This window comes from Schistocerca piceifrons, chromosome 2 (genome assembly GCF_021461385.2).
Source record: "Schistocerca piceifrons isolate TAMUIC-IGC-003096 chromosome 2, iqSchPice1.1, whole genome shotgun sequence".
Lineage (NCBI taxonomy): Eukaryota > Metazoa > Arthropoda > Insecta > Orthoptera > Acrididae > Schistocerca > Schistocerca piceifrons.
This window is the reverse complement of record NC_060139.1, coordinates 576,703,201-577,190,787: the sequence shown is the minus strand read 5'-3', so window position 1 is coordinate 577,190,787 and position 487,587 is coordinate 576,703,201. Positions and strand designations below refer to the sequence as shown.

General features: G+C 39.5%; 1 protein-coding gene and 1 non-coding gene across 2 annotated transcripts; both read right to left on the bottom strand.

Annotated features, from left to right (window-relative positions):
* Positions 1-2,043: 2,043 nt before the first annotated feature.
* On the bottom strand, positions 2,044-472,649 carry LOC124777774 (serine-protein kinase ATM-like). The gene is made up of 46 exons (XM_047253284.1): positions 472,519-472,649; positions 452,423-452,493; positions 452,226-452,354; positions 451,363-451,489; positions 412,168-412,332; positions 397,934-398,069; positions 373,656-373,758; positions 373,482-373,574; positions 369,849-370,082; positions 352,239-352,396; positions 333,819-333,953; positions 329,186-329,290; positions 314,233-314,928; positions 306,618-306,865; positions 302,410-302,466; positions 299,636-299,731; positions 295,723-295,823; positions 292,533-292,677; positions 290,369-290,520; positions 278,228-278,485; positions 261,702-261,858; positions 245,581-245,702; positions 238,268-238,423; positions 210,095-210,400; positions 208,643-209,302; positions 204,759-204,899; positions 198,718-198,964; positions 188,542-188,792; positions 176,135-176,309; positions 160,199-160,310; positions 159,967-160,077; positions 148,738-148,831; positions 126,201-126,366; positions 108,366-109,599; positions 99,971-100,194; positions 99,643-99,755; positions 93,763-93,907; positions 77,023-77,133; positions 73,798-73,904; positions 62,706-62,822; positions 58,499-58,654; positions 41,670-41,815; positions 41,145-41,251; positions 16,295-16,409; positions 16,031-16,200; positions 2,044-2,472 (listed from the first exon to the last, which is right to left on the bottom strand). Exons 2-46 carry the CDS (start codon positions 452,489-452,491, stop codon positions 2,291-2,293), a joined length of 8,832 nt encoding a protein of 2,943 aa, XP_047109240.1. The 5' UTR covers positions 452,492-452,493; positions 472,519-472,649; the 3' UTR covers positions 2,044-2,290.
* Positions 323,621-323,693, bottom strand: Trnae-cuc. Its single transcript has one exon. It is a non-coding gene; the product is annotated as a tRNA-Glu (tRNA).
* Positions 472,650-487,587: the final 14,938 nt, after the last annotated feature.

Below are 487,587 nucleotides of genomic sequence, written 5' to 3'. Positions count from 1 at the left end.
GCTTCTGTTGTGATCAGACGTGTTTCTAATTTTGGCAATAACACTGTAATTTTTGATTTTGAAGTGGAAATTGTAAAGACAATGTGATATTGAAAAATGTGATACAACAAAAAAATTACAGAAACAGAAATTATGGAGCAGGATTACTTCAGCATTATCATGTCATTTGGAACCTACAATATCAAAAATTTCAGAGTCAAGAATCAGCCCCTAGACATGAAGAACTGGAGCCAACTATGAGAAAAGACGATATTGTAAATCTTACTCCTCTCGAATCTTATCAAAAGACATTTAATATGAAGTCAGTGAAAATCAACAAATGATGTGAGGGAGGGTAAGATTACAGCCTTTGGTTTGTTTGTGCTATGCCCACAGGAGAAACTGCATTTGTGAGGACTGCATTTAAAACAGAAGGTTCATTGTTCACTTGCATAGGCTTGGCATGTTTACAGGAATGTGATACTCTGGTCACTGAAGATAGAAGGTCTCTTGCATAATACTTATTAGGAATTATTTATCTAAACAGAAGTATCAATATAGCTAATGATCTTCTGAAAAATATAAGGGGCAGTCAAATGAAAATGAGGCAGATGGAAAAAATGTAAACTGTTTAGTATTTCAAAAGTAACCACCATATCTGTTTACACATTTATCCCACTGTGAGACAAGTTGGTCAACGCCTTCATGGAAAAATGTCTGTAGTTGCCTACAGAACCATGATTGTACCCAGACGTGCATCTCTTAGTCCAAAGTAAATCAACAGCCACAAATGACTTTCCATGTGGAAATCACATGGGTAGAGATTAGCACTTAATGGAGGATATGTAAGGGCTTCCCAGTGGACCTTCTGCAGTGCACCCAAGATGAACTTGGCAACACATGGATGCTCCACGAGTTTCGCTAGGAAGTCCCTACACATATTCCATTAAGTTGCAATCTTTCCCACGTGATTTCCATATTTTTGGAGCACTGAGGAAAGACATGCTTCGGATGAAGAGGTGCACATATGGGCACAATCATGTTTCCGCAGGCAACTGCAAACATTTTTCCATGAAGGCATTCATCGGGTTTTCTCGCTGTGGCCTAAATTTATTAATAGTTATGGTGATTAATTTTGAAATAATAAACAGTTTACTTACTTGTGTCTCATCTGTCTTGTTTTCATCAGACTGCCCTTTATAAAACAATGAAAGTCCAGGATGGAATAACAGAAACATAGAAAGGCTATACTGCTCCTCATCACATAGAGTAGGCACTGAATGGCAACAGGCACAATGAAAAGCTACTAAACACTTAAGCTTTTAGGCAAATCCCTTCTTCTGAAGTATAAAAAACACACACATTCATAAAAACACAACCAACATACACTCGTTCACTGTTTGTGGGCTCTAAGGTTTTCCATTCCATTTTAGGAGGGGATCCTCTAGATGGTACATGAGTAGGTTGGCATAGGATGGTGTCATGTTGGTACCCTTTGCTGTACCACAGATTTATCTGTATATGATGCCTTCAAAGGAGAAATAATTGTGAGTGAGGGTGTAGTTGATCATGGTGGCAGGAAGGAGGTTGTAGATTTGGAATCAGTCATATGTTGGAAAAGATAGGGTTCAGTAGTAGCTAGGCTATGGATTGTGGGGATGTGAATGTAGAAGGAGATGGCATTGACAGCAATGAGCAGGGCACAGGATGGTAAAGGAACAGGAACTGTGGAGGGTCAGTGGAAAGAACTGCCGGCATCTTTCAAATAGCAGGGTAGATTACGGGTGTTACAGAAACACGAATGGCAGAGATTAATTGAAGAATATTAAGGAAATATAATTCATCCATGAAAGAAGAGGCTTAAAATATACTTTTAAAGACCAATTCTTGAGTGTTCATCAGTCTAGGATCCTTGGTAGTGTGGATAAATAGAAGAGATACACAAGCTTGCGGAGTACAGATGTAATGTAGACGTTCCTTCCATTAGAATGCAACTCAACGCTACACAACTTCATTCGATAGTTTTAAAATTGGTTTTCTACACATATATTAAATGATACACAGTTTTTATAAAAAAATAAGAATTTATTATCTTATGAGTATTTCACAGATGTAAAACTGCTCTTGTCTATTAACAGGCAAATTTTTGATATCACAGTTCTTATTTCTTCACAATAACATACATATTTAAACACTGCTTTCATGATGATTGGTTCATCTTTAGCAGTAATATATTATTGACAAAACAAAACACACTTGAAAAAAGTGTGTTCTCCAGTTATATTATGATACAATTATTTTAGGCAGAGTCTCACAGATAAGGTTGCCACCCATTATACAGGCGACTTAGGTTCACTGGATCTATAGCTTGCTGAATGAGATGGTTCACTTGACCAGCAATACTACTAGCACTCCCTTCTTCAGTACCATGCAGCTTTTGTCTCAGCCGAAGTAAAGCTCTCTCTGCCATTTTATTCACCTCATTTGAAGTTTCTGTAATGAATTTCAACATACATTAGTAGTAATGAACATCATATTACAAGTGTGCACACACACACACACACACACACACACACACACACACACACAAGAGAGAGAGAGAGAGAGAGAGAGAGAGAGAGAGAGAGAGAGAGAGAGAGAGAGAGAGAGATACAGTTTACTGGAGGAAAAACCAATGTTAAAAGGCAAACAGTGCACTGGCTGACAATCAGCTGAAAACACTAAGTTGAAGATTCAGTGAACACATGAGTTTGTGTGTGTGGAAAAATGTGCCACAATCTGTTTGCCACACATTTGAACTGCAATCATAATGCTCTAGATAAAACTATATTGGGTAGCAAGAACTCAAGGAAAGAAAGCTTTACAACTACATGTACATTTTTAATGATGTACAATTGACAAAACACGGTTCAGATGGAAAATGACTAAGTTCCACATCAAGTATTATTGACATGCACAGGTATGACACAAATTGTGGCAGCACTTTCGTCTCATTAATGCCTCAGCTGGGTTTGAGTGGAACATATTAACCATACCAGCGAGATGTACTAGGCACAACATTGGAAATTAATACCAATTAAACACTATACGTGAAAGTATGGGATGTGATCAGTGATTGTGAAATATTCAGTGATTTGATTGGCAGCTCTAGATGTGGTCTGGAAGAAGTGCTAGCATCAATGTGCAAGTAGATCATGGTTAAAGCACCTGGTCATCGCACACTAAATCAGAATTTGATTCCACCATCAGGCTAATATTTTTCTTTATCCCCCATTGTAGAAGATGCCAACACCCTTTCAGTGGTTTCTTCTTGTGTTTTAATGAGTACCGCACTCATGCTTATTACCTTTTCCTTTAGAAAACTGTGGTAGTAGGAGCAAACAAAAAGTGAATCGTATAACCCATAAAACCTTTCAATAGAATTCATCAAAGTCAGTGCAGAGAGAGAAAATTATTATTTTGAGGAGTAAGTTATTTTATATCAATCAGATTTCTATCAAAATTTTATTGTTTATGAGCACATATTTCAAATGTAGATGAGAGTAATCAAATAATTAATCAATTCTTTGACACAAATGAAACATAATGATATATTTCTTTAAACAATTACACACTCAAATGTAATCACCAAGCTCAACAGCAGTTGTTTTACCCTTTTATTCAGGAACACTAATATTCACTTTTACTCTCAATGTCAAAAACAATCAGGGCCAAATTACATTGCTGAAGAGAAAGCTTTGAGCATTCACAGAAGCAGCAGACAGAACAGAAAAGTAGATGCAACAGAAAAAAAACTATGATAAAATTGAGCAAGAGAGAATAATTGTTTAACAATAAACTCATTAATTTTGGTCTTTAAGTACAGTTACAAATGTGTTGGGACACACAAGTTCAACTATTCAATGTATGGGTTTAAATCCTTTCAGACAATATTTATTAAAATCTCATAGGATATGTATGATGACCCGAAATAGATAAGTAGGTATGAAACTGCACAAATATTCAATGACAGGACAAGTGTAAGAAATGTAGAATATGGGTTTCCAGCGGAAATTGTAGCTCATTTCTGTGTAATTTTCTGCAGTCTACAGGTATGAAACTACAGACACCAGGTGAAGGTAAGGCACTATGCTTTGCCTTAGAGCATAATAGAATTTAAGTTGAGAAAATGATTTTGATTTAACTTTTTTTTAAAATTTAACGTCAAGATACTATCATTACTGAAAACGACTTTAAATTTAGAGGTTATGTGCCTGCCATGGGAGAGTTCGTTAATGTGGGACAGCTGGATTCTGACTAAATCAAGTAAGTAGTCACCTTAGCAAGAAAGTATCAGAACTTAGTTCTCTCAATAACTACAGCATAAACCAGTGACGAAAGACTGTTACGCAGCTATAAATTGTTCAGAATCCTTAGTTTTAAAGGTGTCGAACTTAAAGTTTTTTGAGTACATGTGCTTTTAGAGCTTTAATATCTGAAACTGAGTAGTTGTTGCAACATTTTATCATTATATAATTCACAAAGTACTCTTTCATTTACTATAATGAGCTGTCCTTCAAACTGATAAGCACAACTGTGTGGTTAGGTTTCTAGTGCAAGATGGCTTATTCCTAATATGTAATACCACAGATGTACTTGTATGTGAAAGCACTGCATATTAGGACATGCTACATCATATTAATATAATTTCACCCTGGTAGCTGTGTTCAGATTTATATTTTTACTAACTGGTTTGACAGTTTTGTGAAATTTGTGAAGCTCTCACACCACACCGGTGTTACTTATGTTTTAATGTTTGACTTTTTGAAGAACATTATGTTTTATATTTGAATGTATGACTTGAGCAACTCAGCTCTTAAATCACTGTACATCTTTGACGATATGTTCTTCATGTAATTACCTTACCTTCTGATGAAGTCACCCTTAGAGGTGACAAAACCTGGTCAAAGTATATAGAAAACCTAAGCAACCGGTTGGCAGATTCAGGGTGTATACATGGACAAGGAAAAAAAAAATCCCTGATTTTTCCCGGATTTCCCGGTTGAAAATACACTTTCTCCCGGTTAAAAATACACTTTTTCCGTGTTAACTGACAATATACTTTTCTTCGGCACTGTAAAACTTATCAATCATTAGAATGTTTATTGTTTTCTACACAGATGTAGAATTTTCCGGGACTTTAGAAAACGAAACCCAGGGGGGAAAAAAACGCATTTTGGAAAGATCTTTGATGTGCAGCAACATGTACGCTGCATTTTTTCATATTACGGAGGTATAAATTCGAATTCCACCAAACACTGCATGTTACTTTCCGAAGCAATGAAATCGAGATTGCGACGCGCTTTTGTAAGCCAGTCATAGCTCATGTCACGTGATCTCGTCCGCTGATGACAGCATATGACAGGTGATGTAGTCAACGAATAGCAAGATCACTCATAAGTAGTGCGAACACACAAAAAAAGACAGTTAATGGTGGAAATTAATAGACATAGTGTTGCTACAAGAAAAACAAAGCTTTCACAAATAATACTCGCCTCGAAGATTAATAAGCTGCAAGAGAAGCTAAGCTTCCACATATAATGCTGATCTTTTTGCGCGTGTTACACTTTAATAACATCACACAAATGTGTCAGTAAAATTTTTAATAACGACGTAAATGTCTGATCTTCTGGGCTCGAAATTCTTCTAGATGGTCATCCTCTAAGAGTTGATTTTTGAATGAGAGTCAAACGCTCTGTGATCTAAGAAATTCATCGAACATTCTCGCACATAGTTCATCTTGCATAAAAGGAAATTTACTTTGAAAGTAACACTTTTCAAACCATCATTGGCAATATTTTCCCGTGACCTGCTAGAAATTGGTTCATTTCAGCAGTTGCCAGAGTGTGCCAGATAACAGGCGTCACTGTGCCTGCGCAGTTACGATGACGCAGGAAGCCTGCATGTTCGTACGTGTAAAATATTAAAAGATCTTGCATTATGTCATAAAAGAAACAAGCCATCAAAGGATACTTCAAGAGCATCGAAATTTCGTGAACCATACTAAAATGCGTAATTCGGCTTAAAATGCACAATCGTAGGCTATGTCCAGATTCGGATGTAAATTTTCTTGAGTACCAGTACTCTACTATCTCATGTTTGGTTCATTATTATGGCATAATGTCATACAAGCTAGAAGATGGAAAACGTGCACTTGAAATGCTGCGAGTATTTTAATTCATTTGGTAGCTCCTGGCCACAGAAATCCTTTTTGTTTTCACTTAATGTGAGAGCAATAACCGAAGAGGAAACAGCAAAATCACTAAATGTAAACACGGGTCACGTGGAGACTACCCACCTCCCAACTACAACTCAGACTGCTCTGTGCATCAGCCCCGGATCTACGATTTCCGAACCGGAGCAATTTAGATAGTGGCGCCAAGGCACACATCTGTCGCCAGCCGCGCAGGATTAGCCGAGCGGTTTAAGGGTATACGGAATGAGTTTTTCGATGAAAAAATCGATTTTTGGGTAAATGCATTTTCGAAAAATTTAGGCACTCCTGTTTAATACCATGTATAAAATATTTGGATGACGTGAATAGAACTATTTTAAATCATTTTTTAAAATAATTTCGACACACGATGTTCCGCACCTTGTATATGAGACGCGAAATATACCTGATATAGACAGCCTTGCCAGAGATATAATTGAGCACAAGAGAGTTAGCTTTTCTGTTGGCTGCACTGCTAGACAGTTGACAATAGATTCTGCACCATTTGTATTGTTTCCTTTGTGAGTACATCCATGTCATTGTTGTGAATGTCGTATGTGGAAAAGTCATTGAGTTTTCTTTCCTTCAACATGCCAAGACCTAGTCTGAAGGTATTTAGAAAGCGTGTACATTGGCGCAAGAGCGTAAAGTGTACTAAAAATTCATCTGATTCATCTTCATCAGTATCTGATGTCCCAGTAGCGACTAACCTCAACACTGGTAGTGATACATTGAGTGATGCTGCTGCTACTACACCGTAAAGTGCTTCAAGAAGAAAACTAGCTGGAATTGAAGAAGAATACAAGAAACTAAATGCTGGGACTACAAAATATGAGGTAATTAACGTCTCTTTATTATCAGACGTTTTGGAGAACAATATGTGCTGCAAACAACGTGGAAAATGTGGTGTTTCATTGAAAACAAACTTACAAGTAGGACTTGCTTGTGAATTAGAGTTGATGTGCAGTTATTGCAAACACAGTGTTACTTTCTTCAATTCCTCACATGTTACTGCAGATACAGGTAAACTATACGATATAAACATTAGACTGGTTTATGGATTACGGTGTATAGGAAAGGGCAGGGCTGCAGGTGCCATGTTGTGTGATGTGATGAACCTCCCTCCTCCACCTTCAAAATTTAACAAACACATAATTGCAATAGGCTCTGCTGTGGAACATGTGGCACAGGAAAACATGAAAGATGCTGTTGAGGAAGCAGTTGTTGAAAATAATAATAGCAGAGACTTGTCCATAGCTTTTGATGGAAGCTGGCAGAAGAGAGGCCACACATCTCTGAATGGTGCAGTAACAGCTACAAGTGTGGACACTGGTAAGGTAGTTTATGTGGCAATACTTTCCAAGCATTGCAGATGCAAGGAGAAAATGAAAAATAAACATGAAGAGGAGTGCATGGCAAATTACTATGGGTCAAGTGGTGGTATGGAAGTTGCTGGTGTAAGAAGTATTTATCAACGCTCAGTAAAATGGTACAACGTTAGATACATAAATTATCTTGAAGATAGTGACTCAAAGGCTTTCAAAGAAATTGGGGAACTGAGACCCTATGGTAACGATGTGAAAATTTCCAAACTGGAGTGTGTTGGCCATGTTCAGAAAAGGATGGGATCAAGACTTCGACGGCTCAAGGCTAGCACGAAAGGCAAGAAATTGAGCGATGGAAAAACTTTAGATGGGAAAAATAGACTGACTGATGCTGCAATAGATCATATTCAGAAGTGCTATGTTCTAGCAATAAGACAGAATACAGCAGATGCAGAATTAATGAGAAGAGCAGTCTGCGCTCTGTTTTTTCATACAGCTTCAAACAACGAGAAAACATGGGCTATGTCCAAAAGGAGACGATAGTTGGTGCAAGTACAACAGAGGCAAGGTAACTAAGAAACAATACAATCACCCTCATCACCTGCCATCTGCCATAATGGATGAAATAAAACCAATATTCCGAGACCTCGCAGATATTAGTCTACTAAAGAAATGTCTTCATGGTCGGACTCAAAATCCAAATGAGTGTGTGAACCATGTGATATGGAATAAACTACCTAAAACTGTGTTTGTGGGTATAAACACACTTCACTTTGGCGTTTATGATGCTTTTTCATCATTCAATCAGGGCAATACAACAAAGTGCAAAGTTCTGCAGAAGTTGGGGCTCTGTGTAGGACTACGAACGGCCGCAGCTATGCTTTGTTTGGACAAGGAATGGCTCAGGTCTTCAGATAATGCCATAAAAGTATATTCAAAGATGGCTAGACAGCATAGCAGAGCCATCAAGAGGAAGCTGTTGGATGATTCTGATGATACAAGCTATGGAGCAGGCTTGTACTGAAGTAAAAACTTTGAAGCTAATTTCCCGTAACTTTAGTTTTTTTGTGTATAAGGTACATTTTCTCAGGGCCTATTTATAGTAGAAAGATGAAATTTTCTGTAGTTGTTCCTTAAGACCTTCTAATATATCTGAATTAAAAGATATGTGGAATTATTTTGTATTAATGGATGTAAATTTTAAAATACTTGTTAAAATGTATAACTTTTTTAACATTTACAAAAAATAAAATATCTGAAAAACTATACATTATTTTTTCAAAATTAATAATTCAGCATAAAAGCAGAACATATCTCTGCGTTCTGTGAAAAAATCAAGCGTATCGTCCAAATAACAAATGAGAAAATGTTCCTAACTTTTAGCTCAATTTAACATTGTATGCATAGGGCGTTCCATATACCCTTAAGGGGCTCCAGTCATGGACTGCGCAGCTGGTCCCGGCGGAGGTTTGAGTCCTCCCTCGGGCATGGGTGTGTGTGTGTTTGTTCTTAGGATAATTTAGGTTAAGTAATGTGTAAGCTTAGGGACTGATGACCTTAGCAGGTAAGTCCCATAAAATTCCACACACATTTGAACATTTTCTGTAGCCAGAAGCGGGAGAAGGTAAGGTACTAATCGCATGCAACTCAACTGCGCGCACGCGCAAGAGCCCGCCTGCAACTGCTCAAATGAATCTAATGTAAACAACTGTCACGTCACGCTCATCGGAGGCAATTTGTTGTTAGGAAGCACTGCATATTCTTCCTAAAGCCTTTGACACAATTTGGTTGCCAGATGCTTGTATGAGCACAGTGTTTTGTTGTTGTAATGGCGCATTTCCTTTTCGACTTAAGTGTTATTTTCGTTTTTTTTTTTTCTTTTTTTTTCTAGTTCATGTTTTGTTGCTTCAGTACTATTCTGCAAAAGCAGGATACATTAATACCCTTCATTAGAGTATTGGCTCTTACCAGTCAAAATCACAAAAATTCAACTGGTAACTAAAACAATGAAAACTTCCTGGAATTCTAAAAAATTCCCGGGTTTTTCCCGGATTTCCTGGATGTACTGGGTCGAATACACCCTGCAGATTTTTACATGTTTTCCAAATTTGTGTATATGGTTGCTGCAAACATCAGCCATGTTCAAAGTTGTATAAAATTTGTTGTTGTCTGTTGCATTTCTGCATTTCAAACAGATCCAGATCTCAGTCATCTGCTTGATCAGATTATTATTAAATTTCCTCAAACCTTTTCTCATTTCTTTCTGAGTGGTCGTAATTAAAAGTTGTGTATTCTGCTGTATCTATGTCACTTATCCTCAATGAGCTGAATGATAGTAACTTAAAGTTGGCTGTTTTTGTTAGATTTACGGATTGGGAACTTGCTTGCTGCAAATTGAATGCCTGCTCTAATTTTTCAGAGCATTTGTTTAATTCCAAGGACTTCAGATCATCTGCTAGATCAAGTTTCAGAGATAACATCTACTGAAATCTATTGAATACAGGCACATCTGTGCAGTACTGTTTCTTGTTAGTGTGGATTAAGTCTATTTCATCTTCAAGGGGCACAATGTGTAGTATATTGGGTGTTCTGTGGATTGTCAAGTGTACTTTCCCTGCTGTGTCAGTAGATGTAACAATTTCGCTTTTGCAATGTGTAGCTGGAATCATCCCAAAAAAATCCTGCTCATACATTCCACATACGATGCCCAGTGTCGATAGCAAGTATCAGTTTGTTTCCCATTACAAGTAAACTGATATTTAAATCATAATTTTATGTTTCCATTTGACAGAACTGTCCCAAATTAGACTAGTGCATTATTTGTTTTATCGATATGTATTAACCCTTGAGTGTGAAAAACACAATTACAATTGTTTTGGAACATTCCAGTCTTGTTTTGCAATGGCAAAACCGTATCTATTTCTTCATTATTGCTTCAGCTAACAAGGTGATAAATTGGGTTGTCATACATTCAGATGACCAACAGTAATATAAAATAAACATTGAGCTAGGTCAGAAACAAATTATGATGTGTGCAAGAAAATGACTCACACTACAAGCTAGCGGCACAAACCCACAATGATGCAGTTGTTTGCAAGATAATGAGCAACTGAATATTTGGCTGGTCGGGCTCTGATGAAATTGCACTGTTTAATGCTTCAAGTGGGTAATTACTGTGGGATAACATCTGTCCGTGGCAAAAGTGTGTTATAATGGAACTTTATTTCATTATTTTTAAATTAAACAGTGCTGTAGTGCACATTATTTAAGTTTATTTTATGGTTGTTTAGTTAAACTAAGATTCAACTATGATTTTGCTCTTACATGTTTACCTGTTTTAACATTAACACAGCTATTCAGTGCGCAGCATGCTCGCTCGTGTTATGAAAATCTGTGCACCCTGTCACGTGTTACCAGAACGTCAGCAGCGACAGATGATTGGTTTCGCATGGCAGTAGCAGTAACAGCTGTCACTGCTGGAGTGCCCCCCCCCCCCCCCCCCCCTTCCCGTCCCATTAATACACATTGAAAAAAAGCAAGTAACGCACTAGACTAATTTAGGACCAATCTACTGAGTACGGAAGTAAAATTCCACTTTAAAAATCATTAACTGACACTTCCCATTGACAACGGGCATCATATGTGAGACATGACGAGCAAGATTTCTGTGATCTGACACTAGCTACAAGCTGCAAAAACCAGATTGCAAACATCTGCCAAAACACCAGTGCTCTGTCAAACTCTTCCCGCAGTATCATATCTCCCATTTCATCTTCACCTACATCCTCTTCATTTCCATAATATTGTCCTCAAGTACATTGCCCTTGTATAGGCACTCTATATACTCCCTCCACCTTTCTGCTTTCCCTTCTTTGCTTAGAACTGGGTTTCCATCTGAGTTCTTGATATTCATACAAGTGGTTCTCTTTTCTCCAAAGGTCTCTTTAATTTTCCTGTAGGCAGTATCTATCTTACCTCTAGTGAGATAACCCTCTACATCCTTACATTTGTCCTCCAGCCATCCCTGCTTAGCCATTTTGCACTTCCTGTCGATCTCGTTTTTGAGACGTTTGTATTCCTTTTTGCCTGCCTCATTTACTGCATTTTTATATTTTCTCCTTTCATCAATTAATTCAATATTTCTTCTGTTATCCAAGGATTTCTACTAGCCCTCATCTTTTTACCTACTAGGTCCTCTGCTGCCTTCACTACTTCATCTCTCAAAGCTACCCATTCTTCTTCTACAGTATTTCTTTCCCCCATTCTTGTCAATTGTTCCCATATGCTCTCCCTGAAACTCTGTACAACCTCTGGTTTAGTCAGTTTATCCAGATCCCATCTCCTTAAATTCCCACCTTTTTGCAGTTTCTTCAGTTTTAATCTACAATTCATAACCAATAGATTGTGATCAGAGTCCACATCTGCCCCTGGAAATGTCTTACAATTTAAAACCTGGTTCCTAAATCTCTGTCTTACCATTATGAAATCTATCTGAAACCTGTCAGTATCTCCAGGCTTCTTCCATGTATACAACCTTCTTTTATGATTCTTGAGCCAAGTGTTAGCTATGATTAAGTTGTGCTCTGTGCAAAATTCTATCAGGCGGCTTCCTCTTTCATTTCTTAGCCCCAATCCATATTCATCTTCTATGTTTCCTTCTCTCCCTTTTCCTACTACCGAATTCCAGTCACCCATGACTATTAAATTTTCGTCTCCCTTCACTATCTGAATAATTTCTTTTATTTCATCATACATTTCTTCAATTTCTTCATCATCTGCAGAGCTAGTTGGCATATAAACTTGTACTACTGTAATAGGCGTGGGCTTCGTGTCTATCTTGGCCACAATAATGCGTTCACTATGCTGTTTGTAGTAGCTTACCCGCACTCCTATTTTTTTTATTCATTATTAAACCTACTCCTGCATTACCCCTATTTGATTTTGTATTTATAACCCTGTAATCACCTGACCAAAAGTCTTGTTCCTCCTGCCACCGAACTTCACTAATTCCTACTATATCCAACTTTAACCTATCCATTTCCCTTTTTAAATTTTCTAACCTACCTGCCCGATTAAGGGATCTGACATTCCACGCTCCGATCCGTAGAACGCCAGTTTTCTTTCTCCTGATAACGACGTCCTCTTGAGTAGTCCCCGCCCGGAGATCCGAATGAGGGACTATTTTACCTTTGCAATATTTTACCCAAGAGGACGCCATCATCATTTAATCATACAGTAAAGCTGCATGCCCTCAGGAAAAATTACGGCCGTAGCTTCCCCTTGCTTTCAGCCGTTCGCAGTACCGGCACAGCAAGGCTGTTTTGGTGAGTGTTACAAGGCCAGATCAGTCAATCATCCAGACTGTTGCCCCTGCAACTACTGGAAAGGCTGCTGCCCCTCTTCAGGAACCACACGTTTGTCTGGCCTCTCAACAGATACCCCTCCGTTGTGGTTGCACCTACGGTACGGCTATCTGTATCGCTGAGGCACGCAAGCCTCCCCACCAACGGCAAGGTCCATGGTTCTTGGGGGGAGTTGGTTGGTTGGTTGTTTGGGGAAGGAGACCAGACAGCGTGGTCATCAGTCTCATCGGATTAGGGATGGAAGTCGGCCGTGCCCTTTCAGAGGAACCATCCCGGCATTTGCCTGGAGTGATTTAGGGAAATCACGGAAAACCTAAATCAGGATGGCCGGACGCGGGATTGAACCGTCGTCCTCCCGAATGCGAGTCCAGTGTCTAACCACTGCGCAACCTCGCTCGGTCTTGGGGGGAGTATAAGCATGGCTGCACCTGTCCATACATTTGCTGAGCAAAGAGCTCAAGCTCCTATCAGTTAATCAGATATGCATGAGTTATTGTTCAGTTAGAAAGGGGAGACTTCATAGAGAAACAAAGGAGAATGGCGGGTAACTATGTGGCATAACTGCAGCATGAATGGTGAAAGTGTCTGAAACTACACTCCTGGAAATGGAAAAAAGAACACATTGACACCGGTGTGTCAGACCCACCATACTTGCTCCGGACACTGCGAGAGGGCTGTACAAGCAATGATCACACGCACGGCACAGCGGACACACCAGGAACCGCGGTGTTGGCCGTCGAATGGCGCTAGCTGCGCAGCATTTGTGCACCGCCGCCGTCAGTATCAGCCAGTTTGCCATGGCATACGGAGCTCCATCGCAGTCTTTAACACTGGTAGTATGCCGCGACAGCGTGGACGTGAACCGTATGTGCAGTTGACGGACTTTGAGCGAGGGCGTATAGTGGGCATGCGGGAGGCCGGGTGGACGTACCGCCGAATTGCTCAACACGTGGGGCGTGAGGTCTCCACAGTACATCGATGTTGTCGCCAGTGGACGGCGGAAGGTGCACGTGCCCGTCGACCTGGGACCGGACCGCAGCGACGCACGGATGCACGCCAAGACCGTAGGATCCTACGCAGTGCCGTAGGGGACCGCACCCCCACTTCCCAGCAAATTAGGGACACTGTTGCTCCTGGGGTATCGGCGAGGACCATTCGCAACCGTCTCCATGAAGCTGGGCTACGGTCCCGCACACCGTTAGGCCGTCTTCCGCTCACGCCCCAACATCGTGCAGCCCGCCTCCAGTGGTGTCGCGACAGGCGTGAATGGAGGGACGAATGGAGACGTGTCGTCTTCAGCGATGAGAGTCGCTTCTGCCTTGGTGCCAATGATGGTCGTATGCGTGTTTGGCGCCGTGCAGGTGAGCGCCACAATCAGGACTGCATACGACCAAGGCACACAGGGCCAACACCCGGCATCATGGTGTGGGGAGCGATCTCCTACACTGGCCGTACACCACTGGTGATCGTCGAGGGGACACTGAATAGTGCACGGTACATCCAAACCGTCATCGAACCCATCGTTCTACCATTCCTAGACCGGCAAGGGAACTTGCTGTTCCAACAGGACAATGCACGTCCGCATGTATCCCGTGCCACCCAACGTGCTCTAGAAGGTGTAAGTCAACTACCCTGGCCAGCAAGATCTCCGGATCTGTCCCCCATTGAGCATGTTTGGGACTGGATGAAGCGTCGTCTCACGCGGTCTGCACGTCCAGCACGAACGCTGGTCCAACTGAGGCGCCAGGTGGAAATGGCATGGCAAGCCGTTCCACAGGACTACATCCAGCATCTCTACGATCGTCTCCATGGGAGAATAGCAGCCTGCATTGCTGCGAAAGGTGGATATACACTGTACTAGTGCCGACATTGTGCATGCTCTGTTGCCTGTGTCTATGTGCCTGTGGTTCTGTCAGTGTGATCATGTGATGTATCTGACCCCAGGAATGTGTCAATAAAGTTTCCCCTTCCTGGGACAATGAATTCACGGTGTTCTTATTTCAATTTCCAGGAGTGTAGTTGCTTGTAAAATCCTGTGAGATAGACTGATTAAAAAAATGATTGTTTGATTCACCTGTACTGGTGTCTCAAAAAATAGTGTGTTACAAAATTATGTCCTGAGGGCAGATATTGACTCACCTCTCACCTTAATGGTTGTACAGTTTCTAGACAGAATATCTCAAGACGAATCAATCCTACTGTATTTAGTTAAACACAATAATGATGATAATTTTCTTCATTTTATGTAAGAGCTCCTTCAAACTCCTGCCATAAGTACTTTGTAGTTTACAGAGAAGAGTAATGTGGACATACTGAGAAACAAAACTGGAACAAGGACACACTGAGGAAGACATCACGTAATGCAATATATGAAGTGGTTTATGGCATAATAGTGTAAGTCAGATTTTGATGAAAATGAGTTACGTTCTATGTTATATAACGGAAACCGCACTCTTTTGGATGCCACAATGATGTATGTCATCGTATGCACAATATCATCACAGATGGCACCACAAGTTTTACTACAAAATGGTTTGTATGATACATGTTATGGCAAAGTGAGGTATGTCTGAATGCTCTGCGATACCATGAAACAAAATCAGATTTTCTGTTTACATGTTGTGGCAAAGTAAAGCAAGGCTGACTTGCACCACATTGCCATGAAACATAATTATATTTTCTGTTCCACCATCAGGTGGTTTTCATTTCTGTATTATTATTAGTATTATTTTGGAGGAAATTTTGTTTGATGTATTTTTGTGTTAATTCGAACTGAAATTCGTGCAATTTATACACAATTATGATGATAATACTAATATAACTTAATTATGCTCAAGAATTATTAATACAAAGTGAAATACATGGGATTTACCATAATTATAGTGATAACATAAAAATTACTGCACTTAATTTATGCTTCAGTATTAACACTATCTCTTACTAGACTCAGTATCCATATACATACATAGGCTTCTCTGTACAATGTTTCATAAATATTCAGTTTCTCAAAATGAGCAAACATGGCTTTGATCATTATGCCACAAACCCCTTCACATATGTGATTGTACTGGGAGAAATACTGTGTGTGAAAAATTATGTCAGATTCTTACCTTCCCCAGCATCAGTTTCATCTCCCAGTGATCCTGAATTGGACTGTAGATTGTAGGCTTTCTTCGGTGTAACTGACCATGAGTACAATGGGTCATACAGTAAAACCTCCAGTATTGTTAATATAGTTTCTTGATTTTGACGCAGCACAGACATTGTTTTTTCACAACATCTGCAATAGATAAGATGAAAAAATAGATTAGATAGTTGTAAGCAGCAAAAACAGAGGATTAACCAAGGGTTACACTTTTTCTACTAAATGTCACCTCCTGAAAACGCCTTCAACTCCAGATGCCCCCATTCCATCAACAATATCTCTAGTAAGTCGAAAAGGTACAGTTTCTGGTGTTGGCAGTATGCGTCCCATTTCAAAAGCAATACCTGAAGAGTATAAAAGACACATGAGTATTAAGTAACACAACATCCAAAGCTAAAGTTACACACACATACACAAGAGGAAGGATAAACTTCCAAGGAAATAAGTGTAAAACAGCAATAATAATCAACTTTTGTATGTCAGACTGTTCAAGAATGGCTTTGAAAGTACAATACAAATTGAAATGAGTAAATACAATCACTCACTAATTAAAAAACAAACTGAACGAAAATATACACAAACAAACAAACAAACAAACACACACACACACACACACACACACACACACACACACACACACACACACACACACACGCACACGAAAGTTCCAACACTGAGCTACAATATTGAAGTTCTTGCATATAGTCCTGTTCATTTTATTATTTATCTTTAAACAGACAATAAGTAATTGTAGTGCATTACTTCATACTGTTTGTGACACAGAAGTGAAAAAAGAAATCAGATTAAATTATGCATATAGCTCTTTTAGCACATTGCGACTGGTGGTGGATGAGGGGATCTTTCACTTGATTGACATGGAAATCACTAATCCATTCAAGGTTCATCAGGAGATGAGGAATATAGACAAAATAAAGTGCACTCTTGCCAGTTTCTCATAAAGTTAGGCGATTCTCTTGTGATACACAGCAATGCACGTTAAAAAACTGATGTTTCTTCTCATCTTGCATTGGAGCAGACACAGATTCCACCTGAAAAAAATCAGCCAATAAGTGTCAGCAATTCTTGCTGATATCAGTTATAGCCAGATGGGAAAAAAAAAAGAGTGCAAAACATGAGCTATTTTGGTGTTGTTGTTACTGTAATATTGCTCTTCATACATCTGAGTGTTAGGTGTGTGTAAGAATGGTACAATCCCCCCCCCCCCCCCCCCCCCAAGAATAAAAACAGAGCTAAGCAACAGTATTCTGTATATCTGATTTTTATAATATATTCTAAAATATTCTTATGAATAGTCATACCAGGTTTTATTGTTTTATATAAGAATTTGTTCAAATTTATTTAATTAATAAAAGCTATTACTTTTTAAATATGTGATAAAATAGGTAGCACAACTGCCCAACCATCTGTTTGATGTCAGTTTTGAATGCATTAAAATGTACCTGCTTTTCCAACTAAGTTATTCAGCTGTTGTTTACATACCAATTTATATTCCACAGGGGAAATATTGGAGGGAAGAAATATTTGTCTTTGTGCATATGAAGACCTCTTGTACTACAGACATTGTAACACTAAGACGGATCTGCAAACCAAAATTGTGCACCATCTGCTAAACTACAGAAGCACTAACATATAAGGAAATTTTTTTAAACTTTCTCAATATTTGTGAACCAATATTCCCACATTTGTTGGCAGGTTCTTAAGGATTTCATACTAAACTTTGAAACACTTCTTGTGTTTTAGAAAGAAGTGCCATTTATATGAGAAATTTGGTATACATAACTGTTCATAATGTCCTTTTATTATTGGTGACAAATGTCACTAAACAGTGAGGGTACAGCAATGAGTGGATGAAAATATTCTGAGGTCTTTGAAAGAGGGCTTAGTATGATGATGGTACTTTTACTTACTGGTCACTTTTACAGAATTAATGCTTTATCAAGCTTCAGTAACATAAACAAAACAGTTTGCAGGTCAGCATAAAAGAGACTTCTGTGTAAGAAATATGCAACAAGTATATCAAAATTTCACTTCATTTGCACCTCAAAACTGAAAACCTGATTAAGGGAGTACCAGATAGAGAGGTGACTATTACTATCAACATCTTGGGTATGTATATAACTATTATTATTCTTCTGTGTATAACAGATTTTGCTAGATTTAGAAGTAAAATTTTCTTTCTGGTCCAGTATCACTATCTTGAGTTACCTGGTATGGTCAAACTTGAGATCTGGCATGAAATACTTGTCAGCAGAAAACTGTACAATTTGGCGGGCCTTTAATGTCTTTCAGCTATAATTTTTGTGGGTCATGAAAAAACCAAACACTGACACTATAACTTAACTTAGGAGACAGACTCAAGAAGATACAATCCATATTTATTACATCTGTGTTTTTAGAAAATGCTTTTGACAATGTTGACTGGAAAACTTTTTGAAATCATGAGTAAAATACAGGGAGCAAAATGTCATCTACAATTTGAAGAGAATGCAATTGGGCATCAACAGGAAGCAGTAGCAGAAGGTGAATAGCCTATCTGCCATGTTCTTCGATCTGCATAGAGAGCAAATGGTAGAGGTAACTACAATATTCCTCTGTTTAGACTCAGGCAAACAAGTAGTTGCAAATCCACACTGTCCCAGAAAATAATGTTCATTTTTGCTAAACAGGCAAGCATCAGTTCAGGCAAGAGAAAAAGAACAATTGAAAAACCATCTGCAAATAATGAACACTGAAATGGTGTCTACTCTATGAATATTATGCTCTTACGAACACAGTACACAAAGTGGCACTTATAATGCTGACCAGAGTCTCATCGATCTCTTCAGCAATTTGGCCTGACGAGCCAGACTTCAATTCTGTAGCCAAAATACCATTCCGCAAAGAAGGATTTTATAATAATAGGGAAAGGATCCTTGAAACACCATTCAAGTACCTGTTGCATGATGATGTACTACCAATTGGTACTCTAATATCTGGCCGTTCATTGGCTAGTCCTGTTTCTGGAACTATGTTCATGTCCTGCAAGCTGCCTGCCCTTGGCCCACAGCAGCTCCTCCCTTCAAAGATTGTTTACACACATTGCTAATACATCACATGTCTGGGTCCCGAACTGATTACAATAAATCTGTCTACATGCTAAATTCTAGCAAACACCACTAAGGACACCATCATCATTCACAGGCGATGCACGTAGTAGTAACAGTGATGCTGCTATTGAGGGAACAGGCCATGACAAGCCTGTGGATATTTCTACAACTGCTTTCTACTTAATTCGTGGCTCAGCCTGCAGCATGCAGTTGCAGGTGCATGTCAGCTCTTCGCTAAGATCCAGGCCACGTACGGCAGTCAGTCACTCATTTGTTGAAGCATTCCTGCCGAGTCTACTCCGTATCACTTAGCAGATACTAGCAATCTTCCTCGCACTCAGTGCTTCCACAAACAATGACTGTGTACTTGGCTAGTGTGACTATTGGACAGAAGTTTCTAATGACTTTGGTTGGTACTCACCTCCCATCAAGAATGATTGTTACAGTTGTTGTTGTCTTATGTGAAACTTAACTTTTCTGTGTAGTAATGCTCAATAAAAGTGTGTTGCCAGACTACCTGGGGAATTGTCAATCTTAAATCGTGCATGCAGTTAAAACAACAGATACAAATGATGGCAATGCGGATAGTTCAGCCCCAAAGTGATAGCATCTTGTCCACGACAAAAGATGGTGATGAGGATAAACATTCACTTGCTCCAGCACCAGCTTCAGGTTTGTGTCGTGTATTTCATCCTCCACCTTTCCCCAGCCTCGCCAGCTCCCTCTAGTACCACTGAAATCATTCCCTCATGTCTTAACAGATGTCCTCGCCTTCTGTCCTGTCAGTGTTTTCCACATATTCCTTTCCTCTCCAATTCTGCGCAGAACCTCCTCACTCATTACCTCATCAATCCACCTAATGTTCAAAATTCTTTTGTAGCACCACATCTCAGATTATTCAATTTTCTTCTGTTCCGGTTTTCCTACAGTCCACGTTTCACTACCACACAATGCTGTGCTCCTGGTGCACATTCTCACAAATTTCTTCCTCAGATTAAGGCGTATGTTTGACTATAGTAGACCTCTCTTGGCCAGGAATGCCCTTTTTTTCCATCGCTTGTTTGCTCTTCATGTCCTCCTCGCTCCGTCTGTCACTGGTTATTTTACTGCCTAGGTAGCAGAATTCCACTACTTTATATACTTCCTGACCATCATCCTGATGTTAAATTTCTCACTGTTCTCATTTCTGCTACTTCTCATTACGTTCGTCTTTCTTTGATTTACTCTAATCCATATTCCGTACTCATTAGATGGTTCATTCCATTTAGCAGATCATGTAATTCTTCTTCACTTTCACTCAGGATAGCAATGTCACCAGCGACTTGTATCACTGACATCCTTTCACCTTGAATTTTAATTCCATTCCTGAACATTTATTTTTATCATTGCTTCTTCCATGCACAGATTGAACAGTAGGGGAGAAAGACTACATCCCTGTCTTACATCCTTTTTAATCTGAGCACTTTATTCTTGGCCGTCCACTCTTATTATTTCCTCTTGGCTTTTATACATATTGTGTATTACCTGCCTCTCCCTATAGCTCACCCCTGTTTTTCTCAGAATTTCGAACATCTTGCACAATTTTACATTGTCGAACGCTTTTTCCAGGTTGACAGATCCTATGAACGAGTCTTGATTTTTCTTTACTCTTGCTTCCATTATCAACTGCAATGCCAGAAATGCCTCTCATGCCTTTACCTTTTCTAAAGCCAAACTGATCGTCATCTAGCATATCTTCAAATTTTCTTTTCAATTCTTCTGTATATTATTCTTGTCTGCAACTTGTATGCTTGAGCTGTTAAGCTGACTGTACGATAATTCTCACAGTTGTCAGCTCTTGCAGTTTTCGCAATTGTGTGGATGATATTTTTCCGAAAGTCGGATGGTGTCACCAGACACACACATTCTTCACACCAACATGAATAGCCGTTTTGTTGCCACTTCCCCCCAATGATTTTCGAAATTCTGATGGAATGTTATCAATCCTTTCTGCCTTATTTGATCTTAAGTCCTCCAAAGCTCTCTAAACTTCAGCCTACCCTTCATCACTACTATATTGTGATCTGAGTCTGTATCGGCTCCTGGGTATGCCTTATATGCCTTACAATCCAGTGTCTAATTTTGGAATCTCTGTCTTACCATGATGTAATCTAACTGAAATCTTCCCGTATACTCGGCCTTTTCCAAGTTTATCTGCTCCTCTTGTGATTTTTGAACAGAGTATTTGCTTTTAGTAGCTGAAATTTATTACAGAACTAAGCTAGTCTTCCTCCTCCCTCATTCCTTGTCCCAAGCCCATATTCTCCTGTAACCTTTTCTTCTGCTCCTTCCCCTACAACTGCATTCCAGTCTCCCATGACTATTAGATTTTCATATCCCTTTACATACTGTATTACCCTTTCAATATACCCATACACTTTCTCTATCTCTTCATCTTCAGCTTGCGAGGTTGGCATGTATACCTGAACTATCGATGTTGGTGTTGGTTTGCTGTTGATTCTGATAAGAACAACCCTATCACTATACAGTTCACAGTAACACCCTTACCCTACTTTCCTTTTCATAAATAATCCAACTCTGGTTATACCATTTTCTGCTGCTGTTGATATTACCCTATATTCATCTGACCAGAAATCCTTGTCTACTTTCCATTTCACTTCACTGACCCCTATTATCTCTAGATTGAGCCTTTGCATTTCCCTTTTCAGATTTTCTAGTTTCCCTACTACATTCTAGCTTCTGACAGTCCATGGCCCAACTTGTAGGATGTTACCCTTTTGCTGATTATTCAGTCTTTTTCTGAAGGTCACCTCCCGCTTGGCAGTTCCCTCCTGGAGATCCAAATGGAGGACTATTCCAGAATCTTTTGCCAATGGAGAGATCATCACGACACTTTTTCAATTACAGGCCACATGTCCTGGGGATAAACATTACTTGTCTTTAATGCAATGGTTTCCATTGTCTTCTGTAGCCTCATGCCGTTGATCATTGCTGATTCTTCTGCCTTTAGGGGCAGCTTCCCAAACCTAGGACAAGAGTGTGCCATGAACCTCTGTCCGCTCCTCCACCCTTTTTTACGAGGCCATCAGCAGAATGAGGGTGAATTCTTTATGCTGGAAGTCTTTGGCAGCCAATGCTGATTATTAGTCAAAATTTAAGCAGTGGTGGGTTTCAAACACGGGACCGAGGACTTTTGATTACTAATCAAAGACGCTGCCCCTAGACCATGGGTATTTACCAAGGTAGGGTACCAGCAGCATTTCCCAGTGTAGTCACCTGGCATAACAGCACTCAGACCTGGCTCCTGCCATGTCCCATCTGGCTGTTGCCATCTGGCTCAACCCAGTACTGCCTCACCCCCTTCAAGAAGATGCAGCCACGGTTGGGCGTCCTCAAAAGTGTGGCGCAACACCTCGTGCCTTCTTCTTCTTCTGGACTTGTTTTTGTTGACTCCCTAGGTGCTTTTTCATTTTTTTGATTATGTAGTGTATATATTGCCCATGCTCCTATGCACAATGTCTCTAATGTTTGTGTAGGGTACTGTTAATAGTTTTCTTCCTCTTCTCATGTCATTGATGGCAGTTTTTCTTTTACATCATTTTTCATGTTACCTCAGGAATCTTTTTTTGTTACTCATCTTTTTCATTAGATTGCTCTAAAGCATGCTGTATCATGCACCATCTGGGTGCCTCGCATGCTCAGTTGGATGCTTAAGTCTGGGTGGTTTTCACATTTCATGCATTTTCAGCTGTCTTTGTTCTCCGTGCGTATATGCTTCCACAACTCAGCCCTATCCCCACCCTCCAAGCATGTCCTTTCCTCTTATCTACTGTCTTCATGCATTTTATTTTCCAGTGACTACTGTCCCACATGCTTCATGGCTGTGGCATCGTTGTGTTTCTGGCAGCTGCATCAGCTGAGCCCTGTCTCCCTGTGCCACCTATGCCTGCTGATACCATGACATCCCATTGCATATTGCATCAGTGGTTGAACTAGTTGAGTCCTGTTTACCAGAGCTGCTGGTTTCGAACTTCCATTTCAGTGTGATGCAAGCAGCCGCATTGGCCGAGCTCTGTCTCCCAGTGCTACCAGCGCCCTGAAAACCACCATACTGCCACCATGGCAGCTGCACTGATTGAGCCCTGTCTCTAAGTGCCACCAGTGACTAGTGCGCCATTGCACTCGCAGCTGCATTGGTTGAACTCTTGTCTCTCAATGCTGTCTGCATCTTGTCTATGCCACATCTGTCAAGCAGTCTACAACGGTCTGTGCCTCCACTGCCAAAATTCTCCTACTCTTCTTTTCGTTTTATGCTTTCTTCACTGCCTGGACTGAGATGGTGATGGCACCTCTATAGATGTTGCTTCACAATCTCAGGTCCTGGGATCTAGGGAACGGGGTGGCAGCCCCCAAGCTCTGCCCTCTCACATAGATAATCTTTGCATTGACTTGACCCATGGGAGGTGCCCACTGGCACTAAAATCTCCTCCTCTGGTTGGCCTGGCTTCCCCGCCAAGGGACGCCTTGTACATCTTTTTCTTAAGGGGGAAGGAAGATCTAGTACCTGGCTGTCCAACAGCCACTCCTGTTTCTAGCACAGCTTCCGCACTTTGCAGGTTACTTGCCTTTGGCCCACAGTGGTTCCTCCCTTTGGGGACTGTTTACTTGCCACACCATAAATTTGGATCATGTACTGATTACAATCTGTTGACAGGCTAAACACCAGCAGGCATCAACAGGGACCACTATCATCATTCATAGGCAGCGTGTACAGCAGCACTGCTATTGAGGGAAGTAGCTTGCATCTGCAGCTCCTCTGCCTGCTGTGTACTTAAGCAGTGGCTCAACCTCCAGCAGGCAGTTAAAGTTGCACCTCAGCTCTTCACTCAGCTCCACGCCACGCATGCCAACAGCCTTTGGCTGCCCATCTGTTTGAAAGTTTCTGCTGAGTCTACACCACACCGTGATGCAGCCCAGCAGCTCCCAGCAATCTGCCCGGGACTCAGTGTTTGTGTGAACACTGACTCTGAACTTTGCTAGTGTAATTACCAGACTGTTGTATTCACCTCTGATCAAGGGCGATAATTTGAGTTGTTGCTACCTTATGTGGAATTTAACTTTTTTGTGTTGTGATGCTGAATAAAACTGTATGGTCAGACTACCTGGGGAATTGTCAATCTTAATTCATGTGTGTGCCATGAACCCTTTCCAGCCCAATGGGTCCATTTGGATCCATTACAGTTTTTGATGTTTCTGCAGTATCAATGAAAGCCCACTGTTTCCACATGGCACTAATACAGTCTAGTGCATTCACTAGATCACCAGATGGCAGCATCAAAAGGATAATGTGTATTGGGACCATATGGACCTGACAGGAAAAAAATAATCAGGGTGTATATGTGGACAAGGAAAAAAAATTTCCCAGATTTCTCCTGAATTTCCAGGTTAAAAATACACTTTCTCCCGGGTGAAAATACACTTTTTCCGTGTTAAGTGACAGTATCCTTTTCCTCGGAACTGTAAAACTTATCAGTTTATTGAGATTGCAACGCACTTTTTTAGGCCAGTCGTCACGTGATCTCAAAAGCCGATACAGCTGATATTCAAAGCATAGGACACGTCATGCAGTCAGCCAATAGCATTATCACTGTTAAGTAGCATGTACACACAAATAGGAAAAGTTAATGGTTTAAATTAATATACATAGTGTAGCTTTCACATGCAATATTGGTATCAACGATTAATAAGCTGCAAGAGAAGCTAAACTTTCACGTGCAACGTTGATCTTCTTTGCGCGTGTTACACTTCAAGATACATCACAGAAATGTGCCAGCGAAATTTTTAATAACGACATAAATGTCTGATCTTCTGGGCTCGAAATTTTTCTAAATGGTTATCCTCAAAGAGTTGATTTTTAAATGAGAGTCAAACTCTCTGTGATTAAAGAAATTCATCGCACATAGTTCATCTTGCGTAAAAGGAAATTTACTTTGAAAGTAACGCTTTTCAATCAATCATTCGCAATATTTTCCCGCGACCTGTTAGAAAGAGGTTCGTTTCGGCAGTTGCCAGAGAGCACCAAACAACAGGCGTCACAGCGCTTGCGCATCTACAATGACACAAGAAGTCCGTATGTTCGTACGTGTAAAACATTAAAAGATCTTACGTTATGTCATAAAAAAACAAGACATCAGAGGATATTCCAAGATCATCGGAACTTCATGAACTATAATAACATGCATTTTCGGTTCTTTATTATGGCACATGCCATACTTGGAAGAAGACGAATACATGCTCTTTTGAAATGCAGAGAACAGTTGAAACTAGCCAATAGTGTAGAATTAAACATTTCGTTAAAAATAAATTGACTGCATCAGCGGAAAAGATTAATAAAAACCACATTTCTTTAACAAACCGACAAAAATAACTTCACTGCTCTGCAAGGCGATTAATGCTTGACTGAAATTGCCACCCAGGGCAGATACCCCGGTTCGCTCCCAGTGAATATGGCAGCTTGCGCACGACAGTAAAATTTTTCCGAGTAGCATCTTGCTGCTACTGCTTATACAGCTAACAACCACACTTTTGTAGCCAGAAGCGCGAGAAGGTACTACATATGCGAAACTCAACCGCGCATGCGCATGGGCCCGCACGCAACTGCTCACATGAATCTGATGTAAACAGTTATGACGTCACCCTCATCGGAGGCAATTTGTTGTTATAAAGCATTGCATAGTCTTCCTAAAGACTGACACATTTTGCTGCTGGCAGATGCTTGTATGAGCACTGTGTTTTGTTGTTGTACATGGCGCATTTCCTTTGCAACTTAAGTTTTATTTTAGTTTTTTTCTCTCACTCATGTTTTATTGCTGCAGTGTTATTCTGCAATAGTGGGATACAGTAATATCCTTTGTTTGAATATTATTTCTTACCAGTCAAAATAACAAAAATTTAACTGAAAACTAAAAGAAAAAATCCCGGAATTCTAAAAAAATTCCCGGGTTTTTCCCGGTTTTCTCCCAGATGAAAAAATTCCTGGGTTTTTCCCGGATCTCCCGGGTTGTATACACCCTGATAATGTACTAATTAAAAAAACTGAAATCATGTTTAATGCAATGCTAGAAGAATTTACAGGTCAAAAATACTGTTTTCATTTTTTTCTAATTCAAAATAAAAATTGGGCCAGAGAGAGCTAAAATAATGGATACATGAGGTACATTCACCTTTTTTGGTCAACAAGTACTATGGTGAAGTTACGCTTGCACAGGAAACTATGTTAGACTTTTTGTCTCCAGCAGGGTGCTATCACAATACTTACTGCAATACCTCAAGAACCCACCTGGATAGAATTTTTGAGATTTTGAATTTCCATGACTCATATCAGAAGAGGACTGATTACCCACTCTAGTGTCTTCCCTACACCAACAACTTGTACTACATTGGCACACAGTTAGATTAGAAACTGCTTCTGAGGAATGGTATCAAAAGGCTTTTGGAAATCTAGAAATCCAGAATCATCTTGAGATCCCCAGGTGATAGCACTCATTACTTCGTGTAACTAAAATTGACAGTGAAGTTTCAAAAGAATGATATTTCTGAATGTGTGCTTGTTATGTGTCAACAGACCAATGGATTTTGACAGCATGTGTTTGTGGCAGTAAAAATATTCAGTCATTGTAAATCAACCTCACTAAACCACTACTGGATCTCTCATTTTTAGTACAGAAGTCACTATGTTAACTTCCCCTTTGAGTGAGATCCTGATTAACTCGATCTTCTTATGAATGGCATGGAACGATTAATACGCAAGTAATGATTTCTTCTTACTCTCCATAATAATATGGCAAGTTTTGCTATTGTAATGTGGAAGGCTGCAAGGTATCTGTTATACCATAGGACAAACAGCTTTCTGAGTTTAAAACAAATTCTGGGAAAGGCTGCACCAATAGCACAGTTAATCACCATAGTGATTGTGTGCTATGCTACACTTACAAGGAAGGCATACACAATAGCTGCTTCAATAGGATATACTGCATCAATATTCAACATTTATCTTTTATAAATGGAGTACAGGTCTTGACTGTTGTTAAGATGCAGTTTCTGTCAGTCACAAATATTAGACAAGGGCATTGCTGTATGTCTTACTCATCTTCTTCCTCTGTTTCTTTCTTTCTTTTTTAGTGTTCAAGTCACATTACGTGCAAAAAAGCTGGTACATTTGCCAATCCTCTCCTCCTTCCATGGCCATGGTCTTTTATTGATTGAATAACTACAGCATAAAACTTGTTCTTTTTAAGATGAAAGTCATTTAGGGTATAAAACGAATTTCATGAATGACTGAAGAGGATGTCTGCTAAGATAATGATTACAATTTGATGATTAGATCTGTAGTCGCCTCTCATATCCTACTGGAGTATCTGCATGACAGAAAACATTTTCAGTTCTGTCACCATTTTCTTGACTGATTTTAACAGGTGATAAATTATCCAGTATGTGGCAACGGCAGACCAGCGCATATGTCTGTGAGCCAATGTTTTGGTGTGGGAAACACACCAATGACCCTTATGTAACAGCTGTAAGACATCCCACTGCAAACTACCAGGAATAACCACCCTGGGAGCTGCACTATCTGTGGAGAGGATGACACCATTTAAGATCAACAGATGATGCCCCGCGACAAGACAAGACAAGTGGATCATTAGTGTGGCCTGGAGGACTAGGTGACCAATCCTGCTGGATGAGGCGGACAAGTTAGTTGGAAAAAGGGTCAGATGCTGTGGCCTTGGCAACCCAGGTATCAAGGTTTGGAAGCCCATTTACTGCTTGGCAGGAAATGATATCCAAATGAAAACACATGAGCTCCTCTCGATCAAACTCGGGTCAAGAGGCAGCTGGGATAAGCCGTCTGTGTTGGCTTTGCACCCACTGGTTTGAAAATGGATGTCGTAGTGGTATTTGGAGAGGACTAAAGCCCACTGCTCAACCTCCAGGCCACCTTATCAGGGACCTATGTGGAAAAACTAAATAACAAAACTAATGGCTTGTGGTCTGTAATGATTTTGAATTTGGCACCATAAAAGAAAATGTGAAATTTGGTGACTGCATACACAATGGCCAGAGCCTCTTTCTCGACCTGAGAGTAGTGGACCTGTGCTGGATTGAGAGTTTTGAATGCAGAAGCCAGTGGCTGTTCCAACCTGTCTGCATTTTGATAGGTGAGGTCTGCCTCCAGGATGTACTGGAATCCATCCATAGCCAAAACAAATGGTTTATCAGGGTCAAAAGTTGCTAGATACAGAGCTGACCTGAGGCAGACCTACAGCATGGTGAAGGACTGAACGCATGCCGGAGACCAGACAAAGAAACCTACCTTTTGAAGGAAGAGGTAGAAGAGGCGTGCAAAAGTGGACGTCGTAGGAATGAACCGAAGGCAATTTTACCCAGAAAAGCTTGAAGTTCTTGCAACAATGATCAATACGGCAGGTCCATAATGGCCCTGATCAAACTCGCCAGTGGTTGGATGACCTGCCGTGACATGGTGTGGCCCAGATATTCAACGAATGGTTGGAAAAACTTGGACTTCTGCAGATTGTTTCAAGAACCTGGTTGGCATAGGCCTGTGTTGCAGAGTGGAACAGTGGATGTGACCTTTTCCAGATAGTGTTGAAAAATTATTGGGACACTTGCCACTGCAAACATCAACAGCTGATACTGATACAGGCCAAAAGGCTTGTTAAGAACCATGATATGCTTGGACTCCTCGTCCAAGGGTAACTAGTGACAAGCTTTGGAAGGCAATGGGAATGTGTCAATCACGGATTATGAAGTCATGGCGACCTTAAAATTGTCACAAAGTCGTAATTTACCAGAGGGTTTCCTCATGGAGACAAGGGGTGTGGCCCATTCACAACAGGAAGTGGGAACCTCGACCGTGAGAGATGAGAGCCAGTCCAGCTCCATCTTAACTTGGACGTATAAGGTTATAGGAATCCACCTAGCATGAAAGAATCTAGGACAAGCTGACTGCTTCAAGATAATGCGTGATTCAGTGTCTGTGGTGCACCCTAGGCCTTGCACAAAGACACCTGAAATTCTGAGCACAGAAATTCCAAGGATTGATAGGGGGCTTCAGCAGATAACAACTGGTTGATGTCCGTGACTGAAAAGCCAAACACCTGAAATGCATTGAACCCGAAAAATTTTTCTGAACTAGCACTGTGGATGACAATAAAGGTAATAGGTTGAGTCACTGATCTACAGGTCAGTCAGTTGTGAATTGGTCAAGAAAGGGGATTTGCTGTTTACCATATCCCTATAGGCACCTGTTTACCAGCAACAGTGGTAGAGCGCTGAGGTCTGAATATGTTTGGGAATTAAGCAAGGAAACTGCTGTGCTGGTGTCTACCTGCAGGTGCAGCTGTTGGAAGAGAACAAAAATCATGATAAAAAGCTTGTTGGGATCCTGATTGAGAACTGGCCCTGACGATGACACTTCCTTGATATCCATATCCATGTTCTCGGATGCTGTGTTCTGTGCAGCTGAATGGCAGACTATCGCAATGTGGACTTTTTTATGACACTTGTGACAGATGGCGCAGAGCTGGGGATACATTGATCTATCTTGCCGCGAGCAAGAAGATACAAGTGATGGTAACAGGGAGCGGCAGCTGGGAAACTGTTTATGAGCTGTGTGGAAGCCGTCAGATCATGTGGTTTGCACCACCAAGTCACCCTCCCTCGAAGCAGTGGGTGTAGCTGGGCCACCCTTTACCGCCAGGACTTTGCAGTATGCTTCCGGCTGCTGACCAGCAGTGTGTGACACTTCATACGATTGGGCAATGGGCAAAACCACTTTGAGGGAGTGATTTTGTAACTGGAAGCTCCGCTACCAGACCACCATATCTGGGGTGGAGCAGATGATGACATTGCGAACCCTGATGCCTGTATATGATCCTTTTGAGTTGGCTGTGTGGCACTTGTGGCTAAGGCTGTGGAGGGTTGTGGCCCAGTCACAATGAAACTGATGGGGCTGCTTATTGTAAAGGTAGAATTCAATCCTAATGGTCATTTCGTGCATGTGGCAGTGACAATAGGAAGACAACAATGAGTATAAATTGTCAAATGATAACAAGGAAGATTTCTGCAACATGGCCAGCTGCAGCAACACCTGATATAAGGTGGGAGAAATACATGACAAAAACTGTGCATGACATACCTCCGCATCCATAATGTGGAAGGCAAGGAAATGTTGCTGCAGGTGGCATTCATGAGCTTCCTAATCTTCCAATACCTTGTCAAATGGTGGGAAGAGAGGAGGAAAGATAGCTGGAGACAAAGGGTGAGAAAGCAATACTAGCACAGCCATTGGCATGACTGTAAGAAGTTCCATCTGTTATAGCACCAACATTAGAAACAGAATTCCATGTCACAACAAGATGTGCAAAGCAACTGTACAACAAAACAGTTGAAAAATGACCCATTCATCGTCATTATGTTCTGGCTACAAGAATACAAAAACAGACAAAACACTTTATTACTTCTAGAATACTGGTACAAAAAGACATTTGCCACGGAGTGCTGCACTACCAGTCCAATAAACATTGCCTGAATGTCAGTATATGACTGCACTGTGGAGAGGCTATGCTAGCACCTGGGAGAGGTATCTTATGCCAGAGCTAGCATTTTCCAACTTCTGTGGTGTGCCATACAACTGCACGCCCGGATTGCGGATGTGAAACCTAAGTGGGTCAATACAGATAAAGTTTGGACAAGTGCATTTTGAGAGAGTTGTGTATAAAATACGATAATTTCATATGTGACTTACCACACGAAAGCGCTGGCAGATTGATAGACACACAAACAAACACAAACATACACACAAAATTCAAGCTTTCGCCACCAACGGTTGCTTCATCAGGAAAGAGGGAAGGAGAGGGAAAGATGAAAGGATGTGCTTAAAACCCACATCCTTTCGTCTTTCCCTCTCCTTCCCTCTTTCCTGATGAGGCAACAGTTTGTTGCGAAAGCTTCAATTTTGTGTGTATGTTTGTGTGTCTATCGACCTGCCAGCACTTTCGTTCCGTAAGTCACATCATCTGTGTTTTTATATATATATATGTATATTGTGTACAAAATACGATAATTTGATATGTGACTTACCATACGAAAGTGCTGGCAGGTCGATAGACACACAAACAAACAAACACAAACATACACACAAAATTCAAGCTTTCGCCACCAACGGTTGCTTCATCAGGAAAGAGGGAAGGAAAAAACAAAAACGCTGGCGGGTCGATAGACACACAAACAAACACACAAGATTCCAGCTTTCGCAACCAATGGTTGCTTCATCAGGAAAGAGGGAAGGAGAGGGAAAGACGAAAGGATGTGGGTTTTAAGGGAGAGGGTAAGGAGTCATTCCAATCCCGGGAGCGGAAATACTTACCTAGGGGGAAAAAAGGACAGGTATACACTCGCACATATCCATCCGCACATACACAGACACAAGCAGTCATTTGTAAAGGCCTTTACAAATGTCTGCTTGTGTCTGTGTATGTGCGGATGGATATGTGCGTGTGTGCGAGTGTATACCTGTCCTTTTTTCCCCCTAAGGTAAGTCTTTCCGCTCCTGGGATTGGAATGACTCCTTACCCTCTCCCTTAAAACCCACATCCTTTCGTCTTTCCCTCTCCTTCCCTCTTTCCTGATGAAGCAACCGTTGGTTGCGAAAGCTTGAATTTTGTGTGTGTGTTTGTGTGTCTATCGACCCGCCAGCATTTTTGTTTGGTAAATCTCATCATCTTTGTTTTTAGATATATTTTTCCCTGCGCCAAAGTTAAGTGCAACTTTCAACACAACACAATAATATAATATGAAGGAAGTTCTTCCCAATTTCTGTACGAAGTTTCTAAGATTTTCCTCCTTTCTTTTTCTGCAATTTGCAATGTTTAAATTTAACATACAATCTTCTCATAACAGGAAAAAGCTACCATATTACGTTATGTTGCTTAATGGAAAACAAAGAATGCACAAAGCAAATTACATCTGATGATGGATGCTTTGGGACTTAAATGACTAGCGTAACACAATAAAGCATGAATATTTGTGAGTGGTGGCAATGATTTTTGTACCTAGCTCCTTATTACAATCTCTTCAACAAACAAAAATTTGTGGAGGAGGAAAAATGAATATTTATCTGAGGTACATGCCATGGGGAACCTAATTTAGAAATAAGTAACTGATCAATAAACAGCTCTTCATTCCAAGTAAAAATTAATTTAAATTAATTTAATTCATCATAATCAATGTTTTGGAAAGCCTTCAACTGAGGAATTTATGTTTTAAAAAACGAAAAACTGCACGAGTTACATATATTTTCATGCTTAGCTCAATGTGTGTTTCGAGAATTTATTCTCATTTTCAAATGCCTTTGTTTACATTAATATTTTTTGTGTTGTTTTCCTGTGCAATTTTGTCTCTCTGGCACTGTAGTTGTAATTCTGAGATTGTACCGCAAACTGAAAATCAGACAACATAAATTTTGGGATGTCTTTTATATGCTACTGATAGAATCAAACTATATGGTTGCAGAGGCCTTTTCAAGTCCCAAACATCTATGATGTATATATGCAGACTGAAGCGATGAATGAAAATTTGTAACAAAGCTGGGATTCTAACGTAGGTCTTCTGCTCAAAAGGCTCATGCTCTAACAACTACATCACCCTGGCACAGTAGCTTTGCTCAACTGCACAGACTACCTCCCTCCTCAGTCCAAATTCCCATTCATATTTCAACCCACTTGGCATTCCCCCTAAACTCGAACTGCTTTGCACAGAGTCTCCAACTGTATTGGAATGGCATCTCAGCTTCAAACAAAATGGCGGATCCTGCCTGAAATCCAGGCATAGGTGCTATAGTTAATTGAGAATTTTTTCTCTCTTGCTTTTTGTGGTGTGCATAAAATTCCAGTTTCTCGGTTAAGTCCACTGTTTGTGATTTCTGGAAGTGGTAGATTATCTTAAGATTTTCTCCTATATTTTTGAATGGGTGTCTCTTATGTGTGTTGTTACTGCTGAGTTTATGAATTAGCTATGTGTGTAATAGTTGACATGTTTGGTGTACTTACTTTGAAATTTCCTGCGAATCTGTCCTATATGGAACCTCGAGCAAATTTTACATGTGATTTTGTATATTCCTGAGTCTGAGAATTTATCTTTTATATTGAATATGGTGTGTGTTAATTTCTGCTGTAATTTGTGCAGAAACAACTTTCAAAACTCATTTCTTATTGACAGAATATGAAAAGTAATACAGCACCTGTATGAACCGTGAAGCCCCCATATTAAGACCATGACTTAAAGAACACAAGCAAGGATGTCGACTGAGACCTATAGTTAACAGTACAAAGATCACTGCATACAGAGTATCTCACAAAGTCAATCAGTCCCTAAAAAAGTATTTCACATATGAAAAAACATATACTTTACAAAAGAGTATCACACTAGTCACTGAAATAAAAGAAATACACATTCTAGATGGTGCTCATTTTATATCACTAGGCATCAAAAACATGTACTCAAAGAAGCCGTTGCAGTAACAATGGCCAATTTACTAAAAGCACAAAAAGTATTCAAAAGCTGAAACTATCAAACTGAACTAATCCTAAAGGACAATTACTTTTTTGCATTCAATGGTAATGTTTATTAACAACCAGATGGGATAGCCATGTGCTCGTCTGTATAAGGTACACTAGCAGATATTTTCATAAACCACCCATAACAGAAAATATTCAGCAGCTAGGAACCCTGCTTAACAAACAGTGTGCTACAAAAGATATGTAGATGATACCTTCATTTTAGTCAAAGGTGGCACCAACGACAAAATTTGTTTACTAATTTACACAAGAAAATAAACTAAAAAAAAAAGAAACATTATTTTTTCTAGATTATGCACAGAAAATCACAAGTGGCATAATTTCAAGGTATACAGAAAAAAAGACAACTTCCAACAACACAATTTCTGCTACATCATGTCTCCCAGATGTACACAAGAAAGCTGCATACAAAACGATGGAACACCAAGCAAACAAAATTCCATAGACAACGAGGACATAGATAAATTCCATAGAATAGCGAGAATATAGAGAATGAATTAGACATCTTTAAGCAAATATCAGTGGCTAATGACATCCCGAGCTCAATGACAGAAAAAAACAGCAAAAAAGAAAGAAATTCCTGGCTCTTTAAATGGAACCAATAATACAATCAAATGTATGGTCAGCACAACTTATGTAGGTAAATTTTCTCAACAAATAGCAAACCTAAACAAGTCATATCAAATGAAAGTAACTTTCTACACAAATAACAGAAATTAATACACACCTTAAACAATGAAAAAGATAAATTCTCAGACTCAGGAATATACAAAATCACATGTAAAACTTGTCTGGCTACTACATAGGACAGACTGGCAGGAAATTTCCAAGTTAACACATAGAAGCCATCGACTGTTACACACACATGAAGAAAAGTTAATATACAATTGGTTTCTTAAATATATTACAGCAAATGATACATTGCCAAACTCACAGCTTGGATTTCAGAAGGGTTCTGACACTGAGAAGGCTCTACAGATAGAGAGAGAATGTCCTTAGGTCATCATTCAATAAATTACAGGTTACTGGTACATTTTGTGACCCGCACAGGCTATCAACGTGTTAATCACAATATCCTTTAATCACAAACTTTTTCTTGTGTCTTTGTCCTGCATTGGCGCAGGGTTGGCGTGATTATTAACAGATATGGCAGAGCTAGGTTTAAGGAAATGCTGGATGCCATTCCAGTCACCACACATATGCACCGTCCCCTCGCACAGGACAGAAAGTGTGTACCCCCAGCTGTCTTTGTGCAGTGTTGTTTACATAAAAGTGGACAAAAGTCTTCTAAATGTTTGTGAATCACATAACTAAGATTAAATTTGGTTATCAGCCCAGTATTCCACCTAGTGGGACGTGGAAAGTGTCTCAAAACCACATCCAGGCTGGTCCCCAGACTGACACTTATCGGCAGATTCAATCCGGGACTGGTGCACCTCCCTGTCCTGGGAGCAGTGCTTTGACATCCACGACTATCCAGGCAGGTTTTTAAATAAATTAGAATATCATGGTGCAACAGGAAATGTTTCAAAAATGGTTCAAATTGTATGCCACTGGCAGGAACCAAAGGGTGTCTACCACATGAAAGAGATGTGTATTAAACTATCAGGCATTATCGAACTGAGAACTAATTCTTACATATATCAATGACCTATCATCAGTAACATTACCAGGTGCCAAGTTTGTTTTATTAGAAGGTGATACAAACATTGCAATAATTTTTCTTCTTCAGGTTCAGCAGCATAATGGGTGTCAGATAATGACATGATTATTAGAAAGATGTACCAGAGTAACTGCTTATAATAATTATATTTATTAATATAGACTGTTTTGGCATTTATTACCATTGTCAGGTACATAAAGAGTTTCGCGACATCCGTATTAAGTCATTAGCGAACTGTCTTATAACTATTGGTGTTTTGATTAGATCGTAAATGGCGTAAATATATTGAAAATAATACGTTAATTATGATCTGACAGTAGTTTGACAGTTCTGTTCTTATGAAGTTATATGTTTACAAAGATATCTTTGTGAACATATAACATCGTAAGAGCAGAACTACCAAACAACTATTAAACCATAAATAAAGTGTTATTTTCACTATATTTATGCCACTTACCATCTAATACCTCCCCCCATGAACCATAGACCTTGCCGTTGGTGGGGAGGCATGCATGCCTTAGCGATACAGATAGCCGTACCGTAGGTGCAACCACTACGGAGGGGTATCTGTTGAGAGGCCAGACAAACGTATGGTTCCTGAAGAGGGGCAGCAGCCTTTTCAATAGTTGCTGGGGCAACAGTCTGGATGATTGACTGATCTGGCCTTGTAACACTAACCAAAACGGCCTTGCTGTGCTGGTACTGCGAACGGCTGAAAGCAAGGGGAAACTACAGCCGTAATTTTTTCCCTAGGGCATGCAGCTTTACTGTATGGATAAATGATGATGGCGTACTCTTGGGTAAAATATTCCAGAGGTAAAATAGTCCCCCATTAGGATCTCCGGGCGGGGACTACTCAGGACGACGTCGTTATCAGGAGAAAGAAAACTGGCGTTCTACGGATCGGAGCGTGGAATGTCAGATCCCTTAATTGGGCAGGTAGGTTAGAAAATTTAAAAAGGGAAATGGATAGGTTAAAGTTGGATATAGTAAGAATAGTCAGGTGAATACAGGGTTATAAATACAAAATCAAATAGGGGTAATGCAGGAGTAGGTTTAATAATGAATAAAACAATAGGAATGCGGGTAAGCTACTACAAACAGCACAGCGAAAGCATTGTTGTGGCCAAGATAGACACGAAGCCCACGCCTACGACAGTAGTACAAGTCTATATGCCAACTAGCTCTGCAGATGATGAAGAAATTGAAGAAATGTATGATGAAATAAAAGAAATTATTCAGATAGTGAAGGGAGACGAAAATTTAATACTCATCGGTGACTGGAATTCGGTAGTAGGAAAAGGGAGAGAAGGAAACGTAGTAGGTGAATATGGACTGGGGGTAAGAAGTGAAAGAGGAAGCTGTCTGGTGGAATTTTGCACAGAGCACAACTTAATCATAGCTAACACTTGGTTCAAGAATCATAAAAGAAAGTTGTATACATGGAAGAAGCCTGGAAATACTAAAAGGTATCAGATAGATTATATAATGGTAAGACAGAGATTTAGGAACCAGGTTTTAAATTGTAAGACATTTCCAGGGGCAGATGTGGACTCTGACCACAATCTATTGGTTATGAACTGTAGATTAAAACTGAAGAAAGTGCAAAAAGATGGGAATTTAAGGAGATGGGACCCGGATCAACTGACTAAAACAGAGGTTGTACAGAGTTTCAGGGAGAGCATACGGGATCAATTGACAAGAATGGGGGGAAGAAATACAGTAGAAGAAGACTGGGTAGCTTTGAGGGATGAAGTAGTAAAGGCAGCAGAGGATCAAGTAGGTAAAAAGACGAGGGCTAGTAGAAATCCTTGGGTGACAGAAGAAATATTGAATTTAATTGATCAAAGGAGAAAATATAAAAATGCAGTAAATGAGGCAGGCAAAAAGGAATACAAACGTCTCAAAAATGAGATCGACAGGAAGTGCAAAATGGCTAAGCAGGCATGGCTAGAGGACAAATGTAAGGATGTAGAGGCTTATCTCACTAGGGGTAAGATAGATAATGCCTACAGGAAAATTAAAGAGACCTTTGGAGAAAAGAGAACGACTTGTATGAATATCAAGAGCTGAGATGGAAACCCAGTTCTAAGCAAAGAAGGGAAAGCAGAAAGGTGGAAGGAGTATATAGAGGGTCTATGCAAGGGCGATGTACTTGAGGGCAATGTTATAGAAATGGAAGAGGATGTAGATGAAGATGAAATGGGAGATATGATACTGCGTGAAGAGTTTGATAGAGCACTGAAAGACCTAAGTCGAAACAAGGCCCCGGGAGTAGACAACATTCCATCAGAACTACTGACAGCCTCGGGAGAGCCAGTCCTGACAAAACTCATACCATCTGGTGAGCAAAATGTATGAGACAGGGGAAATACCTTCAGACTTCAAGAAGAATATAATAATTCCAGTCCCAAAGAAAGCAGGCATTGACAGATGTGAAAATTACCGAACTATCAGTTTAATAAGTCACGGCTGCAAAATACTAACGCGAATTCTTTACAGACGAATGGAAAAACTAGTAGAAGCTGACCTCGGGGGAGATCAGTGAGGCAATACTGACCCTACGACTTATTATAGAAGCTAGATTAAGAAAAGGCAAACCTACGTTTCTAGCATTTGTAGACTTAGATAAAGCTTTTGACAATGTTGACTGGAATACTCTCTTTCAAATTCTGAAGGTGGCAGGGGTAAAATACAGGGAGCAAAGGGCTATTTACAGTTTGTACAGAAACCAGATGGCAGTTATAGGAGTCGAGGGACATGAAAGGGAAGCAGTGGTTGGGAAGGGAGTGAGACAGGGTTGTAGCCTCCCCCTGATGTTGTTCAAACTGTATATTGAGCAAGCAGTAAAGGAAACAAAAGAAAAATTTGGAGTAGGTATTAAAATCCATGGAGAAGAAATAAAAACTTTGAGGTTCGTCAATGACATTGTAATTCTGTCAGAGACAGCAAAGGACTTGGAAGAGCAGTTGAACGGAATGGACAGTGTCTTGAAAGGAGGATATAAGATGAACATCAACAAAAGCAAAACGAGGATAATGGAATGTAGTCGAATTAAGTCGGGTGATGCTGAAGGAATTAGATTAGAAAATGAGACACTTAAAGTAGTAAAGGAGTTTTGCCACTTGGGGAGCAAAATAACTGATGATGGTCGAAGTAGAGAGGATATAAAATGTAGACTGGCTATGGCAAGGAAAGTGTTTCTGAAGAAGAGAAATTTGTTAACATCGAGTATAGATTTAAGTGTCAGGAAGTCATTTCTGAAAGTATTTGTATGGAGTGTAGCCATGTATGGAAGTGAAACATGGACGATAACTAGTTTGGACAAGAAGAGAATAGAAGCTTTCGGAATGTGGTGCTACAGAAGAATGCTGAAGATTAGATGGGTAGATCACATAACTAATGAGGAGGTACTGAATAGGATTGGGGAGAAGATGAGTTTGTGGCACAACTTGACTAGAAGAAAGGATCGGTTGCTAGGACATGTTCCAAGGCATCAAGGGATCACTAATTTAGTATTGGAGGGCAGCGTGGAGGGTAAAAATCGTAGAGGGAGACCAAGAGATGAATACACTAAGCAGATTCAGAAGGATGTAGGCTGCAGTAGGTACTGGGAGATGAAGAAGCTTGCACAGGATAGAGTAGCGTGGAGAGCTGCATCAAACCAGTCTCAGGACTGAAGACCACCATCTAATCGAAATATTGACAGTTACAAGACAGTTCACTAATGACTTAATATGGATATCACAAAACTCTGACATACCTGACAATGGAAATAAATGCCAAAACAGTCTCTTGTTAACAAAAATTAATTATTATAAGCAGCTATTCTGGTGCATCTTTCTAATAATTCTAATATTGCAATAAATAGCAAATGAAGTAGAGACTCAGAGAGATCGGTTAATGAAATTTTCATGGATATTAATATACAGTTCCTGGCCAATTCGTTGTCACTAAACTTTGAAAATTTTGAACTTGTAAGAGCCCCCAATCATATGCCTCAAACATTAAGGCTATATATACTTTCATTACATAAAGTTACATGGGATAAATTTTTGGGGTAACTCATCAGTCCAAGCTAATGCTTCCCACATCCAAAAATGTGTAATATGAACTATTTGTGGTGTGAGCTCAAAAACATCAGGCGGAGGAACTGGCAACACTAACTCCTGCTACACAATATACTGGTTGTTCAAAAATATGTTGGCCATACTCAAAATATGGACTAACACAAGAAAAAATGTGCAGTAAACATGGCTGCTAAAATGGATATCATAAGAGTTATAAGCAGCTATCCTGTAGAAGATATAGTTTTTACACTACCGGAAGATGAAGAAGCACTCATCTCTCTTAATGTGTGCACTTTATAGCCGATGTTTACTGGACATACTACCACCTCTCAAAATATGAAGTACTTTTTTAAACACCCTGTATTTATTCCTTAATGAAAGTTGTCATTAGTAATATATCTGTTTTTCAAACCAACAACTCAGTTTCTGGAATGAATACTAGAAACAAGAATAATCATCACAAAGATTTAATACCACTTACTTTGGTCCAGAAAAGTGTCAATTACTCGAGAACATACATTTTCAATACCTTGCAGCAGCCATAAAAAGTTTAACTACTAAAGAAGCATAGTTTATTATACTGTGAGTATTGTGTACAATTTGGCTTCTGTACAAATTCAGTGCATTCATGTGATCACTGTAAACAAGTGTTGTAAAATGATTTTTCTATTTGATGGTGCAGCCTAATAATTACCACATGCACCTCAGTATATTGAACATTTACATGTTTTGTGACAAGTTAGTTATCACCTTTCAAACGAAAATATGTTTAAGTTTTCTAATTTACTTATTTATTCCACAAGGGCATTGGCATATCTTTTTTTCCTTGTAAATATCTATTGTGTATTTTTGTTCTCTGACATGTGTTACTTCTTAGAGGATTCTCTGTGACAAAAATACGTCCAGTCTAATCTACAGTCCAACAGAAAAGATAAAGAAATTAAAATTTCTATGGGAGAAAATTCAAGAAAATGTTACAAAAAGCTACTATAAATGGAAAGATATACTAAATGGAAAGAGGGCATATGAAGTAACAAAAAATATTTATAATAATAATCACTTATGAAGAAATGAAAAATAATGCATTACGACATGGAAGTGAAAACAAAATGCCTCTACACAAGTGAATGCCTAGTATTCAATTATAAATTACATGAACTAGAAATATCAGAACAAAGAACCATGAGGAAAATTTTAGGTCCAATAAGAGGCAAAGAAACATGGAAATTAAGAAGCAATGGTGAAATACATTAAAATACAGAAACAATATCAAACAATACAGAAAAGCAGCCTGATATTTTCAGAGAAACTGGTGAACAGATGAAACATTACTGGTGGAAATGAAAAGAGCAAATGAGAAGGAATTGAAACAATCATCATGTGAGCCTTAGTTAGAAGAAAAAATAAATACAGAACGTATAACACTGCAAGAATGGGTAGCACCACCATCTGTACTGTGGAGACTGAACACACAGTTACATTTAACACTTATACCATTTCAGGATTGCCTGTGACGTTTACATTCTCATTCAATATTCTTACACTATAATGTAATGTACGTTAATGATTATACTGTTATACATACCAAAATCAATATGTATCACCTCTGCTGTCTGCTTGTCAATCAGTATGTTGTTTACATGTCTGTCTCCTAAACCCAAAATATAACCTATCATGGATGATGTGGCAACACTGAAAAGGAAGCAGTATTTATTATGGTACATTTTTATTAGAACAGTTAATAGACATGTTATTCCCTTCTGCTCAATAAATTATCAAAGAGGAATAATAAGAAATGAAAAAAAGGGGGAGATAACTTATGATTAGGATCATCAAAGAATAATATCACTATGGTTTCAAAGTTAATAATATATTTGCAATTTATTTGCAGTATAATGTGAAGGACACTGCCACAGGTAACCTCAGTCACAGTAAAAATCCCACATCCCAGCATAGTGTGTATTACAAATCATTTAATGAAGTGATATTGAATGGTAGATGGGGGCAGAGTGGCAGGGGAAGTCGGGGTGGTCTAGAGGAGGGGAACAGTAGAAGGAGGGGGGAAGAGATGAGAACAGCAAGTAATTGCCTGTAAATCAACTTCACAAACCTGTGGATATATGCAAGTCTTCGTTCAAACCATATGCTTGGTGCTGGAAAATATTCCAGAAAAAATTTATGTAGCACTGGGCGAAATGACTTACAAATTTCCTTATATACCTCCAGCTTTTTCTCATTGGATTCTGAGGCCACATCCTGAAAAGATAAACAAATATTGTTGATTCTGATGATATTGCAGCAAGTTATGTTGCAAGCCTTATGGAATAGCGGCTAGTGTCAATGGCTGGTGTGCTGTGGGTCAGCTGTTCAAACCCACCACCAGCAAATATTTGTTATTTAGTACTTATTATTTATGGAAGTTCTTGAAATTTGGATTTGATTGTGGGTACGATGTGACTATATCATTGAAGTGTCTTGTAGAGTAGGCAGATTGTGAAGGTAATTTTTAGCGGCTTTTGAGAATTCTGACAAATATTTCCTTGTATATAGCTGCTGCTACGTTACAGAGCTTCCCAAAGAATTCCTGCCCTTGGTTCTTGATAAGCAGCACTTGAGAGGTGTAGTAGTATTTATAGATTACAGAGAAGTCAAATAATGGGTTGTGGAGAGTATGGAGCTTTGGCAATGCTGACAAAAACTGAATTATTTCTTTCAGATGTGATTTCAGTTACACAAAACTAGTTTTTCATGGTGTGAGGTTTTATTTATATATCGAGTTTGGCTCACTGAAATGCTGCATGTATGGATCACACGTGTAAAACTTTCTCGGTGTTTTCTCATGGGTTGGCTGTTTGACTGCTGGCAGCCTGAAAGTACAATTAACATAAATGAAGACTAATGACACTAAAGTATTCAACTGGAACTGCTTGACTAAAAACAAAAACTATGCTGTTAATATGCAAAATTAAAAAAGAGAAAGTTTATATACTAGCTGCCGATGCAAAAGCAATTATAGAATGTTTAATGGCTACACGTGCAGAGAAAATGAAAACTTAGGACAGGCACACAAAAGAAAGGAAAAATTGAATCTGGAAATATAGCTATGAGACTGAAGAAACAACACTACAAACAAATCACATATCCTAAAAATAAAAGCAGCTTGCAAGAAGATAAAGGCTATGCATAAAACTATCCTTGTTTCTGTTATTTTTGTCTCAGTAAAGGTAAGGTAGTGCAACTCTGCTGCCCATACCCTGCATTGTCATACTGCATATCTGACTGCCACATTCTCAACTGAATAACTGTTAGCTACACAGTAGACCAACCTATGTTTCATAATGTCAGCCATTAATTTGGAAATGACAATCTACATGTAAATTTGCAGTCCACATCAAACAAAATGTACAAAACAAGTGACAGATTGCTCAGAAACATACTGAAGTCTGTGACAGTTTCTTCTCAAAGGCACAGCTGCAGTTGCTGAATATAACAGAAGATTTTCAGGTGTGCTGGCAGTAGATATCAGCCATTGTGCGAACTTATGAAGAGTAGTGGCACATTTATTGTGGGAGCTACCATTTTTTATTCAACAACAAAATCAATACAGCTAAACTTTACAAAGGGCCATCCACACCTGCTGTGTTTGCTTACAGTAGAGCAGATGTTGGCACTATGTCTCAACGTCAAGTTGGGCCAGCCAATAAGATGATAACATGCTATAGCCAATGAACAGCTGTTAACTAAATACATGTTTATGCTGCTGATGTATGAACTGCTCAAATTTTGTATATGATCTTTCCTTCATCTTCTCCTTTTGCACATACAGGCATGTCTGTCACTTGGTATCAACATGTATGCCACATTTTTCACTGAAATGTTATTAATGACTCCATTTCAAATACATCTTGGTTACGGTGAGAAGATGATATGAATTACTTGTGTTGTGTGGGTGGCCTTTTCATTTTTTTGCTTTTGCAACTTACAAGTGTTTCATTTACTGATTTATACAGCACTTTTAAATTATCTATGTTGAAATACTGTTAATGATTTCATCTCAAAAGTGGACTTTATGTTGTTCAAGCTAATCTGTGTCATAGCTCTACTGTGTATGTTAGGTTGGGAGGTGCCAATTTGGTTGTACGTTGGCGAAGCCAAAGATCATTCTTGACTGTGGTGACAAGAGTAATATGTAGTTATCGGGAGCTCTACATCAACTTGGAAGCTAATAGTTTCATTGCCATTTTTTTCTGTTTTCTTGGATCCAGGGCAGTACACTTATTAATAGCAGAAATGCTAAGATGCGACGAAAGCACAAAATGAAAATGGAGTGTTTTATTATTTATTATGTATTTGTATGTATTTTCCCATGCAACCTAAATGCTTTTCTCTGAAAATACTGTTTGGCTGCACTCTAGCACCTATTATGTTAAGGTGGCTGTTGTGGTAAACATTTAATATTTTTCTCAATATCAGAACACAAACACTGGTATATAATTAGCTATACAAATCAGCTATTCTGATATCATAATTTCCAATGACTGCTTCTGACATACACTTCAAGGCTACACCACAGACGACCCATCATAAACTTCTACCCATCTATAAATATAAGCCAACTATCTCAAAAATTTTCCATCTATGATTACAATATATTATCAATATTTATACCTTTAGTTCATAAAAAATTCAAGAAGCTGTAACTTACCAAACGAAAGCGTTGGTATGTTGATAGGAGACAATAAAAAACACACACACAAATTTCAAGCTTTCGCAACCCACGGTTGCTTCATCAGGAGAGAGGGAAGGAGAGGGAAGGACGAAAGGATGTGGGTTTTAAGGGAGAGGATAACGAGTCATTCCAATCCCGGGAGCGGAAAGACTTACCTTAGGGGGAAAAGGGACAGGTATACACTCGCACACACACACATATCCATCCGCACATACACAGACACAAGCAGAGATATGTAAAGGCAAAGAGTTTGGGCAGAGATGTTAGTCGAGGTGGAAGTACAGAGGCAAAGATGTTGAGTGACAAGTGATGTACGAGGGGCGGCAACTTGAAATTAGCGGAGGTTGAGGCCTGGTGGGCAGCGGGAAGACAGGATATATTGAAAGGCAAGTTCCCATCTCCGGAGTTCTGATAGGTTGGTGTCAGTGGTAAGTATCCAGATAACCCGGACGGTGTAACATTGTGCCAAGATGTGCTGGCCGTGCACCAAGGCATATTTAGCCACAGGGTGATCCTCATTACCAACAAACACTGTCCTAATCCTACTCCTAATGATCCAACTCCCCAATACACTATCCAAACTGAACCCTGCCTGGAACAGTTCCGTCCTCCGTCACAGCGGGACCCACCTCCTCTTCCTCAAAATCACCCTCTCCAAACCTTCCAGGAATTTCTCACTTCCAGCCTTGCTTCTCAATCCTTCTTGAAAACCTTAATCCTACTCCCAACATCACCACAGCTGAAGCCCAGGCTACCCATACCTAAAGGCTGACCGATCCATCGTCATTCTTCCGGCTGACAAGGGTTCCACGACCGTGGTGCTTGATCGTCGGGAATATGTAGCTGAGGGACTTCGTCAGTTTTCAGACAACGCTACATACAAAGTTTGCCAAGGTAATCCCATTCCTGATGTCCAGGCGGAGCTTCAAGGTATCCTCAGAACCTTAGGCCCCCTACAAAACCTTTCACCTGACTCCATCAACCTCCTGACCCCACCGACACCCCGCCCCCCTACCTTCTACCTACTTCCTAAAATTCACAAACCCAATCATCCCGGCCGCCCCATTGTAGCTGGTTACCAAGCCCCCACAGAACGTATCTCTGCCTACATAGATCAACACCTTCAACCCATTACATGCAGTCTCCCAACTTCATCAAAGACACCAACCCCTTTTTCGAACGCCTGGAATCCTTACCCAATCTGTTACCCCCAGAAACCATCCTTGTAACCATTGATGCCACTTCCTTATACACAAATATCCCGCATGCCCAGGGTCTCGGTATGATGGAGCACTTCATTTCATGCCAATCACCTGCTACCCTACCTAAAACCTCTTTCCTCATTACCTTAGCCAGCTTCATTTTAACCCACAACTTCTTCACTTTTGAAGGCCAGACATACCAACAATTGAAGGGAACAGCCATGGGCACCAGGATGGCCCCCTCGTACACCAACCTATTTATGGGTCGCTTAGAGGAAGCCTTCTTGGTTACCCAAGCCTGCCAACCCAAAGTTTGGTCAGATTTATTGATGACATCCTCATGATCTGGACTCACGCTGAAGAACAACTCCAGAATTTCCTTTGGTTCCATCAGATTCACCTGGTCCTACTCCAAATCCGCCACTCTCCTTGACGTTGACCTCCATCTGTCCAATGGCCAGCTTCACACATCCGTCCACATCAAACCGACTAACAAGCAACAGTACCTCCATTTTGACAGCTGCCACACATTACATATCAAACGGTCGCTTCCCTACAGCTTAGATCTTCGTGGCAAACGAATCTGCTCAAGTCCTGAATCCCTGAACCATTACACCAATAACCTGAAAACAGCTTTCGCATCCCGCAACTACCCTCCTGACCTGGTACAGAAGCAAATAGTTAGAGCCACTTCCTCATCCCCTCAAACCCAGAACCTCCCACAGAACAACCCCAAAAGTGCCCCACTTGTGACAGGATACTTTCCGGGACTCGATCAGACTCTGAATGTGGCTCTCCAGCAGGGATACGACTTCCTCAAATCCTGCCCTGAAATGAGATCCATCCTTCATGAAATCCTCCCCACTCCACCAAGAGTGTCTTTCTGCCATCCACCTAACCTTCGTAACCTCTTGGTTCATCCCTATGAAATCCCCAAACCACCCTCCCTACCCTCTGGCTCCTACCCTTGAAACCACCCCCGGTGCAAGACCTGTCCCATGCACCCTCCCACCACCACCACCTACTCCAGTCCTGTAACCCGGAAGGTGTACATGATCAAAGGCAGAGCCACGTGTGAAAGCATCCATGTGATTTACCAACTGACATGTCTACACTGTGAAGCGTTCTATGTGGGAATGACCAACAACAAACTGTCCATTCGCATGAACGGACACAGGCAGACAGTGTTTGTTGGTAATGGGGATCACCCTGTGGCTAAACATGCCTCGGTGCAGGGCCAGCACATCTTGGCATAGTGTTACACTGTCCGGGTTATCTGGCTACTTCCCACTGACACCAACCTATCAGAACTCCAGAGATGGGAACTTGCCCTTCAATATATCCACTCTTCCCACTACCCTCAACCTCTGCTAATTTCAAGTTGCCGCACCTCGTACATCACTTGTCACTCAACAACATCTCTGCCTCTGTACTGCCGCCTCGAGTGACACCTCTGCCCAAACTCTTTGCCTTTACATATGTCTGCTTGTGTCTGTATATGTGCCGACGGATATGTATGTGTGTGTGTGTGTGTGTGTGTGTGTGTGTGTGTGTGTGTGTAACTGCGCCCAGCTGCCTCGACATTTAACTAGAAATATTGTTTACAATCAAGTTCTGAGTAAAATAAACGTTACAGAGAATCGTATTTTGAACACTGTGTTTCTTAATTTGGATACTGTTCTTATACATTTGTAAATTAATTTCTTTCTACCGCTGTTTCATAATTTCAAAGGTGTTTTTGTGAATACATAGACATAAATTTTTTTTATATTAAACTACAAACTGTTTTTGTTCTCGTTTCTAATAGAAAACTGGCACAATGAATACCCACGCAATGGCGGGTTTGTAAGCTAATAAACAATAAAGACAGTGCCTATTTGATTTTGGGTAAAAACTACAACAGAGTGGCATAAGAAGGGGAGATCAAATTCATAATACTGGTCCAAAAATCAAATTTAGTGAGAAACTTGATAACATAGTTTATCATCTGCAGGTTTATAAAACTAATGGTCAAAGAAGTAGTCATAATCCTACAGAATTCATGTATTTGTTTAGCTGATTACGGTTGTTACTTCTGACTGCTAATCCAAAAAGTGTATGGTACTTTTGAACCCACACACCTATGCTGCTTTAACCATTTTCCCTTATAGATCAGTAAGTAGATTGTATCTGTACATGGTTTACAGTCCGATGTGTAACAACAATGTACCACAACATTACTGAAGGTTTCTTTTTTTACATGTGATTGCATTAAATTTTTGATTTACCAAGGTGTCCATTTCCCTTAGTTTTCCAGGCCAATTTTTGATATTTCCAGGGTCACACTGTGCTTAGACCTGATTTATGACAAAATCTACATATGTGGGGCCTATACTCTGAACTAATAGAAAAAAAATGCACCAGGATCTGACGAATCAACTGTAAAATGTAATCGGAGGGTGGGGGGTAGAAAGACACACAAGTCACATTAATGTGATCACCGTCTTCAATGTCAAAATGTGTAACAATCACTCACAGACAGCAGGTGGCAGCACTAATAGTGGAGGGTGTATAAAGTGCGTTGGGGGATGCAGGAAACAATGCATTCATTGTTGTGATGCAGAAATGCAGCAATTTATCTGCCACCTGATAGGATACGATCATTGGCTTTTGGGACAAGGGTGGAAGCATTTCTGATGGAGTTAAGTCCGTGAACTGTCCACATGCCACCATGGTTAAAGTATAATGTGCATGGCAAAATAGTGCTATCCAAAACCGGCACCAAGGCAGGTGTGGTGCACCATAGGCTAAAAATGACAGCGGTGAACGATGGTTGTGGAAAAATGGATAGGTGAAAAGACATGCAACTGTTAACACTTACAGCACGGTGCCCGTACGCCATACGGGCGCGGCTGCCCTGACGTTGGCGACGGTGCCCGTGTACCGTACGGGCGAGCCTTTATTTGGCTCCGTAAGCACGTTTAGCGCCTCTCCGAAGCAGTTTCTTCAACTAATGTGGAGGTATTTCATTCTTCTTCTGCAATAAGCAAGCACTTATTGGTTATCTCATCCTGGGAGCGGCTGTGAGCACTGCAAAGATGAAGTTACCTGCAGTTCATTCACAGGTGTTTACGATCGTGAAAATATCGCGCAGCGAGTTGACGGAGACAGAGATCTTAGATATTCTTTATGGAGATGCAGGATCTGAAACTGATGATTCTGACAAAGAGGATTCGTACTCTCCAGACGAAAGTACAAGTGATGATTCAGGTATGTATATGTCTCAATTGTTCATAAAGTGAAGAGTTCATTACCGCATTTTGTATTGTGACTAATGTTCATTACTTCACTTGCATTTAGTGTCTTTTAGTGCCACTCTTAGCATTACTTTTTTTCTATGCAGACAATTTTTCAGATGCCACTGAGGAGCTTCGATATTTTAGTCATTTCTTTGATAACGACCATAGTCGTCTCATCAAAAGTGAAATGAATCTGTACGATGCTAACGTTATTAGGACAATGAAATGGAAAGGTAGCCTGAAAATAATCTCTGTTTGGCATACGTGGTCTGCAGTAAAATTGCAAGAGATTTACTGGTCTCTCAGTATTATTTTGCATATGTGCGTCGTCAAATTGCTGAAAATCAGTGATTATAGGTCAACAGACCCGTTTCCGCAGACAGGATTTGCGAGTAAATTGTTGAGTAGCTATCGATTTCGCGCCACATTGTCAATGTTACACTTGAATGACAATGCTACGTTCATTAGCAGAGGCGAAGAAAACCACGACCCACTTCACAAAGTGAGGCCTTTGTTTGATTTCTTTGTGAATAAAAGCAAAATTAGTTTTCATCCAGGCATGATTCTGACAACAGATGAGGCAATTTGTCCCTTTTGTGGTAGAACAAGCTTCAGAGTATACATGAAAAACAAATCCAATAAATATGGAATAAAATTGTATGCTCTCTGCGATTCATGAACTGGTTACATGCTAAACTGTGATGTATATACAGGTTCTGCAGGCAGTGTTGTCAATAGTATCCAGGGCCTTGTAAAAAGGTTGTGTTCACAGTACTTTGGCAAAGGACATTGCATTTATATGGATATGTACTACACCAGTCCATCTCTTTTGGACATGTTGTGGGAAAATAAAGCCTTTGGAGTGGGAACTGTAATAAAAAACAGGAAAGGTTTCCGACGAATATTCAGAAATAACTAAAAAAAGATAGTTTTTCAAAGGAAACACCATCTCTTGGCAGTGAAGTGGAAGTCAAAACGAGATGTTTTTTGTCTTCCACAAAGCATAAGTCTACCAGCACTAGTATTGAAGTGAGGACCAAAGGTGGAATAGCAAAAATTGTAAAACTAGACGTTATTATTGATTACAATAAGAATAAAGCTGGGGTTGACAGAGCAGATCAGTTTACCAGCTATTATCCGTTTTCCCGAAAAACTTTGAAGTGGTGGTAAAAGCTATTTTTCCACTTGTTTATCATGTCAACTGTCAACAGTTTTATTTTATATAAAGAGAACACTAGGAAGAATGTATCCCTAGTAGACTTTATTCACATAGTGTTAAGGAATTGGCTGAGAAGGGCAGAAATATTTTTCAGCGACAAGCCGCTTCATCCTCACAAATTGAGAGGACATTTGCAAGGCACTTTCCAGAGAAGGTCCCACCCACTGCAAACAAGGTGAATACTACTAGGTATTGCAAAATATGTTCACACAGGTGGAAGAAAGAGACGGGTAAGCACATCAGGAAGAAAAGTAGATGGTGGTGCAAAGACTGAGGTGTTGGCCTTTGCGTCCCACAGTGTTTACAGGATTTTCACACGAAGGCTAACTACATCTGAACTATTAAAATACTCTAGTTTACAGGTACCTGCAGTTAGACAGAGCAGTGATATTTTGTTTTAAATTTAGATACAGTAATAATGGCACTACTCAAGAGAGAGATCATGTAAAACTTTTTTATCCACGATATTTTTGTGTCTTCTTTTTTTTTTTTAATTATAACACCCATTTGTATTTTATATTGTAAAATGAACTCACGTTCATGTAAAGCTCTTACTTTTTGCTTTTAAATGATGCAAGAACCATATTCCTATCATTTTTCTGTTCTTTGCAATTTAATTTCAAACATCCATTAAATATGCCAGTTCACAGCCAAGTGCCGGGTGAAAACAGGGCAGTGTTGAAAGTGTTAAGCAACAGCTGCCCAAATGAACTAAGGGGCTACTAACATTGTCTCCTCAATGACCATCAAGTATGACTTTACTGGGTGTTGGCCTCAGCAGCAGGTGCATGGTTCATGCACGCATGCTGACTGCTGTTCACTGGCAATGAAGGCTGGAATTTGCATATTAATATGGGAACTGGATGTCCACTGAGTGGCAACAGGTGGCCTATTCAGATGAATCTGGTTATATGTTGCATCAGATAGATGGCTGTTGGTGTGTACGGCATGAAACATCTGAAAGCAAGGGTCCAGGGCAAAGGAGCAAGTGTTATTGTCTGGGGGAATGTTTTAGTGGCATTCCCGGTTGTATCTTGTCATTCTGGAATGCTCAATGGCTCAACACATGTATGCATCTATTCTTGAGGACCATATTCAGGCTTCGACATGTGGCCCATTGTGACTGGACCGTGCAGAATGAGGCTAGGTCACAAAGGATGTAACACATTATTAATAATCATTTAAATTATGAACAACGAGCTGTTGGGAGGGGGAAAAAACAACAACAACAACAACAACCAAGAGTATTACCTCTTTCAGCAGAAAATTAAGACTTTTTACTTAGAGATTTAAGAATAAAATCCAAATACTGTTTGAACAAACTGATTATGGAAGAAACTGTAATAGACTAGTCCAATGAGGACACACATATGGGCATTACGTGAAGTCATAAGCAGGTAGGTTTTAGTGACTGAACTGCTACTTCAATCCAAGAAACCTCTTTTGTTTTTATAGTTTTTAGTGATTTTAGCTTTTATCTACTCACTTTCTTCTTTCTCTCATTTCCTTTTGAGAATTTTCAGCTGTCCTTTTTTCTGCTTCTATTTCACTATACCTACCACATGCATTTCGGAAACTGTGCATAAACTGCTTTGTGATAGTTATAGATCAACATCCCCAATGATCATGGACTTCGTTGTCAGCACCACAAATGGCTATGAGAAAGGCTTTAGTCAAATTTTTGACTAGAATGGAGTTGTCAGAGAACCTCATTCAAGGCTGGCAGTGCTACGGAACAGACTGCATGCAACTTCGATAAATCTCTTCACACTTTCAATTCCACTACTGACCTCAATGACTATCATTCAGAACTGATTGATGTGACCTTGGTCTCCATCAAATTCTTTGAGGTTTTTCTTTACTGATATGTTCTCCACTAAACTTTGAAACTCTGGACTATGGCGCCAGCCTCATGACCACCTAAGCAATTTAAGGTAGTGACACATGTCCATGCTATATCTAATGTCTTTTCTCATGGTTGGTGTTACAGCCACATCTTGGACTCATCATGGAACGCGCTGCATAAAGAAACAAGTCAGGCACGATTTATCCAGAATTTTGGGTACAACAGGGTGAAGAAAAATTTGTGCACTCGGACTTCGCAGTGCGTTTCCTCACATATAAGCAATACAAAAATGTCTCTCACAAAATTTTGTTCTGCATATTTTGGGCAGTTAATGGATGTTAAATATTGGCAATCTGGCAACACTGTAATCATGTGTAAGTTAACTACCTTTGTCAGGATATAGCAGTAGTGCTGTGTAGTTGGTGCAGTGGATGGTATTTTGCACCATGATATAAGAGGTAAAGGATTTGATTCCGGTAAGAGGCTTATTTGTTTTTGTTTGCTAAAAGTAGTCTGAGTGGTACGATATCTGGCGTGTTAATTGTTATGTAGAAATTACAGTGGGGTCTTCTACAAAAGTATGCAGTTATGTCCTATGAACACAGAAATACAAATAAACCTTTTGCACATTCTACACACAAATTATTTTGCACCACTGCATCTGTTAGATTCCAAATTTGTTTTGTGTATATCCTCCCCCACTGGTCTCATCAATTAATACAAACTATTATTCTTGCCACATTCAGGTCCATTACTTTTCATTAGGGCCTTACATCACCAATAGGGCTAACAATGTGCTTTGTAAATAATTTCAATGGGCCCATTCGAGAAGGGTAGACAGAAAACAGATTTGGAATCTAGTAGATGCAGTGGTGCAAAACAGTTTGTCTACATGACATGCGAAAAGCTTATCTAAAAGCTGACCAATGAAAACAATTGTACTTCCATTTCTGTGTTTGTAGTAAGTAATTGCAAAGATTTTGTAGAAGACCCACTGTAATTGCTGTACGACAATTAAGATGCCAAATATCGTACCACGGTGACTACTATTGGCAAATAAGAACAAATAAGCCTCGATCCAGAATCAAACCCTACGCCTCTTGCATGCTGACCCAAAACGCTATCCACTGCAAGTACTGCACAGCACTATGCTATTTGCTGACACAGGTACTTACTGTAGATGTGATTACTGTGTTGGCAGATTTCCAATCTTCCCTAAATATGCACAGGACGAAATTTGGAGGCATTTTTCTACTGCCAGTATGTGAGTGCAGAAACTTTTCTTCACCTGTATAGTTTTCATAGATGTAAGGCACTTATTCTGGAATGCCAAGATATCTTTCTCTGGTACGTAACACTGACCCAGAGCTCTTTTAGCTATTATCTGTTGTGCAGTTCCTGAGATTGCAATCGATTTTGTCACTCGGATCTGTTTTGAAGCTAGTCCGTTTTTACAAACTTCTGGTTGGACAAATTTTCTCATTAATTCTGTGACTATAGACAGGAGGTCCGCCCGATAGCTGAGTGTTCAGTGCAGCAGTCTGTCACGCCAAGGGGCCCGGGTTCGATTCCCGGCTGGGTTGGAGATTTTCTCTGCTCAGGGACTGGGTGTTGTGTTGTCCTCATTATCATTTCATCATCACCAGTGGAAGGCAACGGGAAACCACCACTGGAATCACTGCCCTAGACGCTCATGCGGTGGACCTCTCTGACGAGGCTTCCCCCATGACAAGACCTACCGTAAGGCAGAACACAAAGTTTACAGACAGGAGGAAATTGTAGAGGAAAGGAGCTAAGGTAGCATCTGACTAAAATTTAGTCACAAATGACTCCACCTGAGCAGTCATGTTCGCAAAAAGGCGAGATGAGCTATCAGCATCTTGTTCCTCAAAGACTTAGACATGCCTGGTAACTATGACTCTTAGGGATTACAATAGTGACCTAAGGTTTTGGTTATATGTACTTCTGTTCATTCTTTACTCTTTCTACTTCCTTTAGACATTTCTAAACAGCTGTTAATATTTTCTGAGCCCAGAATGACACCATTTTATTTTCCACACATCAAACAGTGCAAAACTCCTGTGGGAAAAGAAATGCTTGCAATATTGTTCAAATCAACTTGGCGGGAAGAAAGTTTTTAAATAGATTACAAAAAGCTCTCAGAAACTGAACAAGATTCGAACTGACACTAGTACAACCTGTCTTAAAGTCATCCTGCACTGTATGTAAGCCTCATGTCATAAAGTCCAAAGGTATAGGACCCCTTGGATTACCCTCAGCTTGGAGCTGGATTTTCAGCTCTTTTAGGAATGTCTTATTAACATTAGAGTCATCCATGAACACATGAACAACTTGACCTTTCAAATTTACCTTATTTTCCAGTGCACTTGCTGAATCAAGGGCACCATCAGGATTGTCCTTTCTAATGTTGCAGTTGGCAATCAGCTGAGTGCACCCAGAAATGCCAGGCAGCACCCCAGGAATTACGTCTGATGCAGTAGCATTGGAGCCATGGCTGCAATCAGCATGGATATAGACACTGTAACCTTCCTAGTAGCCTCGAGCCCAGTAAGCTACTTTCCCTTGCACAACTGGACAAGTCCTACTTGTCTTTATTGCTGAGCAAGAAGTTGGTTTTGGAGAGCATGTACCAAACAATGAATTTTTCAGGTGTGCGCTCTGCAATCCCCCAAAATTCTGGATCCACAGCCCAGTAATGGTAGAACAGAATTTCCAGTTCATCGAATAAGCCCTCAGGTAACATGTGCATTAGACAGGATCACAGCTAAACTACATAATGAGGTGGAGCCAAGAGTTCACATAGGCAGGAAGCCACTAGAAAATTTCACAACCTACCATTTTTTCTTTGTTGTGAGCAACTTCCACATCACCCCCTCGCCTATATCTCTCTCTGAGTGGGTCCAAAGTAAGGCAATAAAATCATTCCTGCAGTAGTTTATGTTGACTAACATCCACTGCAGCACGGGAAATGTTCGCCACTGAGGACAGAAATGACACAAAGTGTCGCCTTGCCCTCCATGATCCAGGACTGACTCGCACAGTCCACACTCACCATCCAGCCACCTGCATTGAACTGCAGGCTTTAGTTTAATGTTAACTAAACCAACAACTGCATGCCGAAGCACAATGACTGCTTGCTAGTGTTCTCTTTCACTATTTTAGGCCTACCACTAAAGGTCTATAATCAATATTATTCGTACACAATGCAATGAGATCGATAGCTGTTGGCATGTACAAGAGTATTTTTTCAGTATATACCCAAAAAATGTACTGCATGCCAACCTATCACATCCTAGTATCCATGGTTCAAAATAAATGAATTCAAACAGGTCATGAACTCCCCTAAACGCACACATCTTTGTGGTAACATTGTGTTAGCAAACAAAATAGTACGTCTGAACAGATGTAAATGTGAACAACACCATGATCCTTGCTGGTTACATTGTCACAAACACACAAAATTACAACACAACAACAAACCAGCACAGCACGATCAGGCTGCAGTAACAGGTGTGCAAGAAATTCAATGTCAGCGCCAACAAACCTCTGTACAGCTTATCTGGACTTGGTCAGTCCACGCTAGCCAGCCCAGGCCCAGCCAGGCCGGCTGGTCGCTGCATTACACTAAGTGAGGGGATGGATTAGGGAATGCCTAATCCCTGATGGAGGGTTTTTGTATGTCCATCCTTGTGATTGGAGGTTTGAGGCACTTCAGCTGTTCACTTATGTAATAAAATGGAACACCTACAGCCATCCTTACTATGTTATTTATTATATGGATACAAGTTTCAGTGCTTCAGTACATCTTCTTCACACCTTAACTTCAGTTAGGGCCTGAAGATGGTGCACTGAAGCACTGAAACTGGTAGCCATATAATAAATAACACCCAAAGGATGGCAGAAGGTGTTCCATTTTGTTACACTGGTGGAGGTTGGTCTCTCAGTATTGGGCTGATGGTGAACACAGTACTGCATCAAGCCAAGCAGAAGGCACACAAATGTCTCTGTCCAAAATCAAATGACACCCTGCCTTCTTCAGGGCTTTTAGGCAAAATTTAAAAATTCCCTGAGTTTCATCAGTTTTCCAGAATGAAATAATTTCCTGTGTTTTCTCCGTTTTCCAGTTGGTTGGACACTCTGCTCATATTTATGAAAGACAGAAACAAATGAAATGAAACATTTAAGTAACATTTTATCTGTTGTCTTTGTGTATCAATCGCTCCCTAAATAATCGTTTTTAAATGATCTGGGACACAAGCCACAAAGTTTCCAAATTTTAAAAGTGAATCGAGGTTTTATTTAGAGAATTGTAAATCTGAGAGAAAATGGTGAGTAACATTAGAGAAACTGTTTTTGTTCTCAGTGGCTCAGCATATACAGGGTGATGTATGTAACTTTTTCACTTTAAATTATTTTAGACCCATTAAAGGCATTTGTAAACTGTTTTCACCTTGACGAACACTGACCACAGGTTCAGGAAACAAATAGCTTTGCATTCTTGCAATATTATTAATGACCTACATATAGGCATCAGCTTTTCTGTTAAGTAATCCGAACATCAGAAGAAACATCAAAATGATTTAAACAAGGTATGTGTTTGGTGAAAAATTACACAACTGATTCTGAATAATGAAAAGTGTGAGTGCACCTACGTGAGTACTAAAAGGAATCCATTAAATACTGGTCACATGATAATTCACACAAATCAAAAGCTATCAGTTCAACAAAATACCTTGGGATTACAATTATGAATGACAAACTGGAACTATCACATAGAAAAGTTGTGGGGAAGGTGAACCAAAGACTGTGTTCTATTGGTTAAACACTTAGAAGCTGCAACAAGTCTACCAAAGAGCCTGCCACCACTACATGTGTCCAGCCTCTGCTGGAGTATTGCTGTGCGGTATGAAATCTTCATGAGTTAGGATTGACAGAGGACACTGAAAAAGTTCAAAGAAGGACAGCTCATTTTTATTATCACGAAATAGGGGAGAGTGTGTCACAGATATGATACGCAAGCTGGAGGTGGCAATCACTAAAACAAAGGCATTTTTCATAAATGTTTGTTTATCCTGTGTGCTATTCAGGAATGGAATGGTAGAGAAATAGCCTGAAGATGGTTCGATGAACCCTCTGTCAGGCACTGAAGTGTGAATTGTAGAGTAGTTGTGCAGATGTAGATGGAACTCTTCTGTAAACGTAACAAGAAATCATGGAGAAAAAATACACCGAATATTGTTTTTGCTGCCACTCAATAGCCTGCCACCTGGAAGTTTACGCCACTCTCGAAGGAAACTTGCACTGACGAGGTAATAGGTACGTGATCTTTGTGACTCTAAAAGGAAACCTGTGTTATCCAGATAAGAGAAACAGTGTCAGCCGTGTGGAGGAGTTAACTGAAATGTGGTGGTACATGTGCCTGAGCACCGACAGGCAGAGGCCTACAAGCACTTGCACTTGTGCATGCCCACATGTGCACATGTTCATTCATAAAGGCACAACTCATACACACATGGCCAGTGTCTCCACGTGCTGAAGACAGTGGCCATGTTCGTATGAGTCATGCTTGTATGAATGTGTGCGTGTTTTATAGTTCAGCAGAAGCCCCTCTATATGGTGAGTACCTACCCTTTCTATGTTGCAACTACCCCAGAAACGTAGATGGCAGAAAGTCATCAGTGATGCAGCCCGTGTGAATGTGTCATGAGGCAAATGGATTCACCTTGAACACACTTTAAATAATTCACCAATAGAAGTGTGACAGCACATAATAATGTCTTCCTTGTTTCTTTTGTTTGCAATCTTTGGTGTCATGTATTTCATGTATTATTTTAAAGAGCAAGTTTTTACGAGTGTGCAAATAAAACAGCATATGTAAAATAAATGGAAGTAATGATTTTATTTTCATTTTAAAATAGACATTTTATTCCACAAATTCTAGTAAATTTGTTGCTATCATAACTTTGCAAGCATCAAATGTTCTCATGGAAACCGTGGGAGGCAGAAAATGTGAATTATTTAACTTAATGCTTTTCCAGTGATATTACATTTTCTTTGACACAAAAGATGTTTCAACCTTCCCAGAGTTTAATGCACAAGGATGACTTTATATCTTAACCCAGTGGTGAAAGTTTCCTTGGAGAGTGGCATAAAATTCCAGATTGCAGGCCATTCTGCAGCCGGAACAAAAATCTCTACTATGTACTTTTACTCTGCAATTTATTTTTAGACATACAAGAATTATTTCACTGACTATGATGCATCAATATCTGTTACTCTGGATGCAAAAATTACAAAATATGTTGCCTGCGTCACACTTATTTATGAAGGTGAAAACAGATCACAAATGTCATAAAGTAAGAGTAAATTGAGATGAAAAAGATGGGCCACTAACAATGCATATAAACATTAATTTGAGGCATTATGAATAAACAAAAGTGAATAAAAGCAAATACTCACCTCTGGCTGATTGACATGTGGCGTACATACACAAAAATGTACATAACTTTCTAGATACCACTCTTTTTCTAGTATAAGTACATACAACCACACAGATACCAAAATATACCACATGCACGGTGATAGTTACAGAAATCTTGTATTTTATGATTATGGCAAAGACAATGTATTACAAAATGCATTACCTTCATTTTTTTCCTGCATGCAAGGCCTGAGAAATCAGATGGATAATATCGCCTGTGGGCGCCTGTTTTTAGATCTGAACCAATTAAATATATAGCTAAAACTTCTGTATTATCACACCATTCAATTATACCACTTCTTTGTGATAGAGGGACGACCTGGAGTGGAAAAACACAGAAATGTCACTGTAATATGAACTTGAGTCTGTTGTTCTTAATTATCATACCTGTTATTTAAGCAAAGAGATAACACACACGGAAGAATTTGATTGTCAAGAATCAGTTTCATGTTGTTCTACAGCTATACTATATGAGAAAAAGGAAACTCAGAAATAGAAACACTTAAAACAAGTAATGGAGACTCTCCCGGCACAGATGCCACGTGGAAAAAACTCGGTTTCCTAGTTTATGTACTTCACACTGTATTTCAGAAATACATTCATTCAACACTAAGTAAACAGTATTTGTTACATCATGCATGTAGTGGGAAATGATATCCTTATTCTTCAACACTGGCCTTTGCCATATTTAGGCTACATATTTTTGTTGTTCTTATTCTTGTGCATTGTTCAGATACAGGAACTGTCAAATGCTCCTTTTCAAGTTTCAATTATATAAAAACTAACAATCCATTTTTTGACAGAATAACAAAAGAAGCTATCCTAAAGTGGAATTTTCAAAATTACTGTATGTCCTCATTTCACAGCAGTTACAAAGTTAATGGAAGGATGTATTCTTCTGGAGTATTTTATAGCTGTACTGGAATGAAAATTATAAAATGACAGATTATTTGTAACAGTATTATGAAAAGGGTAGTTACTACTCACCATTATATTGTGAGTAGCAACCATCCTTTTCGTAATATTGTTACATTCCATTCTTGGTTTTCCATTGTTAGATTATTTGTAATGTGTTTCATCTGGGAAGAATCCACAGCCTTCACATATAATAACTAAACATGCTCATTTCTACTTACAACCGTCAAAAATTATTTTAGTTTTTATTTAACTACACTACTTCAGTCAATTTTGGACTACTTTCTAAAATTTTGTTTTAGAAATACTGGACACAAAATAAATTACACACTGCAACTGAAACTTTAACATTTAACATTTGTAGTTACTGAGTGCTTGGGAAAGTGAAAATCTACACTAACTATGCACTATTAGAATAAAACTTTCAGTTTTAATGCTTGTACAAAGTTACACTATCTTTCACAATAACTTTAGACCAGTCTTTTTTTTTTTTTAAAAAAAAAAAAAGAAAGAAGAAGAAGAAGAAGAGAGAAAATTTTTCCTATGTCTAATGCTCTGGGTAAATTTAGGTTGTGCCATAAGGAAAGCAAATGTTAATAAAAAGTAAATGTAAACGGTGTTAATTCAGTACTGTAGGCTTACTTCAATATATCAAGATATTTGTATAACCTGGCATTGTTCAACTTAAATCACTGTCACCAAAAGTTCTCTTCACAGCCAATGCATTTAAAGAGTAATCATCAGTTACCATTTGCTGATACCATTCGCAAAATTGCATTCAGTGATCAGGATCATCATCATTAATTGCGTGCAGAAATCGTGGAATGTAAACTTTCTACTTTGCAGCTTTCAGAATTCTTCATACATTTGTAGTGCTAACCCCCACTTCACATGCACATTGGGTAGCAGACTTCTGTGGAAAACTGACAAACATTTCCAACACAAGAGCTGATGAAGCATGACTTGTAGCTGTACGCTGTCTTGATCTTCCTTTGTGAATATCACAAATTGTTCCATGCAATTCAAACTTGTCAGTCATTCGTTCAATTCTTAGGCGGGTTGGCGGCTCTGTTTCAAACTCTCACCTCCACTGACGTTGCACTTCAACAGCATTATCAAACTTAAAAAACCACTTCACAATACATTTTCGTTGCTCGAATGTCAAGCGTGTTCCAGCCGTCTTGTTTTCTCAATACCGAAATGAAAGTACTACCATCTGTTGAGCCATACTACAACACATATCATACACAGACCATACAACAACACATTTGTAGCTCAAATCGAATGACAATATTGATATCTTGATAAAGCCTGACAAAGAGAGTATACATTTTTCTGGTGGACTCTGTATATTTTTGAACAAAAATTGTATACACAACAATATGGTGTTTTGTTTTCTTCCTCACAGTTGGTTTTTACAGAAAACAGGAAGGTTTTATTTATGAAATGATAATTAAATCAAGATCCTAAGCTGTCGACAGGCGTTGATATATATCAATGGGGACAGTGGAAAATGTGTGCCCCGACCGGGACTTGAACCAGGGATCTCCTGCTTGCATAGCAGACGCTCTATCCATCTGAGGCATAGAGGGCACAGACGATAGTGCAACTGCAGGAATTTATCCCTTGCACACTCCCCGTGAGACCCACATTCCCACCTTAATGTCCACACACTACATTAGTAGTGCCCCTGTCCATTACACTCATTACTCGCGGCAGATAATCTTACCGAGTCCCGTAAGAGTTCAGGCAATGCATGTGCATCCAGCACAGAAGAAAAGAGGTCAATGGCTTGTCAACCTTAACTATATGAAGATAGTATCTGTTCTTTCGGATTTTGTTTGAATTGCATGGAACAGCCAAGGTTTGCTGGGAAGCCTTTACGCATCCTCCTTGTAGCCACAATCTCTTTCCATTTTGTCTCACAGTGGGATAAATACACTGTGGTAACAAAAGTAATGGGATACCTCCTAATATTGCACTGGACCTCCTTTTGCATGGTGCAGTGCAGCAGCTTGATGTGTCATGGACTCAACAAGTTGCTGAAGGTCCCTGGCAGAAATATTGAGCCATGCTACCTTTATTGTCAACCATAACTGTGAAACTATTGCCAGTTCAGGATGTCATGCACGAACTGACCTTTTGGTTATGTCCCATAAATGTTCAATGGGATTCAAGTCGGGTGAACTGGTCAGTCAAATCATTCGCTCGAATTGCCCAGAATGTTCTCCGAACCAATCGGGAACAACTATTGCCCGGTGACATGACATCATTGTTTGTGAACATGAAGTCCATGAATGGCTGCAAATAGTCACCAAGTAGCCAAACGTAACTACTTCCAATTAAGTATTGCTTCAGTTGGAACAGAGGACCCAATGTAATCCATGTAAACACACCCCACGCTGTCATGGAGCCACCACCAGCTTGCACAGTGCCTTGTTGACAACTAGGGTCCACGGCTTTCTAGGATCTGCACCACACTCAAACCTTATAATGAGCTCTCCTCAACTGAAATCATAATTCATCTGACCAGGTCACCGATTTCCAGTCATGTAGGATCCAAACAATATGATGAGAAGCCCAGGAAAGATGTTGCAAGCGATGTTGTGCCGTAAAAAAAGGCAGTCCTGTCAGTTGTCTGCAGTCACAGTCCATTAACACCAAATTTTGCTGCACTATCCTAATGGGTATCTTCACTGAATATCCCACATAGACTTCTGCAGTTATTTCATGCAGTGTGGCTTATCTGCCGGCACTAACAACTCTGCGCAAACGCTGCTGCAAGAGTAGGCCGTTGCCACTGTGTTGTCCGTGGTGCTTGAAAGCTGGTATTCTCAGCACACTCTCGACACTCTGATCTTAGAATTCCGAATTCCCTAATGATTTCAAAAATGGAAAGTCCCATGGATCTAGCTCACACCACTAGTCTATGTTCACAGTCTAATAATTCCCGTTGTGTGATCATAATTACATCAGAAACTTTTTAAATGAATCACCTGAGCAGAAATGACAGCTCCACCAATGCACTGCCCTTTCATACCTTGTGTATGCAATACTACTGCCTTCTGTCTATGTGAATATTGCTATCCCATGAATTTTATCACCTCAGTGTATATTAACAATAATCACAATTACTTTTGAAATAATAATCAGTTACTTACTTTTTTCCCACTTGTCTTATTTTCATTTCACTGCCCCTCATAAATGAGCAGAATGAATGTAACATTTTGATTAATCGTACAAGTGATCCACACAGTGTGAATTAACTAGCAAGAGGCCTGTGGTGCCTTTTCACAGTCCTCTCTTTTTCATCCTTTGCACTGAGTTGGTAAAGGCATAATTAGTAATTAACTGATCAAATATTACTTTTTATTTCTGTGCTTTTTATGGCAGCTCACCTCTATTCCGCACTGATGCAGTTTGTAGATGTTCTTTATTTCAGCACTTGCACTTACCTTGTATGTTCTCATTAGTAGTTTTCTCTTTGAAGTTTCTTTATTTCTTCTGAGAAATGTGTTCATCATTGTAAACACCTGTTGCATTACAGCATCCTGTCGGAGATCATCTCTACCCTTCAAGCAGAATACACCACGTTTAGTCAGATAATCAATGAAGCAGTGAGAAACAAAAGTAACACAAAGTGCTTGCAGGAAAAAGAACATTTAAAGAACAAGCATCAACATCAAATATAACATAGTTACAACACCATCTCTGTAGTTGAACAGTGCTGTAGCTTACTTCAGTGCAGAAGTAGCCGGGTTCGATTTCTTTCCTCAGGCACAGAGGTCTGGAACTGTATCCAAAAAGCCTCGTGAGGTGAAACGAGAAACACCTCGAATAGAGAAGCAGCAGCATGATAAGGATTTATCTACTGGCAATAACAGCTGGAAGGATTGATGACATGCCAATCACACATCCCAGACCATAGATTGCTCCTTGTACTATCTTGTAGGGAGCAGTTGGCCAGTCAGAACAGGTCTACGACCTAACTGAGAGTGAATGTTTATGTTACATTTTTTCAAATACTAGCTTGCTATGGAATATTTGTGAACGACATATATTGCAGTATCAAATTTGATCCCTGAACCAATTCACCTTGCAGCAATTGTCTCTTTCTTCCAATCGTATAAAAACAAGTTAAAACAGTTAAAATCACACAAGACAGACACACTGATAGGTGCTGTACAGGAAACGAACACATTCCTGTTTTAGGTGTAGCACTGGAGGTTGCACCTCCTGATGGTAAGCTCTGGCCATGCTCTATGTCTCTTTGTCATCTCTTTTTTCGTTTAGAAACAAAGAGTAAAAAAGCTTATTGCATTGTTATTCTGTAAAGTGTACTGCATGTAAAAGCAAAGTAACTTGGAAAATGCATAAAATACTGCAATTTCTTTTTTTAAGTATAATAATAGTAATAATAACAACAACAAATAAATATGCATGTCAACAAAAGCTACATCTCTATGTCTAATATTACAACTGAAATGACTTGTATCTTTAATTTGTCCTCCTGCATCCAGTAAAGTGCTTCACCCTTTTTAAATTGTATTTTCCACAAGTGCTTATCATGCAACAATGATCGTAAGACATTTGTAAGTGGATCTATTGAAATAAATAGTGTCACTGTGCAGTCTGCAAATTATATTTTATAAGACCGCTAATGCTATTAACAGTAATCCACCCTTTTAGTGGTGTTAACAGTTCCCCCCTGACATTAAATTGTCTGGTATCACAATAATCATACCCATCTTCAATCGTTACTACAAGTAGAGAAGCATTTCTGAAATTGTAAATCTACCTTTCACAGATATTCTTCTAAGTGCTGTGTTGTACTTGGTACTCTGCAGTATGCTAATTAATGACAGCAATAATATGTTTCAAACCAAGATAGTGTGGGATCTGTCTTTATGGCCAAGGTCACTAAATTATGGAAACAAGATTATAACCAACCATGCACGATATCAGGGCATCAGATGTTCACTGTGATCCATTCATTAGACAGGGAAAGCTTACCAATTCCTTTCATGTTTTCTGACAAGAGAAGAGTATCTGTCAGCAGTAGGTTTCACTCCCCCCTGCCAATCACACTTCACTCCACATTAATTCCCAACATAAGCGCACTACAATTTATCACAGTCGTCTATTCAATGTAGTTATATATCTACAACTTATAGGAGCTTCCTCTGGTAAAATATATTAACAGAAAAACGTAATAGCTGAGAATACTGATGGAAAAACATACACACAACATGCCCCCCCCCCCCCCCCCCCCCGCCCTCCCTAACCCAATTTAAGCCTTTGGTACCCATATACCCGAGGAGGAACAAAACTTCAGAAGTAGTGTTCACTATACTTGTACTACTGTTAGAATTCCACAAAGAATTATCTGAGTGCATATTCATTTTCACATATCTAAGTCATTGCATGAGAATGCAGCATCTAGTCCCCCCCCCCCCCCCCCCCTCCCTCCCCTTGGTGGGGAGGCTTGCGTGCCGCAGCGATACAGATAGCCATACTGCCGTACTGTAGGTGCAACCACAATGGAGGGGTATCTGTTGAGAGGCCAGACAAACATGTGGTTCCTGAAGAGGGGCAGCAGTCTTTCCAGTAGTTGCAGGGGCAACAGTATGGAAGATACACTGATCTGGCCTTGTAACACTAACCAAAACGACCTTGCTGTGCTGGTACTGCAAATGGCTGAAAGCAAGGGGCAGCTTTACTGTATGGTTAAATGATGATGGCATCCTCTTGGGTAAAATATTCTGGAGGTAAAATAGTCTCCCATTCGGATCTCCAGGCAGGGACCACTCAGGAGGACGTTGTTATCAAGAGAAAGACAACTGGCATTCGGATCGTGGAATGTCAGATGCCTTAATCAGGCAGGTAGGTTACAAAATTTAAAAAGGGAAATGGATAGGTTAAAGTTAGATATAGTGGGAATTAGTGAAGTTCAGTGGCAGAAGGAACAAGACTTCTGATCAGGTGAATATAGGTTATAAATACAAAATCAAATAGGAATAATGCAGGAATAGGTTTAATAATGAATAGGAAAATAGAAATACAGGTAAGCTACTACAAACAGCATAGTGGACGCAGTATTGTGGCCAAGATAGGTACGAAGCCCACACCTACCACAGTAGTACAAGTTTATATGCCAACTAGCTTCGCAGATGATGAAGAGATTGATGAAACGTATGACGACATAAAATAAATTATTCAGATAGTGAATGGAGACGAAAACTTAATAGTCATGGGTGACTGGAATTCGGTAGTAGGAAAAGGAAGAAAAGGAAATGTAATAGGTGAATATGGAATGGGGGTAAGAAATGAAAGAAGAAGCCATCTGGTAGAATTTTGCACAGAGTATAACTTAATCGTAGCTAACACTTGGTTCAAGAATCATGAAAGAAGGTTGTATACATGGAAGAAGCCTGGAGATACTAGAAGGTTTCAGATAGATTATATAATGGTAAGAGAAAGATTCAAGAATCAGGTTTTAAATTGTAAGACATTTCCAGGGGCAGATGTGGACTTTGACCACAATCTATTGGTTATGAACTGTAGATAAAACTGTAAACTGCAAAAAGTTGGGAATTTAAAGAGATGGGACCTGGATAAACTGAAAGAACTAGAGGTTTTCGAGCGTCTCAGGAAGAGCATTAGGGAACGATTCACAAAAATGGGGGAAAGAAATACAGTAGAAGATGAATGGGTAGCATTGAGGGATGAAGTAGTGAAGGCAGCAGAGGATCACATAGATAGAAAGATGAGGGCTAATAGAAATCCTTGGGTAACAAAAGAGATATTGAATTTAATTGATGAAAGGAGAAAATCCAAAAATGCAGTAAATGAAGCAGGCAAAAAGGAATACAAACATCTAAAAAATGAGATCGACAGGATGTGCAAAATGGCTAAGCAGGGATGGCAAGAGGACAAATGTAAGGATGTAGAGGAGCATATCACTAGGGGTAAGATAGATATTGCCAATAGGAAAAGTAAAGACACATTTGAAAAAAAAAGAACCACTTGCATGAATATCAAGAGCTCAGATGGAAACTCAGTTCTAAGCAAAGAAGGGAAAGCAGAAAGATGGAAGGAATATATAGAGGGTCTGTACAAGGGCGATGTTCTTGAGGAAAATATTATAGAAATGGAAGAGAATCTAGTGAAAATGAAATAGGAGATATGATACTGCATGAAAAGTTTGACAGATCACTGAAATACCTAAGTCGAAACAAGGCCCCTGGAGTAGACAACATTCCATTAGAACTACTGACAGCCTTGGGAGAGCCAGGCCTAACAAAACTCTACCATCTAGTGGGCAAGATGCGTGAGACAGGCGAAATACCTTCAGACTTCAAGAAGAATATAATAATTCCAATCCCAAAGAAAACAGGTGTTGACAGTGGTGAAAATCACCGAACTATCAGTTTAATAAGCCACAGCTGCAAAATACTACCACGAATTATTTACAGACGAATGGAAAAACTGGTAGAACCCAACATCGGGGAAGATCATTTTGGATTCCCTAAAATGTTGGAACACTTCGTGGCAATACTAACCCTACGACTTATCTTGGAAAATGGATTAAGGAAAGGCAAACCTATGTTCCTAGCATTTGTAGACTTAGAGAAAGCTTTTGACAATGTTGACTGGAATACTCTCTTTCAAATTCTGAAGGTGGCAGGGGTAAAATACAGGGAGCAAAGGGCTATTTACAATTTGTACAGAAACCAGATGGCAATTATAAGAGTCGAGGAGCACGAAAGGGAAGCAGTGGTTGGAAAGGGAGTGAGACAGGGTTGTAGCCTATCCCCGATGTTATTCAATCTGTATATTGAGCAAGCAGTAAAGGAAACGAAAGCAAAACTCGGAGTAGGTATTAAAATCCATGGAGAAGAAATAAAAACTTTGAGGTTCGCCAATGACATTGTAGTTCTGTCAGAGGCAGCAAAGGACTTGGAAGAGCAGTTGAATGGAATGGATAGTGTCTTGAAAGGAGGATATAAGATGAACATCAACAAAAGCAAAGCAAGGATAATTGCATGTAGTCAAATTAAATCAGATGATGCTGAGGGAATTAGATTAGGAAATGAGACACTTAAAGTAGTAAAGGAGTTTTGCTATTTGGGGAGCAAAATAACTCATGATGGTCAAAGTAGAGAGGATATAAAATGTAGCCTGGCAATGGCAAGGAAAGTGTTTCTGAAGAAGAGAAATTTGTTAACATCGAGTATAGATTTAAGTGTCAGGAAGTCGTTTCTGAAAGTATTTGTATGGAGTGTGGCCATGTATGGAAGTGAAACGTGGACGATACATAGCTTAGACAAGAAGAGAATAGAAGCTTTCGAAATGTGGTGCTACAGAAGAATGCCGAAGATTAGATGGGTAGATCACATAACCAATGAGAAGGTATTGAATAGAATTGGAGAGAAGAGAAATTTGTGGCACAACTTGACTAGAAAAAGGGATTGGTTGGTAGGGCATATTCTGAGGCATCACGGGATCCCTAATTTAGTATTGGAGGGCAGCGTGGAGGGTAAAAATCATAGAGGGAGACCAAGAGATGAATACACTAAGCAGATTCGGAAGGATGTAGGTTGCAGTAGGTACTGGGAGATGAAGAAGATTGCACAGGATAGAGTAGCATGGAGAGCTGCATCAAACCAGTCTATGGACTGAAGACCACAACAAAAACAACAACAACAACAACAACAACAGTTGTGATGAAATTCACATTTTTCTTTCTTTCTAAATTTTTAGACGTACTATTTTAAAAGGCCAACACACAGCGTACCTGAGGATAAAGCCTTACTGCTTTGAAACTGACTGTCAAAAAAACAGAATTGCTGAATGTGGAGCTTTTTTTGGCTGGAATGTTGGCCTTTGCAAAAATTTCAAGAGTTTTTTTTCGAAATGGTCTCTTCTCACTTTCTTCTTTTGGGGACTATTTAAGCTTTCAACAAATGGCTGTTTCTGTTGAGCAGCAGCATTTTCCTGCCCATGAACAGAGTGCTGCTCTGATTTAAGGTGTTTTTCAACATTATTTTTCTTTGGCTATCCAACGCAATTATTACAAAATCTCCAGAATACTGATTTCAAATTTTCGTGGCCATTTATAGCCATGTGACCTATACCTGACAGTGCTAAAGATAGAACCAACAAGGTACTTAGAGCAGAAGTACAACTGAAAATAATTCTATCTGCACGTTAGGGAAAGGCTTTCGGCGTGATGATCGCTACGGTGCAAAGTGCGGACACTATAAACTGGGAGTCGACCATGAGCATGAACTAGAATTATGACCACCATATGGGAAGGGAGCAGTGCAAGGAAACAAGCCCTGTACCCCCTCTTAGGGTAGCAGCCTACACCCACATTCGGTCTGTTTGTGAAACTGGAACTGATACACTGTTGGACATTGTTGCTCCCTTATGGTGCCATGAGAGTCATATTCAAACCTCATGATGGATGTTGAAATATGGAAAGGAAACAATGAGCAACATACAACACAAAGGGTTCGGTAATGACTAGCATGCAATTTCTTGCTGAGATTAATCAACAGTGTTGTAAATGACATTGTTCAGGCCCATCCTTTACCAGTATTTGATGCAATCACCCACCATCTAAACCTACCATATTACACCAGGTTTTCACCTTAAGCTAGGTGACAAACATAAATGTTTCTTGATGCTAGGGTCCATGGTTGAGTCCTACAATGCCTTATGTGGCACGTATCGTATACATCACTCATACCACCCACTACTGGTATGGCACCAGAGCATGGAGTGCACTGCTGCATCACTACATTCATGCACTTCTTATTTTGCAAATACATTCTTACACTCAATATCTTTCCACATTGGGCTTTGCCAGATAATGTGCAGTAAAGGTAATAAAAAAACTGGTTACTTTTTAGATACATGTGCACAAAAAAAGCCATTTCAAACTATCTCTGACAAAAATAATTTGTCTCAATACAATTCACTATGAAATACCATTTATTAGGTTATTTTGCATTTTGAGACAGAATTCACATCTACAATGGTTGACTGAAATGTAATGCCTCTACCTTCGTAACTCTTCAACAGTTGGCAGCATTGGTATGCAGCAGGTACTGGCTTGTTCCGTAGCCTCTTCTCTACAGCTCCAGTTGGTGGGAAGCCTTAGCATTGAACGGTTGTGTTGTTACAGTGTAAAGTATGGAACCCTGTGCAGGCTGTTGGTCAATACAATTTAAGCAATGTGCCGTCATTGAATTCTTGACAGCAGACGGTGTCACCCCAAAGGAGATTCATCAGAGAATGAAAGCAGTTTATGGTGATTGTGTTGATGTGAGTCCTGTACGTCCTTGGGGCGGGAACATCTGACCTGCGTGACGAAGCGTTGGACAGCCTGTGACAGCAACCACTAAGTTTCACAAGCAAAGTGTTGACAGATTGCTTCAGGATGATCGTCGTATCACTCAGAGAGAAATTGCAAGCATAATTGGCATTTCACAAGAAAGTGTAGGTCACATTATTGCTTTGCTTGGCTATCGGAAGACCTGAGACTTGAAATTTGCCAGGAACTTCACTCGCGTCACGAGAATGAAGGTGACACATGTCACCATTCAATTGAGTCAGGAGACAAAACGTGGGCACACCATTACAATATGGAGACGAAACATCAGTCTATGGATTATCGACACAAAGTCTCGTCCCAGGAAAAGGAATTAGACGCAGCCCTCAGCTGGATAAATCATGGCCACTGTGTTCTGTGATGCAGATGGTGTTATCTATGTTGATTTCCTCAACAATAAATTCAGAGCGTTACATTGCAATACTGCAAACTCTGAAACAATGGCTAACAAGGGTCCGGAAGGAAAAGGAAAATGTTTTCCTGCAGCATGACAATGCCAAACTGCAGATTTCACGTGTCACCACCACAGCAGAACTTCAGAGACTGAATCGCACCACCGTACGGCATCCTCTATACAGTCCAGATTTAGCACCATCTGACTTCCATCTGTTACCGATGCTGAAGGACGATCTGCGGGGACATCATTATGCTTCTGATGAAGACACTGAGAGAACTGAGTGACTGTGGTTGTGGAATGAGAGTGTCAACTTCTTCTGTGATGGCTTCAGAAAACTTGTTCCTCATTGGCAGAAATGTATCCAATTGGCTAGTGATTATGTGGAAAAATGAATATTTGTAATTAAAGATCACATTCTAAGGATCATTTCTGCATTTGATTTGTTAAAATATTCCCATTCAAAACCAGTTAATGAAGGTGGAGGCATTACTTTTCATTCAACCCTTTTATATTGCCATTTATTGCATATGTGAGTTTTTCAGGTCCCTTGATCTTCATTACTTTTGCATAGTACTGTTTGATACTGTAGGGATTATCAGGGAGGAACAGTTTTAACTGCTTTTACAATTCAATCTCCTCTCTACCAGAGAATTTACTTTTCTGCACCTAACTGCGAAGACTCTTTGAGTTGCGTACTCTGTTTATCTCTGAACGATACTTAGTGCCAATTACTTTCACAAGCAGCACAGGATGCACACACAAATTATTTGTAAACTAGTACAAATTATAATATTTGAGCCAAACAAATAATAATAAGCCCACATTTTTTTTATTGTTTTGGACTTCGGTTTTCTCATGTGATTAACTGTTTCTAAAAATACTTTGTTATATTATGTTTTATACTATCAGGTGCATTTTCTCTGATATTTAGACAAGTATTTGCAATTTCTTTTTTGCAATGTGTAGCTGGAGTCAGCCAAAATACTGTTCATGTGACACCTAGTGTCAGTGGAAAGATTTTTAAAAAGAGATTATAAGCAGAATTTTAAGTGCCCATTCGATACAGCAGTCCAAAATTGTCTAGTGCAATACATTTTAACAGGGTCAATAAAACACAAAGAACAACGAGTACTCGAGGAGCGGCAGAGAAGAACAGCTGTGTGGCGGTAGCAGTTAGTGTGGGCCAGGTTGCTGCTAGAGTACTAGTTATTCTTTATGTTTTACTGTCTCTGTTAATACATATAAACAAAACTAATATTGTACTACACTAATTTTAGACTTTACATTACAAAATGCACCTGATTACTCTTAGAAGTGACATTCTGTACATAGGCATGTATTACAAATGACTAATAAGATTATGTGAAACATATGCTATACTTCATTAACATGTGCCCAAGAACCAAACAAAACTTTCCTATTAAGATCACACAGGACAAACACATAAAGCACAGTTAAGACAACAAACTTCTGAAAAGTGATTTAATAAAAACAAGACACAAATAAGAGTGCAGAATGCAACAAAAGAATGACAAAAAAGGAAAAAGATAATAATTCTGGCATACGTGAAAACTCTGAATAAACTAGACAAACACAAACAACAGGTATGAGCAAGAAACAAAAACATATGGAATTTGAAACAAGAAAACTAATTGAGTTCATATGTAACCTTAATATGGTTTATGATATCATACTAAAACTAACTTGTGACTTTGTGATTAATGAGTACATTACAACATAAAATGCACATTTCACTACAGAAGTCTTCCAACTTAGTTCACAGTACAATGTTCCCTCGCGTCTGGATCCAGATACCTTCAACAGCCAATAATGTCCAATACATTTCTACGAGGCAGATTGTACTTTGATTTTGCTCTTTTATACCTACATCTAAATTTTGCATATCCCTAATAGCTGAGCTTACTTTTTACTGTGTTATGCATTTAGCTTTCCTCCTACGTCTTTTATGGAAGCAGAGCGAAGAAAAATAATTGCTTACATATTTCATTCAATATAATGTTATAATCATTTAGGAGTTTTATGTACAGAATAGTAATGTATTGTGATATTTCTTCTTCAAAATAGATCTTGAAATTTAGAAATAGACTTTTACAAGGTAGCTGGTATTCTTTGATGATCTACTAGATCCAATTTTTCAGTATCTCTGTGAAGTTCTCCTGTGAGTGAAACAAAACTATTATCATTCACATGGCTATTTTTCACGTACACTTCATGCACCCCGTTAACCCAACATGAACTTCAAGCTCCTGCAGAATTCCATTATAAAACATAAAACCATTTTTGTTACCTCTGTTGCAGACAAAATGTAGCTTGAATCAAAGTCTGTCACTTCTTTTACACATAACGGAACCCAAGTGATTGTTTCACTATTATCCTCACTTAATTGTTACTCTTTCAGTTTGTATTAGGCTATTAAGGATGTATTATGTCTGTAGTTAATGGCTACTACAGATGCCTCACCAGGCAAAACTGCTTGTGGACACTGTATATTCTGCTCCTTTCGTTCAGGAGTGTTTGCAAGTTAAAAATATATTTTGAAGGATTACATGCAGGTTATTTAGTGACTGTTTGGGTCCCAATGTTATCATCATCATCATCACCACCACCACCACCACCACCACCACCACCACCACCACCACCACCATCTGTGAGTAATCTACGGTTGCAATCAATGTTACCTGTTAAGTTGTTAACATACAATATGAACGTTAATGCTGATACAGTATTTTACTTTGGCAAATGTGAAATAATTTTAGTTTTGCGAGATAAATGTCCATTGATAATGTGCTGTTTGTAAATGGACATCTGTTGAGGGACCACATAATACTATCTCGGCATAAGTAAGTGTATTTATTTCACAGTGGACATTGTTTTTAAGGTGTAAAATAGAATATTCCTGCAAAGTACAAAGTATGAATACTGATTCTGCAGTATTTTTTATTCTGCAAACACATTAACTGTACAAAGTATAATTTTATGTCATAAATGTGAGAGTAGAAGACTGAAAATAATGAGACTATTGACAGTTGTGATATCAACAAAGGCAGACAGCACTGCCACCTTATGACAGTTATAGTCTGAAGTGTTAGAACACTGATGGAAGTATGGGACTGAATAATTTAATAATTTACATTTTTTGTGGGCTGTGAGAAAACAGTTCTTTAGGAGGTTCTCTCAACAATTTCTCATTTTAGTACTTGAATGGCCTGTAAAGGTACCAGCCATTACTTCCACACAAAGTTGGACACTTAACCAGGATGGTTACTCAAATTTGGAAAAAAATTTAGCTCAGAATTCCAGGAGTGAGAAGGAAGATGGTGTCCAGAAGCTCCTTATAAATTAATGGTGAATTATATACCAGCCCTAAGCAGTAGTTTAATTTCCATACAAGGTTACAAATGCAGAATTCCCTGAGATTTTATGAAATTCCATGAGATTTCCCTGATTCTTCCAGGTAAAATGCAGCTCCCAGAGAATTCCATATTTTCTAAAAGAATCGCCACCCTGCTAAAACGTGTGTAGCTGGATATTGTAAATGTCAGAAACATATAGTTTTGATCATTTTTGAATGATAGAAACATTATAAGGGTGGTTTTTTTCTATTCATAAAGCACATGAAAAAGCACATATGATGTTACAAATACAGGAAAGCTTATGACAAAACCACTAAAGTCTACACATTTTAATCTTGGAGATTATATACTAATCAACTAATCAAGAATCTGCTAACCTTCACTAGCTGAGGTCGTTTAATGCCATCTGTTCCAATGCATACAATTTTTTTTGGTGCATTCACTCCACCCACCATCTGATAAGTTTTTTCAAATCCTGCAATACCTGTACGTGAAAAATTTGTCTGAATTACATCATTTCAAGTTATGTTTCTCCCAAGTTTCTAAGCATTTCACTTATATACAGTATGAAAACATCGTAAGATTCTTCTTGCCAATTTGAATAAGCAACAAATAACAAACATTAAATAACAGAAAATATCTATACAAGAAAAGTAGCCTTATTTGCTTACAATGTGATAGATGTTTTTCCTAACAGGGAGACCACATGGCAATTGGATTTTTGTATTTTCTTAATTCATGGTATGTGAAGTTCATAACTGAAATTTCAACCAACCAAAGCAATTTGAGGCATCTTTCAGAACTTTTGAAGAAAATTGACTTTCAAGTATTGAGTGTCTTTAATACCCTAATTTTAGGTTGATTTTTCAACAGTCATTGTGGCTATGTGGTAGAATGTAGTGAACCTTTCTTTGATTCCTGCTTGATGCAAAATTTTTTAATAAAGGAGCATGTTTTACAAGCATTTCCATGAAGATACATAAATATGAAAAATTTTAATTTGTAATGTTCTTTTTCGTTACTTAACCTTTTTCATTGACAGTTTTCAAATAAAAGATTGGTTATTAAGAACTTATATTTGCAGCAAAAACTGGATTTTTGTGTGTGATATGTAATTAGAAATGAAAAGATGTGCATTTTTCATAAAAATGACAGTTTGACATGCGTTAATTCGCATATATTCTATGAAGTTTCTATTTAAATGACACAGATATATGCACTGAATGGGAAAACAAGAATCAAACCAGTGATTGAGTGATTACCAGTCTTGAGCTCTACTGATTTTTTCCATCTTTATGTATTTTATGCTTTACGGAAATGCTTGTAGAACATGATAGTTTGTTAAAAAATTTGGCATCAATAAGGAACTGAAACCAGGCTCACCACATGGCAAGTAAGCGTTCTGCCACAGAGCGATGCTGGCCATTTAAAAATCAGCTGTATTACAAACACTTACAAAGACTTGCAAAGATTATTTTCTTGAGAACTTTCAAGTATTGAGTCTCCATGCTTTGGTAGCTGATATTTGAATTCTGAACTTTATAAACATGATCTCCTTGTAAGACAGGTGTAGCCCCGTTCAAGACTCAAACTATGGTGATATTGTGAATGCTTATCAACTCATAATAATGAATGAAAGCTTTATTGCTAATACAAGATCGGAGAATGAGATGAAGTAAGGAAATAGGAGTAATATGGAACACATAGTGAAGGTAGGGAAAAAGCTTACTGAGGTGTGGTTAGTCTTTGTATTCCACCTATTCCAAACCTACACTAAAATATTTCAGTGTCTTTATCGATTTCTTTTTGTATTTTATAACATTTTTATGGTTCACAACTTAGAATGGACCCTCTTTTCTTCATATATGTGCACAATGTCTTTTTGCTGGATGATTAATAATGGCTGTTTATTTTTGCCACAAAACTTTTACTATTTTGTAAAAAAAGAAACTTGTTATATACGTCAGATTTTCTGGTTTGGATTACTCAAGTTTTAATTTTCAGGAGTCCTTTTCCTCGCCTGAAACACAATGCATGAAAATGTTGAGTTACAAGTTTGTCTTGTACACATATTATGTTTGTGAGTATGGCTTTCTTTATGCATGACAGAAAACACCCATGAAATGTAGTTTAGTGGAATTGCCAGTGTCTTGAGAGGGGGCTATAAGATGAACATTAATGAAAGCAAAACAACGGTACCATAACGTAATGCACTTCAATTAAAACGGGCAATGTTGAGGGAATTAGGTTAGTAAATGAGACACTAAAAATAGATGAGTTTTGCTATTTATGATGATGGCAGGATTAGAGTGTATAAAATGTAGAGTGGAAATGACAAAAGAAGAAGACAAATTTGTGAATGCCGAATATGAAATTAATTTTTAAGAAGTTTTTTCCGAAGGCATTTGTCTGGAATGTAGCCTTGTACAGGAGGGAAACGTGGGCGATCCGCAGTTTAGACAAGGAGATAACAGGAGCTTTTGAAATATGGTGCTACAGAAGAAAGCCGAAGATCAGAAGGGTGGATCACGTAAGTAGTAATGACGAGGTACTGAACAGAATTGGAAAGAAAAGAAACTTGTGATATAACTTGAGTCAAAGAAGGGATCAGCTGACAGGACATGTACAGCCACCAGTTGGTATAAAGACTTCAGGAGCAAGAGTAATAGCAAAAAAGAAGTTATAATACACTGTAAACATAGGCATCCGAATTAACAGCTACAAACAGGCTACAATTAGAGATTGTTAACATAAACCATATTACCACACGTATATTTCCTATGATCACCAACAGATGACTGAAAGCCCATACAAGCACATTACAGGAAGACAGAACACTTAAGACCAATAAAGTATTTCTCCACAATTACTGTAATTAACTGACAACACATAATTCACACTTATATTAAGTAATTACTCCTTGTGATAACCAGCCCCAAACAGTATATGTTCTTGTTCACTGTATAGAAGATGAGAGATCAGATCTGGTAATGCTGAAACGTTGACAGAGATCTTGTGATATGATCAACAATGCAGCATGAAGGGCAATCTTAAAACATGCATCTGTGGATTTTAAGGGAGAGGGTAAGGAGTCATTCCAATCCCAGGAGCGGAAAGACTTACCTTGGGGGGAAAAAGGGACAGGTATACACGCGCGCGCGCCCACACACACACACACACACACACACACACACACACACACACACACACACAGAGAGAGAGAGAGAGAGAGAGAGAGAGAGAGAGAGAGAGAAAACAATGTGAATAAATAAAGGAAGTCGGCCATAGAGGTTTTTTTGTGAATACATAACGATTGTGGCATCTTTGAGTGTTGTGAGCAATTGTAATGATAGCACATCCAGATGTCTCTCTCTGTCAATGCATCAGTTTAAGATCAGTATTAACTGAACAAGAGTGATAGTTATTAATATAAACATAGCCTAATTATGTACATTCCTTGAAATGTCTACAAACCAAAAGTAACACATTCTCGTGCAGTGTCAAATGAGCAGTATTGTACAATCTATTCATTAGGAAATTTATTTGGTGAAGGACAGAAAGTGTGGAGAGAGAGAGAGAGAGAGAGAGATAGTTTCGCTTACCAATAATGTTGCTGTATTGACAATTAGGCTTTACTGGAATTGTCAGTGTTGGTACTAGTACAGTATCACAGTTCTTTAACTTAGTTAGAAGCTCCCCTCTTGGAATTTGACCTGCAATTGAAATTTTTATGTATAACCCAAATCATGCTGCACTAGCAACTATATTAAAAAAAAGATCAGCTGGTATATATAGATGTGCATCGACAGAGACTGGACAATCATTTACAGCAAGAAGATGAAATGGAGAGCAGGAATGGTTCTTCATAAACAGAGGAAGTAACACGCCCATCAGGTTTAATTTTGCACCACAATGAAATTTTTTGCTACTATACTAACAAGTTCAACATCTACATCTACATCTACATCCATACTCCGCAAGCCACCTGACGGTGTGTGGCGGAGGGTACCCTGAGTACCTCTATTGGTTCTCCCTTCTATCCAGTCTCGTATTGTTTGTGGAAAGAAGGATTGTCGGTATGCTTCTGTGTGGGCTCTAATCTCTCTGATTTTATCCTCATGGTCTCTTCGCGAGGGAGCAATATACTGCTTGACTCTTCGGTGAAGGTATGTTCTCGAAACTTTAACAAAAGCCCGTATCGAGCTACTGAGCGTCTCTTCTGCAGAGTCTTCCACTGGAGTTTATCTATCATCTCCGTAACGCTTTCGCGATTACTAAATGATCCTGTAATGAAGCGCGCTGCTCTCCGTTGGATCTTCTCTATCTCTTCTATCAACCCTATCTGGTACGGATCCCACACTGCTGAGCAGTATTCAAGCAGTGGGCGAACAAGCGTACTGTAACCTACTTCCTTTGTTTTCGGATTGCATTTCCTTAGTTAATGGAAGTGTGTCAATTTTTTAATTTAACTAATTCTTTACAAGTATTTGTATACAGCGTGTTATCATTCTAATTGTTTTTTCACTGCAGACAAAGACAGATATTACTAATACTATTTTCTTCTCGCAATGTGATGCCTACAATACAGACATTCAGCATTTACTTAATCTACGATTGTACTGTCTTGTGAAGTATGATTTAATGGACAGGCACACAAAAGATGTTGGTCACTGAAGTTTCACAAGACTATCATTTGTTAAAGAGCCAGATAAAAAGCAGTCAACATGAGTGCAAATACGAGCTTCTTATATTGAGGACACTTTCTTTCAGACTTAAAAAATTGTGCAAAAATGCGGATGAAATAAATAATGTGAAGAACAAATGCTACAGATTTCCTGTAGAACATAAACGGAGTGGAGAAATACGGTAACTCTATTTCACTCCCACGTTATTTCCTATCTTACACTTGCCTATGTATAAATATTCATTTCCTTCTAGTTTCAAACCATGGGCCATGCACACTATTCACCTTGTTCTTTCACAGGTATGTTGTATCTTTAGTTTTATTCCTTATGCTCAAAAAATGATTATTACTTGTAGTTTTTACAATCAGGTCTTCATCACTTCAGCATTGGAATCAACAATATCCTCAATTCATATATATCTAAACCACCTGTTCTGAAAGTACAAACAGATATTAAGTAAAATCATCATACTTGCATATGACTTTTTAGGTTCTGTGCTTGAATCTGTAAAAATGGAATCCTTACAGGATCACTTTGTGTCTGTCTGTCCAACGGTTAAGGACCCTTTCTTGCAGGAATGGGTAGATGTAACATGTTCAAATTTATGTCACGTATGTCTGTGGTCCCTTGACAGTATGAAATACAGCTTAAAATAGCTTTTAAGTCAATTAAATCAAAAGATATGGCCATTTTTGTCTCATATTTTGATACTAAAAAACTTGCTCATCGAAAACTATAGGGCACTTCTTGTTGACTTAGAATCACAAAATTTGGCAAGAAGGAGGGTTTTGCAGTAAAGTACAGGAAAAAAACCAAAACTAAAAAAACTGTAATAATATAACACAAAAAATATTTTTAACAATGGAAATAATCAATTTTTGACAATATAATGTAATTGGATAGACAAAGAAATATACTCAACAAGCAGCAGCTGGAGAATATACATACATACAAAAAATGTTTTACTTACGCAAGCTAACAGAGCCAGTGCCTCCTCCTTCCAGCAGAATGGTTGCAGGGGAAAGAATAGGGGTGAAGGAAAAGGAGGTTTACTGGAGAGGATGAGAAGGAAACACTGATTGTTGGGGACTGCACCAGATGAGGTTTGAAAACCTGAGAGCTTAAAGGTGGAAGACAGAAATTACTGCTAAAACATGAATGAGTTAATAAGAGTGAAAAGCTAAGTACATTGCATGTGCTAGATGTGGGAAGGAGATGGCAAAAAATAGACAGTTCAGAAAATGAAAGATGTAAAAAGCTAAAATGGAGTGAAGAAAGGAGTAGTTACTCTGAAGAAAGTTGAGATGGAAGGAATTAATTTAAATTGAAGGCAGGTGGGTGGGTGAAGAGAATCAAGGACATGTTGCAGTGCTAGTTCCAGTCACCGAGTTCTGAGAAACTGGTGTCTGGGGGAAGAATCCAGATGGTATGTGTGGTGAAACAGGCATCAATGTTATGACTCATGTTGTATAGCATGCTCTGCAACAGGATATTGCATGTTGTTGGTATACACTCTGACTGTGCCCATACATCCTAACTGATAACTTGGTGGTAGTCCTGCTGATGTAAAAAGCCGAACAGGGTTTACATAACAGCTGATATATGACATGTCTCATTTTACAGGTGGCTCTCCATTTGATAGTATATGTTTTGTCAGTTACAGGGCTGGTATAGGTGATGGCAGGAGGGTGCATAGGTTAAGTCTTGCAATGGGGATGGCCGCAAGAGCCATAAGGGTAGGGAGATGGGTGCAGAAGGAGCATAGAGTCTGACAAGGATATTGTGGAGATTGGGAGGGCGATGAAAAGCTGTTCTAGGTGTGGTGGGCAAAATGTCAGACATAATGGATCTAATTCCAGAACATGATATTAAGAAGTCATTGTGTTGTTGAAGTAGCTGATTAACACCTTCAAGGTCAGGATAATACTGAGTGGCAAGTGATGTGCTCTGAAGCTGTTTTTTGGAGGGATCAGCGGTAACAGGATTGGATGTGATAGGCTGGAAAATCTGCTTTTAAACTAGGTTGGTAGGGTAGTTACATCCAGTGAAGGCTGAGGTCGGACAACTTGTTAAACTTCCTGAGCTCTCTGAATACCTTCTCCAAATTAAAGTTCACATGATCCTATTCCAGATCCCATGCCACCTTCCACGATGTTGATCTCACCCTCACTGTATACCAGCTACACTTTTCCATCCACATTAAATCTACTAACAGCCAACAGTACTTGCATTTTGACTGTTGCCATCCTTTCCATGTCAAACGTTCCCTCTCATACAGCCTTGGCATTCAAGGGAAACGTATTTCTTCAGATGCAGGCTCTTTACAGCAGCACACTACCATCCTCTCCTCAGCCTTCAATGGACACAATTAGCTCACCAGATGTATTGAACCATATTATTTTTTCATTCTTTTCTTTTCTTATACATACAAGCTATATGTAAACTGAATGAGTTATAGACACCGCCAAAGGTAAATTAATGAGTTGTTTTATGGCAAGGATAATGTTTTGATACATCGTTAAATATCTGTATGAAACCATGTAAGAAATACTCTCTTCAATTTATTGATTCCTATATCTACACCCTTTTTTTTCGAGAAGTGGTAGCATACGGATGTATGCTTGGATCCGTCATACCACCACTGTTAAATATGGGTTTTTTAACTGTTCATTAAAAATATTATATAAAGTTATTAGAAAAGGAATATTTATTTGCACCATTATATGGTCAACACCTATCTGTTCATCATTTCACTCGCCACTGAAATCCTGCATCAAGAGGTTCAGTGCAGACAATAATAATTTAAGCAGTATCTTTAGGAGCGTTCCTGCACTGACATTGTCATAATCAAGACTAAACACAATGGAATTAATGTGAAGATCGACAATTTCAATGGTTGTTCAAAAGCTGATTTCCTGCACCATCATATCCAATCCTGGTACTGCTGATCCCTCCAAAAAACAATTTCAGAGCACACCGCACCACTTGTCACTCAGTATCATCACGACCTTGAATGTGTGAATCAGCCACTTCGACAAGGCCGTGGCTTCCTAACATTACACCCTGAAATGAGATACATTCTGTCTGAGAGATTTTGCCCACCACACCTAGAACAGCTTTTCGTCACCCTCCCAATCTCCACAATATTGTTGTCAGACTCTGTGCTCCTTCTGCACCCATCTCCCTACCCTAGTGACCATTCCTGATGGCTCCTACCCTAGTGACCATTCCTGCTGCAAGACTTGTCCTATGTACCCTCCTACCACCGCCTACACCAGCCTTGTAACTGGCAAAACATATACTATCAAATGGAAATCCACCTGTGAAACCACACATGCCGTACAACAGCTGTTATGTAAACACCATTCAGTCTTTTAAATCAGCATGACTACCACCAAGTTATCAGTTATGATGAATGGGCAGAGGAAGACGGTGCATACTGGCAACACACAATATCCTGTTGCAGAGCAGGCTATACAACATGACAGTCGGGACTTGGTCTTGTTTGACCACATGCGTCATCTGGATTCTTTCCCCAGATAGCAGTTTCTCAGAACTCCACACGTGGGAACTAGTGCTAACAGGTTGGCGTATCAGGTTCAAATCTATAATCCCTTGGTGGTATAAGACATTTAAGCTTATAAGTCAATTCAATCAAAAGATTCAAACATTTATGTCACATACTTTGAACTTGCAAATCCACTCATAAACACGTATAGGGTACTTCCCATTGACCTGGAATCATGAAACTCAGCAAGATGCAAGGTTTCATGGTACAGGTAAAGGGAAAAATCTAACATGAACAAATACTTTTTGTTATTTTTTCCCATCTGTCTGTCTGTCTGTCTGTCAAGACCCCTTTTCAACATGAACAGATTGTTGTATCAAATTCAAATTTATGTTGCTTACTAGGGTCTATGATCCCATGGCAGAGTAAAAAATTTAAGCTTCTACGTTGTTGTAACCAACAGATTTGGCCATTTATGTCACATATTGTGATACTCACAAGCTTACTAATCAAAACCTATAGGGTACTTCCTGTTGACGTAGAATTATGAAATTTGGCAAGAGGCAATGTTTCACAGCTCAATTAAAATAAAAAAATCTGACAATTGTTGAACTGTAAACAGAAATATCTTTTTGCTATTAGAACACACATTGCCTTCATCATCCGTCAAAAGCACAATAGATAAACATTACTGCATGCAAACATTCAAAATAAGGTAGGCCTAAATAAAAAATACTTTATTAAATGCTCTATAGTGAAAGGCAATCAATTCTGGGGCCTATGTAATGCCCAAAATTGTTGCAGTCAGTTTTACAAATAGAAAGAAATTGGTATGGGCTGTGCAGTAGATGTGGGAGTGTGTAGATTTGGACTCCCTCAGCAAATGGTTGTTGTTTTGGCAACAGTAACAGCATATGCATTAGCATGGTGGAACAATTTTCAATGCTTGCACATCTTTGGCTGTTTAGCTAGAATTCTTTTGAAAATATTAAGGGAACAGTCTTCTTCTATGATAGTTTGTGCTTATTATTGTGCTAATTGCAACAAAAACACGAACACCAACCTCTTGTTCACATTGTTTCACCTCTTCACTGCTGTTGCACAGGTATTACTGAGGAGTATGTAGACCCATGACTTGTATACTGTCTTTGGATCATACCTGAACAGACGGATATTTTTTACGAGCTAAGGAGTAGAATACTTGCACACTGAAACGTATCAAGTATCCAGTGATGGACAAACTATCAAAGATCCTACTCCTATCGGGAAACATGTTGTGGTGTCCACTGATTGGATAATTTTCGGCCGCAGAAAAGATTCTTTAACAAAACTGTAGAGATTTCCACTGATCTAATGCCAAGAACTACACTGAATGTGTAGAAATGGACAAAGTAAATCCTCTTCAACCATTCTTTGAACGCTAACTGTGTTTCACATGATGCTGGAAGTTGCTGAAACTTCCATAAATATTCATCTTTAAGACAATTTGTTTTATGTCGGAATTCATGCAGTTGGTGAAAGATAAAGACCATGCAAAGAAAATATTATTCAAATTTTAAATGCAATCTTGAAGGCATACTTAAATGTTGAAAACTATTACATGGATATACTCTCATTTCAGTTACCTGGCTGACAAAGCAGGACGTGAAAATTTAAACAATAGATTGTAATAGATGGTGAAACTAAATATGTGTCTGGAACACATGCAATGAACAAATTCCAGTCATTCTGAGAACTTTCCAGCTAGTCCTGATAAGTAGATTTAATTTATTTTGAAAGGAAAGGGCTACTAAATACTGACTCTTCAACTTCAGGTACATTACTCAGCTGAGTTCCGGTAAGATGAGTGTAGACAGTACGTATAAACCTGTTAAATACATACAATATTTGAAGTGGCTGTTTTAATTTGCAAAAACACTGAACAACTTATGGATAATCCTACTTTCACATGCTTGTTGACTTACCGTGTTCTGGGAAGAGATCAAGTCATTGTTGTGTAGACCATTAAAATGTGCGTGGTAAGTAATAAGATTACTATGACAAGCTCTGGTCTAATTAAAAACCATCAAAATACACTGAGACCAACAATAGTGAAATAGTGTAAAGATGACACGCTGAGTTGCAGGCAGGCACAACAAAAAGACTGTTGCATACTACACTTCTGACCAAAGTCTTCTTCAGAAAAGAAAGAAAAACAACACACATATTCACACAAGCATGCACACATGATCACTATCTTCAGCTGCTCTAGCCAGACGGCAACTGTTGCATTGATAACATCAATCAGGGGTGGGGCAGGAAAGTGGGAGGGATAGCAGTGTGTGTGTGTGTGTGTGTGTGTGTGTGTGTGTGTGTGTGTGTGTGTGAGAGAGAGAGAGAGGGAGAGGGAGAGGGAGAGGGAGAGGGAGAGGGAGAGGGAGAGGGAGAGGGAGAGGGAGAGGGAGAGGGAGAGAGAGAGAGAGGGAGGGGGGGGGGAAGAAGAACCCTGTCTGTTTGTGTAGGGACAGTGGTAAAAGACAATAGGACAAGGCTGCCCGCGGGCAGTGTTGTGAGGCTGGTAGGGAGGAGGGAGGGGGGGGGGGGGGAGAGATAGGAAAGGAGAGGCGCAGAGGGGGGAAAATACTGGTGGAAGTGTTAGCAGAGAATGAGCACAATGAGGGTGGGGCATGTGATGTGAATTAGGAGGAGGTTATGCGACAGGGGGCAGATACTGTTGTGTGGAAATTGTGGGGCCAGTACATTTTGTAGGTTAAGGCCAAGATCATTTTTGGAGTGGAGAATATGTTGTAAGGATAATTCCCACCTGCGGAGTTCAGAAAAGTTGGTGGTGGAGGGGAGACTCCAGATGGCCATTGTTGTGAAGCAGCCACTGAAACTGAGCATGTTGTGTTCAACTGCATTTTGTGCCACAGGGTGATCAACTTTGTTACGAAACTGGAAACCAGCAGCAAAGGGAACGAAACTCAAAAAATTGGAGAAACTAAAAGCAGAAGGAAAGCTTAAAAAACCACTACCGAAAGGGGTTGACTGTCACCAAAAAGAGCTTCAAATGACTGACTTCATCTCACTGGCACTAATAAATTCGAGAACGCAATAGGCTGAGCACGTGTCATCTGCTAAAATGGACGATATATCAGGAGACAGCTGTAGACGGGCGCGTAACGGAGTAAAATAGGAGCACTCAAGTAAAAGGTGTCTTACCGTCCACAGCTGAGAGCAGTGGGGACAGAGTGGGGGAGGATCTCGCTTAAAAGATGTCGATGGCTAAAAAGACAGTGCCCTATCCGGAGTCTAGTTAAAATTACCTCCTCCTGGCGCCGCGTTCGGGAGGAAGAGGTCCAAGCACAGGGAAGAGCTTTCACGTCCCGCAATTTATTATGGGGAAGTGTCGACCAATGTGCGTGCCATAAAAGAACAACACGACGACATAAAACACTCTGTACATCGGCAAAGGGAATCGTGCGAATAGCTGGCCGAAGAAGAGAGACTAAAGCCCTGGCCGCTATATCGGCCGCCTCATTTCCACAGATACCAACATGTCCTGAGATCCAGAGGAACGCCACTGAGACGCCCCCCAAGTGGAGCAAGTGTAGGCAGTCCTGAATCCGGTGGACCAGAGGGTGGACAAGGTAGAGAGCCTGGAGACTGAGGAGAGAGCTGAGAGAATCTGAACAGATAACATACTGTATCCGCTGATGACGACGGATGTATTGGACAACCTGGAGAACAGCGTAAAGCTCCGCAGTATAAACCGAACACTGGTCGGGAAGCCGAAATCGATTTGGGGTGTCGCCAACAATATAGGCACTCCCTACACCTAACGATGTTTTTGAACCATCAGTGTAAATAAATGTGGCTTCCTTCATTTGTGCACATAGAGCAGAAAATGCCCGATGATAAACAAGTGAAGGGGTACCATCCTTGGGAAACTGACAAAGGTCACGGAGCAGGCAGGTCCGGGGACGGAGCCAAGGCGGTGCTGTACCGCAAGTTGTCAAGAAAGTTTTAGGAAAGCGGAAGGAAAAAGAATGGAGCAGTTGACGGAAGTGGACTCCCGGTGGTAGTAGGGAGGAAGGGCGGCCTGCATACCCTAAATCCAAGGAGGTGTCGAAAAAAATGTCATGGGCCGGATTAGCAGGCATGGAAGACAAATGGCTAGCATAACGACTCAGAAGGGCAGCTCGCCGATTGGACAGCGGAGGTTCAGCAGTCTCAGCATAAAGGTTTTCCACAGGGCTGGTGTAAAAAGCTCCGGACACTAAACGTAATCCACGTTGGTGGATAGAGTCGAGACACCGAAGAATAGACGACCGAGCAGAGGAGTAAACCATGCTTCCATAGTCCAATTTTGAGCGCACTAAGACGCGATAGAGGCGGAGAAGGACCACTCGGTCCGCTCCCCAGGAGGTACCATTCAGGATACGGAGGGTGTTGAGGGATCGCAGACAGCGAGCCGAAAGATAGGAAACGTGGGAGGACCAGCACAGTTTTCTGTCAAACATAAGACCCAAGAATTTAGTGACGTCCGAAAACGGAAGGTTGACAGGTCCTAGATGTAAGGAGGGTGGAAGAAACTCCGTACGACGCCAAAAATTAACACAAACGGTCTTTCTGGGAGAAAAGCGGAAGCCTGTTTCGATGCTCCAAGAGTGGAGGGGATCGAGACAGCCTTGAAGACGTCGTTGAAGAAGGCTGGTCTGTTGAGAGCTGTAGTAGATCGCAAAAGCATCCACAAAGAGGGAGCCCGAGACATCAGGAAGGAGACAATCCATAATCGGATTTATGGCAATGGCAAACAGTACAACACTTAGCACAGAGCCCTGGGGTACCCCGTTTTCTTGGGAGAAAGTACGGGAGAGAGTAGTGTTCACCCGCATTTTAAATGTGCGCTCTGCCATAAATTCGCGAAGAAAAAGGGGCAACCGACCGCGAAAGCCCCAAGAGAACAGTGTGCGGAGGATACCTGTCCTCCAACAGGTATCGTATGCTCTCTCCAGATCAAAAAATATTGCTACTGTTTGGCGTTTCCGGAAAAAATTGTTCATGATATAAGTGGAGAGAGCAACAAGATGGTCAACTGCAGAACGATGCTTTCGGAAACCGCATTGAGCAGGTGTTAAAAGACTGCGGGACTCCAGCCACCAAGCTAAACGGCAATTCACCATACGCTCCAAAACCTTACATACACTACTTGTGAGAGAAATGGGGCGATAGCTAGAGGGGAGATGTTTGTCCTTTCCAGGTTTCGGAACAGGAATGACGATAGCTTCCCGCCATCGTCTGGGAAAAGTACTGTCGGTCCAAATTCGATTATAAAGGCGAAGGAGGTAACACAGACTATGGTATGATAAATGCAGCAACATTTGGATGTGGATACCATCCGGTCCTGGGGCTGAGGAGCGAGAAGAAGAGAGTGCATGTTGGAGTTCCCGCATGGAGAAAACAGTATTGTAGCTTTCGCGATTTTGAGAGGAGAAAGCAAGAGGTCGCAATTCCGCTGCACGTTTCTTCGGGAGAAACGCTGGCGGGTAATTTGAAGAGCTCGAAATCTCAGCAAAGTGTTGACCCAATGAGTTAGAAATTGCGACGGGGTCCACTAATGTATCATGCGCAACAGTGAGCCCAGAGACCGAGGAGAAACTAGGCGTGCCTGATAACCGTCGAATCCAACTCCAAACTTCCGAGGAGGGAGTGAAGGTGTTAAATGAGCTAGTAAAGAAGTCCCAGCTTGCCTTCTTGCTATCGTGGATGACGCGACGGCACCGCGAACGGAACTGCTTATAGCGGATACAGTTGGCCAAAGTAGGATGGTGTCTGAAAACGCGAAGAGCACGTCGCCGCTCACGTATTGCGTCACGGCATGCCTCGTTCCACCAAGGAACTGGGGGGCGCCGGGGCAGTTCGGAGTTGCGAGGTATTGAACGTTCCGCAGCTGTAAGAATAACGTCTGTAATATGAGTGACCTCATCGTCGACGCTAGGAAAGTGACGGTCATCGAATGTCGCTAGAGACGAAAAAAGTGTCCAATTGGCTTGGGCAAACTTCCAGCATCTCGGGCGCATATATGGCAGTTGTGGCTGCAATCGAAGCACACATGGAAACTGGTCACTCGAGTGTGTATCAGCAAGGGCGAACCATTCGAAGCGCCAAGCTAGCGGAACAGTACCGACCGAAAGGTCCAAATGAGAGAAATTTGTCGTGGAGGCAGACAAAAATGTAGGGTTCCCAGTGTTGAGGCAAACAAGATCCGCTTGGTGGAAGACGTCTAGCAATAGTGAGCCACATGGACAAGGATGTGGAGATCCCCAAAGCGGGTGTTGGGCATCGAAGTCCCCAACCAGCAAATAGGGGGAAGGAAGCTGACCAAGAAGATGAAGGAGATCAGGTCGTGCCATTGGTGTGGACGATGGAATGCGTACAGTACAAAGAGAGAAGGTGTATCCAGAAAGGGAAAGGCGGACAGCGACAGCTTGGAAGGAAGTGTTTAAGGGGATTGGGTGATAATGGAGAGTATCATGGAGAAGAATCATGAGTCCTCCATGTGCTGGAGTGCCTTCAACAGAGGGAAGATCAAATCGGACTGACTGAAAATGGGGGAAAACAAAGCAGTCGTGGGGTGCAGCTTTGTTTCCTGAAGACAGAAGATGACCGGCGAGTAGGATCGTAAGGTGATCGTCAATTCATCCCGATTGGCTCGAATGCTGCGGATATTCCAATGGTTGATGGACATAGGGTGGACAGAATATGGAAGAATGTGACCAAAGTTGCCGTCAACTCAACGACTGGTGACCGACAGCATGGAACCGCACTCAGCCGAAGGCAGAAGATCCTGATCCATAGGTTGTTCAGGAGCAGCTCCTGCCACCAGCGATCGGCCGGTTGATCGGCCGCCAGCAGTGCACCTCGGCGACACAGAAGACGGCCGAGGGCAGTTACCGCCAGGTTGTGCTGTAGATGAGACATGCTGTGGCGGAGAAGGAGAAGAACTGGGTTTCTTATTAGCCTTCTTGGAAACATGATGTTTAGATGAAGGAAGAACCAATGGTTGTGAAGTTGGGGCACGTAAAAAATCTTCACGAGTATGATCTTTTTTGGAAGTCCGGGTGTCTGACTTTCGGGATCGAGGTTTAGCAGAACCCGATGAAGGATGAGCCATAGAGTGAGCAGGCGAAAGTGGGGAGGTTGAACGGGCGATCTTTGCGCTGGCCGATCTGACGACCGTGTCACTAAAGGTGAGATCACAAGTCTGCGTGGCCGCCTCCTTTGTTGGCCGAGGAGAGGCAAGGACAGTGCTGTATTTTCCTGTCTGAGGCACAGTGGGCTTTCGACTGGCGAATAATTTTCGAGCAACAAAGGTCGACACCTTTTCCTTCACTCTGATTTCCTGAATGAGCTTTTCGTCTTTAAAAATGGGGCAATCTCGAGAGGAAGCAGCGTGGTCACCCATAAAGTTGATGCAACGAGGGGATGGAGGTGGACAAGCACCCTCATGGGCATCCTTGCCACACGCAACACATTTGGCCGGGTTGGAACAGGACTGGCTGGTATGATTGAACCGCTGACACCAATAGCAACGCATAGGGTTTGGGACGTAGGGACGAACGGAAATTATCTCATAGCCCACTTTTATGTTCGATGGGAGTTGAACTCTGTCAAATGTCAAGAAGACAGTACAGGTTGGAACGATGTTCGTGTCAACACTTTTCATGACTCTATGAACAGCCGTTATGCCCTGGTCAGACAGGTAGTGTTGAATTTCCTCGTTGGACAATCCGTCGAGGGAGCGTGTATAAACGACTCCACGTGAGGGATTTAAAGTGTTGTGCGCTTCCACCTGGACAGGGAAGGTGTGGAGCAGTGAAGTACGCAGCAATTTTTGTGCCTGGAGGGCACTGACTGTTTCTAACAACAAGGTGCCGTTCCGTAATCTGGAACAAGACTTTACAGGAGCTGCAATTGTGTCGACACCTCTCTGAATAATGAAAGGGTTGACCGTGGAGAAGTCGTGACCTTCGTCAGACCGAGAAACAACAAAGAACTGTGGCAACGATGGAAGAACTGTCTGTGGCTGAGACTCAGTGAACTTACGCTTGTGAGCAGACATAGTGGAAGATGAGGAAACAATTGCGGAAGAATCCCCCATGATTACCGGCGTCTCCGATGGCGCACTCCTCCCTTGTGGGGGGCCTCTCTGAGGGCACTCCCGCCTTAGGTGATTGTTCACACCTCAGGTCACACCTCCCGACAAATGGACGGAGGGACCAATCGGCACTTTCGGAAGGTATCAGCTCGGGTAATCACCCCTCCCTGGGCCTGGCCGTTACCAGGGGGTACGTACGTGTCCTACCTGTCTACCCGGGGCAAAGAATTACGCGTTACCCCGTCACTGGCTACGCATGAAAATGCGTGGGTCAGCCTTCAGACACGCACAGGGAGGAAAAAAGAGAAAGGGAAAAACAAAGAAAGGGAAAGGAAAGAATAGAGGTCTCAAATGCCGCAGTGGAGAAAAGGATAAAGAGAAGAGGTAAGGAAAAGAGAAGGACAAAGGAAGGATGAAGACTTGCAAGCAGAGAAAGCAAAGAATGTGTTACATTTTCGAGTGACCGTCTCCGGACGCAGGCACAAAACATACTCCCAGAGAGGAAGAAAGGGAAGGAAAGAGCCGGTGGTGAGGGGAGGGGGGGGGGTGGGCGAAGACGGGGGATAGGGAGGGATGCGGAAAAGGAAGGTATGCAGCCCGGAAAGGAAGGAGGGCCACATTAGCCCGCTATGCACGTATCTACAAAAGAGTTGTGGACCCCCTGGGGGGTGCCAGGGCTCTGAGAGGGTAGGATAAGCCTGCAGCAGGACTGGAATAGGAAGTGCTGGGTGGGTGGATTGGGTAAATCTTGCACCCAGATGTACCACAGAGGTAGGATCCCTGCTGCAAGGTGGTGGGATGGGAGTGGCATAGGGATGGACTAAGATGTTGTGAAGGTTGGGTGGGAGATGGAACAGCAGTTTAGGAAGGGAGGAAAGGATCTTGGGTACAATGTCCTTCATTTCAGGGCATGATAATAGATAATCAAAGCCCTGATGAAAGATGTGGTTCAGTTGTTCCAGTCTGTGGTGGTACTGGATAACGAAGGGGGTGCACCTTTATAGCTGGTTCTTGGGGGTGGTTGGAGGACTGGGTGTGTGGCAATATCTGTTTCAGGCTATGTCTGGGGGCTGTGCCTGTCTGTGAAAGCATTTGAGAGATCTTCAACATACAGGACAAGGGCATTATAGTGACTGCAGATATACTGTCCCTGGGTGGTGAGGCTGTATGGGATGGATTTTCTGGTGTGGAAGGAATGGCAGCTGTTAAAATGCGGGTACTGTTGGTGAGTGTAATGTGGATGGAGCGATTGGAGAGGTGGTGGTCAGCATCAAGGAAGGTAGCACGCTGGGTTGAGAAGGACAAGGTGTAGCAGATGGGAGTGAAGGGGTTGAAGTTGTGAAGGAATAAGGATAGGGAGTCTTGGCTCTGAGTCCAGATCTTTAAGATATCATCAACAAACCTGAACCAGTGCTGGGGTTTGGGAGGCTAGGAATGTTTCCTCTGCATAGCCCATAAACCGCTTGGCTTAGGAGAGTGCCATGCATGTGCCCATGGCTGTGCAGGGACTTGTTTGAATACCTTCCCTTCAAAGGGAACCAAACAGTTTCTGCACCCTCTGTGCTGTAGCCTTCTCCCAATTCACATCACATGCCCCACAATCATTGTGCTCACTCTCTGCCAATGCATCCACCAGTTATACCCCTCTCTGCCCCTCTCCTTGTCCGCTCACCTCCCCCTCCCCCTTCCCCAAAAGCACTCGACAGCCTTGTCCTGCCACATTCTCCAGTAGTCCCTACAGCCTGCAGCATGCTCCACCAGGCAGCGCCCCCCCCTCCCCTCCCCCCCCCCCCCCCCCACCTCCCGATCCCACTCCCAACGCAACAGTTAAAATCTGGCTGGGGCAGCTGGAGATAGCAGTCATGTGTGCGTGAGGTGTAAGTGTGTGTTTTTCCTTCTTTTCTGAGGAAGGCTTTGGCAGGAGGTTAGTGTGCAACAGTCTTTTCACTGTGTTGGTGTGCAACTCTATGTGTCATCTTTATGGTAAGTAGCAACCTATCCTTTTCATAATTGTTGATGTTACAACCTGGACTTTCCTTTGTTTGAGACCAGGTGTGATCTCAGTCACGACATTTTACACTCTGTTTTTGCCATCTTATGTTTTACTGATAATCAGAGGTACCAATGACATTAATGACATTAGATGCTAGCATACTAACCAACAACTCAAAGCCATCCATTACTTCTAAATCTACATATATACCCTACAAACCACTGCGAAGTGCATGGCAAAGGGTAATTAGCGTTCTAGCACACACTAGGCTTTTCCCCCATTCCTATTGCATATAAGCTGTCAGAAACAGCAAAGGACCTGGAAGAGCAGTTGAAAGGAATGGACGGTGTCTTGAAAGGAGGATATAAGATGAACATCAACAAAAGCGAAATGAAGATAATGGAATGTAGCCAAATTAAATCAGGTGATGCTGAGGGAATTAGATCAGGAAATGAGACATTTAAGTAGTAGATGAGTTTCGCTATTTGGGGAGCAAAGTAACTGATGATGGTTGTAGTAGACTGGCTATGGCAAGGGAAGCAATTCTGAAGAATAGAAATTTATTAACATCAAGTGTAGATTTAAGTGTCAGGAAGTTCTTCATGAAAGTACTTGTCTGGAGTGTAGACATGTATGGCAGTGAAACATGGATGATAAATAGTTTAGAAAGGAAGAGAATAGAAGCTTTTGAAATGTGGTGCTACAGAAGAATGCTAAAGGTATGATGGGTAGATCACGTACCTAACAAGTAAGTAGTGAATAGAATTGGGGAGAAGAGAAATTTGTGGCACAATTTGACTAGAAGAAGGGATCGGTTCGTAAGACATGTTCTGAGGCATCAAGGGATCACCAATTTAGTATTGGAGGGCAACATGGAGGCTTAAAATTGCAGAGGGAGACCAAGAGATGAATACACTAAGCAGATTCAGAAGGATGTAGGTTGCAGTAGGTATTGGGAGATGAAGAAGCTTGCATAGGATGGAGTAGCATCAAACCAGTCTCCGGACTGAAGACGACAACAACAACAACAACAACAACAACAACAACATAAGCATAAGAAATATGACTGTTTAAAAGCCACTGTGTGTGCTGTAATTAGCTTAATCTTATGATCACAATCGCTACAGGAGGTGCAAGTACATTTCTAGATTCTGCATTTAACATTGGTCCTTGAAACTGTGTAACTAGACTTTTGTAGGGTAACTGTCACGTATCTCCAAGCTTCTGGCAGTTCAGCTTTATTAGTGCTTTCATCTCACTCTCCAGCAGTCTAATTAAGATGAGACTATTTGTGCTGACCCTGTTTGTATACGTTCTATATCCCCTGCTAGTCCCATTTTGTGTGGTTCACACACACTTAATTAACATTTGATGAGGTGTAACGCAAGTGTTTTCTAAGCAGTCTTATTTTTAGGGTGCCTGCAATTTCCAGCATCCTGTCAATGAACTGACAAGCGTCCACTGAAGAAGATGCAACAAATTGATTAAAGAAACTGAATACACTATGCTTGTTCATCCTTCGCTGGTGCATTACTGTGCTGTATGGGATCCTTATAAGACAGGACTGACAGAGGACACAGAAGATGTCCAAAAAAGGACAAATCATTTGTACTACCATGAGACAGTGCAGAGAGTGCTATTGATATGATATGTGAGTTGTGGCAGCAATCATTTTAAAATATCATTTTTCATTAAGGCAAGATCTTTTCATTAAATTTCAGTCATCAACTTTCTTCTCCGAATGTGAAACCTTAGTTAAATGTGAATTTGAAAGTAGTCATGTAAATGTAAATGTACAGACAATAAGTCTATTGCATCCAGATTTTTACTCATCTGTCTTGAATTTTTGTGTTGTTTTTTGAAAATGTCCTGAATCTGATTAAAATTAATATGGGAACCTATGCTACAAATCAACTAAGAGAACTGTGTGAAAAAAGAGGTGAAGATAATTTTCCCAGTTTTATACAGAAATTATTACAAATAATTAGAAACAATGAAGAAATAATTGTTTCTTACCAGTTTTACTGTTGTCTTTTGGGCTGTAATATGCAAGGCTAATCAGTGCTGCTGCTACTTTTTCCATTTGTTGAAGTAGAGGTGCAATATTATCAGAACTTTTTTTCAGCCTCTCCACCAACTGTTGTGCACCAATAACACGGGGCTGAAAGAGAAAACAGAAACTGAAACAAATAACTTGGTTGAATGACTTGAAGACGTTATTACAGTCCAACAACTGGCACCAAAATTTTGATGATTCAGTCCAAACAAAATTTTTCAAGAACACAAAAATATGTTGGACTACAAAGTCAAAAAATTGTGAGGATGCTATTACTGTTTATTGCAGCTGAGCACTGTACTGATTAAGTTGTTTTACTTTCTGGTATTATATGCCATTGTACATTTTCCTTCTGATATCTAATAAGTGAAAGTGGTGTAGTGAAATTTCTAAACTGTGAGATACATATAGGTGTTTATATACTGATGGAGACACTTTTTAGATAGGGGCAACTGTGAGCTTTATTCTTAAAAAGACTACATGCTAAGGAGGCAACTGTGTGGTACGTAATTAAGCGATATGCAGCAGTGACATAACATGAACCAATTCACATGCTATGGCATCATTATCCATGAAAGCATAATAAGCCTTATGTTGAAAGGAGATGATGGGAGACTGGATTCATTGCCCAATAAAATATTAATTATTTGGGGTTCTCCCTTATTTTATCAACTATTACAGACAGTCAAAAGGAACAAAAATCATGTACTTAGTAGCATCACTGAACCTTTGAAACTAAATAACATAGTTATCCCTCGTGATGACATCCAATTTGTGTGAAATTGGTGGACCTTAGGAGAACTTTAAATGCTCTTTGTGTTTCTGTATTCAGAATTTTAGCTACAAACATTGGCACTGTTGCAAGGCTGGTCACAAACTATGCAACTCAGCAACAACGAATGATCAAAGAAAGCCATGTTGAGGAACAGAGACTACTCAAAAATGCCACAAAAGGCTAAATTACAACTGGAATTGGGTAAAAATTGGTTTCTCCTGAATGCGATCTGAGAGAAGGCGAAAGTGAACTGAGCTGAGCATGTGGAAGTGCAGTATTTCTACTTGTATTTTCTTTTATTTTTCTGAAGGTTTTGTATTATCACGAAATAGGGGATAGAGTGTCACTGAAATGATGGAGGAATTGCGGTGGACACCATTAAACCAAACGTGTTTTTCGCAGTGGCAAAATCTTCTCACAAAATTTCAATCACCAATTCTCTCCTCCAAATGCAAAAATATTTTGTTGTCGCCAACCTACATAGGGAGAAACAATAGTGGTCACTGTGAGGCACAATTAGCAACCAAAAATATCGCATTCATCCAAGCAAAATGTGCTCACTCCTTGCACCTCACTTTGCTTCATACTGATCATATTTCAGAGATGTACTACACAGATACAAACCCAAATTGTAAAAAAATGAAATGCCTACAGCCATTCTTATGATTTTATTTACTGTGAAACTACCAGTTTCGGCACTTCAATGCATCATCTTTAGGCCTTAGTAGATGCTAAAGGTGTTATCACGATCCATATATATGCTGCATCAGTGGCCAACGTAACTGGTTTATGCTATCATAACTGTGATGTCAGCACTCCAACTGAGCTGTTGGCCGCTGATGGTTGGTGAGTTCTCACCATCAGCAAAACAAACCACAACAGAAATACTACAAACAGGCAAGTTCGATGACCATCCAGCAGCAAAGACTTTGGCGACAGAGCTCATGGGGGCTGTGTATCAGCTCAGACAGCATCCATGGGCAGCCACTGGCCCTACTTCTTGGAGTCCGAGATTCAACACTGCCAGCATGCGCAAAAACTGCAGTTACTTTGGCCTGCAAGAATAATACATTGGCATTAGCTGGCTGGCACCTTGCACACCATCAACACTTCTCCTCAGCAATGTATAAGGCTTCCCGGTACAATCATCACTGCTACATCGGGTACGAAGATTTTGTGGTTCAATGCCAGGTCACATCTACTTGATGGAGGCACAAAGTTGTGTCTGCTCCAGCTCAATATATCAATAAACAGTTTTACTGAAATCCATCTAAACAAACATACAATGTCTGGGTGGGAGAGAAGATGCACCATCCTGTAGCAACGTTTGCCCACCTCTCATTAATAGACAGCAAAACTGGCACATTACACTAACATGCAACTGACTGTTCTGGAGTAACATAATTCCTTTCTTTCAAAATTAAATTCTTACTGTGAGGATCACTGATGCTGAATATAATTTGTCTTTTTTTAATTTTATTTTAGTGCCTTTCACAACCTCCATATGATTTTACTGCAGCTGAATGGAAATCATTTGATGCCTAATACCCAGCTGATGCATTCACACTGGCCTAAAAGACAGTGTGTGTGTGTGTGTGTGTGTGTGTGTGTGTGTGTGTGTGTGTGTGTGAGAGAGAGAGAGAGAGAGAGAGAGAGAGAGAGAGTACGATATAGCAAATCTCAACACAATAAGCCAATCATTTTTGGTAGACCATTTTCTTTCTTCAAAGAGACAGTTTCATACTGTTTCTTCTCCCTCATCCACGGTGGATCTTGCCATTGGTGAGAAGGCTTGTGTGCCTCAGCGATACGGATAGCTATATCATAGGTGCAACCACAATGGAGGGGTATCTGTTGAGAGGCCAAACATGTGGAAGAGAGGCAGTAACCTTCTCGGTAGTTGCAGGCGCAAGTCTGGATGATTGACTGATCTGGCCTTGTAACATCATCTAAAACGGCCTTGCTGTGCTGGTACTGCAAATGGCTGATAGCAAGGGGAAACTACAGCCGTAATTTTTCCCCGATGGCATGCAGCTCTACTGTATGGTTAATGATGATGGTGTCCTTTTGGGTAAAATATTCTGGAGGAAAAATAGTCCCCCATTTGGATCTCCAGGAGGGGACTACTCAGGAGGATGTCGTAATCAGGGGAAACAAAGCTGGCATTCTGTGGATTGGAGCGTGGAACGTCAGATCCCTTAATTGGCAGATAGGTTAGAAAATTTAAATAGGGAAATGGAAGGGTCAAAGTTAGATATATTGGGAATTAGTGAAGTTTGATGACAGGAGGAACAAGACTTCTGACCAAGTGAATACAGGGTTATAAATGCAAAATCAAATAGGGGAAAGTAGAGGTTGGTTTAATAAAGAATAAAAAAGTAGGAATGCAGATACTATGAACAGCATAGTGAACACATTATTGTAGACAAGATAGACATGAAGCCCACGCCTACCACAGTAGTACAAGTTTATAAACCAACTAACTCCATAGATGATGAAGAACTGAAAAACTGTATAATGTGATAAAATAAATTAGTTAAGGGAGCCGAAAACTTAACAGTTATGGAGGACTGGAATTCGATAATAGGAAAAGGAAGACAAGGGAAAGTAGTAGGTGAATAAGGACTGAGGGTAAGGAATACAAGAGGAAGCCGCCTGGTAGAATTTTGCACAGAGCATAACTTAATCATGGCTAACTCTTGGGTTAAGAGTCACGAAAAAAGGATGTACACGTGGATGAGGTCTAGAGACAATGGAAAGTTTCAGATAGATTATATAACGGTAAGACAGAGATTTAGGAACCCGGTTTTAGATTGTAACATATTTCCATTGGAAGATGGGGATAATGACCACAATTGGTTATGAACTGTAGATTAAAACTGAACAAAATTGCAAAAATGTAGTAATTTAAGGAGATGGGACCGGGATAAACTGAAAGAACCAGAGGTTGCAGAGAGTTTCAGATGGAAAGATTGACAAGAACAGGGGAAAGAAATACTGTAGAAGAAGAGTGGTAGCTTTGTGAGATGAAATAGTGAAGGCAACAGAGGCTTAAGTAGGTAAAAAGACGAGTATTAGAAGAAATCTTTGATAACAGAAGAGAGATTGAATTTAATTGATGAAAGGAGAAAATATAAAAATGCAGTAAATGAAGCAGGCAAAAAGGAAAACAAACGTCTCAAAAATGAGATCGACAGGAAGTTCAAAATGGCTAGAGGACAAATGCAAGGGTGAAGAGGCATATATAACTAGGGGTAAGATAGATACTGCCTACAGGAAAATTAAAGAGATTCCTGGAGAAAAGAGAATCACCTGTATGAATATCAAAAGCTGAGATGGAAAACCAGTCTTAAGCAAAGAAGGGAATGCAGGAAGGTAGAAAGAGATATGATACTGCGTGAAGAATTTGACAGAGGACTGAAAGAATTAAGACAAAACAAGACCCCAGGGGTAGACAAAATTCCATTAGAAGTACTGATAGCCTTGGGGGAGTCAGCCACAACAAAACTCTACCATCTGGTGAGTAAGATGTTTGAGACAGGTGAAATACCCTCAGACTTCAAGAAGAATATAATAATTCCAATCTCAAAGAAAATAGGTGTTGACAGGTGTGAACATTACCGAACTATCAGTTTAATATGTCACGGTTGCAAAATACTAACATGAATTCTTTATAGACAAATGGAAAAACTGGTAGAAGCCAACCTCGGGGAAGATCATTTTGGATTTCCTAAAATGTTGGAACACTTCGAGACAATACTAACCCTATGACTTACCTTAGAAAATAGATTAAGGAAAGGCAAACCTACATTTCTAGCATTTGTAGACTTAGAGAAAGCTTTTGACAATGTTGACCGGAATACTCTCTTTCAAATTCTAAAGGTGGCAGGAGTAAAATACAGGGAGTGAAAGGCGATTTACAACTTGTACAAAAACCAGATGGCAGTTATAAGAGTCGAGGGGCATGAAAGGGAAGCAGCGGTTGGGAAGGGAGTGAGACAGTATTGTAGCCTGTTCCTGATATTATTGAACCTGTATATTGAGCAAGCAGTAAAGGAAACAAAAGAAACAATTTTGAGTAGGAATTAAAATCCATGAAGAAGAAATAAAAACTTTGAGGTTTCCCGATGACATTGTAATTCTGTCAGAGACAGCAAACGATGTACAAGAGCAGCTGAATGGAATGGACAGTGTCTTGAAAGGAGGATATAAGATGAACATCAACAAAAGCAAAACGAGGATAACGGAATGTAGCCAAATTAAATCAGGTGATGCTGAGAGAATTAGATTAGGAAATGAGACACTTAAAGTAGTTAATGAGTTTTGCTATCTGGGGAGCAAATTAACTGATGATGGTCGAAGTACAGAGGATATAAAATGTAGACTGGCTATGGCAAGGAAAGCGTCTCTGAAGAAGAGAAATTTGTTAATATCAAGTATAGATTTAAGTGTCAGGAAGTCATTTCTGAAAGTATTTGTATGGAGTATAGCTTTGCATGGAAGTGAAACATGGATGGTAAATAGTTTAGATGAGAAGAGAATACAAGCTTTTGAAATGAGGTGCTACAGAAGAATTATGAAAATCAGATGGGTAGATCACTAAACTAATGAGGTGGTACTGAATAGAATTTGGAGGATCAGGAATTTGTTGCACAACTTAACTAGAAGAATCGATTGGTTGGTAGGACATGTTCTGAGGCATCAAGGGATCACCAATTTAGTACTGGAGGGAAGCATGGAGAGTAAAAATCATAGAGGGAGACCAAGAGATGAATACACTAACCAGATTCAGAAGAAAGTAGATTGCAGTAGTTACTCGGAGATGATGAAGCTTGCACATGATAGGGTAGAATCAAACCAGTCTCCGGACTGAAGACCACAACAAAAACTGTTCCTTACAACTTAAAAGGAAAAGCTCATTGTTTTTGGCAATCAAATAGGAAAGTCATTCATTTTTCAAGAACTGTTTGTAGTGTTGATTACTGCAAAATTTACCAAAAACACATTAATAGAAGCAATTGAATAGAGCCACTTTTTATGGAATATCATTTGTCTGGAAACTTACCTCATATATTACTGACTGCATGTCAACTCCACAGATTTCTTTATCTTTGTGTGAGTTTGACAAAGCCAATATCTGCTGCAATGAATGATGAGGATGGTCAACTGCACATTGCTCTGTAACGGGTGAATGACACACCGCAAAATTATTTTCAATTTTGATGAAGTTAAAAGATGTAAAATGATTATTTGTAGTCAAATAAAATCATACATTAATACTAATTCAGATGTTCTTTAGAAGATATTATGTTCAGTTTTCAGTTACCAGTATGACTAGTTTCTTATTCTATATTGAGTGAGGTAAGTTTTATCAATGATACATTCATAATTACCTATTAACATATTAATTTTTCTGGAGAAAGTATCTTCCATGTGACTCATATGTGGTATTAATTGTGGAAGGAGTGGCAAGAACTTATAACTTGGCACTCTAAATAGACTTTCATTCAGGACTGCATTTAGGTCATTGTGTAATGTGTTTTCTAACCACAGATGTGCCACTCGAAATACTCGTAAATCATGTGTATCATCACATTCCAGTCCCAGAATATAGTATCTGCAACACACATAGTTACTTTAATGTAACAATACACTCTTGAGGTTACCTTAATTATACATGAAACAGTGAAATAACATCTTCAGAAACAATACCAAATTAATTTGCAAGGTAGCACAGGAGTCCCTGCTTTCACATTTTCGCAAGCGTATATAGCCCAGATACTTTATTACGAACAGTTAAAATGTACGTCATATGGAGTCTTTGTTGGCTTATAACTTGTTACTGAAATGGAACAAAAAGTAGTTAATACTTCTTAAATAATAGACAAGAAGAAGTGAAAAAGATACATAAGGGGGGGAAGGTGGGAGTAGAGGTTTAACAAATGCATTGTGTAAGTGCACTAGAAAATAATCAGATGAAATAAATTATTTTTGCTACAAGTTCTTCAAGAAGACGTCTTCTCAATGTGTTGCTTCCATTCTGGTGTCAGGGTGGTATTACTACATAGTTTCCATAGCTGCTTTGAACCCACAAAACTTGAAATGCTTGAAGAACTGCTTTTGTTGTTTTGCAACTTAGTTTTTCACAAAATTTTTGGTTCATTACAGCTTATTCCTTCACCATTATTATCTACTACTTACCTGAATTTTGGGCAGGAATGACAAATAATTTTTTTTCTCTTTAAATTGTTTATCAGTGTTTGCTGATTTTGTCTAATCTCGTAGAACGTATTACTTCCGATGAAAATATTCATTCAGATTCTCATTGAGTCTCTTCTTCCAGTGAAGCTGGCTTATAAGGATTTGTAAAACATTTCTATTTAAGAACAGTAGATACTAGCAAATATTATTTATCATATGTTTTCTTTTATTGAAGAAGAGGAAGAAGGAGGAAAGTGGTGGGATGGGGGAAAGTTTTGGCTTTATTTGAGTTTTATTCGAAGCAATCATGATAAGAAATAGCTTTTTATACAACACAAATGTATCAGACCAATTACGACACCACAAATATTTTATTGAAAACATTTTAATGTAAATTTCTCAGAAATGCTTAAAACATTTTAAAAAGAATCAACTGACCTTATGTGCTAATCTGACTGGAATAAGATTTTCACGTTGATACCAGGGACATCGCAGACTATCACAGATTGAAACAGTGGGTAGAAGGGCTACAGTACAGCAAACTTTTTCACCAATTCACTGCTATACGACGACAACAACAACAACAACAACAACAACAACAACAACAACCGGTGAGAAGCCATAGCATACAAGACGAATAGTTCGCTAGTAACAAAAGAAGCCACAGCTCTTGACTATTAGTATGCTGTTCCACTCTTTGAGTGCAATAAAGCAACGATTCTGCATGGTATGGATTTCACTAGTCTCTGATAGTTTTCTGGAGGCATGTGGCATCAGACGCCTATGCAGAGGTCATGCAATTCCTGTAAATTTTGTCTTGCTGGTTTGTGGGCCGAGAACTGGTGCCCTAAAGTGTCCCATTGACTTCACTTCAAGTATGGTGAATTTGGCAAGCAAGACATCAATGTGAGTTTACTGGTTTGATCCTCCAACCACTGAAGAACAATGCTGATCTTATGATATGGCAGTTATCCTGCTAGAACATGGCACTGCTATCAGGGAAGACATCGAGCATGAAGAAACACAGATAATCTGCAACTGTATTACTATAGTCCACAGCTGTCATGGTGCCTTCGATTACTACCACAGGTTCCATGGAAGCCTGGCATAGTACTATCCCCACTGGCCTGCTCTGTGACATAGTGTATGCTTTGCACAGCCATGCAACTGGATGACTGCTTTTCCAAACATGATCATAGACCTGCTGTAATAAAGTGACCAGCCGACAAATTTCCACTGATCCATGGTCCAGTCTTGATGATCCCATATTCAATGCAATCATAACTAACAATGTCAAGTCAATATGGGAATACTTATGGATTGTCTGCTGCAGGGCTCTATGTTCAACAATGCATCATCTTGAACGGTTTGCTCCACAACACTTGTGCTTGTGCAGCATTGCACTCTATTGTCAGATCTGCCCCACAGCAGGTAAGCCTCCAACTTTCATATTCCATGAAGAGGTATGGGAATCAAACATCTTGTCATATATACTCATGTTTTAACAAACTTTGAAACACTTTTCATAGATGATCATGACAGGTAGCATGCGAACAGCTTCACCATTTCACAGTTCCTCATTTGCAGGTGCTGGACCTTAACAATCTGTCCACTGTCAAAACCATTTACATTGACAGATTCCCACATTTGTAACCTGTATTGTTGCTGGAATGATTCCCTGATTCATCTCTGCTCTGCTTATATCCTTTCCTTGGTGTGCCACATGACCATAACACCACAAAGTGGCATTCAATCTCATGATGGGCAGTTCTCACAATGTTTTTGTTCATTAGTGCATGCAGCACTGCTCACAGTACATAATAGGGAACAATAATTGGCATGGGTAGCATAGGCATAAAACACTGCAATTGGATGCTAAATACATGTAATAAGAATAATTTTGATAGGCTCTATGAACTTAAAGCTCTAACTTCACATTTTAATATGACTGTTGGGTGTTTACATGAGCCATCGAGCAACCACAGGGAGCTGACCCAACAGAGAAGCTTTAAATGTATGTAATTAATTTACCAAAGTAGCCAATGTACTTGAAAAGAACATGCAAAATTGTTATGAATAGTGTTCAATGTCTTTCAGAATGTAGGGTAAACACAAACATTAAAAAATCAAGCAATGGGAAAAACAGTTGCAGGTTTGAGACACCAGTTAAAGACCACTGCCACGAAGAGCTTTTCATAACCTCAAACTAAGCATCCATTACCTTACAGTACCATGTACATTCTAATGTCACTTTGTAAATGGTCAAGCATTTATCAGTGAGTTGGTGTGAAAGCCGTTATGTGAAAATGCATCATGGACATGAATAAAGGAATGTGGGAAAGAGTTTATAAGCTTTAAAGCGGAGCTTGCTGCAGCCAGAGGCCTCATACTAATCTGAAAGATGATTCCTGTTTAGCTACGAATGTTTCCATACTTGGTTTGGAAGCTTAAGACTGTTTCAAAGTTAAGCCACGAACAGCTGTAGAAATGACAGTAACCACGATGCATACGTCAATATAGTAACTATATGGTTAATTCCTTAACTGTTTTTGTCTTAGTATTGTGATGATCTGGCTGTTACCCACCTCGACTTCAATAAAATATTACATTCTGGAACACAACCTAGTATTTTGTTTGTTTTCATGTCATAATTCATCAGATGACCCGTTTACAATATATGCTACCCTCTGCTAGTATCACTGGAATTATTTCAGTGTTCTCTCTGCCTTCTTCAGTAGATTTGTTTGTTAAATGAATATTTAGAAAGCATAAGTTTGATGATGATTGGGTCCACAATCTTCATGAAATTTTTAAATGAAATCTTTCCACTTTAGGCTGTTAAAACATGATTTATTGCAATTGCAATTTCAACACTGTCATTTTCAAGCATATGGGATCAATGATATAAAGGTGTGACATGCTGTGTAAGAGCAGTTGCATGTGGTGGTATGAATTTATTTGATCTTCCATATACAGATTTCTAAAGTGTATGGTGTATGGAACAGCAGATAAATTCACACCACCACATGCAACTGATCTTGAACAACATGTCACAGCTTTACTTTATTGAGTGGATTACAACATCTCATAATGCTTGAGAATGAACATATGTCGAAATTGCAATCACAATAGCCATTGTTTTAACAGCCTAAGGTGGAATGATTTCATTTAAAAATATTTAGACTGCAGTGGTTTGGCAGCTTCTAAAATTGTGCACGTGTGTAAACATGGTTAGATGATTGAAATGCTGTGCTTAGGGTGATTCTGAATGTATTCTTTTGTGGCCAGATGTATGAGGTGATAAGGAATACATTGAAACATCCTGCAAAAATAGTGAAGCAAGCAGTAGAAGTGTGATAAGTGACTGACAGAACAGTGAATTTGATGATGAAGTTCAACTGTCTAAATTTGTTTCATCAGAAGGATATACAGAATTTCAAATGGATGTGTTTTGATAAAATCTGCACAGCACCAACAAACTGTTCATTTACTGGAAGTTCAGATGTGAATCACTATAAAAAACTGAGAGACTGACTGAAAAACTGTTTTTGAAGTATTATCCTTAGCTGGAAGCGAGCTCTGGAAAGCAAAGCTGCTAGTCAGATAATGATCTTCTCAGTCTCACTGAAAAAGATTTTTCCAAAATATGTGCCAGCTACAACAAGTGCACTGTCTGAATATCAAAAAATATCCAGAACTGAATTACATTACCAACCAAAGGAGTGTGATGGACTGTGTGCAGCTCACTGTTTGGAAATTATCCATAAAATGAAATTTTTAGCTTTTCGTAATTATGGTGTTTTGAACCATTTTTTGAATTAAATGCAATGTTTCGTAACCTGCAATTAAATATAAATACAACTATTTTACATTCATCTCCACAATCCCATACATGTACTGAGAACAGAACACTGCAGAAAACAAATGTGTCACAAACTGAAACTCTCAAGGATTACCACCTGATGACTGTCCTTTCAGCATGACGTGTGTTCAGTTACAAACAGCAAATGTTGTGAAACATCAGACTAACTCTTATATTAACATGTGAAAATTTTTATTAGATGTGACATCTGTTATACCACTACAGACACACAATACTTAGATCAGACTGTCAGTATGTTGCTGCATTATTAACAATAACAACTACTTGATGCCATTTGATGAACAAAACCAAAAACATCTTTTGAGGCATCCAAAACAACACACCAGCTTTTCAGGTCTACATCTATATCTACATCTACACCTAATGATCTGCAAACCACCATGACGTGCATGGCAGAAGGTACGCCCCATTGTACCAGTTATTAGAGTTTCTGAAGTGCGGGAAGAATGATTGTTGGAATGTCTCTGGGCATGAAGTAATTATTCTAATCTTATCCTAACAATGCCTGTGTGAGAGATACTTAGGGGGTTGTAATACAGCAATAGAGTAATCATTTATTGCTGGTTTTGGAACTTCCTTAATAGACTTTCTCAGGATAGTTTACGTCTGTGTTCAAGGGTCTGCCATTTCAGTTCCTTCAGTATTTCTGTGACACTCTGCAATGGATTAAACAAACCTGTGACCCTGCCCTTCTCTGTATACATTCAATATTCCCTGTTACGACTATCTGGAACAGGTCCCACACAGTTGAGCAATATTCTAGAACTGGTCACACGAGTCATTTGTAAGCAATCTCCTTTGTAGATTGATTGCATTTCCCCAGTATTCTGCCTATAAACTGAAGTCTGCCACCTGACTTATCCACGACTGAATCTATGTAATCATTCCATTTCATAAACCTACAGTGTGTTACACCATTGTATTTGTATGAGTTGATCAATTTCAACAGTGACTCACTGATATTATAACCAAGGAAACTACGTTTCTTCGTTCTGTGAAGTGCAAAATTTTACATTTCTGAGCATTAGAGCAAGTTGCCAATATCTGCACCATGATGAAATCTTTTCAAGATCTGAGTGAATATATATGCAGATTCTTTCAGATTGTACTTCATTATAGATAACTGTGTCATCTGCAAAAAGCCTGATTTCAATATTAATATTGTCTGCAAGGTCATTAATATACAACATGAACAGCAAGGGACCCAACACACTTCCCTGGGGCACACCCGAAGTTACTTCAACATCTGACAATGACTCTACATCCCAGACTACATGATGTGTCCTCCCTACCAAAAAGTTCTCAATCCAGTCACAAACTGGTTGCACCCTGTTCCCTAAATGCCAAAGGAATAGTCTCTTCAACATGTTGAATGAAGCCATCTGGCATACACAATGAATGCACCTGGTGCCCTTTCCTGTCCTTTGATGTCATTTCCTCTAAGGGCTACAATCATTTGCCATACGTTTGAACAGCCGATGGTTAACAGACTCCAGCCCTTTTGCATTTGCCTCCTCATGGCACTGGACAAAACAGGTTTCCGCACAGCAGGTGAAGTGACCCACTGGGTCAATTTCAGTGAAAGACATCACCTCGAACTTGTTGGTTAGAGAGATCAATACAAAATCCTATGTAAATGATTACTCTGCAACTCAAATTTAAATTTTTTGCAGAGGGTTCAGCCAATTTCTTGGGCATTTAACTCTCGAGTAGAACATGGGAGGAATTGACACCTAAATCTTTCCATAAAAACTCTGATTTCTCTTATGACATTGGCAATTTTTCCCTATGTAGGTGGGAGTCAACAATTTTTTTTTTCTTCATCTGAAGGAGAAAGTCAGTGCCTGAAATTTTGTGCAAAGGTCTTGTTGCAACTTAAAACGTCATTGTTTTGATTATTACCATCCCTATTTGTTTATCATATCCATGACACACTCCTATTTTGTGGTAATACAAAGTGACTTGCTCTTCTCTGAACTTTTTTGATGTCCTCCATCAATCCTATCTGGTAAGGATCCTACACTGTGCACTAAAACTCCAGAAGAGGACAGACAATTATAGTGCAGGCAGCCTCTTTAGTAGGTTTGTCATGCCTTCTAAGTATTCCGTCAATAGAAAGCAGACTTTAGTTTGCCTTCCTCACAGTATTTTCTATGAGATGCTTTGATTTTAAGTGGTTTACAATTGTAATCCCCTGCTACTTAGTTGAACTGACAACCTTAAAATTCTTGTTATTTACTGTGTAACGAAAATTCAACAGAATTTTTTTGGTACTCATGTGGAGGACCTCTCAATTTTTTCTTGTTTATGCACCAAGCATATGTCTTGTGTAAATTATTTAGCAATTTGTCTTGATTTTTTGATGACTTTAACATATGGTATACAACAGCATCACCTATAAAAAAACTAAGAGGGTTGTTCAGACTGACTCCTAACTTGTTTCTATAGACTAACAACACCCAATAGTCCATAAAACTTTCTTGGGGAACCCCAGAAGTCACTCCAGTTTCACTCAATGATTTCCCATCAATTACTAAAAACTGTGCAGTTTCAGGCAGGAAATTATGAACACAACTGAGACTATGCTCCATAGACACACAATTTGATTAGAACCCAATGCGAAAAATAATGCCAAAAGCCTTCTAGAAAACTAGAAATATGAAATCAATCTGAGATTCCCTGTTGATAACACTCATTAGTTCATGTGAATCCAAAGCAAATTGGGTTCACAAGAATAACATTTTTCTGAATCCATGCTGGTTATGTGTCAACAGACTGTTTTCTTCAAAGTATTTCAAAACAATGAAGCACAGTATTTACAAAATCATGCTACTAATCGAAGTCACAATGACAGTCTATAATTCAGCAGATTACTTTTATTTGCTTTCTTGTATATTGGTGTAATCTGTGCCACTTTCCAGTCTTTAGGAGCGGATCTTTTGTCATGCAAGTGGTTGTATATGACTGCTGAAAATGGAGTTATGTGATCAGCATACTCCAAAAGGAATCAAACTAGTATAAAATTTGGACCAGAAGACTTATCTTTATTAAGTGACTTCAACTGCTTTGCTACACTGAGGGTGTCTTCCCAAATAGTCATGTTACATGTGAATCATTAAGTTTACAAGAAAATTCTCAAAATCACAGCAATATTCAACATAAATATATTACCAAGGGTGCCTATACAATAGTTTGTAGTGAGGGGGAATGGAGGGGTGGGGCGGGGCGGGGGGTGGGGGAAGGAGTAGATCTGGGGTATGCTGTATTTTTAATACTTTGGAAGATGAATGGTGGCGTGTAAGTAGCCATGAAAAATTTCAGATCTGCCCAGGCTGAAAACCTGTGTAATACTGCCTTTTAAATCTTTTCTTGAAAGGAAAACACCTGAATACACTATTTTTTTTCTTTCCATGAGAGCTTGGTGTGTGTGTGTGTGTGTGTGTGTGTGTGTGTGTGTGTGTGTGTGTGTGTGTGTGTGTGTAAGTAGCCATGAAAAATTTCAGATTTGCCCAGGCTGAAAACCTGTGTAATACTGCCTTTTAAATCTTTTCTTGAAAGGAAAACACCTGAATACACTATTTTTTTTCTTTCCATGAGAGCTTGGTGTGTGTGTGTGTGTGTGTGTGTGTGTGTGTGTGTGTACCCATCGGTATGGGTGCTCCTGATTATTATAAACTTAGATAATCCCTTAAGTCAATAATTACCTTATGGCTGTTGTAAGATACATGTCCATTTCCTTTCTTCTGTTTGCAATTTCTGCACGATCAATTTGAGTCTGGCGCTCGTGCATTCTGTATGCTCTCTTCTCATCTTCATTCAAAGTACCACCCTCTCTTGCTTGTTGTTTTAAACGTTCAACATCATTTAATGCTTTCTCCAAGTACTTTTGTTTCACTTCATATTCAGCTGATTTGAAATAACAGCTAAGCTGTTGATACTGAGTGTCAGCAAAACTAGCAATTGACCAGTATGTTTCTATCTTAGCTTCAGTAATTCCATTCTCATTACTGTCTAGTGTTTCTAGAGCCTTGAAAAAATAATCACTCATAATTACTTGTGCATTTTCAGACTTTGTTTCTACCATCCAGTCACCATATAACTTAAGTGACAATGCATGCCACTTTCCCTTGCTATTTCCTGGTTTACTGAGCAATCCTTTCAGAATGCATAGAGCCAGTTCTTTATCATCTCTGTCCCATAATAATCTTGCTTCTTCAATTTTCAGATTAACAGCTGTTTCAGGTGGCAGGGAGGACATAGCTGACAAAGACTGAACATAATGAGCTGCTACTTGAAAATGTTTTTCAGTTCTTGCAAGTGCTGCTATGTCTAGACTTAAATTCACAATCACTTTCTGAAAGTACGGATTGACCAATCCTTTTCTTGCACTGGTCTTCAACATTACAATTCTCTGTGTCAGTATTGGCTCTACATTATCAAAGTCATTGTACTGAATGAGGTTTTGCTGATTCCACTTTTTAAGAAGATGATCAACATTTTTAGAATCATTTTCACTTATAACTTCAAAGAAATCTTCCATTTCTTGTAGTGCTCTTAACTGTGAAAGTACTGTATAGAGGAATTTGCTAGTTTCAAGACTAGCATGAGCTAACGACTCTACTACACAACTACGTGCATGTCGCAAATTCTTCTTAAAGGCATCTTCATCCAAGTTTTGGATAGCATTCATAGCCAAATAATGATATTTCTCATAGCTTCCAGGATGTAACTCTTTTTGAATATCACTCTCTACTTGAAAACATTCTGTAGATGCGTCAGAAAAATATATATCAGTATTCCAGTTTGCTAAACGCCAGGCACAGTCATAGTAATAGTTTTGTACTTTTTGGACTGGAAGGTGCTCACGAACAAATGATGAACAAATATAGCCATCCATTACATGATGAAGCCCAAATTTCTGTAATGCATTCAGCAGACCTGTGGAAGGGAACAAAAAGTTATTTTAAAATTTTGTACACAGCTGGAGAAGCAACTGCAGAATGAAATATTCTTGCAGAAACAGTAAACAGCTAATTATCTGCAAATTGAACGTTTATTAAAACCCCTTTAACATGGTTTCAACATTTATATGAACATCTTCAGAAGAAAATATAGGCAATTAGTTTACATGCTGTGCAGAGGTACATTAAAATATAGCTGAAAGGCATCAGCCAAATATCAAATTTCATCTCTACAATAAATTAAAACATGCACAACATTGTTGTTGTCATATAGTAATTTCTCACCAATGTACATTGTTGAGGAAATACTATATGACAACAACCTATGGTATTTCCTCATCAATGTACATTGGTGGTGAAATACTTTATATCATCAACCATGTTGGGCACATTTTAATTTATTATGAGGTGAAATTTTGTATTATTACTCACATGTAATCCAGTTGCCTATATTTCTTTCTGAAGAAGACACTTTCATAAATGTTGAAACTATGGTAAAACAGTTTTAACAGAACTTACAATTTGCAACTGATTGGCTGTTTACTATTTCTACAAAAAGAACAAAAGAGAGCCATCATTAGTTATTTATTATTTGCTATAAGAAAAAATAATAATTAATTTCTCTGGAGACTACAGTTGTTTCCATTTTCCTTCATAAAATATACCAATAACAGTGTCATTCATATCGGATAGATAGAATATGATATTCTAATAACAGCATAAGGAGATTGGTTATTAAATAATTTGGATATAAAGTTGATATGGCAATAAATGTGGAAATTAGCACATTGTCTAAAAAATAATGCTATTATGACCCATTCCTACTCCTGTGGCACCAGATGATTGCTAGGTGAGGATGTTTGCTTGTGGAATGTTGCTGCACATTGTGATACTCATTGATGGAAAATGTCTTCGGTCATTACAGAGGAATTCATGAAAGTAAAGCTGTCATCAATCCAAAGATTGTTTTGAACACACAGTGCTTTACTATGAATGGTCCTTTTGCTGGGTAGTATGCCCTTACCTTCCTTCAATCTTTTCACTGATTGATCCAGCCAGTTACGGGGTACTACAGTTTAAAATGTATTCCAAACCATGGTGTAAGTCAGCATTTTTCACATTTACAAATGCTGCCAAAGGTGAAAGAAGTGATAAGTAATAGATAAAAGTCCTATGATTGGTCAGGGATTGAACCCAAGACCTCTGGATTTGTGGTCTGGCACTTTATCACTGAGGCACTAAATTGATACTGGAATTAAAATCTAACATAGATAGGTGAGACACTGACAGCAAAGAGAGTCTAAAACTATTGATCATTTTGACTACACACAATACTTGTGCAAGGAAGTTGCAAACGTGGACAATGCAATTAATTTCATGATCATTTTAATTATGACAGGGGATAACCTGTGACAGGTATACTCCTTTTCTTCATGGGAGGTACCTAAAATCTTGCCAATTGGGTCTGCATCTCATGGTTTCGTGTTGCTGCCTCTGGATCCCAGCTTCGATTTCTGGCTGGCTTGGGGATTTTCTCAGCCTGAGGACTGGGTGCTAATGTTGACCTCATCATCATTTCATCAGCATTTGGGGAAGTTGAGAGACTCGACAATGAAAAGATTAGGAATTTTTATGGATGCTGATAAGATGGACGCTGACAAGATATTATCATCATACTGTATTTGGTCAGGATAAAAGTTCAGCAAATTCCTGCACAAATGCAAATGTTGCTCAATGAGTTTGATGTGCCAAAAATATCAACAGGTGCTATTGAGGCATGGAGAAAAAACTGAATCACTGTAACTTACTTTTGCTAAGGATTTGACCTTTGATCCCCAAATGCATATACATGTCAGTGAGTGATTAGATAAATGTAAGCTTCAAATTAAAAAACTGTATTAATGAGCTCAAATTAGTACAAAAAATAATTAACATACGAGTTACAAATGAGACTATAACAGAAACATGCAAGTTATATAAATATTCAGTTAAAAGCCTACCCAGAGGAATCACTGAAACTAACAGAAGATGTTTTGCATGTGAACAGCCATATTAACTTAAGTGCAATAGTATCTTAATTTATTTTGAGAAAGCAATGACATTTAATAATTTAATAACTGCCAGAATCACGAGATGCTTCTGGGAAACCAATGAGAGAAATTAATTACTGCATTAATCTACGTTACTTTGCAAAAACTTTGCATATGCCGTAGTGGTGCCGGTTTCATGTACTCCTAAGTATGATACAGTATGTTAGATCAAACATGGTAACACATTATTTGGTCCAAGAAAAATTTTAAATGCTACCAGAGATCCAAAAAATAAAAAATACTAAGTAGTGTGTGGTAACATGAGATACACCAAGAACAACAGTGAATACACCAGGCAGTCAAGAACTTGGTACAAAGTGAAGCCAGAGTAGCATATTTTCATACTGTAAATCTTAATGCCGGTGTTCCTGTAACAACATTATATATCATTAACAAAAGTTTAAATCAATTTAAATCAGTTTCAGCAACAGAAATTAAAGAGCCTAGATACCTGTTAGAATTAATGCTGAAACATAATAATTTTCAGTTTAAAAACAAATTTTATGAGCAGGCAGGTGTTTAACCCAGATTCAGGTGTGTGTGGCTTGTCGGCTGACACTTACACTGATCACTTAGAAAACCAGTTTCTTTTTCCAAATCATGCATTACTTATTATACACGCGCACACACACACACACACACACATACACACACACACACACAACTGTTATCAGTTACACACTCACATACAACTACTTCACTTCTGAATGAAATGTATATGAATAAGTCTGCAGCACAGTCATGGGCACCCTTGTATGCCAATTTTTTTATGGCTCACCTAGAGGAAACCTTCCTGGCCACCCATAACACCAAAATCCTTGTCTGGTTCAGGTTCATTGACAATAACTCCATTATCTGGACTGAGGGCAAAGACACACAAGTAACACACATGATATAGGATTTGGGGTAGACATCGTTAAAACAAAGGTGTTTCTCATTGCGGCAGGATCTTCTCATGAAATTGCAATCATCAACTTTTTCCTCAGAATGCGAAAATATTTTGTTGCTGCCGATCTATATAGGGATAAATGTTCATCATAATAAAATAAGGTAAATCAGAGTTGGCATAGAATGGTATAGGTGTTTGTTTTTTCCTGCATGCTGTCTGAGAGTGGAATAACAGAGAATGATTGTGAAGGTGGTTCAAAGAACCCTCTGATAGTCACTTGTGATTTGCAGAGTATCCATGTTGACGTAGATGTTACGAGCATTGTGCCTGCTATGCAAGGTATTCTAAGGTGATGGGTTTGACTGAGCATCATGTCGCTGGCAACTCGCCATGAACTGGCTAGGCCAAGTAGATAAGTAGGTGCAGAGCAGCATTTTGAATCACAGAGCCAAGAAAGGAGGAGGGGTACATGTCCAGCAGGCTGGTGTGTGCTGTCTTTGTGAAAATCATGTGGTTGTGTAAAGTGTGCCACTGAATGCTTATGGATACCAAGCCATGTGGCCTGTTTCTAAGTGTGCTAAACTTATAGCTTCAAATATTCACTGAACACACAAACAGCAATTTTGAGATATGCTAAAAAAATCTAATGACAGTGTTGAAAACACAATAAACAGACAAACACACTATAATTATTGCCATACTTCTAAAGGTAGTACAAACAAAGTTACTCACAGTTACATGCAAAAAATTTTATAACAATGATAACAGTTGTTAAAGAGACAATACATATATGCATATGACACATAGTTGGGTAGATACTGAAGGCAGTTATCACAGGACCATGTTTATAATATCGTTTAACAGAAACACAAATTGTTATACATAAATTATTATCTCAAAGAAAAGAGAGAGAATGAAAGTTCTCTCCACACATGCACTGCGGATTAGCAGCAACATTAATTATTTTTCCTATTACCTCAATTCATTTTTTTATTTAATGAGAATTTAGTAAGTTAATGTTGTCAGATGACAATTTGAACAGCATAGTACTGCAGCAGCAACAGGAAAAAGAAAGAGATGAACTTCACACAAATTTTTTACCTGTTCCATTTATGTGTGCAGAGTCTACACAAAAGCTGGTCATTCTACAATGCTTAGGATGTAATAATGTAATATCAAACTGCAAATTATCTAAAAGTATATGTAATCTATGCCTGAAATATGTAAAGGTTGTAAAACACACAATTGTAAGAATGGTGATTTATTTGTAAGTTAGTTACTTGATTGCAGTGATTGGTCACATGACCAAGGTTTTAAATAGGTGGGCAGAGCACGTTTTGTGGTCATTTGATTTTCGCGTCTTGATGGATAAGGTCTGCATGGCCAGTGAGCTGCACGAGTTTAAGTGTTGGGCCACAGAATTATTTCCATGTGCACCAACTGAGGAGTTAGAAATACTGCAGTGTAACAGTTTTAACAGTTAGTGTGCTAGTGGTGTGACAGAACTTTTGAAAGGTAAATTTATTATTGTATGTAGTCTTGAATGAACTTATTGAACTTTAGGAAGTTAATTCAGTTTTTATGATTTGGTATACTAATAATGCCTTTGGCTTACATTCATTATGGCCTGCAAATGTGCTACTTACTCTGTGAATTCAGTCAGTTGAGTTCTTATTTCTTTACTGTGTTTAAATATCAGCTTGTCTAAGGCCACCATTCAAAGCAACTTTGTGAGTGATCTGAATAAAGTGATAGTGAATTTTAAACCTCTGGTTAGGGTACATCATTATCCGGAGGGATCACCCCTTTAATATATCCTTTATTTTATTAAACATATAAATTATAAAATTTTTGCTGATTGTCTCTGCTATATTAATGTGCCTCATGAAAGACTGATGCTTTGATAGTGGCTTAAAACAACAGTGCGTAACAATACCTGTAAAGTACATAAGAGCCAAATACAAATTTAAGCTCATGTACTCACCTCTGTTGGTGGGGTAGCAACACATCAATCCAATTGGCAATCAATTTCAGATTATTTTATTAATTACAAGCCTGATCTTTTTCACCCGGTTCTCCTCAGCCCAATGTGTCGCCTTCTTGGACACAATAGATCTTCACCTTTCTGATGACCACTTCCATACCTCTGTCCATATTAAGCCCACACAGTCCCTGAATTTTTGACACTTGTCACCCCTTCCATACCAATGAAGTGCTCCCATTTAGTCTGGTCACATATTGCTGACATATCTGCAGTAATGAGAATTCTCTTGGCCAGTAAGCTGAAGGTCTCTCAAAGGCCTGCACCAGCAGGGTCTAACCCCCCCCCCCCCCTCTCCCCCAAACCTATTCCACAAACAGATTTCCCATGTCATATTCTCACACACCTACTATAGCCACCCATTCAGAGGTGGAAGGTCAAGAAAAATGCATGTCAATCTCAATGGCTGCATCACAAGCTGTGCCATTTGCATCCTTCTGTATATCACAAGTTTTTCTGAACTATGCAGATGGAAGTTATAAACCACCTGGCATCAGTCTCCATTAACCCTCTGTTTTTGCACAATCTCCCCAACAGTTTCCGATTCCTCTGTCTTCCCCCATGAACCATGGACCTTGCCATTGGTGGGGAGGCTTGCATGCCTCAGCGATACAGATGGCCGTACCGTAGGTGCAACCACAACGGAGGGGTATCTGTTGAGAGGCCAGACACACATGTGGTTCCTGAAGAGGGGCAGCAGCCTTTTCAGTAGTTGCAAGGGCAACAGTCTGGATGTATGACTGATCTGGCCTTGTAACATTAACCAAAACGGCCTTGCTGTGCTGGTACTGCGAACGGCTGAAAGCAAGGGGAAACTACAGCCATAATTTTTCCCGAGGACATGCAGCTTTACTGTATGATTTAATGATGATGGCGTCCTCTTGGGTAAAATATTCCGGAGGTAAAATAGTCCCCCATTCGGATCTCCGGGCGGGGACTACTCAGGACGACGTCGTTATCAGGAGAAAGAAAACTGGCATTCTACGGATCGGAGCGTGGAATGTCAGATCCCTTAATCGGGCAGGTCGGTTAGAAAATTTAAAAAGGGAAATGGATAGGTTAAAGTTAGATATAGTGGGAATTAGTGAAGTTCGGTGGCAGGAGGAACAAGACTTTTGGTCAGGTGATTACAGCGTTATCAAATAGGGGTAATGCAGGAGTAGGTTTAATAATGAATAAAAAAAAAAGGAGTGCGGGTTAGCTACTACAAACAGCATAGTGAACGCATTATTGTGGCCAAGATAGACACAAAGCCCATGCCTACTACAGTAGTACAAGTTTATATGCCAACTAGCTCTGCAGATGATGAAGAAATTGATGAAATATATGACGAGATAAAAGAAATTATTCAGGTAGTGAAGGGAGACGAAAATTTAATAGTCATGGGTGACTGGAATTCGTCAGTAGGAGAAGGGAGAGAAGGAAACATAGTAGGTGAATATGGATTGGGGGGAAGAAATGAAAGAGGAAGCCGCCTTGTAGAATTTTGCACAGAGCATAACTTAATCATAGCTAACACTTGGTTCAAGAATCATAAAAGAAGGTTGTATACCTGGAAGAATCCTGGAGATACTAATAGGTATCAGATAGATTATATAATGGTAAGACAGACATTTAGGAACCAGGTTTTAAATTGTAAGACATTTCCAGGGGCAGATGTGGATTCTGACCACTATCTATTGGTTATGAACTGCAGATTGAAACTGAAGAAACTGCAAAAAGGTGGGAATTTAAGGAGATGGGACGTGGATAAACTGAAAGAACCAGAGGTTGTAGAGAGTTTCAGGGAGAGCATAAGGGAACAATTGACAGGAATGGGGGAAAGAAATACAGTAGAAGAAGAATGGGTAGCTCTGAGGGATGTAGTAGTGAAGGCAGCAGAGGATCAAGTAGGTAAAAAGACGAGGGCTAATAGAAATCCTTGGGTAACAGAAGAAATATTGAATTTAATTGATGAAAGGAGAAAATATAAAAATGCAGTAAATGAAGCAGGCAAAAGGGAATACAAACATCTCAAAAATGAGATCGACAGAAAGTGCAAAATGGCTAAGCAGGGATGGCTAGAGGACAAATGTAAGGATGTAGAGGCTTGTCTCACTAGGGGTAAGATAGATACTGCCTACAGGAAAATTAAAGAGACCTTTAGAGAGAAGAGAACCACTTGTATGAATATCAAGAGCTCAGATGGCAACCCAGTTCTAAGCAAAGAAGGGAAGGCAGAAAGGCGGAAGGAGTGTATAGAGGGTTTATACAAGAGCGATGTACTTGAGGACAATATTATGGAAATGGAAGAGGATGTAGATGAAGATGAAATGGGAGATAACATACTGCGTGAAGAGTTTGACAGAGCACTGAAAGACCTGAGTCGAAACAAGGCCCCGGGAGTAGACAACATTCCATTAGAACTACTAATGGCCTTGGGAGAGCCAGTCATGACAAAACTCTACCATCTGGTGAGCAAGATGTATGAGACAGGCGAAATACCCTCAGACTTCAAGAAGAATATAATAATTCCAATACCAAAGAAAGCAGGTGTTGACAGATGTGAAAATTACCGAACTATCAGTTTAATAAGTCACAGCTGCAAAATACTAACGCGAATTCTTTATAGACGAATGGAAAAACTGGTAGAAGCGGACCTCGGGGAAGATCAGTTTGGATTCCATAGAAATGTTGGAACACGTGAGGCAATACTAACCTTAAGACTTATCTTAGAAGAAAGATTAAGAAAAGGCAAACCTACGTTTCTAGCATTTGTAGACTTAGAGAAAGCTTTTGACAACGTTAACTGGAATACTCTCTTTCAAATTCTGAAGGTGGCAGGGGTAAAATACAGGGAGCGAAAGGCTATTTACAATTTGTACAGAAACCAGATGGCAGTTATAAGAGTCGAGGGGCATGAAAGGGAAGCAGTGGTTGGGAAAGGAGTGAGACAGGGTTGTAGCCTCTCCCCGATGTTATTCAATCTGTATATTGAGCAAGCAGTAAAGGAAACAAAAGAAAAATTCGGAGTAGGTATTAAAATTCATGGAGAAGAAGTAAAAACTTTGAGGTTCACCGATGACATTGTAATTCTGTCTGAGACAGCAAAGGACTTGGAAGAGCAGTTGAACGGAATGGACAGTGTCCTGAAAGGAGGATATAAGATGAACATCAACAAAAGCAAAACGAGGATAATGGAATGTAGTCAAATTAAATCGGGTGATGCTGAGGGGATTAGATTAGGAAATGAGACACTTAAAGTAGTAAAGGAGTTTTGCTATTTGGGGAGTAAAATAACTGAAGATGGTCGAAGTAGAGAGGATATAAAATGTAGACTGGCAATGGCAAGGAAATCGTTTCTGAAGAAGAGAAATTTGTTAACATCGAATATAGATTTAAGTGTCAGGAAGTCGTTTCTGAAAGTATTTGTTTGGAGTGTAGCCATGTATGGAAGTGAAACATGGACGATAACTAGTTTGGACAAGAAGAGAATAGAAGCTTTCGAAATGTGGTGCTACAGAAGAATGCTGAAGATAAGGTGGGTAGATCACGTAACTAATGAGGAGGTATTGAATAGGATTGGAGAGAAGAGAAGTTTGTGGCACAGTTTGACTAGAAGAAGGGATCGGTTGGTAGGACATGTTTTGAGGCATCAAGGGCTCACAAATTTAGCATTGGAGGGCAGCATGGAGGGTAAAAATCGTAGAGGGAGACCAAGAGATGAATACACTAAGCAGATTCAGAAGGATGTAGGTTGCAGTAGGTACTGGGAGATGAAGAAGCTTGCACAGGATAGAGTAGCATGGAGAGCTGCATCAAACCAGTCTCAGGACTGAAGACCACAACAACAACAACAACAACAACAACAACAACAACAACTGTCATATTATTTCCCCCCCCCCCCCCCCCACCATTCACCTCTCCACACCATCTTCATTGTGCGCCCCTGCACACCAGCTCCGTCACCTGTTCACCACAAGCCTTGACTGTGCACCTGTCACTGCTCCCTCCCACATTCTTAGCCAGCAAACCAGCTGCCTCCCACGGAGCTGCTAGATATTCATCCCCCCCCCCCCCCCCAATGTGCCTACCACCTGGCTTCCTCTTCTTCTAACACCCCCCCCCCCCCTTCCTCACCAACATAGCTGCCACCAAAGTAGTCCACCACAGCTGAACTGTAATCCGTGCACTGTATGTTCAGCTGGCACCATGTCGGGGCAAGGGGAAAAGGTGTGTGTGTGTGTGTGTGTGTGTGTGTGTGTGTGTGTGTGTGTGTGTGCGCGCTCAAGCTCAAGCAGGGCTTCATTCTGAATGAATGGCGTGTTTCTTTGTATATTTCTCTCATGTACGGGCTGGCTTTAATTAAAGTGTAGGTCCTCATTGAGGTCAATTGTGGACGATGATTATAGTATGGCAACATAACGTGGTAGATTTACACTGGAAAACAATTGGTTCCAATCTGGCCACCAAGTGCAAACACGGCACCGCAGCACCTTGTCAATGGCCCCACTGCTCATATTGAGCAAATTGTGCCAGCTGCAGTTAATAATAAAATCAACTGTGTCTTTCTCACTTATGTGACCTTTTCCGCCCACACCCTATTCCTATTTCATTACACATGGAAACATTTCTTTATGCCTGTCTTGCATTCACAGTGCCAGACTTGCACCTGGTGGCCAAAATTAGAACTAATTTTTTTTCCAGCGTAAATTGGTTTTGCATAATATCAACCAACTTTTGCTGCAAATGACAATTACAGCCCAGAGTGGACCTCTGTGAGCAGCTGCACTTTACAACCATATTGTATTAACACATCTCATTTCATTTTAATTTCATTTTAATAATGCTGTCAGTTATTCACTTTCTTTGATTTTGAATGCTTAGAATTGTAGCTCACTGGTATAGCCAATATTTTATTGCAGAATGCACGGTGATGTGCACACATCATGTCCTAGCCTTATTTCACCAGCTGTAACTATGCTTGCTTTATAATAGGTACATCAGTGATTTATTTAGATGATTCTATACAGAATATTTTCCTGCTATCTTCTCAGTAATTGTTACCATTAAGTAATTTTCTGCTATGCTCATTATTCCACATATGAAGATGGTTGTATGAACAGCCAAAACTAGTCATTATTTCGTGTGTTATATTTTGCGAAATTATAAAAAAATAAATAACTACTTTTTGACAATATTTGGACCGTTGGTTGCAATCTCCTGATTTCATCAGGAATTCATACCAACATTAATGAGGTTATTAAAATATATACAAATCAGTTGGTTCCACTAAGAAATTTGTCAATGAAGTAGAAAGGAGTTGGATATCCAAGAAATCCTTTAGCATCCCCTATTAATGTCAAGGTCATTAAAGACTACTGTATTAAGAGTCCCAAATACGTAGGGATTAAAAATACTCAAGATAGGTATAGTGCTCCACGAAGTATGATCGAATACTGCAATAACTTGATGTAATTATGCTGCAATGTCAATTATGCAACTGAGTTATGTATCTAGTGTTTGTGCACACTTTCCACAATTGTGTATATACTGTGTCACTCACTCAATGCTACGATACACCACTAATGAGGAATCCAATGGAATGTGTTAATGTTGAACTCAGAATCACTGACGAGTGACGGCAAACATGCATGTGAGCAACTGACACACAGCCCTTAGACACTTTCATCATATACTTTTGAACACAGCCATAGTTGTGGAAGTTGTGGGAGTCGCCAGCAGAACATCCGTAGACGCACAGTGAAGGATAGCATTATTCTGTGGCGGCGCGCACAAAGGACAGATTGTTTATTCTTTGATTATATATAGTAGTTCTGTTGTTATTGATTCAATGTTAATATGAGCTTTTCATTGCAATAAAAAAATAAAATATTATAGCCTAACTACTTCGTGAGTCTCTCTGAAGATTGTAATAAGTAGTAGGTGGCTAAAGTGGTGACCCTGTATAAAGAATTTTGTTGTAGACGAACAAATGCAGCCCAGTTCAATTTCGTTTACCAGGAGATCGGCGAGTCCGCTTGGCACACCGAGTGTTACGGATTGGCATGACGTTTTACTAGAGAACATTGAGGAATTACAACGCGACATTGAAGAACAAGAAAACGCTGTGTTGAATTTTTCTGCACCATCAAGTAACGGTCTTTCGACAGAGAACAGTAGCAAGATGAAATTACGCCCACCGCAGTTCATACCTGATAAACCTGAACTGTGGCTTGGAATGCTTGATCTCACCTTCCAGCATCATGGCATTGCAAACGAAGAGACGAAATTTATGATCGCCGTTAGCGCGCTTGACAATAAAACAGCAACAATCAACGCAGATATAATACTTCAGCCGCCCACCACGCAAAAGTATACGCGTTTTAAGCAGTTACTCATTGAGCGACTACGTCGGCCGGTGGAACAACATATCCAGCAAGTATTGCACAGTGAAAAGAGAGGAGATAAGTCACCTTCGGAATTTTGGCGGCACCTGAGAAGTTTAGTCAACGACACCGAGTTGCTAGATACGACACAGCAACATGTATGGCGTGTGCAGTTGCCAGAGGCAGTTAGAACGACTGTGGCACACTCAGACGCACAAGATATCTCGTCGTTGATCTCATTAGCCGACAAGGTCTACACCTCGTTAGACGCAGCGCATACGTCGACGGTGATGTTTATACAGAACAGTACAGTCTCACAGGAAACGGCGGCAATACGACGACCCCAACAGCCGGATGTTTCTCAACAACTGGATGACCTACGAAAACAAGTTGACAGATTGAAGCAGCAGATATCGACATTGCTCGGAGGCAAGACAGAAGAGCAAGGAAGATGACATAGTGTCTAAGGAGCGTATCTGCTGGTACCATCAACGATTTGGAAGGGAGGCGACGCGCTGCACATCACTCTGCAATCACCCAAATAGCAGCAGTAGCTGACGTTAGGCGCTGCCGGTCGCGAGTTCGAGCAGCAGCGTCTACTGTTGTGAGGTGAGATCGACGAGGGGCAGCTATGGGTGTGTAACCTTTCTTCTTCTTTACCTTCACTGTCCCATCGGCTGTTTGTTACAGAAGTTAATTCCTGCTGTGCTTATCTAGTCGACTCAGGTTCGGACGTTAGTGCATTGCCTGTTAGAAACTGTGATGTGAAGCTCCCTCTATCTCAGTCAAAACTCACAGCAGCAAACCAGACGTCGATAGCGACTTATGGAAAACGTCTGATAGAGGTAGACCTCGGGGTCCATGAAAGTTTTCCATGGACTTTTGTAATTGCCGATGTGTCAGACACAATATTGGGTGCAGATTTCTTGTTTCATTATGCACTTGAGGTATCTATTAGCTCAGTGAGCATTCGATGGAGGACACAGTGCATTAGAGGCACCCTAGGACGAAGCCCTATGTCCACGTCTGATTGCAGACAAGTAGCAAACTGCGAATCCATGTCTGGTGGGCAGACAATAAAGCACAATACAGTACATCACATCAGGACTACACCTGGTCAACCAGTGGTTCAATGCCCACGCCAGTTAGCTCCGGATCGTTTTGCTGCAGCGAAGGCAGAGTTTGAAGAATTATTACGCTCGGGAATCGTCCGTAGATCCGAAAGTCCGTGGTCATCACCACTTCTCCCCATAAAGAAGAAAGATGGGACTTGGAGACCATGCGGAGATGACAGGGCATTAAATACTCGTACCATCCCCGATCGTTATCTGACACCACATATCAGAAATTTTACACACGCACTTGCAGGCGCGACCATTTTTAGTGCCATTGATTGCAAAAAAGCTTATCACCAGATACCGGTCGCACCTGCTGATATACCGAAGACGGCTGTCACGACACCATTCGGTTTATTCGAATACCTCCGTATGCCGTTCGGGTTAAAAAATGCGGCACAAACTTGGCAGCATTTCATTGACGAAGTCCTCAAAGGTTTACCACATTGCTTCGCGTACCTCGACATCATCTTGGTTTTTTCGTTGTCTGACGAACTGCACCAACTACATGTAAGGACTGTTTACCAACATATTGAGGAACATGGCATTTCGGTCAATGATGTCAGGTTCCATTCTTAGGCTACTCAGTGACAGCAGCCGGTATCAGCCCACTGCAAGACAAACTCGACCTTATCGAAGCGATGACTCGCCCCATCGACTATCGCCAACTACACCGGTTTCTTGGAGCAGTTAACTTCTACAGATAACATCTGCCTAATGCGGCGGCCATTCAAGCACCTTTGACGTCAGCATTAATCGGCAAGGATGCAGTAGGCAAACGACCTTTACAGTGGACATCAGCGATGCAGATGGCATTCGACAAGATCAAAACCTATCTTCACCAGATGGGCAGAGGCGATTCCATTATCGAATATTTCAGCAGAAACAGTGGCATGCGTATTTCTTTCATCTTGGATCGCACGTTTCGGCTGCCCTTTACATGTCACCACAAACAAGGGGCGGCAGTTTGAATCGACGTTGTTCTCAGAATTGGCCAACCTCTGCAGGTTGCAACATCATCGCACCACAGTGTACCACCCAGCAAGCAATGGGATGGTGGAATGCTGGCATAGAACATTAAAAGCTGCATTAATGTGCCATGCACAATCTTGGTCGTCAGTGTTACCACTAGTTTTGTTGGGCCTACGCACAGCATTGAAAACGGATTTAGGGGCATCCACCGCAGAATTGGTTTATGGTAAAACCTTACGACTGCCTGCAGAATTCTTCACCGATAAAGAAGGGGCATGACAGATTGAATTGCCATTTAAATTACAAATGGTACACAAGCATATGGCCAGCCTTCGCCCATCTGCTGTCTCCAAACATGGAGCTGTAAATACATTCGTGCACAAAGATCTATGCTCATGTACACATGTGATGCTGCGGACGGACACTGTCAAGTCACCGCTGCAGCCTCCATATCCTGGACCTTATAGAGTGCTCTCACAGGATGAACATACGATACAGATAGATCTAAATGGAAAGAGTCAAGTGGTATCATTGGAATGGCTCAAACCTGCTCATATGTTACCAACTGAAGAGGACACAGAGGTCAGGCACCAAGCGCCACCTTCCACACCAGTGGACCAGGATGACACCACTTCACCACCACAAGAGGAACCAGTATCGTCACTACCAGCAACAGAAGCTGAAGAAGTTCAACCAATGCGTTCAGTACACACAAGAGCTGGGCTCTATCAGATGGGGGCTGTGTGGGAGTCGCCAGCGGAACATCCATAGATGCACAGTGAAGGATAGCATTATTCTGTGGCAGCGCGCACAAGGGACAGATTGTTTATTCTTTGATTATATATAGTAGTTCTGTTGTTATTGATTCAATGTTAATATGAGCTTTTCATTCCAATAAAAAAATAAAATATTATAGCCTAACTACTTCGTGAGTCTCTCTGAAGATTGTAATAAGTAGTACGTAGCTAAAAAGTAAATCATTTAGTGTATTCCACTGGCACCCAAGAGGCCTTTTCAAGAATACCAATAAAATTATAATATTGATAAATGAGAATGAATGGATAAATTGGATGTCAGCTGGTGTTTATCAGAATATTATTAGCATATCATAAAATTTGATATACGTGTGTCCAGATGGATACATCATATTATTGTAGAATTAATAAAGTGAAAGGATGAGTGGCACTAAACTGAAAAATCAGATATAAGAAACCAAACACTAGAGGTCAGTGACTGTTTAGCTAAATAGTTGTTTAAATGTTTCTATGAAGCTGCACGTATTGATAATAGGTCTCCAAGGAACCTACAGATTACAGTTGACACACAGATCCACAACCCCCCTCCCCCCCCCCTCCCACACACACACACACACACACACACACACACACACACACACACACACACAAAAATAGTTTCTCCAGTTCCAGCATTTCATAATTTGCAGCTAGTTCCTTTACAGAGAGAAACAGAAGGTAATGTATAGAGGTAACAAAACTGAGAAGATATTCTAAACGATGCTGTATGTTACAGATATTTCGAATGCTTTCACACAGTGCTATTATTGTGTCATCATATCTTTAATACTTCTTCCGTCTGTGAGGTATGAATGTTTACAATGCATATGTTTACACTGTGAAAAAGATCTAGCAATGTAGTGAGTACATGATGATGCACAAGTTGCATAAACATTAACCAAAAATTGGTACATAACAATCATATCTCTGATTTGTGACTGCTAAAGAGAAGCTATGTGCTCTGTGGCATGCAGTGTTTCTCTCTGGCTTGGCAAATAAGCAGTTAATGAACTGACTCTCTCTGATGTTAATTCTATGACGAGGTACATGTTTACTGAAATTTGTATGAAGCTAAGTAAATGTATTGCTGAAAGTCAGCTATCTTGTGAATTTTTGAATTGAAAAAGTTGATGAATTGATAAAGTTGAAATGACTTACACACAAAATTACATCAATGTTTAAAGTGAAAAGGTGACCACGGTTTTTTTAAAGTAAAGCAGTCGATATGAATCCTGACACGCTGCACAAGAGAATATATGTTCAGCATGTTGGTAGCAAATCCATGAGCCTGCACCCAATCAGAACTTTTCACGGAGAAAGTTTACTTACAAAATTTCTACACATAAGTGTTTCCACTCCTTTTAAAGTTTTCCTAGGATGGATAGTACTACCAGATTCCAATCTAGAGTGGTGTCAGTGCATAGACAACTTCCAAGCCTTCTATTACGAGAAGTCTAATTTCTTTTGTAGTTATAGCCAATGACAAACTTAGCAGCAGGACATCGGACAGAGGAAGACTAATTTCTCTGAGCTCCAGAAAGCAAATGCCAGAAGGAAGTGCCACTTAATAAGCACACATATAATTACAAAAACATTACATACATATTTAGTATGTTATCTTTGATACTACAATAAAATTCCAGATAACTGATGACAAGCAACAGATTAAAATAATTTTCTTGTGATCTATTTAACTATGGAAATAATGAGAAATCAAATCAGGACTGTTTATGTTATTGTTCTAGAAATTATTTTATGTTAATTCAGATGGGAGGAGAAAGGTTCAGAAATTAATATGTCAAGTGGAGATTTTTGTTAATATTCTGGCAAAAGATAACATTGACTCATCTTTGGGAATCTACAAATAAGTATTTATATACCATATACAGTTCAGAGTATCCTAGAAGAAAGATTCACAGCAAAATTGTGACTCTGTCTTCTAGGATACTCTCTTGTTGCTGGCGTTTCCAGTTCTGCATAGCTTCAGGTCAGTAGGTCAGGGATGTTGAAAGAGGGCTACTGAAGACTTTCACTGGAATTAATAGTTGGAGAAAAGGAAGGGTTGCTGGAAGAACTGAATGAGGAATTGGAGGAAGAAGGTGAAAGAAATACCACCATTGTATAGGTAAGGTTAAATAACTTGTTAAAGGTTATGCTAAGTCCATTGTTGTGAACTTCAGTACACAAAATGAGGAGCCATTTTTACCTTTTTATTATGATAATGTGATTAAAATAAGTTGTGATTTTTGAGTCTTTGCTATGGAACCCATATGCTGTGTAATGAGTTAATGACTATTTAATGTACATACCGGGCACTGTCTCACTATTTCCAGAGCACAATTCCAGGTCATGTGCTTGAAGGACACGATCCCATTTTGCTTTAAGCTTTAAATGTTGAATACAGCTCTGATAGTCTAGTGTGTTGGACGGCCAGCATCCATACACTGCATCAGAATCCCCTATCTTTGTATAAGCCTAAGAGTAAGAATAAAAGGAAAGACATATAATTACAATGTCACTAACATTTCACAACTTTAAATTGAAATGCTTAGCAGAAAGTCATATGAACAGCAATAAATAAGTAAAAATTAATACTCCATATTGGGTACAACTTGCAACACTCTGGAGAAACTACATTAGTGTGTTTCAATACAAAAATTGATTTTAACCCTCTACAGTCGAAATTATTATTTACTGTAGAAAAAAAAATTTATATGCACAGAATGTTAAAGAATAATGTATTTAACCCATACAAGGTGAATGTTTATTTTTAAAATTATTTATGTTTTCAAAATAGGTCTGTGACTTTGAGATCACAGCGGGCAGTTGAACTTTTTGTTCAATCTTGTACGAGTATTGTAGTATTTATATTACAAGACAAGAATGCAGCTGCATGTTACAATAAAATTGGAAGTAATGAAAGAATAATGGGATAACAATTAATTACAGGCAAAAATACAAACAATACAATAATTTTAAAAAATACAAAGTTAAAAATTAATTTTAGTGTCTTCATTTTTCAGGCTTTTTTAGCTTCTGATATGAACTATGTAGTATGAAAATTAAAAAAAGAATTAGAATTTGGTGTATTGCAAAGATGCGCTTTACATTTTGTACAAAACACTTCTGGTGCACCATTACATCCTGACTTTTTCAACGTCCTCTTTTTTTCTGAAAATTGAGGCCAGTGGCCCATTCCATCTTTCCTCATTTCTTTTTCAGGCACTGGTACTGCTGACCCTATTTTCTTCTTCAACTGAGCTGCAGTTTCAATTGACGAACTACTAAATCTTCCCCCTTTTCTCTGTCGATCCTTATTCTGCTTGCAAAGACAAGCAGCAACAGTAGCTTTGAAGTCCAATAGCCTGAGCTGGTCATGCTTCACCTTACACTTTGTACAATCTCTTCTGTATAGTAGCCATGCATAGACTACAGTCAGATCAAGCAAGTGAAATGCAAGTCTCAAATACCACTTCCATGATTGGATCTTGTTGTGATACAATGCTATCAGCGAATCCAACAGATCGAAACCACCCAAGCACTGATCGTAATAGTGAGCAATACTGGGGCATTCAACATTTATTTTTTCTTTCTTTGTATGGTCCCATCTCTCCACTTTTGATGTTGGATGAGCACCAGCAAAAGTATTAAGCAAATGAACAGGCTTGTTGTCGTACCATTTTACTGCACATAATGTACACCATCAATTCTAAATAAATGCTCCTCATAACTCCCTCGATTGCTCCTTTTCATCTCTTGGCAGATGAAACACAACTACAAACCGAACTCCTGTGAACCAATTATCAAAATACAGTTTATGAAACATTTATCTAGGTATCACATAAGCCAAGTGAAGAACAAAATTTCCACTCACACCGACATCAGGCAAGGAAGGATCATGCTTCACATTCTCTGTATATATCTCTAAATTATGTTAAATTCCATTTGAATCACACAAGACAAATGATTTATAACCCCATTTTTAGGTTCACTTTTCACATAAATCTTCAAGCTATGTTTTTCCTTGAAAGGAATCATCTGTTTGTCTACTGACAACTTTTCACTCATGGGGATACTTTGAAAATTTCCAACCAATGATTCCAGAAAGGACCCAATCTTATACAATTTGTCAGCTGGATCTACAGTTTTGTTATTGTTGAAATGAAGTCCTAATTTTAGCTGCTCCCACCTACTGCAGCTCATTATACCAGCAGCAGCTGGAATCTGAGTAGCAGTTTTCCAATACATACGAGATGATGGAAGTCCATAAATGGATATGTACATATAACAACCAAAAAATTGTTGTTATTGGTTTAGAAATGTCTTTCCGTAGTGCATACAAGTTGGTTTGAGAAGCAACATTTTCCACAATTTTTTCATCTAACAACTGCCTGAAATAGGTCACAGGTTGACGATGCTCCTCTGGTGCACAAGGGAGAGAACTCTTCCAAGGCTGAACAGGACAAATAATACAATGGGTAAATCGTCTCCAGTCATTACTGACATGAACTTCATCACTAATGTTCTCATTATCACTTTCACTATGCACAAGTACACCATTATCACTGTCCTCTGCACCATCATTATCACTCTCGGCTATTTTCTACAATCTCAATATCATCCTCACTATCTGAAGCTAAGACAAAATTTTCTGATTCATACCCAGGAATAGGCCTAACTTCATATTCTTCACATTTTTCCTATTTTTCATAAAAATTTCTGGGATCCATGACTGCAGCAAAGTGGGGTTAGATTCCATTATTGTCCGATGTTACTTCAGAGAAATGGACCTAAATTCCATCATAAACAGGGAACATTTTTACTTACATGAATTGCAATGTTTTAATAATGAAGAATGATACTTACATTTATTAATAAGTATTTTTCTTTCTTGAAAAACGAAAACAGAATCACTGTAAATAATAACTACGCCGACAAATGAGTGCAGCCCAACATTCAATGCTACCTACCAAAGATAATATTATATTGGTGTCTGTGCAAAGAACCTAAATATAAAGCAGCCATATTGTAGCACTCAAGTCACACTGGTCGAGAAAGGAATAACATTTCTAATGGGAAATATAGTGATGAAATTTGACATGACTTCAGAGTCACAGTGGGCAGTAGAGGGTTAAATGCACTTCTCTTGTCTAACAAACAGAACGTCTGGAATACAGTACGGATACACACCACAAAAATCATATATGACCAAAATTTTAAGTTGGTTAGAGCATTTAAATTTTACAGACATACAGTATGAACTCTGCACTTAGACACGGTATGCTTGAAAAGTTACAGTAGTTGTAGTAGACCTGCGAACTACTGAGCAGTGATGGTGTGATGTTACCATTACCCACTTGATAAAACAAAAGTGATGTGATTCATTTCCTAGGGGAAAAACATAAATCCCTAATCACAAGCAAAGTTTAGGCTTATGTGCTGAGGACAGATTGGGTAGAACAGCTTCTCCAGGTTGTGAATATTCGGTAAAGCATTTATGTATGTCACTGATTTCTCTGTTTTGGTCAACCAGTGATAACTGCAACATCATAGAAGGGATCAACATTGCAGCAGGTAATTCAGAAGAATGGATCCATCTACGAATATCAGCAGAGCAGTAAAAATTAAAAAAATAAAAAATAAAAAATAGTTTTGGCAAAGTGTATGCTCCCTGATTAATTGAAATTCTGTTAATTTAGTGCCCACTATCCACAACAGTATCACTTTTCAGAAAGGTCAATAATTGATGATAAATTCTGGGTATACTACTGAATTGTTAAATATTGAATATGATGATGATGTAGGACTTTCAATGTTGTTCTCCTTGAAAAATCCAAGTGCAAGCAGTTGTTTTAAGAGTTTTAAAATGCTCCTTTTCCACTTTAAATTCTCATCAATATAGACATCTAAACATTTTGTAGTTTCCACCCTATTTATTACTTCTTCATCATGTGTTACACTATCACTGGTGTAGTACCCCTGGATGTGCAGAACTGAGTATGTTGCATCTTTTTAAAATTGAGGCAGAGACTACCTGAAGAAAACAATCAACGATACTTTTGAGAACATTGTTCACTACTTCTTGCTTCTTTGTATATGCTTGGAATAGTTGCAATCTGCAAAAAGAACTAATTCTGCCTGTTGTGTGTTAGACGGAATATCCTTTACGTATATGAGGAACAATAATGGACCTAAGATTGAGCCTTGAGGGACCACATGCATGATTACTCCCAAGTCAGAATAATGCCCCGTGGACTACATTATTTGAATCATTAATTGCAACTTTCTGTGTTTTTTTGGTTACATATGACATTATGCAGTGGTTGGCTTTACCATCAGTCCCACATAAACTCTAATTTATGTAGGAGAATAGTCATTCATGTAGCAAAGTGCCTCAGATAGGTCACAGAAAAAACCAAATGGCGCTATTTTATTATTTAATGCTTGTAAAATTTGTTGAGTGAGCATGTCACGGCATTCTCAGTAGAGTAACTCTTCTGAAATCCAAACTGTGGTTTGCTGAGGACATTATTGTCACTAATATGAGATACTGTTCTAGACTGCATCACTTTCTCAAAAATTTTGGAAAATTATGTCATGATGCCTGCAGCTCGTGGTCTCACAGTAGCGTTCTCGCTTCCCGAGCATGGAGTACCGGGTTCAATTCCCAGTGGGGTCAGGGATTTTCACCTGCGTCAAGATGACTGGGTGTTGTTGTGTCGTCTTCATCATCATCATCATCATTCATCATGATCATCATTCATCCCCATTACGGATGGAGGAAGGCAAAGGCAAACTTCTTCCACTAGGACCTTGCCTAGTACGCCAGTGCAGATCTCTCGCGTCATTCCCCTTACGCTCTGTCAAGAAGCATGGGACTTGGCATTTCCATTTCCATGTCAGCAATGAAACAAGTCTGAAGATACTGACATCTATCATAGTACCTTTCTTAAAGAGGAGACTGGCAAGGGCATATTTCAGTCTCTCTCAAAAAATGCTTTAAGTTAATGATGCATTACATATTTCAAGTAAGACACAGCTTATTGTTTGGAAGAAAATGTTTACTATTCTATTGGAAACATCATTAAAACCATATGAGTTTTTATTTTTGAGAGAATATATAATTTTCTTCATTTCAGAAGGAGAAGTGATATATTCATGTGATTGAATCTTATGAAAACTGATTTTTCAACATATTACTACGATTCTTCTCTTGTAGTTTTTGTCTCTATATTTTCTACTAACATAACTATTATTAAACATATTTGCTACTTGTGTCTCAGAATTTATAGCCATTCCATTCAGCTGGATAGTGATGTTATCCTGTCCAGTGGCTAGTTGTCCTCCTCTAGTTTTGCAAAAAATTAAATATAGCCTTAATTCTGTTCTCAGAATTACAGGTTTCTAACAAAATGAGCATGGTCCTTGATATTTTAAGTAACTTTTCTTAGTAATTTTCAGTAGTTTTTGTAATCTCTACTTGTTCTTGCCAACAAATACATTTCTCTTTTTCGTTCACATGATATTTTCATCCCTTTTGGTTATCCATGCGTTTTTACATGGCTGTTTAATGTCCTTTTTGATTAGCTTATCCAGAAAACTATTTAAAAATAGCGATAGAACTCATCATGGAATACATTGAGTTTTATATGAATACTGAGTTCATTATAAATTGCATCCCAGGACATTTCATGCAAACTATTCTAAACCCACAAGAGGGCGTGCTGATTTTCATAATACCGTCGGGCAAGGAGCCTGCTTTGTACACATGGGAAGAATAGCTGTTTCTATGTTACCAAGCTAAACATGCAAGAGCAGAATCATAGTTTAATCCAAGAAAGATAAAATAAACTTACAGAATATGTAGCAGAAATGAGAACAGTGAGAAACTGAACATCAGGATCGATGGTCATGAAGTAGATGAAGTAAGGGATTCTACTACCTAGGCAGCAAAATAACCAATGACGGACAGACCAAGGAGGACATCAAAAGCAGACTATCACTGGCAAAAATGGTATTCCAGGCCAACACAAGTCTACTACTATCAAACATGTGCCTTAATTTGAGGCAGACATTTCTGAGAATGTACGTTTGGAGCACAGCAATGGATGGCAGTGAAACATGGACTGTGGGAAAACTGAAAACATCACAGAATGACTTCTACGGTACTATAGGAAGACGTAGAGGGGGGAAAAAGTGTAGACGTAGGCAGAGATTGGAATATACCCAGCAAATAATTGATGACATAGGTTGTAAGCGCTACTCTGAGATGTAGAGGTTGGCCAAGAGAGATGCATCAAACCAGCCTCAAAACTTACTCTTTTTTTTTCTTTTTTTTTTGGTGGGGGTGGAGGGGTGGGGGTGGGGAGGTGCTAAACAACTGTTTAATTAAACAATAATGAAATAAACTTTCACTACACAACTACACACACTGTTACCATGGACAGGTGTCACCCCACAGTAATGGCCCACTCAAAGCATTAGACAGCACAGCTGCCTCAAACCCCGCCAACGCTTATTTTATAACTCATTAGCTTGTAGACAACTGCCTTATTGTGGGATTGTGCTGGTAGCTCATGATGTGGGTCATTTTCATACATGATCATAAAATTTTTCTGGCACAGAGTTTTTCTGAGATAGCTCACTGTTTATTTTATATTGCTGCTGCTCCCATGGATGCATAACAACACAATTTATCACTGTATTAGCTGCAGCAATCACAAAGGAACAGGTATGGGCTCACCATTGCGAAACAACACTAGAATGATGCAAACAATTTTATTTGTGTTTGGAATGCTTTATACATATGCGAACCAGCTCAAGAGTTAAAAACATATGTCCTGGAGTCATTAATTATTCTAACTGATTTCAACTGAGGAGTATCAGTTCTGTAAGGCACTATCTTATTTATCCTAACTAACTGTGCGTAATCATCAGACAGATCATTTGTTACTAGGTAAACAGTTGTTTTCTTGCTTTGAGCTTCACCCAAGAAAACATTATTAAGTGTGGGCTTACCATTTTTATCCATCCATCTTGGAAAGTTAATTACTGAGATTAAATTATAGGATCAAAATACAGTTTCCAGAGAATGTTTCCTATCAGAATCCTTCAATAAACCTACACTGAAGTCACCACAAACTATTAACTGCTTGCTGCTGTCCTACAGATAGCACAGTCAGGAATCCAGATTCCGTATGAACAGTTGTTTTCCCTATGGGGATCTATACACAGTTACAAATAAACATGTAATGTTTTTCTGTAGTAATTCACAAGCACAATCTTGTGTGTGCTGATCACTACAAAATACACTTGTCTCAATGTTTTTGAACTTGTGTTCTGCCTTAATATATGTAAGAACTACTTTTTCCATATTAGTTCTGCACGAATAAGCTGCTAGAGCATAATCATTTATATATAACTTGTCTAACCCTGTTGTTACATGGTGTTCCAATGGACACAGAATGTCTATTGTTTCATGTTGTTGCTGTTATTGTCTTTGTCTTTGTTGTTGTTGTTGTTGTTGTTATCATTTTTGCTGGTGTGGTCTTCAGTCCGAAGACTAGATTGATGCAACTCTTCATACTACACTATCTTGTGCAAGCCTCTTCATCTCTGAATAACTACTGCAACCTACATCTTTCTGAACCTGCTTACTGTATTCACCTTTGCTCTCCCTTTACAATTTTAACCACCCACACTTCCCTCCAATCCTAAATTGGTGATAATTTGATGTCTCGGAATGTGTCCTATCTACCAGTCTCTTCATTTTCCCAAGTTTTGCCACAAATTCCTTGTGTCGTCCCCCCCCCCCCCCCCCCCCCCACCGCCATTCTATTCAGCACCTGCTCATTAGTTACGTGATCAACACATCTAATCTCTAGCATTCTCCTGTAACACCATATTTCAGAAACTTCAATTCTCTTCTTATCTAAACTGTTTATCGTTAAAGATTGACTTCCATACACTGCTACACACCAGACGAATACTTTCAGGAAGGACTTCTAAACTTAAATCTATATTCAATGTTAACAAGCTTCTCTTTATCAGAAATGCTTTTCCTGCCATTGCAAGTCTACCTCTTATATCCTCTCAACTTTGGCTATCATCAGTTATTTTCAGCCCAAATAACACAACTCATCTACTACCGTAAGTGTCTTGTTTCCTAATCTAATTCCCTCAGCATCATCTGATTTAATTTGACTACATGCAATTATCCTTGCTTTGCTTTTGTTGACAATCATTTTATATCCTCCTTTCAAGACAATGCCTATTCCATTCAACTGCTCTTACAAATCCTTTGCTGTCGTTTATTAGATGACCGGTTTCAGCACTCTGAAGGTGCCATCATCAGATCTGAAATGTGGATTTTATAAACGAGTGCCGAAACTGGTCATCTAATAAATGATTGAAGCGATTGTGGCTTTCAAATTATTTTAAATGCTATAAATGTAGGTTTGCCTTTCCTTAACCTAACTTCTAACGTAAGTCATAGAATCAGTACTGGATCGCACAATTCCACATTTCTCTGGAATCCAAATTGAGGTCTGCTTCTACCAATTTTTCCATTCTTCTGTAAGCAATCCGTGTTAATATTTTGCAAACATGACTTATTATAAACTGATTGTTCTGTAATTTTCACACCTGGCAGCACTTGCTTTCTTTGGAATTGGAATTACTACATTATTCTTGAAGTCTGAGGGTATCTCATCTGTCTCGTATACCTTGCACACCAGATAGAAGAGTTTTATCATGGCTGGCTCTCCAAAAGCTATCATTAGTTCTGATGGAATATCGTCTACTCCCAGGGCCTTGTTTTGACTTAGATCTTTCAGAGCTTTGTCACATTTGTCTTGCAGTATCATATCTCCCATCTCATCTTCATCTATGTCCACCTCCCTTTCTATAATACTGTTTTCAAATTCCTCTCCCTTACTCAATATAATCCTTCCGTCTTTCAGCTTTCCCTTATTTGCTTAGGACTGGTTTACCATCTGAGCTCTTGATATTCATACAGCTGCTTCTCTTTTCCCCAAAGGGTTCTTTAGTGTTTCTGTAGGAGGTATCTATTTCTCCCTAGTGAAATATGCTTCTAAACCCTTGCATTTGTCCTCTAGCCATTCCTGCTTAGCAATTTTGCACTTTCTGTCAGTCTCACTTTTTAGATGTTTGCATTCCCTTTCGCCTGCTTCATTTGCTGCATTTTTAAATTTTCTCCTTTCATCAATTAAATTCAATATCTCTAGTATTATCCAAGGATTTCTACTACGTCTTGTCTTCGTACCTATTTGATCCTCTGCTCCCTTTACTATTACATCTCTACTGTCTACTGTCCCCCTTCCCCTATTCTAGTCAACCATTGTACAATGCTCCCTCTGAAGCTCCCAACAACCTCTGGTTCTTTCATCTTATCCAAGTCCCATTTCCCTAATTTCCTACTTTTTTCCAATTTCTTCAATTTTAAGCTACAGTTCATAACTAACAAATTGCGATCAGAGTCCACATCTGGCCCTGGAAATGTCTTTCCATTTAAAATCTGGTTCCTAAATTTCTGCCTAACCATTATATATTCAATCTGAAACCTTTCTCCAGGTCTCTTCCATGTATATAACCTTTTTTATGATTATTAAACCAAGTGTAAATGGTGATTAAATTACGTTCTGCGTAAAATTCTACCAGGTGGCTTCCTCTTTCATTCCTTTCCTCCAGTCCATATTTACCTTCTGTTTTTCTCTCTCTTCTTTTTCCTGCTATCGAATTCATTCTCATATCTCTTTACATTTTCCAAACAGACAAGAAGCTCTTCTACCCTATTAGTCAATCCTCTAATATTTTGATGAAATATTTTTCTGTGCATTATTAAGCATTTTGTGGGGCTCCTCTGCTATTTTGACCCCTTTCAGAAAAATGTGCCTAAATCTTCATTCTGACCTAAAAAGGTATCTCTCTGACACCAGAAACTACAGGGATCTTGCCTGGTGTGAGTATGGTGGCTGTACACTTCCTGCAAGAAGCTCAGCCAAAGTAGAAGTAGTAGTAGTAGTAGTAGTAGTAGTAGTAGCAACAGCAGCAGCAGCAGCTGTTTTATTCATCTGTGGAACACTTAATGTAATTCATTTATACAGGTATCAGGATACTTACAGATGTAGGTTGACAAGAATGGGATAGGCAGTTGGCCATGTTCTTATAGCATTTGTCCGAAGGAGGCATGGCTCGTAGTTAAAGGCTCTGCCCCAAGATATACATATATTGCAATAAGGGATGACAGTACTTAAACAACCAGGACACATTTTGAATATTTCCCCACACGGATTTAAATAATGGGCATTTCAAAGACTGTTCATTCAGCCTAAGGTTGTTCTACTAACATCCACATGATTTTCATGCAGCATAGCTTACAATGAAAGAGAATCAGAATGGCCGAACCTTCACTATTTAATCCCTGTCTCTGTATATCTCTATTCTGCTTTCATGTGTCATTAATCAACATACAGTATTAATATTTTGATAGTGCTGATGATGGTTTTTTGTTTCTGTTTGTTTGACGATGCCCGCATTATAACTGCTATGTGTGACCATGACACGGCTGTGGAAGCAACGATTACCAGGTACAAAGGACAACTAAAAGAAGCAGAAAGATATATATTTTCAATAAACTAGGCAAAAAATCTGAAGTGCCATATCTCAATAAAAAACTTGAAACTTTCAGCACAGGGCAGAAGCATGTAGAGCAACTATGGCTCAAGTTTGGAAGAATAGTTGACCATGCACTGGACAGATATGTACCCTGTAGAACAGTTCATAATGGGAGGGACCTACCATGGTATACCGTCACCTTAAAGAAACTTCTAACAAAACAGAGAACCTTAGAACATATTCTGAATCGAACATAATGAGGTGTCTTGAAATGAATGACCTCCTCCATGGATTCCGAAAACATCAATCATTTGAAACTCGATTTGTACTTTTCTTACATGGCATACTGAAAACTTTGGATCAAGACAGTTATGTAGATGCAGTAGTATTTCCTGACTTCCAGAATGCATTTAACTCAAGTATCATACCTACACTTATTGTCATAAGTTTCCTCATATGGGGTGGTTGTTGTTGTTGTTATTGTTGTGGTCTTCAGTCCTGAGACTGGTTTGATGCAGCTCTCCATGCTACTCTATCCTGTGCAAGCCTCTTCATCTCCCAGTACGTACTGCAGCCTACATCCTTCTGAATCTGCTTAGTGTATTCATCTCTTGGTCTCCCTCTACGATTTTTACCCTCCACGCTGCCCTCCAGTACTAAATTGGTGATCCCTTGATGCCTCCTACGAACCGATCCCTTCTTCTAGTCAAGTTGTGCCACAAACTCCTCTTCTCTCCAATTCTATTCAATACCTCCTCATTAGTTATGTGATCTACCCATCGAATCTTCAACATTCTTCTGTAGCACCACATTTCGAAAGCTTCTATTCTCTTCTTGTCTAAACTATTTATCGTCCATGTTTCACTTCCATTGGCTACACTCCATACAAACACTTTCAGAAACAACTTCCTGATACCCAAATCTATACTCGATGTTAACAAATTTCTCTTCTTCAGAAACGTTTTCCTTCCCATTGCCAGTCTACATTTTATATCCTCTCTACTTCGACCATCATGTTATTTTGCTCCCCAAATAGCAAAATTTCTTTACTACTTTAAGTGTGTCATTTCCTAATCTAATTTCCTCAGCATCACCCGACTTAATTCGACTACATTCCATGGGGTATCAAATGAAATTTGTGACTGGCTCAAGGACTTTACGATAGGTTGGACACAGCACGTTATCTAGATGGAGAGTCATCATCAGATGTAGAAGGAACTTCGGATGTGCCCCAGGGAAGTGTACTGGCACCCTTGCTGTTCAAGTTGTATATTAATGATTTTGCAGACTATATAAATAGTACCCTCATACTGTTTGCAGATGATGCAATTATTTACAATGAAGTGCTGTCTGATAGAGGCTGCATAAATCATGTCAGATCCTTGTAAGGTTTAAAAGAGGTGCATCAACCGGCAACTTCCTTTAAACATTCAGAAATGTAAAATTGTGTACTTCAAAAAAAGTAGTATCACATGACTATAATTGGCCAACTCATACAAATACCTGATTGCAACACTTTGTAGGGATATGAATTGAACGATCACATGGGCTCAGTTGTGGGTAAAGCAGGTGGTACACTTTGGTTTATTGGTAAAATACAGTCTACCAATGAGATTACTTACAAATCACTTCTGCAACACATTCTAGAATACTGCTCATGTGTGTGGGACCAGGACTAACAGGGGGCACTGAACATATACAGAGAATGGCAGCAAGAATGGTAAAGGGTTTGTTTGATCCACGTCAGATGTGTTACAGAGATGCTGAAGCAACTGAACTGGCAGCATCTTGAAGACAGACCTAAACCATCTCGAGAAAGTCTGTCCAAGTTTCAAGAATAGGCTTTAAATGATAACTCTACGAATATGCTACAACCATCCATGTATCTCACACATTGGGATCATGAGGACAAGATCATAATAACAGAGGCATTAAAACACCCATTCTTCCCACATCCCATAAATGAATGGAATGGGAAGAAATCGTAATAACTAGTCTAATGGGCCATACAAGATCAGGATAATTACAGCACACACAGAGGTGTAAAAACAATCATTCTTCCCCCACTCCATACATGAATGGAATGGGAAGAAATCTTAGTATAACGGGCCAATCTTCTACCACTCACTTCAAGGTGGTATGCAGAGTATGGATGTAAATGTAGTAGGCAATCAACACATTCAAGTGGTGTATTTTGAACAGGTAGTAGTTACTCCCACTGCTGCATCTTGAAATGTCAGTTAGTTCAGTATAGCAGATGTTTGGGGCATGGTTTCTATACAGTACAGCTATTATGGGCATTCCAAAGCCTCTATTTATTCGGCCTAAGGCTGTTATAACAACGCCCACATAATTTTCACATAGCACTGTTCACAGTGAAGGGGAATCAGAGTGGCTGAACCTTCATTAATGAATTCCTGTCTCTATATATCTCTATTCTGCTTTCATGCGCCATTCATCAACATTTAGTACTAATGTTCTGATAGTGAAGAAGATGGTTTTGCATTTCTGGCACTGGCAATTCTAGCCGCTGTAGGAAAAGCAAGTCTGTAAATATTTTGCTAGAGTGCACAAGAATATGGTAACGTAAGCAGCAACCATTAGGGAAGGTTTCACAAATGATTAGACGAAATAAGCACGTGGTACACTTCATTACCTCTCTTGCTTCTTGTCTGTGTTTGCAGGATAAAATGTGTAATAAGCAAGTTTATTTTTGTGAGTGTATTGTGTCTGTGTTTTATTTTCTTGCAGCATACCACAGATATGGAAAGAGCTTGGACCTGAAGTGAAAGAACTTGGTGTGCCCATACCAATCTAGACATCAATCAAGAACAAAAACAGTGGAAATGCAAGTGAGGGTGTATACATAATTTCAAAGGAGCAATGTATGTTTGTACGTCTAGCTACCAACATCACAATAAATCGCTCTAAAAAGAGATTTAATGCAGTGTAGCACTTAAACTACATAGTTTTGTAATAAGTTAAGTATAAATATGAAAACCAAACAATGCAGAATGTAGGCTTAGCAAATTCTTCTAACAACATTGGAACTGCTCAGTTTGCTTCTATCAACCAATCACAGCACAGTACCTCTGACCTCATAGAACATCAAAGTTACATCGCGAAAACTCATAAATGCCAAGCATTGAATGCTACAAAAAATTAAACATCTCAAGTACAGAATCAAACACAAGAAATACATTAAGCATCCATCCCAAAGGTATCAGACACCACATTGATGAACTCTCGAAAACACATAACTTTTCATATGTTTGTTACAATAAAATGTCGAGAAATGTGACGTTAGTGGCTAAACACGCTTCCTATACACCTTACCTTGAGGAGTTACCTTTTGGTTTATTTTAGTAGTTGACTATGGAAAGGATGGGAGATACAATGCATAAATTTTTTTGAGATACCTGACACCATGGTTACAATCAGTAAATGTCACGAACTTCCCAAATACAGAAACCACGAGCTGCACATGGCCTAAAATAATTAATGTAAACTAGAGAAAACAGAAATTAGGATGGCTGAATGAAGACTGAAGCCTTCATATGCATGTGTTACTGATACTACAAACACCTTATTTCACAATGTAACATTACACACCCTATCAGCTGCCACCACAACCATAGGGCGGGTGTTTGGTTTCCATTTTGTGTGCCACAAATAACCATTTGATTACCTGAAGGCTGAGTCAGCAGCCACAGTACTATGTGAAATGACAGAGGGGTATTGTTATTATTTACTTGAGGTACATTTTTTATCAAATCCCTACTCTTTGTTGCTGGAATAATCTGTCACTGATCGAACATACTGAAATAAAGTATCTCTTAGCTAGTATTTTAAATATACTGAGGTGACAAAAGTCATGGGCTACCTCCTAATATCATGTCGGACCTCCTCCAGCACTGATATGCACCCATGGTCTAGTGGTACAGTCTTTTATTAGTAATCAAAAGTTCTTGGTCCTGGGTTCGAACCACACAGCTGCTTTAAGCCTAGTCTGATGATGTGTAGAAGTAGAAACAGAGAAACAGGAGTCGATACAAGAGAGATGAGGGATCCAGCATTAAAATCAGAAAAATGACTATTCACATTGGTGTGTAGAATGTATGAGGCTGGCGATACATCATCTGGCTTTCAGAAAACATCATCTACAAAAATTCTGAAAACTGCAAGAGCCAACAAGTGCAAAAATTATTGCATGATCATCTTAACAGTTCATGCATCCAACAAGAAAGGTAATTCTGACATTGTGGTTAATAATGGAAACAAGACTAAAGAAAAATCAAGACATAGCCACAGAATTTGTTGACCCACAGAAGTGTTCAACAATGTCAAGTGGTGCAAAATTCTGAGAAAAATAGGGGTAAGCTATAGGGAGAGACTGGTAATATAAAAAATGTACAGCAGTCAAGATGGAATAATAAGAGTGGAAGACCAAGAACGAAGTGCTCAGACTAAAAGGGTGTAAGGCAAGGATGTGGTCTTTCGCTGCTACTGCTCAATCTATACATTAAAGAAGCAATTACGAAAATAAAAGAAAGTTTCAAAAGTGAAGTTAAAATTCAAGGTGAAAAGATATCGATGATAAGATAAGCTGATGACACTGCTATCCTCAGTGAAAGTGAAGAAGAATTACAGAATCCGCTGAATGGGATGAACAGTCTAACGAATACAGAATATGGACTGAGAATAAATTGAAGAAAGATGAAAGCAATGAGAAGCAGCAGAAGTGAGAACAGTGAGAAACTTAACATAAGGATTGGTGATCACAAAGTAGGTGAAGTTAAGGAATTCTGCTACCTAGGGAGCAGAAAACCCACAATGGATGGAGTGAGGACAACATAAAAAGCAGCCTAGCACTGGCAAAAAAGAGCATTCCTGGCAAAGAGAAGTCTACTAGTATTAACAATAGGCCTTAATTTGAGAAAGAAATTTCTGAGGAGGTATGTCTGGAGTATAGCATTATGTGGTAGTGAAACATGGACTGTTGGTAAACTGAAAAAGAAGAGAAAAATGGCTCTGAGCACTATGGGACTCAACATCTTAGGTCATAAGTCCCCTAGAACTTAGAACTACTTAAACCTAACTAACCTAAGGACATCAACACACACCCATGCCCGAGGCAGGATTCGAACCTGCGACCGTAGCAGTCCCGCGGTTCCGGACTGCAGCGCCAGAACCGCACGGCCACCGCGGCCGGCAAAAAGAAGAGAATTGGAGAATCTGAGATGATGGGCTACAAAAGAATGTTGAAAATTAGATGGACTGATAGGGTAAGAAATGAGGTTATTCTCCAGAGACATGGCAATGAAGAGAATATAAGGAAAACATTAATAAAAAGAAGAGACAGAAAGGTAGGATACCTGTTAAGACATCATGGAATACCTTCCATGGAAGCAGGGGAGATGTAGAGGGTAAAAACTGTACGGGAAAACAGAGATTGGAATATGTCAAGTAAACAAACAAAGGGGTAGGCTGCAGGTGCTACTCTGAAGAGAGAGGAATATGTGGGGTATGCATCAAACCAGCCAGAAGGCTGATGGAGGGTGGAAAAAAAAAAAGTGGAGGGGTGCGCAGCAACTCGGTGTTGCACGGACTCAACAAGTCGCGGGAAGTTTCCTGCAGAAATAGTCAGCTATCCTTAGCTGCGAAACGTTTGCGGGTGCAGGGTTTGTGCATGAACTGACCTCTCTTACATCCTGTAAATGTTCAATGGGATTGTTGTCGTGCAATCTGGGTGGCCAAAAGCAATCACTTGAATTTTCCAGAATGTTCTTCATACAAACGGCAAACAATTGTGGCCCAGTGACGTGGCGCATTGTCATCCATAAAAATTCCACCCTTGTTTGGGAACAGGATATCCACGAATGCCTGCAAATGGTCTCCCAGTGGCCAAACATAACCATTTCCACTCAATGATTGGTTCAGTTGGACCATAAGACCCAATCCATTTCCTGTAAATGAAGCCCACACCATTATGGAACTACCACCAGCTTGCACAGTGCCTTTATGAAAGCCTGGGTCCGTGGCTTTGTTGAGCCAGCACCACACTCAGACACAAATAAATTGGCACTTATTTGACCACATCATGGATTTTCAATCGGCTAGGGTGCAACCTAGACTTAGAGAAAGCTTTTGACAATGTTGACTGGAATACTCTCTTTCAAATTCTAAAGGTGGCAGGGGTAAAATACAGGGAGCGAAAGGCTATTTACAATTTGTACAGAAACCAGATGGCAGTTATAGGAGTCGAGGGACATGAAAGGGAAGCAGTGGTTGGGAAGGGAGTAAGACAGGGTTGTAGCCTCTCCCCGATGTTGTTCAATCTGTATATTGAGCAAGCAACAAAGGAAACAAAAGAAAAATTCGGAGTAGGTATTAAAATTCATGGAGAAGAAATAAAAACTTTGAGGTTCACCGATGACATTGTAATTCTGTCAGAGACAGCAAAGGACTTGGAAGAGCAGTTGAATGGAATGGACAATGTCTTTGAAAGGAGGATATAAGATGAACATCAACAAAAGCAAAACAAGGATAATGGAATGTAGTCTAATTAAGTCGGGTGATGCTGAGGGAATTAGATTAGGAAATGAGACACTTAAAGTAGTAAAGGAGTTTTGCTATTTGGGGAGCAAAATAACTGATGATGGTCGAAGTAGAGAGGATATAAAATGTAGGCTGGCAATGGCAAGGAAAGCGTTTCTGAAGAAGAGAAATTTGTTAACATCCAGTATTGATTTAAGTGTCAGGAGGTCGTTTCTGAAAGTATTTGTGTGGAGTGTAGCCATGTATGGAAGTGAAGCGTGGACGATAAATAGTTTGGACAAGAAGAGAATAGAAGCTTTCGAAATGTGGTGCTGCAGAAGAATGCTGAAGATTAGATGGGTAGATCACATAACTAATGAGGAAGTATTGAATAGGATTGGGGAGAAGAGAAGTTTGTGGCACAACTAGTCCAGAAGAAGGGATCGGTTGGTAGGACATGTTCTGAGGCATCAAGGGATCACCAATTTAGTATTGGAGGGCAGCGTGGAGGGTAAAAATCGTAGAGGGAGACCAAGAGATGAATACACTAAGCAGATTCAGAAGGATGTAGGTTGCAGTAGGTACTGGGAGATGAAAAAGCTTGCACAGGATAGAGTAGCATGGAGAGCATCAAACCAGTCTCAGGACTGAAGACAACAACAACAGGGTGCAACCGATATGGTCACGAGCTCAGGAGAGGCCCTGAAAGTGATTTCATACCGTTAGCAAAGGCACTTGCATTGGTCATCTGCTGCCATAGCCCATTAACATCAAATTTTGTCACACTGTCCTAATATATACGTTGGTTGTATGCCCCCATTGAATTCTGTGATCATTTCACGCATTCTTGACACACTCTTGACACTGTGGATCTTGGAATATTAATTCCTAGCGATTTCCAAAATGCATGTTCCTTGCATGTGGCTCCAACTACCATTCCATGTTCAAAGTATTTTAATTCCTGTCATGTGGGCTTATTCACATCGGAAACCTTTTCACACAAATCAACTGAGTACAAATGAAAGCTCCGCAAAGCACTGTCCATTTATAACCTGTGTACATGATACTATTGCCATCTGTATATGTGCATATTGCTATCCCATTAGATTAGGCACCTCAGTGTAAGTTAATTTTTGTAATCTCTTCAATCCTGTCGCAGTCTGTTGCTAAACTTATGAACTTAATATGCATCCTGAGTTCAAATACAGTGAAAACAAATATGGAATGTAATGCAGTATCTCAAGACAGCATTTTATTCACATCAATCATGCATGTAGAGCAATTAGATCAATTCACAGAAAAGCTGTTGTGTAACTAGTTAACATAAAGCAATTATTGTCAAGTTTATTCAGTGAAAGTGAGAAATAAGAAACACAAATTAACAGTCACAGAACTTCGGACTGTGGCAAGGAGAAATGATCACAGTGCTCCTGGAGGCCAATGCATGAACAATGTTGACAGCTCATCAAGTGAATCAGCTGTCCACCTGATGTAGCTACAGTCTGCTACTCTTCACTACAACCAACCTTAGGCAGTTATTTGTAAAATTTTATTCTTCCATAGAAAATGCTGTTTCGTGTTTTATGTTTATTCTTTCTTCGTAAATATGAGTTTGATCTAGATCTAGAGGACATGGTCATGGAAAAAGGTGTTTATGCAATAATTATCTTTTTCTATGTCCATTACTGGCTGATAGATGTACTCACACAGTGTAGTTAAAATTCACAATATTTTTAACAGATCTTTGTAATGAGTTTGATTACTATTGTTGCTTATTATTCTTATGGCCTTTTTCTGTTATATGGAAAATGTGTTTATACTTTGCGCATTTGTTCCATTCTGATGAACACCATACCATTAACAACATTTTCAAATGTCAGTGTGCATAATGCTATTGCTTGTACCCTTCACTGGAATTTCTAGTCTTGAAAAATCACAAAATTTGGTTGAGAGAAGTTGCATCATCAACCATACAGTCAAGTCTTACATATCCGCACTTTTACATACTTACTGTAATGAAGCTATTTTGGTTTCTCAGTTCTTTCTAAGTTCCATAGCTTATAATCACAACATTTTTACTACAGTGCAGGATGTTCACACATTTACAAAATTAATACATTATACCAGTAAATATTTGATCATAGACCGATCATTTACATGTTACCTGTATTAATATTAGGAATATAGTTAACCCTTGTCTAAAATGATAAATTAAAACATTCATAAGCAATCCATTCCAAAATTAATTTATTGGGTGAAAATAAATAACACCTACAAAAAATGCAGGAAACAAACTGTTACTTACCATAAAGAAGACACGTTACGTTGAAGACAGGCTCCATTAAAAGACACGAAGCTTTTGGCCACAGTCTTCATCAGCAAAAGAGAAAGAGAGAAATGTACACCATTCATATACACAACCAAGCACACCTCATGCAAACATGACCACCAGCTCCGGCAGCTCAAGCCAGGATGGATCTATCACATGGGATGACAGCAGATTATGACGACAAAGTATGTTCCTTCAGACTTAAATGTTGGAATGCTTCACAAAATTTAAAGGGTGTCAGCGACAGACATATAAAACATTATATTAACACTGAAAAACAAAAATTCTTCAGGTTGGGATGGGATACACACAAAAGTTCTCAAATTTGTGCATAAAATAACAAGACACGACTATCTTTAATAAAAAGTCAGTCTTTTGAACATGGATGTTTCCCAGAGGTGCTAAACTATGCGGAAGTAAAACTGCTGTTCAAAAAAGGGTCAAGAGAGGATATGGGAAATTATTGTCCCATCTCTCTTCTCCCAGTCCTGTCAAAAGCATCTGAAACAGCTGCTACCATCCAGATTCAAAATTTTATTAAAAAATATGAGATTATTTTGAAAATTCAATTTAGCTTCCAATGCGGAAAAAGCACTACAGATGCAGTAAACAAATTTGTTGATAAGATTAGTTCATCATTAGACAATAAGAATAAAGTCACAGGGATCTTTCGTGATCTCACAAAAGCTTTTGACTCAGTAAATCATACACTTCGTATCCTCAAACTTGACAAATATGGAATTAGGGGGTAGTACTTTACAATGACTTACTTCATACCAGTGCAACAGGGAAGCAAAGAGTGGTTGTCTCTACAAATGCAGCAAATTACTTTTCCAAATGGAAGACAGTAACACAAGGTCTCCATCAAGGTTATATCCTAGGAACTATTTTGTTTCTATTCTACATTAATGACTTATCAATCAATAAAATGCCCCATTAGTCTTATTTGCAGATGACACTACTGTATTAATTGAAGAACAGGAGCCAGAAACTATTCCTATCAGCATCATCAATACAGCAGATCATTTAGAAACTTGGTTTCATCTCAACACATTAACCCTAAACATCCCAAAAACCCATGTGGCCCAGTTCAGAAAAAAACAGTCAACATCCCAGGATATTAAAATCAATCACAAAAATCAAAATCTAGAAGTCGATTCTGTGAAATTTTTAGGATTGAACCTAGACAAGAATTCAAATTTGAATACACATGTTAGCTATTAAACAAACTATGTAACTTTGCATTTTCAATGCACATATTAGCTAATGCCACTGACATGGACACAAGGAAAAATGCATACCATAGCTATTTCCAGTCATTTATAAGGTATGGTATTGTTTTTTGGGGAAATTTGAGAAACTTAATGTGCATAGTGAAATTACAGAAATAATTGTTAGAAACGTGTGCTGCACATCCAAGAAAATAATGTTGCCCACTACTTAAAAATCTGAAATTATTAAAAGTGTCCTCCCTTTATATCTATGATATTATAACTTTTTTACGCAACAGTTTAGAATTATGTCAAGAGAACTGCTTTGATCACACTTACAATACAACAAATAAAGAAAATTTTATGCTGCCTGCTCATTGTTTAAAATTATATTCTCAAACTCCCCAGTATAAGGGAATGAAAATTTACAACAAACTACAAGCCAAAAACATTCTGAGTATGAACCTAGATTCACTGAAAAGAAAGCTGCATGATACTCTACTTCAGTGATGCTACTACTCAGTTGAAGAATTTGTGAACGATGAACTGAATATTTGAGCAGGATGTAGTTGTATCAATTGTCTTATTATGTAAATATGACATAAGTTACATTAATGTTTAAATCATCTTATTAACCTTAGTGTTATACCAATGAAATTGTATAAACCATATTTTTATGTGTCTCCTGTACTCTAATCAAATCATTAGCTTATCTATGTTATGAGACAAATAAACAACTATTCCTAATTCACAGCAATCTGGAGGGGGTGGAGAAAGGAAAGCAGTATGCAGATTACAGGGCAGAGGAATGCTGTTTGATGGAGTGTGCAGGTCTAGGATGTCCATAGGTGCAGTGTTAGGAGGTAGTGGGGCAGGGAGATGGGGAAAAAAAGAGTGAAGAGGAGAGGAGCAGGGAAAGATGGGCAGTTGTGTTGGCAGAAGGCAGCAAACAAAGAGGACAGATAGGAGTTATGCTTACAACATGTTCTTCGCTCCCATAACTATCCCAGCCTCAATGTACAGTAACATACCTTCCACACTTCCACTGTTGAACAGTTTCCATCCCCTCTGTCTTATCATCTAATTGTCATTCTCATCTCTCAGCCTCTTTGTTTGCCAACCTCTGCTGCCTTCGATCCTTTTTTCCCCGAGTCCCTGCACCAAAACCTCTTTACGCTGCACCTGTTGGCATTCTAGTCCCTACACACACTGCCAGACAGAGTTCCTCTGTCCCCTGACCTATACATTGCTATCCATTCCTCTTCCCTGCCCCCTCCAGATTGCTGCTGCCATCACAAGTGAGAGTTACATTCTGGCGTGAGCTGCTGGAGTTGGCAGTCATGTGTGCATGAGATGTGCTTTCTTGTGTGTGTATATGGGGTGTGTGTTGCTCTGTTACTCTTTTGCTGATGAAGGCTGTGGCTGAAAGCTTAGTTTAAATGTCTTTTAATTGAGCCTATCTGCAACTTAATGTGTCTTTTTTATGGTTGATATCCTTACATGGAGTTTCCATTGCTTGATTTAACACACACAATTTTAGACTGTTTTTAATTTTTGATATTGTCTTATAATCTTTGAAGGAAAACAAAATATTTTACATCAGTGTAATTGTAGTGTTTCTGAATGATCCGTAGGTTCTTCAAGTACAGAAAAAGATGCTAGTAAATGCAGAATTTTGTTTTTATTACACACAATTAAATATTTTTGTAATTTAGCAATGTTAAGGTAATATTTCAGTTATACCAGTCTTTAAACACTAATGTCTGAAAAAGAATTCCATGAAATGTTTTTGTGGTGCTTTATGAGTTACAGTAATACACACAAAATTAAAGAGTACAGCTGAAAAGAACGCCGTACAAAAGGAGTCACTGCAAGTGTTGGGAAACACAAAGAAATCGAAAGCAGCACAGAAATGTACACAATATCACCATTAGCATCCTGAGCGACAGTTACTACAACCACTCAAGCGGATACAGTAATTGTTTGCACTATTATGTTAATTATAGATGTATTTGGAAGTAAACTTTCCACAGTAAACAACAATTCACATCTACTTTTATCTCATACAGAACAGTACATTTAGAAAAAAATAGCAAAATATTAATGTTATTCAGCTGTAAAGTGTATATTTACCTCCCACAGAATATGCTGCAGAATTTGTCCATTTTCCTTATCATTCCGACATATACTTTCAAGCAGAGACATCTTGTCTGTGTCCATGGGAGATCTGCAAGATTATTAAGACTTCAGCTTGAGTTTGAGGTTCATTTTATCATTTGTTAGACTCTTCACATCATTAAGAGAGTGGTCAAAGTTTTTTAAAGCTGAACTTTCTGTGACACGCTAATTCTAAGTGATGACTAAAGTAATTAATTTCTTCTTCTAATATTATGTTTCTGAATGTTAGCTGTTGTTTTTGAACTGTGACTGACTGTTGACAATAAACTTAATTTCAGAGTAGATGTATTGCAAGGTTGTGGTCAGTATGTCCAACTGTTTAAAGAGTCAAACAATGGAAAATTCAGGATGGAGCAATGAAAATATTATGAAAAGGTAGACTGCTACTCACTTTACAGAGAACAAGTGGAGCCGAAAACAGACAACAACAAAAAGACTGCTATACATTTAAGCTTTCAGCCGAAAGGCATTTTTCTAAAGTAGAAAAAAAACACACACACTCTGTATAACAGTTTTTTTGCTGTGCCTGTTTGTGATTCAACGTCTCTTCTCTATGGTAAGTAGCAATCTACTCTTTTCATAATATTGTTTAAAGAGGTACCTAAAGAAGTTCTCAAATGGCCATCATATGTTTACCTTATTATACATTTCTGAGCCCTTCTTTTTAGATCAATAAAAAGTTCCCCAGAATATTATGCCATTAAAAATTAGTGAGAGAAAGGGGAGAAGTAAGTTGAACTTCTGAAATTTTTAACTCCGAAGTTTGTAATCACTCATAATGCAAAAGTTAGGAGCTAAAATGTTTAAGATGATTTATAACATGTAACTTCCAGTTCAGGTTATTATCAATACAAACACTCAAGAATTTGGAATATTCTGTGCATTCTATCGATTTTCCTTCATGCATTATTTCAAGTGGTATGGTAAAGTCAGTACATAACTGACAGCATATTTGCAAAAAAACAGTTAGTAAAAAGAAAATTTTCCTTATGTTTTTGTGTATCGGTTACTTGTATCATCACAAGAACAACTATTTTAACTTCTTGATATATGGGTGATTATAATTAAGCTTTCCCTATTTAACACTTTATAACAGAGAAATGAATTACCAGACAAGTGACAAACTTGGTAGCATTAACGTACAGAGTATGGGGTACATGATTTCTATGTGTCACAGCACCACCGTCCAGTTCCAATTATGGCCACCAGGTGCTGTGAGCAGTCATTGAGATTCCTAGTCTCACACACCTGACCGGTCACAGCGCACTTGTTGACGTGTCAACATGAGTTTGGACAAAAGGAGCAGGGCATTATTGGTGAAGCTCTATTATCAAAACAACAATAATGCTGCAGCTGCACTTCGTGAATATTACCAGCTGAACTGATTACAGAAGGGTCCGCTTTCTCCAGCTGCTGTGTGGAGCATGATGACGAAGTTCGAATCAAATGGAGAACTGAACTTCGCTCCAGAATTAGGCGGACGACCAGTTGTACCACAGATGGTTGACGAAATTGCTGTTGCTATGGCTGACAATGCTGCACGCAATTCCTGATGATCAGGCAATGTGCAAGCTGTTTCACAACAGTTGAACATCCTGTGGTCCACTGTACAGAAGGTACTTCGAACCATTCTCAAATGGTATCCGTACAAGATCCATATCGTATAGCAGATTGCACCACAGGACGCACAATGCCATATTGATTTGGCTCTCCACTTTATCGCAAGGATTGGAGTTGACGAGGGCTGGCCCTGGACCATACTATTGACAGATGAAGCTCATTTTTCTCTGGCAGGTGAGGTGAACACACAAAATTGTTAAGTGTGGGGATCTTCACCTCCACGGCTACGTTCGTCATTGGCCCATTCTTTATTGAATAGTTGGGCACTCAAGGACCAAACACGTGCAGTGTGACTGGAACCTGTTACTGCGATATGCTTCGCCAGCATAGGACCCACCCATACATCACTCGTGAAGTTCATCTGCTCCTCTTAAACACATTTGGAAATGATTGAATTATCAGGCAATCATTTTCAATTGCTTGGCTGGCACAATCACCTGATCTCACTCCCTGTGATTTCTGATAATGGGGCTACCTGAAGGACAGAGTTTACCAAGGGAACAGTCATATGTGCTGATCTGAAGTGCAGCATATCAAGAGAGGTAGTCAGGATACTTACGGACATGCTTCGTTCTGCTGTGCAGAATGCAGTCGTGGGCTTTCAGACTATTCTGGACAGTGATGGGCTCCATACTGAGCCACTTTTGTAGCAGTAATGGTACTGGAATGTAATGGTGTGATATACTGGAGCAGCACATTACAAGTGTTTCAACTGAACTGATTCTCCATTATTTCTCTTCCCCATGCCCTTGACATTAATACTACCAAGTTTGGTTCTCGTACAGTAATTAGTTTCCATGTTATAATGTCTTAAATAGTGAAAGTTTAATTATAACTACCCAGTACAATGGCAGGTTATTTACACACAACAAAGAGCACACCCAACATTGATCCCTGAGGAATACGTTCTGAGTTTCTTAATATTTTTCAAAAGGGGGACTGAATCTCACAAATTTTGCCATACTGTGAAGTAGTGAAAGTGGCAGCCAAGAGACAAATGTCAATTCTTCCACAATCCTCCTTTTATAATTACCAGTGAGGAGCATTTGCTACGGCAATGTTGCTATATTGACATTTTTACTCTTGCTGCCATCACCATACTATCGTAATGAAACAGTCACAGATGCATATCACTGACATGGTTTATTTGGCACCACATTTCTTGGTTCACAAACCTGCTATCAACGTGGGTCACTGATGTTTAACAATGGAGGTGTGGCTGCTACGTTGACAGAGTCTCGGCAATTAGCAAAAGAGGATATATGCCTAACAAAGCAATATGGAAATTGCCGGAAGGCTTCTAATTTCTGCTGATTGAGGGTACAGCAAGAATGACATGGAGAAGTATGCAGAAAAGTGAAGTGGGCACCTTATGCACTTATTCCTCTGGCTACCATTTGCATTGGTACCAAGTACAGCAATACTCCAACAGAATGTGTGTGAGTACAGCTGAGTGGTTAACTACTACTGATAACACACTGATTTTAAAAGCAAATTTATGTGTGTTGAAACTGTAATTGGTAAGATACACACAAAATTTCAAGGTCGGTTGAAGGTACGAAATATTGAGATAAAACTGCAAATGTTTGCCATTTCAAAACTGATATGCGAGACCTCTAATAAGAAAGACTCAGAGAAACAAGGTAATAATTTAAAAGAACACATTAAAGGCACATTTTACAAAGCCAGTTTTTTTTTAAGCCATAAGTCTTTTAATTAGTTTAAAGGTGTCCTCCATTTTATCCTCTCTTATGTTAGGTAACTACTAAACCCAACATCATCTGTAATCTTTGTTGCATTTTATAATCCTGGTCTGTCTGTATTAGTTCCCCACCCCCCCTCTCCCCCACTAATGCTTCTTTAGGTGCCACAGAACTATTTCCAAATACCTCAGCAGATGTCCCATTAATCTGTTCCTTTTTCCGGTTAACATGTACTGTTCAAATGTTTTTATTGCCTATTCATATTAGTACTTTATCTCCTCCTTCCACTCTTAACACTCCTAAACAGCAACACATTTCAAATGCACCCAGTGTCATCATCTCTGAACTTCTCATGATCCCTGTTTTACTTCCATGGAATGCTGTGTTCCAGGTGTACACTTCCAGGAACTTCCTCCTCAGTTCTGCATCGACGGAGCTCTTTTATCTAAGAATAGATTCTTCACTTGTGCCCGTACTTCTGGTACCTTTGTTCCTTTGGCTATCCTGTACAATCCTACTTCCTCTGGAGAGTATTTTCATTTCTGCCACCATTGTGTTGTTCCCATTTTTTGTTGTTAAGCTAGTCACTTTTCTCTTTTCTAGTACTCTTTACTACCTTCATTTTTCTCTGGTTCATCCTTACACTATATTCTGCACTAATACATTCATTTCTTCCAACAAGTCAAATGAAAGAAAACGTGTGTGTGTGTGTGGTGTGTGTGTGTGTGTGTGTGTGTGTGTGTGTGTGTGCGCGCGCACGCATGTAGAAATTGCGTCCCACAAAGACATTTTTTATCTGAAGACAAATCCTCCTATTTCTGTGTTTCCGAATTTGGCTATTAGGGGTTGACTTTCCAAAGACAATGAAAAACACTTTTTTGTTTTGGATATCTAACCCAGAAGTCAAATACCAGTTCTAACAGATGTAGCATTAAAAACGATTTATTAGTAATTTAATAATGATTTATTTTTAAAAATAACTTTCAGCCACTATTTCACCCCTTAGTAGTTGAATTTCCAAAAATGCTCAATCAAATAGTTTTTTTTTTTATTTCTGACTGAGAAACCAAATACCAGTTTTTGTACTTTTAGCTTCAGAACTGCCTGAACAATGACATATTTTAAAAAATCCTCTCATCCATTGCTTCACCCCATTAGGTGTGGAATTTTGAACGATCCCTTATTATTTGATGCCTAAAGTATAAGATGAAACATCCTCTCATCCAGTGCTTCACCCCATTAGGGGTGGAATTTTGAACAAACCACTACTAAACAATGCCTACAGTATAAGATGATCACCCTCCCCAAATTTCAAGTTTTTGTCCTTAGTGTGTGATAACGAGTCAATGAATCAGTCAGGCCCTATTTTGCCCCCTTAGTAGCTGAATTTCCAGAAACACAAATACATAAAAAAAAAAAAATCCTAACAGAGAAGCCACCCACGAATTTGCATAGATATAGCTTTAAAATGCCTTAGTGATTATTTAATAATGATTAATTTTCAAAGCAATTTTGACCAATTATTTCACCTCATAGGAATTAAATTTGCAGAATTGCTGAAAAACATATTTCTTTACTTCTGACCAAGACAGCAAATATCAACTTTCGTAGTTATAGCTTCAGAACTGCATTAGTAGTGACATATTTTCAAAAACCCTTTCATCCTCTATTTCACACCCACACAGGCGGAATTTTGAAAAAATTCCTTCTTAAGTAATATATACCTTCATAACATGTACATTTCCTAATGAGATTCATCATAAACAATCCATCACAATTTGAGATGAATAGTGATGTTCATCTACAAAACTACTTGCATCAGTACAAGTGGATGCCAGACACAGAATGCCAAAAGAGATGGGTTGCTGGCCACTGCCACATGGCAAACTGACAGGGGAAAAGCTATTTAACTGGCTGAATACAGGACAAAACTGATTTCCTTGGCTCTCAATGGTGAGTATTTGATAGCCTGTAACGTTGTGTATTTCTACTACTCAGAGAACAAATGCCTACATTGCCTTGTGACTAGTATGTGTTGTCCTCAGCTGAGTATATCCCATTCTAAAGAGTTAATCAAGAAGTTAAAATTAGTAGATGGAAACAAGTAATTAAAAGCACAAAACATAGATTTCAAGCTATGTGAAATTTTATTTTGTTATTCTGGTGGACTTCGTGTTGATTCGGTAGGGAGCTCCATAGCAGGTGGGTTACAGTTGTGATATGCACAGGTGAATGGTTCTCAGTATTGTTAAGACAGTGTACAGTACGAGCTAACCGTCTATATTTTTCTGACTAGTTGGTACAAGCTTTCCACTGTTGTAAAAGCATTGTGAATGATTCCTACTGGCAATGTGATGTGGTTTTAACAAGTAGTTGGACTGGAACTCAAAGGGCTCTGTGTGGAAGGAAGAAGAAGAAGAAGAAGAAGAAGAAGAAGAAAAAGAAAAAGAAAATAGGATTAGGGAAGAATACTTGATATTTGGAAAAAAGTCAAATATGGTTAACTTGAAAATGACTGAAGATAAAAATCTCCTAACTTCCAATTGCTACAGACTGATCTGCCTTCCTGATGATGTTAGAAAGCATGTGAAAAAATGTCCCACATAAATATGTTTTACCCATAATCAGAGGGGGTCATATGCCAAAATGAACTAACAACGAATTGTCTGTTTGAAGATATTTAGCTCTAAAGCCTTTTTTAATAATTAGTTGTGAATTGAGAATAGTAAATCGCGTGCAACAGACTTCTGTTATATATTCAATACTACTTATTTTATTTACAAACTAATAACACACATTATCAAGTTGACAAAATTATGGTCATTACAAATAAGTGTAATGAAAACCGATCTACAACACTGTTTCATCACAGTTGTCACCCATTGAACAACCGTGTTTCATTCAATTTTGATTGTGCTGCATACTAGTAAGTGACAGTATCTTGTACATTTTAAATACAGTTTTGAGGGGTCATGCTGATCTAATGACATTGTTTCATCAATACGATCTCCAGCACTCCAAGATGCATTTTGCAAATTTTTGTAAAAATAGTGGGGAATAACAGAAATGAAGCACAGCATTGGTTGTAGCACTTTCTTCTTAACACTTGTAAGTGGTTTTTCTCTGGGACGCTAGGCGTTCAAGGTAATATAGTGAAGTTCAGTTAGCAGACCACCTAATCATTTAGTGAAATTCACTTCACAGTATTTCAGATGGGGGAAAGAAAATACCCTGCTGTTAAAATGACAGATATAAAGGAATCGTACCTCTTCCTTTCCATCACATCAAATTTTTAACTTTGCACATTTTTATTACTTGTCAGAATTGCATGTGCATGGGTAATGTATTGGTTGCATTTCAGCTTACTCTCAGTGGGATTGAAAATGGTAGAATTGAGCAGATAACAGTAGCCTGGGGCTAAAAATCTTTGAATGAGCTCTTTGATGAGCTGGACACAATCTTGAACTATTCTGGTTATAATGGTTACAAGTTTGTATTTCTATTTTGGACACCACATGACACTGACCAAAGCACTATAGTTTCTTTCAGAGAAGTAAACAAAAAAGTATTCTGATGAACTACAGAAAGCACTAAAAGAAACTAAAATCTTTTTGGAAGGAATAAGAAAGAAACAGTTTCTCATTATGAATCCAAAAGCACCTGAAGTTCAAGCCACGATCAAGTTCTCTAAGCCTGATCACTTAGCAAGACTGACTATTAATGCACAAGGTGGTGTAGGTTATAAACTTGAAAATTTATTGTAGGTTTCTTAAATTGTATTACTAGTTTAAGGAGACCAGAGTGCTAAAAATGGGGAAGCATTAATCACATACTATAAGAACATTAAAATCCCAGTAGGTACTGAAATGACAACATTTGATGTTTGTAATATGTACACTAATGTCGCTGAAGATAAGGTTTGTGACATTGTTTTTGAAAATCTTAGTAGGTTCATTGGCAGACAACTTGATGAATTTGAGGTTATTAGTATTTTGGCACTGGTTTTGAGTTTTAATTATTTCAAACGTGGTGATCAAGTGTACTGGCAGCAACAAGAATTGGCTATGGGCTCTCAGTTAGGATGCATACTGGGGAACATTTTTATTCACATTTTGAGGAAAAGTTTTTAAGACACATATGGGTGATGTTAGTATGAGTATATGTCGAAAACATTGTTTAGATGATGTTTTTGAACTCTATGAGGTTGCTGAATAAGAATGCAACAATTGCACAAAAAACTAAATGCATCCTTGGGAAGACTAGTTTTACAGTTCAACATCAGATTAATAGGATTTGACTGTACTTAGATTTGAAGATCATATTAAATGGTAATAGAACAGAAAATGACATACACAGAAAGGAGTCCATTACTAACTCAGTCCTGCACACAGGTTCTAACCAGCCACATAAGTACAAAATTACTGCCTTTGGTCCCTCCTTGGCATATTAAATTGTCTTCTGCTTTAGTCCGAGGGACTGATAGGAAATTGGGTATTATTAGATATACTGCTGGACAGAATAATTACTCTGCAACTATGGTTGATAAGCAGAATAAGAGGATATGAATGAAAGTGGCCGAAACATGCAACATCACTCCACTCCCAGCGAACAAAAGGGTAATATTAGGTTCTTTAGGATCCCATATCATGGATGTGCATCTGAGGAGATTGGAAGACAAATTCTGATAGCTAATATTGTCTCAGCATATTTTGTTTAGTCACTAGGCTAATAAATTATAAAGCATATAAGAAGTACTTATTTTCTAATCCTGGTGTATATTATATTTTTTTTAATGCACGACAGATGCGTAATAGCAGATATATTGGTTGAATGGGAAGGAACTTTCATACTAGATTTAAAGAACATACAGGTGTTGCTAATTCCATGCTCTGACCTTGCATCTGATTGATAATCAGCTTGAATTACAACACATTAATGATAATTTGGTAGTCTTGCACACTGCAGGTAATGGTCACACACTTAATATCCTTGAAGAGATAGAAATTGTAAGCAGTCTCCACTCTCACCCTTCTGGAACTATTAATGAATGTACAGATTTGTACACAGAAATATTTTAGCTAATGACGACATACTTCAGCCTACAGCTTAAGTTAGGTTTTTTTCAATTTTTGTCTATGCTGGTGTGTGGAGCATTTCCTCTTTTAATTGTAATTTTGATAACTGGCCTGATGTTCTTCTATAAAACTGTTTAAAGTGGTGGTCACACACCTTTGAATTGTATATCTAGATGTACATGACCCCCCCCCCCCCCCCCCCACACACACTGTGGTTAGAGTATCCATATTCTTTTTTTTTTCCAGCTCAGAATTTTAAATTTTCCACCTACCATGACTGCAAGCAACAACTGCCTTTGCATCATGCCTGGCATGTGACCTCACTCGTCTCTCCCCTCAGCTGTTCACAGTTTTCCTATTAGTACAGGCAGACAAGCAAGACTGTGTTTGCTGCAGGAATCATATATCAGTGTCCTTCACCTATTGTGAGGCCAAGTACATCTTTTTAATATTTTTTAGATGGTACATGATTCTACAGATGGTGATTTTTCTGACAGATTTTTGTGTTTTGGTAACTTCTTAGGTTCTCTATTTCATAAAGTGTGACACGGAACCTTTTCCTCCATAGATAACGTAGAGTGGAAGACAACATCAGTTCTTATATTCTTTATGCGAGGAATGCCCAGTTATCAGTTTGCTGTTACATTTTTCATATTTGAATGCCTGCTTATCTATAACTGTAACAGATTGTTTCCATTGTTACAGTATGTGCCGGAAGGTGAAATTATATTATACCGAAACCATTTGTAAGTAATAAAACATTATTGGCTCAGAAATTCTTGCGACTTTCTTTATTTTGTGAAAATGGACACTTACAGTTGTAGTCACACTATGAAAAGAACTCTTTTCAAAATATTACAGCCATGTTGTTTTAATACTGCTACAGCACTCGGCCATAATGTGTAACACATGACATTAACAGGGTAAGGAGACGTAAGTATGTCATTGTTACACACTTCTTTAAGAAGGGCAGTAAGAGAAATACTAATAACTATCAAACTTTTCCACAATTAACTTTGTTGTTGTAAGTTTTGGGGGAATATAACACATTGGAATGGCGCATAAGTTCATAGTGTTTTTCCATACATTTAGTAAACACAGCAGATACATATCACAGAGACTTTAGTCATACTAAAATATTCTCTTTCACTATTTACAAGTGTCTGACAATGCTGGGGTAACTTTTGTTTTTTGTCAGTCTAGCAGAAAGCAGGTGTATGTTATTATGAAGTAGCATCACTTCATGCAGTCTTCCTCGTCATTGTTCTTGGATTGCCTGTGTATGGCATCTCAGTTGTTGACAACAAATGTCAGCAGATGCAAAATGTTATCTTTTGTGGATACACACGGGTCTTCAAATGAGGAGTTGCTGCTTTGTTTAGGCTCAACCATTTCTTTCTTTTTCCTTTCTCAACCTTTCCTTTCTTTTCCTTATGTTAGCATAAAGACACCATTTCTCGTCGACAGTAACAATACAGGAGAGTAATGGTCGGTGTTGTTCACAAGGCAATTGATAATGAGTACTCAAGGATGCAAATAAGGCCACTCACAGATTGTTTTGATTTTGGCTTGGAGCTTGTGGTATACAGGCACCCAATTTTTGAACCTTCCCAATAGCATGCAAACACCATACAGTAGTGGAATGATCGCAGTTCATCATATTTGCCAGTTCTCGAGTACACTGACTTGGATCATTGTTGATTAATGCATTTAAATGAGCTTCATCAAACCCCAAAGGTCTTCCTGAATGTGGAGAGTCACTAATGTCAAAACGATCCTCCTGTAAATCAGAAAATAATTTTCTTGACATGCTCTGTCTAGTGGCATTATCCCCACATTATCCCCACATGTGGTACAAATGTTTCTGGCTGCCTGCATTGCTGTCACTCCTCTACTGAACTCAAACAGAAGAATATGTTGGAAATTTCCTGATTTCCCCACTTGGCACTCCATTTTCTGGTGTCCACAGCTCCACTCACTATGGCAAAATGACAATATGTAAACTCAAACAGCAACAGTGTACTACAAATAAAAATGACAATCAATAAATAAATCCATAGCAACTGGAATATCAACATACAAAACAGAAATCACGTATTACACATCTCAAATGCTTAATTTCAACATCAATTGCTCTACATGTAATTGGTGATTTTGGTAATGAAGGTATCAAAAACTTTGCTTACTTTGTTAACTTCATTCATTGATGGTGTATGGAATATTTTTCTGGGGCAATTCACATACAGACATTAAGTAGTCATTGGCCAGAAACATTCTAAAAGGATAGTATCCTTGAAATTTATGCAGGCAGCTGTTTGTAAAATTAGGCATAACGTCAGCCTCAGGCACAATTTTTAAAATAACAGTAGCACTTATATGTATAACACTTCTACACAGGAGGGAGAAAAGTATGCAGCCATAAAAATATTTGACTACCTCCCTTGGGAATAGTGAATAGATAGTATGTAATATGTGGCTTGATTATATTTAACAAATTTTGCTGTAGATTAAGATTCAAAAAATCCAGTTACATAAGTGACCAGAATATAGTCATATTTTCAGAGAGAAATTCTATCTTATTTGCAACACTATTGACACATTTCATATCATTGATAGTAGTTGTGAATAAGATCCACGTAAGAGGAAAAACAGTAACCTAAACCATCTGGTATATGATTTACGACTGTCAGCTTGTTTTTTCCATTTACTACACCATGATTAAATTTTATATTTTGCTGTAATATGAAACAACATAAAGAATTACTATAAACAAGTGCATAACTTACCCCAGCTTTTCGTGACACCATAATTCGGCATATAAGATTGAAGTAAAATATGCAGAACAAAACTGAGCTGCTAACGAAATATGGAGAAAGTCCAGCTCAATTACCACACCACTGAAAATGTTAATAATAATAATAATAATAATAATAATAATAACATCAGCTGCATCAAAATACATCTAATATATTGCATATGAATATAAAACAATACATGGGATAAATTACTCTCTCTTACCTTATCCTTTGTTGAGCATGCCTTCTCATTCTTAAAAAGTGCACTACATCAAGCATACATTGCACTGATGCCCTATTCATAATCACTTGTAATTTAAACTCTGGTCCTGAAACTAAAAAATATGAACTGAGACACTGAAATCTGTGCTGGCTGTACTAATTATGATATGACTATGAGCAATATAATGCATCTCAAAATTGTAAGGATTTTAAGTGAGGATGTAATATATGTTTAAAAAATCTTACATTAACATATAATTATGAACTATATAGTGTAACAATGTTCAAAGTTATTTCTCTGCCGCTAGGCAAAATTCTTTTGCCAAAGGTATCATAACTCAGAGTGAAATATGACTGAAGAAATAAATGAAGAAACTGAATAAGTAACAACATTTAGCACTAATTATTCTTTATTTACATCAGTTACATGTGCCAATGGGCATGACCTAACACAGCTCATTGTACAGTGCACTAGATTATGAGTCAGGGAGGGGAGCCAGGCCCAGACTGAATCCACAAAGCAGATTAACAACTGTTTGTTACAGCGGCAAAACTGAGTACTGTTTTTTGGGTGGCTTCCCATGTTTGTCTGGGCTGGTCTCTCATCACCGCCTCAGAAAATATAATTATCAAGTAATTAAAATGCAGTAACACAGAGGACAATGTTTACACATTTCACAGACCAATGGTGTACACTACTTCCCTCCATTAGGTTAACTGATGATGGTGGTAGCAAACAGAATATCCAGCAGCAGTGTTAAATAAAGAATAATCTTGCCAAAACACAAAAGCGCCAGACAGGGTAAATACTAGGAAAGCGGGAAACACAATGATGGTCATGGGATCTTTATGAGTTGGATTTGGTATTGTGCGATATCTCAAATTCGTTTTGTGGCATTCACATAAAAAAATTAAACACTGAAAAGCGACAACATATTCCTCATAGTTTTTTAATTTATGGCAAATAAAGGAAAGGCAACCACTCACCTATAGTGGACTGATGTGCAGAGCATAGAAATCCATAATAGAAAACAGTGCTGACAGTAACTTACTCGAAAGAGTGTGTGTGTGTGTGTGTGTGTGTGTGTGTGTGTGTGAGAGAGAGAGAGAGAGAGAGAGAGAGAGAGAGAGAGAGAGAATGTTTATATTTTTACTAGAGAAAGAGCATGAGCTCATTAGATTGTTCTATCTACGTTCTGCACATCAGTTCACTATAGATGTGCGGTTGCCTTTCCTTTTTGTGTGCTATTCCAACCAGTAATTTCTGTTATAATTTTCAATTTATTTGTTCTAGTGTATCTTCCATCATGGAGGATTTGAAAATCAAACTTTTTTGTCACTGAGTGTATTTCTGTACCAATGTTAGAAAATTCTGTAACACGAAACTTGCTCAGAAATGCTGACAACTACTGCATAAACAGAATTTCCTTATTATTGACAATAACATTATTTAAGCCTATCTGTCCACAAAGAGATTCGAAACATAAGTACCTAAAATATTATGAAGCTCATGTTAATGGTGTCTGATAATTAAGCTCTCGTCAGATTTTTGGGATCTTGTTCGATTTCATCTCACTTCCTTTGGAACACTCAATTAGGCAATACTTTAACAAATTGATCAATACTAAATTATCAGACATGCGCTTGACTTGGGCCTATTTGTTATCAATTACTACATACATTAAAAAAAGGTTCTCATTTCACAGATCAACTGGAGCAGTGCAGTAGAAAGTAGCCGACCACCTCTTTGGACACGAACAAATATTTCAACTTCTGAAATTGATAAACAGCTACAACAATGGACAGTTTTATGCAATAATCAATTGTTAGCATTCTTCTGTCAGCATTTCAGTTCACTTCATCAGCGATGTTACACATTTCTCTTTGTGGCTTGCAAAATAACTTTTATGATAGAAGAAAGAATTTAAATTGGGGAAGCATATGTGAAAATATATTTGATTCAGGAAACTTGCAAAATTTTCGGGGTCAAGTATCCAGACAGAAGAGTACCACCACAGAGAACAATACATAGTCTGTATAAAAACTGGTGCATCTACAGATCTGTGCAAAATTTAAAATGACAAGGAATTCCTTCAGTTCACACACTGTAACTTATTGCAGACATGTGCTGAAGAATTATTCAGGGTCCAAACAAATCTACACATAAATTGGCCCAACAGGTGCATATAAGTAGGAGGAGTTGCCAGCGGATTAATTTGAAGCCATACCGTGTGATGGTTGTGCAGCAGTTATGTGTAGATTAGTGCATGTGGCTTTTGAATAACATCAACAATGGTCTGTTAGATCCTTTCCATTACATCACGAGTGATGAAGCATGGTTTCATCTTTCCAGTCATGTGAATTCACAGAATGTGAGATACTGGGCAACGGGCACCGGAACACTGTGTGTCAGCACTCCACGATGAAAAAAAATCAGTGTTTGGTGTGGTGTAGCAGATCACTGGACTGATATTTTTTGACTCTACCTTCAACATGGGTGCATATATGGAAATTTTTGATACATTTTGTGTTCAACTCGCTGAATAGGAAATACAATACTACTTCTTCCAACAAGATAAGGGATCCCTGGAACAAGTCCATGTTGAATGAGGAAGGAACTCTCAGCAACCACTTACAACTACCATGTTTGCCGGATGTAACAATATGTGATTCTTTTCCTATGAGGCCACTTGAAGAGCAAGGTCCATGTAACAAATCCACACACTGAAAGACAACATTAGTTGTGATGTTGCTGCCATCGATATCCGAACTTCGCACCAGGTTTACCTGAATAGGCACAATTGTGACAGATGTTGCAGGGGTCACTTTCAACATCTTCCATAAATTTATTTTCCACTGTAGTTTTTCTGGTCTTCATTTCCGTAATTTCACTGCATTTCCTTTATACTAACATGGGCTACTTTTATATTACTGTTTACTATGTTTTGCAAAGTTCTTATCTCATTTTGTTCTTTGAGGAACATATAGTTCAATGCTATGATGACCTCGCCTAAGATTTTACAATAATTTTTTTGTGCAGTTTAATCTTGTAATCATTTAGGACATGTTATGAGGCATCAAGGGATTGCCAATTTAGTATTAGAGGGCAGCGTGGAGGGTAAAAATCATAGAGGGAGACCAAGACATGAATACACTAAGCAGATTTCGAAGGATGTAGGTTGAAGTAGGTACTTGGAGATGATGAAGCTTGCACAGGATAGAGTAACATGGAGAGCTGCATCAAAACAGTCTCTGGACTAAAGACCACAACAACAATGATTTAATGTCAAGTGAGTCGTCTCTTAGTTTTAGATGGCATTCTGATGTCATTTGCACTAAGTGCTTCGATAGATTTAATCTATTACAACAGGCTAATTTTTTATGTTAATAGTTTTTAAAATAGATTTTGACTAAATTGAAGGATATACTACTAGGGTCATTTTTAAAGTAAGAACCGATAGCGTACTGCGTCCAGGCATCCTGCCACGCGACATCCATTCACAGTCTGCCACGCTCGGCTAGTTTCTCACTATGTCACCATTACATTTCACGTCTCTGCTGGTGTTGGTTGTATAGTTATACTGCTTCGTTTATTGCCATGTCAATCAGTTTTTAAATCCAAAACAAGTTTGTCCTGCTGAAATTCACTGGCAGCTTGCTGAAGTTTATGATGCAGGTGTAATGAATGATGAAAACGTGTGTAAATGGTGTAGGCTGTTTAATGAAGGAAGGACAACTGTTCATGATGGAGAACAATCTGGACGGCCTACTGTCATGAATGAAGCCGTGACACAAAAAGTTGATGAGGCAATTCGTCAAAACAGGCATTTTACTACTGACACGCTGCCTCAGAAATTCCGCAAGTTTCAAGATGAGTAGTTTATCCTACTGTTACTGACAAACTTCGCAACAAAAAATGTGTGCGAGATTGGTGCCAAAAATGTTGGCAGAACAACATAAAACAAAGTGAATGGCATATTTTTTGTCCGGTTTGGGGCGCCATCATAAAAATAGTGATGAGCTCGTGGGTCACACAGTGACCAGTGATGAAACGTGGATTTCGCACTACACTTCAGAGAATAAATGTCAATGCAGTGAATGGCATCATTCAAACATTCCGTGAGTGGCATCATTTAAACTCTCTGAAAAAAAAAAAAAAAAAAAAAAAAAAAACATGAAATACAAGAGACAACATTATACACGGACTGGAAAGGCATTCCTCTGACACGCTTTTTGCCAAGTGAAACATTAAAAAAGCTTAGGTGCACTATTCAAAATTGCTGGCAGGGACTGTTCTCTTGCAGCATCATCCTGCTTAACAAAAATATTTGGCCTCACACTGCAGCAAGAACGAAGACACAACTGGACAAGTTTCATTGGGAATTACTGAATGATACCCCACACAGCCCTGACTTAGCATCATCAGACTATCATCTGTTTCCAAAACTGAAGCGATTTCTTGATGGAAAGCACTTGGAAAATGATGACATGTTGAAAGGAACAGTTACTAACTGGTTTAACAGTCAGGAGGTAAGTTCTTTGATGCAGTCCAAAAGCTGGTGTCATGACTTGACAAATGTTTAAATGTTCATGTAACTATGCCGAAAAGTGAAAAAAATTGGATATTGTCATTTGTGATTTAAGTTACATTCATAAATAAAATTTCTCTTACTCCATTACCAATTGGTTCTTACTTTAAAAATGACAATCATTTTTTTGGTATATGTCATATGTTATGTGCAGTCTTTTTGGATTTGTGTCTATATATAAGTTCCAAAATTCCTGAACTGCTATGCCTCTCATTGTCATGTTGATTTTCCCAGCTTTGTTGTTTTAAGAACCACGATGAATGTAACTCGGAAGCTGTGGCTCAAGACTGTACCCTATGACAGGGAGGGAGCACTTAAACATATATTCTCAAATATAGATAGAGTAGGGGAGTTATAATACATGAAATGACAACTGTTTTAATGTGGTTCTACATCTGTATTGTCTACACCATTTAAATTGTAATCACTTCTAGTTATTGTTTCAATCAATTCAGAGTTCATGAGACTTAATAATGCATCTAGTTACTCAAAATTAGCAGCATTAGGCCTCTATATTAATGACATTTACTGTCAGTTTTCCACAAATTTACATCAGTTTAGCTTCAAAATGCCTATCACAGTAAATCTTTAGAATATTAATTTTTTAAATGTATGTATCCCTTCCGAATGAGGCTGACAATACCTCTTTGTTCGTATCTTCTTAATAATGACTGAGTGCAAAGCTACGTTCACCTGAATTCAGCATTCTTATTTCTTGATCTTACTCTTGGTGGTGGAAGGATCTGCTGCTAGGGTTCCTCCTAACATTGTCCAGGGTACACCTGATTGTTTCATATTCCATATCTCAAGCATGAAATCTTTCAGCAGTACATGACACTGTCAACCACAAGAAATTGATTATAAAGTTATATTCATTTACAAAAGACTACCACCTAACATAAGTCATTCAGTGTTTGCTGCAAAACTGGAGGTTTTTTGTCAGTCTAAGTAACAGGAAGACCCGATGCGGGACCTTGAAGAATGGTCTCCCTCCAGGCTGTGTACTGGCACCAATGCTGTGCATCATCTACATTAATGACCAACCAATCAACCCTCAAACAAGGATAGTTACCTATGCAGATGACACAGCAACTGCAGTTCAAGGCAAAATCTTTGGAGGAGTGGAGACGAAACTGACAGCAGCCCTCGAGGGTATCGGCACGTATTACGATGATAACCACCTGAAGCCAAATGCCAAAAAGAAGCAGGTCTGTGCCTTTCATCTGAGAAACCAGGAAGCCAGGAGGAAGTTAAGTATTACGTGGAGAGAGTAACAAGTATGTCACTATGATACTCCAAAATAACTGACAGTTAAGTTGGACAGTAACCTCATGTTCAAAGATCGTTGCCAACAACCCAGGCTGAAAATATCTGCTCAGAGCAACATCACACACAAACTTCCTTCCACCACCTGGGGATCACAGCCTAATGTACTCCATAAATCTGCCCTGGCACTATGCTTCTCTGCAGCAGAATATGCAGCACAGTCTGGCGCAAATCCACACAAGCTAAACAGGTGGATAAGGCACTGAATGAGATTGGACACATTGTGACTGGTCACTTAGGATCAACTCCTGTCACCAAAATCTATCAAATTATGGGTATAGCGCCACCTGACATCTTCAGAAGAACAGCTGCAGGTATTGAGAAAAAACAAGAAGGAAATCGACCCCAGGCACCACCTGTTCAGACATGAAGCAGAAAGGTCAAGGTCGAGGTCAAGAAGGAGCTTCACGCACACATCACCAATTCCCTCAGTACCCGGAACGTGTCAAACAGAGCTATGGCGAGATTCATTAACTGTAAGGCACAGGAAGAACATCAAAGACGAACCTGCCATAGGCTTTCATCTGCCATATGTGACATGGAAAGCTCTAGACCGATGAGGACAGGAGTATCAAGGCGCAAGGTGAGCCTCAGGAATTGAGGCTACACCAATGAGGGCAATGAGGAGGAATTATGTGAGTGTGGCAACCTTCATGACACACATCTCCTGGTCTACCTGCCTGATCCTTGCACTACGGAAGATCTTTATGCAGCAAGTGGCAAGGCCATCAAAACCGCAGGATTCTGGAACTGAGGTCAATTTAATAGAAAACCATAAATGTCTTGCAGTATTTTGTTATTACTGTCAGTATCTTGTATTACTGTACAGTACTTTTATTTATCATGTTGCATTTTAATTATTTTGTATATCAAAGTCCTGGACAAGTAAAATAAAATAAATAAAGAAATTCTTATTTCAGTGGATACCCTGAGTTCTGAAAGGCTTATCCATATGATTTGTAGACCAGAGACAGGTAGTGCTATTTTCATTGTTTTCTACAAGAAATGGCTAGCAACCACAGTTTAGTCAATAAACAGCCACCTTTAGTGAATTAGCAGTCTAGTTAAAAGTTGATTAACTCTCTTCAGTAAATTGATTCCTTAGGATGGATAGGATGTGTGACTGCTGTGTACGGACGCAGGAGGAGCTGGCCACTGTTCGCGAACAGCTGAGCATGTTGATGGCCACGGTCAGCCGTCTTCAGGCTGCTGCCTCGGACTGTAGTGGCAGTGGGGCGTCTGGTGCATCGCAAGGTACACCCCAGGTGTTACATGCTTCACCCACTGTCCCTGCTGTTGAGACATCTTCGCGGGTACCGGGCGCGGTTGGGCCACCCTCTCCCCAAGTGGAGTGGCGGGTTCAGCGGCATTCGCGGCGCACGAGGCAGAGGGTCAATGTGGAGGCTGGCTGTGTGGCATCGCCCGCTCTGCCTGTGAGTGGACATGTGGCTGCTCCTTCAGCAAGGTCCGAGCAGGCACACGGGGGGAGGGGTTTACTAGTTATTGGGAGCTCCAACGTTAGGCGGGTGATGGAGCCCCTTAGGGAAATAGCGGAAAGGTCGGGGAAGAAGGCCCGTGTTCACTCTGTCTGCTTGCCGGGGGGTCTCATCCGAGATGTGGAGGAGGTCCTACCGGCGGCAATAGAGAGCACTGGGTGCACCCGACTGCAAATTGTTGCTCATGTCAGCACCAATGACTCCTGCCGTCTGGGTTCAGAGGTCATCCTCAGTTCGTACAGGCGGTTGGCGGAATTGGTGAAGGCAGAAAGCCTCGCTCGCAGGGTGGAATCAGAGCTAACTATTTGTAGCATCGTTCCCAGAACCGATCGCGGTCCTCTGGCTTGGAGCCAAGTGGAAGGCTTAAACCAGAAGCTCAGACGATTCTGCGGAGGTCTGGGGTGCAAATTTCTCGACCTCCGCTATCGGGTGGAGAAATGTAGGGTCCCCCTGAATAGGTCAGGCGTGCACTACACACCGGAAGTGGCTACAAGGGTAGCAGAGTACGTGTGGAGTGCACATGGGGTTTTTTTAGGTTAGAGAATTCCCTCCCTAGGCCTGACAAGATGCCTCCTGAGACGCGGCAAGGTAGGAGTAGGCAAAATGCAACAGGGAATAACAATATTAATGTGCTAATAGTAAACTGCAGGAGCGTCTATAGAAAGGTCCCAGAACTGCTCTCATTAATAAACGGTCACAACGCCCATATAGTACTAGGGACAGAAAGTTGGCTGAAACCAGACGTAAACAGTAATGAAATCCTAAACTCAGGTTGGAATGTATACCGCAGAGACAGGCTGGACAGTGAAGTGGGAGGCGTGTTTATAGCGATAAGAAGTGCAATAGTATCGAAGGAAATTGACGGAGATCCAAAATGTGAAATGATTTGGGTGAAGGTCACGGTTAAAGCAGGCTCAGACATGGTAATTGGATGTCTCTATAGGTCCCCTGGTTCAGCAGCTGTTGTGGCTGAGCACCTGAAGGATAATTTGGAAAATATTTCGAGTAGATTTCCCCACCATGTTATAGTTCTGGGTGGAGATTTTAATTTGCCGGATATAGACTGGGAGACTCAAATGTTCAAACGGGTGGCAGGGACAAAGAATCGAGTGAAATTTTATTAAGTGCTTTATCTGAAAACTACCTTGAGCAGTTAAACAGAGAACCGACTCGTGGCAATAACATATTAGACCTTCTGGTGACAAACAGACCCGAACTATTTGAAACAGTTAACGCAGAACAGGGAATCAGCGATCATAAAGCGGTTACGGCACCGATGATTTCAGCCATAAATAGAAATATTAAAAAGGGTAGGAAGATTTTTCTGTTTAGCAATTTCAGGGTACCTGATGGCTCAACACAAAAGTTTTGTCTGAAGTACAGATAGTGTTGAGGATCAATGGACAAAGTTCAAAACCATCGTACATTATGCGTTAGATGAGTATGTGCCAAGCAAGATCATAAGAGATGGAAAAGAGCCACCGTGGTACAACAACCGAGTTAGAAAACTGCTGCGGAAGCAAAGGGAACTTCACAGCAAACATAAACATAGCCAAAGCCTTGCAGGCAAACAAAAATTACGCGAAGCAAAATGTAGCGTGAGGAGGGCTATGCGAGAGGTGTTCAATGAATTCGAAAGTAAAGTTCTATGTACTGACTTGGCAGAAAATCCTAAGAAATTTTGGTCTTATGTCAAAGCGGTAGGTGGATCAAAACAAAATGTCCAGACACTCTGTGACCAAAATGGTACTGAAACAGAGGATGACAGACTAAAGGCCGAAATACTAAATGTCTTTTTCCAAAGTTGTTTCACAGAGGAAGACTGCACTGTAGTTCCGTCTCTAGATTGTAGCACACATAACAAAATGGTAGATATCGAAATAGACGACAGAGGGATAGAGAAACAATTAAAATCGCTCAAAAGAGGAAAGGCCTCTGGACCTGATGGGATACCAGTTCGATTTTACACATAGTACGCGAAGGAACTTGCCCCCCCCCCCCCCCCCCCTTCTTGCAGCGGTGTACCGTAGGTCTCTAGAAGAGCGTAGCGTTCCAAAGGATTGAAAAAGGGCACAGGTCATCCCCGTTTTCAAGAAGGGACATCGAACAGATGTGCAGAACTATACACCTATATCTCTAACGTTGACCAGTTGTAGAATTTTGGAACACGTATTATGTTCAAGTATAATGACTTTTCTGGAGACTAGAAATCTACTCTGTAGGAATCAGCATGGGTTTCGAAAAAGACGATTGTGTGAAACCCAGCTTGCGCTATTTGTCCACAAGACTCAGAGGGCCATAGACACGGGTTCACAGGTAGATGCCGTGTTTCTTGACTTCCGCAAGGCGTTCGATACAGTTCTCCACAGTCGTTTAATGAACAAAGTAAGAGCATATGGACTATCAGACCAATTGTGTGATTGGATTGAGGAATTCCTAGATAACAGAATGCAGCATGTCATTCTCAATGGAGAGAAGTCTTCTGAAGTAAGAGTGATTTCAGGTGTGCCACAGGGGAGTGTCATAGGACCGTTGCTATTCACAATATACATAAATGACCTGGTGGATGACATCGGAAGTTCACTGAGGCTTTTTGCAGATGATGCTGTGGTGTATCGAGAGGTTGTAACAACGGAAAATTGTACTGAAATGCAGGAGGATCTGCAGCGAATTGACGCATGGTGCAGGGAATGGCAATTGAATCTCAATGTAGACAAGTGTAATGTGCTGTGAATACTTAGAAAGATAGATCCCTTATCATTTAGCTACAAAATAGCAGATCAGCAACTGGAAGCAGTTAATTCCATAAATTATCTGGGAGTACGCATTAGGAGTGATTTAAAATGGAATGATCATATAAAGTTGATCGTCGGTAAAGCAGATGCCAGACTGAGATTCATTGGAAGAATCCTAAGGAAATGCAATCCGAAAACAAAGGAAGTAGGTTACAGTACGCTTGTTCACCCACTGCTTGACTACTGCTCAGCAGTGTGGGATCCGTACCAGATAGGGTTGATAGAAGAGATAGAGAAGATCCAACGAAGAGCAGCGTGCTTCGTTACAGGATCATTTAGTAATCGCGAAAGCGTTACGGAGATGATAGATAAACTCCAGTGGAAGACTCTGCAGGAGAGACGCTCAGTAGCTCAATACGGGCTTTTGTTAAAGTTTCAAGAACATACCTTCACCGAAGAGTCAAGCAGTATATTGCTCCCTCCTACGTATACCTCGCGAAGAGACCATGAGGATAAAATCAGAGAGATCAGAGCCCACACAGAGGCATACCGACAATCCTTCTTTCCACGAACAATACGAGACTGGAATAGAAGGGAGAAACGATAGAGGTACTCAAGGTACCCTCCGCCACACACCGTCAGGTGGCTTGCGGAGTATGGATGTAGATGTAGGCCACAGTTCATTTAAACAAAAACAAAATTCATAAATTTTACTTTTAGCACTATAATAATTTCATGTAAGAAACTAACTCATTTTATACTAGCAAGTATCAAACTTTAAATTTTCAGTTATATTAACCTCCTTTAATATCAACAATTTGAACTATTATTTTAGCAAAGAAAGGAGCTGCATTCACACCAGAGACTACAGAGGTACTATCTTGATCAGCAGACTCCTCCATCAAGTATTCTGCTATCACCCTAGTAAACGTCCCACCCTCTTCCTTTTAATGATTTATGCCATAGCTAGCAACATTCCACCTGACAGTAATGTCAACAGCAACTAATGTTACGTCATTCCCAGTAAATGACAATCTCAGTCACTCCATACTGATCCAACTCCTATAATGTCCAATAGGGTCAAACATAATTCCTCAAAACAGAAACAAAATCAACATTTGTATGATTCACTGTTGTAACAATTGTTACCAGTCTATTCTCAGCACTGTAGCACTCTCCCACCAACTAGCACAATAAGATCCTCATCTGAAAAATTCTTACACTGAGTTTTGAAGTCCTCTTCCACCGGGCTGATTTGTGCTTTTCACCTGAAATGTCTGTGACCTGGCATCTGAAACTTACAGTCAAACCCCTATTTTACATTCTTATGTGGTCCAGACTTAAAAAACCACAAAACTGAGAAAAATGCACAATTGAGGAAAATGTTAAAACCCCCAAAATACAAGCAAAAACACATGTCATTGGCATATATGATTAAAAATTGCAATCCTCTGCACTCTGTGTAAGTGAAGGAAATTAAATGTACAATACAATGTTTATACAATAATTTGTGGTAATGAATTCCATCAGTTCTTAAAAAATCACAAATGTGTAACACAAAGTGAAAACTCATCAAAAAATTGAAATTGGTATCTGGGACAAGGTAATCAGTCTATTTTCCAGCATGTTACAACCACAAATTATACTTCAAAACACACATTTTTGAGAGATCATCCTTTGTGCTCACCCAGAAAAAAGCAAAAATTGATGAACATGTTGAATTAAAGGAAAAACATCACAGCAGCTAGGTGGTTAAACCATGAGCATAAATGCAGACATCTGCTTAATGACAAACTTCGTCACTATTGCTGTTATTTTTTAATACTTTTCTTAAAAGCCACACTTCATATGCTAAATATGTTAAAGTGTTATTTTAGGCTTGATGAGAGAAACACAGACATGAAATAATGAGTTTACTTCCCTAGTTGACGTTACAACCTTATTAGAAGTCTGCTCAGTGAATTTCTGTACACTGTGTAAAATGTAAATCTGAAAGAAATCTCTGGTGCTACAGTTTTACTTCATGCCCTCTACCACTGTTGCCAATCTTTACAATCTACTGTGTGTGGTGAAAGTATATACATGAGGAGTGTATGTATTTGTTGCAGTTTTATTGTGTCAGATTTGAACATGAAAGCTATCACAAAACCCTTGTTCTATTTCCATGTGACATCTCTCTCATAGCACATCATCTGCACGAAAAATATATTATCAGAACTTCACAAAATGCTTTCACCCCTATCTGCACTCCCTCTCCTCACATCCAGTATATGACCTCATTTTATGTGTGTTAGTGCGGTGTGGTGGCTGCACTGACTGTTGGGTGACTTGAGTCACCAGCCAAAGAGTTCACTAGCCGGAAATAGGCGGCGTTTCCTCGGTTATGACCAAGAATACTCTTCAAGACTCAGTTTGAATTTGAAATGTTTACAATTGATACTGATGCTGTATGCAGAACATCGGAAATTCATGAAAAAAGGTAAGATTGAGTTATAAGTGGCACAAGAAAAGGTGGTGATTGAGCCGCTTCGTCATGTACTGGCTCGGTCTGGAACACTTTGCATCGACTGTCTTATTCTTCCATTGTGTTGGCAACACCGATTGTGCTTTATTCACCATTTACTCTCTCGTCTCCCCTCTCCACAACAGCCTAAAATATTCCCTTAACTTCACCACCACCAATTTTGAAAACGATCAGTCTTGTGTGTCACTTACAACTCGTTTAGTCACATTAAAAGTCAATAGGAAGAAAACAGGATGAAGTCAAGTGAGACGCTGAGTAAGAACTTCGAATCGAGGTAACACTTACTAGGAAGAAATGTAAAATCTGGGAATTTTCAGCATTGACCTTATGAGTTTTTCACAGAGACTATGAATTTACGGCGTAGAATTATGAAAAACATAAAATCGGAGAACACAAAATCAAAGATCCACTGTAATACTTCCTGCAACAGCTAACTGACATGTTTTCCACAGCTTGAATCTATCAGTGGGAATTTTCTACTTTCTGTGAAATGAAAGCAGCTTGACTGATATCCTAATGAAAGCACCCAGATCACATGAATGTCCCTCTCCCCTCCTCCCCAAATCAGTGACAAAACTGTCAAGATACTGTTTTTTTTCTGCTCTGACTGATGTCCCACTTTTCTTTGCCTTTCTTGTAAGTAGGTACCATAGGCGTGCTAGTGCTACAAACAGCGTGCAGAATGGCCTGTAGGTGGCAGCATAGTGCAGATGCACACATACTGTCACAGTATCAGTATAAAGATGGCCACCCCACTTGCGACTTGCACCAGGGAAGAACAGCGTTCTGTTATTCAGTTTTTGCATAGTGAAGTTGTGAAACCTATTGAAATTCATCGATGAATGAAGGTTCAGTACGGTGATGCATGTCTGTCACAGCAGCAAGTCTATGAATGGAGTAGGAAGTTCGCAAATGGTGTGACTTCAGTGGAAGATGCTCCTCGTCCAGGTCAGGCACAACGAGTTGTGACTCAACAGAACATTGCAGCAGTCGAAGCCACAGTGAAGGATAACCGCCAGGTGACACTGAATGACACTGCAGCATGTTATCAGATTAGTCAGGGGTAAGCACACCACATTATGCATGATGTGCTCCAGTTTCACAAAGTGTCTGCAAGATGGGTACCACGGCAGCTGACTCCTGAAATGAGAGAACAACATGTTGACGCTTGCGAAGAACTTCTTCCATGATTTTAACGAGAAGGTGATGGCTTCCTTGCAAGAATTGTTACTGGGGACGAAACCTGGTTTCACTTCCACCAACCGGAAACAGAGCGAGCGAGCAAGGAATGGCGCCATTCCTCATCACCAAACCCAAAGAAGTTTGAACAGAACCATCAGCAGGGAAGGTTAAGCTGACTCTCTTTTGGGACGAAAAATGTATCATTTCAGAGCATTTCATGCATAGAGGGACCACTGTCACCAGTGCATCATACACAGATCTTCTAAAAAATCATCTGCGGCCTGCAATCAAATCAAAGCGACGCGGACTGCTGTCAGCAGGTGTCCTTTTGCAACATTACAATGCAAGGCCCCACAATGCCCGTATGGCATTGAAACAATCACCGACCTGCATTTTGAGTGTCTTCCTCAACCACCATACTCAACAGACATTGCCCCAAGTGATTTCCATATGTTTGGACCACTCAAAGATGCAATGTGAGAAGAGAAGTTCCGTTCTGATGAAGAGATATGCCATGCGGTGCACGAGTGGTTGCGCGGACTACCAAAAGAATTTTTTTCTAAAGGAATTTATGCACTTTGTAAGTGCTGGAGGACTTGCATTGAGCGTGGGGGAGGTTATGTTGAAAAGTGATACAGCTTTGTACCACTTCTGCACAATAAACAATATTTTTTAAAAATATTTAAGGTTTTCATTTGACTCACCCTCGTAAAAATATTTATATATTACGCATTGCAAAGGAATGTAGTTTTATCTTATTGTACTTGTATTTATGATTTTCTCCTCCTGCAATGAAATGAGGGATATCCTACCTGAGGTCCTCCCCACCTCCTAAAGTGGTGTTCCACTGCTCACCAACCTACACAAAATTCTAGTCCATTCCAATGCCACTCCCACTCCTAATTCCTTGCAACAGGGATCATATCCCTGTGGCGGGCCAGGGTGCAAGACCTGCCAAATCTGCCTGCCCAGCACCTCCTACTCCAGTCCTGTGCAGGCCTATCCTACCCCGTCAGAGGCCAAGCCACTTGTGAAAGCGGCCATGTCATATACGAACTCTGCCGCAAACACTTCACAGCCTTGTACGTTGGTACGACTATCAACCAGCTGTCCACCAGGATGAATGGCCGTTGCCAAACTATTGTCCAGAACGAAGTTGGCCACCCTGTGGCACAACATACAGCTGACCACAACATGCTCTGTTTCAGTGGCTGCTTTACTACTTGAGCCATATGGATCCTTCACTCCACCAACAGATTCTTTGAACTACGCAGATGGGAGTTATCCTTACAACGCATATTCCGCTCCCATAATCATCTGGCCTCAATCTCAGATAACCCACTGTCCCCGCACCCTCCATACCCACCAGTTTCCCCTTCCTCCATTCTGTCAACAGCCCCCCTTCTCCTCTCCCCCGTGCCACCATTCATGTCCTCATGTAGCCTTCAGGATGTCCCTTCATTCTGTCACACACTCCCCACTCCCACTACTCTCCTCCCCCCTCTCCGATTTCATGTCCTCACATAGCCTTCAGCGTGTGCTACTTAACACCAGCCACAAGTATAACTGCCACCCCTCCCTCTTACACTTCTAGCCAGCAAACAGGCTGCACCCCTTCAAGCCACTAGCCACACACACCCAGCACTCTCCTTATTTCTGATCTCCCACTTCCCTCTACCCACCCTGCCCTACAATAACCCCATCACAGCCAGCCCACCTGCTGCAAAACAGCAGTGGCACTGTCTGTCTAGTCAGCACCAAATAGGGGTGTGTGCATTCTAGCTTATCTTTTGACAAGTTGAAAGCTAGCAAGTTTTCCTTCTTTTGTGTGTGCCTTTCAATGACTTGACACTTCTGCTTTTCAGTGAATGATGTCCTTTAATCCTAAAGCTTCTACATGCTACTTCACACCAATCATTTATATTTGAGTCATTAACTGCATGCACTGAACATATAAATTCTTTCCTTTGCACGCATGAGAGACGGGGAGGAGGGAGATCTGCAGTTATTTTAATTTTTTTATCCTAAAATATGTTGTTAGGAGTTCTTAAGCTTGTAAGATGAGACAATTAATAGTTGACTTACTATCTGTTCTCATTTCCGACAGTGTATTTAACTTCTTAACTAACTGCAAGTGCTTTTGGAAGTGCTCTTTGAAGAAATGCTGTAAGTGGTGTATGACAATAGAGCTGCATACTTTTTCCTTGCCTGCAAGTACCAAATCTAACAGGTACGGGAGCACCGCTTCACATAAGGACACCTGCAATAAACAGCAAATATATAATTAATGAACCACCAGGAAGTATCACTACCACATATTATAATCACAACTTAAGAAATTCTTCATAGCTAGAAACTGAGTGCCTGTGATTTCTCAAGATTTTCATTTGCGGGTACACTTTTATTCATTTACTTATTTATTGACCCCCTTACTGCCTTTCTTAAGTGTATCAAGCTGAATCTCTTCAGCTACATACATTATTACAGAGTTCTCATGTGCAACTGATTCTGGGTACTGTATTTATCAGTTTATATAGACCGTTGCCGATTGGAACACAATTACCAAAAGTCATTTACAGACATACACACAGGGGCCTTTTACTGTGCTTCCATCTGCAGAATGCCACAGCAGATGTCAGTCTGTATGGAAGTCGTCGTCTGATGAACAAAGGGGAAAAAAGAGATATGACTGGAAAGCATATACCTCATTTAAAATTCACCAGCTGACAAAAAAGGAAGCACCCAGAAAGAAGGAAGCAAACAAAATGAAACTTGAAGGGTTGAGAGGGTATGTGATGTCACTTCTGAGATTACAAAATAGAGTAAAATTTACAAATGGCAGTAAGGGCTCCCTTATCACTATGATGCTGCACTCCCTCTGGCCAGGATGCTTGCAATGATGTGGTTGGGAAGAATGTCATAAAGCCATTGTATCCTCTCCTGAGGTATGCCGGTTCACAGCTGTTGTAGTTGGTCCTCAATATCCTGCATACTGACACTGGGATGGAGCTGACATACAGGCAAGTCCCACACATTTTCTAATAGGAACAGATATGGGGAACTTTCCGGACACGAGAGTCATGCAGACAGTTCACACAGAAATATGTGGACACACACTGTTCTGTTGAAAATTGGCATCACAATATTGTCACATGAGAGGTAATACATGAGGATGCAGGATGTCCGTGATGTACAGCTGTGCCTGAGTTCCATCAATCACTACTAGCTGTGACCTGAACTCACACCCAATAGCTTCTCACAACATGAAATCAGCTGTGGCTCTCCAAACCATTAGAAGAATTGTACTTCTGGTGATGGGGCAACCAACTGGTTTCAGCAAGCAATTAGTCAGTTGATTGTTTTTTTGTTCAGTTGATTTTTTCAATAGAATGAAAAAACTGACTGAAACTAGTTTCTGCAGCCACATCAGCTATATAACTGCGTATGTTTTGCTCACTATCTGGATTTGAGTGTTTTCCACAATCTGAGAAACGACTGACAGAAGTCTTTGATGGTTGCATTTGTTTTATATGTTTTCACACAGTCCCTGAGTTTGAGTGATTTCACTGTATTTCGAATGTGTGGTGCCCACTGCCGGAAGCTCCTTCATGCTGCTGCCAGGAACACAGCCAGAATGAGGATGTGGCCTGGCCGCTGATGCCTTACAGACCCACAGTAGCCGGAGGATACCGGTGGCTGGGCCACCTCCTCACATCTGCTGTGCTCCTGGCAGCAGCAGGAGGCTCATGTGGAGTGCATGGGGCATACATGCAACCTGACAGGGTTAGATAGAGTTTTTAATTAATGGGCATCATCACACCTTCTAAGTAAAGTGGAATGCAAACAGTTGCCAAAACATTCCAGTGTTCTTTCTCTTCTTCTGTAGCCCTATGTGAACTTTTACACTGAACTTTGTACCACCAACAATACATAAATTTCAGTAGTTATGTGTTAATTGAAACTGGAACAACGTAATTCAAAGCAATACATTAAATTGATTTAAACAATGAAAAGAAAAATTAGTCTATTTAGTACATAATTAAATGATTATGTACAATGCTTATTTTAAACTTTGGTGTACCTCCTAAGACATCTTCATGTACCCCAACAGGTTCAGTCTTACTTCAGGAACACTGCTGCTAAAAGCTTCAGAGAAAAGGAAGCTTGGAATGTCAAAAAATGGTTCAAATGGCTCCAAGCACTATGGGACTTAACATCTGAGGTCATCAGTCCCCTAGATTTAGAACTACTTAAACCTACCTAACCTAAGGATATCATACACTCCATGCCCGAGGCAGGATTCGAACCTGCAACCGTAGCAGCAGTGCGGTTCAGGCCTGAAGCGCCTAGAACTGCTCGGCTATAGCGGCCAGCTTGGAATGTCACAAAGTAAAAATTTCTGCCAAGTGACGTGTTATCATTTTGGCAATATATATAGCAGAATAATGTAGGTTTACAACATACAGCAGAAAGAGGAAGCTGTGGTGGTTTACAACTGACAGCAGGGACGGGACAATGGAAGAGTTTGGTACCTTGTGAAGCTGTAGCTCGCAAGATGCAACGTGAGTTATGGTGTCATCATAGGAAGTAGACATGTGCTGGTTTTGTGTGATGGGGGAAGGAGCTGGCTCAGACATGCAGTAACCTGTTTCCACGGTACACGTCTTTCTCTGGTCTGAAAACATTAAATAAATTATGTATATGTTTTCATGAAGTACAAAGATAATGGAAACCATCCTATTATTCTGAAAAATGCTGAAAGATGTGTTTCTGATGCTATGTATATATATGAGCATACCTCGTTATACACAGTGAGGTGGTCCACTGAGTTGACAAAAAAGATGGGTCATTTATAAATACAAAATGTTCCAAGAAGAAACTGTTATGGAAACTTATGGTTCTGATATATGTATCATTCGTTGAACAATATGTTATTTCCACAATATGAAAAGCGATACCCAACACTGAGAACAGTGCTTCCTGACTGAAAAACAAATAGCTTTTTTAGAGGGCAGCTGTGTTTGGTGAAAGATTATCAGGGATTCAAGATATTGTTGAAGAAAATTGGAAAAAAACAAGAAACTGTTAACACATTCACCAAGACAGGCAATAATATTTTGGAGTTATTGAGAAGTACAGCAACACTGGGAGGTCTATTAAGTATGTTAATAACACTTTGCTTATTTATTTACACATCTAGTTCCATAGGACCAAATTGAGGAGCAAATCTCCCAGGTCACGGAACATGTCAGCACATGAAAGTACAACTTAAAAGTAATAACAGACAAAGTAAAATGTTTATGAACCCTAAAAAAAGTCAAGCCATAAGTTTCAGTAAACATGATCAACAATATAACAAAATAATCGGCTTAATTTTTCATGGAACTCCTCAACAGAATAGAAGGATTGACCCACGAGGAAACTCTTCAGTTTCGATTTGAAAGCACGTGGATTACTGCTAAGATATTTGTATTCTTGTGGTAACTTATTGGAAATGGATGCAGCAGTATGTATACTGCACACCTTTCCCCACAAGAGTTAATGAAATGCGATCCAAATGCAAATTGGATTTCTGCCGAGTATTAACTGAGTGAAAGCTGTTAATTCTTGGGAATAAGCTGATACTGTCAACAAGAAACAACAATAAAGAATATATATATTGAGAGGCCAACATCGAAATACCCAGACCAATGAAGAGGGGTCGACAAGAGGTTCGCGAACTTACACCACTTATTACCTGAACTGCTCATTTTTCTGAGCCAAAAATATCTTTTTAGAATGGGAAGAGTTACCCCAAAATATAATACCATATGACATAAATGAATGAAAATCACTTACTTCAGATGCCGTTTGAATAGTAAAAATGGCAGCATTAAGTCTTTGAACAATATCCTGAATGAGGGCTTTCCATGGCAGTTTACCATCTATCTGAACACCTAGAAATTTGAACTGTCCAGTTTCACTAGTCATATGTCCATTTTGTTAAATTAAAATGTCAGGTTTTGTTGAATTGTGTGTAAGAAACTACTGTGGTTTAGCATTAGTTTATTTTCTACACGCCAGGAACTTATATCATGAACTGCACTATTTGAAACAGAGCCAGTGTTGCATACAACATCCTTTGCTACCAAACTAGTGTCATCAGCAAACAGAAATATTTTAGAGTTACCTGTAATACTAGAGGGCATATCATTTATATAAATAAGGAACAGGAGTGGTCCCAACACAGATCCCTGGGGCACCCCCAATTGACTGTACCCCACTCAGATCCCACATCAGAGCAATTCTCAACACTATGAATAATGACCTTTTGCCGTTTGTCGTGGTGAACCAATTGTGAGCTACTCCCCAAATTCCATAATGGTCCAACTCCTGGAGCAATATTTTGTAATCAACACAAACAAATACCTTAGTTAAATCAAAAAAAATATGCCTAGCTTTCCAAATGTTTTGTTTAACCCACCCAGTACCTCACAGAGAACAGAGAATATAGCATTTTCAGTTGTTAAATGACTTCTAAAGCCAAACTGTCCATTTGATAGCAAATTATGTGATATAAAATGATCTATTATCCTTACACACACAGCCTTTTCAATAACTTTAGCAAACACTGATGACATAGATATAGGTCTAAAATTGTCTACATTATCTCCCTTTTTATAAAGCGGCTTTACTACTGAGTACTTTAATCGTTCATGAAACTGACAATTCTAAAAGGAAAAAATATGGCTAAGTACAGGGCACCACAGAACTTTAATATCTTGCTAGGCACTCCTTCATATCCATGAGAGTCCTTAGTCTTCAGTGATTAAATTATTGACTCGGTCTTCCCCTGATCAAAGAGGAGTATTTCAGACGTCAATCTCGAAAAGGCATTTTCCAGGGGAGTTATACGATTCCCTGTAGAAACTAAGTTTTTATTTAATTCACCAACAATGCTCAGAAAGTGACTGTTAAATACTGTTTCCTTCATAACTGACCATATGGTTTTAATTTTATCCTGTGAATTATCTATTCTATTTGCATACCACAAACTCTTTGCCATCCTAACAACATTTTTAAACACCTTGCAATACTGTTTGTAAAGGGCTACTATAGCTTGATTGCGACTACTTCAAGCATTTTGATATAATTCCCACTTTGTTCTACATGATATCCTTATCCCACTAGCCAGCCACCCAGGCTGCTTTTTACTGCTAGTACCCCGTTTAGAATGTTCTAATGGAAAGCAACTCTTAAAGAGTGTGCGAAAGATGTTAAAGAAAGCATTGTATTTGCTGTCTATGTTATCGGCACTATAAACATCCAGCCACTCTTGTTCCTTAACGATGTTTAAGAAACTCTCAACTGCCATTGCATTAGCTGTCCTACATAGTTTGTAATTATACAGGGTGGCGCATGAAATGTGTTACCATTTTGTTTTTGAATATAAACTTTACTGTCAATACAATCTGAAACGAACATATACTACAATGAAGAGCCGTCCAAGGAGATTTGTTCCAACTCAGCACATGCTCAATATGTCCACCATTTCATTTCTTAACTTCCTTCAAACGAACACTGAAGTTAGTGATTACCCTACGGCACACGTCTTCCGTAATTTCACTGCAAGCTTGAAGAATATGTCTTCTGAGCTCCATTAAATCACGTGGACGTTTCGAGAAAATTTTTTCCTTTAGGTACCCCCAAAGAAAAGAGTCCCATGGATTGAGGTCTGGACTATTGGGGGGCCAATTTTGTCCATCATTGAAGCGACCTGGAAACCTGAGTGAAATGATCCGCATGTTGAAATGCTCATGTAAAAACTCCAACACAGTGTTTGCAGTATGTGGCCTTGCTCCATCTTGCATGAGCCACTGCATATTGAATGGCAAGGCAGTAGCAAGAAGCTGTGGAATGAAGCTACTGCGAAGCATGCTCAAATAACACTCGCTGTTCACAGTTTCTTCAAAGAAAAAGGATCCAATAAGTCCGTGACTGGAAATTGCTGCCCACGCTGTAATCCTCGGAGCATAATGTTGTTGTTCATGAAGCACTTGTGGGTTTTCAGTCGCCCAAAAGTGTACATTTTGTTTGTTAAACACACCGTCTAAATGAAAGTCACCTCGCCTGAAAACCAAACGTTGTTAAGAGTTTCTTCCCTATCCTCCGCCCACTGAGCAAACAATAGTCTCTGCTGCTTGTGTTCTTCAGTGAGTTTCTGTGCACAGGTAATCTTGTATGGGTACATATGGAGGTCAGTTTTAAGAATGCATTGAATGGAGCATCTGGATATTCCCAGTTGCAATGCTGCCTTTCTACACGATTCCCCGGGACTTCTCTGTACAGCAACTCGTACCGCTTCAATATTCTCCAGCGAACAAACAGGCTTAGGCCGAGGTCGCTTCGCTTCCAATACTGTTCCTTCCTGTACAAATTTATCATACAACCTGTGGATGGTCTTCTTGCAAGGGACCCATCGTGTGTTAAACTGTTGTCAAAAACGCCTCTGAGTCACAACATGGCATTTTGTTTCATGAAAAAGTATCACAATTGCCAATCGTTGCTGTGTCGTCAAGTCTTCCATTGTCAGCCATTGCTGCTTACTAGTCTCCTAGTGGCAGTATTGTGAATTAGACGTCATTTTGTAACTCATTTGTTTTCCAAACTCGTCTGGTACTGCTGTAGAGATCCCAGCGGGATATCTAATGTGCGTCGTAAATTGTGAAATAAACAATTGGTAACACATTTCGTGCGCCACCCTGTATGTGACATTTCTTTGCGTACAAAAGCCTTTTCGTGCTAAAATTTGTGTATCATGGTCTGAAAGGCCATTCACCCTTTTACTAAGAGAATACCCATCCAGTAATGAAGAATGAATAAAAATATTGTCGTATGTGGGCTTGTTATTCAATGCCTATCGTTTCTAGAGAAGTGAAAAGAATGAATGCCTCTTGTACTGGTTTATAAGTAAAAGTGAGCTATTATTTTGAATGAAAATGGATTCATGCCAAATGCATTACAAATATTTAAGTCTCCTGAGCCAAGCGTGGCTCGTGTTCCCGCCATCATGTATTTTACACCCTGTTTTTAATGTACTTCCACCTCACTACATTAATTTAAATTACTACTGTCACTGAGTTGCTGCTCTGCCTGACGGTGACCGGCACTAGTAGTGCATATCGATATATTCCCTCTCTTAGTATCTTTGCTCGACTGCTATTACTTCCCGGTAGCTGTCAATCGGGAGTTCGGGTCGCGAGTTCAGGCTGCCAGTCAGTTGGAACACATCTGGAGCACAGTCCGGACCTGCCAGTCGGGGAGTTGCAATGCGGCACTAGTGCAGTCAGGTTGGAGCACTGAGGTCTGCGTCGACATGGCTTGTCTGACCATTGCCGCCACGCATCACTTGAGCTGGGCAATGGTCTTCGTGGATCGTCAGTTGGTCGTCCTACTGGACAACGCATTATGGGTCACCAATCGTTCATGAGTCGGCTGTGTGTGTGTGTGTGTGTGTGTGTGTGTGTGTGTGTGAGAGAGAGAGTGTGTGTGCGCGCACACATTGACTCCTGATTCGTCTTCGTGCGTGCTTCGTGACTGTTGGGTATCGTTCAGGCCTTCGTGGAAGTGTTTGTCAGGTTGTGTGTGTAGTTGGCGTTATTTCCAACTGACGACTATTTTAGATGTTGTCGGCATTCTGCGGCGAGTCGGTCAGTTGCTGCAGACCAGTGAAGGTATCTCCGCGCGGTGCAGTCTGCTGGATCCGCTGCTGGTCCTTGCGCAGTGTCGGAAGGGCGTGTGCATCTGTCCAATCGCTACGAGCTTTGTGGTTCACCGAAACAGGACGTCAAAGTTGAGTAGTGGTTTCAACTACCCAAGCCACATCTGTCCATGTTGTGTGGTTCGTTCCGGTGATTCGATGTTGGGGATGTTTTCTGTGAGTAACACAAAGTGCTGAAATTTAGCTGCCATGCAGTGCAATTAACTATAGGTTGACTACAATTTGAGTGCACCAGCGGAACTTTCTGCCTTGTGGCCGTTAGTGTTGTCGTTACCTGTCCTGGCCACTGACGTAAATTCAGGCAGTGTTCCTTTTGGGTGAAGTTAACTATATTACCGTATTTCAAATTCAAGTGCACCAGTGGAATTTTCTGCCTTGTGACCCTTAGTGTTCCAATTGCCTGCCCTGGCCACTAACTTAATTTCAGGCAGCGTCCTTTCCTCACCTGTTGTCGCTGTCCAACCTGGTGTGTAGTTTTGACAGCTAATATATATTTCATTGTGGATAATCACATTCGTAACCTTTTGTGTTTGAGTTCTCATGTACTGATTAGTGGCAAGTAAGTCAGTCGGTCCACGGCTGTCCCCTAGTTGGGTTCCGACGGATCAAGTGCAGTTGGGCCCACCACCAGTCTCAAGTAAGTGAACGAGAACAGACCGACCTCCCTGGAGGCTTCTGAGTGTCGTTTTCTTTATTGTCCTTCTCACCTGTGTTTAATTGTCTGTTTATAGTCTATCAAAGCCAATGATTTAAAGATTCTTGTTTTTACTGGACTTCATGTATTTTTGAATTTTGGAACATCAATTGTGGGCCTTAAGCTGCTTAAAACCTTATTCTTGAAATTATCCATTAAGCAAAAACATTGCGGCCTTCTGCCTTAAAAGATTATGGTAACATATTTTAAAACTTTAAAATTTAATTGTGGCCCTCGGCCGCTTGTAGTGCAATATATTTTAATTATTTTATTTGCAATTTTAACTGCATTTTTATTTGGTTTACTCGTAAGATGTCTTGTTTGGAGGCCCTCAGCTGTGAAATAGTAGTCTTTTTGAAACTCATAGTTCTAAAGGTTCGGCTATGTGCAGTTTTGGTTTAAAGGTATTATTAAATTACAATTTTGAATGAACCTGACCAACACCTTATTTGATCCTTTCCAGAATCCTAATCACCTGTTCTGCCCTGCGGGTTTAGCGGGCATCTGATCTCCAATTAAATATTGTGATCATACTTAGAACATTTAAGTTATATGTAAAATAAGGGGAAGAAAACCACTTGCCCATAGCAGACAGATGTGCAGTGTGTAGGAACTTGCTGCAGAACACAGTATTCACACTAACTTTCAAATTCTTGCTCTTTCAATAGCAAAAGGACACACACACACACACACACACACAAAAAACCACAAATTCCCTAATCTCACTGCAGCCGTCAGACTGTGTGAATGTGTGTATTTTTCACACAGAAAGAGCAAGAGATCGAAAGCTAGTGTGAATACTGTTGTCTCTAGAGTGCTTCTATGCACTACACATCAGTCATATAGGTGAATAGTTGCCTTTCCCTTATTTTACATATTATTGCATCCAGGAATTTCCATAGTTGTTGAACATTTCCATAGTTGTTGAACATTTCAATTAATTTGTCAACTGCCTTATATTTTCAACATGTTGAAATAATAAACTGGCTTTTGCAAAAAATATAATTTGTTTTATGAGGAGATAAGAAAATCAGAACTGTTCTCTCATATTAAAACCAATGAGGAAAAATTGAAACAGTCAAAACTGATGCTACCATTGCTGTCTATGAGCAATCACGTCTTGGATTACCTCTTTACTACAGTCCTATTTAAATGGAACAAAATTTGCAGTAAAATGAAACAATACTTGCTAAAGACAGTAGTTAAATTCATAATGGCTAGTGTAACTGAAATATAAAGTAAGTTGAGTACTTCTCTTGTTACATTCACGTTTGTAAATTCCACGAGAAGTAACTATTGACATGACAGAACAATTCATTGTTAATGTGCAGGCCAACAGCATTATTGTTAGAGGAGTAATGACATAAGTAGCAATGATATCCCATGTAACATTGACATTGACAATCAACAGCAATGTCACTTACATCAGTGCCTCACATTACTTGCATGTGTAATTTGAAGGCATTTTTAAGGTGGATAGTGGCAGGAGTGGACACGCCTGCCCCCACTTGTGGGTGCAAGTGTGGCTACCCCCCCCCCCCACTACCCCCCCCCCCACACACCCACACACACACACCTTGTATCTCATGCTACATCTCAACTAAGTAAGTATCTGGTAGATTTGATAAACCCAGATGAAAAAGAGCAGTGCTTCATCAGAGCATGAAAACAAGTCAGACCACCACAGCAGACACCGAACTAACAGGAAGCATTTACAAAGTGACATGTTCAATACAACATAGCACAGCTTGACTTGTCTGGAAAAGAAAACGTGTAAGAGTGTGTGTGTGTGTGTGTGTGTGTGTGTGTGTGTGTGTGTGTGTGTGGTCCGCCAATCCATACCGTTTCAGTTAATAAAGTAAGAGCATCAGCACAAGCTATTTCATAAACACTGATAGACAAGAGCTGCCTCTAGCCTTTTCCATTCATACCAAGCTTCGGGTATTGATTTTTCTGACATATCATCAGCAAAAGTAATTGTCATTGTCAAAGATTTACCCTCCATTGCTGGTGGTGCCACCAGCAATGGAGAGAGATCACTGGAAAGGACAGCAACTAATGCTGGAAGAAAAACAGAAAAATTGTTACACAAATGTTGTTTGAAGATACTGAGACAGAAGCCATTAGGCAGTATGTCACTTACAAAACTGTTCCAGTTTCGAGGCAGCATCCATTCCTACTTGCCAGATCCTTTAGCATTACTTTTGCTCCACATTTAACAATTCCCTATGAAACACAAGCATCTACAGTCATTACTGACTGAAGGAAACAATTTAACACTGGCATTGTTATATGATCCCCGACGCAGGCTTCCCTTGTCAAATGCTTTAAATATGACAAGATCTTTATTTCTTTAGCATTTCCCAGTTCCTCAGCAGTCAGCCAATGTGATATCACAATTACTTAATGAATCTTCATTTTGCTAAATTTATTTGATATGATATTTGGAAAACAACCAACACCTAGTAAAAGCAGTACTTAGAAAATCGAATTATGGAAGAATAAGGATCATGAAAATGTATAACTACTGTTGATATGTTGATAATGTATGAACATTGAAACATCTAAACAGAAGATACTTCGCTCTTCAGGGCAGTAAAATAAATAAATGAATAAACCCACCCCAACGTCTTCCTGTATAGATACCGCCACTCACTTTACTGACACGTAAAACATGAACAAATAGTTTATGATCAAATCTTACATGAAAATACTAACACAAATTACTGCTTTATTATATTAACACTACTCTGAAGTAACGTCCATGAATACAAAGATTGCAGCATTAGAAAAAGGAATTGCTTGAACTTCTCTTCAGTGTAATGCAAGCAATGACAGCTAATAAAAGCTACTGTTCACATGGACCTCTGCAACCACTAACTGCAGTGAGAAAGACACAACCTTTGTTCCATATTGGCTATGGATCATCAATTTATTATATTTACATGCACCGTATGCTACATGTATTACTTAAAAATGATAACATCCAAAACTAGTCATGAAGGACACACGAATATGAGGATGCGTTGTTGTGGTACTACAATGGTTATAACCTTCTCTCTAAGTAGATTTAATGAGGAGAATGAAAACTCTCAATATAGATAGTAATAAATTATATTCTATAATTTTGCTTTCTTGTTAGTTAAATTAAAGAAAATAATAATTTTCAGTTAGAAATGTTGTTGTACATGTTGTAGCACTAGACCCAATCCATCAACCAAAACTTAATCTTTTAAAGAACAATAACTCGTGTACAAATTATATTAGTTTCATATGAATGCATTGTCAAAAATGGAGATGACTTTTTCCAAGTTTTATCTGGAACAGATCTCAAAAGAAAATAACTAACAAAGAGGGGCAAGACACAGAAATCTATTGAGTTTTATGAGATTTGGTGTACTAGCTGCAGGGAAGTAACTACTGTGATGTGGTTTATGTCACTACACATTTGTTTATGAAAAAAAGGAAAAATTGAGATTTGAGATCTAACAATATTATAAAAAGCAAAGCTGCTACTCACCATATAACGGAGATGCGCTCTGTGTGTGTGTGTGTGTGTGTGTGTGTGTGTGTGTGTGTGTGTGTCGTCGTAGTCGTCTATTTTTGACGAAGGCTTCACTGGCTGAAAGCTTTTTTGTGGCAGTCTTTTTGTTGTGCCTGTCCGTGACTCAACACCTCCATTATATGGTGAGTAGCAACTTTCCTTTTCATAATATTGTTACAGTCCATCCTGGATTGTCCATTATTTGATTTGAGATCTAAGGTTATCATACAGGATTTCAGACACTAGGAATTGTTAGAATACTCAAAAATATCTGTTATTAATTCATATCTCACACACATATCCTAACAGCTTCAAGGGACATAGGAAGTGCTTACTAACTGAAGTAGTGACCAAATAGCATGTGGCTTGTGTTCAGAGTACAGCCAAATTCCATGTATGTAAGTTAGAACTGCACTTCTTACAATTATTTTTCACTCTTTGGTAACAGAGTGAAAACTGTTTCAAAATGTATGTATTGTTGGTGAGCTACTAACCTTTACTCTGCAGACAGGTATTAAATGCGGTAAAAAGTTTTTCTCAGCATCAAAAGTTTGTAAAATACTGCAAACAAGATTTGTAATCCATTTTTCATGTGTGGATCGTCCAGGTGTCCATGTATCACGGCAATCCACTAATTTCCTGAATAGCTCTGTATCTACATCCAAGCTGATATCATGGCGTGACTTTTTATGGTTAATGAATGGCATGATATAGTCTTGATTAAGAGACCTTGATGCTTCACTTTCTGAAATAATGCAACAATAAAAAATATTAGTTTCATAACAAGTGAACAAGGAATAGTGGTGAGAAACTTAGCAGTTATGTTGCACTTCTGGACATAGTTATGTTCCCATATTACAATGTTTTTAGAGGACCAGACTCATCCCCCAAAAAACCACCATGAATTCTGGAAACAGCAGTTAAGACTGTGTCCTGGAAGGAATTATACACAATTCTCACTCTTGTCAAGCAATCAAAATATGAGTTTACAGGTTACTGCACCAACTTTTTGACTGAATCAAAAGTTTCCCAGCAAACAAAACATGATACATCATTCTAAAAGAGGAGAAATAGTCAAATGAGAAAAATTTTGAGTGTACTCCAAAGAAGTGTTACAATCAATCAAGCTTAATAATACATAATGACCTGCTGAATTACATTAAAATCTCCAAGAGGCTATTTGCCATTGATAATTAATATATAGGGAATTTGTAAGTAAGAAAATGTTAGTGACGCATAATGGATTGCTATTTGCTGCAGCGAATGGCACCTCACCCTCAACAATAGTAAATGTAATGCATTGAACATAAACTGACCAAAAGATCATTTAGCATTAGAGTATGTTGTTGACCGATAGCTGTAAACGGTCACAATCCTAAAATATCCAGGAATATGAATCTGGAGGGAAAACAGTGGAAGGACCACAACATTTTTTTAAGAAATGCAGATGCAGGTAGATTCAATGGAATAATCTTTAGGAAAAGCAATTCATCCATGAAGGAGGTGGCTTGCAAACTTACTCAACGTGTCAGTGCGGCACCCATATCAGGTATGATTAACAGAGGAGATAAATAAGATTTAATCAAGATATGTTTCTACTATCACTGTTTCTGTTAATTATTGTGTGCCACAGAGATGCTCAATGAACACACAAAGAGGCTTACTGTTAAAATTAAGAGAGTCGATGTTCTAAGAACAGCCAAACAACAAGTAGTTTACTTCATCCCACATAAATCTCGCAAAACAAAAATGTCAGAAAATCGATCTTAAACTGAGGATTACAGACAGCAACTTTTCATTTTTGTATTTGTTTCAGTGTACACAGAACTCCCCTGTGAATTTCCCTCTGGCATGAGCCACATATCATAAACCAACTGATCATTTACCAATTTTATTTTACACGAGCACAAATATTCATAGAAATGAATATAAATTAATATCACTGAGCATAAAGTCAAAGGGTTGCACATAGCCTAAAACATAATAAGTTAGTAGGCTTAGAAAAAGTACAAACATTTGTGCTGAAACTATGCATAAAGAGTATACAAGTTCCCTTAACAACCATAATAAATGTGTTGTTCATTATGGGAAAATTTCCAAAGTGTTTAAAACAGGTAAGATGTGTGCCTCTGCTAAAGAAAGTTAACGCAGAAGACATAGAAAATTACCTGCCCATTTCCTGCTTTTGTCATTCTCAAAAATGACAATCAATTATGAAATACAAATTAACAAATTACTTGAATCAATACAACCTTCTGAGTGAACCACAGATTGGTTTCCAATGTGGTAAAAGTACAGAGTCAGCCACAGTAGAATTCACAAAAGCGGTATGTGCTGCTCTTGACAAAGAGGATTGTGTGTCAAGCATATTTTTAGAGTTTTCTATGGCTTCTGATACTATTGACCAGAAGATTCTAATAAATAAGTTATTACTATTAGGAATAAGAGGCTGGCTAATCTATGTCTACATCCATACTCTGCAAGACATCGTATGGTGTTTGGTAGAAGGTACTCCGTACTACTACTAGTAATTTCCTTTCCTATTCCTCTTGCAAATGGAGTGACGGAAAAATGACTGTGTGTCACCGTATCAGCCCCTCATTTATTCTAAGTTCACATTGGTAACAATAAAATCAATATGCAGTCACCTGCAAATGCCTATACTGGATTACACAAGTTTTGTATACACTGTAAACTTTGTAGACTAGCTTCACTCCCAATAAATCGAAGTCGACTATTTTCCTTCCTTACTACCGTCCTTACAGGCTTGTTCCATTCTACTTTCATCAGCACTTATAAAAATTTTCACAAAAATTTTGGTATGTGAACATATTTACACTTTTTTTATGCTGAGGGAGGAGTCAGTGACAGTGGCAAAGATATGCAAAAGTAATAAATACTGGAAGATGGTAAGACACTGGTTGTGGCACAGAAAGGGCAAAGGAGACAATGGAAGTGTGAGAGAAACAGGGGACACAATGGCACTGGAACATAGTTGGCAGTGACAGAAAAGTGTTATGTAAAGAGTGAAAGCGATAGTGCCAGTGGGAGAGGAAAAAAAGAGAAAGTAGAAGTGCATGAGAGTCAGCGATAATGAGATGCAGAGCCTATAAAATGATGACAAGGAAGAGAGAGATAGTGACCGTGAGAAAAGACTGTGGCAGTGGAAAGGAGTAAATGAGATATTAGCATGAGAGAGAGAGAGAGAGAGAGAGAGAGAGAGAGAGAAAAGAGACAGTAATAGGGGGACAGAATGAAGGAGACTGTTGCTGTGAAGCAGGCAGCAGTGACAGTAAGAGGGACACAAAGAGATAATGACAATGAGTTACGCTGAATAAGTGAGTGAGAATGGGCAAGTGGGAGTGGATGGAAATGAGCGACTTACAGCAATGGACTAGTGGTGTGAGAGAGTTACAGTTCGGGGAACTTGAGGGAGTGAGAGGTTAAAAAAAAAAGTCAAAATTTTTGAGAAAATTTTTGAGGGGGCTGAGGAAGGTAGAATGTGGTTGCTGGTAACCCACTTTTCAGCCAGAGTCCTCTGATAAACAGGAGCATACCCTACTTTTTTGTGTTCCAAAAGGAGCATTTTTCTGCTGGTACTGTTATTCATGCTGATGACAGCAATAAGCCTCTTTGTCTCCTAATAACTACCTACATACTTCTGAATCTGCTCCCTGCATTCATCTTTTCATTTTCCCCCTATGATTTTTACCTACACCTTTTCCTCCAATACTAAACTGGCGAGTCCTTGTTGTCTCAAAATGCGTACTACCAACTGATGCCGTCTTTTAGTCAACTTGTGCTACAAATTTATCGTCTTTCAAATTATATTACATCTCCTCATTAGTTGCATGATCTACCCATCTAATCTTCAGCATTCTTCTGTATCATCACATTTCAACAGCCTCTATTCTCCTCTTGTCTGAACTGTTTACTGCCCATGTTTCACTTCCATACTCTATTACACTCCATACATATACCTTCCCAAAGGACTTCCTAACAAACCTATATCCAGTGTTAACAAATCTCTCTTTTTCAGGAATGCTTTTCTTGCCATTGTCAGCCTGTATTTTATGTCCTGTCAATTAGATTACATCCCAATATTTTTGTTTTTCTTTTGTTGATGTTCATCTTAAAATAGTCCGCCCCCGTAGCTGAGTGATCAGCGTGACAGACTGTCAGTCCTAAGGGCCCGGGTTCGATTCCCGGCTGGGTCGGAGATTTTCTCCGCTCAGGGACTGGGTGTAGTGTTGTCCTAATCATCATCACTTCATCCCCATCGACGCGCAAGTCGCCGAAGTGGCATCAAATCGAAAGACTTGCACCAGGCGAGCGGTCTACCCGACAGGAGGCCCTCGTCACACGACATTATTATTATTATCTTAAAATATTCATTCAAGATGCTGTCCATGCTGCTCAACTGCTCTTCCAAGTCGTTTGCTGTCTGACAGAATTACAATATCATCAGCAAACCTCGAAGATTTTATTTCTTCTCTCTGAACTTATAGTAAATTTCTAGTCAAAATTTTCATTTGGTTTCCTTCCATGCTAGCTCAATGTACAAATTGAATAACATTGAGGTTAGGCTACAACCGCATTGGACTCTCTTCTAAATCACTGCTTCCATTTCGTGCCCCTTGACTCTTATAACTGCCATCTGGTTTCCATATAAAATGTAAATCGCCTTTCGCTCGCCTTTTATCCTTGCCACCTTTAGAATTTGAAATAGAGTATTCCAGTCAACACTGTCAAAAACTTCCTCTAAGGCTACAAACGCTATAAATGTAGGCTTGCCTTTCCGTAATGTACCTTCTAGATAAATAATATGGCGAGTATTGCTTGGGTGTTCTTACATCTCTCCAGAGTCCAAATTAGTCTCCCCGAGGTTGGCTTCTATCAGGTTTTTCATCCTTTTGTAAAAAATTCATGTTTAGTATTTTGCAACCATGACTTATTAAACTGATAGTTCAGGAATATTCACACCTGTCAGTTCCTGCTTTCTTCTGAACTGTAAGTATTACATTCTTCTGACAGTATTTCACCTTTCTCATACATCTTGCACACCAGGTGGAAAAGTTTTGTCATGCCTGGCTTTCGCAAGACTATAAACAGTTCTGACAGAACATCGTCTACTCCAGGAGCCTTGTTTCGACATAGGTCTTTCAGTGCCGTATCAAATTCTTATCACAGTATCGTCTCTGCTGTCTCAACCTCATCTACGCTCTATTCAAGATCACCTCCCTTGTATAGACCCTTTCTATATGCCTTACACCTTTCACTTTCCCTTCTTGTGTAAGTACTGGTTTTCCATATGAGCTCTTGATATTCATATGGTTCTCTTTTCAATAAAGGCCGCTTTAGACTACGCACGCACAGCCAATTTTCCATCACGCAATTTGTTTGTCGTAAGGATGAAACATGAAGATTGGACTACAAATGCACACATCTGTGGTCAAATAGTGATAGTGATTTAAAAGATGCAAATGGCTGTATTTCATGTATATGATAGTTGCACATCTTGAATGAATCACATGAATCACATAGGACCCTGCACACTAGTGATGCTGTTTCTCAATCACTCTCGCTAAGTGTTGGGCACACACATTCTGTGCACCAGCAGCATATCTGATGACGAGAGTTGGGCTACAGATGACACTGTAAGTTGTGTTGTCAATTCAGAAAGACTAATTGTAGAAGTAGAAAAGAGGCTAGCTCTCTACAATAGGAAATTAAAAGAATACAATGATCACAATCTAAATGAAAAAGAATGGGGAGAAGTGTGCCCAGCAATATTCAGAACTGGGCTGAATTGACTGTATCAGAAAATAACAACAAAGGTATTTCATAGTTCACTAATTTTATTCATTCATGTAGACACTGCCATTAACAAAACTGAACTTTTGTCATATTGCCAAGATACTGATCCCTGTGAAGTCACAAAGTAATCTGAAAAATAATCCCTTATCTGCATACCACAGATATCAGCTCTTATTTCTATAGGCTCACAACCTTCATACGTAAAGTACACGAAGTGTTAATTTCACTCATGACATGTACAGAAATTCAAAAGAAGTGGAAGAACCTGAAAGACTGTGTCATGGGAGAACTGACATCATACATCATAGAAAAGGTCTCAATCTGGCGAAGTTGGGAGGGGGGGGGGGGGGGGGGGGGGCGACCTGTATATTGATGCAATGTTATTCCTGCTCTGTCAAATGGAAGACAGACTAACTACCAGCAGCATCAAAATTCTGGCAAATAGCAGAGAAAACAAGGAAGGATGTTTGCCCCCCAAGTGGTGAGAGATCTGGGGACTTTGCAGGCCTGTGACAATTCCATTTCATCCAATCCAGTACCCCGGGTATTGTCTGTCCAAAAATAATCTCACTTTATATCTGTAATCGGGAGGTGTCCCATCATGGCAGAAGAACATTCGTCTTCTGGTTTGAAGCAGAACATCTTTGAGAAGACTGGGAAGTACATGTTCAAGAAACACACAGTAAAAACAACCAGTTAGACAGTGTGGAAGAATGTAAGGTCTCACTACCTAGTTGTGAATATTTCCAACCTAAACATTAATTGATAATCGTTCCTGAAAAGTGTGGACAGCCATACCCAGGATTTTCATGAAACCATACATAGAAGTTGCAACTGTTGAACATTTTTTTGTGGATGAAAGTCAATTCATCAGTCTACAGAACAAAGTCTGCGAAGTCGGGAGTTAGCTTTCTTTGCTGTAAAAACCATATGGCAAATTCGTTCTGAGTTGGAAAGTCAGCGGGTAGAGGTTCCTGTACCTTATACAACTTGTTTGGATGACAATGACCACCATGCAGATTTCTCCAAACACAGCTAGAACTAGCATTCGCATTCAGAGCATGGGCAACAGAGCATATACTACCTGAAAGACTGTTGTCAAACATCTGTAGTACTCGTTCCTCAAAACCAGGATTGCTTATATTCTGTAGTTGACCTCAAGCATGGAAATCTCCCTATAATATGCCCCTTTCATGGAGATGATGATCCACAGTGGCAAATGTTCTCCAAATTAGTATTTCCCTGTTTGGATAATATTCTGTGTACAAATGCCGTGCTCCTGCAGCATCAAAGGCCAAGTGCATGTCTGCAAGTTCATTACACACAAAATGTTCCATGTCCCATGCATGATAAAAGGAGTAAACAATCTATTACAAGTGCATACTACTGCACCATAACACATTGTCTTACCTTTGGTACAAAACTTGATTATGAACTACATTGAGGTGGAAACGAAGTACACAAATGACTGCTCACTTCAGGTACACAGCACTGAATGAAGATGAAAGGAATTAGTACAGAGTTTCCTCATTAGGGCGTGGGTATCAATGAAAACAATTGATAGTAGACATCAAAACTTATGGATACGTACCGCTGGTCATAGCACCACCAGGCAGACTGATCACTTCTTTGAGGTCACCTACCATTGTCAATATGTGACCCACCTTCATATACTTAAAATTTCTGTCTATATCCAAACTGTCATTCCACAAGAATTCAGTACCTATTTCCAAAACACCCAGTATTTTCTTCTTTTATCAGTCAAATTCAATATCTTCTGTGATATCTAAGGATATTTACTAGGCCTTGTCTTTTTACCTATTTGATCCTCTGCTGCCTTCACTATTTCATCTCTCAAAGTTACCATCCACCTCCGTAGCATAGCGGTAGCGTTACCGCCTACCACACATGGGGCCAGAGTTCGATTCCTGGCAGGGGACTGGGTGTTGTGTGTTCTTCATCATCATTGACTTGCAAATCGCCGATGTGGCGTCACTTAAAAAGGACTTGCAATACGGCAGCTGAACTCTCCCAAACGGGGCCTCCCGGCCAACAAGTCCATACGATCATTTCCATTACTCAAAGTTACCCATTCGTCATCTTCTGTATTCATTTCCCCTGTTCTTGCCGAGCATTGCTCTCCTGGAACTCAATCTCTCATTCTCTCAACTTATCCAGGTCCCATCTTCTTAATTTCCTACCTTTTTGCAATTTCTTCAGTTTTAATCTATAGTTTATAACCAATAAATTGCGGTCAGAAGCCACATATACCCATGAAAAGTCTTACAATTTAAAATCTGGTTCCAAAAATCTCTGTCTTGTCATTATATAATCAATCTAAAACCTTCCAGTGTCTCGAGGTCTCTCCCAGGCATACAACCTGCTTCCATGATTCTTAAACCAAGTGTCAGCGATGGACCAATTAGGCTCTGTGCAAAATTCTACCACGCAGTTTCCGCTTTTATTCTTTTCCCCCAGTTATTATTACCCTATTTTTTCCTTTATTTTCCTTTTCCTACATTGAATTTCATTACCCCATCACAATTAAATTTTTGTTTCCTTTAACCATCTAAATAAATTCTTTTACTTCATCATAGACGCCTTCAATCTCTTCATCACCTGTGGTGCTAATTGGTGTGTAAACTTGACCATTATGGTGGGTGTTGGCTGAGAGAGTGTCTTGGTCACAATAATGTGTTCACTATGCTGTCAAAGTAGCTTACCCATATTCATATTTCCTTATTCATTATTAAGTGTATTCCTGCATTACTCCGATTAGATTTTGGATTTATAAACCCTGTATTCACCTGACTAGAATCCCTGTTAGTCCTGCCACCAAACTTCACCAATGCCCACTATCTTTAACTCCAGCCCATCCATTTTCCTTTCTAAATTTGCTAACCTAGTTGCCCAATTAAGAAAGTTAACATTCCTTACTGCTATCCACATAGCACCAATTTTATTTCTCCTGATGATGACATCTTCCCAAGTAGTACGTGCCCAGAAATGTTAATGTGGGACTATTTTACCCCTGGAATATTTTACCCAAGGGAATGCCACCATCATTTAACCATACAGTAGAGCTGCATGCCCTCGGGGAAAAATTACGGTTGTAGTTTCCCCTTGCTTTCAGATGTTTGCAGTACCAGCACAGCAAGACCATTTTGGTTAATGTTACACCAAATCAGTTGCCCTCACAACTACTGAAAACGCTACTGCCCTTCAGAAACCACACATTTGTCTGATATCTTAACACAAACTTCTACTTTGTGGTTGCATTTACAGTAGGGCTATCTTTATCACAGAGGCACCAAGCCACCCCACCGATGGCAAGGTCCATGGTTCATGGGATAGTGACTGAGAAAACTAGAGAATTCCTTCCAGAGAACTCACATGAAATCCTCAGGGAGAGTTTACAACTGGTCAAATGCAATACAGTGACACTGAACATAGAGAAAACAAATCATGTTAATTTCAGTTTGATAAGGGGAAACAATATGTTAAATTAAATGTATATGTTGTCTCTGTAGACTGTAACAAACACAAAATTTATAGAAATGAATATTGATTCTCATATGAAGTGGTGTGAGCACACAAAGATACTTGCAAAATAGGATGTTATCAGCATGTGACGCCCTCAGAATCCTGCCAACAGTGTTTAACAGCCAATGCCTTTTTCCTTATGTACTATTCACATCTATATTCAATTCTCACCTATGGAATTCTACTCTGGGGAACAAATGCACAAAATATGAATACTGTTTTCAAACTACAGGAACAGGCCATAAGAAAAATAACCAAACACAGTAGTCATGCACATTGTCAAGATCTGATCAAAACAATGTGAGCTTTAACTGTGCCATATGAGTACATTTACCAGTCAGTTCTGCACATCAAAAATAAAATTGATAATTACTGTACAACACTGTAGAATCTGCTGTGTGGGTTGCTGTCCCACTCATAATTTGTGTTAACCAGTGATGTTATGTGAATCCAATGGTGTAGTGTCGCGTGTGCTGCGACAAGTGAAATGCAGCTGTAAAGCAGTTTCCACCCCAGCCGCCAGAGGCACCATGTTTTGCATATCTTCTTATGATTTCTATGTTTTGCTGTACTTTCTGTCACTCCTGTTTACAGTAGCAATGAGTAACCTACTTTTCACAAAATACTCATGCTCAGAAATGTTAATGCTAATGGTAAAGTGCTCCCGATCTACTCATCTCCTGTAACCATCTGTTTTACAAGCAAGTAAACAAACCTAGTTTTTCATAAACAAAGATTTTTAATCCAGATCAATTTCTAGTCTCAGATTTCATTTCAAAGGCCAGTGAGCCCTATTTACGCTAATCCCAACATCATCATGAAACAAGGGCTAGACAGAACCACAATCTAACATAACATTCACGACACTCCATCTTGTTTTCGTTACCCACCGTGATAGCAGTGTCCCAAGCGGCCAGCAAGCAACACTTCTGAATACGATATCAGGTGAGTGTGAATACTAATGTTTATATTGATTTATAACATGTTTTGGCAATAGGGTGTCTATGCACTACCATAAAAATTGACAAGAACTACAAAATGACACCACATTTGTCATTCTTCAGTTTCACAAGGACTGTGGACGGTATGTAATGGTACATTACAGAACAGTTTTTAGTGAGTCTCTTGTAATGTACAGATATTTACTGATTTGTCATTTTCCTTTAACAACAAAAAATTGCTAGTGAACGAAGGAAAAGACAACCTTTTAGGGAAAGCTGTTGTTTACCTACCCCAAAAAGTGGAGTTTTGTTCGCTACACTTTCAGCCAAGTCAGTGAATTTGGAACACAGGAATCCTACATCACTTACCCAAGAATATGCGAGCTTCCTTTGATGCTAACATTGTATACAAGGCTGAGCTGGTTTCCTTGACGACATTGATATTTTCATCTACCAAAGCAACAGAAAGTTTCTTTAATACACTGCCAATAAGCAACACAACGATGTCCTCAGTCAGTACAATATTTTCATCAGTTTCCTTTTCTGGTTGCAGAACAAGTGTTGCCAAATCTGAAGGGCCAATTTCACCAAGGCAGCGTGATGCCCCAAGCTGCACCTAGGGAAGCAAACATTTATCTTTCTTATTGAACAAATGTGATCATAGTGAGAAAGAAAATATCCAAAAAATTTATGAAGAATGAGAAATTAGTTAAAATGACAGTCAAATGCAGGTAATTCAAAATAATATTTCAGACCATGTAATAAAAGTAAGAAAGTGCTATACAGATCAAATGTGAATTTTAAAACCACTAATATTCACTACAACATTAACGATTTCACATTTTATTGTGGCATACGTGTGAAAATTAGAATGAAAGTATAGTTATTTCCAGACTATTAAGACCACATCTTTTCCAAGTTTTCTCCTTCAATTATGTAGGACTATTTTGCAGATCGACACAGCTGTAGCGATGGGACAATTGACTGTTTTTAAGAACTGACTGAAACTAGTCTCCTTCGGTTGTGAATGTGATTTAAATGTTTTCACTCAATCACCATGTCTGAGTGGTTTTATTCAGTGCGAGACAACTGACTGAAACCAGTCTCTGTTGGTTGCAGCCATTACCTGAATGTTTTCACTCTCTCAATGGGTTTGAGTGATTTTACTTACATACATTGTCAGCCTTTTTGGTTTTGACAATTTTTTTTAGGGACAAATAAAGTGTCTTATTTAAAGGAGATGCGAATAAAAAGTATACTTTTAAAAGCAAAACATTTTCAAAATATATTTACTTACTTAGTTAAATAAGAATTTTTGTACTTGTGGTACCTAATATCAATTTTTGGTTGGTTTTAAAAGTTTAATACCTAATGCTGCACTGTAAATTTATGAATGTATAAATGAACAATCACTTTTTAAAATGTTTTTATTTGGTCGGTTTCTTCTCTGTTTGTTCGATAAAAATTTTGCAATTGATTTTAAACTAATTTTGCAGTAAGCTGGAGACTTGCACTTTCAATTCAGCTCAGAACTGGATGACATGCAATATGAACTGGCTTTTGAGACTGGTGTGTGGGGGAGGACACTTCGTTTTCGATTGGTCGGTCGGTCTTTCTGTCCGTCTGTCTGGTACAAATTTTGCAGCTGATTTCAAACAAACTTCTTGATACGTTAAGACTTGAAACTTTCAACTTAGCTCGGAACTGGATGAAAATGCAATATTAACATGCTTTCTTTTCTGGTATAATACTGCTATTTCCCTGTTTTCCTGTTTCAGTTGCGAATGTTCTGCAGTTAAGAATGATTGCTGAAGTTTCCAAGTGAGCTCACATCTCTCATATTTTTACATTCATGGTCTTTTCACGAGATATACACAGGAGGGAACACTGTATTGGTTGACCCAGTTGAAGAGAAACCGAAATAAATCTGAAATTCACAACATGTCTCCACTGTAATCTCATCAAAATCTCTGAAATCAACTGAAAAATTTCACACAATTGAGACTAAAAATTAGAAAGTAATTATTCAAATAAAAGAAACTTTCTAATACAACATATTTTTCACTTAAAACGAAAGAACGAACAATTCATACAATATGCAAAGCTACAATGGTGTCTAATGTTTTCGTTTGATTACTCCCACAAACTAGTTTCACTCAAAAGAATGAATGAATAATTGAATCAATATGTAAAATTACAACTGAATGAGTCGCTGTTTTCCAACAACCGAATGAATGGACCATTTTCACTCAGTTGTTATCATCACTACACATCTGCTTACTGGTACTCATACTGATACTACATGAGAAGAAGAAGAAGAAGAAATCACATAAGACTCAGAGCTGGGCTTAACCCTCCATTGCTTGTGCAGATGACACTTATCATCCACATGATTTTCTCACTATTTTATTTGACTGGACTGGACTTCAGCACCTTATTGTTAACCTCCTCCACCCCCCCCCCCCCCCCACCACCACCACCATTAGCTTCAGCCAGTGTTAGCTTTCAGTTACATGAGTTGCACTGTTTATGAAGCACTGTTAAAGCATGGAGGAAACTGGTCAGCTGCACGAACTCCATTGCGACAATCTGACAAAGTAAATGCTTTCATAGATTGAATACAACGTTCACCTGCGTAATTTTAGGCATATTGAGTCTAATTACAATTAATCTGATTTTTACTTATAATATTTACCTATGGAAATTAAATATTCTTTTTACTGTGGAATGGTATTATGAGTTAAGTGATGAAGATGCTTACAGTGATACTGCTGACTAGGAGAACGAGGACTGTGTATATGAAAGTGGTCATTAATCAGGAACAGATCAAGAAGAGTCAGAAAATGATGAATTGGAATCACAGGAACGACAAATTCAAGAGGATGTATTTCTTCTAGAAAAAAATGGAATAACTAAATCACAGAAAAGTAAATATCCTACAAATGTTACAACAAGCTCTTGTAATATGCATTTATCAGGACCCAAAAATGAAACTCATATAACAAAGACAGAAACAGCTATCTGAAGTTATTCTTTGATGAAAACATAATATGCATTACTGCAATAGATACGACTATTTCTAAATCTACATCTACATCTACATAATTACTCTGCAATTCACTTTTAAGTGCTTGGCAGAGGGTTAATCGAACCAAAATCATACTATCTCTCTACCATTCCACTCCCGAACAGCACGCGGGAAAAACGAACACCTAAACCCTTCTGTTCGAGCTCTGATTTCTCTTATTTTATTTTGATGATCATTCCTACCTATTTAGGTTGGGCTCAACAAAATATTTTCGCATTCGGAAGAGAGAGTTGGTGACTGAAATTTCATAAATAGATCTCGCCGCGATGAAAAGCGTCTTTGCTTTAATGACTTCCATCCCAACTCGCGTATGATATCTGCCACTCTCTCTCCCCTATTACGTGATAATACAAAACGAGCTGCCCTTTTTTGCATCCTTTCGATGTCCTCCGTCAATCCCACCTGGTAAGGATCCCACACTGCGCAGCAATATTCTAACAGAGGACGAACGAGTGTAGTGTAAGCTGTCTCTTTAGTGGACTTGTTGCATCTTCTAAGTGTCCTGCCAATGAAACGCAACCTTTGGCTCGCCTTCCCCACAATATTATCTATGTGGTCTTTCCAACTCAAGTTGTTCGTAATTTTAACACCCAAGTACTTAGTTGAATTGACAGCCTTGAGAATTGTACCATTTATCGAGTAATCAAATTCCAATGGATTGCTCTTGGAAATCATGTGGATCACCTCACACTTTTCATTATTTAGCGTCAACTGCCACCTGCCACACCATACAGCAGTCTTTTCTAAATCGCTTTGCAACTGATACTGGTCTTCGGATGGCCTTACTAGACAGTAAATTACAGCATCATCTGCGAACAACCTATGAGAACTGCTCAGATTGTCACCCAGGTCATTTATATAGATCAGGAACAGCAGAGGTCCCAGGACGCTTCCCTGGGGAACACCTGATATCACTTCAAATTTACTCGATGAGTTGCCGTCTATTACTACGAACTGCGACCTTCCTGACAAGAAATCACAAATCCAGTCACACAACTGAGACGATACCCCATCAATGAAGCTCATGCAACTTTTCTAGGGAAAGGGATGCTAAAGAAACAGATGTTATAGATCAGAGTTTTCATTGGTTTACAATAAATGTGTGAATCTCTGAGACACTCTAGAATGAATGTATTGAAATTGTGGGATAATTCAAAGGGCAACAGATTTGAATCATGTTACTTATGCGTGTGTGAAAACTGATTCCGTTTGCTCTTGAGATGTCTGATGTCTGATAGTAGCCATGATAGGGATGTTTACACAGAGACTGACAAGTTGGCTGTTATCAGAGACGTACTGCAGGTATTTACGAGCTATTTCTAAAAACATGTTCACTTATTGTGTACCTTACCACATGTGTGTATTATACTTAGATTTAAACAAAATACTTCTAAAATCATTCTTCATGGAATAAAAATCACAGTTGCTAGTAATTTTCTTAATCTATCCCACGACTGATTGAGAAGCTTAATGCTTCATCTTCAGGTGCCACCATGTATTCATGAAAACATAAATGTGGTACATGAAGGAAAAGCTTTAAGCTTCAAAACCAGTCACTGATTAAATTAAGAAGACTGCTAGCAACTGAAGCAGACTTTTAGTCTATAAATATGTTTCTCAGATGTGGATGTTCAACTGAGCAAATATTTTGCAAAACCATCCATACACACAATTCAGTGTGTCCAAATACACCATTTATGTTGTGGATGATATCTGTCATCCACACAAGTGACTGTGTCAGGAACTATCACGTGAGTAGCAGAGGGTTAAGGTGGGTGTGAAAGTGTTCAAAGTGTTAGGGAATCTTTCAACCCACCCAAGTTTGGCCACCACTTAGGATGGCAAACAGTTGTGAGACAAACCAGATCCCACATATGTGGGTTTACTTTCAGATTACTCTTTAGTGTCTTTTGAAAAGCTTACAAGTCTTTACTTTGGGAAAAAAAACCTGCAGTTACTGACCTAACTACGTCAAAAGTGATTTTTCTCTCCACATTCTTGTTAGACAGCTACTACATAAGAAGATCCAGATTCTTGAACACCACATCCTACTTGGGCCAAATTGGCAATAGTGGTCTGTGTCAGTCAAAAGGCAGAATACTGATATGGTCTGTTCGAATAAACACTATCACCTATTGACAGAACACTAGCACAGTGCATTATTTTCTTCAGTTAAAAGATGTAACATCCCATAACCATAATCTAAGCATCACACATTTTCATGGTTCAGGCATAGTATGGTTTCAAGAATATTTCACCTGCCTTTTCATGGAGCATCACCATGGCAGGATGAAACAAGTCACACATATTCCAAGTACTGTGCAATGACCAATGTCAGTCATTTTGAGCTCTAAGTTCAAGAGCAAATCAGATACATACTCTTGCTACAAAAAAGTTGACATTAATTTTTGCATTATGCTTCCTGAACAACTGACTGGTATGTCTGGAAGACAATTAGCTTAGCTAAGATAGTTTCACACACATAAAATGATGAAAATATGATGTGTTTGTTCAAAGAGATGAATGCTATTTTGCGAGTCAGAACCCTAATTACATTCCATAATGCCCAAAGTCTTCACTGAAAGTTTATAGTTAGAGGATACAGAACTAGGCTGAATTAAATTTGGGAATTTTCTCTTGAACATTATAGTTGCAAAAATTTCCATGCCCTTGTCTTCTACAAATGAGAAGATGTGTGTACAACTCTTTATTACCACTTTAATAATAATTAAACATGACAAAAGGGGTCAGAAAGCTGTTATTATTCCTATATAACATATGAGCAAGTCTTTGTACTGTATTTTTGTTATCTGTTTGTGGCATTCCTTGGGCAGTGTGTGGTGGATGGATCTTGACAGCAGAAATTCCTACATCCCAGCAGGAGTGGCATAGGGCAAATGACACCATACGGAGCGCCAAGGAGGACCTCAAGAGTATTCTACTACCACGTAAACCCATGGCTGAGCAAGATGAAAATCTTAACAATTAAAAAAATCTTTTACTTAGCATGAGGTTAGCTACTACTAAAACCAGATGTTCATACTCACATGCATGTAATGAAAGTTAAATGACATTCGGGAACAGAAAACTTGTTTTATTTAGTAGAAGTCAGATAAGAAACAACTGTACTATTATCATTAAAGGGGAATATCAGTACTGAAAATGTTGAAAAGTGTTCTGACTTTGATGGATATTACATGGCTGTTTGTTTCAAAAATCTGGAGAGGAAGAGTAAGCACTGAAAAGCAAACGATCATCACTTTATTTCAACTCCAATGCTCAGATCTGCTTTCCAATAGACAAGATATGTTTCTCATATTACCTCTTTGTCTTCTGCAGATGTAAGTCCAACAAGCACACACAGCAACCGATGTAAAATGCTTTCCTCACAATCTTCTGAAAATCCTCTTAAATTTTTAAGTGACAAGTATAAATCCCTCAGTTCTGTCTTTCTTGTCGAAAGCTGCATAAAAAAAGAGAAAGGTAACATCAGTTATTTCAACAGAAGAATTAAATTTCACTGTAAATTTCTGCTTCATGTGATACCATTTTGAATGATTCTATTAGTGTATATGATATTCTAAAAATTGGAACTGCCGACAAGCAACATCTAATTTTGAATCCTATTAGTCCTAACTGTAAAGAATAAAGCTTATATATAATAATCAATCACATTAGATCTAGTGATATGAAATAAATTATGATATAACTGTATGTCTTTTCTGGTGTGATTGTGGAACGATCAATATCCAGCTCTCCGGGTGAGTCAGGCCACACAATCTTTTGACAACCATTCTAGTCATAATCTTAAGGTGCTGCAGTTCACAATCACTGCTCTGCTTTTGAAGAACAGAGAGGATGGGTAGGTCTATCACTGAAATATTATGCAGCGAGTGGGAAGGGTGTGGGTGGGGGGAATTGGGAGGGAAGAGGAGAAATAAAAAAAATTAAAATAAAAAAATGATATTGTTTCTTTTGGAAACAATTCTACAAGCATATAAGGTACTTTTGTAATTAATAACATTCAGAGATGAAATGATGTCTATCAATTACATTATATTTATTCCTGACATCACAGATTACATTTATTTACACTTTGAAAGGAAATGCTTTATATCAAACCCAATAAATGTAGCAAATTACAGAAAAAAACTCTGCAAGCATAAACTGTTAAAAGTCATTCAAAAGAAAGTACTGTCACATAATATCAAACTTCTCTTCTGAAACTTTATGCTACAGGTCCATCAATACTTCACTATAATATGAAAACAGCCACCCAGAGTCTAAATTTGAATGCACAAGACAAACTTCCTTCAGCACAACATGAGATGTCTCAAACACCTTGGTAGCATGGAAAGTTGCTTTTCCAGTAAATTTTGTGGAGAGATTTGTGTCCCTACAGAATATTTTACATAGCCCACTTGTCATTATAGGTACACACAACAGTCTCTTTGCCGTAACAGCATTAAAGGAATTCATTATCAACCCATGGTTGATTCAAGAACCTAGAGCTGTGAACACAGCCTTAATAGGCTGGTCTGTGACCATATGAGATGAGAGCATAATTTGAAGGTCAACTCAGTGCATTTCAGTGTTTCCTTTACCTTTGCCTAAAGTATTCATCCCTTCATGTTTCTCAAAAGTTTATTAGTCTAATCACTAAAAATTCATTCTCCTACAACAATGAAATAATTTCCATTTTTAACTCTGAATACAGGCTTAGTTTTATCTACAGACTAAGATTTCCCAACATTTTTGCGCAACAAATACACTGACAGGCAAAAAGAGTGAAGCACTTAGAAGCCATGTAAGATATCAATATAAAGTGGTGCACCTCTGGCAGGTGTGTAAGCGATTAGATTTTGAATACTCTGTGACATTTAGAATGACTATCAGAATGCCATATTGTTGCTCATGTTTACTTTTGCTGCCAGGCCAGGTAGGGTATATAAGGGACATGAACAGCGTCAGATGTTGAATGATCACTGTGTAGGATGTGGAGAAGCTGTAGGCTTGTATGAGACAGTGTTACCAGGACCTGAATTAGTTTGAAAGAGAATTTATTGTGGATCCCGATCGGGCCGGTTGGTCAAATCGTTCTTCATAATGACATGTGGGGCAATTGGATGTGGCAGTGACCCAAAGTTGGAATGTAGGGTTACATGAAGTCAAGCACACTTGTCACCAAGGTTCCAGTCAACCTCATCTGATCACAACAAGGGAGGATCGCCATATCATGCACCAAACACATTGTAACCCTTGATGTTGGTGCCTATCATATAAGAACAAGTAACAAGCTCCCTGCAACTGTCTGCGGCATCCTGCACCACTGTTTAGAGACTTAGAACAGCCATATTAGTGAATTACCATCCCGTATGTAGGTATCATAAACATCAAAATACAAACAGCTGCATATAGAGTGATGTTGCGACTGGAAGCATGATCTACATATGAATGATGTCACACTGTATTCAGGAATGATTCACGTCGCTGCACCCCCATGTGATTTATCATTGGTGACCTTGGGATAGGTACCATCTTCCAACATTTTCAAGTGACTTCACAGCTGGTAGTGACTGATGGAACTCTGATGGCCCAACAGAATGCCATGGACATCTTGCGTCCTCATGTGTTACTTCTCATGCAACAGTTTTGTGGCACCAATTTTCAACAAGACAATGCATTTGTGTCTTTGAACGATCTGCGTGATGACCAGCTAGATCCCCATATCTGTCCCTGATAGAACATGTGTGGAACTAGCTTGAATGACAACTCCTTCTTGTGCCAGTACTGAAGATATCAAGGATCAGTTACAACAGTTGTGGACCATTTGCCTCAGAAGAGCACACAATGGCTTTATGACACCCATCCAAACCAATGCATGCATTCTGACCACATGGATTTCAAAGTCATATTGATAAATGGACTCATACTGCCAAGTTCTTTCGAAATTTGACTTTTTTTTATAAACACTTAAATAACATAACAAACCATTACAACCAGTGAAGTTTAATTTCATTTCCTCCTCTCCTTCTATGTGCTTAATTTTTTTTTTTGGTCACGCTGTGTAGTATCTGAATGATGGGATTCAAAGAGGTCTTTAATGTTGTGGATCAGTTAAACTGCACTGCCTATTAGACAACAGGACACATGCTGAATCGAGGTGACTGAAATGCTAATCATTTCTGCAGAACGTACTAATGTATGTGTCCTGTCTCTAGTCGTTCAAGGTGTTCAGTTTTTTTTTTCTGAATATGTGGAGGGTGTTGTGTTGATAGCATTATCCATTGCAAAGGAATAGGTCTCGGTTAGGTTGAAAGGTACTAGATGTCATAATCTGCAAAACTAAAGTGCCCTATCTCATGTTTTTCACATTTATACTTGTGTATTATGAAGATATCTCGTTTAACTGATGCGCCATATGAAAGTTCTCTCAAAAACACACCATTTTTTGTACATCATGTTGGGCAAAAGTGAGGGAAAATATTTCAGCAACATCTAAAATTTTTACTAAAATGTGGTCGATTTTACATGCCATTTAGAGTCATAGTTTTTCGTGCAGATAATCAACTTTCGGCGTATTTAAAGATTATATGCAATTCTCAGAGTCCAATTTCTGCATTAATTAACTATCAGTTATTAATTTCAGGAATCTGCTGTCCTCAGCTTTACATTATTATATGGGAATGGCAAAAAATGCCAAATTTTGCACCATTTTGTACAAACTGCCAATTTTACATTATGTTGCTAAAAATCACAAGTTTTGCATTATTTTTTTGCTTTATTATTTACATGAAATTTTCCTGTCCCTAACATCATTGATGTTAGTGTTCATTTTTGTCAGCAAGACTTAAGGTTTCAAAGATTTGATAAAGGAGTTGAAAAGATGATTTCTGCTAAAGCTGTTATTGTTCTGCAATTGATTACCTACATCGCTACAGAAATTACACAAGCAGAACATATATAAACAAATGCTTCAGCTACAATAAAACTGACACACAACTATTCATATTCAGATTAATTATATTATTTGAGCTGGTTTTTGTATGATTGCTTTATATCTTAAAGATGAAATGATAAAAAACATTGACTGTATTTGAGGACTTAAGCTCTCATTATACTGAGTGCAAGGGACATAAAACAATACAGAATATCAATAATTATATAATTACACAAACACAATGTGTGAAAGGTCTACTTTATTACCTGCAAATAAAGATGTTTCAATCTCTCCACATGGCAGCTAGAGTACATTTCAGCTTCCAAGAAATATTTTATTTCTTCCTCCAATGTATATTGTTTTCCTCCATAGACTGTCCGCTGATATACTTTCTGAATCTCGTTAAATTTAGGTTGAGCTGGAAAGGGACCTAAAAGTCTGATTCCTGATGAGAGACACTCAGCATTTTTCACTATTATAAATTCAAGTAATCTGCAAGCTTCTGCAGCTACATAGCCATCAGATTTCACAACTGGTACCAGAACACTAGTGCACATTCCAAGAAACTTTTCTACAATCAGTGCTTTAACTGGAAGACATTTATCAAGAAAGTGCAAAAGACAATTACATGCCGCAATTGACAAAACTCCTTGGTTTTGTTTGTATCCTTGTCTCACGATGTTAATAAGTTGGTGGATAACTTCTCGTATAACAAAAGTTGACAAAGCATTCAGAGAACTTTCTGTTAGATTACATCCCAGCAAGTCAGCAAATGCAGCATATCGATGAAGTGATATTATCATCTCTTCACAAGTCAGCTGTTGATGAATATCGACTGCCAGCTGAAGTAATATCTTCTGTATTACTCTAGGTTTGTTTTTTGACAAGAACAGTATCAATTTCACTTCTGGTGCCTGTGAGTTCTTCTGTAAAATAACAGACAAGAGACATAGAACAAGAAAGTATAAATTCAAAATACAGTTTTACATAACACAATCATATAACAGGAACAAGGAGAAATGTACGACTTACAACATAACAATTACTCATCAGTCAAGACCAATGAAAAATAGACTAACTTCAATTACAAGAGACAATCACAAATATCCTTTCGTATGGAGCTGCACCAAAAAGAGGAACAATATAAAAGGTGTAACAGTCAGCAGACATCCTCCGCCAAAAGTATGCACCTATGGGCTTCTTTCTCTGTTCCCATGAAGGGCAGGTGTCCTGTTGTTCTTACCTACCCTTGCAAGTGTTTCATGGCATTTGTCAATAATCTTTGATGCTGCAGGATTTACTCCATTAATATTATGACGTCAATATGTATACAGACAAAACTGCAGTTCTTTTACTATTTTCATATTACAAGATATGCTACTAATTAGAAAGTATCAGAAAAATACTTGAATGGCCCAGAAGTAGAATGGAGTCACTTCTATCTTTCCACACACAATTTCTATACAACAGCAGTCCTTCCAAATTAACAGCAGTCCTTCCAAATTAACTGGCTCCACTCCACACAAGTTATATTCAAGCCACTCCATAAAGTTACAAACTAAAAATCTTTTGCAGTACAACAATCACTTAGTAAAAAAAAGTTCTAAGAGTACAAGGGTGGAGAGGGAGACAGAGCAAGAGAGAGAGAGAGAGAGAGAGAGAGAGAGAGAGAGAGAGAGAGAGCAGTATTGTCCATAAATATAAAATTAGCAACATACCTGAAGATATTCTAAGGTATCCAACATTTGCTGAGATTTAATGGTGGGAGGAGCTGGTTCTGGTAAGCTGGATGTGTATCCACACAAAGCAGTTACAGTGCCCACATCAAATAGTAAGCGAAATATTGTCACAATTACGATATCCATATTTTCTGAGAGAAGACATTTCACTTGGTCCTCTGAAAGTATTTTTTCTAGCTGCTTCAGAAGCTGTTCAGCATTAAATATATTGTAATTATACATCTCTTTGCTGTTTTTCATGGTGAAGATTGGTAGAAGATGTCCAATTATGTAAGGGCTGCATACCTGTGAAATTAAATTTCCATTTTACAACAAATTCATAACAGAAAAGTAGGTGTTGAGATTGGGGTATTTATATTTAACCACAAATGCATCAAATTTGGAAAACAGTCCCTTTCTTCAAACGCTGGGAGGCAGAGGATACAAGATGTAACAGTTCAGAAATTTATGGCTGTAGAAGTATGAGAGATCACTTTATATATCAGGCATCACTTACAAGGAAATGAACAGACCTATTCTGTCAAAACAGACCATGACTTTTAGGTCAGCCTCACTTAACAATATATTATTTCTTGGCCTGGAAAATAAAACAAAACTGATCATTGGCTAGCTGTTTTTTTTTAAGGATATCTGAAAAAAAAATTATTTTTTTGTGGCCCTTGCCTATCAATCACTGGTATGAATTTGAAACACACTCATCCCATCTTTGTTCACACTTCAAGAAATACTCTTATATCTTCAACACTGCAGTGCAGCAGATGGGGAGCCATGTAACTGTTTTACTTCATGCTATCAAGATCTACATGAGCAAAGAGCTGAAGCCACCAACAGAAAGAGCTGTGAAGATTATATGACATGCAAAAAGAACACGAAACTATAAGATCAGCATTTGAATATAATGTAGACATAGACCCTCTGCAAAGTAAGTGAAATGGTTACGATATTTAAAACGCTAGTATGAAATCTGATTACAAACTACTCACAAAAGTATAGTTACAAACCACAATTACCTTATCAGACAATAATAAGCAGTAACATATCAACTGTCAAAAGCATTTTAGGTGTGTGTGTGTGTGTGTGTGTGTGTGTGTGTGTGTTTCAATGTCACTGCACACAGTATAAAATTAGAATTCAGGATAAAATAGGAGGTGGTCAAAAATAAATGCAACGTTTAATTTATGACTCTGTGTGCTTCTCTTTCAAGTTGAACAAAACTCATTTAAAACACTGAGGAAAAATTTTATAAAATAAATGATTCTGTCTGGTGTAATCTAAACTTCTGTTACAAATGCAAAAGATAAGACGCCACGTTTTAGCAAATCTTGTGTATACAATGATGACAAGGAGACCACATGCAAATCGGATTTTTGTAATTTTTTTATATTTACGGTATATGAAGTTCAGAACTCAAATCGCAACATCCCACAGCAGCTCAACGCAAGTCTAAAAAATTCCTGAGAAACTCAACTTCAAAATTTTCTGAGCATCTTTAGTGGCCTAAAGTACGGTCAATCTTTTTCAGCACACAGTGTCATTCTCCAGGAGAATGCTTGCCTGTCACACAGGGGTCATGTGTTCAAATACAAAGCAACATAATTTTTTAAACAAAGGTGCATGTTCTGCGAGCATTGCAAAGAAGTATAAAATACATAAAGATAGAGAAAAGATGGTAGCACTCAAAATTGGTAATCGTTAGATCATTGGTTTGAATCTCGTTTCAGTAAGAGGTGCATGGTGTCAATGGGCCATAGGCAGTTCAGGCATTAGGTAATGAGGTAGCGCAATGAAGAATAGAAAATAGTATTTCCCGGTTTAGTACTTCGCACAATGTAAGGTATGTGCTTCGATGCAATCAAGCAGATGATGAAGTGTCTCTCTCTCTAATGTACTTGTACAATTCTTACAAAGTTGTTAATGTTTTGGTCTTCAGTCCTGAGACTGGTTTGATGCAGCTCTCCATGCCAATCTGTCCTGTGAAAGCTCCTTCATCTCCCAGTAACTACTGCAACCTACATCCTTCTGAATCTGCTTAGTGTATTCATCTCTTGGTCTCCCTCTACGATTTTTACCCCCCACGCTGCCCTCCAATGCTAAATTTGTGATCCCTTGATGCCTCAGGACATGTCCTACCAGCCGATCCCTTCTTCTAGTCAAATTGTGCCACAAACTTCTCTTCTCCCCAATCCTATTCAATACCTCCTCATTAGTTACGTGATCTACCCATCTAATCTTCAACATTCTTCTGTAGCACCACATTTCGAAAGCTTCTATTCTCTTCTTGTCCAAACTATTATTGTACATGTTTCACTTCCATACATGGCTACACTCCATACAAATACTTTCAGAAACGACTTCCTGACACTTAAATCTATACTCGATGTTAACAAATTTCTCTTCTTCAGAAATGCTTTCCTTGCCATTGCCAGTCTACATTTTATATCCTCTCTACTTCGACCATCATCAGTTATTTTGCTCCTCAAATAGCAAAACTCCTTTACTACTTTAAGTGTCTCACTTCGTAATATGATTCCCTCAGCATCACCCGACTTAATTAGACTACATTCCATTATCCTTGTTTTGCTTTTGTACAAAATAGTAGTAGAAATTTGATAGTTAATGAAATTGGATCCCTACTTTAGTCTGGTGACGTCATAAAAAAACTGTCATGGGACAAGAAATTGATGAATATGACAGATTATTAAATGAAGGCTTAACAGACTGAACGGATATAATCTTTAAAATCTATGCTAGGAGAATATAATGTTAAAGATACTAACACTGCTCTTGGATTTGATAGAACAGTTTATATTTTCAACAAAATATCCTTGTGGTCCCCAATTCTTTTCCACATATAGTGAAGTATTCTGATATTCATCTTATGTGGTGTAATTAATCTTTATCTTTTTAAACCCCTCACCTTTCCTCATAGGATGCTTTCATTCCGAACACTATATCGGTCACACAGGTTTAATGCGAAAAAGTTTCACAATGTATGAGAATCTTTAGCAAAACACTTAAAAAAACTTGGAACAACAATCTCAATACATTAGCCATTTCACAATCAATCAATTCTTTCTACAAAGACAAATGTTTTTCTCAGGACAGCTCTATCCTCCTCTGCTCATGTTTTTATTCACTCTTTCTGATTCTTACTTCTTATATTCACTTGAAAATCACATTCATCTCTATATTATTGTTTTTGTTCATTATGACTATTGGACTTACTGTGATTAGTGTCACGCAAGGTCTGGAAACTTCTTGATGTATAACAGTATCGACAAATTAAAATTCTGAGCAGCACGAATCTGTCCTCAAATTTTATGGCAACATTATCATGCTATTCACAGTACTAGCATTTCTGCTTACATTGCCAGGCACCAGAACAACAGTACCTCATGCATGTCTTGTTATGTCCTTGGGCAACAGAATTACATCATATCCCTCAAAGTGTGTAGCAACTTTTCACTCTGATGACTGGTGACAAAGTACCATGGCTTACATTTCAAGATACACTGAAAGCAATGAAAGAGAGTCATCCTGATTCACGACTGCTCAGCTGCCACACTCAGCTCACAGTCACTAGTTGGAGATGGTTCAAGGTGTTCCTCAGATACACTCAACAGGACTGATATCAACTGACCTGGGAAAGAAATAGGCCGAGCATGGAGAAGCATCTTGTATCTGCTGTGTATTGCTCAAACCATTCTGACACCATTTTTCTAAAGAGTGCTGTTAACAAACAAATGGATACACTTGATCTGACAGTGGGTTTCAGCATCATACGCTGGTCGTATCTTAGCATATGATACAGAGGTATATTACACTACAAGCACTATTTTACATTACGCTTTTGTGTAAGACACTTTGTGTGTTGACATTTTGTTTTCATTTTGTTACTTTTTTAACATGGAACAATATTTCAGACAGTATTTCGAAATGAAAATTAAAGCTGTACATTGCTTTGTTGTGATGCTACACATCCATAAACCATTCCTCTTATAATCCGACCTGTTTTGCATTCTGACCATCCTCCTTAGACCTTAGGGAATGGATTAGTGAGGTTCTACTGTATATTATATGCAACTGTTAGCAACAACATGAATCAAGGACCTTGCCGTTGGTGGGGGGCTTGCGTGCCTCAGTGATACAGATAGCTGTACCATAGGTGCGACCACAACGGGGGGGGGGGGGGGGGTATCTGTTGAAAGGCCAGACAAACGCGTGGTTCCTGAAGAGGCGCAGCAGCCTTTTCTGTAGTTGCAGGGTCAACAGTCTGGATGATTGACTGATATGGCCTTGCAACACTAACCAAAATGGCCTTGCTGTGCTGGTACTGCGAACGGCTGAAAGTAAGGGGACACAACAGCTGTAATTTTTCCCGAGGGCATGCAGCTTTTACTTTCTGGTTAAATGATGATGGCATCCTCTTGGGTAAAACATTCTGGAGGTACAGTAGCCCCTATTCGGATCTCTGGGTGGGGACTACTCAGGAGGACGTTGTTATCAGGAGAAAGAAAACGGAGTGTGGAACGTCAGATTCCTTAACCAGGCAGGTAGGTTAGAAAATTTAAAAAGGGAAATGGATAGGTTACAGTTAGATATAGTGGGAATTAGCGAAGTTCGGTGGCAGGAGGAACAAGACTTCTGGTCAGGTGAATATAGGTTTATAAATACAAAATCAAATAGGGGTAATGCAGGAGTAGGTTTAGTAATGAATAGGAAAATAGGAATGCGGATAAGCTGCTACAAACAGCATAGTGAATGCACTATTGTGGCCAAGATAGATACGAAGCCCACGCCTACCACAGTAGTACGAGTTTATATGCCATCTAGCTCCACAGATGATGAAGAAATTGATGAAATGTATGATGAGATAAAAGAAACTATTCAGATAGTGAAGGGAGACGAAAATTTAATACTCATCAGTGACCGGAACTCGATAGTAGGAAAAGGACGAGAAGGAAACGAAGTAGGTGAATGTGGAATGGGAGTAAGGAATGAAAGAGGCAGCCGCCTGGTAGAATTTTGAACAGAGCATAACTTAATCATAGCTAACACTTGGTTCAAGAATTATAAAAGAAGGTTGTATACATGGAAGAAGCCTGGAGATACTGGCAGGTTTCAGATAGATTATATAATGGTAAGATAGAGATTTAGGCACCAGGTTTTAAATTGTAAGACATTTCCAGGGGCAGTTGTGGACCCTGACCACAATCTATCGGTTATGAACTGTAGATTAAAACTGAAGAAACTGCAAAAAGGTGGCAATTTAAGGAGATGGGACCTGGATAAACTGAAAGAACCAGAGGTTGTACACAGTTTCAGGGAGAGCATAGGGGTACAATTGACAGGAATGGGGGAAAGAAATACAGTAGTAGAAGAATGGGTAGCTCTGAGGGATGAAGTAGTGAAGGCAGCAGAGGATCAAGTAGGTAAAAAGACGAGGGCTAGTAGAAATCCTTAGGTAACAGAAGAAATATTGAATTTAATTGATGAAAGGAGAAAATACAAAAATGCAGTAAACAATGCAGGCAAAAAGGAATACAAACATCTCAAAAATGATATCGACAGGATGTGCAAAATGGTTAAGCAGGGATGGCTAGAGGAAAAATGTAAGAATGTAGAGGCTTATCTCACTAAGGGTAAGACAGATACTGCCTATAGGAAAATTAAAGAGACCTTTGGAGAAAAGAGAACCACTTGCATGAATATCAAGAGCTCAGATGAACCCCAGTTCTAAGCAAAGAAGCGAAAGCAGAAAGGTGGATGGAGTATATAAAGGGTCTATACACGGGCGATGTACTTGGGGACAATATTATGGAAATGGAAGAGGATGTAGATGAAGATGAAATGGGAGATATGATACTGCGTGAAGAGTTTGACAGAGCACTGGAAGACCTGAGTCAAAACAAGGCCCCAGGAGTAGGCAACATTCCATTAGAACTACTGACAGCCTTGGGAGAGCCAGGCCTAACAAAACTCTACCATCTAGTGAGCAAGATGTATGAGACACGCGAAATACCCTCAGACTTCAAGAAGAATATAATAATTCCAATCCCAAAGAAAGCAGGTGTTGACAGATGTGAAAATTACCGAACTATCAGTGTAATAAGCCACGGATGCTAAATACTAACATGAATTCTTTACAGACAAATGAAAAAAATGGTAGAAGCTGACCTTGGGGAATATCAGTTTGGATTCTGTAGAAATGTTGGAACACGTGAGGCAATACTGACCCTACGACTTATCTTAGAAAATAGATTGAGGAAAGGCAAACGTATGTATCTAGCGTTTGTAGCCTTAGAGAAAGCTTTTGACAATGCTGAGTGGAATACTCTCAAATTCTGAAGGTGGCAGGGGTAAAATACAGAGAGCGAAAGGCTATTTACAATTTGTACAGCAAACAGAAGGCAGTTATAAGAGTTGAGGGGCATGAAAGGGAAGCAGTGGTTGGGAAGAGAGTGAGACAGGGTTGTAGCCTATCCCCGATGTTATTCAATCTGTACATTGAACAAGCAGTAAAGGAAACAAAAGAAAAATTCCGAGTAGGAATTAAAATCTACGGAGAAGATATAAAAACTCTGAGGTTCGCCAATGACATTGTAATTCTGTCAGAGACAGCAAAGGACTTGGAAGAGCAGCTGAACAGAATTGACAGTGTCTTGAAAGGAGGATATAAGATGAACATCAACAAAAGCAAAACGAGGACAATGGAATGTAGTCAAATTAAATCGTGCGATGCCGAGAGAATTAGATTAGGAAATGAGATGCTTAAAGTAGTAAAGAAGTTTTGCTATTTGGGGAGCAAAATGACTGATGATGGTCAAAGTAGAGAGGATATAAAATATAGACTGGCAATGGCAAGGAAAGTGTTTCTGAAGAAGAGAAATTTGTTAACATCGAGTATAGATTTAAGTGTCAGGAAGTCGTTTCTGAAAGTATTTGTATGGAGTGTAGCCATGTATGGAAGTGAAACATGGACGATAACCAGTTTGGACAAGAAGAGAATAGAAGCTTTCGAAATGTGATGCTACAGAAGAATGCTGAAGATTAGATGGGTAGATTACATAACTAATGAGCTATTGAATAGAATTGGAGAGAAGAGACATTTGTGGCACAACTTGACTAGAAGAAGGGATCGGTTGGTAAGGCCTATTCTGAGGCATCCAGGGATCATCAGTTTAGTATTGGAGGGCAGCGTGGAGGGTAAAAATCGTAGAGGGGGACCAAGAGATGAGTACACTAAACAGATTCAGAAAGATGTAGGTTGCAATAGGTACTGGGAGATGAAGAACTTTGCACAGGATAGAGTAGCATGGAGAGCTGCATCAAACCAGTGTCTGGACTGAAGACAACAACAACAACAACAACAACAGCAGCAGCAGCAGCAGCAGCAGCAGCAGCAGCAACACCTATCAACAACACGTTACTGTGCAGCGGAGATGTTTCCAGGAGTGGTAGTTCTCACTGAATTGAAGTGCTTGTGGTACACCTTTGACACAGTGGCAGGATAATAGTCAAGTACCTGTGGAACCTCAGGGATGGAGTGTCCTATGCATAAGGGCTATGCAAACTGACTGTGGCCAAATGTGCAGATACTGTTTTGGCAAGCCAAACCTGTGCTTGACTGTCATACTAGGGTATGTCATTTTAGAGAGCAAAAAATCAAATTTTGAGATATTTGTGAATGAGAGGGTCCAAAAATGAGCCTTTTGATGTGTAATATCCTGATTTAAAAGGTTTTTCTTTCTTGATACACATTTCGCTCAGTGAACTTGCACTTGATTATGATGTGCATGTAAAATTCCAACAAAAGGGGATAAATTAATATAAATTAAAGCAAAATTTGATCAAAAATTGGTTTAACGAACTCAAATAATTTTCTTCATATTCTGTCTCTATTATCAAACACTTAAAACACTTTGTAACAAATGTAAAAAGCTTCAGTTGTTAATATTCATCAAATGCTGCTTTGATTCATTCCTAGAAATCATTCTTCTGTGTGCTTCCTAACCTCCAATGTATCATCCTTGTATCTCAGGAGTACACACTTTGACAGATGCCGTTGTTCCTTGTTTCACACCCCTGCAAGGGCAGTTTCTGCACGAGCTATCGCCTGTATTTGACACACTTACATGACAGATGGTTTGAAAATGGACACATGCATCTGAAGCTACTCACCATCAAAAAATATAAAATAGGTACTTCTCAATGCAACTTATGACAAAGCTATAACCATTTATTTCAATTTCTCATTTCTGTTGTTTTGAGTTTACAAGTAAGTGAAAGTTCATATACTTTTTCTGACCAGCGCATCAATTCCAAAAGTGAAGTTGCATAGGGATTCAGTATAGGTGTCTTCCTAGAGTGAAAAGACAGGTCTGATATATCATTATCTTCATTCCTCATCTTCTGGTTCCCTGCTTTTCTTTCTTCTCAGGCTTCTCTGCATGAAAGTACCTGAAGCACCATTTCACTAAATGTGAACCACAATGAATGTTGTATTGCCGGCACAAAAATATCCATGACTGCCTTCTTTAGGGATTTTAGAAGCCTCAGTTGATGAATTTCGAGTTGACTGTAAACCACCAGGGATAGCAAATGGCAATAACAAGCACTTGTAATGCCATCAAATTGTTACCTTTCAGACCATGTTTCCAAAGCCATATCCGCCAAATTCTATTTGCTGTTGTTAACCACCAAGAATGACTTTCAGGACCAATTTCTAACACTGCCATATCAGTTGGAAGTGCACCTGTCCTTATAGCCTGGGTTACCTTGTAACCATAAGCCTGATCTTTGTCAACAGTGTCACTTGGTGGAACCAGAATCTCTGGTTGGTTGGTTGGTTGTTTTGGGGGAAGAGACCAAACTGCGAGGTCATCGGTCTCATCGGATTAGGGAAGGACGGGGAAGGAAGTCGGCCGTGCCCTTTCAATGGAACCATCCCGGCATTTGCCTGGAGCGATTTAGGGAAATCACGGAAAACCTAAATCAGGATGGCCGGACGCGGGATTGAACCGTCGTCCTCCCGAATGCGAGTCCAGTGTGCTAACCACTGCGCCACCTCGCTCGGTCAGAATCTCTGGAAAGGAAATTCTGAGAAATGATGGATTGATTTCAAGTTCTGTTGCACTATCAAGCAAATTGTCAAGCTTACCACTCCTCTTGCTGTTAGACAAAGTTTTCCCATTAAACTGTTTGATCAAGGGCTCAAAGATATCCATTAGTATGTAGAGCACAAACCAACCAGATGAGTTTATGGTTCAGCTCTGTCTCAACCCAACGCATTGACTACTCCTTCTCAACCAGTGTTAGAATTCATTAAGTCACCACCAATTGTCTGCTAACTTATATCCTTAAAAAATTCACAAGATGGTTTCCTTTTTGTTACATCAGTCTCTGGAGTAAAATAGCAAAGTTACCTTTCATCTGGCTGACTGCAAACAGTGTTTCGCAATAATTGGAAACAGATAACTTGGGTTAGCTGCTTGTAACAGAACTTCAGTGGAATCTTGGCACCCATCAAAGAAGAAACATTCCATCTCGCCTATTCTGCATTGATCATGAAATTCTTCATTAAGTGATTCATGACTTTCTGCTGCGTCCTTTTTATTTTATTGTGATCAACTGTGGGTCTCCTGTCTCCCTCCATGATTAATCCAGCATCCAATATACAGGATGGTCCATTGATAGTGACCGGGACAAATATCTCCCGAAATAAGCATCAAACGAAAAAACTACAAAGAACGAAACTCATCTGGCTTGAAGGGGGAAACCAGATGGCACTATGGTTCGCCCGCTAGATGGCGCTGCCATAGATCAAATAGATATCAACTGCATTTTTTTAAAATAGGAACCCCCATTTTTATTACATATTCGTGTAGTATGTAAATAAATATGAATGTTTTAGTTGGACCACATTTTTCGCTTTGTGATAGATGGCACCGTAATAATCACAAACGTGTAAGTACGTGGTATAATGTATCATTCCGCCAGTGCAGACGCTATTTGCTTCGTGATACATTACCCGTGTTAAAATGGACCGTTTACCAATTTCGGAAAAGGTCAATATCCTGTTGATTATGGCTATTGTGATCAAAATGCCCAACGGGCATTTGCTATGTATGCTGCTTGGTATCCTGGACAACATCATCCAAGTGTCTGGACAGTTCGCCGGATAGTTACGTTATTTAAGGAAACAGGAAGTGTTCAGCCACATGTGAAACATCAACCACGACCTGCAACAAATGATAATGCCCAAGTAGGTGTTTTAGCTTCTGTCGCAGCTAATCCGCACATCAGATGCAGACACATTGCGCGAGGATCAGGGATCTCAAAAATGCCGGTGTTGAGAATGCTACATCAACATCGATTGCACCTGTACTATATTTCTATGCACCAGGAATTGCATGGCGACGACTTTGAACGTTGTGTACAGTTCTGCCACTGGGCGCAAGAGAAATTACGGGACAATGAAAGTTTTTTTGCACGCATTCTATTTAGCGATGAAGTGTCATTCACCAACAGCGGTAACGTAAACCGGCATAATATGCACTATTGGGCAACGGAAAATCGACGATGGCTGTGACAAGTGGAACATCAGCGACCTTGGCGGGTTAATGTATGGTGCGGCATTATGAGAGGAAGGATAATTGGCCCCCATTTTCTCGATGGCAATCTAAATGGTGCAATGTATGTTGATTTCCTACGTAATGTTCTACCAATGTTACTAAAAGATGTTTCACTGTATGACAGAATGGCGATGTACTTCCAACATGATGGATGTCTAGCACATAGCTCGCGTGCGGTTGAAGCGGTATTGAATAGCATATTTCATGACAGGTGGATTGGTCGTCGAAGCACCATACCATGGCCCGCACTTCCACCGGATTTGACGTCCCCGGATTTCTTTCTGTGGGGAAAATTGAAGGATATTTGCTATCGTGATCCAACGACAACGCCTGACAACATGCGTCAGCGCATTGTAAATGCATGTGCGAACATTACGGAAGGCGAACTACTCGCTGTTGAGAGGAATGTCGTTACACATATTGCCAAATGCATTGAGGTCGATGGACATCATTTTGAGCATTTATTGCATTAATGTAGTATTTACAGGTAAGCATGCTGTAACAGCATGCTTTCTCAGAAATCTTAAGTTCACAAAGATACATCTATCACATTGGAACAACCAAAATAAAATGTTCAAACGTACCTATGTTCTGTATTTTAATTTAAAAAACCTACCTGTTACCAACTGTTTGTCTAAAATTGTGAGCCATATGTTTGTGACTATTACAGCGCCATCTATTACAAAACAAAAAAGTGGTCCAACTAAAACATTCATATTTCTTTATGTACTACATAAATGTGTAATAAAAACTGGGGGTTCCTATTTTTTAAAAAAAAAAAAAAAAAAAAACGCAGTTGATATCCGTTTGATCTATGGCAGCGCCATCTAGCGGGCCAACCATAGCGCCATCTGATTTCCCCCTTCAAGTTAGACAAGTTTCGTTCTTTGTAGTTTTTTTGTTTGACACTTACTTCGTGATATATTTGGCCTAGTCACAATCAATGTACCACCCTGTCTGTATAGTTGTTGTAATGGCAGCTGCAGCACATAGAGTGACATCATACCTATTACTTTGCATTGCAACATTGCACAATAGTAATGTATTATACTAACTTGTACTTCAAGTAGAAGGTACATCAGAATCTTCACATGATACTGGTACTTCAAGCAGAGGGTAAATCATAGTCATCCCGTAATATCTGCAAGGAGTCTTTCAGAGTCTTCATCCTTAACATCAGTAGCTTCTTCACATTTTTTTGGAGAAAAGAATTTCATTTTACACATTTTTTTGGAGAAAAGAATTTCATTTTACTGTAATGTTAACTCTTTCTTCATTTTCTGCCAATACTCGGAAATTCCACTTAATTCATTTTCTCGACTTTTGTGGTTTTTTTTAATTTGTCTTCTGTGCTCGAGTAGATCTGGTATTCCAATCTGAGGCCATCCAACAGAGCCAACTTTCTTTGAACTTGAATAAACACCAGTTCTCTGACATGGAGCAGGAGATGTGCACTCCATATTTACAGTTAGCATCACCTAGACGTGGATCCTCAAATTCTGAATATACCTTAACCTCACTCTCTCAATTGAGGATGTCAATGATGATGATGATGATGATGACAATGACGTTTGGATTGTGGGACTCTCAAATGCTCGGTTATCAGCACCCGTACAAATTCCCAATCTTTACACAGTCCAATCTTGCCACTTTCATGAATGATGATGAAATGACGAGGACAATACAAACACCCAGTCACCTGGCAGAGAAAGTCCTCAATCCATTTCTTGTAAATAGAATTGGGAATTGCTAATCAGTATTATGACCACAGCCCCCTCAGTTTTTGAAAAACAAAGTCAACATGTTTGACACGCCCTATTGTCACACTGGGATCAGTATACAATCTGCAAGCATTCGAGTCATTCGATTCACCAAATTATGCCATTCATCATAGCGACAGAAGAGCTCTCTCTCTCAAACACTCATTTGTAACTAATTAAAACTGTTCATGAACATCTAACATTAAACACTGACAAATAGGGAAACAAAATACAGTCTCTTTCAACAGCCAGTTTTCATTTTCATCCCTCTCATAGTAAGGTGATTTCCTTAGCGTGATTGACTAATGAAACTGCAAGTGTATCATCAAATGAAATTTGATGTTTTGTAAGACTTAGCCCATTATATTATTGTAATGCTTTTCTTCTTATATTTAAATTTTCATTAATTTAAAAGAAATCAATACTATTTAATGTCCTGTCACTGTAAATATAGCCTACTCAACCCTGTTATGCTCAGATGGCTCTTTGCAGTCCAGATGTTATTTATACACCTGCAACATATTACATTCACACTAGTATAAGATAAAGTTTTTCCAAGATTCATCAACTGAAAAACACAAGGTCATCTTCCATTCACAAATTAGACTATTGCTGCTGAGGTCAATTTTTATATTGTGTAATAGGTTAATACAAGGGTTCTGTCACATTTACATATAAAGCTTTGGCAAATTCAATTTAAAAAATTGAAGGAAGTTGACTATGCCCTTTCAAAGGAACCATCCCAACATTTGCCTGAAGTGATTTAGGGGAATCACGGAAAACCTAAATCAGGAAGGCCGGACACGGGCCTGAACTGTCGTCCTCCCGAATATGAGTCCAGTGCGCTAACCACTGTGCCACCTCACTCATTACGACTCCTGCCAGTTCAGCTGGAAAGAATGATTCTCTTTGTTTATATTGACAGTGTTGTACCAACTGTGAACTGTGGCAATCGAAAACAGGTGCAAAATACAGTCATAAGAAACAGTCTGTTAAGAAACATAAATCTATGAGTTTTCAGTGTACAACTGGTTCACTCAGGCAGTGTGACGCCTACTTTAGATTAATGGTGGACTCATGAAGAAGAGAACACAAACAAATACGCAGCAAGAAGAAAATTTGGTGTCACAGAAATGAATGTTCACAGGTGGCATCCACTGGAGAACAAATTAAAGAACCCGAGTGCCACACACAAAACTTCGAAAGGACCACAGCAGAGAAAGTTTCATTAATTGGAGCAACAGGATGTACAGTATGTACAAGAGAAATGCACTGAATGCTTCCCAATTAATTGAAAAATTACCCAAATGAAGGCACCAGAGATAAATAGGTATTTTCCAACAACATGGATAGCAGAATACTGGTTGGTGTGGAAGGATGATGAATATGGCTGTGCTATTATGATGCAGAATAACGCTAACTATGGAATTTCCAGCAGCACTTGACAAAAAACTATGTGTGTATTGGTGTTACATAATCAATCTACAGAAACAGCTAGGTCATATGGGCAAGGCCGATCAGACATCTATTTCATCTGGCGCCACATGTCACCGTTGATGTGAAAGGGATTAAAAATGCTACTACAAGTAGTTCTGGCAATGAAAAGGCCAGAATAAAACTAATGCTGGGTGCCCTAGATGATGGAAGGAAGCGTTATTCTTTGCAGGAAAATGATATCAAACAAAAATCTACCTGCACATCTCATCTTTTCATGCCAGGAAATGGAAAGAATAGAAGATCAGGGTTTAACATCCAAACGACATCGAGGTCATCAGAGATGGAGCACAAGCTTAGAATGTGCCACAGCTGGGGAAGGAAATCAGCTGTGCCTTTTTAAACGAACGATCCAGGCGTTTGCCTGGAGGGATTTAGGGAAATCACAGAAAATCTAAATCTGGATGCCCAGACTGTGACTTGTACCATCGTCCTCCCTAATGCAAGTCCAGTGTGCTAACCACGTAACCACCTCATTCGGTACCAAGAAGATAGATGGATGAAAAATGAACTGATACTACATTGGTTGAAGGTTGTTTGGAACAGAATATAAGGTTCTTTGCTTAGGAGAAGGAAAATGCTGATGCTAGATTCATTCAAAGGACACCTTACCCACCAAGTGAAAGGTCAGATAGAAAACAGCAACACAGACCTGGTAATAATTCCTAGCAGCATGATTTCACAAATTGAAGCAATGGATGTTGTGAATGTTTTAATTTTTACCTGTGACAGCTTTACAGTGAGTGCCTTCTGCACAGACACCATGCCCTTACTTCAGGCAACAAGTTAAAGGAAACCTCAATAGCCATGCTGTGTCATCAGATCCATGCTGTCTAGCACAGAATCTTATGTGAATCTATTGTGAAAGGAATCAGAAAGTGTTGCATAAACTATGTAAACTATGCCACGGAAGGCTGAGAAGATGACATACTATGGAAAGAGTGTCAGGAAGGCAGAAATGCCATTATGCTTACAAACCAATGTTGGGCAATGAAAACTTTGAACTCCTGTTTCTTAAAATTTCCAGGTGAAACAAAAATGTTTTATTAAAAAATAATATAAAATGATATATAAAGTTGCTACGTATGTAACAGTATAGTACAATCCTACTTATTTACAGATTACAGAAATCCATGCACTTTCAAAACATCTGTTTCATCACAGAGTTACGGGTTACCGAAATTACAAGTTTTCTCACAGACAGGCAAAGTTACGAGTTTTCATTGCCTATCATCGAACTAAAGATGTTGATTCCAGTGATTATGATTGATGTGTGTGTGTGGTGTACAATGGTAGTAGCAATGGGTGCCAGCTAACATGTAGACAGTGTGATCATTTGCTTTCTAGATTGCATTTATACCTGGCACTACTTTACACTCTACAATATACATTCAAACAAGTGATTCATCCACCAACAGTCATCCGCTGGAAGGCAGTAGGGGACGGAGTGCCAGTGAGGTCAGTCAGTTGGGGATGGAGTTCAGTCGGGGACAAGGCAGGAGTCAGGATGGAACTCCAGTGAGGTCTGCACAGCCAGTACTCACCTGACCGCTGGTGACACACATGCACTGTCCAACGGAAGGAGATTGGAGCAGGAACGACTCTTGGTTGGTCGTTCGGTCGGTCGTCTCATGAGGCGATGTGTATTTGGTCTTTTGAAAATACTTGGGCCTCATCAGTTGGTCATCTTGCCAGACATGGGTCGGTTCCTTCCTTGTGCAGAGATGTCGGGTAGCCAATGGGCTGGTGTTCCCTCTGCATGGTTGGGTCCGAGCCAGTGTGCCCAGGTCGCCGTGTCTCCAAGTTCCGAATGGAAATGGAGTTGAATCAGGTTGGAGCTGCAGTCAGCTTCGGATAGCCAAGAATCGCCCGACCGTTGCCCACACATGTAACTTGAGTGGGAACAACCTGGGTTGGTCGTCTCATCCGACGATGTCTATCTGGTCACCGGTGTGTGTCGAACTGATTCGTCCTTGTTCTTCCACAGTGATTGCTTTTATGATTGTTCGAGTTCTTGTGGAAGTGTGTTTACGTGGAACCGTGTGTAGCTTCAGTGATTTCCACTGAGCGAATAAATTCTGTCTGCATACTGGAGTAGGCAGTTGGTCGGTTGCGACAGGGGGAATTGATTACGTTGTTAGTTGGTTCTTCAGCCGTCCCTAGATCATGTTGCCACCCCATTATTTAGTGTTTTACTTGGCTGCCTGTCTCACCTGAACTGTTGTTAGAGTTTCCTCCCCAGACCAACCCTTGGAACACTTCTGAGCACCACCATTTGTTTGTGATTGTCATTTTATTTGGTCACAGGTACAGTGCCAAGCCTTCAGCTGTGTATTTAATATTGTCTGTTTTATGTTTAGTATATGGCCTTCCGACTTCATGACAACTATTTTAAGATTAGGCCTTCAGCCGTGTTTGTTTCAGAATCTGTGGCTTTAATATGTAAATCCTTTTCTGTAAGGTTTCACTATAATTATCTTGAATTCTTGAAACAGCCTTCAGCCATGATCCGTAAATGTTTATCTTAAGGTGGTCTTTAATTATTCTTGAGTAATTGTTTGGGCCTTCAGCCTACAAGATACTTCAAGTTTTCTTAAGATGTTTTTGTTGTACTGTGTAAAAGCTTATCTTTAAAGCCTCTCTTTTATTATTTTAACTTTTTAAACATAGCTGCACAACAGCAATGGATTCACGTAATAAAATTATAAACAGCCGACCAGTTGCAATGGATAAAGAAATTCTTTACCTAGGTTTCGACAAATATAAATTTGTCTTCTTCAGAAGGTAGCCTAAGGACAATGAACATCACAGCTTACATTAGAAAAGTATGGAACTTTTAAGCCAAGGATAAATTTTAACACAAATTAGAGAACTCTTGCATTACAGAAGTATGATAATGATGACTAGTACTTATAATTTTACATTAGTAAGGACTAGTGTACCATCGCCGTTTTTACTGTGTAAAAAAATTTTTATTGAGCTTTCAGCCGAAGGATTTATTTGAATTTTTCTTAATATGGCCTTTAGCCGAAAATTGTAAACACTTGGCTTCTAAAGAAATTCCTTAGCTGATCTGAAATATTATTTCGGCCTTTAGCCGAGAAGATATCGCAATTTTACTTAAGTAAGGCATTCAGCTGTTACTCTAAATACTGGTGTTTTAAAAGGAATCATTTAAACTTATTCTGGAGAAGTTACCTGGGCCCTCAGATGTGAATTGATCTTTGTTGTTTTAAAGAGAAACTGTACATTAGTTTGAGCAATAAAGTTGTGTGTTCCTGTATAACTAACGGTAATTGACCTTGGCCTCTTTCCACAACCTGATTCGCTCTGATCTGCGACAATCAGGTTTCAATGTCAGCCATCACACAGAGCACTGAAACCCAGAATTATTTTTCTGCATTTGCTACATATAAGGAGCAATCAAACGAAAACGAGACTGACGGGAAAAGCGAACTGATTATTACTTCAAAAGTAATCACCGTACTGTTAATACATTTATCCCACTGTGAGGCAAGATGGTCAGTGCTATCATGGAAAAATGATTGCTGTTGGCTACGGAACTATGATTGTACTCAGGTGTTCCATCTCCTAATCTGAAGCAAACTGATGGCCAAATATGCCTTTCTTATGGGCTCCAAAAATATGGAAATCAGCTGGGGAGAGATCAGGACTCTATGGAGGATGTGTAAGGTCTTCACAGAACAACTTCTGCAGCGTAATCGAAACAAGCTGCCAACGCCAACAGAATGCCCATCCACATGTTGCTGAAGTTGTTTTGAATATGTTACAGACACACCCGAGTACTGTCATAGCTCCGGTGGCAACTGCAAATATTTTTCCATGAAGACACTGACTATCTTCTCTCTCAGTGGGATAAACGAAATAAATTATAGCAGTTACTTTTGAAATAATAAACAACTTACTCACATCTTTTCCCATGCGTCTTGAATTCATTTGACTACCGCTTATAGTTTACAGGAGGAAATTCATTCACTGAGTGTAAGATTTATGTGACCAGGTGCCAACACATTGCCAGTTCCAGCACTTCAACGCCAGCTGTCACCCTGTTCCAGCAGTTCTGCAGTTGCCTACAGGTTATCTATAGTTGCTGAACAGTTACGGTCATCAGACATTTTACACTATACGTGGAACATTATTTAAAGTGATAATCAAAGAGTTAAACTGTTGAGAGACTGAACTTAAACTTGCTAAACTGCACTCCATTCTGAACTCCAATGAAGTTACTTAGCAATCATCTACTATAGTACATTAGATTAGGTTCATCAGTGCCATGACCTCCTCACAAAGCAAAAGCTGAGTCTATTTCCTGATGTACATTCTTTTAATAAATGATTGTTATTGTAGTTATGTGTTGTCAACAGTGAATTGTTTTAGAGTTATTGCCCTGTGAAGAGTTTGCAGCAAATGAGCAAGCAGAGAACTTCCGATTAGCTACAGATATATGTGGTGGGGGAGTCACTTCCTTTATATTGGGCAGCACCCTAATGTATACACAAGATAAATGGTAATGAGAAAAAAACAGAGGAATATTCTCATCAGTTTCACATAAGTGGCACTGAGGAAAACCACTGTCAGTACATAAACCGGCGATAGGAAAAAGTCCCGGCGATAGGAAAAAGTCCCGGCGATAGGAAAAAGTCCCGGCGATAGGAAAAAGTCCCGGCGATAGGAAAAAGTCCCGGCGATAGGAAAAAGTCCCGGCGATAGGAAAAAGTCCCGGCGATAGGAAAAAGTCCCGGCGATAGGAAAAAGTCCCGGCGATAGGAAAAAGTCCCGGCGATAGGAAAAAGTCCCGGCGATAGGAAAAAGTCCCGGCGATAGGAAAAAGTCCCGGCGATAGGAAAAAGTCCCGGCGATAGGAAAAAGTCCCGGCGATAGGAAAAAGTCCCGGCGATAGGAAAAAGTCCCGGCGATAGGAAAAAGTCCCGGCGATAGGAAAAAGTCCCGGCGATAAGAAAAGTCCCGGCGATAAGAAAAGTCCCGGCGATAAGAAAAGTCCCGGCGATAAGAAAAGTCCCGGCGATAAGAAAAAGTTCGGGCAATAACATAAATTGGCAACAAAGAAAACATGTCACAATGAGCGATGAAATTTCAAGAGGATTTAAGACAGGTTTGCCACTTTTGCATTATAACTGGCCACCAAATTTGGGGTGAATGCACTGACATTTTTGTGGCGACATTTACTTTAGAGCATAACAATTTCCTTGGACTGATAATATAATTTCTTTTCACAAAAAAAAATCAAACAATGGAAAATCCAGAATTGAAGATGACAACATGGTGAAAAGGATAGTTGTTACTCTCATACACAGGAGATGACAAATCACAGAAAGACACAACAAAAAGATTTTCAGAAAGTTTCAACCAACAAAGCCTTACACAAAAGTAGAAAACACACACACACACACACACACACACACACACACAGAGTCTCTTGCAGCTAGAGCCAGATTGTGAGCAGCAGGGCATTACGAGAGAGGCAACAGATTTTCAGAAAGTTTCAACCAACAAAGCCTTACACAAAAGTAGAAAACACACACACACACACACACACACACACACACACACACACACACACACACACACAGAGTCTCTTGCAGCTAGAGCCAGATTGTGAGCAGCAGGGCATTACGAGAGAGGCAACAGGGTGGGGGTAAGGAAGAGGCTGGGCAGGAAGGGGGAGGGATAGGAGGGTAGGAGTGGGGGACAGTTAAGTGCTGCTGGGAGGGTGCAGGGACGAGGTGGAGAGTGGGGGCAGGTAGGTGCAGTCGGGAGGTTAGACGGAGGGCGGGGAAGAGAACGGGGCATGTGCAGGGGTTAGTGGAAAAGGAGAGAAGTAAAAAACCTGGTTGCATTGATGGAATAGAGGTCTATGTAGTGCAGAAACAGGAATAGGGAAGGGGCTAGATGGGTAAGGACATGACTAACAAAAGCTGAGGATAGGAAGGTTACGGGAACGTAGGATATATAGGGAGTGTGTTCCCACATGCGAAATTCAGAAAAGCTGGTGTTGGTGGGAAGGATCCAGAGGATCCAAATGGCACAGGTTGTGAAGCAGTCATTTAAATGAAAAATGTTGAGTTGGGCAGCGTGCAGGGGAGGTTCAGTTGTTTCTTGGTCACAGTTTGTGAACAACTATTCATGCAGACAGACAGCTTGTTGGTTGCCATGCCTACATATGTGGCAGCACAGTGATTGGGGCTTAGCTTGTAGATCACATGATTTGTTTCACAGGTAGCCCTGCCTTTGATAGGATAGGTGATGTTTGTGACAGGACTGGAATAGGTGATGGTGGGAGGATGTATGGGACAGGTCGTGCCTCTAGGTTTATTACGGGGATATGAGCCATGAGGCAAGAAGCTGGGTGCAGGGGTTGAATAGGTTTGGTGGGTGGCGGAATACCACTATTGGAGGAGTGAGAAGGGTAGTGGGTACTACATTTCACATTTCAGGGCACGAGAGGAAGTCGAAACCCTGGCGGAGAATGTAGTGCAGTTGCTCCAGTCCTGGGTGGCTCTGAGTCATGAGGAGAACGCTCCTCTGGGGCCAGACGATGGGACTTTGGGAGGTGTTGGGTGACTGGGGGGATCTGTTTCTGTTCAAGGTGGAGAATGGCTAGGCTGTATGGAAGGGATTTCTTAGTATGGAATGGGTAACAGCTGGCAAAGTGGAGGTATTGCTAGTGGTTGGTACTGATACAGCCATCTTTGAGGTGGAGGTCAACATCATGGAAGCTGTTTGATGGGTTGAGTGGGAACTGGTGAAGGGAATGGGGGGAGAAGGTGTTGAGGTTCTGGAGGAATGTGAATAGCATTTACTCACCCTCAACCCAGATCACAAAGATGTTATCAATGAATCTGAGCCAGGTGAGGGGTTTGGGATTGTTGGTGTTTAGGAAGGCTTCTTCTGGATGGCCCATGACAGGTTGACATATGATGGTGCCATGTGGGTGCTCATAGCTGTGACCCGGATTTGTTTGTAGGTAATGCCTTCACAGAAGTAACTTTAGGTGAGGATATAGCTGGCCATGGTGACTAGGAAGGAGCTAGCGGGTTTGGAATCTGTTGAGCATTGGGAAAGGTAGCGTTCAACTGCGGTAAGGCCATGTTCATGACTTTATTTCAGGTGTACTTAAATCCTGGATTCTGTATGGTGGTGGGACAGAGTTTTGGAGGGTGTGGTAAGTGTAATGAATATGGGAAACAGGGTTTGTCAGCTATGAGGGGACTGGGGGGAGGCAGGTTTGGAGGTTGTTGTAGAGGTGGTGGACAGTGGTAGTCTAAGGCGCGAGTAGGAAGTGAGCAGGTTGGAGAGTATTTTGAGGTGGTGTTGTGCATGTTGCTCTAGTTGCTGTAGTACAAGAGTTTCAATGTGTGTTATGGGATCCAGGAATTTGGGACTGCGTAGCACCATCCTATGCCAACTTGTTCATCGGCCATCTAGAGCAATCCTTCCTAACCACACACAATCCCAAACCAATCACCTTGTTCAGATTCATTGACGACATCTTTGTGAACTTAGTTGAGCGTGAGGACACACTACCCACATTCCTCCAGAACATCAGCACCTTCTCCCCCATTTGCTTCACCTCTTCCTACCCAACCCATCAAGCCACCTTCCTCAATGTTGAACCACATCTCAAAAGATAGCTGTATCAGTAACCCTGTCCATATGAAACCTACCAACTACCTCCACTTTGACATCTGTCACCCATTCAATAGAGCCTAGCCACCCACGGCCGTCACATCTTTGATGATGAGCAGTCCCTCTCGAAATATACCAAGGGTTTCACTGAGGCCTTTATAGATTGTAATTACCCTCCTCACCTTGCACAAAAACAGATCTCCCATGCCTTATTTTTCCAGTCACCCAACACCTCCCAAAGCCCCAGCGTCTGGCCACAAAGCAGCATTGCCCTCATGACTGAGTATCACCCACGACTCAAGCAAATGAAGTATATTCAGCGTAAGGTTTTGACTACCTCTCATTGTGCCCTGAAATTAGAAATGTCATACCCACTAACCACCCCACTCCTCCCACAGTGATATTCCGCCGCCCACCGAACATACACAATTTCCTAGTCCACCCCTACACAACTCCTGCTCCCAGCCCCCTTGTCTCATGGCTCATATCCATGTAATAAACCTAGTTGCATGACATCCTCCCACCATCACCTACTTCTGCCCTGTCACAAACAGCACCTATCCCATCAAAGGCAGGGTTACCTGTGAAACCAGTCACTTGATCTACAAGCTAAGCTGCAACCGATGTGCTGCATTCTATGTTGGCATGACAACCAACAAGCTGTCTGTCTGCATGAATGGCCTCTGACAAACTGTGGCTAAGAAACAACTCGCCCACCCTGTTGCCGAGCATGCTAGTCCAACACGACATTCTTGATTTCAACGACTGCTTCACAGCCTATGCCATCTGGATCATTCCTTCCTACACCAGCTTTTCTGAATTGTGCTGTTGGGAATTTGCCCTGAAATCTATCCTACATTCCCATAACTCTCCTGGCCTCAACCTTCGTTAGCCCCTTCCCTGTTCCCATTTCCGCACTTCCCTGTTCCAATTCCTGCACTACACAGTCCTCAATTCCACCAATCCACCATCTTTTTACTTCTCTGCTTTTCTGCTAACCACCCCTCCCCTCCTCCTCTCCTCTGTGCCGTGTCTAACCTCCCGACTGCGCCTACCTGCTCCCCTCTCCACCTTGTCCCTACACTCTCCCAACAGCACTTTACCATCCCCACCCCTACCCTCCCGTCCGTCCCCCCTCCCTCTTCCCTACCACCCTCTGTTGCCTCTCCCATAATGCCCTGCTGCTTGCAGTGTATTTCTGTATGTATATTGTCTACTTTTGACAAAGGCCTTGTTGATCTAAAGCTAACTTTCCAACAGTCTTCTTCTTGTGCCTTTCTACAGCTCAACATCTCCACTATATGGTGAGTAGCAACTACCCCTTTCATCATATTGTTACATTCCCATCCTGGATTTTCCGTTGTTTGATTTTGTCTGACAGCTTTTCTTCCATCCTAATCCAGTGTCGTTTTCCTTTTGTTACTATTTTCTAATGCATTACTACACTCAGTGTCCGTCCTACTTTCTCTTCTTTCCTGTGTTTCTCCTATCGCCATACAAACTGTACGACATGCCCTTCTTATGAGCCACTGTATCAACTGTCCTGGCCATGCACAACAGGCATCTACAAGACCATACTGGTTGTCAGTGCAACATCTTATGTCCCACTTTACACCCGCCGACATAATTAATCCATGCTTTCCTATTGATCATTCTCCCTGTGTCACCTTTGCTTATTTTCACGTGTTATTTCCCGCAGCTTTCAGTGCCACATGAACTTGTATCTCATCCTACCAATCCTGCCCAACCTGCCATTCCATACCCTCTCTATACCAGTTCACACCTATTTATCTCTCCTAATCTAGTCCCTTCTGCCGTCCCCCTTCTGACACTTATCCAACCACAGATTGGTAACCCACTGTAAAGTTTTATTTTTATTTTCACTTGATCTCATTATGACTTCACACCAACTTCAGTTGGTTTTCACCCTTCATTATTGGTCTACTCCTTCATATTCATCTTGTTTCCCATTGTTTCATCTCATTCTTCCTTTTTGTAATTTTCCCCCACATGTTTATATTTTTGCAAATTTTTTTGAATGTAATTCTTTGTTATTTATTTATTATGACACGGTTTTCCCACCACCATGGATCCTTGCTCCTTCCATCTTCATCAATACAGAACCCAGTCCCACATACTGTTCCTGTGTTGTTGCTTGGCTCATCAAATCCCACCAAATGGTCTTACCAGCTAATTACCTCATGGAATCCCTGCAAATGGAATTATCACCAAATTACCCATCTCCGGCTGCCACCCTTCCTTCCACAATGACCTCCATCTGTTCAGATTCTGCCAATCCTTAGCCCTCACTAACAAAGTTCTGAAAAACCAGATAGATCAGGACCAAACCTAATTGCAATATCTTCTCTCCATACATAAAATTCTCCTGCTATGCAATCCCCAATTCCTGGATCCTCTAACACACATCGAAACTCTTGTCCTACAGGAACTAGAACAACATGCACAACGCCACCTCAAAATACTCTCCAACCACTCACTTTCTACTCCCTTCGACTACCACTGTCTATCACCTCCACAACGATCTGCAACCCCCCCCCCCCCCCCCCCCCCAAAAAGCAGACAAACTGTGTCTCGCAGACCTACTACATTTACCCCACAGAACTCAATACACAGTCATGAACCTTTCCTCCAAAAGCCTTAGCCCCGCAGAAGTATCAATTCTTTCCAAAAGTCTCACCTTTTGCCCCATCTGCAAATTCAGTCATGCAGGACTTATTAAAGACTTTCTCTCCTCCTGGTCCCTACAGTGGAAACACTTTTTCGCCACCAACCCAATCAGAGTCAACCAAAGACCAAAGTTGAACCCTGCATGACTAAACTCACTCCTCCATCCAACAGTGATCCACCACCACTGGCCCCAAATCACCCCCTGTTAACTTCTTAGAATTTCTTAACTTCGATCCTTGCCTTGTCATCAGTCCCAAAATCTTTCAAAACGCAAATCAACCTTACATCCACAGAAAGATTGGCAATCTGCCACCTAAAAACTGATCCCGACCTTATAATCCCACCTGCTGACAAAGGCTCCACCACTGTTGTTTTGAACCGCAAGGATCACCTGGCAGAAGGACTTTGCCAGCTGTCAGATTCATCCACCTACAAACCATGTCACAATGACTCCATTCCAGAAATTCAGCAGGATCCTCAAATCCTTAAGCCCATCCCAGAACCTCTCCTTGGAATCCATCTCTCTCCTGACACCTACTGTTCTCCACACTCCTATCTTCTAATTGTTTTCTAAAGTCCATAAACCCAATCACCCAGGGCACCCCATTGTGGCCGGTTACTGAGCCCCCACTGAGAGAATCTCTGTTCTCGAAGACAAACATCTTCAGCCCATTACCCGCAACCTACCGTCCTACATAAAAGATACCAATCATTTCCTCCATTGATTCTCCACAGTCCTGTCTCTTTACCACATGGTGCCCTGCTCATCATTATTGAACACTAATTTTCCCAATGCCCAACATATTTCAAACCTACAACCTCCATCTTAATCACCATGACAAACTATATCCTCGCCACAATGACATCTCTTTTGAAGGCATTACCCACAAACTAATCTGGAGCACAGCTATGGGCACTCGCATGTCACCATTCTATGCCAACCTATTCATGGCCCAAACCCCTCACGTGGTTCAGATTCACTGATGTCATCTTCATGATCTGGAACAAAAGTGAGGACACCCTATTCACATCCGTCCAGAATCTCAACACCTTCTCACCCATTCATTTCACCAGGTCCTAACAAACCAAGCAGCCACATTCCTTGATGTTGACCTCCACCTCAAAGACAGCTACATCAGCACCACTGTCTGTATCAAACCACAAGCAATACCTCCACTTCGACAGCTGTTACCCATTCCATAACAGGAAGTCCTTTCCATTCAGCCTAACCACTCATGGCTATCGCATCTGTAGTAATAAGTGGACCATCTTGAAATACGCCAAGGGTCTCACTGAGGCTATCGCAGTTCATTATTACCCTCCCAACCTTGTACAAGAACAGATCTCCGTGCCTTATCTCTCCGGTCACCCACTACCTACCAAACTACCACGTCCGGCCACATAGGGACACTCCCCTCAAGATTCAGTAGCCTCCCCCAGGACTGGAGCAACGGAATTACATCCTCCACCCGTGTTTCAACTAACTCTAGTTGTGCCCTACACTGAGAAATGCTCTACCACTATTGTTTCCGACCCTTCCATAGTGGTATTCTGCCACTCATCGATCCTAAACAATATATTCGTCCATCCCTACACATCTCCTGCTCCCAAACTCTCCCCTCACAGCTTATATCCCTGTAAGACACCTAGATGCAAGAACTGTCCCATACATCCTCCCACCATCCTGTCACTATCATAACCTACCCCATCAAAGGCAAGGCTACCTGTGAAACCAGTCGTGTTTCACAAGCTAACCTGCAACCACTGTGCTGCATTCTATGTGGGCACCACACCCAACAAGCTGTCTGTCTGCAAGAATGGCCACCGACAAACTGTGGCCAAGAAACAACTGGACCATTCTCTTGCTGAGCATGCCACCCGAAACGACACCCATGATTTCAATGACTGCTTCACAGTGTGTGCCATATGGACCCTTCCCACCAACACCAGCTTTTCTGGATTGTGCAGGTAGGAACTCTCCCTGCAGTATATCCTACATTCCCTTAAACCTCCTGGCCTTCCTTTGACAAATGCCTTGTTGGCTGAAAGCTAACTTTCCGACAGTCTTTTGTTGTGCCTTTCTGCGACTCAACATCTACCCTATAAGGTGAGTAGCAACTATCCTTTTCATTACGGTGGGACCTGAGGATACAGCTTTCGCAGCCCCCGAATGCATATCCAGTTTTGCTTCTATTCTGATGTGAGAATGTTACAAAGTCTCTTGCTTCCAAACATATTGTCCACCTGGCACTCTCTCATTGCCCGTGTAGAGCCAGCCGACACAACCCTCTTTCATTCCTGTCAGACGTCACAGCGAGTGTCAACAATATTGCAGCAAGAAACATGTAAGTACGCCACTGGCCCCCATTCAGACTTTTACTGTATCTTGCAGAAAAGAATACTACTGCTGAGTATTTGTCCAATATTTAAACTAGTTCAACTGAACTGGACTCACACAGACTGCAGTTTAAGTGTGTTATATGTTCAGAAAAAGCCAAAGTATGATCGCTCACTGCTCCCCTCTCAGCAATCATTTTCATAGCTCTCAGCCAAGCTGGTGTCTCTATTCCCCTTCCAACCCTTTCATAGTGCTAAACTAAAGCATCTGTGGGAAACAGATTGCAATATCTTCTTGTGTGCAGTTCATATGTAACAATACCAACTAATACATAAACAAAAGATCACAATTACGATTCAGTCCCATTCTTGAACTCTCACTCGTCCGGCAATCTATTGATACCTGTCAGAACTACCTCTGCAACGGGTCTTCCCGGTGTAATTTATTCTCACAACAATTACAGTCAGTTTAATATGATTTATTTCCTTTGCTAGATATTCCATTCTGGATTAATCTTCCTTCTTGTTTCAACAGAATGTCACTATCATGTTCCAAAGCTAACTAAAAGCTAGTAACATTCTTACCCAGTATTCTAATACATGAACAGTGACCAAATTTCTCATTTTCAATTCACTTAGTAAATTATTACAGTCTCTCATATATATTAAAAAAAAAAAAATAATAATAATAATAATACTGGTCTGGGCTCCGAATCAACCGTTTTCTGTAGGAGAACACAGCCATTTTGGAATGTTACATTTACTTAAAAGTGGCAGCTAATGAAGCCTCTTAAAGACATTGTAGGCCTCAGACCACCGGGAATGCACAAAATACCGTGTGTGTGTGTGTGTGTGTGTGTGCGCGCGTGGGGGGGGGGGGGGGGGGGGGGGGGGGGGGGTTGTGTTAGGCAACTTTATGTGGGTCAGACTGTCCGTACTATTGAACAGTGTCGCATAGAACATGAAAGGTGTTTCCGCCAACACTATCCCAACAAAATCAGCTGTAGCGGAGCACGCAGTGGAAAGTGGACACCAAATTGCATTCGACGTTACTTCTATTACTAAACAGACCAACAGCTTATGGGACAGCATAATACACGAAACAATAGAGATCAAAATATTGGCTCACTAAAGATGTTGGATTTCAGCTGAGTATGGACTGTGATCCTGTGATTGGGGAGTTGAAGTGGGCGCGACAGTCACACAACGAAAACATTGCCCTATATGGTTGGGGACTAGGCACCAGTGACGTCACTGATGGTGGTATGGCTATATAAGCATGGCACAGGCATTCTGATGACGGCCAACCACTTGACAATGGCAGAGGAGATTTCAGCCAAAAGCTCATGGCAGATAACCACTTAATGTGGCTCGAAACCAGAGAATATTTTATCATTAAAAGATACATACCATTATGATCATAAAGTCAAATACTAGCACATCTTTTTTATGAAAAATAAAGCAAAACTAAGATATAATGATCATCAATGTATGGATTCACAAATCATCCTATCATAACAGCTTGTCAGAGATTTTCTGTGTAACTCAATAATATGCATAAAATTACTAACCTCAGTAACCAATTTCAGATCTTTACCCACTTTTAAACAAAGTTCTTCAATGATATCTAGATCTCGATTGAAAAATAGTATAGGTACAATAGTTTTAAGATGTGTTGTATAAAAGTCAGCCTCTGAAGAACATTCCAGTAACAGCCACGGAAACTCCTGAGAGAAAAAAAAAAGAAAAAAATTACTTTTCACTAGATATTATCAACATTTAGACTCAAGTCACTTAAGAAATTATAGCAATGGCAAATATGAAATCAATAAAAAATTTTAAAGATACTGAGACTAAGATAAAAACACAACAGGAAAGAATGAGCACTATTCCTACAGCTGATGAAATTGGGCACATGAGCCAAATTTCCTTAGGGGTGTAAATTTATACAAACAGCTGATAGGATCAACAATCTGATTAATAATTTGATTCGTCATACGGGATTATGCTTATAATGTAGCAGAAGGTCCAGCTACTACAATTACACTACAACATAATTATTGGTGGCAGGCTACTAAATTGCATTATTGAAATTAACTAGATAATAAATTGTTCTGTCTGTAAGTTACACTGACTTGAGATTGAGTGCTATTTCAAAATTCATTAATTCCAAATAACTCATTATAATAGATCACCATAGGTCAGGGTAATCACTAAAGCAATGGATTTCTATTCACCACGTCCACAGATCCTTGGTAAAAAGTACTATATACACAACAGGGGAGAAATGCTTAACAGTGCTGGTGGGAAGATAGAACAGGGGGTTCGTGAAGAGAATGCAGTAGAGATAAATTAGAAAATTATATGATGGTCACGGACAGAAACAGAATAAGTGAAAAAGGGAGTTTGGGAAAGTGGGAGTAATACCATATTTACCCGATTATAAGATGACTCTGAATATAAGACAACCCCCAGTTTTTTACAGGGCTCCTTGAGAAAAATTTATTTTCTAACATATTCTGACTAATTAAAATCATAAACTTTCTCTGCCTAAAGAAATAACGTACACATCTCTTCTAAACTTATGCCATTTATTCATTGTCTATGTTTTTGTGAACCAAGGAGAAATAAAATAAACAAAAAAGAAATTGTTTACATCAATTTTTAACTTCACTGCCTTTTTTGTTTACTTTGACTGTTGTCTGTGGTATCACTATTTTTCATCACTGTCGTCATCGTCATCATCATCATCATCATCATCATCATCATCATCATCATCCTAACAGGATGTGAAACTTAGATCATCAGTGTGGAAAATATTTGGTAGTTGCTCCTGAATATGTTGCACTTTCTGAGGTGTGATTCCGGTGCGACCTGAGAACACAGCTGTTTTTTCCTGTAGACATACCAAATTTTCCTTCTATACTGACATGAGAATGTTATGATGCCTCTTGCTTCTGACCATATCACCTGCCTGCTCCTCCTCACTGGCTGTGTAGGACCAGCAGTTGACACACCCGAAGTTGTTCCCATCATATCTAACGGTGAGTGTTGACAATGTTGTTGCGTGAAACACATAAGTATGCCGCTGGCCCCAATCTTGACTTTTAGAATCTCCTGCAGAGACGTGTGCTGTTGTTGAGTATGTGTCCAATTTCGAAGTCAAGTCAAATCTGAGTGTAAATGGATTCAGTCAAACTGCAGTTTAAACATGGTAGATGTACATAAAAAGCCAAAGTACGCAGTATACATTCCATGGTTGGCAACACAACATAATTTGTGCGTGCCCACCACTCCCTCCTCACTCTCATCCTAGTTCACAGCCAAGTTGGTGTCACTGAGCCCCATTCAATGTTCTATAGTGCTGTTCTTGAGCAAAAGTGAAATGTGGATGGCAATATCTTCCAGGGTGCAGGTTATATGTAACAGTAGCAACTAATAAATAAATAAACGATAGCAATTATGATTCAGTCAAGTTTTCGAACTCGCTACGTAGTTATGTCTGTTGGTACTATCTCCACAACAGGTCTTTCCACTGTAATTTATTCTTACAATAATAATTTTAGCCAGTTTAATATGATTTATTTTGTTTTTCAGTCATTTCATTTCTGATTAATTTTCTTTCTTGTTTCTTCTAAATGTCATCAGCTTGTACCAAACTTGATTAAAAACTGGTAAAGTTTTTCCCCGGATATTCTAATAAGTGAGAGCAGCGACCAAATTTCTCATTTGCAACCCGCCTGACAAGTCATAACAGTCTCTCATAAACAAACAAAATATACACTTGGCTTCAGAGTCTAGTAATGGTTTATGAAGGAGAAGATTTTCGCCTCTGAACATTACCTTTACTTAAAAAGGAGTGTAAATGTATGTATACAGTCTCCACATGTGTGATAACTTTAATTACAAACCTCTTCAAATACAACAAAGTTTGTAAGCTGATAGAATTTAGAGCATTAGGTTGCTGCAGTTGCTAGTACATAGTTTCTAGCGCATCCCCTGTGCTACCACTGCAGATCATATGCCACGTGACTGGTCGAGCAAGGTCGATACCGTACTGGATCATGTAATTAAATCCTGACACAACATTATGGAATGCATCGTGTTGCCACCAACTTTGCCCAATGGCAATCTCGAGCCTATCTGAATGCAAGCATTGTTTGCTAAGCCCTACCCTTTGGGATTGCTCAAAATAAAATAAAGCTTCATCTGTAAATGTAAGACAACCCCTAAGATAATCTATTAAACAATGCAGAAACATTGACTGCAGCAGCAATTGCATAATCTGTGAATAAAATACAACGCCATATTTCCCGAATGACAAATCTGAGAAAGAACTTCGTCTTATAATCAGGTAATTATGGCACATACTAAATAATACATGAATGGTAACACAAATGATGGTACACAATGGGGAAGAAAGTGGGAGATTTTAAAGTGTCAGGAATTGATTCCTGCAATGTGATGAAGGTGGTTGAAACAAATGTCAACACACTCTGAGACACATACTTTTTCATCATTTTTCATGGTCGTCTCTGCAACATGGCTTACATTTTTCCCCAAGGTGTTTATCATCCAGCATAACCTGGACAGCCTGAATAGCTTATGAATGTTATACATGCAGCAAGCGGCAAATCTTGGTGAAGGGTAGAGAATTACAGGAGTGTCACTGATAGGCCAGTTGCGTGCAACACTTAACAAGAACATGATTAATAATGTTGAAGGAAGAAAGCCAAGTTAGGGTTTTAGGCTTATTGACATCACTCCTCATTATAGGTGGAGCAATTGAAGAAACACGGGGTGTGTATGTACCTACAAGGTTTATCTGCATGAACAAACGAGATGTATTTTCATACAGGCACCAGTCGAATGTGCCAAAGATATCTTAATTCAAATTACAATGCACTAATACAGTCTGAAGCGGTGGCAGAAAAATTAAAAATGATACCTTCAGATTTTTTTAAAAACACCTTTCTTGTTTTAATGCTTGTAACATAGCTCTTCTGTTCTCATCCACTGCGGTGTACGGATGTATTTTGTTCTAAATGCGCCAAACAAATAAAAAATGGATAGTTCGTGGAAGAAAAGTATTCTATTTCTATGAGCTTCAGGTACACCTATTCCCCTCTACGAGCATCATGAATCATTGCAGCAAATCATTGAGTGCATGGGAATAACCTCCAATAAGACAACTGCAGCATCGTCATCGGCATTGCCATAATACGAGAGGAGAAGTAATTATCATTAATAGCAAGAGATGTTTCAAAAGTAATTACTTCTAGTTCATCTTGCTGAAGACTAAAAGCAGTACCTATTGTCATGTGATGCATGGCATTTGTGTAAAAGAAAAAACTTTACCACTAGACAGGCACTGCTGATTATAACACTATCGTCATACCTTTCTCTCTCACCAAATTTATTGTATTCTTATAGAATACAACCCGTTTAAGCAAAAATGCCTGTGGTCACCTGAAATAATTTGGAGAAACTACAAAAAAACTAAATCGAGAAGAGCCAATAGGAATAAGTGGTCTGGTCAAAAAAATTCTGTAACTTTGTCCACAAAATTTTTCTACACTTGCCTTTTACTTGTTGTACATGGCCTCCTTCGAAATACTCTCCTCCACAATTGATAAACCGCTCCCAACAGCATCTCCAAGCATGGAAGCAGTCTTGGTATGCCTCCTGCTGGATAACGCGAAGTGTCATCTGCAAATTTTCTTTTGTCTCATCTACCACTGCACATCTTCGTCTTTTCAATGGGGTTTTCAACTTTGGAAATAAAACACTTCGCAGGGGGCAGTTCTGGAGAGTAATGAGCATGAGGCAGCACAGCGATTTCGTTTTTTGTGCAACAGCCACACACCAACAACGATGATCGTGAGGGTGCATTATAGTGGTGCAAGAGCCATATCTCGGCACATCTCAGGCTGTTTGCTTCTCACATTTTCTCGCAGGCATCGCAGCCCCTCCCGATAATACTACTGATTAACAGTTTGTACCTATGGCATGAATTCATGATGAAATTGTGTCAAAGGCAAAGAAAATTATCAGTATGGCTTTGACATTTGACCTGACCTGACGAGCTTTTTTTGGTCTTGGAGGACATTTCCTGACCCATTGAGAAGATAGAACCTTGGTCTCAACATAATAACCATAGAGCCACATCTCATCATCAGTTGATTCTCTTAAGCAACATCTCATGCTCATCTGCATGATCCAAAATCTCTTCACAGACTGCAATGCGAAGGTCTTACTTATTTTGACTCGTGAGCCATTGGGCAAAGTTGGTGGCAACACGATGCATTCCAAAATGTTGTGTCAGGATTTAATTACATGATCCAAGTGAAATATTACATTCTTCTGCAATCTATCGGACAGTCAGTCTTTAAATGGCATGCACAATTTTGTTGATGTTCCTGACTCAAGCATTATCAGTAGACGCTGAAGGAAGTACCGAACTATGGTCAGCTTTAACCTCCAGCCAGCCATTTTTGAACCATGTCAACTATTCGCAACACTGAGTATGGCTGAAGCCCTCATCACCATAGGCTCCTGCATCATTTGAGGTGTCTTTATCAAGGGTTTCTTGAGTTTCATGCAAAATTTAATGCAGATGTGTTGCTCCTCTAACTCCACCATCTTGAAATTCGCAAACTGTGTGACACAACATTCTAATCAATACAGCAGTGAACAATAACAGACATACAACAACGAAACTTGCAGCAGTTACACATTAAACACAGGAATACACAGAGATGCCAATTGCATTTTGGCCCAACAAACAATTGCCACAAAATTACGAATGTTCCGGAATTTTTTGAACAGACCTCGTGTGACTGCAGTTCCCGCTGAGTGCAATTTCTTTGCCTTAACCACCGTGCCACTTACCTCCATAAAGTGCTGTGAAGTATATATGCACTAATCTTGGAAGAGTCTTATGATAGGAAAAATATTCACCTCTCAAAAGAAACAACAACTTGTAACATCAGTTTCATGTTATCATGTGGAGGCATATATTCTGAACACACTGTAATCTTGTGACGTTCACAGTTTCTGAATGAGTATTACAGCATCTAGAGCAGAGATATACTGGGTGATTCAAAAAGAAAGAACAGATTTTAATTGTTCATTACAGACAAACTGTGAATGATAGAAATACACTGGGCATGTCGCTGGTGGAGGGAAGGAGGTTCAAAGTTTTATGTTCACATAGACACTATACCATACACTTAACATGAGAATCATGCATTGCTCAAGAAAGATCAAAATGGCAGTCCATCTAATTTCTCTTATGAATCACCAGGTCCCTGTTTACTGAAGCTATGCCCTCAACAATTCCATTTCTCAGATCTTGAAAAGTAGCCGCCATTCGTGGGATGAAGACCCCATCTTTTATGTACCCCAACAGAAAAAAAAATTGCAAGGTGTGAGGTCTGCTGACATGGGAGGCCAAAAATTATGGATGAGGTCTTGTTGTCCACCTCTTCCAATCCAACATTGGAGGATGCTGTTGTTAAGATAATGCTGCACCTCAAGGTGAAAGTGAGGCAGAGTGCTGTCAGGCAGGCGTTGTTTCAGAACTTGCCAAATCATTGTTTGAGGAAGCTGAAGTTCCTGGCATGCCCATCTTGTGGACTTCCGAGGGCTCCATGTGAATGCACCTGGGATACACTCGACATTTTCATCACATGTGCATGGCTGATTAGTGCTCTTCCCTTTGCACGTGCAACAAACTTCCAAGAATTTATGCTAGTCATAAATATTCTTGTACAGAGGTGGCTTCTTGCTAATTTGGCAACAAAATGCAAGTCACACATGAACAATGAAATGACTTAGCTTAAATTCCAACACACAAAATGATTTCTCTTGTGGTGTAGTCATCACGTTGCTACAAGCAGACAACAGCACAAATGTGTCAAAACTTTGAACCTTCATGCTCAATGTGTGTCTATCTTTCATGGTTTGTCCATAATAAGCAACTGAAATACATTCTTTCTTTCTGAATCGACCTGTACAGTTCATCAGCAAGTATAGCTCCTCCATCCTCATCTACATCATAAATTAGTCTATTCTACGGAGGTTGCAGCATTTCACTGCAGGCAACTAAGGATCCAAATATGTCTCTTGACAATACACAAAAGCAATTTCCCCTGTATTAGGAGACTCATTTCCTCCACATGACTCTACCAGCACCTTTATTATATGTAACTGCTTTTTGTTATTTCTGCTAAGGATTGGTAGGTTGTACTGTCTCTTAACACTGTTAATCACCATCCCACATAATTTTCAAATCAGCTGACCAGCCACAAGAAGAGGCACAATTGGAGCCTTTTTTTACACAAACATAGTTTACACTGTCATCAGCTCTCAATTTTTTCTGTGTTTAATACGTCAATGAGAGTGCAGGAAAAAGAAAGAGTGGGAGGATACAGTTTCCAGCCATAATGTTGTAATGTTTGTCTGCCATAAAAGCAAAAATGTAAATTATAGTATTTTTTTCAATTTTGATGCCAAATAGTTTATTTTACACTCTCTAAAATTATTGTAGGGCATATTTAAAACAAACAATAAAAACATAATTACATGAATGAATAAAAACACTATCTGCATATTACACTGGTTTAACCTCTGTCCACAAAAGAGACAAGAGGCAGCATTAAATACAGATTTCAACCAACATAAAGAGCCCAACAAATACATTCTAAAGAGATTTGATAATCAAATGCATGTTCTATAAAAATGATAGCACTGCTGACCCCAAAAATTCCTCATTATGAAACATATGTTTCTAAATTTAGATACTAATAACACTTCTGTATTAAAATGAGCCACTGAGGCAATCAATCAGAGTTACACAATGGCCAAAAAATGATTAGCTTACCTGTATTTGGTATTTACTAAGGCACCAGTGAGTGAAGAGATATTTTAGATTTGCAGCAATAAGCTTACTGCCTATTATGTTCATAGCATTTCCAGCAATAGCAAGCGACTTTTTCACAAGATCTATAACATGGAAGGAACAATATAAGTCATCAACCAAACTGAAAAGTTAAGGGCAGGAACTTAAGTACGAGTTTCTTCAGTGAAAGGAACTTATTAGAGATATGAATAAATCAACAAGTGTAATGTCATACTCATTCGAAACTCATCATCTTTGATATTTGATTCCATAACCGTTTACAAAATTACTGACATTACTCCTTTACTCCTTTGTTTTACACCACTGGGCAAAAACTTAGCAAGATTACTACTACATGCAGTTACCAATGTTCCTAGCATAATAAAAGACTCTGACAGGTCTATTTGGCATATAGATGCATGCTGATAGAACATTTCAATAAAATTATGTAAGATGCATGCCAACTGCAAAAGGAGGAGGGGCAGAAGTTACAGGGAATCCTCAGCAACATATATGCTGAGGTATACTTAGATTTGAAGATATAACATTACAATAAGATATGAGGTCTAGCTGATGTCATGTCAGATACTCTGAAGCCACTTCAGATATGTTAATTTTACACACATCCCAGTCATCTACACTGGAAGTTTTCCAGCCCTTAAATACTCATATATTGGGCTTGATTTGTACCCTTGTTATATATATTGTGAAGAATAGATTAGTAGTATCTAATTAAGAAAACTCTGTGTGTGTGTGTGTGTGTGTGTGTGTGTGTGTGTGTGTGTGTGTGTGTGCATGTGTGTGAGAGAGAGAGAGAGAGAGAGAGAGAGAGAGAGAGAGAGAGAGAGGGGGGGGGGGGGGGGAGTCTTGTAGATATATTGTATTTTGGAGGGGAATTACTTTGTGTGTTGATACTGCAGTGAAAGCTGTGCGAGTCATATGAGGGCCAATGCATATGTTCTGCATCTTTTCATTGAGAGCAGCCTTGGAGACCAGTCCCCATAATAACAATTAAGGGGACTAAGATTTAAAATGATTTTTATTTTTGTCTATCTAGCTGCTTAAACTATCAATACATTAATTAACTAAATAACTGGCATTGTCAAGTTGTAAAGTATTAAACTATTAAACTAGGAAACATGAAATTTAGTGTTGTGAAGAGAGACTTTTTTCTTTTTCAAGTGAATACTTCATAATCAGCAAGTGTCAGTTATTGTTACACAGAGAAGTTTGTTCTTGGCCAGAATATAAATTTACATAACATATATAAGGTTGACTTATATGGACTACAGGTAAACTATACAGTTTATGAGTACACTCATATATGATTAACAGTTACAATATTTCACCTACATTGAATACTTGTCTCCTTACCTTTAGAACAATGGAAGAAATCGAATTAACCACATTGACATTTTGCCCACCTGTCATGACAGTTTTGCCATAAACTTGAATACTGTGAGACTCTTACTGCTTTTCCACACAGTCTGCACTGCAACAATTACAGACCTGTAGCTATACCCACTGCTTTTATTTCTCATTGTATACCTATGACTGTGGCAGTAATCATTTTGACCACTTAACACTTCTCTATGCGCCTATGTCACCTGAGAGTGTCACAAATGCTTAGTTGCATTGCAGGAAGATTTTAATGTGCTACTACAATTATGCCAACACTTGTGAGTTGATTATTGTGTCATGCTTTGTCTAAAGTGCTTTGTTGTGTGTAAGTTGCATTACAGCTATTGAAAGTGGCTCATAACTTGTCAGACTAAGAGGTAATGAAAAATTTAGTAAATCTTCAAAGAATTTTGGAGAAAAAGTCAGGGAAGACAGTGCAACTGAAAAGCAAATAGAACCTGGTAGGGGATGGCATTCAAGTACAGCAGAGGACAAAATTGACGATAAGTGTCAGTATCTTTAACTATTTTTAAGGAGTCTTTGGAATTTGACAAAGACAGGATAGAATGAGACATTTGGGCCACACTTTGAATGCACCAGAAAGATAACAAACACAAAATATACTATATGACGGAGGAGGACCAAGGGCACTTGCGAAGAGAAATATCAAAATTCACACTCCTGTTAGTTCTCAATGACAGTTCCTAAAACTGTACAGACAGACAGAAGCCCATAAGGAACTCGATGTATTCAGTTTTGTAGGTCTGAGGCTTTTTTTGTTCTGGAGTGAATGAACAAATGAGTTTTTTCTGAATCATTTGATGATCACGTTGGCCCTGTAATTAGTGGGGAAGTTTCAGCTGTGTCGAAGAGAGCCTGCAATCACTGAGTCTGTGTTAAATCGTCCAAAAAGGCTTCGTACACATCTGGAATTCGCAATCTTTCGTAAAAGGAACAAATTGTCCACACGATTGATTCTCCCAACTGAATGCAGTGTTTAACAGTAATAATAGATGTAAAGATCTCTTACAGCAAGCCAGCCGCTGATTACCAAGACAAAGGACTGCACCAAAGATTCTATTTGGCTGATTTAACGTAATGAAATATTATATTAAAAACTGTACATAGATAAAGGAGAGAAAGAGAGAGAGAGAGAGAGAGCGAATGAAAATAGAGATAATACTAATAATCCTCCATTAGTCTAACTTTTCGCCTGTCTTATCACGGATCAACCAACAATTGGGAGGCCCTTACTTTACTGTATAGATTTGTGTGTGAAGGTGAAGGGATCTTAAAGGCAACAGATACACATCTATACAGACAAGACATTACACAAAGTTAGCAGTTAGCTGCATTCATCATCTGTTCTTAGACAAAGAGACGGCAACTTATTATCCTTAACATTTCAAAAATGTTAAACACTGAATGATCTAAATCAAAACAAGGAACCGGGAATAATCGACATTTGCTTAGAATTAAGATCCATTCACACTAGATGTCAACGGATCATCACATCATCATCATCATCACATCAATGTGTATTCAAAACAGGCATTACATCAATTCACTTTAGTCCAGTACCAAATTGTGAAAGTGAGGTTATGAGAGTTATGACATACCACCTATGATACAAAAAGTCAGAGTATAGTATTGGAATTGAGGAACTAACAACAATAAAGTTTATTAATGGCCAAAGCAAACTTCACAATGCTTGTTCTTGCTCAACTTTGCATGCTAAAGTAATGAGAAGTGACACAGCATTTCAAAACAATGACATTTATTTGCTAGCAAAAATATATGCATATAAGCACACCAGTAAATATTTATAAGGGCATAAATAGTGCACATGTTTACCTTATCGGCTATGCTCTTTGTTCTTACAAAACTAAAAAGTCATAAACTACTGTATTTTTCTCTTTAATTAAGAGTTGAATCTTTTGTGAAATCCAATGACTGAAAAGAAATGAATATACATCTCGTGGTCTACATTTAAAAAGACAAGGAAAGATTCACATTTGTAATAGGCTTGCCTCTTTCATACATATGGCAAAAATAGAAATACCAAGTACATAACTAAAGCATACACAGATATGCAAACAGGTAAAAAGTGATGTCATGAAGTGAAAGTATCAAACAATAACAGACAATTATGGACTAGTCTGTAATCATAAACAAGCAAAAAGAAAAAAACAGCAGCACACCTACCAAGCTGAATTTAAACCAACAAACATAGCAACAAGGTTGTCATTAGTGGTTAGATGGGTGAAAAAGAATTGTAATAAAGTGGAATTCAAAACATCTCAATGGAAGAATGGTAGAATCACTCATCCTATGAACCAATAAGTCAAAAGTCAACACCAAGACTCCCACACCAGGAAAATAATCAGGATTTTTTCCCCACTAGGGAAACTAGTGCAAAATGTGAGGTAAGTGACCACACAACAAAATGATGTATTCCCTGTAGCTAGTTTTAAATTGCTGCAGCAGAAATGTTAAATTCATTGTCCAATAAACTTAATGAAATAGAAATTTTGTTAAATGATCTGAATAACATTTCTGCCCTATGCTTCACTGAAAACTGGCTCCAACAAGATACATTAAACCTGATTTACTTTCCTCATTTTAAATTTTCAAATATATTTTGTAGAGAATACTGAGTCATGGGGGTATCTGCGCAGGTGTTCGACAATCTGGATTGAACATTATATCTAAATATCATATCCTGTCCACTGAAAAATACATGGAATTCTCTGTAATGGAAATAGCAAGACAAAATACAATTATCTTTCGCATACACAGGTCACCGGACAGAAACAGAAAAGTGTTTTTTAATCACATGGAGATATTTTTGGAAGAAATTCACTTGCCCAAGAAAAATATAATTATATGTGGTGACTTCAATACTGATTTCTCACAATCAAATAAATTCTAAGATGATATAAATTTATTACAGACATTCAACATAAGCTGAAATGTAATCTAACCATTTTGAAAAACAGCAACTTCCGCATCATGTCACAGGCTAAATTTTGGGAAATACATGCAAATATGACTATAACACACAATTGGTATACAAAGGTCTTAGTGAACACTATGCCCAAATGCTTACAATGAATGTTACAGGAAACTCAAAACTCTGCAGAATAAGATGCACTGTAAAGAATTTCAGTTCAAAAAAATGTGGAATATTTTCGTTTTCGCTTGAAGGGTCAATACTGGAATGATGTACACAGCATATTAAAAACTTAAGTTTATGGCCACATTTAAGCTTTACTATTTATTTAAGTTTTTCCCCAAGATAAAATTACATGTAACTCTGTTCAAAAAACAAACTAGTGGGTCACAAATGCGATGAAGATACTGTGTCAAAATGAGACCAAATGAGTTCTCCAAGCAAAATACTAGTTCTGATTTCATTACCAACTTCAACAGATACAAACAAATACTAACACATATACATGATACTCTAATGTGTATTTCTTAGAATGGGACTAAAGCAACCTGGCAAATTGTAAGTGGAGAAACAGGTGCAATGTCAGGTGAAGACTGTAATACAAAACTGATTATGAACAATAATAAATTGCCTGACACCAAAAAAGTGGCTTGCACTTTCAAACATTATTTCTCAAATATACCACAACAGTTGATAAATACACATAATGACAATAGCCAGACAGTAAGGAGATACAGTCAGTTCAACAAATTTATGCAAATATGTTATTATTATGTTATTATTAAAATTCATGGAGAAGAAATAAAAACTTTGAGGTTCGCCGATGACATTGTAATTCTGTCAGAGACAGCAAAGGACTTGGAAGAGCAGTTGAATGGAATGGACAGTGTCTTGAAAGGAGGATATAAGATGAACATCAACAAAAGCAAAACAAGGATAATGGAATGTAGTCGAATTAAGTCGGGTGATGCTGAGGGAATTAGATTAGGAAATGAGACACTTAAAGTAGTAAAGGAGTTTTGCTATTTGGGGAGCAAAATAACTGATGATGGTCGAAGTAGAGAGGATATAAAATGTAGACTGGCAATGGCAAGGAAAGCGTTTCTGAAGAAGAGAAATTTGTTAACATCCAGTATTGATTTAAGTGTCAGGAAGTCATTTCTGAAAGTATTTGTATGGAGTGTAGCCATGTATGGAAGTGAAACATGGACGATAAATAGTTTGGACAAGAAGAGAATAGAAGCTTTCGAAATGTGGTGCTACAGAAGAATGCTGAAGATTAGATGGGTAGATCACATAACTAATGAGGAAGTATTGAATAGGATTGGGGAGAAGAGAAGTTTGTGGCACAACTTGACCAGAAGAAGGGATCGGTTGGTAGGACATGTTCTGAGGCATCAAGGGATCACCAATTTAGTATTGGAGGGCAGCGTGGAGGGTAAAAATCGTAGAGGGAGACCAAGAGATGAATACACTAAGCAGATTCAGAAGGATGTAGGTTGCAGTAGGTACTGGGAGATGAAAAAGCTTGCACAGGATAGAGTAGCATGGAGAGCTGCATCAAACCAGTCTCAGGACTGAAGACCACAACAACAACAACATGTTATTCATGTACTAACAACACTTGAGGAACTGCCTAAAATTATAAAAGGATTACCTAATATACATTCAGTGGGTGCTGATGAGGTACTAGATGCTAATATCAAATCTAGTGTAACATTTATTGTAGAACTACTTGCAGACATAGTAAATTTATCATTTGAGACTGGGGTATTTTCAAATAGACTAAAAATTGCCTTCTTAAATAAAGGAAGGCTGATAAATGACTCTCAACATGGGTTCAGAACTAGGAAGTCCATTTACAGAACAATTTTTGCCTTTGTAAATGAAGTATTACCGGAAGTGGATGATAAGCATTATGTATCTGGAATATTTCTTGATTTCTGACGACATTCTCTTGCATAGGTTAAATACTTATGGAATTAGAGGCCAGTCTGAAAGGTGGATCCAATTATACCTCAAAAATCAACAACAGATTGAAGAAATAATACACAAAGACAGTGAAACACAAACATTTCTAGTTTTTGCAGCAATGAGCAAAAAATGAAGTATGGCGTCCCATGTGGGCCAGTCCTGGGACCTGTCCTATTTCTGACACATGTAAAGGACTTGGTTAATAAATACATGATGGAACCACAGTGCTCTTCACAGATGACACTAATATTTAAATTAAACCACAGTCATGAAAATCTGCAGGAAACGAAGGAAAAAATATCTCAAATGTGTCATACAAAATATTTAGGCATATATACTCAGGAGGATTTGAAGTGGGAGCTGCACCTTAACAATCTAAATAAAAAACTGAGTACACTTATGTAAGGTATTAAGATCTCACTCAAAATATACAAGTTGCTCATCACTGGTGACAATGTACCATGATAGTATATAGACACCACTGATGTACGAAATAATTTTATGGAGGAATTCCACAATAACATAAAGAAATAAAGAAATAAAACATTTAAAACACAGAAAAATTGAACAATGGAAACTTCAGGTAGGAATATCAACAACATAGGAAAAGGCAGATTGCTACTTATCATAAAGAAGACACATCAAGTTACAGGTAGGTACAATTAAAAAACACTTACATAGAGCTTTTCGCCAACGCCTTCAACAGTAAGAGACCCACAACATCAAACACACAAGCAAGTGCACCTCAGGTACACATGGCTAAGATGCTACAGTTGGCGATCGTGTGTGCGTGAGGTGTGTGTGCTTGTGTGTGTGAATGATGTGTGTCTCTCTTCTACTGATGAAGGCTGTGGCCGAAAGCTTTATGCTTTTAATTTTGCCTGTCTGCAACTTCACGTGTCTTCCTTACAGTAAGTAGCAACCTGTCCTTTCCTACATTGTTAAAATAGAGAAAAAGATTATCAAAGTTATAAGGAAACCTAAGTGCAGACATCTTTTTAACATGGTCGTCTGAATCACTCCCTTGTTTGTACAAGCAAGGTACGTCTTAAGTAAGTACTGTTTTGAAATAAAAATAAAACACGTACACTTTTCGTAGCAATTTTATTTTTACACGAAGGCTTGTACTTTAATCTACTTTTCTACATAATTCTCACTAATATTGAGACACTTATCATGTTGTACAACCAGCTATTGATAATTTAAATGTTCTCTAACAACTGCAATAAGCACACTTCTTGATACTTACGAGTGATGTGATGTTATAGAAAAGAGTGAGAGCTTTTAAGGACAGTTGTGCAAATGCGCATGATGATGAATGAAGTGGGCAACCTTCAGTCATTACAGACAATTAGGTGCAGAAAGTTAGTGAAAAAATGAGAGAGAACAGATGCTTTACGATTTGAACGTTATGTGATGAGTTGCCTCAACTGTCAAGAAGTGTGATTTATGCAACTGTTAAATAATGTTTCAATTATCGAAAGTTATGCTACGACATCAGATTTCTAAAAGGAAAGTATTTAAAGCCGGTTATACGACACAATGAGTGCCTTAATATCACTGGCAATTATGTAGGAAAGTAGAATGAAATATAGGAAAAGTAGACTGAAGTACAGATTTTCATATAAAACTAAAACAGCTGAGAAATGTCCGCTTGTGAGTAGATTGAAGTACAGGCTTACACATAAAAATAAAATACCTAAGAAATGTCCACTTGTTTTTATTTTCATTTCAAAATGGTCTTACTTAAAAAAACATGGTTTGTATAAGAGTTAAAAATTTTTACAAAAGGGAGTATCTTATGAAACAGAAAACATCTTCAAACAGAACTATGATTTACAAGAATATGAAACAAGGCAGAAGCTTAACCTACATGTAAACACAATAAGTACAAGAAAGTTGTATGTAAACTGAATGGGTTACAAACACTGACAAAGATATAAATTAACGAGTTGTTTTGTGGCAAGGATAATGTTTTGATACATTTGTATGAAACAAAATTAAAAAAAAAAAACCACTCTTCAATTTATTAATTCCTTTACCTTCACTCGTTTGTTTCTATAAGAGGTAGTGTATGGACATATGCTTAGATCTGTCGTACCAGCAGTGTTAAAAAATGTGTATCTCTCATCCGTACACTAAAAGTATTACAAAAAGTTATTAGGAAAGCAACATTTATTCTTACATTTAAGATGTTCACTCCCTGTCTGTTCATCATTTCGCCTATTGCCGAGATCTTGCATCAAGAGGTTCGGAGCAGACAAGAAGAATTTACACTATATTGGGAGGAGCAAACCTGCATTGACATTGTCACCATCACAACTAAACACAATGGAATTAATGTGAAGCATTATGTTACGTAAATTATGAATACTTACCTTGAATGTATTGATACTGAAGGTCTGTTGATATTAGTATCAGTTAAAGATCACCCAGGATTGTGTATAGACTCTTAAATTACCTTCAAATTTCTTTCAACTGTTCTTCCCAATCAATTTTTCTCAATTTTTCCAGTTATTCAAGCAATTATTAATCAGTTTCCATTACCTCCTCCCACGTATACATATTCAGTGATGGCCTTTTAAAGGACGGTGCCAAGCAAAATGCGAACAGACCTTTCAATTGTTGAGATAAAAATTTTTGAGGTAAGTGATTCATATTATTGCTACAAAAAACTAATGAAACTTTCATTGTATTTGTTACATGTCCACGAGATTGGGAATCATAAAAACATTGAAAGAGCAATTTAAGATTCAATTCTGCCTACAAATGAGCCGATCCCAGAATGCTGATTTCAGTGGTAAAGGTAGGAAGCTGCAAAGCTGTATGCTTATATGACCGCGCTTGGTGCCGTCTCTCTGGCAATAGATGATCTCTTTTCCTTCAAATTAATATCCTTTACAGAAAGTGCATTTCTACAGAAAAGACGAAAATTTGTACAAAGTCATCATTAAAGTGCAAGATATGTCATTCAAAATCTATAGGACTGTGTCAGATAATAATCAGGTTCAGTAGTGAAAATGCAGCTAAATTTAGTTTAACTGAAAAGTACTAATACAGACAAAATTTCATTTTTGAAGAAACTTTATTCCTAATTTTTGTTAAAAAATTTGTACAATGGAGTCAAAGGAATTGCTATTGTTGAAAATTCATTACAAAATTTGATACATCAAGATGTCGGGAATCCGAGCTTGGCAACAGTTGAAGATAATGTGGCAACTCGTGAACTGACCAAAGGCAACCAAATCAACGAGGTTGACAGGCCACTATCAAATGATGACACTGGTAATATAACTAATCATGATGTCACCTCTGTGACACTCGACTCGACATTTTCTCAGTTCCCAGCAGGAAAAATTTCTTGAAATATTGAAGCTGAAGGGGCTAAAAGCGAAAATTCCTCTGATTACTTACTCACGACATCGTGAACGCAAGAACAGAATGTTTCCTGTTCTTGTTCCTGTTCATAACAACAACGTAAATACTAGTGAGACACACAATTTGATACAACTCGTACAATAAATAACACAACAGTTCAAAAAACCAACAACAGAGATTTCAGGAAAGTGTAACACAAGTTATGGGTATAGGACAACAGTTTACAAAGTGCAATCAGATATTTAACGATTTCAAGAATAATATTAGTGAACAGTTCAGTGAGGTGAGCAAGACTATACGCACTGAATTATCTGACGAACTATATGGGAAGCTGACAGACTTAGGTAAACAACTAAAGCAACAAATAATTACTGACATACCCGCAATGTAAGAACGTTATCATCCATAGATGATAAGTGGGAACAACTAGCAGGTGAGTTGCAAATGTCAGTGAAGCATATTCCCAAATTCAAGAGATGCAATCCCAAGTGTATGTGTCGGTAAAAAATGTGACAAATTCAGTCAGTGAGCTGCAAGACATGTGCAAAAACTTACCAACAGGAGTACAAAGTTAAGTTTAGAGTCAAAATTTGCCAAAAAACAGAGCATTAAGATATGTGCAGATGTAAAGCAAATAACTGAAAAAGCTGAAGCCAGGGCACTGGATAAGAGCAGCACCCTTGCTGAAAAGGTAGTGTTACAGTACAAAATTTATGTAGATACAGTAGAACCAGCTCTAAAAGAGAAGGAAAGTCAGTTTCTAGGTAAAATACATTCAGGTTTTAAGGAAGCAGAGGAAAGGTTACAAGGCAGTATTGCTAAAAATACTGACATTCCAAAGCAACATTTGACAGAAAACAAACCCATGCTTCTAGAGGAGTTAGATACTTGCACTGGTTACCCACAATACGTGGCTAGCCAGTCGAAGTAAAATAGCGAAGAGTGTGGAATACAGCAACACTTGCCGGCAGCTGTAGCTGTCAAGCAAGCGCAGTTGCCATGCTCTACGCCACAAGTGAACATAAACAAGTCTGTCACTGACAGCGCAGCATGTTTGTCAACATTACTTGCAGATGAAGGGTTACTTGGGCATCGACAATTTCAAATATTTACTTCCAAAGGGAAAAGAACAAACCCCGTGGTCTTTACCAGGGCATTTCAAAATGTTTTACCTCGTACCTGGACTGAAGCCCAGAAAATTAGATTTGTTGCTGTATGCAGACAGGGTGATACTCTACTGTGGGCTACGGACATGGTGGAACACTGCCACTACTATGAATAGTATGGAAGAGCCTTTCTGGATAAATATTGGTCTGAGGCCAGACAAGAGAGGCTCAAACTGGAAGTGTTCAACCTAGCTCCATTCAATAGCAAACATGGAAACATAAGGGACTATTTTGAAAAATATTTGAATAAAACCATATACTGGATGAACCCAGTATTTCAAGTAGATGAGCTGTTAATTTTAAAGAGCCGTCTTCCTCCTCATATTTGGGAAAAACTCATTACCATTCCAGAACACGATGCCGAATATTTTCTATCCGTGCTGGACTCAGTACATTAGATATACAAAGGGAGACCAGCACAACCCAAGCCTGTTAGTACGCAGATAGTGCCACAGAGATTTATGGACCAACAAGTTAACAACGGATTCGTAGTACAACACGGATGGCAACCTTACCCCACACAGACCTATAGTAATGGTACCGGTAATCACAATGGCAATAATGAAAGCTGTAAATTCAAGGGTGGATATAAAAGAAATGTGCAAAAATGTAATAAAAACAACTACAATGAGCAGGTACCATATGACCAGCCTGTAAAATATGTACAGACACAAGCTGCCGTCAATAATCAGCCGATCGCTTGGTAAACACGAAACAGTACCATACAACTGAATAACCCACAGACAGCAGAATTCAGCCAGCAAAGTAATGCACATTTGCAGAATAACGCACAAAGGCAAAGAGAATTTCAGTCGAGAGCCTCACGGGATACTAACTGGGGTAATCAAACACAAACAGTCCATATAGTAGAAGTTACACCTAACAGAGAGACCAATGCCAGCGTGATGCCCGAAAACTTGAACCAGTCACAGTAGGCCACTGTTCTGTGACCTGGAGGAGAGTGGGGGCACAAGCTTGATTGACACTTACTTTATCAGATATGATCAAGGTACTGATGTAAAGATGATCTGTATCAAAGTAATGAGGATGCACAGGAAAACTTGACAGAGGACAAGGTACAAGCTACTGTTAAAGCCAAAATAATTAGTTTTTAAGGAAAATTTTTGCTTGTACTTTTTCTTGTATGTTAAACGTGGTTCCAATAAAGTAAGTTGTTGTAACAAGGAAGAATTTTACTTTTATGTGTCTAGAGATGATGATACTCTAAATACAATGCTTCGGCTTGCATGTAGCCCAGTTGTAAACAAATAAATTAACTTGTAAAACACACCATAGTGTACAATGCAAGTGGTATCACAGAAACGCAGTGCATACGGATTGGGGAGCAAAAAGATAGTTGACAAACTGCAAGCTCGTGCGTGCCAGACAGGCACAGCTGGAAGTGTGCGAGTGCCCAAAAGAAACAAACCTGATGAGCTACAGCCCAGACTAAGTTTACTGAATAAACAGACACATAGAAAATTAAGAGTGTATCTACTTAAGGTACGCTACTATATACATTACACCTATATATGTACAGTATTTACAAATTTAAGTATTGAAAGTGCACGCTCTAATCATACTTGATTGATGAAAAAAGTCTGACTGCACGTCAATAAGCAAGTACAATATAAGAGGAAAACTGAATACAAGGTCACACCACGCCTCTAATACACTTTATCTTTCAGATATATAAGGTAACTAAAGACGCACACATGACATGAAATAAGTTTTGCGATAGCACGACTGCACACTGAAGTTAATGAATACATAGTTGAATATATGAAGAAAGCATTAGTACCCATCAAGCCACTATACAATTATCTATGAAGATTTAGTTTTAAGTTAGTATTAAGTTTTTCCTTCCAGAGAACGAGGCATCAACACATCCTAAAGTGAAGAAAGATAAATATTTGTAGAGTGTTAGGTATCATACAAACATAAGATAGGACCACACCACCAGAGGTTGAAACCTAACTACTGTGAGTGTCGACTACCCATAAAAGTGTCAAACACCTGAAATACATTGAAATTTTTATGCACGTTTGTTACTTATGAAAAAATTGTTTTACACCCACTGTAGATTAACATATCGTATTGATGGTACAACACTGTAAACCTCAGCAAATGAAACAGCTACCCTTAATACAATGAACATAAAAAGTAAATACTGAGCTGCACTTTTAAACACTGAATAAGTACTTGATACGATTGGTACCGTCAGATTTGAGTTGTGTTTATAAACAACAAACGATTTTGTTCTTGAGATCACAGTTAAGTCTATGAACGAGAAGTACCTTAGCACATAAATGCCTCTCCATGGAATTTCCTCAACTCTGTAGTGTGTAGATCCTTCCTGGAGAATGCTAGAGAGGCGAGGTCATGCATAGTTATCTGAGCAGCACGTAGTATCTATTGTAGTGCCTATTGTTTACTCCTTTGATTCTTTTGAACAGACAAATGTGCTCCAACAACAAATCATTGCGCATAGAAATGAAATGCATGTCAATTTAAGCTATAAATGAAAACGGAATCTACTACTGTATGAATGTTGTATGAAGAATGTAGAACCAAACGGGTGAGAATGTGTACTCACATAATTGGAATCGAATAATTAAACAGAAATGAAAACAAAATGATAAGCAATGACACTATGTATAAAAAGGGGAGGGAGTACATTACAGATATATGCAGATGTATATGAGCGACAATAATGGCATGTCAGCAAATGACTAGGATAAGTATTTTGTAATTGTATTTGTATTTTATTATGTTATGTGTACAGTATGTGGAAAGGACACTACAGAAACTTTACATAATGAAACTGCATGAAAGACGCTCAAAAACGAAGTGCAAAAACATGAGAAACCTGGCTGCAAAGTGTTAAGTGCACATGTAATAAAACAATACATGGGTGTGCAAGAGGTAAACTAAAAATGGCAATACTTCCTGTAACACGAATTTTCTGTGCTTGACAACGCCATAAAAGCAGCAAGGAACTTACCTTGTTGATGGATGTCGGGTGTATGGCTGATCGTCCCACTGAACAAGTGAGAGCGACTAAATGAAATAAATTCCTCGGGCCACTGATATGTAAACCAGTTGTGACCAGATTTCACAAAGGATCACGTCGCTGAACATGAGCTTGATGAAACTGTGCAATGAAAGGTACTGTAAACCCACGACACTGTCACTCTGGCCTCGTATTGAACACATGAGCACTAACTGGGATGATAACAGATGTAGCATTGCGCACACATGCTTCACAAGCTAAACAATGCACAGATGCTGAATGACACCAATGGGACTACATGGTTACAGCAAGCACTTTATTAGGAGAGAAAACTTATATATGTATGTGTTAAAAGAAGCTGATATGCCCGTATAAGTTGATAACCATTCAGGATAAATCCCATGGCCGAAAAGAAAGGCTATACCCACACTGGCCCACGATTATCAACCCTCAAAAAGGGAAATAAGCTCAGACATTGTGCACCGCTGTATGATGTCATTGTACAGTGGGGGTGGGGGGTGGGGCAATAGTATTGAATCATATTATTTTTTTCATTTTTTTCTTTTCTTATACATAAGTTATATGTAATCTGAATGGGTTACAAACACTGCCAAATATAAATTAAGTTGTTTTGTGCCAAGGATAATGTTTTGATACATCTGTATGAAACAAAATAAGGAATACACTCTTCAATTCATTAATTCCTGTATCTTCACCCGTTTGTTTCTGTAAGTGGTAGTGTAGGTTACGTCAAGAGCTCAAGTTTTTTGTTTGCATAAAATGTTTAGTGAAGGCAGAATGAATGTTGAAGATGCAGGCCGCAGTGGACGACCATCAACCTCACGGACGGATGTCAACTTGGCCAGGGTGTGTAAAGTCGTATGATCTGATCGAAGATTATCGAACATCAATCGAGAAATGGTTCATCTAACAATAACTGAGGATCTTGGTATGAGAAAATTTGTGCAAAAATGGTCCTAAAAAATCTCACACCGCAACAGTGAGAAACATGCAAAAATGTGGCAGCCGATCTGTTAGAGCAAATGGAAATCAATCCAGAATTGTTGAGGCGTGTTATCACTGGTGATGAAAGTTGGTTTTTTCAGTACGATCCAGAGACAAAATGCCAAAGTTCGCAATCGTGCTCAAAGGGATCACCCAGACCAAAAAAATCTCACATGTCAAAGTCAAAAGTGAAATGCATACTTGTGTGCTTCTTTGATTCCAAGGGAATTGTTCATAAAGAGTGAGTGCCTCCTGGACAAACAGTTAACCAATATTACTACAAAGAAATTTTAGAAAGACTTTGTAAAAGAGTTCTTCGGGTCCATGCCAACATTGCAGTTAATTGGATTCTGCATCACGATAATGCGCCATCCCATTCTGCTCTTTCAGTACAGCAATTTTTAACCTCAAAACAAATTTCAGTACTACCACAGCCACCTTATTCACTAGATATCGCTCCGTGCGAGTTTTTTCTATTTCCAAGAGTCAAAACGGCGGTCAAGGAATACCATTTCAAACAACACAAGATGTCCAAAAAGCTGTGATGGCAGAAGCACTGGAAAAAGTGTGTGCAATCAGAAGGGAACTACTCTGAAGGAGACAACACTAAACTTTATTGTCGCACCTTGTAAGTGCAAGCTTGATTACTAGGCCAGGCTATACACCAGTTACTTGTGATGTTAGAAAAAAAGGGGCAGATCAAACAGAAGTTGGGAAGACATATCAAAAGCTTAGTTACTCCAGAAACAACAAAACAGAAAAGTGAAGAAGATAAAAATATTAGAATGCACTATGTAAATGGATTATGGACAGAATTTACATGGATAGAATGTTACATCTTAATACTTCAGCCTACATTTTTACTACAATTAAGGAAAGACAAAATGTATCTTTATTCATTTGTGGTGATAACTAAATTCTAAGTAACCTGCAGTAAGTAAGCAGTGTGGGTGTCACAAAAAGATATATGTTGCTGCACAATTTTGGTTCCACTAACTTGTTGGTTCTATATTGGAATAAGAGAATGAAGTATTATGTTTATATAAACTTTACAAAGCCAAGTCAAATTCAACAATATTAAACAGCCATAAATGAAGAATGGATGAAAAGGGTAGAGTGGCATATGAAATGCTACATTATCAACTGAATAATTTTCATTTCAATAGTGTCAACTTAACGGTAGATAACTTAGAAAAACTGGAAAGAGTCTTACCTAAGCTAATATTTTTCTCTCTTATTAACTGCAGTAAGAAAAATAGTGATTTCTTCCTTAGAATTGAGTTTGACATCAGTAATGCAGCCACAGAATGTAAAGCTGTAGATGTTCGATTGGCACTTTCATCTATACGTTCTTGCTCTGATAACTCTCCCTGCAGATAAAGATAGAAAAGGAATTACATAATAAAAGACCATACACCACATCTCCGAGCTAATTTTAGCCCTGACACTAATTAATGTCAAAGTTATGGTTTTGTACATTGTTACACGTTGCTTGATTTAAAAGTGAAATAACAATTACTGATATTAATACAGAGCTGAATGCAGTGCATCATGAGTGTTTCTATAGAACAGTACTGTTTTTGGCGAAACAAACACTTGTACATCTACTTCCATCTAAATTGTCTTCTTCAAAACCCTTCTTTCTCCATTCAGTGTCCTCAAATATCAACAGCAATAACTGATCCAGTAGGTAAATTCTTTACAATTATTTATATAAAATTTAATGCCAGATTACAATTTTACACATATATTATCTGGGAGACAACTGCATTCTGAAAATAATTTTATTTCATTTGTTATTTGTATTTTTTGTTGCAAGAATCCCATTCAAATTTATTCACAGAAGACAGGCACAACATTCTATTTCTTATTTATTGATAGTTCAGGGACTTCTAGTTCAAATGCACCTAGAGAATAGTACCTTAATTTCCATGTTGCTGAATTGGGCTCATGCCATTTTTTACTCAAAACTTCTGTAGTTCTGGTGGTGTGAATGGTCAAGAGATCCCTCACCCAACATCCTATCATTGATGCACAAAGTTGGGCTACAATTCTGCGTTCCTAGAAGTTAAACCGTAAGTTTCCACCACTTGTGTACCAGAGGCTTGCTTTTATCATCTCTCTCTTCGCACTGTAACAAGCGGTTTCGAAGTTTTGTCCCTATTGTCTACCACTTTCTCTTAAATATGATAGATTTTTTTTTTTTACTGACTTAAGTGGTGACGTCTCAATCAATGCTATATTCTGTCTGGGACAGTTCTGTTATTCTCCAATACCTTCCAACAACATATGTCAAATATATTGTAAAAAATACTGAAATTATTTGCTCACTTAGAAATTCATGGTCAAGGAACTGAGCCATGAATATACACAAACAAACAAGAAGCTGAATATTGTAGCTTAGTAGTCAAATAAAACTTACAATTTATGTGTTATAATGCTGAGCTGGGTCTGCACAAGTCCACATGTTCTGGAAAAGAATGTAAATTAGTATGCTGAGCTACAATCTTTAGCTTCTTATTGATCTGTCCACCCATTGCTCAAAGCTTCAATGCAGACAGATTACGAACTTTTAGTGAGGGTGAAACCGCAAGTTCTGGTGATGGGAATGTCAGAAAGTAGATTTGCTTTTTACCATAAATACTTTTAAAATGCTTGTATTAGTTGTAAATTGCAATCACAATGTTGGATGTGCTGCAACAGACAAACCGTTATCAATAATATTAATTGCTTTTGATATGGTTTGTTGACCTTCTACAGTCATGGTTACTGATTTTAGGTCCTATTTATTTGCATAACACACAGTATATCCACATAAATAACTGCATAATATACTAAAAAGCCTTGGAATACCACTTTTCACCATGACCACAACATATTCCATCAAATAAATATTATTAAAATTACATTGCCACTAGGGGCTTAAAACTGTAGCATCTATTTTTGGAAAGATTACCCTTTTTTTGCCAAAATTCATATCTATTTTTGGCAAAAATCACACCTATATTTTGGCAAAATTCACATCTAAATTCTTTTTGTTTGCACATGACTAGATGTAAAAATTTAAATGGTTATAATGATATATAATGATACATGTCTGAAGCTGAAGCTTTAGTGCTTTGAAATTTGCTGTGAAAAATAACATTCCATTAGTAAATGCCATGGTACACTCTTAGGCTCTTCTAGAAATGGAAGATATTCACATGAATGAAGAGAGAAAAACTATTATTTTAAGTTAATTGAACTAGAGTGGAGCAAAACACTGCCATTACACTTCTCACTTCTATACAAGCAGAGTCAAGAATGTACAAAGGAGCTGCACCTTCTGTGGGCATGAGTGGTGAATAGAAGGTGCCACTTGCTGTTGTAGACATATTACTCTGTGCAGCCACTGATGAAAGAGGTAACAGTGGCCCACCAAGGAATGACCGAAGAGCCTGAATTAGCAATGAATGTTAAATAAAATGTATGGTAACTGACTTACTCATAGTACATGGACAAGAAAGAAGCAATCTGTTGCTCACACTGTATTAATGGTTAATATGACAACATTGGTTGAAGTGATGGAAATCTGGTAATGAATGCTTCACTTTGTTTGTGGAGAGAAATGAGCTCTTTTTCCACCTAATTCATGAAATTAACAGGAAAGAGGACCTAAGCATGGTGAAAAAGATTATTAGCTGGGACAGAAAAGTAGTACCAGCTGCACAAGCTTAAGTTACAGGTGACTGTGGTACCCAGAAGATATTAGCAAACAAACTGAGTCTAAAAGAAACATTATGTGCTATTCCAGGGGAATGTATGTAACTGGTAGGTTTGACATCTCCCTGTGAGGGCTACGTACACATCGAATTGACTGTTTTAAAGAAAGTGATGATGGAGTAGTTTTTTGACTGGAACATTTGCTTTTGCAAAACAAACAGATTTTTTTTCCGAAATGCTCTTTGCTTGTTTTCTTCTTTTGGCTCTATTTAAGCTTTCAAAACATGAGTGTTTCCATTGAAAAGCAGGAGCATTTTACTGTTGGTGAAAACACTGCTTCTCTGATTTAAGGTGTTTGTCAAACATTACCTACCCCCCTCTCATAGGATGGCCAGCCAACACCCATTTTCTGTGTTTCTACAAAAGCAGAACAGCCACCAGTTCATACGGATCACTAATCCCTTCTGGTGTTGTGATGGTTGCAACCTTAACTCTGTGATGGATCAGGATTAGTCCCTTTACCCATTGCATATTAAGAACAGAAAATAATGTGAAACACACAACAAAAAGCATTCAGAAATGGCTACAACGTAATTTCTTGTTGAGGTTGGCAGTGGGATAAACGTGGTAGCTCAGACCTTACCTCTATCAGTACCTGACACAATCACAGTTCAGACACCTGCCACTTAAAACGGCCATGTTAAAGTGCAGAATAGAACCAACTTTTGAACTTTAGGCAGCAGCAGACAAACATACGCATTTCTTGATACTAGGTCCTACAGCTGAGTCCCAATATGCATTATACAGCATGTTTCTGATACCCCCACCCTCAACTGGCGTGACAACAGCAATTGGGTGCACTGATATATCATTGCGGTATTTTGTAAATACATTTTTACGCACATTATCTTTCCAAAGAGGGCTTTGCCAGATGATGTGCAATAGCATGAATTGAAAATCTGATGCATTTTTTTTTTTATTTTATGTCATGTCATTCAAAGAGTGAGGCATCAAGGCAAGGTTAGTACTTTGCAAGAAAACCATAAGGGAGCATTATCACAGCCAGATGCAACAACAAATGCGTGAAGTTGGGATGGACTAGCCCAGAAGAGATTTCATATGCCACCACATCAACATGCTTGCTTACATCCGAGTGCAGTGCCAAACCCAGTCAGCAATCATCGTCTAAGATGACACCTTCATGTCACTACTGAGCCAGCAGTGCAATAATTGTGTTAGACAGAACACTGCGTAAATGTTAATCATCAATTTTACTCTATGAGAAGAAACTATTACCTTGTTATGTATCAACTGATACATTCATGTGCACATGGATTGTTACAAAGTTAAGTATTTCATTTGGTTCAATTTGTAATAAAGTGATCTAATATTTTCCTCTTCTTCCAGGAGTAGAGCTACAGACTGACTGCTGTGCCAACAAGTGTTATATAATTCGGTATAATTTATATGCAGAAAATATAACTATTCCAAACTATCTCTGATAAAATAATTCACATTGACGCAATTCACTATGAAATAACACTTATCGGGTAATTTTGTGTTTTCGCACTTTAAGGCAGAATTTGCATCTATATTTGCCATTTATCACAAATGCCCTGTCTTGCTGTCCTGCAAGATAAGCCACATCCCTTAGGCTCTTCCACAACCAAACAGAATTGAGAATCAATACAGACTAGTAAGCCTCCAACCTGTCCTCAAAATAGCCTGCACTACAGAAATTTCAGTCAATTCCAAAGGCCTTACAGTTAGCTGCTCATTCAAGTTCAGTTATTAAGGGCTTTTGACATTTCTACTTTCCTTCACAAAGACACTACAATGGCAGCTCTTCTTTACAACTGCATAATCAACTCAACAATAAAATTGGTTAATATTTCGACTTTGTTTATTGTCCATTCAACTGTGATCTCCTACCAATTTCAGTGTTTATCATTTAACAATCTTGCGAGAGTTTGTAGCTTCCAATCTTGGCTCACCTTCTTTCAACAGATTCCGTCCAAATGAGAACCTCAAAATTACAGTTATGGTTGTAAGTTGATCAACTTTCCTGACAATACTATCGTTGTAAACAGCAATAATTACCTATAGTCGGGCCTCAGCGTGATGTCAAACATACCAACACACGAAACCTGCTGCAGTGAATTCACTACAGAAGTCCCATCTGACCTATCACCAATTCTCCAACCCCTGGGTAGTTCCCTTACTCTCTCCCCTAAACTTGACATCCTCCTCAATCCAACATTCGGTTGTTTCTCATTTTTTACATGCTTGCAAAATTCCATTAGCCCAACCACCCAAGACATGCCAGTGTACCTGGGTACTGCAAACACACTGAAAAAATCTCAACCACTATGGACCAAACAACATGAAGTACTGCCCAAAGGCCTCCTCCTACCTAACAAACAACCCAGTTGGTCCACTAACTTGGTCACTTTGCCACTGGGGGCTGATGCTACTACATTGTACACCAACATCCTCAATGTCAAGGTTTTGCTGCAGTTGAACATTGTGTGTCCCAATGCCCAAATGACTTCAAGTCCACTGCTTCGCCCAGTGATGAAAGTTATCTATAAATCAACAGCCCTGTCAAGATGAATGGAGAAATCCTTTGAAAACTTGTTCATGGGCAATCTAGAGGACTCCTTTCTTGCATCCAAAATCCAAAATCCCTCCACCTCGCATAGACTCATACAGCTGGACTCAACGAGTAACTTCTCCATTCATTTAATCAGGTTGTCTTTGACTGCCGCCCCCCCCCCCCCCACGCACACACGCACACACACACACACACACACACACACACACACACACACACAGAGACAGAGACAGAGAGAGAGAAGGCAACTATTTATTCATAACCGATACAAAAGAGTTAGATGTTTGCACCTGTTACTGTCCTTCAAAGTAGTCACCAGTGTTGTGTAGAACATGTTGCCAATGATGTGGAAGGTGTAGTACACCGTTAGCAGAGTCTGTTCTGTTGATGGTGCGAATAGGGCAGTTTACTGCCTGTCAAATCTTTGGAACAGTTTTGAAGCGAATGTAATGAAGAGGTTCCTTCATCTTCAGACTCAAATCGAAGTCACAAGGACTTAATCCAGGGAATATGGTGGATGGTACAGTAATTCCCAGTCCCATCGACCAAACAGACCAGCCACAGCTTGCGCTGTATGCGCCCGCGCATTGTCGTGCAAAATGATGGGTGGCTTGGGCAGAAAGTGTCGCTGCCTCTTTCGCAAAGCTGGTCGCTGGTGATGCTCCAAAAACGAACAGTAATACTGTGCATTCACGGTCTGCCATGGAGGAACGTAACGCATTAGGATAACACCATCACAATTGTACACGAAAGTCACCATAACTTTAGAACATTCCACTTGCACCATCAACAGAACAGGCTCTGCTAATGGTATACTACGCCTTCCACATCTCTGGCAACGGGTTCAACGCAACACTGGTGACTACTTGAAGGACAGTAACAGGTGCACACATGTAACCCTTTTGTACCGGTTCTGAATAAATAGTTGCCACTTTTCAAGTTCCAACCCTCGTGAAACACATAGATAAAGACAGTAGTATCCTAATTGATGTTTTTTTTGCTGAAGTTCAAAGCAAGAAAATAACTGTTCACCTAGTAACAAATGGTCTCTCCGATTACATGCACAGTTAGTTAGTATAAGTAATATAGTGTCTTACAACATGAATACTCCTCAGTGGAAATGAGTCAGAATAATTAATGACTCCAGGACAACTTTTTTAAGAACAGTTTACAAGAGATGACCTAAGATGAAATTTATTATGAACCAAATGTGTGTAGGTTCTTTAAATGGCCTACATATATAAATCAATACTCGCGCTATCTCCGTATTGCAAAGATATCGTACGGATGTATGATTATATATATGCTGACAGAAAATTGAAGAGCAAAAACAGCAATTATATTATGTACCTAATTTGTCTTTTTACTGATCTTGCCATCTGTCAGTCTTCTGAGTAGGTGTGAGAAAGAAGCATGTAACTGAGTCTCAATATTTTGTTAAGTAAAAGTTCTAGTATGCGGATGTCTTAAGTTTTCATTCTACTACCATGACCTCAGCAATTTGGTACCATAGGAACTTACCACCATTCTACTGCCAAGTGACATCCTAAATTCCTTCCCCCACTGCAAAGAGAACTTGCATAAATGGGCACATTTGGAGACAAAGTTACTTACAAAGAGAGAATAAGTGCTGCAGCCACATCAGCATTGTTGTACGTCATTAGAGAGAAAAGGTAAATTATCAAGCCACACATCAAAACTACAAGATTAACATTTATCGAAAGTTTTAGAACACATCTATGCCTGCGCGAATTTCCAGGCAGACAAGTTTTGGTGCGGCTTATGGATAATTACTGCATATATATATATATATATATATATATATATACATATATATATAAAAAAGCGCTGGCAGGTCGATAGACACACAAACAAACACATATATATATATATATATATATATATATATATATATATATATATATATATATATCCCAAACCAACATAAATGCTAACACAAAAATAATCTATTCCATGATCAATTAATATCATTATTTGCAAATAGCTTTCCACATAATCTAATCATTAAGGGCATTAAACAGCCAAGTAGGAAAAATGTGGATCATTACAGGGATTAAAGTATCTTGTGAAACGATAAGGGAAATGTATGCTGGCAAGAACATGAAGAGCTCGTGCAGTAGCTGCACACTACAAAAACCACTCAAAATTACTAAGGAAGGTTATTAAAAGCTCAAGGAACATGCATATAATGTCTGAAATCAGTAATTCCTACAACAGAATTAAGGCTTTATGGAATGTAGTGAAACGAGACAGGACAACCAGCCACAGAACAGGATGACATCACTATTCAACTGAGTGGAAAGGCTACAAATTATGAGTCACATGTAGCAAACATATATTATTCTTTTCTTAAATGCAGTAGAAAGTATAGGGACAAAAAAGTTCATGGGAAAAATCTTAGCAGTATGTTGAAAAAGCAACTCTTATAAAATTCAATCCTATGAATGTATCACCAACTTCTCCTTCTGAACTTCAGAAAATTATGCATTCTTTCCAAAATAAAAGCTCATCTGGTTTTCACGGTGTTTCCAATAGAGTACTAAAGATTTCTTCCCATATAATAAGCCTAATGTTATTTGAAACATTACTAACTCAGCGCACTTTTCAAGACAGACTGAAGTATGTCACTGTCTAACACCTACTTAAGAAAGTTAAACAATGGAAAATCACGGATGGAATGTAGGACAGTAACTAATGGGGGTTGGTCACTGTCCTCATCCATCCAGCCCCCTTGCTGTTCCCATTCCAGCACTACACAGCCATCATTCCACTATCACACCCAGTATTTTTACTTCTCTCCTTTTCCACTACTCCCCCCCCCCCCCCAAGTTTCCCTTGCCCTCCGTCTAACCTACAGCACCTCACCATCTGCCACCCCCACCATACTATCCCTCCCCCACCCCACCCCAGCATCCTCCTTACCCCACCCAGTTGCCACTTCTATCATGCACTGGTGCTGCTGCTCACAGTGGGGTTTCAGTTGCCTGAGACTACAGTCGTGTGTGAGAGTTGCGTTTGTGTGTGTGTGTGTGTGTGTGTGTGTGTGTGTGTGTGTGTGCGTGCGCGCACGCGTGCATGTCGTCTATTGCTGACGAAGGCCTTAATGACTGAAAGCTTCATTTGTGACAGTCTTTTTGTTGTGCCTATCTGCGACTCAGCACCTTCCCTTTTCATAAGATTGTTACTGAAGAAAGTTGATAAGAGAGGTCAACAAGTACAGAGGTCAACAAGTACAGAGGTCAACAGGTACAGAGGTCAACAGGTACAGAGGTCAACAGGTACAGAGGTCAACAGGTACAGAGGTCAACAGGTACAGAGGTCAACAGGTACAGAGGTCAACAGGTACAGAGGTCAACAGGTACAGAGGTCAACAGGTACAGAGGTCAACAGGTACAGAGGTCAACAGGTACAGAGGTCAACAGGTACAGAGGTCAACAGGTACAGAGGTCAACAGGTACAGAGGTCAACAGGTACAGAGGTCAACAGGTACAGAGGTCAACAGGTACAGAGGTCAACAGGTACAGAGGTCAACAGGTACAGAGGTCAACAGGTACAGAGGTCAACAGGTACAGAGGTCAACAGGTACAGAGGTCAACAGGTACAGAGGTCAACAGGTACAGAGGTCAACAGGTACAGAGGTCAACAGGTACAGAGGTCAACAGGTACAGAGGTCAACAGGTACAGAGGTCAACAGGTACAGAGGTCAACAGGTACAGAGGTCAACAGGTACAGAGGTCAACAGGTACAGAGGTCAACAGGTACAGAGGTCAATAGGTACAGAGGTCAATAGGTACAGAGGTCAATAAGTACAGAGGTCAATAAGTACAGAGGTCAATAAGTACAGAGGTCAATAAGTACAGAGGTCAATAAGTACAGAGGTCAATAAGTACAGAGGTCAATAAGTACAGAGGTCAATAAGTACAGAGGTCAATAAGTACAGAGGTCAATAAGTACAGAGGTTAATAAGTACAGAGGTCAATAAGTGCCTGACATTTTACATAAATTTTTAAGAAGGTGATGTATTCTTGAATAATATTTCATCTTAACAACAGTAATATCCTCGCAAAGTTACAGTTTGGATTGCAGAAGAGTGGCTATGCTGAGAATGCCATTTACACATTCACTCACCAAATTTTAGAAATGTTAGATAATAAAATAGCACCGATTAGTATTTTCTGTGCTCTATCTAAGGCATTTGACTATGTGAATCACAGTATTCTCCTTGATGAATTGAAGTTATATGGGATTGATTGTACATCCATAAAGTGCATACCGTCGTATCCAACCAAAAGAATGCAGAAAACCATATTTAGTAATTCAACCAATAGAATCCATGGATGTAATTCTGACTGGGAAGAAATCACACGTGATGGTTCCCTGAGGCTCAATTTTACACCCACTATTGTTCCTCATATATGTAAATCGTCTCCCGTCTGATACACAACAAGCAGAATTAGTACCTTTTGCAGATGACATTAGTGTTGCAATCATTCCAAGTATACATACAAAGACAGAAGAAATGGTAAACAATGCTCTTAAAAGTATCACTGACTGATTTTCTGCAAATGGTTTCCCCTTCAATTTTAAAAAGACCATACATATCCACTTCTGCATATCTAAGGCTGCTACACCAGTGATAAGTGTCACACATGGTGAGGAAATAGTAAATAGGGTAGAAACTTTAAAATTCTCAGGTTTCCATATTGGTGAGACTTTTAACTGTGAAAAGCACAATTTGGAACTCCTAAAACAACTTAGTTCAGCTACATTTGCACTTAGAATCATCCCATATCAGTAAGCTGATGTATTGTCATTCAGTAGTGTCATACAGAACAATGTTCTGGGGTACCTTGTCTTTAAGGACAGTCTTCATCGCTGAAAAACATGCTGTAAGAATAATATGTGGGCCTCACTTGCAATTAACCTTGTAGACATCTAATGAGGAGTTGGACATTCTGACTACTGCTTCACACTATATTTACTCTCTCATGAAGTTTGCTGTCAATAATCCACTACAGTTCAAAATGAACAATGATGAATGTAATTTGAGCACCACAAGGAAAAATGCCATTCACTACTCCACATTAAGGTTTTCTTTAGCAGAAAAAGTGGAGCACAATGCTATAACAAAACTTTTTGGTCACTTACCCACTGACAAAAAATCTCTGACAGACAGCGTAGTAAAATTTTAAAACTGCAAAAGTTTCTCCTTGACAACTCCTTCTAATCCACAGAATAATTTCTATTATTGTAATGTGTAAAAGGTAGTGGGTAGGAATTACTAACTCACATCTCAGTGTGTGCATAACACACCTTACAAATGTCAGCATGTAGCCATACTGATAAATTAATTTGCGATCTGAATCTAAAAGAACTTATTCCACATCAATATGATTTATTGTGCAAAATGATCCATGGAATATGTGTAATAACTTCAAGTTGAACAAATATATTTCAAGGAAGATGCAATACATGAAACTCACAGATCAAGTAAACAGAGTAAGATGTGTGTACAATTTAACAGTCAAATCATAACTGAGTCCAAGTCTAGCAGCCGCTGGCTGGCTGGCTGCTTAGGTGGCGCTGCTGCTGCATGGCTGGCAGACAGCGCCGCACGTAGAAGACGCGTGTAACTGCGCGGCGGCACTTTGAAAGATCGGCGAGTCACAACACATTTCCCCCCTTTGAAGTTTTTGCACAGGTCTTGATGGAAGTGGCCTGTAGATTGCTAACGTCCATAGGTGTTGGTTGACTGGCCGTAAAGTCTCGAGGAGGAGGCTTCCTGTACGGACGAAAGTGTCCTCGATGATAACGGGTCGAGATGACAGGAGATGTGGGGGTCGAATCTGCTGGGGGCCTGTGCACCAATCTGCCCATTGCGGCAAGTCCAGTTGTTATAACAGGAGACATGGGTGATGTGTCCGCGTCCGTAGGAGAAGGAGGCGAGTAGAGTTACTCCGAGAGATGATGGTCTTCTGGTTCCTGCATGGGCACATCTCCTGGTGGCGTCAGTTCTTGTGCTGGCACCAATATGATGGTAAGAGGACTGCGTTGTGAGTAATGAGAGATTCCAGTATCCCGAGCATCAGGTAGAGCCGAAGGTGGTGTAGCAGCATCCGGAACAGGCATTGCCAGCACATGAGGCTGAAGCTGGTCCGAATGACGGACTTCAACACCCGTGTCTGTCTGGATTTCATACAGGCATTGGCCACAGTGTCGTAAGATGCGGCCCGGACTCCATTTTGGCTGCCTGCCATTTCCCCGTACCCATACAAGGTCGTCGGCGGTGAACCGGCCAAGCGAAGGCACCCACAGCCGTCAGGTGGAAGGCCACAGAAGATGATGTAGCGTGCGGGGCTGTCAGCCATGTAAGAGCTCAGCCGGGCTGTGGTCGCCCATGGGGGTGAAACGGTAAGAAGCCAGAAACTGGAGAAGCGCAACAACAACAGCAGAAGAAGTCAGGAGTTTCCTCATCTGAGCCTTAAATGTGCAGACAAGTCGTTCAGCCTCACCGTTTGACTGTGGATGGAACAGAGGGGCCGTGACATGCATGACGCCGTGACGGGCACAAAAATCCGCAAAATCGGAAGAGGTAAATTGCGGACCATTATCAGTAACAAGAGTAGAGGGAAGACCTTCCAAAGAGAAAATGCGAGCTAGAGTATTGGTGGTTGCTGCGGTGGTAGGCGACATGCAACGGACAATGAAAGGAAAGTTAGAGTAGGCGCCAATAACGAGAAACCAATAAGTACCTAAAAAAGGTCCCACAAAGTCAGCATGAATATGCTCCCAGGGCTTCACAGGCAAAGGCCAAGGTGACAAAGATGACTTCAGGGCGGCAGCCTGTGACGCACAAGGGCCGCAGGCAGCGACCATGTGTGCGAGAGACACCCCAGTGCCCTTGGTGAAGGAGGCGCAAGACCAAAGCACACAAAGATGCAGGTACCACAACACATGGCGAAGTATTTTCGGTGGAAAGGAGGATAACACCATCCCTAGCCATGAGGCGGTAACGCAAAGCGTAGTAGTTCCACAACGGATCAGAAGTCTTAGCGGACGGACTATCTGGCCAAACCTTCTGAATACAGCATAAAACCCGGGAGAGGGTAGGGTCAGAACCCGTAGCAGCTGCCAGCCGGTCCCCGGTGATGGGGAGCCCATCCACAACCCGCTGCTCGGCAACATCCAGGTGGAAACACAAAAGTTCGTCCCTATCGAATCCCAGATCAGGACCCCTGGGAAGGTGAGACAGTGCATCAGCATTCGCATGTTGAGCCGTCGGCCGGAAATGAATCTCATAATTGAAATGACACAAGTAAAGAGCCCAACACTGGAGGCGGTGTGCAGCGTTGTCGGGAAGTGAAATTGATGGATGAAACAAGGAAACAAGTGGTTTGTGATTCGTTACAAAATGAAATTTGGATCCATAGAGAAAAACACCAAACTTATGAAGAGCATAAATAATGGCCAAAGCTTCTTTTTCAATTTGAGAATACTTTTGTTGGGCATCCACGAGCGTTTTGGAGGCATAAGCAATGGGTTGTTCAGAACCGTCAGAAAAACGGTGCGCAAGGACTACACCGACCCCGTATTGAGAGGCGTCTGTGGCAAGAACAAGATGTTGGCCAGGTCGATAAGTAGCCAGGCACGGGGCCTGTTTCAGCATAGTCTTCAATGTCTGGAAAGCTGCATTGCATGACGCGGACCAGTGAAAAGGCACGTTTTTATGCAACAGGCACAGCAACGGCTAAGCCACCGAAGTAGCAGACGGTAAAAACTTGTGATAGTATGCTCTTTTCCCCAAGAAGGCCTGCAGTTCCTTAACAGATGTAGTGCGAGGATGGGCGTCGATCGCAGCGACAGTTTGCTGAAGCCCGAGAGAGTTGAAACCACAAGTACGCGATAGATGTCTGAAAAAATTTTGATTTCTGAAGATTACACTTAAGACCGGCAGTCTGTAAGACATGAAAAAGTGTGCAGAGATTTTGAAGATGTTCGTCAGTGGTGGAGCCAGTGATAACAATGTTGTTTTGGTAATTTCTACACCCAGGGACAGTGAGCAATAATAGTTCCAAGAATCGCTAAAAGAGAGCGGGGCGCTGGCAACCCCAAATTGCAATCGTTGGTATTGATAGAGGCCGAAATGTGTGTTAAGGATCAGAAGCTGCTGGGAAGCAGTGTCGAGAGGAAGTTGATGATAAGCTTCTGACAGGTCAAGTATAGAAAAATACTGGCCTCCAGCAAGTTTAGTAAACAATTCTTCAGGTCGAGGCATAAGGTAAGCGTTGATAAGGAATTGAGGATTTACAGTGGCTTTGAAATCGCCACAGAGACGAATATCACCATTTGGCTTAGCAATGACAACGACAGGAGAGGACCACTCACTGGAAGTGACAGGAAGCAAGACCCCTGAAGCAGTGAGACGATCCAGCTCCTGTTTGACCTGATCACGAAGGGCCACAGGAATGGGCCAAGCCCAAAACAACTCAGGCCGAGCAGTGGGTTTGAGCGTGATATCAGCTTCAAAGTCGTTTGCATGGCCTAACCCAGGAGAAAAAAGGGATGAAAATGTCGTCGACAAGGAATCCAATTGAGCATAAGGAATAGCATCAGAGACGATATTGACAGAGTCATCTATGGAGAACCCAAAAATGAGAAAGGCATCGAAACCAAAAAGATTCTCCGCGTTACTATGGTCGACCACAAATATGGGAACAGTGCAAATGACAGATTTGTAAGATACCTCCGCATCAAATTGTCCCAAGAGAGAAATCTTCTGTTTATTGTAAGTCCGTAATTGCCTAGTGACAGGTGATATGATCGGAGAACCCAACTGAAGATACGTCTAAGAATTGATGATAGTGCCACCAGAACCAGTATCCACCTGCATGCGAACATCTCGACCAAGTATTTGGACAGTGAGGAATAACTTCCCTGAAAGGGAAGAAATACAATTGACAGACAACACAGAATCAGAATCAGCGTCATGTTCATGAACATCGTGTATGCGGTCTGATTTGCAAACGGATGACACATGACCCTTTTCTTTGCATTTGTGACACACGGTCCACCGTTGTGGACAATCTTCTCGTGAATGTTTCATAAAACACCGCGGACATGAAGGAAGTTGCTGTGGGTTTTGCTGTAATTTCTTAGAGGTTTGTTTACAGTTAGGCCGAGGCAGCGTTTGGGAGTGTAATGCGGCCACATCGGCCAACGGGGACATGCCACACGCTTCGTCAACATTGCACAGAGGTTGTATTCCCCCGACGTCGCCCCATGCCTCTATTTGTGCTCCAGCGGCGTGAGAAATTTCAAAAGACTGAGCGATCGATAGGACTTCATCTAGAGTCGGATTTGCCAACTGAAGGGCACGTTGCCTAACTTCTTTGTCGAGTGCTGATCGGATAATAGCATCCTGTACCATGGAATCGGCGTAGGATTCTTTGTGAACTTCAGTTACAAATTGACACTTCCTACTGAGGCCGTGAAGTTCAGCAGCCCAAGTGCGATAGGATTGATTCGGTTGTTTCTGACAACGATAAAAGGCAACACGAGACGCTATCACATGTGTTTGCGTTTCAAAATAAACGGACAGAAGTAAGCACATTTCAGCAAAGGACAAAGACGCAGGATCCTTCAAAGGAGCCAATTGCGACAACAACCAATACATTTTAGGTGAAATCCATGAAAGGAACAGAGACTTACATGTTTGTTTCCGCGACATGAAATGCCAAGAAGTGCTCTCGAAGACGTTTTTCGTAATTAGACCAGTCTTCCGCCGTCTCATCGTAAGGAGGAAAAAGGAGGTAGAGACAACAACGAGAGACGCCCCGCATTTGATGCCGCGACGAAATCACTACCTCGTCGCCAATTGTACTAACTTCAAGTTGAACAAATACATTTCAAGGAAGACGCAATACATGAAAGTCACAGATCAAGTAAACAGAGTAAGACGTGTGTACACTTTAACAGTCAAATCATAACTGAGTCCTAGTCTAGCGGCCGCTGGCTGGCTGGTCGCTTAGGTGGCACTGCTGCTGCATGGCTGGCAGACAGTGCCGCATGTAGAGGACGCGCGTAACTGCGCAGCGGCAGTTTGAAAGATCGGCGAGTCGCAACAACGTGAAACCACCAAATTAACTAAGAAACTTTCCAAAATGCAGAAGGCCATGCTGCCTTGTCCACAAAACAATCTTTTGTGACTTACCCATACACTCAACACTCCTTTAACTCTTAGTCACAGCTGTGATTACATCCCAACATGCCCTGAAGCAAGAAACCAAAGTGCTAATCTGCCAATAAGCAAATGAATTGTAGGATGTGAGGTCCGCCAGTTATGCAAAACACCCTTTTTAGTATCCACATAATTTTGTAATCATTCATTACAGATTAAATAAAATGGAAACCCACTAATGATGACACAGTGGTGCTGAAACATGTTTGGATACTTGGGAAAAAACAGTGTTTTGCATAACTGGCGGACCTCACATGCTACAATTTTAACTGTAAACACGGTAAACACAAGGAGCTGTAAATCCAAATGATGAGTAAGCAAATGAATATTGATATTCCTACCTGACAAATTATGTCACCCCTGCTCTTAAATCCCAATCTCTTGGGTCATGTCTATGTGGAAAACCTGCTCATCAGTTCCTAATTCAGCCCAGTCAGTGACATTTACTACCCAATCAGAGACAAATCCATCTGTGGAAACAGTCACCTATCATCAACATCACAACACTAGTACAGCATCCTGCACAGATATGATCATAAACAAACTTCCCAACCAGATGAAAGGCCACTGCAAAACTAAGGCTATGGGCCAGTTCGACAATTAACAACCAACTTTTGTTAAAAATTATTTTTATATGTAAAAATGTGTGCAATAAAATAACATCAACAGTGGATATTGTTCAAAGCCATGCTGCTGTACCAGTGTGTGTGTTTCCCAATGTATTATTCATCCATACTAAAATTTTAGACATTTCAACAGGAAAATTCTTTTTTAAGACAAGTTTATTTCTCAGTGTGGGATATGATAAGTAAGTGGAAGGAACTGCTTACACTGTAGCCTTATTTCATTATAAAGAACACTTCTTTATACAGTAAATATATTCTCATAATTGAGATTCAAACATGGAGAAAAATGTGTTAGATGTGCATGCATTCTATCTGTTTTATTTTTGCATTTGCAGAAAGAAGTAAGAACAAGTAGGAATACATTCCGCCTAAATAATGTGACTGCGAAGAACAGGAATAGCGAATTTCACTCTCTTCATGTAATGATGGAAATTCGAAAAGTGTCTGTTAACCTTCAAATATTAAAGTTGAAATAATTAACATGTTAAAAGTATGCTGTAATCTTCAAGAGAATAGGGCAATTGAATGAACAATCATACCTCAACAACAAAAGCTTCCATGATAATCTTGCACAAAGATTCAAACATGTTACTCTGCCACTGTAGTTTTTCAATTTTTTGTTCTTCAAAACACCCAAAAAGGGTTGGTATGAATGTTATTGCCATCATTCTGAGCTCATGGAAAGGATGCTGTACATAAAATAGAATTTCCTCAGCAATTGGTGTTTCATCCCTCACAATGCTTCCAGGCAGTTTTGTTCCAACCCTCCACAATGACCATGATGCATCGCTGTCAACCTAGGATCAAAATAATTGATTAAAAAGTATCATCATAAAACAAAGCCTAAAATGTTAACATTATGGGAAACTTCCAAACAGTGAAAACGCAAAATGTACTTCACATAGGACTTACTACATTTTATAAATTTATTATCGAAACATACCAACTTGAAAGCAATTAACTCAGTGCTGTAGTGAGAAATTTCTGATCACCTCAGTTACATTTATTTCATTCTTCAGATATGAACAGGTCCCCCACTGAATTTTAATATAAGAGCAACATAGATTTCACCAGGAATACCAACTATAGGTGCCATTTTTGCAGCCAGACAGTTTGTAGAAAATAAATGGAAATTTAGGAAAGATAGCATAGTTGCATTCATAGATATCAAAAAGGATAATGACACAGTCAGAAGTGTAGAGTTATGGCAAAGTCTGAATACTCTGGAACTGTCAAAATGATTGTAACTGAGAATCAGAAACATGTACAACAAATGCCTGAATTGTGTTATAATACAAAAAGATCAGAATGGTTTAGAACAGATGGAGGGCTTTGGCAAGGAAGTGTGCTCTCGCCTGTGTTAATTAATATAGTCATAGACAACATCATAAGGAAAGCTCACCAGGGGTCAAGAGTAGATTATTTGAAACTTGTAAATATGCAAACGAAGTGATGATTTGGGAAGAAAATGAACAGAAATTGGAAGAACTAAATACCTAGCAGAGCTTAACTAATTAACAAACAGTGAACTAATGAGAAACAGCAGGAATAATAAAAAACATTAAGGACAGGCATCTAAGGAATAAATTAACCAAGAAAAGAAACATCAAGGATGAAATTTTGGAGAAATGGTTCAAATGGCTCTGAGCACTATGGGACTTAACTTCTGAGGTCATAAGTCCCCTAGAACTTAGAACTACTTAAACCTAACTAACCTAAGGACATCACACACATCCATGCCCGAGGCAGGATTCGAACTTGCGACCGTAGCGGTCACGCGGTTCCAGACGGTAGCGCCTAGAACCGCTCGGCCACCCCGGCCGGAAAATTTTGGAGAACTGAAAACTGTTCAAAATTTTCTTATTGCATATGAGACAGAATTAGAAATAGGAAAATACCTACCAACCAAAAATCAACATATGAAAGTCACAAAAATGGCTGTGAGCACTATGCGACTTAACTTCTCAGTTCATCAGTCGCCTAGAACTTAGAACTAATTAAACCTAACTAACCTAAGGACATCACACACATCCATGCCCGAGGCAGGATTCGAACCTGCGACCGTAGCGGTCACGCGGTTCCAGACTGAAGCGCCTTTAACCGCACGGCCACACCGGCCGGCTATGAAAGTCACATTATCTCCCATTTTCACCTATGGATCAGAAAGTCACACCTAGACAAAGAAGATCTGAGCAGAATACAAGCATCACAGATGCATTTTCTTCAAGGCTTCCAGGGCAACATAAGAACGGACAGGATAAGGAATGAACACGAAATACCCTTCAGATTAATCCCCTACAAGAAACTATGAAGAGAAATGGTTTAAATGGTTTGGCCATACATGGGAGAAAAAAAGTCTTAAAAGAACAGCCCTGAAATGGACAAAATCTGTACGAAGACAAACTGGAAGACCATGAACAAGATGGAGAGACCAGGTGAAGGATGAAGTGAACTGAAGAGAACTGCAGTAAGAGGAGAGACTGAATGATAAGACTATGGGAGGAAAGAGAAGCTTGGAAGAGGTTCTGTGTGTGACCTGCATAAGAAGAAATGTTCCAGGAAGAAGAAGGAGGAGGAGGAGGAGGAGGAGGAGACAATGCGCATAAAGCTATAGTCTGTAACTACATAGTCAAAAGGCAGTTGGCCTGCTATTACAGTGCAGCCACATCATGACAGGAAGCACCTGGACACTATGTGAAAAAATAAAGAAATCCTGTCAGATAGAATGCAGATCTAAAAACATTTTCACTTCACACCCCTTTTTTTTATATTTGTGTGGATTTCTCTTTTAATTTGTATGACTGACGAAATTCCTAGTATATGTTACCTGAAAATTAAAGTCTCATGGCAAAGATTTATTCCGTATTTGTTAAACAACAAAATACCATTCAGTTACACAATAACAGGCAAAGTCAAACTTATAATGCTTACAATTCAACTAACGTAAGTACTGAAAAGTAGTTATTTCTCACCTATATAACCATAAAACTTTTGTGGCAAATCTGTTCTACTAAACCTTCTCACTGTAATTACCAAGTTAATTCTGTATCCAAACCGAGTTTTCACCAAAGAGTAGCCTTTGTCAGAAAACTAACCAACCATAAAAAAAGTAATGGAATCACACAGATGTGTATGGTGTAGTAGTGTCTACTGCAACTAGAGGTTACATTGGTGGAAATGATGGAAAACTGTGTACAGCACCTTTTTTTCAATTGTGACCTACAATATACGACATAGTTTTAGGCAGTCTCGCAGTATCAAGTGCCCACTTTCATGAAGCACTGTGTGTGCTTTATGAAAGTTGTTGACACATATTTTAATTTCCATAGCCTCTTTGGTGATTTGAGTCCCAGTAGTTTGAAGTGTAGAGTCTGTACAAGAATCTATGTCTGGTCAAACATCTTGTGCTTGATCACAAGGTCGCATTCAGCAAAAGTATATTTTTTTGTGCACTTGATGAGCTGCTATTCTGAAATGCAATCCTGTCTCTGAGTAGAAAGACAGGAATATTACTACAGGAATCAGGCATTTCTAAATGATGATGTAGAGAACTCGTGACAACAGGCCCTGTGGTCACCTTCCTACAATAGCAAAGAAGGTGCACCAATAAGACCCACTCTTTGCCTATGAACTCTCCAACAGACAGACATGCCAAATATTTAATGCAATTAATGGCACCTTTTGTTGGTTGCTGTGAACACAGTTTTATGAACTATATATGTTTGTTGACATTATCATCAAACAAATAAGGACAGAAGCAGACAGAGTTATGCTCATAGCACCAGCTGTGGCAAATTTTTCAGGGGGATCTTGAAGAATGTTTTACCTTTAAATTTGAGATAACATTTTGATTTTGCCTCACTGCAACAAAAAATTGCAGCAATCACTGATCAGATGGCCAACATATATCTCAATGCAAAGTTTACTGCAGAAATGGAAAATGATGGTAAAGCTACCCTTCTTAAGATATTTTAGTTGAATGTAATTTAGATGGTGGGCTTGGCCACTGGTGTATCCTAAACCAATCTACACAGAGTTACATCTAAATGGGTACAGTTTCCATCATCTGCTCACAGAGATGAGCTGAACTGTAACACACTAAGCCGAAACCATAATAAACTATCTAACCTCTGAGAAAATGGCTACCTGCCACATGAAATGAAGTCAGCTCTCTCTGGGAAACATAAGATCATAACCATTCAATCCACAAAATATCAGCATACGATGATTATTCCATTGTGTGGAGCAAAGAGCAACACAGAGTGCAGTTTAATGATCTTAAGTATACATTGGATTAAAACTTTCAGCCATCTAAGGAAATCAAAAAGAAATTGTGCTCTGTGAAGGGTAGTCAAAAATGTAGAGTATCAGACATTTGTATTGTTGCATATGACTTGGCAGTAGTGATTTGTGGTAGTTTAGTCAAACTGTTTTACAGCACTTTACTGTACACCAATGGCAAATAAAATACCGACATCTACAAAAATCAGTTGCCAAACATAGCCTTGTGAACAAACACAAGATGTCGTTTAAGCACCGACAGATTCTGGACCCCACTACACACTATCAGGACGACCCAAGTCGTTAAAAGAGGCTGTGGAAATTAGAATTAATGTGAATGACTCTCGTAGAGCTATAGGCTACACACTCAGTAATGCATCAAAGTGCGCACTTGATAGCAAGGGCTTGTATAGGAGCACTTTTCATATAACAAATCATGGCAGAAAGAGACAGCACTGGGAGGGTACAGAAGCTACATTAAGGAAAGGCAAACCTATGTCTATAGCATTTGTAGACTTACAGAAAGTTTTAGACAATGTTGACTGGAATACTCTCTTTCAAATTCTGAAGGTAGCAGGGGTAAAATACTGGGAGCAGTTACAAGAGTCAAGGAGCTCGAAAGGGAAGCAATGATTGAGAAGAGAGTGAGGCAGGGCTGTAGCCTATCCCCAGAGTTATCCAACCTGTACATTGAACAAGCAGTAAAGGAAACAAAAGAAAAATTTGGAGTAGGAATTAAAATCCACAGACAAGAAATAAAAACCTTGAGTTCTGCTGATGACACTGTAATTCTGTCAGAGACAACAACGGACTTGGAAGAACAGTTGAACGGAATGGACATGGAGTGCAAAGGAGAACCTCGGAATACTAGACTACAAGAGTCGTCAATGAATACTCAAGATTACAATGTCAATAATGTGTTATGTTTGTTTGGTTGTAGTACAGTACCCACTCAAGTTACTAGTATGAAATTGTTCATGTAAAAACAAATCATTGTTAACTGAAGCAAGTTAAAGTTACCTGAAAAAAAAAATGGTATTAAAAGAATACATATTATTCATGATTTTATGAAGCAAACAATATCAAGAACTTATGTGTTTACCACCCAAACCCGTTCAGCCCATGACAGTCAGATGCTTTCCTGCTAAAGACAACTGTAGATACTGCCAAAAGCTGTGATCCATAGAGAGAATTGATGTATGCACTGAGAATTTTTAACACGACTTTTCTGTTACCTACAACACAATGTTATTTCTTGTCAGTTAGATTTACTAAGTATAGTATAAGCTAAGTATAAATTTATCACCGTTTATTTTCATAAAGGATCTACCAGCACACAAATCTGTGGTATCCTGGACTTACATAAAATTGGTATACCAGTAACAGTTCTGTTTGCTAACTATAGCTGGATTTGAACAGAAACAAATCAATACCAACAAACTATTGAATTTTCCATTCTCAGTAACCCCTGCAAAAAGTGAGAAGTTATGTTGCAAACACCATACATGTTTCCAAAGTATTTTGTGTTTATGCATACGTTATATGTGCTACGCAGAAGATGGGACACCACATGTTCACAATGTTCAAAGACACAAGTTCAATTTTTTTTCCCAACTAAAACTTTGTGGCCTGGATACCAATGATTTGTAAATTTTGCCATTTTTTTGGCTTCAAGCACCTGATGGAGCTGTCATGAACTCATTTCTGATACACAACAAAAAAGTTGTGTAAATGAAATGTGAGTTTTCAGATAATGGTATAAATATGGAATAATGTTTCTTGGCGAGTATGCGTATTGCTGCCTTAATTAAATATTCGAGGATGCAAATGATGTTATAAGAAATGAGGAATTCGAACCGGGAACCAAAAACAAAAGTATACAGATTTAGTATCTGGCTTTGTCAATCAAGAGTTCCTACTAGAAAATTCATTATTATTACGTAACTGAAGGTGGGGCGGGGAGAAAGAAAAGAAAAATACTGATATCAGCTGCTTCAGAACTTTACGCAGAATCCGTTGATATTAAGTGAAAATGTGTACTGGACTGGGATTTGAACCCAGGATCTCCTGCTTACTAAGCAGTTGCATCAACCACTGTGCAATCCAGACACAGTGTTTATAGCAACTGCGTGGACTACCTCAGCAAGCCACCCAGCCGACCCCCACTGACACCGGTGTCACCTAATGGCAGTACCATCCATGCAGCTGACATCAGTAGTTCCTTCCCTTTGTCCTTCCTCCTCCTTTGATTACATAATATTTATAAAAGCTGTGGATTCCAGGTGCTGTCTGTTCTTTCAGACGTGTCCAAAATAACAGACACCACGTATTCATAAAATTCATTATTGCTCCATGTAATGCACTAAGTTACATTACTTTTGTAATGGACATTTAAGATGGGCATATTGTGGCATGTCACTGATCTGTACCTGCTGCCAGCCCTACGTGAGTGCCACTAAGCGTGCCAAACGGGGTTACATGTGCTCCTGTCTTACATGAACATTAATACCATGAGGTCACCAGTACTTTGTGATATCAGAATAAGTTCAGTTAACGAATAACATACACCCCATTCCACATCCCTGAAGGAACTATCTCGTGATGGGATTTAAGGAGCACAAAACATTTATGTATGGATGTATGAAAAAGCAACCATAAGAGATGCAGGGCAGCACAATATAACATTTTAAAGAGTATTAAGCACTGAACAGTTCAATATCCTATTTCTATCTCCAACACACAAATGAATGAAAATAATAAATTTTTGAAAATATAATGAAACTGGATAAATAATGGTGGCAGGAGGACACACAATATAAGGTATTTAAATCTGCTAGCTTTTGCAGCCAGTGGCTCCTTCTTCTGGCAGAAGGGTTGAATGAGAGGGGAGAGAGGTGAAGGTAATGGACTGGTGAGGTTTAGAAAATGGGGAGAGTTCGGAGAAGATGACAGAACCTCAGATCAGGGGAGACTTACCAGATGGGATGAGAAGACTGGCTCCGAAAGCTTGTAAATTTAAATACCTTTATATGTGCGTTCTCCTCCTGCCACTTGGTGAGCAGATTGTTTATCTACCCAACTTCAACAACCCAACTACAACACATGAATGAAGTAGCCACTTTGCTAAGTAATCTCATATTTCACTAGTGAAAGATAATTATAAGCAAAACCAAACAAGACTGATACACAAAATACAGCATGTGCTAGGAAATAGTCTTTCTTACCAGACACCAAGATTATAATACTTACTTTATAAGAGGTATTTGGCTATTTCACACTAATTAATACACTAATTAATATAATCCCCCCATGAACCATGGACCTTGCCGTTGATGGGGAGGCTTGCGTGCCTCAGCGATACAGATAGCCGTACCGTAGGTACAACCACAACGGAGGGGTATCTGTTGAGAGGCCAGACAAACATGTGGTTCCTGAAAAGGGGCAGCAGCCTTTTCAGTAGTTGCAAGGGCAACAGTCTGGAAGATTGACTGATCTGACCTTGTAACAATAACCAAAACGGCCTTGCTGTGCTGGTACTGCGAACGGCTGAAAGCAAAGGGAAACTACGGCCGTAATTTTTCCCGAGGGCATGCAACTGTACTGTATGATTAAATGATGATGGCGTCCTCTTGGGTAAAATATTCTGGAGGTAAAATAGTCCCCCATTCGGATCTCCGGGCGGGGACTACTCAAGAGGATGTTGTTATGAGGAGAAAGAAAACCGGCGTTCTACGGATCGGAGTGTGGAATGTCAGATCCCTTAATCGGGTAGGTAAGTTAGAAAATTTAAAAAGGGAAATGGATAGGTTAAAGTTAGATATAGTGGGAATTAGTGAAGTTCGGTGGCAGCAGGAACAAGACTTTTGGTCAGGTGACTACATGGTTATAAACACAAAATCAAAAAGGGGTAATGCAGGAGTAGGTTTAATAATGAATAGGAAAATAGGAATGTGTGTAAGCTACTACAAACAGCATAGTGAACGCATTATTGTGGCCAAGATTGATACGAAGCCCACACCTACTACAGTAGTACAAGTTTATATGCCAATTAGTTCTGTAGATGACGAAGAAATTGAAGAAATGTATGATGAAATAAAAGAAATTATACAGATAGTGAAGGGAGACGAAAATTTAATAGTCATGGGTGACTGGAATTCGGTAGTAGGAAGACGGAGAGAAGGAAACGTAGTAGGTGAATATGGATTGGGGCTAAGAAATGAAAGAGGAAGCCGCCTGGTAGAATTTTGCACAGAGCACAACTTAATCAAAGCTAACACTTGGTTTAAGAATCATTAAAGAAGGTTGTATACATGGAAGAACCCTGGAGATACTAAAAGGTATCAGATAGATTATATAATGGTAAGACAGAGATTTAGGAACCAGGTTTTAAATTGTAAGACATTTCCAGGGGCAGATGTGGACTCTGGCCACAGTCTATTGGTTATGACCTGTAGATTAAAACTGAAGAAACTGCAAAAAGGTGGGAATTTAAGGAGATGGGACCTGGATAAACTGAAAGAACCAGAGGTTGTACAGAGTTTCAGGGAGAGCATAAAGGAACAATTGACTGGAATGGGGGAAAGAAATACAGTAGAAGAAGAATGGGTAGCTTTGAGGGATGAAGTAGTGAAGGCAGCAGAGGATCAAGTAGGTAAAAAGACAAGGGCTAGTAGAAATCCTTGGGTAACAAAAGAAATATTGAATTTAATTGATGAAAGGAGAAAATATAAAAATGCAGTAAATGAAGCAGGCAAAAAGGAATACAAACGTCTCAAAAATGAGATCAACAGGAAGTGCAAAATGGCTAAGAAGGGATGGCTAGAGGACAAATGTTAGGATGTAGAGCAGGGCTTCACAACACACGTGCTCGCGGAGCAAGCTGTGAGCAGCAAGGCGCGAGCACGGAGCAGCGCGAGCACGCTACCCCCACTACCGGACCAGAGCGAAGAGTGGGGAAAGTCACGTGGGGCACACAACAACTGCCGCCAGTCAATGTAAATCCGCGGCCACCTGCAGGGATATCGCTCACGAATTATTACTGCGACAAATGAAACAAATAAAGGAGAATGTACACATGCCACATAATTTTATTAGCTTAGTGTATGCCTCTAAATTCGCATTAATTTGTTAACTGTTACACAATAAAAGGTGTCACTGAAGTGTGGGATTCTCGGTTATCTTGTACTTTTTGCCCTTACAATTGCGTCTATGTTCGGAGTAATTGTTCTTGTGCATTTTAGGCACACCGCGCAGTTTAAATTTGGATCAGACAATGCGTTTCTCAGGCACGTCTTGTTACATTTCATTGCAGAAAACAGTTGTTCACAAACATACGTGGAACCGAACATTGATATTATTGTAACCGCCAGTTTGTGCAAATGAGGAAATCTATCCTGAGGGAGGTGTCTGTAGAATTCCAAAATGTTTTTCTTGTTCTGAAATTTGTCTCTGTATTCTCTGTCACACTGCAGGTCAATAATTTCTTGCTGCAGCTCAGGACGAATCTCTTAAATATTCGCTGAATATGGAGAGAACAGATCAAAATCACTGTCTAGTGCTGTCAGATCTCGAAAGCACTGATCAACTAAACTATGTGAATAACGTTCACAGTCTTTGTGAACATCTTGCATGGATGATAATTTAGGAAAATGAACTAGGTTTCCTGTTTCCAGCTGACTCACCCAAAGGGTCAATTTCATTTTAAAAGCTTGTATTTGATCTATGAAATGAGTAATTAGCAGATCTTTACCTTGTAGTAAAATGTTCAAAGCATTCAGATGGCTAGTTAAATCTGCTAAGAACGCGAGATCACATTCATACGTGCGCGCGCATTTCCCCTCCCTCCCCACTCCGCGACCTTGCACCTGCTCGCGAGCACGTGCCTGAGCAGACGCGAGTGCTCGCGCTCAAAACCGGCCAGTTGTTAAGCCCTGATGTAGAGGATTATCTCACTAGGGGTAAGATAGATACTGCCTACAGGAAAATTAAAGAGACCTCTGGAGATAAGAGAACCACTTGTATGAATATCAAGAGCTCAGATGGAAACCCAGTTCTAAGCAAAGAAGGGAAAGCAGAAAGGTGGAAGGAGTATATAGAGGGTCTATACAAGGGCGATGTACTTGAGGACAATATTATGGAAATGGAAGAGGATGTAGATGAAGATGAAATGGGAGATACGATACTGCGTGAAGAGTTTGACAGAGCACTGAAAGACCTGAGTCGAAACAAGGCCCCTGGAGTAGACAACATTCCATTGGAACTCCTGACGGCCTTGGGAGAGCCAGTCCTGACAAAACTCTACCATCTGGTAAGCAAGATGTATGAAACAGGCGAAATACTCGCCGACTTCAAGAAGAATATAATAATTCCAATCCCAAAGAAACCAGGTGTTGACAGATGTGAAAATTACCGAAAAATCAGTTTAATAAGCCACAGCTGCAAAATACTAACACGAATTCATTACAGACAAATGGAAAAACTAGTAGAAGCCAACCTCGGGGAAGATCAGTTTGGATTCCGTAGAAATACTGGAACAGGTGAGGCAATACTGACCTTATGACTTATCTTAGAAGAAAGATTAAGAAAAGGCAAACCTACGTTTCTATCATTTGTAGACTTAGAGAAAGCTTTTGACAATGTTGACTGGAATACTCTCTTTCAAATTCTAAAGGTGGCAGGGGTAAAATAAAATTTGTACAGAAACCAGATGGCAGTTATAAGAGTCGAGGGGCATGAAAGGGAAGCAGTGGTTGGGAAGGGAGTAAGACAGGGTTGGAGCCTCCCCGATGTTATTCAATCTGTATATTGAGCAAGCAGTAAAGGAAACAAAAGAAAAATTCGGAGTAGGTATTAAAATCCATGGAGAAGAAATAAAAACTTTGAGGTTCGCCGACGACATTGTAATTCTGTCGGCGTCAGCAAAGGACTTGGAAGAGCAGCTAAACAGAATGGACAGTGTCTTGAAAGGAGGATATAAGATGAACATCAACAGAAGCAAAATGAGTATAATGGAATGTAGTCGAATTAAGTCACGTGATGCTGAGGGAATTAGATTAGGAAATGACACACTTAAAGTAGTAAAGGAGTTTTGCTATTTGGGGAGCAAAATAACTGATGATGGTAGAAGTAGAGAGGATATAAAATGTAGGCTGGCAATGGCAAGGAAAGCGTTTCTGAAGAAGAGAAATTTGTTAACATCCATAATTGATTTAAGTGCCAGGAAGTCATTTCTGAAAGTATTTGTATAGAGTGTAGCCATGTATGGAAGTGAAACATGGACGATAAATAGTTTGGACAAGAAGAGAATAGAAGCTTTTGAAATGTGGTGCTACAGAAGAATGCTGAAGATTAGATGGGTAGATCACATAACTAATGAGGAAGTATTGAATAGGATTGGGGAGAAGAGAAGTTTGTGGCACAACTTGACTAGAAGAAGGGATCGGTTGGTAGGACATGTTCTGAGGCATCAAGGGATCACCAATTTAGTATTGGAGGGCAGCGTGGAGGGTAAAAATCGTAGAGGGGGACCAAGAGATGAATACACTAAGCAGATTCAAAAGAATGTAGGTTGCAGTAGGTACTGGGAGATGATGCAGCTTGCACAGGATAGAGTAGCATGGAGAGCTGCATCAAACCAGTCTCAGGACTGAAGACCACAACAACAACAACAACAACAATATATTAATACTTAAAATTGGCCATAACTGAAATTTATGAGAATAAGGGAAGAAAGGGAGTTAATTTTCTGTAAGAATTCATCTGCCACTTCATGTGTGTGTAACAAATTTTAGGCACTATTAATTGTACAATCACGCTAACTGTGTTTGCATTAATTGCAAGTGAAATGCACAACTAACAACTGAGTGAAACATATCAAACTTCTCAGAACAAAAGCATAGACCTTCTGGTGTAATTAAATTTCAGATCTCATTAAAAATGTGGAAATTGTAGATTTTTAATTGTGCAATTCTAAACCTAAGACATTTAATTACAGAAAGGCCACCCTGAGGGTAAAAACGGACTAGCTACAGGCTGTAGTGAAGCATTCAATTTGGATTAGAGTTGATGCCCGACCTTTGATGCCCTAGTCAGCATAATAGCTGCACAGGTATCAACAGAATATGAGAGATATTAAGTGGCCTAACTCTTCTAGAGGTCTGACAAAGAGGACAGTGGAAAAATACTTTCTACGTGTTGATTTATGTAATGATGTTACAACTGTTCGAATGGCTTGACACCCAGAAGTTATGTCACTCTCCATGTAAACTAACCCTAATAATATCTAATGTTTACGTTTCTTATCATCATATTCAACAACCCACCTGCACCACTTTTTATCAATGACTACATATTTTCATGCTGAGCAATAGTCTTACAGTGTAAATGAGTGCCAACATTACCTTTGCTAGTTCTCCTAAGCAACGTATGTATTGAGCCACAACTTTTGCACCATACTGCTTCTTACACACTACAAGCTGTAGTCCTCTCAAAAGTGCCACAGTGTTTTCTTTGTCTCTTGATTCTCCAATGTCTTGTACAAATCTGAGCAATCCTGGAAAGTAAATAAGTTCACATTTTTCAATATCATATTGAAAACCTACTGCAAACTGAAAAATCCATACACCACTCACTCATACAGAAAACACTATTTTCTCCTGCTGCCTTCCACTCGAATGTAGTGTTTATCATTTCAAAGAATACAGAATGCAATTCAAACCGCTACTTCTCACAAAATTACAATAAAAAATATGACTGCTTACGTGAGGGTCTACTATTTAAATTTACATTACTTGTGCAGTAGCTGTCTCCATAAAAGCTAAGTCCTAATTTGGTCATCCAATTTTCTGTTTACAAGAAAACCACTATCTTTTGGTCCGGCTGTTGAACACGAAGAGTGAACATAAGCTTCAATAACATTTTACTTACCTTTTGAACTGTTGTTGTTATATGAATAAGTACTTGTGGCATACACAACTTTTTCATAATTTTCAGGTTCATCTTTATGCCAATAGGTTTTGGTTCTACACACATTATTTTTTTCAAGTTAATGCAAGTACAGCCATACTAATACACTAAAATTAATTAACAGAACTGCATAATTCTTTGAAGTGTCATGTACCCAACAAGTCATTGGAAGTCCCCTGCCAAAATAATGAGCCAAACTGCCTCTGTAGCTGTCCATAAGTGTGAAAGTGTTTCTGGTGCAGGATTTCGTACATGAACTGACCTTTAATTGTCCAGCATGTTCTTCAAACAATTTGTGAACAACTGCGGAACAGTGACATGACATTTGAGAACATGACATCCATGAATGGCTGCAAATGGTCTAGAATGTGTTCAGTTGCACCAGAGGACCCAGTCCATTCTGTGTAAACACAGTCCACACCATTATTGAGAAACAACCAGCTTGCACAGTGCCTTGTTGTCAATCTGGATCCATAGCTTTGTTGGGTCTGTGCCATGTTTGAACTCTACCATCAGCTCTGACCAACTGAAATTGGGACTCATGAACAGGCCACTGTTTCCTAATCGTCTAGGGTCCAACTGATATAATCATGAGCCCAGGAGAGGCACTGCACACAATGTTGTGCAGTTAACGAAGGCACTCATATTGGTTGTCAGCTGCCATAGCCCATTAACACCAAATTCAACCACACTGCCCTAATGGATAAATTTGTCATACATCCCACATTGACTTCTGGGGTTATTTCACACACTGGTGCTTGTCTGTTAGCACTGACAATTCTACACAAATGTTGCTCCTCTCAGTCCTTAACTGAAAGCCGTCAGCCATTGCGTAGTCTTTGGTGAGAGGTAATGGATGAAATTTGGTATTCTCAGCGTACTCTTGACACTGTGGATCTCAGAATTTTGAATTCCCCAATGATTTCCGAAATGGAATGACCCATCACCTCAGTACAAATGGCAGCTCCGCCAATGCACTGCCCTTTCTACCTTGTGTACCCCTTACTACTGCCATCTGTATACACGTAAAGCACTATCCCATCACTTTTGTCACCTCATTGTAGGTATGATGTGATGATTTTCGCGAAAGGATCATTTTAAGGATTGGGAATTCACATGGCTCCATGGCAGTAGACTAAGATTCTTGGAAAAACTAAAAAATGTTTGGTTCAGGTTTACTGCACTGGCACTTTGTTCCTTTACTTTTATGGTAGTTGTACAGAACTGGATGATGTTTTATCTAATAAAAACTATTTGGCCTATGGAATGCAAGTTACACTTAATACTGTTACTGGACAGTTTATAAAGACTTTGCTAATGTAAGAATACAATAATCTAAGAGTATTACTCTGTCGAGAAGAATAAATAAATTGAAAAAGTGCCTAACACATGAAAATTGCACATTTTATCATCAGCTTTTCATCCATCCCAACAATTTTGTAAGTGTATCTGTTTCCCTAACATGTCAGCTGCAAATATAATCTCAGGAAGCAAGAGGTAAAAAAAATGATTTTATCAAAATCCAACTCAAACAAAGTAAACTACAAAAAATATTTTCATTCATAATCATACAGTTTTAGTTAATTTTACATACCGTACCTTGTAATAGTTTCATTATGAAGGCTGCAGCTTCATAATCAAGGTGAAAGCTTCTGCACATGCCCTGCAAAACTTTAAGGCATTGATCAATGTGTTGTCGCCTCACTGAATCCATCTCCAGAACTTTCTGCATAATTACAACAGCCTGAAATCATTTGTACATACTGTAAACAATTCACTTTGGTGCTTAATAAGTATACATTATTATATACATGTATAAGTAAGTCAATAGACCAACTGAAAATCACAATCACATTTACTTAATACACAAACGATAGAACAGAGACGAATTACTCACTTTATACTATCATACCCATTTACTCAAATATTATACCACACTGAGCCTCCTTTATTCACTTTATGCTGCAATTATCTATACCACTATATAAAGAGAAACTGAAGGTTAACATTGTTACCAAAAATCATGAAAAGTTCTTGGCTAATTTAGTTCAAATTTTTACATAAACTGTGATAAACATTCAGACAGACATAGGCCTCACATTTTTAAAATAAATATGGTACATAAAAACCTGTTATGTCTTGAAATATTAAGAGGTAGGAAATTTGAAATGTTTATTAACACTCAGACTCAGGTTGCAAGGGGAAAGATGGCCATCTCTGGTGGCACCGGGGTGACCTGTCTAGGGACTTACGTTTCTTCTCCCCCTCTTTCAGATGGATTCACTGAAGCGACAACACATTGATCAATGCCTTAAAGTTTTGCAGGGCACAGAGGGAGTACAGGCATCTGTAAGATCTGGAACCAAAATAGTGTGGGAGACCTTGGGGCACACAGATGGTGAGTCTCGTGGCCAAGTGGTGGCAGGAGTCTTCCAGCCGAGGAGACACTAGGGAGAGGGCGCCCGGGAGGGAGCCCGATCACTGGCAGTTGGCAGGTGCTCAAGAAGGGGAGCACTTCTTCAGCCAGGGAGAGGGAGCGGCTCCCGGACGGGAGGTCATGGCAACTGCAGGAGAGGGGGAGGGAGAGGGGACAGGGCTGGAATTAGGAAGAGGTAGGAGGGGAAAACTATGTAACAGAGGTAAAAGTTAAAGACAGTGACACTGTATGAGTCTCTCATACTTTAGGTGAGTCTCAGCCTAAGATAGACAATACAAGCACTTGTAGTCTTGGATCTTCTTTTCTTTCTTGTAAGCCGGGCAGTCTGGCAAGTGAGGGGAGTGGCGGTCTTGACAATTGGCACACACAGGTGGCAGAACAAAAGGGCTTTCTTGGATAGGGGTGGGGGTGTCCGGTCACTACACACAGGGTCCGCCGCACAGCGGGAAGACATATGCTCTAAACACAAGCACTGAAAGTACCTAGTGGGTGGTGGGACGTACAGCTACACATCGCACATAATCTTGACCCTTACTGGGAGGAGTATATCCTCCTCGAAAGCCAGAATGAAGGTGCCAGTATTGGTGCAATTGTCTTTGCAACCCTTCTGTACACGTCAAACAAAATGAATCCCGGGTCACTCCAGATTAGCCCAGAGTTTATCATCAGTTTGCAGAATGAGGTCCCTCTGAAAAACCACTCCCTGGACCATATTCAGAGATTGATGAGGAGTAATAGACACAGGGACATTACCAAGACAATCACAGGGATGAAGAGCTATGCATTGGTTGGCAGAAGAATCTTTGATCAAGAGGGAGCCTGACCGCATCTCATTAAGTAAGGGACTCCACATCACCAAACTTGTCCTCAGTATTCTGCACAAAAAACAATGGCTTTGTGGTGGTGAATGTATCCCTGTCTGTTCTGAAGAGATGGCCATTTGAGAACGGCCAGATTTTTGCGGTTTGATATGCTTCATGCACCAAGCCAAGCATCTGCCCTGATACCACCCACTCCGACCAGGGGCTCTCCCCATGGGTGCTATGCAGCCCTCTGGCACGGTGGCCATTGCCGGGAGTTCCAATGCTCCAAGAAGGCAAGCACCCACTCCTTGGCATACATGGGGAGCGAACAGCTCAGGTGCCAGAAGTGTGATTCCTGTGTTGTCAAGAGATTCAGCCATATGGGTACGTAATAACCCCATCACACGAGCTGGCTACACGTGCTGGTGATCTAACAGGATGAAAGGGGGCTACAGCGGGGAAGGTAAAGGGGGAGGAAGGGGAGAGAGGAATCCACAGCCTAGATGCTACAGAGGGAGTTCTTCCCTAGATGGCTCACACTAAAAACAGAAAATATAGAAGTGGAGGTCAAACCTCAAGCGAGGACCTAAGCACCAAAAAGGATGAAAGAACAGGCAGAAGGAACAAAATAGCAAGCAGTACAGGGAACCAAATGGATAGCCAGGTCGATATAAATCAGAACACCGAGAGAGGGGAAGGAGGGGGATGCAATGGGGATTAAAACTTTTCAGTGCGCTTCTTCAACTTTCTATTCACAATTATGCATTTGCTTTTTTTTTCCAAGATAGATAGAATCTAGGTGTGATTTGTAACAAAATGATTCCGCACGTTTATTTCCACCAAGGAACATTTCAACTACCATCAGTGTCAGTTCATCGAATCTTTCAGAACTGACTGACTTTCCCAGTACATTAAATTTCACTGAGAATTCCCTGTTTTTCAGACAAGTCGCCGTACTGTGTACGCAACAATAAAATTAAGACAGCATTTAAATCTACACTGAAACTTACAAAAGCACATGGTAGAGGTTTAAGATATACACCAGATCATAATTCCAGCCACAAATGGAGTTTTAATATGGATTCCATGCTATTTTAATTTTTATTTTTTTATTTAGACATGAAGATGGAACGTAACACAAAATGCAACCAGTAATTACCAAAATCTGTACTAGTTATCTGACAGATGATAAATATATGCTACTGCTCTACATAATTTCCATTTATGGAAGTACACAATAATATAATTTTTTTTACAGCTTCAATAGAAAATAAAGTTCTCATCTCTTTCTAAACTTCAAGCTAATTTATACCAATGTGTTAAGAGTTCACAATCATAAGAATAATTCTGCCAGGTAACTGGCACAGACAGTGACGAATGTGCTAAAACTTGTTTTATGGGAAGACATACTTTCATTCCTTTGTTGCAGTTAGGTTTCAAGTAGATTCCCACTACACACTTTGTTTCAGTGGAAGACATAATGGTTGAGCTTTATTAATTGGTAGTGTACCTGTCATGATAAAATCAACTCTTAACTAATGAAACTCACCATGTAAAATGTGGCAGCAGTATTTACACCAATACCCGATATAAATAAACTGAGCAGTTTTGAAAGACAATTATCTTGACACACTGAGAGAATCGTTCCACCTGTAAAATGCAGTCACATAATTTCTCAGTAAAGTGGAAATAAAATTAGGAAGAAACACACATACACAGACAGAAAATATCAGACACAAATGACAAAATGTGGAAAAGAGAGAGAGCTTGTTAACAATAATCATCATACTACAACACAGAAAAAAGGTAACAGACAACCACCCAACATTGCATGAATGGTATGTGGCACATTAGCCCAATTCAAAAGTCGATCAAAATTACTCATTAATTGACATTTTATGTGGTTCCTCCAATCAGAGCTCATAACGTAATATGCAGATTCTCGATGTGTCACAAAAAACATTAATTCACTTTACAAAGAGTGTAAAAACTTGATTTCTTTCTTTTGTTTTTGGTGTCAAATTAAAACTCAGAATATGCTCTTTGATGTATCATTCATTAGCTTTGGTAAATCAGCAGTGTGTTACTTAATTTTTTTTATGAATATGCCGCAAAGGGTTCAGAATGAGATTTTCACTCTGCAGCGGACTGTGCGCTGATATGAAACTTCCTGGCAGATTAAAACCGTGTGCCAGACCGAGACTCAAACTCGGCACTTTTGCCTTTCGTGGGTGAGTGCTCTACCCACTGAGCTACCCAAGCATGACTCACGCCCGTTCCTCACAGCTTTACTTCTGCCAGTATCTCATTCTGGAAACATCCCCCAGGCTGTGGCTAAGCCATGTCTCTGCATTATCCTTTCTTTCAGGAGTGCTAGTTCTGCAAGGTTCGCAGGAGAGCTTCCGTAAAGTTTGAAGGGTAGGAGACAAGGTACTGGCAGAAGTAACGCTGTGAGGAACGGGCATGAGTCGTGCTTCAGTGGCTCAGATGGTAGACCACTTGCCCGCGAAAGGCAGGTCCCGAGTTCGAGTCTCGGTCGGGCACACAGTTTTAATCTGCCAGGAAGTTTCATATCAGCGCACACTCCGCTGCAGAGTGAAAATCTCATTCTGGAAACATCCCCCAGGCTGTGGCTAAGCCATGTCTCTGCAGTATCCATTCTTTCAGGAGTGCTAGTTCTGCAAGGTTCGCAGGAGAGCTTCTTTAAAGTTTGGAAGGTAGGAGAAAAGCTGTGAGGACTGGGCGTGGGTCGTGCTTCGGTAGCTCAGATGGCAGAGCACTTGCCCGCGAAAGGCAAAGGTCCCGAGTTCGAGTCTTGGTCGGGCACACAGTTTTAATCTGCCAGTAAGTTTCATGCCGCAAAGGGTTGTTTTGAAGTGGAAAGAGATATTTACTGGACCAAAGTTATTTATCTTAAGTACCACAAAATTTAGAAGGCTGTTGTTTAGCAGGGCTTTTCTTTTGAGGTTCATTTGGTGAGTTCTGAGTGAACAATTGTGATTTTCAATTTTCTGTCATTTCATAACAGCATTGTATCATGCACAATACTTACCTGAAAATGAAAACAGTCAATTATTGATAAAACTGAGTGTTTTAGTAATAATCTCTGTCTTTCATATTACCCTGTCTTCAACCTTTTAGCTCGCAGGTTTTCAAATCTCATCCGATGCAATCCCTAACAATCTTTCCTTCTCATCCCATACGGTAAATCTCCCCTGACCTGTGGTTCTGGGTGACTTCCCCAAAATCTGCCCCTTTTACTAGACCTCTCCAGTCCTTTTCCTTCACCCTTCTTCCTTCCTCTTCAACCCTTCTGCCTGTAAAAGGAGCCACTGGCTCCGAAAGCTTGCCAATCACAAGCATCTTTTATGTATGTGTTCTGCCGCCACTTGGTGAGTAGATTTTTTATCCATCAAATTTAATAATATGTACCTGTTTTTCCATAGTGGAAAAAAGTTCATTCTATCAGAACTATGACCAAGCTATATGAAACAACAAAAATAATCTGGAAACAATGAGAGGAGCTCTATGGGCAACACACTTACTCTCCAAAAAAACACTTCGTCTGATGTAGCTTTGGAGGTAATTTGGCAAATTCAGAGCTGTTGTAAAACATATAGTGAACATGTTATTTGGTCACAGCTTATGAAAACATATTTGTTTGATACAAAAGTCTCAGCTTTAGAGTAGCTGACGGTGGCATCACATTTAATGATGGAAATAAATGAAAGTCCTGCAAGAACTAGTAGTAAAAGTTGGTAAGAATACATTAACACTTCTTGAGGATCTGTAGAAAAGTGAATAGTAAATAACAGAGCTACAAAGTAATTAAATATAACCCCTGAGAAGAAGAAGATTGAATTTGAGCAGCACAAAAGATAATAGGACTACAATGTTTGGTCATTTCATTTGTATCGAGGAATTATAATTATATTTTTTATTATTTTTTTTTAACTGTTGCTTCCAGACCAAGTTTTTCTGGGTTGAATGACCCATTTTCTAGAAAACTGTTTGAGTGAAACATTTCCTCAATACATTATTGTGACACTATGGATCTAGAATAATAATTACATTTGATATATCACCCTTGTAAGAAACCAAAATTTACCAAAAAAGGGGAAAAATTAACATTACAGAGTTTACTGTCAAGGAGAGGTGACTTCACAGTGACATAAGGGATGGCTGAATGACCTCAGCAGGCCACTTTCAACAATAAATACATCATACCCATATGTGCACAGTTAGCAGTTTCTATGCACATAAAAGTACTTCACAGCCAATGGCTTTGTCTTGTTAATACACCAGTCCTCATCATCAGAGCACGGAAGTTTGTGTTTCAGGTGTGGCCAGTACTTGTATGGGTTAATGCACAGAAATGTCAAGTGCTGTTGACAGCTTTGCCTTTGTTATTACAGCAAAGGAGAGGATGGGAGGTGGCTTACAGTTTCTGATCAGTAGTTGCTGTAGTGATGTCCTGGATTAAATTCAAAATTTCTCTGCAATGGCTCAAGAAGTGAGTGCTTGCAACACTGTTGACGTGGATCCATCCGTCGGATGGGGTTGTTAAGCTCAGTGGCCCCCTTGGTGCTATTCGAGACGACTAGGCTATACACTAGCACCGGGTTTAACCCTCTTCCCACCAGGTACACTTAACAGACAACTCAGAAACTTTGTGAAGGAAAGCTGACTGTGGGCGTAATGTATAGGAAAAACCTTTCCAATCAGGCAGCTGAACATGCCCTTTGGGATCTCCCAGACAATCATGCCAGACAACTTGACTTGACTTTAATGTATTTCATTTTAATACCAAGCAACTTTATGAGGTATCCTGCTGTGCAGTGGTGACTGACAGACTGCGGAAATGGTCATTTCCTTCGTAGTATGCAACTCCTTGTGTGTGACTGCTTTAAAGATTGTAGGAAACCCACTGAAATATTGAAAGAATAATAGTATTTAAAAATGGAAAGAGTGACCACAGATGATGCGAGAGGAAGAAAAATGTGCCACCAGACAATGTTCAGGACTATTTCTATTTTGCAAATAAACTTAACAGTGACAAAAGTAGTCTTTGAAATCTAGGAAAAAGTTAAAAGAGTCTTTATTTTTGTTTCTTCCACAGTAGAATTTTATGCTTAAAAAAAAGGTCTAATTTAGCTTTCTTTATGATATAGTGATTCTGTTATTCCTTTGAATTGCGTGAATACTGAATTTTATATAGTTATAATTTACCACATTTTTATGCTTAATGAGTGGACATTATGATCATTTATTTTCATTTTTTCCCTCACTGAGGGTAGTTAATGTTTTCTTAGTACATAAATGTTAATATACATGCAACAAAAATATTACCAGGACGCTATCGTGGTCAGGATATGAAAGCAGAAAGATATGAAGAATCTACAAAATACAAAACAGAAGCACCATTTTCCTAATTCAGATTCTGTTGGTTTGCAACAACTTACCAGGGTAACAGCAATAAGATGACAACACTTTTACACAATGCAGCTGCACTTTCTGTGTCTCAGAGAATGTTTCTGTATCGAATAATGAAACAGAACCTGTGAAAAAGGTAATATTGCAATAAAAACAGGAAATGTCAAGGCAAAATGAACTACACAAAAGTTACAGCAAAACCACATTATAAACTCAAAAACATATTTCATTATCATCATCTTAACATTGAGGGATTTCAGGGCTTTTGCAAAATCTTCAAACTAGGGCATTTATACATCAACAACGTTATTACCTGTTATGACTTAATATTTTAAATAATAATGTTTATAAAAGTTTTTCATTAACCAGTTCTGTAAGTGAGGAACAGCAGGGTAGGGAGTTAGGAAATACTGTTGTGATATGGGGACACGGAGCAGTGAAGGAAACCATAAGAAGGAATACAGGGTGACTCAAAAAGAATACCACAACTTTAGGAATTTAAAACTCTGCAACGACAAAAGGCAGAGCTAAGCACTATCTGTCGGCGAATTAAGGGAGCTATAAAGTTTCATTTAGTTGTACATTTGTTCGCTTGAGGCGCTGTTGACTAGGCGTCAGCGTCAGTTGATGCTAAGATGGCGACCGCTCAACAGAAAGCTTTTTGTGTTATTGAGTATGGCAGAAGTGAATCGACGACAGTTGTTCAGCGTGCATTTCGAACGAAGTATTGTGTTAAACCTCCTGATAGGTGGTGTATTAAACGTTGGTATAAACAGTTTACAGAGAATGGGTGTTTATGCAAAGGGAAAAGTTGTGGACGGCCGAGAACGAGTGATGAAAATGTAGCACGCATCCAGCAAGCATTTGTTCGCAGCCCAGGAAAATCGACTCGCAGAGCTAGCAGAGAGCTGCAAATTCCACAATCAACTGCATGGAGAGTCCTACGAAAAAGGTTAGTTATGAAACCTGAACGTCAACTACCCGAGGCGATGGATCGGCCGCCAGGCAGCCCGTGACAGAGCACTTCATCACTGGCCTCCAAGAAGCCCTGATCTTACCCCCTGCGATTTTTTCTTATGGGGGTATGTTAAGGATATGGTGTTTCGGCCACCTCTCCCAGCCACCATTGATGATTTGAAACGAGAAATAACAGCAGCTATCCAAACTGTTATGCCTGATATGCTACAGAGAGTGTGGAACGAGTTGGAGTATCGGTTTGATATTGCTCGTGTGTCTGGAGGGGGCCATATTGAACATCTCTGAACTTGTTTTTGAGTGAAAAAAGACCTTTTTAAATACTCTTTGTAATGATGTATAACAGAAGGTTATATTATGTTTCTTTCATTAAATACACATTTTTAAAGTTGTGGTATTCTTTTTGAATCACCCTGTATTTTAGCTGCAAGGGGGTCAACAACCAAAATACATATCTGAATGACAACAATCTGCTGTACTGATTGTTATTACCAGGACTTAAGAAACCTTTTATTTTGTATTCTTATAACTGAGCTCTAATACTTGCAAGTTGTATGTTCACTACAATTGTTCTGGAAACAAAACATTTCAGAAAACATTTGGTGCCATGTTGTTAATCTTAAAGTCAGGCCCACCCAATGCACTGTAAGAGTGTATGATCAGCAGAAATTTTCACTCTGACCCAAATATGTATGTACAGGTATGGTGGGTTATACTATGCTACTGGGAGATGGGGCAGGGAGGAGAGGGGGAACCTTAGAAATATGAGAATGCAGGCTTTCTCGGCGAATTTTGATGATAAAATCTTATCAGGTTGACAGCCGAGTCACTGCTTCATTCTCCGGCCAACGTTTCAGCAAGTTTCTTAATGAATATGTCAAGCAACAAACTTGCTGAAACGTTGCTGGAGAATGACGCACTGACTCAGCTGTCTACCCGAGAAGACCTTATCAACCTTAGAAATGTTCAGAATGTAACCATACGTACAAAATAATTTGAGATGTGAATGTAAAATGACTCATTCCACATCATCATGATCTATAGTGCAAAACGATCCATGGAACATTAACTAACTAATATGACTACACTGAGGCTGCTTTACACAACCCATATCATTTGACTTCTCAAAAACAGGTTTGCTGAATTGCAGAAGTGGAAACTCTACACATTCCCAAAATTGTTGCAACTCAAACTCTGACAGTCTTTTTGTGTGTGTGTGTGTGTGTGTGTGTGTGTGTGTGTGTGTGTGTGTGTGTTTATTTTAGCTCTCTCAAAAGTAGGGCTACACTTCAATTTATGACCATTTATTACATGCCTGTTTGAAACCCAATCTAATCTCACGTACCCACAAAAAATATAATTACATTTTGCATATTACGTGATACAGGTGATCCAACACAGACACATTTTTTCTATAAAATACCTGGAACGCAAATGGGGAAAACATTATATACTATCTCAAGTCCCTTAAAGAAAATTACAAATATGTAAAACAGAAATGTGTTGCGAAAATTAAGAAATGTTGCTTCTTCAAAAAATAGTCAACATATGAGTTCTACTTATGAATTATTACTAACTGGAGTTCTCAATCTAAGGCCAACCTGCGAAATATAAAGAATAATGGGACGACATCACAATATCAGTAATGAATATCTAAGAATGATTCCTGTGAGTGTATATCAAATTTGACAACAGAATAGCATGTAACAATATAGATTACTTTGTACTTAATGAAAAACCAATGTTACAGAAATTTCGAGCAACCTAGCAGAATTCATGAATAGACAGTTATTAACTGAAAGAACACATAGAAGAAGTGTAAGCTTACCATATGTTTGTTCACCTCTTTTTGAAGTACGTTCAACAGCAAACTCATCTCTTTCATCTACAAGCAAAAACAAAAGTTTGTATCAATCATTAAAAAATGTGAAAATATAGACTCAAAGAGACAAGAAATTTGGGGAAGAGACCAAGGAGGGGGGGCGGGGGGGGGGGGGGGGGGGGTTATATCAGCAGTTCCATCCAAGATTGTACAAGAAAGTCTTCATGTGATGGAGGTTCGCAATCAGTGTATATCAAATTATCCAACTCTGGAACCGAAAAAGTCACTATTTGGAAATATATAAACAGGCAAGTGATTTAAAACTTTAATTCAAAGAGGCCAAAACTAATACTGAAGATTTTAACAGATGACAAAATATGGTTGCATCAATTAGACAGAGATGAAATTGCAATCATGCGTCAGAATTTTAGCTAATGCTCAGGAATAAGTGCAGACAATAGAATTGTGTGTACTTCTTTACTATTACTGCATGTGTGTGTGTATGTGTGTGTGTGTGTGTGTGTGTGTGTGTGTGTGTGTGTGTGTGCGCATATATGTGTGTGTGTGATGGGGAGGAGGAGAGGGGGGCTGGGGGGGTGGGGGAGCAAGCGAGGTAAGTATTAATGAAATGTGCAGGGGCTTGTATGGTATAAATGGATGAATCAGTGCATGTTTATTAATTCCAGTAACTTGTCCGTAACTGGATGCTGGAATTTGTCCAGCATTTATTGAGGTAATTATCTTCGAGGACATTCTATTTACTTAGTAGTAGTAAGATATATTAGAGTTTCAAAGAACCTACAGATACAGCCTAAAGCTGATGCCTGGACGGATGAGATATACAGATAATGCTCCAGCTCAATGAACACATTGTAAAATATTTCATTAAGAATTATAATTATGTCTGTCTGACAGGGAGTGATGAGATGTGAGAGAGGTGAAAAAGAGACTAGTGATATCTACATTTTGGAAGATCACCTACTGGGATTTTTTCTGATCTCTCAAAGACATTTCTTTCATAAAAGCTCGATGTGGTGCAAGAGGGACAGAGCACACATGGTTTAATTCATATTTAATTGGAAGAATGCAGAAGGTTGAAATTAACAGTACTGATAGTCTGCAAAAATCAGCAGAGTCCTCTAACTGGGGAGGTATCAAGAATGGTGTCCCACAGGGTTCACTCTTGGATCTATTATTGTCCTTAATACATATTAATGACTTGCCATTCTATATTCATGAAGATGCAAAGCTAGTTCTTTTTGATGATGATACAAGTATAGTAATCACACCCAACAAACAAGAATTACCTGAGAAAATTGTAAATAATGCCTTTCATAAAATTATTAAGTGGTTTTCTGCAAATGGACTCTCACTACATTTTGAGAAAACACAGTATATACATTTCTGTACAGCGTATACAAAATTTCTGGGTGTGTACGTTGATGAGAAATTGAATTAGAAGGAACACATTGATGATCTGCTGAAACATTTAGGTTAGGCTGCTTATGCTATTAGGGTTATTCCAAATTTTGGTGATATATGTATCAGTAGATTAGCCTACTATGCCTATTTTCATTCACTGCTTTCATATGGCAATATATTTTCATCATTAAGAAAAAAGTATTCATTGCACAAAAGCATATCATCAGACTAATAGTTCGAAGCCACCCAAGATCACCTTGCAGACATTTATTTGAAGAATTTTGGATATTCATAGTACCTTCACAATACATATATTGCATATATTCACTTACAAAATTTGTTATTAACAACCCATCACAATTCAGAAATAATAGCAAAGTGCATAATTATAACACTAGAAGAAAGGATTATTTTCAATGTTTTGGGTTAAATCTGACTTCGGCTCAGAAAAAGGTGAATTATGCTGCCACAGAAATCTTTGATCATTTACCAAATAGCATTAAAAGTCTGACAGATAGCTAAACAAATTAAGGGAATTTCTGAATGACAACTCCTTCTACTCAATAGACGAAGTTTTAGATACGAAGCAGTTATGAAAAAAGATTATTTCATGTAAAAGGAACTTACGTTAAACTGACAAGTTCCACATAATTGCGAAATGTCATATTCATGATCTATGGAACAAATATTAATGTAATGTAAAAACCTAAAATTCAATATATCATAAGCAGCGTCACTGCCAAAGATATGTTTACAAGTTTTGTCATAAATTCTATAATACATGTATACGATACACCAATTCTGAATAACTGATCAAAGATTACCACAAACTGTTTAACTAAACCTCGAATAAAATTATTAAATACAATAATAATAAAAGCTGGAATAATAATTTTGTTATAAACACACACTAACTGAACTAGTGTTAATCAATTTAAGGGTCACAGAATAGCAAACAATTTCAACTCAATTTCCATCTCAGGTTAAGGAATTCCATCAATACTACTAAGTGTTTGCATCAAATTCTTCAATTTTAATCTCAGGATCAAGTAATGTCATTAATATTGCTCAGGATATGCACAAAATTCTTGAAGTACATGACACTACTTGTGCTAGAGGTGCATACAACATTATAATTAGCTACCAAATGTGGTGGATTGATAGCTAACCATGAAAAGTGAAAATGAGTACAGAAGATTAGTGCACAACACACACAAACTTTGGCAGACATGTTGAAACTAGGTAACGAATATTCACTTTGTCACAGAGCTCTATGATGTTCTGAGAATGGGCATCCACTTACCAGATTACTTCTAGATGACCAACCCTTGGTAAAAAGTGAATATGTAAAGATGAACAAAATGTAAAGAAGAGTTGATTGCTTTAAACCCAATTCTAGTTTTGCCAACATTCACAATGCATGCTATACTGGTGGCATTTGATCTGTAGGTAGCTGATTTGATGTCTACAGAAGAAACAACTTTCATCTGCAGTATTTGGTCAGCAAAGAGGAGAGGCAGTTATATTCAGTTCCCCATCAACAGACTGTTCCCCCATATTTCGGTTAAATCTTAATTGTCTCCACTGAATGAAGGATTTTAACACTGTTGATGATGACCTATCTATCAGTTGGATAATGAATATATTATGTGCAGACATCAGGTGCAGTTACAAATCTAGCGCATCAACCAAAAGCTGGAGAAAGGTAACGCAAATCACTTCTGATAGGACTTTGCAAACAGAACAATCTGAGATATATCTCATTATCACCAGGCTCAGCAGGAGTACTAGTGTTCAATCAGAGTTGAGTAATATAAAATATTCAGAGGTACTATTCAAATCTTCACAGATGTACAATGTATACAATATAATAAACAATGTCACAAGAATAATATATAATGAAAGATACAAACATCAGTCTCTCAGCACGGGACTAACAGTATAATCACTGTAGATCACAGGCTGAATCCTGCGAGCGATGTTGGATGGCAGGTTTTGAATTTATTTCACAACATAAAATAACATAATATCAAGAATTATGAATGTAAGCATAATGAAAAAATGACAGAAAATGCATTATTAATTTGCTTTAATAGGTAGTTAGGTGTCTAAGAAGATGATCTTTTTAATAACAGAATCATTCACAGTGAATGGAATGGTAAATGTTCACCTTTTAACTAGATCCTAAAGCAATACATTCTGTAGATACACAAAAGATGTATAGGTTTTTTTTTTTTTTTTACACACACACATGGCAACCAAAAATATCAGTTCAACAGGAATCAGAGTAAATCTGAAACAAAGTGATATTTTATCTATGTATTACTGAAATATAACTATCATAATTCTGAGGGAAGAAGAGATTGACAGCAGTGGTAATAAAACTATTACTGAATGCAACCAGTATGTCAATATTTTCATTGCATGATAAGAAGAAAAATGCACCTACAGGGCAAGTTTTCTGAAGCAATCTCATAAAGCAGTAAAGTAGCTTCAAAAAATTAACATGTCATTCTGTAAGTGTGTTGCATTTCATTGTTTACTTCGAAAACACAGCTCTCATTTAGCCATTATAAATGATACATTTCTCTTGTGAACAGAAAAAGAAGCTTAAGGACAAGTGACTACACTACCGCCGCTGAACTAGAAATGCAAGTATATGCCTTAAACTGAGAAACTAGCCTAAAGATTATTTAAGAATTTTTCCTATTCTAAAAATTTGCAATTATTTCTGTTTTCAATTGATTTAAAAAGTACTGTTACTAACGGCATTAAAAAGAAATTGAAATTACCATTATCCTCACCACAAACAGCCATTCCCCATAAATTTTTAGTAGTTAGAATACCATGGATGACAGTAAGGAAATTATTAGGGATGATGCTCCTCATCTCTTTATGAACTGCTTGGTGATGTTGGAGTTCCATAATGTGACTTAAATTTTGCATAAATTTTGTTGCTACAGATGGTTCATGACAAAATATTTCTTTTGTGCAGTTGTCGTTCAGTTTTTCTATCAATATTTTAATTCTTCCAAAAAAGCTAAAAACACAGTAAAACAATATAAGTTCATAATTAGTTTCCTTTTGCAATAGTTTTAATATCAATATTTCAGGACAAATAATATTATAAATTTGCAGAATTTATTGTACAAAACCATTAACAAATTGGCTTGATGTTATCTCTGAACAAAGTTCTTAACTATACTGTACTCAACCAAAGAAATTATGGGAAAGAATTTCTGGCCAGTACTTTGTCCCAGAAGATGAAATGTGTGGCACTGCTGATAAGAAGATATTAAAGTAAATGTGATACACTCTGTAGCTTTTGGATGTAATAGTACCTGCCTCAGGATGGACAGGATACATTGGGGAAAGTAGAAAGGGAGGAAACGTCACTCAGACCCCACAACAAGAGGGACCCACTTATAGTGAGACAAGTGTACACGAAGATGAAGGGAGAGGCATCAGAAAGATTAGGTAAGAGATGGTACGCTGGCAAGCACTACACCAACTTCAGTCCAGAGGTAAGGACAGAGTGAAAAGTGAATAAAGATCTGGTGGAAGAGAAAAGACTGGTGCACTTAAGAGAAATATATTTACATTATTTTAATCAGGAACGATAAATAAATTAAAGGTGGCCGTACAGACTAATTAAAATGAAAACATTCCATGTAACACGTGCAGTTTTTATTGGTTACTGAGCTACAGCTGGTTACAGCCACGAGTTTTCATTTCATGTTTTGGTACTACAGTTGCTATTTATTTACCAATTGTCACTTCTGTTTGAAATTTTCAAGTAAGGAAATTAAGACTGACTTTATATAAATGAATTTTTCAACTGTGATTGCTATTTGCTGGCCAAGTCTGCTGTTTAAGTGTAACACACAATTCTGCTGTTAAAGCATGCCACACACATTTATAAATGCTGAGTATGCTAATATATTATTTGTGTATAGGTTTTGTAATCCAAACACTTCTGATGATTTTAGAGAATACAGCAGACAAATTCCTAACCACAGACTCTCACATTCAATACTATTTGCCCATGTTTTCATTAAAGTGTGCAATGCTGGTGCAGAGGCCAGCAATTTTATTTCATCTGAATGGGCAAATCAACAGCATGTGAAATACTATTTACTGATGAAACCACTTTCGCTTGTGACAGTATCAGTAATATCCGTAACTCACACTGATGGTCTGGCTAAAATTCACATGCTCTTGGGAGGACACATTTTCTAGAACACTTTTTTGTAAATACGTGATGTGGTATAAAAGACAATCAGTTGATTGAGCCTGTCATGTTACTGCATCGTTTTACAGGTCACATTTCTCTAGGCTTTCTTGAAAATGAGCTTCCATCATTATTGGAAGTGGTTCCTTTCACTACAAGGATGGGCGTATTCTCCCTTCACGAAGTGGTTCATGCACATTCTAGTTGTTTGGTGACCTATCATCTAATCCTTAGATTCTCCAAAAGATGAATAGGCAGTAATTGGTCACATTTCTTGGCCAACTAGGTTGCTATGTCTTACCCTTTTATATTTTTGCCTGGAGGATGGTTGAAAGATAAAGCTTCCACAGAAAAAGTAAACACAAGAGATGAACTGATCATTCAGCTTTGGAATAGTGCTGTCTTCATAAAGCAATATCAACATGACCTGATTCTCAGGGGAAGAGAGAGGGGTAGAGTGGGGAACTCTATAAAGGAAAAGCTGGTTACTCAGGCCCCAGGATGAGGGTGCTCCACCTGTAGAGGGGACGAGGGGAGGTGGTGGTGATGGGGGAGGGGGAGGGGGGGCTGCACATACATAAAATATGTAACGAATAGGGTGGATGTGTGTGTGCAACATGTTAACAGAGATTGTGTTCAGGATGGTCTCAGTATGCAAGGTGATGGAGAGAAAGTTCCCAACTCTGTAGTTGAGGAAAACTAGTAACAGGTGGAAGTATCCAAGTAGCCTGTGTGGTGTAGCACATTCTACTCTAGACCATCTTTGACAACTGGGTATTGGATCTATCTCTATTGATGGACAATTCTTCTATACCCATGCAGCCAGTCTAGTGGTGGTCTGAGTCTATATAAAGCACTATGCAGTGGGCAGAAGTTGATAAAAAAATATGTGTCATGTCACAAGTTGTTCTACCTTTGACATTTGCAGGGTTTACCAAATGGTGGAATTGCAGCAGGTGGTAATGTGTGGATGCACAGGACAGGTTTTACAGAGGGAATGACTGCACGTGCAGTAGCCTTAGGATAGGGATAATGGTTTGAGAATGTCACATGATTTGATTATAATATTCAGGTTAGGTTAGCAATGTGAGGTGACAGAGGATGGTGTTGGGAGGGTATCAGGGAAAGAGGATCTTGTTTCAGCAGTTTATTTGGGAAAATTAGGGCTTTGGCAGAGTAAAATATTGAGGCACTGAACACCACAGTGGTATTAGGTGACAAAAGAATGCTTCTGAATTGCTTCTAGAATACTAAAGTTACAGTAGAAGATGATATTCAGTAGACTACTTTGACCACTGAATGCTGATTCACAGCAGACATCAGTGGAATGGAACGGCAACATCACTGTCATATGGTGATGTGTCCACACTACATTCAACACCACATCACTTAGACCAGAACCAAATGGTGAAAATGAGGTGGTAAGATGCCATCTATGATACAAAATTTAGGATTATAGTATAAGTATTAAGGAACTAACAATCATAAGGCTTAGTAATGGCCAAAATTAAGTTCATAATGGAACTCCTTCACAAAAAGTTTTAAGTGCAACTGATGAGGTATGAACAGCAGGAAAAGTGTTGTCTACGTATTTCAAAACATCGATATTTATTTGCCAGTGAAAATTAACACATACAAACACATCAAACAATTTTTAAAAGAAAATACATAGATTACGTTAACCTTACTCATTGTGATTTTTTACTCCTATTCAAGAACAAAAGTATTGGGAAATTCAAGGTCTGTATGGTACTGAGTGACAAGAAGGTTCTTCAGTGTATTTTGGAAATGGGAACTGTATTACTTAGAAGGTGAGAGGCGGATAAAGTTCTGTAGATATGTTTTGTGAACAAAATCTGTGGAGTAATTGCAGAAGAGGAGAGCCTAGGACAGATGGTTGGTTTAGGGGTTTGGAGATTCAGTGATATGGCAGATACATCTGCTGTGGGTGACTAGTTTGTAGGAAAGGGACTGTTTGATGAGGAAAGGTATTGTTGTTGCCGAAGTGTAGGTATTGTTGTTTACTGGTTGATTTTATATAGGCTGAGGTTTAGATCGGAAATTCAGTGAAGTGGAAGTCAGTGTCAAGGAAGGTGGCTCTGGATTTGGAAAATGGCTCACATGAACCTGAGCTAGGAAAAGGAGTCAAGTTGTTACAGGAAACAGAGAAGTTCTTCAGCATCAAGTCCAGATGACAAAAATGTCATTGATAAATCTTTACCAAGCCTGGGGGATAAGCTTCTGGATCGTGAGAAGTGCCTCTTCCTTGAAGCCCAGTTTAAGGTTTGAATGAGATAGGGCCATCCTGGATCACACAGAAGTCTCCCTGTTTTGTTAGCAGATCTGGCTGTCAAAGGTGAAGCAGTTATGAGTAAGGACTAAGGTGGCTAGGGTGACAATAAACGAACTTTTAAGAGGACTTTTTAGATGGCCCTTTGTAGAACTTCATCCTTGGACTGAAAGGACTTGTGTATATGGGATACTTGTGTAAAGTGAGGTCGAATTGATGGTGACAAGGTTGGTTCAATGTGGGAGAGGTGTTGGAATGGATTTGAGATGTTCCAGGAAGTGATTGGTGGCATCTTTTATATAGGGTGGGAGGCTTTGTGTGATGGTTCGGAGGTGATGGTCAAAAAAGGTTAAGACGTGTTTAGTGGGAAGTTTAAAACTGCTAATACTTTGTGATCAGGATGCTTGTGTTTATGTATTTTGGGAAGAAGGTAAAAAGTAGTGGTGTGTGGATCAGGAGTAATATGAAGTTCTATGGGAGCAGCTGTGAGTTCCCATTGAGTGGGGAAGCAAGGATTTTCAGGATTGTCTCCAGCTCAGTAACGATGAAAGGAATGGAACCATCAGGAAAAATTTTGTATACTGAGGTGTCCAAGAACTTACAATGTCCCACTGCCACATATTCATCAGAGTCAAGTACTACAGCAACTGAGCCCTTATCTAAAGAGATGATGATGATGATGACAGCACAATTTGTCTTCACGTCACAGGTAACTTGGTACTCAGCTCAAGTAATATTTGGGGTTTTGTTGATATTTTTCGGGTGGGAGTGAGACATACTGGAAGCGAGTAATTGCTGAAATGCCTCGCGAGGATAGTTTCAAAGAAAAGGGTACCCCTTTGGAATTTGGGTTGGGTCTGTTCTAGGCACAATCCAGTCCTTGCTCTTGAGAGGCTGCTATTGTCTTGAACAACATTTTATTTAAATTAATTTTAGATTAAGGAAAGGCAAACATACTTTTCTAGCATTTGTAGACTTAGAGAAAGCTTTTGACAATGTTGACTGGAATACTCTCTTTCAAATTCTGAAGGTGGCAGGGGTAAAATACAGGGAGCGAAAGGCTACTTACAATTTGTACATAAACCAGATGGCAGTTATAAGAGTCGAGGGGCATGAAAGGGAAGCAGTGGTTGGGAATGGAGTGAGCAAGCAATGAAGGAAACAAAAGAAAAATTCGGAGTAGGTATTAAAATCCATGGAGAAGAAATAAAAACTTTGAGGTTCGCCGATGACATTGTAATTCTGTCAGAGACAGCAAAGGACTTAAAAGAGCAGTTGAACGGAATGGATAGTGTCTCGAAAGGAGTATATAAGATGAACATCAACGAAAGCAAAACGAGGCTAATGGAATGTAGTTGAATTAAGTCGGGTGATGCTGAAGGAATTCGGTTAAGAAATGAGACACTTAAAGTAGTAAAGGAGTTTTGCTATTTGGGGAGCAAAATAACTGATGGTGGTCAAAGTAAAGAGGATATAAAATGTAGAGTGGCAATGGCAAGGAAAGCATTTCTGAAGAAGAGAAATTTGTTAACATTGAGTATAGATTTAAGTGTCAGGAAGTCGTTTCTGAAAGTATTTGTATGGAGTGTAGCCATGTATGGGAGTGAAATATGGACGATAACTGGTGTGGACAAGAAGAGAATAGAAGCTTTCGAAACGTGGTGCTACAGAAGAAAGCTGAAGATTAGATGGGTAGATCATATGACTAATGAGGAGGTATTGAATAGGATTGAGGAAAAGAGAAGTTTGTGGCACAACTTGACTAGAAGAAGGGATCGGTTGGTACGACATGTTTTGAGGCATCAAGGGATCACCAATTTAGCATTGGAGGGCAGCGTGGAGGGTAAAAATCATAGAGGGAGACCAAGAGATGAATACACTAAACAGATACAGATGGATGTAGTTTACAGTAGGTACTGGGAGATGAAGAAGCTTGCACAGGATAGAGTAGCATGGAGAGCTGCATCAAACCAGTCTCAGGACTGAAGACCGCGACAACAACATGGGACTCGTGGTTAAACTGAGAAACTTTTATGGTGATTTGATACCACAAGGGGATCTTGTGCGCCACTGGTTATTATTTAGTATTGGGTGGTGTAGTGATATTTCCAGTTGAGGTTTTGGATGACTGTGAGGAGATTATTGCTAGGGCAGTGTAACTGAATTTGGGATAGGGTGTACTCATCTAATATTGTTAAGAGCTCACAATGAGAAAAACTGTTTATCTTCTGTACAAGTAGCACCCCCTTCCTATGCACTTAACTAAGTATCGCTCACTTAACTGAGCCGAAGTAGTGCTTGTCATTTATTCCTTGTAAGCCTTTAAAATTGGTGACAGCCTCTAAAAAAAGGAAAGGAAAGAAAATTACAGTTTAACTTTCCAAGATGATGAAATCAATATAGATGGAGCATAAATTTTCAGCGAATGAGAATGAGGAAAGAAATCTGTTATGTCCTTTTCGAGTGAACCATCCTAATCTTTGCCCGAAATGATTTAGGAGTACCATGGAATACTTGTACCAGCATGGACAAATGGGGGTGTGAACTCCAGTCCTCCAACATCCAAGTGCCTTAACCATAGTGCCACTTCACTCAGTTCATATTTTCACAGACCATACAATCAGTTAGGTGCTCTGATAAACTTAAGGACTAACATTAACAATGGGTTACTACAGTGGAATTGTCCAGGTGAAAGCAACAAGCTGGACACAAAGGCAGACTCATAAAATTTTGAAAATTGAATGCAATTGACAGCAACATAAGCAGGCCAGAATTTAATTTTCTACAAATGTCATTTCAGATTAAACACAAGCTCAGCTGGTCAAGGAAGGGGCAAGAATTTACCAGCATCCAGTCTGAAGGGATACCATCCTAGCTCTTCCTGCTTCCCCAAATGCAGGTTGAAAGTGGGAGAGTGTTAAGTATAGCATTATCTAATTCGTTTCACACACACACACACACACACACACACACACACACACACACACACACACACACATATACACAATTTTGATAATATACTTTTTACACTAACAGATTCACATGTAGAAACACGAGTATCAGAGTTACAATTTGTTGTAATGCTCAAAAGGAAGGTGCAGTCAGTCTTATTTGCTAGTGCAGGCACCAACAGTGTCCCAAACACCGACTATTAGAGTAGTTGGCACTTATCTCCAGTGCCTCTAAATCCTATCAAGTCATGCAGATCACAATGATTAACAAACCATTTATTTGTATGTCGCATATTGGAAGGAAGGAAAATAATTGTTTATCTGCCTTCTTAGGTGACTTATCAATGTAGATGGCTGCCATTTGGAGCGTTCAAGTTGGATTCCTGGTACTGTCAAGGATTTTTCCTTGGTAGGAGGGCTGCTACAGGGTACACTCAGCCTCATTATGTCAACTGAGGAGCTACTAGTAGCTCCATAGCATGGGAAGTTGGCAAAATGGCCAGGAGAGCAGTATGCTGACCCCTCCATAATGCGTCTATAGGACACAGCAAAGCAGAGGATGAGATGGCAGCCAGTTGACACACCTGAGGTCTACAAGACCTGAACAGGGAGCTCCTTTAAAATTGTTTGGCATCCAACTGATGCATCATAAGCACCAATTGTGGAAGGATGAGAAAATAAACCAATCACTTTTTTTACGGAGGAAACGTATCAGCATTTGCCTTAAGCAGTTTGCAGAAACGATACAAAACTATCTGACTGGCCAGAAGGGAACTGAACTGCCACCCTCTCAAATTTGTTCCAGTGTGCTGAACACTTCCTCATCTCACATGGTGTGTGTGCTGCATTACTGAGCCTCATTTATTTTTTAAGATTTGCAACATACACAATTAAAACTGAACAAATTAATATTTTTACAACCATTATAATCTTACCTTGGCACTTTATCAACTGGTATGGTATTGAATCTAATCATCCAGGACCAGAGTTCCAATAGAAGTTCACAATGAGAAAATATATTTGTTATTTGTTTCAATCTCTCTTCTTCAGAAACAGTTACCACATCTTCCAGCAATTGCTGGCAGTTCCTCTCAAGTGCTTCTTCCAATGTTCTTAATGCTTCTTCATCCACTGATGCTCGAAAAGAACTTGATGTAGCATAACTAAATCCATGTCCTGCTATTTTATGAACAGGTTTGCAAATACTGGATTCAAAGGATGTTATACAATAGTTCTCCTCTATCGGAAATAGCTCTTCCGCAAATGAAGTGATCTGTTCCCTACTGGGCTCACATTTAACACTTTCTGCACTGGGTTTGAAACAGATCAGAGCTAAAACATTGGCTAACAAAGACGGTGAAAAAACTTCAATTTCTTTATGTTCAGGAAGCAACCAGGTAATTAAAGAATTATGGACAGCATGTGGTCTTCGGCTGATGATTATTTTTTCAGGAAGCCTTATATGGTTGCAAATGACAATAAGTGTTTTAAGGGCTGTGTCTGACTGTCTCAGTGTTCCCTTAACATACAGTTCCAGTACATCTAGAAGACTACCTGAGACTTTATCATAAGATACCATCTCCTGCAGAAGATAATGGCTTTCTTGTTCATTCTGATTCAGTCCAACCATCCTGAAACACAGGTAAATCAATCATCTTGAATCACAGTCATGGGTAAATTTAATATTTGATTACTATATTCCGATATCTTCTTATAAATAAATCTTGAAATTTTCTGGTAATGTTTCAAACATCGAAACAATGACACTTGTCAACTATACACATCTTAAATATGCAGTGATTAATTGCATTAGTGACTAGTAATTTGCTATATATATATATATATATATATATATATATATAGAGAGAGAGAGAGAGAGAGAGAGAGAGTGTGTGTGTGTGTGTGTGTGTGTGTGTGTGTGTGTGTGTGTGAGAGAGAGAGAGAGAGAGAGAGAGAGAGAGAGAGAAAGAGAGAGAGAGAGAGAGAGAGCGCACTGTCTGGGTTTTAGCTTGTCACTAGACTACAAATGTAAGAATGCTGTGTTTAGCTAATGATGATATAATCAAAGGGGGTACAGCAATTTTATTCACAACAGACACAAATATATAGGTTAATTTAATTTTCTGCCTGTAAATGATCAGTGATAACTTACTACAGCCTGTATATTTATATTTTTTTTATATGTACATATAATCAGATCTAATAACTAACAAGAGCAAGAAATCTCTCTCTCTCTCTCTCTCTCTCTCTCTCTCTCACACACACACACACACACACACACACACACACGAGACAAATTCAGCTTTCAGTGCACCTTGCAGATCTAGCAACTGGCCATATACGAGGATCACTTGGGAAGTAAAAAAAATTTTTTTCTACAGAAATTTTTATTTGAAGTAATTAAATGAAACTATATTTTACATATAATTGATACCCAAGGTACTTTTCTGCACAGACACTATTCAAATTTAGGCACTTTGTCATACTATTTTATCAGTTTTTCTATGCCTTCTGCATACTCAGTTGCCACCCAGTAGTTGAACCACTGATTCATTAAATTCATAATCACTTCCATAGCTTTGTCCACTCAAAATATCTTTCAGTTTGGGGAATAAGTGTTAATTGCTTGGGGGTTAAGTTCAGACTGCATGTCAGACATTGAAACATTTCACACTGAAACAAGTCCTGTGTCACTTCTGCTGTATGCAGACGTCCATTATTAATAAGAAGAATGACATCACTAATTTGCATTCCACAACACTTATTTTTAATGATGTGGCAAAGTCGTTGAAGCAGCTGACAGTACACTGCTGCAGTCCACTAACTGTGAAACGCATATCTTCTTGGATTTTTGTTTCAATCCTCATTCTGAGCCCGTCAGTCACCACTGAGGTCTGGCCCAAGCTATCTTCATGATGAACATTTTTCCACCCACCATTAAACACAATATCACTTCTGAACTGAAGCTTAGTTCATCACATTACTGTAAGACTCAGTTATCTGCCTATAAATTTCAGTGGGTCAGACTCCTTGTGCATTTAAAAAGCAGGTAACACTGAGCATCTCACACTTGGTGGGATTGACAATTCCATCTCGCATGATAAAATCTTTCTTTCTTTCTTTGTCTGTAATCATTTCTCATACTGTTTCTTTCTTGATCTTGATTTGCAGTCCAGTTTGTTTTTCAGATACTTTACTTTGTTCATTATGTTCCTTAAACCTTCTGTTGTAAATTGTAGTTCCTTCATGTCTTCTTTTATTTCCGTAATCCATCTACTGTTGCTCTTTCTGTGCCATAATTTCTCCATTAGTCTTGTCTCCTGATTGACCTCATTGTGAGGCCTTCTATGTTTAAGTATTTTCTGTGATATATTGCGATTTTGACAATTTATTTATGCAACTGGATCAAGTAGATTTTTCTTTGAGGTTGTACATTATGGTTTCTCCAAAACATTTTAATTTCCCTACAATTTTGATTTCCTGGTCTTCTACTGCAATTTTGTTAACAAATTATGGATCAGCTAACATAATTTCTATTTCTTCAAAGTATATCTCAGACCAATTTTCTGTGCTATTTACTGTAGAGTTTAACTTGGTGTCAAGTTTTCTAATGGTTGCTGACAGGAGAGCAAGGTCATCAGCAAGTCCCATGTGGTTAAAATTTAACATGTTTGATTTAGATACGCTAACACAATACAAAAAACATGTACATACCACCAGTGTTCATTGTATTCAATGTACTTCAAACTTACATGTTTTACAGAATAACATAACTAGATAACTATTTCCATGGACTAATACAATATTGGCTTACTCTCTGGTCACAGTGATTGGTCAAAATTACTCATAAGCAATGGAATCTATGATGCAAAAGTAATATTTCCAACAACAGACTGTTAAGATTAACAGACAGAAACTGTGGTCTGTGAAACCTACAAGGAAATTTATTTTTAACTGAATTGCTGTAATCAAATTTTCCTTGCATATTTATTTCAACCTAAAAATAATCACACGGTCAATACTCATACAGCTGGGGTAAAAATTTTGTGATATTACTTCTGGATATGAAAAGGTTATGCTTTTAGAAATTGATTTATTATCTTGGCACATGCAAGGGGGTTTCAACAAAGTTTCTTGCAAAAGAATCTACTTAATGATTAGTATCTGAATTCACTACTCATTTTCTACACACTCAGTGAAAACTGAGTTGATCATAATTTACAGTGCAATACAAGGCAATCCCCCCCCCCCCAAATTTCAAAATTTTATCTTCATTTTCACAACTTTCTAGCATATATAAACTTCACCTGAAGTTAGTATGGAAAAAGAAATGTGTACACATGCCTAATTTTCTCATGTTAACTGTTTACACAATGTTAAAGGACAGCACCTAAGGCACACAAAGCTGTGTGAGAAATGAGAATCACCTAAGTCAATATAGTAAATATTGCAGGAAATAAGTGGAGGTAGCAAATTAAGTAAGCACAGCATAAGATCAACTCTCATTACAACTAAAGTTCTTCCTGGAACCTGAATTTCTAAGATTAAGTACACAATAAACTTGGCTAGACAGTGATTTGGACAGTGCAGTGGAAAGTATAGAAAACTGATCCCTCCCGCAAGGAACACCACAAATGTACCCACTGAATCACCAATGACATTCCTATGAAGACGAAACTTGATGCAAAGGGGCATCCAGATGAAGTACACCTAGTTAATAAAGAGCCTCATCTGCCTTTTCCCAGACTGAGATTATTTACCTAAACATTAAACTGAAAATCTTTGAAAGTTTAACAGTGGTACATTACGTGGACAACAAAGTGTAAAAACAGCTATTTCCTTGCAAATACATTAGTTTGCAATCCAGTCCCAAAGGGGCTCAATTGTAACTTGTCCCGCTTTCATCTCAGCACCATACCATTGGTCCTGCGTAACTAGTCCATCAACATGTCAAGGGCAAGTCTGAACTTGAGATGAGACACAATTAAGTCAACATGGTTATTACTTTCTTGTCACTGACAGAGTATCACGAAAAAATCATCTTCAGTGGAAGGAGTTTAATATTAGTATTTAGATTTGCCATTTAAGGCAAAATAATATCATTTGAGATGAAAGCCTATTCCAAGTGCTTGAAGACAACATTTACACCACTTCTTTCAAGTGGTGTAACAAAACATATTTTTTTCTTTAAGATATGACATATTAGCTCAGGGAGTAATAGAAACAGTTACACTCACTGCACACCCTACATTCGAGAATGTTATACATACACCAAATAACAAGTTTATTGTGTTGCAAGTTTTCGCAGCAGCTGTATAAAATTACAGTAGTTCAAAAGAAAAATGCCTTTCGCATATTGCAATTTAAGTTTTTTTATTTATATTGGGTGCACAAGATAAATAAAAAACTTAAATGTGCTGCATCAAAAAGGCCTAGTTTGTATCAACTTTACTTAGATTTTAAGTTCATTATCAAATGGAAATTCCCTCACCAATACTTAATCCTAATTATCACCCCATAAAATTACTAATGAAATTACACAGCAGTGACTATTTCTTCAAAATATATCTGTTCAATGCGTACTTGCAACTGCTCTTACAAAAGATCTCACAACACACCAATGTAAACAACTTCCTGCTGCTGCATCTACTATAATGTTGCCCCCTCATGCCAACACCCAACAGAGAAACACTGGTTTCCATTGGTACTGAATGTTCAGGAGAGTGTCCTGAATATCCTGAACCATTCTCCCTGCTAGGTGCAGCTTAAATACTGATTTATAACCTTAAAATCAGCCACTTCTAATGCAACAAGGCACTGACTGGATCCCAAACAGTTTTGTTATATGCTATTTCTGAACAGCCACTGAGAAAGTGGATCAGCAACTTTATGCTAACGTTCACTAATGACAGGACCTCCAGAACATACCTAACCATGAGGAATTGTAGACTTGCTGGGAGCGGTGGCTCGCCAGCCTCTTCATACAGACAGAGTATTGGACTGGTTCAGCAGGCACCATTAGTCAGCCTAATATCCTCATTGTAGGCCTCATCTGAAATCCTCGATAAGGGGGCACCTCATCAGGTGACTGAGTGGAAGGGTCTCATCTGAAATGACCAATTCCTAAGGCTGAACATGGTCCTTTAGGGCCAGAAGAGCTGCTAAGTGTGGCATAAGAGAGGCTAGGGCTGTGTGAGTGATTCCACACCATGGACTCCCATATCCTAGACCACTCATCTGTGTGCTTACGAGTGGGACAGTGGCAGTTCTGTGTTTTGGCTACTGGCTTGCTGGGTAGTTACATGGGTGCCAGGTCTTTCAATCTGAGGTGATGGTGGATTGGCCACTGTTTGTGAATGCATGTGCAGCAAGAGCTTATGACTTGCCATGACATCACCTATGGCCAGCAAAGGTACCTTTGGTACCCTAGTCTCTTTGGTGTCACGTGCATAGGCAGTTCTGTCCTTGGGCTGGGCAAACCGCTTCGGGCACGGAAAGTCTACACTGCAGTCGATGGAGTTGGACTGATACATGCCAAGGAAGCTTTGCTGTTCTTCCTTGGTCGACATTGTCAGTAGGGCATGGTGCATTTGACTTGAACTTCCTGAGCATCTGTTTGGCCTTCAATTGGAGGCTGGGTGAAATGGGACAGTGCTCAGGTGTTCAATACTGTTAGAGAGAGAGAGAGAGAGAGAGAGAGAGAGAGAGAGAGAGAGAGAGAGAGAGAAGGCCTTAAATTATAACAATGTAAACTGGGTATTACTGTCAGACATCAAAGTGAGAGGCACTCTGTCAATTGCAAATATTGTAGAAAGAATCACGGATGGTATCATGAGTAGTTGATGAAGGTGTCTATGCCACAAAAGGGAAGCTGAAGAGAGTGTCCGCCTCATGCAACCACATAGCTCCATAAAATGGTTAGGTAAATTTAATATGTACTTTCTCTCATTGTTGGTTGAGTTGTAGTCATGGAAAGTGAGTTGTAGTCATGGAAAGAAATGCTGTGCCAGAGCCATCTAATTCAGAGAGCTATTTCACGAACTGAGCTGTGTTGCATCATAAAATAGTTACGAAATTCTGGATCTGCTTGTTTTGATCAATACTCTGGCCACCCCCAATGCACTGCTGACAATACTTACCATCGAACTGGATTGCAAGCCAATGCTGTGACAACCTTATGCACTGTCAGTAGGAGTGCCCAAGGTTTGATGGAAGTACTGGTTGAGTGCAGAACAAACTGTTTCTTGGTGACTGAACTTGGCTTCAAGGGCAATGGCAAGAAGAGGCACCCTATGCATGCTCCCTCAAAGTGAGGCATGAAGTTGCTTCACTTTCACGTTGGGTGGTGGGACAGAAACGGAATTCATAGTTACAACCATTCACAAATGTCCACGCCTGCAGACAGTGCACTGTCTTTTTGTGAGCTTGGAACTTGTCCAAAAATTGATGGTAATGGTTTTTGTTGATTGACAGGTGGAATTTACTGCTATACAAATATACATGAAACTTCTTCACACTGTAAGTAATTGATAAACCTCACACCATAAGTAATTGGTAAACCTGCATCCTCAATTTGGGAACTGTTTCGTTGTGTTGCTGTCAATGCTGTTATAGTATAGGCAATCTGGTGTTTTTGGGTCTGTTGAACATTTTATGAGACCATCACCACAATCCAGTACTGTGATGCATCCATCATGAGCATCAACTGCAAGACCAACAACAACATCAAGCATTTTGCTATTTTTAGACACCCATTAAGGCATTAAAAAAACCTCCTGAGTTGCTGCTAATCACACAAATATGTACCTTTTTTGCAAAGGTGATTTAGTGGGTTAGCAGTTTTAGCTGTTTGATGTATAAACTCAGCATAGCAGTTGATCTTTCTAGTAAGTACCTGTAATTGTTTCTGATTAGTGGGTATTGACAAGTTTGTTACAATGTTGACATGGGCACGATACTTAAGCTGCTGAGAATGTGCCCCAGGTATTTAATGTCCGGGGTGACATTGTAAGCCATTTTTTGATAATCTTTTAAAAGGACTTTGAGGCTCCAAAGGTTATATTTCAGTATACTGAACGACTTATTCAATACCAGTGGCTATTTTGATTCATCATCTAATGGGAGTAGTAAACATACATCCTTTAAACCAAATTTTGAATAATATTGAGTTCTAGCTAGCCTTGTAACAACTCCTTCAGCCATGGTACAGGAAAGAGATTAACATTTGACTGAACATTGATAGTTGCTTTAAAATTACCACAAATGAGTACAGACTCATAAGGCTTTTTAATGACAACCATTGGCATTGCCCATTGCCTGTCTGATATCAGGGAAATAACACTCATTCCTGATGCTGTGTGAGCTCAACTTAAAGAACATCTCTAACAGCAAATGGTAAAGTGCAACAATTTCATTAAAACATAAGGAGCAAAATTTTTTGCACAACCCATGATGGTTCAAAAATTTCCTTGTACACAGCACATAAATAATCAAAATCAGCAAATGGCACTGCTTTGGACAGTAAGTTTATGTGCTCTACTAATCTGAAATCAAATGCTGTAAGGGCATCTAAGCTGAAAATATTAAAACCGAATCAGGTGAATCTATAACTAAGAATATTAATACACATTCAACGTGTACTGTAAGTGACAGTTTCCCGAAGGAGAGAAACTGACTTTTGGCAGAAACACATGTCTCACCATCAAGCCCTTCTTAACGGAAATGAGCTTAGCTGCTGATACTTATCTTCACTGATTACTGACAAGGCAGCTACAGTCCAGCTGGAACTACACGGACTGGGCATTAATAATGAGAGCCACTGTCAGATTCCGTACTGCTTGATGGGCTGTCCACACAGCTGACGTGACCATGTGGAGAAATATGGCTTCACCAGGTAGTGTTTTTATGTGACACAATGTACAACTCATTGACACACAGCTGCCAGGTGTCTGTACTTGCAAGCCCAACAGTGAGTGACACGATCCTGGTAGCAGTTTCTTTTATGATGTTAATTGCATCCTGGGTATGACTGCAGCTTTGTTGACACATGTGGCGCACAACATCAAGGGGGAAAGGGATTTTCGCTTCAGCCTTTCATTATTAAAAAAGGTTTTACTTGGTGCCACGAGGGAATCATCGAGAAGCTGGTGATCTGGACGACTGTAAACACTGTCGATATTTGAAGGCGTAAGTAAAAGTTGGCGAGTCAGAATCATTAGCTGCCTGCTGCTCACAATGGCGACTAACTATTTTTTACATTTGAATTCCATTAGTGAAGGTATAATGAGCTTCGGAACCAAAGACTTAGGCTAGGATTAGATATTGATGATGCTTTAACCATGACTTCTCTGTCGAGGGCTAAGTATACAACCACATCAAGAATCAATGATTCTGCATACGACATTTTATATTATTGTCATACAAACAACTGGTAGAGTACAGGAGTAAAGCACCTTGCTGTCTATCTGAACTGCTAAACGCAATATATTGCAATTCAAAACCTGGAGATGTATCCTCCCGATCTTTGAAACCTCACTGAAGCAGGCAAACAAAGGTGGGGTATAGACCCAACCAACGACTCCTGACATAAGATCTGCAGGATAGCAGCATGCTCTTGTTCCTGTTGCAGTTTCATTTGCCCCTAGTTTTGTTTCCGCAGTGAAAGCTATTGCTGGAAAGTTCAAGAAACTTCAGATCCATAGTATTGGCAGTGAGTGTGATTGTGTCAGTGAATGTGCAATACAATACGTCCTCATAGTCACTTTTCGACCACTCCAGATACGAGAGTGCACTCCTTAAACAGAGCAAGAATCATCATTAATTGCACATTAGACATGAACCAAAAGTGAAAACCAGACAGCCCAAAAACAAACCAACATCACTGTAGGCTAGTAATATGACAGAAGTCCAAACACTTCATAAAGCATGCAACGAATGCAGAAGCTGTCTGCAGACTGGCTTATATTCGCATTAACACCACTGCTCACATGAAATATGTGCCCTGCCTCTTAAGGCCAAGAATTAAACCTGTCACATCCATCCATTCTTCCAATCTCTTAATCATGTGATGAAGTCCACTGCTGCTGAGCTGAGATTGAGCACCGAGGAAATGCTCATGAAAACAGAATATTGGGCTCAAATTCTTACTGTGGTGGTGGTGGTGGTTAGTGTTTAACGTCCCGTCGACAACGAGGTCATTAGAGACGGAGCGCAAGCTCGGGTTAAGGAAGGATTGGGAAGGAAATCGGCCATGCCCTTTCAAAGGAACCATCCCAGCATTTGCCTGAAACGATTTAGGGAAATCACGGAAAACCTAAATCAGGATGGCCGGAGACGGGATTGAACCGTCGTCCTCCCGAATGAGAGTCCAGTGTGCTAACCACTGCACCACCTCGCTCGGTAAATTCTTACTGTGGGTGGAAAGATGTTGACAGCAATGGCAAATAGTTCGAAAGTGATTTGATGAACCCTTTGTGCCTAGCACTTATGTGTGTATTCAGAGCAGTCATGTACATGTAGATGAATGGAAGCAGGGGGAAAGTGGGAGAGTGATGGAATGGGGGTGGAGACAGAGGGAGGGAGAGGGGGGGGAAGAGAGGCGGAAAGAGAGGGAGAGAGAGGGAGAGGGGGAGAGAGAGAGGGAGAGAGAGGGAGAGGGGGGGGAGAGAGAGAGAGAGAGAGAGAGAGATATGTATGAGCATGTGTGATTTCATGTACAAATGTTTGTAACATTCTACATCTTTACTCTTAATGTCTACAAATTTATTTCTCAACATAGTCACCCTGGCAATGAACGCATTCCTCCCAGCAAGAGACCAGTTTGTCGATAACATCACTGTAGAATGTTATTGATGGACGCACAACTTCACCTCTGCTTGCACCACTTCAACACTATCAAAGTGAAGTCCTCAAAGATGTTCTTCAGGTTCTGGAAGCAGATGAAAAGTAGAGACTGTATGGAGGATGATCAATAACAGCGAACCCAAGTGTTGGATTGCTGCAGATGTCGCAGCTCGTGTGTGGTCCAGTATTGGCATGCTGAAGGACAGGGTGTTCCATGTGTGGATGAGCTCACTGAATCTGTGCTTCCAGTATTCTTAGGATTTCTCAGTACCTTACAAAGCTTATGGCGGTGCATTAGGCATTAATTCCACAAGCACAACACCTTGAACGTTCTAGAAGACCATGAGCAAGACTTTGCATGCTGATGTCATGGTCTTAAACTTTTTTAATGTCAGTGTTCCTTTGTGGTGGAACTCCAATGATGCTCTCTTGTTTACAGGGTCAAAATAATGACTCAGCTTCTATCAGCTGTCACTATTACAGCTTCAAAAACATTTTATCTTGTATAAAATGGGTAATTCCATGCAATACCCAACTATATTTTACTTTCATTCATGTCATTACAAAAATACCATCTCCAGACACTATGTTATAAACTGAACAACTGTTTGTAATACACTGAAGTGCCAAGGAAACTGGTACAGGCATGCATATTCAAATACAGAGGCAGAATACAGCGTTGCGGTTGGCAATGCCTATATCAGACAACAAGTGTCTGGTGCAGTTGATAGATTGGTTACTGCTGCTACAAAGGCACATTATCAAGATTTAAACGAGTCTGAACATCGTGCTATAGTTGGCGCACGGGCGATGGGACACAGCATCTTCGAGGGAGCGACGAAGTGGGGACTTCCCTGTACAATCATTTCAAGAGTGTACATCAAATCTCCGACATTGCTGGGGCCGGAAAAAGATCCTGCAAGAATAGGACAAATGATGACTGAAGAGAATCATTCAATGTGACAGAAGGGCAAACCTTATGCAAACTGCTGCAGATTTCAATGCTGGGCCATCAGGAAGTGCAAGCGTGCAAACAATTCAATGACACATCATCGATATGGGGTTTCGGACCTGTAGGACCACTCGTATACCCTTGACGGATGCACAACACAAAGCTTTACACCTTGCCTGGGCCTGTCAACACCAACATTGGACTGCTGATGACTGGAAACATGTTGCCTGGTCAGAAGAGTCTCGTTTCAAATTGTATCGACCAGATGGACATGTACGGGTATGGAGAGAACCTCATGAATCCATGGATCCTGCATGTCAACAGGGGACTGTTCAAGCTGGTGGAGGCTCTATAATTGTGTTGGGCGTGTGCCATTGAAGTGATATGGGACCCCTGATACGTCTAGATACGACTCTGACAGGTAACATGTATGTAAGCATCCTGTGATCACCTGCATCCATTCATGTCCATTGTGCATTCCGACAGACTTGGGAAATTCCAGATGGACAATGCAACACCTCACACATCCAGAATTGCTACAGAGTGGCTCCAGGAAAACTCTTCTGAGTTTAAACACTTCCACTGGCCACCAAACTCCCCAGACATGAACACTATTGAGCAAATCTGGTATGCCTTGCAACATGCTGTTCAAAAGAGATCTCCACTCCCTTGAACTCTTAGGGATTTATGGACAGGTTTGCAGGATTTATGGTGTCAATTCCATCCAGCACTACATCAGACATTAGTTGAGTCCATGCCATGTCATGTTGCACCACTTCTGCATGCTCACGGGGGCCCTTCACGATATTAGGCAGGTGTACCAGTTTCTTTGGCTCTTCAGTGTATTTCGTAACACATGAACTCCTATAATGAGTAAAGGACAAACTGCCATACTGGTATCCATTGCATTAGCATGACAGTGGGATGTCAAGTGAAACAAATAACTTTATGAAATGTAGAATCTACTCTTGGATTCAATTTCTTGATGTAGTTGAATGGAGTGTCAATTGAAATTAATGTCAATAGTGCGAAATTGTTTGGACACAAAACAAAATACAGAAAAAGAGAAAAACCATATGTCCTACATTCAGGAAATGTCATTCAAATGCTTGTGATGTGGAAATGAAGTAGGCTTAACATTCGGACTGACAGTCTTTATCACCATTAAAAGTATGTTAAATAAAACCGTGACTTCAGGGTAAGTAATTTTTCTACAGTATTTTAAAATACAAAACTCAAAACTACATGTCAGGTTTTCATAAATTATCCACATGATAGCCAATATGTCGAAAGCATTCACAAACACAGATCACGGCACTGCAGGTGCTGCTTCTTACCTCCTCCTTTTTTACGATGATGCACTTTTTCCTTCTTCGTATTAGGTTGTTGCATAAGTTCGTAGTGTTTTTGTTTTGCATTTTGGTGTTACAGTTGCTATGGGTCATTTATCGATTGTAATTTTTTATTCGCGGTTCAGTTTACATATTGTCATTTCGACATTTGGAGACAGTGATTGCAGCTATGGACACTAGAAAATGGAGTGCCAAGTAAAGAATTCTGAACATTCTAGACATATTCTTCTGTTTGAGTTCAACTGAGGGGTGACAGCAGTGCAGGCAGCAGGTCACATCTGTACCACTTATTGGGATAATGCCAATGGACACAGCAAGAAAATGGTTTTCTCATTTTTGAGGAGGATCATCTTAACTTTAGTGACTCTCCACATTCAGGAAGACTTCTGGGGTTTTATAAAGATCGTTTAAATGCATTAATCCACACTGATCCATATAAGTGTACTTGAGAACTGGCCAATGTGATGAACCATGATCATTCCTTTATTGTGTGGCATTTACATGCAATGAAGAAGGTTCCAAAATTGGGTGTGTGGGTACTGTATGCTCAAAGCCAAAATCACAAAAATCAGTGGATGTCCTTATTTGCATCCTTACTTGCACCCAACGTAGCACCGACTGAAATAAGACTTGCACTTGGCAGCTGAACCCAACTGGGACATCCTGGCCACCAATTCCATACGCTCATTCCATTTTTTCATCAATTGGCTCTTGAACAACAGCAACCATTCCTATCCTGTATTGTTAACTGTTGATGAGAAATGGTGTCTTTATGCTGATATAAGGAATAGAACAGATGGCTGAGCCAAAACAAAGCAGCAACTACCCATACAAACAGCTGCGCTTATCCAAAAAAGATAATGTTATGCACCTCGTAAAACAGCGATGGCGTGGTGTACTATGAATTGCTTCCCAGACGTGTAACCTTTGCTACTGACATTTATTGACAACTGAGACGTGTTGCAGATGCAGTCCAAGAACAATGACCTGGAACAGTGTGTGAAGTGATGCTACTCCATGATAACGCACTGTTCCAGTGCACTGTGAACATGGCTCAATGGGTTCTTCGTCTCAAAACCACATGATTTCTATAGTCACTGAATCAAAAAGGTACCCCAGCTTTTCCAGACTGTTGTAATAGTGAAGGAGAATACATTGTTGATGAATAAAGTCTCTGTTATGTGTATCTGTTGTGTTTATTAAACTTATGTAAGAATGTTACGAACTTATATACCAATCTAATATCATTATTGGAGATGAAGTGGGGCGCCTTTATACCATACAGACTCTAAAAAGAGTCCACACATTATGATGTATAGTAAACTGAAGTGAGAAAATTCGATCAAACGAAACCACATACGAAAATAATGGTGAATGTGTTTCAAGACTAAGCTGCTAAGCTTTTTGTAGATTTTATTGACCTAAACATCCATCAAGTTGTTTATTTACTGCAAAAAAACAACACACAATTTCAAATGAAATGGTTTCTGTTTACAGTAACAACACATTTACGAGACCTCCTGCACACTAAAGTCATCCCACTGACAATGTCATGTTTTCCAAAGGGACAATCTACATGTACATTCATACCCTGCAAATCACTGTGAAATGTATGGCAAATGGTATTTCCCATTGTACTGTTATTAAGGCTGCTTCTCATTCCAGTCAGGTATGGAATGTGGGAAGACACATTGCTTAAACACCTCTTTGCCTGCTGTTATTCATCTAATATTGTCCCCAATATCTCTATGACAGCAATACGTAGCGGATTGTAGTATACTTCTAGATTCAGAACTTAAAGTTGATTTCTGAAACTTTGTACATAGGCCTTCCAGATCACTGTTTTCAGCACCTCCGTGGCACGTTCAAGCAAACCTATGACCACTGCTGCTCTTTTTTCTGTAAGTTCGCTATCCCCTATTAGTTCTATTTGGTACAGCTCCCACACAACTGAGCAGTATTCTAGGAAGGATCGCATGAACGTTCTGTAAGCGATCTACATTCCAGACTGAGTGCCTTTCGCAAGTATTTTCCAGTGAAATGAAATCTGCCACCTGCTTTACTTGTGACTAAACCTATGTGCTGACTCCATTTCATATACCTACAAGCTGTTACACCCAGGTATTTGTATGGAACTTGGCAAATTCCATTTCAGCTCTTTGATACTGCAGTTATAGGATACCATATGTTTTCGTTTTCGCCTTGAGCAATTTTGGAAAACCACAGAAAGGAAACATCTCAATGGTCAGACAGAGAATTGACCTGCTGTCATTCTCAATGCCAGAGCACTGTGCTAACCATGGTGCTAGCTTGCTCGGAGAGAGAGAGAGAGAGAGAGAGAGAGAGAGAGAGAGAGAGAGAGAGAGAGAGAGAGAGAGGCAGACAGACAGAGAGAAGTGAGGAAGGGGGCAGGGGGGGAAGGAGGGGGGGGGGGTTATTATTGTTGCTGTTGTTGCAACGCTTTAACTATTACTTAGGTATTGTGGATCTATGTAATGTAACGTATTCCATGATCATCTATAAGTGATACAAGGGTCCTGAAGAACAAAAAATAGATTCATACAAATTTTCTTCCTGTTATATAGAAAATTCTCTCTACACATTAACGTCACAAACACTGTAAGTACATTTCTAGTGCGTGAAATACAGGAACTTGTTATATTCATACTGACAACTCTGTTGTTTTGCATTTCAATTTTAGTACATCATTTACATTTCACTCATGTATTACCAATTACATACCTCAGCACAACATCAAGGATGTTTTTCCACAGCTTAACAACAACCCCACTGTCCACAAAATCTTCTCTCAGGTTCTTGTCAACTTTAAGAAGTGAACTACAGCACCTGAAGACAAATCAAATTCTGTAGTACAACAGAGTTACAGTGAAATATCTTATGCATTCTGCTTTGTACAACTAAATATTCTAAGAATCTATTCAGGCTTGGTGTCAGTGAGATGGTTAGACAATACTTCAGTGTCCCTCGGTGGCCAGAGACAGTGGTGTGTGTGTGTGTGTGTGTGTGTGTGTGTGTGAGATGTATTTATGTGAATGTGTTGTGTGTTGTCTGCTTCAGAATGAGGCCTTTTGTTGCACCTGTCTGCGACTCAACATCCACTACATGATGAGTAGCAATCTATCCTTTTCAAAATACTGTCATTATTCTATCCCATATTTCCCACTGTTATAAGCTGAATAATTTATAGATAGGGAGAGGAAAATTTCATGAAAACAATAATGCAAAATTGGCAGCTTTTAATGAAATATCATGAAATTATCAGTTTTTATTAAATATCACAAAGTCAGCAATTTTTACAAAATATCGAGAAATTTGTCATTATTTCATATAAATCTGAGAACGGCAGTTTGTTGACTTTCATAACTGCTAGTTTCTGAATGCTCAAACTGCAATTTCTAATCTTGTTTCCTCGAGGCTATGGTCCACGTATAATCTTAAAAACAATGAGCACTTCTGTATAACTACAGTATTATGTGATGTCAAAACTGATGCTGAAATTTAAAAAATAACACTGAAAAAGGAGAAAAAACACTGAAAATAGCAAAAAACAACATATTTGTGGAAAAAACACTGAATTTGGCACACAAAACCACTGAATTTAGCAAACAAAACTAACAAATATGGTTAAAAAGGTACGACCGCATTTGGCAAAAAAAGGCAACACAGAATCTGGCCAAACATGACAATGAATCTAGTAAAAGGAGCAGTAAATTTGGCAAAAAAACAGCCAAAAATGGTAACAAATTTGCAAAAAATAACTGGCAAAAGTAACACAAATTTTGCAAAAATAACCACCAATTTGGCAAAAATAACCAGCAAAAAAACCTGATTTGTTGAAAAATAACTCTGGATTTGGCAAAACTCTCCAAATTTGGTAAAAAAAAAAGAACTCAGAGTTTGGCAAAACGCTAACTCCAGAGTTTGGCAAAACACTAACGCCAAATTTAGCAGAAAACTAACTCCAAACTTAATAGAAAACTAACTCTGAATCTAGCAAAAAATAAACCCAGAAAGAGAAAAGTGTGGAACCGAAAACAGTGAAATTGGAAAAAAAAAGCACAAAAACTGGAAATTGGCAAATATCAAATTGGAAAAAATGCCAAAACTGCCAAAAAAATTAATCTGATGAAAAAGTAGACCAAATTTGGCAAAAAAATTACACTGAATTTCAGAAAAACAGTAACACTACATTTGGAACAAAAAGGTACCACCGAATCTGGCTCAGGAAAACATCAGATCTGGCAAAAAATAGCCTAGAATTTGGCAAAACATAAAATCAAATTTGGCCAAAATAACACAAAAATTGACCATCAAATAAAACAATTTTTTCCTGTCCTTATTTACAACATCTCAATCACAATTCATCCAATGCACCAGTTAAACTGCAAGTGCAAAGTACACCAAGGTTAAGGAACCACATGCTGGTAACAATACAGTGCGAGATCAATTCATGGCTGAGGCACTGTCATTTTCAAATACAAAATATAGAAATAAATTATTGTTGTTGTTGTTGTTGTTGTTGTTATTGTTATTCCTAACAGAGACACTAGGCATATCCCATATATAAGCAAACAATAAGCTGCTGGGAATTGTAATGTTTAAAGTGAAATGGAACAGTCTTAGGAATAAGCGAGATCCAGAATATTGGAACTCGCTCACTTGCACCACTACCCATCAGACTTTTCGCTTCTATGATGTTATGTTGGAGGGAAGTAACTTTAAGTATCACTGAGTAAAGGTTTCTGAGGAGCGAGATAAAGCATGACACTCTCGATCAGAGTTACGTCACGCCTCACGTTCAGAAGGAGTTTCCAAGGAGAAAGTTAAAATTTGTAAAGATAGAACTGCTGCACTTAATTCTGTCATTGACATAAACTTCCAGAGATAGTCTGTCACTGACAGGCAGCCGTGCCTTTGATGGGATAGGTGATGTTTGTGACCTGACTGGAGTAGATGGTGGTGGGAGGATGTATAGGACAGGTCTTGCAGCTATGTCAATTACAGGGATATGAGCCATGAGGTAAGGGTTTGGGAGCAGGGGTTGTGTAGGGATCGACGAGTATATTGTGTAGGTTCGGTGGACGCCAGGATACCACTTTGGGAGGTGTGGGAATGATAGTGTGGAGGACCTGTGAAACCAGTCATGTGTTCTACAAGCTATGCGGCAAAAACTCTGTTGCATTCTATGTGGGCATGACAACCAACACTCCTCAGCAGCACTTCACTGTCCCCCACCCTAACCTCTCATCCCTCCCCCTCACCGCTCCAGCCTCCTCCTTACCCCCACCCACATCGCCACTCCCATCATACACTGGTGCTGTTGCTGACAATGTGGCTTCAGTTGCCAGAGACTGCAGTCATGCGTGTGAGTTGCGTTTACGAGAGAGAGAGAGAGAGAGAGAGAGAGAGAGAGAGAGAGAGATCTATTTTTGACAAAGGCTTTGCTGGTCAAAAGCTTATTTGTGACAGTCTTTTTGTTGTACCTATGTGCGACTCAGCATCTCTGCTATATGGTGAGTGGCAACTTTCCTTTTCATAATGTTCCATTCCACCCTGGATTTTCCATTGTTTGTTATTTTAACATCATGAATTGAGTGTAATTATTTTTACAAAAAAGGGAAACTTACTTTATAGGATACCCTTTGTAAATGCAGATACATAAACTTTTTGTCCCTGTTATTTGACCAATGTCTGTCTGTAAAAACTGTTATGGATTTTTTTATGTTGGGGATAAATCTGGCTATCTCTTAGAGATTCTTGGCTATTTGTTCAATGAGTGTGTATATAATCCGCTATCTTCCAGATATTAGAATAGAAAAGCAAAATCTCCTACAACTACCTGCCACTTTACTGTAACATGCTGCTCCTTTCTCCTCAGTTTTATTTGTGATACTTGATATTCTTTTAGTATTTCATTCTAAAGTCGTAATTCAATACACTAAGCAGACTCAGAAGGATCTAGGTTGCAATATTTACTTGGAGATGAAGCACCTAGTGCAGGATCGAGTAGCATGGAGGGCTGCATCAAACCAGTCTCTGCACTGAAGACCACAACAATAATTCAAATAACACAGATGTAGAGGACTGAAGGTTAAGTCATCACTTTTGTCTTCCATTTGTATTTGTTTTAAAGATCTTAGATATTTCACCATGAATTTTACTTTTAGAACTGTTTCTGCAAGCGTTTCATGGATTAGGTTCTCCATTTTATTCTAAAAGAAACTAGAGACTTGTAGAACAGATGCATATTGAATGTTGCACCGGTGTCCTTGAACAGAGAACAAGTAAAACCTAGTTTTTGTTAACCTGCCTTCTTCAGAAAGCAGATAATACCAACTGACAATGCCACCATGACACATATTTGCAATGATGCATATTTTGCGATGTGAACCGATGGAATAAAATTACAAATGAATATAGATAATACAGTTTATATGTTGCTTGCATCTTCCAATCTCAAGTCTAAGTTCAGTAACTGAAACACACTATCTGCATCATGCACAGCTTTCATCTACTTTTTGAGGCATTGAAAGAAGAACGTTATACAGTGTCAAGGTATTTTTATCTTAAATTTAGAGAATCTTGAAAAAAAAAGCTCCAGCCAGAACACCAGAATTACCAATAAATTGGGTACCACTTTCCCCATCATTACTAGACGGGGTACTTGGCTGGAATCTGCAGTGTTCATCTTTAATAATTTTAAGCCTTTACACAGACTATTAGATGCTTTGCCAGATGATTCTTCTGCTGTAAGAAATGCTTTACAGAACTATCAGGAAAACAGTAACAGCAAAATGAACTTTATGTCACACACAGCTGACAACGGCCATGAAAAACCGGATGAGGAATGTTTCAAGAAAGAAGAATAGTGAACCATTTTGACAGACATGAAAGATGTGCTTGAAGGTGTTGGAAAACAGAAGCTGAAGTAAAGCTTAGTCAATAACCCTGATGTACAGGAAGAATCCTGATTACCATTCAAAAACAAGATTAGTATCTGTTTGTTGTCTGTTGACGTGGAATGGTCCTCCTCTGTTTATAAGTATTGCTGAATGATTGCAAAAGTCTCCCTAAAACAAACAAAAAAATAAATATACAAAAACACTAAAATCTTAAATGCTATTTGTTTCACCAGGTTTCTGAATGAGTGACAGACATAGGTCAGTCTGTTCAGCAATGCGTTTCATTACATTTTCCAATGCCTGAGTGAATTCCTTCAGTAGGTTTACAATTTAATATACCGTTCATGACAAATATCATGTTTGGTATTGGCAACTCTTTTGACCAAAATTTTGCTCCTGTTTTGTCACACATTTGCACCTAAATATCCTAGGTCTAGTAATGAAACACTCACCTGCAAAGGTGTGCCATTAGTAGCGTGTCTCTGCAAGAATTTAACTGATCAGTCACAACAGTTAGCAGAGAAACATAATCTTCACTCATTACTGTTTCACAATAATGAGATATGTATTCACTCAAAAAGGTCAACCTGGAGGGGAGAAATTAAAACTTCATTAAAAATTTCATGTAAAATTTCCAAATAAAAAAAAATGATCAAATATGTAATGGTGAGCATAAAGAAACCATCCAAACAAATCAACATTAAAATGTGTGTCTATAATTCTCCTCTGATTATGAACTTCCAAGACACAAACAATTCTATCCACAACTAAACAAAAGAACAGCAATTTGCAATAATATGTAGATGACTTGAATCCATCAACAAAGCAGAAAACAGTGTGATTAAATACACTTATGCATTTACACTTCTCATGAATCAACCAGACCATTAGAAGATTTGTTTGAAAAATTATAAAACTGGAAACAACATAAAATACTGACAATAATGCAAAAACATTAATAATAAAAAATTAATGTGGCACCATTTATGTTAAATTAGAACATGTTAAGGGTTCCAGATGTATGGGCCCACGTGTAACTGACTGTACAATTTATAGAATATATGCACTGATGAACCAAAACATTATGACGACTGCCCACCGTGAGTTTGAATACCACTTGGTGACGTTGTGGCCACATGTTGAAGTAAGAAAAGTATATAGGAGCGAAGATTGATGGGGCCACAAATATGGAAAACCACTCACACAAGCAACTTTGACAAATTGTAGACTGTTATGGGCTGGTGCCCGAGAGTAAGCATCTCAGAAATGGTGAAACAGGTCAGTAGTTCATGTGCTATTGTTGTGAGCATATATACAATGGCTGAATGAGGTAAAACCCCAAGTAGGTGATGAGGTGTTGGACATCCACACATCATCACAGAATGAGGAGGTAGGAGGCTTGCCGCTCTGTAAAGCAGAACAGGCAATGATCTGTGGCAGATCTGACATGTGTCAATTCTAGTGCAGTGTTTCAGAGCACACCGTTTAGCACATGTTGTTGAACAAAGGGATCGGCAACAGGAAACTCCTATGTCTTCCCATGTTGACTCAACATCATCTATTACACTTGCAGTAGGCAAGGGTTCATCAAGATTAGATGCAGGATATATGGAAATGTTTCACTTGGTCAGATGAATAATGTTCCTTAACACACCAGGTTGACAGTCATGTCTGGATACTCATCAGCCACGAGAATCTCTGCTTGAGAAGTGCACCATGCCACATATGCAGACCAATGGGGACATTATTACGCAATGGGAGATATTCACCTCAGTTTCCTTGGCATCTGTGGCAGTAATTGAAGGCACCATGACAAATGTGGACTAGGTGAACATTACTGTTAATCACCTGTGTCTCTTCATGCTTGGTATCTTCCCTAATGGCAATGGGATCTTCTGTCAGGATACCTATCTCTGTCAAAAGGCCTGAATCGTGCTACAGTGGTTTGAGAAGCACTATAGTTGTAGTAACACTGTTCACGTTTACGTCGCACTGCACTTAGCATAGACCGGGACTGTGTCCTAGGCATACCCAATCTTGACTGACTGGGCACAGCCCGTGCTGCCGGAGTTGTTGTTGTTGTCATGCCGGCAGAGGTCGCGTCCGAATTCTCGCGTGCCCTCTGGTGGACGAGACTCTACTTGCAGCAACTACCGTCCGTGACGCGCCGTGCCAATGTGCGCCTCCCGCAATCTTTCTGGTGGCTACTACACTCCTCCTCCTTCGGGGGGTGATGCCACTGTGATCCACTGCATCGGAAGGTGGAGCGACGGGCAGGAGCGATGACCTCCACATCCATTGGATGGCCGGAGTCGAGGGGATCTGCCAACCCTCGAGCTGGAACCTTCGAATACGGCTGGAAGTGACCCACACGAAGAGGCCCCCGTTGTCCCACAACCGGAGCCCGGGACAGAACGGGCGACAAGCTGTTGAACTCCGGATCCTGTTCCACCCCGGGAGGGGCAAGACCCAGTGGCGGGGACGAAGGGGAAGGGACGACCACAGGTGAACCAACCTCCTGAGAAACCGGGCCCGCTAGGGGGGCCGGCTCTCGCTGGGGCATCTCGAACGATGGCGATGCCAGTGCCGGAGCTACTGGAGGCTGCCAAGGCTGAGAACCATCGCAGTGCGGCAGAGGCACAGCGGGGAGAGGAGGCAACGTCCCCTGCGAAACCAACACAGGTGCCAGCAATGGGGAAGCCGGTGTCCGAGAGGGCGGAGGGTGGGTGCCCGAACATGGACGTAGCTGATTTTGATGACGACGTACCACCCGGTCCCCCGCCTGCAAGGTATAGAGCTGGCGGCCATTTCGGCACAGGACCACCGCTGGTAGCCAACGTGGATTGCGACCAAACCCACGGGCCCAGACCGACATACCCAGTGGAAAACCAGGTACTCCGTTTTGTGAAGACTGGCGAGGACCAGGCCAGAGGAGGTGCAGCAGAGTCCTAGGTTGACGCCCATAGAGGAGCTCTGCGGGGCTGCGGTCTCCCACTGGTGTGGTCCGGTATGCCGTCAAGAAAAACGTCAATGCTTCCTCCGCAGGAAATTCGTGCATATACTTTTTCATCTGCGTCTTAAATGTGCGCACCATGCGCTCGGCTTCCCCATTCGATTGTGGATGGAAGGGGAGAGAGCAAACGTGCCGAATACCGAAGCGCCTACAAAAATCCTGGAAGGTCTGTGAAATAAACTGCGGTCCATTGTCCGAGACCAGGGTGATTGGCAGACCTTCCACAGAAAAGATTTTTGCTAGTGCCTGGATTGCAACTTCGGAAGTGGTTGAGGAGCAGCGGAACCACATATGGGAATCGAGAATAAGCATCAATGACAATGAGCCAAAAACCGTTGAGAAACGGGCCCGCAAAATCGATGTGAATACGTTCCCATGCTTGGGTTGCCGGTGGCCATGAAGAGAATGCCGCCCTGGGAGATGCTTGTTGGCTCGCACACTGGGAACAGGCAGCCACCAAGTGCTCAATTTCTCTGTCAATACCGGGCCAGTACACATGTCTGCGAGCCAAGGTTTTAGTACGGGAAACACCCCAGTGCCCCGCATGTAATAACGTGAGGACCTCCCGTTGTAAACTTGCAGGAACAACCACGCGAGGAGCTGTATCATCGGTAGCCAGAAGGAGAACGCCTTCCAAGACCGAGAGGCGGTCCCGTAGAAGAAAATAATTACGAAGAGGGTCCGAGGCCCGGCCCGGAGGGCGGGATGACCACCCCTGCTGAATGAGGCGAACTACTTGCCGGAGAACCGGGTCAGCTGCCGTTTCCCTGGCGACTCAAGAACTAGTGATCGGGAAGCCATCAACCGCTTGGCGGGACGCCACATCCAAATGAAAACACATAATCTCCTCTCGATCGAACGTAGGATCCGGGCCCACCGGAAGACGGGAAAGAGCGTCGGCGTTGGCATGCTGTCCTGTAGGGCGAAAATGAATGTCATAATGGTACTTAGAGAGGAACAAGGCCCAGCGCTGTAGTCTGTGGGCCGCCCTATCCGGAATCTGAGAGGCGGGGCCAAATAACGATATTAACGGCTTATGGTCAGTGATTAACTGAAACTTCGTGCCATACAAGAAAGGGTGAAACTTGGTAACAGCGTAGACAATAGCCAAAGCCTCTTTTTCCACCTGGGAGTAATGGGCCTGCGCGGGACTAAGCGTTTTAGACGCAAACGCCAGTGGTTGCTCGGAACCATCTGCGTTGCGATGGGCCAGGAGCGCCCCCACCCCATACTGCGAAGCGTCTGTAGCCAGGACCAATGGCTTACGGGGATCAAAAGTAGCCAAACAAGGGGCAGACGTGAGGAGGCCCTTCAACGAGGTGAACGCTCGCTCGCATGCAGGCGACCAATCAAAAGGAACACCCTTGCGCAGACGGCAGTACAGGGGGTGGGCTATAGCGGAAGCCCTGGGAATGAACCGGTGGTAATAGGCTATCTTGCCTAAAAAAGCTTGTAACTCTTTCAGCGAAGCGGGCCGAGGAAGGTTGACGATACCTTGGACCAAACTTCCTAGTGGCTGGATACTGTTCCGAGAGATGGTGTAGCCCACATACTCAATGGATGATTGAAAGAAGGTTGACTTATGCAGGTTGCAACGCAAGCCCACAGACCTGAATTTGAGAAAGAGGGTGTGATGGTTGTGCAAGTGTTCTTTCGTGCTGCAGCCTGTGACAATTATGTCATCCAGGTAATTAATACAATGAGGAATTGTCGACGTGACATGCTCGAGATAACGTTGGAATATCGCCAGGGCACTGGATATTCCAAAGGCCAACCGCTGGTATTGGTAAAGGCCAAACGGGGTGTTGAGGACCGCCAACCGTTTGGAGTCCTCATCAAGTGGTATCTGATGATAAGCCTCCGACAGATCGATTTTCGAAAAATATTGGCCTCCCGCCACGGAGGAGAACAATTCACCAGCACGAGGCAAAGGATAGGTGTCGACCACCAATTGGGAATTAATGGTGGCCTTGAAATCGCCACAAAGACGTAATTTTCCCGAGGGCTTCCTTACAATAACGAGGGGCGAAGCCTACTCACTGGAAGAAATGGGAAGAACGACCCCTAGGGCTGTCAGCCGGTCTAGCTCTTCCTTTACCTGAGGGCGGAGAGCCAAGGGGATCTGCCTCGCGCGTAGAAAACGCAGGCGAGGCGACGCCTTCAACGTTAAGTGAGCTTCAAAATCTGAAACACGCCCTAGGCCCTCCTCAAAAATATCTGGAAAGTCGGAGATCAAAGATTCCAATGATTGATAGGGAACGTCTTCGGAGACCAACTGTATGGTGTCAGCGATAGAAAAACCGAAAGCTTGAAAGGCATCCAGGCCAAAAAGGTTAGCTGAGCTCACATCACTGACAACAATAAAAGTAATAGGCCGAGTGACTGATTTGTAAGTCACGTCGGCAGTGAATTGACCCAGTAGGGGAATGAACTGTTCACCATAACCGCGTAGACGCTGGTAAACTGGTGCCAACGGGGGCGATCCAAGGTCGGAATACGTTTGTGCATTCAACAACGAAACTGCCGCACCCGTATCGACATGCAGTTGTAACCGGCGCGACCGAACCGACACCTCGATAAAGAGTTTGCGTGCCGATGCGTCGGGAGCCTGGCCCGATGAAACTTCCTGAATGTCAACGTCTATGTCCTCTGTACCTGCTTCCTTCGATTCTTTTGAGGCTGAGCGGCAAACTTTAGCAATGTGACCTTTTCTATTACATTTGCGACAAACGGCCCAACGCTGGGGGCACTCTGACCGATCATGATGTATATTGCACGACGCACAGGACGGCAACAGGGGCCGGCGGCCGGAATTCTGTTTACGCGCCGTGCGGGAGCGGCCGTAACAGCCGGATTGAACCGCTCGCACGTCGTCCACCCCCGACACAGTGGACGCGGCCGCGCCGCCCCGATCCTCCGCGACGTTGCACCACGCTTCCAGCTGTTGACCTGCTGCGTGAGAGACTTCATACGATTGAGCAATGGACAGGACTTCCTCGAGGGAAGGGTTTTCTAACTGCAGGGCCCATTGCCGGACCTCCCTATCAGGGGCCGAACAAACAATGACGTCGCGTACCATAACGTGGGCGTACGACTCTCGCGACTGCTCCGTGACAAAATGACACTTGCGACTAAGACTGTGCAGGGTAGCGGCCCACGCCCGGTAAGACTGATGGGGCTGTTTCTTGCATTGATAGAACTCGACCCCAGCCGCCACAACATGCGTGCGGCGGCGATAATATGAAGACAGCAATGAACACAATGCGTCAAAAGACAAGGACGAGGGTTCCTGCAACGGCGCTAGCTGCCGCAAAACTTGATACAGCGAGGGAGATATCCAAGACAAGAAGAGAGCAAGACATACCTCCGCATCGGAAACATGAAACGCCTGGAAATGCTGCCGAAGGCGATGTTCCTATGCGTCCCAATCCTCCGCCGTCTCGTCATACGGGGGAAAGGGAGGAGGGAAAGGCGCAGGAGCAGACGGTGTGGAGAGCAACGCCAGAAGCACTTGTTTCATGGTGGCCATGAGTTCCGTCTGCTGCGCAACCAAAACTCGCACCAAATCCTCCATGCCGTGGAGAAGCTGCGAAACCGGAACAACGACGCAACACGCGAAAGAATGACCCTACTCGTCGCCAATTGTGTAGTAACACTGTTCACGTTTACGTCGCACTGCACTTAGCGTAGACCAGGACTGTGTCCTAGGCATACCCGATCTTGACTGACTGGGCACAGCCCGTGCTGCCGGAGTTGTTGTTGTTGTTGTTGTTGTTGTCATGCCGGCAGAGGTTGCGTCCAAATTCTCGCGTGCCCTCTGGTGGACGGGACTCTACTTGCGGCAACTACCGTCCGTGACGCGCCGTGCCAATGTGCGCCTCCCGCGATCTTTCTGGTGGCTACATGATCTGCATGTAGACACCTCATGCCACATACCTCTGAAAACCTACCAAGAACTTGCCAAATCCATGCCTCACATAATCATTGCTATATTGTGTTCCAACTGTGGACCAACATGCTATTAAACAGTGAGTCCTGTTTTGATTCACCAGTGTATGTACATAAGAACAAAAACATCGAGTAATGAATATGTAATTAACTTGTCCCCCATTGAACCATGGACCTTGCCATCAGTGGGGTAGCTTGCACGCTTCAATGGTGCAGATAGCCATACTGTAGGTGCAACCAAAACGGAGGCGTATCTGCTGTGCGGCCAGACTAACATGTGGCTCCTGAAGTGGGGTAAGCAGCCTTTCCAGTAGTTGCAGGAGCAAAAGTCTGGATGACTGATCTGGCCTTATAAAATCAACCAAAATGGCCTTGCTGTGCTGGTGCTGCGAACAGCTGAAAGCAATGGGAAATTACAGCGGTAATTGTTTGCGACAGCATGCACCTCTACTGTACAATTAAATGATGGCACCCTCTCCCGTAAAACATTCCCAAGGTAAAAAGTCCCCCTTATGGCTCTCCGAGCAGGAACTCTTCAGGAGAAAGAAAACTGGAGTTCTACAGATTAGAGTGTTAAATGTAAGATCCCTTAATCAGCAGATAGGTTAAAAATTTTAAAAGGGAAATGTATAGGTTGAAGTTAGATATAGGGGGAATTAGTGAAGTTCAGTGACAGAAGGAACAGGATTTCCTGTCAGATGAATACAGGGTTATAAATACAAAGTAAAATAGGGGTAAAGCAGGGGTGGATTAAATAAAGAGTAGTGAATGCATGATCACAGCCAAGAGTGACACAAAACCCACACCTACCACAGTCATACAAGTTTATAAGCCAGCTAGCCCCACAGATGAAGAGGAGATCTATGATGAGATAACAGAAATTATTCAGATATTTAGGGGATATAAAAATTTAATTGTGGTGAAGGACTGGACTTCGACAGTAGGGAAAGGAAGAGAAGGAAACATTGTACATGAATATGGGAAGGGCAAAAGGAATGAAAGTTGTCTGGTAGAATTTTGCACAGAGCATAATTTAATCATCAGTGATACTTGATTTAAGAATCAAGAAAAACGACTGTATAACCGTGAAGATGCTGGAAGGTTTCAGATTGATTGCATAATGGCAAGACAGAGATTTCTGAACCAGATTTTAAATTGTAGAACATTTGAGGGGCCAGATGTGGAATCTGACCACAATTTATTGGTTAAGAACTGTAGATTAAAACTGAAGAAATTGCAAAAAGATAAGAAATTAAGAAGATAAGACCTGGATAAGCTGAAAGAATGAGAGTTTGTTGAGAGTTTCACAGGGTGCATTAAGCAATGGTTGACTAGAACAGGGGAAATAAATGCAGCAGACATTGGATGGGTAGCTTTGACAGATGAAATAGTGAAAGCAGCAGATGATCAAATAGACAAAAAGATAAGGCCTACTAGAAATCATCAGATAACACAGTAGATATTTAATTTCACTGGAGAAAGCACAATATATAAAAATACAGGAAAAGAAACACGGGACAGGGCACATAAACGTTTAAAAATGAGATTGACAGACAGCGGAAAGCAGGAACAGCTAGAGCACAAGTGCAAGGATTCAGAAGCATATTTCATAAGGGGATAGATAGATATTGCCCAGAGGAAAATTAAAAAGGCCTTTGGGGAAAAGAGCAACAGCTTTATGAATACTAAGAGCTTGTACAGAAAACCAATCCTAAGCAAAGAAAGGGAAGATGAAAGGGGGAAGGAGTATATAGAGGGTCTTTACATGGGAGATGTATTTGAGGGCAATATTACAGAAATCAAAGAGGATGTAGATGATGGGAGATGTGGTACTGCAAGAAGAATCTGACACAGCACTGAAAGACCTAAGTCAAAACAAGACTTCAAAAGTGGACAACATTCCGTTGAAACAACTGATGGCCTTGGGAGAGCCAGCCATGACAAAAAAATCTTCCATCTGATGAACAATATGTATGAGATGGGCAAAATACCCTCAGAGTTCAAGAAGAATATAATGATTCCAGTACAAACAAAGCAGGTGCTGGCAGGTGTGAAAATTATCAAACTACTGGTCCAATAAGTCATGACTGCAAAACACTAACACGAATTCTTTACAGAAGACTGTAAAAACTCGTATAAGCCAGTCTCGGGGAAAATCAATTTGGATTTCGGAGAAATCTAGAAACACATAAGGCCTACAACTTCTCTTAGTGGATGTGTTATGGAAAGATGAACCTACATTTATAGCATTTGTAAACTTAGAGAAAGCTTTTGACAGCGCTGACTGAAGTACTCTCTTCAAAATCCTGAAGGTAGCTGGGGTAAAATACATAGAGCAAAAGGCTATTTACAATTTGTACAGAAACCAAACGACAGTTATAAGAGTCGAGAGGCAAAAACGGAAGCACTGGTTAAGAATGGTGTGACACAGGGCTGTAACCTATCCCCAATGTTATTCAATCTGCACAATGAGCAAGCAGTAAAGGAAAGAAAAAAAATTGGAGTAGGCATTAAAGTTCTGGGAGAAGAACTTTCAAGGCTTGTCGAAAACATTGTAATTCTGTCAGAGACAGTAAAGGAGTTGGATGAGCAAATGAACAGAAAGGACAGTGTCTGGAAAGGAGCATCTAAGATGAACATCAACAAAAGCAAAACGAGGATAATGGAATGTAGTCAAATTAAATCAGATGGTGCTGAGGGAATTACATTAGAAACAAGACACTTAAAGTAGTAGATGAGTTTTGCTATTTGGGCAGCAAAATAAATGATGATAGCTGAAGTACAGAGGATATAAAATGTACGCTGGCAATTTGTTAACATTGAACCTGACTAGAGGAAGCAATCAGTCGATAGGAGACATTCTGAGACACCAACGGTTCACCAATTTAGTATTGGAGGCAAGCATGGTGGTTAAAAATTGTAGAGAGATACCAAGAGATGAATACAGTAATCAGATTCAGAAGGATGTAGGGTGCAGTAGTTATTCCAAGACAAAGATGATTGCACAGGATAGATTAGCATGGAAAGCTACATCAAACCAGTCTTTGGACTGAAGACCACAACAACAACAATTAATTTGTTTATAGAATGGGTATTCGGGGCCCACGTGATCCGTTTCAGTGGCTTCCAGGTGTCAGGGAGGTGACAGTGTATAACTTGTGTTTGTCATTAATCGAGTGCCATGCTCTGCTTTCAGGGCACTGAATCTCTGGATTCAACAGATGTTAACTATTATAAATGAAAAGACAAAGGTGATATATAACTGATGATTCTTGTAATAACATGTCACCAGTGGTATGTTATTAATGAGGATGTCAGCCCTCAAGTTTAAAATTACTGGTACATAACATATCTTCATACAAATAAATTGAAAGCTGTTGTCCAGATTGAAGTAGACATCACGTAAAGAATAATAATGTTATCAAACATAAGAAAAACCAAGTGTATGGAACGGAACATACATTGGAAAAACTGCAGTTTACGACTTTGGACAGAATCTGATGGCCTAAACTTATTATGGAAACTAAACTGCTTCACATAAAAGTGTAGTGAAACATTAAAGCCAATATAAAGGAAGGTGAGTTCTCATAAGCTAGTGCCTAGGAGCAATTCCAATCACCTCCAAATAAAGGAGGGAGATACTGGTGGAAGTAAAGTCGTGAGAGCGGGCTATGAGTTTTGCCAGGACAGCTCAGTCATTATTAACATTCAATTTTGCAATGTGTGTATTTTTACAGTATCTGTATAATACTATACAATGTGCTTCAGAAGCACACATGTATGTTTGAAGGAGCAGTCAAGGCTGATGATCTACAGGCATATGAAACAGAAGAGATATATTCGCAAATTGCGAATATGGTTAGGCATCAGCTGCAAAAATTTTCATGTGTCACTAATAAATTGTACTGCTGAGCCTATTAGCTTTCACAATATGCAAATACATCTCTTCTATTAAGAACGTAGCCCATGACGGTCCTGGTTCTAGGTTCAAGTCCAAATCTGAAATACAGTTTTAATTTGCCATGAAGTTTTTAACAAGAATGAAATTCTGTATACTGATTGTCTGGTTAAACTTTTTGACAAAATCGCAAGTAAATACACAAAGTGAAATATTCTAGTAATAAGTGACAAGGAATAGGAGAAGAAGGATCAGAAAAATATAAAAAATAATTGCTACTGATAAACCTATCAGGGTATAAGGTCATGGTCTACGAAACTCCTTTGTTCCTAATGTTTCATTCAGAACTGTGCTGGACATCTTCAGACCCAAGACATAATGGAGGAGCAAAGCCTCTGAAGATACCCAGTGCAGTTCTGCACAAAAAGTTATGATAAGAAGACTCATGGACCACGACCTTATACCCAAAAGGCTTATCAACAGCAGTGTCATCTGGTCATGAAAGCCTTGATTCGATCATAACAAAATAATGTTGGAGAGAAGGAAGTGCATCAGAGTATTTTTACACTGTATGCTACTTATTAAAGTTTATAAAGTGTTGCCTGCAAATTACATTAAAAGTGTCAGTGCATTATTAATGAAAAGGCAATGCCAGATTAAAAGCCGACATTGTAGTTATTGGTTTCAAATGTTTGGCTGGTCTTAAGATTGGGGTCCTTTTGAGAATTGAGTATAGCAGCAACATGCAGTTCACTGACTGCAGTGTACCAGAAGCAGATACAATGGCCTGGACGCATATGGAGGGTCACGTAAATCAACTACAAGGAAATCTGCATGGAAACAAAATTTGCATATGACTTACAGTTCTGGCTGACCATAGGTGGATTTTATAAGAAATTTAGGCAGTCACAAGGGGGTGATTCCATAAGTATGCAAAAAGATAAGCATAAAAGAGTAAGAAGTTCAGATACTAATGCTATGATGAACAAACGGACATTTCTCTTTCAACTAAATGTACGGAAATCTTAATAATGATAATATATGTTCGACACATTACAATCAGCTGATTTATTTTTTTCTGATTACATATAGGCTACAATATGATAGAAGTTTCTGAGTGTAGTAAACACATCTTCATGCAGTTTCGTCGATCAACTAAGAGATACACTGAGCAAATTAAATAGTGTATGTATAGAAGATATGTTGAGCAGCTCACTTTACAAGCAAGAACATAAAGAGGACACTCTCAACAGATACATCATTGTTGAGGTACAGGATTATGAAGCATGAAAGTCAAGAAGTCCCTGTGAGAAGCTATACTGATGATGTGATATCTGTGCCTGTGTTATATAAATCAGCCAACATGCTCATATAAGCAATAAGTCAGCCAACTGGAATATGTCAAAAATATGGTTTAATAAATACAGTTGAAAACTCTGGGGTAAAATGGCTAAAAAAAGAAACAGGAAGCACACAGTAGAAGGAACAACGATCACAACCAGTTAAATACTAAAATAGATGCGAAAGAGTTCCTTTCGCTAGGCAGTAATGCTGTACACAGGGTACATATGTTACAGGTTAAAACAGATGAAGTTTTTTTCCCTTTTACAAGAGAAAACTGATAGTGAAAAAAATTTGCCTCAAACATAGCTATAGTTCTTTTAAGTTCATGAAGACACACACCAAGCATGTCTATGAGAAATGACATTGAAAGCAGGATAATGTGTTACTGATCAGACTTCGTATGCATTTCGCATTAACAGGATCTGCAAAAATTGAAAAAGGAGGAGTAGGTCACTAGCTTTTGCACAGAAGCTAGAAATGGCAACCATCTAAATCTGTACATTATCTGATCAAAGTATCTGGACAACCCTAAGTAATGAAGAATTGAACCAAGACCAGGTAGACCTCAAGCGCTGATGGACATGGATCACTGAGCACTGCGAATAGTGGCTGTAAAAATGTGTGTGAAATCAGTGGCAGGAATCACTTGTGAGGTCCAAATTGTTACCATTAGTCCAATTAGCACAATGCCTGTGTGTAGAGCATCAAAAATAAGGGGTACAACAGTTGAAGAGCTCCAATACTAAGTAATGCTGGAAGTGGTGGTAAAAGTGACACAACTGGGCAGTGGATAACTGGAAACAAGTGATTTGATGTCATGAATCACACTACACCTAGTGCAATCCATTGCAATTGTTTGGGTTTGATGAAGTGGTGAATGTTACCTGCCATCACGAGTAGTTACAAAGTGAAGTATGGAGGAAGTGGTGTTATGGTATGGGGGCGTTTTTTGTGGTTAAGATGTGGTCTCCTTATTGTGCTTAAGAAAAGGTTAGATGCTGGCTCTTGAGGAAGAATGGACTACCATTCATCCACAGACATTCAGACACCCCATTGAAAGTGTCTCCAGAAGAGTTCAAACTGTCGAAGAAGAAGATGGGCACACTCTATATTAATGTCCACTAACAGGTGTCCGCACACGTTTGATCAGATAGTGTAGTTTGTGAATCATTAGGAAGTGTGTGGCAAGGGCATTTCTTATTGTACTAGATATTAACGTTTCTTCTTTTTCATTCATGGACGCCATGTTAGAAGAAAGACTGCTTTTACCTATTTTGCAAGCAATTATTAGCCCAATTTTACCTTCGAAACCTCTACATGAACAATTTGTACTGAGGTGACAAATATATATAATTTCTGACCTAGAAGATGGTTATGGATAATCTAAACAGGTTCTTGTGATCTATATGCCATATTTCCTCTATCACAGAATTTCAATGTTTCTCTTGCACTGCCTCGACATTCAAAGAAGACTGTAGTCATTCACACTATCTTCTTTGTATGTATTCAATGTCCTCTTAGTGCAAACTGTCATACATTTATGTAATTTTCAAGTATGGGCTACACTAGTATTTCACAGACGATCCAACTTCTATACAAACTGCAGTAATCTACAATGAACTGGAACCTGATTTACTTTACCTACAATTTGGATACATCATCATTCTTTTGTATCTCTAGATGCTGTTGCTTTGTTACTGTACAACATGACTGACTCTATTCGTAACTCATTAAATCTAGTGTCATATGATACCAAGCTTTTATGTTTCTTGAAATGTACAATCTTGTGCAGAGTTAATTGCCAATCTTTGCACCTGCCTGAATTTAGTCAAGACTTAGTTGGATATTGTTAAAATTTTTACCTATCATTTGAACTGTTCAACAGCTTGGTGTATACGTGGCTAAGAAAATTTAGTGCCTGCAGAAACTCCACAGTACTACACCAATACTTAAACAGTATGTTTATAATCTTCCTGGGTTTGAGAAAAACCACATACGAGGCTAAAATAATGTAATTTGGTATTTTATAAAAAAGTGCGACAAAGCATGTCTGGCAAAGAAAATGATTGGCACCATGCACGGGTATGCTGGTGAAAAACAGGAGTTAAGAGACATACAATCTTTTTTATGTGACCTTTTTTGTCAATCGGTGGTTACCCCGCATAGTGAGTGGCTGTCAGAAATAATATCATAATAGAATTTTAATTATTAAATAGCACAGTATTTCTTTCAATTATTATGGCTAGAGAGGGGAAAACTGCTTACTAAAGATGAAAACCATAGTGGTGAGATATGAAATGGATTAAATAAATGGAGACTACGTAGTAGGCTATGAGTAGCTCAACATCAAAAGGTTAAGAAATGTGGCATTAACTTAGGTTTTATTGTCTATTGGGGCACAATAAGCTCAAGAAATGAGTTTTTTAATCATTGAATTTTTTAATAAACACATATTTATGGAAGTTTATTATTTATTATTCAGCAAGCATGGTGAAGATTGTGGTGTGACTGACATCACCTATCAGCAGCTGTTATCTAATGAAGGGCAAGTAATATTTAAGTAAATAAATCCAACCAATTCCTGCCAATATCAAAATGCACCATCATGGATTTATTATTGCTGCCTGACAGATGAAAATGAACGGACATTGCATAGTCTCTGGCATCCGGAAAAAAAAAAAGCAGACTCCATCATCCAACTACAGCAGTGATAGTAAATTCACCTTCCTTTGCTGATGACCCTCCGAGTTAGTCCTAACAATGTAGTTATTTCTGTGAAACATTTAAATGAGTTTAGGAACTATTGAAATGAAACCCTCCATTGCATCTTGAAGGACTGCAGCATTCTCTCTACACGGGTGATGCTTGCTGCTAACAATTCTACTTACCCATTACTGTGTATCCACCCAGTCACACTACAAGCAGACATCCAGATAAGCTACAGACTTTTGAATTGGTATTTCCAGCAAACATCAGAGATGACATTCATTATGCTCTCCACCATACACTGTGCAGTGTAACTAGCTAAATGTACAACAGTACAGCAACCACTTTATTCTGGCATGTATTCATTTATCCAGGTTTTTTTTTTTTTTTTGGGCATACTCCGTGACACTGGTTTCAAGGGGAGAAAGGGATCAATGGAATATGGATCTTTATGGAATTCCACGGTCAACACTACCCGTAAAGGTAGGACAGCAAATGGAAAATCACTGATTCAACTGTTGGAATAAGTCACCTTGTCTTTGAATACTTGATTGGTGTTTGCAAAACATAATAATAAGTGCAAAATGGAAACATTTTATTGGAATTCTACAACAATTTTCATTTTCTTAACTGTTTTCAGCTTTTTAGGCCTACATCAGACGACAGCTGATGATGGACTATGACGATCAGCTAGTGGATGAATAAAAATTGTTGCACAACATAAAGGAAAAATATCTTTATTGATGAGGTAAGGTGCAAAATCTCCTGCAGTTGTCATCAATTTATATTTGTTTGCAGCTAGGGGCTAAAAAAAATGATGTTATTTTGGGACAGTTTCAGCAGGATGGATTTTGGGAATTATGGTAGCATGGAGGTTGTTTTGACAACCATAATGCTTTAGTAGGCATGCTCATACTGAAGATATTACACCCTTGCCTTCCTCCAATCTTTGAATTGACTAATCCGCGCAGTTATGCAGGGACCTACAGTGTAATGTAGAATATGAATCATAATGCAGCTTGGCATTTCTCATGCATACCAATAGTTATGACAAGTAAAATAAGCATTAAGCAACATGAACATTCCAATGACAGATTTAGGATTGGAAATTGGTCCTTTGGATTTGTAATCTGACACTTACCCACTATGAAACCACATCTCGTTCAAGTCAGACACAAGTTTGCCTATTCCTTATTTAATTCTGTCTTCCTGAAAAAGCAGGAACATTGTTTACAATAGAATTTGTTAATATTCCCCCAAGAGCCTCTAGGCAGAATGTGTACTGGCTACATTTGTTCAAAAACTAATAACCAGTAGCTAAAACTACACAACACATAATGAATGTGAAACAATATTATGGTTCTATTGCTAGATGGTGTCATTTGTCTTTGGCTATTCTCTTCACTATTCTTTTGTATGTCCAAATATAAACTCTTTTAATGTGCAATGACAATACACGGGTCTCTGTATTACAAGGATGAGGAAATTATGACAGTGTGCAGATGCAGTCACTAGTAAGACATAGTGGAATAATGCAAATCAAGCTGCACTTCTTTGAACTTTTTCAATATCCTCTGTCAGTAGCATCTGGTAAGGATCACATACTGTACAGCAATACTCCAGAAGAGAGCAAACAAATAATTTAAATATTTTTTAAATACTATTGAAGTGTGAATAACTACATGTACATAGTTAATTTGCAATTTATGCTTACGTGCTTGGCAGAGGGTTCATGAAATCACCTCAGACTCTCTCACATCGTTCCACTCTCAAATAGCATGAGACAAAAATAAATGCTTAAATCTTCCAGTGCAAGCTCTGATTTATTTTATTAAGGTAGATAGGAGTCAACAACATATTTTGGAAATTGGAGGGGAGAGTTTGTGATTTAAATTTCTGTAAAAAGATTTAATGGTTGTCATTCCAATTCATGTATCATATCTGTGCAACACTCATCCCTATTCCACAATAATGAAAAACTAGCTGTCTTTCTTTGTACTTTTCCAATGTCCGCCATCAATACCATCTGATATGGATCACACACTGTGAAGCAATACTACAGAAGAAGGTGAACAAATATAGCATAGGCAGTCTCTTTAGTAGACTTGTTGCATCTTGTGTGTGTTCTGCTCATAAAATGTAGTCTTTGGCTTGATTACATTGGCTGCAAAATGAACTACTTCAGTTCCAGAAAAATAACTTGTCTCTAGTTGCCCCTGTCCTGTCACAGTTTCACCAACTGTCATTTTTTCCTTCTTTTACAGTAACTTCAGAAAGTAAATTACAAGTGCCATCCCTCATTAAAACCATTGTGCAAAAACAGTGGCTCATTGTCAGAAGATAATGTGTGTTCCACCTTTTATACAGACACAATTCTACTGAAATGTGGATAACGGATGCACCAAAGTGCGCAATGAAAATTGCGTGGCAATTGTAAATGCACTCCAAACTTGAAGTACATGGGACAGTATGATTCTTGTTGGCAAAAGTCTAAATTTCACCATTAAATTCTTGCAGTATATGGGCAATGTCGCATCCAGTCATGTCAAAATGGTGCTACAATTTGACCAAAGCCGCACACATGGTAAGTCCAATTCTTCCAAAATGCAATTTCCAACTGAAAGAACATCTGGGGTAAAGAGATTTTCTAATGATGAGCATATTTATACAGTGGTTCATGATTGGCTGCAGGACTAAAGAGCGGATTTCTGTTGTTGAGGAAATAGTAGAACATTCTGAATGTTTCTTTCAAACATTGGAAAATCTAGGATGAAATAATCACATATTATGAAAAGGATAGATTACTCGACATATAGTGGAGATGCTGAGTTGCAGATAGGCACAATGAAGAGGCTGTCAAGCAAGTAAGTTTTCAGCCGCAAAGGCATTCATCAGAATTAGACTACACAAAACAAACACACACACACACACACACACACACACACACACACACACACACACACACATGCACGCAAACACAACTCACACACACACGATCACAGTCTCTGGCTGCTGAGGCTCCTTGTATCTGGTCATATTGACGTGTAGTGCAGCATTCAATAAATATTGGTTGGGCAGCCATAACAATACATAACCTACTTTTTGAAATTCCCTTGTAACTTCAAAGCTACAGTTTTAATTCTTGTGTTTAGATTTTGTCAATACTTGCACCAAACCTAGACTTAGGGATCAAAGTAAAACTGATCAATATACAAAGTCAAGATCACTACTATTAACTGGACAAAAAGGTATGTTAAATGCTGTAAGAGTAAGTACTGTGAAGATAATTTTGGGGGAAATCAGTTTTAATTTAAAGATAATGTTTTATGCTATCATTTCGAAAACCAATGTTTTTACAATATTATAGATGAAAGTAAAAAATTCTAAAAATAAATTACTGGTTTATGTTCATATCGTGAATTAAAATTTACACACAATAGTTTCCTGATACATAATCAGCTAGCAGTGACAAGATAACTGTGGTAAGTGAACTACTTCAGACTAGGTCAATTAAGTAATATCATCTTTCAGTAATTCAAAATACCAATCAGCATTAACATAGAAATAACTGATTAATTACTGAACAGTAACTGCCCATAAAATTGTTTTTCCTTTTTCAAGATTTTAAACATGGCTGCAGCAGCAACTGACGCCGCCTTTTGGCATAATTGTTTCATTATTCTCCAGTGCATGATGTAATTTTAGTAAGTACTAAAGATTGTGTGCCTGTATTACTTTAGCAATTTCACCGTTATTTAAGCTTCTGTTTCTCACTTTCGTTGATATGGCTTTTCTAATGAATGTGTCTTTCTATTCAGGAAATGTACTTCTGATGAAGGTATATTTATATGTACCGAAACCTTGGTCAAGAATTTTAATAAAAAAATTCTATCCTGCAACTGTTTTTGGCTGCCATCCTTCATTGTGAAGTTTTTCCTTTTATTCTCCTACATAAATGCTCACCATGGCCAGCATTCTTTTGGAGTATTCATTTTTGATATGTTGTTTACTATATCTCTTAACCCTCCCGCAATGCGCCGTTTCTTCAGAACTGGACTACAGGTAGGTTCATGTACATTTATACTTTGGTTTGAATTGGACCTGGAATGTTCATGAAATACCTGAAACAGACATCAAAAATTACTTACTAACAAAGAAACTGTGTTTGGGAGAACACGTTAATAATTCCCTGTTTCCTAAATATTTATAATCTTCCTGACTCACAAGTAGAGATTTTATTATGGTTACTGGATTTGGCACATTTAACAGACCATCTCAGATGTCCACAACAACAGCTTTAACAAAAAAGCATATTGTATAGAGTCCTGTGCTATGTCAAATTGTGGAAGACCTAAGGAAGATTTCTTTAAATGAATAGTAAAAAATCAACATCACAGCTCTCTATACTTCTGATGCTCGGGGGTAACAAATATGTTTTAGAAGAATACAGATATATAGTATAATCTGAGAATTTAAACTTGTTTTACTCTCATGTAATATCACATTATTTAGATGAATGAAACATGATGCTACCTACCACCAAGTTAATATGAAATTTAAGTGATACACATATTTCAGTCCACTGTCCTTACAGACTTACCTGCACATCTATTGTCACACTATGCTAATATAGACCCCCCCCCTTCCTGTCCCTCCCTACATGGGGGAGGGAAGGAGTAAGGCAGGCAGAGGGGATGTCTTCATCGTACAAATTTTATTTCATAATTCACCAAACTGTGCAGTACTAGCACTTTGTAGACCAGCCACTTAGAAGAATATCAGACCTACAGTCTGTCCAAAATTACTTTAGAATTGACAGTGAGGGCAGAAGCAGCACACGGGAAACCCATGGTGCAGGCCCAGGCCACTTTCCGCCAATACCATAACACCTACAGCTGCAGCAAATCCCCAAACTTGCCAAACCTTTACCCCAAACAACAATTCCTGCTTGCAGCGGGCTTCAGTTGCACCCAGCTTGCTGTCCTGTGTGATCGTTGCACCCTGTGACTTTCTGTGTGTTCATTATTACAGCTGCACAAGTTGTTACCATTATTCATTGTCACCACTATTCTTTGTTACCGATACTTGTTGTTATCATTATTTGTTGTTTCCATTATTCATTGTACGGTACTCAACGATGTTAGCGGGAAGTTCATTGAAAGTATTAAGTGGAAAAATTCATCGCTGTTCTCTTGAGCAGAGAACTGCCATATGAGGACAGTCAAGAGAAATGGTTTGCGCATTACGTGCCTACTTTGAAAATGAAAAACTTGATGAAGGCCTGGTGCTCTCTGCTAATGAAGCGATTGACAGAACTGCTGCACCTTTAAATACAAACAAAAATACTGTTGTGAAGATTGGGAAGGAAATGTTTGACAAAGAAAAGGAAGCTGAAGAATCATCGAAACTTAATGCCCTTGGAGAAAAACATTGTATGGATAAGCAGAATACAAATATCGATTTGTTTGCACAGGATGTGATTTGTCTTCATGTTTATGATTATTATCACAGGAAGGAACATATGATGATCAGGGCTTTGCTGGTCACACTTAAAGAATCAGGACTTTCTCAAGGCAGTCTCTCATCCTTGTCCACAGTTTTAAACAAGCTAGGCTTTCACTGTAAACATTTCAGTGGGCATAAGCTGATGATGGAGAGGGAGGATATAGGTGCATGGTGAAACTGCTTTTCACGGGACACCCATAGTACAAATATCGACGGTACGTGGGTCAGTTACTGGTCACGTCAAGCAAGGCTGGGTGGATGACACAGCTAACGAAACAATGGCAATGCCCAATGCCTTCTGGCAAGGGCGGCAGACTTATTTTCCTTCATGCAGACATCTCGCAAAGTTTTTTCCCAAACTGTCTCCTGCTTTTAAATCAAAGAAAACAGGAGATTATCACAAAGAAATGAAGCATCTTACATTTACAAAGTGGTTAGAATATTCACTAACATGAAATCTTCGAAAATAATAATTCAGATGTTGTTGGCAAGGTACCTACCATGACAAACTGAAAGGAGGAAATGATTGACTGGCTTCAGTATCATAATGTCGATGTAAGTGGTGACCTGAAAAAGGTGGAGCTTATGGAAAAAAATCTCCCTCTATAGACAACAGTTCCCCCAATAACAAATTGAAGAATTGGCAAGAAACATGAGCACACAGTCGTTACGCTACCACCTTACCACTGCCATTTCAACCCAGTAGAAATAATATTGACCCAAATTAAAGGTTACACTGCCAGGAATAATTTTTAATTTAGTCTCTCTACAGTTAACACACTCACAAGAGAAGCTGTCAGGAAAGTCACCAGTGAAGATTGGAAGAAAGCCATCAAACACACGCAGAGCACTGTGGAAAGGGCGTGGCAGAATGAAGCTCTGGAAAATTCAGTAGAGGATATAATTTCAATAAAAGATAAGTGGCAGTGACACTGACACTTCAAGAACATAGCAACATCAACACACTTTTTCCATTGTCGTTATAGAAATGGATCACAGGTGGATCCAGCTACACGCTGAGCATGCGCAATTCACATCTTTAAGTGCCTACATAACATAATTACATTGTCATAAGTTCTGAAATTTCAATAAGATCTTAATAGCAACTAATTTCAAAGAAAGTTTTTCTCAGAAATTCATCACACAAAATAAATATTACTGATAACAACATAACTGCTGTAATACAGAGGTCCTCTAATTTGTATTACTTTTATTCTTTCTAAACGATAGAGGTTGGCATATTTAAGATACATTTTCCGATCTGTCTCTCGTTCTGAAACTGTATGGGCGCCCAATTAGTAGTTGATGCACGAGCAGACCACTATGCTTCATGATTAACTCAAATTATCTTGCATTAGAGATCTCCAACAGAGTTCTGGTTTCGAAAATAATATGCATTCTTCAGATTTCATTCCCATAAGGTATTCACTTAACTTCAATAACAAAAACGTTTCCAATATGTCGAAAATTTGGTTATGTCATGTGAAAATGCACTTTCGTAAACTGCCCTAATATCGTCTTAATAATTTGTTGCCGCAGATAAAACTAAAATGATAAAGGAATGTAGCTCTTTAAGAACAATGCAATTTCCATATTTATTAAGTGAATAGTTTGCCTGTTTGAGCGAGCTGAATGAAATGTATGAATACGCCTGTGTTCTGTGTGGACATGGCAACTCTGTTCTGAGATTTGCTATGCTCCTGTCGAAGTGTCAATCCCTAAGTAATTTTGTATAGACTATAGGAAACTGACCATTTATGCCATTATTTAAAGCAGTATTGGAACATATGTAATTGACGTACTTTCTAGGGTAATACATATGAAAAAAAGGACCAAGCTCCAAGATTTATTTTAGTTCTTTAACAGATTACAAATTTTAGAATGATGATGACAGAAAGTACAACTAATGTCCAAAAAATGTGCAAGATGAGTAGCTGAGCAGTCTGTTCCTCTTGAGCTTCCAAAATTTCTTGCTCACTCAACAAATATGACTTATTTATAACAGAATTGCAGCACACTGTTAAACCTTATGCGTATACACCCAAAATTACATCAATATGATCATATTGGTTCAGCCATTCATGACAGCACAGCAGCTAATGTTTCTTTTGAAATAAACCTAGAAATTGAGAACAGAAGGCAGCACCAGTCAAGTGCTGCCTCACAAGACATTCATACATTATTCGCATATGTAATGAGTCCAGTTTTCAAGCAATAGGTGGCTTGGGCATTGAGAAAATCACAGCCGAGCCTATACTATAGCTTTGTCTTTTAAACTCAAAGTCTTGGCCTAAGCTATGTGTGGACTTGGTCTCTAACTGTTAAATGATGACGCCAAAAGTGATTACATTACTTTATAAAAGAATTTGAATTACATGTCTTCATCAATGTAATTTTTTCATGTATTTTACCCACAATAATACACACATATTAAAATGTTTTATAGCAACAATAATGGAACTTTCTGGTTGGAACAGCACAAAAAATAAGGGGAAGGCAACCATTCAAATATAGGGGCCTAATATGGGGACAGAACAGAAACATCTAACAGGCAATAGTACTCTCACTAGCTTTCAACCTCTTGTTCCTTTTCTAGTAAAAGCTACACACCCAAGTTCACATACACAACAACACAGACATTATTGAGCATCAATTATTGAAAGCAGTTGCCTGGGCTGATGTAGGAAAGGAGTGATATGGATGGAAGAGAGATGGGAAATGGTAAAGTGAGTCAGTGGGAAACTGGTTAGCAGAGGTTTAAGCTGGATGATGGCCAGAGTGAAAGATATGTTGGAGAGAGAATTCCGACCCATGAAGTTCAGAGAAAGTAGTGCTGGAAGGAAGTATCCAAATGGCCTACAAAGTGAGGCAACTGTTGAAGTTTTTCCTGTTGTGGTGTGCAGCATTTTTGGCAACTGGATGGTTATGTTTGCAGTTTGCCACAGTTTCGCAGAGGCCATTCTTGCGATTAAACATTTGGTTTCTTGTCAAGCCCACAAAGAATTTTGTTAAGTAATTACAGCTTAGCTGATATCTATGATGGCTGCTTTCACATGTGGCCCAACCTTTTACCGGGTAGGAAATGCCTATGGCTGGACTGTGGTAGGAGGTGGTGGGTGAATGTATGGGACAGGTCTTGCACCTGGGCTGCCCACGTGGCACAGTTGCAGGATTAGAATAGAGATGATCAAGGATATATATTTTTGCTCTATCCTTTGTACTCCAGTCATGTCATTGTGCAGCCACTGAGTCATCTGTCAAAAGACTTATCTCTTTATCATTACCCCCTCTTGCCCCCTACCCCAGGCTGTGCATGTGAAGGCATGTACTTTTACTCGAAAACTAGAGTGAATACTGTTTCCTGTTACATGCCTCTATGCTCCACAGATCAGTCCACTACAGGTGAGTCATTGCCGTTCCCTTATTTTCATATTGTTCCATCCAGAAGTTTCCATTATTGTTGTACACTGCTGATTCAGCTCTCCTCCTTCCCATATGTCTTTATCTCCATTACTGTCTGGCTTTATTTATCTACAACTCATTGCCCACTCCTTAAGACGTCTATACTTTCCTCTCCTCTGCAGTACCTGCCTTCAAAATACACACCAACCTGCCCCTGTTGCGCTATTCACAGGTCTGCTTTTGTAATAGCCCACAAGTAGCACAATACTATAACTGCCTGCTCTTGAACTTTTAATTTCAGTGCTGTTTCTAACATATTCTCCACTATCGTCCTGTGCCGCCCAAGTTGATTGTTAGCCGATAATGCATGTTTATTTACATCCTCAAGATATGATTGCATGTGTGTTCCTTCCTGTCACTGCAATGGAACACATCTATTTACAAGTGCAACTGCTGCTTCCTGTTTGTTTCAATCATTTTCCGTCCTTCCTTCTAATTTCCAACATAGCTCTTTCTCTAGTACCTACCATTTATTTCCATTATAACAGTCTAATCAACGTTTTCACCCTCCTATTTTTCAACCTTTTTTAACTATTTTTTCAATCACTCATTTTGTCTCCCAAGCATCACAAATCCTTGCTCAATCTATCTTTGACAGTTTCAGAAACTCTCCATTACCCTTGCAAAACTCCAACCACACATCCTTTTTCTGAAATCTTGTCTGAGCCATAGTATCTCAACTAACAGGCTTACTATTAAAATTAGCATCTCAGGCAGTCACCCAAGCTACTGCAAAACACTCATCTTTTCCAATTCCATCAGTCCTTCACCCTCACCAAACTGGTCTTTATAATCATACAATTCAAGCTCAGACCATACTTGACTGCCTCCACTCCTTTCATAAAAACCTTTTATTCTGTAACTGCAACCTCCTGAATACCATCATTGCAATAGAAACTTTTGCCCATCAATAGTTGGAACAGCACTCCCAGAGCCATCTGGGGAAGCTGTCCCAGCTATTATTGTCTTACAGGAACCATGGACCTTGCCGTTGGTGGGGAGGCTTGCGTGCCTCAGCGATACAGATAGCCGTACCGTAGGTGCAACCACAACGGAGGGGTATCTGTTGAGAGGCCAGACAAACGTGTGGTTCCTGAAGAGGGGCAGCAGCCTTTTCAGTAGTTGCAAGGGCAACAGTCTGGATGATTGACTGATCTGGTCTTGTAACAATAACCAAAACGGCCTTGCTGTGCTGGTACTGCGAACGGCTGAAAGCAAGGGGAAACTACAGCCGTAATTTTTCCCGAGGGCATGCAGCTTTACTGTATGATTACATGATGATGGCGTCCTCTTGGGTAAAATATTCCGGAGGTAAAATAGTCCCCCATTCGGATCTCTGGGCGGGGACTACTCAAGAGGATGTCGTTATCAGGAGAAAGAAAACTGGCGTTCTACGGATCGGAGCGTGGAATGTCAGATCCCTTAATCGGGCAGGTAGGTTAGAAAATTTAAAAAGGGAAATGGATAGGTTGAAGTTAGATATAGTGGGAATTAGTGAAGTTCGGTGGCAGGAGGAACAAGACTTCTGGTCAGGTGACTACAGGGTTATAAACACAAAATCAAATAGGGGTAATGCAGGAGTAGGTTTAATAATGAATAGGAAAATAGGAATGCGGGTAAGCTACTACAAACAGCATAGTGAACGCATTATTGTGGCCAAGATGGATACGAAGCCCACACCTACTACAGTAGTTCAAGTTTATATGCCAACTAGTTCTGCAGATGATGAAGAAATTGATGAAATATATGACGAGATAAAAGAAATTATTCAGGTAGTGAAGGGAGACGAAAATTTAATAGTCATGGGTGACTGGAATTCGTCAGTAGGAGAAGGGAGAGAAGGAAACATAGTAGGTGAATGTGGATTGGGGGGAAGAAATGAAAGAGGAAGCCGCCTTGTAGAATTTTGCACAGAGCATAACTTAATCATAGCTAACACTTGGTTCAAGAATCATAAAAGAAGGTTGTATACCTGGAAGAATCCTGGAGATACTAATAGGTATCAGATAGATTATATAATGGTAAGACAGAGATTTAGGAACCAGGTTTTAAATTGTAAGACATTTCCAGGGGCAGATGTGGACTCTGACCACAATCTATTGGTTATGACCTGTAGATTAAAACTGAAGAAACTGCAAAAAGGTGGAAATTTAAGGAGATGGGACCCGGATAAACTAAAAGAACCAGAGGTTGTACAGAGATTCAGGGAGAGCATAAGGGAGCAATTGACAGGAATGGGGGAAATAAATACAGTAGAAGAAGAATGGGTAGCTTTGAGGGATGAAGTAGTGAAGGCAGGAGAGGATCAAGTAGGTAAAAAGACGAGGGCTAGTAGAAATCCTTGGGTAACAGAATAAATATTGAATTTAATTGATGAAAGGAGAAAATATAAAAATGCAGTAAGTGAAACAGGCAAAAAGGAATACAAACGTCTCAAAAATGAGATCGACAGGAAGTGCAAAATGGCTAAGCAGGGATGGCTAGAGGACAAATGTAAGGATGTAGAGGCCTATCTCACTAGGGGTAAGATAGATACCGCCTACAGGAAAATTAAAGAGACTTTTGGAGATAAGAGAACGACTTGTATGAATATCAAGAGCTCAGATGGAAACCCAGTTCTAAGCAAAGAAGGGAAAGCAGAAAGGTGGAAGGAGTATATAGAGGGTCTATACAAGGGCAATGTACTTGAGGACAATATTATGGAAATGGAAGAGGATGTAGATGAAGATGAAATGGGAGATACGATACTGTGTGAAGAGTTTGACAGAGCACTGAAAGACCTGAGTCGAAACAAGGCCCCCGGAGTAGACAATATTCCATTGGAACTACTGACGGCCGTGGGAGAGCCAGTCCTGACAAAACTCTACCATCTGGTGAGCAAGATGTATGAAACAGGCGAAATACCCTCAGACTTCAAGAAGAATATAATAATTCCAGTCCCAAAGAAAGCAGGTGTTGACAGATGTGAAAATTACCGAACTATCAGCTTAATAAGTCACAGCTGCAAAATACTAACACGAATTCTTTACAGACGAATGGAAAAACTAGTAGAAGCCAACCTCGGGGAAGATCAGTTTGGATTCCGTAGAAACACTGGAACACGTGAGGCAATACTGACCTTACGACTTATCTTAGAAGAAAGATTAAGGAAAGGCAAACCTACGTTTCTAGCATTTGTAGACTTAGAGAAAGCTTTTGACAATGTTGACTGGAATACTCTCTCTCAAATTCTAAAGGTGGCAGGGGTAAAATACAGGGAGCGAAAGGCTATTTACAATTTGTACAGAAACCAGATGGCAGTTATAAGAGTCGAGGGGCATGAAAGGGAAGCAGTGGTTGGGAAGGGAGTAAGACAGGGTTGTAGCCTGTCCCCGATGTTGTTCAATCTGTATATTGAGCACGCAGTAAAGGAAACAAAAGAAAAATTCGGAGTAGGTATTAAAATTCATGGAGAAGAAGTAAAAACTTTGAGGTTCGCCGATGACATTGTGATTCTGTCAGAGACAGCAAAGGACTTGGAAGAGCAGTTGAATGGAATGGACAGTGTCTTGAAAGGAGGATATAAGATGAACATCAACAAAAGCAAAACAAGGATAATGGAATGTAGTCTAATTAAGTCGGGTGATGCTGAGGGAATTAGATTAGGAAATGAGGCACTTAAAGTAGTAAAGGAGTTTTGCTATTTGGGGAGCAAAATAACTGATGATGGTAGAAGTAGAGAGGATATAAAATGTAGGCTGGCAATGGCAAGGAAAGCGTTTCTGAAGAAGAGAAATTTGTTAACATCCAGAATTGATTTAAGTGTCAGGAAGTCATTTCTGAAAGTATTCGTATGGAGTGTAGCCATGTATGGAAGTGAAACATGGACGATAAATAGTTTGGACAAGAAGAGAATAGAAGCTTTCGAAATGTGGTGCTACAGAAGAATGCTGAAGATTAGATGGGTAGATCACATAACTAATGAGGAAGTATTGAATAGGATTGGGGAGAAGAGAAGTTTGTGGCACAACTTGACCAGAAGAAGGGATCGGTTGGTAGGACATGTTCTGAGGCATCAAGGGATCACCAATTTAGTATTGGAGGGCAGCGTGGAGGGTAAAAATCGTAGGGGGAGACCAAGAGATGAATACACTAAGCAGATTCAGAAGGATGTAGGTTGCAGTAGGTACTGGGAGATGAAAAAGCTTGCACAGGATAGAGTAGCATGGAGAGCTGCATCAAACCAGTCTCAGGACTGAAGACCACAACAACAACAACAGGATAACTTACAGCCAACAAAGAGCCTACTTCTCTGGCCTTGCTGACTTACTCTGACTGCCATATCCCCAAAGACTTCCTCCACCCTCCATGAAACATCCACCCCAAAACACTGTTGCCAACCTTTCTGCCCAACATTCTGACCCCTGCAGAAGTCTCATTACTTTCTAAATGCATCATCTTTACCCTAAAACCTAAGTTCAACCATGACGGACTTATAAAGGACGTTGTTTCCTTTACTTATTCTCTGCAGTGGAAATGTTTCATGACCACTTCCCCTACTGTTTACAGCCAATCAAAACCCCACACAGAACATTCTTTGGAACAGTTCTAACCTTTATCCAAGTGTGAATCTCCTTCCCTTACACCCACTCATCACCTGTTCCTTTCCTAAATCCCTCCCAAGTGAGTTCAGCATCACTCCTAAAAAACACACAATTGTCCCTAATCTGAAAACCAATCCAGATATTATCATACTTTCCACAGACAAAGGTTTCACCAAAGCAGTTATGAATCATAGTGACCGTTTGGCTGAGGGTCTCCATCTATATTTGCATACCACCTTACAACCATGATCCCATCCCAGAAGTACAACATGACCTCTGGCAGCTCCTCAAGGCCTTAGGTCAATCCTAAAACGTGACACCTGAATCCATCTCCCTCCTCACACCTGTAATCTCACACACTCCTACTCTTTACCTATGTCCCAAACCCCACAAACACTACCCCACAGGCCTCCATACAGGTCACCCCATTGTGGCTGGGTACAACACTCTCACAGAACAAACCTCTACCTTTGTTGACTAACACCTCCAAACTATGGTCCGTAACTTCCCATACTACATTCAAGACACTACTCACTTCCTCCACTGCCTTTCCATAGTTCCTATCCTATTACCACCACACTGCTTCGTGGTCATTGTAGACGCATAGAGCACTTGTACACCAGCACCCCCATGCCCATCGTGTTATTACTATAGAATACTACCTTTCCCAAAGTCATCCTAACACAAAACCTACTACCTCATTTCTAACCCTCCTAGCTATCCATATCCTGACCCACAATTATTTCACTTTAAAAGGCAAAAATCTACAAACAAATCTGTGGTACTGCTATGGGTACATGCAAGGCACCATCCTACGCCAGCTTTTTTATGGGCCATTTGGAGGAATCCTTCCTATCCAATCAACATTTAAAACCCCTTGTCTGGTTCAGATTCATTAATGACATTTTCAGGATCTGGAGTCACAGCAGTGACAATCTTTGCCTTTTCCTCCATAACCTCAGAATCTAATCCCAAATCCACTTCACCCAGTCCTTCTCAACTCAATGAGTGACCTTCCTGGATGATGATCTCTGCCTCTTAGATGGCTCCACAAATACATCTGTTCATATCAAGTGCACCAACAGTACCTCCACTTTGATAGCTGTCACTCATTCCACGTTAAAAGACCTCTTCCTTACAGCCTCACCACCCATGGGTATAAAATCTGCAGTGGATAGGCATTGTCTAAATATACAGATAACCTTTCCAGAGCCTTTACAGACAGACAATATCCAATCAAGTTCATCCATATCAGATCTGCCATGCTATCTTCTCCTCTACATCTACATCTACATCCATACTCCACCTGACAGTGTGTGGCGGAGGGTACCCTGAGTACCTCTATCGGTTCTCCCTTCTATTCCAGTCTCGTATTGTTCGTGGAAAGAAGGATTGTCAGTATGCCTCTGTGTGGGCTCTAATCTCTCTGATTTTATCCTCATGGTCTCTTCGTGAGATATACGTGGGAGGGAGCAATATACTGCTTGACTCTTCGGTGAAGGTATGTTCTCGAAACTTTAACAAAAGCCCGTACCGAGCTACTGAGCGTCTCTCCTGCAGAGTCTTCCACTGGAGTTTATCTATTATCTCCGTAATGCTTTCGCGATTACTAAATGATCCTGTAACGAAGTGCCCTGTCTCCGTTGGATCTTCTCTATCTCTTTTATCAACCCTATCTGGTACGGGTCCCACACTGCTGAGCGGTATTCAAGCAGTGGGCGAACAAGCGTACTGTAACCTACTTCCTTTGTTTTCGGACTGCATTTCCTTAGGATTCTTCCCATGAATCTCAGTCTGGCATCTGCTTTACCGGCGATCAACTCTATATGATCATTCCATTTTAAATCATCCCTAATGTGTATCACCACATAATTTATGGAATTAACTGCTTCCAGTTGCTGACCTGCTATACTGTAGCTAAATGATAAGGGATCTTTCGTTCTGTGTATTCGCAGCACATTACGCTTGTCTACATTGAGATTCAATTGCCATTCCCTGCACCATGCGTCAATTCGCTGCAGATCCTCCTGCATTTCAGTACAATTTTCCATTGTTACAACCTCTCGATATATTACAGCATCATCCGCAAAAAGCCTCAGTGAACTTCCGATGTCATCTACAAGGTCATTTATGTATAGTGTGAATCGCAATGGTCCTATGACACTCCCCTGCGGCACACCTGAAATCACTCTTACTTCGGAAGATTTCTCTCCACTGAGAATGACATGCTGCGTTCTGTTATCTAGGAACTCTTCAATCCAATCACACAATTGGTCTGATAGTCCATATGCTCTTACTTTGTTCATTAAACAACTGTGGGGAACTGTATCGAACGCCTTGCGGAAGTCAAGAAGCACGGCATCTACCTGGGAACTGGTGTCTATGGCCCTCTGAGTCTCGTGGACGAACAGCGCGAGCTGGGTTTCACACGATCGTCTTTTTCGAAACTCATGCTGATTCCTACAGAGTAGATTTCTGACACCAATAAATCTGTTAACCAACCTTCTTCTGATGCCCGAGTATTACCCTGGCCTCGAAAAGCTAAGCCATATTGTAAGATATCATGGAGGAGTCTTGCTATCCATTACATTTTTTCTATTCCCAAAGATAAGCAAAGTGCTTTTGCTAATTTTTACCTCGTTTTCAACACATGTATCATTTGGCATGTGACACATGGCCATATTACGAAAAGGAAGGATTGATACTCATCAAATAGCGTAGATGTTGAGCTGCAGATAGGCACAACAAAAGGAGTCAAACAAGTGTGCTTTCAGTCAAAAAGACCTTCATCAGAATTAGACAAAAAACACACACACACACACACATATACACACACAACCATAGTCTCTGTGGTTTGTGTGTGTGAGTTGTGTTTGTGGTCTAATTCTGGTGAAGGCATTTCTGGCCAAAAGCCCTCTTGTTTGACAGTCTTTTTGTTGTGCCTATCTGCAAATCAACACCTCTGCTATATGGTGAGTTGCAATCTATCATTTTCATAATATTACCACTATTCTATCCCAGATTTTTCACTGTTCGATTTTACACCTACATGACAGATTTAGATGGACTCATATGCACAGAATTGATTGATGTATGCTGTTGAAGATTCTGAAAGATACTGGTATAGACTGGAGGGACAGGAGGTTTATAAAGCAACTCTATATGAAACAGAAAGCGGTAGTTTGAATAGAGAAATATGAAACTGAAGTGGTGTCTGACTATGTTGCTGTATGTCACCAACACTTTCCAATAAATATACTGAAAAGATGACCAATAAGACACAGGAAAAACGAAAAGGACTTGTAGCGGGAGGAGAAAGAAATAAAAACCATCAAAGTACACTGATGATATGACTGTGCTAGCAGAAATGACAGAAGAGCTTCAGGTAATCATGAAAAATATTCTAAATATGTGTAATGTGCTTGAAATGAAAGTGAACATTCGCAAGACACAGTTATGAGAATCAGAAAAGAAGATGAATGATTAATATATCACTAGATGGAATGGTATTAGAACAAGTTCAGTCATTCCAGTATTTGACAAGCGTGAGAATGCCTACTGGGAGTTGTACAGAGGAAATGAGAAACACAACCTCCATAGGGAAGAGAACTTTCGGAAGACTGAAAGGTTTGCCGACAGCTAGAAGCATCCTCATCACACTCAGAAAGACATTCGTCAAATTCTTTGAGTGGAGTGTGATGTCTTATGGTTATCAAATTGTGAACACACAGACACAAACAATAAAGTTTTGAGTTATGGTCATGGAGAGGAATGGAGAAAGTGAATGAATCAACAGAATGAGAAATAAGGAGCTGCTGAGCAGGGTCTCCTATCATAGAATCATGGAGAGAAATGTACAAGGAAAAAAGGAGAGAGGAAGAAGGAAGTTTGGAATGCTAGTTGACGTGAAGAGAGGAAGAAGTTACAAATAAATGAAGGAGAATGCTTATGACAGAGAGATATGGAGGACATCCAGTTGATACCCATCCAAGGACTGATTTACTGAATGAAGAAGCCTTAAACAAAAATCTCAAGATCTTATTTAGACTTATCACTCAAGTTTTTATTTTGGTTGTTCTGTTTACAGTGATGTAATTAGTTTTCATTAGAGCATTAATAATTAGTAATTACAATTAATGTGTTGGTAATACAGTTCAGAAAATGCAAAACCCTACGAGTTCATCAATATATTTAGGAAAGCTAGCCTACAGATTCGAAGCTTAACATTCAGACTTTCCAGTACCACATTTTAAATTACCTAAAACTAATTATGTTCCAAAAGAATTAAACTTAAAAGTTCCAAGTCACTACCAATTGTAGATTTTGCCCTAGCTATTGTTAGATTCTGACTTTCCACTATCATCTTTTGGTAACTTAATTTTTCTGTACAATATGATGTACAGTACTAATTAATAACCTCAGGAATTAATAATTTCACATAATTTACTCCAGTATGTAATATGATGCTCAAACAGGTAAACAAGGGGATCCACATTGTGTAACAATAATAACGTCTATGTATATTTTCTGAATTTCTTACCAGCAACATAATCTATAATCCAAAATTCTACTGGTTCTTGTAGTACATTAGTACATCAAAAACAGTACATTCCAGCCTAGGCCATCTGTAAAGCATTATTTAGTATTCAATTTATTCTTACAGCTGACTATAAGTAGTCAGACATCACACAAACTGGGCATTTCAGTTAGACAGCCTATGAATAAAATCTTCAACAGGTGCAATCTTGGTGTTGGTTCAGGCTACAATCACTTGGTTTAATATGCAAAAAATACGCGTACTGACAACAGTGAGACTCACTAATATTAATGTTTAAAGATTTAGATTACCTCAAATTAAGAGACTTATTAACTAAACTGTATTGTGATTAGTAACCATGTGGAATGTTTTTGTCATTGGAACAAGTGATTGTTGGGACATGTTGATTCTCATTATGGACTGACGTAATTGACCTATCGTAGTGTAGCCTTATCAAGTCAATTATTACGGAACAGTGTCAATTGCAAAATGTGACTTTTTATGTAACTGTGAACTATGTTTTGTGTCACAATAAAATAATTAACTACAACTGTAAGTGCTGATCTCGTTCTGTGCACTAACAAGTTTTTATAATTAATAAACTGATCATCGTTCTGAAAAGCTAATGTGCGTGTGTGACTGTAGTGTAAATGGTACTGTTGTGTACATTTTTGAGCAAACACCATAACACACTCATCTAGACCTTCAGCTTAATGGTTAATGGTAATCAAGAGTGATGTTACAGAGGAAGAGACTATGAAAACCCAGTCAGAATCACTATAACATCCTTCGCCAATGCTTCAACTACCTCTTTTTATGCCCTGAAACGAGGGCTATCTTAACCACAATCCCATCCACATCACCCAAAATATTGTTCCGCCACCCACCCAACCTTCAAAATATACTTGTCCATCAATATTTAAATCCTCGCCCAATCTTGCAGCTCATGGGTTGTTTCCTTGTGTCAACCCACTGCAAGATCCCCCCCCCCCCCCCCCCCCCGCATTCAAATGACAGGCATTACCTACCTAACAAATGGTAGGACCTCTTGTGAATGCAGCACTGTTGTATATCAGATAAACAGCAATTACTGTAAAGCAGTCTATATGGGCATGACTAGTAACCAGCTGTCTACTGACATGAATGGCCATCACCCAACTGTGGCAAACTGCAAACTTGATCATCTGGTTGCTGAACAAGCTGCACACCACAACACAAATGACTTCCAACAGCAGCTTCATTATGTAGGCCATTTGAAAACTACCTTACAGCACAAGTTTCTCTGAAATATCCAGATAGGAACTGTGCTTCCAGCATGACATGCACTCTCGCAATTCCCTGGCCTAAACCTCCATTAAACAGTTTTTCACTGCCTCATCTTACCTTTTCCCTTCTCTATCCTGTCCGCACCTCTCCTTTCCCATCCATATTATGTACTGCCTTCTCTCATCACCCTTCTTCCCACCCATGCACATATTCTCTCTCTCTCTCTCTCTCTCTCTCTCTCTCTCTCTCTCTCTCTCTCCCCCCCCCCCCCTCTCCTTCCCCCCCCCCCCCACCTTAACATCCCCCTTCTCTCTACCTCTTTGTCTTTACTTTACTCTCCTCATCCCTGTCTCCCCCTCTACCTCTATATATCTCTTTTTTTATATCCTACCCCCTCTGTACTGCTTTCATATTGTTGTGCAGCCATTGAGTCATCTTTCTGAAGACCTGCCTCTTTCTTGCTATCCGCCTGTCCCCCTTACGCCCTTCTCTAACCCCTCCCCTTTTCCAGCAGCTCAGGCAATTGCTTTCAGTAATCGACAATCAGTCTCACTGTGGCTATGGGAGTGTGCATTTGGATATGAATGCGCACTTTTCTAGACAAAAAGTAGGCACTTGAAAGCTAGTGTGAATATCATTTCCTGTTATGCATTTCAATACTCGGCACATCAGTCTGTTATAGATGAATGGTTGCCATTCCCTTATTTTATGTAAGCTTTATGAAAATTTACCTGCAGCTGCTAATAACGAGTTAGTCCACAGGTGGTGTTCTTGTAAATGTGAATGTCGTGACTGAGGTAATGTTGAGTACAACTGACTCCATTAGTTTTTTTTACTTAAAAAACCACAGTTAGAGCAAAAGTTTCATCACGAAGTTCAGAAGTTTGCTAAGTAAACAACTGCTTGGTAGTTAAGCTCACACAAAATTCTGTCCAGCAAATACAACAGAGCTGAAAGTGGTCATGTCATATACTATCTCTGCTGTAATTTCTGGACAACATTTTGTGTGCGCATAATCACCTACCTGCTGGCCACTCAAAAGAATGACTACCACCATACTGTGGCCCCATAGCTAGAGTTGGTCATCTACAGGCTGAACACACTGCTGAGCACATGTTCAATTTCAGTGGCTGCTCCCCAACTCATGTCATCTGGATCCTTCTCTCCAACAACAGCTTGTCTGAATTACACATATGGTAATTTTATTTCAACATTTCCTTCAGTACCAGAATCTTCTTGGCATCAATCTCCAGTAGCCCCTGTTCCACACCTACCTCCACAACTGCCCAATGATCCTAATTACATTCATTCCACTATCACTGCCTGGTCTCCACATTCACCCTCTTTCTCTATTCTATCTCCCCCTCCTAATCCATTTATCATCATCATCATCATCATCGCTTCCTTTCACCCCTTGTCCACTCAACCCAACACAACTCCTCATCTCAGTTGAGCTACAGTGCTTGCACAATATGGTGAACATTTGGTCAGTTTTTACCTTTCTCCCTACATTATTATGGTTGCAAAAATATGGAAACACCAAAAACACAACACATTACCATATCTAACATAGTGTAGGAAAACCATTGGCATACACAACAGCTTCCAGTCATATCAGAATGGATAAGTACAGGTCCTGTATAGTCTTATACCATTCTGCCTGCAAAATAGTGGCAAGTTCAGTAACAATTACAGAGGTGAATAGTAATCACACACTCTTCTCTCCAAAGTAGACCACAAAGATTCAATACTATTGCGATCTGGTGACTGTAGTAGCAAAGAAAGATGTGAAAATTCATCCTCACAAAATCTGTCCTGGACGAAGCGAACTGTGGGAACAGGAGGTCCTGTCATCTTGGAACACTGTATCACCACTGAGGAATAAATAATGTACCATGGGATGGACCTGATCAGCCAACATGGTCACATAATCTTTGGCAATAATGCGACTCAAGAACTCGTGAACATGTAGCAAGTGTGCCTTTCCCTCTCTCCACCAACCCCATCTCCCACCTCTGCCTCCAAAATTGCCATCTGTAAATTACTAAGTTAGTTTAATATGCTATAAAACTATTTGTCTCTTTGTAAGAAAACAATGTTTTTCTTGTAGAAGTGCAACAACCATGGATACTCTTTGCCTCTAGATTTTCTGAAAATGTAGTGTCAGAATCGCTGGTATTAATATATGTATACCTGTGAGCATATATTAATTAAACAAACCTGTTTGCAAACTTCAACTGCAAGTTGTAAAAATGTATTGCTAATCACCGTCGCTTTCTGTTTTTTAGTGTGTGTGTATGATAACTCCGAATCAACAAGAGCAAACATAGATCTCAAATGTGAGTGCCACAGGTCCCAGTTCGCGGCATATGCAGCACCCAAAACATCACTTCTTGAGGCTCCAGCTGGGTGATGGAGACGAACTTGCAGCAAAAGAAATTCCACAACCAAATTCTGAAAATCAAACACATTAACGGACATATATATAAAAAAATATGAACTGATAACATGAAGGCTAGAGAAAGACATCCCATGGTCAAAATATACTACCTATATTTCCTTTCTTACTCCATAAATCAAGAAATGGGTACAAAATAAAATACACTAAGAGAAAAAAAATCATAATACATAAAATTAATTAATGTAGGGTAATAAAATTTCATGAATAAACTTTTCTAGGCAACATACTTAAGTGATTAACATTGCAAGATCAGAGGTTAATGTACAAGTGAGATACGCCATTGCAAATGTAGAATGCTGGTACATTAATATCCAGCGTAACAGCCAAAATGTTGAATACCAGCATGCAAACGTTCATGCACTGTGTCGAACAGGTGCTGGGTGTCAGTCTGTGGGATGGAGTTCCATGCCTGTTGCATATGGTGGGGTAATTTGGGGATGGTTAATGATGTTTATGGATGATGCTGGAGTTGTCGTCTGATGATGTCCCATATGTACTCAACTGGAGACAGATATGGTGATCAAGCAGACCAAGGCAACATGTTGATATGCTGTAGAGTAAGCTGGATTGTAACAGCTGTATGTGGGTGAGCATTATCCTGTTAGAAAACAACTCCATGATTATAGTTCATGAATGACAGCACAATATATCTAACCACCAGATAGATGTACAAATTTGCAGTCAGGGTGTATGAAATAACAATGAGAGTGCTCCTGCTTACATACGAAATTGCACCCCAGACCATAACTCCAGGAGTAGGTCCAATGTGTGTAGCATCCAAACAAGTTGGCAGAAAGCCCCCAACTGACCATCTCCTGACTAACACATGAGCATCACTGGTACTGAGGCAGAACCAGTGTTCATCAGAAAACACAACAAACCTCCACCCTGCCCTGCAATGAGCTCTCACATGACATCACTGAAGTCACAAATGGTGGTTTGGGTCAGTGGCATACACGCTACAGAGTGTCTAGCTTGGAGCTGTTCTTCAAGTAACTGATTTGTATGTGTTAGTTGTGTCAGTGTGTTGCCAACTTTTGCTCAAATTGCTGCTGCAAGTGCAGTACGAGGTACTAGAGCTATAACTGAAAACAATGGTCTTCAGTCTCAGACATGTCACATGGCCATCCAGAGCACAGTCTTCTTGTGACTGCACATTCTCGTAACCACTGCTGCCACCAATCACATATAGTCTACATTCCTGCCAAATCTTTCCGCAACTATTACACGACCTCGTTCAAAATCAGTGAAGAGTTGATAATGGTGTCTTTGTCACCATAAAGGCATTCTTGACTAACATCAGCTCATGACATCCAGTCTCAAAGGTAACTAATGTTCAAGACTGTTACAGCACTTATTTAAAGCATCACCACTAGTGCAACTCTTACATGACTGGTGTGAAACATGAATAGACACCATCTTTCAGATGTAGAAACGTGGCTACTGACTTGTTTACGTGGCACAATTCCTCTTTGGAGTTGCGATTTTTTTTCTGTCAGTATATATTGTGCAAAGTGTATAAGGTGTTACTTGTTTCATTTTTGTCGGTATACATGATGCCGGTAAATCCTTTTATCAAACTATTTATCTGCGATTGGAACGAAAAATCGATTTACCTATTTACACATATATGAAACAAATTAATTAGACCAGACACTAAGTTACTGATGATCAAGTTTAGCAACATTGTTCCACTATTAGAATTTTTTCATAAATTGTAATGTCAAAAAAATCTGATCATCACTTCTGAAGGAGGTCAACTGAAAGTCTTCAAAGTGACTGGCAGTAGATTTTCATCAACATTGCCCTTTCAAGTAACCTTCACAGACTACAACAGCTACTTTTACGGATTAATTAATTTTTTTATAAATAGTTTAAATAAGAGAAGGGGAGTCTTTATCTTAAGCCCAAAAAATAGCGCTATAAAACAACATTCTTTCTAGTCTACTAGCATTCAAAAGCTTATGCTCATAAAACCATAAAGTTATTCTTCTGAAACCAGAACAGAGATGAATAGGAAATGTTATTAAACCTATGAACCCAAAAAATTATGAAGGGTGCATACACAATTATTCAGAATGAACTTCTACTCTATTTATCTCTCTTTCATCCTTTTATCATTCCAATTATGCTTATTCTATACTTACTGTTGACTTCATTTTCAAGAGACTGACAATGATGGGTTCCTCTCTCAAATTCTTCACTTTTGTATGTCCTTTTCTTACCTACAAATGTCCTCCTTTTACCTACAAACATAGAGTTTTTCATAAGCTATCCATCAGTTTTTGGTCTCTGTGTTTGCTATCACAGAGGAAACCTCTATAGCATTCATTTCTCTTCTTTACTATATTTCACTTCTATTAAATTATCCTCATCACTTTTACACACCCCAATAGTTTTTGGTTACAAGTCATTCCATCACACGTGCTTTCCTTTTAACTTTACTACATGCCACTTCATCATATTCTTCATCATCATCTTTATTCTCTTGAATTTCAACATACCATTCATTACTGTTACACTAGGACGCAAATCCATATTTTCAGCTGGGTATGGTTTACATTCCTTTGTTTGATTTCTACATATTTGTTTGAACATGATTAAATCCAGTTGATAATTTTATATGCCTCGTGTTCTTTTACAAATGTACCTTACTTCACTTAAGTTTCATTTCTTCTTTCAGCCCAATGAAATTGTGCTTTCATTTTTCTTGTGGAATGGAGCATTAAGTGTCCCCCTATGAATTTTCCTACCTTGTTGCTATTTTATTAGTTTCACATCTCCTTTTATATTTCCTCTAATTGATCATAGTTACTTTCTGCCACTGGTTGATAAACTGGCGCAATGACTGATGGTATTTGTTTAATTTTGATCCCAAAAATAATAATTTCATCATTACATTTTCCAGATAACTCATTCTGTAGCCCACCTTTACGTTCATAATGATGCCAAAACTACCATTCACATAACAACACAGACCCAAGAACTGTTTTATTTGCTGTACTTATTAGCAAATTAGTGTTGTCACATGTAAAGGCAGATTTTGATTTTTCATGAAAACTTTTCAAAATTGTCCATTTTGAAACTACCCATAATTTTATGAGATGATAGAACACACACTTATTCCCATAGTTCTGCAGAAGAAACATGTCAATTTCAGTGTGATGACAACACAAATACACAGCTGAAAGCAGTACTTAGAAGAAAAAAAAGTATACTGAAAAATGAAGGTTAGATATATTTCTTGTGACATAAATAGCAATTTCAGAAACAAAATCTGTACTTTTGAATGAAAATCACTAACTGTAATTTTTTTTAGCTTGCGTAGATAATTGCAAAAGTTGTCCTAAGACAAGAAGAAAGTAGCATATATATAACACACATAATATTACCTTCTCTTTTGATAATTTGTCAAACAGATGTAAAACACGAGGAACTATCATTTCACCAAGGTGACAGACTGCCATACGGCACTCTTTTCCAATCTGCAGAAGGAAAACATTCATCAGGACTTTAAGACTGTACAAATAGAACAGCAAAAATACAAAAATTGCACTTTTAAATACCTCCAAACACATAGAAGTAGCTAGGCGAAGAAAGGCTTCTTGCGTTCCAACTGATGATTTCAAAAAATTATCATCCAAAAATGCTTCAGCAAGTACTGAAAACCTGTTTATGACAAAAGCAATGGTAGAGAGGATTACAAATCACAGAATACATGAAAACAATCAATTGTTAATATTATAATATAAACAGAAAGGTAGAAAAATCGACTCACCAAGTGGCAGCAGGGGAATACACACACACACACACACACACAAAAGGTTTTAACTATTGCAAGCCAGTGGCTCTTTCTTCTGGCAGAAGAGTTGAAGGGGAGGGGAGAGGGGTGAAGGAGAAGGACTGGAGAGGTTTAGGAAAAGCAGTACAGTTCAGAAAAGTCACCTAAAACCCCAGGTCGGGAGCACCCACCGAACGTATACCTGCCTTAGTTGATCAACACCTGCAACCCACAGTACAAAGACTTCCACCCCATATTAAGGACACCAACCATTTCCTATATCGTCTGAAATCCGTGCCCATCTCACTCTCACCACAAATCTTGCTTGTCACCACTGACGCCATTTCCCTCTATAAGAACATTCCCCATGTACATGGTCTGCCTGCTGCTGCTGAACATTTCCTCAGTCAATGCCCATCTGACTTGAAGCCTATGACATCCTTCTTCCTCACCTTAATTAAGTTATACAAACAATTACTTCAGCCATACAAACAGATCAGGGGAGTATTTCCTGGGACCCACAAAGCCTTCAGGCCCTAGTTTTGTTCAGGTACATTGATGACATCTTTGCCATATGGATTCATGGTGAGACTGACCTATTAAGATTCCTGGAATCTCTAAATACTATCTCCCAATTAAATATCACATGGTTCTATTCCGAATCCCAAGCCACTTTCCTAGATGTTGATCTTATCCTCACCAGAGGCCAGCTACACACTCCTGTCCACATCAAACCTACTAACAAACATTACTACACACATTTTGACAGTTCCCATCCTTTCCATGTCAAACATTCCCTCCCATTCAAAGCAAACATATTTGTTCATATGCAGGCTCTTTACAGAAATACATCACCGCTCTCACTTCAGCCTTCACTGGATGTAATTATCCCAGCAGCCTAGTAGAAAAGCATATTTCCCAGGTAATCACATCCGATCCTGGTACTGCTGATCCCTCCAAAAAATCAACTTCAGAGCACACCTCTTATCACCCAGTTTTACCCTGGTCTTAAATGTATCAATCAGCTACTTCGACAAGGCCATGACTTCCTAAAATCATGCCCTGAAATGCAATCCACTCTCTCTGAGAATTTGCCGACCACATCTAGAATAGCTTTTCCAATCTCCACAACACCCTTGTCAGACCCTATGCTCCTTCTGCACCTATCTCCCTACCCTATGGCTCCTACCCCTGTGAACGTCCCCACTGCAAGATTTGCCCTGTGCATCCTCCTATCACCATATACACCAATTCCAGCCCTGTAACTGGCAAAACATAAACTATCAAAGGGAGAGCGCCTGAGAAAGGACATGTCATATACCAGTTGTTATGTAAACACTGTTCGGCCTTTTACATCAGCATGTCTGTCAGGATGAATGGACATAGTCAGAGGGTGTATACAGGCAACACACAGTATTGTGTTGCAAAGCATGCTGTACAACATGACAGTCATGACCTCAGTGCCTGTTTCACCACATCCGCCATCTGGATTCTTCCCCAGACACCAGTTTCTCAGAACTCAACAGGCGGGAACTAGCACTATAAAATGTCCTTTGTTCTCGCCACCCACCTGGTCTTAACTTACGTTAATTCCCTCTGTCTCACCATTTTTTCACAGTAACTTGACTCGTCTATTTTTTGTCGTCCCCCCTACCGCCTCTGCTACATACAATGCACTTAGCTTTTCACTTTTATTAACTCATGCATGATGTTTTAGTAGTGATCTCTGTTTTGCATATTACCCTGTCTTCCACTTTTCAGCTCTCAGATTTTCAAATCTTGTTTGGTGCAGTCCCCAACAGTCAGTCTTCCCTTCTCATCCCATCCTGTAAGTCTCCCCTGACCCGGGGTTCTGGGTGGCTTTTCTGAGCTGTACCCCTTTCCTTAAACCTCTCCCGTCCTTCTCCTTCACCCCTCTACCTCCCCCTTCAACTCTTCTGCCAGAAGAAAGAGCCACTGACTCTGAAAGCTTGTAATAGTTATATCCTTTTGCGTGTGCGTGTGCATGTGCATTGTGTGTTGTGTGTGTGTTTTCCCCTGCTGCCGCTTGGTGAGTAGATTTATCTATCCATTTAAATCATAGAATATGTTGAACATAAGTTAATAATTAAAAGTATGCTTTAGGTTTGCAGCTGAGCTGACAATTACATTTTTCTTGTCCAGTTCCTCAGAGCACTGTATTGTATATGCTCTGTGCTCAAATTTCAGACAGATTATGAACCCAAAAACATACTATCACTCAAAGTATCCAGAAAACTCAGAAGTCTCAATTTTTATCTTTTGATTGATCCTTACAAGGACAAGATAAAAATTTCTCAGGCTGGTAAGCAAAGACTGTGATTTTCAGGTAGAAAAGAAGAAAGGAACTCGTTTTAAAATGATGGTTTTGCCAAAGTTTTCCCAGTAAGATGAGTTTATCTCAGAAGTGTGATTTTGGAATGTTTACTAGGTACCCATTTACGACTGTTGGAGGGGGGAGGGGGGGGGGGGAGCTCTCCAGGTGCTAATTACTTTAAATGTGGTAATAAAAAGGAAATCAGAGGCTGTCTTCTAACTATTTTACTTACAACCTCCCAGCATTTCCATTGCTAAAAACCCTTTGTGAGAGGACAGATTGTTCTATGAGGGTTGACTGAAAAGTAATGCCTCCACCTTCATAACTCTTCAACATTGGCAGCACTGGTGTGCAGCAGGTACTGGCTTGTTCCATAGTCTCTTCTCTACAGCTCCAGTTGGTGGGAAGCCTTAGCATTGAAAGGTTGTGTTGCTACAGGGTAAAGTATGGAACCCCGCACAGATGGTCGGTCAATGCTATTTAAGCAAAGTGCAGTCATTGAATTCTTGACAGCGGAAGGTGTCACACCACAGGAGATTAATCAGAGAATGAAAGCAGTTTGTGATGATTGTGTTGATGTGAGTAATGTGCGTTGTTGGATGAGAGAAGTTCCTGGCAAATTTCAACTCTGTGTGCTTTCAATTTAGGAGTCAGCATCTGGGGTACCCATTGTGCACAGATCTTCTGATAGCCAAGCAAAGCAATAATGTGACCCACACGTTCTTGTGAAATGCCGATTGTGCCTGCAATTTCTCTCCAAGTGATACGACAATTGCCCTGAATCAATCTGTCAACATTTTGCTTGTGAAACTCGGTGGTTGCTGTCACTGGATGTCCAACTCTTTGTTTGTCAAGCAGGTCAGATGTTCCCCCCCTCAACATTTTTAAGCTTACTCGTCCAATGACGCACGGTACTCACATCAACACAATCACCATAAACTGCTTTTATTCTCTGATGAATCTCCTTAGCGGTGACACCTACTGTCAAGAATTCAATGACAGCACATTGCTTAAATTGCTTTGACCAACCGTCTGAGCAGGGTTCCATACATTACACTGTAACAACACAACCATTCAATGCTAAGGTTTCCTACCACCTGGCACTCTAGAGAAAGGCTATGGAACAAGACAGTACCTACCAAATACCAATGCTGCCAACTGCTGAAGAGTTACGAAGGTGGAGGCATTACTTTTCACTCAGCCCTCTTAATATAAGAAAAATCCTTTTTTTCCCCTATCCAGGCTGTTTTCACATATTGTTTGAACTCGTTAGCCCAAAAGAGTTATACAGTATATATTTTGCCAGGTAATCAATACTCCTTGAATCCTAGAAAACACTGGTCTCAACCTTTCCCGCAGATGAAACAGACTTCAACACCTTTAGTGTGGTGCCACAGGCTCCCACACATTGCACTGATTTCTGTTTCATTTCTAGCATGAACTGATGGACATGTCAGTACTCTAAATCAATTACTTTTTTTTTTTTTTTTACGTTGATCTAAACAACGTGGGTAGATTTGTTTACACATTTGCTTTTGGTCAATATTCAACAAATGTGGTACACTTCTTGTACGAAGCATTCTAACTATTAATTCTCAAATAAAATTTACTCAATCCTGATATAGCTGTGACACGAGCTATTTCATACACATTTAATCATCAACGGTTCAATATCATATTGTGCACTCTTTTATATTTTCATCTGTAGTTTCAGTTTTGGGATGTCCTTCATGAGTGTCAGAATTTGATTGAAAGAATTTTAGGACATCATGATATTCCAGTTAATTCGAACACATACTTTCTTGGAAAAAATTCGGTCACGGTACGCTGACGTTTATGGGAACGATAATATTTTGTAATTTCACAACCAATTGTAATGATAGCGTCCGTAAACCCAGTAGTGACATCGGATGTTGAGGCGAACCGTTCTAAACAGTCCAAGGCTGTAAACATCTCCTGACGGGTAGGTGGAATGGTGTCTGTATTCTCTTCCTCTTCACTTTCTTCTGATGGCCCTTCTTGCACCTCGTTCACAGCCTTTGGCACATCTGATTCCACAGAAGCACATACGGCAACATCGTCGTCTACACTAATGAATTCTTCTAAACTAATCCCAGGGTTCACAACGTCCTGCAGAACTGTCCATTCATCAGGTGAAGTGGCATCTTCTAACTCGTGGATATCATCAGTGTTGCTATGTCTCCAAGCTCTGTTAAAACACTTCCCTATATGATGTGGCAATACTGAGTTCCAGGCTGCTGCGATGGCTTTTATTGTGTAATGCAGATTCCAATTTGGGGTTGCACTATTGTTTTCAGCAGCCGAATTGCAGCTCTTACAAGTCGCTTATGATAAGCTCTCTTTATGAGAGAGATTATGCCTTGGTCCAAAGGCTGAAGGCGGCTTGTGGCATTGGGTGGAAAAAACTGAACCTTTATGTTGGATAGGTTCAGATCACGAATGTTATGGGCAGTACATCTGTCCAATGTAAGAAGAACATGTCTATTTTGAGCAACCATTCGACTGTTGAAAAAAAAAGAAGCCACTTGTGAAATGATGTGCCATCGATCCAAGCTTTCTTGTGGTGAGAGTAGATGCAAGGTTCTTCTTCTTCTTCTTCTTCTTCTTCTTCTTTCGCTTACACCATAGCCCCACAGCGATCGCAGGGTCGGCGTGGTTAGAATGGATTTGGGAAGGTTAGTTTTAGGGGTGGCCGGACGCCCTTCCTGCCGCCACCCAGTACCCCCAGGGATTGAATCAGTGTATCCCAGCTGTCTGTATCTAGTGTAAATTGTGAAATAGTGCAAACGTGTTTCAAATGTCTGCGTAGCATGTAACTGAGGCGGGACGTGGGGACCAGCCCGGTATTCATCAAGCGGGACGTGAAAAACCGCCTAAAAACCACATCCAGGCTGGCCGGCACACCAGCTCTCATCGTTAATCTGCCAGGTGGATTCGATCCGGGGCCGGCGCGCCTACCCGAGTCCAGGTAGCAGTGCGTTAGTGCTCTCAGCTGCCATGGCAGGTTGAGAGTAGATGCAAGGTAAAGTGTCCATATTTATGTTTTTTAAAACAACGTGGTTTCTCGGATTCACCGATAACCCAAAGACGAAATTTCTCACTGCCATCAGCGTTACAGCACAGTACAATAGTCACACGTTGTTTGCTTCGTGCTCCACCATGACATTTATCACCTTTTATCCCCAGGGTGTGATTTGGAGAAAGATTGTAGAAAAAACCAGTTTCATCCATGTTAAACACATTACACAAGGCATACTTTTCCCTCACTCAGTTGAATTAATGCAACTAGCTGTTCGCACTTTCTTCATCAACCTTACTTGCTTCACCACAAATTTGTACAGATGAAATTGAATGCCTCTTTTGGAACTGATACAACCAACCAGCAGAACAACGAAAGTCTTCAATGCCCATATCTTTAGCAATATCATTTGCTTTTGACTGAACCACAGGGCTATTTAAAGGTATGTTAGATGCATGCATATGATTGAACCATTCTAACGTCTCGATGTCTTCATACTTGGCGGTATGAAGTTGTTTAGATTTGTTTCCAGAACCTGATGCCGCAGCATTAATAATTTTTTCTCGATTCTTAATAATCGTAGATAAAGTAGATTAAAGTATTCCAAACTGCTCTGCAATTGTTGTTTTCTTAGTACCACAGTCCACTTCATCTAGAATCTTAAGCTTTAACTGTACATTTAGAGCTGTCTGTTTCCTCTTTGCCATTTTCGTGTGCTACGGTACCGGTTGTAACTGTAGTTTTTATTCAGTATTCCAACTCGATACAGCTATGACTAACAGAACACCTGTCAAATCTGGCACTGAGTACATTCCTAAATGCTGCTGCACACATTATTGAATATCTTACAATGTACAGCATACACTGATTGTTGAGGTGATAATCATGGCTACCGACCTACAATATGTTAAAAACGAGTCAACAATAAGTATAATTAGCTTTGTAGCTCCATTTCCTACATTCATTTTGGAAAAAAAATTATGCTTTAGAATACTCTAAGGCTGGAAGTTCGTGTTACAGTGAAATTTAATTATGCTAGGAACTGAAACTGAGTTCGTAATTCGCCTTAACCGAAATTCGTGCTAACCGATAAAACATGCCATAAGAACTAATGTATTCCTGGCGGGACCAATATTTTTTTCGCATTAACTGCGAGTTCGTCTTATGCGAGTTCGCACTAACGAGGTTACACTGTATTAATACTGTCTGCAAAGTCTCTGATATACAACATGAACAGCAAGGGTCCCAACACACTTCTCTCAGGCACACCTGAAATTACTTTTACGTCTGATGATGACTCCATCCGAGATAACATGCTGCATCCTCCCTACCAAAAAGTCCTCAATCCAGTCACAAATTTCACTTGATATCCCATACAATCGCAATTTTGACAACAAGCATGGGTGTGGTAGTGAGCCATGCTTTTCAGAAATCAAGAAACACTACGTGTACCTTGTAGCCTTGTTCCAATGCTTTCTTTCAGTATGTCGCGTGAGAAGAGTGCGAGTTTGGTTTCACATGATTAATGTTTTCGGAATCCACGCTGGCTGGCATTGAGGAGGTCTTTCTGTTCAAAATACTTCATTATGTTTCAGCTCAGAATATGTTCTAAGATTCTACAACAAACCGTCAAGGATATTGGACAGTAGTTTTGTGGATTACTTCTACTGTCCTCCTTGTAGACAGGGGTGACCTGTGTTTGTTTTCCAAGAACTGGGTATGGTTTTATGTTCAAGGGATCTACAATAGATTACAGTTAGAAACGATAGGCTAACTCAGCTGCAAATTCAGTATAGAATCTGATTGGGATTACATCGGGCCCAGGAGCTTTGTTCAATTTTAACAATTTCAGCTGTTTCTCAACACCAACAACACTAATAAATATTTCATTTGTCTTTTCAGAGGTACGACGATTAAATTGGGGCAATTCTCTTGGTTATTCCTTTGTAAAGGAACAATTGAAAATGTAGTTAAGCATTCAGCTTTTGCTTTGCTACCCTCAATTTTAGTTCCTGTCTCATTCACTAGAGACTGGGCGCTAACTTTGGTGCCACTAACAACCAGAATTCCCATAGGTTTCGTGAATCATCATTTGACAGTTTTCTGCTACAGTAGCCACTGAAGGCATCAGGCATTGCTCTCTTGATAGCCAAACATGTTTCATTCACCATCTCTCTATCTATAGCCCCCTGCCCTGTTTTATACCTGTTACCTGCAGTAATCTCTGCATCTAAAGAAGTTTCTTTACAGTGACTGTATACCACACAGATTCTGTTTTACTGGGTACATATTATAACATTACAAGCTCGTGGGCGAGTTAGTCATCCAGCTATGCCTGGTATTGTGGAGAAATGAATTTGTTGCATGGTTGAATGATAGGGGACGCAGGGCGCACCATGACCAACCAGCCTGGCTAGTTGACTGTTTCCGCCCCAGGCGAGCTCAGGTGCAGAGACAATGAGCATGTAGCCGCATATGGGTAAATCCCAGAGCTGGGAATTTGGATGGCTGATGATCTCATTGCCTTTGTGCAGAATATGCTCCAAGAGACGGAGTGTCAGATACTCTTAAAGATGGCCAACACCACAGCTCTTTGAGATTCAACAATAACTCACACCAAATATTAATGAAAATCTGAATACATTTGAGATCTCAGAAGAACGAGGTGCATCCAATGGGCACAACACTATCACAATATCCTTAAAACTACAGAAATTAATATTTCACAGTTAATAAACATTTTCACAATGAACCTCTGACTTAACAACTTCAGATGATAGTATTGCACTATAGCTATCAACTCTCAAAGCTACATATCTGTATCTATTTTATTTATTGATTTATAATGTCTTTTATACTGCTTTCATCACACAAATGTTAGTCAGAATATCCTATTCTCCACATACACACAGCAAATTAATACAGCATCAGCATTTCATATTTTGGCATACTTGTGTATTTCTTTAAAGAACTGTTTATTATTTTGCCAGTAACTTTATTTAAATGGTGAAAGCAAGTGCTATTTAAAAACTGTGCAAATGTAAAATTGGTCAAATGCATGTGTTAGTGGACACAACAACTGGAAAGAGAATAAAAAGCCATCTCTGTCAAGAAGGCATAAATAATTGTTTAAATAGTATGCAACAAACTGTTATCATTTATCATGAGCAAACTTGTGCACGAATACTAGCTTAATATCTATGGGAAAACCTTTATTTATGATTACTGTAAATTATTTGAGTGTGACAGAATGTTTATAACATTTCTTTGTTTAAAAATTGGTGTAATACATTAGTTTGGTCCGGAAGTGGTCAAGATGAGTCAAATCTTGTATGTAGAACCTGAGACTGTGTATATTTGGTGTGAACGGCCTTCGGCCAATGAGAGTCGGACAGTGGTGCAACGCTGCTGTAATCAAGGGGAGACTGGGACTTCTCGAGTGAAGAGCTCCATGGGGCAATTCTGGACACTTTGCAGTGAGTTCTGGAAGAAGAAAGACCTGTACCATGTGTGATTCAGTCGTATATGTGATTGTTTCTGGGCGGTGAATGGCTGCTACCACATTTTAGCTTCTGAACGGGCTTTATATTTAAAGAGGTCTGTATGTGCTCCACAGTAGAACTTTAATTTTTGCCGCCTAAATTACAGAATTGGGACTAGACAGAGTATCGGTTACTGTTCTTCATATTGCTTGTTTAATTTGTGAATCAGCCTGTTGAACTCTGAACTGTTTAGAGCTGGCAAATCTTTCATGTATTGTGATCATGAAATGGACTTAAGTTTTCATGAGTCTTTGATTACTCATATCAATCTTTACATAACTTTACTGCATTTGATAAGGGTAATTTCTGTCTAAACTTTAACTGAATATTGCGGACCACTTCACATTTATTTGAGGTGTCTTTTCTTGAACAGACATTATTCAACATAATTCTCGGTTGTCTACATCAGTTACAGACATTAGAACAGAACCCGTTATTATTTAATTATTCATTTAACTGTGTTTCTGCGTACTTTATCAACTCACAATTCTAGCCAATGCATAGACAGACTGACTGCAGGATCAAGCTGTAGGTTATTATTTACAGTTATTTGCAGCAAATTAGCTTCAAGACATACAAGCAGATGGATCAGCCTTATAACTACATTGAGCTATTGTTCTTAAGCAGAGCCAAGCATAGCCCAAGTACCTAAATTACGAGTAAACACAGGTAAACAAGCAACTCATTTGCTTGTATGGGATGCTGTTTCGAAAGAGCAAATACTCAAGCAGTAACCGTTTGGTACTGTCACAATATCTACCCAGTGTAACGTCAACTACTTTTTAAACTTGAACCATAGTTCCTCGTCATGCTCCTGCACTTTGTTGGAAATTTTAAGTTCCTCATTGAAAAATGACACTACTGATTTTTTTATCTAGTTAAGTGAACACACAAATCTTTCTGTTTGTTTTAGTTGTCTATTCTACTTCAGTAACCACTGCTGCCACACATGGACATCCTCGAAGAAGTAGTCTATTTGTTGCCATTAGATACAATATATTTGCATCATGAGTGGGGTTCCTAACTATCTGTTCTAGGTGGTTTTGAGAGAAGGCATTTAGTAATGTTTCATAAGATGTCCTATCATGTCCACCACTAACAAAACAATAACTTTTCCAATTAACTGTTGGATGATTAAAGTCTCCAGCTATTATTACAGTAGGATTAGAGAAATTACGTACTAGTAAACTGAGGTTCTCTCTAAAGTTTTCGGTTACATCATGAGATGAGTGTGGCGGGCAATAGAAGGATGCAATTATCATTTTACACCCACTCCTGATACTGAGTCTTGCCTAAATAATCTCACATGCAGCTTCAATTTATATCTGGGTGGATTTGAATTTCTTGTCTACTGCGACCAAAACACAATGACCATTTCCCATTTGCCTGTCCTTTCGAGCCTTTTGAGATACACTTCAATCTTCCCCAAAAATCTCACTGCCTTCAATTTCTTGTTTCAACCAGCTTTTTGTATCTAGTATTATGCAAGATTCACTGGCACTCTGTTCCGAATGCTTTGTCAGTTAATCATTTAGTATTTTAGTATTCTCACCTGTCGAAGCAATTTGTTCCAGACTTACACTGATAGTTCTGGGTTTCCTACAGCTATCAGTATCTGGACTGGATGCAGAGTCACCTAATCTGAACAAAAAAAACCTTTTGTGCACCACACACAAGTAAGCTACCCGAGTATCAGCCTTTCATATGTAGTGCCACCTGACCCAATTAGGGGCAACCCTATGGCACACTTCCAGGAAGTCGCAGCCTAGCTTGTCACAGAACTTTGGAAGTATCTGGTTCCACCTTTCTATTTGGTTCCACATCCAAGGTAGTTCAACAAACACAAGAGTTCTCAAAGATTTGTGCAAAGAGGCTGCAAGCACATTCGATGTGCTCTCGTTCCACACAGAAGTACAAAGGCTATCATGTTGCAATGTGTCACAGAGTGCTGCAGCTTCAACAAGAAACTGCTTTGTTTCTGGAAAGGGCAAGGATTGAAAAGAGAAAGACATACATGTCAAAATAACAGATAATATAATTATTTATTTCCAAAGTGGTATATCCTGTGGATTTCTTTATGGAAATAAAGATGCTTAACCTCAGATAGTAAGGAAATATAGTAAATAGTTTTGACATCACAAAATAAAGTTGCCAGTTTTCTTTGCACATTGGAGTTTTACCATGTAGGGCTGAAGTTCAAGACATTTCCATATTCCCTGAACTGATAGTGATGCTCAGTGCCAACAGTGAAAATGATCACTTAAACACGAAATAAGTCGGCAATTGTCATCAGTAACTATTTTCCTGAACTGGAGAATCAACAAATCAATGCCTGGGTTTTAAGACCATTTTCTATGAATGAAGGAATATTTTTAGATAGTAAGTTCAAGCGAAATCAGATTTTCTTGAACTAGACACGAAAACAGATCTCTCTCAAACAGAACTAGCAACATTTTGGAGAAAGATTGGTGACAAGTATCCATTATTACCAGAAAATGCTTAAGAATACTTGTTTCATTCGCCACAACTTGAGAGGTGTGAACGTGGATTTGCCACTACAGTGACAATAAAAACAAACACAAGGAACTGATTGACCTTGAAACACAATCTACATTGTACACTGACAGAAAGCACAGTGAACATAATTTTTTTTTTTTTTTAAATAAGCTATACTAATCACCTCACTAACTTTATTTACTAGTTTAATGCAACCCTACATAAACATGTGAACTTTATTTGTTGAACGCTAATGAAATGTTCTGCAGTGTCCTGTAATTTTAAAAACAGGAATGTTCAAACCTCTTTACCAGTCTAAAATTTATCAGAAACTTAACTCTGGGACATTGTTTTCAGTGTGATCCCCTTCGGGGGTAATGGTTTCTGAAAGAACCACGTTTCAAGCTGTCTTCGGAACTTGCAACAGAAAAATCTGCTGGTACCTCCTGTTTACTTATCAGCCAAGCGTTTGTCAATGGAAGGGCCTGGGCCAGTGTTGATCTAAAATTTGTAAATTAAAACAATAGTCGAACTGCTTAATCAATGGCAGTCTTGTCCCATATGTTAACCGGACAAAATTGCTGGTATCAATTTTTGTGAAATTTGTTTTCATCCATACTGATAGAGAAAAAACCACAACACCAAAAAATAATGTATGGAGAGTAATGAAATTTTGGGACTATATGTGTCTAGGTAACATATTTAAGGGTTATGAATATAATAGAGGGAAACATTCCACGTGGGAAAAATATATCTAAAAACAAAGATGATGTAATTTACCAAACGAAAGCCTTGGCATGTTGATAGACACACAAACAAACACAAACACACACACAAAATTCAAGCTTTCGCAACCAACGGTTGCTTCGTCAGGAAAGAGGGAAGGAGAGGGAAAGACAAAAGGATGTGGGTTTTAAGGGAGAGGGTAAGGAGTCATTCCAATCCCAGGAGCGGAAAGACTTACCTTAGGGGGAAAAAAGGACAGGTATACGCACGCGCGCGCGCGCGCACGCACACACACACACACACACACACACACACACACACTTTCGTGTGTGTGTGTGTGTGTGTGTGTGTGTGTGTGTGTGTGTGTGTGCGTGTGTGTGTGCGAGTGTATACCTGTCCTTTTTTTCCCCCCCCTAAGGTAAGTCTTTCCGCTCCCGGGATTGGAATGACTCCTTACCCTCTCCCTTAAAACACACATCCTTTCGTCTTTCCCTCTCCTTCCCTCTTTCCTCACGAAGCAACCGTTGGTTGCGAAAGCTTGAATTTTGTGTGTGTGTTTGTGTTTGTTTGTGTGTCTATCGACCCGCCAGTGCTTTTGTTTGGTAAGTCTCATCAAATGGTTCAAATGGCTCTGAGCACTATGGGACTCAACTTCTGAGGTCATTAGTCCCCTAGAACTTAGAACTAGTTAAACCTAACTAACCTAAGGACATCACAAACATCCATGCCCGAGGCAGGATTCGAACCTGCGACCGTAGCGGTCTTGCGGTTCCAGACTGCAGCGTCTCATCATCTTTGTTTTTAGATATATAACATATTTATTTAAGTGATTAACATTGGAAGATCACAGGATAATGTATGCACGAGATAAGCCACTGAAAATGTGAAATGCTGCTACATTAATAACCAGTGTAACCACTAGAATGTTGAATGACAGCATGCAAAGGTGCATGCACTGTGTTGTACAGGTGCCAGGTGTAAGTTTGTGGGATGGAACTCCACGTCTGTTGCACTTAGTCAGACAATAAAGGGACAGTTAATGCTGTTTGTGAATGACACTGGAGTTGTTGTCTAATGATGTCCCATATGAGCTTGACTGATGACAGATCTGGTGATTGAGCAGGCCAAGGCAACATGCTGACATTCTGCAGAGCATGTTGCGTTACAACAGCAGTATGCTGGCGAGCATTATCCTGTCGGAAAACATCCCCTGGAATGCTGTTCGTGAATGGCAGCACAACAGGTCCAATCATGAGACTGACATACTAATCAGCAGTCAGGCTGCGTGGGATAACCACGAGTGTGCTCCTGCTGTCATACAAAATCTTACCCCGGACCATAACTCCAAGTGTAGGTCCTGTGAGTCTAGGAAGCAGACAGGTTAGTTGCAGGCCCTCAACTGGCCTCCTCCTAACCAACGCACGGCTATCACTAACACTGAGGCACACTACAGGGCATCTGCTTGGAGCTGTCCTTGAAGTAATTGATTTGTAACAGTTCATTGTGTCACAGTGGTGCCATCTGCTGCTCAAATTGCTCCTGCAGATGCATTACAATGCGCGACAGCTGGACGCTAAAGATAATGGTCTTCCCTCTTGGCATTGCCATTTGGTTGTCAGGAGCCCTGTCTTCTTGCGACTGTACACACCCATGACCAATGCTGCCATCTATCACGTAAAGTGACTACATTCCTGCCAAGTCTTTCTGCATTATCGCAGAAGGAATCTCCAGCTTCTCATAGCCCTATTACACATCCTTGTTGAAACTTAGTGAGGTTTTGATAACGTCTTCACCACTATAAAGGCATTTTTGGCTAAAATCAACTCACCAAGCCAATCTCAAAGGTGACTAATGCTCACAACCATTACAGTGCATACTTAAATCAAACCTGACTTGCATCCTCACAGTGGCACTACTAGTGGCACTATTATGTGACTGGCATGAAATTTTAATACACGTCATCTTTCAGATGTAGGAACATGCCTGTCAACTTTTGTTTATGTTGCATAACTTCTCTTTGGATTTGATATTTTTTCCCCCATCAGTTTATTTCCCACAGGATTCTAATGAATGCTTTTCACAGTGCTCTCCAAACTTTCCCTCAATTTGCAAAAACTACAGGACCAAAACCAATCACTATTTTCGAGAAGACCATGTTCACAGTTCCTCAAAATACACAAATAACTTCTGTTTTGTAGCAGCCTCCACTCCGTAATTCTCTATTACACAAAGATACTCAATGACAAATACAGTGACAGAGAAAACCCTAGCGTTCCTGCTAACTTCAGAGCCATTTCCAGTATATAGTAATGGTTACAGAATTTTTAGTTACAACTCCTTATCACCAAGAACTTCTGTTTGCTCGAGAATTAAGAATTCCAGCCTTCAGTGTTACAAGGATCTGGAATTCCTACGATCACAGCAGTGAGCATCTGTAACTGCAGCTCTAAAATGTGGTTCCTTTAAATTGGAACATCAATAACAACAACTTTCAGAGGCATTTAGTGAATGATCTTTTAAGATTTTATGCTATATCATGTGTTTTAGGGTGGTTATTGTAAATGCAAGGGCATGTTGTAAATACATTGTCATTTTAATTCTCCATTAGTTACATTTTTCCCCAGTTCTTAATATCTGTAAAACCCACATCTGAAATTGATGGCAAAAACTTTTGTAATGGCATTCAGATCAGAAACAATTAGTTCAGACTTCGTGCTAGCAGAAATTTTCGTAACGGTGTACTTCAACACTTGGAAGAAATGAAGTGTTGCACAGTTTCCGATCCCTACACTGTATCAATGTTCCAAATTTATTACAAATTTCTTTACAGTATGTCATAAGAGTGACAGAATGTGACATTATTAATTTTGACCTTATGCTTGGACTCTTTCTCACTACTATTTGAGAAGAGAGGATTATGTGCTAGCAGTAGGTTTCACCCAACTCCCCATCTCCAACTATCGCCAACAACGCAAATACAATACCAGACTCTACATGCATTCATAGCTGTCAGCATCAACGAAAATTCTGCATAGAAACACCCAACAAGGCAGTTGCTGAACTCACGCGAAGCAAAATGGCTTGCTTCAGATCATGAGCCACACAAAATAGTAACCCTGCAGCAGTTTCACAGTGTGTACTACACACAAGAGGTTGATAAGCACAAAAGAACTGAGATTTTGATTAAGCCTAAATTTATAGACTGTGAGGCGTTCATGGAAGGTTACTCTGGAATTATTTGTAAACTATAATTTATAACATATTACATAATGTGTCATGGCATACTTTACTAAGACCCTAGTATATGCATACTGTTTTATTTCCAGAAGTAAATCACCCACAATGTACTTCAGAATGGTATCCTCAGACAGGGCAAAGTTATAAGCTGAGTGCACATAGCTTTTGAAATTTGATACATGCATAGCAAGCGGCAATGAAACCTTTGGGAAAATGTTGAGCTGTTCTGTTTCAGTATATGGTTTCAACTCCTTTATACTTATGAGTGGAATATCTTGGTAACACCACTTATTGCATTTTCACTTCACTCGATGCTCATTATCTGTAGAAAGATATCCAAGCTGCATGGTGGTTGACATTCCACATCAAGCTGTAGACCTCCCACCCAGTAACTGAGCAAGTTAGTCAGTTAACATGTAAGAGCATCCTCACCTAGAATGGGACCTTGCTCAGTAAAGCACTGTGGTGTTCAAAACCACCTTCTGATTGTTGACTGCCTCAACATGCTTGTTTGGATTCATACTGTATGAATACAGCAGCCATGGTTTCACAGGTTACAGCATGTTGCCGCCCCTCAGCCCCCCCCCCCCCCCAATCCCTTCCCCCTCCCCCGATACCACCACCACTCCAAACAGTTTTTCTATCAAATAGCACTTGTTCCTTTTCCTCATGCACTCTAAATTTTACCCATTCCTGCACTTGCCACATATTAATTGTGAACATATAAATAATGGTATTATGACAGACAATAACTATGATTCAAGTAACGAATCAAACCTGCACCACTGCCTTGGGCAAGTGAACTGATTGACCTGTATAGGAATGAAACATGGCCTGTCTTCACAGCTTCAAACCTGTAAGTGCTCCATGCCTAGATAGCTCAGAAAGTAAAAACACTGCTCATGAAAGACCAGGGTCTGTGTAAAAGTCCTGGAATGGGATACAATTTTTATTTGTCATGAAATTAAATAAATGTAGGACATAGAAAGACGTCCAGCTGCACAATGGTTCACATTACATGTTAAGCTGTAGACTCCCCATCCAATAACTGAGTAGGTTAGTCAATGATCATTCCAGAGGATGGTATGAATACCACAGAGCTTTACTAGGTATAGTCCTATTCGAGATGGTAGGCAGTTGGCTTCCTCCGACCTTTTACTTAACTTACCCAGTAAGTTATAGGTGGACCTACATGTTAACATGGACTCCAATCAATGATGCAATTTACCATTTTTCACATTAACAAACACTTAAAGACACGACAAAGTGTCACATAACAATTTTAGGACAGACAAAGGACCGAATCCAAGACTTCTGGATCCAAGTCTGACACTTTCAGGGTGTATATGCAGACAAGGAAAAGAAATTCCCAGATTTTTCCCAGATTTCCCGGTTAAAAATACACTTTCTACCAGGTGAAAACACGTGTTTTCCGTGTTAAGTGACAGTATATTTTTCCCTTATCAATCCTCTGAATGGTTATGGTTTCACACACAGGCGTAGAATTTCCTGGCACTTTAGAAAGTCAAACTCAGGGAAAAAAAAAAAAGGACACGTTTTGGAAATATCTTTGATGTGCAGCAACATGTACGCTGCCTATTTTCGTATTACGAAAGTATACATTGGAATTTCACCAAACACCGCATGTTACTTTCAGAATAATTGAAATCAAGATAGTGATGTGCATTTGTAAGCCAGTCATAGCTCATGCTCTCGCCAGCAAATGGCAGCGGATATTCAGAGTATAGGACACGTGATGTATTCAGCCAACAGCAACATCACTGTAGCATGAACACACAAACAGGGAAAGTTAATAGTTTAAATGAATATACATAATGTTGGTACAATAAAAGCAAAGCTTTCACTTATAATATTGGTCTCTAACATTAATAAGCTGCAAGAGAAGCTAAGCGTTTGCATATAATGTAGATCTTTGTTGTGTGCGTTACTCTTAAGAAATATCATACAAATGTGCCAGTAAAATTTTTAATAATGACATAAAAGTCTGATCTTCAGGGTTCGAAATTCTTCTAAATGACTCATCATCAAAGAGTTGATTTTTAAATGAGAGTCAAATGCTCTGTGATTTAATAAATTCATGGTACATTCTCGCACGCAGTTCAACTTATGTAAAAGGATATTTACTTTGAAAGTAACGCTTTTCAAATCACCATTCGCAATATTTTCCTGCAACCTGTTAGAAAAAGGTTCATTTCAGCAGTTGCCAGAGAGCGCAGATAACAGGCGACACCGCACTTGCACAGCTATCAATATGTAGGAAGCCCGTATGTACGTACATGTAAAATATTAAAAGTAACACTACCAGAGAAGGAAAGTTGCTACTCACCATATAGCGGAGATGCTGAGTCGCGATAGGCACAACAAAAAGATACACACAATTGAAGCTTTCAGCCATTAAGGCCTTTGTCAGCAGTAGACACACACACACACACACACACACACACACACACACACACACACGTAAACGCAACTTGCACACACATCTGCAGTCTCAGAGAGCTGAAACCACACTGTGAACAGCAGCACCAGTGCATGATGGGAGTGGCGACTGGGTGGGGGTAAGGAGGAGGCTGCGGCGGGGAGGGGGAGGGATAGTATGGTGGGAGTGGCAGATAGTGAAGTGTTGCAGTTTAGAAGGAGGGCAGGAGAGAAGGTGTGGAGGGGGGGAGGGTGTAAGTAGCGGAAAGGAGAGAAATAAAAAGAAATTAAAAGACTGGGTGTGGCGGTGAAATGACGGCTGTGTAGTGCTGGAATGGGAACCGGGAGGATGCTGGATGAGTGAAGACAGTGACTAACGAAGATTGAGGGCAGGAGGGTTACGGGAATGTAGGATATATTGCAGGGAAAGTTCCCACCTGCACAATTCAGAGAAGCTGGTGTTGTTGGGAAGGATCCGTAAGGCACAGGCTGTGAAGCAGTCATTGAGATGAGGGATATGATGTTTGGCAGCATGTTCAGCAACAGGGTGGTCCACTTGTTTTTTGGCCACAGTTTGTCCGTGGCCGTTCATGTGGACAGACAGCTTGTTGGTTGTCATGCCTACATAGAATGCAGCACAGACAGAGGTTGCAGCTTAGCTTGTAAATCACATGACTGGTTTTCACAGGTAGTCCTGCCTTTGACGGGATGGGTGATGTTAGTGACCGGACTGGAGTCGGTGGTGATAGAAGGATGTATGGGACCGGTCTTGTAGCTAGGACTATTACAGGGATATGAGCCATGAGGTAAGGGATTGGGAGCAGGGGTTGTCTAAGGATGGACGAGTATATTGTGTAGGTTCGGTGGACGGGGGAATACCACGGTAGGAGGGGTGGGAAGGATAGTGGACAGGATATTTCTCATTTCAGGGCATGACGAGAGGTTATCGAAGCCCTGGCGGAGAACGTAATTCAGTTGCTCCAGTCCCGGATGGTACTGAGTTACGAGGGGAATGTTCCTTTGTGGCCGACCTGTGGGACTTTGGGAGGTGGTGGGAGACTGGGAAGATAAGGCAAGGGAGATTTATTTTTGTACAAGGAGGGGAGGATAATTACCGTCAGTGAAGGTTTCAGTGAGACCCTGGGTATATTTTGCTCATCACTGCAGATGCGATGACCACAGGTGGCTAGGCTGTACAGATGGGACTTCTTGGTATGGAATGGGTGGCAGTTGTCGAAGTGGAGGTATTGCTGGTGGTTAGTAGGACTGATATGAACAGAGGTACTGATGTAGTCATCTCTGAGGTGAGGGTCAACATCTAGGAAGGTGGCTTGTTGGGTTGAGTAGGACCAGGTGAAGCAAATGTGGGAGAAGTTGTTGAGGTTCTGGAGGAATGTGAATAAGGTGTCCTCGTCTTTAATCCAGACAACAAAGATATCATCATTGAATCTGAACCAGATGAGGGATTTAGGATTCTGGGTTTTTAGGAAGGATTCCTCTATATGACACATGAATAGGTTAGCATAGGATGGTGCCATACGGGCGCCCCTAGCAGTACTACGGATGTTTGTAGGTAATGCCTTCAATGGAGAAGTAATTGTGGGTAATATTAAAAGATCATACATAATGTCATTTAAAAAAAAAAAAGCATCAGAAGATACTCCAAGAGCATCGGATTTTCGTGAACCATACTAAAATGTGCACATTTAAAGTGCGTACTTAAGTGTACATTCGTATGTCCAGATTCCCAATGAAGTAGATCTCGACCTGATATTAAGCTTTTCAGTGTGGTTTTCGGGATGTAAATTTTCTTGGAGCACCAGTACTGTATTATATCATGTTTGGTTCTATATTATGGCAAAATGCCATATGTGCTAGAAGATGAAAACGTGCACTTGAAATGCAGCGAACAGTTGAAAAGGCCAGTACTGTGGAATTAAACATTTCGTTTCAAATGCACTGACTGCCCCTGCGGAAAAAGTTTATAAAAGTCAAATTTCTTTAGGAGACAGACAAAAATAACTTCATTGTTCCACAAGGCGATTAATGCTTGACTGTCAGAAAAATGGAAATAAAATAAAATCTGAAACTAATGACATATTTTAGCCTTCCGTAATTATGTGAATGCATTTTAATTCACCTGATAGTCCCCGGCCACAGATATCCATTTTGTTTAAATTTGACGTGAGAGTAAATGTGGGGGAAACAGCAAAATCACTAAATGTAAACACGAGTCACGTGGAGACTACCCACTATAACTCAGACGGTTCTGCGCATCAGCCCCAGATCCACGATATTTGCGAACCGGGTCAATACTAAAAATAAAATCAAATTTTCAAAAATATGTTCATCTTGTAGTGCGTATCTTTCTGAAAAGTCTGAAACATAAAACACATGTGTTAGAGGAAATGTTAAGACATATTATTTAGTCTTAAGTGTGTGAAAGTGCAGTGCCACGCCTCTTCATAAGGCATTCTTCTACCGCACGTCACTGTATTTCGCTCTGTGGAATTGAAACTTGTATATTTTGTAATGGATGCCATCAAACTATGTTCAGGACAGTGGAAACTGAAATGTCCTCTGGAACCTCTCCTGCTCCTAGTCGGCCAGTTTGACAGCCTGGCCCTCTTTTTTTTTTTTTTTTTAAAAAAAAAAAAAGGAAAAAAAAAAAAAAAAAAAAAAAAAAAAAAAAAAAAAAAAAAAAAAAAAAAAAGAACTCGCAATTAATAGCAGATGGGATTATTTGTAATCGGGAGAACAAGAACTCTTCAGAAAACTTGCACTCATTATTGTCTATTAGCTAATAACTTTCTGTTTTGTGTGACATAAAATTAAATATAGGATACATACAACCAATAAAGACAAGAGACAAGGAAGAAAGTACACATTCCTTCAATCCTTAGCTCCTAGCATTTTTTCCTCTCTAATCTTGCTACAGCTTTACATGACGTGCTTTCCTTTCTGCAAAAAAGAATCTATTACCTCATCAAAGTTCATCAAACATTTTGCTACATGAAAAATCGAAATATCATTATCTAATACTGAAAAAGCTGTTAACACAAATAATACCCAAGACTGGTGTGGTTTCTCGATCTGATTACGTCTATTTTGTCACTGTCTGCTAGATAAAACAAAATAGGCCTTTCTAATATTATAGCAATTTTGTAAAACATACCAAATAAACGAGACTGTTTTGGCACAAATGGCCATTTTTATAACAAGACAGAATATAATTCACGAAGTACCAATAGCAAAAGCCTATTAGGCCTACTAGAAGCAAAAAGCTTTATGTTAGGAAATGGTTTCACATTTCATTCATATGCATGAGTTTCTCAAGCATGAGATCGAAAAGTAGTATTACGAAATTTTTATATGAATTTGGAATCGTCTTATTCTTCCACAATTTGTGTGATGTCCCCGTTTCTTCTCCTTCCTCGTTCTAACAAACAATTTTGTCATCACCAATTCTGTGGCTATTCCTGTCATTGTCAAAATTTGTTCACCGATTAACTTCACCAACACTGCCGATTAACTTCACTAACCCTGCCAGAATCACAGGTTTAGTTATCACGCAATTATTTTCCAGTTAGGCGCTATTACGTGTTCGTTCAACACGTTTTCTGCATTACTTCTAAAATAGAACTTAAGCGGCTGCTAGCTGGGGACTGTATAAATGGTCCTTACTAGTATAGTGATCTGGCCAACAATTTTCTGTCAAAATTTCATTTTCTTGGATACACCGAGAAGATAATACATAATCTTTCTCACCTGTTATTCCTGTCAGTGGTTTATTTCCATTCTGGTAGTCTCAATCTATAGAATTCGCTAGTAATTATACCAACGCTGATCATTCGCAAACCCAATCAAGCACAAAATCAGACAGCGATTGGGATTCATCCGTTCGGCTTTATCCACTCAGCTTGTATAGCCCTGTCCACTTTTGTCTGCGGAAAGTTTATTTCTAGATGCGACGAGGAGTCTCCTGACAGAGACATCACGCATTCAAAAATCAACTTATGATTCATTCAGAAATAAACTTAAAATGTGTTCAAAAATATTCAAAAGCCAACAACGAAGTGTTTCAAAATCATATGAATAATCGATAGACAAACGTGCACTGGATACGAGGCACTTTGTGAAACAAGTTCTTTTCCTCAAGAATATGAATTTGGCGCCCCCTTTTCCCGATAGTATCTAGCTGCTTGCTGCGACTGCTTGCACAGCCAACAGCCACATTCCTGTAGCCAGAAGTGGGAGAATCTACAGCTCAAACGCGACTCAACTGTTCATGTGGACGAACCCACTCAACTCTAAAACAAATCTAACGTAAACAGTTGTGACTTCACACTCATCGGAGGCAATTTGTTGTTACAAAGCATTGCATAGTATTCCTAAAGCCTTTGATACAGTTTGCTGTTGGCAGACACTTCCATGGGCACTGTGTGTCGTTGTTGTATATGGCGCATTTCCTTTGCAATTTAAGTTATTTTCGTTTTTTTCTCTTGTTTATGTTTTATTGTTGAAGTATTATTCTGCAGCAGCGGGATACAGTAATATCCTTTGTTAGAGTATCGGTTCTCACCAGTCAAAATTACAAAAATTTAACTGAAAACTAAAGCAATGAAAAATTCCCGGAATTGTAAAAAAATCCCGGGTTTTTCCCAGTTTTCTCCCGGATGAAAAAAATTCTAAGGTTTTCCCGAATCTCCTGGTTGTCCTGGGGTGTATACACCCTGACTTTACCACTGGGCTACCAAGCTCCCCTTTTAAATCAGTGTATCTAAAAATAGATCGTAGGTCTGTGCTTCTTAAGCACTGACATTGACAATCAATTGCAGTCTTATTAACATCCACAATCTGGATTGCCCCAAATACGTCTAGCTTATGTTTTCTCTAATCCAAATTGCCTCCTTCTCGCACAACAATTTAAGGAAAATGGTTATACAAGAGAACAAACAATAACATGGAATTCCACGAAAATTATGAAAAGGTCTTGAGTGCCTAAAATACACTGCAAACTGTTACCAATTTAAGACAAAGGAAGGCTAGTATTTAGCACTCCACCAACAATGATGTCGTTAGAGCCAGAGCACCAACTAAAATTGGCAAAAGCCATGTGAGAATCATTATAAACTTGCCAAGGAATAAAATCTAAGAGCACTATGTACTTAAATAGTAGGTTTATGGCAGAAGTAGACTATGAAGACAGGAAGATCAATAGCTTCTGAGAGATTATGAGACTCTTGAGTATGTGTCTCCTAGTACAAGTTGAGAAGAAGTAACAATCACAGAGTACTTGCATTATGGGTTCACTAGGCATATGACAACAGTTCACTGGAAAAGAGAGAGAAAGGTTAGGAAGACTAATGACAAGCTCATTAAGATGGAAGGCAAGTTCCCTTTTCAAAGAGACCAGCCCAGAACTTGCCATAAGTGATTTAGTGAAACAACACAACATCTAAATCTGGGTAGTGAGATGGGTATTTGATTCCCAATCCATCTAAGTCTGAGTCTGGTGAATTAATCACTGTGCCAACTCATTCAGTGGCAGAAAATATGGAGATGATAAATTGAGCACTTTCCATGCTGGCAACTGCTTAAACAACTGTAGTAAAGATGATAAGTGATTATGGAATGGTGGGAGCACAGGAAGAAATGGGATATAAGTGCAACTGTTGAGAGCTCTACTAGTTGTCTCCCACAGAATCGGACACTGTTTGCACTGTTAGAAAAGACCAGTGTTGTGTGGTGTGGTTGCTTTTATGTTGTTTTCTTTAACCTATGTTGATTTCACTTTCGACTTATTTTCTCTTTCAAGATCATCACTCACGTTTGACTACTGATTGCTAAAAGCTTATTTATTAATTATATTATTGGATTTTATCTATTGTTTATTTCTGGATGGATGTCTTCATGTGTATTCTGGGAGACACACACAGCATTTGCAGTGCAAGGCACAAATTTACAGAAACTTAATCAATCTCATGTAACAACTGTAGATCAAGTTAACAGACCGAAATGCATGCATGCACACATTCACACCCACAAAATCTCTTTTGGCAAAAATCACATTATTGTTATAAAGACAGAACTAACTAACTTTCACGAAACCAAGCAAATTGTAACAGAAAACTGCTAACTATTGCATGAAAATTATATCACTTACACACATAAGTTTATTTGTTTACCTGAGCTTGTTAAGAGAGGGGACATTAAGAGACACAGTAAGAACAAAACTTCGTACTCACTTCTTTTTCAGTTTAAGACCAATAAATGATTGAGCACATCCAAATTTCACTATTCCATTAAGCACATCTGCTATTGCCGACATTTCCAGCTGCTGAGGTGGCTCTCTAAATAACCTCCAGAAAACTGCTGATAAATCTGGAATTCAAAATGCAAGAAACAGGAACCCTGAAGAAAAATCAAGCAGAACACATAATTTCCAAACATTAAATTGCTTTTCCAGCCTTAATTACCACTGACACAAACAACACAGTTCAGCCACAGTGAGATTCTAATTTAAAACTGGACACTAAATATTTTATTTAAAAACAGACAATAAAATAGCGATAATATTCATACTTAATATATCAGTCAAATTAAAAATGTAGGTCTTTCATACGGCTGTTATGAATAAAGAATGAACAACAAATGAAACAATGGAGGATCCTGAATGGAATAACAACATTACAAAAGGATAAATTGTTACTCAACATGTAAAGGAGATATTAAGTTGCAGACAGGCAAAACAATAAGACTGCTACACATTTGAGCTTTCAGTCAAACGTCTTCTTTTAATATAGGAAACATACACACATTCACCAAAGCACAACTCACGTACACATAACCACTGTCTCTGTCCACTAACAGCAGACTGCAAGCAATTGTGGCTGACGGGAGAAGCAGTCCACGGACGGTGGGGATATGGAGAAAGCAGGGGTACGGAGGGAGAGGGATGGCATGGTAGGGGTGAGAAAGGGAGTAGTGCTGCTTGTAGGAGCATGCAGAGACATGGTGAGGGTAGGGCTGCTAGATGTAATTGGGGGGGGGGGGGGTGTTTGAGGGAGGTGGGGCAGAAAAGGGGAGGAGGGGAAAGAGACTAGAGGGTGCACTGATGGAACAAAAGGCTTTGTAGTGCTGGAATGGGAGCAGAGAAGAGGATAGCTGAATGAAGGACAGGTATTAGTGAAAGTTGAAGCCAGGGGGGTTACAGGAACATAGACTACAGGGTGTACATCCGGGAACACTTTCAATTATTTATTGCACTAGAACTAAACATTGTACATATTTCATACATAGTGCATTTTGAAGAGAAACTCTGAAAGTGATTTTTTTCTTTTCTTTTTTTTTTTTTTTTTTTTTACAAACATTTAATATGCAAACCATGAGTGACCCGGCAGACATCAATACAGTAACTGAATTCCTGTCATACCCATCCCAGTATGGCATCGCCAACTGTGGCAGTCATTTCCCGTATTCTCTACCGGAACTCTGCTACATCATGTGGTAAAGGGGGTACATACACCAGATGTTTAATGTGTCCCACAGAAAAATGTCACATGGAGTAAGATCTGGTGATTAGGGAGGCCATTTCATGAAACAGCTGTATCCTTCTGTAGCAAGGCCGTTCCACTGATGCAGCAGCTCCGTGTTCAGGTACCAACGAACTTCACGATGAAAATGGAGTGGAGCCCCATCCTCCTAAAAGATGAATAGAGAGTCTGATTGCATTTGAGGCATCAGCCATTGCTGCAACATGTACAAGTAGGACTATCCAGTGAATGTGCTCTCAGTGAAGAAGAATGGCCGTACAGTTTTCGACGTGACAAGACACAACAAACATTTACCTTTGGGGAATCATGGTCATATTCAATGCATTCCTGTGGATGCTTCGTACCCCAGATTCAACAATTATGCCTGTTCACTTTCCCATTAGTGTGAAAAGTAGCTTCGTCACTAAAAATTATGTAATCAACAACGCCATCCCCATCCTTATTCCATTGTTACAACTGTGAGCAAAACTCAAAACACTTGTCTTAGTCTTCGTCATTGAGCTTCTGCACTAGCTCCAATTTGAATGGTTTCATAGATAGCTTCTGTTGCAGGACTTTCCACACTGTCATTGGAGCCATTTCGAGTTCACGGGATGCCCAACGCACTGATTTCTTTGGACTCCTTACGAATGTCTCTCGTACACGTACCACATTCACTTCACTCACACTGGAATGTCCACTTCTGTTTGCTTGGGCACAAGCAATCCATCATAACAAATTTGTTGTACCAGTGGTAAATGGCATTCCTTGTTGGTGACTTCCTACCGTACTTGGTTCTAAACATCCGTTGAACAGCTGTAGCACACTTGTTTTTGTCGAACTCCAACACACATAAAGCTCACTCCACACCTGAACTCGCCATGCTTGTGACTAGAGCTGACTACTGGCAAATTACCAAACTGCGGCAGTATACATGAAAAAAACTTCCAGGGTTTCTCTTCAAAATGACATATGTATGTCATCTGTACAATGTTTGGTTCTTCTGCAATAAATAATTGGAATTGTTTCTGGACTTAATGTACACCCTGTATACTGCAGTGACAGATCTCATCCGTGCAGTTCAGAAAAGCTATTGTTGATAGGAAATAACAAGATGGTGCAGGCTGTGAAGCAGTCACTGTAGTAAAGCAACCTGTGAAAGCACTCATTATTTACAAACTAAGCTGCAACCACTGTGATGCTTTCTACATAAGCATGACAACCACTGATGAAATACAACAAAGAGACTGTTGGACCACCCAGTTGCTGAACATGCTGTCCAACACAACATGCTCCACAGCCTGTGCCAACTGGATCCTTCCAACCAACACCAGCTTTTTTGTACTGCATAGATGAGAACACACTGTACAATATTTTATACACTCTTTTAGCCCCGTTGGCCTCAATCTTCAGTGGTGAATGGAAAAGAGGGGATCAACTCAATGTCGAGGAGAGCACATAGCGCAAGGATAGAAAACGTTCAATACATTTTGTTTGCAGTATTTCTACCTTTGTAACTAATGGGGAATTGCATTGTATTCTGACTGAATTAATGCTGCCAACTGTGTGAATGTATATCATGTACTCTGTCTTTCTGTGAACATCTACCATGTTAAACTGCAGTTTGCCTGAATCTATTTGTAGTCAGAATTGAATTGCCTTTAAAATTGAACACACATTCAGCAATAATATACATTACTGCAGGAACCAATAAAAGGTTAGGTTCGGGCCAGTGATGTACTTACGTGTTTCATGTCCCAGTGTTGTTGACGCTCACCTGAGGAAAGGTGGAACAAAAGGGGGTGTGTCAGCTGCTGGTCCTATGCTACCAATGAGAGATCAGTGGCAGACATGTTTGGAAGTGACAGATGATGAAATATTGTCGCATTCTCATGTCAATATATATGTGAAATCCGGTATGTATTAAGAAAGAAGCTGCATTTTCACGCCTCACCATAACTACAATCTAGGAAGCTGCCACATATCCTGAAGAAAGAACTAAATACTTTTAACAACAAACATTATAAGATTTCATTGCTGGCCATTTTAACTGCTCCAATTTGAACTGTGCTATTAGGTCCCACTATAACTTCCATCCTGAAAATTGGAGTGTATTTGAAAGAAACAGCTAAATATTTGTGACAACGAAGATTATAATAAATTTCAAAGCTACTTGTTTCACTTGCAACAATTCCACCTGTGCAGCTGTGAAACTGGGTGGTCCACCTGTCTCTAGGCCAGAATTTGTCAGTGGCCACTTACGCAGACAGGCAGTTTGCCAACATAGAAAGCATCACAGTGATTGCACCTTAGTTCGTAAATCACATGAGTGCTTTCACAGGTAGTGCTACCTTTGATGGGATAGCTGATGCATGTGACCATGCTGGTATAGGTGTTGGTGATGGGAGGATGCGTGGGACAGGTCTTAAGTGTAATTCTATTGCAGGAATTTGAGCCATGAAGCAAGAGGTGGGTAACAGGGATATAGTAAGGATGGACAAGGATTTGCGGAGTTCCTGCTCCTTTACCACACAGTGCCCTGCTCGTGATTATTGGTGCCGTTAGCCCCTACACTAACATCATTAATGCCCAGGGTATTGTCGTACTGAATACTATCTTTCCTAATGTCTGACTGACTCCAAACCTACAACCTCCTTCCTGGACACTATGGCCAACTGTACTCACACTGACAATCACTTCCCCTCTGAAGGCATCAGCAACAAATCCAGTGTACAGCAATGGGCATCCACATGGCACCATCCTATGCCAATCTGTTCATGGGCGATCTAGAGGAAACCTTCCTATCCACCCAGAATCTCAAACCTTTCACCTGGTTTAGATTCATTGATGACATCTTCATGATATGGATTCAGGGTGAAGATAACCAATCCACATTCCTCCAGAACCTCAACACCTCCCCCATTTGCTTTACCCAACATGCCACCTTCCTTGATTATGATCTCCTGCTCAAAAATGGCTACATCAGTACCTCCACCCATATCAAACCTACAACCTACCATCAATACTTCCTTCATGTACCAAAACACAAAGTACCACTCTCCTCATGACTCAGTACCACTCAGAACTGGAGCAACTGATTCATATGCTCCACTAGGGCTTGCACTACCTTTTGTTGTGCCCTGAAATGAGGAATGCCCCAACCACTATCTTCCTCACCCCTTCTACAGTGGTTTTCCAGTGGTCACCGAACCTACACAATATCCTCCCCCATTCCTACTCTGACCCTGCTCCCACCTCCTTGTCTCATGGCTGATATCCCTGCAATAGACCTATATGCAAGACCTGTTGCATACATCCACCACCACCACCTAGTCCAGGCTGGTCACAGGCATCACTTATCCCACTAAAGGCACATAATTATATGTAAAAGCACTCGTGTGATCTACAAACTAAGTTGCAACCACTGTGCTGCTTTCTATGTAGGCATGACAACCAACAAACTGTCTGACTGTATGAATGGCCACTGATGAAAAATGGTAAAGAGACAACCAGACTGCACCGTCTGGATCCTTCCTACTAACATCAGCTTTTCTGAACAGTGCAGATGAGAGATCTCCTTGCAATATTTTCTACAGTCCTATAGCCCCGCTGGCCTCAGTCTTCAATGGTGAAGGGAAAGGAGGGGGTACAGAAATACGGCAGAACTACCAGTGAGATTTTTTGACCAGTCAATAAACATCTCAAAAAAGGTACACATTTAGAGAATAAGACACAAGCTCGACAGTCCTTTTGCAGTTCTGTTATTTCACAATTCCTTTCTGATTTTGCCTAAATTCTAATATGAATCAGGACCCCAACTTATTACTCCATCTTATTTTTCCAAAAGTCAAGAACAACGTATATTCAGTGGTGTAAACTATGATTTATCATTGATTACACACTCTTGTTCTGTTGAGTGCCAGCTGTCTACAAATATATTTTACATTTCACTATAAAGGCTTACTTGAAGGTGCACATTTTAGAATCAACTTAGTCCTGACTGATGAATACTGAACGATATAACCAAATAAAGGAAGCAACTCAGCTGGATCTACAAGTGAAACTGGCAGGTTACAGAGGCATTTGTATTTCATTTGCTATGTATTTCTGCTGTAAGTTAGCTGTAATAGCTTATCTTTAATATCCTTATGGCAACAACAAAACTACACAAGCTATTACAGCAATATTCCCAAGGCTAAGATAAAGACTTTTCACAATATGTGTGTTGCTTCTCCAAAGCAGAGTAAGTTTTATGAATACCAAAGACACCTTAGTTACGGAAAATAAAATGCAAAGTCATGGGAAAAAGTGGTAATGTAAAGCTTAGAAAAACAAACAGTATACAAACAATGTACTGTATTTATCCAAGTGCAAGACAACCCTGAATGTTAGCCAAAGCTGAAATATGAGAACCACGAAAATTTTATATTTACCATACTCTAGTCAAAATTACAAACTGTTTTACTGATACAATGTAACTGCCAAAAAAGTCAACACTATACCTGCTCTAAACTTACTCCATTTATTGACTGTCTATATTTCGATTATACAAGGAGAAACAAAATAAACTAAAAGAAATGGTTCACATTAAGTTATTAAGTTTTATCTTCACTGTTTTCTATCTAAGCCAGATGTCTGTAGTATCACTATTTTGGTTAGCACAGCTAAAATTGCTGCAAGTGAAACAAACAGCAATGAAATTTACAATAATCTTGGTTGTCACAAATATTTAGTTGTATCTTCTAAATATGCTCCAATTTTCAAGATGTGAGTTAGAGTGGGACCTAATGGAACAGTTTAAATTGCAGCAGGTGAAATGGGCAGCAATCAAAGCTTTAATGTTCGGTGTCAAAAATATTTGGTTATTTCTTCAGAGTACATGGCAGATTCCAAGATTGTGGTTACAGTGAGGCCTGAAAATGCAGCTTCTTTTTAAATACATAGCGGATTTCACATCTATATTGACATGAGAATATGACAATATTCCTTCATCTCTCACTTCCAAACATGCCTGCCACTGCTCTCTCATTGGCAGCATAGAACCTGCAACTTTCACACCCCTTTCCGTTCCACCATTCGTCAGGCGAGCATCGACAACATTAGGACATGAAACACAGAAGTACATCACCGGCCTGTACCTAACCTTTTATTGGTTCCTGCAGGAATGTATACTCTTGCTCAATATGTGTCCAATTTTAAAGGCAATTCAATTCTGACTACAAATGGATTCAGGCAAACTGCAGTTTAACATGGTAGATGTTCATAAAAAGACAGGGTACATGATATACATTCGCACAGTTGGCAGCAGAATGAAGTTTGACACCCACATGCCACTCCCCTCCCCATATTCGTCTTAGTTCTCAGCGAAGCTTTTGTTACTGATCCCCCTCATACCTTTCTGATTTCCTCAAAAATTAAATCTGCACATGAGTTCAATTGCCAAAGATTCATCTGTAAATGTAAGACTCCATAAATGGAAGATGACACACTAATCTATCACACTATTTAAGAATGTTGACCTCAACAGCAGTAGCTTAATCTGTGAATGTAAGACTCCCATAATTTTTGGGTGACAAATTCTGGGAAAAAACCTCATCTTATATTCGGGCAACTATGTAATTACTGAAGAATTAATACACACTCATAAGTACGCTACTGGACTGAAAATATAAAAAGAAATATGCAACAAAAATGTGTCAATTATAAACACCATGATTCCACTTGTTTTTTATTTGCTTTAAAAAATTACAAGTGCTTAAAGTGGCTGTTACACAACTCAGCGGGAGAAATGTCCTGTAAATTAATTCAGTCAGAATACGATGCAATTCTCCATTAGTTGAAACTAGAAATATTGCAAACAAAATCTTGTGCATGCCATATATTGAACGCTTTTGATTACAATGCCATCCTTGCACTACAGTATCATATTAACTTACTATAACATTACCTTCATCTGTTTACAATGTACTTAGTGCTACAGAATCCTCACTCCACTACCTTAATTTGTAACTCAGTAAAACAATGTAGTTATGCCCCCCACCCCCCTCCCCCTGCCCACAATCCCCTCTCTCCGTACATGAAATCTGTACTATATTTGCATGTGGTGGTAAATAAATACGTAAAAGTTAAAATGTGAACAAATTATAGCACCAGAAGAAGATACTGTATCCACATCAGATAAACTAGAAACAATTATTATTGGTTATATTATTATTGATTAAACATCTGCCATGGATGATAGTCATGCAAACACATTAAACTAGGAGCAGTGGTAGTTGCATTATGTTTCCTAATTATTATGGTTCAAGAAGTAGTTCAACAAATATCTTGATACACTATAGTTATATTTTTAATTAACATTTTAAACAATAAGATAATAATACAAAATACACTCATGGCTAATGGCTACTTGTACCACTTTCATTTTTTTATTGGGGGGGGGGGAGGGGAGGGGGGGGAGGGGGGGGGGATTTATTTCATTATTAAAATTAACTGAAAAATGGTACAGTATTTTTACTCATACGGGAATTTATTTGCAACCTAAAAATACTTAGTATTATTACTACTGCAATTATTATTTCAAAATTCTCATCAATAGTGTGGATTGTTCAAAACTGTATCTGAATTGTATTGTTACTTCCAAAAGTACACCAAATTAGTAGCTGTATCATTTTCTACATGCTTATTATAGTCTCCATTGCAAGATAACAAAGCTTAGACATGCAGTAAAAGTTCATTATAATGTTTTTCAAGCATATCAAGAAAGAAAATATCTTAATCAGAAGGTGATAGTTGATGTCAAAGCGGCGGTGTTTACAATAAGTACCGCAAGTAACATGATAAGTGATACCAAAAATTCCACATACTAAAGACAAATTCATTATAATAACCAAAATTAATTAATTCATATAATAAAATACAAATTACTGTTTTAAGATAATGTAAATTACCCACCTTGTTGCTTCAGTGTATTTGTATTTCAATCTTCACTATCAAGTGAAGTACCACAATAGTCAGTACCCTGTACAATGGTTCAAATCTGCACTAAGTCATCCAGATTTCAGGTTTCCATTATTTCCCTAAATTGCTGTAGGCAAATACTGGAATGCTTCCTTTGAAAGAGCACAAATAATTACCTTCCCCAACTTTGAAACAATCCGAACTTGTACTACATAATGTACTCGTTGTTGATGGGATGTTAAACCCCATTTTCCTTCCTTCGTTCGTTCCTTCCTTCCTTCCTTCCTTCTTTCTTTCCAATGAAGATTACAGGTAACAGCATTTGGTGATTCAACTTTGTTACCACAGAGGTATCTGTGAATGTGACTAAAAAAACCAGTACTTGTTTCATTCCTACACTGCTGTGCCTTCAGCAACCCATAGTTCCCATGTATCCATGCCATTCTGGGGCAGAAGTGACCATATCAGTTTGTAGTGGTGTTAGCATTACCAATGTCATTACATTTGGTGCTAGAAGGAAGCCAATAACAATGACTGATGTAACGGGACAATGATCAGCAGCATCATTTCAATGTAGTGAGTGGAAACGAAGTTTCTCAGGGTATGTATGAAACTTTACCTCATACAAGTGTTGGTTACTACACTGTTTTTGGCTTAGATTTCTTACATGAACATCACGCTAAAACTGAACTTGAACAGCATATAGTGGAACTCGATGGGGCACTGTTCCATCTGGGGGAATTGCTGTCAATGCCACACTACCACAAACTTCGTCTCTTCGGAAAGAGGAGCCAATTAGACTACGTGCGCGGCCACAAAGGATTAATTTGCATGATAAAGTATTGCAAGGTACAGGAAAACTACTATAAGTGAGTGTAGCAACTGTTTTGCTGATAAACGTGTTGTGTAGTTGAGCCACTAAAGGAAAATGAGGAATTATATAAGGCATGATGTTTCACACACAGAAGTGTGGTACATGTACAGGAATCGGGCAGTAATGAGGTCATGCTCGTTGGAACAGATAACTTTGGGATTGAAGACATGGCTTTGTCTTGTGAGTTGATGGTTGCCTACTTGGAGACTTTAGAGGAATATAATTTAGATAGAATAAATTCAGAACCTAAGCTTAAACAAACTGCCAGTTTAACTGCATTTGAACAAAAAGTAGAACACTTGAAAGGAATTGAAAAGCTAACAATGGAGCATTTGTTACACACTCTGAGCATCTGTTTAATCGTCATTGGTCTTTGCCAGTGACCGTGGTGCAAGCATAGAATCCCAACTGAGAATAAATTGCCTGTATATTGTAAACCATGCAGGATATCATATTATTTGTAATGATGGAATAATTTATTAATAAATAGTTATGGAATGGTATTAGCGAGGAAAGTACCTGACCTTGGGGAGCACCAGTGGCAATTGTTAAAAAAAAGAGTACAGACCACCAAAACTAATTCAGATGTGTTGTTATTACCGATATCTCAATAGTCGTGTGATTACAGACACTTACCTGATCCCAAATATAACAGAAACTTTGGATAACCTGGGACAGTGCAAGTATTTCTCCGCCATAGATCTGCAGAGTGGTTATCATCAGCTAGAAGTACCAACAGACAATCAGCCAAGAACAGCATTTACAGTTTCTTCAGGACAATACCAACATTGACGTATGCCATTTGGATTAAAGAACGCTCCAGCCAAGTCTCAGCATTTGTTGGATGGAGTTTTGAAAGAATTATAGCCAAGACAATGCATGGCATTTTAGGATGATATATTTGTCTTTGTAAAGGACATGGAAGAACATGTGCTATGGCTATGGGAGGGTGTTGAAGTGATCACCTGCCACCCATTAACACTCAGCATAGAAAAGTGTCTCTTGACATTACAGGAAGTACAATACTTAGGACATGTGATGACTTGTACAGGAGTCCGGATGGACTTTAAATTGCTAAATGCCATATGGGACTTCCCAACACCACATACAGGCAAGGACTTACAATCTTTTTTTAGGCTCAGCAGATTATTAGAGAAAGTTTGTAACAAAATTTGCAGAGATAGCACAGCCTCTCACTCACCTACTGAAAAAAGGAGTGATGTTTCATTTGTGACTGGAGTGTGAAGATATGTTTGGTGAACTGAGAGAATTCTTGATAACTCAACTGATATTGGTTTTTCCAAATCATGAGAAGGAATTCTTATTAACATGTGATGCAAGCAATCATGTCTTGGCAGACAGCGCAGAGCATCTGATCACATCACATGGCAGCGTATAATTCTGAGGTTCAAAAGAATATGGGCCTCTCACCATACAAGATAATACACGGCCAAAAGGATTCCATCATCATTCAAGGTCATGATGCCTAAAATATTAATAAATGGGGAAATCTCTACGGAATTTCGCAAGCCAGATACAAAGTCAATGGAACATAAGGAACAGATGAGGCAATGTAATACCAAGTTATTTATTTACTGCCAATGGAGTAGGTGACATTAATGAGCCCTTATACACTGCAGGGAAAAACGAAAAAATTCTTTACTCGTTATCAAGGTCCTACCAAGTAGTCGAGATGACCCCTCCATTAAAGGAGGAACTGTAGCTATCTACTCTTACAACAATCACCAAGATGGCCATATCTGACCCTTTCAGTGTGTGCCACAACATTTTACCATAATTACCTGCATCAACCCCAACATATGGGGAAGGCAGTAGGAAGGGGAAGGTGGTATAGCAAGAGTGTGAAACGTAACAGGCCATGAAGACCCACTTAAAACGAACATTTTCCAGTCGAATTCATGATCGGACATGTAAACAAAATATGTAATTCGTCTGAAAAAATTACAGCTACAAAACTAACTACTACATTACAATTACCGTAAAGTATAGAAGCTCTGTAAATGAAGGGAACATTTTCCATGAAGGGAGCATCTAGTAACTAATAAAATATGAAAATGCATTATTGTAATTTCGTATTCGAGAAGTTCTGCTCGAATAAAATAATGGACACAAACCAATATAGGATTGTATTTGCTGTTCTGGAGCAAACATACGTTTATATATGTATTTTCAGTTTTTATATGTTAATTTTAATTGTTACTTAATCAAAAAATCATTTTACACAATGTCGAGGATTGTTAAGAAAGTATAAATAGTTACAGCTATGTAGTCAGGGGAGGTCAGTACTTTGTGAGTATTTGGACACAAAGCATGTAGCTTGTTGAGTAAGATTCATTTCATTATTGTATGTTACTACTTATTTCAGTTTTGTCGAGAAGTTTTGATTTACTTTGAGACCGTAATAAATATTCTGCTGAAACATTATACTGGATTAAATATTCATTTAACTTTATAGTTAAATTTTATAGTAGCTATAAGAATCCAGGACTACGGCTGTGACAGATCGTCTGCAATGATAAGCACACGACCTTAAATCAAACTAATTCATAGTAACATATTAAGTGCAATCTACATGCATGTTGCCTTAAGCGTTAGGATCTAGAGTTACGCTGCTGTAAAAGCAAAGAGACAGTGTCTTAAAAATTTTGGAGTTTTATCAGCTGCACTTTTTTGTCATGCATCATGGTAATAAGAATATGGGAAGCAAATGATGTACAGATGGTAAAGGGTTTTTGGTCTTCTTTATATAATATATATTTAACCTGAGAGTTCACAAAAGTCTTTGAGCATTTGGGTGGCTTTATCTATGTACAGCTGTTGAATGACAGGTGACAAGTAACAATGTTAATTTGTTAATTTTAGTGTTGTGGTATGTTAACAGTTGATTTAGGGATACTATGGGAGTTGTTTATTTGAACCGATCCTGATTTCTTGTTAGTGTAGTAATTTGGGAGTTTGTTTCATTTTGCAATGAATTTCAGAAGACAGTGTACAATGTTTGTTTATTTTGATGTATAAATATAGTGTAAGTAAAGTACAGCTATGATTATTTTCAGGTTTTATATTTATATGAAGCACTGGGAAGTGACTCACAGCTGACATGTAATGCACCATTGGGGATACAATGGTGGTTCAAACCACCATATATATCTCTAAGATGAAGCAGTTTCTCAAGGAACACGTGTGGGAGGATACCCATGGGACAGCCTCACACCACAACCTTATTTCCAGAGGACAGGACCTCAATGGGTATACTGGGTGTATGATCCATTTGTAATTATCACAACTTGCCAAAATCAGGGACATTAAAAGGGAGCAGAACGCTTAAATTACAGGACAGTGAGATACCTTTGAATGGAACTCGTCATTTTGGGACCAACTTTTCAGTTTCCAGCAACCATAACGGGTACCATGGCTCCAAATGTAAAATAGCCTCTATTGTTTATGCCTGATACGTTTTTGAAAATAATGCAATCTAGAAACTTGACCTACCAGAATACACTGTATACTACACTACTCAGCTCTCTTAGAGAGTTTATAGCCACACAGTATGGGTGCATTACTGTAGAAAAGATATTCCATCATATTCAGCAATACCGAAGCAGATACCAGCACTGAGTGATGGGAACAGGAATTTCGTCCATGTGAACCATCTTAATCCCAGTGCTCATTAGTATAGTCTGAAAGTAACAGGAATTTCATTGTCTTAAACTGTCTTAATCCCAGTTCTCACTACTATAGCACACATCTGTCAGTGGTAGCGAATCATCCGCCTATCTGAGTCACCAATCCGTTACATAGTAACTCCCCAAGGTTTCAACAACTGTGTGTGTACCAGTCACCATGTACTTTGTGATGGAGTGAACATGTGCTTCATAGTCACTTATATGAGTGGAGGCAAGCTCATGTCACAACATGGCTCTCCAGAGCACTCAGCCCTTAGCAGCATTTGACTTTGTAGTATGACTGGTTCTGGGACTTGACAGTTCCCACACCAGCCATCAGTCCAATGTGGGGCCCTGCAACTCCAATTTCATGCAACCACACTATCAGCTAGCTGGAGTTACACACGCCGCTGCTAAACCTGATGGTTCAGAGTCACAAGCCAGTGCCACTATGTGGTGACCTCAACTAAGGTGTCTGTGTCTGGGAATCCAGGCATCTCAAAAAGGGTTCTAGGTTTAACGCTGGCATCTCCACACCTGATCTGCTGTTCATGGCCACCAATGTGTGAGCCCATTGGATGCCAGGGGTGGTTTACTTGTGTCAGCAGGGATGCTTCGCTGGCCACAGCTCTTCCACTGGAGCAACAACTACCGCTGCATGGTCATGAATGACCACTGGATGTTATGCCGAGGTAAATCCCCACTGTTTGGCTGGCCCCACACAACACCAAAATACGGTCAACAATGAACGTTCAAAGCGGATGAGCAGTTCCACAATTTCTCATTGTGGTATTGGTACATCACAACCCACAGTTCCTGCACACACCTTTCTGTGACAGAAACGAGTGTCTTGGCTTGTAGTGGTGTCTGTATTGATGGTATCATTACTGTAGCTAGATTTATCTGCCCCATGTCTATTGATTGCATTTTCTTTATATGCCCATTCCCCTTCAACTGAACTGCCTCTTGTTATATTCATTAACACAGTACCTACAGCCTCGTAGAACTTTAAATACAGTTCAACATTCCTCAGTATTTCAGTACTCCATCTCTTTACACAATCATTCTTTCTGGTGATTCTCTTAAAAACTTCAACTTTCTTTTCATCATTACTAAACTATGATCAAGTCTGTACTAACTAGGTATGCCTTGCAATACAGTAACTGATTTAAAGTTATATTAATAAGGTTTTAATGTGTATACCAATGCCAGAATTTGCAAAAAAGTTCAGTTGGTCTGTCTGCATTTCACTATCAATTGGTCCATTAATTCCAGAACTTAAGCCCAATGTAAGACAGAAATAACAACTAAAAATTTAAAACACACACCTAACACAGTCAAGAACCACTATAACCAACTGTCGGAATCCATAAATTACCTAGGGAAAAATCGTGGTAAATTAAAATAAGTTTGTACATTTAACTTACCTGTCCAATGCTCTTCTCCGAGCTTACTTCGATACTCTTGACGTGGGAGCAAACTGCTCCTCACAATTTCTGTATATTTATCAGAGTAATTTTTTCTGAGGTAGTGGTCTGATAAAACCTGAAGAATACTTGTAATCAAAACTGAGCACATTATCCTTGGAACTCCTAGTGAAAAGAAGAAACACGAACTAATTTTAAAAAGAAACCAAAAATATTAATTTGAAAATGACAAGTCTCTGAGCATCTGGTAACAAAGTATTATGCAGTTATTTTAGTTGATTTGTTCACAAACATTTTTTAAAAAATGCTCAAAATCATTAGTGCCTCCAGAATAAAGCTCACAACACAATAAGACGCATTACATTGGGGAGTGGGGGGGGGGGGGGGGGGGGATTTTTTCAAAGAAATCCTGTAATGTGTTACATCAAACTCACAACTCATTTGGTGAAACAAAGGAAATAGGAGTGTCAAGGATAGGGACTACCAAAGATTGAGGCTGGCGAGGTTTTCAGAAAAGCTGGTAGTGGTGTGGCAGGCTCCAGATGGCACAGACTGTCAATCACTGAAGTGAAGCACGTTGTGTTGTACAGCATGTTCAGCAATTGGATGGTCCAGCTGCCTCTTGGCCACAGTTTGTCAAATGGCTATTCATGTGTAAAGACAGCTTGTTGGCTGTCATGCCCACATAGACGCAAGCACAGTGGTTGCAGCTCAGTCTGTAGATCACATGACTGCTTTCACATGTAATCCGGTAATCCAGCCTCTGATGGGTTGCAGCAGATGGCGATGGGAGGATTATAGGACAGACCTTGCATCTATAGTCTGTCCAAAATTTCTTTAGGATTGATGGCAACGATCAAAGTGGTGGTGGTGGTGGTGGTGGTGGTGGTGGTGGTGGTGGTGGTGGTGGGGGGTGGGGGGGTGGGGGGGGGGGGGAGTGGAGAGCACGCAAGAGGCCCATGTCAATTTCTGCAAATACCACACTATCTGCAGCCACTGCATATACCTGAAGCCTCCAGACCTTCAACCCCACACCACAACACTTCCTGCTTTATGTGCAGTTAGCTTACTGTCCTGTGTGATAGTTGCACCATATGATTTTGTGTGTTTGTTGTTACAGTTGTAGTCATTATTCTTTTATTTGTTGTTACTGTTATTCATTGTTACTGTTATTTTTGTTATCGTTATACATTGTGTGGTACTGAATGACATCAATTTGTAGTTCATCAAAAGTTATAAACGAAAAGTTCAATGACGTTCTCTTGGCCTGGGTATTGCAATATGAGGGGGCAGTCAAGAGAAATGGTATGCATCTATGTGCCTACTTTGAGAATGAAAAACTCGATCAGGGTGTATGTGAAAATATGGGAAAAAGCCAGGAATTTCTTCATCTGGAGGAAAAAAAACATGGGAATTTTTCATTGTTTTAGTTTTCAGTTTAATTGTTGTAATTTTGACTGGTAAGAACTGATACTCTAACAAAGAATTTTACTTTAGCCTATTACTGAAAGAAGAACAGCAGCATTAAAACATAAACAACAGAATAACATCAAAATAAAACTTCAGTTGCAAAGAAAATATGCCATTTACAACAAAACATAGTGCACACAAACAAGCGTCTGCCAACAGCAAAATGTGGCAAAGACTACACGATAATTCGTAACAACAAACTGCTTTCAACGCATCTTTCTCATGGGCCTTGTTCAAAGAGTGTGACATCACAACTGTTCTACAAATCACGGTAAAATACTGTGAATGGTGCTTTCACGAGTGTCACTTTCAAAGTAAATTTCATTTTAAGCAAGATGAATTATGTTAAGTGTGAAATTTTCTTAAAACATGGAGCATTAGAATCTAATGCAAAACTTAACACTGAGGTCCAGGCACTTAGGAAAATTTGAGGCCCAAAAGACCAGCTATTTATGCCATTATTTAAAATTTTACTGGCACATTTGTGTTTGATGTATCTTAAAAGGTAACACACTAAGAAAGACTAAGTTTCAAGGTTAGTTATTCATATTTATTCTAATTATTTCACAGCTTACAAATTATGCAATAATGACAGCAAAAAGCATAATTATCCTTCAAAAAAAGTAAAAGGTGAGTTCTTGGGCTATTTCACACGTAACTGGTTTTTCTATGGAAAAGTTGAAGTGCTCAACAGAACATGTATTCAGCCACGATACCCACAAAATGTGAACTTTATAATTGTGCTCGCCACAAATATCCTGCTACTTAATGATAATGTTGCTATTGGCTGTCTACATCAAGTGTCCTATGTTCTGAACATCTGATTTTGACATTGGCTGGTGAGATCACATGACTACGATTGGCTGACAAAAGGGCATTGCAATCTCAATAATAGTGCTTTGGAAGCTACCATGCTGTATTTGGTGAAATTTATGTTTAAATTTCCATAATATAAAAACATACAGTGTACGTGTTGCTACACACGAAAGATGTTTCCAAAATGTGTTTGTTTTGGCTGGGCTTTGTTTCCTAAAGTGCCAGGAAGTACTATGCTGGTGTATAAAACCTTCGGCATTCAAATGATTGATAAGTTTTACAGCACTGAGGGAAAGTATATTGTCACCTAACATGCAAAAATGTACTTTCCCTTGGGAAAAGTGTATTTTCACAAAGTAAATCTGTATTTGCACAAGGAAAAAGTGTATTTTTAATCGGGAAATCCGCAAAAAATATGGATTTTTTTTCTTGTCTGTGTATACACCCTATTAATGGTGGTCTGCTGCTCATGGTTAACAAAGTAATCGACAGAACTGCTGCTGCTGTGAGTATAAACAAAGAACAGTTGTGAAGATTGGGAAGGAAATGTATGACAAAGAAAAGGAAGCTGAAGAACCATTGAAACTTAACACCCTTGGAAAAAAAAGTCATCTGAATAAGAAGGTTACCAATATATATTCACTTGCAGAGGATGTGATTCGTCATCATGTTTATCATTATGGTCACAGGAAGGAACAGCCGACACTCAGGAAGTTACAGGTCACACTTAAAGAATCAGGACTTTTTCAAGGCAGTCTCATATCCTTGTCACAGTTTTACACAAGCTAGGCTTTCACTATGGACATTTCTGTGGGCATAAGCTTTTGATGGAGAGGGAGGATGTAGCTGCAAGGTGATACTGATTTTCAAGGGACATCCATAGCATAAATATGAAGGAAGTGGTGTAACTTGAGGAAAGATGGGTCATTTCTGGTCAAATTGTGAAGCAGAGCTGGACAGATGACACAGCTAAAGGAACAATGGCAATGCCTTCTGACAAGGAAGGGGCCAACTTCTTCTTCATGCAGGCACCTCGCAAGGGTTTCTTTCAACCAGTCTCCTGCTTTTAACTCAAAGATAACAGGAGATTTTCATGAAGAAATGAACCACATTACATTTACAAAGTGGTTTGAAGATTCATTCTTAACAAATCCTGAAAAACCATCATTAACTTTTCTGGGCAATGCTCCTTAACATTCAGCAGTTGTTGATATAGCACCTACCATGGCAAACCAAAAGGAGGAAATGATCGATTGGCTTCAGCATTGTAAATTTGGCGTAAGTGGTAACCTTAAAAAGGTGGTGCTTATGGAAAACTTCTCTCTCCATAAGCCACAGTTACCCCTATATGAAATCAACAATCTGAAAAGAAATTAAAACATGGGTATATTGTCACTTGGCTACCACCTTACCTCTGCCATTTCAACCCAATAGAGTTAATACAGGCCCCATATTAAAGGTTACATTGCCAGCAATAGCAATAAATTTACACTCTTTGTAGTCAAAGCACTCACAAGAGCGGCTGTCAGGAATATCACCTCTGAAGATAGAAAGAAAGCCATCAAACATAGGTGGAGCATAATGGAAAGAGCACAGCAGAATGAAGATCTTTTTTGAAAATTCAGTGGAGGAGAGGTGAAATTTCATTAAATGACAACAGTGACAGTGACACTCCTAGGATCTGTCATAGGGATGACAGTGATATCAGTGCAGATTTTCCATTAACGCCTGTAGAAATGGAACACAGGTGAATTCGGCTACATGTTTGGCATGTGCAGTTTACATCTGTATGTACCCATTTAACAAAATTATATCATCGTAAGTTTCAAATTTTTAATAGGTCTTAATAGCAAGTAATTCCAAAGGAAGTTGGGGAATTCAGTCTGTATCAGACAAAATAAATATTACTGTTTGCAACACAACTGCTGTACTACAGAGGCCCCATTACTTTTGTGTCACTTTTGTTCTCCGTAAACAACAAAGGTTTAAGATACATTTCCCACTTCATTTTTTGTTGTGTTAGAATTAAGTAGATGGATCATAAAAAAACTAATAACAATTTCACTAAAAACCTATAGCGAACTGTTTTTTGTGTAGAAACTGTACGGGTGACCAATTAGTGGTTGACGCATGAGCGAACCCATTGTGCATCATACTTAACTGAAATTACCTCACATTAGAGGTTTCCAACTGAGATATGGTTTCAAACATATGAAAATATAACGTATTCTTAAAATTTCATTTGATTTGTGTATTCACCTGACTTTGGTAACAAAAAAGTTTCCCCACATGTCAAAAATTTGGTAATGCCATGAGAAAATGCATTTTCATAAACAGTCCCTATATCTCCTTAATAATTTGTTGCTGCACATGAAACGAAAATCAAAACATAGTGTAACTTTTCCAGAACACATTCATGCAATTTCCATGTTTATGAAGTGAATAGTTTGCCTGTTTGAGAGAGCTAAATGAAAATTAAGATCATGCATGTGTTCTGTGCAAGATGTGGCAACTCTGTTCCGCACTTCCATGTGCTCCTGCTAAAAAGACAATCCTGAAGTAGTTGTGGACAGATTATAACACTACTGCACAGATACGAGAGCCATGAGCTAAGGAGTTGGGAGGAGGTATGGACTACGGATGGGCAGGGATATTGTGGAGGTTTGGGGCCATTGCATTTTAGGCCACAACAAGTAGTAGTCCACGCCCCAGTGGAGAATGCAAATCAGTTGCTCCAGCCCTGAGCAGTACTAAGTCATGAGGAGAGTGCTCCATAGTGGTTGGATGATGGGAATGTGGGATGTGGGATGTGGTAAGTAACTGGAGAGACAAGGCACAAGGTCGAGAGGGTAATTTTGGTCTTTGAACGACTCAGAAGGGTCCTTGCTATATATGGAAAGGGACTGCTCGTCACTTGAGATGTGATGGCCAATGGGTAGCTAGACTTCATGGAAGGAATTTCTTGCTATGGAGTGGTTGGCAGGTATTGCTGGTAGTTGGTAAGTTTGATGTGGACGGAGATTTTGATGTCATTGTCATCTTTCAGGTGAAGGTCAACATCAAGGAAGGTAGCTGGTTGGTTTGAGGAGGACCAGGTGAAGTGAATGGGGGAGAAGGTGTTGTGGTTCTGGAGGAATGTGGATACGGTGTCCTCTCCATCAGTCCAGAAAACAAAGATACCAATGAATCTGAACCAGGTGAGGGGTTTGGGCATTAATAGCAACAAGCAAGGTGCTGTGTGGTAAAGGAATAGAAACTGTGGAGGGTCAGTGGAGGAAATGGTTGGTGTCTTATACAGGAGGGTAGGTTGCCAATAACAGGCTGAAGGTGCTGGTCCACAGCAGCCCAGTTTCTCTCAGTGGGGGTACAGTAACAGGGCATCATGGTGCTTGTGTTTATTGACTTTAGCAAGCATGTAGATTGTAGAACGCAGGAGCAGAGTCAGGGGAGAGGCTGTAGAATAAATCCAAGGATGGTAGGAGACACTGGTGATCCTGATTGATTTCTGGAATGAGGCTACTGTGGCAGGGTTAGTAGGTGAATGAATCTATCAGCTGGCAGAGTCCTTCTGCCAGGTAATCCCAACAGTTCAAAACCAGAGTGGTTGAGCCTTTGTCAGCAGGTAAGATTATAAGGTTGGTATCAGTTTTTAGGTGGTGTATTGCAGTTCTTTCTGGGCATGTAATGTTAGTTTCCATGTTGAGGGATCTCTGGAATGATGGTTAGGCAAGGTTTGAGGATAAGAAATGCTTGAATGGTGACAGGGGGGGAGGGGGGCCAGTAAGGGGGGCCAGTAAGGGGTGGATCATGGTTAGATGGAGAAGTGAATTGAGTCAAACAGGATCCAACATTGGTTTTGTGTTGAGTCCCATTGGTAGGGCTGGTAGCGAAAAAATATTTCCATTGTAGGGTGGGGGAGGAGAGAAGATCGTTAACAAGTCCAGCATGTTTGGATTTGGGATAGGGACAAAAGGTAAGGCCTTTGGAAAGGACTGATACTTCTGTGTGACTAAGGCTTTTGGGGGAAAGGTTCATGAATATGTTATGGGTCTGTTTAGGTTCTGCATTTTGTATGGCAGTGGGAGGGAGTTTCTGAGGGTGTGGTACATAGTAAATGTAGTAGATCGACGAGGCAAGGTTTCGTCAGCTACGAGGGGATGTGGGAGAAGTTTGGAGGCTGTTGTAGAGATGGTGGATAGTGGCAGTTCAATGCAGGAACAGGAAGTGAACAGGTTGGAGAATTATTTGACGTGATGATGTGCTTGCTGTTCTAGTTGCTGGAGGGCAAGAGTTTCAATGTGAGAGATGGGAAACAGGAATTTGGGACGGCAGAGCAGGAGAATTTTCCGAATGGACAGAAGGTACTGCAAGGATGTTTGGGCCTAATTTGCATGGTTTGCAGGACCACATTGGTGAGAGCTATGGACTGGGCAGAATTTGAAGAGAGAGAAATTGTGGAACGAGGAGTTGCATCTGGGGATGGGTAATTTGATTGTAAGGCCACTGGGGTGTTTCTATGAACTAGGCAACAACGCAGGAGCAGCATGAGACTGGGTTCTGGCTAAGGATAAGTAAACTTTTCTGTATTGGCAAAAACGGGATAAGGAATAAAATGTGTAAAAATTTATAAATTATGCAAAAATACATACAAAAACCGGTAAAAATAAATGAAATAGATAAAAAATGTTGGGAAAAATCATAAAAAGGACAGAATGGATGAAGCATGGGGAAGAATGATGTAACCTGAGGAACTATGACTGATAGTGAAAGGCAAAAACAAAATAAAATCGATATGAAAACACAGTGAGATCACAGAGAAAAGTAAATGAAAACACACTGTGGGATGCAGGTTCGTGAGCGGATATGCATGAAGTGATTGGACAGCAGATGTGAATGGATTAGGTAAGGTTAGTATGTGCATGCTGGAACGAGAGAAGAGATGAGAAATAAAAATGGAGGTCAGAGTTAGGTAAAGGTTCAACAAAACAAGTTCGCGTGGCATAAAAAGGTACAGAAAATATCACGGGATAATAAGCAATAGTGAACAGGACTTTTGACAGATTTGAAGGTCTTGGCTTAATTACATTGGTGGGAATAAAGTGAGACACAAGACGCTGCACCAACAATCAGAGCAGTCACATAGTCATGTGTTGTGCGCAGTGAAGACGGTTGACACAGAGTGAATTCAAAAGTAATAGCAGTGTATATGGCTACAACACTAGGAGAAAGGAGGATCTTCACTACTCAAGGTTAAATCTAACTTTGGCTCAGAAGGGGGTAAATTATTATATGTATAAAAACAAAGATGTAGTGACTTACCAAATGAAAGTGCTGGCAGGTCGACAGACACACAAACAAACACAAACATACACACAAAATTCAAGCTTTCGCAACAAACTGTTGCCTCATCAGGAAAGAGGGAAGGAGAGGGAAAGACGAAAGTATGTGGGTTTTAAGGGAGAGGGTAAGGAGTCATTCCAATCCCGGGAGCGGAAAGAGTCACCTTAGGGGGAAAAAGGACGGGTATACACTCGCACGCGCGCACGCACACGCACGCGCACACGCACACGCACGCGCACACGCACACGCACACACACACACGGATATGTGTGTGTGTGCGCGAGTGTATACCCGTCCTTTTTCCCCCTAAGGTAAGTCTTTCCGCTCCCGGGATTGGAATGACTCCTTACCCTCTCCCTTAAAACCCACATCCTTTCGTCTTTCCCTCTCCTTCCCTCTTTCCTGATGAGGCAACAGTTTGTTGTGAAAGCTTGAATTTTGTTTGTATGTTTGTGTGTCTGTCGACCTGCCAGCACTTTCATTTGGTAAGTCACTACATCTTTGTTTTTAGATATATTTTTCCTACGTGGAATGTTTCCCTCTATTATAACCATATATATATATATATATATATATATATATATATATATATAAAAAAAAACAAAGATGAGGTGACTTACCGAACAAAAGCGCTGGCAGGTCGATAGACACACAAACAAACTCAAACATACACACAAAATTCAAGCTTTCGCAACAAACTGTTGCCTCATCAGGAAAGAGGGAAGGAGAGGGGAAGACGAAAGGAAGTGGGTTTTAAGGGAGAGGGTAAGGAGTCATTCCAATCCCGGGAGCGGAAAGACTTACCTTAGGGGGAAAAAAGGTGTATATATATATATATATATATATATATATATATATATATATATATATACACACACACAAATATTAAGTGTCATGTAATATTTTGTGTAATGTAATATCTTTTTTTATAACCTGACACGTTCCACATCATTACGAAGTGTCGTGTTCATGATCTATGGAACAAGAACTAATCTAATCTAATCTAAAGAGCATATGCGGTTTGGAAGGTGACAGGTAAAACACATGAAAGATGGGAAAGAAAAGGATGGAGACAGAGTAAAGTAATGCATCAGAACACCATAACAGTGGTAAACAGCACTGGGTTGCAGGATGCAAGAAAAGCCACTAGGGAAAATCAAACAATGGAAAATCCAGGATGGAATAACGACAATATTATGAAAAGGGTAGATTGCCACTTACTATGTAGCGGAGATGTTGAGTCTCATGTAGGCACAAACTAAAAGAGCACTAGACATTTGAGCTTTTGCCAAAAGACCTTCTTTTAAAACAGACAAAAACACACACACACACACACACACACACACACACACACACAGCTCATATACACATAATCACTGTCTCTGACCACTGAGACCAGACAGCCAGCAACTGTGCTTGCTGGGAGAAGCACTCTTTGTGTGATGGGTGTAAGGAGGAGGCAGGACCTGGAAGGGGGCAAGATGGCATGGTAGGAATGGGGGAGGGTGTAGTGCTGCCTGCAGAAGCATGCAAGTATGTGGTGGGGACAGAGTAGGGCTGCTAGTTGCAGTCAGGAGGTATGAGGCCAGAAACGCAGGTGTTGGTAGTAAGAACCAGATGGTTCAGATTGTGAAGAAGTCATTCAAATGAAGCACAGTGTGTTGGGCATCTTTTTCAGCAACTGGGTGGTCCAGCCCACAACCTAAAAGATGACCTCAATCTTATAATCCTACATGGTGATTAAAGCTCCACACTATATTTTTAAAGTGCAGGGATTACCTGACAGGAGGATTCCACCAGCTGTCAGATTCGTCCACATACTAACTCTGCTGCAGTCACTCCATTCCAGAAATCCAAAACCATCTCTATTCTCTCCTCAAATTCTTGGTCCATCACAGAGCCTCTCCCATCTGTCTATCCCTCTCCTCACCCTTATCACTTCCCACAGACCTTCCTTCTAGAATCTACATTTCCTAAAATCCGTAAACCCAGGACACCCCACTGTAGTGGGTTACTGTGCCCCCACTGAGAGAATATCTGCTCTCATGGACCTACACTTTCAGGATATTACTCTTAACCTACACTCCTGTATAAAAGAAACCAACCATTTCTGCCATCGACTCTCCAAAGTTTCAGTTCCTTTACCTGCTCATCAAAACAGATGCCACCTCCCTCTACACTAATATCTCCAAATACCCTAGGCCATGCCTTTATTGAAAACTTACCTTCCCCAACACCCAACTAACTCCAAACCAACAACTTTCCTCCTGGTCACCATGACTAACCATACCCACACCCACAATTATCTCACTTTTGAAGGCATAACCTACAAACAAATCTATGGTACAGCAATGGGTGGCAGCCACATGCCACCATCCCATGCCAACCTCACCTAGATAAATCCTTCCTAATCACCCAGAATCCCAAACTCCTCACCTGGCTCAGATTCAGTGATGATGCCTTCATGATCTGGACTGCGGGTGAGGACACCCTATACACATTCCTCCATAACTTAAATACCTTCACCCCCAATCACTTTACCTGGTTCCCCTCAAACCAACGAGTCACCTTCCTTGGTGTTGACCTTCGCTTCAAAGATGGCTACATCAGTACCTCTGTCCATATCAAACCTACCAAACACCAACAATACCTCAACTTCGACAGCTGTTACCCATTCCATACCAAGAAGTCCCTTCCATACAGTAGCCAGCTGTCACATCTAATGATGGTAGTCCCCCCTTCAAATATATCAAGGGTCTTACCAAGACCTTCACAAACGGAAATTATCCTCCCAACCTTATACAGAAATACATCTCTCATTCGTTGTGCCTCCAGTCACCTACTACCTCCCTCATTCCCACCATCTGGCCACAGAGGTGCACTCCCCTTGTGACTCATACCACCCAGGACTGGAGCAACTGCTTCACATTCTCCACCACAGCTTCGACTAGTGTCTTGAAATGAGGACTATCCCACCCACTATCCTTCTCGCACCTCCTACACTGATATTCTGATGACTGCCGGACCTGTGCAGTATCCTTGTTCACCCCTACTCCACACCTGCCCCCAGCCCCTTGCCTAATGGCTCATAACCTTGAAATAAACCACACATGCTCCCAGCACCATCTACTGCAGCCCAGTCACAGACATCAAAAGCAGTCATGTGATCTTTAAGCTGACTGCTGTGCTGCTTCCTAGATGGGCATGACAAACTGTATGTCCATGTCAATCGTCACTGACAAACTGTGGCCAAGAAACAGCTGGACTACCCAGTTGCTAAACATGCCACTTAACACAATGTGCTTCACTTCAATGACAGCATCACAGCTTGCCCTATATGGATCCTTCCTACCAACACCAGATTTTCTGAATTGTACAAATGATGGCTTCCCTTCAATTATATACCATGTTCATGTAAACCCCCTGGCCTCAACCTTCACTAGTGCTTGCCCTTCACTCACCTATCTCCTCTGATCACACAGCCTTCTGCTCCACCAATGCATCCTCTAGTCCCCCACCTCTTGGCTTACTAAAGGAATAAAAATATCTTGTAATCACAAAAGGGAACTGTATCTAACAACAAGAAAGAGTAATGACCCAGAAACAGCCAAATATTATAAAAACTACTGTGCTACATTAAGAAAGGTTATTAAAAAGTCCAGAAGCATGTGCATCATGTCTGAGATTAATACCTCTGATAACAAAATCAAAACAATTTGGAATATTATTACAAGGGAGACAGGACAACCAAGAGTACAGGACGACGGCATCACCATCAAAGCGAATGGAAACTTGATAAACAACAAGCCGGAAGTCGAAAACATTTTGAATAATCATTTTTTAAATGTTGTAGAGAAAATAGGATCTAAATGTTCATTAGAACAAGCAAGGCAGTTAATGGGGGAGGCCTTACCCACACCATTTGATACAATTGAAATTCCACCCACCCCTCCTTCTGAAATTAGGAAGATGATAAACTCTCTCAAGAATAAAATCTCACATGGAATTGATGGCATTTCCAGCAGGATAATAAAAGCTTGTTCCCAAGAAATAAGTGGGATTCTTAGCCACATATGTAATAGCTCCCTGAAGCAGGGTATTTTCCCAGATAGACTGAAGTATGCCATTGTTAAACCACTGCATAAAAAAGGGGATACGACTGATGTCAACAACTACCACACAATCTCTCTTCCGATTGCCTTATCCAAAATTGTTGAAAAAGTAATGTATTGTACAGTAGCTTCACACCTTTGTAAAAATAAAGTTGTAACAAAATGTCAGTTTGGCTTCCAGAAGGGTTTCTCAACGCAAAATGCTATATATACTTTCACTAATGAAATATTAAATGCTCTGAGTAACCGGAAGTCACCCGTTGGGATTTTTTGTGATCTATCAAAGGCTTTTGATTGTGTAAATCATGGAATACTTCTAGATAAGCTCAAGTACTGTGGTATGAATGGGACAGTGCTCAAATGGTTTAAATCATACCTAACTGGAAGAGTGCAGAAAGTTGAAATAAACAGTTCACATAATATGCAAAAAACTGGTGATTTCTCAAACTGGGGAACAATCAAGAATGGGGTGCCGCAAAGTTCGGTCATCGGTCCTCTGCTGTTCTTAATATATATTAATGACTTGCCATTCTATATTCATGAAGATGCAAAGCTGGTACTTTTTGCCGATGATACGAGTATAGCTATCACACCCAACAGACAAGAATTAACTGGTGAAATTGTAAACGATGTTTTTCAGAAAATCATTAAGTGGTTCCCTGCAAATGGGCTCTCATTAAACTTTGACAAAACACAGTATATGCAGTTCCACACAGTAAATGGAATGACCCCATTAATAAATATAGACTTCGATCAGAAATCAGTAGCTAGGGTAGAATATTCAAAATTTCTAGGTGTTTGCATTGATGAGGGGTTGAACTGGATCTGAGGGTCTGCTGAAACATTTGAGTTCAGCTACTTATGCTATTAGGATCATTGCAAATTTTGGCGATATACACCTGATTAAATTAGCTTACCACACCTATTTTCATTCTCTGCTTTCGTATGGCATCATATTCTGGGGTAACTCATCACTGAGTAAAAGTGTGTCCATTGTACAAAAGCGTGTAATCAGAATAGTTGCTGGAGCTCATCCAAGATCATCCTGCAGACACTTATTTAAAGAGCTTGAAATCTTCACTGTAGCCTCACAATATATATATTCACTTATGAAATTTGTTATTAACAATTCAAACGAATTCAAAAGTAATAGCAGTGTACATGGCTACAACACCAGGAGAAAGGAGGATCTTCACTACTCAAGATTAAATCTAACTTTGGCTCAGAAGGGGGTAAATTATGCTGTCACAAAAGTCTTTGGTCACTTACCTAATAAAATCAAAAGTTTGACAGATAGCCATATAGCATTTAAAAGGAAATTAAAAGAATTTCTTAATGGCAACTCCTTCTACTCATTAGATGAATTTTTGGATATAGTAAGTGGGTAATTTCCCAACACCAACAAAAAAGAGTGTCATGTAATATTTTGTCTAATGTAATATCTTGTATAGACACCTGTCATTAACCTGACACGTTCCACATCATTACGAAGTGTCGTATTCATGATCTATGGAACAAGTACTAATCTAATCAAATCTCTACTTCTCTCCTTCTTCTGACGTCCCCCGCCCCCCCTCCCAAAAGCTCCCAACTGCACTTAGCAGCTCTATCCTGTCCTCACCACATCCCTGCATGCTCCCACAAGAAGCACTACACCCTCTCCTTCCCCAACCCTACCTCCTCCTCATGTGCCCACAGATTGCTTCTCCCATCAGCCACAGTTGCTTTTAGTCTGGCTTCAGTGGCCAGTGACACTGGCCAGGTGGGTGTGAGTTGTGCTTGCGTGCATATGTGTGTTTTCTACCTTAGGAGAAGGCCTTTTGGCCAAGAGCACCAATGTACAGCAGTCTTTTTTGTTGTGGTTGTCTGTGACTCCACACCTCCTCTATATGGCGAGTTGCAGCCTTATTGTCATTATTCAATACTGGATTTACTATTGTTAGACACATCTCATTAAGTAAATTAAACAGAGCCAAACAAAAACTGCCTGTAAGGATGCACAAAGCTTTGATTACTGTTCTATCTACATAACAAACACAGTCTATCAAGCAAGGTAATACATTAAACTCCCAGTACCATGACTTAACTACATAAGACAAGATCCTTCTTTATGAGGTGAAGCAAGAAAAGAGGGAAGACCAATCAATGAAATAAGAATAACCAGAGCAGCCAGGCAGACTTTCTTCACTGTTTCATCTTCTCTCTTTTCTTATCCAAGGTTTGATGTGACTTTACTTCTCCTCACACACCGGTACAACTTAACTTTTACTTCTCAGGCACAAACAACTCAACAGTTATCAAATTTCTGAGATTTAACTGCACTACTTAAATTTATTTGTACTACAGTTCTTCTTGTTTTATCACATATTAATCACTATCACTAGGAAACAAGATGGCTAGTTATATCACAGCAGTGTGCCACTGACAGGTTGGTGTGCATGGGAATGCATTCTGATTTGATATTCCTTTTTAGTGCGGGGTTCCCTTGCTGTAATGCTAGGATTCACAAAGTAGAACTACTAAATACAATATCTTGTTTATACCAGTATTAAAGTGATTATGGCACATAGAAAGGCAGTGTACATACTGCATAAACAATTAGCTGATGTAATAATGCTTCTGTTCAATCTGCAGCTAAAATCACCACGACAGAAGACACATTTAGGGCACGGCAAATGAGAAATACAGGTGTTGAAGAACTTGGTAACTGATTATAATTATCAACTCCAACAGTAAATAATTGTGTTTATAATTAAGGAAACAGAGTGAGCTTCATAAATCAAGCAGCAGTTTCTACACTTGAATGAATAATGTTGTTTTTATTGTCCTTATTGCAGATTGGAAAGACAAAATCGTTTAGTACTATTATGTATGTGAATTACATTGTTAGCAACCAGTTACATTATTTAGGCCTCAAAAGGTTAACGTACAAATAAAGAACCAAGCTAAGCATAACTCAGTGTACATACGGCATATTAGGGCATGGTCAGCATGCCATATCCATGTCTCATTTAAAATTACAAAAAATAATGATGATGTGGTCATTATACATTAAAGAAATATTCTATACAGGCTCAAGATAGGGACAGATTATTTGTTATATCAACGGATAAATCATTATGTACAGATACATCTGTGGCAGAATTGTGAACACTGACATTGTATGTACATGTGTAATGGACCCAAAAGCTGATTTGCATATTAGGAAGTCAACAATCACAGACAAAAATGTATGCAACAAACTTCTGCCATGTTTATGACATTTAATGAATGAAAGCTTGGCTGTATAAGTTATCATTTTAGATATAAAACTCAAGATGTGAAGATTCTACCAATCAATGTAGTGTGGTAAACAAGTCCTATTATAGGTAACAACGGTCACTGCTATGCACATGGCATGTTAGTAGACTATATTATCTTCCTCTCCTAAAATCCCCAAAGTCTGGCATATGGAGGAATTTGGTATGTGAGAAGCTCTCCTACAGAATGAGGGAAGAGTATTGACTTTCTGCTGTTGTTTGCTCATCAAATCAAAATATCACAGCTACCTTAAATAAAATAAAGTTACGATAATCTTTACAGGTGCTGATGTTTACTTTGACTGGAATAAGGATAGAAGCACAAGGTACAGTGACAGATAAAGTAAACGTACAGTGCATGCACACACTGTGACTCTGCAATTTATGAACAAGCGGGCACAGCCAAACGAGCACCACATGACCATACGCAGCGAGCATGGAGACATGTAATTGGGTTAGGTAGTATTGGGGTTACTGCTGAGCTATCCCAAGCAAACCTCCACCCCACTCTTGCACCATATATTTCTCTCAGGTGAAGCCACCCCTTGTGAAGACAAGGAAAACCAAAATTGAAGGAGGCCACTTTCAGAACATTTGATTGTGTACCATAGTGCCTCTGGAGTTTAAGACAGTATGTCTGTCACAGAAAAAGGTCAACATTTCATGTACCCTGTACTATTTTTTACATGTCATGACTTTTGAGGTAACTGTTTCAGCCGTGTTCACCACAATGTTGAAAGATCCATCAAACCTGGAAGAACAAATCTTTCAGTAATTAAGGGAGCACTTTGTCCTAAGGAAAATACATTTCTCAAGTTGTTAATTATACAAGAACCATTACCCAAATGAAAGATTATGGAGTAACCTAAGATGATCTCTCATTACTATGTAAAGCATACTCAAATTACATATGTAATCGAACTAATCCATATGCCACAAAATGTATTGTTCGCAATTAAACTAAAATGGTTGTCTCATTAGGGATTGAGGAAATCCACACAATGCAAAAATATTAGATTTCACCGTGGCTTAATATCTCTTATCTGTTGTCTTTCATTCTTCAGTTGACACTTTAGCTCAGTTTACAGGAATACACATAATGAATGTGCGAGTACAGGTCGTAGACACGTGGTTGACGACATATGGAAGTTTAGGTCTGGCCACGAGTCATGCCAAACGGTAAGGCGACCGATCGCGATAAGCGGGAAATACAGGTTAGTGACCTGATCCGGCACAGATTTTTATTGTTGTCATTTCATTCTACAGCTGAAGGTAGTCATTCACAATCGCGAATTCACTTGATACGTTTCGGAACGGCTGTGGTCGCCACAGTGCATCGTCATCAGAATAACAAAGGCACTGCAATATCGTTAGCTCAGTTTACCTCCTTTGGGATAGTTAAGTTTATTGTTTACTGCTGTTTTTGGTGGTAGACTTTCATCTTGATTGATTTTTCCTATACATCACATAATTGATTTACCTTATTATTTGAAGTTTTTACCAATTACTGTTGTTTTCCCATAGCAAAACTGCACAAGTTTTTTTCTCTCAATGGTTCTGAATATTTTTCGTAGTGCTGAATCTGAATTTCAAGTTTGCTGCCTTCTGGGAGGTCTACTTACCAATGAAAATTTTTTTAAAAAATATCAAAATTTTTGCACTTTCCACAGCTTTTCACTTGTATCTCAAAACCAATGTGTTTTTCGGAGATGACCATTCTATGCAAAATTAAAACAGATAAAATTTATCTACAAAATGTACTTGTCAGGTTTGATTTTATGATGAGCGGTATCAGTGCAAGAGTGCTCTGGAAAGCAGCCATTTTTTTGGTCCTATGACTAGAACATCAAAAAATGCTCACTCCCATACCCTAGAACTTGAAAAATATGCATATTATCAAGAAAAATTCTTACACCCGATGAAAGTGGATTAAATTTCCTGCAAAGGACATTTATAACATTCAGTTTTCTCATAAGAAAGAGAGAGCAAAGTGAAAATTACCAAAAATGCCCTCTGTGCCCTGCTCCTGCCTGTCGATCTTTCATCAGCACTATACATTCAGTGTATTACACTTAAGAGTGGTTACTTTGAACGAATTGATAAGAAAGCTCGTATGATGAAAACACTAGCAAATAACATTTACAACTAATTAACTAATACTGAATAGAAAGATGGACATGAAATCTATATGTAGAATGTGTGTGTGTGTCATGAAATGAGCAAATGTCGAGCCCAAGTCTGAGTCATCACTTCAAGCAGGTTCTCCATCTGGAAAAGAAGGCATTCAGTGGTATAACATGGATACAAAAGACAGGAGTTGTATAGCGAAGGATCGATTATGAAGATATAACTGTACTTATGTCAAATGTGGAGTTTTTTTTTTACTTGTCTCTGTTTGTCTGTTGGTGGCCCAAGCAAAATTTGTTGGGCACTAGAAAGTCAAAGTGAAGGGTCTTGGGCACTGGGAGATTTTGGCAAAACAAGGACAGACTGATCACCCAACACATGATAAAATGCAGTGGAAGTGGAATCATCTGCATGTGGACAACTGATGATGCAGACACACTGATACTGCAGGCAGCAGAATCCCTGGCTTCAGCTCACATGAGTGTTGCAATTGGGGAGGGGGTTGACCTTATGGTCATAATGATGGGTCTCCCCCCAATATCTTGTTTCCTCAAGCCAGCGAGAGGTACTGCCCCTCAGTTTTTCTACCATCTGAGAAGTGCAGTGGAAAAGAAGAAGAGTGTTGCCAACCATATCCACACAATTAAATGATCTTTTAGCCAATTCATAGGAAATAATAACTGGTGCTGAGAAATTTCTGATCGCCCATTATTATGATCACCACACAACCATGACATTCAACAAGCTGAGGTATAAGAAACATGCGACATCAGCCTACAAGGCATCAGCAAACATGGCTTCCATTCCTCCCACTAAAGCTTTCACTCAACAAGATATCTTCAGAGTTTTCCCTCAGGTACCACAGTTTACCAGAAACTACTTGTATTGAGACCAGTGGGGGTGGAAGTTGACAAAAAATGAGTTGGCTCCATTGCCACACTGAAGTCTTCAGCTCCCAAGATATTCCTTCAGCTTATGAGACGCGACAATAAAGTAATGACACTGATATGTAAAAAAAATGTTGCTTACTGTTTTAGTCAAGTTTACAGTTGTCTCCTTCAAAGTAGTTCCCTTCTGATTGCACACACTTTTTCCAGCGCTTCTGCCGTTGATGGTAACATTTCTGGAACTCATTTTCTGTAATATCCTTCAAGACCCTCGTCACAGCTTTTTGGGCATCTTGTGTTGTTTGAAAATGGTGTCCCTTGATTGCCATTTTGACTCTTGGAAACAGAAAAAACTCGCACAGAGCTATATCTGGTGAATAAGGTGGCTCTGGTAGTAGTGAAAGTTGTTTTGAGGTTAAAAAATGCTGTTCTGACAGACCAGTATGGTATGGCGCATTATCGTGTTGCAGAATCCAATTATCAGTAATGTTGGCGTGGACATGAAGAACTCTTTTACGAAGTGTTTCTAAAATTTCTTTGTAGTAATATTGGTAAACTGTTTGTCCATGAGGCATCCACTATTTATTAACAATTTCCTTGGAATCAAAGAAGATCTTCATCTTCAACATTCGTTCTGCCTTCACTAAACATTTTATGCCAAAGAAAAACTTGAGCTCGACATAACCTCCTCTCCAAAAGCCTTCTGAAGCTTACCGTAAGTTGTCGTCACGTTTTCACCCAATTTAATGCAAAAAGAAATGGCATACCGTTTCGCAATATTATGCGGTTCCATTTCCATGATGGGAGACACAAACACGTGTTAACTTATTACAGCACAACTCATGACTGAGCAGTTGCATCAATGTGCAGCGTGGACCAGAAGCAGCTTATAGACCAAGGTCAAAGATATTTTGCCTATGCAAGCCTGCAGGGTTGACACATCTTGCAAAGAAAATCAGTCTCATTATTTTATTGTCGCACCTCGTAGATCTTGCATATGCAAGAGAGATTGCCAAGATCGGTATGGGTGTAGGCGAGCAGGACTGTTCTGCATGAAATTGTGGCAGCAATGTGAAGGTCCATGCTTTGATATATAAAGCAAAGACAGCCTGAACGAGCTCCTTGCATTGCAATACCAATGACTGAAGCAGCTGAAATGACAGAAGGTATTAATTCATGTAATATTTTGTGGCATTATGCACCTTATTACCCCTCCCCCCCCCCCCCCCCCATGAACGATGGACCTTGGCATCTTGGCATTGGTGGGGAGGCTTGCGTGCCTCAGCAATACACATAGTCGTACCAAACTGGCCTTGATGTGCTGGTGCTGCGAACAGCTGAAAGCAAGGGAAAGCTACAGTGTAATTTTTCTCGAGGGCATGTAGCTTTACTGTATGGTTAAATGATGATGGCGTCCTCTTGGATAAAATATTCTGGAGGTAAAATAGTCACCCACTCGGATCTCCGGGCAGGGACTACTCAGGAGGACATTGTAATCACGAGAAACAAAACTGGCATTCTACGGATTGGAGCGTGGAATGTCAGATCCCTTAATCAGGCAGGTAGGTTAGAAAATTTAGAAAGGGAAATGGATAGGTTATATAGTGGGAATTTGTGAAGCTCGGTGGCAGGAGGAACAAGACTTCTGGTCTGGTGAATACAGGGCTATAAATACAAAATCAAATAACAGTAATGCAGAAGTGTGTTAAATAATGAATAAAAAAAATAGAAATGCAGGTAAGCTATGACGAACAGCACAGTGAATGCATTATTGTAGCCAAGATATACATGAAGCCCATGCCTACTACAGTAGCAGAAGTTTATATGCCAAACAGCTCTGCAGATGAAGAGATTGAAGAGATGTATGATATGATTAAAGAAATTATTCAGAACATTAAGGCAGACGAAAATTTAAATAGCCCTGGAGGACTGGAATGTGATTGTAGGAAAAGGAAGAGAAGGAAATGTAGTAGGTGAATATGGACTGGAGGTAAGGAATGAAAGGGGAAGCTGCCTGGTGAAATTTTGCATGAAGCACAACTTAATCACAGCTAAGAATCTTGAATGAAGGTTGCATACATGGAAGAGGCTTGGAGACACCAGAAGGTTTCATATGGATTATATAATGGTAAGACAGATATTTAGGAAGCAGGTTTTAAATTGTAAGACATTTCCAGGGGAAGATGTGGACTCTGACCACATTTTATTGGTTATGAACTGTAGACAAACTGAAGAAACTGCAAAAAAGTAGGAATTTAAGGTGATGGGACCTGAATAAACTGGAACAGCCAGAGGTTAAGGAGAATTTCAGAGAGAGTATTAGGGAATGATAGACAAGAACAGGGGAAAGAAATACAGTAGAAGAATAATGAGTAGCTTTGAGAGATGAAATGGTGAAGGCAACAGAGGATCAAGTAGGTAGAAAGAAGAGGGCTGGTAGAAATCCATGGGTAACAGAAGAGATAGAAGGGAGAAAATATAAAAGTGCAGTAAATGAAGCAGGCGACAGGAATACAAACGTCTCAAAAATGAGATCAACAGGAAATGCAAAATGGTTAAGCAGGGATGGCTAGAGGACAAATGAAGGGATGTAGAAGCATGTATCACTAGGGGGTAAGATAGATATTGCCAGCAGGATAGTTAAAGAAACCCTTGGTGAAAAGAGAACCACCTGTATGAATATCAAGAGCTCAGATGGAAAACCCATCCTAAGCAATGAAGGAAAAGAAGAAAGGTGGAAGGAGTATACAGAGGGTTTATGCAAGGGCGATGTACTTGAGGGCAATATTACGAAAATGGAAGAGGACGTAGATGAAGATGAAATGGGAGGCACAATGCTGCATGAAGAATTTGACAGAGCACTCAGTCTTCAGGTCACGAGTGACCCACAGGGGCCATCCGACCGCCGTGTCATCCTCAGAGGAGGATGCGGACAGGAAGGGTGTGGGATCAGCACACTGCTCTCCATTTGACAGAGCACTGAAAGATCTAAGTCGAAACAAGGCCCTGGGAGTAGATAACATTCCATTAGAACTACTAATAGCCTTGAGAGAGCCAGTCATGACAAAACTCTTCCATCTGTTGAGCAAGATGTATAAGACAGGCAAAATATCTCAGACTTCAAGAAGAATATAATAACTCCAATCCCAAAGAAAGCAGGTGTTGACAGGTGTGAAAATTACCAAACTATCAGTTTAATAAGTCATGGTTGCAAAATACTAACACAAACTCTTTACATATGAATGGAAAAACTGTTAGAAGCTGACCTCAGGGAAGATCGGTTTGGACCCCGTAGAAATTCTGGAACACGTGAGGCAATACTGACTCTACGACTATCTTCTAAGATCGATTAAGGAAAGCATTGGTAGACTTAGAGAAAGCTTTTGACAATGTTGACTGGAATACTCTCTTTCAAATTCTGAAGGTGGCAAGGATGAAACACACAGATCGAAAGGCTATTCACAATTTGTACAGAAACCAGATGGCAGTCATGAGAGTCGAGGGGCATGAAAGAGAAACAGTGGTTGAGAAGGGAGTGAGACAGGATTGTAGCCCATCTTCAATGTTATTCAATCTGTATATTGAGCAAGCAGTAAAAGAAACAAAAGAAAAATTTGGAGTAGGAATTAAAATACATGAAGAAGAAATAAAAACTTTGGGGTTTGCTGACAACACTGCAATTCTGTTAGAGACAGCAAAGGACCTCGAAGAGCAGTTGAACAGAATGGACAGTGTATTGAAAGGAGGATATAAGATGAACAACAACAAAAGCAAAGCAAGGGTAATGGAATGTAGTCGAATTAAATCGGGTGATGCTGAGGGCATTAGATTAGGAAACAAGACACTTAAAGTAGTAAATGAGTTTTGCTATTTGGGAAGTAAAATAACTGATGATGGTCAAAGTAGAGAGGATATAAAATGTAGACTGACTATGGCAAGGAAAGCGTTTCTGAAGAAGAGAAATTTGTTAACATTGAATAGAGATTTAAGTGTCAGGAAGTCCTTCCTGAAAGTATTTGTATGGAGTGTAGCCATGTACAGAAGTGAAACATGGATGATAAACAGTGTAGACAAGAAGAGAACAGAAGCTTTTGAAATGTGGTGCTACAGAAGAATGCTGAAGATTTGATGGGTAGATCACGTAACTAATGAGGAGATACTGAACAGAATTGGGGAGAAGAGGAATTTGTGGCACAACCTGACACAAAGATGGGATCGGTCGGTAGGACACATTCTGAGGCCTCAAGGGATCACCAATTTAGTACTGGAGGGGAGTGTGGAGGGTAAAAATCATAGAGGGAGACCAAGAGATGAATACACTAAGCAGATTCAGAAGGATGTAAGTTGCAGTAGTTATTTGGAGATGAAGAGGATTGCACAGGATAGAGTAGCATGGAGAGCTGCATCCAACCAGTCTCTGGACTGAAGATGACAACAACAACAACAACATGCACCTTTAGTGATCAATTTGTCTCTATCATAACATTAAACATTCAATTACAATTTATTTTCAGTTGAAGAACAACAACAACTTACTGTACCATCCACAGCCGCTGATAGGTCACCTGGGTCTTCCACTGCCAAAGGCCCTTCATCTGGTTCTTCTAGCGCCCAAAAAATGTTGCTATGTGTTGCCTGGGCCACCGACAGGCAAATAGAAAAAAGTACCTCCACATGTCACGTAAGTGCAGGCATTCCTTCAAACATCAATAGGTCACCTACACAGCTTCTCTGTCTCTTGTATCCATATTATATCACTAAATGCCTTCTCTTCCAGAACCTACCTGAAGTGATGACCCACTCTTGTGCACTTTACCAAATGCAGCTTCTTTCTATTCAATGTCATGTTCCTAATAAGTTGTAAATGTAGTTTGATAACATTTTCATCAAACAAACATTTCCATCAATTCATTCAAAACAACCTCTCAAGTGTAATACACTAAACGCTTAGTGCTGAAAAAGATCAATTGGTAGGTGGTGTCATTTGGCATTTTTGGTAATTTTTACTTTGCTCTCTCCCTTTTATGAGAAAACTGAATGTTACAAACATCTCTTGGAGGAAATTTAATCTACTCACATGAGATTTATGGGTTTTCAATGATAATATGTATATTTTTTGAGTTGTAAGGTGTGGAAATGGGCATTTTTTGACTTTTCACAGAAGGACCAAAAAATCACTGCTTTTCTGAGCACTCTAGTGCTGATACCACTTGTCATAAAATCAAACACCACTAGGGTATTTTGTAGGAAATTTTGTCTATTTTAGTTTTTCACACAATGATCATTCTTTGAAAAACGCATAGGTTCACAACATAAGAGAAAAACAGATAAAAAGCGCCAAAATTTTGAGTTTTTCTGCATTTTTTGTTGTGAAGCCAATCTCCTACAGAGCAGTAAACTTGAAATTCAGATTCAGCACCCCAAAACTAATGTAGATCCGTTACGAGAAAAACTTCTGCATTGTTGTTGTTGTTGTTGTTGTCTTCAGTCCTGAGACCGGTTTGATGCAGCTCTCCATGCTACTCTATCCTGTGCAAGCTTCTTCATCTCCCAGTACCTACTGCAACCTACATCCTTCTGAATCTGCTTAGTGTATTCATCTCTTGGTCTCCCTCTACGATTTTTACCCTCCACGCTGCCCTCCAATACTAAATTGGTGATCCCTTGATGCCTCAGAACATGTCCTACCAACCGATCCCTTCTTCTGGTCTAGTTGTGCCACAAACTTCTCTTCTCCCCAATCCTATTCAATACGTCCTCATTAGTTATGTGATCTACCCATCTAATCTTCAGCATTCTTCTGTAGCACCACATTTCGAAAGCTTCTATTCTCTTCTTGTCCAAACTATTTATCGTCCATGTTTCACTTCCATACATGGCTACACTCCATACGAATACTTTCAGAAATGACTTCCTGACACTTAAATCAATACTGGATGTTAACAAATTTCTCTTCTTCAGAAACGCTTTCCTTGCCATTGCCAGCCTACATTTTATATCCTCTCTACTTCGACCATCATCAGTTATTTTGCTCCCCAAATAGCAAAACTCCTTTACTACTTTAAGTGCCTCATTTCCTAATCTAATTCCCTCAGCATCACCCGACTTAATTAGACTACATTCCATTATCCTTGTTTTGCTTTTGTTGATGCTCATCTTATATCCTCCTTTCAAGACACTGTCCATTCCATTCAACTGCTCTTCCAAGTCCTTTGCTGTCTCTGACAGAATTACAATGTCATCGGCGAACCTCAAAGTTTTTATTTCTTCTCCATGAATTTTAATACCTACTCCGAATTTTTCTTTTGTTTCCTTTACTGCTTGCTCAATATACAGATTGAACAACATCGGGGAGAGGCTACAACCCTGTCTTACTCTCTTCCCAACCACTGCTTCCCTTTCATGTCCCTCGACTCTTATAACTGCCATCTGCTTTCTGTACAAATTGTAAATAGCCTTTCGCTCCCTGTATTTTACCCCTGCCACCTTCAGAATTTGAAAGAGAGTATTCCAGTTAACATTGTCAAAAGCTTTCTCTAAGTCTACAAATGCTAGAAACGTAGGTTTGCCTTTCCTTAATCTTTCTTCTAAGATAAGTCGTAAGGTCAGTATTGCCTCACGCGTTCCAACATTTCTACGGAATCCAAACTGATCTTCCCCGAGGTTGCCTTCTACCAGTTTTTCCATTCGTCTGTAAAGAATTCGCATTAGTATTTTGCAGCTGTGACTTATTAAACTGATAGTCCGGCAATTTTAACATCTGTCAACACCGGCTATCTTTGGGATTGGAATTATTATATTCTTCTTGAAGTCTGAGGGTATTTCGCCTGTCTCATACATCGTGCTCACCAGATGGTAGAGTTTTGTCATGACTGGCTCTCCCGAGTTTCAGGGAGAGCATAAGGGAACAATTGACAGGAATGGGGGAAAGAAATACAGTAGAAGAAGAATGAGTAGCTCTGAGGGATGAAGTACTGAAGGCAGCAGACAATCAAGTAGATAAAAAGACGAGGGCTAATATAATCCTTGGGTAACAGAAGAAATATTGAATTTAATTGATGAAAGGAGAAAATATAAAAATGCAGTAAATGAAGCAGGCAAAAAGGAATACAAACGTCTCAAAAATGATATCGACAGAAAGTGCAAAATGGCTAAGCAGGGATGGCTAGAGGACAAATGTAAGGATGTAGAGGCTTGTCTCACTAGGGGTAAGATAGATACTGCCTACAGGAAAATTAAAGAGACCTTTGGAGAGAAGAGAACCACTTGTATGAATATCAAGAGCTCAGATGGCAATCCAGTTCTAAGCAAAGAAGGGAAGGCAGAAGGGTGGAAGGAGTATATAGAGGGTTTATACAAGGGCGATGTACTTGAGGACAATATTATGGAAATGGAAGAGGATGTAGATGAAGACGAAATGGGAGATACGATACTGCGTGAAGAGTTTGACAGAGCACTGAAAGACCTGAGTCGAAACAAGGCCCCGGGAGTAGACAACATTCCATTAGAACTTCTGCATATTTGTTATGAAATCGGCTCTTTTGAACACCAAATGACTGGACTACATAGCTTTCCCTTAGGGGGCAGAGCAGCATTACTATACTACATGACTCCAGCCCAGTATATCATTTCTATGTAACACTGCTCCACATAAAACATATTATGAAGAATAATAACCAAAATTGTAGAATGCATTCTCTTCAGGAACATTAACATAAAGGAGGTGTTTGAAATCTGTGCCTCACAGATTCATCAATTGGACAAAGGGGAACAACACCAGTGAATCATTAGAAGCAGTTTGAAATTTTAAGACACTTTTCCAAAGCGACCAACAATGAACATATTACCTTCTTTACATGTGAGGCCTAGGAAGGTAACCTCACCAGCAGGGGAGTGAAAGATACAAACCTCACCCAGGTCATACATAGAAAGAACTGCTACTGTATAGTAAAGTAGGTAACTGAAAGAAATATGCACTGAAATGAATAGAAATAACTCTTTTTATTCAGAGACAATAATTACAGTGAAGTTGCTATGATGGTCCCCTGAAAATTAAAAAGAAAAGAAAAGGGGGGGGGGGGGGGGGGGGGGGCGCATGGTTCTCAATAGGGTGTGTGATCACTATGGACAGTAATGCATGCTCTGCAACCTCCTTCTATGCTGGCCACTTGGTCGGCAAGGATTCTTGTGGTATGTTTCATTCCTCCACCAGCATGGCTGACAATGTCTAAATGGTCATTGGCGCATGTAGACATGCTGCAAAGCACCTCCCCAATGCATCCCACATGTGCTCGATGGGCTTTTAGTTGGATGAATGGGCAGGCCAGTCCATTCGCCAAATATCCTATTGTTCCAAAAACTACTCAGCCTGTGCAGTTTGATGTGGTCACACATTGCCATTCACAAAAATTCATGGCTGAATGCACGTCTGAAAAGATGCAATTGGGTAAGGAATACAGTGTCACAATAATGTTGACTGCTGCATGTACTGTGTTCACAGATCTGGAGGTCAGTGTGACCACGCAACATTATGCCTTCCCATACCACAACATCTGGACTGCCAACAAAATAATGTCCAACAACATTCCCGGGTACATTATCTGTCTCTACCTCTCGTCATACGAGGATAAATGATGTACCCAGGAACATTTTGTAGCAAAATTGTTTTGGTGGCCCAGATGTCACAGTATGGGAAAATATAATGTTGCACGACTATGCTGACCAAATCTTTGAACACTCTCCAGTCAATATTAATTGTAACACTGTACTACTTCCCCACGTGCGCCTTTTCAGGGGTGCATTCAGCCCTAACTTAATTTTTATGGATGATGATGTGTGACTGCATCAGACTCTGCAGGTGGAGCAGCTGTTGAAACGAGAGAATATTCGGTGAATAGACTGAACTGCCCATCCCCATAACTTAAATCCCATTGAGCAATTGTGAGATGAGTTAAAGAGACATAGTTCAGCATGTCCACAATCACCAAAAATCATCCAGCAGTTGAAATAGTGCTGGCAGAGGAATGGAATGTCCTACCACAAGAATTCCTTAAACTCATTTCACACATCTAGTAAGGTTCACCACAAGTTTGCTAGATGGCACACATGGCTGCCAGCTAGCAGATGGGAGTGATGGCTGCCTCACATGCTGAACTCTAACATATCGTACAATTTGACTCTCAGTGTGGAACTCGTGCACCATAGAAAAAGACAGAATGATATATTCACAGAATTCCTTATATCTCGCAAACAGTTTCAGACATTGAAACAAGATTTTGGAAAATGATAGTACGCAAAGAGAAGAATGTTTCACCATATGATTAATGTGTGATACTTCCATATCTACCACAATATTCAAGCAACTATAGATTTTTCAGTGAAATGATGTAATATTTAAGTGGCATCGATAACTGGAGAAATGAGAGTTACTGTGGGTACCGAACAATATGTGTGAAGAAATTTCAGTTTATTTTTATACTGAGAATGGGCTTTTTCATAAACTACTGACTTACCCTTTCATCAGTTGCCGTTTTATGATTCTGTGACAATATGATCTGCATTAGAATGTTTGCGAAATGAATATTTACTAACTCTGCTGTGTTTTGGAAAAAGAAGCAGATTTGAAAGTGGCAACAACACAACTTATGTATTCCTCAAAACTTGTCTATAATAGCATCTCTCTGAAGAAAAATAAAGGGAGTAAGAAGTCTGTTGAAAATAAATCACTATTTCTGTTGAAATTTTAATGGAATCCCATAGCCCCATGTGTTTTTAGTAATGAATAAGTGGAACAAACTGGCCAAAGAATTTACTTATGTATCTCAATCATCTGAGAAATATGAAAACATTTAAATCTCCAAAAGCCAATAAATCTGTTGCCTAGTTTCAATTCATATCATTCACTATTAAAAATACACTGAGGTAAAGTATACCACCAAAATTTCAACAGTAGTAGCAATTTATTTTCCCCAAACTTATCAGCACCTTTATTTTTATTCAGGGAAAAATTATCAGTGACGAGTTCTGAGTAATACATAAGTCTCTCTGTTGCACATTAATTGGTTTCTTTCTCCAAAATACAGCTGAGTTTGTAAATACTCATCTCAATAATCTTTTAACGCAGTTGAAATTTCGACAGCATCATAAAAACAGCAAATAATGGCAAGACAAGTCAATAGTTTATGAAAATGTCCACTCTTAGTATAATAGAAAACTGTAATCTCTCACATAAATTGTTCCATACCCACAGTGATTCTCATTTCACCAGCTATCGATGGTGCTTAAATATTATGTTAGTTCATTGAAAAACTCTGTAGTCACTCGAGTATTGTGCTAGTTATACAAGTTTCGCATATTAATCATATGGTGAAATATTCTCCTCAACACGAACTATAATAAAATCTTGTTTCGATATCTGAAACCGTTTAAGAGATACGACGAATTTTGTGAATATTTCATTATGGCTTTTTCGCTGATGCACCATTTCTGGACAAATTGCTTTATATACAACCCATTTCCTTGAAGTTGGTAATAGATAGTACTATCCATCAAAGTTTAAAGGAACATTCAGTATGTAAGCTACATTTCATATGCAGCAATGTATGACCTAACATGCACCAAACATCAAATTCATAGTGACCTCTATTTCTCATCACAAACTTTGTGATATTCTTGCTGTAGTTTACTTAATCCTGAAATATCATAGTAAATATGACCATAAACGAAATAATAGGCAGTTCAACACGAAGCTCATGAATGAAGCTATTAAGATGTGCGAAAATATTAATTTTTTTCTGCATAGTCCCTTTACAACAATTTCAGAAAGATCACAGGTTGGCCGGCATGCGCGTGACATTCTGTTTGGTCCCAAGAGTTAAATGGCGTTGTTTGAGTGTTTCTGCCCTCCAGGCTGTGATGTCAGTTGCCCAACAGGACTCCTGATTGGCCAGTACAGGTAGCATTCAGGGAACGCTACTAGGCCTCCTAATAAAAAAAAAAAACAGCATCGGATCTGTCATGGAAAACGTGCACACCTCCCTGCAGGGCAGCCAGCTAACAGACGAAAGAGCTGTCACATGAGCCAGCAAATAAGCCTGCAGACGATCTTACTCAGTATGCGACGGACTTTACCAACATTGTAGCCATCATGGGAGCATGGCACAGAGCATGCACTGTCGTCCATGCTGACCAAACACCCTGTTAAGAACCATGTCTCACCATTTGTAATGCCCAGGGGATCATTATAAATTACTGTGACTTCAGTGTAATTATTGTATTTGAAAAAAAGTATCAGTTCTGTACATCTCATTGTGTATTTCTGTAAGTCATCTTCTGTAGTATACTGCAGCAATTCTTTCTATGTATGGTCCAAGTTTGATCGCGTTACAAGGTGTACAACTTTGCTTCTGCCGTTCTTTCCCCAAAATTTGAGGCTTCAATGAAACAAATTTGTTACACATGTATCAATCATTTTCCATCACTGGCCACTACTTTCTCCCATCTTTCGGGCAGTGTACGAATCTCACATCAAAAATATTGTTCATCTTTTGAAGCAATCCATGAATCAATCCAATTTGTGACTTCTTCGTGAGATCGGAAGTGTTGGACAGCCAGACCATGTGCCATTGATCCAAACAGGCGATAGTCAGAGACAGCAAAAACTGGAGAATACGGTGGGTGGGCTAGGACTTCCCATTTTGACATTTCCAAGTATGTTTTGATCTCTTTTGCAATGTGGGGTCAAGCATTGTCGTGCTGCAAAATCACTTTATCGTGCCTCTCGCTATATTGCGACCGTTTGCTTTTAATGCTCTGCTCAAACACATTAATTGCTTTCAGTAACAAGCACCTGTGATTGTTTCACTTGGTTTTAACACCTCGTAGTACACGACGGAGAGCTGGTCCCATCAAATGCAGAACACGATCTTGGAGCCGTGAATATTCAGTATGGCTGTCGACGTGGAAGCATGGCCGAGATATCCCCATGATTTTTTGCATTTAGGGTTATCGTAATGAACCCATTTTTCATCCCCAGTCACAGTGCGATGCAGAAATCCCTTCCGTTTTTGCCTCTGAAGCAACTGTTCGCAAACACACAAATGCCGTTCAACGTCTCTTGGTTTCAGCTCGCACAGAACCCAAGTTCCTTCTTTCTGAATCATGCCCATAGCCTTGAGATGTTTTGAAATGGCTTGCTGTGTCACTCCCACTAATTGTGCCAATTCTTCTTGAGTTTGACTCGAGTCTTCACTCAGCAATGTCTCCAACTCTGCATCTTCAAAAACATTCTCTCTTCCACCACTATGCCAGTCTACATTAAAATCACCATTCTTGAAGCGTTGAAACCACTCACGACATGTTCTTTCACTAATAGCGTCCTTACCATACATACTTGAGAGCATTCGATGAGACTCAGCCACTGTTTTCTTCATATTGAAACAAAACAGTAACACTTCCTGCAAATGACAAGAATTAGGCTCGTAAACTGACATTTTCAATCAAGAACAACTTTATGATGCAGACACAAATGGACTTACGTTTGGATGAGGTTACATTCACTGAGGTCCAAGCTAACTGCCTGACATCTACGATCTGTTTCTTTTGACCGCTACTTACCGTTGTCGCCACCTATCGGCAAACAGCGGAAGCAAAGTTGTACACCTAGTATGTTATTTAGCAGTGATACATCATGTGAAAGTTACTTTTGTCCTTAAGCTTTGCACAACATACTACCATGGGGTTTTAAGTGTCATCCCACACTAAGACTGCTGTACAACAAGAACAGTGCATTGTCAGAAGAGAGTACATGTTTCGTTTTAGCCGTAGACCATTTAGTATGATTCTTGTGGGCAAAATGTCTAAACTGCACACAGATTCACTGTGAAATTACAGAGGTACGTGGACCAAATGGAGTGTCGTGTCCAGCAACAAGGAAATTGTGCCAATTTGGCCAAGGCCGCATAAACATGAGTAATGCTGGTCAGGAAGGAAAGGTATTGACATTTAATATAGACGACAATGTCCAGGCAATCAGGAACTTATTTACAGTAACTGCAGATTTCCCGCCAATGAAGTCGTTCACATAGCAGGTCTCAAATGGGTCCATGACTAAGAAGTAGATTTTATCATTATGGGACTGAACAGTCAGTTAAACACTCAGACCCAGAGACTTGTTGACTATGTTGAAAAATAGTGAAATGAATCTGTGTCATTTTGAAGTGTAGTGTAGCACTCAATAAAAGTTACTTGGCCTGCAGTTATAATATGTAACTTACTTTTTGAAATCCCTTCATAGATCTAATAAGCAACATTACACGAGACTTCCATAATAGTTTACAATTTCAGATCAATCTGACACCAAAATATCATGTCAGTTTGATGGTCACACCTATTGAGACATCTAATAATCTTTCCTACAGTGAGATGAAAATTAGACAGAGCAGAAGCTATTTCCCAAATGGATGAGATGAGTCAGTACATTTTTCACATGTCCTGAAGACCCATAGATCCATTCCCCAAGAAAGAGAAAATGCCATGGGAGGAAGGTGAGCCTATCTCCTAAAGGGTTCGACAGGTTGTAAATAGGGTGAATACGAATGAACAACATACATACTGTAAGGCTACATGTTTGCAGATGAGAAGTGAAAGAAACTCCTTTGAGTTTTGACTTACATCCACACTAATATGCTCTCAGCCAAATCATTACCCTTGTCTGCTTGCAACAGCGCCCATGTAATTATAAGGTAAAGGAAGAACAGTTAATGCTTTAAGAAAATAAACATTTCAGACTTAGTATTCCTACCTCTTCTAACTCAAATGTAATACAAATACTAAAAAGACCATGAAAAAGATTCATATTACTAGAAACTAAACAAACATTCATGAAATTTATTGTACAAGATGGTAACAAAAACTTCTTCCATTGTAAGTTTAATGGCATGTTTGCAATGGAATGTAGAACTAACAAATATTTCACAAAGGTCATAACTAACATAACTGGTTTCAAAACGTAAGCAACTAATATGAAAGACCATATTGAAGTGTGAGCTGGTTCGCACTGCAGGATTAAATGAAAAATGTTGTCAGGGTTCCCCCTGATTTTCAATTTCCACACTTAATATTGTAATCATTTATTTAATTGTTTATTTCATAAATAATATCAACATTTCTGTATCAGCTGAAATTATTCATTCAAAAGTATTTACACCCAGCAACATCTATAAAAAAAAAAGTGTACAATTCAACTTGTCAAAACAGAGCAGTTGAACAAATCAGGTAGCAAAAACAAGAAAAACCTTCTGAACAGGCATTCATTTATGAATAAAATGCAGGTAGGGAAAAAATTTGTAATTTGAGTGTTACAGAACTTAAACAACCACCACCTTGTTGTTGTTGTTGTTGTTGTGGTCTTCAGTCCTGAGACTGGTTTGATGCAGCTCTCCATGCTACTCTATCCTGTGCAAGCTTCATCTCCCAGTGCCTACTGCAACCTACATCCTTTTGAATCTGCTTAGTGTATTCATCTCTTGGTCTCCCTCTACGATTTTTACCTTCCACGCTGCCCTCCAATACTAAATTGGTGATCCCTTGATGCCTCAGAACATGTCCTACCAACCAATCTCTTCTTCTAGTCAAGTTGTGCCACAAACTTCTCTTCTCCCCAATCCTATTCAATATCTCCTCATTAGTTATGTGGTCTATCCATCTAATCTTCAGCATTCTTCTGTAGCACCACATTTCGAAAGCTTCTATTCTCTTCTTGTCCAAACTATTTATCGTCCATGTTTCACTTCCATACATGGCCACACTCCATACAAATACTTTCAGAAATGACTTCCTGACATTTAAATCTATATTCGATGTTAACAAATTTCTCTTCTTCAAAAATGCTTTCCTTGCCATTGCCAGTCTTCATTTTATATCCTCTCTACTTTGACCATCATCAGTTATTTTTCTCCCCAAATAGCAAAACTCCTTTACTACTTTAAGTGTCTCATTTCCTAATCTAATTCCCTCAACATCACCCGATTTAATTCGACTACATTCCATTATCCTCGTTTTGCTTCAGTTGATGTTCATCTTATATAATCCTTTCAAAACATTATCCATTCCGTTCAACTGCTCTTCCAAGTCCTTTGCTGTCTCTGACAGAATTACAAAGTCATCGGCAAACCTCAAAGTTTTTATTACTTCTCCTTGGATTTTAATACCAACTCCAAATTTTTCTTTTGTTTCCTTCAGTGCTTCCTCAATATACAGATTGAATAACATTGGGGATAGGCTACAAAACTGTCTCATTCCCTTCCCAACCACTGCTTCCCTTTCATGTCCCTCGACTATTATAACTGCCATCTGGTTTCTGTATAAACTGTAAATAGCCCTTCGCTCCCTGTATTTTACCCCTGCCACCTTCAGAATTTGAAAGACAGTATTCCAGTCAACATTGTCAAACGCTTTCTCTAAGTCTACAAATGCTAGAAACGTAGGTTTGCCTTTCCTAAATCTAGCTTCTGAGATAAGTCGTAGGGTCAGTATTGCCTCACGTGTTCCAATATTTCTACGGATTCCACACTGATCTTATCCGAGGTCGGCTTCTACTAGTTTTTCCATTCGTCTGTAAAGAATTCGCGTTAGTATTTTGCAGCTGTGGTTTATTAAACTGATAGTTCGGTAATTTTCACATCTGTCAACAACTGCTTTCTTCGGGATTAGAATTATTATATTCTTCTTGAAGTCTGAGGGTATTTCGCCTGTCTCATACATCTTGCTCACCAGATGGTAGAGTTTCGTCAGGACTGGCTCTCCCAAGGCCGTCAATAGTTCTAATGGAATGTTGTCTACTCCCGGGGCCTTGTTTCGACTCAGATCTTTCAGTGCTCTGTCAAACTCTTCACGCAGTACCATATCTCCCATTTCGTCTTCATCTACATCCTCTTCCATTTCCATAATATTGTCCTCAAGTACATTGCTGTTGTATAGACCCTCTATATACTCCCTTCCACCTTTCTGCTTTCCCTTCTTTGCTTAGAACTGGGTTTCCATCTGAGCTCTTGATATTCATACAAGTGGTTCTCTTTTCTCCAAAGGTCTCTTTAATTTTCCTGTAGGCAGTATCTATCTTACCCCTAGTGAGATAAGCCTCTACATCCTTACATTTGTCCTCTAGCTATCCCTGCTTAGCCATTTTGCACTTCCTGTCAATCTCATTTTTGAGACGTTTGTATTCCTTTTTGCCTGCTTCATTTACTGCATTTTTATACGAGGGCCGTTCAGAAAGTAACCTCCGGTTGATTTAAAAAAATACACCAAGTTAAATAAAAATATTTTAATATATACATCTTACAACTACATCTTTGCACTATTTTTCTACATAGCCTCCATAGCGATTGAGGCACTTATCGTATCTCTTCACAAGCTTTGAAATTCCTTCTGCATAAAAATCACCCGCTTGTGCCTGGAGCCAGCCTGTGACCGCATCTTTGAGCTCTTCGTCGTCATCAAACTGCTGTGACCTGAGCCATTTCTTCAAATGCATGAAGAGGTGATAATCACTTGGCGCCAGGTCTGGGCTGTAAGGTGGATGGTTGATAACGTCCCACTTGCAGGACTCAAGAAGGGCCGTTGTTCTGCGAGCAGAGTGAGGACGGGCGTTATTGTGCAAAAAAACGATACCGGAAGTCAGCATACCACGGCGTTTGTTCTGTATAGCCCGTCGTAACTTTTTTATTGTTTCACAGTACACGTCTTGATTAATGGTCGTACGACGTTCCATGAATTCAACCAACAACACCCCTTTGGCATCCCAAAACACCGTTGCCATCAGTTTTCTGGCAGAAAAATCTTGCGAGGCTTTTCTTGGTTTGGTAGGCGAATTTGAATGTGCCCACATCTTTGATTGTTCTTTTGTCTCAGGGTTCACGTACTTAATCCAGGTTTCGTCACCGGTCACGATTCTGTTTAACAATGGTTCTCCTTCGTCCTCATAACGTGACAGAAAGTCTAATGCAGAGGCCATTCTTTGAGTTTTGTGGTGGTCGGTAAGAATTTTGGGCACCCATCGTGCACAGAACTTACGGTAACCCAATCTTGCTGTCACTATCTCGTACAAGAGAGTCTTAGAAATCTGTGGAAAACCAGTCATTGAGAAACGTCGATTTTCACGAACTTTTGCATCAACTGTCTGAACGAGTTCGTCAGTCACCAATGATGGTCTACCACTCCTCTCTTCATCATGAACGTTTTCTCGTCCACTTTTAAATAAACGTACCCATTCACGGACAACTCCTTCACTCATAACTCTTGGTCCGTACACGGCACAAAGCTCACGATGAATAGCTGCTGCAGAATATCCTTTGGCTGTAAAAAACCTTATGACAGCACGCACTTCACATTTGGCGGGGTTTTCTATTGCAGCACACATTTCAAACTGCCACAAAAACTAAACTAGCGCAGGTACGACGTTCACTCGACCACGGCTTGATGCCGACTGACCTGTTGAGTGCGTAAATGCACAGATGGCGTCGCTACTCCCCCCACAACCCGCACTGTGACCAATCGGAGGTTACTTTCTGAACTGCCCTCGTACTTTCTCTTTTCATCAATTAAATTCAATATTTCTTCTGTTACCAAAGGAGTTCTACTAGCCCTTGTCTTTTTACCTACTTGATCCTCTGCTGCCTTCACTACTTCATCCCTCAAAGCTACCCATTCTTCTTCTACTGTATTTCTTTCCCCCATTCCTGTCAATTGCTCCCTTATGCTCTCCCTGAAACTCTGTATAACCTCTGGTTTAGTCAGTTTATCCAGGTCCCATCTCCTTAAATTTCCACCTTTTTGCACTTTCTTCAGTTTTAATCTACAGTTCATAACCAATAGATTGTGGTCAGAGTCCACATCTGCCCCTGGAAATGTCATACAATTTAAAACCTGGTTCCTAAATCTCTGTCTTACCATTATGTAATCTATCTGAACCCTGTCAGTATCTCCAGGGTTCTTCCATGTATACAACCTTCTTTCATGATTCTTGAACCAAGTGTTAGCTATGATTAAGTTGTGCTCTGTGCAAAATTCTACCAAGCTGCTTCCTCTTTCATTTCTTAGCCCCAATCCATATTCACCTACTATGTTTCCTTCTCTCCCTTTTCCTACTACCGAATTCCAGTCACCCATCACTATTAAATTTTCATCTCCCTTTACTATCTGAATAATTTCTTTGATTTCATCATACATTTCTTCAATTTCTTCGTCATCTGCAGAGCTAGGTGCCATATAAACTTGTACTACTGTAGTAGGTGTGGGCTTCGTGTCTATCTTGGCCACAATAATGCATTCACTATGCTGTTTGTAGTAGCTTACCCTCACTCCTATTTTCCTATTCATTATTAAAGCTACTCCTGCATTACCCCTATTTGATTTTGTATTTATGATCCTGTATTCGCCTGACCAAAAGTCTTGTTCCTCCTGCCACCGAACTTCACTAATTCCCACTATATTTAACTTTAACCTATCCATTTCCCTTTTTAAATTTTCTAACCTACCTGCCCGATTAATGGATCTGACATTCCACGTTCCGATCCGTAGAACGCCAGTTTTCTTTCTCCTGATAACAACGTCCTACTGAGTAGTCCCCGCCCGGAGATCCGAATGGGGGACTATTTTACCTCCGGAATATTTTACCCGAGAGAACACCATCATCATTCAACCATACAGTAAAGCTGCATGGCCTCGGGAAAAATTACAGCTGTAGTTTCCCCTTGCTTTCAGCCGTTCGCAGTACCAGCACAGCAAGGCTGTTTTGGTTAGTGTTACAAGGCCAGATCAGTCAGTCATCCAGACTGTTGCCCTTCAACTACTGAAAAGGCTGCTGCCCCTCTTCAGGAACCACGTGTTTGTCTGGCCTCTCAACAGATACCCCTCCGTTGTGGTTGCACCTACGGTACAGCTATCTGTATCGCTGAGGCACGCAAGCCTCCCCACCAAGGGCAAGGTCCACCCTACTGAAGATAATATCCCCCTGCCCTACTGAAGATAATATTCCCATGTCTGACAACACCTCACTAAACAATCAATAAAAGAGGACACCCCCCCCCCCCCCACACACACACACACACACACACACACACACACACACACACACACACACACACACACACACACACACAGAGAGAGAGAGAGAGAGAGAGAGAGAGAGAGAGAATTTAGTAGGTGAAACAGATGCAGAAGACAACAAATATATGAAGGCTAGCCAAGGATCAAATTTCAAAACTTTGAATTTGTAATGAGGGCTCCAAACAATTGTGTCCCCACAATATGTAAATATGCAACTAAAAGTATGTGTTTAGCAAATACTTATTTTGTCTTCCTTCCCAGGCAAAAGCAGCCCATAACATCATACTTTTCCACCAGGAGCAATTGAGACTGAACAGTAAAATACACGTGATCTATTAGTTGCCAGGAAAGCAAATAGCATGCATACAACTTCAGTCCAATTTCATGCTATAAGAGACAGTCAAATGAAAACAAGACAGATGGAGAAAAATAAGTAAACATTTCACTACTTCAAAACTAATCACCATAACTGTTAATACGTTTATCCACTGAGAGACAAGATAGTCAGTATCATCAAAAATGTTTGTGGTTGCCTACGGAGCAATCACTGTAACCAGACATGCACGTCTAAAATATGGAAATTACATGGGAGAGTTAGGACTATACATGAAATGTGTAAGGGCTTTGCAGCGAAACTTCTGCAGTGTCGTTGAAACAGGATTGTTTTGTTGCAGGATAATTCCTGTAAATGTTGGCAAGAGTGTTTCGACTATGCTGCACAATTTTTGCTAGGAAGCCCTTCAACATCAGTCACACAGTCCTGATCTCTCCCCACATCATTTCCTTATCTCTAGAGCCCTGAAGAATGACATTCATGGCTGCTGATTTGCTTCGAATGAAGAGGTTCACACTGGGTACAATTATGGTTCTGTAGACAACCGCTAACATTTTTCCAAGTCTCACAGTGAGATTAATGAATTAACAGTTACGGAGATTACTTTTGAAATAATAAAACAGTTTATTTACTTGTTTTACATTGGTCTCATTTCCATCTGATTGCACCTTGTATTTGATTTTTGAAATAATAATTTACTTTGACCACACACTGAGGCACACTGATAACATATCAATCACAAAAACTTTCTGCTGCCATTGTTCACAAACCTTGAAAACCATCTCTAAGGGCCTTTAGAGTTCATGTTAAAGCTCATTCCATGTCCCACATTTCAAACTGTGTGGAAGATAAAACAAGAGCTTCTAATATAGAAAATATCACCCATTTATCAGCTGTTTCACCTACTTTTCTAATATGGCAACAAATAATCACTTTAAGTGCCACAAAGCAATACCTAATGTGGCACAGAAAAGGACCATCTGTTTCCCAGTTGGTGAAACTAGAATGAGTTGAACTGGATAAACAACATAAGAAACAAAAACTGATGTCAAACTCCTGAAACTGGCAGTCCCTTTACCTGAAGAAAGAGACATTTAGAAAATGGCATAAAATACATGCAAGTCACTCAAAATTCTGGATCAACAAAGAATGAAGCTAGTGGAAATAAATTTCTAAGAACAGCATCGACTAATGCTGCTTTAAACTACAACTAACTCTTTGTTAGCCAGGGAACATTTCAGACGTATGGTGATCTGCAGCTTTCATATTCTTCATAAATGACATTTCTTGCCTGGCAAACAATTTTAAGTTGCTCACAAAATACTTATTCTTCAACCAATTGAAGAAAAAAATATTTTATGCATAGTTTAAAGGTATGTGTGCTTGGCAAAAAATTTCATTTCTGTGTTAGGCAGAGGTCTCGCAGAACTTTCCCTTTCTTGAGGCAAATTCCCAAATTTTTTTGCCTTGCCCTTTTGCATTTGACCAAGCAAATGTAATATATGAAACTTATATGTTCAGTGCCTTTACCATGACTGGGCTTTTTAAGAGTCTGCCTTTGAACATTCCCATTTTAGCAACTCAAAAGCAGGTCTCTTTTTCTGGCCTGTACAGTGTGATATTTCTCTCTCTCTCTCTCTCTCTCTCTCTCTCTCTCTCTCTCTCTCTCTCTCTGTCTCTCTCTGTAATTTAAGTTAAATTACCTTGATTCGCCTTGTTCACAATAATAACTACCAAACTAGCACAGTCATTTTTCAAGCTGTTCCTTCTCCACACAGCAGCAGAACTTTGTGCTCCTTTTCTCTCCTCACTCTTAATTTTTTCTGATTCCTGCAAAGAATAATTAAACAATCTGTCACTTTCAATTCACAATAACAACCTAGCAGTATAAATATCTTCACTGATAATAAATGGCAACTTTACATGAAGTTAAAAAATGTGCAAAATTTATTAAATTTGGATCGCTCATATACGATGAAAACACGCAGAATTTTTCTAATAACATGTAAAAAAATCTGAAAAGAGAATTATGCAAAACACGAAAGATGGCCAATGATTATTTTGTCACTGTGAGTGTAAAAACCCTTGTAATGTTAAAAGTTTTCAAAAGTTTTAAGTACCTAACAACTGACAGCACACAGCATTGATTATGACTTATATGCGAAAAGAGCCATTAAATACTGTAACTGCTTAATTCTATTCACAAATTACACCAGCACATGTTCTATTGCATTTTGTAGTTTATTCCCTCACTTTAGAATTTACAAATAAACTGAGGACAAGGGATTTTTCTACAAATAGAGAATATATATTTCTGAGTTACAAATAGCTGTTAGTCTATATATGCCTACTTTCACAGAAGGATTCAGTTAATAAATTATCAGCTTTATAAACATTTTTAAATATACATCACCCCCCTGTCACTGACCACAACTAAGTGTAAACCTCCCTGTGTGTGTGTGTGTGTGTGTGTGTGTGTGTGTGTGTGTGTGTGTGTGTGTGTAAGATATTACAATGGCGGCACTAAGTTTATTGCAATGGTTATTGCCATATTATACATACTTACTTTTATGAGTAAATTGTGAGCTGAACTAAAAATGTGTGTCCAGTTAACATCACTGGAACTTGATGAATTGTTTAACTCTTGCAGTATTGTTTGATCATTCATCAAATCACGAAGTTGTTTCATGCCATTCTGAAAAAGAAACACAGCTTTAATTCCTCGCTCTAATGGACTAAGGTGATTAGAAAAATGATACATACCTTCCTCTTAGTAGCCTCATTGGAGTTAAGCCAGTCTACACAATTTCTCACACTTCCTAAATGAGCCATTTCTGCTGAAACAGGAACAAATGGATATACTGAAGAGTTATTCTCCAAAGTCACAATATATAGGCTCTGTGAAGCCTACCTGTCATGCATTCACACTTAATTATGTGCACTAATTTCTCTGAATGAAAACATGATTACTCGTATCAGTGGGCAATAGCAGGGCAAGTGAAACTGTGCTAGCAAGAAATTTGCCTTACATGCTTCTTTTTCATGAAAATTTCATGTATAACTAGAGGCTACCTGACAAAGTAAGTTAAACTTCATCAAACCAGCTACTTGCCGGATAAAATAATCTGCATATACACAACTATTTTTTATCTTGGAGTTATTAACATAAACAGCGTAGCATAAAAAATGTCAACATACAAACAATAATGGTACTCTCTTCAGTAACGAATAACTTGCAATTCAAATTATGTTACAATGTCTTTTAATCTTTCCATGCACTCATTTACACTGCTTTATGCCTAATAGTCTTCTCTTTGTCTTTCCAGATTTTTTGTCATTTAATTCAGTTATCTGACCAGCTGACAGCTTGACTGTTTCGTTAATCTATAACGCCACCATCTTCTTTGAGCTTCCATTATCTTAGCATGGTAAAAAACATTTAAAACAATGTAAGACCATCTTCACACCTCTGTTTTTGAATCCAATTCCTTTCTCCATTCTATCATGCTTCTACAGTGTTTATGAGATAATCCATTTTACAAATACCGACTTTAAGAGAGATTAATACTGGTTTCACGTAAGGTCCAAAGTTTGTACCCACCAAATAACTGTGTTTCATTGTACACATTCCACTGACCTCTTCAAGTAGACCGAAACCAACAGCAATGTTTAGTTCAATACCAGATTCATAATATCCTGCATTTATATGTTCCACCATTTCAAGCTGCATACTAAACTGACAACACTAATGTCCACTCTGAAGAATGCTTTAGCCGAAAGCACAAATGTTTCAGTCTTTTCACCGTACCTGTCTGCAACTCAATGCGTCATCTTTTCATAATATTGTTGACAACACTATTAACTGTAAATGCAATGCTAGATAATATCTTAAGGCACTGTTGAGCATTGCTGGTACTTCCAATGACCAACAGTGTTCCTGAAGAGGGGCAGCAGCCTTTTCAGAAAAGGGCAACAGTCTGGATGATTGGCTGATGTGTCCTTGTAACATCAACCAAAATGGCCTTGCTGAAAGCAAGGTGAAACTACAGTCGTAATTTTTCCCGAGGGCACGCAGCTATACTGTATGGTTAAAGATGATGGTATCCTGTTGGGTAAAACATTCCAGAGGTAAATAGCCCCCATTCGGATCTCCAGCGGGGATTACTCAGGAGGACATTGCGCGATCAGGACAAACAAAATTGGTGTTCTACTGATTGGAGTGTGGAACGTCAGATCCCTTAATTGGGCAAGTACGTTGGAAAATGGAAAATGTGACAGTATTATGAAAAGGAAAGTTGCTACTCACCATACGACTGCAGTCTCGAGCTACTGAAACCACACAGCGAGGAGCAGCACTGGTGCATGATGTGAGTTGCAACTGGGTGGAGATAAGGAGGAGGCTGCAGCAGGGAGTGGGAGGGATAGTAGGGTAGGGATGGCAGATAGTGAAGTGCTGCAGGTTAGATGGCAGAAATGAGGAGAGGTCCACCACTCTCCCCCAGGAGTGGTGGGAAAGGAGAGAAGTAAGAGGACTGGGTGTGATGGTGGAATAACGGTTGTATAGTATTGGAATGGGGACAGGGGAAGGGCAGGATGGGTGAGGACAGTGACTAACGAAGGTTGAAGCCAGGAGGGTTACAGGAACATGGGATGTATTACAGGGAAAGTTCCCACTTGTGCAATTTAGAAAAACTGGTGTGGGAGGGTACTTCCAAGGGTAATGTATGTCTTCACTGAAGTTGTTTCTTACTAATTTCTTTGTTACAATGTTTATTTCTATTGTATTTGTTGCAGTTGCACATGACACAGGCTGTGAAGCAGTCAGTGAAATGAAGGATGTAATGTTTGGCAGCATTCTCAGAAACAGGGTGGTCCACTTGTTGGCCACAGTTTGTTGGTGGCCATTCATGCGGACAGACAGCTTGTTGGTTGTCATGTCCACATAGAATGCAGCATAGTGGTTGCAGCTTAGCTTGTAGATCACATGACTGGTTTCACAGGTAGCCTGTCTGGACTCAAGTAGGTAGTGGTGGTGGTGGAAGGATGTATGGGAAAGGTCTTGCATCTAGGTCTATTATATGGGTATGAGCCATGAGGTAAAAGGCTGGGAGCGGGGGGTGTGTAAGGATGGACAAGTATATTGTGTAGGTTTGGCAGATGGCAGAATACCACTGTGGGAGGGGTGGGAAGGATAGTGGGCAGGACATTTCTCATTTCATGGCGCGACGAGAGGTAGTCAGAACCCTGGCGGAGAGTGTAATTCAGTTCCTCCGGTACTGGGCAGTACTGAGCTATGAGGGGAATGCTGCTCTGGGGCCGGACGGAGTGAAGTGTATCACTAAGTCCCACCGTCCGATCACAGAGTGCAGTGAGACAGGGTTGAAACATATCCCCAATGTTATTCAATCTGTATATTGAGCAAGCAGTAAAGGACACAAAGGAAAAATTTGGAGCAGGAATGAAAGTCCAGGGAGAAAAAAATAAGAACTTTGAGGTTTGTCAATGACACTGTCATTTTGTCAGAGATAGCAAAGGACTTGGAAGAGCAACTGAATGGAATGGACAGTATCTTGAAAGGAGGATATAAGATGAACATCAATAAAAGCAAAACGAGGATAATGGAATGTAGTCGAATTAAATCAGGTGATGCTGAAGAATTAGATTAGGTAATGGGTACCTCTATGAACATTGGTATTTGACTTCTCTGTTACAAATAAAAAGAGTACATGTTTCAGTGTTTTTGGAAACTGAATCCCCTAAGGGGACAAAATATGGGATGAGGTTTTTTTTGAAAATACTTTATTATGAAGGAATTTTTAAAACTAAATCTATGAAAATTCAAATTTCGCATCTCAGTTAGAAACAAAAAAATATGTTTTTCACGGTTTTCGGAAATTCAACCACTATGGGGGTGAAAAGGGGGATTAAAGTTTTTATGGAAATATTTTATTGTGCAACCATTTTTGAGGCTAAACCTATCCAAATTTATATTTTGCTCCTCTGTTGGAAATAAAACATACATATGTCACTGTTTTTGGAAATTAAATCAATAATGGGTTGAAATGGGGATAAAACATTTATGAAGACATTTCGTTTTGAAAGCATTTTTTAATGCAAATATTTGAAAATTGGTGTTTGCCTTTTCAGTTAGAGATGAAAAAATATGAGTTTCACTTTTTTTGGAAGTTAGGGATGAAATTGGGTCATACTGTATATTAATATTAAGGGAATTTTGAAGCTAGGACTACAGAAACTGGTATTTGGTATCTCAGTAGAAAATAAAAAATACATGTTTCAGCATTTTTGGAAATTCAGTCACTACGAGGATAAAATAGTGAGTGAAGGCTTTTAAATATAAATAATTACTGCCATAATCCGTATTACTTCAAGTAGGGGGGTTACCTTCGTAGTCTTGGATGTTATTGAATTTAGCATATGTTACAATTCAGGAGTAAGTAACAAACACTTTTTCTCCCCCCCCCCCCCCCCTTTCCAAGAAAATTCCTGTCCCAAGATACAGGCCTCCAAAGGTGATACTGTGAACACCATTTTGAAAATGGCAATTGTGGAAAAAAATTTTAAATACTGTATCTCTGTAAAGTTCTATATTTTTTTTTTTACTTGAAAGGTAATTGCTTTATGATTACAGCGGTATCCTCCATTTGGACATATCTGTCAAAGTTCTTTTATTGTCGCCTTTTGATTTTTTTTTTTTTTTCAAAAATGGCAATCCAGTAAAGTAAGAATTTTTTCTGGTGATTAGTACCATGTAGTACTATATTCTCTGTAAAGGAGAGCTTCCACTTTTAAGTTGGACAGGTTTTATTTTAAAAAATCATTTTTTTTAACTTCCAAGGGTACTGTATGTCTTCACTGAAGTTGTTCCTTACTAATTTCTTTGTTACAATGTTTATTTTTATTGTCTTTATTGCAGTTATTTCTTATCACTTTCTTTGTAGCTGATATTTCTTACGCTTTGTTGTAGTTTCTTGTCAGTTTCTTTGTCGTGGTTGTTCATTGAAGGTTTCTGTACTGTAGTCGTTCAGTGCTAATTTGTTTACTGAAGAGGCTTCTAAGAAATCTGAGACCATCCAGTAAGTTCTGCATTTTCGTGAGGAATTTGCCAGTTGACACAGTTGCAGTGTGTTTTGTGAAAAGGACTGTTTGAAATGTTTTGTGACTGGGGCCACAGGAGAGTGAAGTGTGCTGACTATTTGCATATGCATAAAAGAGTGATATATAAGACAAGCAAAAAAACAGACTTTGTACACGCTGGGAATAAGTGTTCTCATTTGAAGACCCTGTTTCAAAGTGAAGATGTTTCAGTGACGACTATTTGTGTTTCACATGTTTTGACAGAATAACAACAATGATAGTATCTGAACAAGGTGAAGCCTCCCATGGTGCAGATTTTGCATCAATAGAGGAAGAATTAAATACAGTGAATCAGTCAACTACAGAGGTTGGTGTTAGTCCTGTTAAGAAACCGTGGTCAGTGAAGTAAAACCATAAGCTCTACGCATCAAGAAAGTGCAGAGAAATTACTAAAGCTATGGATGAATACACTACGGCAAAACTGACCACATTCTTCAAAGCAGAAATTCCATCTTCAGATGAAAATGAACCAAAGCACTCTTGCACCCCTTGCCAGGAATTTTTCACAACTATCAATTCAGCTGTTGAATACTGTGCATCTTACAGTGAAAAGGTGCAAGTTTTAACTATTATTCCAGAGACACTTTCAAAGAAAAGAATTTTGAACCACATTCCATCAGCATCAAATTACATGGTAGACAAGTCAAGAAATGTGAGGTCTGTAAATGGAGTCTTTGGAAGACCAGACTCCTATTATGGTCATCCTGAAGAAGCAGCTCAAGTTCAAATAGTGCAGTCATTTTATCTGGAAGATGAATGGGACTGTTCTCACTAGAGTGTCAATAAAAGAGAGACTATAACGGTAACAGTTGAAGGACAAAAAGTTGTGAAAGTGAAAGAGGTACGTGACTTGCAGTATTAAAGAAACTTTTGCAATTTATAAGACCAACTACACAACTTCATATATTGTATAATCAAAACTTTATGCACTACGACCTACGTAGGTAGCTCCACACTCACCTAGAGATGTCTGTTTATGTGTGTACTGTGCGGATTTTGAACTTGGTAAATGGTCAGTGAAAGCAGTAACACACCAGCATGTGAAGAAATTGCAACAACAACAACACACTGCAGAAGTGAAAGGGTGTGTAAAGGCTGAAGAACTATGTTTAGTGCTTCACTGTGACTTTGCTGAGAACAGATGTGTGATTCTCCATCAAGAAGTACAAAGGTATTATTGAAGTAATGACCAGGTTTCAAGTTTTACAGGCGTGACATATTTTCAAAACAAGACCACAAGCGTTGCAGTTATAAGTGATGACTCAGGACATGACTCAAGCACATGCTTTGCTAGCAATGCACAAAATTCTTCAACTGCAAACAGGGGCAGAGAAGATCGTCATTATTTCTGATGGTGCACCTAATCATTTTAAAAATCATTAACAGCTATTTGAATTGAGTTAAGTCGCTTGTGCCAACTGACAGGGTATACAGTGCTACTGCTCATGGGAAGGGGGCTTGTGATGGTGTAGGAAGCCTGCTGAAGCACCATGCTACAAAACATAATCTTTCCAGGCCAAATACAGCTAAATACAGCTGCAATTCAGAATTCTGAGGATTTTACGAGAGTCGTGAAATCTTACACATCCACAGCCCTCATTCTTTTGTCCAAAGAGGAAATTGAAGAATTCCGTGAGCAGAAAAAAGAAGAATGGTCCAAACAAACTACTCCTGTGAAAGGAATTCAAAAGACACATTTTTGGGCTCAAAGTGATGGGCAAACTCATATTGCACGCACTTTAAAGAGCAAGAAAGAAGAAATTTCGTTTGTTCGGACAACACCTCAGAAACAGCAGGATAATATTCAGATTCACAACCTGAGAAAGGGGATGTTTGTGGTGTGTGTGTAGGACTGTGACTGGTGGATTGCAGCGATTATAGACACCAGTTACGAGTTAAATGAAAATGTGGTGAACTTTATGCTATCACATGGACCAGCTCCTGGATATAGGTTTTCAGCTGAACGACAGTAAACAACACCATCAGTACTTACTTCCTGTTAACAATGTTTTGAAGACTATAAGTGCTCCAGTTCCTATTGGTTCAACAGGAAGGCCTCAACCTATACCAAACGACAATACTGAAGCAGTGGAACACATTTGTAGTTCATTGACTGGCTAATTTAAGTACAAGACAGAGTGCATGGAAGTTGTATAAATTGAAACCTTTAAATCTTTGGACCTTTCACATACATATTGGACCCATTTAAAATGCTTGAAAAATGAGTCTCTTACTCATCTTTCAAAACAAAAATCATGTTAAACAAGGCTATGTTTTGATTTTTATGAGCCTGTTATGTGACAATGTAGTAATAAAACAGGTTTTATTGATGGCAAACATTTCAATTGTTTATAAAACCTGTTCAACCTAGAAGTGGGAGGCCTCCTTTTCAGGGAATGTAGAACTATATGGTAACAACAAACAGAAAAAAAAATCAAAATTTTATGGATTGGGTTTTTGAAACTAAAAATCCATAAATTACAAAAAAAGTTCAGAATGTTATGGTAAAAGAACTTTGACAGATAGATCCAAATGGAGAATTTCTTTGTAATCATAAAGCAATTATCTTCCAAGTAAAGAAAACCCCAACTAAATATCTGCAACTGTTCTAGAGAAACAGCATTTTAAAAAATTTTCCACAATTCGCATCTTCAAAATGGTATGCACAGTGTCATCTTTGGAGGGCTGTATCTCAGAGCAGAAATTTTTTTGGAGGGAAAAAAAAAAAAACCTTTTTCCTTACTTAGTCCTTCATTTTAACATATATGCTAAATTCAATAACATCCGAGACTATGAAGGTAAGATTTTTTCCTAGCCCGCCTGAATTGATATGGATTATGCCTTATGCCTACTAAAGAACTACTAAAGGATTTTTAAGGCTGTATATATTGCAATTGGTATTTGACTTCTTCGTTCAAAAAAAAAAAAAAAAGTGTTTCAGTGTCTCTGTAAATTCAACCCCTAAGGTAGTGCAATAGGAAATGAAAATCTTTAAGAAAATCTTTCATTACATTAAAAACAATTAAAGCTAAATTTATGAAAATTGGTGTTTTACTTCTCGGTTAGATGATGTTGTTGTTGTTGTTGTTGTTGTTGTTGTTGTGGTCTTCAGTCCTGTGACTGGTTTGATGCAGCTCTCCATGCTATTCTATCCTGTGCAAGCTGCATCATCTCCCAGCACCTACTGCAACCTACATTCTTTTGAAACTGCTTAGTGTATTCATCTCTTGGTCCCCCTCTACGATTTTTACCCTCCACGCTGCCCTCCAATACTACATTGGTGATCCCTTGATGCCTCAAAACATGTCCTACCAACCGATCCCTTCTTCTAGTCAAGTTGTGCCACAAACTTCTCTTCTCCCCAATCCTATTCAATATCTCCTCATTAGTTATGTGGTCTATCCATCTAATCTTCAGCATTCTTCTGTAGCACCACATTTCAAAAGCTTCTATTCTCTTCTTGTCCAAACTATTTATCGTCCATGTTTCACTTGCATACATGGCCACACTCCATACAAATACTTTCAGAAATGACTTCCTGACATTTAAATCTATATTCGATGTTAACAAATTTCTCTTCTTCAAAAATGCTTTCCTTGCCATTGCCAGTCTACATTTTACATCCTCTCTACTTCGGCCATCATCAGTTATTTTTCTCCCCAAATAGCAAAACTGCTTTACTACTTTAAGTGTCTCATTTTCTAATCTAATTGCCTCAGCATTACCAGACTTAATTCGACTACATTCCATTACCCTCGTTTTGCTTCTGTTGATGTTCATCTTATATCCTCCTTTCCAGACACTGTCCATTCCGTTCAACTGCTCTTCCAAGTCCTTTGCTGTCTCTGACAGAATTACAATGTCATTGGCAAACCTCAAAGTTTTTATTACTTCTCCTTGGATTTTAATACCAATTCCGAATTTTTCTTTTGCTTCCTTCACTGCTTGCTCAATATAAAGATTGAATAACATCAGGGATAGGCTACAACCGTGTCTCATTCCCTTCCCAACCACTGCTTCCCTTTCATGTCCCTCGACTATTATAATTGCCATCTGGTTTCTGTACAAATTGTAAATAGCCCTTCGCTCCCTGTATTTTACCCCTGCCACCCTCAGAATTTGAAAGAGAGTATTCCAGTCAACAGAGTCAAACGCTTTCTCTAAGTCTATAAATGCTAGAAACGTAGGTTTGCCTTTCCTTAATCTAGCTTCTAAGATAAGTCGTAGGGTCAGTATTGCCTCACGTGTTCCAATATTTCTACGGAATCCACACTGATCTTCCCCGAGGTCGGCTTCTACTAGTTTTTCCATTCGTCTGTACAGAATTCGTGTTAGTATTTTGCAGCTGTGACTTATTAAACTGATAGTTCGGTAATTTTCACATCTGTCAACACCTGCTTTCTTTGGGATTGGAATTATTATATTCTTTTTGAAGTTTGAGGGTATTTCACCTGTCTCATACATCTTGCTCACCAGATGGTAGAGTTTCGTCAGGACTGGCTCTCCCAAGACAGTCAGTAGTTCTAATGGAATGTTGTCTACTCCCGGGGTCTTGTTTCGACTCAGATCTTTCAGTGCTCTGTCAAACTCTTCACGCAGTATCATATCTCCCATTTCATCTTTACCCTCTTCCATTTCCATAATATTGTCCTCAAGTACATCGCCCTTGTATAGACCCTCTATATACTCCTTCCACCTTTCTGCTTTCCCTTCTTTGCTTAGACCTGGGTTTCCATTTGGGCTCTTGATATTCATACAAGTGGTTCTCTTCTCTCCAAAGGTCTCTTTTAATTTTCCTGTAGGCAGTATCTATCTTACCCCTAGTGAGATAAGCCTCTACATTCTTACATTTGTCCTCTAGCCATCCCTGCTTAGCCATTTTGCACTTCCTGTCAATCTCAAGGTGTCAATTTGTGAACAACATAAAAATTCAAGTAAACAAAAACAAAAAAGATCTCTGCAGCTCCATGCCTCATCCTCCAAATATATTCACACTTTCCTACCAATCTGCAAATGACTCACTCAACCCCCATTAACCCTGTGCATGCTGCATGTCAGTGGGTCCTATATGTTGAAATGTATCTAAGACATCAATTTGTGAACTTTAATATGGGCTCTGCCCACTCTTCACCTTTACAACAGCTTGAACTCTGCTACTGACACTTTCAGTGAAGTGCCTTAGTACCTGTGGAGGAATGGTAGCTCATTCTTCCTTAATAGATGAAACCAGACAATGTTGGATGCTGGAGTTTGGAGCAAATTCAATGTTCCCGCTTACCCCAGAGATGTTCCAATCGGTTCAGGTCAGGACTCTGAGCAGACTAGCCCATTTCAGGAATGTTACCATTTACAAACCATTGTGTCACATTTGCTATTTTAGGACAGTGTGCATTGTCATGATAGTACAATCTTTGTCTCTGAACCATATCTCTACTGTAGGCAGTACATAATCCTGTAAAATGTGTTCATATCCTTCCACATTTTGTGTTTTCTCAAGTACAATAAGAGAACTTCACCTTAACCATGAGAAACACCCCCATACCATAACATCACCAACTACGTACTTCACTGTGGATGCTACACACAGCCAGCCGGAGTGGCCGAGCGGTTAAAGGCCCTACAGTCTGGAACCGCATGACCGCTACGGATGCAGGTTCGAATCCTGCCTCGGGCATGGATGTGTGTGATGTCCTTAGGTTAGTTAGGTTTAAGTAGTTCTAAGTTCTAGGGGACTTATGACCACAGCAGTTGAGTCCCATAGTGCTCAGAGCCATTTAAACCATTTTTTTGCTACACACAACGGCAAGTAACACTATGCAGGCATATGCCAAACCCAATCACTTCCATTGGATTGTCACACGTTATAGCACAATTCATCACTCCAAATGGCATGTTTCCAGTCATGCACTGTCCAGTGACATCGCTCTCTCAACCATCTCAAGCATTGCTCTCCCTACCCATCCTTTCTGCTATTTCTGCTTCCCTACTGATAACACAACAGCTCCAACCACCGTTACTGGTGGGTCCATCTCTTTCGATGTGGTGAATTGTGCATTACATAGGGGTTTGCAGATACTTTTGAACAGACAGTATGAGGAGGGTGGGGGACAGATAAATAAAAGCAGTAGAAACCTATTTATTGCCTACTATGGCAGTGTTTTCTAAAGATTTTCCTATATTCACACACTCAGATTCTAGCTAAAACCCATATTTGGAATGCTAGTACAATGGTGTCCAAGTGTGTTGAACAGAAAATACAATTATGAATCTTCAGTATTACGATAAGGACAAGCCGCTTGTACGACTGCAGGTCACATTAATGACTGCAACACAGTAACAAAACTAATTAAAGAAGGGTGGAACATGGGCTATTCATACTACCTGTTCTGCATAGAGATATAAAAGACCATTGCTCAATATTCAGTTTCAGAAAAAGCGTTCCACAGAGTTGGCCGAGGATAAGCAAATTGATAATCTTAATATAGTACACATTAAACAACAAGAAGTTAAATTCCAATACTTTTATAAATCTGATCTCGTTAATTCTAATATTGCATTGCCAATTTCCCTCTTGCCCTACTCTGCTCTCTCTCATTGATTTGTTTCCCAAAGGTCACTTTAATTCACACTTCTTAAATGATACCGTTTCCTAATGTGTCACATTTGTCTGTGCCATGGTGTGAGTATACTATACTTACAATGGTGACTACCTATATTTAACTCTTTTTTTCAGTTACTCACAGTTTTATCATTTGTCTGAGAACTGTTAGCAACCACTGTGTTGGAGTTCATCACGGCATCTGTACTGGGAATGTGCAGGAGAGTCTTGTGTCTAGAGTAGCAGTGACATTCTACAAATAGGACCTACATTAGGATTCAGTATAGCACAGTAGAATTGCTATGTTACAGAATATCATACATATTTAGGTATTTCACTCAATGTCAGTAATATTCTAAAATGGCATTTACCTGTTTAACAACACTACATGATGAAGCCGAAGCATACCTGGTCATAACAACAAAGTTTAGGCTGATACTTTCACTCTCACCCTTTTCTCCCAACACCCCTCATCCCACCTTCAACCCTGGAAAGCGGTTGGAAAAAGTGTAACTTCTTTCTGATTAAATGCTTCAGTTCAACTGCTGTCTCTTCCATGTAGATACTCATATATGCCCTTCTTGTTTGCTATTTAACATTATTTCTTGTTATTTTAATTCCTTATTTTTGAGTATGGTTACTATAATTCTGGCTAACTCCAAGACTCCTACTTTATTATGCTACAACTTCTACCTTCTTCCTAAAATCCACAAACCCAATCATCCCGCCCGCCCCATTGTAGCTGGTTACCAAGCCCCCACAGAACGTATCTCTGCCTACGTAGATCAACACCTTCAACCCATTACATGCAGTCTCCCATCCTTCATCAAGGACACTAACCACTTCCTTGAACGCCTGGAATCCTTACCCAATCTGTTACCCCCGGAAACCATCCTTGTAACCATTGATGCCACGTCCTTATACACAAATATTCCGCACGTCCAGGGCCTCGCTGCGATGGAGCATTTCCTTTCACGCCGATCACCTGCCACCCTACCTAAAACCTCTTTCCTCATCACCTTAGCCAGCTTCATCCTGACCCACAACTTCTTCACTTTTGAGGGCCAGACATACCAACAGTTAAAGGGAACAGCCATGGGCACCAGGATGGCCCCCTCGTACGCCAACCTTTTCATGGGTCGCTTAGAGGAAGCCTTCTTGGTTACCCAAGTCTGCCAACCCAAAGTTTGGTACAGATTTATTGATGACATCTTCATGATCTGGACTCACAGTGAAGAAGAACTCCAGAATTTCCTCTCCAACCTCAACTCCTTTGGTTCCATCAGTTTCACCTGGTCCTACTCCAAATCCCATGCCACTTTCCTTGACGTTGACCTCCACCTGTCCAATGGCCAACTTCACACATCCGTCCACATCAAACCCACCAACAAGCAACAGTACCTCCATTATGACAGCTGCCACCCATTCCACATCAAACGGTCCCTTCCCTACAGCCTAGGTCTTCGTGGCAAACGAATCTGCTCCAGTCCGGAATCCCTGAATCAGTACACCAACAACCTGAAAACAGCTTTCGCATCCCGCAACTACCCTCCCGACCTGGTACAGAAGCAAATAACCAGAGCCACTTCCTCGTCCCCTCAAACCCAGAATCCCCCACAGAAGAACCACAAAAGTGCCCCGCTTGTGACAGGATACTTTCCGGGACTGGACCAGACTCTGAATGTGGCTCTCCAGCAGGGATACGACTTCCTCAAATCCTGCCCTGAAATGAGATCCATCCTTCATGAAATCCTCCCCACTCCGCTAAGAGTGTCTTTCCGCCGCCCACCTAACCTTCGTAACCTCTTAGTTCATCCCCATGAAATCCCCAAACCACCTTCCCTACCCTCTGGCTCCTATCCTTGTAACCGCCCCCGATGCAAAACCTGTCCCATGCACCCTCCCACCACCACCTACTCCAGTCCTGTAACCCGGAAGGTGTACACGATCAGAGGCAGAGCCACGTGTGAAAGCACCCACGTGATTTACCAACTGACCTGCCTACACTGTGATGCATTCTATGTGGGAATGACCAGCAACAAACTGTCCATTCGCATGAATGGACACAGGCAGACAGTGTTTGTTGGTAATGAGGATCACCCTGTGGCTAAACATGCCTTGGTGCACAGCCAGCACATCTTGGCACAGTGTTACACCGTCCGGGTTATCTGGATACTTCCCACCAACACCAACCTATCTGAACTCCGGAGATGGGAACTTGCCCTTCAGTATATCCTCTCTTCTCGTCATCCGCCAGGCCTCAATCTCCGCTAATTTCAAGTTGCCGCCACTCGTACCTCACCTGTCTTTCAACAACTTCTTTGCCTCTACACTTCTGCCTCGACTGACATCTCTGCCCAAACTCTTTGTCTTTAAATATGTCTGCTTGTGTCTGTATGTGTGGATGGATATGTGCGTGTGTGCGAGTGTATACCTGTCCTTTTTTCCCCCTAAGGTAAGTCTTTCGGCTCCCAGGATTGGAATGACTCCTTACCCTCTCCCTTAAAACCCACTTCCTTTCGTCTTCCCCTCTCCTTCCCTCTTTCCTGATGAGGCAACAGTTTGTTGCGAAAGCTTGAATTTTGTGTGTATGTTTGTGTTTGTTTGTGTGTCTATCGACCTGCCAGCGCTTTTGTTCGGTAAGTCACCTCATCTTTGTTTTTATATACAACTTATTTTAGCTTTATCTAAAGTTATTAAGCAGTTGCAGTGAATACTTAGCAATTGGATGCAAAAGAAGCCAATTAAACTTGAATGCTTCAGTTCAAGTTCTACATTTACGAGACTAATAGTAAGCCTGAATTTGATGAGTCCCAATTACACTGATCAAAGGACAAAGGGGATCAGTCAACTGATCCTGATAGATCATGTCAGTTGTCAACATCTACATCCACTCTCTGAAAACCAGAGGTGCATGGCAGAGGGTACATACTACTGTACCAGTCATCAGGATTTCTTCCCATTCCATTCACGCATGGAGTATGGTAAGAATGATTGATAGAATGACTCTGTGGGTGCTGTAATTATTCTAATCTTGTCATCATGATCCCTACGTTAGCAATGTATAGAGGATTGTAATATATTCCTAGAGCTTCCTGAACCTTTGCTACCAGACTTTCTTGGGATTGTTTATGTCTATCTTCAAGTCTGCCAGTTCGGTTTCTTCAGCATCACTGTAACACCCTCCCATGTGTCAAACAAATCTGTGACAATATTTGTGGTCATTCTCTGTGATACATTCAATATCTCATGTTAAACCAATTTGGTATGTCCCCCACACATTTGAGCAATATTTTAGAATGGGTTGCACAAGTGATTTGTAAGCAATTTCCTTCATAGACTGATTGCATTTCCCAAGTATTCAACCAATAAACCAAATCTACCACCTGCTTTACACACACAACAGACACTATGTGGTCGTTCCATTTCACATCCCTACAAAGTGTTACATTCAGGTATTTGTAAGAGTTAGTTGACTGGCTGTGACTTGTTGATATTATAGCCACAGGATACTATGTATTTCTCATTTTGTGAAGTGCACAATTTTACACTTCTGAATGTTTAAAACAAGTTGTCGAACTCTGCACCACTTTGAAATCTTATTGAGATCTGATTGAATGTTTATGCAGCTTTTTTCAGTTAGTACTTCATTATAGATAACTGCATCATCAGCAAAAGTCTGCGGTTACTATTAATATTGTCTGTGAGGTCATTAATATACAAAATGAACAGCAAGGGTCCCAATACACTTCCCTGTGGCACCCCTGAATTTACTTCTATATCTGACCACGACTCTTCATCCGAGATAACAAACTGTGTCCTCTCTATCAAAAAAGTCTTCAATCCATTCACAAATTTCTTTTGATACCCCATATGATCATACTTCTGGCAGAAAGAGTAGGTGTGGTACTGAGTCAAATGCTTTACAGAAATGCAACTGCCTTGATCCAGAGCTTTCAGTACGTCTTGTGAGAAAACAGATTTGGGTTTCACACGATCAATGTTTCCGGAATCCATGCTGGCTGGCATGGAGGAGGCCATTCTGGTCGAGGTATCTCATTGTGTGTCATCTCAGAATATGTTCTAAGATTCTACAACAAATCAGTTTCATCTCAGAATATGTTCTAAGATTCTACAACAAATCAGTGTCAAAGGTATTGAACAGTCGCTTTTGTGGACCACTTCCACTACCCTTCTTGAAGATGGTGTGATCTGTGGTTTTTCCAACTACTGGGCACAATTTTTTTGTTTGAAGGATATATGACAGATTACAGTTGGAAGAGGAGCTAACTCAGCAGCAAATTCAGTATAAAATTTGACAGGGATTCTACTGGGCCCTACAGTTTTGTTCAATTTTAACGATTTCAGCTGTTTCTCAACACCACTGACACTAATACTGATTTCACTCATCTTTTTGGTGTTATACAGATTAAATTGGTTTGTAATGGAATGTTTGACAACAGAGTTAAGCATAGCAGCTTTTGCTTTCCTATCCTCAATTTCAGTTCCTGTCTCATTTGCTAAGTCCTGGACATTAACAGCCTTTACACATGACCAAAATTTCATTTGGTTTTGTGAAAGATCACTTGACAGTATTTTGCTACAGTAGTCACTGAGGGCTTCATGCATTGCCATCTTGGCAGACAAACATGTTTCATTCAGCATCTATCTATCTATAGTTCTATGCTTTGTTTTACACTTATTATGCAGTAGTCTCTGTTCCTTTAGAAGTTCCTTTAAAGTGATTTTATACATACAGGGTCCCCTCCCATTGTGAACTGTTGTACCAGTACAGTCAACTATTCTTTTAAACTTGAGCCGTAGTTCCTCTACACGCTCCTACCCTATGCTGAAAGTTTCTAGTTCCTCACTTAAGATATAACAGTTTTTTTTTAATCTAGTTTACTGAACATATATATCTTTCTGGTTGTTTTAGTTGCCATTTGTACTTTGGTTATCATGACACAATCACCAATACCAGTTTCATTGTGGACATCCTCAAAGATATCAGGTCTATTTGCTGCCTTCAGACCCATAATTATTCCACCATGGGATGGGTTCCAAACTATTTGTTCTACGTAGTTTTCAGCAAAGGCATTTAGTACTGCTCCACAAGAACTCTTATCACACCCACCAATGACAAAACTGTAATTTTCACAATTGATTGCTGGATGATTAAGGTCTCCGCTCGTGATTACAGTATGATGGGGGAACTTACGTACAAGCAACCCGAGGTTTCCTCTGAAGCTTTCGTTTACATCAGGAGATGTATCAAGTGGGCAACAGAAGGCTCCAGTTACCATTTCATGCACATCCCTGATACTGAATGTTGTCCAAACAATCTCACATGCAGCTTCAATTTCTATCTCAGTGGTTTTGAGTCTATTGCAACAAATACAGCACCTCCCTTTCCCACAAGTCTATCCCTTCAATATACACTTATGAACCTTTCTGTGTCATACAGCTTAGAGTATAATCACCCAGAATAACAAAAAGAAGAGAAAAGACTATTCATTTCTCCTAGATCAGTCACCTAGAAACTGGAGAACTGCCAAGTATATGAGCTTCAGGAAATCATGCTCACTCTGATATAAATACAGCTAGTGCAATGAGTCAGTAATTTACGGTCTGTGGTACTGAAAGGACAAAAATGAGTGGTCACTGCATTGTTTAGGTCATAGCACATAGCAAAAGTTAAGTGCAACATTGGGCATTCACGGTGATAATACAATATCTTCAATGTATTGCACAGGTGCTCAAAATGTGCTCTCCATTCCATCTTGAATCAAATAGATACGATTAACAGAGTAAATACATCAGCTTAAGCCAGTAGCCTAAAAATACTGTTTCTGACAGTATATATTTTTAAAAATATCAAAGTGAATTAAGAGTTTAATTTATAAAATATTATACAGTTTGTCTGACATAACTATTTGGCTAGTTTATTTTCTTTAACATTTATGCACTGTATAATGAGGACAATTTCAAAACAGTTATCTGAAACACTAAAGATTATAGTTACAGCTGTCCTCTACACAAAGGTAGGTTTGAACATCACAATGCTTTTCTACACAGAGTCCTACAGAATGTGTTATGTCTCCCTCTCACCTCCCAACTAACTTGTCAGCCAACAATAAATCATTTCCACAGGTGAAAAAGTGGTAAGTTGACACAAAGAAATCCCTGTACCAACTGCTGCGGATGAAACCCCGACATTTAGGTTAGCATCCTGGCACTAACCCACTTGATCAAAGAGTCACTTCAAAGTATGATATATTTGTTGTGGTTTTCCCTTGATCACTCAAATCAGTCAACATTGCCAAGCACATAGCATAAAACTACTGGGTGCCCAGAAATCACCACAGAATGAGTTGCACACGAGTTCTTACATTCTCTTACCAGGCGGCAGTTACAGGAATATTATTGTAACCAGTATTCCATGAAGTCTGGTTGCCTAGCAAATTATTAGGCCCTATTGCAAACACTCAGCCTAATGACTCCAGAACTATGGATTCTACATATATCCTATTTTTCATTATTTTCGTGCTGCTTCACTTTAGCTTAATAAGATTTTTATGGGTAAGAGCCTTCTAGCAATTCCTCCAATCTAGATTAGCAAGCATACAAAATATAACTATCTTTCAAATGTAACTACTACTCAACTTAGCATAATTGAGATGAAATAACATCAAGATATTTAACTGAGTTCTTATCAAGCCATCCTTATTTCTGGTTTATTCCCATTTCAGTCAACTAAATTAGGCTTTTCTTTTCACACTAGCCATTTCAGGATTTCTTGTTCCCACATTGCTCCAAATCCATCCACCTCAACCCTGTAGTATGGCAGGCCCCCACCACTGAAACTTTTGGATGACAATTACCACAATTGCGTCCCTATATGTACACTTTTAATATCTGTTTCCATTTTGTCAAATATAAAGGTAATGTACTTTATTTTATATTGATAAAGTGGAAATGAACCTCTTGCTTGAGAATGCAACTACCATTATCGAATCCTGAACAGAGAGAATAATACCCAAAACATCCACTACAATTTTGACGACTCAAGTGTCCAAAAGACTGCTTATTTTGCATACTATTTATGGGTATTGTTTATTTACTGTTTACCTATTTAGTTTCAACTATGTAGAAACTGTTTTAAATACAGCAACACAATGGGATTTATTTTGGAATTAAATCAGTTATAATTCCTTTCCTTAAATACCAGTATGAAATTAAGACTTGTTTCAGTAATATAGCATAGCAAATTATTATTACTGATTATGATAACATGAAATCTTTCAGGTTTGGGAGTGCTCCAGTGACACAAACCAACTGCCATCAGCCGGATGTGACCATCTGCTTAATTTTTCTGAGATTAGTACAATCTGGTACTAAATACCAATGAAGTCAATAAATTGCTTTAATGATAAATTACTGATGGTCTGTAGCAATCTTTGACCAACAACATATATTACCAACATCACCACAAGCTGCTCAACAAAGGATGACAGCTGAGACCATTTCATGCTCTGAAACTGACACTATACGGGGTTTCATTAAGGCAAAGACACAAGAGTCTGAAGTAGTCCTTGTCAAGGATACACTGAGATGAGAAAGGCTTTCTTTGATGTGAGGGTCACAAGCACCTAGTCATATTGTGTGAACTGACAATAATGGTAACAATATTTTTAGTGTTAAGATTTTATTCTGTTTTTACACCAAGGACAAATATAGAGTACTGTAGCTAGTTAACTGGTAAGGCTATTCATAATTTTAACATTTTAATAGAAAGCATGCTACTATGTAACATTTCCATTGTATATAGTGAATTTGCTAAAAATACTGCTCAGCAGACTCTTAAATATAAGCAGAGTACAATAGATAAATGGTGAAATTTCTGTAGCCCTAATGAATTATATGACTAGACAACTCAGCACAAAATAACTACAACTGTAACTGAGTAACTGCTTTAAGACACTCAACATGTTCCACATCAATGAAAATAACATTACAACATGTTTACATGTTGTATCACCATCACAAATTGTAGTTCATTTACAAAATTTGTGTACTACACTCTGATCCATACCAATAAATGAGAGAAGTTTGTTTTACAAATTTTAAAGCTTAACTGGATCTCACTATCAAAAACCTCTGAATTTATATTTGTAAGTCTGTCTTCACTACCAATGTAGCCATAATATTGAGCAGATTACCATTCTGAGATAAAAAAAAACCTGTTTTACAACCAATAAACGGTTTCCAGCAGGTATAAAAACAGTACTCTTAAGAAGAATGTAACGAAAATATTTCGCAAATACTTGCTCTAGCTAAATTCGTTTCCTTCTACCTACAAAAATAATAAAGTTGTATTGCACATTGAGTTACTCGTGGTTATTATCAAACAAAGCTGTTCACATAATGATATACCATGGTATCTGTCATAGTGTTACAAACAACTGAACATAAAATGTCAGTTTTAACAGTGTAAAAAATATATTAATGTGATAAACTATTTTATGCGTATTTTTACATGATCTACTCATTTTCAAATTATTTTGGTTTATAAAATGACAAATACGACCAAGGTACCTCAATCAGTAATCATAATTTGCAAAAAAAGATTAGATTCAGTTTTCGTTCCGCATACACAAAAATGAGATGATTCTCGTGGGTGTGGAACGCGTCGAAGTATACAATAAAACCATAGATGAAAACACAGATGAAAAAAGGGAACACCAATCAGTGAACTAAACTTCATTTTAACCTTACGATTTGTTAGTGCCGAAAAGATATAGCACTCATTCACGTTACTCTAACAACACAATAACTTCGACGCATATAACAATTCCCGAGATGACTTTGACAATTCAAGTGTTTCGCTCTGACAGTTTTTTGTACGACGTATTTTCGTTCACGGGTGGGCAATGTAGCTCATTCGTGCATGAATAACTTAACAACTACGGTACAAAGAATTAACCGGGTTTACGTTTTGAATGGAATGGGTAAAACGTATCACTGTGGTTGCTACTTGTTAATAACACGTTTCAACGTTAATTCATTATGTACAAAACAAAATCAAGAGACTGCGTAAAACACTTACTGATACACAATTTGAACTAAAAACACTGCAATACAGCTAAAAACGTCGCACGCAACCGACACTACCCACATTCTTCATTCATCAAACCGCCACTCACAAAGATACTAGCCCGAAGACATAGCATGCGATGAGGGTAAGGAGTAAGGACTGTCAAAACACATGCCACTCGCAGCAGCTAGGTATCGGGGCTTCTGATTGGCTAAAGTTACTGATGTCAAAAGCTGCTTTAATACGAAATATAGCGGTAATATTTAAAATGGATTTTGTACCGAGGTCTCTCAACTTTTCAAATACACGTGGCACATCTTAAACGGATCCATGAAATGTCTCTTTGCCACGAGGGAATTGCTTGTCGTACATCAGTGATCGATTTGATTTGAACAGTCATGTTTTTTCGGTTCGTGATGAAGAAAACGTCTATTCGAGAATGAGTTGGATACCTCATATTCAAAACCTCGTCAGTACGTGTGAAAAAGCATTGAGCTTTATCAGATCAGTGTCAAAAGTATGGTGGGGGGCTCACCCCAACACTCTTCTCACCCTCTACCGCACGTTGATACGCTCCGGTATAGACTATGGATGCACGGTCTATTATACTGCTTCTAACAAGTACCTAGCACTACTGGATACACTGCAGTACAGAAACTTACGCATCTGTCTCGGAGCTACGCATTCTTCTCCCACCAACGCCCTTCTCCTGGAAGCATCAGAAAGACCTCTACATATTCAATGAACAAAGATGTGTGATCGTTATATCTTACAGCGGATGGCAGATACTAAACATCCGCTGATAAAAAAAGTGCGAAACGCTCTCTCAAATTAAGGATAACTGAAATGTTAGGAAACAGCAGTTTTATATCTACAAGCGTTACGAAGACTGGAAATATCTCCAAAAGAAAGTATTCGAAGTGAGGTTCTTCCAATGTTCCTATATGACTATTACAGCTCTTATCACAATATTCCTGTAACATACGTCGACTATTCCAGCAAAGGAAAAGGATATGGGCAGCTTTCACCTACATCGCACCTGGTAGAAAAATGGGCAAGCTATCTTAAACTGTATACAGATGGCTCAAAAATGGGGACGGAAAATCATACCAGATGTGCTTTCTTCTGTCCAGAATCTCCAGAAGAAAGGAAGTTTCAACTATCAGGTGATGCTTCCATAGTTCTTGCTGAGACTTTATAGAGGCAATCAAATATGCAAGATCTCTCAAAATCCCCAAAGCAGTAATAATCTCTGACTCTCAAAGCGTTCTAAAATCCATTAGTTACAGGAATTGGGACAAAAGAACTAGTAAATACACCCTCGACATACTGGATCAATACCACAAAGCTAAGAAGACTGGCCAAATTATAGAATTTGTATGAGTCAAATCACATTCACCGGCCGCGGTAGCCAAGCGGTTCTAGGCGCTTCAGTCCGGAACCGCGCGACTGCTACGGTTGCAGGTTCGACTCCTGCTTCGGGCATGGACGTGTGTGATGTCTGTAGGTTAGTTAGGTTTAAGTAGTTCTAAGTTCTAGGGGACTGATGACCTCAGATGTTAAGTCCCATAGTGCTCAGAGCCATTTGAACCATTTTTTTTTTTTTGAAATCGCATTCCGGCATCCTATACAGTGACAAAGCAGATCAACTAGCTAGAGATGCGATTAACAGTGGAAGACCTATGGACATTAAACTCCCATACACAGAATCCCTCCTAAAAGTAAAACAACAAGCGATAATCTCATGGCAGGGAGAATGGTTCAAATGGCTCTGAGCACTATGGGACTCAACTGCTGAGGTCATTAGTCCCCTAGAACTTAGAACTAGTTAAACCTAACTAACCTAAGGACATCACAAACATCCATGCCCGAGGCAGGATTCGAACCTGTGACCGTAGCGGTCTTGCGGTTCCAGACTGCAGCGCCTTTAACCGCACGGCCACTTCGTCCGGCAGGGAGAATGGAATGAAAGCCAACAAACAAGAGGTAAAAGCTATGCACACATACAGACATTCATGCCAAGACAGCCATGGTTTGCGAACTTCAAACATTCAAGGAAAATTATAACGTCCATTGTGAGAATGCGTCTGAATCATGGATCTTTCACTACCCACTTACAGAGAATCGGCGTATCGGAAACGACCCACTATCAATGTGAACAGGAAACAATTGGTGATGTAAATCACATCTTATTTCAGTGTAGACGCTATGAGAAAGGCGGAGTCGACTTTTTAAAGGAGCTCTTAAGACTTGATCACTGCCAGTCGCTTGCACGATCCCAATTCTCGGAGACACGACCAGGAGTACATACGATGCCATATCCTGGTTTCTAGCAGAAGAGGACAGAAAAATCTAAAATGAATTGAACTAAAGAACTTATATAAAAAATTAAGTTTTAGCAGTCAACTGTGTTTTGTAATCTGACTACAATAATTTTGATCTGAAAACTTATGAATGTATGCCCTAAACAGTAAGTACGACGAAGGAAAAAAAAATGTTACCTTGTTATGAGTGTCAGAACATTTATTTGTGATGGCTGTAAAGTTTGTATGCTAGAAGCCAATAAAAATAAAACGTCTGTGAAACAATTAACGTGTCTAGTTTGCAGATGAAAATTACAATGGAAAACGCACTATAAACGGCGCCAGTGGCATGGCATTGCTATGGAGAACCACGAACGAATTTCTCAGATCAGACAGTGAAACTTTCGAAACTTAAAAGGAAAATATTCCAGCTTTGTAAATCGGTCTTGCAGAAATTAATAGCCACATATAATGATCAGTTTTTATTCAGAAACTCGCTAAGAACGTAAAGCGAGACGAACAACAAATCAAACAAATGTAGGATTTGGGTATCTAACACGACGTTCATGATGTATAATGACTGTCAACGTTACCAATTCACATACACAATATTTATTTATACACATTTTACGGACTGATACAACTTACATACTTGGTGTCTCAGAACGCACTACCCAAGGTCCAGAGATACTGTTTTTGCAGCGATATTCTTGGGGACGGAAGTCCACAGAGTTTGTGTCCATACAACCCCCCCCCCCCCCCCCAAAAAAAAAGGCATGGAGTGCCGAAGTTATGTTGTGGTACTGGGTGCAGCGCTGGCTTGTAGTGTCCATGCGTAGCATTACATGAATGCAAATCTGTAGGTTTTTGTGCACAAATATAGAAATATAGTAGGTGGTGTGTGATGCAACGGTAGTGGGACTCTGATGCTGCATATCTGTTCTCTGACCTGTTGTATGAGGCCGGGAGGTCCTCATTGCCTTCATTCATTGTCCGTTGAACAAATTCTGATGGGAGGCTAATCACTTCACAGTACAGGATCTCTGCTAGTGAAGCGTCAACATCCTCTTTGTGGGCCATTCTGGTACCCAGCAGCGCCCAGTGTAGGACCTCTTATCATTCATTATTGTGACACACCAGTGCCGATTTCAGCATGCGGTGCCACTGTTCCACAAAGCCATTTGACAGTATCTCTGGTAGACTGTGGTATGGAATACGTGGCAGCCACAGAGGCAGAACATTTCCATAAACAGGGTCTATTCGAATTGTCTGCCCTGATCGGTTGTTTGTGATTCAGGGCAGCCAAATGTCGCTATTCATAGGTCGATGAATGATCTCACCACTGTCTCCACTGATGTGTCACTGAGTAGGGCGGCCTCCACCCACTGAGTCGTTCAGTCAATGGCCGATAGGGTATAATGAAATCCGTTAGATTCAGGTAGTGGTCCCACTAAAAACTAAATGTGCATGGCAAAAATGGCCCTTTGGGACAGGGAAGCTACCTAATGGTGGTTAGTTGTGTCATCCTGTCTTCGCCCTCTTGCAAAGAATGCATACTCGTGTCCAAGTGGCACAATACCTCTTCATATTCGGCCACACATAACGCTCTGAAACTAGTTTCATCAAGTGGCGCACTCCGGTGTGAGCTGAGTTATGGAGCAAGTCCAATATTGTTTGGCAATAGTTGGCAGGGACGAAAGGTCGTTGCCTCCCTGTTGACATGACACACCAAACTACTTTGTTGGTTCTGCGCACTGGACATTGTCGTAGGTGTAATCCCAGGTTTCTGCCTGACAGGAATCACACCAGGTTTGTTTCTGTTGCCTGTGTGTCCATGAGGTTATCGAAATCCAGTTGAGTGGCCATGGCCGCTAGGCGGAACAGGTAGTCTGCAACCATATTGTCCACTCCATACATGTGGTGAACATCTGTTGTGAACTGTGAGTTGTGCCAGAACCTGCATGGTGTGCCATTGGCAGATGGATTCTTTACTGCATCAGCTAATGGTCAATGGTCTGTCTCACTTAAATATCGCTGTTTCGTACATGGCCAGTAGTTTGCAGTCGAAGGTCAATCACTTCCTTTGAGAGTCTGTCAGTTTCCTTGAGAAAAAAACAGAAAGGTTGTGTCATCATGGCACTTCCTGCTGTACTGCAGCACCTATCACTTGGTCACTCTCGTCTGATTTAATGATAAGATGAGCATCCGAGTGTGATGGTGTGGCTAATTGAGCTTTAATGTTGTCAAATGCAGATTGCACATCAGCAGTTCATGTTAGCTTACATTTCTCCAATGTATTTTTCCCCCGTAGAGCTTCTGTGATGGGGAGTAGAGTTTCAGCTGCATGGGATAGGTGTCGTTGGTAGAAATTGACAACATCAAGAAATTTACATAGTTCTTGGTAGTTTGTGGGAGGTGACCAGTTAGTAATCTGCTCAGTTTTGTCATGTGTGGGCCGTATGCCTGTTGCATTGACTAGGTGGCTGACGAATGTGAAGCAAGGCTGTCGCAGTTGGCATCTGTCAGTATTAATTTCCACCCCATGTTGTGACAGCTTGTCATATACTCCTTGCAGGTGTCATTCGTGTTCCTCTGTGGATTTTGGGAAGATAATTAAATCCCCTAGATAGCAATAACAGTGTGGCACAATGAAAAACAAACTATCAATGACTCTTTGTCACGTCTGTGCAGGGTTTTTCAACCCAAATGGCATTAATATGATTTCATATAAAACGAATGGAGTGATAACGGCCATTTTGTGAACATCCTCTGAGGTCATACGTATTTGGGAGTACACTCTTTTTACAGTCCAATATGCTGAAGATGGTTGCCCCTGCCAACTCATGTGCGAAATCTTGGATATTGGGGACCAGGTAGCTATCCATAACCATTCTGGCATTGACGTACGGATAGTCACTGCAGAGGCGCCATATGCTTTGGAATAAATCCATGATTTGACACTACTAATACAGTGTACAAAATCTGTTGACATTCAAAACAGCTTTCAGTCATCTCTGAATGGATAAATACAAGTCTTGTATGGTTTTCAAGGGAATCCTTCCCACAAAAAATTGGCAAGTTAAGGTAAAAATCGTAGAGGGAGACCAAGAGATGAATACACTAAGCAGATTCAGGAGGATGTAGGTTGCAGTAGGTACTGGGAGATGAAGGAGCTTGCACAGGATAGATTAGCATGGAAAGCTGCATGAAACCAGTCTCAGGACTGAAGACCACAACAACAACAACAAGGTAACGAAGATGGAGGTGGATAGTGATCACACATAATTCCATTCAAAGTAGACTTTAAAGGCTCAATAATATAATAATATTGAGAACTGAAGACTGTGGTGGACAGGGGATATGCAACAATTCATCCTAATGCTCACAAAATCAGTCTTGGAAGATGCGACGTGTGTGAAAAGGGCTCTGTTGTCTTGCAACACAGTATCACCATTTGGGAACAAACATTACATCTTGGAATGGACCTGATTAGCCAAAATCGTCACATAATCTTGGGTCATAATGTGACGTTGCAGAGTAAAGATGGGGCCCTTTCAATGGCTCCCCAAATCATCACCGCACCTCCACCATGCTTGATTCTTGGGATGTAAACTCAGCTAGAAGTTGGAAATAGTGTGAAACAAGACTCATCTGACCAAATTACTTTCTTCCATTGTTCCATAGTCTAGGTGTTATGGTTTTGGCACCACACCTTTCCTGTTATGGGCATTTGTATCATTGATGTGTGGTTTTGAAATTGCAGCTCAACCTGTGATTCCCTGATTCTGGAGCTCCCTTTGTGTTGTTTTAGTGCCACGAGGTTTTGTGAGTGTGACATGATCACTCAACAAACTCTTTTGTGGTGTTTCTAAATTTTTGTACAACCCTGTTATTATGGCTTGTAAACTTGGTGATATGTTATCACTACAGAATAGGGTGAAAGTATCAAAATATTTATCATTTGCACTACATATCTGTAAATTATGCTACTCATTATAGTGTGAGCAAGTTCCAATTACTACCATATTCCATAAAGGATCTGTGATGCAACTGCTCTGAATAGGTCCACCAACACTGCTACTAGCATCTGGCATTAGCTGCAGCACCCGGTTTAGCAAATCCCATTACTTATCACAATAGAGACCAAATCCAACTACATATTATAGTAAATAATTAGATCCAATGCTCTAAACCACATACAGCCAGTTCACTGCAATATGCTGAGCTTTACAGTATGGGAAGGTTAACGTTTCTACTACACAGATTGGCACAAGAATGTGTATGAATATTATTCTAATTGAAGGACCCGCTTTGTATGCCTTTGGAACAGAGGATAGGTAGTTACTGACTTATAACATTAGAATATAAGTGAATACACCAGTAAAAACACTTTTTAACTTAGCGTATAGTGGATAATATTTACTCTAAAAAAAAAAAAAAATGAACAGAACAAAATAACATTTCAGACAGCAAAATTACAGATTAATACAGGAGCAGCATGTAACAGCACTCGGTTGAGTCCTGCTCAACTGCGGTTTTAAAGTACAATGTAATATCAGACAGCACAGTAAAAAAAATAGGGCATTATTCTTTACAAATGCTAAAAAAGCAGCAGTAGTTACTGAAATGTGTTCACGCATTGTTAATAGATACTACAAACTGTACACTTCAGTACAAATCAATGCTTCTCCTCACCACTCTCATGTTTTAATCATTGGATGTACTAGTGAAATCAGTTTATGTAGACTTTATTAAATAGCATTCAGTGCAGTGCAAATCTGTACACATCATGCTATACGATCTCATGCACAAATGTGCATTTCAAAGTAGAATATTTGTGCTGTGTAACAGTACCTGGCACCTGATCTACTTATTCTGTTATTACACTTTTGTTGTTGTTGTTGTTGTGTTCTTCTGTCCAGAGACTGGTTTGATGCAGCTCTCCATGCTACTCTATCCTGTGCAAGCCTCTTCATTTCTGAGTAACTACTGCAGCCTACATCCTTCTGAATCTGCTTACATGTCCTACCAACAGATCCCTTCTTCTAGTCAAGTTGTGCCACAAATTCCTCTTCTCCACAATCCTAGTCAGTACCTCCTCATTAGTTACATGACCTACCTATCTAATATTCTGCATTCTTCTGTAGCACCACATTTCGAAAGCTTCTACTCTCTTCTTGTCTAAACTATTTATCATCTGTGTTTCAATTCCATACAAGGCTACACTCCATACAAATACTTTCAGAAAAAGCTTCCTGACACTTAATTTTATACTTGATGTTAACAAATTTTTCTTTTTCAGAAACGCTTTTCTTGCCACAGCCAGTCTACAGTTTATATCCTCTCTACTTCCACCATCATCAGTTATTTTGCTCCCCAAATAGCAAGACTCATTTAGTACTTCAAGCGTCTCATTTCCTAATCTAATTCCCTCAGAATCACCTGATTTAATTCAACTACATTCCATTATCCTTGTTTTGCTTTTGTTGGTGTTCATCTTATATCCACCTTACAAGAAACTACTCATTCCGTTCAACTGCTCTTCCAGGACCTTGCTGTCTCTGACAGAATTACAATGTCATTGGCTAACCTCAAATTTTTATTTCTTCTCCGTGGATTTTAATCCCTACTCCAAATTTTTCTTTTCTTTCCTTTACTGCTTGCTCAATATACAGATTGAATAACATTGGGGATAGGCTAAACCCTGTCTCTCTCCCTTCCCAACCACTGCTTCCCTTTCGTTCCCCTCAATTCTTATAACTGCCATCGGGTTTCTGTACAATTGTAAATAGTTTTTTGCTCCCTGTATTTGACCCCCACCACCTTCACAAATTGAAAGAGAATACTCCAGTCAACATTGTTAGAAGTTTTCTATAAGTCTACAAATGCTATAAATATAGGTTTGGCTTTCCTTAATCTATCTTCTAAGGTAAGTCGGAATCCAAACATCTTCTCCGAGGTCAGCTTCTACCAGTTTTTCCATTCGTCTGTAAAAAATTCATGTAAGTATTTCGCAGGCATGACTTATTAGACTGATAGTTCAGTAATTTTCACACCTATCAACATCTCCTTCCTTGGGATTGGGATTATTATATTCTTCTTGAAGACTGAGGGAATTTTGCCTGTCTCAAACATCCTGCTCACCAGATGGTAGAGTTTTGTCGGGGATGGTTCTCTCAAGGCTATCAGTAGTTCTAATGGAATGTTGTCTACTCCGGTGACATTGTTTCAACTTTGGTCTTTCAGTACTCTGTCAAATTCTTCACACAGTACCATATCTCCCATTTCATCTTCATCTACGTCCTTTTCCATTTCCATAATATTGCTCTCAAGTACATCACCCTTGGATAGACCCTCTATATACTCCTTCCACCTTTCTGCTTTCCTCCTTTGCTTTGAACTGGTTTTCCATCTGAGCACAGTACCATATCTCCCATTTCATCTTCATCTATGTCTTCTTCCATTTCCATAATATTGCCTTCAAGTACATCACCCTTGGATAGACCCTCTATATAACCCTTCCACCTTTCTGCTTTCCCTCCTTTGCTTAGAATTGGTTTTTCTTCTGAGCTCTTGATATTCATGCAAAAGGTTCTCTTTTCTCCAAAGGTCTCTCCAATTTTCCTTTAGGTAGTATCTATCTAACCCCTAGTGATACACTCCTCTACATCCTTACATTTGTCCTCTAGCCACCCCTGCTTAGCCATTTTGCACTTTCTGTCGATCTCATTTTTAAGATGTTTCTATTCCTTTTTGCCTGCTTCATTTACTGCATTTTTATATTTTCTCCTTTCATCAGTTAAATTCAATATCTTTTCTGTTACCCAAGAATTTCTACTAACCCCCATCTTTTTACCTACTTGACCATCTGCTGCCTTCGCTATTTCATCTCTCAAAGCTACCCATTCTTCTTCTACTGGATTTCTTTCCCCCATTCTTGTCAATCATTCCCTAATGCCCTTTCTGAAACTCTCTATAACCTCTGGTTCTTTCAGTTTAGCCAGATCCCATCTCCTTAAATTCCCACCTTTTTGCAGTTTCTTCAGTTTTGATCTACAGTTCATAACCAATAGATTATGGTCAGGGTCCACATCTGCCCCTAGAAATGTCTTACAGTTTAAAACCCGATTCCTAAATCTCTGTCTTACCATTACATAAACTATCTGAAATCTCCCACTGCCTCCAGGCCTCTTCCACGTATATAAACTTCTTTCATGATTCTTAAACCAAGTGTTATCTGTGATTAAGTTGTACTCGTGCAAAATCCTACCAGCCAGCTTCCTCTTCCATTCTGTACCCCTATTCCATATTCACCTACTACTTTTCCTTGTCTTCCTTTTCCTACCATCAAATTCCAGTCCCCCATGACTATTAAATCTTCATCTCCCTTCTTCTCCTTCTTCTTCCATTGGCACTACATCCCGGGGTGGAACTTGGCCTCCTCTATAATTTTCTGCCATTCCTTTCTGGACTTCACCATGGAACTCCAGCTACAGCTACTGACTCAGGCAGCGTCCTCTCCGACCTCGTCATTCCACCTCAACCTAGGTCATCCTCTTGCTCTTCTTCCTCCAGGTTCACTGCAGCAGGCTTTCTTTGTGGGATCCGTCTCATGGAGTCGAATTACAAGGCCAGCCCATCTCAGTCTACACAGCTTTATGAACTTGGCCACATCATCCTCCTTATAGCAATCATAATGTTCATCATTCCTTCACCTTCTCCAGGTCCCATTTTCATATACAGGTCCAAAAATCTTCCTCAATATACTTCCTTATGTGAACCCAGTTTGTTTTCACCCTGCTTTGTAATTGTCCATGTTTCTGAGCCATAAGTAAGTACTGGGCGTATCAGCATTTTGTAAAGTCGGCACTTAGTCCCTTGTGATAGAAGCTTGGATTTAAAATGCCACAACATTCCAAAGTAGCATTGGTTAGAAGCCCTTATGCGAGCTATAATTTCAGTAAAGGTGGTGCCATTTGCTTCTATCTTTGAGCCCAGATATGTGAAACATTTCACTTGCTCAAATGTCATTCTATCAAGCGTTATTGTAGGTTGTAAGGGTTGGTTAGTGTCATTATACATATACTTCGTCTTTTCTTCATTAATTCTCAGGCCCATCTTCTCTGCACTCGATTTTAGAGCTGAAAATGCACTTTGTAGATCTCTAAATGTTCTGCTCATTAAATCCAAGCCATCTGCATATCCCAGCAATGGTACAGACTTATAGTAGATAATACCTCTTGTCTGAATACCCAATTCGTGTACCACTTTTTCAAGAGCCAGGCTGAAAAGCAGGCAGGAAAGCCCATCTCCTGTCCTTGGGAACTGAGGTGATATCCTGGACTGCACTTGCATGGTACACTGGGAGTACTTTAGGGCGACCTCCATTAAATGCACCAATTTTACAGGCACTCGAAATTCCCACATTGCCTCGTAAAGTTTGGCCCAGTTTACTGTGTCATGTGCAGATTTGAAGTATGTAAAAAGATTGTGCACACCAACATTGAATTCATTGGTCTTCTCTACCATTGGACAGAGAGTAAATATTTGCTTTACAGTTGAATTTTGTGGTCTGAACCTGCATTGATAGCTTCCAATAATGTCTTCTGCTATAGGTGAAAGTCTACTAAACAGGATATTTGATAGTACTTTATATATAATATTCAAAAGTGTTATGCCTCTGTAGTTGCTGCATTCAAATAGATCTTCTTTCTTATGCACCAGACACACTATCCCTAACTTCCATTCTTCTGGCAACTCTTTCTTTTCCCAGCTGAGGCACACAATCTTGTAGATCCTATGATTTAGCTCAACTCCTCCAGCTTTCAATAATTCACATGTTATATTGTCAGTCCCTGGTGCTTTATTGTTCTTCAATCAGACAATTGCTTTGTTCACTTCTCCTTGGGAAGGGGGAAGTACCATGACATCATCTTCTGGAGGGAGGATCTTCAATTGGGGACTCTGAAGTATCCAACAGTTCACTGAAATGCTCTGCCCAGTGCTTCAATACCTCTTGTTCATCAGTTAGTAGTGCCCCATTTTAACTTTTACACAGGTTGATGTGCAGCTTAAATGCTCTTCTTTCACTATTAATTTTCTGATAAAATTTTCTAACACAACTTGTTTTTCCATTGTCTCCAGTTCTTCAGTCTGCTTTCTTTCCCATTCCCTTTTCTTTCTCCAATGCAGTTTCTTCTCTTCTTTCCTTTTATCTTGATAATTTCTTACTGCTAGGTGAGTATAAGATTTCTCAAGCATTTTCCTGTATGCCAGATTTTTCTCCTGACTTACTCTCTTACATTCTTCATCAAACCAGGAATTTCTCAGTTGTTTTCCTTCTGTCCCTAGCACTTCTTCAGCTGCCTTAATGACTGCATGCCTGCAAGCATTCCATTCCTGATCCTGATTATCACTTACACTAGAGATGTATAATATAATGCAAGATTCTCAGCAACCTTTTAGAGATGTCTTCATTCTTTATCTTTAATACCATATACTTAGTTTGTGGTGTTTCTTTGACTTTTCTTGCATTGGATATTCGTGCTCTTAATTTCACAATTACAAGGTAGTGTTCTGAATCTACATTAACTCCTCTGGAAGTATGTATATCTAGTAAGTTTGAGGAACGCCTACCATCAATAATTACATGATCAATTTGGTTAAAGGTATGCTGATCTGGGCTACACCATGTTGCTTTATGAATCCTTTTGTGTGGGAACATAGTGCTACCTACAGCCATGTTATGTGGCAGTGCAAACTGAATGACTCCGTGGCCATTGTCATTTGTGCATTCATGGAGGCTGTGCTTTCCTATTGCTGGGAGGTAGTGGTCTCCAATAATTATTTTAATGTCATACGCAGGGCATCTGTCTCAAGTTCTCTCGAGGTTCTCAAAGAACGTGTCTGTACCCAGGTCACCTGATACTTCTGTGGGTGCATGTACATTGATCAATGAGGAGTTTGAGAATCAGGTCTTCAATCTCATATGTGAGATTATATATGTTATTCCAGTGAATCCACTCACTAGATGCTTAAATTTTTGTTTACCCTATACCCTGTACCAAATTCATGTGGCTCTCTGAACCATGGTAGAAAATTATACAGCTTCCCATATGAAGCATTCCATGTCCAGTCTGTGGCATTTCCTGTAGGGCAGTTATGCCTGCCTTGGTTTTATCAAGTTGATCTAGCAGTGACCTCATGGCCCCCGCCCTGTATAGCGATTGTACATTCCATGTTCCAATAAACACATCATTTTTTTCATTTTCGTTTGCCTTTAAAAATGCCATGTTATAGCCCATAAATCCGTCAGGCTTCTTTACTTTGAGGTTTCTGAACAAGAATTTTTTTACAGGAAGGGGTTGTTAGCCACCTGCCCAACCCCCAACTTGGAGGATCAGGATTTGTATGAGGTTTACTCCTTTAGGGAAGCTGGCTTCACTAGGGCACTCCCTGTCCTATACAACCTTCTTTCACGATTCTTAAACCAAGTGTTAGCTATGATAAAGTTATGCTCTGTGCAAAATTCTACCAGGTGGCTCCCTCTTTCATTCCCTACTCCCATTCCATATTCACCTGCTACTTTTCCTTCTCTTCCTTTAGCCACTATCGAATTCCATTCCCCCCTTGACTATTAAATTTTCGTCTCCCTTCACTATCTGAATAATTTTTTTTATCTGATCATACATTTCTTCAATCTCTTTGTCATCTGTGGAGCTAGTTGGCATATAAACTTATGATACTGTGGTAGGTGTGGGCTTTGTGTCTTCTTGGCTACAATAATGCGTTCACAATACTGTTCATAGTAGCTTACCTGTGGTCCTATTTTTTTATTCATTATTAATCCTACTTTGATTTTGTATTTATATCCTGTATTCATCTGACCAGAAGTCTTGTTCCTCCTGCCACGGAACTTTGCTATTTCCCACTATATCTAACTTCAACCTATCCATTCCCCTTTTTAAATTTTCTAACCTACCTGCCCAATTAAGGGGTCTGACATACTATGCTCTGACTCGTAGAATGCCAGTTTTGTGTCTCCTGATAGCTTACAAAGCACAAACTGTGGCAAGAAGCAATATCATTCAAAGCAAAATTACACAGCCATTCTTTGATAAGATGCAATAGTGTTGAATAACAATTCTGTCAAAAACTATTAACAGGGTGATGTCAATCAAATGCAAGAAAGTGCAAAAAAAGTTGGGCAGTATGCTTACAACACAGTTTGATTGTGCAGTACCCACATAGATTTGTAAGCAGCAACAAATTACAAAAGTGCAAAGAAAACCTTGTGATGAAACCAGATTCCATTTTACAAAAATCAAAAACAAATACTATTATCATTTACATCATAGAGTATATTGGCTTCAACAAAACTCAAAAGAGAATATGAGCAATACACTGACAATGAAATTTTGGTGTTATACACACACGAAGTGTAGGAACAAATGTGCATAAGTCTGTAGAACACCAGCTGCTGTTTTGAATGTAATGAAAACAAATGTGGAAGAATTTACATAAGCTAATACTAAAATGATATGACAGAAACTGCAACACTCAAAGTGGCCTAGCAATGAGGTAAGGTCTTATTACCAGAAGTCATACAAGTTTCATCCCTCTGCAGCCCAAGGGCCAAATAACAGCTGGTGTACATATCAGCTATGTTTGCACCTCCCAGACTTGACATGAACTTTGCGCAATATTGCTTTGTTGTCTGGAGCCAACCATCAATATACTGTACAGTATTGTGGCTAATATTGTTGACAATCTGTGAGCTAATTTAAGGAAACCAAATTTTATGTTTTCCATTTTGCTGTGGAGCTATTCCTGCTGAAGAAGAAGAAGAAGAAGAAGAAGAAGAAAGAAAAAGATGATGCTCATAAAAGGGATCATAGAGGTGAATTTCAACTGAGGAATCACAAGGCAATATTACTTTTATAAAAGAAGCCAGTGTTCTCTATTCGCAACCAGACAACTGTCATAACATATGCTGTCAAGGACGAACTAAGGGGACAGGTTCTTTACACCAAACAAGGAAAAAAATCCATATAAACATATGTCCAAAAATCCTTCAATTAAGAGTTACTAATGAAGGTTGATGTTCAATAGCTTTCCAGGTACAGCCAATTAGCTTCACTTATCTATACACCCATATGACTCATTGTATCCTAGATGGTATTGTGCTGTCACGTAGACTTGTTTACATTTGTCATTCATCTGTCTTCAGTGTCACAACTGTGTACATGTTCTACAGGTTAACTGAAAGTGCTCCGCTCAAACATGGCAGTATATTCATTTTGTGAGTAGGCAGATGTGATATTTATGTATGGCTACACAAATGGTAATAGACACATAGCTGCACAGCTGTATCAGGTGGTATTTCCACACTGAAGACAGCACACTCATGCAACTTTTGGTGCTGTGTATTGTTTCATTGCCAAGACAGGATCTGTAAGACCATGGCATGTTGACCAAGGAAGACCATGTTTTGCTACTACATCTAGGCAGGGGAAGCATATTCTACAAGCTGTCAAAGTAGAGCCAGGTATCAGCGCAAAACTAGTGTCCCTGGGATGTGGCACATCTCCAAGTTCAGCATGGAGGATACTTTATGAGCAACTCATGTATCCACATCATCTTTAGCTTGTGCAGGGCCTTACACCAGTCACCGACTAAGGGAGAACTTTTGCTGATGGTTTGTTGCAGAAACAGCCAACCCATTGATTGTCCCCTCAGTTTTGTGTACAGACCAGACAACATTTGGAAGAGATGGAAT

Bases quoted from the DNA above. Each gene is read 5' to 3' on its own strand.
- LOC124777774 (XM_047253284.1), bottom strand. From the start codon at position 452,491: ATGGCTCATTTAGGAAGTGTGAGAAATTGTGTAGACTGGCTTAACTCC. The intron at 62,823-73,797 runs GTTAGCAGATTC...TTCTGCTTGAAG, and splicing joins AACGACCTCAGCTAGTGAAG to GGTAGAGATGATCTCCGACA. The intron at 16,201-16,294 runs GTGACATTTAGT...TATCTATTGCAG, and splicing joins GTTGAAGGCGTTTTCAGGAG to ATGTTGTGAAAAAACAATGT.